This window comes from Sander vitreus, chromosome 6 (assembly GCF_031162955.1).
Source record: "Sander vitreus isolate 19-12246 chromosome 6, sanVit1, whole genome shotgun sequence".
Classification (NCBI taxonomy): domain Eukaryota; kingdom Metazoa; phylum Chordata; class Actinopteri; order Perciformes; family Percidae; genus Sander; species Sander vitreus.
In genome coordinates this window covers 11474660-11939659 of record NC_135860.1, presented here as the reverse complement: position 1 = coordinate 11939659, position 465000 = coordinate 11474660, and the positions used below count along the sequence as shown (strand labels likewise).

Below are 465000 nucleotides of genomic sequence, written 5' to 3'. Positions count from 1 at the left end.
CATATTACCAGCCTAAACAAGCGAATCCCAAATTACACCGGTGATGGAGTGGGATGACAGGAAAGAGGGATGATGGGAGAGATGGAAGGAGAGGGGAGGAGGCAGAGATAAATAAAGCAAAAGCCCAGCCTGTGCGAGGATAGGCCAGCATGTTAACCTTAATCCCTTCAGGGAGAGACGTAAACACACAGGAAGAGAGAACACAGGATTGAGTGGAAAAGAGAGGGATGTGAGATCTTTGTCTTCTTTCCTTCATCCCTTCAGTGTGTGTGATCAGCCAGTTGCAGGCAGCAGCCGGGAAATCCCTCTGTACTTATCTGAAGCCAGCATCTTAATCACAGCCTCCATCTCACTTGGCTCTTCCTGCTCCCTCACCCTCTTTTTCTCTTGTGATTCCTCTCTTCTCACCTCCTCTTTCCTCAATGTCACTCACTGTTTGGAACCCGTCATCTCAACTTGACTCATCTCTCAACGAATCCTCTTTCAGTACTCCCTTCTCTTTTCAGCTTTCCCATCAGTGACTCGTATGCATTAAGGTTTTTCAAGGTGTGCTGATCAGTCTCATGAATATTTCTTTTCTAAAAGTATTTTCGCGACCGAAATGAAGAGAATAAAGTTAAAACTGAAAGACTCTCGCCACTGGCTGCAGAGCTGCGGCTGGTATTTAGCCATGCATCTTAAAGCTCCAGAGATTCTGGTGGTATTTTCATCTTGCTGAAGTGGGTCTGCGGTAATTTCTGACGGTTTCAGCCAACCATCCAGGCTCATCTCCTCTTTCTTCACTCCCACTCCATCCTCCCCCCTCCTCTGTGCCTCGTGGGAGAGTGGTGGTCTATGGTTGACTGGCTTGGCCAGGCAGGCATTGGTGAGCAATGGAGGGCTCACATATAGGAAGAGATAGATGTGTATCTGACTGTATGGTCACTGCATTGATTGGCTGACCGAAATGGAGCTGACCTTTTAACTTTTTTGTCTGAACTGTGGACCATCTCAGCATTCACAGTAAAGAATAAACACCACATGGTTACATTGGAGATACAGAACAGCTCTCTGCAATATATTTGGTGTTGTGTGTGGGGGGGTAACCATTTTTTGTGTCTATTCTTCTGTTTAAATATGGATGTAGATACTGTATGTCCTTGTGAATGCATGTGATGTTTGTCTGGAAAGGAAAGGCAGCAGGGCAAAGGGCACGCTGCAGACCAGTGTGTTTGTGTAAATATGTCAGACTGTGATGAGGATGCCTGTTGCTTCTTGCGCGTACATGAGTGTGTATTTTGTGTTTGTGCAGGTCTATGGCCTTAATGTACTCTATATGTGTGGTTAAGTGCTGTATGTCCTTGGCAAAGAGCTGCAGAGATTTAAACAGGCCCAGCAGACACACAGTGTACACACACACACACACACACACACACACACACACACTCTCTCTCTCTCTCTCTCTCTCTCTCTCTCTCTCTCTCTCTCTCTCTGTCTGGGCTGTTTCATTAGTGCAAGACATGGCTGGTGTCCAGGGCCAACACAGAGGGCACGCTCTCGAGTCGAGTCATTCACACACAAGCACCGCACCTCAATCCCTAAAATTGGCCTCTTTTTCTGCAGCACTCTCTTCTCCATCAGAGGTTATCGGAAAAGAAGGAACCACTTCATACCTGAAACATGCTGAGTGAAAATTACTTTGGTTGGATAATGACGCCTTTGAGATAAGGCAAAAGGGGGGGGGGGGGCTCCTATAGAGTTTAAAAAAAATCCCGGCAGCCAAAATGGAGGAGGGGGCGGTGTGACAATAAACAGACACAGCACTGGAATGAGGAAGCAGTAACACAAAAACACTCAAGACCAGGCAGGTATCAGGTCTAGATAAATGTGCCCTGTAGCTGTGCAGTGCTTTGGTTTTTAAGCGACACAGCACCACCATGTGGCAGATGGTTTACACTACATAGATTTGAATTTATGTGATTAGATTAGATGTTGTGTTCAATGCCAAATTTCAGTTCCAACAGTTGGAAATCTAATAGAGCCTGAATGCCTGCTAGTACTTCACATCCAGGCAGTCTCTTTTACTTGAGTTTTTGTAAGACACCCTGGTCTTTTATTTTTCTGTGTTTTTTAGGGCAAACCACCCCACCATGGCCATTAAATAACTAAATGGAAAAGCACTCCTCTCAGAACCGTCGTGACTTGAAAATGCCGCAGTAAAATGTTCACCACACTTTTTAATGACAGTCCAAAAAAAATGTCTTTTTTAGTATTGTTTATTTTGAAGTTCACATTCTTTGTTCTTTTATAACCTGAACTCTGTGTTTTATGGGTGAACGGAAATGAAAGTATGTTTTACAAGCTGGTTAGACACTTTTAAGATTCAGACTGTTGCATGAATAATTAGTTTTAATTTCCTGCAGCCGAGCCTGAATTTCCTCTCCAGCACAATAGCTGCTTGTCCTCATCTCTTTATTACAGAAGTGTTAGAAACCATCAACAACCTTTTTGCTGTAAATGTAGTATTTCAGTTGATATTATAAATTGGTATTTTTTGAAGCTTGCTGTTTATTATTTGAACAGACTGAGAGTTGTATCACTTTACTCTAATTCAACCTTTATGTAAAGGATGTATGTTGGTAATATCAGTGTGCTAATCAATATCCTAGAAAATATTTAGTCTCATATCACAGTACTAATAATATCTCAATCAACCTATACTTAACTATACTCAGTGTTGCATTGGAGCAAACTTCATCAAAATGTATTTTAATGCATTTTTATTCTGTTTTTATGTTAAATCCACCTAAATTTATATGAAATTTGCAATGTATTGTTATGTGTTACATGCAAATCTAGTTATTACAGAGCGTTAGATAGATAGATAGATAGATAGATAGATAGATAAAATGTAGTTTACACAGAGCCTGTCTTACTAGCAAAGCTACAGTGGTTGTTAAAATACTGGGAAGGTACTTAAAGCAAAGATTTAATTCATGTTTAATTTGAATCTTAAGAAGGAAACGTATAAATGAAACACATATTCCACTCCATGTATGAGTGCCGTGGCAGTTTGTGTCTCTCCAGAAGCAGAAAACTACTTTAGATGCAATGAGGGCACCGCACGTTGGTTTTGCGCTGAGGGAAAAAACAATGGAAAACTTAGTTGTACCCCACAGAATAAATCCAAACAACATAATTAACTCAGTTCACCTCATCAGAAGAAGATTTTCTATTTGCTATATCCAGGGAACCCCTTTTGTTTTATTGTTAAAGAGTTGGCAAGCTTAGCGGTTATTGTTGTGACTATGCAGATAAAGGTGCACATTGTGCTTTTGATATTGAAGGTTCAGAACCACTTTGATTTTTTTTTTGTGTTTTTCATTTTGTCATTTCCATGATTTTCAAAATGAATGTTTATGAAGTCCATTGTGTAGATGGTTCACAGAGACTTCCAAATATGGGTTTTGTGAATTACTTAGCACGATAAAAAGTATAAAAGAGAGCGGAAAACCAAAGCTAGGGTACAACCAGGGTCAGCAGTAATAGATGATGTGCTGGGTTGTAATGATTAGTAGAGAAAGGGATGATCATTGGGACACTTTTGTATGTGCAAAAGAATGAAAATTATTTTTAGGACATATTCAAAGTAGTCTATTGTTAGAGGAGAATTGTCATTAGAGGACTAACAACATTCAATCATGACCCTTCCAATTATTAGGACTAGGGTTTGTTCTCATCAAATGAGCTTCAGAGCCTCTCTGCCCTTTAACGCCCCCTCATTAGCATAATCCCCTGGGATTTCTGGGGGATAATGAGCCGGGTTGCACCTTCAGTAAACACACAGCATGCGTGCATGCGTGCGTGCGTGCGTGCATGTGTGTGTGTGTGTGTGTGCCGGTTCATGTTCAGTGTGGTCGTGGTTCATTAGTGGAACCTCCGATGAATCCTCTGGTTCCTCTTAATCACCCATGTGACTCAACGCTCTAATCAAGACCCTTTCTGTACTTCACCAGCACAGTGTTTCACATAGCCCACACACACACACACACACACACACACACACGTCTGAGTCTCTCTTTATTAAGGGGCCACCCTTTTTATTATTAGTCCTTGGTCCGACAGTGTGGAGTTGTAACTTTACTTATCTTACATGCAGACTTGAACTATATAGAATGTAGTATGTAAATGTTGTAATGTAGTTTTTCAGTAGATAACCCCACAAACGTAGGGCGATCCCTGTCCCAGAGCAGGGCCAGCAAGCTCTAGACTAAAGTCGGGGTTAGCCCACTTGGATTGTGCCAGTGTGAATGTTTTCTTATCCTGGGGCTAACAGCTCCATTCCAGTCCTTATGCTAAGCTTTATATTAAATGGGACAGATATGATGATAGTATCAATCTTTCCACCTAACTCTACACCAGAATGCAAATAAGCATATTTCCCAAAATCGTCCTTTGATTGTTGCTTTTTCTTGTAAAATACTGCAAAGTTCTACCTCCTCTGGTTTAAAAAAAAAAAGAAAAGAAAAAAAAAGAAAAGTGATTTAAATGTAACAATCACTGGTTGAACTGCTCACAACAATAAGTGAGTAATTTTGAGGGTTCATAAGGCCAAAAGGTTGTAAACCATTGTGTTAAATAACAGACAAAAGGCTTTGTTATAGAATGGACGTTAGCAGTACCGTCCAGTTAAAAAAGGAAATCCTGTCCACTTCGGATCTTGTTTAATGGCATTGTCTGTCTTTTTCTCATTTTTCCAGATACTCGTCTTCCAGAGAAGGGTGCTACTACAGGCAGCATCATAGGAGCCATCATTGGGGTCATAATACTCTTGGCCATCATTGGAACAGCCATAGCGATGTACCGTAAACATCGTAACAACAAACTCAACGGAGAGTGAGTATCTGTTTGACTGAATAAGTTTGGATGACTACAGTTCACTTCACTGTTGTTGTTTCTTCTCTTGTCTGGCTGTTTGCTCTGTGTGTTATTTTCAAATCGGTTCATTAGATGAAATGCCACGCTGTATGTCTCATATTATTCTAATTCACTAGACAGCTGTGTGTGTTTGCATTTCAGTGGTCCACCCAAGTACAAGCCCCCTCCCCCCAAGAAGACCACCAGCTCCGCTAGCAGAGTGAGTCACCTTCGACAAAAGCCTGTCAGGACAACAGTATCAATAACCAGACAATTGTGGCAGGTTGTTCTACACATAGCTTAAACAAGTTAACCCATTCGATTATATCTCCTAAAATATTCTGTTTGATGTTTGCTCAGCAACTGAACACAAGTTATGCCCCGGTGACCGAGGACAGACCTCTGCAAGACCAATACTACACTACCCAGAGTGCTGAGCCAGTCACGGTAAGGGAACACGTTTGTTAGAAATTACAACCTTCTTAATGCAGTTGGATCAGTCTAGAAGAGATCCATCTATAAATGCAAATACATTCTAACTTTACTGTAAGGGCACACTATTGATATCTTCCTTTTGTATTTTTGTAGTATGTATGTGTGCGTGGATGTCATATGTCTGTGTGCCTATGTGTATGTATGATGTGTATAAGCTATTGGACACCTTAATTTCCTTCTGGATAAATAAAGTATCTCTATCGGTCTATCTATGTTGTGCAGCCAACCTTAAAAGTGCAGAAACATTGTCTTTCAGGGAGAGAGAACACTTTAGAATATACTGATAAACATCAAATATTATGCAGTGTTTAATTAACACTTTACTTGTTGCACAATGTGGAAAAGTTGTAATTCTATTTTAAGCTTTTTCAATGGAATATTAGGGTTAAGGGTTGAAAGGTTTAATGAAAAATCAACATTCTAATAACCAGATCCTTCATTTATTTCTTATGTTGTCAATTTGTGGCATCATAGATAAATTAAGGTGTGTCTTTTATTTCTTTCTTTCTACCCTTTTAATATCGAGCAGAGAGTCTGATAAAACTTAATGTTAACTGGAGTCTGATAAAAGTTAATGGGTAATGGTGTGTCACTGCACAGCTGCAGTATAGTGTTAGAAATACACTGGTTAGCTTAAGGACACAGCTCAAGGAGGACACAATAACAGTGGTCCACTTCTGTGGTTCAGGTTTTGCCACAATGCAAGGAAGTGATGGAGTTCACTACTAGGTTTTAGCTTCCTTTTTTTTTATTTTTTTTGTTTCGCTCATCAAGCCAAGGGGGTAAACAATTTCTTTGATCAGTACTTGAATAGTTCAAAGTCAAATCATCAGACGTAGCTACAACTTTACCTTAAAATATGGACAGAAAACTGCTGTATCATGTTTTAGCCTTTCAAGAAAAACAAATCCTGAATGCAAAAATACCTTGTGCACCAGATGCTTTTGAAACAGCAACGAGTGGGATAAGACTTCAGTTGTCTGTTATTAAAACAAGTAGACACACAGTGTTTGTTACGGATTGAGCCGAATAGAAATGTTATCATGACATGTGTACTGTTGCCTTGTTGCTGGCAGGACCTGGATGCCTACCATGACGATGATGAGAATGGTGAAGATGTGAGGGAGCATTATCACTCTGCTGCCCCCTCTGGCTGGGATGATCCCGGAAACAATGAGGTCCCGCCTCCTTACATGCGCACAGACAGCGACCCCCAGGACTATCATCAGGGCCCCAATGTCAAACGTGGGGAAAGCTTTGTGTCGCCCGCCATGTTTGTGTGAGAAGACACGCAAGAGGCGTGTGTGTTTGTGTGTAAATATGTGTGAGTGTATGACTGGGTGAGTGAACATTTCTGCAGGCTTACATGAGAAAGGGATAGCTTGAGCTCTGTGAATGCAAAATGTGAGGACGTGTGAATATGAATTTTATGCTTAGCTATGAATTCTGAGGTCTGTGCTGCAAAGACAGAGTTCTGTTTTGCCATTTTGTTTAAGAATATTTATCTGTGATCAGGTTTCCAGTACTATGAAATAATTGGGTTCAGTTGTATGTTGCTTCTTTTGAAAATTAAAACATTTTTAAACCTTATCAGCTTGAACCAGCATAATATAAAATGTTGCTAATGTACTATATACACAACTATATTATACAGTGGCAGGGATATATTGAAACTGTAAATGTTCAAATGTAGATAAATCAAAGACAATGTCGTTTTAAATACCATATGCTGTGTATAAATGTTACATCATAGTCAGGACATGAACACATTTTAAGTACACTGTTGCATTACAATAGCATGAGCATGTTTGAACTGAATTGCCTTGCATTATTGAATGTGGAGAATCACACACATTATGGTTACTTGCATAACTTGGTTAACAGAAACACAATGCATGGGTACTACATGTTGCCTCTATCTAGTTGTATCTGTCTGCTGTTGTTGGTTTACAAACCCAGCTGGGATGAAGTTGGTGTGAATCAGGCATCCTGTGGAGAAGCTATTAGCTGCAGTTAATCAGGCAGCGCCGAGACGAGACTTACGAACCGTAATGGCATCAGGGTGTAAACTGCAGTGAGGGGGATAACTGCAGCAGCAATACTCTATTTGTGTAAATGTCTGATTTGAATTTTTTTTACTTGTCTTCTACATCTGGCCTTTGCCTTCCTTGTGAAAATTCAGTGACACTTGGTTCACCTGAGGTGGAAGGGAACATAACTTGAGCTAGCAACTGATGAAACTTGATTTATCTGTAGCCTTCTTGCTGTAACATTTGAGTAGTGTTGTTTTTGTTTTTTTACTTCCATCCATCCATCCATCCATCCATCCTCCCTTTTTGTGGATATCTGTTACTTTAAAAAACTGTAAACCTTTTTTATTTTTCACTTTTGTCTACGAGCATGCTCAGATGGATTAGGATAAATCTGGATTATGTCAATGAAATCTGTTGCAATTCATCTCTAGTGGAGGATTAGTTCTTCATGGAGTTTAGACAGGACTCAGAGCCTGATAGTAAACTGATATGTCTATCCATTATCAGGGTCAAGGGTTAAACAGGTCAGTAATACTTAGTCCATCATTTTTCTACTCAATCACAAACCCAAAGGTGTCTCTGTGTGTTGGTGCCAACTGGTTTATTTTATCAAATTGCCTTTTGAGAAATGTGATTTATTTTCTCTTTTACTCAATTAAGATGTTAAGTTTAATCTATTGTGCTCTTCGGGAATTATATTTTGAAAGTCATATTGACGCTTGTTGATTCAATAAACATATTGTGATCCGGGTAAACAAGTTAACTCGAGTTGTTCATTTCCGTACCGTACAGCTGCAGATATTTTTCACCTCCGTTGTAATTCCACCATTTTACCATGTGGGAGCAGTATGGACTGAAAGTATAGGAGGGTTTAGCACAGCAGAGAGTCACATCTATGACTAATACATGCTAACATCTAATACAGAATATGTTTTTGGGAAATAAGGAGTGCTTTAGTTATGAGTGAGTATTGTCCCTTACTACATTTCTCAGTAAATCTTAAGGTAGAGTACAAGCACGAAAGTGCATGCAGTCAGACTGCAGCTGCAGTACCTACAGAAGTCCATGTGAGGGCTCTAGAATAGAAAGGCTGAAACTGCAAGAGGCTTTAGCACACCTGATACAGAGGCAGGCCCTTGTTCTCTGCTTCCTCCCCTCATGTCTGACTCATCTATTTCTATCTTAGGCTGCATTTCCTCCAATCCCATACTCACAGTCCATGAAAATGTCTGCTGGCATGAGAAGAGGACCATTCTTAGATCAGTGTGATTCATTTCTAGTGCTGAGAATGCACCAGAGGAGCCCACATGTCCATTCTTTTATATAATGTTCTTTTATATCGTTCATAGTGAATATATAAGGAATACATACATCACCTTCCTGCACCACTGACGCACATGTTTAAACCAATTGAGTGCAGCAGTGTACACATGAGCCATCAGGCCTGGTGCAGACTCGCCTCTCCTACTGCAGATGAAGGTGAGGCCTGACTAGCAGCCCACCATGACTCTGCAGTCTGCTCTCTGTCTGTATTCTGATCACACAGCTAGATGGGGATTCTAAGAAGAACTGAATGTGTAAGGGGTTTACTGCTGACATAATATATTCTGCAACTGAAGGCCATTCAAGACTTAACACCAAGGTCAGCTCACTCTGCAGAAGCACTGAAAACTTCTGCTCTAACCAATATGATAACTGACTTTCATTCTGCACCTTCAGTTAAAGATGGCTTCCATTAACATGATTATTTATTAATGTATTTTTTTCTAATTTTAGTTGAACTGAAGAGCCCTATACTCAGTGGTGTAGTGGAGGGTTAGGTCTTGAGTATTATGGAGTATACCCACCTATTAGCCATAAAGCTGTATATATATATATATACACAGCGTATATCCACTTCCTCCTCGGTAACCTACCCATCTATCTATTAGTACACCCACCTCATAAACTACCAGTACACCACTGACTTTGCAATGTACTTTAAGATGTCTACTAAATAAATGTCTGGATCAATAAATATGAGGGAATATCTGGGGATCGAGCAGGAGTTGTAACTCTCTCTAATGGTTGTATATGAATTGATCGAAAGAGTGTTACATTAGTATGGTGGGAATGCACACACTGTCAATGGAGTACTCAGACGTAAAGATAGACAAAGAGGAGACATTGAGATTGAGAGAAGTTCAATTTCAAATATGTTTGAGAATCAAATAGAGTTGAACTGAACAGAATAGAACAAATTATTGAAGGGAAAATGTTCTCACACTTGGTCGTCTTACTTCTCTTTAAACTAGCAGTGATCTGTGCAGTTGCAGCATTATGGGATTAACAGACTTTGTGAATTGGCAGCCAGGTAATGAGTGAAGGAGAAGGCAGAGAATAAACCTCTCATGCCTTCAGTGCTGCTAAGCTGGTTAAAAATAGAGGCAGAAGAGAGGGATTGAGCGAATCGGCATGGAAAGAAAAGATGGGGGATGGAGGAAACAGCTGATTTGATTTCTGCAAAGAAGGTAAGGCAGGATTTATTAGGTGACCTTGACTGTCAGTAAAACAAATGTGTGGCAACGCATGTTAAAGGCAGACAAAGAAACATCCATCATGCATCCAGGCTGATCCTGAGTGCTCTTTTCAGCGACCTGATGGAGAAACTCTGCTCAGGCTAATCATGTGTATGACAATGATGAGCATGTTTGGCTGCATGCTGTTGGCTTGGTTGGTGAGTAAAGACACATACGTTTCTAAATACAGGCCTGTTTTAGCCTGACAAGGCTGAGGACACCTTGAATCATCTTGAATATCTATTTTAAGAGCTGGAAAGAAATACAAATTAAAGCATATGGTTAGAATTAAGCCTTGTAGCCTTGTTTTCCACTCACCTGTTCTCAGTTTCATTTCTCTCCTTCCCTCTTTTTTTCCATTCCTTCTGCCATCATCTCTCAACGGGGCTAATTCTGTGAACACCAGGCCAGAAGGACAAACTATGTGAGAGGAGAGCAAGAGGACGAGGGAGGCACGAACACTGGCACCATGGTGAGTGTCACTGTCGAGACACCCTCGCAATAGGGAAGGCATGTGTGTCTGGAGAGGGATGGAAAGAGAGAGAAACTGATAGAGCGGGTGGAATAGATAAGAGGTACATGCTGTGAAGGAGGAAGAGAGAGGGAGGCTTTGGGGATTAAAGAGGAGATAAAGGTGGAGGGGCAGACAAGACCAACAAACAGCTGGGTGAGGCCTGGCTCAGCTCAGATTGGTTCAAATTTGTGTGTTACTTATTTCCCAATGTTCTCACTTTGAAAACTTGAGTCATGTGAAATCGATTAGTTACATACGTTATGAAAACAGAAATATTTGAAAACTTAACTGCCTTCTCTATGTGAAAAACTTGACACATTTGTAATGATATAATGACAGTAATTGTTAAGTATTTTCTTTGCAACTGTATGCAACAGCAAAACACAATTACATTCTATGACTGAAACAAACAACCAGAACAAACAGTGTCGTCCAGCAGACCAACTGATAATGGTTCTATTCAATATTACAGCACTTTGCTCTATACATGCCTAAGGCAGGACCAACACTTACATATAGTGAATGCAGATATGCTATGTTTTGTATTTCTCTACATAGTGATGTAACTTACAATTTTATATACTGGAGGAGTTTTAACCCAAATTTAAATATTTTTGTTATTTTATGTTATTATTTTAGATGATTGCTGTCATTAAAGAATAATGTTCATAGTAGCATAGATGAATTAGTATCAATGTCAACACTTACATTTTATAAGATATAATAATCTATGTGTCTGTATTAATGAACAAAGAAGATCAGGCAAATTACCTAAAAATGGAAAGTTAAAACGAGCCAATGCACATTTTGCTGAGGAGCAGCACTGTGGCCCCAAGTGGTCATTACATAATAATGGTGAAAATACAAGGTCAGTGATCTGACTCAGTAATGTCAGTAATGTCAAGCACAACCTATCAAACGTTTGCTAACATTAGAACATAAAAAAAAAGAAATCTGTGTACTGAAATACCTGTTGGTAAATATAAATATAAAATGTGTAATATCAATAATCCAGGTCGCAATGCTGAGAGATAAATACATGTTGTAAATTGTAAAATGCACATTAAAGTGCTCATGTTATGCCCATTTTCAGCTTCATAATTGTATTTAGAGGTTGTACCAGAATAGGTTTATGTGGTTTAATTTTCAAATACACCATATTTTTGTTGTACTGCACATTGCTGCAGCTCCTCTTTTCACCCTGTGTGTTGAGCTCTCTGTTTTAGCTACAGAGTGAGACATCTCACTTCTGTTCCATCTTCGTTGGGAGTCGCACATGCGCAGTAGCTAGGTGAGGACTACTAGCCAGTCAGAAGCAGAGTATGAGGGCGTGCCATGCTAGCAGCTAGGCGAGCATTATAACGTGTGTTACAAAGTGACGCACGTTTGTCACGGAAGTAAAGGCAACAATACAGTAGCTACAATAGAGCTGTTTGGAGCAGTTTGTGAACAGTGTTTTCTGTTGGAGATGGTAAGTCCCTTTGGGGTGGACTTTGGGCTTTTTCACTTTGTAAACCTATAATGTGCACAAAAAGATATAGAACACAATAAAGGAAAGGGAAAAAGACAAAAAGCATAATATGAGCACTTTAAGCACAGTATTGCCTATTGTGAATAGTTGGCATGTTTGCAGGGATGCAACCATGTTTGTGTGTGTCTGTGTGACATTTTCAGCTTGTTTTCCAGAAGCAGTTGGGATGCCAATTGGTTTAAAATTATGTTTTATACTTAATGCTATCAGCTCAGGTTACATCACTTTTTTATACATGCTGAGTGACTCCCTTTAACCGCCTCCGCATTTTCTCATTCAAAGGGATGGGGTGTTCAACATGCCCTTTAAATGTCTTCCTTGGTGAGCTCACAGCTAATCCACAAATTATCCACAATTGTATTTACTTACTCATTTATTAATGGCAGAGGGCGGTTGACTCGTGCAGGACAACATCCTTCCTGTGTTGAAATGTAAGTGAGTGAGAGGATCGTGTGACAGACAGAGAGACGGAGAGGGGGCTGTTACATTACACGTTCTTTGACTCACTCCTCTGCTGCGCTGTAATGTCTTGTACCTATAGCACTTTCCCGTAACATTTCCAAGTGTTTTCCTCCACTTTTTGTTCATTTTCTCTTTATTTGTATTTTTTATGCTTGTGTTAACAGAAACAATGGTCATTTTCAACAAGCCCAACAACACAGGAATCCTCTAAATTCACGTTGTGCTGAGTTTCCGCTCTAGTCCATTCAAACAGAGGATTATCTTCTCTGTCCTCCAATCATATATACGTTGTTAAGCATGTACTCCACCTGGACAGGACAAGGTAGCAAGACAGAGAGGAGACAGGGTTTTAGGACCTTTAGTCATCATGAAGTATAGTGACTTATAACATATTAATTTGATGCAGCAGAGGAGAAATATGCTTCAATCAGCAGGATGAGATGGCAAATGATGGGGTCATAAAACTGTAACGTGAGGGTTCGGTATGTGGTGGTGGATCACGCTTTATGAGAATAAACAGCAGGATGGAGAGGGATGACTTTCTCAAGCGGTACTTTACTGAACACCACTCACAACAACAACACTTCCTTGTTCGGACCTTCCACGTGACTGAATTAACCAATCAGAAGTGAGAACTTGGACTGAGGCAAACGCGAGGGAATCAGAGAGGCAGATTTAACAGAATATCCTGACTGTGTTAAATATGTAAACATGTAAATATGTAACTAATAATTGTGTAACATAAATATGTAAATGATTAACTAACTAAACATTGTAAATACATTTCTAGTAAATTAACTCAAATATAAATTATATTAAATTCTGAGCCTTTCAAATATGAATTAACTCCACTTCTAAACCTTACAAAACTACCATTTAGGTTTTCATATACTTGGATGGTAATTCATCCTCGTATAGTGATGATGTCATGTGCAATAAAAAGTGACACACACGAGTGTTAATGCTATAAACCCAGCACTGGGGGCACCAGGGGGGGCCAATCATATTTTGTGCCCCCCTTCTAGCCCTGTCCCTGTTTTAGGGTCCGGGACTTACAGATGGGCGATAAATTAAAGATGCTGATCTACCATGTGTTGCCAGAACAGCCTCAATGCTCTTTGGCATACATTCTCCAAGTCTGTAGCTCTCTAATGGAGGGATGAACACCATTCTTCCAAAATATATTCCATTATTTGTTTTGTCATGACGGAGGTGGAGAGCGCTGTCTAACGCTGTTGTCCAAAATCTCCCATTGGTGTTCAGTTGGATTGAGATCTGGTGACTCTGGACACCATATCCTACAGTTTGATTTATTTATTTATCGTTCATGACCCGTCATTCTGTGTATAAAAGCATCTGCATTCATTATATTTCTGCACTCATTTATTCAATCAATTTGTCAGCCGTACTGTATGTAGATAAACAAATAATCAAACAAAAACAACTTAAAACAGGACCAAAATCAAGGTGTAGACCACATGTTTGTCATAATAAGGACTGTTCATTCAAATAAAATGAACACAATATGTTTAATCTGGATTACTTGCCTAGCCTGGGTAACTCTGTGCTTGGTGTGTTTGCAACTGAGTGAGTAAATTAGTAAAACCAGCCATCCAAGGCCAACACACCACCACCACAGAGCCAGATGTTTCATTCCCCAGTGATGACACAACATTTGAACAACTGAGTGCCTCATCTGAACTCCCTCCCCTTCATCAGCCCCCTTTCTATTCAATCCAAAATCACATTTCTGGGCACACGTGCAACCTTGCTGTCTGATACACAAACACACACTCTGACACAGACATACCAATGCATTCAAATGGCTGCCAGGGAAACGCTTGAATAACAACCTGTTTTCACAGAGTAATAAATGGTCCGACTCGGAGTAAACAAGCCTTGATTTAGTAGCACAACGTGTTAGCATGTGCAAGCTAACATGGTATGAATCATTACTTATTTGTGGGTAGAGCTACTCAAGTTAATGAGGTGTGTGTGTGTGTGTGTGTGTGGGGGGGGGGCTGCCTGTTGGCCTGCCAGGGTGTTGGCCTGCCAGGGTGTGTCCAGATGTTTGTTTCAATTTGATCAAGCCTGCAGCAACCACCAGTTCTCCTCAGAGAAACAGCACACCAAGGGTTGAAATGATCAATGAAATCTGCAAGCACAGTCAGCAGATGTCACAAGGACACAAATATGTCAGTCCTAATTATATTCATGTCTGTTCCTTAGTTCTATTGTCAAGCAGATGGAGTTTAACCTCCTAACATTAGTTGTCCACTGAAGGTAAACAGTATGTAAAAGGGCAGAGCTTAATCCTTATCGACCTTTGCCACTGCCAGTGTCCTCAGGCTGAATAATGTGGCTAATACATCAGCATTAGTTAAACAGCTGAATTGTGGGTTATCTGACTGTAAGTAAGTATTGCCAGGCACTCAATATGGGCTGTATGCAAAGATCCATTCTTATATATATATATATATATATATATATATATATATATATATATATATATATATATATATATATATATATATATATATATATATATATATAAACTTACTAGATTGTTTTCAGGACCTTTCAATTGTGTCTTATGGTCTTCATCAGTGGATGGAGTTTGCTCAGTTATTATAGAGATGGTTCATGTTGTAAGTCAGTTGTTGTGATTTGTCAAATTTACCAGTCAAAAATGATTTGCCATCATCTAATTTGTGTTTGAAATTTGAAGAGTTTCAAATTGGATTTCAGCATAGACATAACAATGTGAGGATGCACTTAGTTTATGCACATATCAATTGTTTTCAAAATGAATTAATTCATAGATGTTTTTTTATTTTGTTTAGCCCTTAAATTGTTGGAAAATGGTGAAGAATTTTCCCAAAGTACAAGGTTATGTGCAACCAAGAGTCCAAAACCAAGATGTTTAGTGATGAACCAGCAAAATTACATTTTCTTCTTGAGAAATGGCTAAATCACCATCATTATCACTATCATTATTAAACGTTTTATCTTTTTTTCTAAATTTCTGTCAATGGATGTTTCAGCATTATTTTTATTCAACACAAAACAAATACAAAAAAGACAGCAGGTTTTTTGAACAGGTTTGCTTCCAAGAGCATCTGTTTATCCCACCGTCCTCTGTCCTTCTCTCACCTTGCTCTTCTTAGGGTGTGAATAACCTGTGATTTACTGTTATAACATGTCTGTAGCAGTTTAAATGGAAATGTGACAATCCCCCAGGCTTTGCCAAGGATAAAGTTCTGCTTCACTTGTCTGTGTGTGTGTTTGTGTGTGTGTGTGTGTGTGTGTGTGTGTGTGTGTGTGTGTGTGTGTGTGTGTGTGTGTGTATGTGTGTGTTTGTGTGTGCGTGTGCGTGCGTGCAGTTGTTGCTAGCTGCATGCTCCCCCATCTGTTGGCATGCATAACCTTGGGAGCTTTACTTCCTCTAAGCATCATGGGACGGTTCAGAAGACAGGGAATTAGCCAATCAGCTGTTAGGATCACCTCGGTCAAATTACTCATCTGTTCACGCATGCACACACATATATTCACCCACTCAAGATGTTCGATGTGAAAATGCATATGTAAGACGCAAATATCTAGGGCAGTAAAAAGTTGAGTGTAACTGACGTCTTACAGCTAGAATTAAACTCACCATTGAATCCGCTCGCAAAGGGATGTAGAGGAAAACAAGGAGAGAAGAAGAAGGGGGCTCAGAGGGAGCTGAGTGTGGGTGAGGAGGACGGAGTGTACAAGTAAAAGTCTGTAGAAGACACAAGATGGGGTTACATACATGAGACGACTTGCAGCTTGTGTAGAATTTTTTGCCCAGTTGACATTTCTCCTGCTTATAGCAAATGACTCATCATTATTATTATTATTATTATTATTATTAATAATAATAATAATAATAATAATAATAATAATAATAATAATAATAATAATAATAATTGTATAGGCTACTTTGAACTAAAAAGAAAATGTCAAAGTGCAAGAGCAAAGTAGTCAGCAAATAAATACAGATTTTCTTTTAGGACTGGGGGTGGTGGGACAAAAGAACATGGATGCAAGAACATGCAGGATGGATTAAAATAATTAAGAGCCTATGCCAGAAATAGACACATAACTCACAGCTACTGCTATTTATAGATGTGGGGAAAGTTCATTTCAGAGGCTGGGATGCAGTAAAGATTAAGGTCTTGTGGTGGACTTTCCAGCTTACCAATTCATGCTATGTAAGTTAAGACAGTGGTACCCAGGTGTCATTCAGGTCAGTGTCCAACATAACCTCATAACCTTTCCAAGCAGAGACGCACTTCAACTCTGTGTCTCCATGGAAGACGGGAGACGTAACAGCTATATGATAAGGCAGTGCTGCCTCATCCTGCCAAGGCCATAGAGAAAGTAAACACACAACACATTTTGTCTGTGCTGAGATATTTGGACGCCCACAATATCTTTCTTTACCTTGAAGGTTCAGCTTAACTTAACGCCTCCGACATGAGTTTAAATACACCTTCAGAAAGAACTTCAGAGAGTTGGGACGGCACGACACAAAACACATCGTGGTTAAACTGTACTGCCTGCCTAAATTCTCTCCTCAATTGAGTTACCATGAAATGCTTCTGTGTAATTCATCAAGGTCTCCCGAATCTTCTTCACATATGTGAAATGAGATGTGCTGCTCCTGAGTTTTTCCTTAAAATAATTTGATGAGAATTTCCCCTAATGCAGAGCTTAATTAAGGGGGTGCAAAGAGTCAAAATGACATCTGATAAGAAGTTGGAAAATTAACCCACTCTCCTAAAAATTACATATTTGGCAATACAAATCAGTAGTATATAAAGCCACAGACATAGCCAGTAACGTTAGTGGAGGAAATTGGTGGTGTGATCACACTCTAATTAGTATCTGAGCAGCAGGCTGGACACTCCTGGCAGGAATCCAAAATCCAGCCTTGAGGAGATAAATAGACCAGCTTCTTAGCATCAGGGAGGGATACACTGGGGATGTAGTTTGTTGTTTGGTTGAAGGTAGCACATAAATATTTGATGTGGGTTGCAAACATCTTCACCTTTACTTCTTCCCTAACCTTTCCCTCTCTTCCCCATGCAGGTAAAGTTATTATAGTTTAGTTATTAATTTTGGCTCTGACCCGCCTGTTACACTGAACTGTGCATCTCTTACTTGTATCTTAAACATGCCCCTTTGCTCTGAACATCTTGTGTGGATGTGTGTGTGCAGCATGTGCGACAGATAAGTAATGTGACGAGGAGTGAAATGAAAGGAGGATGGGAAGGAGGAGGGCCGGTATAGTTGCCAGGGCAACCCACTCCAGTCTCCAGGGTCACTTGATGAGGATGGCTCTGACAGCTAGCGATCCCTTTAATATTCAATACTACACCTTCTGTAGCTGTTGAATAACGAGTGCTTCAGTCACGATCAATGTCATATGTACAGTACCTGTCATACACATGACATGGCTCTCACAGACCACCCGCTTACATTTGGGATACTGCTTGTACGTGTGAGTGCACACAGAGGGGACAAAGCAGTGGCCAGTGAAGAGCCAATTATCCAGTCACACACTCCACACTCCCACTAAGAGAGCAATGTCTGCGAGAGTCTTACAGTAATGAACACACAACAGCCTCTTTCTGTCTGAACAGAGCTCAGGATAAGGGCACAAATACACATCCAGTGGACAAGCCTGGGGGACAGAAGACAGAAACACACACACACACACACACACACACACACACACACACACACACACACACACACACACACACACACACACACAAAGCTGCCTATGCACACACAGATGGCATACACCCAGAAGACAAATGAACTACTAAAATTAGCAAGCAGAGTAGCGATAATGAAAACATTGCTGAGGTTGCCTAGCTAGCATAGCATCAGGCTAGCACTCAATCACACTGACTCAACGGGCACAGCAGCAGCAACAGCAGCCCCCTACTAACACACAACAATAGTCCCATGGCTAGAGACCACATACATTGTGCATGCACAAGTATGCTGACGCACACAGATGCCAACATATTAAGACACACTAGAGTCTTTATTTCTTTTGTACTATCTCTCATATACATACACAAAGGCAGATACACACAGATGCAAACACACACAAACATACTCACACTCAATCATCTTGAACAGAATGGGGCCACACATACAGCAACACATCTGGTGGGGCCACAGCACTACTGTGTCTGCTGTTGACACCACATATGGAGGAGGCCTCTGCAAGTGAACGCATCATTAGGCTATTGTCGAGATTAGCGGGGAGTTTATAATCAAATGCTGTTAAATACTGAATGAAAGTGTTTAGAAGCGTAATCAGTCTTGTATCTCATTTAAGTTTAAAAAGTTATGTCTAAATTTTATTTTTGAAGTGTTAGTTGTACACATGTTGGAAACTTGACACTTTCATACCAAAAAGTTACATGAGAAGATCAACCACTGTCATGTCTGTACGGTAAATGTGAAGCTACAGCTAGGAGACGTTATCTTAGCGTAGCATAAAGACTGGAAACAGATGGAACCAGCTAGCCTGGCTGATGGGTTATGTGCTGGACTACTATGTCGGCATGACCTCAGGAAGTTACTACTCTCGGCCAAGAAATAGTCTGGTACATAAACACTGTAAAACCACAACTTGTCCTTTTTACAGTTAGTTTTTTTTGTATGGATTTTTAATAAGTGAGCTTTAGAGGTGCTGGTAGTCAGGCTTTCCTACCTTTGGACAGAGCAAGACTTTCTCTCTTTCCAGTCTTTATGCTAAGTTTAACTAAGCTGGCCAGCTGGCTGTAACTTCATTCTTATCATCCAGATGAGAAAGTGGTATTGAGATTCTCATCTAACTCTCGGCAAGGCAGTCAATACGAATATTTAAGTTTAGTTTTTTCCCAGCCTCAATAAATCTGAAACTTCTTTATCCTCGCCCCCCAACTACAACCACACATTTTGTAGCCACATTATTACCCCCTCTAAATCTGGGCCCTATTCTTATTCCTCTCTTCCATCAGAGAAATTCTTATGCAATGTAAGTGTGTTTGGCATGCTGTCAATTTAATCTGGACGGGTTGACATCGCATGTCTGTCACAGAGGGAGAGGGGAAGAGACAGAGAGGTGGAGTGAGACAGAACTATGTCGCTGAACTTTTAATCCTCTTAGTGCTATCATTTATCTATCTATCTCTCATTCATCTGTCTGTTATCTGGCTATCTGTCTATCATTTTATCTATTGTATCATCTGTTTTATTTAGTAGTAAATGTACAGTTTTGGTAGAGATGAACACATTTTACATCTTTGTGCTGCAAGTTTTCCCCTCACTCCCTGCTTCCTTCATCTTCCCTGCACTCTCTGTACCAACCCCCTTTTTACTCTCCTTTATCTGCCCCTTATGTGTGCTCTTCCCTCTCTCATCCCTTAGCCCCCCTGCAAGGTCGTTTCCAAGGACAACCTGCTCCCAGCATCCCCTGCTTCGTTGGCTGATGGGTATTAAAGGGCCAGTTCCCTTGCAGAGCACATGGCTCGACTACAGCTCTGCTACCACAATCATCATTCCCATCACTCCCGAGGCTGCTTACTGTACATGCTTACAGACAGTCAGCATTGTCTGAATCAAGCAAACCATTTTTTTTTTATAAGTGAGCGTAGCACACTACAAGCTCAGCAGACCTAAAAAAAACACAAAGCAAACAGCTTCAAAGCAGCTCAGGCAGATAGACAGTCAGCAAAATGGCTACCACAGCCTCTCTCTGGAATGGAAAGAGGATAAAGGGTGGTTGATAAAATGTAACAAGAGAGCACTTCTGAAAAATTCTTACAAATGGAGTGCACCACTTAATAGGTTTTACAGAGTCCATCAGTCCATTTTAGGTGAAAAGCTCATCTGCTAATCTGTTGAATAATCATAGTACTTAAAGGCCATTTTCCCTCATCCTAGTGACCTCATTTATAAAGCAATTTGACATCCGGGTATTAGATACAAATGACTATGCTTTGTTAAGTACTTCAAGAATGTTACATTATGAACAGTATTTTTTTTATATGAGAACAACTCATATAAAAAAAATACTATACATAAGGTCATTTATTTATACCACTGATGATAGTCGCTCTCACATCTGTAATGACAATATGAAGCTACAGCCAGCAGCCGGTTAGCTTAGCTTAGCACAAAGACTGAAACCAGGGGGAAACAACTAGCCTTGCTCTGTCCAAAGGTAACAAATTCTGACTACCAGCCCCTCTCACACTTCCCAGGGTTCCTGTCATAACAGAGTGTTATCAATCTTCTCATCTAACTCAGCAAGAAAGTGAAGAGGCGTAGTTCCCAAAATATAAAAGTATTTTTTAAGGCCCCTTTACACCACACCACTGTGTAACCACACAGGTGATTTCACTTAGATTGATTAATTAGACTTTTTCTCAGGACTGTGTGGGCATGTAGAAACTGTACTTGATCGACATATTCCTCAGGGCGTGACAATTACACCTTTATCATTGGTATTAGTCCGCAGTACAGTTTGGTGAGATCACGTAATACCCTGCCTTGCACCCAAGGCATCAGCCATTGTAACTGAAAACACCTTCATGGGTGTACATGACCATTAACAAAATAATAAAATGATTTAACTATGAGAAATAAAAGACAGAGAATTAACAACTTATAAAATTCAGTATAGGTGAAAACATATGACAGAGAATTAGTCTACATTTCAGCTACATAGAAAGTAGTGAACAACAAATATTTTCCTGGCTGAGAGGCTTCAGTGAAAACAGAGGCCTTGTAAATTTCTTTATTTCTGAAATTACCTCAAAGTGAGACATTTTAACTACGGTAAGAATAGCCTACGACACAAAAGAAATTATCTGAATGGTTTCTGTCCTAGTTAAAGTGTGTTCTAATAATATTCTGTTAATGTTTTGGGTGTGCATTTATTTTATCTGGGTTTTTGCTTTGTATGGTTGATTTAGTGTTCATGTTTATCTACATTTATTGTTGCACCATGACCCAGACCCGGGTGCGGACTGATGGCCTCTAGACAGTGAAATAGGTACTTGTAGCATACACTCAGAATAACCATTAGTGTTCTGTTCTGTTTTATTGGAACAAATGTGAGTAATATATTGTTCTAAAAACTATACCGCCATAAAGGTATAACAAATAATTATACAAAATCTTAATTTTTAAGTAGTGATAAGTAGCCTAGTGTCTTATATTTGTTATGTTCCTTTGCATGTTTAAAGTTATAGTGCGTAGGTTCTGTCTCCACCATGAGGAATTCTAAGTAATGACAACAAAACTGTTTGCGCATCCACATGACTCAAGCCTTCCGTGATCACGCATCACCCCCACCCCTCCTCCACACAGTTGCTAGTAGCTAAGGAGGACAGGAGAATTAAAAAAAAACATGATGGACTCTTCAGAAGAGGTATTATCTTCATTCGAGTTTCTGCACGGGAAAGTCACCAGACAACACCAGTTTCTGAACATACTGCGATACTGAGAAATACAGAGAGAGTTTTGTGGAGCTGATTAACTTAATTAGCTTTGTATTAGTCTATATCCAACGCTTTCCACTTCCGGGATTGCTCCAGTGCTGCAGGAAATTCCGCCAGATGCATGTTTTTTCTGTTTCCTTCCGCTTTCTTTGTTTGAATTTTAAATTTGGGGGATTTATGTACTTTTATGTCTATGGACTGTTGTTGACTGCTCCTCAGATCTCTGCGTGGTAAATTGAGACAGCTCGCTAGACTGTCTGAGGGCTTTTTCACACCTGTAGTTTGTTTGCTTTGGTCCGAATCAGTTGGTGATTTGTAAACTTGGAGCGATTTGCCCTCGGTTTGGTTTGGTTTCACACCTGGAAAAATCCAAGCATACCAAAATGCGCCATTACAAATCACGCAAGAACGTCCACTCCTCTTACTGGTCGGATGTATCTGGAGGCGGGAGCAAGAAAGTAAATACAGAAAGAAGGTCTTGTGTTCTAGACTAGTTCATATTTCTTGCATTTCCATGGTCAAATCAGCTCATTTCATTAAAATGATCAGACATTGTTTTGCGAGAGACGTTACTACGTCTGCTCTGGTTACTGAGACTTTGCTCTGGTGTGCGGTGTCTCCAGTTTTAGCAGCAGCTGTTTGACCACGGAGATGCGAGTGACGGACAGCAAGCTTGACCGCAGTCTATTTCTGTGATAGAAACACTGCAAACTGCTACAGTTGCTCTGGTGCATCGCAAATTGCTAAACACACCTGACTACAGGAGACATTAGCTCAGACTTGCAGAGTATATATATACTTAGCACAAAAAGTAAGGAAATTTGTGTTTGGTAGATTATTTCTCTGTGGTAACAATGCTTTTTAGCAATAAATCTTATACCGTTGGAAAGCCTGTTTAGTTTCCTTACAAATGGTGTCCCATTTATAAGGAACATGCATTTGTGGGATGAGCAGCAGTGCTGAGTATATGGGTTGCGCGCATGAAAAACTTGCCAAATCTCTGCCAAGCCTCTCTCTTCTCTGCCAATGCCAAACAGCTTATTCTGCCATTGACTCATTTGGTGTTTGGTGGATTGGATGATTCTGCCTACGGCAGTTGGATCGTAGGGTCAAAGTGTGGAGAAGACGCGGAGAACGCTATGCTGATTGCTGCACCAATAGAGTAACACCTTTTGGTGGAGGCAGTGTGATGGTGTGGGGCGGCATCTCCCTCACTGGAAAAACGAGGCTTGTCATCATTGGAGGCAATCTCAATGCAGAGCGATATAGAGATGAGATTCTGCAACCAGTGGCAATCCCATATCTCCACAGTCTGGGACCGAACTCTATCCTCCAAGATGACAACGCTCGCCCCCACAGGCGGGGTTTATCAGAGACTACCTCCAGAATGTGGGAGTGGAGAGGATGGAATGGCCTGCCAGCAGTCCTGACCTCAAGCCCATTGAACACTTGTGTCTCCACTGACTCCATTGAACTCCACTGTGTGGAGTAGCCAGACCCTCCTTCAGCGCGCTGTGGAGGACTGTCTGGCAAAGAGAGACTAGCTTTGCATCAACTCATTTGGCAACGGATTGAATGTAACAGACGTTCATTAATATAAAATAGTTACGCACTAAAGCTTTAACTTAACATGCTTATTTTAGACAACATGACTCCAGACAAAAATAATGTATGTTTACTAAGGATTTTTAGTAATGACTACTAATGTCAACTTGATTTGTCTACTGCATCAACTCACCGCTCTGTGAAATACAACTTGACCTGTTAAGTTTCACCTTGTGTAAAAACTTAGACGGTTTAAGGCAACGGGTTTCCATGCAAATTTCTAGTAAAGTCAACTAATTCGGGACAACAGTGCAGAACTGAGAACAAGAAATAATTAGAAAATCACACAACTGGCATACAACAACAACAACAACAACAGCAACAACAACAAAAACACAAATAAGACTTGACAACCACAATTGCCAAATAACTAGTAAAAACAATTACAAGAATCCTAAAAAAAACATCAGATAATAAAGCTTTACAATCAACAAGGTGAATGAATGAATCTATCTCTCTTTCTATTATGAATTTGTAATCCATGGACTTTACTATATTTTAAAAACTACTTTGAGCCAATAAAAGTGATTTAAAAATCTGTGATGTCACCACAATGTAAAGTGTATGGGCCGAATGGAACCATGTGGGGGGGGCCAGTGAGAGAAACACTACTGTGCATATTCAGTGGGCTGCATATCACACAAGTAAATCCGGAAGCTTAGAAACTTATATGGTGAGCAACATGTATTTATTATAAGAAGCCATCCATTGAACTGAATAGACACCATTTGGGGATCCGGTATCAAGTTATTATTATAAATCAATAGGGAGGATGCAGGGAGGAGAGGAAATTATTTAGAACCAGTACAGGTGGAAAGAGAAAGGAGGTAACTGAAAATAATGTACGATAGTGGCAACTTGAAATCATGTGTGCATTTGGGTTGTCACATGAATTGATGAATACCTCATCAATAACTCATTACTAATATACTGCATATGTATGTCCATGTATGTGTGCACTCAGGTGTGTGATTGTGTCCTGAGAAGGTTTCGAATGTAATCCTGGCAGACATTTTGTCATGGCATAGCAGGAAATGCACAGGTGTAATTAATAACATGATTACAAGCTGTATTAGGTGTCCCTGGTCCAGGGCCCTTGTGGTGTGCATGCTGGCTTGCTGGCATGGGTTACTGGGAAATTCAAATGGCACAGAGCCAACGTGTAACTAATGTTATTAGTAACACCTGCGCTTTTCGTTCTATGACAAGTGAAAAAGGTCCATTCGAATTCAAGGCTAGTGTGAGACCTCTTCCTGCAGCTCTCCCTCTCCCCTTTCTGTCTCCATGTGCAGAACAGCCAATAGGAACACTCTCTGTCTCTCTCTGAAATGATGTGTGATGAATGTGATTGGTCAAAGTCTCTTGTCATGGGCTAGATTCTAAAGCCTGGAAACAGAGACAGGAGGAGGTGCAGAAGTTTTCTCTCAAACCAATTGAATTACAATATGCTGAAACGTTATTATGGAATCTTTGTCCAACGGCCCCAAAAACATAATACCTACCACAGCTTTTAAGTCTAAATGCTGTTTCCAAGCCATGTAAAAAAAGCCTCTGGTGGTTAAATACTGAATCTTTAGAAGTCCTGCACACTCATGGTAAACCCACACAGGTGATTTCAATTATTTGGGTTGATTAGATGTCCTCCCAGCACTGTGCGGGTGTGTACAAACAGTCCTTGATTGACATCTCCCTCCCTCTTGTATTAGCTTTGTTACACCTCTCAGGGTTGGAAAAGGGACACCTTTTTTCTTGTTAGTACAGGGAGTGGTCACCTTGTTTACCTAAAATAAGTCATATTTGAACATGTATCTAAAATACTGTAATCACAAAGCCTATAAAATACTCACCATGTGTATATTTTCAATTGTACAATGTTAATTACCCCCAGGTTTATAAAACCCCAAAAAGACATGACCTCTGTGTCATCAATGATAGCTAGCCCTGTTCAAATTGTGCTTTAGTGGTACAGCCATAATAAGTCCAGTTCTGCCAAAGCAAGTTGCACAAGGTGTACAATGTAAGTATAATATTCAGTTTTTCTGAGGAAAAAACAACAAAATGAACGTTACGCACACTGCAATATAGTAGTGTAGGAGACAAAAAAGAAATGTGTTAACATGAAATATAGTTTAATGACTGAATGTAATGGTAATGCTGAAAACGAAATAATCCCAAAGAGGAGGAAGATTTAGAAATAGCTCAGTAGTTTCATGTGTTGTTCCACTTGTTTTGTTCCCTTAAGCTGTGACATGTTTCTGAATTGTCATTTCTCCAAGTATAGGCTATTGATAGAGCTGCTAAATATAAATCCTTTTTTCTCTTTCTTTCTAGTTGCCAATTATCTGCCTGTACGTTCACTCCTTCTCCACAGACCAATGGATTTTGATTTCAGACACACCTATTGCATTATATTTGTGGTAGAATTTCCATCTTACGATATCATGCTAAGTTGAGACAGTGGTACCCCAGGTCTCATTCAGGTCATTGTCCAACATAACCTCATAACCTTTCCAGGCAGAGAAGTACTTCAACTTTGTGCCTCCATGGATTCAGGGTATCTAGGCAGCTGCATGATAAGGGAATGTTTTGTTTCAGGACAGTCTCCTTTTGGAGGTCGGTGGGCCTGCCACACTTTTGCATACTTCCCAGAGAGAGAGATAGGCTGAACTATGCTTTAGCATCTGTGTTTTAGGTGCCTGCAATATCTTTGTTTACATTGAAGGTTCAGCTAAACGTAACACCTTTAGCATGCATTTAAATACACCTTCAGGAAGACAGGAACTTCAGAGAGTTGGGATGGCACCTACACTGTACTGTGTAATCCTAAACTCTCCTCAATTGAGAATTCATTAAATGCTTCTGCGTCAGTCATCAAAGTCTTCCGAACATTCTTCATGTATGTGAAAATGAGTTGTGCTGCTCCTGAGTTTTTCCTTAATATTGACAAATTCTTGTTTTCCCTTCTGCTTTTTTGCATTCCTTATGTGAATACAGATTCTACCCTGCATCTCTCCTCTCTTGCCCTTTGCCACACATCTCCCGTTTCATGACTGAACCGTCATTGACAGTCATGTGTCACCGTTTCCAGGCCAAATCCCAGAGGAATTTTCCACCACCCACCTGGCTCTTTCCTCCTTTCATCTCTCTTATTGCTTGTTCTCTTCATCCATGTCATAATCTTCTCACACCTAATTTTTGTCATCTCCTTAAGCCCATCTGATTTCCCTTCATCTATCCCCTGAGATCTCAGCCCTATCCTCTTTTCTGTCACTCTCTCCTCCTCTCCGTCTCTGCCTCTTTTCCACCCTTCTGGACACTGAGTAGAACACAGATTATGTCAGACATTTATAAAACCAGATTAGCTGGCTCACCTTCACGCACACACACACACACACACACACGTATATCGTGATTTGAGCTAGGTCTATATAAATCCAATAAAGAGAAATCTTAAAGCTATAGCATAAAGTGATCCCAACATTGCACAGCAACAGTTTGGCTGAGGTCTTTTGCTTTTTAAATATTGTAATGCAGTTATGCACAAAGTAAATTCCATAAATATATAGTAAGTAAGGTTTTTGTATAGCACCTTTCACAGATAAAAAAAAAATCACAAAGTGCTTCACAATAAAATGCAATACAACACAAGAAGTCACAATACAAGCAAATTGAAATACAAATAGAAAACATAACAGCCATAAAAAAAGCCCCTTGACTAAGTAAAAGCCTGCTTGAACAGCAGAGTCTTCAGCTGCTTTTTAAAAAGATTCGACAGAATCCACACAACATAGCGGGAGAGGCAAGTCATTCCACAGCCTAGGAGCCACTGCTTGGAATGACCGATCCCCTCTAGTTTTAAAATTAGTGCGGGGAACCACTAATAGCATCTGACCTAATGATCTCAGACTACAGGTGTGTTAGGGGCTTGTTCTGGCCCAGAACGCAGAGATTTCACACAGACAATGAAAGAAGTTTGTAAAGGTTTTAATGAACAAAATAGTACTCAGAGATACAGTGGGTTTTGTCTGAGCGGGGAATCTCCTGGCTGGTCCGAGTACCGAGGCGAGCCGAGGGGGAAGGATCCAGGTCGTACGAGACTCGAGGCGGACAGGCACGGAAGAGTTCACAGTAGTTTCCACAGGTGGAGGATAAGGCTGGAAGCTTGTAGGCACAGTGGAGGAGGCAGCAGGTCTGAGCGGTCACTGGACAGAAACAGTCATGTGTACAGGTGGTGGAGGATCCGCAAGCGGGCACAGAGGACTGGACGAGACAGGTTTCAGTTGCGACACATGAAAGGTAGGATGACACCTCAGTCCGTGGCAACTTTAACCGCACAGCAGAGGGATTGATAATCAAATCAATAACGAAGGGACCCAAAAACCGAGGTGCCAACGTGCGTGATTCAATCTGCAGGGGAATGTTCTTGGAAGAAAGCCACACGTGTTGTCCAGGCTGGTACTGGGGAGCTGGGGTCCTGCGCCAATCTGCCGAACTCTTGTTCTGCTCTGTGGTCCTGAGCAACGCTTCACGCCAAACCTGATGACGATGAAGTTCTCTTGAACAGAGGGAACCGCCAATTCCTTCTCTTGATCTGGAAACCGGAGGTCGATACCCCAGCGACGCCTCGAAAGGGGATAGGCCGGTAGCAGAGGTGGTTAGGGAGTTGTGGGCATACTCGATCCAGGGAAGGTGTTTCGCCCAAGAAGATAGATGCTGAGCCGCCACACAGCGAAGAGACGCTTCCAGGTCCTGGTTGGCTCTCTCAGTCTGGCCATTTGATTGCGGATGGAATCCTGAGGAGAGACTCAGTTGCGCCCAGAGCAGAACAAAAATCTTTCCAGACTTGAGAAATGAACTGTGGGCCTCTGTCAGATACAGTGTCTACAGGTATTCCATCCCCATGGAATACTTGTAAGACTGAGAGGTCCGCTGCCTCACTGGCAGTTTGTAATGCTACATAGTGAGCGGATTTAGAGAATCTGTCCACAATGGTGAGTATTGTATCATTACCTTCAGATACAGGGAGACCAGTGACAAAGTCCAGGGCTATGTGTGACCAGGGACGACTTGGGATCGGCAGGGGTTGCAGCAGACCCGAGGGAGACTGGTGGGATGCTTTACCCCGGGCACAGGTGGTACATGCTGTCACGAAAACCTGGACATCAGCTTCTGCTGACGGCCACCAAAAATGTCTTCTCAGCAACGTAAGGGTACGTTGCATCCCTGGATGGCAGGCGAAACGGGAAGAATGGACCCACTGCAACACTTCGGACCGCACAGATACAGGGACATAGAGCCGGCCAGATGGTCCATCTGCTGGTCCAGGGTCTGATACTTGGGCCGTCTTGACCAGAGAGTCGAACTGCGGCCACAACGCAGGTAGAGGAGAGGATGGACTCCGGTTCACTGGACTCAGAGATGGAAAACTGGTGGGACAAAGCATCAGGTTTTACATTGCGAGATCCTGGACGGTAAGTAAGAGTAAAGTTAAACCTACTGAAGAATATGGACCATCTGGCCTGGCGATTGTTTAGTCTCTTTGAAGACTGGATGAAGGCCAGGTTCTTGTGGTCGGTCCATACCACAAAAGGCTGTTCCGCCCCATCCAGCCAATGCCTCCATTCCTCCAGTGCCAGTTTCACGGCCAGCAACTCCTGGTTTCCCACGTCATAGTGTCTTTCTGCTGGAGATAACTTCTTGTATAAAAGCACAAGGATGGAGTTCTTGATCCGTGGGGGAGCGTTGTGATAGAACCGCTCCAACACCGGAGTCTGAAGCATCCACTTCCACCACAAAAGGCGAAGTATCGGGGTGAATGAGCCCAGGGGAGCTGGAAAACAGTTTTTTCAGGGTACTCATGGCTAGATCAGCTTCAGGAGACCACACAAACGGAACTTTAGGGGAAGTGAGTTTGGTGAGGGGAGCAACCACCTGACTAAAGCCCTGAATGAATCTCCTGTAGAAATTAGCAAACCCCAGAAAACTTAGTTGTTTGCGAGTCTGGGGAATGGGCCATTCAGATACTGCCTTAATCTTGTCAGGGTCTGCTGAAACCTGTCCCTTTCCAATAATGAGCCCAAGGAAGGGGACTGCCTCACGGTGTAACTCACACGTCTGCTTTAACAAAAAAAATTTTCCAACAGACGTTGCAGGACGAGATGGACATGGGAAACGTGTTCTTTAAGGGACTTAGAAAGGAAAAAAAAAAAAAACACAGAATATCGTCCAGGTAGACGAAAACAAAACGATTTAACATGTCTCTTAGCACATCATTCACCATAGTTTGGAATATAGCTGGTGCATTTGTGAGTCCAGAAGGCATTACCAGATATTCGCAGTGTCCAAGTGGTGTATTGAAGATTTTCCACTCATCTCCTTGCCGAATCCTGACGAGATGATAGGCATTGCGCAGATCCAGTTTAGAGAAGACAGTGGCGCCCTGAAGTGGTTCAAAAGCAGAATTGATTAGTGGCAAAGGGTATTTATTTTTTACAGTAATGTTGTTCAGACCGCAAAAATCTATACAGGGGCGCAGCGTCTTGTCCTTGTCCACAAAGAAGAACCCGGCCCCACAGGTGATGATGGACGAATGATACCTGCGGCCAGGGACTCCATAGCCTCTCAGGTCTGGACAGGTTGTAGAGTTGGCTAGCAGGCAAGGGAGCTCCTGGAAACAACTCATAGGGTCTATGGGGTGGGAGAGATAATGCTTTCTCCTTGCTGAACACTTCCGCTAGATCCAGATATTCTTTGGGAACTGATGACAGATCAGGCAGTTTCTCTGATACAGAAGGGGTGTTCACGTTGGGAGGAATAGCTGGACCGAGACACGAGGAATGACAAAGACTGGTCCAACTGCTGATAGTTTTGTGTTGCCATTCTATTTGAGGGTTGTGTAACCTGAGCCATGGAAAACCGAGAATGAGAGGGGATGAGGAAGCTGACACTACTTTAAAAAGGGATTTCCTCTCGATGGTTACCGGAGAGAACGAGTGTAACTGGGATGGTTTGTTGCGTAACTTAGCCAGTAGCTGTCAATGGTTGTGACATTCATAGAGGATGGGAGTAATTCGAGGGGAATGTCAGCCTGCTTAGCCAGATTAAAGTCAATGAAGTTATCTTCTGCCCCTGAATCAATAAGGGCAGATAACAGTAGTGACAGCGTACCCAATTGGAGAGTTGCAGGGAGCGACAGACGAGGGGATGTGGGCTCAGTTACAGGAATGGGGCTCGCTAGTGTGCCCACTCTCACTAACGAGCCTCCTCTTTTGGGCGTACAGGACAATTAGCGAGAAAATGGGAGGGGTTGCCACAGTACAGGCACTCACCTGTCGGCGGCGTAAGCGTTCGGCTGGGGAAAGCCGAGCTCCACCCAATTGCATGGGCTCCCCCTCATCTCTTGCAACGGGGACTGGTGCTGCCGAGAGCTCTCTACGGAGAGAACATGAACTGGGTCTTGGTGTCCTGGAAACCCGAATGGGAACGGGTGCGGGTCCACTCTTCTCCCATCTCCTCTCTCGGATCCTGTTTTCAATCTTAATAGCCAAAGAAACAAGACTATGCAGGTTACAGGGTTCATCGCGAAGAGCTAGCTCATCTTTGACAGTGTGATTCAAACCTTGATTGGAACACATAGCTTCAGCCCAAACTAGTTTCCCCTGAGTAACCCCAGTGCATAGTGTACCTTTGATGATTCTGAGGCAAAAGACAGTGGCTTCTGTTGAAAAATTAACTCGCATTGAAGCAGGAAACCTCGACACTTGTTCAATTCCCCAGAGAACGGTTCAGGAGATGTCACAGGGGGTTCCCGGAAGAATGGCGCAGATTCCATGGCAGAGGACGAGTGGGAGGAGGAGCAGGGAGGGGTGGAGCACTGGGAAGAGACAGTTGTAATTTGAGAAGACAGCTGAGTTACTTGATTGAATAATTGTTGGTTGGTTTCCAGTAATTTATGGATTAACTGGTTGTGTTGTCCTAACAGAGCTCCTTGATTTTTAATGGCTCGAAAAATGCCGTCTTCGTCTGGTAACTGTGAAATCTCTGCAGGGTCCATGGCCAGTTCATTCTGTTAGGGGCTTGTTCTGACCCAGAACGCAGAGATTTCACACACAGACAATGAAAGCAGTTTGTAAAAGTTTTAATGAACAAAATAGTACTCAGAGATACAGTGTGGGTTTTGTCTGAGCGGGGAATCTCCTGGCTGGTCCGAGTAACTAGGCAAGCCAAGAGGGAAGGATCCAGGTCGTACGAGACTCAAGGCGAACAGGCACGGAAGAGTTCACAGTAGTTTCCACAGGTGGAGGATAAGGCTGGACGGCGAGGCTGGAAGCTTGTAGGCACAGCGAAGGAGGCAGCAGGTCTGAGCGGTCACTGGACAGAAACACAGGGAAAGTATGCGCTCAGGAGAACAAAGACAAAAGCTAGGGTGCACAAGACAACACGGACACAACTTGAGTAAACTGAGAACTCAGAGCCAAGTTACCACATGGGTGTAGATAACGAACTGGTGCCGAAGAGGTGATCAGCCCGGGTTTAAGTATTGCTGGAATGAATCTTGTAGATGAGCTGCAGCTATGAGGAATGGCTGTGCAGTGTTGATTTGGCCACGCCCCTTGACCTACTTTCCTCTGAACACACCTCCAGCACTCCAGGTGGAAAAACACAGATACACACAGACAAACAGAGAACAAAAACACCCAAAACAGGGCGGAGAGAGAGAGAGAGCTGCCCATAACAGGGTGGGGGTATATAGCTGTATCAAATCAGAGGTGTATGAAGGAACTTGACCGTGCAAGGCTCTAAAAGTAATGACCAGGATTTTAAATTGAATTCTATACTGGACTGGTAACCAGTGAAGTGCTGCTAAAACAGGTGTGATGTTTGCTCTTTTGTTAATGTGCATTAAAAGCCTTGCAGCAGAGTTCTGAACAGTCTGGAGACGATAAAGCTGATTCTTACTCAGACAGGTAAAAAGACTAAGTAATCTAAACGTGAAGAAATGAAAGCATGAATGATCATCTCTAATTCATCCTTAGTCACAAGTGTTCTTAACTTAATACGGAAATATTTTTAATCAAATCACTATTTAGAGTGGTGATCCAACAACATAGCAGAATCAAAAGCCACACCTAAGCTACTGAGACTCGGCTGGACACACATGTCCCCAATATGCTGCTTTATCTCAGGGATACGACTTTCAGGGGTACTTAGAGTTTCTGTTTTATCTGAGTTCAGAAGCAGAAATTTGTCACATAAACACTGTTTGATACTAGTCAAACAGTTTATTAAAGATGACAACTCAGTTTCCTTAAACGAGCAGTACAGTTGGATATCATCTGCATACAGATGGTACGATATATCACTAAATTGACTAATTATCTGTCGTAAAGTAAATATGTACAAGAGGAACAGAATATGTCCCAAGACAGAACCCTGAGGTACCCCACACGACAACTCTGCAGTTTCAGACAATATCTGATTCACATAAACACTAAAACTTCTACCAGAAAGGTAGGATGAGAACCATTTTAAAACTGATCCAGACATCCCAACCAGATCACGACGTCTATTTATCATAATGTTATGATTGATAGTGTAAAACGCAGAAGAAAGGTCCAATAGGACCAAAACTGTAAAATCCTTTGAATCAGCTGACATCATAATATCACTAGAAACTTTAAGAAGTGCAGTTTCCGTAGAATGCCTTTTACGGAAACCAGACTGGAATTTATCAAACAGCTCGTGCTTCTCTAAGAAAAGGGTGAGTTGCTCTGCTACAACTTTTTCTAATATTTTTTACATGAATGGTAGTTTTGATATTGGTCTGTAGTTCCTAGATTGAAGTGGATCCAACGTGGGCTTTTTAAGTACAGGCTTAACGACAGCATGTTTAAAAAAGCTAGGAACAAAACCAGTTAAAAGTGAAGTATTTAGCATCTCAACAATACAAGGGCCAATGGAGTCAAAAGCTTGTACAAATAGCACAGTAGGGAGAACATCCATAGGACAAGATGAGGGTTTCAAAGTCTGTAGCAGAGAAGTGATGTCATGTAATGTCACAGGTTTAAAAGTGGACCAAAAATGAGCGGGAGACAAGTCACAGGCAGAGTTCTGAGGAAGTGATGGTAAGATGTTTGCCCTAACATCTCTGATCTTATTTACAAAGAAGTGGAGGAATTCATCACAGTCCGATTTAGAAGACACAGTTGCTTGAGGGCCAGAAGGAGACACTAAAGCATTAATGGTGTCAAATAAGATTCTGGGATTGTGCTTATTCAAGGATATAAGATGAGAAAAGAAACAAGTTCTGGCCTTTCTCAGCATCTCGTTTAAAGTAACCCTTAGCTCTTTAAGGTGAATCCTATGAACCACAAGTTTAGTAGTTTTCCAGAGACGTTCAACTTTTCTACAATTTCTCCTAAAACTTTGGATTGCTTCATCAATCCAAGGACAATATTTTTTATGAGGGATAATGCTTGATTTAACTGGTGCTACTTTATCTAAAATTGTTAAACACTGAGTATTAAAAAGACTGGATAAACACATCTGCATCACTGCATCCCAACTAGAGATGTTCCGATACCGATACCAGTATCGGTATCGGCTCCAATACTGCCTAAAACGCTGGTATCGGTATCGGGAAGTACTGAAGTTTATGCACCGATCCGATACCACGTAATAAAGCCCTAAAGAAAAAATACGTTAAAGTAGTTTATTTATGTTCTTTTTCCGTTATAACAGACTGTCAAACTGGATAATAAAAGAACGTTCTGTGGCATTCATTTTTCACAAGGAGTTTAACCTGAGCCAGACTGACAACAAAGATATAAATCATATCACATCCATACAGGGATAGTATACAGTTCTTAAAACATAATAAAATATATGACACACTAGTATCGGATCGGTACTCGGTATCGGCCGATACGCAAGTTCAGGTATCGGAATCAGTATCGGGAAGCAAAAAATGGTATCAGACCATCTCTAATCCCAACAGAGAACATGGGTCGAACAAGGCAGAGAACCTCTCAGCAGCATCATGATTTATAATCCGCCTTTGGGCCCTAATTCTCAGGGGCGGAGGATCAAGAGGAAAGTTAATGTCAAAGAACACACAGCTATGATCACTCACAAGAACATCTTCCACATGTGCATTTGCTATATCTAGACCAAGAGAGAAGACAAGGTCCAGGGTGTGACCCTTAATGTGTGTAGGTCCAGTCTTGTTTTGGTTTGGTGTGGAAAAAAGAGCCTTTCCTGCACAGATCCCTGACTTTAACCCCATCAGACACCTATGGGGTGAACTGGAATGAAGACTGCAAGCCAGGCCTTATCACCAAACATCAGTGCTCAACCTCACATGGTGCTTTTGTGGCTGGATGGAATCAAATCCCTGCAGCCAGATGTCAAATTCTTGAGGAAAGCCTTCCTAGAAGAGTGGAGGCTGTTATAACACCATTTTCATGCCCGTGGTTTTAGAATGAGTTGCTCAACAATCACATATGAATGTAATGGTAGTGTATTTATTTATATATATATATATATATATATATATATATATATATATATATATATATATATACACTAACACTTGCTGCACATATACTGACTCTATTTTAGTCTTGCCCACACATATTTTCCTCACCAACACACATAGTCCATGACACTAACGCCTCATGACATATGATATTCATCAACAGCTCTGACTCATACAGTACACCTCAAAGGGATAGTTCATTTTTTTTTTTTAGTGGGTTGTAAGTAATGTTGTAGTGAAGCAGGCAGGAGCCCCAACACGGAAGCTAACAAATGTACTGCTGTGGTCAGGGCCAGCACGGGCAGCAGCAAATTATTATTTTAGACACCTATAAAAGGCCTACTTAAAAAAATCTATATCCGTTTAAGTGTATGCTAAATTTTCGAAAATGTACCACTTTACCTTGCCATCAAGCAGCCCTTTCTGATAGGGAACTGAAGCCAATATATCCATCTATGCTCTCTCCAAAGCCACCACACTCCTTTGACAAAGAAACAGTAATTTTACCTCGCAGAACACAGGAGTTACTGTTCTAACGCTGTCTCCATCAGTTAGTTGTGCATCACAGATCCACACTATCACATTGTCATCATACTTTCCAAAAGCACTGACTACGCATACTATCACACATGCACAGTGCCATCTATCTCTCTTGGTTGAGTCGTGTATGGACAGCTACGCTTCAAGACATCTTGAGCTTCATGTAAATTAGTATGACACAGCACTGTCTACAAGAGCAGCATCCACAGAGCCGGAATCACTTAGAATAACCAGCTTTCTCTCTGTGTCATCCGTTTCCCCTCTCATTCTTTCTCCCTTGTATTCTTTTCTGCCTGCATCCCCCTCACCCATCCTTCAATTTCTGACTCAGCAGAACAAGTTCGAAACAAGGTCACCTGACTGCTGTTGCTGTGGAGACCTAGAATTGGTTTCTTTTTCTTTCTTTCTTCCGGCAAGGCAGGGAGGTCTGTGTGTGTGTGTGTGTGTGTGTGGGGGAGGGAGACATGAAGGTATGACAGAGGTTAAGAAAGGATACTACTGCCAGCCATTTTGGTTGAAATGAGATTGAGAAGAACTTTATTAGCAGCAGCATGGTGACAAAGTCGCCCTCATGGGCAGCACTGGAGGATCAGAATCTGTTAAGCCTTACAGTTTCCTATATGCTAAACATGTCTCAACACTTCTAGGATGCAAACATTTTGTAAAGCTATATAATTCAATATGCATTGCATATGCAAGAAATGAGTTAACAGTCACAGGAAAACCGTCATACTGTAGACATTAGGTGGGCAAAATAATAGAAACTGTTAAAGTTGCCCTTCAAAAAATCTCCATCCATCGAATTAAACCTTCAATTAAAGACTTCATTCACACACAAAACACAATTATGAGCTTTACCAAACAGTTTTTTTTATTGAAAGGCTTTTTAGTTTATTTTGTGTTCTGCTACTTTACATCCCTTGTATAGCTTGATTTAAGCCTAATACCCATCCCCACATTTTGGCGATGGTTATATAACATGTGTACAGTATATTAATGTTGCTTTTCATAGTATTAGCAGTGACATTTCTACATAGTGATAGATAGTGGCCTGCCATTCATATAAGCTGTGCGAAGTTTTATTTGGAAACCAGACCTGGGTATCACAGTAATGTAAAGTAAAATTGTTTGGATGTGTGAAAGCAAAAAAACATTTGCTTTCACATCCTGTGAGTGCTGTATGGTTGGGATTTGCCACACTGGGAACAGAATGTGTATTTGAAAGTTTACACCATGGTAGAACGTTACAAAATATAAACAAAAACATGATAGCTCACTGCTAAATTTAATTAGTGCTATTATTAGTTGGTCAGCTGCAATATTTCAGATAGCTTAAAGGGATACTTCACAGATTTAGCATGAAGCTTTGTATCAGTAGAAACCCGGCAGTATTTTCGAATGACCGTGCTTCCCTACCTCATGTCCCCCTGAGACGAGAGTTCTCTGTATTGTGGAAAAAAACCTCTGATGACGCAAAAATCGTCGTTTTGCGTTATCGGAGGCAATTTTGCTCAGAGGCTATGGACTACAGCCAGCTGGTTTGTTTGTTTGTTTGCTAGGAAAGCTAACGCTAGCCGGCCACCTGTCCCATCCATCCTGCTTGCAAGTGTCCGCTCATTAGATAAACTGGACTACATCCAACTTCAACGAAAACGTGAGTTCATAGACTGCTGTGTTTTTGTGTTTGTGGAAACATTGCTGAACCGGACACCGCTATCCAGCTACCAGGCCTGCTAGCCTTCCAAACAGATAATGATGCTCTGTCGGGTAAGACTCGTGGAGGTGGGCTGTGTTAACATGGACTGGTGCAGAAATGGGGTGCTTGTATCCAACTGCTCACCGCTGGTGGAGTTTGTGACTGTTAAATTCCGACCATTCTACATTCCACGGCTGTGTTTATACTCGGTGTTTACAGCCCACCAAGCGCTAATGCTACCAATGCGTTAGATGAACTTTACGGAGCCTATAATGTGTGTGCACTAAATGTGGCCTGTTTCGTATGTCGTTTTTATATATTTTAAATGTGTAACACCACTTGAGCCACGGTGAAACGATATTTTGTGTATATGGTTGAAATGACAATAAAACACACTTGACTTGACTTGACTGCCTCTCTATAACTGGTAGGCGTGGCTTGGGAGTGGCCTCGTAGGGAAGCGAAGCAAGTGCATTCTGGGAGTTGTCTTTCATCCACATGAGCCAAAAATACATTTTCTGGCTTTTCTCGGTCTAGAAGGCACCAACTTCTAAAAAAAACAATCACATTTCTACTACATAAATGAGCCAATTTAATACATATTCATCTTTCCAGCGGTGAAATATCCCTTTAAGTAAAAAAACTGCACTATAGCAACATGTTTAAAGACAGTTGAAGCTGACTGTAACTATAACCTGGAGCTAACCCTGTTTTGATGCTCTGGGGTTTCAGTGCTGCGTGGTCATCGTCTTGGCCTACAGCAAGGAAGACAGTGAGGCATGGCAACAATCTGCTGCAGGGACAGCAAGCGTGACTCTCAGCTTTCCTTTGCAAATCAGGCATGCTTTACATGCACAAATATGTGTGCTAGTGTGCATATGCAACTCATGGACTCTAAGCATTTGTGCTCTCACTGCTGCATTGTCCCTTTAGTGAAAACCACAGAAGAAAAACGGCCTGCAATGGCAACTCACGGCCAGCCTCATCTCAATTTTTTTTAGCATTGTTACAGAAAAATACACAATCTGTCAAATACTCATTTTCTTTATCATGTTTTGTCCTCTTTGCCCACACTGTCCTTGCCCTTGGCATACCTCCCTCTCTGTCTCTTTTCTATAATTTTCTGTATATCTTTCTGCCTGTCTAGTGTTTAAAGAATGTAGTCTGATTTGTTAGACGAGATAATTCCTCTCTCGGTGTATGGATACTTGATGCAGCCAATCCCACGTCATCAGTAGATAATATTTTTACAACTGCCCGCACAAATTTCAAGTAAAGTAGAAGCTCCAAAGACCCTAGATTATAGTGCTGAAACAAACCAGATTTGATTCTTTACTTCCACTGGGGTAGATATATGCCCATGTCAGTATTTTACCTTTGCCAGTTAGTGCAAGTCTCTTCACATCAGCTAAAACTGCTGACTCTGCACTGTCAAAACTGTACACCTGATGCACTGGCAGTCAGGTTGACTCCAATGCCGACAATGCCCTGCTGTGCAATAATACATCAATGGCATTACTGTGAAGTGTGAAGTAATAAGATTAAATATGATTCTGACTTCATGTCTTTTTATCTGCATTTTCTCTCTCTCTCTCTCACACACACACACACACACACACACACACATTGACTTTATTGCTGCACCAAGGCCCACTACTGAAGTGACGAGGTGCACATCATGCTCATGACAGGACCAACACGGCCGAAGAGACATCCAAGGATGCTTATCACATGCGTTAATGCACACAAATCCACTATTTTATGTTACATAAATACATTGCATGATGACAAACAAATACACGACAACTAGGATCTAACCTTGTGCGTCCATTTATATGAAATTTCAGCCTAGAGATTCGCGATGCTGCTGGCTGCAAGCCTCGGAATTCTGCAGTAAAGCAGGAGGGGCAGAATGGGCCTTCTATTGGTCCGCTTGAAGACTGAAACGAAACCAATTGGTCAGCCATCCCATCACCGATGAGACACTCCGAATTATGATTGGCCAGCTGCGTGAGTCGAGTCACTCATTTGCAAGGCGGCGCTTCTTCCACTGGCGGAGTGGTGTGGCAAGAGGAGTACTGCGGTAACCGGCATAGCCGCGGAGGGAGATCAAGTCCTGAAAAGGTAGCAGTGCGGCTCGGTAGCTTCGTCGGTCTTTCACCGCAAGTATCAGAGAGCAGAGGAAGGAAACCCATCCCCGCGTGATGCTCCGCTTGAGACCGCATTCCATTTGAAAGACGTCTTACGGGGGAAAAACTGTAGCCTAACCCTTTGGAAGGTTTGAGAGACCGTTTATTTAACCAAAGAAAAAAAATTGTCAGATCTATAGGCTAGATAACTGCCATGACGTATTTTTAATTTTTCATTTAAGCAACCCTGAAAACTGAGCATATTCTCTTTTATTTTTCAAGGCAAGCCATTTTGATATAATTCAACGCGAGGGGCTGACACCTCTCAAGCCGTGCATCACCTGAGAGGAGAAGAGTGACTGCGTCAACATGGGGGTAAGACTGACGATTCCAACTTTTTAACTGCGTTGTAGCCCCCCCTGAAGTGGCCTGAGAAATGAGCGGTAGCCTGATATTTTACTCATGACGAGGAAGGGCTGATGTGATGCCATTTTTTTCCCTTTATGGGAATCTTGTTTGAGTGCCATTGACTCTAATGCGGAACTATGTTTTGCCCTGGTCTCCTAGACTGCGACAAATTGATGTAGCCAGTAGCTCATGTCTAGTGCGTCTATAGAAAGCAGCGGAATTTAACCGCTCACTTTAATTTGATATTTCGCCTGGTTTTGACTTGAATACAATTATTGTTTTACTTGAATAAATATATTGACATTTTATTGGCTGATGTCATTTTCTCTCATTCACTCGGTCAATTTAAATAGGCACCAAGATCAAATATGAATGGAAGCCGATGCCAATGTGTCACAAGTAGGTGTGTGGTTTAGAGGTTGTCAGTGTGTCATATGTATTTCAGGTCTCTGATAGGCCTTTCTTTGACTATAACCTTGCCAGCCACGGTAGGCCTAATCGGTTTATTCTTACCGAGAGCTCTCGTGTGGGAGAGAGGAGGGGGGCCCAGTTAGAAACCTATTATATACCTTGGCCTGTGGTTAAAAAAAATTATATATATTTTTTTACATTTGAAGGCACCAATTTAGCTACATTATGCTATATGACTTCCTCAGTGATGAATGAACACGATGTACTGTGATGTCCTTCATGCCCTCGTTGCCCCCCGTCATCCCTCTCATGTCATCTCCTGCTTTAAACCCCGCTGGCACTGCCCTTTCTCCGGTCTGGTCCAGCACAGGAGAAGCATCTGGCGTTGAACCGGGGAGATGCTGTGCCCATCGCGTCCGTACATTGGACGCTATCAGCGGAGGAGTCTCATCCTCAGCACCCTCAATGACCCATGCGTCATAATGCGGTTACCGGGAATAAGCGCCTCACCAGCTTATTCCCCCTTTAATTTGTGACATAACGGATCTTGATAATCACCGACAGTGAGCACATTTACACATTATAGAATAAAGAAACGATGCGTGCAGTACACCAGGAACACGATGTGCTTGTTACATTTAGGCTACGTTTGCCAATATGAGATTTCCTATCTGCTGTGCGCACCGTTATACGTTATCTAGATAAACGTCATGCAAATTAATCAGATGAGGCTAGTGGAAAAACACAGCGCTCTCGGAAAATGTCAAGGCGCGGACGCAACTCTCGGTGTGAGCCATTGCGCAATTTCTGCTCCATCTCCATCCTGCGTAAGGAGTTGTGATTTTTAATCTCCGACCGCGGTCTGTCTGATGAATGATGCAGTGGCAGGTCTCTGCAGACAAGGGACCGTGCGGTGCTGAGATATATCTTCAGCTGTAGAGGCAGTACAAGCCGTTGTCGTCGCAGTTACACAAGCATCTCTGCCGGTAGAGACGTTCAAGATGTAGGATTTAGGGGGGACTGCGTCAAAAGGGATGGGACTGCTTGCGCATGTAGGCTACTGCTGCTGTGTGGAAGGGAATGGTGTGTCACTTCGGAAGATGCCGCAGCTCTCCAGAAATTTACATTATGAAACAGAATAAGAGCGTCATGGCGGTCTGTGAAGGGTGTTTCCTTGACTTTCACTCGATGCCTGCTGAGGTCACCCTGAACGACAAAGGCGATGGATAAATGGATGAGGGGATGGCGTGATGGATGGATGGATGGATACGTGTACCGAGTATCACACTTCCTTCTCGCTCTTTCTGTCTTTTTTTCCGTGAATTTTGCACTGGCGCACCGTGCAATGGCATTGCCAGCTGTCCTTTCCCAAGGCCGCAGGGGGCATAGCTTGCGACGTGCCTTCTGCGTCAAACCGGGGGCGGGGCCTCTGGTGTGGAAATTCCCTGTAAAGAACTGTGATAGGCTGGCACGAGGAGCACACAAAAAGGAAAGGGCTTAGAGACAGCAGTGATGCTATAGAGCAAAGCTTGGGCATGTGTCAGGGATGCTAGGGAGACAACTGGTACATTTTGTCTGGCACAGAGATATAATCTAAATTTGGCAGAGTATCTCTAAGAAATGTCTTTTCACTCACACACCACTTATTGCTCATCCTTCCCTCTGCATTGGCGCAGCTATTCATGGCTGGTGCTGATGAGACTATAGGAGGAGATTTTCACCTTCAGACACGTGACACTGATGGGGGAGGGTGCCACAGAGAGACAGAGAGAGAGAGAGAGAGAGAGAGAGAGAGAGAGAGAGAGAGAGGGGAAGGGCAGTAGTGGTGGGTCTGCAGGTGTAGAGACAGAACAAGAGAGGGATTTAAAATGACAGAGGATGGTGGGGGAGAGCTGCCTGGCTGTGTCTTGTTACAGGATAATGACCTGAGGCTCACATTACCATGGCTCCTGTTTCCTCTTGCTGTGCATTGTGGGATTGGTTATCAGGGAACAGGCGACAGATGGGATAGGGAGAGGATGTGGTTGGCTGAATGATCTTCATAGGACATTGACTGAAGGCTGAGCGTGACGGTGGAGAGGTGTGGTTTAAGTGGGCCGGTGCCTCAGGAGTGATAGGGGACTATAGAGAGATGAAGGTGTAGTAGCAGCACTGAGGCTTTGTCAGAAGGTCATACAGGCTGGTGACGAAGGGTGTGGTTGAGCTGCTTTAAATGCATTATGGCTGAGGAGACGCTCCTGTTAGTGCCAAGATCCCTATAGGACTTCGATTAGACTCACTAATTTCCTGTGTCATGATGTAAAGGTTTCTAGAACAGCCTGTTCTTTTATATTGGCAGTGGCACTAGTGAGGCGTGTGCAGTGATAGAGAAGATGTTAGAAGGTGTTAGTGGACGGTAGTTCAGGAGTTGGATGTGTGTAGCCTCTGCAGAGGCCCAGCCCTCAGTTTGGTGCAGAGTACTGCACATCCCTCCCCACTGCACCTGCTGCCTGATGCTGATAGGCTGCACTGTACCACAGCTGATCTGTCCCACACGTTGCAGGAACCAATAGAAAAGCACGCCCATACAGGATCTAATCAATGATCTCTCTGACTGCACAGCCAGCTGGAATCTTTTTGCCTTGTGGCCTAGGGGTCAATTAAGGTCAATATGGTGACCTTTGAAATTATTCATCATTGTCCCCTTCAAGCCTCTTGTCGGTCTTTAATCAATAAAAATCCACTATACTGATGGCAATGTCCTTAGTGAGAGTACTGCTAAAGGATAGAATGCATATTTCTTTTGTGCCTTTGCAAAAAAACAGGATTTAGCCTCCTTGCTAGTAGAACAGGACAAAGCCTGAGCTGTGTGCTCAGTAGCAGCTTGCGTGATGCTAATAAAATGTAAAGGTCAGTTCTTTCTCCTTCATACATTACTTTGAAACAGGATTACAGTAGACACAGTGATTGACTAACAGTTTTCCAACATTGACGTGTTGATGGTCTCCCATAATGAGAGCGATTCAGAGGGGTTAGGTTGCCTGACTACAGCAACATGACTAATTCTGGGTGTTGTCCTGGAGATGTGTCTATGTTTGTTGTGTGACTGTAAATGTGTGCATGTGTGAATACATCAAAGCACAAAGTGTAACACTCCGCAGCCACAATGGACAAAGGCTTGTTCAAATTTAAAAAAAGATCATTTTACAAAACCTTGCTATATTTGATTTGCACTTTGTTACCATGTAATGCTGTTGTTTTTCCTAAATAGTGAATTGTGAATGATTTTCCATTCATTTAGACATACTGAACACATCAGATCATGTGCTTGAAAATCTCATATGCAAATGGTTATTTAGTTTAGTTGTACAGTCAGTAGCTGTGTGTATGAATGTGCGTGCATACACATCATTGACATATCTGTTTGATCAGCTACCTGCTGAGGAGTCCTAAGGTGCCCTCTCTCACAACATGGTGAGATGCCATGTTGGGTACAAGCACCAATGAACCAAGATTTACAATGCTAATCTAGACCAGCCCCCCCACCCCCCCCTCACACACACACACACACACACACACACACACACACACACACGCCAAGACACACAAACTACAGGGCAAATATATCCCTCTGAGCTCACGGGGGTGGACAGTGCATTACATTATAAAGATACACAGTTACACAACTGTCTCTGTAGGACAGATGAAGATGATGATGGGATGGACAGAAGGCAACAGAGTGTGTGTGTGTGTGTGGGGGGGGGTGGGGGGGGGGCAGGAGGGGTTACAACTTGAAGTTTGGGTTGTGTTTGGTTGAGGAGAGAGCACAATGCATATGTTTGGAGAGCTTAAGAGAGTTCTTCTCTACCTGTCTCTTTGTGTTTATGTGGTTTAGAGATTAAGATTTTCTCTTAGTGCTCTGAAGCGGCCACAATCTTTTTATTTCTCTATATACGTATACAATTCAATCAAATTCATTTATTATGTGTAGTTGTTTAATTTTAACTGCCACACAGTCGTAAGAGAACGACCCCCGGGGACTGTTTTACCAGAACAGTTTTACGCCATCTTTTCCCTTTTTTCTTTATGTCTGATATCTGGAATCTCCTCCTTTTGATGTCTGCTCACTCTGTTAAATAGAAAGATAAGAAGCCTTCGTCTCACTCTCTGGCTGATACAGATAAGTAAAAAAAATACTATTTTAACAGTCTCTTTTATAATGCAATCAAATCCTAATCATCTGTTAAAAGTATGTTAGATATATAATAGTATATCTAATCCATTAGTTTACTCAGTACTGTTAGAAGACATTCACCAACAAACCCATGACCTAATGATGAATGTGGAACTATTATTTATGCATTTGATTTTTTCCTAAGAGAGAATTGTAGAAAAAGAAGAGTTGGAAAGACAAAGAGAGGATGAAGCGCATGGGCTAATCCAGTGTAGTAATCAGACTAGCTAATCCCAACAGCCCTCGGTCCACAGCCTGAGCCCCCCACTGTGGCCCAGAGCCCAGCCATCCTGCTGCAAGAAACAGCAGATGGCCCGATGACCTTGCAAGGTCTCGCACACACACACACACACACACACACACACACACACACACACACACACACACACACACACACATATACACACCACACGCATATTAACATATCTACAACTGCCAGTGTTGTGTCAAGTCATCTTTGCTCACGTTCCAAGTAAGTCTCAAGTTATTTTTTTGGGGCAAGTCAAGTCACAGGTCATGTCAAATCAAGTTGAGTCCTTAGTTAAGGCAAGTCAAGTCCCAAATCAAGTCACTTTTTTTTACACTCAAGATAAAGCACTCTTACCTGTAGTATCCGGTCTTTAGAGAGAAATGACAAGGTATTAGTAGCCCATCTAATAAAATGATTGGCTAGTTTGTATAGCTAGTACAAAAGGTATGACAATCAATTTAATCAAGTCATCAAAACGGTGTCACGTCTCAAGTCCACATCTCTGACAGATGCTAAAATTAAATTACAAACGAGCACACATTTTAACATGCAATATATGTTTGTTAAAATTGTGTGTTCATAACTTTTTACCTTTTTACATTTTGAGGGTTCATCCCCCCACACACTGTTTATTTAACAATTCATAGAGAGGGACAGCAACATGTGGTGGAGATCCAGTTTTAATAAATTGAATTGTCAACGATGCATTATTAATTTAAAAACATAAATTGCATGCAACACGCTGCCATTTATAATACTTCTATTGTGAATGTGCATAGGCCTTTCTGACAGACAGACCTATGCTGTCCAGTGTGCAGGCGTTGGACGGTGAGCTGGATGGCCTCCATGCCTGCGTCGGTTTCCAGCGGGATGTCGGTAGCTTAGCTGTGGTGTCCTTTCGCCTAACCTTGGCTGGATCCTGGAGTGCGGGCGCCATTCAACCGGGTGACTCTTTTTCTGTGTGCCGATCTGGCGGCCACATTGTGCTTTATGATGAATCTTGCACAAGTTGAAGAAGCTGGAATTGTACCTCTTAAGATTTTATGTGACAAATAAAAATTGATTTTGATCAAAATTGATCACAATGGCACCATTTACCATTTGTCATGAATGAGCTAAGCAACGGGCCAGACTGAAGACAGAGGGCCTTCAACCTGCAGCCTCAGCCATCTCACTGAACTACAAGAGAAGGTGACATGGATGAGACCTTAATATACATCATTGGCTTAACATTTTGTAAAACAGTTTCCAAGAGCCCAGAGCAAGTGAAATTAGCAATGATGACACAAAAAGGCCTAATGTAGCTCTCACGTGGTCAGTGCAGAGTAGCTGATGAGATCCATGCAATTGGCTGCTCTGTACAAAGAGGAAGTGTAGACTCATGATGAAAAATACTTTGGTGGATGCCAAATTATAAAATGGAGCAGGGTGGTATTTCTGCCACCTACAAACCACTTCCTCATATGAGTTCCACATGAAGAGAAACAAGCATTTGTGTATACAGTATATGCACATCAGCTCCTCCTGTTAAAGGAGTCCCTATGCGTGCGATCAAAGAGGAAGAAAAATATGCTACATGCCAGTCCCAGTCAAACCCATGACTCGATCCTAAGTTAAAATGCTTGACATGATAGTTCTCTCAGGTGCCACTGCTTATTTGAACAATACTCTTAGTAGGTACATGATGTGCACAACATAACAGAGTAGTATCATTTGATTTCAGTTTGCCAAAAGAAATTACAACTGTGTAGTTTTATGGTACGTAAGAAGTCAAAGTTTGACTTGAACATAGCCAGTTCTTATACACTGCCACTCTGCATTTCTTCCTAAAACGTAGAGTGGCAGCTCTTTCCTTCTCAGGACTATCTTGTTGTATTATTTCACAATCACTTCGTCTCTCTCTCTCATTCACTCAACATCTCCCTCCCTCTTTCTCTGCCGCAATGCGTGTAGAGGTTGCACATATGGACCGTAGCCAACAAAATGACTCACCTCTGCTCATACAGACACACACCAATTCCTTGAACCAATTGCCTGTCTTCGTTATACAGCAGTGAAAACAGTTATAGATGCATCAATTTTTACTCGTCCCGGATCCCATCAGGGGATCCAAGGAGTACTGGGCCACTGCTGAGCTTCATCACCATGCCAATGGCTATGCCGGTCATCTTGGTTACTTGCCCTACAAACACAGTCACTCATCAGAGTTGTTTACATGAGGAAAAAATGCAAGATTTAGTTAATGTATGATCAAATCAAACACACAACCAGATACGTGAAGCAATTGACTTTGTTGAATTATTGATATTTTAAGCAGATTTTAATAAGCCAATATGTAACTGGATGTAAATAATTGCACTATGTAATCCATAGAGGAGCATCCTGACAATGTCAGAGATGTGTCTGTCCATCAGTCTGTTCATCAGTGTGCATTTGTGGGAGAGTAAGCGTCTGTAATTCCAGCTACATGTCTCTGTTTCCTTTCTCATTACATTACCCAGAGCAGTGTGAGACAGCTAGACTCCCACAAAGACACACACAGGCAGGCGCACTTTGATGTTTCCTACCAGATGTAAGGATACTTAAATTGTATGTGTACACAATATAGACTTTATCTTTCTCTGCTGAATAATTCAAATCAGGGTGGAGATAACAGAGACGGATATATAGATAGAGTAGTAAATACCACTAACTAACTACAATATTAACAGATTAAAATGTAGACAGACATATAGTTAGTATTATGCTGTAGGTGCAACAAAGACAAATCTTATCAGGCAGCAGGGTGTTGAATAAAGGGGGCAAAAGGAGAAGCTAACACACACACACACACACACACACAAACAAAGCCAGGTATGCACTTAACATACTCAGCATACTGTAAACACAGACACAAGATAAATCAGCAAGCTCTATTTTCTTTTTGAGTCATGCTGTCACGCAAAATATGAAATGAATAATGAAAATGATTAACAATGAAAACTACTCATTCACATGTGCAAACGTACACACAGAGACGGAGTGGGAATTTAATCTATTAGCATATGACAACACATGCTCAAAGTGACACACACACACACACACACACACACACACACACACACACACACACACACAATTAATAAGGTTGCACAATCTATTAGAGTGGGGTCACTCTTGGTCAAACACTGACACAGACAAAGACTGCTGGTCAATATCTAATTACAGGCATAAGATAAGGGTGACAACAGCTCTTCTCTCTCTCACTCACTCTCTGTCCCTTTCTCCACATGCCTCTCTCACTCTTTATCTGTCCCTGCTTCTCACCTCCCACTGATGTCTCCCTTTCCATGTGCCCAACCGTGTCTGTCATCCACCCCCTTACCATCCATCGCTCCATGTTTCTACTTTTCACCACATATCGCTTTGTTTGGCACTCTCTATCTCCTTACCAACCACACCTATTGTCTAGGCAAGTGTGTGTGTGTGTGTGTGTGTGTGTGTGTGTGTGTGTGTGTGTGTGTGTGTGTGTGTGTGTGTGTGTGTGTGTGAAAGGGAGAGAAAGGGAAAGACCTTTGTGTGTCCCATAGGTGTGTCCATATTTTTGTTATCAATTTCAGTGTGCACAAGAGTCTCACAAGAGCAGGTGCGGCGTTGAGCAGACAATGCTCTCTTAATGTCTGTTTGCAGTGTTGCTCGTTGTCTGTGGACAAACTAGCCACAGCAACAATATTATACCAACAAATGCATACTTACACACCTGCCAGTCTGTCATCTGTGAGATTATGGCGCCTATTTGACCGCTGATTAGAAGTAAATCTGTAACTTTCTATATTATTCAACACCTTGATTGCTAAATAGACTTATGGAGCTGTCATACATTCAGTTATTCTCCAATGTATAATACATACATATAATATATGCATATTTATGCCAACCAACACCCCCACACACACCCTCTTTCTCAATCACACACACACACACACACACACACACACACACACACACACACACACACACACACACACACACACACACACATTCAGGGTTTTTTCTCAGAGGGGATGAGCAGCAGTATTTTTCCACTACATCAGTCTCTACTTTATGTAGTCTTTGCCTCAGCAGGCCTGCCTGGTCTTGCTGTGGCAGGAGGTTTGCTCACCTGCTCTTTTGTTGCAGAAGTGTGTGTGCTTGCATGTGTGTGTGATTGAGTGTGTATTTGCAGTCAGGTCAAACAGCTCCTTCCCACAGACATGCTTGAACGAATGGTTTCATTGTTTGCGTTGAATTCAGCAGCGGCCCTTGAGCAGCCTACACTCTACTATTATGCAAGTGAGAGTTGTCATTCACATGAAGCCTTTTTTTTTATAATGACAAACCAGAAAGACAGGTCTTTGTTACAATATACAAATTCCCACAAGAGTTTTGCACAACAGCAGTACAATTACAGCTCCCAAAATGAAAAAGTTTATCTTTGTTAGTCACATTTTGTCGCACTGCAGGTGTGTGTGTGTGTGTGTGTGTGTGTGTTTTGGCGTGGTTCGGGTGTGTGACTTTTTGTGGAGGACTTGGCATCTCAGTTCATACTTTCTAACTGGTGCTTTTGTAAATATTCAAGTTTGATTAGTGACTTTTTACCGATTTATTTTAAAGTAAACATACTAGTATTATGTCAAAGGACAGATCAGTTTGCTCCTTTGTAGTTTATATCTTTAGTATGATATCAAATGCAAACAAAGTAGTTAAGCAGCAGTTACCTGCGCATGCTGCACTCCTAATAATGGTACTACCTGGTTGTACCACTAGAGGGTGCTCATTTTATTTCAGTGAATTTCAGCACACAGTTGGGTTTTTGATTTTCTGTGAAGGAACACACAACCAGTACCTCTTATCTAATTTAACTTATCAATTAAATAAAAATAAAAAAATCTTCTTTTTTGAGACGCATACCTTAGTTAGGATTATTAGTTGATCGTTATTGATGTTTCTGTCTTATTCAGGGTAAATTATGTGGCTTCCATATTAGCTGGACTTTGCTACTCTGTGAACCCATCAGTGTATATCTGACTGTATTGATCTGCCATCAAGGGCAGTTTCCTTGATGACTTGGTTATGTCAGTGAAGGGCCTGACCACGAGGACCCAATCACACCTCCTAGGAGGGATTGTTTCTTGCCTCTCCATGTCATCTCTGACCTTTGATGACGGACGTTTGTAATGATGTGGCCCAGCAGTCAAGCTGCTCTCCTTCCAGACAGCAGGCTATTGTTACAGTTATAGACCTAGAAGGACTAGAATGTGCAGTACTGGAGAAAATCGTGGTTATTAATCATCCACTCGTGTCTACTTTAACAACATTATCTAATTTCTGAGGGGACAGTTATAGTAAGGACAGTACCTGGAACAACAGACAGTCTCTGATGTAGCTTATCTGGTATTATAGTGTAGAACATACTAGAATCTAATCAGAAAGCCTTTGGTGAGTATAAACTCTGTTTTTCTGCTCTCTCTCTTAAGTCCTTCCTGCTAGATAAATGAAAAAGACCAAGAAGTGATTAGTTCAAACCTACAGTTTTGATGTGTCCATCAGGCTGTTGACATCAGAGCGACAATTTCTTTGATCAGCGGAGATCAAATGGATATGGCAGAGTAGACAGGAGGCACATCCTTTAATGTGTGGTGATAGTGTTCTCTTAATGTAGATATTTTTGTTCAGAAAAAAACAAAGCTACCATGGTAATGCATTTATCTTTCACGTCTTAAATAATTCTTATGATAATAGGTTTTTATATATTTATGCTCTTCATCTAACATCCTTCTCATAAACTGAGAATGATTTACAAAATACAGGCTACTTCACAAGGCCACTTCACAAGGGTACAACATTATTTACTGTATAGTGCAAGACAGAAACCTCATGGAGAATTCAATAAAGCCCGCTGGCTTTATTTTGGTTGCAGTCAGTTACTGGTACATACTGTTAGAATGCCAGACAGTACAGCTCTCTGAACAATAAAGCATTTATTGCATTTTAAGTATAGTTTTTTGGATAAACATGTATAAGCCCAGAGACCAAGATTATACACAAGGGCGCACATGCTACTATCTCCTTAATCTAGTCCGAAGGCATGTATAAAACATGTGTGTGTGTCTGTAGTATGGGCGGTCAGACAGTTACCGCGTTGCCACCACACAGGACAAAGCTGACCGATCCCCCAAGAAGAAGAAGGGGGGAACCAAGGACATGGATGACCTGAAGAAGGAAGTACCCATTGTAAGTAAAGCTTTTTTCTTATCTCTGAATACTTGTGGAACTGAATGTTGGCTTGAGACCTATTCACTTTTGTCAGTCAAAAGCTGATTAATTTGACACATACAATTCCCTCATTATTTCAAAAGATTTTTATATACAATCCATGCATTTTTAGGATGTAAGTAAATGATTTTCAACTTTTGAAGAACATCTTCTTTGAGGATATAGTAAATGAGAGTGAATTGACACCAACTCTATTGAAAAGAAGGGGAATCATTCTCATGCAGGCCAAAACAAATGTATTTTTGCTGGTAAGAAGGGTGACTTGTTATCAGGAGCTCGTCACTTGATCCCACATCCCAGTGCAAGAATCAGTCAACTGGGTCGCCAAATCTGGCTGCCCTGATACTCTTATCTCTCAGGTGAACTGCATGCATGGAGTACATTTCCAATTACATTGTATGCCATTAAGTCATTGGATGTTCTAAAATTGCTACAAAAAAGCTCAAAACTCCTTTTCATTACATATTAGCATATGGCTTGTTTCAATTTGGACTATTTTCTACAAATGTTCCTTGCATGCAAAAAATGGCAACTATTAAACATACTAATCCATGCAGAGTATTGATTATCTCTGTATTTTATTTTGTTTTCAGACGGAACATAAGATGTCCATAGAGGAAGTATGCAGGAAATTCAATACTGACATTGTCCAGGTGAGTCGATTATATTAATTTCCCTCCGTGTTGCAGCTATGGTTTGAGACTGTTTTTCCAGTTGGCCACTAGGTAGCATACTTCTATTAGTTTATTACAGACAATTGGCAATCCAAACCAAGAGTCCCCTAAACCCCAAAGACATACTAAAGAAATATGAGAATGTTAACAAACTCAAACAAACTGTGTGCTTTTGTCGGCTTTGCATCAGTGCAGACCTGCCTTTTTCTGCTAACTACACATCCCAATTCTTCTGTGCTCCCTCCAGGGGTTGACCAATGCCAAGGCAGCAGAGTATCTGATCAGAGATGGTCCCAATGCTCTCACCCCTCCTCCCACCACCCCAGAGTGGGTCAAGTTCTGTCGCCAGCTGTTTGGTGGATTCTCCATCCTGCTGTGGACCGGAGCCATCCTCTGCTTCCTGGCCTACGCCATCCAGGCAGCCACTGAGGACGAACCTGCAGGAGACAATGTGAGCAATTCACACACATGGGGATCTAAATAAAGAAAGAAACAAACACACATGCATACACACTGGCCCATCTACACACTTCATTAACACATCCATCACACTTCTGACTCTGAATTACAAACATAAATGACACCTCGGCAAAGCAATTTTAGCATCACACCTATTGGATCCAGTGCCACTCATGTCTCTCTGTCTCTGTCTCTCTCTCCAGTTGTACCTAGGTATTGTGCTCACAGCTGTCGTTGTCATTACTGGTTGCTTCTCATACTTTCAAGAGGCCAAGAGCTCCAAAATCATGGAGTCTTTCAAGAACATGGTGCCTCAGGTAAATATGTCTTTGCTCAAAAGAAACCAACGTATGAGTAAAAGCTTATTTTGATTTCCTCTGGAAAGGGGACATTGACCATATAGCCTTTAAAGTGAATATTATATATTATATTATGATGTTTGGAAGACAACTGAAATTATGGGTCAGAAATACCCAGTTAATGTGACTTAGCAGAAACACTGTTGCCTCAAGTCATGTAAGCCGACACACTTTACCTTCTGCCTGCCACTGAGATAGAGGGTAAATACTGCATATATACCTTTTTCACCGAAGACATTTTGACTTGTCACAGTAGGAAAAGCACATGTGTAAATAATACAAATGAATGATTCTTTCATGAATTTAATTTTGCCTATGGTATTTTTACTCAGAAAGTTATTTTCACATAAAGGGATGGAAAAGCTCTTTCAGTTCTGCTGTAACTCCCCATATTCTGAGAGACCATGTTTCTCTAGTGCCCAATGCGTGTGTGTGTATTTTCTAACCATCACTGATATCTCCCTGCAGCAAGCTTTGGTGATCCGTGAGGGAGAGAAGGTAACGATCAATGCTGAAGAAGTGGTGGGCGGAGATCTGATTGAAGTAAAGGGAGGAGACAGGATCCCTGCTGACATCAGGGTGGTTTCTGCCCATGGCTGCAAGGTGTGCACGCACACACACACACACACACACACACACACACACACACACACACACACACACACACATATTCAAATTCTTACTTCTTGTTGTATGAAACTACATGTTTTTTACTTTTTCTGTGTCCCATTAGGTTGATAACTCCTCCCTAACAGGCGAGTCAGAACCTCAGAGCAGGTCACCTGACTGTACCCATGACAACCCCTTAGAGACCCGAAACGTTGCTTTCTTCTCCACCAACTGTGTGGAAGGTATGGTCACCATAGCAATAGTATTACATGCTTGTATAAACTTATGTGCCTGTGGTTTGAATTAAAGCCACTAATTTGAGCCAATTAATAACATTTACACCTAACTTGACTCTTATACTAAAATGTAATAGTAATTGTTTAACTGAGATTGTTTTTGTTTATAGGACTAATCACACAGGTACTGATGTTGCAAATTCAATTTTACATTATATTTCTGTTCTTTTTCCAAACCAGGCACAGCTCGTGGCATTGTTATCTGCACCGGAGACCGCACAGTCATGGGTCGCATTGCTACTCTGACCTCTGGCCTGGAGACTGGCAAAACCCCCATTGCCAAAGAGATCGAGCACTTCATCCACATCATCACAGGTGTGGCTGTCTTCCTGGGCGTCACCTTTTTTATCCTGGCCATCATCCTGGGTTACTCCTGGCTGGAGGCTGTCATCTTCCTCATCGGCATCATCGTGGCTAACGTGCCTGAAGGGCTGCTGGCCACAGTCACTGTAAGTGGGCATATAATAAGATACTGGCCCTTTTCAATTGCTCCTGAAATAGATACTTTGGTATCGTGTGGTATATTTATTGCAATCTGTTGTTGTTGCTGATTAGTTTCTTTTTGGACACATGACATTTTCTTAATTTTATTTCCTTTCTTTGTGTTTGTTTGCTGATTGTAGTGCTCACATTGTCTGTACTTCTTTTATTGTTTATTGTTCCATTTCATGGAAACATGTTCGTATTCCATTTAGTTAAGGCTTTTAAGTATTACATAGCCTTGGTGCTATTTTTATTGAATTTCTCTTTCATTTTGAAAGGTGCTATTAAAAATATATATTTATTTGGTTACTTCTTATTTAATTGTACCATGAACTCACTTTACTTGGCATCAAGAAAGCTTCATGGCATCAAGAAAGCTTCATAGGTGATACATACAAACACAATGATAATTAGCATTATTTAACATCATACATGTATTTGTCTGCAGGTATGTCTGACCCTGACTGCCAAACGTATGGCTAAGAAGAACTGCCTGGTGAAGAACTTGGAAGCTGTGGAAACTCTAGGCTCCACCTCCACCATCTGCTCTGACAAGACGGGCACCCTGACCCAGAACAGGATGACTGTGGCCCACATGTGGTTTGACAACCAGATCCACGAGGCCGACACCACCGAGGACCAGTCTGGTTAGTGAGGACAGGGCATACAGCTGATGAAATATGTTACTACTGTTGAAGGGATAAATGATCACTAGGAATCATGAAGGTTAATAATACTCACTCTTCTGTTCCCGCTCCAGGTGCCTCTTTCGACAAGAGCTCAGTGACATGGCTGTCTCTGGCTCGTATCGCTGGACTGTGTAACCGTGCTCAGTTCAAAGCAGGACAAGACTCACTGCCCATCCTGAAGCGTGACGTGGCCGGCGATGCCTCAGAGTCAGCCCTGCTGAAGTGTATCGAGCTTTCCTGCGGCTCAGTCAGGGCAATGAGGGATAGGAACAAGAAGGTGGCTGAGATCCCCTTTAACTCCACCAACAAATACCAGGTAAGTAACAGGTTGCATTACAGCTGTGTACACAAAATTAAACACCCTGTTCACTTCATCACATTAACTTTCTGTTCTCCTCCTCTAGCTCTCAGTGCATGAGACAGAGGATCCCAATGACAACCGCTACCTGCTGGTGATGAAGGGAGCCCCTGAGAGGATCCTGGACCGTTGCACCACCATCCTGGTGCAGGGGAAGGAGCAACCTATGGATGAGGAGTTGAAAGAAGCTTTCCAGAATGCCTACATGGAGCTGGGAGGACTGGGAGAGAGAGTACTGGGTAAGGATAGATAGAACTGGAGAGAGTGCTCCTACATGGTGGAACGAGCTCCCCATTGACATCAGGACAGCTGAAAGTCTACACATCTTCCGCTACAGGCTAAAAACACATCTCTTCCGACTTCACCTTGGCTAAGAAGATGATGGTTACATATAATAGTAAAAAATTGCACTTAAATGTTGCACTTACACATGGCACTTAGTAGTTTGGCTTATTTGAAGCTAATATACTTTGTCTATGTGATTCTTGCTGTTCTGAATTTGTGCTGTCATTGTTGTATGCACTTATTGAAAGTCACTTTGGATAAAAGCGTCAGCTAAATGAAAATGTAATTTAATGTAAATAACATGACCATGACCTGAGGTTCAAAAGGAGAACATTGGGATTTTATAAGTAATTGGAAAATGTCTTTTCTACTTTGTTTAGTATTTCCACATACTATAATATATTTCCATTTAACAAAAAATTTAACATTCCTTTAATTTAACTTGGGATTGTTTTCATCATCACTTGGGAAAACAATTAGTCATTACTTAATAGCTTATTTGGCCTATACCCTTCTAGTTTATCTCTAGAACGAAAAAGGAAAACGGCTCTGTTTTCACCTTTGTGACAACTAATTTTTTGATATTGTCTAAAGTTGTTAATGGTTTCTCTACCACAAAAGGTAAATGACTATTCTCAACCCAAAAAGAAACTTCTTTCAGTATGAAAAAAATTAAAATCACCCAAATCAAATTTAGAAATGTTTTTTTTATGCGACATTGACTGGACAGCTATATGTTACTTGAAGGACACCAGTTGCAGTTATAGTGGTGTGCTTTCATTAACGTAAAAACTCCATACTTGACATTAGAGGTGACAGCAATTTATTAATTTTGACAAATTCCAAAATCTGCAACAGCTCAAGATAATACGCAAAGCATTCTATTTTTCAATTTAAGATCTGTTGAATTATTAAAACTAGGCTTAGATTGAATGTACTTTTCTGAAGTAGGGATAGAAGATCTGGGTTGATTCACGTCACAAATCAAACACTAAATCACACACTTATTTTTCCCTCCAGGTTTCTGCCATGTATTGCTGCCAGAAGACCAGTACCCCAAGGGCTTTGCCTTTGACACGGAGGATGTCAACTTCCAGACAGACAACCTTTGCTTTGTTGGCCTCATGTCCATGATTGACCCTCCCCGTGCTGCTGTGCCTGATGCTGTTGGCAAATGCCGATCTGCCGGTATCAAGGTGAGTTAATATGTGATCTATTTATTCCTTACAGTGTTTTATAGTAATGTTCTGTGTCAAAATGCATTTGTGAGATCATGTAATGAAATGTCATTTTTGTTGCTCTTGTTAGGTCATCATGGTCACTGGAGATCACCCAATCACAGCCAAGGCCATTGCCAAGGGAGTGGGCATCATTTCAGAGGGCAACGAGACAGTGGAGGACATTGCAGCTCGTCTCAACATACCTGTCAGCCAGGTCAACCCCAGGTAAAGAATGATCACACAAGAACAAACACATTGCATACAAATGATGGTAAATTACGAGACGTCAACGCTTCAATGTCTGTGTTCAGGGATGCCAAGGCCTGTGTGGTCCACGGTACAGACCTAAAAGATCTGTCTCAGGATCAAATGGACGACATCCTGAGGAATCACACAGAGATTGTCTTTGCCAGGACCTCCCCACAACAGAAACTCATCATTGTAGAGGGCTGCCAGAGACTGGTTAGAGCATTTTGAGATTGTTTTATATAATAAAATGCCTTATTGACAAAAAAGGTTTGGTATGACTTAAACGAGTAGGAGTCAAATCTCTAATCCAACCAGTGGTGTCCTCATGCTTTATATTGGCTTGAATAGAAGACCATTTTTTTCTTCTTACAATTACATTGTGGACTTTCAGTGACTAGATTTATAAATAGCATTACACTTTTACAACAGCAGATGGCGCTAGTTATCTGTGGAATTAGGATTCCCTGACTGATAATTTTTTTTTCCACTGAGGTGGTTTGAAATGCCAACTTTTTTTTTTATCTTAATTTGACTAAAATTCAATTAATTATTCGTAAAATTTTATTTGTAAGATGTAAAAATGAAATGACATCTGTTCAGGTCTTGAAAACATTGAAGATGTTTTGCAATCAGTGTTGTTTAAAATGACGCCAGTATAGTTTATTCATGAAGTATTGACTTGTTTAATAAACGTGTGGTCATATGAATGAAGAGTATTGATCTCTGGCTTTGGCATAGATTGTAAAAATAAGTAGGTCTCTTTTAAAATCAAGATACCTGGGTAAATGAGGGATGAATACATTTAACAGATATAACTTTTCTAAAAATGTATGCTTTATGACCTCATCACTCACCCTCCTTCTTCTCTCCCAGGGTGCCATTGTAGCTGTCACAGGTGATGGTGTGAATGACTCTCCTGCGCTGAAAAAGGCTGACATTGGTGTTGCCATGGGAATCTCTGGCTCAGATGTGTCCAAACAAGCTGCAGACATGATCTTGTTGGATGACAACTTTGCCTCTATTGTCACAGGAGTGGAAGAAGGTGAGAAGACCCCCAGGACAGAACTGGAACATGTTATGTTTGATTAGTGGATGTACATGTGGTTTCAGAGACTCAAACAGTAGGACTTAGTACCTGATGTAACTCTTGTCTGTTTTTCACCCTTCAGGCCGTTTGATCTTTGATAACCTTAAGAAGTCCATTGCCTACACCCTGACCAGTAACATCCCAGAGATCACCCCCTTCCTGTTCTTTATCATCGTCAACATCCCCCTGCCACTGGGAACCATCACCATCCTCTGTATTGACCTGGGAACTGACATGGTGAGAGCTGATCAAACACTCACTGTTTTTTACGACAAATGCAGCTCTACGCTTGCACACAGGCATCACTGAGTACAGCTCCTGTTGATATGACCCGTCCTAATGTACTAAAAGTTCCCATGTCTCCCTCTTCCCTCAGGTGCCAGCTATCTCACTGGCTTATGAAACAGCTGAGAGCGACATCATGAAGCGTCAGCCCAGGAACCCAGCTAGGGACAAGCTGGTGAATGAGAGGCTTATCAGCATTGCCTATGGACAAATTGGTAGGTGAAATGAAGATTGGTGCTGCTGATCCAAGCTGTGAGTCTTTGGTCGGGATTGACGTTTGATCTTGGTTGCCTGAAAGTAATTTTGTGTTAAAATCAACTTTATCCTCCTTTTTTATTGTTCACAAATAACTGCCAGATTATTTCTGGACCTTTCTGAAATCTTTCTCTGTCTGTATGTTTTTTTCCTCAGGTATGATCCAGGCTCTGGGAGGCTTCTTCGCCTACTTTGTCATCTTGGCTGAAAATGGTTTCCTGCCCAGTCGACTAGTAGGCATCAGGCTAAATTGGGATGACCGCTCTACCAACGACCTGGAAGACAGCTATGGGCAGCAATGGGTAAGTGTGTAGTTTTTGTGTGCTTAAGTGAACTTTTAGGTGTGTTTCTCAGGCTTTGATACATCGTGTTACTGTGTATCTGTCATCTCCTTCCCTCAGACATACGAGCAGAGGAAGATTGTTGAGTTCACATGCCACACAGCCTTCTTTGTCAGTATTGTAGTCGTGCAGTGGGCTGATGTCATCATCTGCAAGACCAGACGTAACTCTGTGTTCCAGCAGGGCATGAGGTGAGTCCGACAAGTGTACTGTGATATACTGTGTCCTTTCAGTAATTTAACTTTTTGGCATAATATGATCTAAAGAAGGAATGACACGTATTTCAATTTTTGCATCGTCATTTCTCTTTTTTAATATTTGTTGTTTCTCAACCCAGGAACAAGATCTTGATCTTCGGCCTGTTTGAAGAGACAGCCCTGGCTGCCTTCCTGTCCTACTGCCCAGGCATGGATGTGGCACTCAGGATGTATCCTCTAAAGTGAGTGCCATTACCACATGTATCACATGAATACATATGCAGTCACTCTGGTATTAAGACATATTGTCTTATCTGTTCTGGATTATTTGTAATCCTTGTTGTTCTCTTGTCTTGCCCACAGGCCTAGCTGGTGGTTTTGTGCGTTCCCCTACAGTTTTCTCATCTTTGTTTATGATGAAATCCGAAAACTTCTCCTCCGTAGGAACCCTGGAGGTTAGTATTTCTTCCTTTTTATTAAGCGCTTTAACCCTTAAACCAAAATAGGTTGTGCTGGACTATTTCTGTGAGTTTGGTCCTGTCACTGAACAACGGTGACGACAAGACTCAAAGTAGTCACTGTGCCCGACCAAGAAATTGTCCAGCTCATAACTCCCATAAAAACACAACACGTAGTTAAGCTAACTGACTGGCGGCAGTAGTGTACTTCCCAAAATATTGAACTAGTACTTTAACTAATGAAACATCTTGAATTAACTGAACTTTTCTCTTTTTTCTTTCTCTCATTTGCAATCCAGGTTGGGTGGAAAGGGAGACATACTATTGATCGATGGAGCATCTTTGCTCAAACCCCCTACATCTTCCACTTATTTCTCTCCCCTGTCACTCCATCCCCTGGCAAGACACACCTCCAGATGCCCCCCTCTCCCCCCCTTAAAGACAAAAACCGCTTTGAAGCAATTTTCATCACAACCGCCCCAAAGATTAAAAACAGCAAAAGCACCTTTACAACTTTCTACATTGACCCGCCCCCCTTTCTCCCCATTCTCCTATGATACTCTTTGCATGTGTTCTCTCACTGCTGTGTACATAAACCAATATATCTACCAAACGGCAGCTGCATATTGTGTATGTAGATTTGAATGAGCTAAGGATACAAAGGGAGTGTCTACGCTCTGCAAAAAAGGGCCATCCAGCTCCTTTCCCTCCCTGTTCTTCCCCTGCTCTCTTGTCCTCGTCTGTCTCTATACCTTTGTTCCCCTCTCTCTTTTCCCTCCTTGCCAACCCTTTGCTTGTCCTCCAATCCCACACACAAATATAAAGATCACACAGTGAGATCCCACCGCCGACACCACTTCGACTGCCACCTCTTGCCTCCGTCTCCTGTCTGTGGAGGACCAGCGGAGTGGTCATCTCCCTGTCGTTCTCACTACGTCCATTTTCCTTCTCTTGAGTTCTCAACAGCCACAGTGTTGTTGTTTTTTTAATATGTGGGGTACGGGGGGTTTCGATGATTTTACTTGTCTTTTTTATTTCTATGACGGGAGGGGGGGTACGTGAGAGCTGCTTTTTCCTCATTTAGGCCTAACAAAGCACACCCCATGGCGTCCCCTTCTCTCCCCCTCTGTCTCTCACACCCCTCCCCTCCCCTACCCCTGCCCCGTTTGTCTCTGTTTGTGTGCACTGTGTGAACCATTGTCCTTGTTAATAACTATTACAGTACACCCCCCCCTCCCCCCAAGTTGGTAAATACAACTCAATCTTTCTGTGTGCTCTAGGAAATCTATATAATTCTATACTGAATTTAAATGAAACAATAAAAAAACAAATGATGAAAAACAGCTCAAGAGATACATTCATGAAGAATAACAATAACAATATTGGTGAAATAGGAAAAAGCAAGAGATATGTGTCTCTCTTTTTTTCCATTTGGGTTTCAGTTATTTTTGCTGTTTTTTCAGGCGGCTATTCTAAAACTGTAACAGCAGAGCAGGGCTTTCGGTTGTGTTTTTACAAAAAAGACGCAAGACATCAACCAAGGCTTTCAGGTTCCTGTCACTGCAGGTATGATGTGGTGCAGTACGCTGTGATGTGGTGAGTCGTGATGATGAGACCATGCGCCTGGCGTCTGTTACCAGCTCTGGTTCAGTGCAGTTCCTGGTATAGCCCGGTCAGACCTGGGTCTGTGTTTATGTATGTGTACAAGACCAGTGAAGGGCCAGCGGTCTCAGGCTGGGTCTATCTCAGATGGCTGCAAGAGTTGAAATTCAAGAAGAAGAAAAAAACAGAACTAGTAGAACATTTGTGTCAAATAAATTAAACCAACACCAATAAACATCTAGAACATTTAATACAACCTAGACCTGTTTGTGTGTCTTTCTTTCTGTATCTGTTTTTTACTCATTGAAAACTACACTTCACAATATGCATGTCTTTTATATCCCTTAGTTTTTCTCCTTTTTTACTATTTTCTTGAAAATGGCTTATAATATGCATCACTCATCAAGGTTGCATATTATGACAAAATAAAAGGAATGTAATGCCATCCCTTGCAATAGACCTGCAACAAATGTGAAAAGCTGTTATAAGCTGTTTGTGAAAGCTGTTTCACAAACATTAAGCCTGCACAAAAGAGGTGTTAATCCTTATGGTAGCATTTAATTCATCATATTGTGATAGGCAGTATTACTGTCGATCGTATCATGTTAATGATAATAACCCTTCTCACCCCATGTATATGGGATAGCTTCCAACATGAATTGAGAACTTAAAAGTAATTTTTATTGACTGAAATATATAAGACTATTGTTCCAACACGTCTTTAAATATGAGATTAAATTATCTGACATTAATCACATTTGGGTGCAAATTTGAAAAATATGTTTATTAACATTTTTTCACAATTAAACACATTGTACAGTTCCAGACTTACAGAAGTGTACTTTGACCACTCAAGTCTACATTGTGTCACGTGATAAAAACAAAAATGTAATAGACAAACAGGAACAACAAACATAAGTCAAACAAAGTTAAATTTAAAAAGAAAGAAAAAAACAACTCTCGTAGGCATTTCATACAATCATTCCAAAAATGATATATCAATTCAGTTTAAGGTAGTCTCATTGTATTACAGTTTTAGCTCACATTACGGGGTTTACATTAGTCAACATTCAATCCTCCTCTTCATTCGTTAGCTCCATACCTTTCTTTTTCAATAATTCTTGCTTCCCTTTCTGTACATATGTTTATGTCCAGAGAAAAGGTTATTAACATTTGCCAAACCCAATATGTAACAGTCGGTCTGCTTGACTTTTTCCAAAATAATGCAACAGATTTTTTAGGGTGCAAAAGACACAAATCTATTATTATTTGTTGACTTTTTGTGTACTTGTGATCCTTGGGGTAGAGTCCTAAAATAAAAAATCTTTTAAGATAATCTTTTCTATTGTTTTTTTTTTTTTTATTTCCTCCCAAAAAGCTTTGACCTTACTGCATTGCCACATACAGTGAAATAATGTACCCTTTTCCATCAAGCATCATTTGGGTGCAAATTTGTTGATTTAAGTCATAGGAACACTTTAGAAATGAGAAAGTAGATGATGGGATGCCACCTAGTGTTGTGAATTTATATCTACTTCAACCATCAGACTGCATAATGTTAAAGTGCCATAGGAGGAAGAGTTGGCAGCAGCCCAGGGTAATGCACCAAACCTCTGTGAATGTGTGAGCCTTGTCTGACATCAACATTCATGAGCTTCAGGATGAGAGTCAAGAGGAGAGTCTTTCAAAGGGAACAATGTCAACATTTATGATTAATAAAGTTATTTCCAAAAGGTTACATTCCTGCAAATAAAGCAAAGGCAGTGTATTTGTATCTTAAGGGAAGCGAATGTAATTGTGCTACCTCTCTGTGCCACAAGGGTCATCTATTTTAAATGAACCTCTTATTGCCCCCCTAGTACACAAATCAAATACATTATACATAATATACAGCTCTATAATATGAGAGATAAGGATTGGGTGGTCTGAGAGGTCACTTTGCCACATCCTGTGAACATTTAGAACATGTCCCTTTGAGTGACACAAAAACAAAAACTTTCTGGCACTGCTCTACCACTGTGCAATGACAAATGCAGTGTCTCCTGCTCATACATACATACATACACACACACACACTTGCATGCACACCCACTTTCTGTCGCTCTCACTGACAAACACACTCACACTCTCTAATTTCCCCTGTGTCTCTGCAGTGAGCTCACTGCAGTGCAACTCTCCCCCCCCCACGCCACCCTCCGTATAATAGAATATCGATCGCTCGCCTTTGCCGCAGTGTGTAAGCGAGTGTGTCTGTGGACGAGTGTGTGTCTGACTGGGGCCCTCCAAGGTCATTGTCATGGCAACCTGAGTATGGAGTCCTCTTGCTGAGCACAGGTCACAGGGGTCACATTAAAAGGGGGACAAGAGGGGGACCATATGGGGGGCAGGAGGGGGTTGGTGAGCCCTGCAGTGTTTGGTGTGCTAGAGATAGAGAAGAGGAGCCACAAGGGTTGGAACTGTCCTATTCCACTGTGTATTCAGATCCAACCAGAATAATGACAAAATGTACAGGCCACTGAGTTCACTACAACTCCTGCCATGGATGCACAAACAGGAGACAACTGTAGTTTTGCCCGAATACAACAAACTAATTAAAGGCAAAATAACAGAACTGCATATCAATCTTTACATCAGAGGTTTATTGCACTTCCAAAAATGTAATTTCAATACAAAAACACCCAGCTTACATCAAAATGTAAACAAAAGAATAATGAATTTAAAAAAATAAGAAATAATTCAGGTTTTAGAATGACCTTTACATCTGAATGTTGTAAGTAGAGCTGATAAATATGCACAAAGACAGTCACCAAAGTACCATAATATCCCTAATACCAAACGCCATTACTATGTACTGACCTTTTAAGATGTCTTCTCATCAACCTATCTATGTTAAGTACCCTATCTGAGATACCAAATGTGTTTTTGTATTCTGTTGAATAAAACATTTAGTATTGATCATTATACGAGATTTTTTAAAGCTTTAAATGGCACTTTTCCTTTGGAAAATATATTTCTTTTGTAGAAGTTTAGAATTGCAAACATTGAATTTATTGTATACATTATCTTTACATAAGAAAGCAGCAATCTTGTCAGATGGTGTAGACACAGAAGCTATTTCTAAATATATCTGCATTACAGATAAAGAATATAAGAGATTTATAAATTGAAGATACAGTATGTCACTGTGTAAGGGACATTGCAGGGAACCCAAACCAGAGGCATTCAAGGTATAACATATGCAGGGAAAGGCATAACATTTGTATGTGCTTAAATACTAATTAGACATATAGCAAGTTGTGTGTATGAATGAGTTTGAATAAAAGGCAATATAATCTGTAACAACAACAACTACTTTAGAGGCAAGACAAGTTGCATTCTAATACAGGGAATACGGGATGCACAGATAGCTAAGAAACAGATCCAGGAGCAGCTCTTCCTCAACCCCCCTGGGCTAACGTGATTACAGGGTCAAAGTGATGACTGATCGTCGACCAGCACCTGCTGAGGGTTCAGCCTGCTTTTCACACAGGCTCCATTAGGAGCTCTTCAAAGTCGGATCCCTCCAGCTCACGGAACGCAGCATGAGAGCCAATCACAAATAGCGTCGCTCCTGAGAGGAGACGTGACAAATGGAGAAGGGAAGGGGAATGTAATGGGAAAAACAATGAGTAAGAAGGTTTTTCTTAGACAAAGAGGGTCTATATGCATTTACGAATACATTAAGGGAATGCAGCTGACACTCTCGCGCAGAGACTTTCATTGAATGTAACAATATGATTTACTATGGAAATAATATCACAAAAAACACATAGGAGTTACAGTTTGCAACAAATATTCCTGCATGCCCAAAAAAAATAATAATGTGGTTTGGCTTACCCAGAACCCAAAAGACTGCAGCTCCAGCTCCGGCCAACCAAAACACAGGTAGAGAAACGGCTCCGGCCAGACTCATCTGGTGAGGGACAGTCAGCTCCTTGCCTGGTTGACAAGAAGATGACAACAAAAAATTATGCCATTGATTGCAAATATTTTGTGCTACCTCTTGCAGGCTTGAGTGGTAATAAATATAAAAAGCTCAAAGATATATTTGATTTTCTTATAGCAGCCGCAGCATTTATTCTATTCTTAAATAAGTTAACTTCTTTCTTTACCTGTCTAAATCACAGAGAAATATCATGCAACCATTTAATTTTCATTGAAACAAAAACAAGTTTCTAAAAAAACTAAATTAAACACATATTTTCTAAACAAATCAATAAAAAATATTTTCCTTTATCTGGAGAGGCTTGACTTATCTTAGCAGACACGTACAAACACAAAGGTTCATATGGGAATATGGATCAAGTGTGTATGGTGATTTCAAGAATTCACTATATTTCGCAGGTACACAATTAATGGATTGCAACTCAAGGCATGCCTGACAGCTTTACTCACCGAGGATAACCAGTTTGGACTCCAAGGACTTGAGGTGAATTATGTAGAAGGCACCAGCGAACACAGCCAAAGCAATCAGCAGCATGGGAGAGCTGATACTGAGGAGAAGAAACATTAACAGTCCAATTAAGCTGGCGTTACTTATAGCAGCATTTGTAGATTTAGTTTAGTTTAAAGCTTAAAATACTGTATTTTACTTTTCAATCAACTCTCACGCAGATTGTTCCATTTTTCTTTTCTAATATACCTAGTGGCCAAAACCCTCTAAGAAAGTCCATGATGTGTGTACTGGGTACAGACTGTAAGTAAGAACATTCCCACTGACAAAACAACACAAAATGATTTCCTCTTTATTTGCCTTACATGCAGTAGAGGATTAGACCCAGGAAGATGAAGGTATAGTTGCTGTTAAAAGTTTCCACGTTTTTCACCACCCTCTGACACAACTCTCCAAAGTTGCGGGGTTTTGAAAACTTGCGTTGGTCCACGAAGCTGGCCCATGGTCGAATGGACACTCGACGCCTGTCGATCCACTCTTTAGCCATACCGACTGAGAGGCCTTTGGGAAGCCAGAGCCTATGAAGTAAGACAAAGACAATAAGAACTGAATACATAGAGAAGTATTACAAAATTCCAAAACAAGCCTACAGAGACCAGTTGTTGACTGTAAGTACCCATAAATGCCCTTAAATAGCGATAAGGAGAGACAATTTCACATAATTTGTTTGCATTGTAGAATAATAACCAATAGTAGCAGGAACTTCAGTATATTTAAACAGGGTTGAGGAAATTTAAAGGGGTGATAGAATGATTATATAGGGTATTTTACACTGTTCCTTAAGGGGTATGTAACATTGGTTGGGCTGAAAATTGCCCGAATGCTATTTTATTAGGCCCTTAACTACCCTGTGAATATGGCTCTATTTGGAACAAGAGCTTTTCTTCCAAATATGGTATGCTCATAAATATTTAGATGAGCTGCGCGCTGATTGGTTTGAGCGAACCACATAGAAACACATTGGAGACGAGACAGCAGGTTTCATATTTCAGACACTGCAAAGTTATACATTGTTTGTCGGGCTATTTCGTTATTAAATTCACTTATGAGACTTTTTCAAGCGAGAAATCAACTATATAAAGCTCAAATATGGGGCGTTTTACGAACATTGATGGCTAATTGCAAATTTGGTAAGACATGTCGGACTTTAGCTAGGAGCTCCACACAGTCTGACGAGAAAGCAACAACCTCCATACCCAGTGAAAGTTTCCCTGGGTACTGGACTACTGGAATACTCGGGGCTCCACGGAGCTGGCTTGCTGCCAGCTGCCGGCATAACTAGAGTAGCTATATTTACAGTTTGAATTTAGTCACGCCACTTATATAACATCTACCCCAAGGTCTTATAAAGCTAACAATGGTGTCCGATTTCAATTTAATGCATTTTTGTGAATTTCAGAGGAATTCTAAGAGGAGGCTAGTTAGCTCTCATTGATAGAGCTCCATCCAGCCTCTATCAATGAGACTTGCGGACAAGAGCGTTTATTTCCCCGATCGTTTGTTTAAATAACTCAACACATTATAATTACACACATTATAAGCTTAACTGGAACCTGTGGTAAGAGATTGCTGGTGTAACAAGCTCGCTGACTGTGCTCTCACTCACACACACCAGCCATTTAGCAGGAAGAGGGGAGCTGCAGGCCCTGGAGCTCTGTCAGGGCAGCGGCGTTTGGTAGTCCATTAACCCAAAAAAAGGTGACTTTGCGCGGGTATGGAGTGCCGTGGGCTGCCAGCCGTGACGGAGCTCCATCTACCTCACAGCAGGCCGGGGTCTGTGAAGGAAGACAGGCCGGGTGGCAAGGCAGCAACACAGGCAGCACTGGCCGCTGAATTCCGACACACAGTCGGACAAAATTTGCAGTTAGCCATCAATTTTCGTAAAACGGCCCATATTTGACCTCTATATAGTTGACTTCTCGCATAAAAAAAGTCTCAGAAGTGAATATAGTGGTAAAATAGCAGATGAACAATGTATACAATTTCTGAGATCTGCGCGACCTATTCAGAAGACTACCTGATCTCAGGTCAGTGGTGTAGCCTATGTAAATGTTTGGGCGTGACAAAGATAGAGACTAGAGCCAAATGAGGAGGAGCCACCGAGTTGACGTCAACTAGGCAGCTCGTTGAGATTTGCCTGTTTTCAGAGGCAGTTTTAAATTGTGAGATTTGCAGAGGAAAGAGGTGTCAATGGGATTTTGAGGTTCTATGTATGTCCTATTTACCCACCAAACTGTTGTTATTCAACTATGAGAAGGTAAAATCGGTTTTGCATTCAATAACCCCTTTAAGCAATATAGAATCACAAGCCCTTATGATAATAGCATTATCATTACAATTGTGTGATTAGTTAAGCAGACATCAGACTATAATACAAATATGTATCCTTTACTTTGCCAAGATTCCAGCTCCACCTGTGCCAGTTGGATGAGCATCCTCAGCACTGAACAGGTCTCCAGCTTTGCTCTCCATGTCTACAAGACAGTTCTCCCCCGTTGGAGCTCCAGATGGCATCTATAAACTGTCTGCTGTAGGGCAATAGCAAGACAAATCATTTGAACATCATTTTCGTTCCTAACTATTCATTTATTTTGTCTACACTTAGGTTGGCATGATGTAGCAGATGCTTATATCAGGCACCAACAGAACAGCCAGATATAGTAGTGATGGGTATTAACAAAGGCTTTTGTCGAAAACTCGTTTTATACTCTGAAAAAACAAATTATTCTGAAGCATCATTTAGTGAATCACTGGTATAAAAATATGTCTAGCGCTACTGCTGACACACTTACTGGATTAATCAGTTCTTTCTTTATCAGATAATTAATCCAATAATAAAGACCAATTCAGATAAATAACTCATCAATTACTGTAAGGCATTTATTAAATACAAAACACACCAAACATTAGCTGGTTATAGCTTCACAAAGGTGAAGCGTTGATAATCAACGCTTCACCTTTGATCAACGGTTGATTACTTTATGAATTTCAATTAGTTGAAATCTGTATTGATAGAGTAATCAGAATGGTTATTAGGTGGAACTGTAATTTGTGTCAAAAGTGTCATGAAAAAAAAGAGTGCCACAATAGTTCACAAGAACAGTATAACTAAATCAATTAGCAAGTGTAATAAATTAGTAACTATTTTGTTCATAACAGCAGTTAGATGCCTACAATTCACATGTGAATTGTAGGCATCTAACTGCTGCTGCTACTGCTACTGCTATTACTACTACTACTACTACTACTACTACTACTAACTAAGGAGACTAGCTTAGCCACAGTGCAGTTTGGATAGTGGAAAATTTTAGTTAACAAAGGGCTTGGTCACTGCCACATCACTAGGATACTAGACAGGACACTGAAGAAACTATTGCCAGCATACATCCCTAAAGTATTCATTTCTAAAGTAACTTGAATAGCGTTACTAAATTCAGTACATATGTATAGTTAAATAAAAACTATGTGTAGCGAAGATAACTTTGCTGGTTCAAAAGATTCTAACAGCTAGCTAGCTTCTACGCTAACGTTCATGTCCACATCAGGTGCAGGCAGATACATATTTACAAACGTTACATCGCGACGGTGGGTGGATATTTCAGACGATTAAAAAGAAGACCAGACCTGTTTAAAGAAACAACTTTATAATCGTATAATCACGTATACTTACAACACAACTTTGGTGGGACTGCCTCAGACCTTTTTGTTGCTGTTCTGGTTCACGGATGTGATGTGGATGTTATTTAACTTCCTGCTGTCTAGATGCAAAACACCGCCACCTAGTAACCGCAACGGAGACTACTCATCTTTTGTAGGTTTTTTTTTTTTATTAATAAAAATATTATTATTTTGTATTTATCACGTGTCTTATTTTATTGACATTACTATCAGATTTGAGTGTGTCCAGCTTTATATAACAATACTTCCTAATAATATCATAACAAATACATAGGAATAACATTGAAGACTTTTTAAAAGCTTTCTTGAAACTGAAATGATTTTTTTTTATATGAGCAGACTAACGTTAATGACATGATTTCAACTTTGGTTGGAGGTAAAGAAACAGTGTTTATCTGAATTCTGAGAATAAAGTCAGACTTTTTAGAGTAAAATCATATTAATGACAAAAACTGAACTGTGTTTTTTTTTTTTACTGGTAGTTGGGGTGTTTAATGTTTGACCCGAAAGGTTTGGTTTGGTTGCTAACACATTGAACTCTGATAAATCTGTATTGCTTTTCCATGTTTTCATATGTGTTTGTAGGCGTTTATGTATGGAAGGCGACACAGCTATGACTATATGAATTAAATCAGCCGACTTGGGATCGGCTGTCTGTTTTAAGTTGTACTGATTCAATAAGGCAGCTCGCAGAGAACATCTGACTGAAGATCAGTGAAATAAAAACGTGACCTTACGTCATTTAGCATAGGCGGAGGGCTGTAATTGGTCGGTTTTTCAGTGTTTTTGTGCTACTGCCTGTACGGAACTGCACGGGAGTTGCCCAGACCATCCAACGCTAATGACTAGGAAGGAACCTCTATGCTAGGAACGTTAGTTTTCAGGTATATTAAATATCGCTTTCAAAATACATTGAATACTTTTCTCCCCGTTTGTATTTACGTTATCACTGATATCACCCAGGGCCCGTATTCATTAAGGCCTGTGTGTAGCTACAGTTAGCTAACGTTCTTAGCCAGGAAGTCAAATCCGTTATCGCAAATGCACGATACATCTGTTATATATGTCATAGTACACCAGATTTAGCTGTAGTTTTTCATTTGAGTTTGGTAATTTAGATAAACAGCTGTTTAAAGTGCATTTTGTTAAATGTTGTTGTTTTTTTCCACAGACATAATTACGTAACGTGCCAAGGGGGTAATTTGCCGACGTTTGCGGCTTCGTGTTTGAGGAACGCCTCGTCTCTTTGGCTTCCAGCTGCTTTGAAACGAAGACAACGAAGCACGTCATAGCTGACAAAAGTTTGCATTGCATGTTTCAAGACAGCGTCTAGCTAAAACCCAAAACAGGTAAGACTGCTGAGCTTGCTGAAACGGGCTTTGAAACATGACTAAGAAGACTAAGATTAAGAACGTGCGTGGCGCTGTAAGGTTACCTTAACACTAGCAACAAACAAACCGCAGACGGCTTGCTGTTGGTTTTTGTTAATTGCTAGGTTACGAGGAATGTGTCTTAGCTGGTCTTGGCTGACATTTGTTCAAAAAGTGGTATTTTCAACAACTGACTATATGGAATATAATTTAGGATTACACACAATAGCATAGGGCTACAACTAACGATTATTTTCATAGTCGATTAATCTGTTGATTTTTTTTTTTCTCGATTAATCGATTAGTTGTTTGGTGAAAAATGTGGATCAGTGTTTCCCAAAAGCCCAAGATGACGTCCTTAAATGTCTTGTTTTGTCCACAACTCAAAGATATTCATTTTACTGTCACAGAGGAGAGAAGAAACTAGAAAATATTCACATTTAGGAAGCTGGAATCAAATAATTTTTACTTTTGTCTTTAAAAATTACTCAAACCGACTAATCGATTATCAAAATAGTTGGCGATTAATTTAAGAGTTGACAACTAATCAATAAATCGATTAATCGTTGCAGCTCTACAATAGCATGAAATAGAGGTCAAACTGTCAAACAGCTTAAATAAGGATGTAGTTTCTACAGGAAAAAAGCAAGTACAATTTGATGTACTTACATTGCAGTAGAGCACAGCGTTACTTTATTTATGTTGGTGGTTGGAACGAATCACGTTATTTCTTAACTTTACTGTTGGAAAGTTAGTTTTACATGTCCAATGCATGGTCTAATGTAATGGTTGTATGTTTGTGTTCTTTATCCTGAACAGTTTAACGCAGGTGGTAAGGTGGAGAGGGGCTATAGGCAGACCCATGGCCGCCGTGCATTACCCAGAGTGCCCACTCAGGGACTCACTTTACTGGGATGAAACAGAGTGCCTAAACTACTATGGGATGTTGTCTCTCCATGAGGTCTTTGACGTAGTTGGTTGTCAGCTGACAGAGACTGACATTGACGTGTTGTCATTCCTTTTGGATGAAACCTGTCCTGCACCACACCCTCTTGACCCAACAGGTTGGACAGTTGAGCCCTGTGGCAGCGATCCAGATGACTTGGGCATGTCCCCGAGTCCTGAGCTGCTAAAAGCCTGGATGCGATTGAAGCCTCAGGGCTCCCAGCATCACTTAGTGGCCTCGTATAAGCCCAAGAGTGGCCTTGAGCTGTTGTTGGAGCTGGAGAGGCGAGGATACCTTAGTGATGGCAACCTGGAGCCACTGCTGCAACTACTGAGAGTCCTCACTCGCCATGACCTGCTGCCTTTAGTGTCCCACAAAAGAAGGAGGACAGGTGAGGATGAATCACAGCGGTGCTCATTATCACCTAGAGCCAGGTTCTGTTTGAGGTTTCTACCTGTTAAAAAGGAAGTTTATCTTTGCCGCCGCCACGCCAAGTGCTTGCTCATGGGGGAATGTTGAGTCTTTGGAAATTAAAGAGTGTGGTCTAGACCTGCTCTACGTGTCCTAAGATAACTTCTATTATGGTTTCACACTAACCAAAATACTTGTCATTGTTTTTGTTTTTCAGTATCTCCAGAGCGAGTTGGACAGGGGTATGGAATAGAGAACAGAGAGTTGGTGTGCGCCTCTGGAATGCAACATAGCTGCAGACAGACAGAAATACCTCTTCCATATTTCACACAGCAATCGAGAATTGGTAAGTGTACTGTAGTATAATATTTAGCTCACTGGAAGTATACACTACAGTGTTTCCACAAACATTTTAATCAGACAAAATCAATCAGTTTTGGTGATAAGGCACTAGCATCCTTTCTGCCATGGAAATTTAGTTTGTTCCATCCTGCTGCTGTTGTGCTAGAAATGTACATGTACACCATTTAAGTTGAAATGGATTTTCCCAGGGAGATTTATTTAATGTGTTGTTGCGTTCTGGAATGTGTCCCTTAAAATTCTTAGCGTGAGCAGGAGTCTGAGCGTTGCTGCTAGGCGTGCTATAGCATGAATCGGCAAGATAAACCTGACCCCTTCTGTTTGGATTCACTTCTGCTCAAAATTATCCCAGCTGCCCAGCTGTAGCTGAACATGTCCGTATGCTTCGGCATATTTTAGACTTTTCGTCACGTCTGCTTTCAGACACACATCCCTGTTCAGAAAGCACGGCAGTACGCATTCCTCCACAAGATGCGTTTGTTTACTGTGGTCATGGAAACGCTCTGATTATCTCTATATTGTCCCCTTGAGGACTGCCGTTTTGTTTCCTCCACCGTAGGAGCACACGCTCAGTATGTTCACCAGGGACGCACATTTGTGCCAGCTGGGCCAGACGTTGTCATTTGTGTTTGCGTACTTGTATGGACCATGTTTCTCCCCTAGGTCTAATATTGGTGCCTGGTTACATACCATACGTTTGTGGCGAACTTTACATGGGGGGGAAAAAAAGGATTTTTTTTTTTTTTTTTTTTATCAGAGAAACTGATAAACATTTAACAGAATTAGCAATTAACAGAAATAGGGCAGACAGGTAAAGAAATAAAACAGGACAACAGCAAATCTCACAACAAAATGCTCATGTCTTATTGTCTGAATTCCACAAACTGATTCCATGCATGTTCTGTCAGGTATTTACCCTCCTATGCCTGGGCCATCTGCAAGGAGGAGGAAGAAGAGGGGAAATGGCTGGAGCCGCAAGCCCAAGAAAACTAGCAGACAGGGCCCGCCACTGCCTCCTCTACCACCACCACATAAAGCGTCCTGCAGTAAGTGCAACCCCACTATTCTTAACCTGTCTCTCTTTTAGCTTTTCATCTCTCCCCTCCTTTCTTCATCCCGCCATTTTCTCTTACAGATAATTCTCCGTTCCATTCTTTTCATTAACAGTATAAGCTCTAATTTCATTTGGAATCTGTTAACACCACCTATCCTGTTTTGTCACCCTAATTCTGATGTTTGTCTATGCTATACCTCAGCTTGAGTTAAGGAGTTTGTATACCAAGTCTGAATGTTTTTTCAAACTGTCTGTAGTGGCTACTACTCCGTTCCAAAATTATAGCCACTGCCCCAGCAATAGAGGAGTTATTTTAAACGTACGTATATTCCTTTGTTGTAGATCAAGGCACCATGCGCTTGTTGTTTGAAAACAATAAACAACTCGCATAGCCTACCAAAATGTTGTAGGCCTACGCACGGAACTAGTATTACCTGGGGACCTCTCTGGTCATTTGTAATAGGTGCAGAGGTTGTCTGTTATCTTTATCTCGTGTGAATCTGCCATGTCCATAATTTGTCAAGTAAAACTTCCACCGCAAATTACCTACCATATTTCGCCAAACACAGAGGTTACACGTCAATATTAGTCCTGTGCGAATCGGCATCTCTGTGATTTGGGGTCGTTTTGGCTGCATTGGAAATTATAAATTAAAGTTTTGACAGAGCCTTGACATTATATCCGGGGATAATGTCAGTTAATTTAGTAAAATACAGACTTTGCTTATACCGTGTGAACGCGCCACAAAAATAATCTGTGTTTGGCCTTATCTAAAGCTAGGACTCCCAATCGTTCTATCCGGTTTCCAACTTCCCTTTAAATAAATTACTATGGTGTCATTGTCACAGAATCAAAATGAAGGACACATTTGCCAGGCGTACCAATGTTATAGATTGTCTATTTTTTTTTTTTAAATCCCAGAGTCCCATTTGACGCAACCCTTCCTGACAGCAAAAGAACATAAAGCTAAATATTGCAGAACTTAACTATGTATTTGCTGCTATCACCTGGGTATAAAATCTGTCTCTGCTACATAGGCCGTGACCTTTGAGCTATTGTTGAACAAAGTATGATTTTATTTTTTTTTTGTGTACCACACTTACTACAATTATGTTTTGGTCTGACAACTTAGTTTAATGTCTCATGGCACCAGAAAGTCAACACCTTATTCACTGTCTGAGCAGCGGATGCTGACAACAATTGATTCAACTGTTGGACAGAAAGAAACTAGCTTGCACTTCGCTTTCAGTTGACTGACATCTCCTTTATACTCAAGCGGTTCACATGATGTTTTCATTGTCACGCTCTGACTATGTATAGACTTACTGTATCTCCTTAACTGTCTTAATTAAACATGCAACATCATGGGGATTTTGTCGCCCTATCCATTTCTCCATCTTGACATTCTTTTCCCTCATTTCACCTTGTCTCTAACCCATTGGCCTATGTCCATCTGCTGCTATTGATAACAGTACAGACTGGTAGGTTGTCTCCTGTCCTTTTGTCTACTCTATACTAAAAGAAGCTGTCCAGTCACAACTAGATTCAACCCTTGTTCTGCTTTATTGTCAAGCTTGATACAAAGTTGTCACAAGTGTTGACTGTCATACCTCACATATATTCCTGAAAAATTCTCTTGAGCAGTTGTTTGAAACAATCTAACTCCACTGGAAAGCAGCACTATGTAATCCATTAGCAATGTCCTGTTCCACGTTTCAACTATTGCCTGTCTTTTAATCAGTCAATGCTAGTTTCTCTCAGCACAATAAGATTGACATAACACTTACATCAATTGCCTTTTTGTGTGAAGTTTGCTTAGTCATTCATGCAGACCTTCTTAAACATTTCTTTTGAACGTCGATCTTTGCCTATTGGTCAGAAATACTTATTACAACAAAAGACTGATGATTCATACTCCATGAGGACAGCCCTCTTAGCTATTCAGGATGCGTGATGTGCCTGTGACTATAAACCTGTCGCTGTCTTGACTCCACATTTGATTCCACCAGGTTGACTCAGGATTGTGACTCAGATCGAATAACCTAAGACACAATGGATCATGGAGACAGAAGGGAGACTGAGGAACAAAACAAAAAAGTCTGTCACTCCACTCAGTCCATACATACTGCAGTGTGCGTGATCAACTCAGTCATGTGCTCTCTCACAAGTCTGGGCCGATGCCTAAGGTAAAAGAGGCTCTATGCCTTGTTACAACAGGGGTTGGTGCTGCCAGTTTGCTCTGTATTCGATGCTTGTGTACATAATGTAGCTGCCCCCTACCCTATCCCCCTCAGGATACGTAATTTGCTCCTCAAAAAAAGCATCCTGTAATGTTCTTTAGTGTTGTGCTCTGTGGATGATTCCTTATCTATTTCTGACAAGGGTTGTTGGTGTCAGTGTTTCACAGAACTGAGTCCTCAGCAGTAAGCCTTAAATACTTCCAAAACGTTTTCAGCTGATTTCTCAACTTGATTTCTCAACAAAGATCTCTGGACAACTCATTTGAGCTCACTAAAACCACAATAATGGGGATAAATTGTATGTAGAGAAAGTATATTTTTAAATTCTGTGCGGATAATATCCGAGCTTTCACAAGCATGTCCAACTGACCGCTTCTATGTCTTGGTAGGGCTGTCTGTTTTCACTATAAATGTACATAGTACATGTGTTGACATACACATTTCTGTTACTACATGACTATAAAGTAAGATGATGAAAGCCCTGCAATAATTGTGTTTGAGTTTTTGTTACCTAGATAGCATTTGAGACCCTAGATCAAAACACTAGTTTTGCAGTCATATGACAATAGAAACACAGTTTATGATAGCTAATATTTGTATTATGTTGTATGCTATATTGAAAAAGAAAATAAGTTATCTTGAATGTGGCTGCAAAACATTGTAAATAATAAAGAGAACCAATCCTTACCAGCCAAGTTAAGCCGTTGATATACTTGCTTTTAACATTACCAAAGGCATGACTGCTGCCTCGCATATCTCATCGTTTGATCCGTTGGCTGTGGAGGTACTCAGAAATAACGCTACAAGGTTGTCTATGCGAACGTATGGTTAAAAAGCAAGTGTATCTTCGGCTTTAAGGAACTCCCAAGACTTTAACTAATTGTTCCACTTTACTATTTTCCAATTTGAATCTGGCATTATTCTTTCATTATTCTCTAAATGCAGTCAAATACTTGGCTGAGCGCAAATGGCAGAATACTCACTGTGACCTGAGGTCTTCCCACGTTAGAGGGTGGAGTTTGCAAGTTGTGTTACAGGAGATATCAGGAGATACAATCAAGGTGGTGAAATTTGAGAGAAAGTCAACACATGCAATATTAATACATAAGTAGGGACATTATATATACATTTATGGTATATTTGCTTCTGTAAACCAAACAAAGAGACAACAATCAATTGGTTTTGTCAAGTTTATCTTTAGGTTATTGGTGGTTAATGTTTGAATGGTTTGGGTCTTGGTAAATGACAACTAATTAATAGACTGAAGAGCCTGACTTAGAACAATAAAGCCCAGTCTTTAACCTGCAAACACAAAATAAAAATATGTTGGACATGTTTGTGAAGGTGCCAGTTTTTGCCGCTTGTGGGAAACGGTTTGGGGCCGTCCTTTACTCTCACACTATCTTCATTACGAGTGGTTTTAAGTATCTGCCTTACGATTCAATCAACTCAATTCTTACTGGCTAACTGAAACTTCACGTAAGCCAGCTCTGGAGTCTCAAGTTAAAAGGAAAATGCTTATTCTGCACAGCTACTCGTCCTTTCATAAGGACTAATCCCGTATTCCATGTCAGAGAATCTAAAATGGCTGCCAACAGACATCCGTTTCAAAAAATGCCCGTGTAACCTTTTACTCAAGCAGTTCTGAGGAAAATAACCCAACAGTGCTCTGCTGAAGGAAGCTCCTGCTGTATCTTATCTCTGTGTCCCGTGTGAGCCCTGGATGTGCGTTTGTCAAGAGGGAGCAGAGATAGATAGGGCGGTTCAGTCCAATGCTGGCCCCTAGCTTTTAAACAGACCTCAAATACTCTTTCTTGTCATGATTCATCTCTCAGATCATTTTCAGTGAAGTGTCTAAATTATATTCTGACAATGACAACTGCGGTTACAAATGCCCATAAGGTGTCTGTACCCTCAGCTCAGTAGTGGTTTTGTGCTAACTAAATGGGGTGCTTGTGAAGGCCCTTACTTGGTCTAATAGACATATATGATTAATGTTATGGTTGGTGAGGGTAAGGGGATTGGTCAAGGTAAGAGTAGTCCCAAGCATCCCACTTAGACACTACCGTGTTATATTATAGAGCTACAGTAAAGTCGAGCTGATTAACTTGTCAGTACCAACTATTGCCCTGACTCAGACTTCATTACAACTAAGAGAAGTGAGTGCTGTGCCATGCCTGCTTGATGTTGAAAAAACGACCCAGTCGACAGATGTCCAACCCACTTGTGCTTGTCTCTTTCTCTCTTTCTCTCCTTTCTCTGTGTTCGCAGTTCTAAACAGACCAACCTGTGTGTCAGGAAAACAGTATCCTCCTTACACACAGTCAGAGGGAGAGAACGAACTCTAAATGCTCAAACTACGCAAATTGGTACAGAGAGTGATTTTTGTCTATGGGGAAAAGAGAGTTCTGTCTGCCTGTCTCTCAATACTCCTCTAACTCTCCACACTCTTGGTCAGTCGTTCAGCAGAAAAGCGGATCGATAAAGAGTTGAAGCTCTCCGTGCCAAGTGACTCCTCGTAAATGGGTACTTAAACTTTTTTTTGGAAGGGGTGGGGTGGGGGTGAGATGGAGGAAGCCAAGGCTTGGTGTTTAAAGTGAGAAAATGAAAGCTGTGCCTCCTAATGTCCTGTCTAAGTGGATGTCTCTGTGTCTGATGAAGCGTGAAGTGCTCTGTAACCCTAACAAAATGACTATCATTGTGTTCCTGTGGTTTTAAATGGCCTTCTCCTCAGTGCCACTATCTCTACCTCCATCCTGCTCAGTATGAAATGGGAAAGCAGAAATGGAGGCCATCCATAAATACAGTAATTGCATGAAGGGCGGTTGTTTATCATAGCCACAGCCCTCACACAGTGAAATTATCCAAAAGGTCGAACTGTTAACAGCGCTTTAACTTAATATTTCACTGAGTCCGTACTGAATATTGTTTGAGTGCAAAAAGTTAGGTGACATACAAATAGATGCCCTATTTGACATTTTGTGATAAATCAGAATACCAAACTGCTTAAACACATCCTGTCACTGCTCATTTGTCAACATGCTTGCAAGTATATTGTACAAACAAAATGTTTTCAAACCCCCACCTTCTTTTGCAACATTGAATCACAGTGCATGCGTTTTTGACACTGATTAACAAATTAAGACTTTGTCAGAGTATAAATAAAACTGCATACATTCATAGGTTATTGTGCTGTCATAGTATTCTTGCAGCAGCAGGTTTTTCATCCAAGATTTCTCTGTATTTTGCTGCATTCAATTTACACTCTACCTTCTCGAGCAATATAGGGCCTGCTGCAAAGAAGCATCCCCACAGCCTGATGCTGCTACCACCACACTTTATAGTGGGGATAGTGTAATTTTGTTTGTGAGCGGTGATTGGCTTATGCCAAACATGGGGGACTTTGTCAGAATATAAAAACACCTACCTTTGACTTTTTATTCAGAGATGTCTTGTAATTGTGTTTTTCAATACTGACTTCCTCTGCCTAGTTGTGTGCACAGTGTCTCCCATCTCAGCTCATTCAGAGTTTCTATTGTCCACAGTTGTTGCACCAATGCTCTAATTAAAGCATGCTCTATGCAGATTACCATCTTTTTTATGATTGATTGTACTAAAGGGTATTGTTGCTTTGGACATTTTTTTTTTGTACCGTTGCCATTTGTTTGTAATATTTGTCTTCATGATGCAGTTTTTGCCATGAAGTAGACTTACCGGCTGTTAGCAGTCCACTGTTAATCAATGTTGCAAAACATGAAAAAAAGAGGGATGAATTTACGTTCTCTGAGGAGTCATGATCTGTAACAAAATAATGTATCAAATTGTATCTGCATGTATTCTCAATGGATTGACCTGAAGAAAGTTAATAACCTCAGTATTTAAGACATTGTTATCGAGACAGGGTTTAATAATTTGTCAAATCACAAATGTCTTATTCCTGTAAAATGTCAGTATTTCATATTCTTGTACCATAATGCATCTATGAAGAAAAACATTTTGCCTTCTCTGTACGAGCAAACTAAATTGTAAATGGAATGATCTCCATCTGCAAGTCTTACCCCAACCCTGCATATTTTAAACATTTCCTAAACCTTATCGATTAAGTGCCCCCTTTGATCCAGTCCTTTTGTTTTTGTAGTTCTCTAATTACAGCCTTATGAAGCATGAATGCAAATGCCAGTGTTTGCCAGTGCTTTCCTACAAATGTTAAGACATGCAAAATCAATGCCTTAATTCAACATTTGCATTTCTAATGTTGACATTTTCCAAACTTTATCCCTCTGGAGTCTTGTGCCATACCCCGTAGCCCCAAACTAAATATGAATGAAGAAGGGGTAAACGTGACTCTTGAGTTAAAACATTTTCAGTGGAGTCATAGCTACCGTATAGTTAACCAGTTACAGACCTTAATAAGTGTTCAAGTCGGGTCCTTGGTGCTCTCTTGTAATGATTCTGTTCCATGACTGAGACTCCATCATTTTCTTCCCATCAGTCATAAGTATGAGCTTCAAACACTATTCTATAGACCTGTTCTGTTATGTGCTAATATGCTTCTCACTCCTCCAAAAAGTCTGTCAGTTTACTCTAACATTGAAAGGCATTTTAACATTTTGACAAGCTATTTATTTTGAGTGCAGTCTTTTTGTTTCCTCTTTAAAGGTGGAGTCTGCGATTCTAATCCAATACACTTTTTGTCAACTTCAGCGACTATCTGATCCGTTTGTGCTCATGCACAGGACAGGGGAAAGGCCATAGATGTATAAAGAGAAGGCAGTGGGAGCGAGAGGGACATGCACATGCTAACGTTCTGAAGTAACACTGAAGGGAGGGATGTATTTATTTGGGTGTTGAGTTCAAATACCAACAATCATTTTCCAGAATCGCAGACTCCACCTTAAGATTTCACCTTAAAGGTCTCTTGTTTTAAACGTTTAATGGAGAGCAAAAAAAGAGGTTTGGTTAGGCTGGGTTTTGTATACCTAGAGATGAAATTATGGCTGCTTGGAAAAATGTTTCTACGCAACTTTGCAATGAGACATTGATGACAATGTTTCTAGTGAAATGGATGTTATTGGTAGTAGATGCTGTTTACCTCTACTGAAGGGGTTTGAGTGGAAGGGATGGATTTTTGTTGCAGCAAAAGTCGTCAGCAGCTGGTTTCCACTCGAAGCTCTGGAATAATGACATGGGGGACGATCTCAGCGGTGCTCTTACTCAGTACAGTATGTATCCTCTGATCTTTCTCGCTGCGCTGTTGCATGACCACCAATCCTGTTACTGCGGAACTCCAGCAGCTATCTGTTCTCGGTATTAAACACGTTCATCAGAATGAATCTGCTGTTTTTAAACACCGGGCTGGAACAGAAAGCCACTCCATGGCTTAACACTGCTAAGTTGCTTTCATTACTGCCACTACGATATTTGCTCAGGGTGTCAATTTAATTTCAATTTATTCATTACGTGAACTCTATAGCCATGATTTTTTTGTAGACCATGCAGGATGTCGCACTGAAAATTCTCATGCATCAGTTTCTTTTGATCACTGCAGTCATCTAGCTAACAGCTGACACTAATACTTAAAATGATGGAATTGCCTGGGAAGAAAAGGGACTCGACTACTGGTTCAGTTGCAGAGTATTTCTCTCAATGCTCCAAAATGTCATTTTCACCTGAACAAGCTAAACGGGTCACAGCAGTATTTAGCACAAGAAAATGCACAAAGTTGGTTTGGTCTAGCTCCAGTGCCTCGCATAATTAGCAGTTTTCTTTGCTCTGCTGCACCATTATCATACTTTTGACAACAAAAAAAAATATATATATATATCCTGAAGCATTTCAGTGTACAATTTCCAGTCCATTTAGTATTCAGTTTATTGGGTCACAATCTTCCTTTGGTGCTCTTGACCCCCCCAAAACCTTTTTATTTTTTCATCCCTGCTTAATGTAATGCACCAACTTAGATAAGCTGTTTTTAACGATTTTGTCTTGTCCTTGTTTTTCTTCTGTTTTGATTTCATGACCCCTCCCTTTCTGTCCGTTACTGAACATGGGCTACTCCAATTTGACTGTTCACTTCTTTTCACTTTTTCCATCTTTCCTCATCCTCCACTACTGTCTTCTTTTTCTCTCTTTCCTCCCCCCTTACCTTGCTATATCTTTGCCTTCCCTTCTGTTTTTTCATCTACTTTTCCCTTCATTATTTCACCCCTTAACTCTCCCCTACCACACTGTCACCCCTATTTTCTACCACTACTTCCTCCTACCTCTTCCATTATCAGATATCCGCCTGCGTGTCCGGGCCGAATACCTGGAGCATGACTCAGCACTCCGTGAGGGTGTCTCATCGGACAAACGGCAGCCCCTGGAGCGACAGTTTGAGTTGTTCAGCCAGGCCAGCTCCCTGCTTCGTTCCAGAGACCTGGGTTCCATCGTCTGCGACATCAAGTTCACAGAGCTGGCCAACCTGGAGGCCTTCTGGAGTGACTACCTAAGCGGAGCTCTGCTGGAGGCCCTGAAGGGAGTCTTCATCACTGACTCCCTGAGGATGGCAGCAGGCGCGGAGGGCGTCCGTCTGCTGATCAGTGTGGACCAGGATGACTACGAGGAGGGCCGAATGTTGCTGAGAGCTAGGAGAATGTTTTCATCTAGTAATGGTGGGCGCACAGAGACTCGCTGGGCTGTATAGGCTGATAAGACTCTTTGGGGTGTATTATATTAGCTTTGATAAATTGACTAGTAGGGAATGCTGCGAATTTGCAAAAAGCATTTGCAAGGCCTCCTTCTGCAAGTTGCAATCCATGTGTAAACCACTAGATGGCAGCTCTTACATTTGATGTTTGTGTTCATAACTGGCCTTGCATTTTCAGAATTGTCAGTTTTTCGTTGAAACATTACCATTATTTGTGAAAGAACATGGAATAAGATTGAATCAATGTGCTTTCCCTTGGGATTCATGCACAGGTGCTTTGTAGGACACCAGGATGAAACCGGATGTATCAAGATTGTTCTTCTTAGTCTCAGTAAGAACAGGAGCAAGCAAGCCTGTGCCAAAAGATCAAATGGTAAGCCCCTCATTACATTATTAATCTTAAATAAGGTTAAGACAACTGATGTGCCACAAATAATAATAAAAAAAAATACCACAAATAACTACATACTGTTGACACAGTCAAATGCTCACGGTCAAGGTTGAGCCTACGCACGGACATGCACGTACACAGATTAAATGGGCCACAATGATACCAAACTTGTAATCAAGTGTTTGTTGCCCATTTTTTCCACATTTACGCATAGACCGTGGGCATTCAGATTCCAAGATGTCTCTAAATTCTCTTGGTTTTGGACTTGAAGAATAATGATAATGTTAACTGGCACTTTTCTTTACTTAAACTAATTTCAAGGACAAAGAAACATGCCAAAAAAGTTTCTGATCTTTAAAAATGTGTGAGAACTGAGCACAGATGGAAAAGCGGGCTGCTCTCAGTACAGATTGATCTTTGTGTTGAACTTTGGAGAGCGGAGCCCACGCATATACACCTAGATAACAAACCCTGGGATCCTCAGCCCATGTGTGCCACGATAACTCGACCTTTGATTGCCGTGGTCAGTGGATACGGCAGTTGCCAGTAGATGACAGCAGTGATTAGGGCTAGGCCTCAGCGGACCATGGAAGATTCATCATCCCAAGCTTGTCAACAGCAACTCGGATAATGCAATGGTGGATTGTGTCCAGGCTTCAAGCTAGGCCTCAGCAAGTGCTTCTCTCAGCAAGTAAAGCACAGGACAGTGCGTCGGTCAATAGAAGTGATGTTTGGGAGATCAAAATCAAAAGTGCACATCCCAGCTCCACTCAGCCCTGCTATGTAGGCCCAGTAGAGTGGCTCACGGACAGCTGTCTACTCACCCTGCTGGAACTAATGCCTGGACTTCACTCATAGAAGACGATCAATAAGGCCCCTCCTCCAAGTCCCTTCATACTGGCACGACTTAAGCAGGCAGACTTGCTACTGTCTGAGTGCAGGGCAAAGCAGAGGACAATGGACATATTTCCATGTTTACTTTAGTGGGTTTTTGATCTTGCATTTGTTCTATGTGTGATTGTATTAGTCATAGAAGATTAAAAAAAATATATATAATAATTCAGGGGAACATTTTTGTTAAAGAAAAACATTTGTTTGGTATGCCAATTCTTTTTGTTGAAATCTTTATATATGATATATTTGGTGAATAATAAAGTTTTGATGGCCTAAAGCAGTTTTTTTTGCACATTGACCTTTATTGAACCAATAACTAAAATTGCTACAATGTAAATCTTTGCTGCCAATTTTGTAGAGAGGAGAACATTCTGGAAACGCACATCTTAACGATTGCGTTACTCAAATTTCCAAAAAATGTCACTCCAGCACCAAAGTTGTCCCTGTCAACTAAGAAACACGGTACACAAGCTGTTATATACGTAAAGTACTTGTTAAAACACTCATAACCAAACAGCTGTTACAGTTTTCAAAAATGATATATTGCAAGAAAAAATATATTGTGTGCAACACAATGTGCATGTTTTTCAGCTGTTTTGCCTGTAGGAAGTTTAAATAAGCCTTATACAAGTCAACATAAACCCCTTACACCTAGCACAACTTGTCATCTTCTGAAGTCCCTCTGTCTCATCTTGTATCTCTTTGTCTAACATTTTGTTATAGTGCTTGTTATTGTTATTTTCCCTCAGTTTTCTGAATTGCCATTTATCCCAGTCCTTCACCCTCCATACCTGTATTAGTGGGAGTGTGCCCTCCTGCCCCCAAACGGTCTGAAGAGGTCCATCGAATGCAGGTCACCGTGGGTCAGATCCTTAATTATTTCTACTTGCTCTAAGCTGTCAGCTTGATGAAACCCAAGAATGGTGTGTGCTTGTACTATTCACATGCTTAAAGGCCCAGCAATGACAGTGTACGTAATTACACGAAACTGCTGGTTTGCGTGTTGAGTTGTAGAATGTAAGACACTTAGACACTTTTACACTTAGAATTTCTGCAAAACAATATGTAAATTATTTCCAATTAAGATCATCTATGTTTTTGAAAATGTAATTTTCTGTCCACAAGATAACTTCCTATAGATAGTAGCTAAAATTATAGTATAAAAAAAATCATTAATTACACCTGAACAAACTGAACGTTTAACAAACAGTAGTGTTAGTTATAGTAGACATTTAGCTGCCATTTTTAGGCACAAAACATGTCTTTGAAACCGCTGATGTTAAGAAGGATTCTTACCAAAACCAAAATGAGTGACACCTATAGTAAAATCTATTTCATGCCTTCCTAAGCTATTAAATGGATATTAAGATTCATTTAGTTTTCAAAAAATCTTCATAGCCTTGCTCCCGATTAAATTGCCAACAACCTTACAGCTAGTAAGTCCTGTCCTGTAAATTTAAGATTGTGCACGTTTCTTTCTGCTTTTAAAAGAAAATTGATGTCCTTTCCCGTATGACATTATACTTAACATTCATGTAGTAGTACAAAGATTATGGCAACTCCTCAAAATCTAGGGCAAAAATAAATAGGGAAAATGTTATGCCTTGTGTCAAGTTGTATATTTTCAGGCTCAGTTGTGATGATGCTAAATCAATATTTATGCTAACAAGGAATGGCAGAGATGAGTCAATATGTTTGTTTAAATGTAACATTAAGAAATGTTTATACGTCTTGCTTGTTTATGATATTGAGTGGGGTCTTTGACTCGCTGGACCTCCTTAAACATAATTAAGTGCTCTGATGTAGACCAACACGGACCTCAGGCCATTAATAAATAATGTAAATGTCGGCTAAAGGGCACTTTGAAGAGTCATCATTTCAGTCGCAAGCACTGTGACGAGTGACTTTTTCTAATTAGTTCGTAATGGCATTTTAGACCAGTGAAGAAACCTCAAAAAGATTTGCTATTTATCATTTATTTTAATAACCAAAGTTTTTAAAATGTAAATAATGTATCTATTATCTTATTATATTTCTCAGCCATTGATGCTATGCAACAAAGCTAAATTAATTGTCATTTTTATTGACATTTCAGGGCCCATTCCTGTTGATTCAGTTCTACTCTCAGATCTCTCGTGTCTCTTTTGTTTTAAATATTTAGGGCACTGTTTTAGCTGTACTTCCTTGTCACTTGTTGACTTAAAGACACTATTAGGTCAATTAAGAGCACTCTGACACCCCCCACCTCTTTAAAAATGCTGCTGAGTGTACAATGAAGTTTTATTATTGACTTGCCATCATGGAGAACAATAAGCGGGACCAACCCTCGGGGGGGAAAACCTGATAGGGCCTTTTCTACACTGTTTAGAGTAGGCCTGTTTGATGGCCAGCTAAACTGCCCCAGGCCTGCCTTGGGGAAAACTGAGATTCTTGAAAGCCCAGTTCTTACCACACCCAACCTTAAAACAAGACCAGTGATGTGATGCCCACAGGGAGACCCAGGCACTGAGAAGTCTGCAAAACTCCAGAGATCCAACTCAAAGGATGCTGCCGTGTTGCACCTCTGAACAACGACTCCCACTTGGATGACCCTGCCACTATGAGAGATTTGTTTGTCAAAGAAATTGGGGCGCATATCTGGAGCACTCAGGAACATAATGCTCACAAATATCCAAGGACAAGATATAGGCAGAGCATCCTCAACAAGTCCCACCCTTCTATCCAACAGACTGCCCTCTCCCAGAGGAATTAGATCTCTGATGCATCTCCACGAGACTCCTCAAACAACTGGGCTGCTACCATCTAGACCCAGCTTTACACCCACTGACATATCTCCAACCCTTTTATTTCATCTTGCTTTAAAACTTAGGAAAATGATGCTGAGGCTACTGCGTCACTCGTTATGGCTATGACTGAACCTCTCCCTCTTTCCAGAAATGTGTCTCCCAGAACAGATCTGTGCAGTAAGTTTTCCACAATCTTCCAATCAGTCTGGATGCTTAAAGGAATAATTTCACACTTTGCGAACTATGTTTCTTGCCAAGACTTTAGAAGATCGATACAACTGTCATATAAATATATGTATCTGTTATAAGCTGCTTAGCGCAAAGATTGGAAAACAACCTTTGGAAACGGATAGCCTATCCAAAGGTAACTAAATCTGCCTACCAGCACCTGTTAAGTAATTAACATGCTATATTTCGTTCTTTTAATATTAACAATTTGAGGTTTCACAGTCGATTATGTGGGGTACTATTACTTGGCCAGATGCCTTGAGTTCTTTAAATGGTAAGCTTTAAGGGTGGTGGTTGGTGGATTTTATTTTCTTAGGGTAGCTGTTCACCCCTGTCTTCAGTCTTTATGCTAAGCTAGCTGGCTGCTGGCTCTAACTTAATACTTACAGACAGATATGATAGTGGTATCAGATCAGAATGGTATCAGAATGTCTTTATGCTTTAAGTAACACCCTTATTGTCCAAAGCTAGTGATCAAGGCACAACAAGCCACAGCTGAAGGGATGTTTTGAGTCTGTCAGCCGCAGCGGACCCCAGAATCCTCCCATCTTCTCGGCCTGCTACTGACCCTCAGAGCCCGCACCCCATCACCACTGCCACAGTCACCCCTCCTCTGCGGCTTTGGCACAGCAGCAGCTTTCAGCCAATAGGCTCCCTTGATGCCTCGCTGATATACATCCAGGTCAAGGATTCCACAGATGGGGTCAAAGATCCCGTTGCTATGGTGACAGAGCTGGGGCAGGACAGTGGCAGCCCTTGTGCTGTAGTAGGGTGGGGACCAAACAACCAGGGGGAGCATAAGAGAGAAACAATGATTGTGCCAAAATTGCAAGTGATAAAACTGTAGTGTTTTTTTTTTATGAATTGATCAGTTTCAACATGTGTTTTCTCTTTCTATTACCTGCAGTAGGGAATATCGTGGACTCAAATATATAAAGAAGCCTTTTTTTTTTTTTTCTTCTTTTTTACACCATAGCACACTGAACATTTGGTGAGGTGACTTCAGTTTATTGACTAAAACACTTCATGGAGACATCAGAGGTGGTCTTGTGTTCCATGCTGCAAATTGTATTGGGGTGCAAAAGCTAATGTAATGCTGGGTTGTGTTGCAGGACACTGGTCATCATCCTCCTGTAGACTTTATTCCACTGTCCGCAGGTGTTCTTCGCACCTCTTTGATTGGATGGAGACTCAAGTCATCTTGTGGTAGCTCAGGCTTAAATCAGTCTCCTATCGAAACGTGTCATCTAAAGCTGATAGACACTACAGCCTTCTGCTGGCCCACTGGGGCTGCCTTTATTATATGTATACCCTGCAGCATATGGTACATCTCTCTGATGGGGGAAATTCTATGGCTTTTATTGAGGAGAGAAAATTAGATTAGGTGATCTTCTCGAACGCCTTCTTCCTTGGTTTACTTCTGCACCGTGTGGTTGTAAAGCTATAGTCAGTTTCAACAGATTTCAAAAAAGATTTTAAAAAGACAACATATGGGGTGCCTGGGTAGCTCACCTGGTTGACCGTGCGCCCCATGTACATGCTCCGTCCATGCCGCAGTGGCCGTGGGTTCAACTCCGACCTGCAGCCCTTTGCTGCATGTCATTCCCCCTCTCTCTCTCTCTCTCTCTCCCCCCCCTTCGTGTCTTCAGCTGTCCTGTCAATTAAAGACCTAAAATGCCCCAAAAAATTATCTTTAACAAAAAAGAAAAAGGCTGCATATGAGCACATCTTCCCAAATACATGAATGTGAGATGGAAATGGTCAGGTCACTTGCTTTATTTATAATTATTAAGCCAGAAAAATATAGATTTTTTTTCCTTATTCAGTTTTGCAAGAATAGATTATTTTCCATTGCACAAAATCTGGTGTAACTTTCTTCATTAAGTTAAGTCAGACCGGTTGCATTGGTAAATCAAATGAATCATGCAAACCAAATGAATGAAGGTGTCACTGTGTTAGTTAAGTGTGTGAGCAGAAAGGACCTCCGCGTTTCTCATGCTGAGCAGGAAGGACTGTTTTCTATGACCTGCAGGTGGCAGTATATAGATGAATTACCAATTTAAGCAGGCTTCATGTTCAAAGCAGCAGAGCTCCTGCTGAATATTCACTATCAGAAACATCTGTCATGTCATGAAGTTACAGAACTTATAGTAAAACCTCCCGTAACACATTTTTTAAAATCTAAACTTGCAGAACTTTATGGTTGTGTGTACATGCTCAATGTCATTATTATGCAGGCCACTCAGCAGCTGGGTCACACTGGCTCCATTAAACATTTTGCCCTTACAAAGTAAATGGGCACTATCACACTTGCAAACGGGCATATTTAGAAGAACATAACATAAGAGGAATTTTGAAATGCCTCTGATTGCTAATTACCTAAGATGTGTCATGGTCCCCACCTTGCACTGAAAACGACCGTCTCGCCTTGTTCCCTCATTCCCTGTCTCATGCACGCGCCTCTTTCTCCTCAGCAGCACAACCACCGGGTTGCCATGGAAACCGCTGAGAGACACACATCGAGGGTGAGAGATTGAGAGAGGAACGGGGACAACGAGGGACAAGGAGAGAGAGCGAGAGAAAAGGGGGACATGAAAGGTTAGGGTGTTGCCATATCCCTCCAAACCTCCCCCACCCCACCCCGCCTCACCTCTAACCCCTCCACCCCTCAGTTTAATGCTGAGCCCCCAACCCAGTTCAGCCGCCCCATGCACTGGCCCCTCTTACACACACCTCTGCCCCCCCTCCCGTACCCTCTCCCCCATCTTTTTGCTCTCCATCCCTCTCTTGTCCAGACAGGCTGCTCGCATGGCGGGGATGGAGACGTTCACCGATGGAAGCACTGGTAAATTTTCACATCCACAAAAAAAACAAGAAAATGATTCTAGGTGCGCATTCTATATGCATCCTGCAGACTTAACTTCGTTTCCTCCATGTGTCTTTTAACCATTCCTCTCCTAAGCTGTAATATACACTCCCCCTTTCCCTTTCTCAAATCACAATCTTTCTGTGTCAATTCAAAAGGCGAAAGATTTAAATCAACTTGCAGGGGAGCCCGACACTCCTCACGGCAAATTCGTCCTGGGGAAAGGCAGTGGAGAGAGGGGCTAGAAAAATATCGGTCGTAATGATTTTTTGTGTGCGGGGATGGTCTTGTTCTTTTTTATTGATTAGATAGAAATTAATTCACGGGGGCAACCCTCGTGTTCTGACTCTCTCACTCTCCTCTCTCACTCTCTCTCTCTCTCTCTCTCTCTCTCTCTCTCTCTCTCTCTCCTGTCCTCCCTTGCTCCTTTGCTCTGTGGACGAATAGCGTTGTGTCTCCTTGCCTGCTCTGCATGTTGTATTATAGCGGGAATATTTGATTTGGAATATGTTCTGTGTGTTATGCATATACGGAAGTCACGCTCCAGCTCTGCACCTGCAATGCTTTCTCCCATCATCTGCGAATGTTTGTATTACTTGCCTCATATGAACGAAGTGAGTGACTGTGTGGTTGTTGTCACTGTTGCTGGATGCAGTTTGTTATTCTGCGCGTAATGACGCTCACATTTGAATGTATGCACATGTGGTGGCATGGAGGTTTGGCTTGAGGAGAGAAATTATGTTTAAATAGAGAAAGCGATTTACACTATATAAACTCCTTTGACTCATTTTCCGTCCTCTTTGTTGTTGACTCCTAATTGTGAAAGGCCACTGCTGATTACAGCGCTCTTTACGCACAGGCCGGTGTGTTAATGGGCAACCTGTGTCTTAACTTGTGCATAATGTAGCCTGTAACACAGCAGTTTACGGCCAAATTCACCTGCGCCGTGAGGGGTTTAATCAGTGTGGTCGATATTTGCTCGTCGGTATCCCGATGGCCGCAGATAGCACAATAACAACTCAGCACGGTGAGAGCTGATACGCCGCCGAAGGGAAATCGATGGACAGACTGAGTTAATTATGAGAAAATCAATTAAAAGGAGGGGATCTATGGGCTTTATAAGGCCGAGCAGAGAGCTCGCACCGGCAGTGGACACCTTCCTGCCGTTGCCTGCCTCTCGCTCTGCCTGGCTGCTGAGCTCCCGCTGTCCGCTGGCAGCCTGCACGGTCCCCGATGATCATTTAACAAACAGCTCTGCAGCGACATCGTCTAAAACCGCGTAACAAATTCCTTTAATCATGTCATTTCATCACCAGAACATCGCTTAAACATCTTTGTGATAGCATGTGGTCGGTTTGCACTGATAGACACACACCTTAGAGGGGGCAGTGGTCCTGAATGATCACTGCTGCGGTTTGGTTCAGATGTGGTTTCCAAACACATTTCTGACCATTTCTGCTTGACCTTTGCTCTCCATTAAAATAATACACACTACAAGGATGTAGCCTAGCTCACTTGTGCCTCTACAAGCCCTCACATGTTCAGAACAAAACGTGTTGATGGGAATCATTCTGTTTCTACTTTCAGCTGACGACACTGTCACAAGGCCTGAGTGTCCCAGGGTTGCATATTTGATTTTGGGAGGTAAATATGTAATCTAGAGGTAGATTATACTGTCGGGTTTAGAGCAGAGATGTTGCACGTCACAACGCGAGCTTTTCAACGTATGTAAGGTACATCTGAAACTGTATCACGTGCCATTGTGAGCGCGTATTTCGTCTCGTTATAGATTAAATTAGTAGTGCCCTTGTATAATGAAAAACACACCAAGCTGTAGGTGCGAGTCACCATTGTAAAAAAAAAAACAGCAGCCAAACATGAGAAGTGTGAGCCACAGTGCACACACTTTAAACCCCATGAGACCGAGGCACAGCACGTTGGTCAGCCGGCAGCTCTCGTTGAGAATGCAGCTCTAAGGCAAGAAAAAGAGACGTTTATTTAATTTAAGATATGTCATGTCATGTTTTTGGGTAATTTATTTTACCCCATTTTGTATATTATGCACCACACTTATTAAGAAAAGGATTTTTCATTAAAATCAATTCTTTGTTGCATATTCATGCTTGCTCCATAGAGAAATAAGGTTGGTGCTTTATTCGCGCGAGAGCCCTAAACTTACCTATATTGCGTCTTAATATCTAATAATAGTAGGTCAAATAATAATGCTTATTTTCCATGTGTCCAAACGTTTCCTTAATGTGCGATAATGATAATAAGGCTCGTCAATAGTTGGTGTTTTGAGTTGTAGCCTCTTTATATCATTATATGCGTCCTAACCATTAAGTGTAATTTCAATGTCAATATGCCAACATGTGTGTGTGAGTTTGTGTGCTTTAATAGGCTATTCCAAATCATCTGCGTAATTGAACAGTAAATATACCCTTAACTTAACTTATAACTGAAATGTTGCTTGAAATTAAATTAAAACCCAGAATTTAAAGCGAATAGAATTCGAATTCTGTTGCAGTTGTGGTGAGAACTTTAAACACTGTTGCTTTGCATTTAAAGTCTAAATGTCCTAATCGCTCCGCATCCACAGCTGGACTCAAAGTTATTGATCATATCGAACGTTTTTTTTAAAATTTCATTTCGCTTTTTAAATCGACAGTCTACAGGGGTTCATGTTTACGTTTTGCCAGAGAATATGTAAATTTCCATGCAGATGTTTTCTGCATATTAATATTTTAAGGCGCAATATTCCGAGTCCTTATCCTTTTTCAATATTGCAGCCTATCCTGCGGAACTTGTTACGCCAAAAAGTCTGTTTATGGATGTATGCATATTATTTAAATAAAATGTCATTACTTATTGTTTCTTTTTTCAGTGTTTAAATCGGTATAGGTAAACTGAGGGTATGATATACAGCCTGAACCCTGAAGGGTGTTCAAAATTTCGATTTTAATTTTGAGCTTATTTAAAAAAAATTGCAAAAAACTTCAGAAATATTTCGCAACTCTAATTCCCATATTCAGCAGGCCTTTTATTTTACTTGCACCTTAGTGTGTGTAATTCGCTTTTATTGGTCTAATCATATATTTGTTACACATTGTCAGGCTGGTATTACCAGGAGTAATTGTTTAAAATGCCGTCTTGTGCAAATATAAATAAAGTAAATATAACACAAGAGCAGCCAGCATTGACGCTGTTTGAGTTTATCGCATTAAAAGACAACAGAAACTTATACGGACGCGTTTCTATTGGAAACAAATTACACATAAGACAATCGTTACAATACAGGGGCTATTTAGAAAATATTTAGAAAACATTTCTTTTTCTTTTTTTCGGATAAAAATGTGAAAAGTGAAGAGGTAAAATAAATGTAAAGTGCAAGTTGACTTGTTTGTAAATGTATCAGGACGAGTATAGCCTAATACCTGCAGTTTTATAAAGTTTCCATAATAATGAGGGAGTCAAATCAAAAACACAGAATATATTCAAAGGCTGTTAATTAAGTGATGGCACCTGCACATTTCGAAAAATAAAACTGCAAGCAGATATCCCGATACAGTATCTTCATAACATTGTCTCATTAGACTATAATTCTGCATGGATTTTAAAAGAAGCGTGTTCAGGGAAAGTGATTATTGATATTTTTTTGATTATCCAAATGGGATTGAGATGCATGTTACAATGATAAGCCTGTATATGAGCTGGGGCAGTTTTTTTTTTTTTTGTGTGCAGAACTGGCATCCTGATACCCTGTCACCTTATCAACTTGAAACAGACCACACAACCGATACATTCAATTTTATGGTTTATGTTAAAGTCTATGCAGCCTGTCTGAAAGCTCTTTTCATAAAACGGTTTATTGGCTCAGTTTTGGCGTCTCAAAGCGAAATCGTTCTTGTAGGCTTTGATGTAGTTTTTCTATACATTTTTTTTTTGTTACTGGCCACTTCCAGTTGATATCAAGCACCACAGGCCATACAAAATTAATCAATTTTCTGCTCACGACTCCCTTTCCCAAATGGTGTGGCTGCTCTCCGCGGCCCGGTGCACAATGCGGTAATGACCCCAGGTCAAAGGTTGCTTGGCCAGTTCCTCAATTAAGGCAGAAAGATTGCAGTTGCACGATTCATCGTTTTTGTGACAAGAAGGGGCCAGCAGTGACCGGTATATACAGAATATATAAATATAGCATTTACCTAAATATAAAACTTCCACCCCAAAATGAAAGACAAGTGACCTGCGAAGTGTACTGCGTATGGTTTCAATCATTTCTGAAATAATTTGTCTACTTATGGAAACATATTTTGAAAACGCGTGTTAATAATATATAGGCTATTAATTTAAATATAATGTCTTTATATTTAAGATGATACTTACAGATACTTATGGTTGGTGTAAACATACTATATATTACACATAGAAAACATCAAGGATGACCAAAAAGTCAGACATATTGTCAGTGCGGTGCTTAATGTCAATAATATATTTTCATCTAGGCTACTTTGCTATTGAGGAAAATGAAGAGAAATTGTCCAAACGTCATGTTGTCTTTTTGGGGGTTTGTGAGTACATGTGTGTCCTGTGGAAGGTTTTGTTTTTTTCCCCACATAGTCATGTATCAATTGTGGTTATTGAGTGTAATCAATGGGCAATTCACGATCATCGCCACATTGATTAGCTGATAAATGGTGGTAAAATTAAACATCCCAAAGGATCCTGTTGTCGATGGCGTTGCGTTTCTTAAGCTGACCACTCAACGAGTACAGCAGCCGCACAGAGTGAAGCTTCACCAGCACAGACTTTAATAAGTGACAAAAGAGAAGTGATAAATTGATTGAAAATGACCACAATAAAGCAGGCCTCTTGTGAGGCTACACATGTCCATTATGTGAGTGTGTCTGCGGGTTTGTGGTTGGAATACATCAAGGGCTTGGGGTCAAAGTTCAGCTTCATCCCAGACTGATGACCCTGCAGACAGACTGACCTTTGGGGGTCTAACAGCTGGGGGAGAAGGTGCCGTACTGGACTGGCCAGGGAGAGGATGGAGCATAGGGAGAGGGGGAGAAGATGGAATTAGAGGAGGTGAAATTTAGGACAGAAGGGAGGAAAGTAAGAGAAAGGGGGAGTCTAAAGAGAAAATCGGCAGGGGGAGGGACAAAGAGGTGGTAACCACACTGGACCTTGAATATATCCTTGTGGTTTTTGTTGATCTTTTCTGCTGCGGTCTTCCCTGGTTTTGGTGCTTGGCTCTGGTTTGAAGCAGTGAATTAACACCTGACCATGGCTTCTGACCCTACCCCCTTCCTCCAGCTACCCTTTACAGATTAGCAAATATGTGCTATCTAGCCTAGACACACACACACACACACACACACACACACACACATACGGCAACACAGAATCACAATCACACATGTACACATATAGCTACTTAATGTATAGAGAGTAAAAAAGAACAATTCAGCGCGTGTACAATGTCCACACAACCTTTGCACATCCCATCGTCTGTCCACCATCTAATTCCCCCGAGTGAAGCCTCAGTGTTTCACTGCTTGTCACCGTAACGGTCAGTCTGTAATGACTACCTCCCCCCACACAATGACCTGGGAGGCAGACACACACACACACACACACACACACACACACACACACACACACACACACACTGACCCTCATCCATTTTACCTGCAGGACGTAGCCCAGCGTCGGCCCCACTGCCACGGCTTTCGACCCCGTACATGCTCACACCCTGGCACCCTGCCACACCCATGACCAATAGCTTTTGTATACGCCAGTTTACACCTGAATCATGTAGATTTCTTACATCTTAAAATGAAAACATGCATACCGTTTTCATGCACAGTGGTGAGCACAAGAGTTAAATAATGTTTTCTCTTTTAAGGTATGATTTGAAGTGTCAGAGGAAGTCTGGAGTCTGGATAGTATTTAGAATTTCATAAGAAAAAAACAAAACAAAATCATTGTAACCTCAACTATCTTGTGGAACTACTGTTTTTAGTTGCATGACAACAAGCAGCGATGGTGGCAGCTTTCCTTTCATATAGGTGCAAGCTGTGGATTTAACAATGTTTAATTCTGCAAAAATAAAAACAAAATTACCAGCATTTACCATCTATACTGGGACAATTGCACAACTTTTATATGACAAACAAATGCATCAGATGTATAAACAACAGCTATCTGAAATTTAGTTCTAATACAGTTTACATTAAGTTGTATAACAGAATCAGTACCACAGTTTTATTTATTTCTAACTGCTATAGTGCTCCAACACCGCAAATGCATTTCTCTACTTATCAGCTGCAAATGTGCAAAGTTCACTTTCATTATTGTGTAATGACTTTTTTTTATAATTCAATAATATACTCTGTAATAAACTAAAACAATCTAATACACATTTTACTAAATATGAAACAGAACTAAGGTAAAAATGTAACCAGCAAGTGTTTTTTTTCTTGTAAAATTATTTAGATGATTACTGCATTATTTTATTATTGCATTTATTTTCATAACTAGAACCCATTTTTTTTTATCAACTAATGAATTAATCAACCACGTGTTCCAGGCTATTGTAAAGGTTATAAGAGTGATTATTATGATTATTCATCATATGAGCCCTTTTTTTACCAATACTATCAGATGCCAGATCATTCTTTACATTATAGTGACGGTTGCCAGTACCCACATATTTTCTCTCATGCCCAGCAGGCATTAAACTCCTAATTCTTGACAGTGTTAGTGCTGTGCGTTACCCATTGAGCATCGCAGGACCACATCCCCTTCCCTCACATCCCATCTCCCACAGCCTCCCTAAGGCTATTGTGCCGGATTGATGGCCGATAGGTGAGGGGGGGGTCTCGGCTGGGTTGGTCAGCAGAATTTGTAGTGCCCGCCCTCCGCCTGTGAGTGTCAGCAGAGAGCAGCCAGTGTGTCTGGCTCGATTAGGTTTCCTTCCTATCTTCCCACTGTGTCAGACAGAGGAGGAAGGCAGCAGAGAGGGGGAGAGCAGCGGGAAGTTGTCCAGAGGAGAGGGAGGACAACAGAGGCAGGAAAAATACATCTTTTTATCCCTGCTCTCTCCGTCAAAAGCCCTGTGCAGTTTCTCTTTCTGTGTCTCGGGCTCTCCTGTTCTCTCCTCCTCTATCCTGCCCACCTCTCACTTTGTCCTACTCTCACCCAAACCCCTAATCCTCCTCCTTTTACCCCACACTCGTTCCTTAATCCTAAATCTTTTCTTCCCTCTCCCTACAAGCTCTTTTTCAATTGTTCTCCCCATACCTCTCTGTTACCCACCTCCTCCCTTTTCTCCTTTCTGTCTATCGCATCTGAACATGCCACATCTCAGCATAACCCTTTTACACACTCCAGATGACTGCAGCACACCTTATTTTCTGTCCTTCATCTCTTGGACCTTTTTTTCAGTCCCCCCCCCCCTGTTGTTTTCTTTGTTATCATCCACACATCCTCTTTTTGCCACTAAATCTCTGCTGAGCCTCTATTTTTCATATGTTGCTTGCTGGCCTCTCGTGCTAGATTTAAATGTAGACTTAACTAATGCCATTTTTCTATGTAGCAAAAATTACTGTGCAGTTGTCACATGGCAGAGATTTTTTTTCTCCACCAATTTTAGACACTGCGGCCATTTTGTTGGATGTGATCAATTTTCTGTGATTTGGCTTTGGTGATTTCCAGCCCGTCAGTCTCTCTGTTGTGTGAGGGTTCAGCACTGTTACCATTTATAGATCAACGTTTTCAGCCTTACCTGAGGACCAAGTTTGAAGTTTTGGTTGTGGATATTATCAATATAATCAATGACAGATTTTTCCATTATCAATTATATAACAACATGTTATGTTTTTTTCCCCTAACAAGCTGACGAATGAAAAGGGAAAAAAGCTAAATTGATGCTAAACCACAGTGAAAAAGTACTTTGGCTTCCACGGTTTGATTTTTTTGTTGTGAGGGTGGGCTGTAATTTCACCCCTGAGTTTAACCACACAATGTTTCACAAATAGTGTTTCCGTGCCACCTCAGCACCGCTCATATTATTCAGATAACAAGTAAGCCTCTGTCATGTCCTACAAAATAGGATATGTTTTCTTAATCTGTCAATGGCTCCGGTCCTGAAAGACTTCATTTTGGCTGAGCAATGAAAGGCTCAAAAACATCAATATGGCTGAGCAGGATAAGAAGAAAGAGCCATATTCCAAGTCTGTATCGCATTCCCTCCATATCCTCCTATTTGTATGGTGCAGATATTGGGTCTCAAGCGAGAAATCAGGATTGCGTTCTCTCAGAATGGCAGCATCCTTCTGTTGAAGTGGAATAGGAATGTTATACGGAACCAATGCATCCAGACTTGCCTGGACAGCTCAACAATACCCCTTCACACTTTCTCTCTCTCCTCCGCTCTCTTCCTCTATGTCTCTCTCTCTCAATAAGTTTCTCGCTCTCCATCTCCATCACAACCACAACAGTGTGGAGGACGAGGTGTGGATTGGGCCTAAATGTAGAGTCATGTCGTCCAAGCCATGACTGCCTGCCTCTCATGCTGGGTCAACCATGGAAATAAAGTCTGCGAAGAGAGGAAAAGAAAAACCAAACAAAAATCTACTCCTATTCATACGCCTCTCTCACTTCCATTCTCTTTGTGCATTTAACGTGTGAAAAAGGATTGCTGAAAGGATGTCAAGAAGAAAGAGATAGGAAAAGACAGACAGTTATCCTTGCTTTGCCTCGGCTGTCACACTACAATGTGCATGGTTGATAACTAATTCAAAAAACATGCATGTAGCTTTTCAAATAGCTTGTACATCTGAATGCAATTTAAAGGGTGTTTTTATGCAGCTGCCTGTGGCTGATCAATGCTGTTCCTCTTGTCATGCTGTAAGAATATCACATTGGTATACAGTAATTCAACGCTGGGCAAAGGAAGAATTTTGCTTGTCTATGGATAAGGTTTGGTTTGCAGAGTGTGATGTATATGGATGTGGTTGGGGGCTGTATTGAAGTCTGTAACTGTCAGTGCGGAGAAGAGAGCAGTCTCAGCACTGCAGACAGTGATTTCACTGATGTACAGTTGCTGCTTTTTCCTCCTGCCTTTTTTCCCCCCTCACTCATCCTATTTTCAGCCTTTCATTTTTTTACACAAGGGGAAAATGAGGAAGAACAAAACCAACATATGAAAACTAAAACATGACAGAGAGGGGAGGGGAGGGGGGAGGAACAGAGGAAGGAGAGGCAATCTCAGAAAACAAGAGGGGTTTCAAAAGTAAGGGATGAAAGCTAGTCAGGCTGTTATTTTTGAAAAATGATCCTTGTGTAGTGCTCCTCTTAAGAGCCAGGTACATATTATTTTATCTTCCTGAGGAGACTCAGCGAGGTGTTTTGGCACCAAAAAAAAAAACCCGGCAATGGTTTTCTTTTAAGTTGTGCAATTTATTGTCCATAATGTGATTTTGACAGGCATATTTTAAATCACTTATCAGCTAAACATACCTTAAATCAGATGTTTGGATTATATTAAAAAGTAACTCATAAAATAGTGAAATTTCAGCATGCATCTGCTGTTTATTACCACAATATCTTGACAACCAGTTATTGAAAAATCTCTTGTATAAGTAAAATGTATATACCAGTCCGAACCGGCAATGTGCCACCGTGTTACAAGCAAACACGCGTTCTCCCTCTCGAACATGTACTTTCCTTAACGGAGGCTGCTGGCTGGCTGGCCAGTGGCTGAAACCTGAATTAGAGTGAAGCTGACATCCGCACAGAGTCATTTTGAGTCCCCCCCCCTTTGACCCTTAAAGCCAGGGATCCCACAGAAAAGATGAGGCACGTGATTTGATGTGATGTGATGTCTGGAAGGAGAGGAGAGAGAGACTGGGTCTTGGCTGCTACTGAATCAGAGAACATTGTCGGTGTTGATGGTCAGTCCAATAGTTAAACACCTTAACTATCAGACTTGTGAGATTAAAAAAGCATCACTGCCCGGAGTTTTGCTTTCTTAATCACACCACTGGGCAACAGGCCATATTGTTTTGGGAATATTTCTAATTTTACATGAGATAAAATTTATAATGAATGTGTCTGCTATTTAAACGCAGCTTCAAAAAGCCTTTCAGTGTGTTTGTGTGTCCAGATCTCAAGAAATGTTGCTCGTTGTTACTGCAGCTGTATGTATTGGAATGTGTGTGTGTGTGTGTGTGTGTGTGTGTGTGTGTGTGTGTGTGTGTGTGTGTGTGTGTGTGTGTGTGTGTGTGTGACACGTGTCTCCTGTATCAATAGGTTAATAGTTGAGATGTCAGTTTCAGTGACTGGCTGATTAGTTGTGTGTTCACTAATCCACACTGGGGCGGGGAACTATTGGCTTTCCCATTGATTTTAGCATGGTGAGCAGGCAGAAGATAGAGAGAGGGGAGATCTATTGATTGACCCCAAATTAGCCCCCCCACCACCCGCCAACCCATTCTGCCGTTCTTGACTCATCCACAGCTTCCTCATTGGATGCCCGGCCTGACAAACATTCGTTATGATTGGACGCTTCAACAGGGAGAGAATGTCTTCTTTTTGATGTCATTGATTTGGAAGTGTTCAACAGTGGGTTGTTTGTGATTTGGCTGTCAGTTGATTGGCTTTCTGGTGAGGATGAGTGCTACACTGTACTGTCTCTGACCATAGGGAGCAGCTGGTTTGGATGCCTTTGATGAACCAAATAGCGCCACTTCCAGAGGGAGGGTATTACTTTTGTGTGTCTGATCACAAACCGTAACCTTATTTGTAACCCTCAGATCTGTTACGAGAATATTTGTGTAAAAAGTGTGGATTAGGAATCTGGCTGTGTCCTTCCACCCACATCCTTCAACTTTTCCTTTTCTCCTCTGTTGTCCTTCATGACTGTCACCCCACTGCATCATATTCTTCCTTTTTACTGTTCTTTATCTCCATTCCAGTCCCTCGCTCCCTGCCTTTCTCAGCCCCTCCCTCCAATCCTGCTTTCCTTGGGCCTAAGCTTTGAGCTTTTTTCTCCTGAGCCTTTCCTTCCCATATATCACTCCATCTCATCCCTCTCTGTCTGCCTCTGATATTCCTCTTTAGGCCTCCGTCACTCTCTCCCCTCTCTCCCCTGTGTCTATGTAAGCAAGAGAGAGGAGGTTGTTAAACATTTTTCTACCCTCTTAATTGTTTTGACTGGGCCGATTGGCATCCCGATTAGGCCCATTGATTTCCTGGCGCTAAGTGCATTGATTTTTAAATTTCTTATTGATCCCCGCTCTAAATCTCCTGCACACTCACTCACACAGTCTCACCGTTCGCAGGGGCAGAGATGGAGAAAAGGACTGAGAGGAGAGGAAGAGGGAAAAGGAAAGAGATTGGTGATAGGTAAATACACTGAACGGTGACAGTGTAGTGAATTAACAGAGTGATAGGAGGAGAAGAAGAGCAGGAGGTGAGGAGGGGAAACAGAGTTATGAGCTGTAAGGGATGGTTGATGAAAAAGCTTCCCAACACAGCGCAGGTAGATACATGCAGAGAAGAAACAAAAGAGCAAACAACACTGATTAATAAACTATTTTTTAAATCACTACACCACATTTACAATATATTGTCATCATTTAAGCCTTTTTATCTTTAACACATCTGGCTGTATCCCAGCCAAAAAACTGTAAAATGTAAAGAGAATCCATAATTTTGTAAGTACATCAAGCATCGGGAGTCACTGACAGTGAGTTGCCGGCCTGGTAGCCGCCCGGACGGAACATGTTCGTCTGTGAAGAATAGTCACTTTATGGGTGAACAGAGGTTTATGAGGGATAGACAGATATTGGAAATGTCAGTGATGGAATGGAGTGTTTTGTCTTTGACTTGCTATTTCACATGGTCTGCAGAGCCTACTGGAGACGTGTGTGTGTTATTTCTGGCTTATGACTGTGTTAGGCTTCAGAGGCCCACTGGACTCTGAATCTTACATGCCCACTGGTGTTTCTCTGAAGGTGGTGGACCTAATTGGCTGTATCCGTGTCTGTGTGTGTGTGTGTGTGTGTGTGTGTGTGTGTGTGTGTGTGTGTGAACTAAACTGTGTCTCCTTTTGTGTGTGTGTGCACAAGAACATATGTGTTTTTACATCTGTTTGTATATTTGTGTGTGCATCTGTGTGTGCATTTGACCTTTTCTTGGCTTAAGTGTTGAGGCTCAAATTCAGACGTTCAGTTGATAGCATTTTCGTTTTGTAGCCTCTGTACTTGACCAAATTGTTCTAACCTTTTCTAGTCATTTGCTGCTTTTCTGTCTCAGAGTGTAGTTGAGTGCCTTGCACAACACACAATATATGGACCATATACAGTATAGCATTACTGTGTTGCAATTACAATTTACTCTTTGTAGATCCACTTAAGATAAGTGCTTTCAAATGGCAAGCGAGGAGAAGCAACTATTGTCAGCAACATGGAGAGAAAAAACTTCAATCGCACTTCCATCGTCAGGAATAATGTATTGCTGCGCTGCAGTGACATTAAATGTATGATGTTTTAAAGAATGCTCTTTAATGGCTGCATTATTATGGATATGGTGAAGCTGGCAATGACAGTGATGATGACACTGACAGAGGAGATTGTTTTGCTTAAGCTTTAAATGTTTACATTTTCTGTCGGCAGTTTGCATTTGCAGAAAATTTAAAATAACATATTATTTTATCGCAGAGTGTGTGTTGGCTAGACAATGAGAGATAAAGTGTTTAAAATGCATACACTGGGCCAAGCTGCTGTTTGCTTTGTAGTGATGGGGCCTGTGTTTGCTCTGGTGATAGCCCACACTCTCTCACACATGCACACACACACACACGCACACAAACACATACACATACACATACATGTTGGTTTGAAAACGCATGGATAAATGAAGAAAACATTTCTTTACTCATGTGAGATTGCACATGTACGAACACACACACACACACGCATGCAGGCTCACGCAGACAATAAGGCTCCAACTGCCAGATGGTCACTCTTACTAACCGCTTTTTTAGATGAGAAGTAGGAACCTGCAGGCTCAGCACACACACACACACACACACACACACACACACACACACACACACACACACACACACACACACACGCACACACACACACACACACACACACACACACACGCACACACACACACACATGGACATATCCCTCTCAGCACAAGCACATATACACATATGATCAGAGACAGACACACAACAGCAATGCATTCACATCCATACGCTGTCCTTGGGCTCACAGATACCTCTCACTCACACACTCACACAGACAGACACACAAGCTTCATCCAATACACACTCAAAACATAACCTTGACCTGTCGTACTCCCAGCATGCTGTCTCATACATACTTCATCCGTTCACTTGGGGATGTCACACACACACACACTGAGATACACTTTTGAGCATATAGTGATCACATGGATGTTAACAAACACAAATTCATATCAATGTTCATGTTAAGAGTTTTATCAAAAATCATCAAAAAAAAAAATAAAAAAAAGATAAAGCCTCCAGCTTTAAAATACATTTTAGAAAAGTAGGGGTTGTCTTGAATTATTTAAATTAAGGATAGGATCATTTGAGCTTTTGAGCAGACTGGACTATTTACTCTAAGGGTATTTATAGGGCTGCAACAAACAGTTATTTTAACTATTGATAATGATGGGTTTTAGAGCGGTTTGATCTGTAAAATTTTAGAATATGGTGAAAAGGGAAATGAAATAGTCCAAGGTTAAGTCTTCAAACATCTTGTTTTGTTAGACCAACAGGGCAAAACTCAAAGATATGCAGTTTACAAGGATATAAAACAGAGAAATGCAGGAAATATTTACATAAGAAGAAGTTGGAACCAGGGAATTTGGGCCTACTACACAATTAAACAAAACATATTCTAAACTATAATAAAATTATTGCCGATTAATTTTCTGTCAGTTGACAAATCGATTAATCATTGTGGCTCAAAAAATGGAACCATGGCTCCTCGTATTCATCCAAGCGTGTCTATAGAATTAGAGCAGATACAGGCCTACTCAGTGATGAATTTCACTGTCAAAGACAAATTCGAAACAAATCTCTCGCCATGGACTTCTAGCGTGTGTCGCACTCTGATTATTTCCACAATATCCTTTGCAACCCCCGGGGGCAGAGTTTTTTTTCCTGTTATTTCTCTCTCCATCTTCTCCTGTTTGTTTCTATCCCTGTAAAATGCTGGTTGCCTTGCTGAAATACTGCAGTGCTTTATCTGCCCTCTTTTTCCTCCCTTTAGCCCCCCTCCTACTCTTTTTTTTCTCCCCTCTCCCCCCCCCACCCACCCACCTCCTCTTTTAGTTGGTGTTGTTGTTGTTGAAGGTGGGGGGGTAAGGGGCTGGGTGGACGGGTGAGGCGGAGAGGGCAGGCGGTGGTAGCAGAGGCAGCCAGGACCCAATGACGTGGGTGCGACATGTAACCGTGGCGCAGGAGAGGAAATCAATACATGAAAGGATGAGGAGCACTGGGGTGGATTACCGTCTGGGGCCCTGGCTACTGGAGGGATGGAGGGGGGTGTAGATGAGGCCTGGGGGGGTTAGAGAGTGTGTGTATGTGGAGGAGGAGGGGTGTGGAGGGCGAAAGGCCAGATTGTCCAGTCCCCTCTCTACTGCATCCCCTCCCCTGACCAAGCACTGTTTGAATCTTGACCCCTCCCATCAACCCTCCCTTGGCTTCTAAACACTGCTCAGCGCCGGTAGGCTGGTGATGCCATAGGTGAACCTTCGGCTCTACACACACACACACACACACACACACACACACACACACACACACATTCAGGTGCAGTGGACTCTACTGGACTATAATGTTGAGTGAATACTGTTACGGCCACTGTGTGCTAACACTGCTGATAACCCTACACTATCTGTATGGGGAATAATCGCCTGATATTACCAGTGTAAATTAAAGAGCCCCAGAGAGATTGTGTGTGTGTGTGTGTGTGTGTGTGTGTGTGTGTGTGTGTGTGTGTGTGTGTGTGTGTGTGTGTGTGTGTGTGTGCACGTGTGTGCGTGCGCGTGTGCATTTATGTGTCTGTGCGGTGTGTTTCCCGGCATGTTAGTCTTCAGCAGGGTGCGCCACAAACCCAGATAATAAATATCTATAATAAATATCATTATTATTGGGCCAATCTCGCCCAATAACAGAGCCTCGTGAAAGATGGCACAAGGGACTGAGCTGGATATTGGCAATATATCAGCATTGATTATTGAGAGTGCTGACAGAGAGAGGGAGGCAAAGTTAATAAAACCTAATAAAAAAGACAAGGAATACAGAAAGAACAAGGGCTTTAGCTGGATCAGCTGTTTGTATGGTAAAGAAAAGGAAAAGAAGGGAAGATTGTGGGATACAGGGAGTGAAAGGAAGGAGATAGTGGTGTACAGTCATGGTTTGTGTGTGCGTCTGTCTCAACATGTGTATTTGTGTATTTGTGAGTGTGTAGCTGAGTTTTATCACTCCTGGTGTGCATGTGGGAATTTTTGATTGTGAATTGGCATTGACATTTATACACACACACACACACACACACACACACACACACACACACACACACAGTTCACTTTTTTTCCTGCATGTGTCTTCTTGGATTGATTGGGTCTTGATTGGGTCTTGGTTGGATCTGAACTCTGTGGTTGGGATCCAAAGCCTGCACAACCTTGCCATTGGCAATAACCAAGATACACAAACAATACTACACTCTCTCTCTCTCTCTCTCTCTCTCTCTCTCTCTCACACACACACACTGGCAAAGACACCAACAAACAAACCTCATAAAAGCCCATGCATCATATCCATATTATCTTGACAAATCTATACATCATGTCAGAGCATGGCTTTATGTGAATATTACATTTTGCTGTGTTATTGGTGTGTGTGTGTGTACAGGGAGGATATGAGAAGAGTGTGTTGGCGCTTTGTGCTGCTGGGTTGAGACGGGACAGCGCGACAGTGAGAGAGCGTTGTCCATTCTAATGGGGCCTTGTTAGGCCGCTGACAGAGCCAGTAACGCAACTGTTGGCTGCTATTGATTCCAGACCGACGCTGTTATTGATGAGTGAGAATTTAATTCAACCAGCTCGTTTGTCAACATGACATCACCATTTAACTATGACCATGACATGGATGGAACACCCGTGGATGAGCTGGGTCACACACACATAAAAACACACACAAACATAGAAAGGTGCACAAGAAACAGCTGCACACGTACACACACACACACACACACACACACACACACACACACAGTTTTCACATGCAGTCTGTATAGATACACGACATTTCATGGAGGCAAAAGAATAATTACTCAGTAAGAACTTGCTGCTGCTTCTTCTGCATCAATACAATAAAAAAATGTGTTATATAATATTCAAACACTGTGTTTTCAACCATTCAACTCAATTACTCAAAATGAATAACAGGCAATTACCAAGAGTGCAATAAACTATATGACTAATGCATGGTCCATGTTATGACTAATGTATAGCCTAAGGATACTCCTGGCTCTTTCTGATTGGATAAATATTTCATGCCATATGCTGACCTACAGCACATGACATGGAAAACATGTTCTGGTGAGGAATTGAACAAATTGCTTCCAATGAATACATTTGTTTGTAACTAGTGTAGGAGAGAATAAACACCTAACCAAACCACCATCTGCAAACAAAGTACTTTTCAACAGTCGTTACTTTTATTTAATTTTATTAAAGCATGACATTAATACTGTGCCAGATCTTGGGAAATGTAGTGCAACTACATCTGATAAAACACTCCTGAATAACAATTGTTAGCATAAAAGAAATATAAATATAAAATAAATAAAAGTTGTTAATAATTGTGCCTATATTTGCCAACTATACAAAGAAAAGAAAAGAAAGGTTGCAGCATTTTATTAACTTTTTTATTTAGCAGATTTCATACATTAATGATCAGGTGGAAGAATTGTAATAATATACCAGTTAATATACAGGATATCCATATATTTTACTAACAAATAGACCACAGATGAAAGATGCATTTGCCATCATGAGAAAATGTTTATAGTCGTATATTGTAACAGTAGTTTAGAATTTTTGCAGAAGATAAATATTGAGATTTTGACATTATAACAGATATTTTGTATATGCTTTTAAGTAATAGCACTAAATTGCAAAAGCACACCATAGACTGTAGAAAGTGCTAAATACAGTGCAATGCTTTATACTCTAAGTAAAAGCAGTATTCATTTTGTAATTGATAGGAAAGCAATGACCATTCTTGTGTAGAGAGAAAATACAGAGGGCACTCCTGTAGACATTTTTTTTAATTTGTATTATATTTTTATGATGGTAAAAAAGTATATATTGTACGCACAATATACAGTAATCAACCTTGATCACTGGACTTTACTGCTAGTATTTAGTATCCAATATTACATCCATTACAGTATTTCTCTATCTGAGAAAATAGAGGTCAAGAGAGAGAAAGAGACAATTTTGGAGAAGCATTTTTTCAATACAGCATGGGGTAAGATACAGCCTAGAAAACAGTGGAACCAGCTATATATCTCTGTATGGATTGGGAGGCTTGATAGGGAGGGAGGTGAGCAATCAGGACCATGTGGGCCCCCGATGAGAGCAGTCCAGCAGGGGTTATTGGCTGGAGCGGCACCCCAGGGAATCTCTCTCTCTCTCTCTCTCTCTCTCTCTCTCTCGCTCTCTCTCTCTATGTCTTTGGGCCCATGGGTCTCTCCGGGTCCCTGGAGAGTGAAACTGTAGAGACCGAATCGCTGCAGGGGCCCTATAGGCACCAAGCATGAAACACACCAAGGAGGGCACTCCGCTGAAATTAGGTGGTCAGTCGTAGACACAGACTGACAGATGGACAGAATCAAAGACAAAAATTAGATAGACGTCATCTCCAGGTATCACAGCCTTTGTATTCTGTGTTTGAATGTGTGTATTTTAATTGCCAACTTGTCTACTTGTATGAGAGAAAGAAAAAGACAGTCAGAGAAAGAAGAGAGTTTGTTTCTCCCTTAAAAGTTTTTAGGTCTTACATCTACTGTAGGATAATGACATCCAAGCATCCTCGGCCGGTTTGTGAATTCATCTGAAATTCATGCGCAGGTGCTTTGATGGTGGTGTCTTTTTACACGTGTGAATACTTGGTTGACAGTTTTCTGTTATGTTGTCTTTGCGGTCATGTCAGATGGAAGAAAAAGAAGAGTTTGGTCAGAAGAGTGTGTGAAGGACGAAGGGGTGGATGCTGTAGGTGTAAGCATCCCTCCTCCTCCTCACCTCCCCATCCTCCTCTATCCCTCCAACACCATCTTATTTTCCCCTCTTTCAATCTCACACACCCTCCCTCCATCCCTCTCTTCCACAGACGCGCACAACCACACTACATTCTACAAGAAATAATTGCTTTTGTCTGGAAGGAGTGTAGGGAGGAGGGAAAGGGGGGCGCGCATGGCTCCCTCTGTTGAGAGAAGGGGGTCTTTGAAGGACAACTAGTCACTTCTCCCTTCCCTCCTTCTTTCTCCTCTCTCCTCTTCTTGCCTCACCTCCTTTCCCCTCATTCTCTCTCATTTGCTTCACCTTACTCCTTACTATCAGTTTTTCTCCTCTCTTTCCTCCCTTCCTTACTCTCCATGTCTCATTCCTCCATCTCCCTTACTTCTCTCTCCTCTTCCTCGCTTCTCTGTCCTGCTCTTGCTCCCTTCCCCTCCTCTCCCTCATTGGACCTGCGGATGTCATCTGTCATACGTGGAGCAGAGGGAGAAGGACAATAAAACCTGGTTGTCTACTACAAAGGATGACACATTTTTCATAATTAAGAATATGCCAGTTTAGGGTGCCGCACACATTTCTTGACAATATGGCTGTCTGTTGATGACAAGTCTGATGCTGATGGCAAAATCATATGTGCAATTTCCATTTAAACAGGCCTAATCACCCGCAGCATTAAGTGAGCAAGTATAAACAGTCCTGCCGGATGTGGCTTTCAGGCCCTACAGGAGCAAGGGCTCGCTTATTCCTATTGATTTGCCCGTATTGACTGTGATGTTTAAGGTATAGATTTTTCTATTTAAAAATCTATATTGACAATAATCTGGTGTGTAAGCGCCCGGCGTTGACTGATGCTGGCCTGTAATTGACAGCGTGTAACATGTTCGGTGCCGGGGAGGGAGAGGGCAGGAGGCGAGGAGAGGCATGCTGGGGAGGCCAGTGTGTGTGTGTGTGTGTGTGTGTGTGTGTGTGTGTGTGTGTGTGTGCAGCCGGGACGGAAGGAACAAGATCTGGGAGCAGGAGGGAGGAGAGAGAGGTGGTGATCACCTCAATCATGGAGGAGCTCATCCCCTGACACCTTGGCTCTCTTATGTATTTTTATTTACTTATGTATTTTTGTAGTTTGTGCATTTATAGTAGTTATAGCTACACTGATAAGTACTTTCAGCCTGCAACCATGCAGCTTCACATTTCTTATGCTTGGAACAGCAGTGGTCGCTCTTGTTATATCTGAATAACACTCTTGTCTGCTCTGGAGGGCTTATTAAAAGCAGCAGTGATGAGATAACTTAATTGTGTGCATGCTGGGTATTATGGTAGGTATTAGCGTTAAGCACTTATAGGTATCCATGGATTCTCCTATCGAGTCTTCATCCCTTCCCAAACAGGCCGGTTGTAATGCACTGATCACCATTGGCATCATTATAGCCGGTATTATTAAGAGGGGGGGAAATCCAGAAATCAATACAGGATACCTTTTGCAGCGGTAGTGAAAACGAGGGAGATGGGGGTGGGTGGGAGGAGGGAGTGAGGGGCTGGAGGGAGGGAGGTGCGGGGGTGGGGTGGTGATGTGTGAGTAGTAGCGGGTCCTCTCTCGCCTCAATGTTGCGGCCATCCTAGTGGCAGATCGCTACAATCCTGGAGGGAGCCGGGTCGAATGAGCTATTGGGGTTCCCGATAATAACGGGGACAAACAGACAGGCAAAAAAGACACACAGACGGATGGACGGAGATAGGCAAGTGTTCCGAAAAAACGCGAGACCATAACCGGATTCTATACGTTTTCTTATTTCCGTTGTTTTGCGTTTTTAGTATTTTAAATTATTTATTTATTCGCTGTACTTATTTATTTATTTATCGATTGATTGCGTTTTAATTACTGCCTTGTGACAGAGAGCGAGGGAGGAGGGGCGTCAGGGCCAAGCGCGCGCGTTGTGTTTGTGTGCGTGTGAGAGTCCGTGCAGCCTCCCCCCCCCACCCCCCACCCCCCCGCAGTTGTTTATTTATTTGTTGATGATAGCCTTTATTGAAGCTGTTTTAAATGTGCTCGCGACGCGATCCGCTGCTTTGCGCGAGCGGATGAATGTCTTATATGTAGCCTTCATGCAAAGGAGAGAGAAGAAGGAGCGCGTGCAGCTAGAGACCAAATACAATAGATGAAACCAAATACTACAGAAATCCAAATAAGACTTTCTAACTCTGCTGGCCTTTTTACACTGTCTTGCCTCTTTCTATGTATCATTTATTGTGCTGTTTTAAATTGCAAAACGAATACCAAAGCTCAGCCCGGCTGGTGATGCTACAGGAGTAGGCTAGCGACTGTTCTCATGCCTTTTCACACCTATAGGAAACATTACTGGTGAGGAGTGAGAGGATAAAATAAGCTCTATGTTTACTCAAGGAGAACGCTTTAGCAGTGCAAAGGTAACAGAGAGACGCAGGTGCATCAACGACAGGCAGGTGACACACAGCCTTTTAATATTTAACGCCACTACAATAGGCCTGTTATTGTAACACAACTTTTCTGGTAGCCTGTAGAAGTGAGGTCTGATCTCCTCTCTATCCGTCTGTGTGTTAGTCTGGACTGTATGTAAGCTAACTGCTGCACTCAAGGGACCATCCTACATATATGTTCTATGCACATTTACACCAAAACTAATGCCGGCCACCAGTCGACATCAAATGTAAATAAAAGGGCGCCGCTTGCCTACATGTGTACACACCTAACGGTGAATGTTGTGAGCTCTCCATACCAAATATTTTCCCAAAGCTGTCTACCAGAGAAACGGACGAAGACACAGAAGCTTCAGAAGAGGACAGAGCTTATTACAGCAATTCTGTCAGATTATTTGCATCAAAACAAGAAGCCGGAGGAAGATCATGTTTGTTCCCTTGCCGGTGCCGTTCGTGTTTCAGAGAACTGCCCCTGACCTCAACGCCTGGCGTCTCAAGTCCCCTCTGGCTCTTCGCTCCAACTCCGGTAAGACATTTTTTCTCCTCTTCCTGCTACACATCCTCCATGTCGGTCAAACTCAGCTATACAGACCCGCCCCGCCTTGCTCGGTGCCGATGCACTTGCAGCGGGGAGAGTTGTCGGCGCACACACCCACTAACACACGCACACACACTCCTCCGGCTCGTCTTGAAGACTTAAACGGAGTCCTTTACACTTGCGGGGCCGTTGTTCAAATCACAGACGCTTTCCCGAGCGATCTGAAATGTCCAGACTGATTGAAAATTAATTGCGTAAAATGTCCGTTTTTGCTGTCCATTCTGTGGAACGATGCGCCACTGTTCCACCCGTGTGTTGCTTAATTTCCACGCCGACTATGTCCATTTCTCCGAGTATATTTCTCTCCTGTCTCTGTACCCATCCTTCCCCTCTCCTCCACTGCCTGCGCCTGAGCCTCAGCCTCCGTCTCCGTCTCTCCCCAACTAGACTCTCGGCAGGCAGGGAATATTCATGCCAACTTATCGATCCTGCGGAGATCGATTCCTGGGCCGGTGGAAGCAGGGAGAGGAGGAGATAGAAGAAGAGAGTAGGTACACGGAGGAGTACGAACGTACTAGAGGAAACAGGAAAACACCCTTTTTCTCACGTTTTATTTCATATTGTTTTGACATTGTGTTTTATTTATATAGATAATATGTTCGTGACTCGGCTTTGAGCTTGGCGAACATCTGTGATTCGCCTGGTGACTGTTGTGGCTCTGACTTGCATGCTGGTTAGGCGCTCGCATATTTGTAAACACCACTGGAAACAGACTTCCAGTACATCTCTCTGTCCCATCGCTGCTTGGCTGCTGCACGGTTGAAAGCGGAGGAGCAGAGGGAGTGTGGAGTCAGGGAGGGGGAGGGTGCCGGCTGGGGCTGGGGCGCCGTCTGCGTTTCATCTGCGCTGAAGCGGAATAAAAGGACGCATGGTGGGAGCAGCCAGGCTGGCTTCAGTGTGTCATGACTGTCGTTGTGAGAGAGCTCCAGCATAGTCCAGCTACGACTGTTTCTCAGACATGCAACAGCTGCTCAGCCATTTCCCCCACTACATCTTTGGAGAGGGAAGGAAGCTCTGGCTCTTTTATGTTTTCTATCCTGTGTGTGCACACTCAAAGACTGCAAAGTATAGGGAATTGAGAGAAAATACAATATGAAGTCAATGGGCTTCTATTTCTGACGCACCTCAGTATTGAAGTTGTTCACTAATGCATATATGTACATACAGTAACTTGCGTATCAGTTCGTAATGGTGCTAAATGTGGCTGGTGTGCACCTTATTCGATGGATGGGCTCTTAAAGGGCCAGTCTCCCCCCCCTTATTGCACAGCTCTCCACTCATTTCCAGATCAGTTCAAGCCCATTTGATTTCAGAGATGCCAGGCTTCACCCTTACTCCACATAATCAGTCAACAGTGCACAGCATGTGACAATGAAGGGATAGGTGATAGAGGGGGAGAGGGATGAGAGGGACCTGTTACCTATATCTTTAGAGATATACACACAGAAGAGAGGGGTGAGGGGTTGGTTGGAAGGAGGACAGGGGAAGGAGCGAGGACCAGGGAGGTGGAGTTTTTGCGCTCCGCACGTTGAAAAATGGCGAATGTCAGAATGAGATAAAAAAAAAATGTGGAGAGAGGGAGAAGTGGGTGAAAGTAAGAGTAGATGACATAGTGAAAAATGAGGAGGGAGAGGAAAACCCAGTTTTAGCTTGAGAGGTGAGAGTAAACCACGGGCGAGCCATTATGTTGCAGTGTCCCGGGCCAGGGCCAGCATCTGAATAAGCAGGCAAACTGATGGGATGTGTACACAGGCTGCTGGATTCCTTAGATGGTGGGATAACAGTGATTCACAATGCTATGCTGATTTTATTCCATTCTGATAACACAGTACAAGGTGCTGTCCTTTTCAAACTCAGAGGGTTTGTTGCTAAAAGGGTGCAGGGTCAGTTCAACATCTCAGGACTGAAACAGGACTGCGCTGTTGTTTCTTCAAGAATTGTGCATTGGCAAACAACGAGAGACGGCATCACTTGGATGTTTTTAGTCACAGAAATACCAAGATAGAGTCGACACACCACAGAAGTGTCTTCAATAACTTGTTGTCTATTACAGGCCTTGTGCCCTTGAGCTCTAATCTGTGCTTCCCCAACCTGCACTGGTAGCTCACACAGAACATTTTAATACCCGCACACACATGTTTTCAGGGGAGTTTAAGGTCTTTTGACTCAAGCTCTCAGTTAACTTGTTTCTTTGACTAGTGGCAGCGCCTTTGTACGGGGTCAGAGGTCATAGCAGGAGAGTTTGATTTAGCCCCACCTGACCCTTCTCTGCCCCCTGTGTTTGTATTCTCTTTCATGTTACAACAGGCCTCAAGCACTCATGCACAACCCCTGTGGGGGCTCTCACACACACACACACACACACACACACACACACACACACATACACACACACATACACATCGTCATGAAACAGAAGAACCATCATATAGAATAAAACAAGGATGTTAGGCTGTTTTCCACCTGGATAGCGAGCTGCTGTAACAGATCCAGGTTTTCTTCTATTTTTATTGGCACTGTGTCTGAGAAGGTACAGGTCAGGGCCGAAGCTATGTGAACTATGCGTATGTGTAGTAAAGTGGTTTGTGAAGCTATCAGCATTAACTGGTGTATGAAAGTTTAATGGGACATAGAGGTGAAACTGCAGGTTTTCCACACAGTGCAGGGCTTGATATAAAATGATATGATGGGACATCATTGAGACTGGAGCTTTTTCTCTCTCTCTCTCTCTCTCTCTCTCTCTCTCTCTCTCTCTCTCTCTCTCATTCACATACACTTACACAAACACCTAGATTCAGTTTATCTGAGCTGTGCACCTTCTGTCACACACCATTAACCCCTATCTGCTACCATATACTGTCTAACTCTCTCACACAGACCCCTTAGATTTTTGACTCACTTCATTCCTGTCTCTGAATTTCAGACAGAGGTACATACAGTTATTGCTATTTGGATTCCTCATAACCTTTTCTGATCATGTAGGGCCAATCTGATATTTTTATTACATACAGCATATTCCAAAAAAATGTTGAGTCTTAATCCATCAATCACCACGTCTACAGTTCTGTGTCTGTGCTTTCTGGCAACTTTCAAGACATTCCTACATGTTTATGGGGCACTGGCACATGTCTTTGATGGCTGATGTGAGACTATGCATGTGCTTACCCATTTTGCTCTGTCTGTCTGAGAAAGAGGGAGAGAGTTTGTGTGTGTGTGTGTGTGTGTGTGTGTGTGTGTGTGTGTGTGTGTGTTTCTGTTCACAATCATGAGCACACGTGCAAACTAGTGTGTGTAGGTATAGATCGATTTGTGGAGGGGAGCGTGCAAGTCGCAGTGTTAACATGATTGCAAATGACAAAATGTCAACCTGGGTTTGTTAGCAACATAATGGGGAATCAATAGACACGAGAAAGATGTCAATACTACATGCTTTATTGCATTAAGCTACCTCTCTCCTTCTCTATAGCACTCTCTCTCCTCTTCTTCTTCCTTTTCCTCCCACTCCCTCCTGCTCTCTGTCACAATACAATTCTATCTCCCTCCTCTCCCTGTGGTAGTAGAATTAGATTGCAGTATATGAGCCAGCCACAGAGTTCTGAATGCAGCAGGCTGATGGCAGAATGCTTTAAGAGCTAATGGGCTATCTGTTTGGCTATTTACGTATATTAGGCTCACGTAGATGTCAGCCCGACACAGTTTGACAACGTGAAGGGGCCCAAAGGAGCCACAGCAGTGACGTCTTATGTTTAACTGATGCATTAATGCAATGAGACTAACCGCATTTGAAATCCTGCTCCAAGACAATTATTAAAAGTATAAATATGATATTATTAAAATCATCTGGCAACAGAAAAGGCTTGTTTATTACAGCATAGCATAATTTCTGCGCATGTAATCACCTGCTCTTGTAGTTATGTACTTAAGATGACAATATTCTGTTTAAATTGATACATTTGGGTTATACACTTTATAATTAATCCACACAAATCCAAGTGTGTAATGATAACACTGCTATTTGTGTTATAAATTCCTTTTAATCTTATTATCTGTTTACCTTTCTATGGATTTTGCACAGGTGTGCATGTGCAGCAGTAGGTTGTATATATATTGTTATTATTAGGTGGTGGACCTAATTGGCTGTATCCGCGTGTGTGTGTGTGTGTGTGTGTGTGTGTGTGTGTGTGTGTGTGTGTGTGTGTGTGTGTGTGTGTGTGTGTGTGTGTGTGTGTGTGTGTGTGTGTGTGTGTGTGTGTGTGTGTGTGTGTGTGTGCATTGATGTGTGCATTGGTTGAGACTAATGTAGTATTAATGCTGATGAGGTCCCAAAACTCATTAGCAACAGTGAGTGGTATTGAGTTTCTCCCGGGGAACAGGACGAACGCGGACTCACACACACACACACACACACACACACGTATACAGTACATCAGCCATTAGCGTATTAATAACCATTACCCCACACATATAAACACACACACTCTCGCCAATCAATGACCTTTACCCATATGCTTTTAAATATGCATACGCTCAGAGCATATACAGCAGGACACAGCAAGAACAATCATGCAAACATATTCATCTAAAGAACTTGATGAGTAGCATTTATAGGCCATCCATTATTCTCGAATGTGGTCCATACTCGCTATATTATTGGATTGACACACACCGCATGCACATACACAAGCTCGCACTCTGAGGAATAATTGTGTGCACGTAGTTGCTGCGTCCAGTGAAATACAGCCCAGCATTAGTCCTAATCAGAGGCCGGGTGAGCAGGCCACTTAATCTGAGCTATCACCTGGAGAACACACACAGAGAGGGATAGATGGAGCTTGTGTGTATTGGTGTGCGGGCAGTTAATCAACACATCAGCAGGAATAAACACATACAAACCACCTGACTCCATTCTGGGTATTGATTTATACCTCTTACTGTGTTTCTCATTGCCTCTCCCTCTCTCTCTTTCAATAACATAGAGATGACGTACATAGGGAGAACTCAAGCTTACTTGACCTCTACATGGGGGACATCCTGTTGTGCTCTGAGTGTGTGTGTGTGTGTGTGTGTGTGTGTGTGTGTGTGGACGCTCAGTCAGTGGTGGCCTGGCTGTAATCAGGGTTGGAGTGGGCTTCGCCACATGCCACCAATCACCCACATCAGACTAGGCAGTCCAACAAGCTTTTGAACTCCCACTGACCATATTGAACTCTTGATTATCTGATTTTAGTGCTTTTTTACACCAAAGATTGCCTGATTTATTCAAACATCAGCACAAAGGCTCAGCAGCAGACATTCCTCTGGTCAGAGGAACCAGAGCTTTCTTTGTAGCAAAACACGCAAGGACTGGACAGTCTATTCGCTGAGATGACTGTTCTCATAAACACACCAACAATATGTGTTCGCCAGCCTCTGTCTTTTTTTGTTGTTGATTGCTGCAGGCTGTAACCTCTGCCACCCCACTCATGTGCCAGTACATTTAGATAATAAAAAAGACCAATAAAACCCAGGGGTTTGATTGGGTGCCTCCCCTTAGCCCAGCAGAGCGGACGACTAAATCAGAGGTCCTTCTCTCCATTTCATTTAGCTGATAAGATTTATGGTAATGAAGGGGTCCTATTAACCTTTGGGGTTCCACTGCTGTCCTTCAGAGACGAGGGTGGATGAGAGTGCTTAGCGATCAGGTTTTGAGGCGGAGGCAGCGAGCATGTCTGCTATAAGCAATGTCCCATCATCACAAATGCAACCTATAGAGTGCACACGCACTCCGCTCACACACGTACACAACGGAGACTCTCCAAAAGCAGCTCAGCCCTTTGAGAGAGTTGAATGCATGCTTAATCTCCCTCCTCTTTTTCTCTTCTCTGCATTTTCCCTTTTCTTTATCCCCTATATCCTTCCTGCTCTCCATCCTTCTCTCGGCAGGAGTGCTCTGTTCTGAAATTAATCTGTTGTACTCCATCACCTCTTCTCCCTCTCATTGCCTTGTGCAATCTCTCTTACTCTGCCTTTCTTTTATAAGTGCATAGTCCCACTCTTTCTTGCATTGCTTGTGAAAACAAGTGCCAGGATATTAAAACATACTCCAGCTTTTTAAATACATCTGATTAATTTTAAACTTTAAAAACATATTTCATTAGATAATTTTCCAGGCTGAATTAATAGAACTTTAGATTTTGATACACCTCCAGTGTGTTGCTAATTACTCCAGCTGGGCTCCCTTTCTACCTGCATCTATTCATACCAACAATATTCACTGGTCGTCTATAAATATTAGGGGGCAAAGAGAAAAAGGGGAAGACAGAGGGAGGCGTAAACCCCTCCTCCTCCCTTACAAGGGCTGCACCCCTCTGTCCCTTTGTCTGCTTGTAAAGGGGACGAGGCGCAGAGCGGGGGGTACCGAAGGAGTGACTAAGTGACCTCTCTCTCCCCTTTCTTTTGACGCTCCCATGTTCTGTCCATTTTGTCGCGCACGTCCCTCTCCCTCCCTCCTCTTTCATCCTCTTTCGTTCCCCCTTTTTTCAGCCTGGTTAAGTCGCCATGGCTGTTGGCCTCATATGTCCTGTCCTCTCTCTCTCCCCCTATCTCTCTCTCTCTCTGCCCGCATCTTAGGCTGCAGCAGCCTGGTTGCCAAAGTGTCTGTAGGACACATTAAGGCCCATAAAAGCCTAGTCTGCGGTCGCACTCTTAACCACCAGTCAGAGGTAGTGTACAAAAGTGACTTTAAATGAGTCTGTGATTACCCTGGAACATGGAGAGAAACTGAAGTGGCCAAGAGAGTATGAGACATGGTCGGAGAGAGGAGAAGAAAGAGCATCTTGTGGATGTTTCTTGAGTCTCTTAAGGAAAATTGAACAAAAGCAAATATTTGTTTCTCCCACAGATAAGAGCTAAAAAGGCTACCTGAGTGGAACAAGCGATGAAAAGTTGTAACCGAAATTTCCTGCCGCCCACCCCCTTCATTACAACCTGTTCGCCCCTCCCCTCCCCATCACTCCTCTTCCTAATTGGCCACATGCTGCCTTGAGTGACAAGTGTAATCATCAGTCAAATTATGTTGGGGGGGGGGGTGTAGAGGAACAGCAGAAGGTGGTGTTGGGGGGGTCGAAAGGAAGTGCTTTGATCAGTGATAGAGAGGGGGTGAGCGGGCAAACAGACAGAGCTACATGGAAACCTGCTGTCCACACACCTGCTGCTTCATAGATGGGCAACATTAACACCCTCAGACCTCAGTGTACTATATCACAGACAAGCTTTGTAACAGCCCCACAGTTAATTGGAAAAATGTCGTAACAATGCAAACTTGGTATTGAACTTGGTATTTGGTAACTTTACTTGTATCTATTCCTCTGCTTTTCATTTCCGCCCTAATTAATAATTACAATTGCAACACAGACTAGAACAATGAAATCACAGGGTGTGATAGCAGCACAGTCTTTAATTCTCACTTGGACACACCAGGCCAGGCCCGTGTTATATTTGGATGTACTTTGTTAGCGAGAGCAGATGTTAGCTCTCCAGCCAGCTAACGAGGTTTACAGTAATTAGGAGTGCTGATGAAGCGCTTTGATTCTCCGGCTGTGGCTGCTCTCTCATTAGCGGCTAGCTAGCTAGCGCTACAGCAGGCGCTCCAGTCACATCCTATTAGGCGGCTCATTGTACACTCTGAATTAGGAGCATGAGATTAAGTGGAGATGAAAACCGTCTGCGTACACACACACACACACACACACACACACACACACACACACACACACACACACATACACATACACACACACAAATTAAGACTGTTTTAAAAAGACCAGCAAAGTTCACATACACTTGCTGTTATAATGAGGTTAGTGGAAGAAAAATCCTCCTTAGGAACCAAAAATTCAATCAGATACTAGTTGGAGCTGGTGTTGCACTATACATGAAGCGTGCCTCAAACGTATGCATGTGCCAAGTGCCAAGGTTAATAAAATAAGGGTGCTTATCAAAGAAAATGACAAATGCATCATCACAAAATGTTAAGACATGAGACAAGTTTGTTCATGTGTGTTTGCATGAATTTCCCGGTGTCTAATCCAGGCGGCAGGGCCAGGGCGAAGCAAGAAATTCTCTATGGCCCCTCCCTGCATCCACGGCTATTCATTTTAGTATCTTTGTGGGTCCTCCTCACATGAGGGCCCTGTATACTCAGTCCCTTTTTTTCCCTCAGTCCGACGCCCCTGCCAAGCGGTGGAATATTTCCATTTGTTTCCTAAAAATTAAAGAAAACAAAAAGACAACCTTGAAAATACTCCAACACCCTTTTTCCCTTCTGTTCTTCTCCTCGCTATTTGTCAATACTCTCTACATGTTCCTCTCCACTCCCTCTTCTCCCTCTCTCTCGTCGTCTTTTGTGTGATGGAGTGATTATTGAGGACGTGGCTCCTGTGTTTAACGCTGGTTGATGAAGTCTGCCTTTGTCTGTTTTCGCTAACCTGTCGCAACCGGGACACCGCTTATAGCAAAATCAATACACAGAGTAGAAGAGAGAGAGGCCTTGCAAGGGAGGTAGAGAAAAGAAAGGAGAGGGAGGGGGTGGAGGGGTGTTCGAAGGTAGATGAGGGCAACGAGACAGAGGGGCAAGAGCGTGGATAGAGCAGGAAGTCATTGGAAGGGAAAAGGAAGAGAGGATAAATACTTGACTCCACCGCTGCTGAAATGTGGTGAAGGAATGGTGTCGCTTATAGTGCCTGTGTGTGTGTGTGTGTGTGTGTGTGTGTGTGTGTGTGTGTGTGTGTGTGTAAATCAGGGCATTTATATGTATGTGTTTGTCTTGCCTGTGCATGGCCTTGACCGATGGACAGTTGTATCACTTGTTTAAGTGCACGTGCACCAGCAGAATGGGACTGCCCCTATCTGTGCGAGAGCTTCGTTTGCTTCCACTCCCCAGAGTCAAAGTCGGTGTGAAGAGGAGAGGGGAGCGACGGGGACAAGAAGAAGAACGAAGGAAGAGAGGATGGGGAGAAGGAGAGGTGTATGGGATGAGGAGGGGGGGGGGGGGAGCAGTTGTGTGAGAGAGGCACAGCTGGGAAATGAGAAATGCAACCCCCCTCCCCGTATAGCACCACCTTACACTCACACATACGGCGCACACACATGCACGTACGCACACACTCACACACACACACACACACACACACACACACACACACACACACACACACACACACACATACGCACACACGATCCCCATCTCTTTATCCTCCCCTCAGGAAAGAATGGGTGGAGGGGGGTGAAGGGAAGGGAGAGGCAGGGGGGATAGGAAGAGATGGAGAAGGGGACAGATAGGGGCATTAAAATTCATGGCCTTTTTTTTATTTTCCCTGCTGAAAATCAATAGTGTTTACTATGAATGAGTGGAACAGTGGACAACAGTGGTGCCGGGGGGACAGACAGAGACAGAGAGGAGGAGGAGGAGGAGCAGGAAGAAAAGAAAGAGAGAGAGAGGGAGAGGGAGAAAGAGGTAAAGAGGAGGAGGGGTGACTTTATTGCGATAGGCAGAAGCACCAGAGGCCAAGGTTAAAGACCAGCAGGGGCAGAGAGACAGAGAGATGGAAGCACTAAGTAAATTCAGTTGTCTTCTAAAACAGACATACTACCTTGTAAATGCATATTTACTATTGGCTGTCATAAGAATGTACAGAAATCATATTCTGTCCAGCTGTAATGTTCCCAGCTGTAATATTAACTGTTCAACTGTCTTTACTTTTCTAACTTGCCATTCCTCATTCCTCACTTTGGCTGACTCTACCTTGTGTGTGTGTGTGTGTGTGTGTGTGTGTGTGTGTGTGTGTGTGTGTGTGTGTGTTAATTGGCAGCCAACAAACATGGTCTCTCACAAACAGCAGACCCATACACATGCACACACAAGCTGTCTCACACACACACACACACACACACACACACACACACACACACACACACACACACACACATTCGGGTGCAGTGGACTCTACTGGACTATAATGTTGAGTGAATACTGTTACGGCCACTGTGTGCTAACACTGCTGATAACCCTACACTATCTGTATGGGGAATAATCGCCTGATATTACCAGTGTAAATTAAAGAGCCCCAGAGAGATTGTGTGTGTATGTGTGTGTGTGTGTGTGTGTGTGTGTGTGTGTGTGTGTCTGTGTGGTGTGTTTCCCGGCGTGTTCCGGCACACACACACACACACACACACACACACACACACACACACACACACAAACTCCAGTCCAGTTCACACTGAGTTGTTCTGCGACCCTGACCCTGTTTCCTGCTGCTGAAAGCCTAGAAGTCCAAGATGGCGTACCAGTGTTTTGATTAAGCACTGTCTGTGTGTCTCACACCACTTGATCAAAGAGGAAAAACAGTGTGTTTTATCTGTTTTTCTAGTTTTTACTGGATGTGGCCCTGACATGTTCCATAGATATCAACGCTTTGAAAACAGTTATCTCGTTTTTCTGTCTGCAAAATTCTGTCAGTAAATAGAAAATAGATTTAAGGGTGCCAAACGCTGCTTCTAAATTACAGCAAACTTTAGTTTTTCTCTTGTATCAGATTTTCACCATGGAGCAAGTGTCTTTAGGTTGTTTTGTGGGCAGCTGTGGTGCGTGTGTGTGTGTGTGATACAGTATGTGCAAGCATGTAGGTGTGCATGGCTATCTTGTGCGAATAAGCCCCTGTCATTGTGCACACATTCCGCATTGTCGTGTGTGTGTGTGTGTGTATGTATGTATGTGTGTGTGTGTGTGTGTGTGTGTGTGTGTGTGTGTGTGTGTGTGTGAGACTGAGCTGTGCGGGGGGTGATATATATTCAGGCAGCTCATGCATTATGGAGAGTGCAGGTGAGAGCGTCTAAATGTGAACTTCTGGTATGTGGAGGGTTCAGGGCCAATCTCACCGAAGCCTTTGGTATTAGCATAGCATCTCCATTTCAAATCGGCCTGTCAAAAGCCAGCAGCATGTTTTATTCAGCAACAGATATTGATCACATATTATGCATACGTACCAAATCTATATTACTTACCAAATCTAACCCTTTGATATGTATATGATACTGCTTTGCGAATATGCTGCAGGTGTTTGTTATGTGCATAAACTCTGCAACTCTTTGGTGATGCAAAATATATTTTAGTTTTTTTGCAGCTGCAGTTATTTGATGTGGTAATGGTAGGCAGTAATGTTGATCCGGCGTTAAAGTTGGGAGCTGAGAATGACTTGTTATCAAAAGGAGAGGACAGAGGCAGACAAAGTGTATCCATCTAGCCGCTGTGTGTGTGTGAGTGTGAGTGTGGACACTGCATCGTCTGCAGGGACGTGGAGAGTAAGCTGAGGTCAGAATGGCACGAAGGTTCTTTGCTGTGGGCTCGGGCTTGTGTGTTCATTACTCCGACGTCTCAAAAGACCAAAGTGGGTGTTGTGTGCTAACTTCAATTTCTCAATCCACTTACACAGCTTCTAGCTTCTTGGTCAAAATGACCTCCAAGCACCCATATATATTAACAGCCAACATTTCACTATACCAGCTTCTCTTTGTCCATCAACATGTTTTTCCATCAATAGTTCTCCATGTGTAAAACCGGACACCCGAGGCCATCTCTGCCTCTCTATCATGTGCTGGTTTTTACCATCACGCTGCATCGGTGCTGCCCTAAATCTCCCTTCTCTAAATGACTGGAGTGGATGAGAGGTCACAGTATATGGGGGAGGAGGACAATGCAGGCTCTAGCTGTGATGGAGCTTGCTTTTTCACCCTACATGGACAGAGGTGGCCCATTTGCTGAATGAGACATTAGGAAGTTAAACGTTGGTTTGTTAGGGAATGAACATTTTTTCCGACCACATGACTTTGCTTTTACTGAGGTTGAATTCAGTGTTTCATTAGCTATCTGTCTTTCCGCTTTTTTCGACCATCTTGTCGTCGCCCCCCCCTCTCTCTTTCTCTCAGTACTCTGTTCCCTTAGCGACCGTTTCCAAGGTGCCCATTCCCAAGGGCTGGAGGAGGGGTCCAGTGATGTCATGCATGCATAACTCCACACCTGTAATTCATGCCCTGTTCTCCCCTTCCTCTCTGTCTCTGTCACATTTTTCTTTTCTTACTTTATTTATTTTTTCCTGTTACACCCCATCTCAAATGCCTTTGTACACTTCCCCTCTCTCTTTTTTGGATCTTACTCTGTGGCTTTATTACAGATCCAAAACTGCCTTTTCCACCTTTTTCCCCGCTAGAATAAAATTCCCTTTTGATTTAGGAATCACTTTGGTTTGTTCCAGATTTTGATTTAAACTTGTGAGTGTTTTATTTTAACAGTATGGAACAGTGACGCTTATCTTTTCACTTGCTGTTAAAAGACAGACAGTTGAGCTGCCCTCTGTCCACAGTGTACATGACTCTCTACATCTGCTCCATGTTTAAAAGGTCATTTGTCAAACCTGACATTTTCCGCTCTTACCAAAGGTTTCTTCAATATCCAGCTCGGCTCCTACATTCAGAGTTTATGTTTTTTCATCTATTTGTTTGCTTTTGTATAAACCTTTTCTGACAATATGTTCCTCTTCAGTGTCAAATGGTATCAAGAGACTAGGAGGCTGAATTCTATCATCTTGTAATGTTCAATAAATTAAGGTATGACAGCTGTGGTCCCCTGTGGGGGTGGGGGGGGGCAAGGATTCCATGAAATGTAAGTTGCAAATGGAAGTGTAGTGAATGGGTACTTGCACACACACTCAGTGGGGTCTGATTAGGGATTGTGTGTGTGTGCGTGTGTGCGTGCATGTGTGCGTGCCAGCCGGATGTTTTTACTCAGCACAGGTTGTCACTCTCCTGTTTTTCCCCGTGTACCTTTTGTTCCAGCCCTATTCCACCATTTTGTTTTTTGTTCTGGACAAAAAGAGGCCCCACAGCAAGGCCCCCTACCTGAGCACCGCCTGCTCCAACACACACACACACACACACACACACACACACACACACACACACACACACACACACACACACACACACTCCCTCCTCACTCATCTCAAATACTTTCTCTTCACCTCTCTCTCTCTCTCTCGCTCTCTCAAATTCAAATAGCTTTATGGCATGACACAATTGATACAATGCATGTATAATAAATCACAGTAGAAGAAAAAAACAAATTTGTTAGTAAATTACTACACTATTAGTCTCTCCACAGCACTGTGGAGTAAGGTCTGGCTACACCACACATACATTCTGGGATAGGAAAAAAAAAAACGCTCTGGGTTGTTTGACAAAGACTTTTTCTCATTCACATTTGGATACACATACATAGTTAATATTTTCATGACATTCATGTGTGCAGGGAGCTGGTTAAGGACTCGGAAAAATGCGGAAGCCTGAAAAACTTTGTGTGCAATTTTCATTGGACTAAATGGGGCACCAGTTTAGACACAGCATTCAGTTAAGTTACTTCAGTTCCTATTAATACATCCAAGGTCTCAAACTTTTGTTGTTGGCAGAACTGTCAGTTTTCTCTGTGTTGCCAGGTTTGTCTGTGTCCACCAGTGTCAATGGTCAGGCTGTGGTCACTCAGTGTGTATTTAGATAATGTTTTTTTTTCAGTCTCTCTCCCTCTCTCTGATTAGCTGTGTGCTGTGGTGATGGGAGAGCTCTGGTGGGCTTGTTGAATGAACTCTGTGGTTGTGCTGGCAAATCAATGATAAAGAGTAATGACATCAACAATGTAATGTATCTACTTGGGCTTTCATTGAAAGCCCACTCACCTCTTACCGCTTATGCCACCTTGGGTCTTTGACTTCGATTTGCACCATAAACTATGTGTCTATCTCTTTATGTTTGTATGTATCTTTTATCTCTGTCATTTGTTTCTCTCTATTGGTCTGTCTATCCTCTAACTCCCTCTCTCTCTCTCTCTCTCTCCCTCTCCTTCTCTCTCTCTCTCTCTCTCTCTCCCTCTCCTTCTCTCTGTCTCTCTCTCTATTGATCCAGTCATAGTTTTCTCAGTCTTCACAGTACTGGGCCGCTCTAATCAATACAGATAATTGTCTGCTCTCTCTCGATGCCAAACATAGTCTCCCCTTCTCCCCTCTCCCACCCTCTCTCTCTTTTTATCAATGAGCCCCGGTCTTCCCTCACCCCTCCTCACCCACCCCACCCTCCTCCCCTCCCCTCCCCTCCAGACGGGGATTCCCCCTCCCCTAATCACAGGAGATAACCTGCTTTCTTTACCGATTTTCTCCCACCCGCCCTCCCCCACACACATCCCTGCCTCGCCCGCTACCTCCCTTTCCTCCCTTGTTCATTGATTACCGTGAGAGCCAGGGCCCGGCCCGCCCGCCCTACAGATGTAAACACACACAGCGCTCATGCTGTGGTTTAGTTGCCTTTCGACCGCTCCTTATGTGTGGGCCTTTTGGTTAATCAGTAGGATCCAGTGGTTTTTACCCTGTTACGGCAGCTTTCTATGATGACTCTGACCCATGATCGTCAGGATGATGACGTTATACATTCACCATATTGCCTGTGACGTCTCTCCAAAATAAGATCTCTCATTTGTGACGTCAAGGCTGACATCCTTGACCAATATTTTTTTACACGTTTTATCTGGTGAATTAGAGCCTTTAATAAAGCAGCACAACTCAAATCATGTTCATTATATTTATAAAGCCCAAAATCTGAAATTTGTCTCAGACAAAAACAACCCTTTAAGTGTGAAAAAAGGGAGAAACCTCAGGAAGAGCAACAGAGGAGGAATCCCTCCTCCAACATGGACATACGTGCAATAAGTGTTGTATATACAGAGTAAACAGAAGTAGCCATATTAGAATTACAATATGGAGAAACAGAATGACAATATTAAGTAAATATTAAGTGTAATAAGTTAAAGAGTTTCAAGAAAAAGCGTGAAGACTGGAGCGAGGTAGCGTATGTCCACAGTTAGACCCAGTGCAGCATTCATATTCTGTTTCTACATATGAAATCCTGTGTGTTTAATAATGCATCCATCCATCCAGCCAACAAGACAGGTTATAGGCCTGCAGGTTATTGTGCGTGCGTGTGTGTTTGTGTTTTCTTCTATGAATCAGGCATGTAGCATCCAGCAGTCTCTGATGTATAGTCTATCACTGAACTCAATCTCGAGCTGCACATAAACCACACAGGTAATATCAATGACAATATATATACAGTGTATATGTATCCAATGTTTACACAAATATCCCATATCTAGTCACATCTGCTGCAACTGATAGCTGAGGCAATGCTGTGTTTCTGTTTGGTCTTTACCACACGAGGAGTAAGTGAGATGGCGTTGGAAAAGAAAAGAATCCATATCAATCCTGATTTAGGTCAAAAATAAAATGATTTGCTGTAATATGGGAAAACGGAAGATAGCAAGAGCAAAACATTTGTATTTGAATTGTGAGAGTATTGCAGTTTTATAAATATGTCTGTGCATCAGTGAGTTATCTGGATGATTGTGTGTGTGCAGTGTGTGTGTGTGTGTGTGTGTGTGTGTGTTTGTTTGTTTATGAGCAGGCCAGCATGTGTGCATGCATGTGCACATCTGAGACAAATGGAGAGAGTCTGGAGGCTAGGCTCAGGTTTACACGTGTGTGATCAGACTAAGCAGGGCTTAAAAGGGCCAGCAGCGGGATGGAGAGGAGAAAAGGAGGGTGGAGGGAGGTGAAGCAGTGGGGTTATATTGTCCTGGAGGAGGTATAGGGGGAGGGTTGGGGTCGAACGGGAGACAGCAGGGATCCTCCTTGCCCCATGGGAGTTGAACCTACAACCCCCCTAACCTTCCTCTAGCCCTCTGGTCATGGACTTGAACCCTGTAACCCCCTGACGGACAATCTGTTCTTCTCGACAGCCTCACTGCAGCATTGTGCATGCCATTAACGGATGTGTGTGCAGGTCGAGGATTTGGTAAGTTGGCTGTGGCTTTGACGTTTGGTCTTGCCCCCTTTTTATTTAATGCTTGTCAAACAGAAGAGATATAAAAAAAGAAGCCTGAAGCACGGTGATTTGTTATTTTGATTCTTGTCTCTGCTTTGTTGAGATTTCTGTTTTGCAAGCCGGTGTGAGAGGTGATGTTTTATTTTATTTTGCACTCAATGAAATAGATAAATAGAGTATTCTGTGTGATCCACCTGGGCTATTTCTGTCTCCTATGGATCCCAGCTCTCCTCGTGTCTCTCTAACGAGGACAGAAGCAGAGAGGTTTATGCATGCCCGGACCCGCCTCATTCTTCACCTGTCAACAAAATCCTTCTTACCTTGGAAAAAAATGGACATACAGTATGGGGGGGGCAGTTAGTGAGAGGGGAAATGATATAAAGAAGAAAAGAAGAGGGCTAAAGTATTCCTCTTAGCCATTTTTTTGCTCTCCTTTATTTCTCTATTTATCCCCTTGTTTGTGTTTGTGAGCTCTTCTTATCAGATCCCACCTCCATTCAGGGCCTCAGTCAGGGGAAGAAGCCAGACGCCTCCATCTCTCCGTCATTCAATCTCTCTGTCTCTCTTGCTCTCCCTCTCCTAACCTTTGAGAATAAGAGCCTTGAATTTGAATTTCAGAGCAAGCAAGCGAGCAAGAGGAGGGTTTGTAAGGAGGAGGAGGAGGGGGGTGAGCAGGAGAGGAGGGGAAGCTTGGGCAGGGGGGGTGGTTGTTGAGGCTGCAGTCGTTGAGAAAGGGCCTGCTCAACGCGTCCCCCAGCCTCCCCCCTTAGAGGGGCCCCGATCGATACAAACTCGGAGCAATAAAGCTTTCCCCCTGTCATCTCTGCAGAATACAAAGCAGAATAGAGAGAGGGAGAGGGAAAGAGAGGGAGAGAGAGAAAAAGAGAGAGAGAGAGAGAGAGAGAGAGAGAGAGAGAGAGGTGAAAAGCTGTTCCGCTAGCCAGACCAATTTCCTAACCCCCCTCCTCCTCCTCGCTCGCTTCACCACCACCTCCCCAACACACCATCACCATCACCACCACCTCTATCACCCCTTCTCCTTACCGCCGTCTTTTTATCTAACGCTCTTTCACCTCTTTTCCCCAAATGCACAATATATCCCCCTGACTGCATAGCTGAACGGCTATCTCTCCATAATAAATACAGCATGAATAAAGTACAATAGGTTCCCTGTTTCCCCAACTATCGGAGAGAAAGGTAGGAAGGGGGAGCTGAGGAAGGAAAAGTGGCAAAAATGGTGGTGTGATGGGGAAAGTAGTAAAACAGCCAGGGAGTAGGATGGATGGAAAACAGGAAGGAAGGATAGTTATATCTGGGGATAAAGTGTGTGAGTATGTGTGGAGGGGGAAGAAAGGTAGAGAAAAGGAGGGAGGGAGAGGGAGGGATTGCACCCAGAGAAAGATGGATGTAGCGATACAGGTAGAAAGGAGGCGGAGGAATATTGATGAGGAATAGGACGGGGGGGCAGGTAGAGGAAGAAGCAAAATGTGTGGGGATGGGTGAGGGAGAGAGCGAGAAAAGAGAGAGAGAGGTGAGGGGGTCAAACCGCAATCCCTTGAATTGAGAGCCAATTACTGTAATTGTAATCGGGATACAAAGCATAGAGACACAGCAGTGACAGGCTCATGCAGGCAACCGCGGACGCACACATGCAGGCACGAAACAGACAAAAGACAGCGTTTGTGTGTGTGTGTCTACATTTCTACGTGCTGTGTTGATTGTTCTGTGAAACTGCAGTTGTGCATGCATTTTGTGTGTATGTGTGAGTCCCTGTCTCCATTATTCGCCACTGAATGGCAGTGCAGGAGTCAGCCTGCCAATCAACTATTGTACTCTTGTCAATTTAATAATATTTCTGATTGCTGACCTCCACAGCGCTACAACCATCGTACCATGTGTATTAGCCTGAGTGTGTTCCTATATATTTCTCTGTCTCTCCCTCTTTCACCTTAGTCTAACCCCCACCCTCCCCCCCCCTCTATCTTCCTCCCTTGTTCCCTGTCTCTCATTCTCTCCTTTATTAGAAGAAGATAGTGCGAATCCTTCATCTCTCCTCCACTAATTCTCTCCGTTATTGTCCCTCCGTTCGGCCCTCCGTGTCTCTACACTCCTTCACGTGTCCTCCATTCTTTTCTCACCGTGATCTATATTGCTCACTTTTTCTTTTCTTTTTTTTTGTTGCTCCGGCCTCGTTCCCGTCCTTTCCTGTAATGTTTTAGCTTTCTCTCATTCTTTCTTTCACTCTGTCACCTCACACAGATGTCACATCCTTGTCTTTCCTGCTCTCTTTTCTCCCTCGGACCTCATCCCTCCATCACCATGTCTTAACTTCCCCGCTCTCATCCTCTTTTCCTTTCTACCCTGCTGATGTTACTTCTCCAGGCCGCCTCATATTCAACATTGTCCCTTTTTGCTTTTTCATCATCATAGGCTCATTTTGTCAACTCTATGTCCCCCTCTCATTCCTCACCCTCCCTCCCTCCATCCTTCCTTCCTTCCTCATCCTTCTCTCTCTCCCTCCCTCCACCCTATTCGTTCCCTGGGGAGGTCAGTAATAATGGTAGTGATGGAGTGAGAGAGGGAGGTGCGATTATTGTCTTGTCGGGAGTCAGAGGAATCGATCGGCCTAGAAATATGAGGCGCAAGAAAGAGCCGCTGTGTCAGATACAATAACCACCCGCTCCCGGGGGCTTACACACATACATACACACACATTTAGACACACACACAACATACAGACACATACTCGTATTCGACACAAACATACACATTTATTTTGTTCGATGCAAGTGCAGACACTGACACGCCCGCACACTCTTACCATCTTTCTTTTTCATTAAGGCAATGCACACACATCCCTCTTTTTCTGTGGTGGAGGAGAGTGGCGATGCAGCCCAATCATCTACATGCTTTGATCTGAGATAAAGCATAGAAGTAGATCTGTTCTGATCATTCTTCATGCACAGATAAAGGGCAAGGCGAGGAAAATCGCTCACACACCTTTCACTCACGTAGCTATAAACAGACATAAACACACACATACACTCGCACGCCGCACACACACGCTCACACTGAGACCTTTCACTGCTGTTGCCTGGCAACGTGGCCGAGTGTCCAATCCGAGCTGAGAACAGTGGCCAGTGATGTCACAGCTGCTGCTGACCAGCAGGTCTGAGAGAGAAAGAGAGACAGAGGAGGAGAAGAGAAAGTTTGAATTGGAGAAAGAAAAGGGGGAAGGTCGCAAGAAAAGTGTGGGATGATGATGAGAGGGTTTGAAAAACTCACTGAGGTGAAAAAGGCGATGGGTGAGTGGAAGGAGAGCACATAGACTATGCCTGCCACACAATTTTTTTGTATTTTAATTGGGTGAATTATGGAGCCTTGGTCTATACAACAACCTGCCTTGTCAGTGAAAGTGAACAGTTTGGTCTAAAGTGGCCTCAATGCTCCTCGAGCCGGCTATAAATGCCACCAGTCCTTCCCAGTAGACCCTCAGCTTTTGTGCCAGAAGAAGAAGAAGAAGAAGAAGAAGAAGAGGAGGCGAGAGGAGCGAAAGAAAAAGATTTGAGCTTCAACCTTGGTAGCGCCGTGGGAGAGAGCGGTGTCTGTCTAGACAATCCCGGCTCCCTATGGGCTGCGGAGATGATAGAGAGGAGGGGAATGATGTGAGAGAAGGATGGACGGGCGGAGGGGCCAGAGGAGAAAGAGCGATTGAGAGGTATTAGGACAGGAGAGGAATAGGTGTTGTAAAGGTGTAGGCGGCATGTGTGTGTGTGTGTGTGTGTGTGTGTGTGTGTGTGTGTGTGTGTGTGAGATGGCGCAGGTCCCATGGTAGCCAACAGTGTGAGTGTGTTTTAGCCCCTGCTGCTTCTCATACAAAACCTCAACCTCTGTAGTCTCCACACTGCTAGACCTACTGTTTATAATCCTGCAACTCCTCATGGGGCTACACCTGCATACACACACACACACACACACACACACACACACACACACACACACACACACACACCTATACACTAGACTGGATTTTAAATCTCTCACCTTGTAGAATAGAGTCTAGCTGTCGGACTGTGTGTAGGACTTGGTGGGTCCATCACTGAGCTGTGCTCTGTCCCCTCTATAAGGAGAGGAATATGATGGATTATGTGAATTAAAGCCAGTGTGTGCTCCAGGCCTGAGGCTGCACTAGATATAGGAGGACCGAGCCGTAGAGGGATACTGAACTGGTTTGGAAACCTCTGAATTGTCCCTGCAATGACCCATTATACACACACAGCCTCTCCCAGCATCCTCACCCCCAGCTAACATCTTCTCTCCAATCTTTTTATTCCTATCTGTCTATCTCTCACCTTAATTTCCATCACTCTTTCCCTTCTCTTTCATTCCCTTTCCTTTTTTCTTTACTATTCCTCTTTTTCTCCCTTTTAGTCACCCTCCCTCCCTGCCTCACCCTCTCTCTCTGACAGTGGAGTGATTGATGGCGCTCTAGAGGCCTCAACCTCCCCCATCCTCCTCCCTGGGGTCCCACCAGCAGTGTGTGTGTGTGTGTGTGTGTGTGTGTGTGTGTGTGTGTGTGTGTGTGTGTGTGTGTGTGTGTGTGTGACCGTACAAACATAACTTCTGGGGGTGACCAAAACACACTGTGTAAACATAACTCATATTCTCAAAATATATATAATTATTTATATATTTATTCTATTTTCCAAGTTAATAATATCCCAGTTTATTATCTAGTGTGTGTTAATACGGCGTCTTCAATTGAGACCATGTGCCCTCGGCCCAAAATTACCTAAATGGTGAGGCTGGAGTGTTGCTAGGTCTGGTCTCCAAGGTAACCAAGGATCAGACCTCCTTGGGGCAGGAAGGCCCCCCATGGCCATGAACTGTACACACACAAACACACACACACAGACACTGACACACACACACACACACACACACACACACACACACACACACACACACACACACACACTTAGATTCACCAACCACCTATTTCAGCCACTCAAACAAATATGCAAACACACTTGCGCAAAGACACACACTTTGGTAGTTATGTGGGTAGATTGAAATTTGAACAAAGGTCACGGCCAAAGCCGGGCTGCCCAGACAACCTCTGACCTCAAGAAACGCACCCTTCCCAATGCGCAGTCTGTCACTGTTGGGGACAGGCCTGGCAGTCTGTCCGTGCATGTCCTGCTAAGGCCAAAACATTATCACGAAAATAATGTGACCAAATAAATTGATGAAACTGAAGATTTGTCTGTTTGGTATCAAGCCTGCACTTTAAGGTGTTGGAATGTGATATTAGTTGTTTGATTAGCACCACCTAAAAAAGAAAGAACTGGGGAATCAAATACTGCTCTGGCTGTAACTAACTATTGACAGACTTCTAGAATAATCAATGAATTGTCTATAAAATGTCATAAAACAAGGTGGTATCATCAAAATCCGTGTGTGTTCCAATTTCAGGCCAGAACCCAAAAACATTCAGTTTACTATTATATATTACAAAGAAAAGCACAATTTTTGCTTGAAAAATACTTGAAATGTTTAATCGATTATCAAAATCGACAGTTCATTTTCTGTTGGTTGAACAATCATAAATCGACTGATCGTCTTAGCTGTAGGCTATATCCAGCTATTTACCGAAAACACTGTGCATTTGTGAGTTTTCTTTTAAGAAAGCCCAAGTTTCTGTACTGATATTGTCCTCATAGTAAATATATATTTACGTATCTCAGAACATCAGTATTTGTATGTATGAGGACAGATTTAAAAATATGTCTCTGTATAACAGGGAGCACCTCCAGTGCAGCACCATATGCATTTCTCAGTGTACGTCTATCCAGCAGTACATTGGACTGTTGTAAATCACCACATAAAGTATTTATAAGGTTAAACTTGGGAACTCTGCTGCCGTTAGCTTTTGAATTAGTGAACTCGGACCAAGGGAGAAGGAAGGGGAGGGAGGGGGGTGATCAGTGGTCTGCCTTGTCCCATCTTCCATAGATGGATCTTATTTGTTCATCAGGATTAAATCAAGAGTGCCACCTTGTGGTCGTCTTGGCCTACTGTCAGGGCAGCACGTTGACACTTCCAGATTTGAAAATCTAGACAGTATTTCTGCTGAAACATGCTATTCTGCTTCCGCGAGATCATTCCCCGACTCTAGATTTTCACTTATTTAGCAGCTTCTTAGTCTGTTAATCCTAGTGGGCAGGACTGATAGTAGCTCATATCTAGTTCATCTGTAATGTTCCACTTCCATGCCCCATCTCTCCGTCACATGTAGAGATTCGTAGTGTGGCTTTCTTTGGTGTATCACTATGTGCAGCCCACAGTATGGTGGTGGTCAGTGGTACAGTGAGTGTTGTGACTGAGTTTTTCCTTCTGCTCGGGTTAGAGTGAAGCTGTGGCTGAGGATGTCTCACATCTTCTCTTGTTGGTGCCGACCTCCCTCGACGGACCACCTTACTCCCACTGATGTTCTCACTAACAACAACCCCACAGTCACGCATAGACACAGATATGACCACGGAGAGATTGTCATGACTCATGGTAGTCAAAACAGTCTGTGAGAGCTTGTGAGAACATCTTAGAGTTGAGAGAAAACTCTGCTCAGTTGAGTTTTGGATAGGTTTTGAAGGTACGCTGGGTCACATATATCGTGCTGTTTTTCTCTTGCATGTGTGAGTGAGTGAGCGTTTGTGTGTGTGAGTGGCTGTTTCCAGCCATCACTTTCCGTCAGCACCCGTCATCCCCCTCTTTTTCTCCTCGTCTATCTCTTCGATCTTCTCGCTCACTCACTCCCCCACTCTCTAACCTCTTGCGTGTCCCCCTTCCTTTTTTTTTTTTCTTTAATCTTGTATTTTTCTCTACTGTGTGCCGAGTTCCTACTCTTTTGAGGCTTACTTCCTGTTGTATGTTGCAGGATGTGGGGAGGAGGTGGGGCTTAGGGGGTGTGGACTAGAGAGAGAGTAATTCTCTCAACCATATGATTTAATACACTCCTCCTTTTTGGTTTGAGAGAGAGAAGGAGAGTGAGAGTTTTTCTTTACGTAGAGCACACTCTCTCACACAGACACAGATATGACCAAGACAGCAGCAATAGCGGCAAAGGACTTCTTCAGTATGTGGTTGCCAGGTGAGTGTCTGTGCAGCTCTCTCTCTGCTGGCCTTCATTTACCACAACCAATTAAGCTTTGCGTGTGTGTGCGTGTGTGTGTGTGTGTGTGTGTGTGTGTGTGTGTGTGTGTGTGTGTGTGTGTGTGTGTGTGTGTGTGTGTGAGAGAGAGAGAGAGAGAGAGAGAGAGAGAGAAAGAAAGAGAACTGTGTCTACGCTGTTGATTAATGCCACTGGGTCTAACAAGCTCAGCTAATTAAAGAACATCAAAGAGCGAGAGGTGGTACGAAGAGAAAGATGTGGCTGGATGGATGGATGGCTTGATGGGTGGACGCCTGTCGCAGGCAGAGGGAAAGGTCAGACACCTCGCCATCCCATAGCATGCCTTTGTGTGTGTGTGTGTGTGTGTGTGTGTGTGTGTGTGTGTGTGTGTGTGTGTGTGTGTGTGTGTGTGTGTGTGTGTGTGTGTGTGAGTGAGTGTATGTATTTGTGCTTATACTGAATACTGAATGTTAAAAAAGCTCGAGGAAACAGTAAAAACTAAAATGTCTTGAAATGTACTGGTAAGGAAAAAACAGCGTTGCTGCCAGTCATTTTCTATATTGGTATTATTTATCATTTGTCACTGTAAAACACCTTTTCTTTTTATTGTTTGTTGTGGTCATGTTGCATTTCTGTTCAGTTTATAAATACAATATTTAGCTGATAAGGTTTCTTTCTGTGCAACTTTGAACTTTGAAACGTGTGTGTGTGTGTGTGTGTGTGTGTGTGTGTGTGTGTGCGTGTGTGTTGGAGTTGTGGGGGGTAGCACTGATGATTATTTTGCCCTTTTGATATTTAGATTGATGTCAGTTAATTCAAAACACATTTTTAAAACCTTAGACACAAAGATACTTGTTTAAAGAAATACAGATAATCAAAAGTGGAAATGCTGTCATCCTCAGTATTTAAAAATTGATGAAAACAAAGCAGAAGAATGAGACTCTTCTTGCCCATCGGCGTTTTGGTGGTCAGCTGAGGCTGAGAGAAGTGCCAGACACAGTCTTAGTTGATCGACAGTGAGACTCACAGAAAAGCACAGCAGGCTGTTAGCTGACTCTGACTCACCAATTACCAGAAATCAATTTTAAAATGTCAATTAGCTCATATTTCTCTCTCTTTGTCTTTGATGTGCTGATAAGATTTCTTCATGGAGTGATTCATGGGTTAAAAATGACCGAGTCACATCTTCACCTGATGTGGTCACTGCTGTGACCTCTGGTGAATTACTCTGACCAGGGTGGTACCTCCTGACCATCAAACTGCAACAAACAAGAATGCATGAGTTTGGATCACAATGCAAATAAAACAAAAGTCAATATTATTAGTAATAGTTAAGGTTAATGCAAAAAAACAAAAAACAAACTAAATGTCAGAAAAAAATTTAATTATTCATTTTGCATAGTTAAAAATGATGAGGCATTTTGTACATTTATTAAGGTTGATTTAAAAAGTTCTGCAGTTTTGCTAATTAATGCCAAAATTATAAGTGACTAAATTAGGAATGTCCCCAATTTTAATGAATGGTACCGTCACTAAAGTCTTCTCCCCTCCTGCATTTACAGCCTCACTCATCTTCTCAAAGTGCATCAATGCAATAAGTGAAAACAAATTATTTATTTTAACTGAAGCATTTACATAATTTTGCAAACTGTCAGGGAGGTTCTCATTGACAAATGCCTTCCAAAGTGACATATATACTGTATATATATATATATATAGTGTGCCTATATTCCAGCTGCATTTATTTTTATTCATAAGGAATTTTATTTGTTCATATTTAGCATTTTGAGTCATTAGTAATTTTTGTGTAGTTGACAATGCAGACAGTAACTTAACACTGATAAAACAGTGTCAGCAGCACAGACTATAATGATGCTGCTGTGCCACTTTAAGTTTTCCTTTAGCTTCTTACTTTATTGTTAGATTTTCCTCGTCAGTTCCTTGCTTTATTCTTAAATTCTGTCTTATTTCACTTATTTATACTTTCAATTTTTTTTTTTGTTCAGCTTCTTATTTCGTTCTCAAATTTCGACATCAACTTATGTCTTCATCTTCATCCAGATGTGCGAAAGCTGTTGCGCTTGATAGCCGAGAAATATTAATTTGCGCTTCTTGGTGGTTAGTTAGTAGGTATGATGACTCCAGTTCCCAGACACCCCCCTTGGGGCTGGGGTTGTGTCTTGAATCAGGAAGTGGGTGAGGGGTAGTGGGGGGGGTTCAGGTTAGTTGCAGTAGAGTTTCATCTTAGCCAAAATACCCAGAGGAGAATAACAGAAACAGTCCAGTCTGAGCACAGACACTGTTGTTCCTTGTTCATTTTCAATTGCATCATTTATTCATGACACAGGATTATACAGCGTTAAATTTGTTCTGTTTAAGATACAGTGAGTATAGTGCAGCTCTCTGGTCTTGCTGGCTAGAAGTTAAACCTTGAGCTTTGCTGTAAGATTATTACAACATCTTAATGAGGGACAAAATAGACATAGTAATTTAACCTTGTACTTTGACAGAAATGCTTCTACTGCATATTAACTTTTTTACCACATATGCAAATAAGAACAAGGATCCACTGATAAGAGATGCTGCCTCTTATTTCCCACACTTAATTAAACAAATTCACAAAAATCGTAAAAACATTCATAACATGTAACTCTGCTCTGTGTCGAGTAAAATTAGTTGTGTTTGTGTGTGTGCAGCAATTTGTTGAAAAAGAGAAGGGACCTTTTAAAAAGATAGAGTGAAAGAGAGGTAGAGATCAGGCTAATATTAATAGCCTCACTGACAGTAAGTGTTGGGTTTAGCACTCTGCGTTCAACCCGGTACAAGGGGAAGTTGGGAGGGGAAGTGAGAAAAAGACACAGCATCTTGATATACTGTCCCACTACTGTATTACTGACCACATTATCCACCATGCTACTGTCTGTAGGCCATTTTGAACCATGAATCAATATACACCTTCCCCGGGTGTCCTGCGAGTAGGCAGTACATTACCAGCGGCAGTAATTTGGGAACTTCACATTACAGCTGTTTTATGAGCTGGACAATCATTTTATATGGCGGATTTGGCTTTGGTATTGTACACTGCACATATTCATGGTTGGTGCTTTTTTTAAAGTTTTAATTGTGTGCTTCATGAGAGGAAGACATTGCATGTTCTATCAGAAATTGAGCAACATTGGTCAGTTTTTTGGTTTCACTGATAGCCATGGTGGCATACCAAAACAGGAGTCATATGTAATGATGGGATAACCACAAATCAACTCAGTCTACTAATAGATTAACCAGATGTTTGCATCTGCATTACATGGTGGGTGACCAAATTAGCTTTTTGCAGAAGTCTGTTAAGTTTGAGGGAAATCCTGCGGTCAGTGTGTGCGTGTTCTGACCCAATTGTATAAGTGTGGCGGCAGAGTGACGCTTTGCCACTTCCCCTAAGGACATTGCATGTAACAAAGTCCACTGTTCTCACATTTGTTTCACTGAAACAAATGTGTTTGTGCTGCTAAATGGGCTTTTGATCAGGGAGTGGCTCATTTTAAGTTATGTTCTTTATAATGATTGCACTGGACTGATGGTTTGTTTATTTGAAAATGGCATCAGTTCAGTGGTGGTCAGTGGAGCAGTCATCTTCTCCATGTGTTACTGCTGCCCCCTGATGGTGAAAACCAGGCTTGACCGCTTGCTGGCATTGCAGAAAGTCTTATGAGAGTATTTTCTGTATTTAGTGTTTCATATTGATTAAACCACAGCAATAAGCTGATGGGGAAATTAAAATGTATGTGTGTTGTGTGATGTGTGTTGTGTGATGTGTGTTTCAAGTGCAACGTGAGAAACAACAGGATGAGGAGAGGAATGATGAAGGGGAGAGGAAGGGGTGAAAGGGGAGAGACAAAAAGGAGGAGGGAGACTGAGAGTTTATTATGCAGGTGGCAGTTATAATTAGTTGGTCGTTGGGCAGATTTGCATGTTTTCACAAAAGGGAAGTAGCTCTGTGTGTGTGTGTGTGTGTGTGTGTGTGTGTGTGTGTGTGTGTGTGTGTGTGTGTGTGTGTGTGTGTGTGCGCTTGTCAGAGAACAAGAGCGAGAGAAGAAAAAGGTTTCAAATGGACAAAACATTAATCATCTTTCAGTTTGTGGTTTCAGACAAATAAAAAGTTTTGTAGTGAGATGATACCATCAGGTGATTAATAAAACAACACGAGTACACACACAGAAGTGTACAGACATGTAAACCACACACACACACACACACACACACACACACACATTCATGCATGCACGCACATATTCTTTCAAAACTGACATCCCCATCTCTCCTACACTCTCTGCTGCCAAAATACTCCACTCCTTTTGTAATAGATAGAATTAAAGACTTGAGAATTTCTTGCCTCCTTCACTTCACTGTTGTTGCCATAGGGACTGTCCCAATACAGTATCAACCAGGAAGTGATGTGGTCTAGCAATGAATGACACACAACACGACATTTTTAATGTTGAGTTGCTCCCACGTAAACACCTTGAGTTAAATTTAGAACAAGCAAACACCTTGGGTCAACCTACTCTTTTGTTATACCACTAACTGGAAAGAATGAATGAATGTGGGCTGGATTGAACTTGTGAATGATTCAGCCACAATGCTTGTTGTACAGTGTGTAGGACTGTACAGGACTGTGACCTGAAAAACTCTTAACCTATGTAAAAAACAATGCCCTGGCCATCATCCTCTTTCCCCTTTCGTCATCGAGATTCGGATCAACTGCTTCGTAAATGTGTTCTGCTTCAGTCTGCATTTTTTGTTTCCCCTCTCTGACACAGATTTAAGAATCAACCTTGCTGACTTATTTATCTGTGTCTTCCTGTTACAGATATCAGGATGTCAAAGCCAATAGAGGTCGAGAAAGTAGGGGCTGAGTCACCGATGGAGGGCACAGGTAAGATGTTCTGCTGTTAGTGGCAGCAAATATACAAAGTACATAAATATAAATAATATATAAAAAGTAGTTCATGCATCATACCGTATTTCGCAGTTTGTGCGTTTGTGCTCTAACACGTGAATACTTTCTCACTTTTTCCTTTCCCTCCCACGCAGATTCAGAGCGGAATGGACCTGAATCAAATCACCAGGTACATCTGACTCCTGTGATTCTAACAGTTTATCTCCCACCTCTTTCATCTACATAATTAATGCAAAAAATTAGATAGTTGTAGGCTACACCTCGTTATTTCCATTATTGATTATCTTGATTATTTTATCGATTATTTTGAATTCTTTTTTTTTTTAAATCCTTTAGTCCTTATGATGGCGAGGAAGACAATTTTAAAATCTAAACATATTCAGTTGGCAATAAAATATAAGAGAGAATAGCAGCAAAACTTCACATTCTTTATAAATCACTAACACAATTGTTAAAAAGGTCAAAATTGTTTAAAAAAAAAACATTTTCTGTTGATAAATCAATTTTTTGTAATAGTAAATAAAATAGATTAAATTAAATATAGTGCATTTAAAGTCATTTTTGAAAGTAATTTCTAATATGAGTTCTGTTCCCATCTCCTCTAGGCTCAGTCAATGAAAGTCAATCCCTTTCCCCTTTCACCAACCCTGAGCAGCAGCAAGGTGAGTGTGTAGGCCTCTGTGTGTCCTTACATCTGCCTGTCTGACCTTTACCCCTCAATGTTTGTGTGTATGTGTGTGTGTGTGTGTGTGTGTGTGTGTGTGTGTGTGTGTGTGTGTGTGTGTGTGTGTGTGTGTGTGTGTCCATGTTACTGAACTGCCTGTGCATGTGTGTACATATGTCTGGTCTTATGTTTGTACATCTTTTGTGTTTTAACCTCCCACAATAGGTTTATTGACCGTGTAGCTGCCTCAGCTTTGCGCATTCGATTGTTCTTTTGTTGCGTTCAACGTTAAGGTTCATAATGTGTCCCTCCACCCAGTCCTGAATGTAAACAAATTCACTGAAAGTATGATGACACGCTCCCTTCACAAAGCCTATGGGAATTGTAATAAATCTATAATGCTATAGCTTTCACCAAAAGGTGAAATTGTTCTAATTTGCATACCACAGGAGATATGCAAATCAGTACACTGGAAGAGCCCCCCCCCCCGCCAGTTTAAACATGCCTGATCCTGGGAGTAGAGATCATCCCTTTGTGCAAGGAAAAGAGAGACTAGTGGACTCTCATTGCCTGAGACAGACTAGAAACACAGTTCTCATCAGTTTACTGATTATCAGCAGCATTAATCTGAAAATACCCATAGAATTTAAATAATCAACACTGCCTATCATGATCTTGAAAAGCCAGGTAAGCTTATGTAGTTGAAATAATAGGTTTGTAATTGGTCTTTTTGACCAATTCTAAGTTCGGGGAAGAGTGGTTCCCTGTGTTTTTTATAATAATTTGCTAATTTTAATCTTTTTAGTGCAGGCATTCTTTCAACAGTTATTCTCTACAATTTGTTGGAAAGGAGAAGTGTAAATACTGTTTTCAGCAATGGCATAAGGAGAATGTTCTGGAGGCATAAAGCTCATTTTAGGATTTATGTTTTGGATACATGCATGTTTTTTTTAATTAATGATCTTCTGCATTTGCCGCTCTCTTTCCTGTCTTCCACACAGCATAAGATGGAGGAGTGTGGTGAGATGTCCCCTGCCCTTCCTCTCTCTCACGGTCCGACCCCCTCACAGACGGCCCTGCAACATACACAGCTCATGCTGACCGGCTCCCAACTAGCAGGGGTAAGCCTAACTTATAATATAAGGACACAGACACACACTTTGCTTTGCTTTTACCCTGCTTGCTTCTCTTGTGCTGCTTTTTGAACACTTTGTTTCCTTCTTTGTCTCCCTTTGCCTATTTCCTTCTTTTCTACTTTATCTTAATTCTCTCCGCTCCTCTCCACTCCTCTCCTCTCCTCTCCGCTCCTCTCCACTCCTCTCCTCTCCTCTCCTCTCCTCTCCTCTCCTCTCCTCTCCTCTCCTCTCCTCTCCTCTCCTCTCCTCTCCTCTCCTCTCCGCTCCTCTCCTCTCCTCTCCTCTCCTCTCCTCTCCTCTCCTCTCCTCTCCTCTCCTCTCCTCTTTCTCTTCGCCAGTTAACAGCTCTGTTGCCAGCGCAGCAGCAGCTGTTGTTGCAGCAGGCTCAGGCGCAGCTCCTGGCTGCAGCTGTGCAACAGTCCAGTGCAGCCCACGCCGCACATGCTGCCCATGCAGCTGCCCAAGCAAATCAGCAAGCTCAGGCAGTCGCAGCAGCAAATCAGCAAGCCCAGCAGCAGCAGCAGCAGCAGCAGGCGGGACAAACGGGGCAGCAGGCCCAATCGCAGTCCCAGGGACAGAGCACACAGGAACAGATAGCCCAAAGTGTCCCTGTCCCACCTCCTCCACCACAGCTCACCCTCTCCCAGCCAATCCAGCTCACCGCCCAGGTACTGACTGCCAATCAAAGCCACTTCCTGCTGAGCGGCTTGATTGAGGAACCAGTATCAAGCCATGAAACAGTTATTCTTGCATGTCTATCATATCTTTAATGTTTCAAAGTTTCCACATTTTCTTGTACGTTAAGTTTTTCCTCCTCCTTCAATGTTTTCTGTACATCCAAATCTGCTCCTCTCCTCAGGTGGAGATAACATACTAACACATGTTTGTGTGACTGAGCAATCTATATATCTCTTATAAATTCATACATTCTTTTTCTCTCTCTAATCTGTCCATTCTCTCTTGATTGAACAGGACATCCAGCAGTTGCTGCAACTTCAGCAGTTGGTGTTAGTGCCCGGCCACCCGCTCCAATCCCCTGCCCAGTTCCTCCTCCCACAGGCACAGCAGGGCCAGCAAGGTGGGCAGGCTTCTTACTGGGATAGTGTTTTGTGGTTTTGGCAGGAATAAGTCGTTAACATAAAAAAAAAAAAATCTTTGGTCATAATTATAGTTGGAAATTTGCTTCTTTTTTCTCAGGACTCCTATCGACACCAAATCTCATTTCGCTACCTCAGCAAAACCAAGGGAGCCTGCTGTCTGCTTCAACTAGAATGGGACTCCAAGCACAGGTATGAGGAAACTTTCTGTGGAAAGGGAAAACACAGCCTCTGCACCAGCGGCAAACAAACACCTCTGTCTCTCTCTCTTTCTCCTCCCTCTCGTTCTCACTTTCATTCCTCTGACGTCGAACCCGCCACAGCGAGATAAGAGTATGGAGGTGAGCGGTGTGACCGCGGTGCCCTCAGTGACCTCTCACCCTGAGGAGCCCAGTGACCTGGAGGAGCTGGAACAGTTTGCCCGCACTTTCAAACAGAGACGCATCAAACTGGGCTTCACACAGGTAGGGAGAGACACTGTGTATGTTTGCATGTGCTGGTTACATTAGCAGTTTCTTAGTCTTTGATGTATTTTGACTGTACTTCTTTTATCCCTTCACAAGGGAGATGTTGGTTTGGCCATGGGGAAGCTGTATGGCAACGACTTCAGTCAGACCACAATCTCCCGCTTTGAAGCCCTCAACCTAAGCTTTAAGAACATGTGCAAGCTGAAGCCACTGCTGGAGAAGTGGCTCAACGATGCAGGTGAGCTTTCATCAAACAGTCCTTTAAATTTATGTTTAAAGTATGCAACAGTTATAATTAGTCTGACATACAGTCTGTTTTTATGCTTCCTTTCTTTCATCAGAGACCATGTCCACAGACTGTACCATGCCCAGCCCCAGCTCCCTGTCCTCTCCCTCTATGGGCTTCGACGGGATTCCTGGTCGCCGCAGAAAGAAGAGAACCAGCATTGAGACGAATGTACGCGTGGCCCTGGAACGCGCATTCATGACGGTAAAATAAAAATACAATTTTTTTAATTCATTAGACATTTTTAAAAAAGCTGATTGCGTAACAATTTTTTTTAGGTTTTATGAGATTTTAAAGCGTCATCTAAATACTGGACAAAAATTTGTTAAGTCCTTATTTTTCCGTGGAGCTTTTAAATGTCAAATTCTGCTCTTTGTGTTAATACAAAAGATGTATGTCTTGGTGTTTTTAACTTTCTGCCTCATGTGCCTGAAATATAGCACTGCTGAAATGATCTGAATTCCTGTCTCTCTCCCTTCCTTTAGAACCAGAAGCCTACCTCAGAAGAGATCCTGCTGATTGCAGAGCAGCTCAACATGGAGAAGGAGGTGATCCGGGTCTGGTTCTGCAACCGCCGGCAGAAAGAGAAACGCATCAATCCCTCCAGTGCCACCCCTCCCCTGCCCAGCCAGCCCCCCACTGCCCCGCCAACGCACAAACCGCCCTGCTACAGCCCTCACATGGTAAATATCCAACCTGGACATCACTCTTGCACTTGTTAGTTAGTTGTGTATTTTAATGAATAGTAATAATTTAATGATGAGAAAAGAAGCATGTCCCTGTTTTTCAGCTGTATGTAGTTTCAGAAACCTTAATCTGGCTTTCTTTCTCTCTGCCAGATGTCCAGCCAGCTGTCGCAGGCCGTGACCAGTCTCAGCACAACAGTGTCCACCATGTCGCCCGTCTGCTCCCTGACTTCCAGCCTCACCTCCACCCACCCCTCTCTCAGTTCCGCACCCTCTCCGGTGACTCCTCCTCCCCGCAGCACGGCCAGCCCAGCCACTCCCAGCCACAGCACACTCAACCTTAACACAGGGTAGGAGACGAGAGACGTTTACAATACACCACCTGGGATTCCCCCATCACTTAATTGACGGCAATTATTGTTAGGGAAAATTTTGGTTTTTAAAGGGTCAGTTCACCCAAATTATGAAAGTTTTTTTTTTCCCCACTTACCTTTAGGGATATCTGGCCAATCAGAAAGTTTTCATTTTATTTGGCCAGGTTTTAAGATATCTGTCTCTAAATGGGGCCAGTGTGCTTCAACAGAATGGCAACCTCCCACACACCTTTCTGTTTCACTGCTGTGAGCACCACAGACCAAGTTTCATGCATCTGCATTATATTAGGTCAGCAGCAAAAATCTCAAAATGATGGCTAAGGATATTGCAAAACTTCTGGAAAATTAAACTAAAGCCTACTACCTGGTTATATACCACTGATGGTGAGAAAGTAGTTGTTTGTAATTTGCTTTGAAATATTAGGTTTATGTTTGGTTTTCTTTCGAAGTAAATGTATTCAGTTGTGGCCACTACAACAGAATACATTTAGGCAAAATATTGAAGTGCCACATACAACCACACATTTCCATAAAAATGTAAATACCACAATTACTGTCCTGCACAATGCTCGGTTCACCTGCAGTTTGTAGTTAAATGGTTGATACTGTACAGATACACAGTGATTGTTTGTGCGTGCACAGACACACACACACTGATATCCCAACATGCCATTGGGCACCACTGCTTCCGCTGTGCTGCAGTGTACTAACCCTGTGTGCGTTTGTGTGTGTGTGGTTTTTGTGTTCACAGCTTATGGCGTATGGGTAAAAAGAACGGTGACGTGTCTAACTACATCACCGATTTTGCTGCAAACTTGAGGTGAATGCGACCGAGACACACACATGCAGATGATACTGCACAGAGCACTTTTGTTTGGTGCAGAATACTGAGTTCTTGTAATGAATCGCTTCTAACTGCATAGCTAATGAGAGTTTTGGTGTTTTATAAAATGTTCTATTTCTTTCTGCATTTCTAACCTCTTGTTTACATCTGTACAGCCAACTGTCAGCTAACTACTGCTCTTTTCATGTGCAGGGCTATATTTACCCTCCGCTTGTCCTTGCTGCTAAACCTGCTTTTTTTCTTACCTTTTCTCCTCTGCCTGTCTGTGTTTGTATATATGCTTGCGCGCGCGCATGTGTGTGTGTGTGTGTGTGTGTGTGTGTGTGTGCGTGTGTGCGTGTGTGTGTGTGATACAACAGGAACACTGTGATGGGAGTTAACACAGGGATGAACCAAGCCCTCCTCGGTAACAATCCCCTGGCCACTATCCAAGGTGTGTGTGAGAGAGAGAGAAAGAGAGATGCTGAAATGGGTTTATTGGGAGAGTTAAAAAAAACAAAAAAAAACAAAAAAAGAAGAGAAAGCTTAGCATAAACAGGATATAATGTAGAGGTAGAGGTCAAGGCGGAGGTGGTGTACTTTATTATTTCATTTCTTGGAAAATCTTAGGGTCACAGAATACATAAAAATACGCAGAGACAAGTTTTTATGTTCTGGCAATACATTCTCCTCTCAAACACTTGCACAAACATTACACTTATACACTCCTACACACACATAAATGCTCAAACTCAGACACATACTGTGCACTACACATCCCCTCTCACACACCTTTCTACACTTGAGAACACCACAAGAATAGCACAAGAAAAAACAATCCTGCAGAACTGACCACCAAACAGTCCCGACCACCGTCAGCCGTGCTAATTTTTAATCATACTTGGTGGTAAGAGGATGAAAATGGGGAGGGAGATCTATTAAAATATAGAAGTGTGATGATGACTAATACAGTTATGCATGGTAGGTGAATCAAATCGCACTGGTAGAATACAGACTGGAGACGCAGATGAATAGGCAGCCGAGGGTGTTTGCTCATCCAGAGTACGGAGCAGCTGAGGCAGAGAGAGTTGTAGAGAGGAAGAATGACTCATTTCTCATATGTTGCTATTAACATCCATGACTCCATCCCATCAAGTGTGTGCATGTGTGTGACGATTGTTACGTTGATGCATGGGCTATGTTTTTGTGTGTGCGTCTGTGCTGTCATCTTTAGCCTTTCATCTCTTCATTTCATCATTGTGTTCATCATTGTGTTGGGGATGTTTCTGGCATTTCATTTAACGTTTTCAGTTTAAACCATCAACTTCAAATATCAGACCCTCAGAGTCACGGCCCAAGACTGTTTCACACCACTTTGATGCTCAACGCTCGTACACCAAGAGATCGATCACTGAGTAGGCAGAAATAACATATTCTTCACCAAAAGTAGCCTCAACAGACCATGATGCAGTGCAACCACAAGACATTTTGAGTAGTATGGGTGCTTAATGCTTCGTCCCCAATGGAAAAAAAAAAAATTGTTTTACTGTTGCTATGCAATCACAAAAGTTATTAGGCTGCGCACACACATGTAGCAATTTTTGAATGATAGATAAGCTGCATGAAGCGCTATTCACATAGAAATCCATTTTATTTCTATGGCAATCGTCAACCTTGTTTCCATAACAACAGACCACTCATGTCAGCTTACCTGTTGCTGTGCTGTATCTGATCCCAAAAGATTATCTTGCTACAGATATTAGATATTATTCAGTTATTCTCTATTGGCGCAGTGTTGAAATTGTGTTTTTTTTTTAAAGTTAAAGGTTTCTAAACTCTCATTTAAATTATTCACCCCGAAAAGTGCACTTTTTACACGGAAACCAAACTGTGAGCATCTTGTGGCCGCTCCTTGAGCTTTCCATTTTAAAGAGGTGGTGACCTACTTCTGCTGAATACAACAAGTTCAGGCACTTAATGTGCCTTGGCTGTGTACTGTAGGAAATTATTAACTTCAGTAGCGGTAGATGAGGAGGCCTGACAGAGAGTTTATAACCCGAAAAAATAAATTAAAACACAGCAAACAGCGACTCTAAAGGGCTGCATTTCACTAATTAAATGAAGTTGATTCTGAAATACTGTAAAAGTAGAATATTCCTTTCATCTTTTTCTCTTCTCTCCCTCCCTCAGCCCTAGCAGCCAGTGGTGGCCAGCTGCCCCTTTCCAGTCTTGAGGGGGCCAGTAAGGTGATGCTGGGGGCCTGTGGGAGCCAGAGAGGGGGCCTCCCCTCCTCCTTCTTCCTCAACCACCCCGCCCTCCTCCACATGGGCCAGAACCCCGGCGCTGGACTGCTCAGCGCTGCCATAGCCAAAGCCTCCCAGGCCTCCCCCTTCCCCTCGGCCAGCAGCATCAGCCCCACCCTCTGCTCCCCCTCACCCTGCTCCAGCCCCGCCTCTTCCTGCTCCTCCAGCGAAATGGCACACAGCCCGCCCTCTCTGGGCGGTGCCAAGATTGAGTGACAGCGCCAAGGGCCAATCAGAGAGGAGGAAGAAGGAGGAAACGAGAACCTCGCCTTTCACACCAAAGCTATCTCTTTCTCTCTCTTGTGCTCTTCTTCCGTTATTTTATTTTTTTGCAATGGCTCTCTCTCTCTCTTTCTCTCCCAGTCTTTCGATGCCAAAAATACACAGAATGAAAGAGGAGAGAGGGAGAGAAAGAAGTGAAAGAGAGGAGAAGGGGGGGGAGATTGAAACCAAAAATCTTTATCTATCCAAACAGATGGAGAGGAGGTAACGTGGGACCTTTTTGTCAATAACACGTTCTATCGACATGGCACCTCTCCACTCTTTCTCTCTAAAGGAAAACAAACCAATGACTCCTTAACGAAGAGATGGCAGAGAAGCGTGTCGAAGTGCATAAACCAAAAATGACAAAAGATAACTTTACTATGTGACAAAGGAATGGCGGCAAGGACAAAAAAGAAATGGAGAGGAGAACTGTGCTTACGTTTTCCCTTTTTTTATTATTTCGAAAAGCTGCGGGTCTGAAGATAGAGGAGTAGGGAGGATGAGTTTAAACCAAAAATTTACCTGAGGAGGAGGCGGAGGAGAAATACACAATGACAAAAAAAAAACAAAAAAAAACGACAACCATACCAAAATCCCAAATACCAAAAACCAAAAATACGGAGAGAAAAGCTTTATTCAAAGGACGTGTAAATACTGAAGCTATCCAGGACCAGGACTGTACTACTGCTTCTCACACACACATCAAGAGCCAATCCATCCTGCCATCGACTCATCTTGTCTGTGTCAGCTCATGTGTCTCTTTTAGGTTGTCATGCTAGACATATTGAATAATTTTGTAAAAGATTGTTATTGAACCAGTCAAGAGTTCATGTATGAACGATTGCCACTGTATTCTAATGTGTTAGTCTCTTTACCTACCTCTGGTTCTAAGAGCATAGAAAGCTTTCCTCTCTCCTTTTCGTTTCACATTTTCTTGACAGAGGCTTGTTACTAAGTATCTGTTTTGAGAAGTACAGTTGGGATGTCTTTTTTAATTATTTATTAGTGACATTTTACAATCCAACTCCTATTTATTGTATCAGCTACTTTCTTTTTAGTCTTAGCTTTTGGGGTTTGAATCATCATCCGTGTCATCGTCATTGTCTTCATCATATGCATTTGTGTTGTCAGTGTGCATTTTTGTTTTTGTTTTTAACGTGACTATTCTGCGGGAACAGAGAAGACGCAGGTGAAAAGATGCTCACCAAGTGCCGTAGATCCAAAGTAGAGTTGGCACACTGCGAGTAGATTTCGAGGTGTGAATGAATTTATTAAGACCTAAACATCTGACATTATGTGCTCTTAATCAGACCACTCTTTCCTCACTCTTAAAGATAACCCATTATCAGTGACTCCATGGCTAAATGAACATGCCCTGGAAAACTTCACACACTGAAAATGACATAATAATGTTTGTTAAGAGTGGCGGCCACTTTGAAAGTATGAAATAGGGCTGTGATTGGAGATTTTAAAGTAATAACCATTGAGACTGAAGGCTAAATAAGTCAATAAAGCCAAGTTTAGTCACAGCCAGCTCTCATTCCTGCCTCGTCAATCAGCATAGACGCCCCGACACCTGTCTGTCTAGACATGTTTACTGATATTTGTCTGTTTCCATCATCACTCCATCGATCACATTTCACTGTCATTTTCCACCTCAGACTGCCATTAATTCTCAAATGGAAACCAAAGCATTCTCAAGGCTGGGCTGTTCTTAAGGAGCCTTAGCCAAGACATATGAACACAATAAAGACGCAGAGGGGCGGAGAACAGGACGTAAGCCCCCTGGTGTAATCCCCTCCACCTGGCCCGTCCAAAAACCCACGGGGGAAGCTTTATTTAGGGAACTGATCCTTTACTCCGAACCCCCAGAAAGAAGGGTACGCTGGGACATCAGGGCAAAGGAGGGACACACTGTAGTGAAGGGGAGCAGGCGTCACACTTTTTGTAAGAGGATACCAAAAATAAACCCAAACCAAAAAAAACACACAACCCAAGGAATGACAGAAGCAAACCAAAAAGAACCCTAACCAACTGTGGCTGGAGGGAGGAGGGGAGGAGAACAAAGTGCAGACGTTGAAAGAGGTGAAGCTGTCTGTCTGTTAGCTTTAGGGCTGCGGCATACGCCCAGCTCTGAAACTGTGTAGCATGGATGAAGGGATAGCTAGACAGGCAGACAGAAGAAGGACAGACAATTCCTCCCCTCCTCTGCCTCTCACTCTCTCCAGCTCAGCTCTCTGGTCCTGGATGGAGCTAAACGCAAATGACCTCACTGAACTGAAATCTTCTAAAAAAAAAAAAAAAATCTGTTTTTATTTTTCTGTTGGTTGGTTCTGATTGTTTATCTCTGCTGTGTCTCTTGATGCTGTTTTATGTACTGTACTTTAGTGCTTATTACTCATTTGGAATAACGTACTCGCTTACTTACTACAAGAGCTCCTTATTTTTTTCGTAGTCGTGCTAGAAATTTTTATCAGGTGGTTGGAAAAAATACTGTGAAAATTTAGCTTCCAGATTTTTATTAGATAAAGAAACAGACTGTCTTGGCCGAAAAAAAGACACACAAAAAGCCAAAAAGAAAGAGTTGAATAGCAAACCTTAAAAATACCAAACCAAATACTGAACCAAACCAAACATAGTAGAGAGGAACAGGAACATGAGGGCACAGAAATGGGTCAATTTGTATGAGGTAAAACCGTGTGTTTTTCTGTGCATAAGTGTTAATGGAAGGCCAAATGGTAAAAAAAGAAAGAAAAATGAATAGGGGCTGCAGTGATGTCTTGTCATTAATTTTGACCCCAGAGACGGCATTATACACACTTCAGACACAGAATAATACACACAGCAGTGGCCTCAGTCAAGCTGACAGTTTGAGAGTTGGCCGTAAATGTATCCAAAGAATATTTGGTTTGATCCACACCAGAAAACAGTCGACACACGAGAATAGTCTCACGAACCAAACTTTAGATGTGGGGTTTGCACCTTGAAGGTGAAACCTTTTCTCCACATTGACTCTTAGACGGAATGTATCTGTTAGTGCTTCTATAGATTTTGTAGAAAAAAGATCTATGTTCTACTGCTTACTTATCGCTAATGTATTAAAAAGAAAAAAACGTACAAAAAAGACTGAGAAAAAAAAAAGATCCTAAAAAACATTGATGATAATAACTTGATTTTAGACCAAAAATTTTAACTATCTCTCTTTGGACTTTTTTTTATTTCTCCTTATTAATACTGATTTAGACGTTTGATTGTACTATTTATTATTCAGGGTAGCGTTGATTTATTTGCTTGTTATCTTTTTTGCCTTGCTATGTATTTGTTAATTTATTTCTAGAGGTGCTTTTTTCACATTCTGGGATGTATTTGTGATGGGTTTTTATTTTGCCCCCTGCTGATGTTCTTTCTTACTTCTTTTAAACCAAATAATACCAGAAATGCAACCAAATGTCCTGTAGGGTCTTAATAAGAGAATATGGCTGTTTGGATGGTCAGCCATAAAGATATTCTCCTCCTCACTGAGACGACTCTTCTCCCAAAGGGGAGGGGATGCTCACAGTAGTGAGAGGCAGCACTGTGTGGATGAACACCTCATCATTTTCAGAAATTTTCAAGAAAAAAAATAAATAAAGATTTCGGTAGAGGCTTTCTAGACCGACAAATGTCTTTGTTTCTCCTGATAATAAGACACAAAGATAAGTTAAAATTCTGTTTTGATGGAGAATGCATAAATGTAGTTTATATGTGGAAGAACTGCCTAAATTATAGCATGAGGTGTTCTTTGAGACGTGGTGCTGCTTCTGTCCTCGATATTTTCTCCACAGGGAGAACACACTGAAAGCTTTACAGCTACACTACCAAAAAACACAAAAGAAGAAGATTAACTGGGGCAAAGGCTAAAGTTTTTTACTAGATAGAGAGGAAAGAAAGAGTCAAGCGAGAAGAGGGTGATTTTGGAATTTAAGCCGTAAATTGCCCTCTAACTTCTCACTTTGTCTCTTTTGTCTCTCATTTATTTTGTTTCCACTTTTCTAGAAGTTGGTTTCAACTTGTTTTCTTCATCCCCTGTAGGATGTAAAAGAGAGATAGTTCATCATATACCTCATATTCTTTGATGATAAACCAAATAGATGAATGCTTTAAAATGTGGGGTTCAAGTGGGGATCAGGGTACCTGGATGGTACGTGTGGACAGTGTGTTCGTGTGGCCGGGAGCAGACGCAGTAAAGCTGGGTCAAAGGTTGTTGTCCTAATGGAGGTAAACACAGAGGTTTGGGATTGATCTGGGAAGTAACAGATCATCGACTAGATTGCAGTTTGCTCCATAGGATTCAGAAGGTACCTTTTGAGGTCAAAGGGCCCCACTGGTTCATGCTCCGGTCCACACACACATGCACACACCTTGTCCCCCTGGAAAACACCCCCACTGTCTGTGTTGAGCTTTGAACACAGCCCTCTCCTCATATATGGTTCTTACTGCTTCCTCCCTGTCAAACACGGACTGTGGGCTTAAAGCTGCTCTTTGGCACATATCTAGGATTAAATCTGGATCCATTTTTGGGCTTAAAAAAGCTTCAAGATTAGTACCTCAGAGCAACTTTATCACCAAGGTTGCCGAGCCCTCTCTCGCCTTTAGGTCTTCATTGCCTGATGAAGGGGCATTTTGACCAGTTGATGTCCATGTGCACCAGGGAGTGCCGTAGGGCAGGTAACTGGGGAATGGCTGAGACCGGGGTTGCTAGGTGACACATCCAGACACTTCTCACGACTCGGTGTGTGTTGAGACAGTGGAAGATGGAGGAAGAGGTGTGCATGTGATTAAATCATTTTGTTGTTTTGCCCTCTCTGTGCATTCAGAGGAAGTGGAAGCAGAGCTCTGCTGTGTTTCTCACGAGGCACCTTTTTGTGAACCTCAGGGTTTGAGGGACCGGGTGTATTGTGTTCATCTCTCCGGTGGGGATACCCCCTTAGTGAATGATACCAAAGTCAATGCCTCACCATGAGATCCAGCACGATATACACACTCCCTAAAATCCTGATGTCCACCCGAGTGTTCAGAAACTCTACTTTTCTCCTTATGACTTAAATGGCAGCATATTTTTTTCTCTCTCCACACAATTACATCGTCTCTACAGGTTTAGAGATGTATGTTTACAACAGCATCTATCAAAGAAGCTTTAAAGGAATAGCTTCACTTTTAAGGAAATAAAGTTATTCAATTTCTTGCCGAGAGTTAGATGAGAGCCAGTGAGGACTACACGACTACAGGAAGTCATTGCGCCCCAATGAAACCCCTATACAACCACAAACTGGCATTTTACACTTTAAAATATTTGAATTATTAAACTTCGGAGGTGCTGATAGGCGAATTTTGTTCTGTACACGTGAATGAATCAGTAGCACCATATTCAAACAAAACTGAATATATACTGAATCAGTAGCTTTTAGCTGTTAGGCTCCCCTCACTGGTAACTGAGAGCACTATTTTTTAGCTCAGCATTGATTTACAGTACATTACTGCCTGGTTTAAAGGGTACCGAAAGACACTGAAAGCCACATAAATAATTATACTGTGATAGCGCTGTTGCAAATAAGAAGTGCTGAGCAGTTCATCTTAAAAACAGAGCTTGTAAAGTAACAATTTTAACCAGCTACAGGCTGACAGTTAGAATATCAGCTGTTACGAAGAGTGATGTGTTTGCTTACTGCTGTGTATTGGAGCAGTGATGCATTCAAATTCAATCATTTAAATTAGCAAAGTGATTCATAATTTCCAATTTATTTGGACAGAGCCAGACTAGCTGTTCCCCCATGTTTCCAATCTTTATGCTAAGCTAAGCTAACCATGCCCTGGCTGTAGCTTTATATTTACTATACAGATATGAGAGAGTAGTTTCAATCTTCTCATCTGACTTGGCAAGAAAGCCCCAAAATGTCAAACTATTCCTTTAAAATGCAAGAATCAATACTTGCAGTTGTCATATCAAGATAAGTAAAAATTTATTAGAAAGCAAATATCTCTGGACATGAATGCATGAGAGATGTAGTTGTTGGAGAAGGAGAGACACGGCGAGCAGGGCAAAGAAAACAACAACAAACAAGCTGCTTCTACTTCCTCCACCACCCACTCTCATTCACGCCATACATGCTCTTCCTCTCTTTCATCCCTTTCTTCTCTCTCTCTCTCTCTCTCTCTCTCTTCTACAATACAGCTTTAGTCCAAAGGTATCTCCAGCACCACAGCAAAGGAGTCAGATGTTAAAGAATAAAACCAAAGAGCTCTAACTTGACCTTATCTTCAACACAACGCCTCCACTGCATATTTCACCTCTCTCTGTCCATCCATCCCTTCCTGTTTGCTCTCCTTTAGCTCCTCCGTCACTTAGCGAGCCGGTCTTTGAAGCGTTAACCTCAGCTATCCAAAGGGGAATAATAATAATGATAATTAAGATGATAATTAAGATGATAATGAAATGTATATTTTTAAGTATTTGTCATTGGAAAACTAATCTTCTCATAATTATGATGATCATGATGATGACAACGACGATGATGATGATGATGATGATGATGATGATGATGATGATGAAGTTTCTCTTGGTATCTTTGTAGCTGTTCTGATCCTTCTTAAGTTCTTGTCCTTTCCGCTTGTGCTGCCGGAGAGTACTGCTTAACTCCCATCAGCCCTCTCTCACCCCCTCCCCTCCCCCCTTTCTCATTTGGTTTACCCAATGTTTGGTCCTAACGTCTACCTGTCTGACCCTGTGTGTGTGTGTGTGTGTGTGTGTGTGTGTGTGTGTGTGTGTGTGTGTGAGAAAGAGTAAATTGTCAAACATTGACAAAGGGAAGTTTAAGATTTTTCTCTGGAAGTGGTTTCTTGTTGTTAGCTGTTAAAGAGGGGGATAGCTTCAGTCTATTACATTTCCACCTGTGACCGAGCGTGTGTGTGCCTGACTGGGGGGTGGTTGCTGAAAAGTGGGACGGGTGTGGTTTGCTGCAACTATTTGCCAAAACGACTAAAAAGACAACCACCCACTCACACTGAACATGAACTGTACTGTCAACTGTAACATACTGTTTGCCAGCTTCCTAGTACACATAGCGTTAATTCACAACAGTCTGTGTGTGTGTGTGTGTGTGTGTGTGTGTGTGTGTTTCTGTGCGCGCAAGTATGGTTGTATTGCCATCACTCCTCCCTTTGTATCTCCTATCCTGTGAGCAGCCCCCCACCCTTCCTACCTTCCTATCCCCATTTCCCTTTCTGTCTCCCCCATTCTTCTCCCTTGTTGTAGCAAGTTAGCCTTTTAGTGTATTTATCTTGAAAACCAAAAAAAGAAGAAAAATAACTCTACTTGTTCATTGTACAGTGTTGTTCATTTTAAGTCATTTTTGTAACTGAAAGTGTTTCATTCATCCAAATAAAACAGGAGACAAAAACTGTACAGATGATCCCCTCCCCTGCCTCTTGTCTTGTTTGTACTCTATTCTGTATATCAGTTTTCATGTTGAACCACAGGTTTCACTTGGTTTGGAGAAACCTCATCTACAAAACAGAAAATGTGCCTCATCTTGTGGTGCCACTTTTCAACCAGAGGAGGGAGCTGTTAGACTTGATATCTTTCCTCGAACATTACATCAACCACCATTCTTGATATTTCTGTTGCTGTGTGACCCTCTCAGTTATGGAGGACCACAAGTGTCATGGAAAAAGTTATAAAGCGTTCATTAATTGATATTTAATTGGACAAAAAAACAGGAATTAGTCAAATATTTTACAAATGAACTAATTAAAGCATAGATAAATAGACAAAATCATGAAGTATTTCATCAATTACTATTTAAACAGGCAATTAAAAGAAGAATTATATAAAATAATTTACAAATAAATATATTAATCCATGAATAAATAGGATAACAAATTGTATAAGTCAATAAATACACCATTTAAAATAGACTCATGAATGCCTAAATGAATAATGGAATTTCAAAATCAATTTCAAAATACAGTTTTAAAAGTGAAAGGAATAACTGAATTCACAAATTTCATTAAGAATACAGGTTCAAATCAGGCATTTAAAAGGGCAACTCCCTCCAGCATTTCCATGTTTCCATATATTTTTTTTTAAACTAATCCTTTTCCAAATAGATGGTAATTAATGAAATGCTTAATAAATATTATATACTTTTTTATATTACTGTTGGGTTGTTTACCTAAACTAAAATATGGTATGGTTTGGAGCTGCAATGATTACCCATTGACTATAGACACTTTGAAGAACTCATGTAGACAAGAGCTGCAAAGACTCATCCTGAGTCCCCACAACCGGCAGATAAGTTCTCACCCAACAGACTTGTTGGTGGGGGGGAGAACCAGAGTCAGATCATCTTGATCTGTCCCTCCATTTATTTGATCTCAGCTGAGTCAGGGGACATCTGCTAACTGACAAACAGCATTGCATCGCTCATCCAGTTTGTTTCTCTGTCTGATGGTTTTGTTGTCTCCTTCCATGCATTCTACTCCTCCTCCTCCTCCTCCTCCTCCTCTTCTTCCTCCTCCTCCTCCTCCTCCTCCAGCTCACTGTGTCCCTCTCTTGTTAACTGCCTCTCCTCTTCAGTCTGTCTCCCTCTCTCTTGCACCCCCTCCCCCCCCCCTCCCTCCCCCTGCTGTGAGGCACAGTAGGTGGATGATTGAGGTAGGATGCTGGAGTGTGTAAGTGTGACAGCTTTTAGACACCCACCTCCGGGTTGAGTCACGGACGGCTGTGGTGAGCATGTGATCCTATCACCAGGGTGACTCGGGTAGATCTGTGTTGCTGTGTTGTCGCATTGATATGTAATATTTCTTCTTTCCCAAAATGTAGCCATTTTGGAGATATCTCATTCATACTGATACATACTCAATGGTGGAATGTAACTAGGTATATTTACTCAAGTACTTAAGCACAACTACATTTCAGAGGGAAATATTGTACTTTTCACCGCATTACATTTATTTCACAACAAAAGTTACTACCCAACAGTATTCAAGATAATTAACAGTAGTTTACTTACTACAACAACAAAATAAAAACTTAATGCATCAGTATTACTAATCCATTAATATAACACCCACAGGGGACAGTTTTCTGCATATTGAGTACTTTTACTTTTGATACTTCAAGAACATTTAGCTGTTAATACTTCTATACATTTACTAATGTAAGATTTTGAGTTGCAGAAATAGAAATTCCGAGGTAATTAGTCCAAATCAGCCCAATGTGCGCACCACCCCCTCCTCACCCTACAAAGTTTGGACCAGACACTATAAAACATTTGCATATTTTATATTTAAATTTAAAAACGTCCAGTAAACCAACCCAAAATAAGTCAACCCAAAATAACCACGATGTGTAAGTTTTTATTTGGAAACTCCCCTGTTGAACTTTAAGGTTCATTCTTGACCTTGGAAACAGTCAATTCGTAACTTATCACATTGTACTTCTTCCATGACTGCACTTTGTTTAATGTTGGTTTATTTTTTTAAACCAGGTTTATAATGCTCTACAAAGAGCATCACACATACTTTTCTTATATACATAGTTTATGCCACGTAACTTCGCTGAGTCAAAATGTCATGCTATCTCCAGATAGTTATTATAGGAGGGAGCTAATTATTTTCTGTGGGCCTGATGGGGATCATAAGTTTGTGTGTGTCATTGTTAGAGCACTAAATGTTTGACATCATCTTAGAAATGAAAGTCACTCTCCATGACTGTAAAACCACACTATGGCATGAAGCGGGTAACTGGAGAGCAACATATCTGGTTAGGTGAGGAGTCAGTTAACACAGTAGCAATTCTTTTGGCTTTGGAGGAACCCTAAAGGTGGAGTTGGCTACGAATAATGCCTCACTGTGTCAGTGGTACGAGAAGACAGAACGCCAGCTGTCAGTTTAACCAGGAACACTGCCAGTGGTGTGTGTGTGTGTGTGTGTGTGTGTGTGTGTGTGTGTGTGTGTGTGTGTGTGTTTGTGTGTTGTTGGTGCCAGTGAGAGACAGTGCCAGCGGTGAAGTGCCACTAGACAGATCTGGTTTCCCTCTCTAAGCAGCAGCAGTGTGTGTGTGCGTGCGTGCGTGCGTGCGTGCGTGCGTGTGTGTGTCAGTATAAGCTACTGTTGCCTCACCCGTCGACCTCCTGCCCTCTACCAAAGCCACACATGGAAAGAGTATGCATGTGTTAAAGTGCTTACTGAGAATAATTATGCATGTACCTCACTGAAAAAAATCTTCTCACTGATTAGGATTTATTTTATTATACAAATAATTCAAATATTTCAGCTGGTAATTTTCAGGTACCAGATTTGTGAGTGCCTCTTCCAAGTCACATCAACTTACAAGTTAACAAAACTGTCAGTTATTTATCAGGGGTGATTACTTTCCTAACATGTCATAAAATAGTAAAAAATGCCCATCACAACTTTCCAGACCTCAAGGTGATGTCTTTTAATTGCTTATTTTGTCTGACAAACAGTCAAAAATCCAAAGATATTCAATTTACGATCACATATAACATAGAAAAGTTACACATCTTCAAATTTGAAAGCTGGAACCAGTAATTGGTTGTCATTTTTGCTTATTAAATAACTTAAATGATGAATAAATGATCTGAAATATTGTTGATGTGTCCTGATGGCCTAGTGGTTATATGACACATACGTTTATTTCCAGCTTCCTGGACCAAATCATGAAGCAAAATACCAAAAAATTAAGTAATTGTTAATGACAATTGATCAATTAACCAATTCATTGTTTGACCATTAAATTGCAGTTTCATAAGAATCATGTAAAAAAAAAAGAAGTTCTGGTGTATGAACGTCAATAAATTAAAAGCAAAAATGTGATCTTCATGAAGTAAATATGAATTCAGAGAGAGAGATGCTGCATTCCATTTGGCCTACCTTGGAAGTCGGAGGTCAGAACTGGGAATGACGTCACACTCAAACGTTGCAGTAACAAGTTGGTAAACCATTTTATTTGACACGTTGGGGAGACCTAGCCAGGTTAGCTATTGTTAGCAATACCAGATAATTGGCCTTATTCAGTGTTTTGCATGTACAAACAACCTAGCAACATGTTCACAAATAGAAGATGGAGAGTACTATATGTATAACTGATTTAAAGAGACACATGAGACAGATGTGCTAAAAACAGTATATTCATACAGCTTTCACTACTGTTGATGCTCGGAAGCAGCCATGTTGGATTGTGATGTCGGGGATGGAGAGTTTCCAAGTCGCAAATCCAACTTCTGGGGGAACTCCAGTTGACATTTCCGACTGGGAACTCAGAAATTCCATCTTCCCAGTTCAACTGGAAAGCATCAGATAGACTTTAAAGGCGCTCTAAGTGATGTTGGGTGACGTTACTTCTTGTTGACGTTCAAAGTATTGTCAAACAAAACGAGGCTAGCTCGCCCCTCCCTCCTCCTCATCCCATCCCCTCCCCTCCCTTCCGTGCTTCCACGCACTAACCCCCCAACCCCCACCCCAAAATCCTTCTTGTCGGTTATTAGCTGGATGCTGGAACTCTGTTATGTTTCGTGGTGCAGGTTGGCCAGTTTGTTTTTGTTGCCGTTGGTGGAGCCTGGGCTGTCTACAGAGACCGCATTTTTTTTACAGTGTGTTCAGGGGACAGGCAGCCAAGTAGCCGTAGGTAACGTGTGACATCGCTTATAGCACCTTTAAAGAGTAATTTTACACCCCCTGAAAAGACGTCTTTGCTGCCCTCCAGTGGTTTAACTTCTCACTTTGCTGCAGTGATGTGAAGTGAACTCCAGCACCCTGTGACATCACTGTTGGGTATAACAAGTTTGAAACTTTCAACCAGAAACATTGTTTTCAGCAAGCTCTTTTATCCTCTGCCGCTGCAGTTTTACTTTCAAGAGTATAGCACAAATAAATGTACATGACTTTAGAGTGGGTACGACAAGGACATTGCCATTGTTTTGAGCCTTTTGAAGAAATTCAACTTCAACTTCAAGAACTGGTCTATTGTTCGGCCTTTTGTTCATAGCAATAGATACAACATAACCTCAACTTCTAATACTGTAACAGAAATATCTTTAAAAACACATAATCATGTTCTTCCATTCATCTACTTCTGACAGATATACAGTCAGGTCCATAAATATTGGGACATCGACACAATTCTAATCTTTTTGGCTCTATACACCACCACAATGGAGTTGAAATGAAACGAACAAGATGTGCTTTAACTGCAGACTTTCAGCTTTAATTTGAGGGTATTTACATCCAAATCAGGTGAACGGTGTATTACAACAGTTTGTATATGTGCCTCCCACTTTTTAAGGGACCAAAAGTAATGGGACAGATTAACGATCATAAATCAAACTTTCACTTTTTAATACTTGGTTGCAAATCCTTTGCAATCAATTACAGCCTGAAGTCTGGAACGCATAGACATCACCAGACGCTGGGTTTCATCCCTGGTGATGCTCTGCCAGGCCTCTACTGCAACTGTCTTCAGTTCCTGCTTGTTCTTGGGGCATTTTCCCTTCAGTTTTGTCTTCAGCAAGTGAAATGCATGCTCAATTGGATTCAGGTCAGGTGATTGACTTGGCCATTGCATAACATTCCACTTCTTTCCCTTAAAAAAACTCTTTGGTTGCTTTCGCAGTATGCTTCGGGTCATTGTCCATCTGCACTGTGAGCGCCGTCCAATGAGTTCTGAAGCATTTGGCTGAATATGAGCAGATAATATTGCCCGAAACACTTCAGAATTCATCCTGCTGCTTTTGTCAGCAGTCACATCATCAATAAATACAAGAGAACCAGTTCCATTGGCAGCCATACATGCTCACGCCATGACACTACCACCACCATACTTCACTGATGAGGTGGTATGCTTTGGATCATGAGCAGTTCCTTTCCTTCTCCATACTCTTCTCTTCCCATCACTCTAGTACAAGTTGATCTTTGTCTCATCTGTCCATAGGATGTTGTTCCAGAAATGTGAAGGCTTTTTTAGATGTTGTTTGGCAAACTCTAATCTGGCCTTCCTGTTTTTGAGGCTCACCAATGGTTTACATCTTGTAGTGAACCCTCTGTATTCACTCTGGTGAAGTCTTCTCTTGATTGTTGACTTTGACACACATACACCTACCTCCTGGAGAGTGTTCTTGATCTGGCCAACTGTTGTGAAGTGTGTTTTCTTCACCAGGGAAAGTATTCTTCGGTCATCCAATTGTCCCATTACTTTTGGTCCCTTAAAAAGTGGGAGGCACATATACAAACTGTTGTAATTCCTACACCGTTCACCTGATTTGGATGTAAATACCCTCAAATTAAAGCTGAAAGTCTGCAGTTAAAGCACATCTTGTTCGTTTCATTTCAACTCCATTGTGGTGGTGTATAGAGCCAAAAAGATTAGAATTGTGTCGATGTCCCAATTTTATGGACCTGACTGTATTTGGCCTTGTCTTACCATTGTCTTTGTTCAGTGTGTGTGTGTGTGTGTGTGTGTGTGTGTGTGTGTGTGTGTGTGTGTGTGTGTGTGTGTGTGTGTGTGTGAAAAGAAAGAAGAAAGTACTGAAGCAAGCCTAGTGCTTTAGATCTGGTGAACTTTAATTCTATGCTGCTACTATTCTTTGACTTCCTGCCATCTATTCAAATCCAATGAAGTGTTTACAATTTAGTGCTTCAGGGTAAATGTAGAACAATAGTGTAATCATAATCACATAAATATCCTGCAGTGAGACTGTGAATATGTTTCAGCTGCTCTGTTCTCTTATCTTTTCTGTCATTCCCTCTGCCTTCACTTTGTCTATTAGAAGCCAAAAATCTGAATGAAGGCAGGATGCTGACACTCCACGGAAATTAACATAAGTGCGCTTTGGGAGAGATAAGGATGTGTCATTTAGTACATTTGCGTCCTCCATTCTTTCATCTCCCTTCCTTCAGTTTTATGGAGATCTGAACGTCACTAAGAAACACACACACACACACACACAAACACAGCAGGGATGCCGTCCGCCCCCTGAATGACACATCACATAGAGCTCCCAACACCCATAGAACCCTCCATACAGCTTACTTTTATTTTCTCCACTGATTTAAAGCGACAACAATAACCAGGATGTGTCTGTATCAGACACAGAGGGCCATGGCAAAGCGTCGGTATTTGATGAGTTGGGGAACGGCCTGTGAGAGCTGTGTTGAAGCAATCCCAAACCACTTTGTTTTCAGTATTTAATCTTACACAATCTTAGTTTAATATGTTAGCAAAAGAGAAAAAAAAACAGGTTTAGGCTCTCTCTCAGTCCAACGTGGTTGCTGCTATGCATGGGCACTCCATACACCTGGGTCTCTGAGTTAATTAATATGCCCAACCCACTACCAGCCAGCCAGAAACAACAAACAAACAAGGAAAGTCAATCATGTGAGCCTCATAATACCTGACAATGACCTGACAACAATCATTTGCTTTGACATTTTTCCACTTAATGCATATGCATAGTTACTGTTTGCATGTGTGTGTATTTCAGGTGTGTATTTTCACACACACACACACACACACACACACAGGCCACACAGTTATGAGGAGAAATCCGACAAAGCAAAGAATGATGGTGATTATGACACATATCTATGCCACCCACAGTGGTGCCTGTGCGAGGGCAGAGCACATCAAACTGAGCAAGTGTAACACATGCTCTGTGTCAGTCCTCCTCCCCTGCACTGGCATGTAATGTATGACACATAGCTGAACCACCTACAAGCCTGCTGTCTCCATGCCCAGCTGATGATGGGGGGGTGTGTACTGAGGGTACCGGCCAAGGAGACGGATTCTGCCAGATCGTCCTTTGGGAAAAGAGGGGGTATTTTGTGTGTTTACGAGCTGGTGTCACTGTTCAGTATTACTTGTTTTAGTTAAAATGTTGTTTTTCAACAAAAATCAATCAAATCAAAATATCCCCAAGTAGAACAGGTGTCGGACCGCTGAACGTCATCTGCCTGTTGCATCCCACCCCCAGTTAAACATGTGAACTCATGTTTGAAACAAGCCTCTGGGTGTTATGTGGCTGCAGGGGCATCTGTCCAGGGCTCAGGGCTATTCTCTGTATGTGATGAGCGTGTGGTATTGGTTGGGTGGGTGGAGGGTATTTGGTGGCTGGCGGCCAAGCACCTCTGGGTGATCCAATCTGAGGAGGGGGAGAGTGACCCAGACTTAGCCCGGTGTGAGGATGACTAATTGAGGATGAGAAAGAGGAGAGAGAAGCTTAGGCTGTTATTGGATCTGACCTCTTTCGCACATAGAGTACATGCAACACACACACACACACACACGCACACACATACACACAGAATTGATTCAGAAACCTAAGCTAATTCTGCTGGACTTTCTGTGTCACATATGGATGAGATAAAAGCGGGGAACAGAGTCAGGAATATTGGTACTGTATGGGAAAAAGGCGAGGAATTGCAAAGACACTATTTTGTTCTTTTTTGTTTTTTATTTAATAATTTTAACATTTGAATGTTGTTATTGTTCCAATTGAATCGTTTCATTATCCCCACAAAGCAGTAAAGGTTGTGATCACCTCCCTCCATCTGTTTGTGACTTTGAAACTGGCAGAGAAACTGGCATTAATTTGCTGAGCAGATTTATGGATAAAACTATTTATTTCTGCTCTGATCTTTTGTCTAGCCGCGCTACCATTGGGCTAGACTTCCAAATTTCAAATCACCAAATTTCTCAACTCGGTCAGGTGTAAATTAACAATGCCGTCGTGACAAACTTATATTGCTATAAGGGCTCCAAATAATGATTGTTTTCATGGTAAACATGCTCGCAAATATTCGCCCATTACACATCCAACTAACACAGAGCAAAAGTAGCAGTTATTAGGAGTTGTGTTTTTGAAAGGTCTGGCCTCTATTGAGTGCTTAATTGGTTGCATGCAATAACAGCTTCCTCTCATTCAAGCAAATAAAACATATCTGAATACGACTGACAGAAAAAAGAGAATGAAGAATAAAATGTGCGTCCAAAGCAACTGTACTGAGTGGTGAGTAAGACAGATGTAATGGTGAGACTGGGAATATATTTTAACCAAAGATAAGGTAGAAAAACAGAGGGGATGGATGGGAGGAAGAGAGCATGCACTTTGGTCACTGAGGGGTAGAGAGGAGTAACAGAGGGGAAGAGGAAGCTCTGCACTGTGCCAATAGGAAGAGTTTGTTCCTCAGTGAGATACAGGAGACAGTGTCAACACACACGCTGTGCTCAATATAGCTACTGTCACACAGCCAGGCATACCTCTCTCTGCTCTCCAGCCTGACACTTGCACCTTCCTCAACACCCCTCCTGCCTCGCTCACGTTCTTCTATCCCCCTTCCTCATCGGAACAGGTTACATTCTTCCTTTGCCTCCCCTCAGTCCTCCCCCACGGCCCCCGTCCATCAATGTCACGTCCCCGGAGCTAAATTAACTGATCTCCCTTCCTTTGCTCTTTCTCCCCCTCCCTCTCCCCTCGTTCTCTGTATATATTACAGGCTTGACACCCTGCCAGACATTGGTTTAATATAACACACATTCTCTGTGCCTTCCACCCGCTCTCACATTACCGTCTCTTTCCAACTCCCACCACCCCGCTTTCATATGGGCACTGGCCGCTTGCTTTTTCCATACTTTACTCACCGCAAAAGGAGCTTTTTGTTCTTGAATAGCTCCCTCATTGCCATGGTAATTCAACAGAAAGAGAGTGTGGTTTTTCTGTCTAGGGCCTCGTGGATGAAAATAGTAGCCTAAGTCATGATGGGTTTCTTTAAGTGGCCCTGAATCTGAGAAATCAGCCGGTGCAAATTTGGAGCTATCATGAAGAAGTCCGAAGTTTATATATGTGTGTTGTGTGTATGTATGTCATATTTTATCACCATCTAGCCATTTCCCACATTTGTCTTCTTCTACTTCGTCAAGGTGGACCTCTTGTTGCCATCTCAGCCTTCCCATTGATCCCCCTCTTCCTCTGTCTCATTTGTCCTCCAACGTCACCCTCCCCACCCCCTTCCTTCCCTCCTGCACCACCCTCACCACTCGCTGTGGTAATCCCATTACTCATGTGCGAATACCAGCTGGGGAAGAGAGGGAGGGAGGGAGGGAGGGAGAATGTGGACAGAGGATAACTGTGTTGAGGCCTCGACTCTCAACATAGACGGTTGGACACCCTAGATGTCTTTTTCAAATTCTTGTTCTTAGAGAAGAGAAGAAAATATTGATTGACAATGACTGATGAATCACTGTTATCTTGAAAGTGTTCAAACTTCGACTCCTTATGAACCTATTTGGGGTAATGAGGGCGAAAAAGTGATTCAGAGAGACAGAGAGAGTGATATCTGTGATGCGTCTCGCAACGGTTGAACTGGCAAGCTTGAAAATAAACAAGTTCTTTGATGACAAAGAACCCATTCACTCTCCTATTCCCTCTCTCTGTCTCTCTCTCTCCCATTCCTTATTCTCCACAGCTTTGCTCTCTTTTCCTCTTTCCCTCTCTCTGTCCTTTTTTTTGCTCTTGCCGTTTCGAAGGGGTGAGGTTGGAGGGTGAATGTGTGTGGGGGGAGGCATCAACCGCCACCCTGCTACACTTGTTGTCCCCTCAGCTGCCGGCTTTTTCTTTCATCCGGTCTGCTCTCACCCTACACGCCTTTTAGTCCAGGGACCCATCTTCCCCCTTTTCACTGTCACACAAGAAGTGAAATTTTTTTCTCCTCCGTCAAGGTTCTCCACATGAAGAATTAAAACTGAACAAGTGTTTAACTTTGCTGACATTTCATACAATACCGTCTGAAGTTGATTATGTAAGATCACTTGCTGGAAGTCAGAGGTAATTGTAGCACTTTAATAGGTAAATGAAAAAAGAAAGCCAAAGTAGAAGACATTTAAGGAGAGTATGTGCACATGCATGTGTGTGCATTTGTTCACGTCACCAGTGGTATGAATCATCCATACCCTATGTACATATTACACCTCTGTTGGTTCTTTAACGCCCCGTCCAGGAATTATAATCCTGCCTGGCTTCCACTGGTTGCTGAAATCGCTTCTGCATGTACATGCATTGTGTGTGTGTGTGTGTGTGTGTGTGTGTGTGTGTGTGTGTGTGTGTGTGTGTGTGTGTGTGTGTGTGTGTGTGTGTGTACTGCCTGTGGTGGCACTGGTTGTGGGCTACCACACCCATTGTCCACGGTAATTACACTGACTCGAGCCATCTGTGTTGTAGAGGCACAGACCAGAAGAAACCGGTGTGTGTATTACTGCTGACTAGATGGCATGCTATGCAGTTGCTGAAAAAAGTCTGTAGGGTTTTTGACCTTCTTGAGCCACTGTCCACCAATTGTATATCAGTTGTGGTTGTTTGGCACAGATCTCAGTCATGTCATACATTCTTGATTGGGATGACACATCCCTGAGCTCACATAAGAAAAAGAATTGGGGGGGGGGGTAATATATTTGGGATGTTCACACCCACACCCACCCAACTGCGAGCATTCACATACACACAAACACTCCAGTGACAAAATCTCTGCTCTCCCCTTTCATTCTCTCCGTCTTTCTCTGCGGAGCGTCTGTCTGTCACTCTGATTATGAACGGACAGAGTCACATAAAGCACGGAGCGGATGAAAAAAGGGCGGGATGGGAGATTGAGGGAGTTACAGACGATGTGGAACCAATAGGACAGGGCTCTTCTTTGATACACTCTATTTGTCAAACACATCATCAAGTTCACTTGCCAAGATCTAGCTGGGTCTAATTTGATGGTTAAATACATGTGAACATTTTAAAAATGAAATGTGAAAAACACACTGCACATGTAGCCTACTGCTAATGTACCACTGTAGAACCAAACGTCTAATATCAAACCTGAAATGGTCAACAACCTGATCATTCAATAGATGCAACTTTTCAAAGAATATTTAAAGGGGTCATTTTATACCGGTAATAAAGAGTTTATTGTAGAAAGAAGAACAGGGCATGCTGGGTGAAAGAGAGAGATTGGAAATCCCATGCAAAAAAGGTCTCTGTCCTCTGGTCCCCCTAACACTAACCCCCCTCTGGTACCCTTAACCCCCCCAGGAAACCCTAAATACTGCTTTCAACATATGTATGTAAGAATTTTATTTCAGTTTGATATAGCATAAGCGAAAGTGCCAAAAGATACTAAAAGTTTGGCAATTTCTGCATTGAGCTTGATAACAGCTATGTTTATCTACAAAAAAAAAGATGAGTCTTTGTGATAACGTATTAAATGCAAGCACACTGCAAAGGTCCACCATCTGTTACAAAATACACTAAAACATCAAGAGGCAGCACCATCATTAACTGGAGTGTATTGAATGTATTTTGTCTGCTGCATGTGCCTTATTCAGGCTATAATGAACATCTTGTTTAACAAAATTGGCAATTTCCTACTATTATTATTATTATTATATTACTAATTATTGAGATTCAACAACACGTCAAAAAAAATATGGGATGTGTAAAAACTTTTGACTGTAGTGCATATACACTTGTGGCCAAAACAGATTAAAATGGGAAATTACACTATATTTTCTTTAAATATAACTCATCCATCAACCTTGAGCTTGTAGCTCAAATAATAATGACCTGAGGAGAGAAAATGAGTGATGAGTGTTGGGGAGGGAAAGAGATGCAGGCATGGAGAGGATGGAGCGGGAGGAGAAATAGAAGAGGTGTGAGAGTGAGGAAGGGTGGACGGATGTATGGATGGATGAGTGGTAAAAGACGACAGGACTGCAAACAGACAGAGTAGCAGCAAAGTAAAGAGGGAATGGGGGAGAGAAAACAGGAGAGGTGGATAAACAGTCAGAGTGAGGGAGGAGGAGGAGGAGGAGGACAGAGGGAGGGTGCTGAGTGAAGCTCTATGTTTATCAGTGTTCAGAATGTACTGTGCTGAAGATTTGTCTGTAAATGTCATCAAATGTGTCAGCTGTGCTTGAGTTACAATAGAGCATGCTCACACAAGTCACAGACAAGCACACATATAAATACACACAGAAATATAAAAGAGCAGAAGCTGTTTGTCCACCCTGAACTTACTAAATCACTCTTGTCAGGTGTATTTTTTTCCTCCTCCCTCTGGAGCGTTTCCTCTTGTCCTCTCTTTGATTTCTTTTCTCTCATGTCTCCCTCCGTGTGAAGAGCTCAGGGGGAAACTGAAGAGCTCTTCACTTCAACCAGAAACATCAGAAAATGATAAAAGTACAGATATGTGGTGGATGCATGTCACAGCAACAAAAAGAGAAACAAGGGAATAGTGCAACTCTCTTGTTCCCATGCTGATTGCCCTATTGTCAGCCACTGCGTGAGAAAATGCCACGCAGGTCTGTGCAGTGGTTTTCCTGCTCTGAAGAAGAAGACAGGACAGTATTGCTGTTTCCTGAATGTGAAGGTTCAGCATCCCATTTTATTTCTCTTTAGGTCCAGTTTCTAATCAGTCAGAGCAGAGTGGGTTTCCTGAGTCTGTCAGAGAATGGCCAGCGAAGGGAGGAGAAATCCTGTTTGTAAATCACACTACAGGGACGTTGCTGCTGTCAGGGGACTTTGTTTACTTTGTTTTACTACCACTGTCTTATCCTGTTGACAAGGCAGGGCAGTGTGGTGTATCACTGATTTCACAGCACGGTAAAAAAAATACAACAACACAAAAACACATATATAAAGCCTCCATTCACTGCACCAGGTGCAATTGCACAAGAACGCTAAAGAGGAGATGCACTTCACCTCCCATGTATGACGCCTCACCCACCACTCATATGCACTTATCATTAACATGTGACAGCTTCATATTAGTGGCACACGAGGAAGCAGAAGGTCATGGTGTTCAAGTTGACAGAAAACAAGTCTAGGTCATGCCCAGACTTGTTTCTGTCAGCTGAACCGGTCTTCACTCAAACCATACTTCAAAATCAAATGAGCCATGCTAAACATCTGATCAAGTTAAAGAGTTGACCGGATGAAGCACTTGATATGCACATGGACATGCATGCATAAATAAAGCATATGCTAATGCACACTCTGGGCCAAGTGAGTGTTTGATTGTAAGTTAAAGGTAATGTACAGTTGGCTGCACCTTAAAAAAAAAGAGGAAAAGGGAGTTATGTTATGTAAAGTTTTGGTTTGATCTACATATTTCAGTCGGAATTCAAATAATGGTAAAAGTGGTTGCCACAATGAAAAAAAACAGTGTAGTTTTACACATCACATTTTGGACTTTTACTGAATTACAATAACAGGTAACACTAAACAGCCAGCAAATGCATATGGAGAGCCAATAAAATATACTGCAAAACTGCCCAATCAAATTTAAGTGAAAACTTTTAGAGCATGTTTTTGCCTGAAACAAGAAAATTTGGCTGAAAGTGCAGTAAATGATTTTTACTTGATAAGATTTCTAAAAAAAAAAAAGTCAGGATGTCATCAGAAGTCTTAAAAGTAAGACCAAAAAAGGTTCATTCTTGTTTAGTTCGTTAATTAAATTAAAAGCCTTCTCAATATGGGGGTTAAATGATTCAAAATCTTCAAGTTTGGAGGCCTGCACTAACCACTTCCACTGCCAACTGACATCTGGTGAAGTGTGTGTCTCTAGCGATTGCATTGTTGATCAGTGGGTCCACCACTTTGGTCCAGACTGAGACCACAAATTATTTTCATTATGGAGATATATAGTAGGCCTATGTTACCCCCTATATGTTTAGTTTATTCATAATCTTTTTTAATTCAATTAAATGCACAACACTTTTAATGGACCATACATTTTGTGACATATTAGACCATGTCACAAAATTTCATTTCATTTATTTATTTATCTCGAACAATCAACAATGTTGCAAGACAAAAAAAAAAAATTAAAAACATAAAATAAAAAACAATCACAATCTAACAACATAAAACAAAACAAAAACAAAATAAAAAATATAAAAGGGATTAGTTGGAGAAGGAGCAGGCGGAAGCAAATAGTTTATTTGGTCCTGCCCCTTATTTCACAAAATCATATTATTACAAAGTAAATAAATATGCAAATACAGCATACAATCTTTCGGTCTTACAATAACTTCCAACAATACAATAATATACAACAATACCTTTAAATTACAAATTCCAATCCTATGTTTCAGTTTATTCAGCAGATGAGTGTGAGAACAGCTTTCTAGAGTCAAAGTCTGCACATAAATGATTCATCATTCTGCACAGTGAAGGTCAAACATTCAAGTATACAATAAACAAAACATATGTTTCAGTGGAGGTGGATTTGAAGTAAAATTCTGAATGCAGAACTTTTGTTTGTAGGCCTATTCTTCTGAATAAAGAAGCGTAGTATGTTCTCCATCTCTACAATTTCCTGTTTTCAGTGTTAATCACTAACTGACGCTTTCATATTTAATGTGCCCATTTAAAAAGTGTAATTATCTTCCTATGAAAGGGCCTAATTAGAACCGTAACCGCTGATTGACGTAAATGGACACCGTGAGACGAGCGCTCTCGCGCCTCTCTTGAATCGTAGGACTCGGATATGATGTCAACACGGCAGCGCGCTGTGGCGGTCTCCAAGGCAACGCCGCGTGCTGCAGTGACGCCAGCCCAGGCCCAGGCCCAGGCCCCGGCTCGTGGTGAGTGGGCGTGACTTGCCACGTTAGCCCCCCCTTCTCTCCCGTCAGTGTGGGCGGGCCCCGCGCTCAGAAGAGAGCGAGCGAAACACGACACCCCGAGGACTGAGAGACGCACGGGGGGAGGAGAGAGTAGCACTGAATGGTGTTAGAGAGTGGAGGACTTACAAAAAGTCTGTAAAGAAAGAGAGGTTCCTCGCTAACGTTAATTTCTGTCAAAGAACAAAGCGAGATGTCAAACAGCGACGAAGATGCGGTTGAGACGGAGTAAACAGCTACCGGACAGTTAGCGAAAGAACTTGTTAAAAGAGAGAGAGGCTTTACGGCTGGCTGGAGTCGTTTTCCGACGCAACTTGAGCAGATTTGAACGCTGCTAGTTACGGGACGAGAAGCGAGGACCAACAGCGAGGTCTTGACCGCTGAAAGGCAAGCCATTCGGTCGGTTTGGTCGGTTGGCAGAGATCCGCTGAAACGGACCGAGAGAGCGCGGTGGCTCGAGAAGAGAGAGCCGCTGAAGCAGCAGCTACAAAAGTTTGCCGTATATTCACCCAGTTTTCCAGATTGGGAACTAGAGGGGGAGGAAGAGGCCGAGAGACTGGCTTTTCTTTCCACAAGCAACTTTGTGGAATTCATCCTGTTGAGCAAACTTTAGCCGCTTGCTGTCTAGCTGAGTAGCTAAAGCAGAAAAATGAAAACACCTGGAGATAATGGTAAGTCTGCGTGACTCCTGCTATGAATTTCTATCCACCATTGTCTTTCTTGTTTACTTGTCGTGGTTGTTGTCGGCAGAGCTAACAGTCACTGCATTACTGATTAATAAAGACGCCAGATAGTTAGCTACTTATCAACATCCACTTCCAATCAGAAAACCTGTTGATTGGTTTTAGTTGTTCTCGGGATCAGTGCAATAGTCCGTGGTCTAGTTAGATAAGATACTGAAATATGGTGCAGGTTTAGTACTGTACTCTGGTTCAAGAGGAAGTGGTTAAACTACTGTACAGTTGTTACAGCGACATCCTCTGTGTCACCCTGACAACCTCATTTCACCACCCGAGAACAGACTGAAAATCCTAGAAGCACTGCATGAGGGTGTTTGAGTGGAAAAGAGAGATGTTGATAAGTTACTTTAAGACTCATCTAGTCCTGGTGCTAGTGTTGAGGTGATGGGGTCTAGCCAGGTATACACGCAGCAAGCTGATCTCAAACCAGTAACTGAGCATACATTTGTCAGGTCCTTGGCCCGTCAGTAAATTGAAGTGAGAGCAGGGGGTTTTCCAGTAGTCAGCTGAGGTGTGTGTGTCTTAAAGTCTAATTCCTGAAATGCTTGCATAAGTTTGTTCTCTTCTCTTGAAGCCAAGGCATTTTTTCTTTAGAAAGGAGGAAGTGGAAGTAGGCCTACTATAATTTGTGCCAGCTATTCAGTTTATTATTTCTTAGTGTCAGTAATAAACTGCCTGAAATGACCCTGTCTCTTAGTATCAAAACTACATGATTTTGATTCATATAAATTAGACACAATTTAAGCACAAGGGACCAATGGGATAACATCTGAAAGTATATAACAACCATTTACTGTCTTTGGCCCTCTGTGTAAAACAAAATATACATATTTAATAAGTTGTTTTTCCCGCGGGAACAATGTGATGACTTCCTAAGTAGTTACTGGTAAGCATTTGGCACAGGGCCTTGTGTGTGACTGACAAACTGTGTGGGACCCTTTGCCACTTGGGACATTCCCCTCCCTTCCCCCACCCTGTCCCCTCCTGACTCCTGCTGCACCCAGCTTCAGCCCCTCAACATTCCTACACACACACACACACACACACACACACACACACACACACACACACACACACACTCTTCTTGCAACAGCCCTAGGGAGGCTGCCATGACATCACACCACATCCCACCACAAGTAGCCCTTTTATTACAAGGAACTCAGTGTTTGTGTGGCAGCAGATAGCTTAAGCCCTTCTGGGAAGGGACTAAAAATTGATTGTGCTTTGGTTATGGATTTGATGTATGCGGATTGTGTGTGTTTGTGTAGTAGGTTGATTGTGTGTGTCATCTATTGAGTAAAGGTGAAGAACATTAACTGGACCTACTATAGTCTGGTTGGTGTGAAGTGTGCACTGCCATCCAACCAGTCTTATTTACCATTTAACTTTGTTGAGAGAAGCATCTCACTTTAATTTTGATTGTTGATGATTATTATTATTGTTTATTAATTGATCAGGTCTCAAAACCAAAAGTTATCAATTTATAACGATTAGGGGTGCAACAAACAATTTCTCATTACTTTTTTGATTAATCATTTGGTCTATAAAAAGTCAGAAAAAAGTGAAACATCCTCTTCACAATTTCCTTGACCACAAGGTGACAGTCTAAACCCCAAATATAGCCAGGATACCTTAATGTAAGACAATGAAAACAGCAAATCTTCACATTGAAGAAGCTGGAACCAGCAAACGTGTTTTGCTTGAAAAGTGACTTAAATGCTCAATCAGTTATTAAGAATCAAAATAGTTGTTGACTAATTTATAGATAAATTAATTTACTAATAATTTCAACTCTAATTATCTAAAATGTAGAAAAGCAAACAGCTTCTTGTTCCTATGAAGGCTTAAGTTTCATGAAGTTATTTGTCAGTTACCAAAATTACATTTTATATATTCTCTGTTGAATAACTAACTTAATTAATCCTTTCAGCACTTCTTGGTAAACATAGCAACTCTGTCTGAGAGGCATTATCTAACAACAAATCTGCTCTTAAAATAGCATCTTGTGTAGATCTCATCATTTAGAGTGAACACATAGAAGGATGTAACAGTGCCTGGAATAAAGAATGTAATCATCCCTTCCTGGGATGTTTGGTGATGTAGGATTATGTCCCATATGGTAGGCTGCCTCCATATGGAGCTTACCTCCTTTCTCTCCATCACCGGACACTTCCCCTTGCACTCCTGTTTTCCACAGTCACTTCATTAGTGTGAATAGATGATCGGATTTCTGCTGAGATAGAGAATTGATATGATGAAGCAGGAAATGGCAGGAATATAGCTGCATCTGTTGTTGCTGGCAGATCGGTGTTGGTTTCATTGTGTTGGAAAGTATCCGATTTAATTTATATCTAATCACTGCTGTTTACCTGGTCTTTATTTGTGTTTCATGTAGTTTGGCGGATTGGTTAGAGGCAAAGTATTCTACAGGTTGCATTAGTCAGCAGACAGGGAGTTGGTGGTAAGCAGTATCTCGTCTACACTTACACAGTTGACATTCTTGTGTACCTCAAAGGCTGTGCTAATGATTGATTAAGCTCTAGTGATAACTTGGACACACAATAACTTGCCTACTGTATGTCTCTCCCTCCCTAAGATGTCATCGACACTCCTGCCACACACACTTTGCACTTCTTTGTGTTTTACTCATTTTCTTCCATCCCTCCCCGAGGGTCACAATTTTTCTTCTGCCACCTCTATCATTCTTTACTCTCTCTGACGGGGTAAGGACTGGTGTGTGTCTTTGTGTGATGGAATTGCATAGTGGGACCCCTGGCTCTAGAGTGGCCATTGTGTGAATGTGTGTGGAGTATGGGACAATGGTGGGAGTGGGGCAAGCCTTGGGGCTGATTGTGTGTGGACTTGTGGGGCCAGGGACCTCTCATTGTACTCATAATGGTGCAGAGTAGCTCATAGTTTGGTGGTGCTTTTGACAAGTGAAGAGACCACACTCTCTGTGTGTGTGTGTGTGTGTGTGTGTGTGTGTGTGTGTGTGTGTGTGTGTGTGTGTGTGTGTGTGTGTGTGAAAGCGAGGTAAATGTGGACACCCCAGTTTATTTTGACATGCCATGGAGCCATTTATTCTAGACACACTCACAGTCACACACAGTTTTGCCTTATGATGTGGCAGGGCAGGAGACAAAAGGGTAACTTGTGAGCAAGGATTTCAGAGGAAACATTTCACCTTTTCCCTGTCTGGGTTTATGTGTGCAATTGCGACCATATGCTTTTCAATCACTGTAATGATAAGCGCAGCGATTAGCCTTATCTGTGAAAACTCCCTCGCAGTGCTGACCACAGCAAAACCACTGCCTCCCATTATTCCAATACAGTTTACAGCCTGGTTTATGGGACAGTGCCCCGCTGTGACCAGGCTCAGTCAACATGCTTTTAAGCCTGAAGCAGATGATGTTCCTTAACAAAACTGGTTATCTTTTTTTTCCTGAAAAATCTGGCAAATTGAGATTGGTGCCAAGAATCAACTTTGATTGCTGGTGTGAAGTGAACATATCAGCTGTTAGGAATACTGCTAATGCTGTTAAGTCAAAATACACTTGCTGACAAAATTGTGGGCTAATATCTCATGCAGCACTTTGTAGCTTAAAATATACACTCTGATAACACTTGTTAGGATATTTATTTTAATGTAGTGTTTAAAGTTGTAGTAAAATATTGAATTTTTCGCTCAATATTATAGAGATTGATTTTCTAACAGACAGACAGAGTATCCCCAGTACAGAGGCATCATGGCCCACTTTTCCTTGTCAAAACAGTTCTTCATAAATTTTTGATATGGTTGTCTGTGACGCTAAGTTGACAAATGACTTCTGGTAGAGGGAGCCTTCAGTTGTAAAAATGTCTGTATTTAGCCAGGAATGTGACCAAAGGGAACAATGTGCTCAGCCAGTCGACACTAATGGACCTCCCCACCATTAGTCCTGTGCCGCCCTTGACCAGGGAGTTCAGAGAGACCACAGCCAACAAGACAGCATTACCCATGGCGGTCCTGGGGGTTCTGACGCCCTGCCCCAAGGACTCGCACATTAACCTCGGATCTGACCATTGAGTCCTATAGATTATTGGCCTCTCAGACCTTTTTGATCAGCTGCATAGTTGAGAGGTTCGACACAAAAGAGCTCCATTTGAAATCCACTTCTTTACGGTGATAACACTGCAGCAGAACTAAATGTGTCCTGAGGCCATGTGTGTATGTCTGTGACGACAACATGACCCCATATTGACTGTATTGGTTATTGGTCAGGGATGGTAATGGGGTGGGTCTGCATGTCTGGATGGGATGGACTGTTGACGGATAACTGTAACACTTTGACGAACATATATGTGAGTACACATACACAGAACACACACACTCGAACACACTGCTGCTTTTTATTGGAATTCTTGGACCTCCCACATTCCTGCTTAGAAGGTTAATAGTTGCCGGCTGTGTTGCATTACACATGAGGGGAAAACACAACAGTTACTATCTCTGCAAGTCTTTCCTGAACACACTCACTTGGTGACTTACAAAGGCATTCATAAACAAACACATTTTGAATACCTCATAAGCACAATATGAATAAAAACTGATTGAAGAATGCATTCAAAATAATGCCTTTTATTTTAAGAGATGAGAAGTAACATTTTCAATTGAAGCTAGCAGCCTAAAAAAACACACACACACACACACACACACACACACACACAATTTTCAAATGGGTGTCAAAATTCATGTTGAGAATGCATTAGGGTGTGTTGGTGTGCATGGATTGATCTGCACTGTTGAGCAGCTGTTTGTGTTTGCGCATGAATGTGTATTGTAATGTAATATGGGGAGTTTACAGAGCTACATTGTTGTAGAGGTGACTCAGAGTGAGGCACAGAATGGCATGTTATTGTAAAAGAATATCAAGTGTGTATATAAAGGAGACAGTGGTTTTCTGGGTGGGCAGCTATGCAAAGGTATTTCTTGTGAAAAAAGTGTGTATTTCACTACATGTGGGTGTATGTACAACCACTTCTTGATGGCAGCGGTGACATTGAAACTGATCTGAGTCTGATGACGTGTACACACACACACACACACGCACGCGTGAAGATCAGGTAACTATTCCTCTGATCTTACCAGATGAGAGGTTTTGTTTTGATCTACACAACATAATGACCTGTCCTTTAGGTTAGAGCCTGAAGTGTCATTTCTCTGGAGTATGATCGGAGTGTAACATACCAAGACCATGACAGCACTTAGTCAGTCAGTGGTGAAGCTAACTCTTCCTTCATTACATTACATTTCATTTAGCTGACACTTTTATCCAAAGTGACTTCCAATAAGTGCATTCAACCATGAAGGTACAAACTCGGAACAGCAAGAATCACATAGAAGAAGTACATAACTTCAAATAGCTCCCAAACTACAAAGTGCCACATGTAAGTACAATTTTATTTTTTTATAACCATCATCTTCAAGGTGCAGTCGGAAGAGATGTGTTTTTAGCCTGCAGCGGAAGATGTGTAGACTTTTAGCTGTCCTGATTTACCATTTAGGAGCCAGGACAGCAAACAGTCGGGATTTGGTTGAGTGATTAGGTGTCCCTTGCAGTGAGGGAGCAGCAAGCAGATTAACCCTTCCCCATTGCACAACTTCTAAACTACACCACAATCACCTGGCCTGGCATGTTACACACACACACACACACACACACACACACACATAGTAGTTTCTCGTAATCCTCTGCTGATGCTGCTATACCTACGGTGGTCGTTTTGGCCATTGATAGGACTCAGCCCGAATGTTGTTGTAATGTATACTCGTAATCTTCTTAGATTAACCCCAATAATACTGGTCATGCTGAGGGCATCTTTACAGTGTGGATCAGCACACAATGTGGCTGCTAATATAATTTCCAGGACAGGATCACAACAAAAGGACTGGATCTTCTACTTTGTACTGAATTATTACTATTTAAAATGAACTTATAAAATGCCTCTGTGCATTCTGTAAGTCTTGTGTGTAAGGTGAGTGTCTTAATGTAGACAGACAACCAGACAGTCACTGTATGCAAGTGTTAGTCTGCACTTGGGTTGCATGGTTTATTGTGTATACTAATTGTGTGAATGCTGATTCAGCAGCATTCACAGTATTGCCATCCGATTCTTTATTCTTCAACTTTCTTTGGTCGCTTCTAACTTCTGCATATATTCAGCTACAAAAAACAATCAAATATCAAAATGTTCAGCTCTTTAAGCACATGGTGGGACTTCTTTAACATTTGTTCTGCTATTTATACTTTTTTAAAATATTGAGTTTTTTTGTTGTTTTTTTTTTTTACAATTAAAGTCAATGAGAGCAGGCTTCAAATCCTCTTCTACTTCAAAATGCTACTCCTATTTCATATTTTCAACTACAGACACCAATCAAACTTTAAACATTTCACAAAAACTTCAGCTATTAGGCTCTATCTCAGCAGTTTGATATCTTTAACAGTTTTTGTGAAAATTAAGTTTTAAGTTTAGTGTTCCTTTCAGGAAGTTTATGAGTGTGTATTGCGTGACTTACAGTGGGTGATATCATCCCTAGAGCATGGAGCCTTAAAAAAATCATCTTAGTCCCTTCTCTATAACTTGCTCTCACGCCCACAATTTTTCTTTGTCATACAACATATATATACATCAAAACGTAGGTATGCTTGTCTACTTTCACAAAATTTGCCTTTGCCTTGCCTACTTTCAGCCAATGTGCTCATTTAAGCAATAGGACTTATATATATATTTATTTATTTTTGCTCTGTGAGCTTCCAAATGACAACAGCTCCAAAGCTTCCTCCATTCGCTGCCCATGTTAAACATCCTTGACATTTCCATGCAAAGGCACAGCGAACCACTTTTTTGAATCGCTGATATGCCCAAATTTTTTAATTTTTTAAATATGTTCCCAAAAGTTTAGGCTGTCTGAGCCTTTCTTTCACAAATCACTCTGTGTCCCTTAATGGCAGCAGTCTGACACAGGTGATAGGTCATTAGCTGATTACAAACATCAGAGATGTCCTCTGTGTTTACAAACATGGCCACTGATTAGTAAGCATGACGCAGCATTTTCGCCAGACTGTCAAATTGCAACTACATACAGTAATATGTCGTTCGCTTGCCACTACTGTGCCACTGTTTTAACACCTACAGCTTTCATACAATATGGCTATTATTCAGCTTTTAAAAATATAATTAAAACGCATCACTTTTCCACATTTCTTACAACTTCACCTTCTTCTTACACATTTTTACCAGCAATCTAGTTTAGCTTTAGCATTAGCTTTTCAAAAAAAACTTTAATTATTCCACATATTTTTTACATTAGTGGTGGTATTCAACTTGACAAAGAAATTTATACCAATTAAAACAATTTCAACTATTCTCACTACTTCAATTTATTACAGAGTTAAGCTTTAAGCAGTTTAGCTTTAGCAATTTAGCTATTCAGTATTCACACTCATTTTCTGCAGGAAATGCATTTTCTTTGGAAACTTCAACAGCAGTCTAATAGAGAGGGCATTTTTATACTTGCAAGTATGTCATATTTTCTACTTAATTGTTAAAAAAACAGAAATGACAACTTGTACACAGTTATTTAAACGTGATAGTGCTTGTGTGTGTCTGTAAGTGTTTAAGTGTGATAGAGATTGGACTGTCCCGCTGTCTCAGGCCCTCTGGTTCAGGGAGGTGATGAGTGGAGCTCCTAACCCCTCTCTAACCCCTTAAGTCCAGTGCAGTCAGCAGACACTCCCTGCAGAAATGCAGCAGTGTGTTTGAATAGTTCCTCTGGCTATTTTTATCTGGGAATCTGCCTCTGTGCTGGACCCAGGGAGGGGGGGATGGAGGGCAAATATCTAATCTAATTTCAGACGATGGGAAGTCACCAAAAGGACTTCTGTGCCACTCACATAGTGTCGATATTTTGTGTGAGTGTCTGTGTGCTTGGCTGTCGGGTATTGAAATGCTGTCTGGCGCCGAGTTAAACTTTCTCTCTTGTCACCCTCCTCCTTTTCTCCCCTCTCTCCCTTCCCCCATTCTCCCTCTTTTTTCTTCACCTCTCTCTCTCCTTCCCTCCACCCCATGTAAGGAATGCAAGATCACGTTTGGAGTTTTCTTTTCAACCAGTCTTTCCTCTTCCTCTGCCTGTCTGTCTTTCACTGTGCTCGTCTTTACCTTGTTTCTCTCTCCCTCCATGTTCAGACCTGTTCTTTTTTGTACATCAGAACTCAGTTTGGACTTTGAGCCAACTCATCGCAGCCTATGCATGTTAGTGAGAAGAGTACGTGCATTTAAAAGGCAGGGCTTTAGATGGGAGTGCCATGTCAGAGGGAAAAAAGTGTGTCTGCGTGGGGAACAAACTGTCCCAAGCAGTTGTTAATAAAATGATTAATTCTGTGTACCTTTTAGGAATATTTTTTATATATATATATATATATAACACTTAGTTAACACCACCTTAATGGCAAAAAATCCAGCTATTTCCTTATCTGAGGCATCAGGCTATCAGGCATATAGTGCTAAATAACAGCTTGACTGTGTGCAGGTGTGTAGACACCACAACATCTCTAGCCAAATGGCACTCTACTGTAAGGTACTGTAAGGAATAGCAAACTGTGTGTGTGTGTGTGTGTGTGTGTGTGTGTCAGTGTGTGTCAGGGAAAGAGGACATCCTCTGCCTTTTATCAGCTGTGGCTGTTTGATCTAATTTAAGCCTTTTGGACAACCTAATACGTAAGCATTGTCTTTTATGCTTGGGATTTAGAAACACAAACTCACGGTCCCATCCTAAATTAGACCAAATGATTGCTAATCTACCTCTTGCTGGAATCACAGGCCTACTGCTGAATGCTGCTCTTTCGCTAGACTTCTGACTTTTGAGGGGTGTGTGTGTGTGTGTGTGTGTGTGTGTGTGTGTGTGTGTGTGTGTGTGTGTGTGTGTGTGTGTGTGTGTGTGTGCGCGCGTGTGCACGTCCCTGTAGGGGAGTGAAACCTTTTTAAGCATCGATTGACCCAACCATCCTCTCCTCCCTCTCACTATCATTTCTGTGTCACCAATCCATGGACTAATACCCCAGTGGCAGCTCCTCTTCCATTAGCCTCCTCCTCTTTCCTCTTCTCTCCCCCTTTCTCCTGCTTCATGTCACCTTACCCTGTGTCTTTTTCTTTCACTGGACACCCAGATTTACCAGCCAACGACTCTCTGACCAGTTACAGCATGGTTGTCTGCTAACATGGCTCAAAGAGTAAAGAAATATGTCAGTCACTGTTGAAATGTATCAGCAGTAGCTGGTGGCCAGTGTCAACGTCCTTCGAGTCGACCTGAAAACTCAAAATATGATCTAAAAGTCAGACTAGACCACAAGCATATCAAGTAGTATCATCTGCAAGTTGGCCTTAGTGCATGTGGCAAGGCCTTGGGCTCCTTCCAAGATGTGTGGTCATAGGCAGAATAAAGTGTGGTGGATTGCACTCACAGCAGGACAAACATCTAACTCTATTTTTGGCCACTGGCCATCGTCCTCTTAAATGTTCATAAGACTTCCTTCCTCTAGGACGCTGCTTTTTTTCTTTGCTCTCCAGGTGTCTGTGTGTCTGAGAGAAACTAAATAATATATTGGATCATTGGAAAGGTATTTATAGGAAAGCAGAGTGTTTAAACTTTAATGACAAAGCCGGGCCATCAGCACTGCACATCATATAGCATAACCACACACACACACACACACACACACACACACACACACACACACACACACACACACACACACACACACACACACACACACACACACACACACAGAGCTGGAAACATGCCCATCTCATCATATATTTCCTTAGCAGATTGTCCATAAGTGAGTGTGCCAGCCAGTATTATAGTATGTGCTCTACCACTCCCCAGTCTTTTAGTGCCTTGACCCAAACATATCACTTATCCTATTTTATTTATTTGTAATGTTTTTGTCTTGTCCCACTCACCTAACCTTGTGTGTCATTGGATGGGATCATTTTCAAACTACATTTTCTGAACACTTACATACTATATTATTTAAATAGTTGTAATGTGTGTGTGTCATTTGCTGAAGTTTAAGTTAATTATTCATGCTGGAAAAAATATTACACTTAGGCTAGTCAAAGAGTTTTGACTAAGAGTTCACTGTCGTTGCTTTTTCCTTTTACTAATCCTCTTTTACAACACTATCACTTGCAAAACTGATCCACCAAATGTTTATTACCATAAAGTTATACATTAAACTGTGCAGACTGTACAGACTGTGCTTAGATTAGTTACTTGGATTGTGCTTCAAGTATAGCCCATGTTTAAAGTTTTCAGTGAAGAAAAATGTGCATTTTGTATTTAAGAAGCCTTTCATAATGATATACGACTAAATACTAACATGACTGACAATCGATTTTAGAAAAAAACGTTTACAATTTGCATCCCTGGTTCATGACATCAGGGTTGAGCAGCTTGCCCAGCCCCTGCTGTCTGTGTGTACATTTGTGCCTCTGTGCAATAGCCCCTCCCTCGGTCACATTAGTTTTATCCATGTCCATTTTTAGCATCAGATGTGGCCCAGTGAAATTACGTAACAACCAGGCAGTTGCATGCGGGTGGGCGCACACACATGTAGTCCTACTGTACATACGCACACACAGCGATTGTTGTTTTAGGGGATTAAAGCTTTTGATGAAGAGAACAGTGAGCTAGAACCCCTGACCAGTCACAGGGTGAGAGGGAAAAGGAAAGCTGGGAAGAATGGATTAGGGCAGTAGAGGGTTTGACAAAGCATGCGGAAGGAAAATGGGGAGGGGGGGGGTCACGAACTAAATAGGGACAACCAGAAGTATGATGGAGGAAGAGGAAATAGACAAAAGGTGCTTGTTCATAGGGGTCAGAAAGAGACTATTAAGTGAAGAACAGGAAGGCTCTGAAACCCAGTTCAATGAAAAAGTTGTTACATATCAATGATTAAAAGCTAAAGCTAGGCTGTTGTGATTTTAACTAACTTTAATTTTAGGTGCACTGCAAATCGCATCTGTATAATAGTACTTAATGACATCTAAAACACTTAATTTAAAGAGATGGCAACATAAATCCTCAGCAAAGAATCCATTGTGAATTTAGTCAGACAGATCATTAGTATATGTTCTGTAACATGACGTGTGGTTTTTAACTGCCAGCATAATGCATCTGTGGTACATAATACTTTGTATACATGTTACCTTGGAAACAAGTCCTAAGTGCAGCATATTTTGCCTGCCAAAAGATGTCAATCAAATTATTATGATTAGATTATGTTCTTAACGGTAGGCTACAGAAAGAGTGCATACAATGAATTAGAAGTGTTGTAACCAGAATATTAGTGAATTGCTTTTGCCCATACACACACTAATAAACACTAGGGTCTTTGTAGTCTCTCACACACACACACAGGCATCTAACATCACGCACGCGCCCTCGTACACAGCTTTCTTTCCAGCTGGCCCCCAGCTAGTATCCTCACTGTTTGTGTGTGGGTGTTGTGTTAGTAGCGCGTTTGTGTTCGTCTGGCCCAAGTATTAGCCGGGTTCTGTGCAAAGGTACACTCTCTCCCTTAGGTTAGTTGTGAGAGGAGGCAGAGGTGTGTGTGGGAACATGGGATATGTGCATGTGTGTGACTCATTGATGTCAGCTTTGAATGTGTAAACTTGTTTCTCTTTGTAATTTAGGGTTGGGCAATAAGTTACAATATTGCTGCCACCATCATGTGGTATTTAATCTGCATTTCAGATTTATTCGGTCAGAGCAGCACTCATATTGCTGAAAGAAGTCCCATGCCTACTTTTCCAGTGTGCTTGTTGGTGGCAGGTGTCTTATAGGCTATTTTTTTGCCTGATGATTGATACCCTGGTCAGTCCATAGTCAATTGATGAGGTATTTGCCCTGCTGTCACCTTCGAGACAGCACACACTCAGAACACGCTGAGAGTAAAAACACTAGCATCAAACACCAATACAGAAATTAGAAACATTTCATCTTTACAGTTTGAATAATTTAAGTGACTTCACATTAATCAATATTTTCTTTAAAGAAAAGAGTGACATTCTTTCACATGAAAATGTTTATTTTTTTATGTAAAAAGTAAAAAAAAAAAAAAAAAGTTACAAACTAAAGGTATGTAATAGTAACAAAGAATAGTGTGACTAATCCTGCCTCTCTCCAATATCATGCAACAAGTTTTCATCATCACATTGGATGTCCTGGCTTGCCATGCACCTGCATCATCTATGAATACAAATTAGTGTGGTGTTTCCATTGCTTCCACCTCCATTGCTTTCTGAAAAACAGTAAGTGTGCAGTTTTACAGTTGTAAAGGTAGTGTTTTTTCACATTTGTATGTGACCTCTGACATCTTACCTGGACACATTGGTATCTTTGCTCTTTTACCTGTTGACTGTTTCTCTCGAATGGTACAATGTATAACAAGCAAAGTTTCCATCCACTTGTCAATCGAATTATCTGAAGTTCGGTAAAAAAACTCATGCGAATAAAGCTGGTGAAAGTGTGTTTCCATCCAACGGCTTTAAAGCGAATAAAAACCTGTGAGTAATGACGTCACATGCTGTTTTGCGGTCAAATTGGTATATCGAATTGATTTGAGACATTTTAAGGTGTTTCCATTCATTTTCTCACTGAATCGCACAACATTCAAGCAAACATTTGCGAACAAAGTTTTGCTAGACAATGGATCGCGCCATCTACCAACAAATGATCAATATTGCACAAGTTGTAATAGTGCTTATGTGCCGGATGATAGCCACATATCAAGCTATAATAAGAAAACAACGCTATCAACACATTGCTAGGATGATGCAGATGCAGATGCACGTAAATGCCCGACGACAACGGAGGCACACACACACACACACGCACACACTACTGGTCAAAAGTTTGGGGTCACTTAGAAATTTCCACTCCATTACAGACAGCATACCAGCTGAGATCAGTTGCATTGTTTTTTTAATCAGGGCAGCAGTTTTCAGATTACATTATGTGCTTACATAATTGCAAAAGGGTTCTCGACTGTTGTAGAAAGAAGTGGCTGATCTTTAATGCAATATCTACATTGCCCATTATCAGCAACCATTCATCCAATGTTCCAAAGGCACATTCTGTTTACGAATCTGATATCATTTTAAAAGACTAACTGAGAAAACATTGGAGAACCCTTTTGCAATTATGTAAACACATAATGTAATCTGAAAACTGTTGCCCTGGTTAAAAAAAACAATGCAACTGATCTCAGCTGGTATGCTGTCTATAATGGAGTGGAATGGAAATTTCTAAGTAACCCCAAACTTTTGACCGGTAGTGTATATACACAGTATGCGTACACTAACAAGTCTAAAACAAGACACCTGCTTAGGCTTTCAGCTGAAATTGCAATCAGCAGTGTTTTGAAATGCACCGGGCTGAAATCCATTCTGTTAAATGTGTGGTTAACAATTTTGACAGCAGTGTGTTAGCATTTGAACAAAGTGCTGTAAATTCACAGTGTTGTGCAGGTTGTGGTAAAAGCCATGGGATAAGTCTGTAGAACTGTGTTCAATCAATGAAAATCGAACTAGAGTTTGGTCTTCATGAACTGCTGCTGTGCAAACTGTGGTTAAAGTTTTGCACATGTGGCTCCAGCCACTGTCGTTAAGCAATCGAAAAAAAAACGTAACATTGATGGTGATTATTTAATTTTCCAAACAGACTTCAGTTGCATGCTACAGCTTCTTCTCCAGCTTCTGTACATAATTGAGATTTTACGTTTACAATCATTGAAATATTTACTAAATCTAATTACACTACGATGAATAAGAGTGTATTGTGGAGGTGTAACTGTAAGCCAGTGCAGCTGTCACTTCATGGGAAACCCCGTGCTACCAAACACCTTGGATGTATAATCTGAGCCTTTTTGAATCAGGACAATAGTTTGTATGTATGCTGGCTGTATAATATGTTTGTACGTGTCTTTGTGCGTGAGAGGTATCGCCCTTGTATGTTCACACGTGAACACTCAGCTCTTGCATAACCGCATCTAAGTGATATACTGACGGGGGGGTGTTCATTGCTCTACCTCTCTCTCTGCCAGTCAGTGTTTTATCTCTGTGAACTTATCTCTGTGAACTTCCTTCCTTCCGCATCACTCATTCATTTCTCTCTTTTTTCACTTCCTTCTTTCTTTCTCCTTTTCTCGTTCTGTCTCCTGACACCTGCTGTTTTAGTTTTTTTACTTGATATGCACAATTTACCAACAACAGCACCAACATACCAGCTTCTCATTGGAGTAGAAAATCACAAGTGACAGTATGTTGCATTCAACATAATAAATACTCCATACGCATACATAGGCTAAGTAGAGTTGGTTTCCCAATCAGCAGCACTACTAAAATAAGTAAGCTAAGTATGGTCAGTGGAAGAATGCGCTGTTGAATGTTTAACTCCCATTTTGTGAAGGTAGGACATTTTGTTGGTGGTGACGTTTTGTTGGTGGTAAATTACTGTTTTAAGGTGAACATGTACTTTATTATGCTGGATCCTTGTCCAACATAGGTCCTTTGTCTTATACTTTTTTTTTTTATCCCTTTCTGTTCTTGTCTACTTGAAGTCAGATGGTTTGGTGTCATGATGATCTGTCCAGTCGTGGCTCGCTGGTTTATCTTTCTTGTTAACAAAGAGGACAACAATTGCTTAGTTTACTAATGGGGCAACAGGGCAGTAGACAGTGACAGTGCTTTTCACGAACACCCCCACTCGGCACGGCCTGTTGCACTTACATACTGTGAATTTTGAATTTGGTCAGATCAGATCGTCTACCGTTGTTTAGGATGACTGGCACTATATAGTACGGTAAGGTACATAGTTGACTTTTGTTAGGTCTCTTCTTGTCTTTCCTCCTTGTTCTTCATTTCAGTATTTTGCTCTTCTCTCAAGTTACATCATCATCAGCCTTTCTCTTCTCTCTCTGTCTTCCTCCCTCTCCCGGGCTCTTGCATAACGTCCAGCTTTATTTGCTCCAGCTGAGGATTCTAATCTTTCCCACGAGGCAGAGCACAAGAGCAAACCAGGAGAGGAGAGAAGAGGAGCTGGGCGAGTCGGCCTTTCTAACCTGCCTGTGTTCGCTGCCTCGTTAACTCAATCACTCCGCCAATTAATGAGATCTGGAGCAGGGCTTTGTTTACAGGCACCACCAACACAGTGTTAACGTGTGTGTGTGTGTGTGTGTGTGTGTGTGTGTGTGTGTGTGTGTGTGCGTGTGCGTGTGCGTGCGTGTAGTTGTAAAAATTTGTTTTTTGATCATTTATGCCTGCAGTCTGTCATGTCAAGTGTGTGAGCTGGCGTGTGTCCCACCCCCTGCTGTAGTGCTGTAGGTGCATGGTCTCTCTTGGCAGCCCCATGCTAACTGGGGGATAAGCAGTGATTATCTACACAGCCCGCAATAGGAGCACACACACACATTTACACACACCAGGCCATGATGATGTGCACATTCCACCAAATGTGCTCATGTCAATGAGACCATACAATGACTTGGCTCCAATCCAAGAAGACATAGTGTTACCGTAATACATGCACATGTGCGTGTGTGTGTTGCAAATATTCCATGCAGAGCAATGTTCCTTCTCTGATCTCTCATACACATACACAGAGGCACAAAGACTGTACGCTGGCTGGCAGGCAGCAATGTCTGTCCAAGGTGAATATTAAGGCCCTGACACACTAACCTGATTATCGGCCGTCGGACAGTCTGGCGAGGTCAGTGACTTAAGTCTGTTTGGGGTGTTCCATGCCGTCGTCAGTCTGAGGAGCCGTAGGCCTTCATTTGGGCTGATTTGACATGTTGAATCGGAAGGCGGGCAGTCGGACTCAATGGCCAATCTGATTGGTGGAGCGCTAACCCAGAAATGACGAGCGGGATGAGCCTGACTAACGCCTCTTAAAATCTGACGAAAAATCTTTTAAACTGACCTTTGTCGATCTGAAATTTAGACAGATTTAGCAACTGCATGGCCCATTTCTCGCTTTAAATGTTTTCAGAAACACGTTTCGGTGAACTATCTTCGTAAAATTTGAGATCGTATTCCAAACGAGCCGCCATTATGCTCCGTTGTAAAATCCGGAAGCAGCCAGACGCATTCGTCCAATCAGCTGCCGGTTTTTCTTTTGGGGCGAACGGTCTTACTGGGTGAGCTTGAGGCTGTTCCCCGAGGCCCTTTTTTGACCAAATCGGGGAGGCAGTCCTTTTCTGCCGAAGGTCGGCCGTCAGGTTGGTGTGTCAGAGCCTTTACATGAGGCTGATCAACACTACTTAATCAGCTTTAGGAGACATGCTTAACAAGCTGACCAAGTGGGGTCAGGGAAAGAGGAGGAGAAGGAGGAAGCAGCGAGGAGGTGAAGGGGGTGCAAGACAAGGGCACAGGAACAGGGCTTGATGGAAAACAGGATAAACTGAGCAAAGGGTGAGAAGAACAGTAGGGGAAGAAGAGAAAGTGGTGACAGGCGGCGACACGGCATGGGTCTCTTGTCCCTGTTTACAACAGGATAAACACAAACGCATAAACATGCTGTGCTCTGCCCTCTGTGTCCCCCTTACAACCCACTGTTATGCACAGTGGTGATTGCCAGGATCCCATGTGTGTGCATTTGTCTGTGTGCATGTTTGTCTATAGCTGTACGTGTGAGGGTGTATTTTTCTTAAGATTCACTCTGTCCACTCCGGGTGAAAGACGACCTTGTCACCCCACACTAGTCAAGACAATGCTAGTCTTTGTTTGGGCCCACGTTTAACAGCGGACACATGTAGCCTTCCGCAGACATAAACCTGACATTTTTACTATCTGTATTTAACATGATGAATGCTGAATTCACTGAATCAGCCACCCCTGTGTGTTGAGATTCCAATCACTCACCACTGTAAACACTCTTGCAGGTTTTATGTGCCAGGAAAATGAGCCAGTTACCAAGGCTAAGAACTAAGCTTTCACAACAAGCACGTAGTCATTGTTTACTATATACAGTGGGGAGAACAAGTATTTGATACACTGCGGATTTTGCAGGTTTTCCTACTTACAAAGTATGTAGAAGTCTGTAATTTTTATCATAGGTACACTTCAACTGTGAGAGACGGGATCTAAAACAAAAATCCAGAAAATCATATTGTATGATTTTTAAATAATTAATTTGCATTTTATTGCATGACATAAGTATTTGATCACCTACCAACCAGTAAGAATTCCGGCTCTCGCAGACCTGTTAGTTTGTCTTTAAGAAGCTCTCCTGTTCTCCACTCATTATCTGTATTAACTGCACCTGTTTGAACTCATTACCTGTATAAAAGACACCTGTCCACACACTCAATCAAACAGACGCCAACCTCTCCGCAATGGCCAAGACCAGAGAGCTGTGTAAGGACATCAGGGATAGAATTTTAGACCTGCACAAGGCTGGGATGGGCTACAGGACAATAGGCAAGCAGCTTAGTGAGAAGGCAACAACTGTTGGCGCAATTATTAGAAAATGGAAGAAGTTCAAGATGACGGTCAGTCTCCCTCGGTCTGGGGCTCCATGCAAGATCTCACCTCGTGGGGTATCAATGATCATGAGGAAGGTGAGGGATCAGCCCAGAACTACACGGCAGGACCTGGTCAATGACCTGAAGAGAGCTGGGACCACAGTCTCAAAGAAAACCATTAGTAACACACTACGCCATCATGGATTAAAATCCTGCAGCGCACGCAAGGTCCCCCTGCACAAGCCAGCGCATGTCCAGGCCCGTCTGAAGTTTGCCAATGACCATCTGGATGATCCAGAGGAGGAATGGGAGAAGGTCATGTGGTCTGATGAGACAAAAATAGAGCTTTTTGGTCTAAACTCCACTCACCGTGTTTGGAGGAAGAAGAAGGATGAGTACAACCCCAAGAACACCATCCCAACCATGAAGCATGGAGGTGGAAACATCATTCTTTGGGGATGCTTTTCTGCAAAGGTGACAGGACGACTGCACCGTATTGAGGGGAGGATGGATGGGGCCATGTATCACGAGATCTTGGCCAACAACCTCCTTCCCTCAGTGGGAGCATTGAAGATGGGTCGTGGCTGGGTCTTCCAGCATGACAACGACCCAAAACACACAGCCAGGGCAACTAAGGAGTGGCTCCGTAAGAAGCATCTCAAGGTCCTGGAGTGGCCTAGCCAGTCTCCAGACCTGAACCCAATAGAAAATCTTTGGAGGGAGCTGAAAGTCCGTATTGCCCAGTGACAGCCCTGAAATCTGAAGGATCTGGAGAAGGTCTGTATGGAGGAGTGGGCCAAAATCCCTGCTGCAGTGTGTGCAAACCTGGTCAAGAACGACAGGAAACGTATGATCTCTGTAATTGCAAACAAAAGTTTCTGTACCAAATATTAAGTTCTGCTTTTCTGATGTATCAAATACTTATGTCATGCAATAAAATGCAAATTAATTACTTAAAAATCATACAATGTGATTTTCTGGATTTTTGTTTTAGATCCCGTCACTCACAGTTGAAGAGTACTTATGATAAAAAAAAATTACAGACTTCTACATGCTTTTTTAAGTGTGAAAACCTGCAAAATCCGCAGTGTATCAAATACTTGTTCTCCCCACTGTATATGTTAAAAATACACTAAGTTAATCTTAATTGAATAAACACCTTATTTTTGTCACTCTATCACGTAAAGGTAAGTTTGGGTTTCATTTCTTCTAAAGTAAATCTTTAAAGCAGCATTAAGAAACGCATGAAGAAAAGGAATGTTTTGCATACTATAATCCTGTTGCAAGAAAAATAGTTATTTTGTGTTCATCACATTCCTTTACTTGAGCTTTGACCTCTCCTGTGGTTAAAACCATAGGTTGTGCGCTCTCCCACTTACTTTTATTTCGGACTCCAAATTATTCCCATTTGGATGATTTATGATCATTAGAGCACTGTTTCCACGTACTCTGCCTTCACATTTGTCTGTGCTTTTTGGGGCAAATTGAGCTAAATTATGATGTTTAGTTTATTTTGCATTCTCTTTACTTGTGATGGCAGTTTGTTGCCATTGTGGTTTACCACTGTCAAGTAAATGTAGAGGAAACACTCCAAATCTAAATGATTGTATTTGAGTCAAGATGCACATTTGTTCTGGTAGCGACGGTGACTCTGTCTTTACCCTGGTTGTTTTATACCTTTCCTTTGATTTCCATTTCAGCACTCATTCCACTGCTTCTCCTTTCTTTGACCTTTTCCCCGTTTTCTTTCTCTCTCCTTTCAATCCCAAACACACACACACACACACACACACACACACACACACACACACACACACACACACCACACAAACCTCTTAAAGAATGACTAACAGATGTGGACAGAGCTTTTTCCTTCATCTAAAATTAGCTGAGATAGAAGAATGGCAGGAAAGCGCACAGGGTTGGACCCACAAACAGGAGTGTTGAGGGGGGGGATTGATGGAGAAATAGACTAGAAGTGGAGGAAGGAATAGGTTGATGGGACTTAGTGAAGTCATGTGTATTTTTGGTGCTGTTCACACACATTGCTGACGCACAGGAACCACTTAGGACACAAAGTCTACCACCTTCTCATACTTTAAATGTGCTTGCATTGCTGTGTAATACGCTTTAGTATTGTTGCGGTTGTGTGGACCAGTGTGAAATAAATATAATGCATTAAGGAGCAGCAGAGGTAATCAGAGATGCTGATTGTTTGTCACTGTGCTTGTTTGGTAGACCTTTTTTGTTTTACCATTGTCATGTATTACATTCTGCACATTCTGTTTGTGAAGTTTAATTATGTCAGTAAACTGTGTTGCAGCGCCAAAGCAAAAGCAGACCTATCAGTCTGTTTCTCTCACCATGATGCAATGCTGCTGTGAAACTTCCCACCCTTAATTTTTGTAATTACCCATCAATTAGCACTTTGGACGCTGGATGTTGTACACAGCTCCAAAGCTGCGCTCCCCCAAACAGTAGAAAGGTGTTAAGGACAACAGTGGTGGTTGGCAAGCTGCTGATGTCCCCTGTTCACTCATCACCCAAGGGCCCGTTTAGAATACCAGGCCACCAGCCCTCTGCTTCACCCTTAAGTTAGGTTCATGTCTCCCCTGACAATCACATGGGAGTGTATGTGTATGTGTTGGGTGGGAGCATGTTCACTTGGTCAACAAGTGATACTTTGATGTTGTTTTTCTGCATACAAGCACTGTCAATGTACATTTTTGTTTTGTAGTAATCTTTGCAGCTTTTATTATAGTTACCTTCACTTTTCCTAAAACACTGCATGTCTGTTTGTACTGTACTACTTACTATGAATGCCGCATGAATGCAAGCCATCAGCAGCACAGTTGGCAGCATCAGAGCAGTACAAGAGAAAAACATGATTCCCCAAGGCCAGTCACCTATTCCACGCTCACCTCTAGTCTGAACAACAGCATGCAGCTCATAACAAGAGACACACACACACACACACACACACACACACACACACACACACGCATATAGTGCATCCACAGGCTTCCCATTTGAGCTTTTGAGTTATTGAAGATGAGTGTTAAGATGTTTTTTTTTCTGTGGCTGTTGTGTCTAGGATTTTAAAGGTAGCTCCAGCTGAATAGTAACATGTTAAAAAAAAAATATACTTTTGCTACACAAGAGTGAAGTATTTAAAGCTTTCTCCGCGCATGCATGCATGCATAGTTAAGAGGAGTAACAGAGAATTATTTGGGCTAAACATAGCTTTAGGTAGGCATTTTTGTAGTAAGATAGCTAGGTAATGAAAGCTCTAGTGGCCTAAGTAAAGACCAAATAGAAGCATTAATGGTGTACAAAACTGAAAAATCTATTTGGCAAAGGATGCGAACAAATCACACGTTAAGCTTTTTCGTTGATGTGTTCAAAACAAAATTTTAAAAATAAAGGAATCATTAATGTATAATTGCAATGTAATGGAGGGAAGTAGTAAAACAATAAACCTGCATGTAGCTTTTCCTGAATGAAAGCAGCTTTAAGCATGTAGCAAGTTGTCTCAGGGGTTAACAAGAATCTGACTGGGCTTTCTATATCTATATATTCTGTATCTATATGGTCCATGATTAGTACATCATCATCAGGAACTACATTTCAGTTCCATACTTTAACAGACTTAAAAAGATAGAAAGAAAGCAGATGAGAACCATGCATTTCAGTCTAAATAGTTCAGGGCCACATTGTGTGTCATTGCAATGAATGTATGGTTATAAAAAAAAAAAAGCATTTTTAGATGTAGCTGCTGCTTGCTGCACTACTAAAAGAGGACATTTGAATACAATAAGCCTGCTCTTGCTTTGCAGTTTGTATGTAAAGGCTAAATATTGACAGAATATGTCATGCTGAGTGTCCCTAACAGAATATTTGACCTCCTGCTACAAGAATAGTTATTGCATTGGGCAAGTAGCAGGTCACCAGTTTACATGATTTAGCTATTTTCCAATTTATGTTACCAACCAATACAGCTTGGGTTAGAGCAACAACGCTCCATCGTGATGCCCAATTTCTAAAGAATGAACTGGGGTAAAACACAGCTGCTGTTGTATGGCAACGTCCAGTCGCTATCAAGAGGATAAATGCTCAAACCAGTTGCAAGGTCCTTGATTATAGTGAGGCTATTTTGGGAAATGAGAGAATGTGTGCATGCCAAACTCACTGAATACTGAATGGCTTGAAGTTTTACCACCTAGTTGACATCACCTGTTATCTGAAAAGGTGTAAAAATTCAAGCACTGTTGACACAATTCGGTTTCATAAAGCATTTCAATCAAAGCTGGAGCTTATTATATATTGAAATAAAGATCAGGTGTCTCACTGCTTTGTCTCTGACTTGCCATCACCCATCTAGAAAAGTGAATCCACTGTGGAATGTGTCAGCTTCAGACGCTAGACAGCAGGCCTCTGTGTACGTGTGTGCGCATGACTCATTTCAGTTGTCTTTTGCGTTGTTTTATCACCTTTATTTTATAATGTTGTAGAAAGAGGATCGAGGGAAGAAATCACAACAAAAGTGCTCGCCGTAAAAGAAAGAGAGGCCTTGCTGAGTATTTTTTGACGTGCATCATGTTATTCTCTTCAAACTCTGTGTAACACAGGCCTTGTTGCCAGCTTGTTGCAGGCCCACTGGGTTGGTTTACACTGGAGCCTTGTTTGCCTTGAGAAGCTCTTGCTTTTGGAGAGGGTGGAAAAGTTCTATCTTGTTCCCAGCCAAGGCTAGTGGGCACACAGACACTTGTATACACACACATTATGCACACACACACACACACACACACTGTCATGTAGTGCAGATCTCTGTCTCCTGACGACTACCTGTTGCTGGCAGATTCAGCCTCCCACTCCTTTCTCTCTGTGTCTCTCCATCTCGCGCTCACTTGCTCCTGCCCTGCTCTTCCCTTTCTAATACCTGGTCTATTTGAGTCTGTGTTCCAGGCTTGAAAGGATTAATTGCCGTTTATGCTTTATTTTTTTGTTCTGTTCGTTTCTGGGGGGTTATTTTTAGGCCTCAAGTGTCTGGTTGCTAGGAGACAATGTGAGCGAGAGAGAGAGGGGGAGAGAGAGAGAGAGAGAGAGATAGAGAATGGAGGAGAGTTTGCGTTGTGAAGGCTGAATTACAAAAACATTGACGCACTGAGTCAGCACTGACACACACTCACATAAATATACGCACATAGGGTGTTTTAGTCTGAAGCTGTTATTGTGGACTTGTTTTTCTGGTTCTGTGTATTAGGTCTGAGCACTGTCATTTGATTCTGGCTCATCTTCAGTATCTGCTGTCACGTGCACACCTGTGAGTAGTTGCACATGGTCTGAGTGCATGCTCATTTGTTTGAAATATAGTCTAGTGCAACAGGTCTGCGTCACTGTTACAGCCTTCAAATATTTTTAGTTTGAAGCACTCAGTCTTGACTGTTTTCTCCAATGTGCTTGTACTTTCACATTTTTTACAATGAAAACAATCATGTCTGAGTAGAAATAATTATTTTTTCTGAGTAGACTGAGCAAGCTATGTATGTAACATCCTCTCAGTACTTTCCTCTGTATTGCCTGAGTTGGTTTTGATTCTTGCCAGATTTTTGCATATCAGAAATGACATGCATGGACACACATACACAGGAAACAGATCTGTTGTTGTGGTGCTTAACAGTTGCTAACATCCTGTCCCGCTCTAGTACCACATTCCAGGAAACCACCTCCCAAAAGTGCCACCTATCTCTTACACACACACACACACACACACACACACACACACACACACACACACACACACCTGACATTTACGGTTTGATCATGCCACATTTAATTTACTCCTGTGTTGCAAAGTCACCCTTTGACCCACCGACCTTACAAATACACACAGTACAAACTGCATATTGTGGTCACATACTGCTCTTCCATGGTTCTCAAGTATAAATGAAATAATGTTATCAAAATAACTCTGTGGGATGAAGATAATAGGGTTACAGCTAACAATTATTTTTGCTAAATAACTTTTTTTCAATTTACCAATTACGTGTTTGTCTATTTAATGTCTGGTAATGGTGAAATATGCCCATTTTAAATTCCCATTTTGACATTGTCATGTCTTGTAAACTATATTTGTCCAGCAGTCCAAAGCCCAATGAGTTTACTGTCATAAATAACAGTAAAAGCATCAAATCCTCACATTTGAAAAGCTGAAACCAGTACATATCTGGCATTTTGAAAAATAAAACTGTCAAAAAGCATGAATATTCACTCAATTGACTAATTGTTTGATGGAGTCATCTTCAGCTCTAAAAGATAAGCTTGACTTTTGCTAGGTTGAATAAAATTTAAACAATACACATCATAGTTTAATGATAGCCAGACAGATTATTTTTAGATTTATTTTTTATTTTAAGGGGATGAAAGAATGAAGGGGTGCCGTCAATCCAGGAATGGGCTTGTGAGATGGCTAGGGTGGTGGCATTTGAAAAAATATCATATAAACAGTTTGCCAGATTGGATGTCTATACTAGAAAATGGGGAAAGTACCTGAGCTTTCTGGAGGGCTCCTAGGAAGCTTTGTGCTGGGTAGAGACGTGTATAATGGGATTATGGTGTTGTCATGTGTTTATTTGGTTTCGACTTATTGTCTATTTTGTTGAATGGTCTTGAATATTGTGGTTACTGCGTCATCTTTTCTTAATTTTTGTCTGGGTGGGTGGTGATGATGAAGCGGTGGGGGGGGGTTGTATTCATGTTGAAAGTTGTATGTTTTGTATGATTTAAAAAAAAAAATGTTAATCACAAAATAAACAATACACATAATATAATATAGATACTGAGATGAGGTCCCTATGCCCTCCTACACACAAAGGTGCGCACACAGTCAAACACACTCTCCTACAGGCAGTAGTAAGTATAGGCAGTGTGATGTTGAACCAGAGGTGAAGCGTCAGCTGGCAGCTTTTTGCCAAGCTGTTGGCTGGAGAAGTACATTAACACCAGCGTGTTAGGTGGGGCCTCGGAGTGAAAGAGAAGAGAGGTGCCTCTGGCCTGTAACATGGTTCTGTTAGGTCTTAACAGCTTTTTCCTAAAAGTAACTTTGAAGAAAGTGATCTGACTATCATGGGAAAATGATAATGTATTTAGCTTAGATACACAGACATAGAGCCCCTATTAAAGCCATATATTTTTTAAATGGTGTGGAGAGCTAATTTTTTACATTTTTTAATTTTTTAATGTAAAGGTGAAAATTGTGACGAAAAGTATGACTTACAAGGTGTTTCCATTGCCAGATTGAAATTATTCTCACACATTTCCCAAATGACATTTGATCATAAATATTACAGTGAAAAGTTGTGTTGAAAGGAAAAAGACATTAAAAAAACTCTCATATAAGATCGTTGCATCCATGGTCATCAGAAGAATTTGCTTCATAGGGACTTAAAGCAGAGTTCAAACATGTTTTTGACAAGCTAAAACCACCCAGGTTTATAATACCATTACCCAGTGTTTATTTATTACAGAGAAAATTACACTCGCAATTGAAGTATCTTTACGGCCACCAATGGAGTATCACACTATTAAAGGTGCAGTAGGTAAGACTTATAAAACTAACGTTCTGTCATATTTGCTGAAACAGACCCTATGTTCGAGTTGAACTACATGAAGCAGGTAATTAAAAAAAAAATGTGTGTGTCAATCACTGCTCATGCACACGCATTCATTCTCCCTTGTGGGGCTTAGGAGGATCACAAAAGTCACGGTTCGGTTCGGATCACGGTTTTGAGTTACGGGTCGGATCAATTTCTGGATAGGCACGAAAAAGGGGGAAATTTAAATTATTTATTATTTATTTATTTATTTCACCAGTATATTGCTGTTAAACAACAAAAACGGATGAGAAAAGGGTATTTTACAATAACTTTAAATGCATCACGAGGTTTACCAGTTTCAAGTAAACGCACCATTTAGTCCCGTCTATGTTGTTTTTCTGACAACAGCAGTGACCAAGTGCTAGTTTGTGTCTTTAGCGGCAGACTGTTGTACGTCGTACGAATGTGTGTGTGTGTGTGTGTGTGTGTGTCCTGGGAGCAGTGCGTCACTTTGGTGACAGTAAATATACCTAACAGTGCCTTGAGAGCAACAGGACTCTCTCTCTGACACAATATTATTCGGCTGTTCTTAAACTCTGGGGAACACACACACACACAGACAAACACACATTCTCCCACCAGGCTTGTTTTAAGTGTGATTACACAGAGAAGAGTCCAGTTGTCCAGCAGACCTGAGAACACATCATGTGCAGTGCCTTGAGGCTTTATATGTGTTTGTGTGTGGAGAGTGCTCAGTGTTTTTGTTCACATGGTGCTCTGACATGCATTTGTGACTTTTTTGCGTGCGTGTGTTTGTGCCTTTTCTTAGACCTCCCAAGTGAAGAACCTCATGTTGTGTGTACATGTTGCTAGTTACATAGACTGTATAGTGTGTTTAGTTGTCCCATGTGGATAGATACTACACCACTGGGGTCCTCACAGCCTAAAATTAAGTTATCACCAATGGGCTCAGCCTCTTTAGACACCAGGCGACCCCTCTTAGGTGGTCAAGTTTTCACTAAGTTAGTTTTACCTAGTGGTTAATCCGTTAAACTTGTTTTTTTCTATCTTTTTGTTTTCAATCCTAATAGACCCTGGTTGTTGCTAAACATTTTAGTCTATTTTACATTACATTTGGCAGTTATTTTCGATCATGCAATAACTTTATTGATTCAGGCAGGCTAAGGATTATACTTTCACTATTGCTGAACATTAACTTAAAAGTTACTTGTCCTGTCAAATTTGTTTTGTTAAATCCAAATTATCTAAAATTCTCGTTACTCTACTTTTAACTACATAAGCACACTTTATTTGTAAGTTTGAAAGGGAGCTCATGTCACCAAATGTTCACCATGTTGGGTTAACTATCTAAACATTTTCAAATCTCTGCTAGTTGATTTTCATAATGTACTGAAATAAATGGCTGTGTGGAAAATTGAAAATCAATTTGCTTTGAAAAATAGTTGACTCTCAGCAGTGGTGTAAACTAATTTGCTTTTTAGTGGTAAAACATATGCAAAATCACGAGTACAGCCCTAAATGATAACAATGGAGTTATTCATTTAGTTTTTTTAATAAAGTGCTTTAGTCAGCTGATAAACCAAATGTAGTTTTTGCTTTCAAATCAAGCCTGATATACTCTTCCGCACACTTTAAAGCCTTTTTTCTCAACTAATGGACATTTGAACTATGTTGTCAGTGACTTGACAAGTTTATATTCTTATGTAAAGAGAGACAAGCTTGTTCTGGAAGAGAGGATCCCTATAGATGCGCAGGCTTTTTTTTTTTTTTTCCCTTCTTGCTCCACTACAATTTCCTGGAAAAGACACAGACCGAGAGTCAAAATCTTATGTCATGTCCTTCTCATTCCCTGTCCCACTTGTTCCCTCATCACTTCCTCCTCTTCAGCACTTCTGTACTTTCCCTCTTCTCCGCATCCATGTTGTGTGTTCTCTGTTGAACAATAACCCCAGTGTGTGTGTGTGTGTGTGTGTGTGTGTGTGTGTGTGTGTGGGGGTGTGTGTGGGGGGGGGGCTATTTTTGGCCCCTCCAAGGCCACAAAGCACTCTCTTTCTCTCATCTGCAGCTATATGGCAGTGAGTAAAAGCCTATAGAAAATATAGACTGTTGGTGACCTTTTAGAATAGTTGAGCAGCCTCCTAGGCTTACAGGTTTTTCTGTGTGATGTGTGTCATTCAGTTGATGCAGGGGGCATGAATGCTCTTGACTCAAACATGGACCTCCAACAAGAACGATTCCTCCATCTCGATTATTCACAACCCACATTTCTTTCGATGATTGTTTCCAAACAAGTTAAATCGACTCTGCGTGTCATGATAAAACCATGATAACAAACGTGTGTAATTAATCAAACAACTTGCCTACTTATTTATTATCATCTCATTCAAGTTCTGCAGAACTTAAAGTAAACCAGTGTGAAACTCAAATGGAAACTAAGCCCAAACAGTCAAAAGTTACTGATCTAATCTGCATCTCTACTAGACATTTCCACTGGTGGCAGCTTAAAACATCTGATTCCACCGTTGTTTCTTGAGTATTAATGAGTTGCAAAGAAACACGCAGCCATACGCAGAAAATGTTATCTCTTGCATATTAGTTAGAAAGTCCTCAACCAGTTCACTGCACAAATTGATGATGTGAAACCAAAGACTGGTTGTAGTTAGAGCCGACTATTCAACAGCAAGTCTATGAAGGTTCTTAATCATCCAGGTCATAGTTATCCCTATGAGTTTAACATGAGATTAAACAGCAACTGCTTTAAAAGTCTTAATTGTAAATGTTAAGTATGCTTTTTATTATTATTTTTTTGTTAACGCTAAGTATTCCCTGCTTCCAAATGTTCACGTTTGCTGTTTTTCTTGGTTTGCGTTGATAGAAAGTTGAATATTTTGGGGTTTTGGACTGCTGGTCGGACAAAACGAGCATTTTGAAGACGTCCTCTTTAGTTCTAGGACAATTTTGATGGACATTTTGTCATTTTTCACTATTTTCTGACATTTTATAGACCAGACAATAAATCAGTTAATTGGGAAAATATTTAGCAGGTTAATACATAATGAAAATCATTGTTAGTTGCAGCCCTACTTGTACCTTTCTTTTATATTTTTATATATATATATATATATAGACATTTATTTATTTTTATGTTGCAGTTTATAATAATCTCAAAATACATAACTAGTACAAAAAAACTTTTGGATATTTGTTCCAAAATGTAAGTAGCATTTTTAATACATTTTGAGTTAAAGGTTCCCTTCCAAATTATTCACTTTCTCATCAATGTTTCCCAGTTTTTTGCTCTCTGTCCCTCTCCTGTGTCCATGTCTTTTCTCTGTCTGTCCCACTCTCTAGTCTTCCTCAAGTATTGGCCTAATGAATTTTTAATGGACTTGGTGGGAAGAGTCCAGACACTTTGGGATTCAGGCGTATGGGCTCTGATTACCCTCCTACTCCTCCTGCAGAGCCCACCCTCCTCTTTTCTCTCCCTCCTTTCACTCTTACTTTCTCTGTCTCACCCACCAAGTCTTTTATTATCTTACTATCCCTCCCCTCCACCTCCTGGTCTTGTGTTTCTGTCTTCTCTGTCCCCCAAGCGCTTCAGGCAGTTTCACTTATCCAAGCAGCTGTGACAAAGACAAGGCTGTGTAATACTTGTGTATGAATGTGCTATAGGCAAATACTGACTCTCAGTTTTTAGTGCTTTTACAGACTCTCAGAGCCGATAGTGACCTCACCCCCCTCCGCCACACAAACTTGCACAGGTCGTTTCCCACATCCACGCTAAAGCTGAGTTGGGTTAAAGTAGCACGGTGCTAGCCAACTGCCGCTAATAGCTGTTCAGAGGCCCTGTATAAAAATCCTGAGTCTGCAACTCCACTGTTAGTTTGGCACAGACCTGTCAGTTGATTTGCTGCTGAGTAGCACTCGCAGCTCTGGGAATCTCTCCTCCTCCTCTCCTTTCTCACTCCAATACTTTGTCTGACTGCCCGTCTGCCTCTACCTCTTTCCCATCAGCTCTCGCCCTCCTTGGCACTTCAGTCCCAGGTCGGAGATCCAGTCGGTCATGCCTTTGAGGCGTTGTAGTTGTCAAATGTTTTAGAGCTGCAACTAATAATTATTTTCATCACAGATAAAGTTATTTTGATCAATTAATTGATTAAGCATTTTATCAATAAAATTCCTTGTTTTATTCATCCAACAGTCCAAAACACAAAGCTATTCAGTTAAAGATACCCTGTGGAGTTTGCTTGTAAAAAAAACACTGTTTCTTGCCCAAATGCATTGTGTGTGTATACATTTCCTTCCTTATAAAACATTTGCAAAGTTTGCATTGTTTACATCCATGTTCGTGGTGGTAGTGGTGGTCGTATATGTCAAAGAAAAGCAGCAAATCAACACATTTAAGAAGCCGAAAAAAGCTGCTTGCAAGATATGTTGCTTGTAAATAATTGCTAATTGCCTTTTGAAAGAGCACAAGACAGACAGGACGTAAAACAAGGACGATAGCCATTTTCTTTCTTTCCTTCCTCTACCACTCTTTTGCTTTCATCTCCACTGACCCCCCTCTCTGGTCTCGCGGCGTGTGAGAGAGTGAAGGTCATTGTTGGACTGGTGAGCGGCACACACATAGCTGGAATAGCAGCAGTGTTAGAAGTCTGCTAGGGGCCTGCCACCAAGATCACAGAGAAAAAGAGGCATCCGCACTCCTAGAACGGAGGAGGATGAGGAGGGGAGTGGGAAGGAGGAGGGGATGGGGGGGATAAGCAATCTGATCTGGATGACAACAGACTACCAGACGAGCTATGATCTCATCGCTCCCTCAACCCCCCCCCCCTTCCTTCCCTCCATCCATCCACCCCCTCTCTCCTCTCCCACTCTTGCCATTGTCTCTCTTTCTCTCTCTTCCCACTTTTGTTTCCCTGATCTCCCTCCCCCGTCTCTTTTTCTACTTTCTTTTCTCTGTTCTCCACTTGTCCTAGTGCTCACGCCATCTCATCTTGCCTTCTTCTCTTTCACTCCCACCCCTCTCTCCCTCCTCTTGCACTCCCTCCTTCATCCTCCTCCTCTTCATCCCCTTTGCATCACTTTCTACCACCTGCCCCACACTTGTCCCAACACCACACACACACACACACACACACACACACACACACACACACACACACACACCTCTTGATGCACTTGCACTCTCTAGTGTCCCAGGCCAGAAATTAGGCGCACCCCTATCATCAACCCTCCACACCAGTCCCTACATTATTGATGTGTGTGTGTGTGTGTGTGTGTGTGTGTGTGTGTGTGTGTGTGTGTGTGTGTGTGTGTGTGTGTGTGTGTGTGTGTGTGTGTGTGTGTGTGTGAGAGAGAGAGTGTCAGGCTTGCATGCTGTAATGGCTATCTGGTGGCTCCTCTGGGAGGGAGGAAGGGTGGGAGGGGGGGGGGGTGGCGAGGGAGGAAAGGAGCCAAAGAGAGGGAGAGTCGAGGTCGGAGAGGTTAAGTGTGGTGGAGGGGGTTAGGTCGTGCTCTGCAAGCTCTTCCCTGCTGCTGCTGCTGCTCCTCTCTCTCTTCTTCATCCTAACTTCACACAGATCGTATGCTCACACAGATTCAAAAAATTCCCTGTTGAAATTTTCATATTGGGTGTGTAGCACTGATGAAACGGATCAAAGTGTGTGATAGCTGATCCAGTGTGAGTCAGGACAGCTCAGCCTGGGTTGGACTCTGGGTGGATAAAAGGACAAAGGCACCTGTTCTTGCTCCCAGCATTCCTCTAAACCTAATCCCTACCAACACACACACACACACACACACACACACACACACACACACACACACAGTGCATGGTCACTTTTATATATGCTGTTGCTGATGACAGAGAATCATGCGTCATTTCAGGAAGAGAATGTCCTCTTGCCTTTTTTCAGAAACGGCATGGCTGGCAGTTCTCCAAGTGTTTACATGAGATCTATTTCACTCAAGGACCTGAAATATGATGTGTGTTTATATAGTGACCTCTGTGGTCCATGCTAAAGTCAAAAAGATCATTACAGATGCATCAGGCACACAAAGTCACTGACTTACTTTTGCACACTCAAAACTCTTAAAAGCTGTAATGTTGTTTCCAGTGCCACAGCAGCACCACAGGGTCGGTGGTTAAGCTATATTAAGCACTGCTCATTTATTCACCTCAGCCAGTTTTGCGATTTGACCAGTCACATCTTGACTTGTCTTGACACAGTCACCATCAGTTTGCTATGTCTGGAAATAATATGTTGTTCTCTGCAGTAGGAGTGTGTGTGTGGGTGATTATGTGTTACTGTTGGAGGCTCGGCCGGGCCAGTATGTTTGTGATTGCCCCCGGTGTGTTCCTATGTGATTGTAGCTCACTCAGGGTCTGATCGAGCAACAAGTGTTTGTTTGAATGTTTGAAAGTGAAAGAGGAGGAGGAGGAGGAGGAGGGTGGGAAGAGAAAAAGGAAAAAAATGACAGTGAGTGTTGTTTAATTTGCATGCTAACTGCTACCTACTTATGCAGGTCTGGAAAGTCTGAGAAATTACTGACACAGCGCAGTTTTAACATCCATGGTCATTTCACACTGTTATAAAGAACAATAATCTGTAGCAGCTAAGCTGCTTGCACAGCCTGTTTGATGACCTCTAGGAGTGCACGATTCAGAAAATGTCACGATTCACAGTATGTAAATGTAGTTACTTTTCCTATGTGATTGCAGTAGACATAGAATTTTTTTAAATATGAATCGATTTTTGTAATTCTGTGAATCGATTTTGAATCGGTAGAGCTTGAATCGCGATTTGAATATGAATCAAATATGAATCGATTTTTTTTGCACACCCCTATTGACCTCCTCATTAGCCACTTACTATCTGCATAATAGTCAACGATGATAAAATCCTGTCTGGAATTCAGAGATGGAAAATGTGATGGCACATTGTTTGACTGATATTAAAAAATCTTTATTTTGAATCGCAAAATGACTCTTGGTAGGTGGGACAACTGAGTGACCATGCCTTGCAAATACATCACTGTGATTTGAGGAAAACCACCACAAATTGGTGGCAAGAAATGTCTAGTAGCCTGCGTAGGTTTCCTTTCTGCCTATTTTAATGAAAATCTGGAAACCAAAATGTGCCTGCTTTTGGTGGGTCTCTTGCATAGCATAAAAAGCAAAACAATAGTAAAGTTGTTAACCCATGTTGATGAAAGGCTCCAGTACAATGTACAGATTCATAAAGGTCTGGCAGATGTGCTATCAGCATTATTTAGTGTTATGTAACAGTGACTAAATGGTCAGAACAGGCTAGTGCAGCAGAGATTATCAGGTTTATCTATCTCTGCCTCAGACTGTCATCCAGCAAATCCATTGACAAGCCTGCACATCCATAATCTGTTGACATGGGCCTGTTTGTTTTCCAATCTTTAGCCCAGCCTGTCTCATTTCCTCTGTTTCCATTTGCATGCAGTGCTCTTAAACGCATCGCAAACACTGGCTTTATGCTAGCCACATGTCTCCCCCCCCACCTCCCCCCAAAAAAAGGAAGTGATAATAAAATAAACCATGAGAATAGAGAAATACAATACATACCCTGTCCCTTGTAAAACAATAGCCCTCTACTAAATACTACTTCTCTAAAATGTTTTAATTAATTCATTAACATCAACTTGTTAATTTTGTTTTATACACTTATTCATTATTGTATTGCATTTCATTACATCCGACAGGTAACTACATTGTTCTGGTTATTCAGTGTAATGTGGTGCTTAGTGTTATTTGCACCAACCATTATAAATTAACATCAGCGGGCAATAAATGTCCTTCACAGCAACACTTTATCAGGATGGATGCTGGATTTCTCTGGTAACTCCAGCTCCTCACTTGTGCATTTATCAGTGCTATGCTATGAGGATGATTGTTGATAAAATAAAATCCAGTCCAGGCTATATCTGGCTGAATATTACTCTGTTATAGTGTAATTTGCTTGGTCGTGTCAAACTTTCTTGACCACCCAGGCGACAGAATGTTAGTGGGAGACTTGCACAAACATTTTTAAACAAGCACTGGCACACTGTTTCTGACTCGTACATTTGGGCACACACGCTCATACAAACAGTCATATACCCACGCCCACAGTCTCGTTCTGTGTCTCTTACTCTTCGTTTCCTTCGAGCAGCGGGTAGAGAAAGATGGAGGGATAGACAGGAGAGATGACTGGCCATGTTGTTTTCCTCCTGTCATAGGAAAGAATGACTGCATGAGAGGAAAGAGGTGGAGGAGAAGTGGAAAGGGTTTTCATGTGCCTAACTGTTCCATGAAGCCCACTAACACTACAACTTTTAGTATTGTAGTTTCAGTGTGCATGTGTGTTTCCTGTGAAGAGCTTCTGTGTTAATGACATTAGAGGAATGTGGTTAATACAAAAGCCTTAGTCTACCTTCACATTAGGCCATCTACATTTTTATTTGCATCTTCAATAGCATTTCTAGGTCATTTTAATAGAGACCTCTGTCCACAGAGGTAAGATAAAGACAATTATTACATTTTATTATATTAAAAGTTATAGCGGCATGCTAGGATGCAGCAGGTTAAGGCATGTTACAGTGCTTTGTATGCCATTGTTTATGATATGCCTTATTCTCTCTTCTCTTTACATCATGCATGTCCTTACTCCTGCTCTCTACTCTGTCAAACTGTCCATTAAAAACAAAATTCCTTCAGAAAAATTGTTTCAAGATTGTCCGGAGAGTGAAAGTTCATGGAAGACTTGAAAGTAGTGAAGACTGCTATATGCAATGTAAGATATGGATGTCCTCATCCAGCAGTACTGTACTTGACTCAGCTGCTCTTGTTGTGTGTGTCATCTATACTTTGCTAGACACCTATAATCCTCTACTCCACTCACCTGAAATGGCTACAATTTCTGACTCCTAATTGTAATCATACTTTAGTCTTTTCTTGTGCTTGGCTTCTCCAAAAACGTCCAAAATTCAAAAAAGATTTTTCAGGGTTCATTTGAGTTCTATGTCACTCAGTTGTTCGAAATTAGATAATAAAAAATAAACAAATAAATTGTGGTTTCATTTACAACATTTGCTCTCTACAGCATCATTTGCTATTTATTGTGACGCACACAGTAACCCTCCCGCTCTCTTTATCTGTCTTTTACAGGGATCGCCTTCCCAGAATGGGCTTACAAGCCTGAGTCAAGCCCCGGGTCCAGGCAGATCCAGCTGTGGCACTTCATCCTGGAGCTGCTCAGGAAAGAAGAGTATCACGATGTCATCGCCTGGCAGGGGGACTACGGCGAGTTTGTCATCAAGGACCCGGATGAAGTAGCCCGGCTGTGGGGAGCCAGGAAGTGTAAACCCCAAATGAACTATGATAAGCTGAGCAGGGCACTCAGGTACGATGACAGAGAAACCTGATGAAAATGTTTGATTAATTGTGTATCTGTATGTGGGGGTGTGTATTCATTCATAGTTATTGGCTCCTGTACCTGACCTTTAACTTCTCTGTGGAGACCAGCAAATACACCAGATGAGCTCATGATTATGATAAGGATCTGTGGACCTTACAGGGCTGCATATTCACATGAACATTTATCATATGCTAAAATTCGAAGAGCCCACATGCTCCAGTTGAACGACCAATTTACTGAGGCTGTTCAATCAAATCACACAAAACACTATTGTCTATTTAGAATAGCCAAGACACTAATATAAATCCACACTGCATTTGAATAGAGGAATGTAATTAAGTAAGAGGAAGAAAATGAACTCTCATAGAATAAATATATTATTAAAAATCACTGATTGGTTAAGGGCCAGACTAAGAGTGATTCAATGACCCTTTTATGAATTAGCAACAGGTCGATCCCCCCTCTGAAACCAGGCCTGATGAGTGAGCTTGCAGTACTCTGTCAGACCTGGTCTCCCGACACAGTTAACATGGTGCCACAATCTTGTGGGTGGTTGGCCCAGCCAAAGAAGTGTAGGGTTGTAGTGCATTGCCACATGTGCCATGGGCAAAAGCAGGGCCCTTGGTGGACTGACTGGTTACTGGCTCTCGGGACATGTAATGTCATCTTTTTGGAGAGAATGAGCCTGAGATAGTATTGTCTCTGGATTTCAACTCATGGACAGGGGTTGACATTGCTCCTTTTTCCAGATAATTCGATGACAGGCAGTGCCATTCCCAGGCTCTTCTCAGCAGGAGAGGAGAACTGCTCACCTCGACTAGGGATATTGTTGGGTGGTAGAAGGAACACTTTAAAGTGGCCATATTATGCTCATTTTCAGGTTCATAGTTGTAATTTGAGATTGTATCAGAATAGGTTTACATGGTTTAATTAAAAAAACATATTTTTGTTGCACTGCACATTGCTGCAGCTCCTCTTTTCACACTGTGTTCAGGTCTCTGTTTTAGCTACAGAGTGAGACCTCTTAACTTCTGTAACATCTGTGTTGTCAGTCGCACATGCACAGTAGCTAGGTAAGGATTACATGAGCTAGCTAGCTGTTTCTCCAACTTCGGCCTGTACAAGGCAGGATTAGCTGGGAGACTTCTTCTAAAACATAGGAAACAACAAGCAGCAAAGGTTCCCAGCTGGACGTGAACCAAGGGATGCCCAACCTATAGTCTGCGCCCCAACTCCAAGACCACCAGGGTCCCCTAACTTATCTCGCCTATCTCTTTGGCGGAGGTCACTGAAGTAGTGAAAAGGCTTTGCAGTGGCATGACAGAAGAGGTGAATGAGATTTTTCTGTGGTGAAGAGGGAGCTGAGCCTGAAGGCGATTTATCAGTCAGTCTATATTCCAGCCCTCACCTGTGGTCATGAACTCCTGACTTGCCACTCTTTAAAATACTTTATCATGAGGCCAAGTTCATTACAATCTCGTTCCCAGCGGCATGTGTGAAAGGAATGTGAGCACACGTTGAGTGATCAGGGAGGTTGTTTACACACACACAGATTAACTAGCAAATATTTAGTAAATTATGTTATGACTAAATCACACACAGACACCCCTCAGGCTACATTTATTGTAAAGAAGCCTTATGTCACATACCATATTTGACCCTGGCATTTGATTCCAGTTATAGCAATGACCTGCTAGAAGCATTTCATTCAGACCACACAGACCCCAATAGCTTTAACTGTTTAGCTCTGTTTCACCCAGACATTGCATTAGTCATGCCTGCCAAGGCACTAATAGCACTTAACCAAGCCTATAATACGTGTAAATGTCGTAAGAGTGACCTTGGCCACATGCCTTCACAGGCTATTGACCTGGACAAGTTTAGCTACTATTATGCTCCAAGTAGAGTTACAACACTGACCCATTTGGCTGGTCACACCTTTACACCTTTTGGTTATATCCATGGGTGCCAGCTCAGCCAAGCCCATTTGACACAGTTTTGGTTGTGACCATAGCTAATAAATACGACATTTTAACAGCATTTGATATCAACTACATTATGATTCAACATCATCGATAGACTTTATAATCTGATTTGGACCTCTGTCACTCACATATTGTGAATAATAATATTGTGCCATAGTTTAAACTTTGCATGCAATGGTTGGTTTAGTTTTTCTCTTGGTCTGTTTTGCTGACCTTTTAAATTGGGTTTGCTAAGTATGAGGTAAATCAAATTGGACTGACATGTCAATAAAGTAAATTGCTTCAAGACCAACACAATAGTGGGGGTATTGCAAGGCGAAAACGTTTCATAAAATGGATCAAATCTGAACTTCACCACAGATGCTTCTGATTTGGTTTGTGCTTTTGGCTTTAACAATGAGACATTAGGTCACAATATTGTTTGATTATAGAAAGAAGATATATCTAATAGGAGTGTTGAAATTAATCGATGCATCGCATCAGACAATGACAATAATCGATTATTGGGGTCCCAGTACGGACCAAAGTACAGTGTGGATTGGTAGCTGGAGAGATGCCAGTTCACCTCCTGGGCACTGCCAGGTGCTCTTGAGCAAGGCACCGTAATTAGAATTATTATTGCCTGTTGATTTTCACTTTGCTTTTTCAGTTTTTGCCTTTTGTCTGTTGTCTTCTGTGTTCAGACTCCACTACATTCAGGAAGTGTCTTTTTAAGAGCAGATGCAATAAAAATGGGAGTTCATATATATCTGACTGCTGGCAATGGTTGATGAAAACCATGTGTAGCAATATATAATACATTTGAGGAGGTGGTGCATCGTTATGCATCATGATATCAAATCGTATCGTTGACAGGATAATCGTAATCGAATTGAATCATGAGGCCAGTGAAGATTCACACCCCTAATATCTAATCAATCTTGTGATCTATCCTATACCACTATGGCCTCTCAGCACATTAGAGCTCAGAATTACAGACATCGCATATCCCTGGGGGACTCTTCTCAGCTGATGCCAGTTTTAGTAAGAAGAGCATCCCATTCACTCTGTCGTGTGTCCCCAGCTTGTTGTTTACAGCCAAACAGAGCCAAGATTAGGCTAAGCACTTTAAAGAAAGCCAACATAGGCCATTAAAGGAGGGAAATGCATTGAATTACGTAATTTAGGGTGGGGAGGCTTACGTGCAGTCATTTACACTGGTGAGATTAAGATAATGTCTGTTACAGATGGGGTCCTATGGGGACAGAGGGAATTAACATGGACTAATGTGTGCATGAGACATACACATTCAGATTTAGGATTCCTAAATTAGAGAGAAACAGAATATGGATGAGGATACTTGTGGTCAAGCTGTGTATTTATAGCATGTCCATCTTCTAGAGCTGCAACAGATTTTGAGCTTAGGCAAGGCAGCTTTATTTGTATAGCACATTTCAGCAACAGGGCAATTCAAAGTGCTTTACATGAAAACAGATTAAAAAAAAAAAAAAAAAAGCTTAGGCTGCAGGAAGTGTTTATATAGCAGATCTTAGTGCCCTCTGATAAACTGACCTTAGAGGCTGATTATCACAATGTTTTCTACACAGGAGTTTCCCCTCTGGCACTCGTGTCCTCATCCACCCTCTTACGGCCAGGTTGTCTCCCTCTGTGCCTGTAAATTGAGCAGAGTGACTTCAGGCTCAAATTGGGAAGGACAGTCAACCAAACGTCACACACATGCACACACCTATGTCCATGTAGTCACCTGATTTGACACCAGAGCTGTCGACAGTCCTTCACTGCAAGAAACACTGGAAATGAAACCTCGGAAGACGCACATCAATAGTGATGTAGCAAGAGGATAACTGGCACTAAAGATTAATGAAGTTATAAAGGAGGCACACAAACACACATGTGCATGGTAACAGTCTCCATATGGAGCAAACTGTTGGCTAGCAGGCCTCCTTGTGCCCTTCATATGGAGAAAGCCTCTCCATATCCAGTCTGCTAATAATGGAGACCACAGTCAGCATGTGGCAATTAGCATACACACACATGCTCACATACTTGAAAAGGCCCGTCTGTTTTGAAGTATTCTTTTTATGACTTAGCCTTTGTAATTATTATTTTTACCTCAATTCTTTTATTCTTTCCTGTCTGCCATGCACATGATGGAAATTCCCATCAGCAGCGCTGCTGCATTGTGTGTGTAGACATATGCGTATCAGTTGGCTTGCCGTTAAGGGGACACAGCCTCACAGTCCATGCGTCATCTTGGTGTCCCGCTCCAACTGCCACTGTGAAATTCCCACTCCTGTTGAGAGGATTACACTCCCACTGCGTGTGTGTTGATGTGCAAGTATGTGCATGTGAACATGCTTGACGTTGAAATAGGTTGGACTATAATTCTATAGTATTGTTTTTTTAATTAGTAATGCATGACTTTGTTGTTCTGCCTTGTTACAGTGAATCAAATAAAAGCAATAGAATATTAAGGTCTGTTGGTGTTGTCTAGAGTGTGTCTGGGCTTTGAGGTCAGGGCTATCTGATATTTTTGGTGCAAGTAATACATGAAACCAAGGACAAAATCTTTAACAATCCGCTGCATTTTCGTCTTGAGGAATCATTTCATTTGGTAGGACGTGGAAGTAAACCTGTCCACTAATATAAAGGCCAAGCCTTCCCTCTTCCTCCTGCACCACCGTCTCGCTCTCATAAGTGAGACTTGTACCGATCCACAAACGAGAGAGAGTAGGGGAAATGAAGCCTGTTGCCAATCACTCATTGCAGAATGCTGGCTTAATGAGTGTAATCATGCTAAGAGGTCCCAGCTCCTAGATACCTCCAGGCCCCCCTGTCCTCCAGTCAGCAGCCCTTATTGGCTCCAACACAGTGGTCAGAGGTCAGGGGGACTGCCACGCACAGCTGGCAAAGATTAACAACACCGCACATGTGCAAATTCACATACACAAATGCACCATTGTGCACAGGCTCTTGCCAATGCATGCTTGCTTGCACACGTTTGTAGTGTTTGCTTCATGTCCCAACATTCATTTAACTGTGATGTGCCACCACAGATGGAAGATTGCCACCACAGAGAAACAGTTAAATAGAATGAAAGTTCCACAAGATTCTTGGGTATGGTGATGCTTTATATTCAGAACATTTTATCATTTATTGTATAGTAAAACTACATGAGAACATGCATCTAATAACCTACTTTTAAAGTGGATTGATGGTACTATGGTGGAGTATGAACGTTTAACGCCACTGCTCCAGTCTTCCAAGGAAAGCTCTGAAATCCAGTAGCTATTTTTAAACTGCTGCACTTAAACTGGCTCTGCTGTGCATTTAGAAGTAACCCCAGTCAACACATCTACAAACATCCTGCAGGAAATACTGCTGCATATGCACACAGTGTTACTCACCTATCTGGCTGGGCCTGTTCAGGTCAGAAGGCCTCTCTACATCAGCGCATTGTGTGGAAACACCCAGGGCCAGAGAGAGAGTGCAGAGGGAGCACCCAGGGACAGTACCACTGTATGACTTTGTGTTCAACTTATGCTTGTGTGCATTGTCTTTAACTGCAGCATGTATGTGTTCAGCGTGCATCAGTGTTGTGTGTATGTCATTGTCCCTGAGTGAATGAGGCCTTTATTTTTCTATGAGGGTGGAATACACGCACACACCAAAGTGTGTTCGAGTACGCACCCCCAGAGCATGTGACCATTCTAATCGGACTAGATCCCCCTCCTCACAGACAAGTTTACGCACACATATATATACACCCACATCCCTGCACAAACTAATTTTCTTTTTGAAAGACTGTAACACTGGTCAAACCTGGTTTCTACACAAAGCACTTTCGCGTGTGCAACTTGTACACACACACTTGAGTGTCAACAACTGGTGTGTGTTTGTGCTTGTATGTAGAGAAGGATCTGGCTGGGGTGTGTATGTGTAACGGCCAATGCTGACGAAAGAGGCAGAAAATAAACACGGGGCTCATGGGGAGTATTGTAATCCCAACTTCCTGTCACAGTCGGCGCCTATTTACAGCCCAACTCTGTGTGTGTGTGTGTGTGCGCGCGTGCGTGTTACTGATTTTTGGTGCCCTGTTGGACCTATTTTTTAGCGATGTTGCTGCGTTTTGAGATCTAAGCAATTTCTTGACGAATACAATGTTGTCATATCCGATAGAACCCATGGATAGAGCTATAAGCAACCTATTAAAATTAAGTTGTAATAAACTGTAAATAATAAACTCCTTTCAAGTAATAACATGTGTTATTAGTTGGCTTGTTTGTTTGAGCAGTTAGGGTTTAGGGAAATTGTTTATATTATTCAAATTAAGAAATACAAATAATAATGTACTGAGTGGCTGGTAAAATTTAGTGTGTGTGTGTGTGTGTGTATGTGTGTTTTGATCATAATGTTTTGGACCACAGCAGGTCTGTGTAATCGCAGCCTTAATCCCTGGCCTTAAATCACACATAGTAGCAACTGATAGAAAGCCTCCCTTCAGTTCCCCTCAAGGCTTTGACTAAATCCATACTTGCATTGATTGATCAATCTACTATTTTGGTTACACAGGGAGCAGGATAAAGCTGCATTTCCTGGATGATGCGTGCTGGGGGTGTGTGGGGGCACCCATGTGTTTGAGTATGCCTGAATGAGATGTCAGTTATATGCTGCGGTGGGCAGCTAAACACAGGCACTCAATGAATCTCTTTCTTCTCTTTTGAAGTGAGTTCAAATGCTCTTCAAAGACTGTCTGCCTGTATGACGCCGCAGGAGGAGGGGGCATGGAGAAAGAATGGGTGACCATGTGCTCCAAACACAGCTTCAGTTGCTGCGGCTAGGATTACGCAAAGTTGTTGTCTGCTTCCAACTTTGCATTGCAGCATTCTTTGTATTAGCTGCATGCGTGCATCCAAGCGCACACAAGATTTTAGTTGGCTACACTCCCTACTATCCAACTGCCATGAGCCAGGGTCAGACAGATGTGTCAGCACACTGATATTATTGGCCTTTGGGATGAGTCCATATTTATGCCAATTATACACTTTATCTAAAATGAATGCTGTCTAATACAACAGCTCACAATACATCTTCCATCATAAAGGTTATAATGTTCATTTCTTTTCTAGAGGGGTTGGTTCAACTTTATTGACATTTTGGAAGCTGTAGTCTGGCGCTGATGAATGGTGTTGTCAATGACATGATAAAAGGGAGAGGTTGAAAGTTGAAAATGTTTAACATCATGCAAACAAGGGAGAAATTCCCCTGACAACAAAGTGATGCAGTGGTGGGACAGAAAGTTTAGCCTTTAGCTGCTTTTTTGTATGTCCCATGCCTCGAAGATTGCAGATAGAAACAAAAACAAGTCAGGTAAATTGTAGGAAAACTGTGGCAGGTTGCTTATTTACAGTGTTTGCTAACTAGTTTGCCACTCACTAACGTGATGGAGGCAATTTGTTTGCTTCTTGTGGGTCTTCACCATTAGAATGCCCTAATTTTATTTAGGTTTACACAGTAAACTCGCAACTAATTTATATCATATTTCATTGTGATAGTTCAGAAGTTCATAAAAGTGCAGTACGTCATGACATTTTGCTCCAGTTGCACAAAATAAATTATTTTTAGATACTTTGGATTTTGATTGCTTTTTTCTCTTGAAATCCACATTTATATTAGACCCATATGTGGGCCCTAGCACAGCTTGTTGACTTTTCTATCATCAGCTAATTTGATCACAGTCCTTTTTAATTCTGCTTGACTTCCTGCCTGTCTCTGCCCTTCCCCTTGCTCCCAACTGCTTCTCTCCCCTCCTTCTCAGCCCTTGTGAGTGTCTCCCCTTGAGCAGAAATTACATGCTGCTTTGTGCCTGGCGTAAACAATGTTTTCAACGGTGCAGGCCTGTCCTGTCTCTCCCTCACTCTCACCCATAGCCTCAGGGGACGAGTGGAGAGCGCAGGGAGAGAGTTGGGATAAAGAGGGGGAGGTGGATTGATGAGAGAGAGAGAGAGAGAGAGAGGTATCCGAAGGATAATGGGAGAAGAGAACAAGTGAAAAAGAGCAACAGTCTGTTCCCAGAGTAAAAACGGCCCAACCAGTCTGTGTAATAAGCATAATAAGAGGGGGTGAAGGGCGACGCCTCCCCACCACCAAACAGACACACACACACACACACACACACACACACACACACACACTGCTGTCTGGATAACTACCATTCATTATAATGATAGTCAATGGGCTCTGATTTACTCTGCATTACCTACATACCCTGAAGCCCCTATCTTTGTCAGCACACTTCACTTAACTTGTGCCAGCAGACACATCATGCTGGAGGAAGGAAAAGCAGAGCCTTGTGCTATAAAAGCAGGTAGGTATGCAGACATGATGAGCAAATGTGCAGTCTGGTTAAATATTGTGTTCAATAGCCAGGGGTAGTGTTGGAAAGGATAGGTGGTAGTTTTGGCGAGCATGCCACACAAGCTTGTAATCTCCCTCACGGACAAACACACCGCCATTGTTCCTTTCTTGCTCTTTATCTCTTCCTCTTTCTTTGCTCTGTCTCCCTCAGTGTGTGAGGGTTGGCAGACAGGAATCTAGAGGTTACATAAAGTGGATGTGGATCTGGGGAAGAAAGCAGAATGATGTTACATAAAGAGCTGGACAAAGATTAATAAAAATGAAGCCTTGTACTGTAGGCAGGAGCCATGGGAGAGAGAACGCTTAAAAAAACTGAGAGAATGGCCATTACATAAACAGATAAAGATTTGAATTATTGGTGGCTTTGCTTTGCTGTTACATAAAGAGATGGGTCCATCTAGCAAAATTAATGACAGAAGCTGACCCTAAAAGACACTTTAAAATTCCTGACCATCTGTTAGACAGGTATAGATTACTGAAGATACCGCACATACAAAATCCACAAAAAGTAACGTGAGTTACACACCTGTCAAACATGCACGCAACTGCTCACACATCCATGTGGCCTTACAATCCATTAACAATCTACATTTGGCATTATACTGTACATTGACCTCTGGTCCTAATTGTTTGTTTATCTCTCCAGACATTATCCCTCCTGCTTCACAGCTCAGTCCATCCACTGCTTCTCATCTATCCATTTTCTGTCTTTTTTCCCCTCCTCGCCTGCCTCCCTTTACTGGGTCTGCTTTGTGCAAATGTCATACAACACTCTGTAATATCTATCATTAGACGGGAGGGAGGGGGGGGCGAGTCATGCTTATTAAAGTGCGTGCTTGACTGTGCAGGCGCATCTGTCAGTGTCTCAATTACTTCAGGAACAGAATAATATTTTAAAATGAGGTGTACATTTTAAATTAAATGTTTGACTGTTAATAGGCCAGTATTTATATTTCTTAGTGATAGACATCAAAATTGTTGCATAAGATAATATGCAGTTAAGTAAGTCAGCCCTGATATGTGACTTTATATTTGTCATTACACTAGGCATATGTGATCACACTGTGTCTTTCTCAATATTTTTATTCATCACATCTGTTGTATTTTCTTGTTCAGATACTACTACAACAAGAGGATCCTCCATAAGACCAAAGGGAAGAGGTTCACCTATAAGTTCAACTTCAATAAACTGGTTTTGGTCAACTACCCCTTTATCGACATGGGCTCCTCTGGTAAGCCCTGTGTGTGTGTGTGTGTGCGCGTGTGCGTGCCCGTCCGTCCTAATCCCTCAATAGGATAGCATGATTACATAGATTACACAGGAGAGCATTATATATTATTTCTCAGTATTCTCCAACTCTTTATTTTCTCTTCCTCTGTCCCTCCCTTGGCGTCTCCAGGAAGCAGCGTTCCTCAGAGTGCCCCTCCTGTCCCCACCGGTGCAGGGACCCACTTCCGCTTTCCTCCCTCAACGCCCTCCGAAGTCCTCTCCCCGAACGAGGATCTGCGCAGCCCCGGTGGCATGTTCAGCTCTGTGGCCCGACGAATGGCACGAGGCTCCGTCAGCGATTGCAGCGACGGCACCTCTGTCAATTCTGAGATTGAGGAAGGCACCACTGGAGCGGGGGAGGAGAGGGGAGAGAGGGGTGTGAGTGGAGGAGGAGGATCTGGTGGTGGAGGAGGAGGTTACCGGAGTATCATCCATCCCCGTCTGTCTCATGAAACCCTGTTCCGCATGTATGGAGGACCAGGTAACCCTGCTGGGCACCCAGGCTCCCGTGGTCACACAGGGCACCGGATCCACCCAGATTCCCTGTCGCCCTTCCCCGTGTCCCCTCTGCCAGGGCCAGGAGGAGCTGGCCTCCTAGCCCCTCCTCTGTCCCCAGCGCTTTCCATGACCCCGACATCTCACCTGCCTTACACCCCCTCTCCCACCCTGTCACCCATGTTAGGCTCCCACTTCTCCTTTAACCCAGAGGACATGAAGCGCTACCTGCAGGCCCACACCCAGTCGGTGTACAACTATGGCCTCAGCCCCAGAGCTTTCCTCCATTACCCCAACATCGTCATCCCTCAGCCCCACCGGCCCGCCGCAGACAAGGCTGGTCTGAGCGGAGAGAGAGGAGCTGCCGAGAGAGCAGAAAGAGCAGCGACTGCAGGGGGGGGAGAGAGGGGAGGAGAACGGCACCACCATCCACCTCTGGCTCACTCTGCCCACCACCACCCGCATCCACCTCATTCTGCCCATCCTCACACCCATTCTCATCCCATGCATCACCCACTCCACCTGGGTGAGGAGCCTCCACACATGTCTCCCTTCAAGTTCAAGCTGCAGCCACCTCCACTGGGTAGGAAGCACAGGGAGAGTCAAAGCCAGAGTAAACCCAGGCAGAGCTCAATGTCTTCAGGATCTGGGTCCATGTCGTCTACCTCTGGCCTGGGCTCCTCTCTGTCATTCGGCAGTGACCTGAGCTCAGCCAGCGGCTCAGGCCTCATCTCTGCCTCCTCCTCAACGCAGTCTCTAAACAGTGCAGGACTTCCCAAGATAAAGGTGAGATACATAGACCCAAATATCCCCCATTATGATCTACGCAGCAATCTCAAAGTTAAATAGGGAAAATGGGTGACATGAATCACCACAAGATCTTAAAAAGACGCATGTATATTCAATCTACAATATTAACAACACTCCATTGCTGCTCATATTATGCTTTTTGGCTTTTTCCCTTTCCTTTATTGTGTTATATATCTTTTTTGTGCATGTTATAAGTTTACAAAGTGAAAAAGCCCAAAGTCCACCCCAAAGGCACTTACCATCTCCAACAGAAAACACTGTTCACAAACTGCTCCAAACAGCTCTATTGTAGTCCAGCCCTTTACTTCCGTGACGAACGTGCGTCACTTTGTAACACACGTTATAATGCTCGCCTAGCTGCTAGCATGGCACGCCCTCATACTCTGCTTCTGACTGGGTAGTAGTACTTACCTAGCTACTGCGCATGTGCGACTCCCAACAAAGAAGTGAGATGTCTCACTCTGTAGCTAAAACAGAGAGCTCAACACACAGGGTGAAAAGAGGAGCTGCAACAATGTGCAGTACAACAAAAATATGGTGTATTTGAAAATTAAATCGCGTAAACCTATTCTGATATAACCTCTTAATACAATTACGAAACTGAAAATGAGCATATTATTAGCACTTTAAAGCAAACTTGTTTTTATTAAAGCTACATTTACAATACTATTAATTTTTTTTTAATTTTTTTACGAATTAATTGTCAATGAGTTTCTCCATTTTCTGTTTTCCTGCTGTGTTCATTTTTGTCTCTGTTCCCATTTTTATGTCTGTCCAGGTGGAGCCCATCTCTGATATCGAGTCAGAGGAAGAGGTGGAGGTGACCGACATTAGTGATGAGGACCCAGATGAGAGGGATGAGGAGTTTGAACTCTTCTCCCCTCGCCACTCCAGAGCCCCTGACCACCACCGCCAACACCACCAACACCTTGCTAACGGCACAGCCGCGCCCCAACATCACCCCCATCCTGATGAGGACCTGGACGAAGATGTCTTCAAAGCCCCTGCTCCGCCTCCACCTGGCCTGATGCCCTTCTTCACCTCGCAGCACATACACTCCAGTCCACTCCATCGCATGCTGCCCACCCTTAAGAGTGAACCCACCGAACCAGGGGACAGTAACACACCCCCACCTCAGACGGGCTCGGCGGGAGCTTCACAGACGAAGTGCATCCCCCTTAAGCTGCGCTTCAAGAGGCGCTGGAGCGAAGACCAGCGCATGGAGGCCTCACAGGAGGAGTCAGACGACAAGAAAGTACGGCCAGAGGAGGAGAGGGAAAGAGGGAGGCAAAGTAATGGACGGATGGAGATGGAGGAGGATGGGACAGGCAGTGGAGAAGGGGACAGTCCTCCCCCGTGCTCTTTAGTCACACCGTTGGCCTCACAGCGTAGGGTGAGCACTGAGCTGCATCGCGCCACTGCACAGCTGTCTCTGGAGAACAAAGACTGCTGATGAGAGACAAAGCCCAAACACTACTGCTCCAGTAGCACTGGAGGTGGCACAGGAGTATGTAAATGGTTCCTCTGTGATCCCTCTCCCTCACTGATAAACTAGATTCCTGAAACCTCCAGTGAACTGAGAGCACAGTCCAACATACACACATAGAAAACCAACATCTCAAAGACAGCCTGACTCTTGTTCTGTCAGACGCCCCACAAATCCTCTGTCTGGATCAGGGCTCTTCTGGGACACATCCTTTGGGAGGTGGGACTCACTCAGACTCATCCCAGGCAAAGTGACTGTAACAGTGCTGAAATCAGAAGGAGGCTCCCTCATGAACTTGGCTCCAAGTTCACCTCCCACCTGGCCAGTGAAGCTACAGATGCCCTGCCCCAGTAGCACAGCTCCTGCCTTTAGGCCCCATCAATAGGATCAGCAGCCACTCAGCACTTTCCTGAGGGGACACACACCCCCTTAAAACCAAGCAACACACCTAGGGTGAGGAGGTGCACACTCCCTTATGTTTCTTTTCCTATAAGCTGACGGGACTTTGATAAGTGCCTGTATCTAAAAACCCACAGCCCTGGTGTGACATGGAAGAGAGCAAAGAAAGGAGAGGACTGCTACGAGTAATTCATCTTTAACTCATGAAACCCTTGTAAAGTTTGGCAGATACTGAAAAATCACGGGGGGAAAAAAGGAAAGCGTGTCTCTGAGCATGAATAGTGGGGCTGTTGGGTGTTGTCTAACGGACTCTTAAACCTGGCCCACTCCACTCAGGGAAGCCTATTGCTGTATGTTTATTGGATTCATGCACACAAACACACACAAGCAAAAAAAAAACAACAACCCAGCCAACAGTGAAGGGGACTCACAGTGAAAGCATTGCTTATGGACACTTAACAATGTTCACTGTGACGCAAGACTCGACACACATTCACATTTACACATCCACAGACTTTGACTCTGGCACACTGTTCTCTCAGAGCTTTTGACTTTTATATAACCTTCTTTCTGTCTCTCTCCTGTCCTGCCCCTCTTTCTCTTGCGGACCACCTGTGGAAAGATCATGACTCCACTCACAGAAATAATTTCAACCCCAGGGAGATGTGAGGAGAGGAAAAGAGAAGAATGAAGAAGTACTTCAGCGTAGAGAAAGGACTGCTGAGGGGACCAGAAGGGGAAGGCAGCAGGGGGAGGAAGGATTTGAGGGGTTCAAGTAACTGTTAACTAGCCTTCTGACTTCACCTAACATGGCTTGTACACTGAAAATACTTTCTCTCTTAAGTCCCAGCAGCACAGAGTCCTCGTTCACCAGCTGAAGCTCCTTTAACAATCATAGATAGTGTTAAACTAAACCAGCAAAAAAAACACACACACACACACACACACACACACACACACACACACACTGCCTCTCTATGCCTTGTTTTTATAGCATGTACAAAAGTGCAAACTGAGCTCTAATAACACACACATACAGACTATATCTTTATATATTCTAAATGAAATTATTAAGAAAGTAAGATTTTAAGAAGAACGAAAGCATTTTAATGATATGATTCAGGATTTTTTTGTAAGTGGATTATTTGGAATGGTAAGACATGTCATGCCACTCACTAATAATATATGTAATATGGTATGGAGATGGGGTGGGCAGAATGAAGAGGGGTGGGGGTCCGGGTTCTTCTTGTAAATTTGTCTTATAGAAAAACAAGCCAGAGAAGAACAGCACAGGCCAGTCTACCAGAACAAGACCAGCTAGAAAAGGAAAAAACCAGAACTCAAACAGACTGCTAATGATTCAGATGTGTGGTTCACTCTGCTGTTCACTTCATTTGCAGTAGCTTGCCCTTTCCACACGCAACACTCTGCTCTTTCCTGTCTGTACAGTCTCGCTCAGCTCAGTGGGGTTCTCCCCAACCCAAGCTGTCCTGGCCCCAGGCCACCTCTACAGGCCCTCTGTGTGTGTGTGGGTGTGCTCATAGTTAGCTCATGGATTATAAAGAAGTAATCCTTTCCTGTCTTTTAGGCCAGTTAGCATAATGCTTCAAAGTTCACAGCAGCTCTGGATTGGGGCGTAGGGAGCGGGAGTAAAGGGGTTAATCATTACTGTAAGATTGCCTGGAAATGGGAGGCCCTGTCTTTAAAGGCCCTCTCCTCAAACTATGCACATCAAACTATTATACTTGTGATTATGTTTTAACATCCTGGAACTTTTCGTCTCTGCGGCAAGTACATCAAGGCGTCTGGTTAACTGAGCCATGTTGACCAGCGGCCTGTCCCCGCCTGACCAGCGACAAGACGGATCTATAGCAGCAAACTGTGAGATAGATGGCCTCCAGGCTGTCTGTGTAGCTGAGCTGATTGAATTTCCTCATCAGACCCCTGTGGTCTGGACTGGAGCATGTCACAACACACACACACACACACACACACACACACACACACACACACACACCAAGTCCTGTGTCTGTATTTAAACTGACAGCTGCCTTATTACTACTTTTCATATCTCAGCAACAGATGAGACATCAGTCTTACCTGCTCTGCACTCTTTCTCTCTTTTTTCTGTTTAATTTTTCCTCACTCTGTTTCAGGCATTGTCTGACTTCCTGCAAATTGCGGCGTGATCTGAGTCAGTCATGATATTGCAGGGTGAAACGATTGATTGTAACGCAGACTCTCTCACATCCTGTTTCAGGCTCTACAGTCAAAGAACGGTAGACAAACAGCACAAAGATTACATTTCTCTATCAAAAGAAAGGTTTCTCAGTTTATTTTTCTGATGTCAATATTGCTATTGATTATTGTTGTTAATATTGTTCTCATTGGGTTATTTACCTCTCCACCTGGCATTATTATTATTCCATGGCTCTGTTAGCTGTTGCTTTTTATGTTGTGTTACATCACTTTGGATAATGTGGAATCCCCCCCCAAACTTTCCCTGTTTCAAACCTTCAAGCCCCCAACTAGAGAACTTTTTCTTGTCTTTAGTTTTTACAAATGTAATATAACTAAAATGTGTAATTTTGATGCTGACAGAGAAATAACATCAGGACTGAGAGGGAATGGCAGTGGTGGAGGATTATATTTAGGGGCAAAGGGGGAGTGATTTTATCTATTTTGTCATGTATTGTAATTTTTATTTTATAATGTTACCTTTTTCTCTCTTTGCTTCTGTATATTTTTTCATTTGTTTTGGAGGGGTGGGGGGTTGTATCATTTTAAAAGAAGAAAAAAGATGTGTATTGTTTGACTGTGTATATTCTCCCTCTTTCAGTCTCTCTTCTTTCGCCTTGTCTCCCTCGAGCAGTTACATAACACTCAGATGGAGAGATGGGAGTTAATACCATGATGTAACATTGAATTTCTCCACTTCTTTCGTGGTTTTTTTTTTTTTTTCAAACTTGTAATTAAGCTGTAATCAGGGTTAATTAAAACCGTTTGAAACCCAATATGAATATCAGCGTGTTTGTTTATGTCTGCTCTTCTTTCATTCGTCCATATTAATAAAACATAATCAGACAGTGGAATTTCATTTTGTAAACAAAGAGATTAACCCCTCTGACTTTTTTGTCTCGTCAACAACAATGACACCTTTTGGTATCTATATACTTCAAAATTACAATTAATTAAAAAAGTAGTCCCCACAACTGTGCTTTCTGGAAGGAAATAGCAAAAGTTTAATTTCCTGCCCAGGACTGGTAACTAACTTGAGTCTCCACTGGTTGCCTGGCAACGACTTGCAGCCAAGAAATAGCCTAAAATGTAACTGCAATGGTCAATTATCGTTTTAAAACTTTGTTTTTTCTATTGACATACTATATAAAACATATAACATTTGACAGAGCAAGGCTTACTATTGGTTTCCCCGTTTTCACCAAGGAACCTCTTTATGCCATGCTAAGCTAACCGACTGCTAGCTTTAGCTTCATATTCAACAAACCCGTAAGAGAGTATTAATTTTCTCTTCTAATTCCAGAATTGTTTTGAATGTAAAGTGATTTATCTTTTGCAAATACATTTTATTTTTCAAATTCAAAGATGTGTTATGCTTATGCACCTCAAGGCAAGTTGAGGCAAGCTCGTTTTCTAACATAAAACATGCATTTATAATGTAAGTTCCATAAAAAAGCAATCTAAAAATACAAAAATATATAATATGTATAGTAAAATCAGCTTTATAAGGAACAGTTCCCTACTTCAATCATTCAATTTCATCATTAATTGTAAAAGAGCAAGAGCACGTCATTTATCCTGGCCTTCATGTTCCCTGATGGTTGCATGGATGAAATATGAACACACACACTCATAGCTGCCATGAGTCAGAGGCCTCTGAGGTTATATGTTTAGCACTTTACAGTCTATGGTTTAGCAGTAATAAAGAAAAGCACTTTGTCTGCAGTGCTGCTGCCCACTCACCCACATCATGCTCACAGGCTCACCCATTTACCTTTTAACCTGACGTCATTGCTAGCTCCCACAGGCACATATTGTGTGTAAGAGGAAGAGGATGAGCCGCTGGAGCGAAGAGTTGCTGGCACTGAATGTTACTTGTAGATTTTTAATGTCATGCAATATATAATATATGTATCCAAAACAAGGAACACCACAAAATGCAGCTTCAACTATAGCATACAGACAGCCTATACAGAGACATGCATACACAAATATAAGCAAACAATATCTGAAATTATTAAATACAAATCAACTTGGAAACATTGTTCAGCGGGGATTATATATATTTTTAATAATACTACAAGAACCGATCAAGAAGTTTCATAGATAAAGTAATGTCTTAAGTAGATATGAGGACTGATACTTAAACGTGTTTCATAATAATATGATTATACATAATATATATATATACATATATATATATATATATATATATATGATTATGAAAATAGAAAAGAATGGCATTTTTTTTAGATTGACATTTAGAGGTCGTTTTTGTCTGCATGAAATCTTTGGCATAACACTTCCAAAATACATGATAAGGTGTTACAGGAAAGTACACATGACATAATCAGAGATCAGGGACAAAATCCACAGTCCCTCAAAGTAATATGAGGCTTCAGCAGTCTTTTTAATACGAAGTTTCCTCTTTGTGTTTCCCCATAAGTGTTTCCCTACTTAGCAGCGGTGGAGGGATGGTAACAGAAAAGGGCCAGTGTAAGCTCACTTTACGCCCTCAATGGAGAGGAAAAATGATTACAGTGACAAATAACCTTTTCAACATTTATATGGACATGTTTTGCATAGACTTGACTAAATCTGTCTACCAGATCAGTATCCTTTAAAGCAATGGTTGCCAAAAGTTTTAGCTCATCAGGCCTCTTACAGTTATTAACATGAAACAAATGATGTGAGTAGAAAATAACTCGGTAGTTCAACTTCTCACAAGTCATAGACGTATTCAACCTGTGAGGAGCGGGGTCACAAGCGGACTCTGCTTCATTTGAAGAGGTCACCAGCAGTGGTGTAGTCTAATGTATTTTAACGGGTCTACTGTTCTACATAAATATATGGACCAGAATGGACATATCAAAGTGGGGGCGTCTGGGTCTGCTCCCCCAAGGACATTTTGTGCGTCAAAGACTTAATTTCCTGCATTCTGATACACTTTAATGCACCAATTTACGGTGGAAATACCTTTTTTCAGCCTATGCGAAGGAAAACACAGCTGACAATTTAAAATATATCAAAAATATAATGGAAAGTATTTTTTTATGTGCCATTGCACATTTTTAGGCGGGTATATGGAAATCCTGGAGCCTTCTTAGTGGGTATACTGCGTATACCTGCGTATCACGTAGACTACACCACTGGTCATCAGGGAAACATGTTGGGAACCAGTGTTTTAAAGGACTCTTGGACACAGAAGCTTCTGTGCTCCCAATATGTCAGTGTGTGTGACGTGACATATGACTCACGTACCCAGGTTTTACCTTATTTGAACTTGGAAAGGGTCATCGTGCAGTATGTGTGTGTAGAGGATCCTGGCCCCCCATCTGTTGACATGCCAGTCATCCAGGTGATCCATTCACAGCTGAGGAGAGAGAGAGAAAGAGAGAAAGACCACAGGAACCACTGTGCTCTCTCACCTGTGCCACATCCCTCTCCCGTCGCTTCCTCTGAGCGCCTGCTTTCGCAGAAACCTGCGCAAAACCGGCTCTGTGTTCCACATATAACCACAACCTGTGCATTATGCACACGCTGCACAGCAATAAGCCTTTGTGAATGCACACACACATACACACATAACTGTTGCATCCTCTGTGAGAGTTAAGGTACAGTGACATACAGAGGCATGCTAGTAAGTTCACCACATCCTCTACTCTACAGAGAAAAGCTGCACCGCACAGGAGATAGGCACTTTCACAGCGACGGCACTTTGTCACACCGAGTACAGACGAATGTGTGCACACATTGATGTGGTTTGTTTGAAACTCTGGTACTTGTATTTCCTTTTTCTCTTTCCTTCCCGCCAATCTTTCTGTTCGACCTATTTGACCCCAAAAGAAATATCATATTCATTTTTCTCTCACATGGGGGACTCAAAATGTCAATGACTGATCTGATGTGTTAAAGTTAAATAAATAAGACTTCATGAAATAGGCCTAGCTTGGCACCTTTATACACCATCAAAACGAAAATGTTTTATTTTGCACCCTCTGCTTAGTCATTTCACATTGAATGTCTCCCCCTGTTGTTGGAATACTGCACTGCATATTATACAGCTTTAAATTGATTTGATGTACTGTATTTCTTAGTGCTGTTTACTGTGACACGTTTTCTTTTACTCAGTTGCCAATGAGATAATAACATGCAACAGGAATTAAAAGCTTCTGCTGCTTTAAGTCACTTGTCGCTTAATAAACAATAAGTCTGTGACTAGTAACACCAACTTGCTCTTACTTCATCCAACCAAAACAGAATCATACAGCAAACAAATCATCCTTCGAAAACAGTGAGATTATCCTTTCCATTCACCCAATCAGTGGTTCCCAAAGGTGAGATGCCGAAGGATGGACTAAGGGGACCGCAAGATTTGTTCATTTCCATTTTGTATTGTACATTTTTAGTACGGTTTCATCACATAAAAACATGTATATAAAACACAAATTAAAACTGAATAAATATATATATATATATAGACATTCAAATCATTTAAAATCCCTGTTAAATGTGTAGATTTGTCATTTTCATTTACAAGAACTTCATATAATTAGGAGCAGTAGTACAGAACAATATACTGCTCATATACGGCTAATAAACTACATTATGCCAAAGGTTAAAGAACGAAACACAAAAATACTTAAGTGTTGGGGGGGAGGAGGTAAAGAGGTGCCCTGGTTTGGAAAAGCTTAGTAACCACTCATTCTTCATCTTGTCTCTAATACAGGCAGGAATCTTTGTGTCCAAGAACGCCTGTCCATGAGAGGCCTGTCTTCAGCTCCGGGACATGACGTGGACCCTGAGGAACAGCTGAGTGGTGTAAAGTTACTGTGAACAAGAATGCAGTGAGCACAAGGGCCTACTGTTCTCCACACTGCAGCTTGTATGGATGCCGGCCTTCTGTGCCACCACTTAAATGATGCTATGATGTGCTCTCTTTGCTTTTCCTATAGCCATTTAGCAGTGACATGAAGCCGATCGCATCAATATACAGTGGCTATTCAGGCTTCAGAATAAGTTTACAGAAGAAATACTTAGATATTTCTGTCTTTTGTGGTGGCATCGCCCCTTAACTGAAGTCAATAAAGGTTTAATCTACAGGTTTAATACCAGTGCGGGCTGGCATGATCTCCCCGAAATCCTTAACCTTGCACGGTTTGTGTGCAGCATTTATCAGATGACTCCTAGCTGCCTCCTCCTGTAAGCCACAGGAGCAGACTTGTCCTCTGCTGACACGTGATACACAAAGAGCCCCTCCATTCCTTGAATAACACACTCTGTAAGTAGAAGCCTTAAGAGCCTAAAGAGCACACACGTTCAGTGGACAAAACTAAAAGGAGAAATCTGTTCAAAGACCACTTGTGTATAAAATGCTTTTATAGAATTAGCCTCAGCCCCAAGTAGACAGTAGAAGTTTGAGGGCTAAAAAATTAAATATTCTTAAAAACCTAAATGGAAATTTGAAAAGCAGAATGAGACATCATAATTCGTAGAATCCTAAATGTGTGCAAATTAGATGACACAATCAGGTAAAATACGTGTTAAATATTAAAACATTATATAAATAAACTGAGGCTGCACTTCAGTACAGCTAAATGCTAATGTCAGCATGCTAACAAGCACAATGACAATGTGAACATACTAATGCTAAGCTGGTGTAATATTCACTTTATTAGGTTTACATATTAGCATGCTAATGTGCTAATTAACACAAAGTATTGGACAAATTAAAATTGTGGCCTGATGATGGAGATGAAAAGTCAAGTTATTCCAATTCATTCTGAGGAGAACATGAATGTGTTTCCAAATTTCACCTAGCGATTGCAATCTAATACAAAAAAATTAAAAATCTACCTTACACTACCTCTACCGCTAGAAGAAAAGTCAGGAGATCACAAGTCATCCATGCAGACATGCTGCTAGCGTGGCTAATATAAATAAGTAATCTCAAAGTTGTGTGTCTTTGCTGAATATTTTAAATCCAAGGCCATCTCTGATAACTCTGTCTCCCTTTAGGTAACGAATTCATAGCTGCAGGGACGGAACTGGGTGGATTATTTCATGGTAGTATTAGTTTTATTGTTGGTTTTAATCGTTTTATTGGAGCGCACCATCTCCATGACTGCAAAGCTTTTGTTTTGAGAACCTTTTAGTCTTCCAGTTTTCTATTTCCATCACTTGGCCAGGGTTTGATGGGTCATGCATGTCTGACTGGGCTGGGTGAGAGGTCAAGGTGAGGGTCAGAGGTTATGCTACTGTGAGCGTCTGCTTTAAGAGACCCTGAGGTGAGAGACATTCCTGAAGTGGTTCTGGCTTTGTGTGGAGCTCGGGTTAGTTTATGTTTAGTTTACAGAATGTGGACAGTGGAAAGAAAAAGATAAGACTACTGCTGAGCTTTAGACTAGTTCATTCTAAATAATGTACTGTTTTGGGCAAAGTATACATTTATTTTATGTCAAATAACCACTATGTCTACTCTGTCAAGCTAAGGTTATATCATGCTCTTCCTTTTTCTTTTCATCCAGCCTCACAATGTTTCTCCACTTCTCCTGTTTTCCTCTGCTGCTGTCTGTACCTGAGGCCGATCTGACAGCAGAGCCCAGCAGGAGAGGAGGGTCTCTGGTGTTTGACTGACAGACCAGTGATGAGCGCCCAGAGAGAGGGTGAAGGGTGAAGGTCAAAGGTCAGGCTCCCATCGAGAGGGGGAGAGCAGAGCTGGAGGAAACAGAGAGGGGGACTTGCTAACGAGGTGGGGTGGTCATTGGGGTTGCATGCAAGGAAAAGAGACGATGAAAACCTGCATTGAAGTGGGGCAATGGAGCCACTGTAATGGCAAATAGTGATAGGTCATAGAAACATAAACAACTATTGTAACACCTACATATAAGTCTTACAAATAAGAACATTTAGAAAAATGAAACTAAAGTATATTAAATATTGTGAAATTGCAGCCAACAGTGTTCCTGTTCACAATATCACTTCTAGAGGGCAACCCCAGTACAGTACGTACACAAAACTCTGGGTGTGTAGATGCATGCTGTAAAAGCTATACACCTCTTCATAGGCCTATATAAAATCCAATTTCTGATGACAGCGCTAGATGAAAATTTAAGGGATCGCCAAAGTTATTATAATTCTCCCTGAGAGGGGCATGAATGTCTATACCAAATTTCATTGCAATACATGCAATAGTTAGATATTTTACTCAAAACTTATATTATATATAATATAATATTTTGACATTACAAGCTGCCCACTGATAACAAGCAATGAATATACAGTGCAAGCAATGGTGGTGGGCCTTGTTCCTGATGATCACTTTTATAGTCTGCAGTGCAGAGCCTGCAGAAATGCAACAGTAGTCCAGCACTGTTCACATATGTAGTGCACATGCCTGGCTACGGAATCCTTGTGTAGTTGAGGCCGTACTGCTGTTCGGACAGTGCAGCCAGTTTAAAAGTTTGTGTGTGTTCAAGGTGTTCCCTGCCATTTTCATTTCTTTATTTATCCTTCCGTCATATCAAATAGTCTTCCAAAGGGCCCCCAACAAAAGCAATCTGCACCCTGTCTTGTACGGCACTTATAGTTTGTCATTTTGTGTCAACCTGTACCTACAGCTTGTAAGACTGCAGCTCCTCCATCCATGGATAGTGGAAGGCATCTCTTAACATATCCAGACTAATAACATGGCCCAGGTCTATATACTGGCTATTAGTTTATCACAGAGAGACTAGTATCAGCATATTATGTATATAAGTGCAGAAGATTTGTTTAAGGCAGTTCAGAAATAGGGTCTCTTTACATAGTTTGTCCACCAGAGAGCACTGATAAGTCTATTTTTAAACTGTAAAATGTCTCGCTCAGTATATATCCTGGTCATGATTCTTTAATACACGAATTGAAGCTCATCAATTAAAACTCATCAAACTGTTTATGCTGTGTGTTTATCTAAAGCCAATCAGCCAATATATTTTTATTACATTTTTAGACTCTCAAATATCAGTATCAATATTGACCTCAAACATCGAGTATCATCTATGATTTTTACTTTGGAAACCTAGTAGGAGCACATTCATCTTACTGGTTTTGAGCTGCAGATACTGTCTCCCTCCAGAGCTCCTCACAAAAGCTTTTGGGATAGAGGACAGACATAGATGACAAGAGAATGATAGAAATCTATGTAGTAAACACCAAATATATCGAAAGCTTGCAAAGGACACATGTTCTGATTGAAATGTTTTAGTTTAGTGTAGTAGTTGATTCTCAACCTTGTTGGCTTGTGACGCTATAATGAAAGAGAAGCAATGTCTACGCATGACTCATAATGACTAAAAATGTCTTGTGACCCCTGGGATATTTTGTTTGTGGATATATAGTTTGGATATTGATTTTAATGACATCCTGAGTAAAACGCAGTTCCTCATTTAACTTTTTGTGGACAAATTGTTCACGATTAAAACATGTAAGTTGCAGTGCTTAACAATTACAACTAGATGTCACTCTACATCAACATTTTATCAACATCAAGCCTCTCCATCCTCCATGTCTTCCCTCCTCTCTCGACACACACATGCACAAACACAGGCAAGCACACATACGTGGTAAACATATTCTTACAAAATATACAGGTTCCTTCTGCAAATCAGAACTTTCTTTTGTTTTTAGGTCTTTACATCTCTTCTCTCCCATCATTGAGCTTGAGTGAGAGATCAGCATGCATGCATCAAAACACACCAACAGGGGGCGCTGCTCATGTGAGATCCCGCATGGCCGTCTGTCTCAGCCTGTCTGGTTTTCTACTACACACAGAGCAGTGGATTATGTAATGTTTACTATTATGGCAATATATCTTTAGCGAAATAGTGTGCTTTCTCTTATTCTATTCACTATACAGATGAGATGCTATATATCAAAGTTATCCCACGTGCAGGATGCCTGTCTCACGCACGTGCCATCATCTCAAACATGCACATCTTTCAGTCAGTTCTCAGCACACCGTTTTTTTCTCCAGCACCACTGCCTGCAAGATACAAACATGGGGTTAGCCGAGTTTACGCCAGACCACGCCCTCTCGGTCCAGCTGGTGGCAACACTCGTGATGACATCACCGCCGCGTGCACCCATTGGTCTTGAGACGTTGCACACCTGCCCAATCGCCTGCCGGTGAAGTGACGTCAGCCGAGACCGGTCCCGTTCGCTTTCATTGGAGTGGGCGGGGCAGAGAGATTACCGACGTCAGAGCCAGCGGGATGCTGCGCAGTGATTGGCTGAATGCGCTGAAAGTCAGCGTCTGTTGCTGAGAGAAAAGGGAGAGGGAGAGAGGGAGAGAGGGAGAGCGGTTTGCAAGGGGCACCGATGCGTCGGCTGCGCCACACAAGAGTTGTCCAGCTCGTAAACAAACTTTTAAAACACGCACTCATGCACGGTTTTCACCTGTGTCAAATGCTTTTGCTCTGTTTGCCAAAATAATAATACAAAATAACAATTTAAATGCACGTAATGCAACAGTTTGGATACTGGGCCACAGAGTACAGACAACCGCATTGTGGTGCTTTAATCCTGCTGCACCAACTTCTATGTTGAGAAGCAGAAGGGTTGATGCATTATCACCGTCTGCTCAGGAATGGCAATTGTGCTGTCAATTATGGTAAACATACTCCTTTTCAGAAGGGAGGGGGCATGTGTGCCTTTCTATTGGCTCTCAGTGATTTGATCCCTCCTCTCGGCCCTCCCTCATGCTGTTCCTATGGTTCCCAAAGCTCTTATTGGATACTGTAAAGTTTGGGACAGGACACCGGTCTGGCTCAGCATCCCCGCCACCATTGGCTGGATCCCCCCGTCTGTCAACTGGACTTTGACAGCCCGCCACGCCCTCTGGTCTGTGGCACTGGTGCTGATTGGCTACTGTACCTGTCAGCGACCTCTGATTGGTCGGCTTGCCCAGCTGTTAGTGGTTCATTCACCATTTTGTGACTGTAGTGGAAAAGAAGACCGATAGTTTTTATAGCCTTGTTTGAGTTTCTGTGGGGGAAAGACATGTTTTGCGGACGAAAAGTAAAGTGTGAGTGTGGACCGCGCAGTCGTCAAAGCCGACAGCAAAGGGATGTTACCGAACGTTGTGCCAGCCTCCTCATCAGAAAATAAGACCATAAATCTTTCTCCGGCGAGGGGAAAAGCTCTGTTTGGGTGAGTTGAAACTAAGTTAGCAAAAGGTAGTGAAGCTCCACTGACACGAATATTAAATGTTCAGGAGCAGCCATTTAGCACGAGACGAGAATCATCTGCCAACGGTCGGTCGGTTGTTCCGATACCGTCCAAAGAAATGGAGTGACGAAGAGCCGAGAGAAAGGGGAGGGGTGGGGGATGTAACAGCCTAAAAACTTTCTCAAATGTTTTACCGCAGTCCCACGGACGACCGGGAAACATGTTCGCATTCCTCGGGTGACATTATAATATTGTGGTTAATGTTGAGTACTTTTCTTTGACCTTAGTTTTGGAGTTTTGCGTGGAGCAGCGCTAGTATAGTAAAATCAATCGACCTATTTGCAGCATTGCAGCCCAAATGTTTACTGATAGCAACGCAAGCTAATTTGGTGTTTATAAAATGGACCTGGGACAAAATAGAAGGAAAAAAGAAGACTGCGTACAATGTCCCGTTTCCTTGTGTTCTGGCTGACGGTGTCATTATGTGGGTACTAGTAGTCTGCTACCGTTGCGTACTACGACTACTACAACCACCACTACTACTAACGTTACTGAGCTGCTTACTAGAGCGAAACACCAACAAGGAAAGATTTCTGCTTTTCCCTTTTCACAAGTTTAAAAAAAAATCAGTGTCATCTTACAGACTCCATTAAGGAAGCTTCTCCGGAGTAATTGCGTGTAGGTAGGTATTGTGGATATTTGCATGTCAAACATCGTTGTATGAGGAAGAATTAGGCCCGTCTTGTTGGTATAATAAAACGTCACTTGAAACCGGTTGTTTGTGTTTATTACTGAGCGCCGTACAGAGCGGTCTGAAGTGACTGCCTCGAGTCATAACACTGCTTTGACATTGTGTAGCGCCTCTCGTAGTACTCGCAGCGCAAGGAAGCCGGGCTAGCATTCGGTGTTTTCTCGGCTTTTCCCTCGCCGACACTCCACTTTTCTCCACTGCAATCAGTGTCGATGCACCGTTGACATCTCTGACTGGGCAGTTAACATTTTTGTCATATTTCTCTTTGGGTGCATTCTCAGTCACACGAATTTAATGCTTGTTCTTTTACATTTGGACTTAAAGTGTCCTTATCTGTCCTGCCTGCAGATTCATGCTGTGGCATGAATTCCTCATATCTTCATCATCATTGCCCTTGTTGAGGCATGAGACATCTCTCATGGTGTAGTGGTCATTGATGTAGCATTGGCAGTTCTGTCATTTGGTCCCAAACAGGAACAGTCACCTCTGATCTATGCTACAGCCTCCTGACCAATATGGGCCAGAATGCACAAATTCCAGGCGTCAGTGTTCCGTATTTTACTGATATAATTTCCACAGTCAAAAATGCCACCCACTAAACAGCTGCCAGTATTCATACTACGTCACAATGGATGTTCTCCATAACAAGCGCAGTCACACACTTGCATGCTCACACACTTCGCAGCTTGGCCTCTTGCTACACCTTCTCAAAGTGTTTTCTTTTATTTCTCTCATGTTGCCTGTATGATCACATCCCACCCACGCATGAGTGCATAAACCAAAGTCTGTGAGTGTAACAAAGAGCATATTCTTATTTTGCTGTTTCATGTGTGAGTGTGTTCCCCGGTGACCCAGTTAAGGGCAAAACTGCCATGCCATGCTGGAGTGTACGAAGGGCCACGCAGGCTTCACATACGGTCTTTCTCTGTTGTACCATCGTGCATTCTTCCCTCTCCATCCCTGTCCCCGTCACTGCAGCCTTGCACCCATACAGACACCCATAAAATGCTGTTAGGTGAGGGATGAGCTGCAGTGTGCCTGGTAACTACGTATACACTCACACTGACATATAGTGCAAATGCAGCGTTGAACAAGGTAGGCAACCTGAAGACAGCCGCATACAGTCATATCCTTGTGTACTATAAGAAGCTCAAATGCCCACAAGTCTCTCTCACACACACACACACACACACACACACATACACACACATTCTGTGCCATATTGCGGTGGGGCATAGGCTAAATTCTCTACGAATGACCAGATAAACTGGCATCAAGTTGGAGGTTTGTTATGGTTGTATAATCCAGTATTAAATACTAAACAATGTTTTCTTCTTGTAGTGTTGACATTGAGATGAGATTTCCTTATGAACTGTTCTGTGTGTGTGTGTGTGTGTGTGTGTGTGTGTGTTTGGCGCATGCATGCTCCCTTGTCCAACCTACTAAGAAATCACGATCAAGATGCATGAAAATTTATATTTTTAATCTTCAAATGTTATATCATAAAAGTCTTTTTTTATTTATTTTTTTGTTTCTTTTTACAGAAAAGCAAAGATTATACCAGCCAGAGTGTTAGCTCCTGCATATGTGTGTGTGGACGGGTGTTTTTACAGCACAATGAATGTGTGAGTGTAAGACGATATATAGGTCCAAGGGAGATTTTAACAGTGTATGCATGAATGCACTGTAAATTCCAAGGAGAGCGTTTAGTGTGTGTGTGTGTGTGTGTGTGTGTGTGTGTGTGTGTGTGTGTGTGTGTGTGTGTGTGTGTGTGTGTGTGTGTGTGTGTGTGTAAAGTTTGATGTTGCTATGCTGTGGAGGAGGATTGCATTGTTTGTGTGTTTGTGTGTTTGTGTGTTTGTGTGTGTGTGTGTGTGTGTGTGTGTGTGTTTGCTGTTATAGGAGTCCAGTCCAACGCCTTTGAGACGATAGCAGTCGATTATCCGTCTATTCAGGATTTACAGTAGCTTTAGACCAGAGCAGCAAATATCTCCATCTTAACCTGTTCTAATGCTGGTAGGTGCAGACGTCTTGAGTCACCTAAATTATGTCTGAGTTCCTCTCTGCTTCGTCTGAATGCAGCCCAGAGGACAATCCGGATTCTCCAACCACTTTCTTTATATTTTTAGTCCTTATAACCTATGCAGTAAAACCAAAGAAAAGAGATTTAGATTTTGACGTGGTCTTGGCATCTTGGATTGTAGCTAAATAAACATTAAAGATCTGCAGTTATTTTCAGTTTAGGGGATGTTTGTGGAGCACACACTGTGTTTTGTTTTTCATCTTTTAGGGAAGAATTGGGACTATTTGAACTGTTAAAATCTGATGCATTTTATTATATGGCAGCACTGAAATTATAGATGCCTTCTGCATGAATTCATATACTTTCCCCTGTAATTTAGTGTAAAATATTTAGTGTGTTTAACATTGGTATTTTGTCTGGAATTTCAAATGAAATTCTGTGGCTAGGATGCTTGCTTGTGATGGATTCTAGGGGTGTGAATCACCAGAAGCATCACGATATGATATCACGATACGATATTATTGCAATTTTAAACATATTGCAGTATTCTGCGATATAGTGCAGTTTATTACTTTTCTCCAACTTCAAATTTTTCCCAATTTCAATTTAAGTCCCCAAAAGGAAACTTTCTAAACATCTGTTTTATCTAAAAAGATACATTTCTCTGTTTGTTCATCTCACTTCAATTGTATTGCTGCAAAATGGGATTGCCAAGCAGACAAACTGACCAACACATATTTAATAAAAGATCGATACTTGGCATCTGTGTATACAGTATTGCCACGGAAAATATCGCGATACTATGCTGTATCGATTCCCCCCCCCACACACACACACACACACACACACACACACACCCCTAATGGATTCACAAATGGGTACACGTGGTTGAAGAGTTCAAATGTTTAACTCTCAGTCACAAAAACTTATGAGGCTTTCTATGATAAATAAGTAGTTTTAGACGTGTTACAAACTTGCAAAAAACGCTCAGCACTGTAAATACAGAAAGGTCCAGTTTTAAACTTCTTTGTTATCTACATGTTGTGCAGTCCGGTACCTTCAAAGTTACAGAATGCTAATACACACAAATGCCTGCTACTGGCTTATCAGCCAAAGCCTAGAGCATTTTGGAAGGCCGTGAGCATGAACCATGTTGCACAACACATTTTTCTAAGCTAAGCACAGATCCTCCCGAGTCATTCAGTCAACCAGACAGTCAGTCAAGTGGCCCTGACTCCTTCCTGTCTTTTCCAGTGCAGTACAGCAATTACAGGACCAACACTCCCGTTCCAGGCCTCAGCGTCTACTCTAATGAAGGAGTACTTGGCCTGGTGCTGGTAGGAAGGACATTCATGCAGTCCGAATTTTCTTTCTTCTCTCCGTTGCTTTGTCTGAGATAGATGATTTATACAAAATGTACTCTAACTAGAAAGGGAGTAATAACTTATATTTCTTTATTTATTTTTTTGTTATCAGCACTAATATAAAAAAGTATGGCCGATATTTAGGATTTTATATTTCATTATGTTAGTCTTTACACTGGAAAGCTTTCAAAGATCCAACTGCTTTGGACTTACTTCATATATGTTTAGTTTTCTTTCGTACATTTAAAATGAAGTAAATGGTGCTCATCGTTTTCAGTTGCAGACCCTTAAAAACTGTTATGTAGTTGGTAATAGTTAAGCACAGATATGAACAGAGCAGTGTTTTTCAAATGGCTGCATTTGCAGGAAGCATCACAGTTACAGTACAGTAGGTAAACTCCAGATGTGAAGTCACACATGGTGCTAATTCAATGAAATTCGAAACTTCAGTATCACTCTTATTGGTATCTACAGAATTTACCATGGTAATGATGAATGTCTGTATATTTCATTACTGTGCATCGCCAAATCCGTAACAAAAATAATGTAAATGAAGGACTGATAAATTCTAATGAAATGAAAGCCTCTGCCTGTTTATACAGTAAATACTGTGTGTAAGGGGAAAAGGTCAAAATGGAAAGACAGCGATGAGTGTGTGAATGACTCGGGTTGTTTATTAGTCATTCAGGACCAGGAAGACATGCTTTTCTGTACTGCGGGAAGTGGAAGATGTGCTATAACTGATTTATGTTGTGTATTGTTTGTTACATTGAACAAACTGTTAACAACAAGGTCACCTTATGTATGTGTGATGAACTTTTCTAATGTCTAACTGTGTACCGTGTGAATTTGTCTGTGTTCTTCTCTGTATTTTTAGGAATGCAGACATTAGCACATGTGGATGAGTTGCTGAGCTTAGTCGAGGGGAGCACATATGCACACGTGTGTGTGCGTGTATTCAGCCTGTAATCTTGCATCAGTGAGTGTGCCTGATCTATTTAAATTTTAATTTCTCTCATTTTGGGCATATCTTACTATGGCAGATTATTCCAATTATACTGTCTTTTTGTAGAACTGTGTGTGTGTGTGTGTGTGTGTGTGTGTGTGTGTGTGTGTGTGTGTATATATGTGTGTATGTGTGTATGTGTGTGAGAATGAGACAATGACAAAAGAAGACTGGGAAAGACTGAGACATCGAGAAAGACTGAGAGAGAGCCAGCGAGTGTTAGAATGACTGTGGAAATTCCCAATGACTACACAAGAACAGCCTATTTGAGCAAACAGCCAAATAGCCGCATACTCCCACCTATCTCTCTTCTCTTTTTCTCTTTCCCTCACTCATATTGTAGGGTGACCTCACCCAGGCCACTGCCAGCCCTTTTCCTCACGATGGAAGTAAAAAATAAATGCTGTAGTGAAGTGATCAGGCGACCTGTAGTGTGTGTGTGTGTGTGTGTGTGTGTGTGTGTGTGTGTGTGTGTGTGTGTGCACATTTGAAATTAAAGACATGTAGGCCTCATTAAAGGCACACACTTGGATACTAGAGTACTGTAAGAGACAAATTGAAGCAAGTGACCTCGGATGTTTACGTTTCTTTCATTCCTTTTTTCTTTCTATTGTATTTGGCCCGTTTTTTTAATCTTTTTTTCTGGCCCTTTATTTTAAAAGAGTAAACTATCCCACTAAGTGTTATCATAGTCACACAAGGTTAATCATATTAAATCTCAATCTCTGCCCAGGATTACCTGGGAAATAAATATATAACTCATCATAACATAATATCAAAATCCACTTTTTATTAATTATTAAGTATTAGGCTAAATATGGGTCTAGAGAAGAATAGTGACTTTTATAAGAAAAGCAATCATGTCCTTTATTTTTTTTAAAGCACATTTTTTAAACATTGCTGTCTGGTTTTAAAATGCTGGTTAGCAAATGTTGAAATTAAGATTTTATGTTTGGAGTGTACAAACTGACACTTATAGACAAGCACACACAGACTCTTGCATGCACATTCTCGTGGATCAGGCTGACATGGAGGGTAAATGAGAGCATACGTCAGATCTTGAGCCAATGTGATAGCCAATGCAGTGTAGCACACTTCCAGGTATGACGTAATTTTTATTCTCAGCAATATTTGATTATAAAGATATTAAATGACCACCTATCTTCTGTATCTATCTCTTTCTTTCCAGCTTGCAATACAGAAGACAGAAGGACAGGGGAGAAGGAAAAGCACAGAAAGACAAAAAAAGAGTGCTTTCGAAGTAAAAGAAAAAAGAGGAGCGCCACAAAATCTGCACTTTGTGAACAGTGAAGAGGAGATGAGACCATTAAAGAAACACAGAGGGCGTTCTCCCCCATTAACTAGAGGCAGAGGGGGGCGAAGGAGAGGGGGCTCACAGCCCCTCCTGGAGAAAGACCCCAAAAGAGTCAAGAGGGAGACACTTGTCAAAACCACACAGTATACACCCAACACTCCCACACACAAACAGACCCTGCCCACATTCGCCAGCTCTAATGAAGAACCAATCACAAACAGCAATACCCCCACGATGGAGGAATCTACTGAGCTGAGGAAACCTGTGGAGTCAGTTGAGAAGGAGGGTAAGAAGGCAGAAGAAAAGACAGAAAAGGAGACGATAGTGGGCACAAATGGAAATAGTGCTGTGGCCACTGAATCTGTAGCATTTCCTACCTCTTCTCCAACGTCACTCTCCACAGCCACGCCCCCTCTGGCCACCAGTCACAGCCCGAATTTAGGCTCAGTCTCTAGTAGGAAAACAGCCACCTTTAAGGCTCGTGTACCCAAGAAAAAATATACATATGAGCACTTTGCTAACAACGCAAATGCCCTGACTACCATTCCTACCTCCAGACCTGCACACATACACAACAGTTACTGCAATATTAACAGCAAAATAAGTGATAGTGTGAATACGCCCAATAATAATTTCAAGAGTAGTAACAATATTAGTAATAGTATTAATAAAAGCATTAATGTTAGCATCAATATCAGTACTAACAATAACACTACAAAAGGTATTAACAACATGACTAACAGTAGTGCTGGGAGCCATAATACTTTTATCAATAGCAGTAATAGTAGAAGTAATAATTGCTCAGGTAATCAGTCATCAGTCTTAACTGTGGATAGTAGAGCTACAGAAGCAAACTGTTTTGTTTCCACGGAGGATAAACCCCTCAGGACAGCAGATTCCCAAGCTGGGGAAAATGAGTCAGAGGGGGCCCCTTACTCAGTGCGCTCCTCATCCACTGATACAGCTAGTGAGCACTCCGCTGACCTAGACGTGATGGAAGCAACAGGACAAAGCCTTCATCAAAAGAACTCCAACTACCCAGCTCCTCTCCATAACTTGCACCATAAAGAGGCCAGTCTTTCAGAGGGACTAGCCGAAGTTCTGGCTAAAGGCATGAAAAACCAGAGAGTTCTTGCTCGCCAGATAAAGAGAACTATGGAGAGTGGGGTTAGGGCTACAGGGAATAGAGGGGTTAAGGAGATTAACTCATGCCCTTTATTATCTGTGTTCAGACCAGGGGTGGTGCGTAGGGTGAGTGGAGGTACTGTTGAAGTCCAGCTCCAAGGAGAGGAGACTCTTGTTAAATACCCTTTCCATGGTGGAACCGTGATGACATTGTCATCAGGGGCTGAGAGCACTGTGGAGTTTATTTTGGATGCCCCCCCACCTGGCATGGCACCGGTGGCAGTCAGGACTCGAGTGTGCGTGCCCTTTGGTGGAGAGGAGGGGGGTCCTCTGCTGTACAGAGAGGGGATTATCACTCAGGTGGACCCCCACCCCGGTGTGTCATTTCCTTACCAGGTGCTTCTAAATGAAGACAGAGAGACTCTGGACAATGGAGGGGTGGGGGAAGAGAAAGAGAAAAGGAAAGCTAATGCTCGGACTGTGTGGGTGTCCCGACAAAGTCTGAGGCTTCTCACCCCTCCTTGGGAGGTCCCACATTTGGATGGTGGGAGGGCAAAGGAAAGAGAGTGGGAGAGGGAAAGAGAAGAGAGGGAGCGGAGGGAGGAGATGGAGGTAGAGAGGGAAGTGTGCCAGTTGAGTATTGGGATGGGGGTGCTGGGAGGGGGAGCAAGGTTAGGCCATAGTTTTTCACATGAAGGGGTTGTAGGTGGGCATCCCTATGTAAACGCACATCCACCACCCCATTCCTCCACCGTGACATCTAGTGTAGGTGGCAGCACAGTTCATGGCTGCGGAGATAACTACTCTGACAGAGAGAGACAGAAAGAGCCAAACACTCCAGAAGAGGACGTTGAGGTATCTTGTTTTAACATGACCCTCACTGTTGATCCCAAGCCAAATGCTGGGACCTCTCAGCAAATAAACATCGTCTCCAGGTCCAGTTGCTACCCCCCCTCCTCCCCCCACCTCTCCTTGGTGCGGGGTCTGGAACCCCCACAGTTCTCCACCCTACCTAGTCCTCAGCCACCCCGTTCCCCTGCCTTACTGGTGTCTGAAATGAACAACACCACTCCAAACCTACCTCCATCAAAGACCACTCCCACTCAGACCCCTACTCCCACTTCTGGTGGGGGGTCCTCCTCTACCTCCTCTCGCTCCAGGACTCCCCTCTCATTGGCTCAGCAGAAATACAAGAAGGGCGATGTGGTGTGCACCCCTAATGGTATCCGTAAGAAGTTCAATGGTAAGCAGTGGCGGAGGCTGTGCTCCAGGGAGGGCTGTATGAAGGAGTCTCAGCGTCGAGGATACTGCTCAAGACACTTGTCCATGAGGACCAAAGAGATGGAGACAGCAGGGGGAGGGGGGGGAGGAGGAGGCAGCAGCTCAGGGACAGTCACCCCTGACCTGCGGGGAAGAGCAAGCAGTGAGTTTGAGTGGGATGACACATCAAGAGAGAGCAGTGAGACCGGTAGCAGAGGAAACTCCAGACCCCGCTTGGTCCTCCCCTCCCTCCTCCCCCATGACCTGTCGTCACGCTTTGACTTCGATGAGTGTGAGGCCGCCACCATGCTTGTGTCATTAGGCAGCTCCCGCTCTGTCACCCCCTCCTTTTCTCCCATCTCTAACCAGTCGCCCTTCTCTCCTGCCCCCTCTCCCTCACCCTCCCCACTGTTTGGCTTTAGGCCGGCCAACTTCTCCCCAATTACCGCTTCCCCAGTCCTCCAACACCGAAGGCACAGGCAGCCCAGCGGGACAGGGGGCAGTAAGGTAACAACCCCAGCTGGAGGAGGGGAAAGGGAGAGACACACTTCGGGTATCCAGCCCTCCTTCCACAGCAACCTGATGTTTACAGTCCCCATGAGCCCCAGCAAACGAAAGCCCGACGCACCTCCTCCACCACCCCTCCCCTCACACCACCATGATTACACACCCAAGACAGAGCTGGAGCAGGGGGACCTTAACTCTTTCAGGGTGCTATCCCCCCAGACATCAGTTTCACATTCCCGCACACACACACCAACTTTCTCCCGACCCAGAGGAGTGACCACCCCCTCCTCCAGTAGGTCACCGTCTTCCACTGCTGTCTCCCCTCCTCCTCTGCTGGTGTCTCCAACTCCTCCTTCTCCTCTAACTCCCGATGGAGGGCCTCGTCGTGTGGTCCCTGTATCCCAACAGGCCTTGCGGGACTCCCCTGTCATTGTGAGAAATCCCGAAGTCCCACTGGCAAAATTTACAGAGTGTCCCTTAGGAAGAGGAGGAGGTGGAAATGAGGGAGGGACAGTTAAAACCTCATCTACAGACATCGGCCTAACACCCCTCACCCCTCAGCCAATTTCAGGCCTCCAGATTCCCGTCCCCATTAACGCTGCTGCAGCCACAGTACCAAATGGCACCGTCCTTTTGCGGAGCCCAGCCCAAACTCTGGTGCTTGTGTCCCCGACACCCTCCACCCTGCCCACCACTGACACCCCTGCCACCCCCCTGCAGGCCCTGTCAGTTACCGTCAGCACAACAGTCACAGCTCCCGCTCCAAGTAGCACTGACAGCTCTGTGGAACGAGAGGAGAACAGGGGGACAGGGTTTGGGGGTGAGGTCCAGCAGCCAGTTCCCTGTCACCCTTCTCCCACCGCTCTGCTGCCCCTGATCCTCCCAGCTGAAAGCCTTCACCCTGTCCCACGAAAGGACATCATCATGGGACGTCCTGGCACAGGTGAGAATTGCTTCATACGTGTGGGTGTATTTTGTGTGCAAAGTCAGTGACTTTGAAGGAACGAGGAGAAACCTTTGGAGGCTATGGAGATTTTTGTCGCAATTAGGGAATTGGGCTGCAGTTAGAAAACAGGAGATATGTGGAATAAGCATATTTAATGCTGTATTCTGTGCACCTTTAGACATATTCCAATCACATTATAAATATGTCTCTGTTCCAAAAGAATATAACAAAGCAAAACTCCTGAAATATATATTGTTGATGAGAAAATAATATAGATTAGAATAGAACATTAATTAGGGATAATGTGTTGAAAAATGTATTATAGGCTATGGTTTCCTTATTTCAAAGTGAAAAATAATTACACACAATTCTTATACAGTATACTTTCCTTTATTATATATTCGTTACACTGTTTTTTTTTTTAATATTTAAATTATCATTCAAGTCAAATTATTCCTACATGACACAAAATTTCAGGTCTGTACATACAAATTAAAAATGATGGAAATTAATTTTTTATGAACCCCAATTTTTGGACCCTAACAGCCTCGTGGGGAATATTTTCTGCAACATCCCCAGTTGTGTAGCATAAAGAGGTAGGGGAGTTAGGTTTTTTTTTCTCTGCATAATTAATTCATGTTTTTGTTTTATATTTACAATTAAATGTGCCTTCCTTAGAGTATATTCACTAAATTCAATTATAAGAAATGTATCACACCTTTTTAAAGGATATATTTTGGTAGCTGTGTGTCTCTGTAGTGTCAACTACTAATATGCACAGTGTCAACTCAGAATGGACTGAGGAGAAGCTGTTAACAGGTCTTGAACTAGCAGGTAAACCAGAGAGATTCTAGAGATTAGAATATAACTAGAGATTCTTGTACTCAAAAACTGAGACTCCACAGAGACATGCAGTGGCAGTGCAGATACGTCCAGATGAGAAACTGGGGGGGAAAAATCTGTTTATTAATGTGAATTCAGCTGAAGCTACTGCAAGTGGCATACATGTTAAAATAGGAAGAAGACTAGGGGCAAATTATGTGTAAATGTAGCTTTACGAGTTTCTCTTTTTGTTTTGCACACACACACACACACACACACACACACACACACACACATGCTTTCATTTTAAAAGGACATTTTCCTTTTAAATACAATGTAAATAGCAAGGACCTTGCTTAGTTATTTGTTTTTCTCCTATATATTTTTTGAATAATGTTTTTTTTTTTTATTTAACATAACTTGTTTGATAACACCTACAGTGTAATAGAGGCTTCGATTCACATTAACATGCCACGACCTGTGTGTGCTGATGCCCAGTGAAAGAAGCTCCAGATAGCCAACATGCTGTTGTCCCATATGGCTTCCTCTAGTCGTCTGTCCACCATCCTCATGTCTGCTGGTAAAACTAAACTAAATGCTTAACTGGTCTTGTGAGTCCCATGTAAGCCCTGATACAGGCACCTGTCATTCACCAGGTCAGGACTAGGCTTGTTGGAATCACTGCTGAGTGTCAGCACTTGAGTTAAGAATAATCCATGCCGTCCATCCCGGTAACTCGGAGAAAGGGAGCTTGGTTTGTCTGATGATTTTTGGAAAAGGACTATTTTACATCACATATCATATTTAAGAGCCAAACAGTTATTACAAAGATAAAACTATCAAAGTAACAATACAATTGTTGTTGTTTTGGATTTTAAATACAAATGGAAAAGGGACACACTAGCTGGATGCAAAATTATTTATGTGTTATTATTACTGTGTCTGTGTGAGAGAAAGAGAAAAGTGCAAAAGAGAAAATGTATGCACAGGCATGGATGTTTTTCTGTTGGAATTGGACTCTACGTTATACAGGATTAGCTTTGTTGATATTGGAGAGTCCCTCTTATAGTCCTCATGAGTCATTATAGACAGAAACTTCATGGCTGAGTTGTAGCAATCATACACTATATAGACAAGACACAATGCAACAGCATGGATTTATAATAGAAAGGAACAAGGAAGTTCGATAGGAATCTGAAGCAAAATAAAATAATGGAGGAGTGTAGTTGTTCCCTGCTCTAAATCAGTGCTACACAAGACATTAACATTTAAAGCAAACGTGAGGTTTGGAACGTGTGTGCGACATGTATGTAGGCCAGTTTCCATCAACTTGTTTTTGATTTAGTTTTTTAGAGAGAGAAAGAGAGAAAAAAAAGAGGATTAAATCAGAAAGAGAATGAGGAATGCCTCCAAGAGGATGACAGCGTAGATGAATAAAGACGTAGATGTAGGAAAAGAGGATTTAACAGCACCTTACAGTTGTACAAATTGTACAAATGTTTATTTCTTTAAAAAAAAGTCTGACCACCCGATTAAGTGTGTGTGTGTGTGTGTGTGTGTGTGTGTGTGTGTGTGTGTGTGTGTGTGTGTGACTTCCTGACCCTAGCCACTATTATCTCCTAACTCACTACAAACTATTTCCGCTGACTCTTACTGTGTGTATGTTCATGTGTTTGTTTATTAGTGACTCATGTAACACTATAGTGAAATAAGGTGTGGGCAGCGTTCTTGGCCGTGTGTGTCGTGTGTGTGTGTGTGTGTGTGTGTGTGTGTGTGTGTGTGTGTGTGTGTGTGTGTGATATATGTTGAACGTTTCAGTGTATTGTGTGGGTGTGTGAAGAATTTATTTCTCAAGCTTCTGTGTGGGAAAATGCTGTACTGTGTGTGTGTGTGTGTGTGTGTGTGTGTGTGTGTGTGTGTGTGTGTGTGAGTGTGTGAACATTATTCATTATAAGCTGAAAAAAAGAGCCTACTTCTCAGTTTTGTTATATAGGGACATATATTATTAGTTGGTGTAATTCACTTCACCAGAGCCTTTTGCCCTTGGTGTGTACTGTATACTTATCACTGTGTGGACATTCACGAGTGTGACAGAGAAGTTGACAGGAAAAGGAACGCTGTCATTTTGAGTGTACGGTCCCTCCTCAGATCCCCTTTTTTTTGCAGCTGAAAGGAACGCTGAATGAATGAATCGCATCTCTTTACGTGAGTGTGTGCACGCTTGCCTGTGTGCGTGTGCATTTTTATTTTGAAGATCTTTAAGCAAGAAGCACATGTGGGTGTTTTCTGTAGAGTTAGAAAGGGTGTGTGAGCTTTTGCATATGGTCGTAGGAGAGTGTGAAATAACAGGGAAAGTAGGAAACACCGCACACCTGTGTGTGTGTGTGTGTGTGTGTGTGTGTGTGTGTGTGTGCGTGTGTGTGTGTGTGTGTGTGTGTGTGCGTGCGTGCGTGCATGCAATCACACATGCTATATTTGTGTTTGCAAGTTTGTGTAGGTGTTAGTGTCTTAACAGCTTGTGAAATATGAGCAAAAGATAAACAGTACATTTTCTTTTAAAGGTTAATTTAGTGTTTTCCAAATTGTGTCAAAATATATTATAAAAATCTTGGCAATTTTTTCTGGAGTCATATGGAATTGTTTAACAAAACAAAACAAATTACACCTACTCAGGGATAGGTAAAACTCAATACAGTACATCAGGCCTTTTAATTAAACAGAACAATTAGATGAATGAATAACAATGTGCAAACTAAATGTTTGGTATATTCCTGTGGTCAGGTAGGAACTTTGATTTCATCAGGAGTGAATAAAACCACTGTGAAGTATCTGTCAGTTAATAAAAGGACTATATTTCAGTAAACCAATATAGTTCTAACACTACGTAAGACGGAGGCATCAGATTAATAAATTTTTTACAATTCAGAGATAAGTAGTCTGTGAGTTCTTCCTCTCTTGTCTATGTCTGTGTGATACATTACATTATAATCCTGCACATATTCATTTATATTCTGTGTTTTTGTTAATTCACCCAGATGGGATCAATCCTCTGCTCCTCAAGCAGCTCCTCAACTGACACTGTCACACACTTCTTAGACAAAGCTCGTATGTGTTTTTTTGTGTATGTACTTTCCCACCTAAGACACCCTACGTAAATTAAACATCTTTTCAATTGTCCCCGTAACTTCCTGTATTATCAAAACTATTATGGGAACAGGCAGAAAAGTGTAAGCGACAAGATGAAGGATGAGACCATTTTTTTATAGTGTCACGTGTGTGTCGCATATAATGTGTGTGTGTGTGTGTGTGTGTGTGTGTGTGTGTGTGTGTGTGTGTGAGACAGAGTAACCAAGCGTCAATCATTGAGCACCGGATATGATGTGTTAGCGCCAAACGTCTGTTGCCATGGCAACAAAGCAAACATCACAGTGATGTAGCCTGTACATAACACAGAATATTCACAAATAGAAATAGCTGTGTGTGTGTGTGTGTGTGTGTGTGTGTGTGTGTGTGTGTGTGTGTGTGTGTGTGTGTGTGTGTGTGTGTGTGTGTGTGTCGCACTTTCCAATGAGAGACACATCAACACATATGTGGCGCCTCTTTAGTTCGGCTTTGGGTGTTTTATTCAACAGAAACGAAGCTGAATAATCAGAAGGTTTCCACTAATTATTTAAGCAGCGAGTAAAGTGTTCCAGGTCAAATATCCTTTATATTTACAACAGCCATTTCCAGTCCTACTACTGTTTTCTTTTATTTGGAAAATTACAACCTTTATTATAAGCATTTATTTAGATACTATTTTACTTTTGTAGCATTTTTGAGTGGCAACTTCCATCAATCTAGCTCTGAATTCAGTCAGGAAAGTGTGCATGGTGTCCTTTTTTATAGAGAGGACCTAGAGGACTTTGTTGCTGTAAAGGTCTTGAATGAGTGTATCCAAATCCATGTTTTAACAGAAACACCATCTTTCTCTGTATGACCACTACTGAAACTGCTCGGCATCTCACATACATGAGATGTTTCAAAATTACTCATGTCAATATCCCACAGTTACAAATGATTGAAAGTAAAATTACAATATAACCATAGTATATTATTAAGTGTGCATAATTCTCTATCTCTGTGTTGCTCACACATGCATATGCAGTTTGTGAAACACTGAGAAAACATGTCACACTTACGTAGACATAAATACACTTTTTCGTGCTGTTATTTTGCACTTGGGTACATATTTTTCTCTGCCTCCTCGCTTTCCCCAGTCTTATTTTATTTATTTTTTCTAAGAAATTATGACACTTTTACATACAATTTGTTTTAACCCTTTGCTCCATCGCATTGCAGTGTTTTCGCTTCCCCTCCTCTTCACTTTGCTCTCTTCATCCTGGTCTACCCGGATACGGATACCCGGGAATAACATCCCCACTCCCTCCCGCCTCTGCTTTACGTAACTCTTAAAGCCCTGCATATCCTCCCTGGCCATGGCAACAACCACATCTGGATCACACAGCCATCTAGACTGGCACCAAAGCACATATGAAGCCCTCAAGACTTACCACAAACGTCATGTGCAACGATAATCCTTTTTCCTATTGGACAAAGCATACTTTGGGGAGATTCTCAAAATGCATTGATGCAGTGGGACTCCTAAGTCTGAGGTGGCTACAAGACATTTACTGCATGCAAGTAAAGTTAGACTGATATTCAGATTTGCTTCTTCAGGATCTCAGTTGAACCCACATTCATTGTTCTCAGGAGATCACAGTTTTCATGTGTTCCTCACATCCCAAAGTTTGGAATGAGAAGATTTTTTTATTTAGCTCAGGAATGTCTTTTCTCTCCTTCATCCCACTCTCCTCTCCTCTCCTTGCATCTCTAGCTCCACAGTCTGCACTGGTTTTTTGCTGCTGCCCGTCTGTTGGCCATTTATCTGCAGGCTAGTAGTGCCCCCAGATGGCCAAACACATACATTACAAGTTCATTCACACAGTGGATGGAGGGATCTGGGTCGTCAAACACTGGTCTAAAGTTTGCCTGACATGTATTTTCCCCAATGCTAATTCACTGTTGGGAAGAGAGACACAGTGAATCTGCATGTGTAGCCACAGAGTGGAAAGTGTGTTTTGTGGGTGATGAGCCTATTCAATTCCCAGTAATTATCGTTGTATTCTTCTCAATACTCAGCAGTACAGTCTTACCTTTGCAACATTGAACTAAATAAGGAGTAGAATGCAGGTTTTTTAGAGTTTAACTGAAGCTAGAACTAAGACATGCTCGAGTCCAGGCTGGGTGTCCATAAGCCATGTAAAAAATAATTGGTTAACTTTATTTTGATGCAAAAGATGGTGATGGTCAGTGGCAGATTGGTGACCACGAGCGACACAGGGTCCTGTGCCCAACATAGCTGTTGCCATGGTAACTGCAAAGGACTGGTGGATTGAGTTATAATTGGACGGAGCAAAATGGTGGGTTGTGGGAGGGAGAGAGACAGAGCACAGGGGTGGAAGATGAATTAAGGGATGAGAGAGCTGGGATGGGAGGGTGAGCAAAGGCAGTGCTCCGCCTGCATTGTGCCAGCGTAGGTAAAGAGGAGGAGGAAAAGTTTCTTGTGAGAGGTCACGTGGCGTTTGACAAATGTAATTGGGAGGTAGAGACATGCATACATACGCACATTAAAAGCATGATGTCTGTAAGAGGAGACAGCCAATGAATGCCGCTGAACACCTACACAGATATTGCACTGCCAGCATGCCAGCAGGCAGAGATAGTAAAGCTCAGCTGAGGGGGGATTTCTCTTCTACTGTTTTTTTCACGCCTTCTAGCTTACTCTTGTCGGTCTTCACCGCTTATCTCTTTTATATATGACTATGTCCTTGAATTCTCTCTCATCTCACATCTACCTCACCTTCTCTGTGCAGCTTTACATGCATGCAGTCAACAGATTTTCTTAATTTACATATTTTTGTGCTTAAATAGCTGTTCTCTAAAGTGACAAAAGTGTGACTTTTACACAAATGTTTTTGCAGTATTTTGTAGAATTTAGGTGTATTCAAACCAGGCTAAAGGAAAAACCTGATAACTCTGCTCTGAATAATTGTATAATAATAATAATTTCAGATGAAGTTCACAAGGGCTTGTAATGTTTGCCCAGGGTTGTAACCACTGAGCAGCCACAGTAATCCCTCATCTCCACCGTGCCCTCTTTCACCCTCTTTTTTTCCTTTCACTTACACAGTCAAGCTGTCCAACTCCCTTCTGTTTAGCACATTGTGTTCACTGGGTTGACTTGTTAAAAGCTTGGTGCAGTTGATAAGCCTTAATCTCTTATTCTTTGTATCTGTGTGTCTCTTCTAATGCCTATTAGTTAGCCCTGTCTGGAAACCCCCAGTCTTAAAAGAAGTACAGAAAGGCTCCCCATATTTTTACATGACACAAGATGCTTTACTGATGCTAATGGCCTGACAAGATACAGCAGAAGGAGCCTAGGTACACTGCAAATATGCTCCTTTTTGTTTAAGATGTTAGAAAATTATTTATCTTGTCATGTACAGTGGCACAGATCCAAGTTTAGATTTCTCAGTGTTTTTTTTATTTTTTATTGGAGAAGTAAAACCCAGGACTGAGAGGGTTAACTTTTTTTACTACTGAGGAATGCAGCTTCAAGTGGCTCTCACAAACTTATTGGTCAGTTACTGAGCTCCTGATGGGCTGTCTGACTGGTAGTGGTAATTAAGTTCCTCCCAGTTTTTAATTTATCTTATGGATAGATGAGCTAAGCATGGCTTCTTGACTCATACAGCATGACGGAAAACTATATCATGCATACAAGTCTTCTTCCTTTCTGCCATAGCTGTGTTATATCTAAATAATAGGTAATTTAGGTATCTTTAAATGATTTCCCTTTGTCTCCCTTTGCCTCTCCCATCTCTGGCCCCCCACGCCCTTCCTCCTTTTAAGAGAAGTTCTGTTTTCACAAGTTGTTTTCTCTCCACCCACCCACCCTCCTCCTCCATGTCTCCCTCCCTGCCTCTTCTGCTGAAAATGACTCCAGTCTATTTTTACCCTCTGGTCCTCTCCACCCATTTTTTCTCTCTATCTAACCACCCCTACTCTCCTGTTTTCAATTCTCTTCTTCTCTTTCTTTCTCCCTCTGTCCCGTTGATTGTTGCATCAGAACATTTGAAATTCTGTCTGGAGGAGGCACATTTGAATGACGGAGAGATGGAAAAAATGTTTGGGGATTTAAAAGGGCTTTTTATGGTGGAAAATGACTAATAATCACTTGCCTTTCCACTGTTAGCTGCATTCCTAAAAGCAAAGTAGCATTACCAGAGAAAGGGTTTATAATCCATCTCAAAAGTGAATATTGCTGATTTATAATACATCAGTCAGCATTTATGTTGACATGGAACACCTTTAGAAAAAAAAAAATAGCGCACCGAATGACCCTGCATGCATACTCATATAGGTGTAATGGGCGTGGATTTGCATGGTCATCTTGACCCCCCAGAGCCCTCATCAACATCCACCCCCGTGCAGATTGCATAAAAAGACCAAAAGCAGCATGGAAAATAGACAGCTCACTAGCGCCTTCCTGCAACGGATGGTCTATAAGGGTTTTGAAGCATTGTAAGAGGGAGGGATCTTGTCTAACTTCTGTTAGACCATTGGTTGGCCTACATCTTGAGTGTCGTCTTTTGATTGGTGGTTTCACGCATCCGTCAAGGTTTACTACGACTCCATCTGCACCAATGACATGACCGTGGGGTGGGCTTTCTGAAAGAAACATAAAAATACAAATTGTTGATCAATCACTTGAACGCCAGCTAGTGTTTCTATATAGACACAATAAAACTATATGATGTTTATTTATTTATTGCTGTATATTTAAGATAAGTGCAGTTAATGTGGCTAGAGGAGCAGTTGGTCATAAAGCCGAGTGAAATTTGCATATGACTGGCATTCCAGTGCACACTCCGACCAATCAGGGTTCGCGGCGGGCAGCTGACAGGTGGCTGCATTGGCCAATAAACAATTGGAATACGCTGAGGAGGGCGGGACAAGGCTGGGCGAGGTTGACAGGACGGGAAGAGGAGGGGGCGAGTGCGGGGGGGGGGGGACAAGCAGCCTAGCTTACAACAAGAGGAAGAGGGAGGGAAAGAAAGAAAGGACCAAAGCTTTTGCGAGAGAGAGAGAGAGAGAGAGAGAGAGGGAGGGAGGGAAACGAGACAAAAATAAGGGAGTAAACTCGGGCTGGGAGCTGTGGAGATGATATACAAGGACTTTTCTGGACCAAAACAACACTCGTGACATCAAGTATTAACTGAACTGAACGGTGTGCGCACCGATGTCGTCCCTACGAAGTGGCTAGCTAACCTGCTGCAGACGGACGAATCTCACCAAAGGATTTAACCTAACGTTGCTGTATCGTTTTTTGTAAAGCCCCCCCCGTCGGGTTCAGGTCCAGTATTCGGGCATCTTCTACCAGCCATTCGTTTGCTGCTTTGTGGAGGGAAATAACTGCGATTCATCCCCATTTTTTGTCCTCGCCGACTGGAGTCAGGAGTCCTCACCGTGGTCGCTTTTATCGCTGTGTTGTAGACTCATCAGTTGCTAGCTAACGTCAGGTCTGTGGCCAGATTGGCCAGGTAGGATATGGGCTGGTCGATTAGAGACTATAAAGAGACCAGTTGAGAGCTTGGAGTAGAGACGATAGTGTTTGGTAGCTTTCTTGATAATCAAACTGATGGATAGTGGGCTTGTAAGCACTGGGTGATGGATGAATGCACCAGATTTACAGTCAACGACATCTGCTAATGCCTAGTAAACAAGGATAAACCGAAGTTGGTCGCTATCCTTTTATAGGCGATTTCGGATATTGGCAGGTGTTAACTGAACTGTCAGGTTAAAACAGGTGCATAGTACAATTCTGAGAGCAGGTTATAGGAAAAACAAGTTAGTTAGTATTTGGTGTAATGCACATGTCAAACCGTGCTCGCTGGATTATTTTGACAGCCAGTACCTGTTAATACGCATTCGTAGTTGAGACATGAGAACAATTGCGTTTCTTTTGCCTCTGTCTGTGCGGCGTGTGCACGACCAGGGGCGTTCCCGAGAGGTTGGTCCAATTTGGAGCGGTGCACTTGAGGCTCCGGTTGTTACGAGAGGCAGCTAAATTGGCGTCTCTGTTGGTTTATTATATGAATCAGAAAGTATTGAAGGTGTGTAAGTAAACAATGGACACTTGGACAACAAGCAGTCTCTTTCGCAGCTCTTCCAAGTTAAACTAATCACCTTAGCTTTGATCGCCCCAATTTGCTTGTTGCAGTCTTGCTTTGCCTGATCGAAGAAAACCCTCTTACAGCAGCCCTTTAGCGGTTTCAGTCGGGGGCTTTGCTTCTTAATAGCTGCCAAGCCCATCTGTATGCAGCTGTATTGTAGCGCAGAACAAGGCTTGACATGGCCCAGAAAGACTGCGTAGTTTCCGGGCGGATGTTAAAATCCAGGCCGTGGATGGGCTAGAGGCCTTGATAACCCCTTCAAGACCAAGCTGCTGGAGTAATGTAAACAAACAGGGAGAGAGGGCATCGGAGGTAATTAGACCAAAGGGAGGAGGAACCTTGCCTTCGATCACACTCGTTTCAGTGGATCGTCAATACACTGTTGCATTCTTACAAATGTAACTTAAGTATTGTATCGTTTATAGTACATTTTGTCCACTGATGTTTAAGTGTTACACGTGCGTTATTAGATTGCGGCATTATGCGATACGGAGAGATGGACTCTACTTGACAGACATATTTCATTTTTACTCGCATTGGAACTAAAACGGTATCACTCTCCAGGCCAAATCTTAAAATCCCCTTGATGCAGGTTGACGATGCAGTAATTGTTGTGAGTGATGATCGCAACCTGTAGGGATGAAACGGATACAGACACCTTTTGAGCACCTGTCGTCATCTGTGAGCTTCCCAGCAATATCAGCTCGAGATTTTGGATTTAAGATGTGTCTTTACCTGGATTTCTGTGTGTTGTAGAAGAGTGATTTTAAAAGAACATATTATTTTTGCTGCGAGAAACATCAAGGATTTCATTCAACAATGTTCTCATCAGAGAATCCTCAGTATCTCCGCCAAGGATTAAGCATGTTTGGTTAGTCCATGTCACTTACCTTACTGTTTATATGGGAATACAGTATCCTTTATGCCAGATCTGTTCCATACAGCAACATTTCATTATTGTTTACTTGTAGCATAATGCAACAAAAGTGTTAATTATTAATATCGAACAGAACCTATTTTAGAAGACGACAGATACAGTCAGATTTTGTTCCTTTAAACTTTTTGGGAGAATCATCCTCAATAAAAGATTATTTTTTTCCCCAAAGATGGAAATAACGATAATATTTTACAGTCCTCATACAGTCTCTTGCTTATTTATGGGGGTTCAGAGTGTACCAGCTTGTTATCCATCCAGCCTGTTATTTAGAACAGAGAGTCCTTTTGTACATCTGCTGTTGTTGGAGTGATTTAACCAGTTAAGTGGCTGGAGGTGGGCTACTGTGGCAGTACTGATAGTTCTCAAAGTACTGCTATTGTTGTATTCTGCCAGGTAGTTAATTGCATTCACCTAGTATCCCAGATACTAACCGGTCGCTTACTAGATGGCTAAAATAAAAGCCAGTAGTGCTGTGCATCCAAAGGAGCTGCTGTCAAAGCAGTGAGCTTTAGTCTTACCCTGACTTTAGTGCATTTATTTGTGGTTTGTGTCTCATTGCAAACACATGAGTGTGATTGGAGTAGTAATGCATCTCTGGTGGGAGTGTTACACTGCGGGCCCTCAGCATGTAAATCTTAATGTAAGAAGGCCTGGTTCTTTTGAAAGTGATTTCTGAGGAGGGAAGCATTTTGTAAAGCTCTGGACATCGGATGGTGTTGGTTGTAATGAACAATGCTGTTTTTCTCTGCAGTGTGGACCAATGTAGAGCCCCGGTCAGTTCCAGTATTCCCGTGGCATTCATTGGTCCCTTTCCTGGCACCCACCCAATCAGATGCTTCTTCTCAGCCAGGAGAGGGCCAGCACCCAGTCAACCATCCCCAAGCAGCCAGTCTGAAGACAGGTACTACTGAATACATTACCTAATGACTGTAGAACATGTGTTATCACCAGTTTCATGTAATTTTCCTTGGGTTTTAATAGTTTGTAATCCCATATATTGTTTACTTTGCCCTGAACAAGTTTGTATCTTTTTGTTCTTCCTCAGAGTGTCAGGGGGTTGCAGCGCAGTCACAGGAGCCTGCAGAGGCACCTCCCATTGTAGAGAGAGGTCCTCCGTCCCGGCCTCCCCCCTCTTCTGATGAGCCGCCTCCAGAGAAGGAGAAAGGAGATGCAGAGAGAGAGAGGCCTGACAGCGAGACAGAGAGTGACGTGGATGACCCGTAAGTGCAGGTTTTTTTAAATAGAGATTTTATGTGCAAAGCTTTAAGGTTACATGAACACATACAGTTAAACACTGCACATATACTCCTATCAGTGTCTGTATATAAAAGTGGTTACGTATTTGTCCGAGTCAGCCTTCACAGTAATTTTCTCAGTGGTACTGTGTACCCACACATACAGTATGGGAGTGTGATATTTTCTGTATCCTCGTGCTAATTTGGGCAGAAGAGCTCAATACCAGAACAAAGCAGATGGGAACAAAAGCATTCCATCTCTGGGCTCTATCACTATATGAAAGGCAGTGGCCAGGCTGTCAGCCATTGAAATGGTTGAGCTATCTGCTGAATCTGCTGATGTATCTCATGGTAGATGAACTACTTGTGCTCTGCGTCTACATCTGATAGACTTACAGTTTTAAGATAAATAATACTAGTTACAAAGTAGAACATTTCCCAGTTTTAAATATTTAAGAGTAAGTAAGTATTAAGTGTAAGCCTGCATGTGTGTATTGTCCCCAATGAAAATATCTAATAAAGATTACAAACAGAGGGTGGTTTTTGTCTCCTTTCAGCTTCCTCCCAGGAGTTGTGCCAGAGCAGCCCCTCTCTACATCACCAGTAAAGAGACGCACTCAGTCCCTCAGCGCGCTGCCCAAAGATGGAGATAAGAGCAGCCCTGGAAAGGTAGTCTTTTCACTGCTCCCATTGTCAATATCAAAATTCTCAATGTTCTTTTTACTGAAATATGTAATATCTCTCTCTTTCTTGCTCGCTCTTTCAGAGGGAGAAGGACCACATCCGGCGACCAATGAATGCATTTATGATTTTTAGTAAGCGTCATCGCGCCTTGGTGCACCAGCGGCACCCAAACCAGGACAACAGGACAGTCAGCAAGATTCTTGGAGAGTGGTGGTATGCTCTGGGACCTAAGGAGAAACAAAAGTACCATGATTTGGCTTTCCAGGTACACCGATGCATTCACAGACAAAAAAAACACACAAACTTTAGGATTATACAATAATGCTTCTGTGCTAACCTATAGTACATAAACTATATTTTTTGTTTTGTTTTTCACTAACTCCCTCCTTCTTGTCCCTTCTCCTGTTCCCAGGTAAAAGAGGCCCACTTTAAGGCCCACCCAGACTGGAAGTGGTGCAACAAAGACAGGAAGAAGTCCAGCTCTGAGGGCCGTGGGGTCCCAGGGGGCAAAGACATCAGAGAGAGGAGCATGTCTGAGTCCACAGGTTGGTTTCACTCAGAATATAAAACATACACATGTATATCTTCCTAGCATGTCGTTAACAGTATTCTTATAATTTTCAGTCTTCTAACAGTTTTCTTTTTGCCCCCTGATAGAGCCACATTCTGTTGAGCTGAAGGGGGTTGGTCCAGGACTGGTGGGCGTGTCTGAAAGGAGCACAGGAAAAGGTCATGTGGGCCAGCTTACCCGTCCCCGAGCCTTCTCTCAAAGTGCCATGCACAGCCTGGAGCGGAGTGATAGAGGCAATACACAGGCCCTGGCAGAACTGGCCCAGGTAAGAGAGGAGCACAGCTCATAGACCTGAAAAGTTGATTTTGTAATATGCAACTTTGTGTGTGTGTATATATATATATATATATATATATATATATATATATATATATATATATATATATATATATATATATATATATATATATATATATATATATATATATTGGAGACCATTATCACTGTATGAGCCATAAACAAGGTTCTACTGCTGTTTTTGTAAACATGACTTGAATAAAGCTAGTTTTTTTTTTCCAATTGAGTCACTTTAACAGAAATAGTTTTCTCTGACAGAATTGCTTTTTAACAGTGTGGCAATTGTGGCAGTGCAATTCAAGGATTTTTCTATGATAAAAGGGCATCTTTCACACTTAATGCACATAGAATACACAGAAGACTCATTGACACATCTGGAATATACTAATTATTAAACACTAAGAAGAAATCACTTGTTTTAAAGCCATCTCTGCTTCAGGGTCACTTACTTTTTTTTCTCCCAGATGTGTGGGGACAGTGGCAGTCAGTTTTCGAGTCATGCCCCACCCCTGTCACAGTCCCAGAGGGGGGTCAGCGAGGATATGACCAGTGACGAGGAGCGCATGGTCATCTGTGAGGAGGAGGGAGATGACGATGTCATTGGTGAGAAATCAGATCTACTTTGCTCATAAAACTGAATGTTAGATTAGATTTATTTAAGTGTTAGTACACTGCTTCCTGTCTTACTGACCCACTTAGTACATTTCCGGCAACTGCATGTGGATTTGTTATTCAATGGTACAATAATATTATATATAGCTCATGATGTTGCTAAATTGTGTCCAGTTTTTGACCACTTCCATGTTTTGATTTTAAAGATCGGATGGCATTGAGAGCTGACTCAGACACTAAGCACACTTGATTGGATTATAAACTGCAAGGATGTTTGTAGTGTAGCTGTAGTGTATTTTTTTCTTTTCCACAGAGGACCCTTATCCTAGCAGTTCCATAGACCTCAAGTGTAAGGAGCGGGTGACTGACAGCGATAGTGAGAACGGTTCTGGAGACGAAAGTGATCGGAAGGTAACCGTCTTAAACAATCATTTTTCTCCTGTTACTGAGATTTTCAGTGTATCTTGTCATTTTAAAGTATTTGTCCTCAATTATAGCCATGTTGCCTCAAGATAATTGTCTCTATCTTTCTTTTCAGAGAGTTTTTGCTCCAGTCATTTGCTCCTCTGCATTATCATCTTCCTCACACCATACCCCTCATGGTAGGAGTGTCTCACTGTCCTCTTACCCCAGCAGCAAGCGTTATGATGAGGGGAGATCAGGAGGGGGAGGGTTTTCAGATCACAGGAGGAAGGATAGAGGAGAGGGAGAGGGTAAGGACACATCTGGGGGAGAGGGGGGAGGAGGAGTGCAAGCCACATCTCTCTCCCTCACTTCTGGCCATTCAGTCATCTCCACTTCTCCAGCTGGAGGGCATCCTTCCTCATCAGTAGGTTCACTGGGGGGGAACCCACTCCTGGGCATTGGCGCTGTAAGGGTGGCATCTACGGTGGTGACCAATGTAATGCGTCCTGTTATCAGCACACCGCTCCCCATCGCCAGCAAACCCAGAGATGGAGGCACATCATCTAGCCCGCATCCGCCAGAGAGGAAGTCCTTGACTCCCCATCAGCAGCCACAATTTCTGATTGGCTCAGGATCAGGAAGCGGGGTCCAAGCCCCAGGTGGTGGGTACTACTCTTCATCATCACCTAATCCTTTAGGTGCAGGCGTGGGCCCTGGTGGTGTAGTGACTAATTTGGTGTTAGGAGGAACTCTGTCTGCTCAACCTGCTGTACAGCTCATCACCCCTTCCCACCACCCTCAGCCCTGCCAGCAGCAGGCCTTTTCCTCCTCCGCTGTTTCAGTACCGCATAGCCAAACCAACGGGCCCCTGCCTCTGTCCTTGCTTCATCCCCAGTTCCTTCCTGCCTCTTCCCTAGCATCCCCTGGGGGTAAGGCCATCACACAAGTTCAGTACATCCTGCCCACCCTACCTGCTAACCCCAAGAGTCCACCTCAGCAGCTCAGCCAGCCAACCAGTATCTTCAACTTGCCCACAGCTCCACCCACACACATGTCTCTGGCCAATGGAAAGCAGCAGGGGACAAGTTCACTGACAGGATATACGTCCAGCTCAGCAGTGGGTGTGGTTAGCCCGGGAACTAGAGGTGAGTTTTAAAACTGCAGTCGTCTCAGTAATTAAGTAGAGTCATGGCAAGGTGCATATAGCATATTAATTCATTGGTTACTCCTAATACAATGCCCGTTCTCCCTTTCTTTTTCTGTGCCTCAGTGCAAACACAGTCTCCAGTGCTCCAGGGCAAAATGCTTGTTCCCATGGCAACAGTACGGACAGCACCAGCCCCTGCCCAGCAGTTTCCCATTGTGGCTCCACCTCTTCCGGTCCAGAACGGTGCTCAGACAGGAAGCAAGGTCAGTAAGCACTTCACAAAAATTTACACAATTTCTAAAGTTCTCATTTCAGTGTCTCACTGAAACGTAACGAAACATTTTCAGTAACGAATCATAAGCTCACCACATGCATTGCCCCCCCATTTACACATTTGTATTTATCATATTCCTTACTTTATGACTTTCTCTTTGCATGCAAGATCATCCAGATAGCTCCCATGCCTGTGGTCCAGTCCCAGCTGCCTCAAGGTGGAGCAGTCCACCCTGCCAGCCCCTTCCCTGTAACAGTTGGCACAGCTGCTGTGGTGGCTCCAGGATCAGCCCCCTCTCAGGCTGTACTCCTGCCACCAGCTCCTACCAGGTAGAAAATAACAAACTACGATGAAAGAATGAATATGGATCCTATACCTCTTGAAACTACAACACCACACACTTTTGTGCTTTTCGTTCTACACCAGGGCAAGCTATATACACATACCATAACAGGAATACTATGTCAAACAAAACTGTTTCAATAACTGTAGGCTTATAGTTTGTACTAAAGTGGTAAATGTCACCACTTAGGTGCACCAGAATAAACAAAACAAAGAGTGCACATTAGTTTTCAGTTATTCTAAACTGACTGTGAAATGCTTTTCTGTAATTGCCTGCCGAGCACCCTTTTTATTTTCATAAGACTAAATCCACCCACCTGGCACTGAAAGAAGTCTATATAAAGGCTCTTTCAGACATGCACTTCACCTTGTAAATGTATCACTTAAGCATGTGGCTATCATATTTGCATAAGTATTTAGAGTTTATCAGAACACAAAATGTTATGATCTAAACGCTTGACTTGCTGCTGCCTTAAGATAGCTGTGTAATCAATTTTAAGCGTCAGCCCAATTATCATTTCTAATGCGCAAGGAAATTAAATCTGTTTAATATACCCTTTTAATGAACAAAATACTGTACACAAGCCAATTTTAAGATCGGAAGAGAGGTTCTCTTCTCATTTCAGGTAATCTTTTTTTTTTTTTCACTGAGAAGTTATTTTCTATTCCATTGCAAGACGACAAAGCAAAAAAATGTGTCTTGGAAAATCCCATTGGTCAGATAACCATCCTGTTTGCCCTAAACAGCTTTACCTACAAGTTTAACAACATATGAGCAAAATGAGAAATTAGATGAGAGCCCAAACTTAACTTAAATATATCTATTTTCCTTTTCTACAAACCTAACTAGAACAGGGTGGGTGCTGTCGGCATGTGTTATTTATGTGCGTTATTGTGTCTATTAAAGCGCCGTATCTCTCTCCATAACACTCAACTTGTAACGCTTTATTATGGAGAGATCTATGTTTGAAAGCCCAAAAGCTATTTCTTTAACAAATAGATGAACCCAACAGTGTTACAGATCAAATGTCTAAAAGGGGCTATAAACAAATGATGTGCCAGTAAAGCTTGACTCAGCTCTGACAAACAGGCACCCATTTATGAACATGTGCTCGGCCTCACTTACCCTGGGCTACTGTTAATCTCAGTAGTGGCTCCATTATTCCTTGAAAGGATTTATATTAGAAAAATGTGGATGAGGCGTGCTGTTTGCATGTCCTGTGTACATGCTTAGAATACATATTTTAAAGGAGTTTCATCGGCAAACATTTGTAAATATGGACCAGCTTTGACCATTATTGGTTTAGTGCTGTGCTTTCTTTTTTCAGAATATACTACTTTTGCAGTTATTAAATGGGAGACAGCAAGCCATTAATGGGACTTGCAGTGATTCTGAAAAAAACCTAAAAATACCTCCATAAAACAAGTAAACCTCACTTAACCAAAGATAATTCCCTTGGACTTGGAAATTGGGTGACCATTGCACCGAAATTGTGTACTTACCCCAAAAATGGAAAGCAATCAAAATGAGTGTTTACATGACAATTTTCAACCATTGGACAGATGATCAAAGGTGTATTCAACAATGTTATTGTGGTTATTGGTGGGATAAAAAGCTCTATATAAACACAGATAAGCATCTAATGAAGCCTTTCCTTATTACTGTTTAACAGGTGTTCTTTAAGTTACTTTAAATCTTTTTCTAATCTCTTGTAGTTTATGGATTGAATTAACTACAGTTACATTATAGTACTTGATAAATGATACTTTATATAAAGAAGTTGAATTGTTTGTTATGGCAGGGATGTCCAGATTTCTCAAAGAATAGCGAGCAGACAATACAGGAAACAAAAACTCCAGCAGGGTGCAACTGTAGCAGTGCAGCTCTATTCTGGATGTGTTAGTCATGCTGCTGGTAGCCCAAGTTGCCTCTGCCACCCCCACACTACCTCTCAGCTCCTAACACACACACACACACACACACACACACACACACACACACACACACACACACACACCACACATATAGCACTAGTCATCGAGTGCTGCTCGCTGTGATGTACACTCACCCAGTGACCCTCACTGCAGCACTTATTTTTTTGTCTTCCTCTTTCCTTGTAATCATGTCTCTGTTCCTCTTTTTCCTCTTCTGGCTCATTATTGTACCATAACATCTTCTGTCACCTTTCTTGACATTTTCATCTTCACTCTCCTGTGCCGTCTTCATTTTTATTCCTCATATTTCTCTCCTCTAATCCCCTCTTCCTTTTTCTGTACCCTCTCATCCAGGATCACCTATGTCCAGTCCACTCCAGGGGTCCCATCCACTCTGCCTCTGGTCTCCACGACAACAGGTGCTTCCACCACCCAGCAAGCCCTGCCGGTGACTGGATCTGCATATGTTCCATCGCCCCTGGCAACACTTGGGTTCACAGCCATCGCACCACCTGGACAGACGCTAGTTCAGCCACTGATCGCGGGTCAGTGTTGTGGAGAGCTCATTGGTTCTGTTCAGTATTGTGTGAAATGAGCTATATGAACTACAATAGCAGTAGGAAAATGTTGCGGTAGGCCCCTCGGACAAATGTTAAAGTTTTCCATTTCATAGCTTATATTAAAACTTTTACGTGTTCTTTTTATTCTCTACTGTGGACAACAATGTAAATTCAAGGCTCATTTAAAGCTCAATAAATATAACCTAATAACATCAAATACTGCGCCAACACGAAGACAGGCATCCAAACCACAGATACCATAGCAGTGTCCAAAAGAAAGTTCGTACTATCCATACTGCATCCTGAATTTATACAGTGTGTGTATATACTGCAAACTAATCGTCATAGTACATACTTTACCATTTTATACTAACAGGACTTTAAAAAATATCTGGGGCGTCAATCAAACTGTGACTTTTGGAACGCCACTGCCATTAAACATCACAAATAGACATTTAATTGATTTAGTAAATGTTTAATACTAAATCTTCCAAGATCTTTCACCAACATCTGCAATTATTTTAATTTGTTTTCCAGCTGTGAGCAGCTTCTCCATTCCCTGCATTGTGGGAGAATAGTGTCCATCAACAGCACACACAAAAATGATTCAGTGTGCATGCAGTCACTTTCTTCCATGTGAAACGCTACTGTATATACTGTACATACTCAATACTGTACCCTATGAATTCAAACCTATTCAGATACCACGACATTGGCCTGTTTGACCAAAACAGATTTGTGTTAACAACTTTCATTCAACCATAATTAAAGTGGGCCAGTGTTTATCATGGGTGGATAAACTATCAATTACATCTCCAGTCTCGTAGTGCAACACAGAACATATATTTGAATAAATGAGTAATTTTTCTGCCAAATCTGCCGTCGGATACAATTCTAAAAAGGTTAAATACCTAAAATGAATTCTTACATGAAATAAAATGAATAAACAAACAAATGAGTGTTTGCATTGCGCCTGTAAAACATTTGCCGTCCAATGATGAATGCTGAAACAACTGGCCCATACTTTAACTTGCTTGTTTAAGTGCTGACACCTGAACTACAACATCCACATTTTTCTCTCAAAATCTTTGGTGGTCAGTTGTTGATGTGGTGTAGGACTAATTAAATACCTCACCATGTGTAAAAGCACATTCACAAATTCGTCAAATCTGGACCAACAGTTGGCAAGAAGGACTGAATCACTGATGTGTTATATTAATCTGCAATAAAGAAGCAATATGGACATTTATTGATGTGAAAATGTTATAGATTATCACTGTACTGAAAATAAAAAGAACATTTGGCCTCTTGGGTCTCCTGTTTCCTTCATCCAGGTCAGCCACCGCTCCTAGCCACAGCTCAGTCTCCACAGCCTTCCATCTCAGCCCCTGCCTCAGCCTCCGGGGGCCAGATAGTCACCGCCATCTACCCTCCTTCACCTAGTGTCACCATGGCAACAGGTGTGGTCTCCATGACAGCAGTACCCCCCAGCGTGGTCTACTCCGTCTCCAGCCCTTCCAGCACTTCCCCCCACATCCTGTCCAAATACACAGCAACCCCCACTACAATCACGCACCCACATCCGCAGCCCCATCTGGACAGACAGGCAGACAGGCACCTGCCTCCGGACAGACCTGCAGATCGACAAACTGAGAGGCAGACAGAACTGCTGACACATTCGGACAGACCTCTGGAGAGGCAGGCTTCCACCAATAGCAGCTCAGTGGCTCCTCCCGGTGGCTCAGCTGTGTCCATAAGGCCCTGTAGTCCTCCACTTCAGATCCAAACGCCTGGTAGGGCTGCATGTATTGTTTTTACAACACTTGATTTGATTTGTAGGGAATTCATTTAACAATATTATATGTGAACTTGTCTTCATCTTTGTGTTTTGCAGGCAGTACACCAGGTACACCCAAACTAACCCAGCATCCAGTCAGGACCCCTCAGAAGGTGAAGGCAACAGTGGCGAACATCCCCGTAGGCAGCTATGAAGGAGGAGGCCGAGGTAAAGAGAGAGAAAGGGAAAAGGAGAGGGAGAGAGAAAGGGAGAGAGAAGCTGCAGCCACTAGCCGCTTCTCCTTTGATCCTGAGCTGGCGGGGCAGACAGGGTCTCCATCAACACATCCTGCTGAGGAGCCGCCGTCCTCTGACAGAACCCTGGAGGGCTCCAGTGTTCCAGACTCCTCTGACACACGACACCGAGAAAGCACAAGCACCAAAGAGGTGAGAGGAACATCACATACTGACTTTCAGCTCTAACATAATGAGGCGAAACTGCCTAGTTGTTGTCGACATGCAACATCATTTGTGACTTTGTATAAAAAAACTTAAATTGAACTTTCTGTGCAGACTGGATGGAGAGATTCCCTCCCTTCCTCACCTCTCCCCCCTCCATCAGCCACGGAACCCAGCCTGCCACCCCCACAGACTGACAAAGATGGTCCTACACCCAAAAAAGTCAAAGCCCGCCCACCACCACTTAAGAAGACTTTTGACTCGGTGGACAAGTGAGTTAACAACTTTATGAATCTTGTGTGCAAGGTTGCAGAAATGATTTGTGGACGGTGTATATATACTGTATATTGTGTGTGTGTGTGTGTGCGTGTTGGTCTGGCAGGGTGCTGTCAGAAGTGTATTTTGAGGAGCGCTTTGCCGAGCTGCCAGAGTTTCGGCCTGAAGAGGTTTTGCCTTCACCCACCCTGCAGAGTCTGGCCACTTCACCCCGCGCCATTCTGGGCAGCTACCGTCGCAAGAGGAAGAACTCTACAGGTTTCACTCACATGATACTCTGACTTAATGCTTTTAGACTACTGTAGAGTCGTTTGGCGAGCAGCAAATAGCTGATGTCGTTTACGGAAGCAAAGGTAGAACTCTCTCTAGTGTTCATTGATCTTAGGTTCATGATGCTCCAACACAGATTTTTGTGATGACTCCTGACACACATGGAGATTTAATCTCTGCTGATAAAGTTTGTTTCCTCTGTGTGCTTCTAGATTTGGACTCAGCCACTGACGAGCAAGTCTCTCCTAAGAGAAAGAGTCGGCGGCGCTCAAGTTGCAGCTCAGAGCCCAACACGCCTAAAAGTGCCGCCAAATGCGAGGGGGACATCTTCACCTTCGACAGAGCAGGTAACACGCAGGAAGGAGCAAAGACTCTAATGTATTTCAGTTCGGGTAGTTTTTGTCCGGTCTTTTAATTGCTAGTTCTGGATAGGTGATGTGTGTAATGGAAGCGTAGGTTGAGGGGTTTGGGCTGAAGGAGAGCTCTTGTTTGTGTGTGTGTGTGTGTTGTTTGTTTTTGTGTGTTTGCATTTTTATTGTAAAGTTTTTATCTTTTGTGTCTTAATGACCTCAACAATTCCTTCTCCATAGTTGGCTTTAGTTTACTCTCATCTCAGTAAGAATCTGTCATACATGTTTTCAAAAGTTATTATTTTCATTAGTAAAAATTAGTGCTGTCAGTTAAACGTGTTATTAACGGCGTTAACACAAACCCATTTTAACGGCGTCAATTTTTTCATCGTGAGATTAACGTTCTTTTTGGCCTAGCAAACTTTGTAGTTTTTTTCACATGCTGTTGCAACAACTAGTAACGTTAGAAAAACTACAACACCACACCGGATCTAGCTAGACCGGAAGCAAAACAACAGGCACGCTGCACACACTTGTTTGGGCTCGCGAGCCGGCCAAAGAGTAGTAGGCTAACGTCACGTTTTGAGTGGATGGCGAGTGCGAGACGCCGAAATGGATGCCAATAAGATTCTGAATGGAAAGTTTACTTTTTAAAAAGTTGCCAAATGGTTCCATTGACAAGACCAAAGTGATCTGTGTGTTTTGTCGTTGTGAACTGAGCTATCATCGCAGCACGTCCAGTCTGAAATACCACTTGATGGCCAAGCACAGCTGATGCCAATTCTCCGCCCCCTCGTCAAAGCCAGGCGACAAAAGCACAAAGCAAGCCGATCCACTTTTCCACGTTGATAAGAGCATTCAAATGAGAAAAAATTATGTGACAAAAAGGAATCTAGGGACATTTAGAATAGATAAAAATGTGCGATTAATTGCGAGTCAACTATAACATTAATGTGATTAATCGCGATTAAATATTTAAATCGTTTGACAGCACTAGTAAAAATAATAAGAAACCCACTTCTCGGAGTGTATCAAAGATGATGGGGCCTGAAGGGACATAAACAAAGATCCTCAGTATTGTAACTAGTTTTCTGAAGACTCAACCTCTCCACCTGTCTGTCCCTTACCCAGCCACAGACGGAGAAGACATCCTGACAGATCTGGAGTTTGATAAGGTGCCGTACTCCTCGCTGCGGCGAACACTGGACCAGAGGCGAGCGCTGGTCATGCAGCTGTTCCAGGAGCAGGGCTTCTTTCCATCAGGTAAGACAGACACACACACACACACACACACACTATATATATATATATATATATATATTCCATTTGTAGACATTGATTTGTGTTGTTTTTCTTTTGTTATCGTGTTCCCAGCTCAGGCCACTGCAGCCTTCCAGACAAGATACTCTGATATATTTCCCACTAAGGTGTGTCTGCAGCTGAAGATCAGGGAGGTCCGGCAGAAGATCATGCAGACAGCTGCCCCCTCTGATGTCTCTGGTTTAGGCATCCCTGACTCAATTGGCAACCTCCCTGGACCTTCTAGCTCCCAGTCAGGAGAAGGATATATGAGAGGTGGGGACCTGCAGGATGAAGACATGGAGCAAGGGACAGAGGGGAGCCCAGAGGATCCTCGTGATTCAAAGGACTCTTCTAGATGAGAGATGCTGACAAATTAGATTGACAACTGTTGAAGTCACACCTTTCCATCCCTTACGCGCTTTCACATGCTTTTTTTTTGTTTTATCCAAACTCTTAACTCTCCTCTGATCAGATCCTGATTTCTTTCCATCCTCAGCGGCCAACCTGTGAGAGTGAGAGATGTCTGAATGCTATGTTGGGCCTTTTCTTTGGTGATGTGTGACACTTGTACCAAAAAGGGACATACAAACTACCACATACACACACACACACTCACACACCCTGCAAACTCTTAATTCCATCACTTGGATTAGCACTCTGTATTAACCACCTTGGAGAAAGCTTCCATCGATGCCAGTGAAGTAAGGACCATTGTGTACAGCTGCACTCATTTGCCTCGATAAAGAAAGGGTTCTTGTTTTGGACGGAAAGACCTGCATAACTCATTCTGAGACGGTGAAAAGTCAGCAGTTTTAAAACAAGGCCATTATATGTTTTGATATTTGTTTTTAATAGTGTTAGAGGAGCTAAAGCAGTAAGTATCTGCTTGAGGAACAATCTGTATTTAGACTTAACTGTTGTCAGCTTGTGTCTTGTTTCTGCTGACATTAGGGGGCTGGGCCCTCAACAGCCGGAAACTATTTGGTTGAACAAGAGAACTCGTTACTGTGGACCTGGAAAGATCTTTTTCTCTATTTTATTGCTCACGTGTAGACCTTTAGGGGAGGTCTACTATTCCAGGAGTGACTGAAAAATGTACTGACTTCTGGCAGTGCCATCATTCCTGAAATTACGTGTCTGGCCAAGTCCTCCCTTCTTGCGACTGACCCTAGCACATGCCAGTAGATAGGAACCGAGCATTCCTGTGCCTCTCACTCGCTAGCCATGAAGGAAGGAGATGGGTCAGAGTCAACGGGCACATCCTGGCTCTTAGTCGTAGAGGTCAGGCTTATATGGTCTGAATCCTCTATTGCCATTTGCCAAGCAGTTTTATTAACTTTTTTAAACAATTTGATTTGTATTTAACATCGTCATATTCAGTTTGTTGTTGTACTATTCCTATGGTTATTCTTATTATTACTACATATATCATTGCAGTGAACCCCAGTCCTTAGTTCTGTTCTCATTTCTGGCAGATGTTTTCTTCATTTCTGCCAGCTGTTGATTTCTTGTACTATTTTTTTCTAAATATACTTTTCGGGGTAGGTGAGAGAAGCTGCTCCACACCTCTACAGTTCCTCCATTGTAGTCTTCCCTTGCCTTTCACCTCAGCAAGGACCTGCGGTGCAGTTATTTTTATTGTACATTTCAAAAAGGACGACAAACACATGGACCTTTTTATATTCTTTCAGCAGTAATAAGCCGTATGTTTTTAGACCACCCTGTATGCCTCTCTGTCCCTTGCTAAGTTTGATTCTATAGCCTCAACACTTAAACTGTACATCTCCTTCCTCCGCCTCTTTCCTTACCTCCTTCCTCCCTTTGTCACTTTATTGCTCTCTCCAGACCTCCTTTTTAGACGAGGGGAGAGAAAACTGGGGGAAGTGAGGGGAGGGTAATGAATCAAAGAGAGCTGGTAGGATCTAATACTGGTTGTCTTTGTGCAAGACTTGGTTGTGTTGTAAATAATTACTGCAGAGTCAGTACACTCATTATATTATTAAGGAAAAATCTGTCAGTGAACATAAGTTGACTTTTAAGACACCCATTACCGAAGGTAAAACACATGAAATGGAAAAAAGAAAACAATAAATATGGCTATTAATGTTTCGTGTTATACTCCTTGTTTTGCTGTTCCAGTATACAAGAGAGGAATTTATATGAATAATTTAAGTTTGTATCTGTATCTTTCAGTATGCAAATAAAAATAGGTGTTCAATTAAAGTGATTTTATCGCTGGCAATGTGAAAAGTTTTCCTTAAGCAGATAAATACGTGGTCCTAAAATGAAGCATCCTTTTTGTCCCAGCTACATCATCTCTACAGCGTACAGTCGACTATGTATGTGAACTTTTAACGTGGTTGTGTTGAATGAACGCGTGGGTTACATGTTTATCACCTTAAAAAAACATTTTACATTTTATTGAGTTCAACTATACAACAGCACTACCAAACCTGAAGACAAATCACATCCATTTTGTATAAATGATAAAAATGAATCATACAAATCATCTTCTCATCTGAGGCACGACCAGTGGTCCTTATTCATGATGAATGTCATAGCCTTAATTTTAGCATGCATTATTTCAGTAAACTTTATTCCTGCTCCCTCTCATAGCTTTGTAGGGAAGATGATTTACTTTGGTCTGTTTGCTGAACTCAATATCAATTTTGACATTTTGTAGCATTCTTGTCCAGTGCAAAATTATCTGGTTCCAGTAAGTCTGAACTGAATAGTCAACCTCTCAGTAGTCAATTAGTCAGTATTAAGACAAGTACTTAACTCATCAATTTGGCAGAATAAACTTAATTTTTTTGTCCACTTAAACTCGTCCTCAGAGGATCTGCAGTCCGTCCACAGCGACTGTGTCCATAGCGAGGCCGTTCTCCAACGCTGTGTGATAAATCTCCAAGGCCCGCTCCAGAGGCAGCGCTTCTCCCTCACTGGTCTCAATGATGGCTATGGTCTCTCCAAACTCATTACACATGATAGTAGGAGTGCCCTGTGTCTGAAAGAAGAAAAAAAAAAAAAAAAAAATCAAAAATCTGAATAATTCAACAGCAGAGAGTACACAGACACATTTACAGGTGCTCATTAAATGTCATCCTCTCACTAATTTGAACTGTTTTAACTCTAAACTTACACCTGAAATAGTTTTAACTGTTAACTAGAGAGGACTAAACTTCCTCCCTGGGTCCCTATGGCACCCAGCTTATGTTAGCTTCATGCAGTGCTTTAGGGATGAGTGAGTAGGATATACATTCTGACCTGCGGAAGATCTGAGGCTTGGATCTGGATGAGCTGAGGCTGCCCGTTAGCTAGGTCCACTGCCGAAGCGTCCACCACTGCCACAGCAGAGCTGGTCTCCATGGCAGCTTGGGCAGCAGCCTCTTCATCCAGCCTCTGCTGCCTAGCGTGCGTCTTTTTGTGGTTCCTCAGGTTGGAGAAGGTCTTGAAGGCTTTGCCACACTGCGGACATACATGGGGCCGTTCGCCTGTGTGTGTTCGACGGTGTTCAGCCAGGTGCATACTCTGGACAAAACCCTTTCCGCACACCTCACAGCGAAATGGCCGTTCACCCGAGTGTGTGCGCAGGTGCTCTCGCAGGTGTGTGTTCTGACGGAAGCGTTTGCCGCACACTTGGCAAGGAAACGGGCGCTCACCAGTGTGGACCCGCTGGTGTAGTACAACTCCAGAGGAAGACACAAACAGTTTGCCACAGATAGGACACTGGTGGGCTTTGGGGCGCTTCCCGGTGGCGCACCGCGACCGCCCAGGGCCTAAGGCGAAGTGGCTCAGTCTGTGCAGTCGCAGATTGGCAGGAGAATTGAGCTTCTTCCCACAAACATTACAATCTAGACCCCCCCGCACAAGACTGGTTGAATCCCCTGATTCTGTCTCCGCTGTGGTTGAGGTGGAGGGCTCTGAGGTCAACTCTGCTTGGTTGTTTTTCTCTTTGCCCTCTTTTGCCCCTATACCAGCCTGCACCAGGGTGGGGTGCTGCTGCAGACAGTGGCTGTCTCGTTGCCTCCTAGTCAGGAAGCCAGCCTCACAGTGAGGACATGGGAAAGGGGCCGGAGCCCCTGGATGTTGAGTGTAGCGATGTGCTGCTAACTTGACAGGCCAGCGAAAGGTGGCAGGGCAGTCCGGGCAGCACAGTGTTGCAGCGTTGGAGTGCAGCAGGCTGTGCTGACGGAGGTTGGACGACTGAGAAAAGGAGCGGTGGCAGACATCACAGCGGTATGGTCGCACACCAGAGTGGATGAGATTGTGCCTCATCAGATTGGCCAGCGCTGAGAAGGTTTTGCCGCAGTCAGAACACTGGAAGGGCCGCTCACCGGTATGAATGCGGATATGGTTGCGCACGTGGATTTGCTTCTTAAAAGACTTGCCACAGATGCCACAAATAAAGCTGCGCTCGGTGACATGGGTCTTGCGTCGATGGTGAACGAGCTGTAGCTGGGAGGTAAAGGTCTTAGAGCAAGAACGACAAGAAAAAGGCCCTTTGTCCGATGGCGCAGCTGAAGCCGCTCCAGCTGTGACTCCTACGCCAGTGTCCTCCAGGGGAGCAGGGTCTGTAGCTAAGCCAGACTTGGTGGCATCCTCCACCTGCTGGGGGTCATTGGTGTTGCCTAAAAGTGGGGCAGACACCTCCATGTTGTTGTCCTCCCCCTGCTTCTCCACTTCACCTCCTTCCACTCTGGTCTGACAACTTTGTATTGGATCTTCTCCCAATTTTTCCATCTCATCCTCTGTGAGAGGGGCCAGCAGGCTGATCTTTGTCTCATCCGTGAGACAATTCTTCTCTCTTGCTCTCTGTAGGATGGCCAGAGCAGAGAGGGATGCTCTTCTTGGAGCTGAGACCTGTAGAAATAAGCATATTATGTCAAATTGAAATGTCATACTAATTAACTTGAGGTTGTGGGGGGGGATATGCTTATTTTACTACCATGGAAACAGGGACGGGTGTGCCAGATGGATCTCGGTTGAGGTGGGTTCTACGGTGGTAGAGGTACTTGGTCATGTTGGTAAAGGTTTTGTTGCAGAACTGACACTTGTGAAGGGGATCTGCAGTGTGGGACTTCCTGTAAAAGACCGGGATGAAAAGATGAAACAGACAGAAAAAGAATCAAAAGTTCACAAATATCAGCTGTTAGTTTCTCACAGTTATGTAGGCTGCTGTGGTGTTTACCTGTGCATGATAAGAGTCATCTCAGTGGTGAAGCCATTGCCACAGTCCACACACAAGTACCTGGCCACGCCTGAGTGTGTGCGCATGTGTGTCTGCAGTGACGTTGCCTTCTTGAACACCCTGCCACACTCGGGACATTCATGCGTGCCCTGCTCGTGCACACGTTTGTGAGCAGCCAGCCGGTTGACGGAGGTGAAGGTGCGGCTGCAGAGCTCACATTGTTGGGGCTTGGCCCAGGCAGCTGCTTTCTTCTCCGCTACTCTAGTCCTAATGTCCTCCACCTTCTCTGTAGTCTCTTCCCTCCCTCGAACCTCCTCGAAGCCACTCATGACGCCTGGCTCTCCACTCTCTTTGTCCTGAGCCAGGAAGTGCTCTCCCTGGTGCTGGAGGAAATCCTCTGGGGTCTGGAAGAGAAGGGAGCATTCTGAGCACTCATAAGGGTGGCTGACCACCATCTCTGTTGGCTGCTGCTGCTGGGTGTCATCCTGGATCCTGGGGGCCAACCTTAACTCCAGTCTCTTCCCCCCGTTCTCCAGGACCCCCAACTTTCTCGAAGAGCCTCGGCCCACAGCAGGTAACAGAGGGGGCAGCTTGGAGCGTCGCTGACTGGGGGTGGTGGAGTTGTCTGCCAGAGCTTGAGCTGTGAGAATCTGCAGGTGCATTGTGGCAGAGCCGGGGGTCGCTGTCACTGGAGGCAGCAGGGAGGAACGGGAGGGTGCAGCGGATTTTGAAACAGATTGATGTTTCTTGTGTTGTTGTTGTTGCTGCTGTTGCTGCTGTTGCTGTTGTTGCTGAGCGAGTACCTGGGAAATACACACAGGAATGTACAAACCGTAAACCCCTTGATCTAGTTCTCATTTAATTCCTCTGTTGTGATGCGTTTACAAGCACAAGTACCTGTGCCAAGATCTCCCCAGCCTGCTGCTCACTCAGCACGTAGTTCTGCATATTGTTCAGTGGAGTGATGGTGCCATCAGACTGTAGCACATATTCCTGTTGCAAGGGCAAAAAAAATAGCTTATTATATTTGTATGTCGTGCTACAGAAATTAACTTCCATTAAGAATAGCGAAAATGCTGTGGCCGGGTTAGCTCAGTTGATAGCGCAGGCGCACACATATCGAGGTTTACTCCTCGACGCAGCAGCCGCAGGTTCGACTCCGACCTGCGGCCCTTTGCTGCATGTCATTCCCCCTCTCTCTCCCCTTTCATGTCTTCATCTGTCCTGTGGGAATAAAGGCCTAAAAATGCCCAAATAAAGAATAGCAAAGATTCTAACAGTTCAGTGCCGTCGCTCTGATTCATGTCTCATGTCTGATATCAGATGCTTTGGAGACTAGATGTCTGCTGTTTGGCTGGGACACCCATCCAAACTAGTATTTTCTAGAATTACAGTGCAGATGCAGCAAACCAATCTGTGCTGGCCTACACAACGCAGAGAGTCACTGAGATAAATGGTTCACTTCAAAGCAATTTGAATGCATTCTAGAGCATAAGGGCCTGACCCAAATGAAATGAATGCAAAGTCAATGACTCAGCACAGTGAAACATTTTTATGAGTAAATTAGGGGTTACCAGATTTACTACTCAAATTTACAGTTGTTCCATTGTCAACTTCACTCTATAATGAGATTTGACCCAGTATTAGTCTGCCAGTTTGATTCACGCAAACTCTACTTTGATAGTCTGGGACAAAACTCCCAATACAGATGACAATGCACTTCACACTCCACATGAATCGAGTTCTAGGATGTGAATGAGTCTGGAGAATATAACCTACATCGTCACACATTTGATTGTTTTTACTGCGCAATAACATGTTATTGGTACAACTACATTCAATTCAGGAAGCAACCTATTTGAACAAACTAATGGTTACTGTGCCTCCTAAAGAGTGTGGCACCAACAGTTGAAAAGCTTATTGAAGTACTGCACCAGTCGGTTTATTAAATTACCATTAAAAGACTACTATAGTATTCATACAGTAAAAGGTAGATTAATTCTACTTTCTAGGTAAATAGGTTTCCCTTACCAACATGGTCTCTGTGTTACTGTGTGTGCTGCTCCTGCTGTGGGTCCGCCGGTGCTCCAGCCAGGTCTCAGGTGAGTCAAACAGAGCCAAACAGTCAAGACACTGGTACTGAACAGGTCCTGCCATCTGACCCTCTGATCGTTCCTCTGTCTCCAAAACTTCACACAGCTCTGGAGAACAAACATACACACAAAAGTCCCTATAAAAAGCCATACATTTACTTCCACAGAATAGCATGATGTTGTATCATGCACATACTATCTACTGTACGTTATTCATATGTCAAACTATTTTATACAGTCAATGATCTCAACACACTCCAATTTTTTCCATTTTTGCTCAAAATACAATCAAATTTCTCACCTTGATGCTCCACCTCCATCCCCGCCTCTCTCATGTGCATCTCCTGGTGCTGCAGCAGTTCCTCTGGGTTCACGAGGAGAGCCCCACACTCCAGACACTGGTACTGCTGGGTTTGCCCCATCTCATGGACATCCTGGATGGCCATTGCCTCTCCTTCTCCCTCTAGGCCAGTGTGGATCTGCTGGTGGATCAGCACATCCTCAAGGGTGTTGAAGAGCTGGTGGCACTCACTGCACATATACTGGTGCTCCACATACACACCCTCTGCCTCCTCCTGCTGCTCGGCCATGCTGGTACTCTGTGTGTATTAAAGTGTGTGTGTGTATGTGTGTGTTGTCCTATGTAGGTTGCAAGTGTATCATGGAAGACGGTGTGTGTGACAGGTGATGAGTTGTTGTACTGAAAATCCACTGCTGTGTCCGTGAATGAAGACTGCTTTTGTCATCCAGATGGCCAGTGTAAGAGCACACCTGTGGTAAACAAAAAAATAAAAATGACATGTAAAACAGTATTAATATTAAATCAGCAGTTATGTAGCAGCCATCCAATGATTAGCATATGGTTGCAGTGTTTCTCTCACACAACCCAAACTGAAAGGTACACGTCATTAAAACGTTACTAAGACCCAGTAGTGTTTACACAGATATTATGGAACAACCCCGCGTACAAACATTGCAATTTTCAGCCATTAGCCAAATGAAGGCCCTCTAATGCTAACAATACGACCATACTCAGAAGAACCTCACTAATCATTGTCTGATTTTCTTCACAAATGTGATTCATATCTTTGTTTACAGTGTGTGATGGCATATGGAGAGCTGTTGGCGGCGCTCCCTCGGATATTGCAGACCAGTTTCTCGGCACCGCGGTTTCCTGACAGCGGCTCCCCGGTTCGTCGGGCGGTCCGTCAGGCGGCGCTACCCACTTTTCGCCGAAGCTCTCTAGCTACGACGGTGGGCCCTTCTTTCCCTTTACCTCTACTTACTCTCGTTGGACAATCCCTCGTGTAGTCATCACTCTTCGTTCACACAATTGTGTGTCTTTTTGTTAGTCCCTTGTCACCATCTGTGGCGTGGAAATACTAAAATACGAATGGTGTCCGTGGGAAATTGCATTTCAATGCGTGAAATGAAACGTTTGCCCGCCGATCTCCTCCATTCTTGTGAAATGAAGCCCCGCCCAATGCGGTAGTCTCACTATTTCAGAATCTGTGATTGGACATGCTGAATGTCAATCCTAAACTGTCCTGATGGGCATTGTAGTTTTTTTTGTCGACTGTACGAGTACAATTTTACCCGAGCCTTTTTAATTGAATTTTGATTTAATTTTCAGTATACTTTTAAGTTATGCAATTTTAAGTTAGCTACTTTATGTGCGGATATTTAGAATCATTTAGACTTACATACATTGTTGCCCTGTTTGTTTAAAAAGAAACGTTGACACTGTGTTGACTAACGTATATGTCCATAACCGTCAAGGTACCATTAACGTATTCATTGTGATTTTCGTCGTAAACTCAATTTCATATTTTGGTTAGTACTGTAGTGTGGCTTCGAAACCCCCAATAACTCATTTTCCCAGTAACCCTTGCGAGCTTTACGTAGTTGTGCGTCAACTCCCCAGTCCCCCCACCATCACCGTTCTACAGAGGAAGAAAGGGGGAGACGGGCAACCTATACAGAACGCTGTAAGTGTAGTTTATATTTATATCGAATATTAAAATACACTTATATATAGCTTAAGTTTGTGCCGGTCTGGCTGCTAATAACGTTCAACCTTGCCCCGGCTTTAGTTCACACAAATATGAGCGGCAGCGGGCGGCCCAGGACCAGCTCATTCGCTGAGCCTCCCGGAGCTCCCGGATCCGCTGCAGCCGGTGCCGGATCAGCAGTAGCCGGTGGAAGCTCGACAGGAAAAACTGGGGCTTCACAAGCCAGTGGAAGCAGCTCGGCGAGCTTTGGGAATTTGAAACTGCCTAGTAAGTAGTGATTTTTAAATTATATCATAAGCACAGTTTACATGTTATAACAAAGGCTCGGACTGTGCGTTACTTTTTAGAGAAATGTGTCGGGAGTATGCTTAATTTCGATCATTGTCGCGGAGCTAACCTTTAGCCAGCAAGCTGTTAGCTGGTTAGCAAACTTAAGTTAGCTGTCCAGCTAACGTTAGCTGTGTTTTTCATTAACTGTTAACGAACCATTGCAATCAAGGGCTTTTATCGCATAGCTAACATTATCGTTAGCTGCTGGTGGCGAGCTTTCAACTACAACGTTATATTTGATATTTCGAATGAAAATAACGTTATGTAAAGGTTTTCGGCAACAGTACCTAACATTATTTTTGCATTGTAACCCAAGAAAAGTGGTGTTAGCCGATGCTCTAATATTCGTCATTAATATCAGATGTGGAAGCTAGCTAGCTTTCTAACGTTTGTAAAGAGTAGTTTGAAATTGTCTTGTCTAACTTTCCTCGGTCCAGTCTGATAGTGCACAAATAGTTTTTTGCCAAACTAGGGTTGCGATACTATACTTCTTCTGGTAGCCAGAATAAATAAATACATTAAAAACGGTGAAAATATCCCAAACTAGTTGAGTTCCATATTCTTATTAACCAGCACATGGTTACCTTACCTTTTAAACTAATTTAACTACTCACCTGGATGACTACACTATATATGAAAGCATCTATGCATGGGTTTAAACTGCTGGTCCAGTACATAAGTCCACCTCACATCTTTCATCAAGAAACTGAGATTTCTAGCTTAGTATAGTGGAAACAGTTTGGTAAACCTTTATTTTGGCACATTGCCTGTGCAACCGTGTCAGCACCCCCTAAGTACTGAATTTAATTACATTTCTGTACACCTTAGAGGAAGCCATTATTCCCTTAGGTAGGGTGTCTACTTTGGCACTGATGGTTGAACATGTTCACTATCTTCATCATTTTGATGTCTCTACTGGAAACCCTGGCTTGCCAACAGCAAAGTCCCTACAGTTGGTTTTGCTAGTGTGACGACAATAACTTGCAGAATGCTCACGGGTCATGTCGCTATGCAGCGGTAGCAGTTGGCTAAAGATTTGTAGGGTTGGACAGAGGTGTGCAAAAGGACATACTGGGAGAGACAGAAGAAAATAGTATCACAGCTCTTCAAAACAGGAATAAAACTGCTATTTGGGGCCTGACAAAAAAATGTTTGATCAATAATTAATTATTAGAACAGGTGAATTTGCTAACAAAGAAAATGAATGTAAGTCAAACATCAAAGGCGACTCAAGCTGCTGTGTAGTAAGTCTTTGCTAAACTTAGTACATGCAGCCAATCAGCAGATCTTCATCAGGTGATTTGGCTCATTCACATCTGACTTTTCCCTTGTTCAGTTTTCAGAATATCTCAGTCGTGGTCACCGGGGTCTGTTGCATTTTGTGAAAGCATTGTTCTTGTGTCAGAGCTGCCTGGACCCTGACCAATTTCTTAATGTGCATGGGGAAAACTGAGCTTGAGGCAGGGTGATGTCTGCCTGCTCAGACATGGTCAGATGCTGTGTAGCAGCAATGTTAAGAAGGTTGCTTTCTGCTACTCTACTCTCTGTGACTTTGCCAATACTGCCAATCGCACAAGACAGATGTCACTATTACTTTTGTCAGACAACCTGGCAGCATGTAATAGGGATTTGATCAATGACTTAAGTGCAGCAGTGAAGCAATATCTGTACTTGTTTACCGGTAGCATTAACAAGCCAGTATTGAACCACTACTTTATACTACTTCAGTTTTCTGACACAGAAAGAGGAAAAATATGTAAACAGGAACAACTAAATGGTGTCATCGACAATATTAAAAGTCACTACTAATCATCATTGAGAGGTGACAGCTGAGACTGACCAAAATATATAATAACTTTGGCTGATCAAAGCCTTTAGGGATGATGCCAATAATCAATGTTAAGTGATTAGAACTGACCAAAGAAATATCAGTCACAAATTAATTCTTAGGTCTAGGTATCGTTTAAAATTATTTAATACTTACAATTAACTCAGAAATGGTCGAATCAAATATTAAGAAAAGTATGAATCTGAGCAAGCAGGTATCAGTACTCTGCGCTTAGGTCACCTTTCGGATTGCACCGAAACAGGTTTTATTCTTGGCCCTATTAATTCCTGTTCTACACTGTGTTCACACATGAGAAATCCATGTTCAAGTCACTGGTTTTACCTTGTTTCAGTTACCATTGTATTTTCAAAATTGTCCTACTTCTAAATATTTATGTACCTTTCTACCACTAGTTACCAATTTCAAAAGCATTTACTTGGATATGTGGGTTATTACATGTTGTACATCCCATTACACCCTTTAAAATCCCATTTGTCTTTGTCCTGCCTTTTAAATCCTGAACTGACACACGCAGGCATCATTAGCAGTATAGTAGATGGTCAAGAGGGGATGCACCAATACCGATCTAGTGGTACTGACATTATTAATATCCTCTATATTAGTTTAAACAGCTGATCCAGTACATAAATCCATCTTGGGTTATCTGGATCAACAGAAGTACATTTCCAAGATAAAGCACGACATCCAGGCATCAGGCTTTGCCTCTCACCTTCTCTTCTCTGTGTGTTGCCGTTCTCAAACTCCCTTCGATATGGGAAACGATAACAAATTTCGAGGTAGGAAGCCACATGCTGATAATGGCAACTTTTAAAGAAAATTTTTGATCGTGCAATAAGGCAGGCCTGCTTGGTTCTTTCGATGAATGATTGTAAAGATATACAAAGAATAGCCTATACTTACGGCGTTTACTATCTAACTGGGACATTTTGGGACTGATTGGCAGGGATTTCTATGGACAAGTACATGCGGCGATACACTGGTAAGAGCAAATTACTTTTAACTATGTATCCAACTAATTTAAATAACTTGCATTACTGTATTGTGTGAACAGTTAACTTCATTTAATATTGTATGTCGCGTTTTCTTCTGCGGGGTTCAAATGTTCCACCAAAACAAATTCTTTCCTGAGAATAATTTGCAGAGCCACTGTCACTGCGTCCAGAACTTGGCGCCGCCCAAGACGATTGTGATTGGTTTAAAGAAATGAAAACGACCCAGAGCATTTTTTTTTTCTCCTATCCTAGAATGTATCTGTGGTGTAGCCAGACCTTACTCCACAGCGCTGTGGAGATGGGTCTGGCAAGGCGAGACTAATCTCAGGCCATAATTAATCAAGAAAGTGAGAATTCTATCTTAGTTAAGTCAAAGTGCCGGAACAGTGTGACCAATCCACGTTAAATACATTTTCTTGATCAATGTCGTTATGAAATTCAGTGTGTCAGTGGGCCTTGGACTCAGTATTTCTGGCCTCATGTTACCATACATAAAAATGATCCCAATCCATGCAATATGGTATAAATACTTTAAATTTAGGAAAAAGAGAGCACCATATTGGATTAGCATTTGTCAATGCAAAGTAGGGCCGGGAAGGTTACCGCAATACCGCGGTCACGTGACGCTTACCGCGGGTCTGAGCTTGTCACCGTCATCACCGCAAAAAAAACATTGGTCTGCACGTTGTGTCTAATGACATGGATTCATTGTTTCTAACGACACGGATTGTGTCTAATGACATTGTGTCTTACATGGCTTCAAGGTTTTCTAAACAAAACGTATCAAAAGATGGAGCAAATCCGACCTTTCGCGAGTTTGGGAGCGCAATGTTCCATATCGTGTATTACGGTAGGAAAGGCAAAAACATTTCTCCGTTCTCAGCTGAAGTAGACACATTAACGTTACAGCTGCAGTGTTAACCATTGCACATTAGCCTAGCAGCTAGCAGAGTTTCCTTCTGTGTATAGCTTTATCCCGATAAAACGGCACGTTGAATTTCAGCCTTCATGCATGTTTCGTAGCCTAAAACAGAGCGGCTTATATCGGTAGAGAGATCAACAAGTTAGCCAACTGCCGAGTGACCGAGTCGCCCTCTCGGCTCTCTGTCTGCTCAGCTGCAAGACGGGCTGCAACATGTAAGGTTTAAGCCGATGTTTTTCGGGGGTAATGCCATTCACTTTACCGGCAGTATTGACCATAGATAAAGCCACCGTGTCTTGAGAAGCTCTAGCTTGTTGTTTTCTTGTTCACTTTTAACTCACTTTAAATCAGCTTTTCAACCGCGGTTAGGGCTGGGGCGGTATGTATTTTCTTCTACCGCGGTTGAAGAGCAAGAAATTCCCACAGTAGTGCGGTATACCGCAACCCCCTTACGACAGTAGCGTAAGTTAGAGCGAGAATGGCAGGGTGCCTTAAGTGAGTAACGTCAGTGCCCGTGTGGTCGCGCAAGGAGAGCGAGCGATAACAGAGTAGAGTGCCGCTGTGAGGAAAAGAGAGAGGAAAAAAGAGAGCAAAGATGGTTAAAAGTGAACAAGAAAACAACAAGCTAGAGCTTCTCAAGACACGGTGGCTTTATCTATGGTCAATACTGCCGGTAAAGTGAATGGCATTACCCCCGAAAAATATGTTGCAGCTGAGCAGACAGAGAGCCGAGAGGGCGACTCGGTCACTCGGCAGTTGGCTAACTTGTTGCTCTCTCTACCGATATAAGCCGCTCTGTTTTAGGCTACGAAACGTGCATGAAGGCTGAAATTCAAAACGTGCCGTTTTATCGGGATAAAGCTATACACAGAAGGAAACTCTGCTAGCTGCTAGGCTAATGTGCAATGGTTAACACTGCAGCTGTAACGTTAATGTGTCTACTTCAGCTGAGAACGGAGAAATGTTTTTGCCTTTCCTACCGTAATACACGATATGGAACATTGCGCTCCCAAACTCGCGAAAGGTCGGATTTGCTCCATCTTTTGATACGTTTTGTTTAGAAAACCTTGAATCCATGTAAGACACAATGTCATTAGACACAATCCGTGTCGTTAGAAACAATGAATCCATGTCATTAGACACAACGTGCAGACCAATGTTTTTTTTTGTTGCGGTGATGACGGTGACGAGCTCAGACCCGCGGTAGGCGTCACGTGACCACGGTAATGCGGTAACCGTCCCAGCCCTAACCGCGGTAGAAAAAAAATACATACCGCCCAGCCCTAATGCAAAGTGCTAATCTAGTTGAGGTGAGGTAACAGGAGAGCAAATGTTGGATCAGCAAAAGAAGAACATGAACAAACACAGTTCAACAAACAATAGCTGTGCGGTATAGTTTTCTGATCAGCAAATTTAAGGACCATTGATAGTTATTGGTATAGTATGTGTCCCTGCTTGAGGTCTGGTAAATTGAAGCATCTTCTATTGTGGAGGATGGGAAATGTGTAGACAAATGGATTAAAAGGCACCAATAGCTTTAGAGTGATTTATCCAAGCCATGCCCAGTGTAAATCCATCACTAAGCAAGGTGCTGTTATAATTTCTATAGGCCATAAATTATAAAATACTTGTGTCATTCAAATGCTGATCATTTTATCGATTTAAAAGTGTGCTTGAGTTTACACGTACAAACAAGCTCCAAGCTAATTGCCTTTTAGTGTGGGTGTGATGAGAGTCACTCTGCTCATCCCTTTTCTCTTACTCATCAGGCTTGTGTTGACGTATCAGAAACCAAAGCTATTCACTGACAGCTGGGCAGAGTGCTCATCTTTGCATTCATTATTCAAGTGACTATCATGCCACAGCTGCTCCATATTTAATGTGCTTCACTCTGACTTAACTTGTTTAAAAAGAGTGTGAAATTGATGCTAAAAGGAAATACAGAAGAATGTTGTATTGTGGAGCTGGAAGACAGGAATGTGCAGGAACTACACACTTACCTGGGCGTAGAGATCAGATCGAGGTAAATCATGTGGCTATGTTATCGGCTGCTATTAAGGCCTGCTGATAACCTTTTAAAAACTTTTGGCTAGAAAAGTTGTGTTTTGTCATCTGGAATCAATTGGAGAATCATTTTGTCACCAGTGTTTTTCATATAGACAGAAAAATCAGTTGATAAAGCCAAATTACAGTCTTGTTTTTTTTTTTTTGTCAGTTTATGGGAGAGATCAAAATGCTTAATTTTCTACCTACTAGAGATCAGGAGGGGTCCTGTTCAGACAGGCGAAGTGAGCAAGCCCAGGAAATGGAAGCACTTTTGGGTGTGCTACTGTCCATGCAATTTTTTATTACAGGCTCTGACAAGCCTTTTGGCAATAGGCCTCTTCTCTGCTTTTCTTCCCCTCCCAGTGTCATTGCTTCTGGTGGCGATTTGTCAAATCATTTTTGACCCAACACAGGCACTAGAGCTGTGAGTTACGGTTACATCTTGAACATCTCACTTTTCCTGATTTCCACAAGGTCAAACATTCTGTCCTAAATGAGAATATACAGACAGGTGACAAATTAATGGAAAAACCTGAATAAATGAGTGGAAAAAATATATCGAATTTTGATACTTCCATTTAAGTGTACTGCATTATACAATTAAGCAATTACCATACTGTCATGCTCTGTGGCATGTATAAAAATGCAGAGCAGGCTCAGTTGACCTTGATCACCTATATCCTATGATGATACTTTTATATCCTCACAGGAGAGGTCTCTGCCAGGATGACAATGCCCCCATCTGTAGGGCACGAGTGGTTACTGACTCGTTTGAGGAATATAATGGGAGAATTTAGACCGAGGTGTTAGACTGAGCTCTCCGCCACCGTCATCTAAACACCACGAGGGAATTTCTTTTGGAAGAATGGTGTTCATCCCTCCAGTAGAGTTCGAGACTCGTGGAATCTATGCCAAAGCGCATTGAAGATGTTTTGGCAGCTTGTGGTGGCCCAACACCTTACTAAGACACTTAGTGTTGGTTTTCACCCACCATTATGTACCTGTATTTTAGCTCTTAAAAAAGCTGGCAGCAGCCGTAAACATGATTTCCTTGACTGAGGTAATACCAGAGAACATGTACTAAATACAACTACGTGCTTAACTGGCTCTTACACACGGATTACCTCAATTTATCCCTGGGGTATATGTATATTATTGGAATGGGGACATTGAGGTAATTGAGATTGCAGAGGTGCTGAACTGGAACTGTGATTGAGACTGTAACCAATTCAGAAAGAGACAGACGCAGGTTAAACCTGTAATCTGAATGGGTCAACACACGTCACCCAACCTGGCTTTGAGACTCTTGTCTTGAACTGGGTTCAACGTGGGTTGCAGGGACCTGGTCCAGGCACTCCTATTTGGAATTGATGTTACTGGTAGGGCTGTACCGAATAGTAGAAGCTTTATTCATAATGTTGACATTCTAATTCTAAATCAACATTTGAACGCTGCACAGCTTTTTATTTTTTTTGCATGTTCCTTAATTCAGTTTAAAAAAAGAGAAAAATCTGCACAGTTGCAGATAAAAAATTAGGCTACACTAATATTAGTTGTGTTATACTATTTGTAGAATTTGATTCCAGTGGTGGCTGCGTAGGGTTGTTTTCAACTTGTGTGATCCAAACATTTCCAATAACTCCAGTGTTCAAAGTCCAAAAATCAAAATGTATTGGAAAAAATATGTAATCAAAATTTGCCATAGGTGGAGACATTTTGCCAGCAAAGAATTTGACTGTGAGGAAAACTGAAACACATTGTATTGGTTAACCCCTCAGCATTCCGTCCCCTTTTTCCAGAGGGGTTGGGGACAAGGGATGTTTAGAGGGAGATATCATTTGTTTGTTTTGTTTTTTTACAAAAATTGATAATTAAATTTTCTCTTTTTCAGAAATCTCTCCAAAATGCCACATTAAAACACCAAGACCTTGAGGAACACAATACAAAATCCTTGCTGTGATTTGGATATAAAAACTTTTGAATTTGCATTTTATGGCGGAACTTCTGTTCTAGAATCTGCTGAGAAACCCTCTTATTGTCAATATACCTAAGAAAGCAATGCATCTTTTGAATGCTCTTGGTCTCTAGTTTGAGGTTGTAAAGTTTCATGAGGCTGTGATTATCCTTGAAGTCACAACAGGTCATTTTATACAGTTCAAAGGTTTCAGAAAATGGTTTCACTAAATTTAAAATGGCTACTATGGGGACTAACATCATCACACATGAATACAATTGACTTTTACAAATGCTAGCATTAGAGAAAGTCCCGCACACGAAAAATACAACGTTTCGGTCTTAGACCTTCATCAGGTAAATGCTAGCATGACATGGTTTAATGGTACCATTGGATTCCTAAGATTGTTTATTTAATATGACACCAATGTCCTCACTCCAGCTCCAAATTTAAGCCTGCTGAAAGACAAAAAGTCAGCCAGGCCCGCTTGCGGGCCATCGGATTTCCAAGGAGTTATTGTATTTTGTAATTACATGAGTAATATTATATTTTAATTGTAGCATGTTTGGAATACTGGTGTAGTCTTGAGTCTGTGTTAATTGTGACTAGGGCTATTGAAAGAATTCCGAAAGTCGAATATAATGCGAATAGTAAAAAAAATCAATACTATTTGAATGCTTAAATCACTATACGATTGTGATTTCTTTTATTTTTATAAATAGGTTGGCTTATGTTAGCTAATCTCCCTCTTCTCATGTCACGTCTGATGAACAATAAGTTACGGGAGTGAGAAACAGAAGGCATTGTGAGCTAACGTTACGTACCGAGTAACGTTAGTACAGGGGGGAGTGACAGGCTGCGGCTGGAAATTGGAAGGATGGGAAATAGTTTTAACATGACTTTAAAATCGACATCCACCAAGCCAAAATGCTTATGTTATAAATAGTTAACTCGTTCTGGTTTCCTAACTGCGTCGCGAGTTATAAGAGCTTAGCTGGGAGCTTGAAGGAGACGGCTAAAGTTAATGTTAGCTGCCCTACAGCTGTCAGAGTTAGCTTTGACTTCATATATTACCTTCTAACAGCTGTATTCTCAGTAACGTGACACTCTGCAAGAAACGAGTTGCTTAGCGTCATGGCTAACACTAATTTGACTTAGTATAACAAATCGATGTGCTAACATGATGTCATTGTGCTAACCGAGCAACGTTAGCCTTTGCAACAGAGCCGCTTCAATACACTTATTAGATAATGTTTCATTACAGAGTTCTGTTGATTTGTGTTTGTCGCTGTGTGCGTGGTAGAAAATAATGTAAACAGAGAGCGTCAAAATGCTATGACCTAGGTCCCCTTCAAGGCCAGGCCGATTATGGAAGGCCCTCTAGCGGACAGAACGTGTAACAACAACCACATGCTTATAGTGGCATTGACAATGCATAAGCCTGAGTAGTGTAGTACATATTTATAACAGGCTGCATTTGAGCATTAACTATTTGAATATTATTTGAATATAAAAAAAAAAAAGAAATTCGAATGGTATTATAGAGGAAGACTGACGGCTCTAATTGTGACGACAAGGGATTAATCTTTGACAGTCACATATGAATGGGTATAACTTGTGTTGGAGGCGGGTTGAGTAGGCCTATGTGTCTTCAGTATGAAAGGTGTTTTGGGCTAGTTTCACCCAGGGGACCAGCTCATTACCAGCCAGTGGAGTGTGTCTGGAGTGGAGCCACCACATAGGTCACAGCCATTTAGAAAAGGAGGAGAATGTTTAGCTTCCATATCTCAGGGACACTGACGTATGGAAAGGCTGAACTGGAGAGGATCATGTCACAATGTTTATCACATAATAAAACATCATAAACATCACTTTATCTATGAAAAATACAGTGACTTTTCACAACAGAATGTTTGTATGTTGAAATCTTTCAAACATTCAGGATCTTTCTAACAAGGTGCTTTCATCCACAGGAGACAGTGGCAAGGTGACGACGGTGGTAGCCACACCTGGCCAGGGCCCCGATCGCCCACAGGAAGTGTCCTATACAGACATAAAGGTTATAGGAAATGGCTCCTTTGGAGTGGTTTACCAGGCTCGGCTCATCGACAGCCAGGAGATGGTGGCAATTAAGAAAGTTCTCCAAGACAAGAGGTTTAAGGTATGTTTAGAAGAGCTCACGGTCAGATAATTACAGAAAGCCATACACTTTGCATCTATAAAGAAGGTTGTGTTGGCTTTTGGTAGACGCAAATGACTGAATTTGTTTATTGCTCTTTTACTCTGTGGATTAGCATATGACATTCTTCAGTAATTTTCCCGGATTACAGACCTGTGCCAGTTTTCTATGACAGTCATTTTGCACAAGTCACAATTTTAGCATTTTTTTCCTTTTTTCTTTTCTTCATGCAGAATAGGGAGCTGCAAATTATGAGGAAATTGGACCACTGCAACATTGTGAGGCTACGTTACTTCTTCTACTCCAGTGGGGAGAAGGTGTGTATGCAATGACTTGACGTATGCCGTATGAATCAAGTTTCTAGGTGAGGCACTCTGCCTTCACACCCAGCCATTTAATGGTGCATGCATCATTGATGATTCATAGACCTGTTTAAGACGAGGTGATCCTGGTCTTTATTGTACATTCAATTTACGGTTTTAACTTAACCTTCTAAGGGTTCAAGCACTTTTGCTTGGGGTGGAGGGGTTGGACATCAGAGTACGGGTTTATCTGCTAATGTAAGCTAACGACCGTTACCTTGAAACCATCCAGAAAATAGACGGTACCGTAGGGTGATTTAACGTCGTCGATCATTTTACACACAGTTTAACAACAAAACAAAACGCTGAGTGAACATTACTAGCTACATTTTTTATGTTGGTTTTGAGCGGTATGCACCCCCACTAACCTGGAAAACTGTTTTAAATCAGTAACATTACTACAGCGTGTCGGAGGAATACACACAGTCTCCTGCAGCGGTGAGTCAGAGGCAGAGGGGCCATCACAGCAGCGTGGCTAACGTTAGCTTCTTGTCTCATCTGGGGTCTGATAAACAGTAAATTCATCAACTTCAGTGTCCACAATGAAATTTTACCGTGGCGGCGTGCCACTATGCTATCAACATAGAGGAAACGCTGCTATTTCATAATGAAAGATTTTATAGTTTATGAATTCAGTTTTATGTAGGGCTCAATAAGCCTTAATATCCTACCCTGTATTTGAGTCAGACATGATTTACACTACAGGGTTTTCCCTACCATCGCAGCCCCGTAGCCGAATGAAAAGGGGAAAAAAACTATGATGAGAGTTCTCTACTACATTTTGCTCTCAATTTCTGTCACCTCTGGCCTCTCCCTTGCATGTTTGACCAAAGGTGGGGCTAAGCTCCTCCCTCACACACACACACACACACACACACACACACACACACACACACACACACACACACACACACACAGAGCGAGAGAGCAGAGAGGCCGCAGTGTAGAAAGTGAACCAAGTAACGTTTGACTTTAGTGGACGACAATTCAAGTCAAAATTAGGAAAAGTGGTATTTCCACCAACTGTTGTCGTTTTACGCACCCACAGCACGCACACTTGTTAAAGGGATAGTTTGAATACATTTGAAGTGGGGTAGTATGAGGTACTTATCCATAGTCAGTGTATAACCTACAGTGGATGGCGGTCGGCACGCCCCCAGTTTGGAGAAGCGTGCAGGAGTCCCGACACGGAAGCTAAGGAATGTAAGGAACTGCTGTGGATGAGGCCACACAGCAAAATGTATTTTGTGTGAATATGCATAGTTTTTAGTAAAATCAAATTTTCTTGGCAACAGCAAAACCCTGCACTGCATTGTACTATTTTACTATGGCGGGCTTGCTGTGTTTACACTCATAATGATGGATGTGTGTTATTACTTATATTGTGTAAATGAGCGGCATCAACATTGTCTTTCTAAAAGCAATCTTCAATCATATAGTTAATCACTGCTTACAATTATTTTTTTGTTTATCTACTCAATGTACAACCCAACATATTTTGTGAGATTGGTTTGTTTTATAATCATAACATTTTTACATTCCACCTCTAATTATACAGTCCTGTTTCCTTTTTTCCTACTTTCCAGAAAGATGAGGTGTATTTGAATCTGGTGCTGGACTTTGTCCCTGAGACAGTGTACAGGGTGGCTCGGCATTTCAACAAGGCCAAGACCACCATTCCCATCATCTATGTTAAGGTATGTATACACACACAGATGGGTTTGCTGCTGGGCATTTCCCCCTAACTGCTTTCACCACGCCACTATAGGCATCAAAAGGTTTATTCAGGGATGACATACTTCATTTCTGTATGTATCATAAGTGAAAAGTGCTGTTATAATGATAGAAACAAATATACTGTTAGTTGTTTACAGGCAGACTTGTCCACAATGCTTGCAGAGGTTGTGTTTTCACCCCTGTCTGTTCCTCTTTAATAAAGCAGAGAATGGAAATGAAGTGGACATTGATCACATTTCTTTCAGTATTTCCCAGCAGTGTATAACAAAAATTCCTAATGAAATTATTAGGGCCGTACCGAATACCATTTTTGTTTTTTCTTTAAAGCTTCGGGACTTATCAACAGCAAGTTTGACGTGTTGGCAGAAACATACCCGATCACTAATGAGCAATGTCAGCACACTATTTTGTTTTATCCGCTTGTTTTTGTCCATTGTTGTATTTCACCGGGAAACCGAAGTGTTCCCAAATAGGAGACCTTCATGATAAAGCTCTCTCAAGGCTGATGCAGTATAACCATACAGATGTCTTCACACATCAGACTGCTTGCTTGTAACTCAGCATTTCTCTGTTCTTGGCTGAGATGGACGACATAGTGGTGCATAAATAGCCAGCAGCTTAATACCGACAAAACACCACACAAAATTTCAGCCTGCATGATTTGAATCCCAAAATTTGAAAATCAAATACCTACCCATCAAACAAACAGATCCAGCCCTAGAAATGATTAATTACTTAAATGAATGCAATCTGGACCAGGATAAGCGACAGGAAATGTATGGATAGCTTAATAAGAATATAATAGGATCTGTTTGAAAGACAGCTGCTTTACAATTTAGCAGAGTTCTGTGCTCTTTGTGCTTTCGAGGTTTAAAGTATACTACTGTAAATATTTAATATGCAATACTGACATGGAATCGCTGATATTTTCAATTGGACTAATGGGTTTAATTTGTACTTTTTGCATTCATTAGTGGCAGGTTTCCATGCTTGGTCATTATCTCTCTCTGGGATAAGATTTATATTAGGGCTATCAAACGATACATTTTTATCGCTGATTCACATGATTACAATTTGATTATTTTGCATTTCAGAACTGTTTTCAAGTACATTGCAAAGCAATTCTTACCAGTGTATCTTGATTGGGAATCAAATGAATGCAAAGAAAGGGACTTCATGAACTTGATTTTAATATTTGTATTTGTTTATTATTTATTTATTTACTGTAAACTAAAGGAAAAATGTGTGAATCTAGTTACACATTTGAATCAAGAGTCAATTAAAGTGTGCAGTAACTCCTAAATAATTTTGATTACTCACTGACGTCCAGTGATCACCTTGCATCACTTTGCAGCAGTTCCAGTTAGGCTGCTTTCTCCGTGTCGTACAGGCTGTGTATGCGTAAAACTACTGTCCCCCCTCAATGGCAATGTATAAGACGGGTCAGAACATGTAGTCTTTAAGACCCGAGTCTTCTACGATGCTGACAGGTCTGCAGTTAGTTGCCACCCATTTTGCAAGAGCAGTGGTAATTTTTTGGGATTTGGTTTCATCCGCAGGTAGGCAAGTAGCACTCTCCAAAATAGTGCTTTGCCTGAGCCTGCTAGCATCAACCGGAGTCACGTTAACTGTACTATGCTTAGCTCGTAGGTGGTAGCTCAAGCTTGACGTGCTTCAGTGATATTTTAATTCGGCTTTACACAATGTGCATAAGGCTTTCGACCCGTCCGGGAGTTTTGGAAAATAACAGTGCATACATACAATGCAGCCTGCAGCAGCAGGATGTGTTACAAGGAAGTATGGCAAAGGGTCAAAATAGTAGCCTGTTAGGCACAACGCAAAGCCGAGTGAAGTGAAAATAAATTAAGTGGCGGCATGCGATTTAAAAAATAAAATAAAACGCGTTATGCTTGGTCCTAAATCGCATCGCGATTAACGTGTTAATGCTGACAGCCCTAATTTATATATTTCATCCTAGTCTTTTGAATTGAGTTTCATCAGTTATTGAGCAATTTTTTAACACAGTGCAGTGGGAACTGAAAATAAAATTTAGTTCAGTTATTGCCAGTGGATGTGAAACAACCAAAGTATTTTCCTGTTTGTTTTTTTCACAGACAGCTCACTGTTTAAGGATTATGAAAGCAGAAAGGGAAAGATGGCCCCATGGGCCACACTTTGTTCCCTGTCTAAAAGGGTGCTCATTTTAGAAAGAGTTTGTGTGTTTACGGTGTCTGTAGCAGCAGAGAGAACATTATAGCTGTCTCATGGCCCATTTCCCTTCCTCAGCCTGCTGCTCCCCTGTGGCTTTGAGATGAATACTGATCTCTATCTCTCTCTCCCGCTTTCTCTCTCCTCTTGTCATCCGTCCATCCTCCAGCGACACACTTCCACATCCCTTTCCCCTGGGTGTCCATGTTTATGCCTTGTCTCTCATTGTTTCCCTCTTCCTCACCCCTCTCTTCCTCTTCTCTCTCTCTGCCACCTTTTTGAACATCATCTCTCATCCCTCCATCGTCATCTTGTCTGTAATCCTTTGGTAACCTGTGGCCGGCCTGCTATCAATGCATCATGTGGGTAATAATAATGATGATAATGGTGATGACAGTGATTTGTCTTATTAATATGCTTAACATCTGCATTCCACAGACACAGTGTGAGCAATTTCTATTCCAGAATGACATCACTTTCACCTATTTTTTTATTTAGTCTTAGTCTTGTGCCAAATGTCCTTGTTAATTTTAGTCATATTTAGTCATTCGCATATTTATTTTTTTGTTAGTCAAGTTTTAGTCGACTAAAAGTCTCGTCATTTTAGTCTAGTTTTAGTCAAAAGAAAACTCAATATATCTTTGTCAAGTTTTAGTCAAAACATTTTAGTCTTTTTTTAAATAACAAATTATTTGTGAGATTATTTCTGATAACCATTTCAGTCAAATAGTTAAAATGACACATTCCGATTTTTTTGTCAATATCATTGTATATAAAATGCGACCAAATCTCGAGCCTCTTCCTTATTTCACCAGTAAATTCCTGTTTAATGACAAAAACAACCACTGGATAGGAAAAGGGTATTTTACAATAACTTTGAATGCAGCACGAACTTCTACACCGTTTAGCTGTCAGCATTTTAACCGTGTTTACTCCAGCTGCTAGCTAACGGTAGGCTAACGTTACCTGCTGTCAAGTGAAGTGTTAACTAGCGTGACATGCGGCGATGTTTCGGTTACCTCTAACGTCCATTTAGGAGCATCAGAGAGAAGCGCAGGCATTTAAGTGGCACCGAAATCCACGTTGCTATTCGGTCCGGTAGATAATAGTTGTTAAGGCACGGGTGCCGTTTTAGCACCGGGTCTCGGTACCCAACCCTAGTAACGGCTGAATATTCTATCTCATGATGAAAAAGCAGAGACGATTGTAGACGAAAATTAAGAGAGCTTCATCTTAGTTTTTATTTTATGCAAAACATTTTAGTCTCGTCTTTTTTTTCGTTAACAATAGACAAATGTTAACTTGGGGTTTGATGAGGACAGTTGCACATCTTCTGGGATAATTTTTCACTCCTACGTTATTTTGTTGTAGGAACACGCCACTGCGGGCTGCATCAGACACCACACAGCTGCTTCTTTCAACATGCATCTACACAGTCCACTCAAAAACACAATCAGGGCACATATTGAAGTGACGGAAATTACACATAACGGAAATATAAGTTCACTGGTTCTCAAACTTTTTGGCCTGTGATCCCTTAAAAGTGTTAACTTGCAACTGATCACAGTACGTGTCTACAAAATTTTATTAGTTACACAGAAGAGTGATTGCCAAGGAGGTCATGTTTTCAGCTTGGTTTGTTTGTCACCAGGATTACAAAAAACTACTGGCTTGATTTTCATGATGGGACGAGGTAGAACCCATTCAATTTTGGAGCAGATACACAAACTTTTCACTTTCTTTAAAATTTCTAAATGGGGCATTTGTGCTGCATTCATGTGGTGTCGGAATTATCGGGGGAAAATCAGTTTTTGTAAATCATGTTTTTGTATAGATGTATGTTATAGCCTACATCTATAAATGGAACATGGGATTGTTGCGACAGTGGTTTGTGCTCGCAAGAGGCTGTTCAATCCTTTTTATGGAGTACAGTAGATTGGAAGCTTATATTGAGAAAGTGTTGATTTTAGCAAAAACGTAAATGACCTTAATAGAATAATCATTTTTTAATTGGTTAGGCCATCAATCCGTTTTCTGCTGCTTATCAAGGTCCAGATTGCATTAATTGAATTAATTAATAATTTTATTAGGAATTGTTGTTATACACTGCTGGCAAGTACTAAAAGAAATATGATAATTCAAGGCCATGTGGTCCCTACCAGTTTTTCATCATACTTTTATACTTTGGCCAGTATGACCATAAAAGAGGTATTCAAAAATCTTTGTGGTATTAAAAAGGTTTTGAAAAGGCTTGAATGTAACAGGTGAACCCTGCAGAAACCCTGATTGAGCATTGGAGCCCGGAGTCATGAATCACCTGACTGAACATGAGACCAGGGAACAGACATTACAATAGTGAACTTGGGTGTCCTCAAATGCTCTTTTGCTTTTCTTCCCTGGAATATCTGTATGATTCTGTCTAAGTTGTTAAACACTGTCGGGCATTCTCTCTCTGTCTCCCCCCCCCCTTAGGTGTACATGTACCAGCTGTTCCGCAGTCTGGCTTATATCCATTCCCAGGGTGTGTGTCACAGAGACATCAAGCCCCAGAACCTCCTGGTGGACCCAGAGACGGCCATCCTCAAACTCTGTGACTTTGGCAGGTTAGTACCAGACTCTGACTCTGGACGTGTCTGTCTATCTTTATCGTTCTTCCCATTGTTGTGACTGTCTGTCTCAGTGTGCATGTTTAGTTGGCTGTCTGTTTGTGTAGCCATCTCTTTCTCAGTCTTGGTTTTCCTGTGTTGATCTGTCATATGTCTTTCTTACGTCTCTGTTTTCTTTGCTAACATGCTGTGATTTTGTGAAAACAAAGAAACACTGAGAAATGAAAGGTTCATGTTGACTGGCGTTCCCCTCCTGAACATTCTCTCTTTCTTGTTGTTTTCTCCTTCATCTCTCTTCTACCATCTTCTAGTGCAAAGCAGCTAGTTCGGGGGGAGCCAAATGTGTCCTATATCTGCTCACGGTACTATCGTGCCCCAGAACTCATCTTTGGTGCCACCGATTACACGTCCAACATTGACATCTGGTCGGCCGGCTGTGTGCTGGCTGAGCTGCTGCTGGGCCAGCCCATCTTCCCTGGGGACAGTGGTGTGGACCAGCTAGTAGAGATCATCAAGGTACAGTAGGGATACAACAAACAGTGGCTGAAAGCCAACTGATTGCACAAGCAGCTAGATAAAAGGAGACATGGTGGAAAGTTTCATTTTAAGAAACCGTTTTGCATTTGTAAGAACTATGGACAAAGAAGCATTTATTTATACCTCACCAGTCAATGAGTGTGTACTTGTATTTAAATGTAGTATTTGAATACATTTAAATGCAGGTATCATTAAATGGAAAACCGTATATCCAGAAGGGCAATGCAAGCTGTATACTTAAAGGAGAAATCCGGCGCGAAATGAACCTAGGGGTTAATAACACATTTGTACCGAGTCGACCGTTCTCTGGGATATGTTTTCATGCTAATCGAATGTGACCAGTTTTAGCGCAAACCGCTAAATAGCTTATAACGCTAGTCGTCGGGGGACTGGTAAAGTAAAAAAATTCTATACCACTAACAACGCTCAAAATACTGTAGCACCACACTTCCACGTAGCATAATGAAGGTCCCTACATGTAAACCGAAGCATTGAGAACTTTGTAAGTGTACAGGCATTTTATTAAAAAAGAAGTTTATAAAGACTGTATTGTTCACGTATACAGGCAGGCGCCATCTTGGGAAAACGGTCACGACCAGGCAAACTGTTACTGGTTGCACGGCGCCAGATTTCTCCTTTTTAATATATCCATCCATCCATCTTCATCCGCTTATCCGGGGTCGGGTCGCGGGGGTAGCAGCTCCAGCAGGGGACCCCAAACTTCCCTTTCCCGGGCCACATTAACCAGCTCCGACTGGGGGATCCCGAGGCGTTCCCAGGCCAGGTTAGAGATATAATCCCTCCACCTAGTCCTGGGTCTCCCCCGAGGCCTCCTCCCAGCTGGACGTGCCTGGAACACCTCCCTAGGGAGGCGCCCAGGGGGCATCCTTACCAGATGCCCGAACCACCTCAACTGGCTCCTTTCGACGCAAAGGAGCAGCGGCTCTACTCCGAGCTCCTCACGGATAACTGAGCTTCTCACCCTATCTCTAAGGGAGACGCCAGCTACCCTCCTGAGGAAACCCATTTCGGCCGCTTGTACCCTGGATCTTGTTCTTTCGGTCATGACCCAGCCTTCATGACCATAGGTGAGGGTAGGAACAAAAACTGACCGATAGATTGAGAGCTTTGCCTTCTGGCTCAGCTCTCTTTTTACGTCTAACGGTGCGATAAATTGAATGTAATACCGCACCTGCTGTGCCGATTCTCCGACCAATCTCCCGCTCCATTGTCCCCTCACTCGCGAACAAGACCCCAAGGTACTTGAACTCCTTCACTTGGGGTAAGGACTCATTCCCTACCTGGAGAAGGCACTCCATCGGTTTCCTGCTGAGAACCATGGCCTCCGATTTAGAGGTGCTGATCCTCATCCCAGCCGCTTCACACTCGGCTGCGAACCGATCCAGTGAGTGCTGAAGGTCACAGGCCGATGATGCCATCAGGACCACATCATCTGCAAAAAGCAGCGATGAGATCCCCAGCCCACCGAACTGCAACCCCTCTCCACCCCGACTACGCCTCGATATCCTGTCCATAAATACTACAAACAGGATTGGTGACAAGCGCAGCCCTGGCGGAGGCCAACTCTCACCTGAAAGCGAGTCCGACTTACTGCCGAGAACCCGGACACAGCTCTCGCTTTGGTCGTACAGAGATTGGATGGCCCTGAGAAGGGACCCCCTCACCCCGTACTCCCGCAGCACCTCCCACAGTATCTCCCGGGGCACCCGGTCATACGCCTTCTCCAGATCCACAAAACACATGTAGACTGGTTGGGCATACTCCCAGGCTCCCTCCAGGATCCTTGCAAGAGTAAAGATCTGGTCCGTTGTTCCACGACCAGGACGGAATCCGCATTGTTCCTCTTCAACCTGAGATTCGACTATCGACCGAACCCTCCTTTCCAGCACCTTGGAGTAGACTTTACCGGGAGGCTGAGAAGTGTGATACCCCTGTAATTGGCACACACCCTCTGGTCCCCCTTTTTTAAAAGGGGAACCACCACCCCGGTCTGCCACTCCTTAGGCACCGTCCCAGACTTCCACGCAATGTTGAAGAGGCGTGTCAGCAAGACAACCCCTCCACACCCAGAGCTTTAAGCATTTCTGGACGGATCTCATCAATTCCTGGGGCTTTGCCACTGTGGAGTTGTTTAACTACCTCAGCAACCTCCACCAGGGAAATTGATGCCAATCCCCCCCTCATCCTCCAGCTCTGCCTCTACCATAGACGGGCGTATTAGTCGGATTTAGGAGTTCCTCAAAGTGCTCCTTCCACCGCCCTATTACCTCCTCAGTTGAGGTCAACAGCGTCCCATCCTTACTGTACACAGCTTGGATGGTTCCCCGCTTCCCCCCTCCTGAGGTGGCGAACGGTTTTCAGAAGCACCTTGGTGCCGACCCGAAAGTCCTTCTCCATGTCTTCTCCGAACTTCTCCCACACACGCTGCTTTGCCTCTTTCACGGCAGAGGCTGCAGCCCTTCGGGCCCTTCGGTACCTTGCAACTGCCTCCGGAGTCGTCTGGGATAACATATCCCGGAAAGACTCCTTCTTCAATCGGACGGCTTCCCTGACCACCGGTGTCCACCACGGTGTTCGTGGGTTACCGCCCCTTGAGGCACCTAAGACCCTAAGACCACAGCTCCTCACCGCAGCTTCAGCAATGGAAACTTTGAACATTGTCCACTCGGGTTCAATGCCCCCCAGCCTCCACAGGGATGCACGAAAAGCTCCGCCGGAGGTGTGAGTTGAAAGTCTGTCGGACAGGGGCCTCCTCCAGAGCGTTCCCAATTTACCCGCACTACCCGTTTGGGCTTACCAGGTCTGTCCAGAGTCTTCCCCCACCCCTGACCCAACTCACCACCAGATGGTGATCGGTTGACAGCTCCGCCCCTCTCTTCACCCGAGTGTCCAAAACATATGGCCTCAGATCAGATGAAAGCGATTATAAAATCGATCATTGACCTTTGGCCTAGGGTGCTCTGGTACCAAGTACACTTATGAGCATCCTATGTTCGAACATGGTGTTCGTTATAGACAATCCATGACTAGCACAGAAGTCCAACAACAAACAACCACTCTGGTTTAGATCAGGGAGGCCGTTCCTCCCAATCACGCCTCTCCATGTGTCTCCATCATTACCCACGTGCGCGTTGAAGTCCCCCCAGCAGAACTATGGAGTCCCCAACTGGAGCCCCATGCAGGACTCCACTCAAGGTCTCCAAGAAGGCCGAATACTCTGAACTCTTGTTTGGTGCATATGCACAAACAACAGTCAGAGTTTTCCCCCACAACCCGCAGGCGTAGGGGAGCGACCCTCTCGTCCACCGGGTTAAACTCCAACGTAGCGGCGCTCAGCCGGGGGGCTTGTGAGTATCCCCACACCCGCCCGGCGCCTCACACCCTGGGCAACTCCGGAGAAGAAAAGAGTCCAACCCCTATCCAGGAGTATGGTTCCAGAACCAAGACTGTGCGTAGAGGTAAGCCCCACCAGATCTAACCGGTAGCGCTCCACCTCCCGCACAAGTTCCGGCTCCTTCCCCCCACAGAGGTGACATTCCACGTCCCCAGAGCCAGCCTCTGCTGCCCGGGTCTGGTCCGTCGAGGCCCCTGACCTTCACTGCCACCCATGTGGCAGCGCACCCGACCCCAGCGGTTCCTCCCACAGGTGGTGGGCCCATGGGATGGAGGGATGTCCGCCACGTAGCTTTTTCGGGCTGTGCCCGACCAGGGCTCCGTGGCAAACCCGGCCACCAGACGCTCGCTGACGAGCCCTCCATCTGGGCCTGGCTCCAGACGGGGGCCCCGGGCTTCCTCCGGGCAGGGTCACTTCATCCCTTCCTCGATTTTTCATAGGATTTTTGAACCATTCTTTGTCTGGCCCCTCACCTGAGACCACTTTGCCTTGGGAGACCCTACCAGGAGCACACAGCTCCAGACAACACAGCCCTCAGGTTCATAGGGACACACAAACCTCTCCACCACGATAAGGTGATGGTTCCCGGAGAAGCTTTTTAATATAAGAAAGGATATATATGTTGTTATCCACACTGACACAATTCCTCCTTCACATTTTGTATACAGGCATATGGTTAATATTAATGAAACGTAACTCTTCATCCTTGTTTGCAGGTTCTGGGGACACCAACAAGGGAGCAGATCCGGGAGATGAACCCTAACTATACAGAGTTCAAATTCCCTCAAATCAAAGCACACCCTTGGACAAAGGTATGTTCCCACACCTGGAGAATATTAATCCTGGTTAGCAGTTATGTAAAGTTTTAGAGTTCCTTTTATATTTATACTGTATATTATCTCTCTGAAACAGATTTTTTCCCTCTTTATGGGTTAAGAAACTGGAATTTGATGATTTATCTCTACATACAAGTAGACTTTTAAAAACACTGATGCTGCCACCCAGTATTTTTAATTGAAGCTTTAAAATAGAGAAAATGAGTAGCATTATGACACAGTTCAGCACGTTTTTGCTAAATAGTATCATTTACGTTGTTTATTGTTGTTGATGTTATGTTTTGAAGAGGTGTGTAATTCTGTTTCCATGGTCACACAGCGAGCCGCAACAACATTTTGCCATCATTAACTTTTGAATTCAGCGGCAAAGAACTGTGCACGAGAGCGGCAGCCACCCTACCTCTCCTGCCTCTCACTGTCTGAAAGCATCTTAAGTGTTGGACTTGCATAAACGCACATTTCTAAATTTCTCTCCCTATCAGGTGTTTAAGCCTCGTACCCCACCAGAGGCCATTGCCCTCTGCTCTCGACTGCTGGAATACACGCCGGTAACCAGGCTGTCTCCCCTGGAAGCATGTGCGCACGCTTTCTTCGATGAGCTGCGTCAGCCCAACACCCGCCTGCCCAGCGGACGAGAACTGCCGCTTCTCTTCAACTTCAGTCCCGTTGGTCAGTTTACCTCTCTGTCATAATATATTCTGTGTTTGACCTCTGATGACCTTCACATAGTTTTCATGTTTCAAGTATTTTATATGTAATTAACATTTGTTTGCCTTGATTCCTCAGAGCTGTCTATCCAACCCCAGTTGAACTCCACACTCATTCCTCCTCACGCTCGTGCACAGACATCGCCTGCCTCACATGGTATGTATCAAAACAAAACAAAAACAAAAAAATATATATATATAATTTATTATTATTATTTTTTTTTAAATCAAGATTTTTACTCATACAAGATATAAACAAATTACAAACCGCCAAAACTAATCCCGAACATCTAATTGACTGCCAGAAGTGATGTAGTGTTGGACATGTCCAAAACATATGTAATAGGTTTGCAGGGCCTTGTTTACATCTGTCTTGTGTGGGTTCTAACTCTGGTCAAATTACACTATTTTTAATGCTGTCTATTTTCATTGACAGAGTTTTTTTAATACATGTATTACATGTATTTATTGGCCGTTTTTATTTGGCTTTTTGTCATTAAAATAGTGTGGGAATCAAAATATCTTTTGTTCACATGGTACATTCTGGTCTATATGACCCTGACCAAAAACTAAGCTTAACCAAAGTCTGCACTTTAACCCTGAGCCATTTTAACTTAATCCTACGAGTAGTGTTTGCCCAGATGTTGAATGTCAAAAGACTACTTTTCAGTCTTTTATGCATATGACGTGAAAGACATGTTTATTTTTAGACATTATTATCACTTGATAGGCAGTTAAGTATCATCACTGAACTATTATTTCTGTGAAATTAGCTTTGTGTTGGTGACAAATGTGCTCCCTCTCTCCCCCTGCAGAGGGCAGTGTGTCAGACAGTACCGCCCAGCCCAGCTCAGCACCTGGATCCATCAACAACAGCACCTGAGCATCCATCCCTCTGTCATCCTTTCTTTTTGTCTTCCCCATTTTCCTTTTCTATCCTCTGCTTTTCTCCCTCTCAACCTTCGTCCTGGCTCCAAACACTTAAAATAGAAAAGAAATAACTATACACACCCACATAAACACTCAGCTTAGCTATTTTCCCTGAATTTTAACCATTTCCAATAGAAAGCAATTTCTGTGGCTGCTAGCTTCAGGAAGTTGTTTGGGTGTTTTATGGATATTTAGGTAGCTATGCTTGGGCTTAATATAAGCTGCAGTTCAAAGTCTATGGTAGCCCTCGTCTGGCCTGTTAGAATAAAGAAAATGTAAATTGGTTGGGATGTTTGGGAGATGAGGAGGGGGGGGTTGTACATGTTATGTGGATTTTCTGTATTATAATCTACAGTTGACTTTTATCCCTTTTTTATGTTCATTTTATTTGCATTAGCGCATTTTATGTGTGGCCGTGGTGCCATTGAATGGGGTCCTGATTGGCTATGGAGTTGTGAATGAGGGCCGTGTGTAAGGCCTGACTAATGTTGACAATCATCCTTAGTGGGGTCAAAAATGACACCCTTGTAGTGTACATGTTTGATTGTACAACCCACTGAACTCTCCTCAAGTATTGTCAGTTCACCTAGCCCAATGGTGAACAAATGTAAAGAATTTTTTTTAGATATCTGAGTTTGATACCAGCCAGAACATCGGCTGATTTTGGCAAATTTTAGATAGAGGTGGTTTTAAATTTTATTACAAAGGAGGGCACCACAGCCTGTCTTTATTTTACACGTCTTTTTGAATATTTGCTCCTTAACTGCCTTTTATGTGAATGAGAGGGAGCAGAGTGCACATTTTTAGTTTCTTCTGTATAAGCTCATGTTTGCATTGGTTAAGCTGGAAACCATGCGTTTCATGTTAATTCTCAAGTCAGTAATGCACATCTCCAAAGGGAGTAAAGAGGAAGCAAAGGGGCAAGTTATATGTACTGTCCAGCTGTTAACATAACTTCACACAGAGGGAGCAGTTGGTATGGGGCTCCAGTTGCATCTGATACAGAAGCCTCAATGATGTCTCGCATGTCATCAACATGGTTGCCTAGCACTGTAGGGTGAAAAGTCACCTCATTAATTATGTCACGTTACGGTGTTAAGTTTCATATTGGCTTGATTATGTTGAAGATTCAGGTACAGAGAGACTACTGGCCGTTTTCACTGCTCACCTGGCTCATCATTGTCATTTCAGCTAGCATACAAAGTTACTTTTTGTGCAGGAGGAGGACTGAATTAATTTTGTTTGGTTTGTGAGAGAGATTTGTTGAAACCCTCTTCGCCCCTTCCCAAACAGCCTGCGTCACTCTATCATGTTCTTCTTGTCCTGTGGTGGTGGTAGTAGGAACTGATCGTGAATGATTTACTCAGCCCAACAGTCCACTGTCAGCATGAAGCAGTTTTCTTTCTTCCAACCATGCAAATGTGCATGTTCAGCCCAAGTTGACCACACTATGTTACGTCCACTAATCTCAGTAATAATCAGACCTGAAATGATGCGCAAACCCCAGAAACCCAACAGCTTTTGGAGCCTCCCCTTCCGTTCCTTTTTGTCCTCCTCCCTCTGCCTTCTGCTTCCCGCTTTGCTCCTTTTTTCACTGCTAAACTGTAAATATCAAGTACCTTTTATTTTATTTTGTTATTTTTATTATTGTTATTATATTGTTGTTCTTGTAATTTGTTTTCTTTAGTAGACCGGTGCAGCAGCGGCCGGACTGTTTATCCTCAGTCACAGTCTGTAAATACAAGTTCATTTCAGTCCCTGGTTCAGAAGGGGAAAACAGAACAAAATGTTTCATTTTTATTCTCTCTTCCTCCATTTCTCTCTTCACGACCTTTCCTTTTCCCCCATAAATGTCGTCATAACTGTTTTATTTATTGTATTGTGTTTTTTTGGGGGGTGGGGGATCTTTTTCCACTGGGGTGGTACAGTTGAGTGGTTAAGATTTTGGTTTTTGTAATTCCAAATTTTAGTCCAGCAATGTCACATGTAAAACGATTTCACATCCAAGATACTGTACTGAGATCCAGACGTTGGTGTGTGCTTTCCGATTAGTGGTCTTGTGTGTATGCAGGTGCACATGGTAGCCAACAGGTGGAACTCCAGTTTTTCATTTTAACTTCAATGTGAAGGGAATGTTACAAGCCTCTGGATCTATGGTGGTGTTGTTGGGAGAGAGCACGGATCACCGTGCGTGTGTGTGTGTCTGGAGGAAAGGGGGGAAAAAATGAATCTGTCCATTGACATATATCATCTCCTGTGTCCGACCGTCTCCCATTTTCGCTTACTGTATGTCGTATGAGTGTGATGGGTCCTGTTAGTACTGTGTCTATGCTTCACAGATACTTGGTAAGTTTCTTGAGCACAGCTGCGCGTGTGTGTGTGTGTGTGTGTGTGTGTGTGTGTGTGTGTGCGTGCGCGTGCGTGCGTGCGTGCCTGCCTGACAATGAACATTATTCTCAGTACTGACTTCCTAAATGAAGAGCTGATTAAATGTGCTATTTTAATGTTTTTTTTCCATCTTCTGATCTGTCACACTTCGTTTTTAATTTGCTGTGACCCTGCTCTTTTATCACCCTCACATCTGAGGGTAAAATGTAATTGTTGGGAACAGAATGGTTGGAAAAAGGAGATGATTAAGAAGGAGAGCGAGGGATGGAGGGAGAGAGACAGTTTTTGTTTGTTGGTATAAATAATTAAACTCATTAATAAAGTGATGAAACTGTTCCTGTCTCACATTCATTATTGAATTATGCCTGAATAAGTTGAACCATGTTAACATCACCTCAGTGGGGAAACAAGTTGTAATGATATTAAAAAGGCATGTTTATTGATAACTCTCTTGTCCTGTGTATACAATGAAGAAGCTTGTTTGTATATTGCATAGTACTAGGTGAGTGTGTTTAGTCTAATTACCACGCAGCATTTCTAGCCCACATAGTAATCCAGGAGAGATGCACCAATATGGAATTTCAGGCCAATAGTGAATAATTATCTGGTTGTGGCCGATACAATAACCAATAATATTATTCTTCTCAATCTCTGGTTTCTTCAGTAGCAGGGAGGGTTTACCAGTAGTGAACAAGTTTATAAGATCCTTTACACAACTTAAGTGAAAGTACTAATGCCTCAATGTCATAAAAAGCTCCATTACAAGTAAAAACCCTACATTTAAAATCCTACTTAGTACAAGTATAGAAGTTATATCAGTAAAGTGTGCCTAAAGTAAAACTGCTCATTCTGAACATTGTAGAACATAATTATCCACTGACATCAAAATAAAATAATCTAATAAAATATATAGATATACAATAATATAATGGCATAAATATTGCAGTGTAATAATGCTAAATAATGAATACTTTTACTTTTGATAGTTTAAGTACATTAAGCTGATATTATTTATGCACTTATGCAACAGCATTTCAAATGCAGGACTTGGGACTAAGTATTTACACACGTGGTAGTGGTACTTTTACTTCAGTAAAGGAAAAGTACTTCTTTCACTGCAGAATACAGTAGTTATGATATATCACAATGAAGTGAAGATCCATGTAATAAAGATGATTTTGTTGTGTAATTCTAGCTGATACAACCCAGCAATCCTTCTGAGGATGGATCTTCCTGCTGGTAACTCGGAATCCAATCTGTTTTCAGTCAAACATCGCTATGAAGAGTAGTGTGATGATGAAGATAACTGCTTATAGGCCTTTCTCACAATAAATGTTAACCAATTGTACTGAATACAAAAATGTATAAACATCAGGTAAGATTCATAGGATTTACTTTAGCTTTGTATGAAACCTTTCATGGAGGGATTAATGAAACGACGCTCTCGTTACACCCTGAAGTGTAGTCGGTCGGATCAGTGAACTGTGGAAGGGACCAGATTCAGCATGATGAAATCACAATGGTTGTTATGGGAACCATGCTATTGCAAATGTCAGTGAAAATGTTTTTGACCTTGACTGATGAAATTTTGCACTGCCATAGTTTGATTATATCAGACGTGTAAACAGAGGGAGGCTGGTTCACAGACAATGAACATGCTGGTATTTTGTGGTGGTGGTGTAGCCTACTTCTATATGTCTTAACTCTTATCTCTCTTTTTGACATGCTCTCACTTTTGTTTTAATATATCTGAGCATCACATTGAATTCAGGTCTCATTTTACTTCAGCACACACCTCAAACATATCTGGCTGAATATCTTTATGATTGCTTAATGAGGACCAAGGAAGCCTCTCCCACATATCTGTCTCTGAGCAACTCACATTTTTCACTCAAACCAGAATCTGCCGTTCCCTGCTGTAAAAGAAGAGCAGGGTTTAATGAAGTCTCAGGGTGTCTGTGAACTTTCTTCTTTCTCCTTTTTCAGAAAATATTTATAGGCTCTGGCAGAACCTTTGCTGCCCGGTGCTTGACTAAAATCTCTTGGTTACCTTTAAGTCTACCCTTTAAGTTCAGCTCAGATAAATTAATACTTTGTCCTTGTCTGACTTGTCCCTGTCCTTGGTCTCTATTCATAAACGTGAAGTCAAGTCTTACGTAGACATTTTGCATTGATCATTGTTGAAAAAAGATTTTGGTTCACAAAATATTTGTTGAAGTTAGAAAGTTTGGTTACACTTTACTTGAAGGTATGTACATAAGAGTGATATGACACTGTCATGAATGTGTCATAAACATTATAAACAAGTAAAAAACGTTTATGACATAACGCTTCTTTTAGTAAGTGTCATTCGGTTTTTGTCTTGACAAGTTATGGTTAGGGTTAGAGTTAGGGTTCATGTGTCATGACTGTGTTATGACACTTATGTAGATATCTTCAAGTAAAGTGTTACTGAAAGTTTTAGCAGGGCAATGTTATTGTGTAGGCAGAAGAAATCCTGTGATACTGGGTGACTAATGATTTGTAATGAAAGATTGTCTTGAAAAACTCAACTAGAGACATAATTTAGTGTCTCAAATCGCACACTTCTGTACTTACACTAGCTATTTGAGTACATAGTGTGCTCACATTGTCGAAGTGTGGTCAATGCAGTGCACTACGAGTACCCGGATGGTGCACTTCTAATTTTGTACAGACAGTTTATTAAAAAGATAGATTATAAAGACAGTTGCGTTCTCGTATACAGGCTGCCGTCGTCTTCGGAGCTACTGTCTTTATAAACTATCTTTTTAATAAACTGTCTGTACACTTACAATGTTCTTAATGCTTAGGTTAACATTTAGGGACCCTCATTGTGCTACCGTTGAAGTGTGGTGATATTTTGAGCCTTTTTAGTGGTATAAATAGCGATTTGTTTTTACTTTCCCTGTGCCCCGAATACTAGCGCTGTACGCTAATCAGCGGTCCGCGCTAGCTTTTTTCAACTTACAAACACATTTGATTAGCATGAAAACATGTCCCAGAGAGCGATTGAGTGGGTACACATCTGTTATTAACCCCTAGGTTCGTTTTGCGCTGGAATTGTCCTTTAAGCAGTCTGGAGGAGCTGCTCATCTTCTCAATCAACCAATGGGGTACATCAGGGCACTGTGTAATTCTGGGAAATGAGTGGATTGTGCTATACCAAAGCCTGTCTAGCCCTTATTAGAAATTCTTTGGCTATACTATGACTGACTTCTGTAGCCTATAGCCCATATAAGGAGGGTAAATCTGATAAGTGTAAAGCTATAGCCTATAGGGTAGATTTAATAAACCTCTGTGGATGTTCAAGTGCAGTTGAAGTTATATGAGGCCGTTATTGCTGACTTTATTCAGTTGCAAAATTATCTTTAAATTAAAGAATATCATTTGTGTAATCCATGGACCAATTAAAACGGAATCAAAAAATAATTTGTCTTTCCCCATTCATTACGTTCATACTTTTTCCGAAATATGTCCCATGAGGTCCACCAGAAGTGAAGGGACTTTACCTCTATATACCTAGCGAGTTATGAATTGTTTACATAACAGCTTTCATGTCAGCAGATCTGTGTCCATAACAACTAAGCAAACTCCAATCCAAGGATAATGACCCTGTGATACGGTTCAAAAGCATGTAAAAACAAAAAGCTAGTAAGTGGACCTTGAGTTGGGAGTGTTTTGTACTATTATTTCTTATATCGGTAATTAGGATAAGCATAGACAACAACAGCAGTAGCACACACTGCTAGAAGGTATGACCTAAAATGATTCCTAATATAAGTAGGCTATGCTATTATCAGTAAAATGTAGGCTACTTACAGTATAAAATGTAAATGTATCTAATCTATAAGAATGGATTAGCCTATTTTATAGGCTGTGTTGGACCTGTATCTGCGTAGTAACTAGTAGGCTAACTAACAGATAACTGTAGTGGAGTAAAATGTACAATATTTCCCTCTCAGATATAGATGAGTGTAAGTACAGAGTTTCAGAAAATGGAAATACTCGAGTAAAGTACAGTATATTTGACTGGACTGCACTGACCCTGCTGCTTCAATACTGGCGGGCTTTTGGACTACAAACTCCCCCAGTGTCATGTGTAGTCGAATACTATTGGTTTATGAAGTGACCTACACAGCCAATCAGATCGAGTCTTCTAACATGCAGAAAAAACTGAAGTTGTCGTTCTATTTCCTTGACCGTTAACGTCCGAGTGCGGTGAGTTATGTTGAATTAATTTTACTTATTTTATATGAATGCTACTTTTTCGGTGACATATTTCACAATGATATTTATGTATGGAGGTTTTCAACGGGGGGAGACAGCTAATGTTAACTTTTAGTCTGTCGCCGCCATTATACCACCGAAGAAGCGTATCCCGCCCTCCTTCTTCGGTCTTTTCTTCTTCTTCTCCTTGGTACTAGAAAGTAAGCACCACTGGTCCAAGTGGTAAAAGGGGTTTAGCTAGTCGCTGGCTTATTTGGTTTCTGCACCCGCTATCAAGGACTGATTTGACCGTTGTTTTATTAGCTTCCGAGCTAGCAAGACAGCTAGCTACCACGCCGGGGGCACGTTAGCAATGTTGCTAGAAAAATGGCCATCGTTGCATGTTAGCAACACAGTAACGTTACTGGTCAGAGATAACACCGTTTGCTGCTAACCGTTAGCTTTGAGTCGTTGTTGAGTTGCTGTCGGTCGTGCGAGCTCGGGTCAGAACCACAAGCAAAACGAGTCAAAGGAGCTAACATGAGGATTGTTATTAGTCGACGATTGCATAAACTAGGAGTGATTGGTATTGTTTCTCGTTCCCCGTGTCCCCTTGTGAGTCACTATCGGGCTGACATTGTCCCTGCAGTAAACACTCATGCCTAGCGTTAGGTTATCCTGTCATGCATGAAAGTTATTCAATGACATATTGATTAACTTTCATGGCGTTTAGACAGATGTTAATTTATTCAACCTTTATTTATCCTCGAGAGATCATTAAGGGGCGACCCTCATTTACAGTGTCATCGAGTCAAAGTACCACCTGGCTCAATATTAAATGTACATTGTAAAAAGCAAATTACAACTAGTGCTTGCAGGTAAATAGTTAAAAGCAGATGCAGACCACCTCTCATCTGATGGTTTAATGTTACTGCCAGACGGAGGTTGTAGCAGTGTTGCACGAATCTGACCATCTGTACCCAGACGACAGTGTAGCTTCTGCTGAGAAGAAGGGCGCAAACAGACACAGACTTCACTAGACTATCATCCCTACAGGGTGCAGTGGGGCATTATTATGCCATAATTGACTGTTTAAATTATGTGGTTATATTCTTTCTTTTTGTACTATAAGCAAGACCCGTATCACTTAAGTATTGCCTGTGTAGCAAATGCCTGATAAAGTCTCATAGACCTTCCTTGTTGTCCGAGAACTGTTAAAACACATCAGTGAGTCACAACATTGTACTGAGTGACATGTTACTTCATTACAATGAATGTGGTTACTGTAGTATATTTATGAGTTGATCCCACAAACACGTCCTGTTGCTTTAAATACTCACTAAATCACCAAATCTGCAGTTGCAAACAGCCCCCACCTTGGACAAGGTGCCTTTTTAAAAAAAAAGAATATATATATATATATATGTATGTGTGTGTGTTTGTGTGATTCATTTTCAAAGATTTACAATAGGAACACATGGGCTTGTGGCTGAGTGTCACACAGACATGCTGGGAAATTGGAAAGCATTAAGAGACAGACTAACAGCATTGTTTTGGTCTTATGGGATTTGTCGATGATAACACAAATATGTAATATCGGCAGCTTTATCCTTTAAATCATAGCTTTATGTGCCAATTAAAATGATCAACTAGAAGGTGTGTCACATTGATGTCTTTGTGTATCTGCAGTTGCAGTATGAGGTCTGATTGTTATTCAGTGAGTGGGAAGGATTGCAGACATTGTGTTTGATTAAAGCTACATTCAGCAGCAGCATGAGCTAGACTGCACTTCCAGTGGGTCCAATTACAGCACATATCTAATTGATGTTGGAGTTTAACGTGTGCCCGGCCCATGAAATGGCAGAGAGAGAGAGAGAGACTTGGCATGGTCTGTACCTGAGCAACAAACTGCATGGTCAAAATAACAATTAGCCCAGGCTCAGCTTCATGGTGAGTCATCCTGGCAACCCCAGGGTTACCCTTCTGGCGCTGTGTCCAAGCTGTTAATAATATATGCAGGCTCTTCTTTTCATCAGGAGAGGGCAATGTTCACAACCTAACTTCAAATGTAATGTACTGGTGGGTAGGCATCTGTGCAAGGCTCACGTTGTGATATTACTTTCATATTCTAAGCATGCTGAGTTTTGTAAACTGTTTCACCTTTATCCAAATCAGTTTTGCATTGCTGCGTTTCTTATGAAATGTTTTTGATTTCTATTCCCCTGGCAGCCATGGAGAGTTCGTCAGTCTATATGTGCTTCCCTTGCTACCAGGAGTTCAACACCCTGGAAGAGGTGCTCGAGCACCAGTTGACGTGCACAGCTGAAGATGAACAGACGGAAACACCTGGAACAGACGCTGTCACTATTCCACTGCTGCAGACTCGGGTAAATACTGGCACAGTCAACAGTTTCCACTTTTTATCATTATCTTGTTTTAGCTGGGAATAGAACCAAAAAACATCAATATTATGTTGGTCTGGCCTGAGGCTACATTTACATTGCTACGTTTTGGTTTAAAAACAAATATTTTTTGCTACCTTTACACCTCACATTCACACGGCTCTGGCCCCTAAACCGTAGAAATTTGAAAACACTCTGTTTTGGTTTGGAATCTTCGGTGTTGTGTTGCAGTCTCAACGGCCGCAAACGGAGACCTTTGGCAACACTGACGCCAATGTTTCGCTGCCTGATTGGCTCATTACGTCTTGCTCTCTGAGACTAAGCTACTAACGTTACCATATACATGCTGCCTCCTGTTTACCCCGGTACGCGCATGCCCAGTATACAAGAATGTTCATGCGGTTTGACAGAGTTCGCTTTTGGCTCAAAACTCCACTTAAAAACCAAAACGTAGCAATGTAAATGTAGCCTGAAACAACCAGCAGTGTGATGGCATAAAAGCCTCTGACTCCGATCTGGAGAATGATATTGAAGTGACAAGTATAACTTTAGTAATAAATTGACAATGTTCTGCTACTCATCATAGTAATGGTGACCTTGATCAGAGCACTTAACATTGAGTTGTTTGCAAAGATTTACCGACTCATTTCAAGGGGTTGCTGTGTATTAATATCTGATTTAGGTGTACACTGACATCATATGTTAAGTCATAGAATAACCAGTAGGTGTTTTTTTGCTAAGATAGGAATAGTGCTTATTAGGGAATGAAAAACAGCTATAATATACACCCCACTGAATTAGTTTTAGCTAGGTGTACCTAATATACTGGCAACTGGGTATAAATGCCAATGATGATTTATTTTTGACAATGTTCAGTTGAGATGCATAAACGCGCCGTATGAGTTTCCAAAATTATCTTAAATTAAGTAAAAACTAATATCATCATAAGCAATCACAAGATTATATGTTAGAAGACTTGTAAACCGTACCTTTGTAAAATGTCGAGTTTGTTTTCTTCAAAGTCTTTTTGAAGTCAAGTGGTCAGTAGACATGGAGATCTTGACATTACATATAATGTCTTGGGCTTGAATGGCTGGAACAAGTACATGTGCATACTTTATACTGGTAAAAAAAACCTATTTAAACCAAATATCCGGCACTAAGTCATTGCACCAGTACATATGTCAGACCTCTAACTTTACCCTGATGAATTGACAATGGCTGTGTAGTAAGGCCTGCAGATTATTTAACAGTTTACTTTAGTTTTCAGTAACTTAAGTACTTAAGTGCTACCTGGAACTTCTTTCTGTCTAGGGTAATGGCAAAATAACACATTAGCACATTGTTTATCAGAGTAATGACTCACTAGTGAGGCAAACAGGTGTAAAAGTGGATTGATTATGTAGTGTTGGACTTTAAAATCAGGCTTTATTTTACAGAATATATAGTGCATGATGTAGATTTTAAATAAGCTTTGATATATCATAAATATCAGGTTGTGTATATATATGATACAGTCCAGTAGCAACATGGTTAAAAGAAATATGTCAGTACTGCATTTTGGGCATACATTTGATAAATCACAGTATAGGTAAAGATGAAAAATTGGGAGCAGAAGGGGATGACGTGATAAAGGTCGCAGGCCAGATTGAGGTCAAGGATGCCACATTAACGTGGTACATGACAATAACAATGAATAATTAGTTTTCGTAGAAATTGTCTTTCTTTGGGGTTTTCCTTCTTGGTACTACATGTATGCTTCAGTATGTAAATTCAGTTGTATTTCTATGGTTTTGCCTCATAGTAAATTTGAGAGGTCTGTGGACTTTTGCATTGTATAATTTAATATTTTTTACATTCCTGTTTGGTATATATTCTTTTGGGATGAATTTCATCGAAATGCTGAGCTCTATTCTTTCTGAATTCTGCAAAGACGTTTATTTGAATTGCAGAATTTGAAAGTTGTATAATGGGGCAAGTTATTCCAGTTAACTTTGACATATTGAGCTCAGTCCTGGTGCAACTTGCACTTTTTTCAACAGCTTTAGAAAGCCCTCGGGGTTGAAAGCAGTCATTGGCTCTCGTTTGGCAGTAGGGCGCATGGCTGTCTGAACCTGTGCCTGAACTTCCATTCTTACAGTCTTCAACACATGTCCATAAAGGACCGTACACACTCATGACAGACAAATTGCATCCTGAGTCGCCAGCGGGAAGAGGAGCATGAGAAATGCATCACTCATTGCCACCCTTTCTCCTGATGGATCGCTCATTGGCCTTCTCATAGATGAATCAGCTAGAGAAACACTATAAAACCTGGCGACCTTATGGCTTCCTTACCCCCACTTTACTAATTTCTGTGTATATAATGTGACATTGCTATGAAACAATGGCTTTTTATATCTGAAATGGAGACAAAGAGCTCTTTTAACAAATGTTTCTTCCCATTTCTTAGATGAGTGATGGAATTCAGGGAACTATAAGGATAGGACATAAAAACCAATGTGCTTTAGTGTTATGGACACTTAGTTTTTGTCTCCTGTATCTGGAAGTGAGAGGATCAAACACTAAAGGAGAATGTTGCAGAAATGTCTCCTTAAAACGGTCCACTAAACCAGGTCATGGTTTGCCTCTTTGTCCCTTCTCTATAAATTGCTCTCACACCCACAATTTTTACTTGTCATACACAATTTATACATCAAAATGTAGGTATTTTTTGTCTAGTTTCAGCCAATGTGCTCATTTATGCGATTTGAGTTATACATTTGGCTCGATGAGCTTCCAAATGACAACAGTTCCAAATCTTCCTCCATTCGCTGCCATGTTAAACATCCTCCACAGTTCCCAGCGAAACTCATAGCGATCCACTTTTTTAAATCGCTGATATGCCCACATTTTTAAGTCTATCCACATACATTTTATATTGATGCGTTCACAAAGGCGTTGTGGTGGTCACGATTACATCATTTCACTGATACCCCTTATCGTTTTAGCAGTCTGAGCCTTTATTTGAGAGCTTGCTCTGTGTCTTTGAATAGCTCCAGTGTGGCACAACAGGTGACAGTTTCAGCAAGTGACACAGTCGTTAACCTGATTAAAGATGAAAGAGATCTCATCACAGACTTCAAAGGATGTTTATCAACATGGTCACAGGTCATTAGTAGCCATGACAACCCTTTCACAGAAAGTCAACTTGAATACTACAGGCAGTAATATGAACATTAGTCTATATCTTTTGCGTTCCACTTCTGTCTGTCTCTGTCTGTTTCTCCCTGTCTGTCTCTGTCTCTCTGTCTGTCTGTTTGTTTCTCTCTGTCTGTCTCTGTCTGTTTCTGTTTCTCCCTGTCTCTGTCTGTCTCTGTCTCTCTGTTTGTTTGTCTGTCCATTTCTGTTTCTTCCTGTCTGTCTGTTTGTTTGTCTGTTTTGTTTCTGTTTCTCCCTGTCTCTGTCTCTCTGTCTGTCTGTCCATTTCTGTTTCTTCCTGTCTGTCTCTGTCTGTTTCTCCCTGTCTGTCTCTGTCTCTCTGTCTGTTTGTTTCTCTCTGTCTGTCTGTCTGTCTCTATCTGTTTCTGTCTCTCTCTGTCTCTCTGTCTGTCTGTTTGTTTCTCTCTCTGTCTGTTTCTCCCTATCTGTCTCTCTGTTTGTTTGTCTGTCTCTGTCAGTCTGTCCATTTCTGTTTCTTCCTGTCTGTCTGTCTGTCTCTGTTTGTTTCTGTCTCTGTCTGTCTGTGTTTGTCTGCCTGTCTCTGTCTGTCTGTTTCTCTCTGTCACTGTCTGTCTGTCTGTCTGTCTGTCGGTTTTTTGTTTCTCTCTGTCTGTCTGTTTCTGTCTGTCTGTTTCTTCCTGTCTCTGTCTGTCTACCTCCTTCTCTGTCTCCCTCCCTCTTGTCTGTCTATCCCTCCCTCCTCCTGTCTCTCTCTCTCTCCCTTCTTCTGTCTCTCTCTCTCTCCCTCCCTCCCTCCTTCTGTCTGTCTCTCTCTCTCCCTCCCTCTTCTCTCTCTCTCTCTCTCTCCCCCCTCCCTCTTCTGTCTCTCTCTCTCTCTCCCTCCCTCCCTCCTTCTGTCTCTCTCTCTCTCTCCCTCCCTCCCTCCTTCTGTCTCTCTCTCTCTCCCTCCCTCTCCTGTCTCTCTCTCTCTCTCCCTCTCCCTCCCTCCCTCCTTCTGTCTCTCTCTCTCTCTCTCTCTCTCTCTCTCTCTCTCTCTCTCTCTCTCTCTCTCTCTCTCTCTCTCTCTCTCTCTCTCTCTCTCTCTCCCCCTCCCTCCCTCTAGTGTGATTTGTGATTTCATCCATGTATATAGCCCACTTCTTTTCAGGCAATATATTCACCTCTCAGCTCTTTAGGATCATGCTTTTTTGTTCTATGCAATGGATATGTCTGATAATAATACAAAGTATTTATACTTTTAGCCTTTTTAGTCAATTTATTTGAACTTCCACTTTTGACAGTATTACAGTTTAGCTTCCAGCTTTTCTAGAAATGTATTTCAGCTCTTGGCTTAATAAGGTAATGCAGTTCATCTTCCAACTGACAGTTTTACATTTCAACTTCCAAGTTTTTCAGCAGTGCAGTGCAATCCATTTGAGATTTTTCAAACAATTTATTTCATATTTCCGCATTTTCATCTCTGTTTCTCATAGCATTTCTAAGTCTTCCAGACTTAATCATAATTTCAGTTATTATTCACTTTTATATATTAGTGGTGTTATTAAACTTTTTAATGAAATTTATGTTAATTGAAACCATTCATACTTTTTCAACTATTCTCACTACTTCAACTTCTTCTTACTGATTTAAGCTATTCATCCAGTTTAGCTTTAGCAATTCAGCTATTCAGCATTCCCATGCATTTTCTGCAGGAATTGCATTTTTTAGTTTGGTAATAAAATTCACTAGGGCTGCTCTCTGAAAGCTTAAATCCTTTTCTAAGTTGTAAAAATTATAATACGTTAACTGCATGGTCATGTGTTGTTAGACCCTAAGACTCAAAATGTATGCGTATTCAGTCTTCGTGCACTAGTTAGTGGCTTGCTACCGGCCTCGCTGATAATGCTAATAATAATCAGAGGCGTTGCATAATAAGGGACATCTTTTAGTAGTTTCATGAATTGTAATCAACAGCAAAATGTAAGCAGCAGATAAACGCCACAACCTGTGCAATACATTATTCAAATAAATAGAGAGCTTTGATGTAGTCTTCTGCAGCAAGAAAAAAAAATATTATGGTAGGTTTATATAGCATTAAAGGTGCAGTAGGTAAGACTTAAAACTAACTTTCTGTCATATTTGCTGAAACTGACCCTATGAAGCAGGTCATTTAAAAATCTGGCTTCTCTGGCACCACCTACAGCCTGTGGTGCGATTTGCAAAAATCCACAGCTCCCTGTTCAGGGGGGACGGTCTTAGGAGACCGTTTTGGGCTTTAGCGGAAAGGGGGGAGGGACTGAGAAGTTGTCGATGTTCACATTTTTTTGGCTAACTCCTGGATCTTCGCAATCCTACTTACAGCACCTTTTAAATTAGCCTGTCCAAATGTTTAGTGAGGTCAGTTGCTAAGTGGGTGCAGACAAACCTTGTAAGAGAGTTAGAGTCTCCTCACTTGTGTGTACCATTCACTGTATGCAAATGTGTATTCTTTGTTTGGGGTATCATCCTCTTCAACAGCTTCAACACCACCCAGCAATACACAAGTCATAATAATTTTGAGTAGTCATCTAGCTGTATTTTGAATGATGCGCAGAAGCCAGTCAGTCATTTAGTATTAATCACAATACGAAACAACAAATGTCTAAACAAATTCACTCTACTAAAAACTACAGCTTAATAATGAAAGCCTCCCTTCAAAAATTAAAATAAAAGCATAAACATGGAAAACATGTATTAGATTAAGAATTAACACCACTGATATGAGACTTTTCTGACATTTAAGGAGGATGAGATCACATTGTCAGGTACTTGGCCATTGATCAAAATCATCAGAACTTTACTTACTTTACTTCCCTTTATAAAAGGGAAGTAAAAAAAGAAAAGAAAATGCAATCAGAATGCTATCGTATCAGCCAGACCACATTTGTAGGTGGTCTTCAGTATTAACATAACTAGAATGCTAAAACAAAAGCCCATAAATCATTAGAGTATGTGAGACATGTTGAACTGTCGTAATTGAGACACTTTCAGACGTCTTTAACCTCGACCTTGATGTTCTGTTTTTATCATCCAAATAGATTGAGGAAGCAAATGTAAAACCCTGTGGAGTGACTCACTGGACCCTGATGGGCCTTTGATAGTTATCAGCCAGGCTGAAGCCTTATCGTGGCTGTCTGGAGCTCTCAGAGGAACCTTGGCTCTAAAAACATGCTGCTCTAATTGACCTCAGTACCTCTGAACACTGACTTCTTATCCCTCATCTGCCAGAAAGAACAAAATAAAATAAAAATTCTGCAGTTTGTATTTACTTGATTCAGCCAATGTTTAGTATTACGAGGAGTCATTTCCTTTGTACACAGAAACAAGTGAAATATTAAAGATAATCTCTGATTTCTCTCTGATCTCTTTTTCCCCTCCCTTGTCTTTGCAGCAACAGGTAATAAATATATCAAAAGCAGCCCCACAGACTCAAGTCCAAGCAGTACACTCCTCCGTGCAACCTGTTGTCAAGCAGGCTGCAGTCAGTGCAAGTGTGACATCAGACCAGCCTAGAATCCTCTACCAGTGTGGGGACTGTGATGAACTTTTCAAGAGCCTGGACCTTTGGCAGCAACACCGTAAGGAAGAGACATGTCAGCAGTCTGCCTCTGGGAGCAAGCTCCCCGACTCAAAACCTGAGCCAGAGACCGCTTCAGCTCAGAGCTCCCATACAACTTCAAATCCAGATGAAACCACATGTGAAATCCTTAAACCAGAACCAGTGGATAATCTCATAGCAGAGGAAGAGAGGCAGCAAGTTGCAGAGACCTCTTCAGCTCAGAGCTGTGATCCTCCTGTTTCTGAGGTGGCCGCCTCGACCTCGAATCAAGAGGATTCGTCTCCCAGGAGGAGAGGGGTAAACAAAAAGCCTAAGCCTGAACCAGTGCTGCTGTGTGTGGACTGTGGCTCATGCTTTGGCCTGGTATCTGAACTAGTGGCCCACCGTAAGACACAACATGGCTTTGAGGAAGCTCTGCACCGCTGCTCTGTGTGTGGGGAAAGCTTTCTAAACACCACACTTTTTCTTTACCACCGCAAGCAACACCGGCAGAAAGGCGAAGAAAAGGTGGTCGTGGATCCCGAAGAGACATCAGAGGAAGTTTGTGCTCAGAGCAACAGAACTGATGAGCAGGGCCAGGACGCCACTCCCTCCACCATTAGTGTCACCTCCAGTTTCACACAGCCTGATTTGTTCATGTGCACCCAGTGTGGGGAGAGCTTCAGCGACGAGGGAGGGCTGGGCACCCATCGTAAGCAGTGCCATGGCCTGAAGGAGCCACTACATAGTTGCCCCCAATGTGACGAGACCTTCATGAACACCACCCAGTACCTGTACCATCGCCGGCAGCACCACTTCACGTCAGGGACAGAGGTGGCGGATGGAGCTGAAACTGGTGTTGAAAAAGTCACCACTAAGCCTCAGGATACCCCACAGAGCTCAAAGCGGCTGCTCTCCTCGCCTGCCTCTGCTAGTGAATCAGGTTCACCCCTTCCTAAGAAAAGTAGACCCTCTTTCAGGATCCTAAGTGGCATTAGTGCACTCAAAGGTAAGTGGAAATATTTGTTTTAAAGCCCATTTGGGTAAAAAAAATAAGGCATCTATGTTGCGGATTTTTTTGTTCCTTAATGAATCGTTTTTCGTTGTCAGGAAACAAAGGCACCAAAGACGAATTGGAGGCCAGCACTGCAGCAGACGCGGACAACACCAACCACCCTCCACCTGCCAAGCTGCTGCAGGACTGGGCACGCACACCACTACCCCATGTTTGCCCCTACTGTGGCAAAACCTTCACTCGACGTGTCTTCCTCCGCACCCATGTCTACAGCCACACCGGAGAAAAGCTTTTTACGTGCAAGGTGCCAAATCAACATTTTTTTTAATCAAAATTGATAAAAGCCTGAGGGATAATTTCCTGTGATGGAAATGTCAGTTACGCCATGCAGCAGACATTGTTGAGATGATGTAATGCTTTTGAAGTGTTAGGTAAGGTTTGAGGCAGATTCTATCTGAACCTCATTATATGTGACAGATTCTCCAGTGTCTCTGCACAATTGAAATTGTTTTGAAAATTATAATTTGAGCAAATGGAGCCATATGCAACTTTATTTCCTTACAAGATGTCCTTAAAACTGTTGTAAATACAACTATGGCACTGATCCTGATTGTTGTTGTTGTTGTTGTTGTTGTTAAGGTTTGCACAAAGTCCTTCACTAACTCCCAGAGCCTGCTGCGCCACAGCATGAGCCACACGGACAACAAGCCCTTCATCTGCGATGTTTGTTGCAAAAGCTTCTCCCAGGCAGCCACCCTGAAGAGACACCAACGCATTCACACATCGACACAGCCTCGGCGCAAGCGTGGACGCAAGCCGGTACAGTCTCTATCATTTTCAAGGGTTCAATTCCAAAATCTCATGTATACAAAAATTAGAAAAATAAAGGCTACATTAAATTAAGCATGTTAATCAACATTTGTTATGTGAAAATGATTCTGATTTGTTTGTTGTCACACTTTTTAAACTTTTCAAAATTTTGAAAAAAGAAAAACATTTTTGGTAAATAACTTGCTGTAAATTTACTGACCTTGACTTCTGTGTCCCTCAATGCAGGTGTGTACTTTGGACAATGAGGGAGCGGCTCATCTCTTCTCTTGTCCTCACTGCCCGTCACGGTTCAACACAGAGGATCAGCTTGAACATCACAAGTAATAACACAACATCAATAACACTTTAGTAACCTCAGTTATTCAGCATCTTTATTTGCAGGAGTGTAGGTGGAAATGACTACAACACATCTAACTTACACATCATGCTGCACATTATGTTTAACATTCTAACTAGCTCTAAACCTCTGGATTCCCACGTAGACCAGAGATTGTCAGTAGTCAATCATTTCCAGCCCTGTTTATGGTGTAAATACATTAGAATTATGTTTCCTAACGGAACCCAGGACAGGATTTAGATAAACCTCCGCCTCGCCAGGAGCTGTAGTAGCTGAGCCGTGTCTGACTACTGAGCAAGACCTTAAAGCTGTGTAGCCAGCACACTGACTGAGATGTCTGGGTGCCCTTGAGCCTCAGCCACATATGATTGACAGACAGAGGCCCAGTAAATTAAGATGATAACGATAACAACCCAGGACGGGGGAAGAGCCTGGTCCTGTCCTGCCTTGTTGAGGACATACTGTTTGTGTATGTGTATTTGGCTTTGGCTATAGCCCATTGAATGTAAAATAAAACCGTGTCTGTAAGGTTAAAGCACTGACTTTAGGCTTTTACTGTGTGTTTTACCAGCAGGTAATCAGTGTTATGGGTTTTCAGTTAAACTGCCAATAACATTTTGGATTAATCACCATTAATTGGTCTACACATACCTGCAAACTAGTTGCTTTTTGCTGAAAATTGCCGTTTTGAATGGGAAAATGTCATCCACGTGAATCGTGTAGATCAGAAGAATTTTTATTTGGGGGCGTCCCAAGACTCGGTGCTAATATGGCACCGGTGCCTTAACGACCGTTAACGACCGCTATCTACCGGACTGAACTGCAAGACGGATTTCGGTGCCTTTTTTAGGTACCACTGAAATGCCTGCGCTTCTCTCTGATGCTCCGAAACAGACGTTAAAGGCAACCTAAACATCGGCGCATGTCACGCTAGTTAACACTACACTTGGCAGCAGGTAACGTTAGCCTACCGTTAGCTATCAGCTGGAGTAAACACGGTTAAAATGCTGACAGCTAAATGGTGTAAAAGTTTGTCTGTATTTCACTGTAGAGGAACGTATAACAGTGTGTAGCTGCTGTTGTCGGAAAAACAACACAGATGTTGCGTTCACCTCAAACTCGCCTCGCCAGCCTCGTGGTGCATTCAAAGTTATTGTAAATTACCCTTTTATTACCCATAAAATGTATCACCTTTTTCAGCTCTTCTGAGTTTGCAGGTATGGTCTATAAAATAACAGGCTCAAATGTATTATTTTGTCCCAAAACAGTCACAAAAGTCAAGGTCTACTTGTGAGCTTTTTCCAGAGTTTTCAACTGCATCTCACAGTCTATCAGCAGATGAAGTTTGCTCATATGTCATTCCATACACGTCAAAAAGAAACTTTAAGTTAAGATTGTTTTATTTCCAAGGTCAAGAATGAACCTTAAGCTAAACAAATACATTCCATTTCATATTTTAGAAGATGAGGAAAAGCAGCATCTTCACATTTGAGAAAATGGAACCAGCAATTGTTTTCGCCATTTTTGCTTAAAAAAAGGGCAAAACAGTTTCAGTGATTATCAACATTTTTACATATACATTTTCTTTTCATCGACAAATTTATTAAAATATTGTTTTAGCTCTAGTCAGTGTGTCCCTACGTGTAGTACTAATGCTGTACATTAATTAAGCATTAATCCTACTCATTAAATAACATCTGGCTGGGAAAAGAGGTGACCCTGACCAAAATTTGAATTCTCCCAGCTGCCTCAGGGTCAGCTCTCCCTGAAATATTGATTTCTCTTGTCTATTTAATAGGGAACAGGAACAGCCCTCCTATACAGGCATTGAGAGGTCCTTGCACATCACCTCTAGCAATCCTGCTTTACTGACTTTAGTGACTCGTGTAGTTAAGGGCGTTTACTGCAACTGTAGCAGTATGAAATATTGTTTCCTAAACTTCAACATCGTACGTGTTTGTTCTGATTATGAGAAGCTGCTCAAAGAAGCAGTATTTAATTTTTTCGTGCTGTGAAAGCAGGCCTGATTCAGCATTAGGTGAATGCATCCTAACACTTCTCTCCTCCCCTAAGGCTGTATCCAGTGTAAATTTAGTCTTTCATGTCCTAACTCGGACTCCTCCCAGTTTGCTGCCATTTTTTGTTTATTTTTTTAATTATCTCCTTCCGTTTTACACCCAGCTAATACCCCTTAAACAACCTGAATCCTAAATCCTCCTACGAGTCACAAAGAGAGTGGCAGTTTAAAACCAAAATATGACTTTCTCCCCTGTTTATTACGTTTTTTTTGTTTTTTTTTTTAATGTCTTTCATTTGTGACTTTTTAAGTCTTTATACTGTGTAATATAATTGTTTGTATGACTATTGCCTGTCTCTATGAGGCGTTTTTTGCCTTTTTTGGCTGGACCACACCGCCGAAACTCTGTCCTTCTGTCCCTGTGTTGCTCTGTCACTGAGTGATGAAGTTCCACCATTGGTCTGAGTGATGACGTGTGGCCGTGAACAGAATCGCTAATCTAAAGCTTTAAACTGGATATTTGAAATGGATATCAACGTGCTGTTTAAACACACTGAGCAATAAAACACAACATCTTTGTAGCTTCCATGTTTTTGCCCACATTCGCCCCCCAATTCGGAGTAATTTCCTGTATCTGTGTCACGTGGGTTCCGCCACTGGCACACTCCTTTAGGAGACTAGCGGCAGGTCCTGAGTGAATTGATTCCAATGGGAGAGGTGAACGTTAACACAGATCACCAAAGTAAATATTGGACCAATTTTTCACAAGCCACATATCTCCCGAACGCTTTGTTTGAGACCGGCTTCTGTCTCAGTAACAATAAGCGAAATCTGGCAATACAGATAAGCTAACGTCAACTAGCGCTCTTGAACGCCCTAGCAAAACACATTTTCGTAATGATTAATATGGATTTTAGCTGCGTAAATATCTAAAGTTAGCAAAAGATTAATAAATTATGGAAATATGCTGCGCCTATTTAGGAGACAGGAAGTGTGTACCGTTTCATGCCATTGGCACTGCGCGTAATGCACTTTCTTTAGTTATAGAGAATCTTTAGAATGACTTCCCAACCATACACGGTCCAGCCGTGTACAAGGTTTTGACCTAGTCTTGTTTTCTATCTGTCCATGTTTCTTTTTGCAGGTAAAACAAGTTTGAAACTTATCATTGTCAGTAGTATGCTAAATGGTTAAAGTGCTTACGTGAATATGTGTGTTTTTGTGTATTAAACAGACTGCTCCACACCAGCCATCCATTCCCATGCCCCGAATGTGGAGAGGCCTTTAAACGGAGGAGAGACCTGGACCTGCACTCACTCACTCACCAAGGTGAGAGTTCAGGGCTCAGCTTGACACAATGTTGTTCTCCCCTTTTTATTTTTTATAGTTAGCAGGAGCAACCTGAAGCCATCACAAACAACATACAGCAGTCATCTGGACTGTTAACTGTTAATATCCTTTTTTAATTCAGCTTTTTGTGTCCCATGCTTTCACTGTGTCCCCCATTTCCATGAGACCAAATATGGCAAACAGTTCAGGAAATCAGATACAAGCCCTTTTGCCTGCTTGTAATGGGAACCAATTACATATGTTTGTATCATATCAGTACAGCATGCAGTGAATTACTATTGATTAATGCAAAGGCAATAAATGCTCCCATCACCTTGCCTGGGTGGCCTATCTTGTTTATTTACAAACATAAATCCATGTTATATGTGCATTGTTCTGCTGATGCATTAGGTTAATTAATTTGTATTGATTTGTGTCTCATTTGGAACAAAGGATGGAGATAAATGAATTGGGTTGACATGTTGACTCTTCGTCTTAGTCAGGTGGGGCCTTGGCATGGCAACCTCATAAGTTAAGCTTGAAGAATCGACGTGCAGCAGGGGTCAGAAGTACGTGGCTCCTCTGAGAGAGACGATTGGAGCGATTGATCTATTGATCAGTCCAGGGCCATAGGCTGAGATTGTCCTTATTAAAGGTTTAATTAGAGGGTCCCAATGGGGAGCAGAGTGGGTCGCCCCCACAGGAATAGACACAGATGGTTAGCAATCTGCTAGCAAGATGTTGGCATGACTGCAGAACCATCAATGTCAGCGATTTCCCAGCCAGGTTCTCAAGGGCAACTCAGTGAGAGTGTGGTTTGCTTTGCCAAAATACAACTAGGGCACCAGCTGACCAGAGCTGAAATGATTAGCTGATTTAATTGATTAGCCAACTGACAGGAAAATAATCTGCAACAATTTTGACAATCTCTTAAATACATTTTCAAGAAAAAAGGCTGAACACTTGCTGGTTCTGGGTTTTTAGTTTTCTAGGATTTGCAGCTTTTTCACTTTGATATCACTGTGAATTGAATTTTTTCAGGTTTTGGACTGGACTGAAAAAAACAGCTTGAAGATAGGACCTGGGAAATTGACATTGTTATGGACCAAATTACTTATTTTCAATGTGTCAAAATGTCTTCAATGGAAAAGGCCTATTGATAAATCACTAATTACAACATTACAACACAAGCTCATGCCAATATTACGTACAAACTCACCTTGTGTGTTCACATTATAAGCAACCATTGTTGACACTGAAAAACTGACTACATCTGAATCACCAGCCATTTGTATATGTACCACCTGCCACTGCACGATTGTTGGAAGGACAGCGAGCAATCAACAAGCTCAAATTAACCTTCAGATATTAGCATGGCACATAGTATGATGACAGAGTATGACCACCTGTATAAAACCTGACACTGTTCCTTTGCAGACAAGCAGCCAGCAACGTGTCTTCACTGTTCATCCCAGTTTGTGAACCAGTCAGTGCTGGAAATTCACATGCAGCGTTGCCCTACCTCAGAAGAGGACAAGAACACTGGTCGTGGACGGGGTCAGGGCCGGGGACGTTGCACTGGACAGGTTGGGACCACAGAAAAATAAATGATTTTTTTTTCTAGCAGGTTTTACTTCTCAACTGTAAACATATATTTTGCTAAATCTTGACAGATTTGTTTTTAACAAGGATGAAACAAGCACACAGATCCCTCCCCCCCCCGCCTGTTTTTGATCAAACAGTGACGTTGTGTTACATCTCAGTCAGACCATGAAGACACAGACCTTTTCTCTTTTCATTAATTGTCCCCCTCTGTCCATTCTTCATCTCTATACTTCTCCCTCCCGTTTCTTTTTCCTTCCTCGCTTTATCCCTCCTCCCTCAGGTCGAGTGTGACCTATGCGGCCACCGTTGCATGACCCAGGAGGGCCTCGACCTCCATCGGTTGTCCCACACGGGCCAGACACCTCTCAAATGCCCAGTGAGGCCTTGTCGCCGCCGATTTACCTCCAACAGTACCCTGGAGGAGCACGTGCTGGCCCATTTCCAAGGAACGCTCGGCAAGTCCAAAAACCGACCCCGCTTCCGCTGTCAGATTTGCCACAAGGAATTTGCCTACAATTCCACCTTCAATGTTCACATGAGGACGCATACTGATGAGAGGCCCTTCGAGGTAAGAAGAAAGGTGGTGTGTGTGTGTGTGCGTAAAAAGGGAATTTCTTTCAGCCATCATATTTTGTCCTTTTTTTTTTATACAAGACTTTCAAACCCTTTAGCACCTGTTTTTCAAATTGACATCCAGCATTGCCCCACCCCCCATGGTCACACCCGTTCATAGCTGTGGCTATCTCTCTGGTTCTGGACCCTTGCCATTTGTGCAGTGTGTGTCCTGCGGGTGTTTCCTCCCTCCCTCTGTACCTGTGATTAATGACAGGGCTGAGTTAGGGCCTGTCATCTCCCCTCTGTGCCTGTTACTATTTTGGGACTCTCTCCCTCTCTCTCTGTTGCTCTGGTGACGAGGCAGGACATCAACTATAGACCCATCCAAGCCCATCACCGCACGTCGGACTGTAGAAATTGATTTAACGTTTGTGGCTTTGCTTTGAGCCATATCTATCAGGCATGCTAAGGATCGAGGTTCAAGGAGCATTGGTCCTCAACCGTGGGGATGAATTTCAATTTAAATCAAATAATCTTATGTATCCTGAAGGAACGCCTATATTTACTGAATATATAAAGAGCAAACTCAACGGGAAAGGTAATTTTATTACAGTATATCTGACAGAGATACTGACAACAGGGATTACAGATTCAATCTGAGTGTCTCCAGTGGGAATCTAGACTGAGCCCAACAAAGTCATTCTTTTGTAGTGCTTCAAGTTTAATCAAGTTTCTGGTTGTAGTTCATTGTCTGCGCACAGATGGCAGCAAGCAGAGAGCCAATGTTTTAACAACAGGGCCAACATTTCTTTCTGGTGTCCGCTGTGTAGTTGATTATACTATCCCATACACATTTGTAGAGCTGCAACGATTAATTGATTAGTTGATCAAGACAATATTAATTGGCAGATATTCTCATAATCAATCGTTTGGGTCATTTATCAAGCAAAAATGCTAAATATTCTCTGGTTCCAGCTTCTTAATTATACATTTTTGTGGTTTTCTTAGTCTTCTATGAAAGTAAACTAAATTGCTTTGGAATGTTGGGAGGATAAAATGAGCTATTTGAGGACATCACCCTAAGCTGTAGGACAGTTTTTTTCTCAGTTTTCTGATGTTTTATAGACTAAACAGCTAATCGAATCTAATTGAAATAATTGGCAGATTAACCAATAATTAACTTAATTGTTAGTTGCTGTGTAACACACTTATGTCGTTATTATTGCGATGTATCTGTCTTCCCCATACCCTTTTTCTCTCTGCTCTTCCTCTACCCCAGCCAAAAGTGCTGCATCTGCAGAAAAATACAAAGAGAGGTCTAAGGAAATATTAATTGCAGCAGAGTTTTGTGGATTGGCACTGTTGCAAACATATCTGTACTTTTTTGCCACCCTCTTACCTTTTTTTTTTTTTTAAATATATAAATGTTTTACACTTTTCCCCATTCTCCTCCATCCTACCACCAGTGTGTCACATGTGGCAAACGCTTCCGCCAGCTGCCCCATCTGCAGGACCACGAGCGCATACACAGCGGCCTGCGACCTTTCTGCTGCTGGATTTGCGGTAAGAGTTTCAGCGTGGCCGCCCGGCTCACCGAGCACGCCCGCACCCACAGTGGGGAGAAGCCCTACCCCTGTCACCACTGCCCTGCTGCCTTCCGCTCTCGCTCCAACCTGGATAAACACATCCGGCTACACGGAGACCTGCCTGTGGAGAACGCTGAGCAGGAAGCACATGCAGCTGAGGCTGCCCATGTTCAGAAGGTGCTGGAGGGGGCCAAGGTGCTGTCTTCTCTGGCCAACACAGGGGAGATTGATTCTGGCTCAGTGCAGACCATCTATGTACTGCAGGGGGCCGAAGGAGGTACTGAGACGGTCATGATCCCGTCGGATCAGTTCAGTGGCATTGACGGCACCTCACAGGTTGTCATCCTACCCTCCTCTGTTCTGGGAGCTCAGGGCATTACTGTTCCCACAATCACCATGGATGGAAATGAAATCACCATGGTGGAGACAAGCCAGTCACCGCAGCATGCCATTGAGTTCATTGTGGAGGAAACTGTATAAATGGCAGATTAAAAACTATTGTGGAAAGAGCAACACAGTAGAGAAAGATTAGTTGAGAATATAGACTGTTTGAGTTAAAAGTTTGCTAATTGAAGCATATGGAGTTATTACCTAATTTTATTTATATAGTTTGATAGATTTCGAAGCCAGTTTCAACAAAAGTCCTATAGTAATACAATTTTACTTTTCTTGAGCAGAAAATGTAATAACATTGATCAAACTGTGTAAAACTAATAAATCAAAGGTTTATAGACAGATGAAATTGAATGTACCTTCAATTAGTCTTTCAAACTGACTGAAAAAACGATCGACCCTCAGTTGTTTACAGACGGGTATTTACGGCCCCTATTTATTAGGGGAAGACAAGTGGGGGCCCATTAAATGTCTTCTGCTTTCGTTATCATAAAATGCTTCAGCTTTCACACTTTTGCACGTCCATCAATTTATGACACAAGGGTATTGCCCCCATCCCCTCAGTTGGGATGGACTTTATAGGTCCTGCTGTCAATTGCTACTACTGCCTTTTGACAAACGTTATGAGTTTTGCTGAGAAATATACAGACCCACTCAGCACATGTCGGCGTACAGCTTTTCAAACCGCTCCGTTTCTCTATGTCACACATACACTAATGTTGGTGGAAGGCAGAATGAAATAGAATTGTGTGTATATATCAACCCTAATGTTCCAATAAAAATAAGACATTGTTATTGATTGGTTTTGTGCTGTAATTAAATACAATGATAACAGGGATACGGCAAGATTTATGATGATTTAGCTGAAGAACAGCATTATGCAGTGGCAAGTAATGCAATGAAATTATCCAGCACTTGCTGTATAGTTATCGAAAATAATGATCCATTTATGTCTAAATGGGAAGAGGCATAATATGATATAAGTTTTGCCAGCGCTGCAGTAGCCCATTATAGGCTTCTAAAGCGCAGTTTATGGCTGTCTCTCACCCAGTGATTGCTGACAGGGGGGGGGTTGAAACCACACACACGCAGAGGCACTCAGTCTTAGTTTGTTTTCATGTCATGGAGGGAGAAATTCTGATGATTGTGCGAGGAACTGAAATGGCAGCTTTTCTGCCGAGTGAGAAGCACATCAAGAAATAGAGGGCTCCTGAAGAGCAAAAAGAAGCCAGTGCCAACAATCTAGCTGCTCTTCAATCCTTTTCTGAGATAGTCAACCGGTTGATAAATACATGATTTTTCCCTAGCAAATCTTGAGAGCTGATATTTTAGGGGAGTGCCATTTATCGTACCTGCTGCCAAACATTGAAACTGAGAACACACCAAACACACAGACCTGTAATGAAATTGTAGATGCCGGAGGTGAAATCATGAGCAGCCTGACTGAAGTATAATGATATATTTGCTGTACAAATGACAGTATATTATCTGTGTCCATTCCTTAGCTCAGACTTAACATTGTGCTTTTTTTTTTTTTTTTCATTCTGGATCGGTGACGAGCACAGATGAGCAAAATTCAAAGATTTTTCCCACTGTGATGCAAAGTCTTGAAAACCAGCTTTCAATGTACTTTACATTTTACAGAGTCCATATTTTAACCTGTATCATGATGTCAGGAATGTTAGCTGACATGCCTGATCTGGTTTTACTTGCAATATGTCTTGGTTGTTAAATAGCAAACACCAAACTGAAGAAATACAGCTGAATTCAGCTATGTTCCAGTGCACATACAATATAATGGCAATTTGGTCACATCTTCCAATAGTAATGTAATAATAGTCAAGGAAATGGCATGGTTATATATTATAGCAATGACATTTGGAGTTGTTACTTTTTAAATACATTCAATGACACTTTTTGATAAAAACAAAAACATCAGTTCACAGGAAATATGTTTAGTGTCACTGAAAACTGACACAGCAAGTGTTTAACTGAATAGCTTTTCTATTTTGCACCTCACTGATGATAATACACACAAACCAACATGCAAGTAAATGATTTAAAATCATGCGTGTACATAGCTGAGAGGAATATAAACGACTGTGTATGCTCGCATGTGTGATGATTTCTACAATTATGTCTACATTATTCGTGGAATACGTATATAGGCTGTACAAGCAGGCAGTGAACGTTTTTTTTAAATTTTTTTTTATCTTGTAACACAACCAAATGAAATTGACAATTATGCAGATTCATGTGGGTAAAATAATATTTAGGAATGTTCTTGTTACAAATGAAAACAATGGTAAACAAGCAGACATACAGTAGCTGCCCTTACCCTGGGCATCCCTTTAGATCTCACCTCTTTTTATATCATAAACACTAAAAATACCCAAGTGACCCTCAGGAGAGGAATGTGCATATTCAGCTCTCACAGCAGTAAACTCGCTGACATCACAGTGTCCCGTGCAGGTGGAGGACACCACGAGCTCCGTTTCTGGATTATGCTTACACCTCCAGGTAAGAGAGTAACGTTAGTAGAGCAGATTTTAAATGTATAAACAGGTTTAAAACTGTTACGTTAAGTTGCTTTGAATTTTAACTGGGGCTTTTACAAAATACTAATATTTGGAGTGTTTTTGTCTGTGGTTTATGTAAACCCTTTGTCGGATGCATTATTAACGTAACGTTAGCGGCCGATGACGTTTTAACCGTTTACTTTTAGTTTGCGTATATTTTTACGATATAACAAGTAAGATACTTTTAGCATTTTCAACCATATATCCATTACTTTTACCATTTACAACGATATACCCACTACTTTTAGCTATTTCAAACGTTTATCCTTACATCCATACATAACTTTTAGCTAGCTTTAGCTTTTTCTAGTGGCGGAATGTAACGTTAGTAACCTTAAAGTCAAGTAACGTTACATTAACAACTTAACTAAAAGTCAATTATAAGGTACTTTACCTGAGTATTGCCATTGTATGGTACTTCTATTCCACTGCATTTATTATAAAGCTGAAGTCCTAACGTTAGTTAATTTGCAAATTTAGATTATTAATACGAACTATTAAACCAAGTACCCAGCAGTGTAAAATCAACCCAACCTTTACCAGCTGCAACATTAAATTTATGTACACATTAATAATCCAGTAATATGAAATGTATTATTCTGAAAAGGGCCATTCTGTATAATGAGTCGTTTTACTAGTGGTGGTAACGATACTAATATAAGTATACTATGCTAATACGTGTGTAACGTTACTTTTACTTGAGTAAGATTGTGAATGCAGGACTTGTAACTTGTAACGATGTGTTATGACACTGCAGTATTGCTACGTTTACATCTGAGTGCTTCTTTAACCACTGGCTATCCAAATCATACTTCCCATTTTTTCCCAATGAGTTGAGCTTGATACTCCACATTCTTTCCACTTGCCTCCTGGCAACTGCAGAAGTACACCCTGGGGTGCAAGTATCCCTGGTTGGGTCACTGGTGTAAACTCTTGTCCAAAAGGTTTATTTTCCAGAGCAAAAGACACCAATAAATGAGGAAATACTACTGTATTATCAGTACTCTTGCCTTCCGATTGAATATAAATTGAATGTTTTTTCTTTTTTTTTCAGTCTGCAATATGGGCTTCTAGTACAAGGTCTACAGTAATGCTATAATGATTTGTCTGAAGGATACACTGCAAATGTAAGTGCAAAACTAGGCTACAATATCCTGGAGGTACATTATAGTAAATCACTGGAATAAAAAATATAGACCTACAGTGAACTTCTATACGGTCTCCGTAAACCCACTTACCACTGAGTCCCCAGAGAAGTACTAAAGTCATGCTTTGTTGATGGCAATTTTATGACATCTTGGCAAGTTAAAGATGCTGGGCACAGCTTTGTTTCCAAGGTAACATGATTTAAAATTCTGTTTGCTTTCTTTAAAAACAATAATTGCAGTGTTACTGTGTTGTGTGTGTTATAATGTCTTCAAATGCTGTAGGAGCATTAATGGATTGATTAATGTATTTATGTACACTAATAATTTTGCCCATAGCATTTCATGCAAATCATGTCTCAGTTAGATGTGATGGAGTTCCTCTCCATCACATCTAACTGAGACATGATTTGCATGAAATGCTATGGGATGTTATGCTATGTTGATTTCGTCCAGCCTTTAAACAAAGAACTAAAGAAACACTGCAATATTGTTCTGAGAGATACAATACAAATACCTCAGCAAAATCATCATGTAGTCATTAAAGGTCAAAGATTTTACCAGTGAAATTCACATATAGCGGTAATGCTACAGGAAAAGGAAAATACCATACATCACTTTAAGGTCAATGTGCTTTATGGGCAGTGCTACACCATATGTCTCTGCTAGAAAAATAATACTGTTTTTATATGGGAGACAGACATATTTTGTTAAGTTATATTTGTAAATACACTACATGAGAGATGTATGCAGAATCTCAAATGACAATGGTTGCACCTCTGCCTGGGGTGTGTTATATATTTGTTAAAAGTCAAAATCACGCATTCATATTTATATTAGCCCTTAGCGGCTCTACTGATATTACTTTCTTTTTTGCACACGCAGCCCATGAGACGTTAGAATGATTAAGATTATACAGTCCCATCTGCAGCATCATGAATTTGTAGATGCATTTCACCAGACTTAAATACTGTATATTTAAGACTGTTTATTTTGTTGGCTGTCTAAAATCAAAGAATCAACATTTGGTCTATCTATTGTTAAATACCATTCAATATTGATATTATCTATTCAGCGATTGATGCTATTTGCTGTGCTCTACAAGTGACATTATATTATAATACTGTAGCTCAGGATTGAAAAACACTTTTTCACTTATCTTATGATAATCCGTCTTAAAAAAATAAAGTCTGAGTTAGGGGGCGTGCAAAAACATGATGTAGTTCTTTGTATTTGACTAAGTGAGCACACTTACTCAGTCTGCTACAGCTGACTTCCCAACTCTATTATCATATCATTGTTATTAATGTATGATTGACCTATTTAAGTAATGGTATACATTTATCATTCTCTATGCTTTGTGATTACATATTTATTGCTTGCACATGCTTCCTCTCCACCCTCTGTCCTTCTCTTATTGTATTTTTCTCCTTTTTCATCATCACTTCCCCATTTTGTCTCTCTGTCTCTCCCTCTCTTACCCCCCTGCGACATAGCCTCTGTCTCTCTCTTTGCTGAGGTGGCTGTACCTGCTGTGACTTTGACAAAGTAGTCTCCACGCGTGTGTTTGTGTGTGTGTTTGCGTGTGCGTGTGCATGCGTGTGTGTGTGAATGCACTGCTTGCACTTGCTTAATTTTTAGTTTGCAAATTTGTCTGACTGTTGCATTTGTTTAAATGTGCATTGAACACATGCATTGTTGTGTGTATGTGTGTGTGAGAGAGAGTAAGCATACTGCAGTATACTTGCACCTACGTCCACTGCTTATGTCATACTATGCATCTGTTCTGTCCTCCATTACTTCTCACTTTTTTCATCCTTGCTCTCTTGCTCACCTCCTTTTTCCCTATGTGCTCCTCTTCTCTTGCGCTCCATCCTCTCTCCCTTTCGCTCCCCCACCTCCCTCTGCCTGTCTCCTCCCTCTCTGTCCCCTCCCTCATGTTTTCTCCTTCCTCTCTCTCATTGATAGTGAAGCATCTGTGACTAGAATACTGAGGAGCTAATCATTATTCCACGAGCACAGAGCGCAGTGCTCTGGCAGAATGTCAATTCTCCCCCCTCCCTCTGTCTTCCTCTCCCTCCTTTCTCTTACATGCTTTTCAAGCAATAGTTAACACAGGAGCCACATTTCTGTTCTACAAAGAGAAAAGTGAGACAACACTCTTACAAATACAATTTGCAAACACTGTGCTCTTAACACCTGCAGCGAAGTGTGTGTAATGGTGGAATAAGGTTTACATTTGTGCCGTGGATGGTATTTGGAGTGTGTGTGTGTGTGCGTGATACGTAGTTGTTATGTAAAAGCGCTCCACATCAATTTGTCAAGAGCAAAGTGGTGTAGGATGGAGATGAGAGAGACAGCTGTTGAATGCATATTTAGAGAAAGGAGGGAGACTAAAACAGAGAGTGACAGCAGATTTTCAGTGGATGCAGTGAGGCCTGAATTGCCAGTGATATTAAGTTATTTTTCCTTATTGTGTTTCTGCATGTTGGATTATCAATAGTTTAAACATAAAATGACTAAGGAAAAATTGCAGCCAGTCACTCTCGCAGAGCAGATTTACTATCACCTAGTCGTGCTGAGAAACAAGAGATGGGTAAATTAGACGACACACACACACGCACACACACACACACACACACACACACACACACACACACACACACACACACACACACACACACACACACACACACACACACTGGGACTGCGGGGCGTGTCATTGTGTGTGATGGAATGGGAGAGACAGCACATGGAGACTCCTCCTGACTTCCTAAAAACTGCAGCTGTGGGTCCCAGCCACGGGTAAAGCTATGTACGCAACCCTCACACACACATACGTACACACACACACACACACACACACACACACACACACACACACACACACACACACACACACACACACACACACACATGCACATAGCCTAATAAATAATTTTAACTTTGCAAGTCGGACGGCATATCTAAACACACACACACACACACACACACACACACACACACACACACACACACACACACACACCAAAAAATGTCATGGCCTAAGGGAACCTCTGGCGTGACATGGCTGCAGCCTAATAGGCTCAAGCATGAGTGAGTAATAGGTGTTCCAGCACTGTCCGCCCACTGGACAAAGACATCTTGAGATGCGCATTATTTTATGAGATGCAAAGTGAATAGGTGAAAACATGATGAAGCATTTGGTGGGGGGGCTGTTTGAGATCAAAGTAGAGGAGACAGCTCAGCATTGTCACATGCTATATTTGCTTCTCTGTTTGATTAGGGGACAGCTTATTGGATGAACCAGAGTTGATGTATCCAAAGGCTCAAATCAGAGGGTAATAGTCAATACGAGAGACACAAATAGGCCCGAACCTTACATTACGTCACTGTGTAAATAAGATGTTTGATTGGACTGGAGCAATGTGGATTATTTAGTAATACACCCATGACAGATTTAGTTGTCATTTTGGTAATTTAAAATCTAACAGCAATCTTGTAACTGAACATTTAAAAAAAAAAAAAAAATCAAATATCACAAATATCACTGTAGGGCAACACAGTGTTGTCACTGGCAATTATAGAGCCACCTCGTGCACAGAGTGACAAAATCAATGATTCAACACACTGTGGTGAGTTTAATAGCCTTGGAAGACATAAAATGCTAAAGGAGCATCGCAAGGGGCTGCAAGGTTAAGAAAACGATCTATATTGAAAAGGCTACTTGGACCTACCAGAGCACCAGAGAGTAACAAAAGCATCATAACGCCAACGTCCCAGTCTGGTTAAGGGGGATAAGACAGCGTAGCGTGATAGAAGTGGGATATGGGAGTTAGGCAGTGACATCATATAGTGTGAGCAGCTTCTCTGGAGACTGCTGTCTGCTTTCAGTGGGCTCATGCTGTTGTGGAGTTGTGCCTTATATGAGTGAACATTATAAATAGTGAGAAGGATGTCAGCTCCATTCAAGGCAGTCCCACATGAAGTGTCAGGGTGCTCTGGTGAGAGGAGAGATGATTTTCAGCAATGTGAGTGTAACGTTACAGTATGTGTGCCCAGTGATGGAAGAACTATTCAAATCATTTATTTAAGTAAAAGTAGAAATACAACAATGTAATATATACTCACTCTGTACTCACTGTGCAGCAAGGCCCTTTCTGGAGTATTGCATTACTATCATATATGTATTAATGTGTTAATAGCATTCTAATTTTGTAGTTGTTTAAAGTGGAGATACTTTTTTCCTCTTTACTTACTGTATAGTAGTATGAACTGTACGTCTGCATGGTAAATCTATGAAAATGCATCACATTTTTATAACATAACACATTTCTGCAACACAGTTGCATGCCATTCCCCATCTCTCTCTCTCGCTCTCTCCTATCATTTCCTGTCATCTCTCTACTGTTAGCTAGCCAAAAAACGACCCCAAAAAAACTTAATTTACAAAGTAACTACTAACTATTGCTTTCAAATAAACGTGGTGGAGTAAAGACTACATTTCCCTCTGAAATCTAGTGCAGTTGAACTAAGTAGCATAAAATGGAACTACTCTGTACTACTGTACAGAATTGTACAGTACTTGATTAAAGTTACTTACTTACATTGCACCACTCTTTACGCCTGCATACATGTTTGATCTAACCTCCTGCTCTGATAGGATTTATGCCTGTGTGTGTATACCTCCACTTTCCCCCCTTGTTTGTGCATATCAGTGACATTATGTCAATATGTGCCTCAGTATGTGAGCCCAATTGTGTTTACATCTGATTCTGTGTGTGTGTGTGTGTGTGTGTGTGTGTGTGTGTAGATATACAGTATATATGTTTGTGTGTGTGTGTCAGTGCGTGATGTGTGTCATAGAGTATGAGGCGAGTCAAGTAGTGTGATAGTGTTTGTCACCCTGAGCATGTAGCCATGTCAAACTCTGTCAGGGTAGTTTACCCTGGCAAGGGATGTAACACATCCCTATGATTACTCTCTCTGTTGGCTTATGTGTGTTTCAGATAGTGTGTGTTTTTTTCATGGCCAGTTTTTTGCCTTTTCCCTTATTTCAAATGCTTATTGCAGACACTGACTGAGAGAGGGGGGGGGGGGGGGCTGAGTTGATATTAATCTTCGAAAAAAAATACCTAGGAGGAGAGAGAGAGAGAGGGAGAAAGAAAGAGTAAAAGAGTGGGTGTTGGGAATGAGAAGGTAGGGAGGGGAGAGAGTGGGAGGGTGCAGTGAGAGAGAGAGCTGATTAAATTGGAGAAAGCCAAAGAGGTACGGGTATGCTATTGAGCAAGGGGAGAGACAGAGAGGGAGAGAGACAGAGGGGAGGGTGATTAAGTGAATGCAGTTTGCCGTCGCGTGTCGCTGTGAAGCGAAGTCCACACACAGGCGGACGTATTGGACCTGAATCAACAAATGGATACAGAAAAAACTGGATGTACACTGCATATGAGGAGACAATAAGGGAGGAGGAAGTCTTTTTTTCTTCATATCCTTTTATTTTTGCATCAGATACTGCTGTGAGGAACCCACAGGGAGGGAAAGGAAAAATAGCGGACAACATTTCTCTCTAACACCCTTGGAAGCTGTAGAGCTGTGAGCCAGAATGGAGTCGACTGTGGGACTCGCTGGGATTGAATATATGCTCAGTAAGTATTTGTATAGGCTGCAGATATCAGTGTATGAGCGTGTCTATATGTGTGTGGATTGGTGCCTCTGGCTTGTGCGCTGCCTCTGATGCTTTTTTCATGAAGAAAGAGAAAATAAGAGAGGAAGAAAGGAATGCAAATGCAGTTGTGCTGCAATGTCTCTTCTTATGTGATATGCTGTTTGCATCACTGAACAGCTTTTTCCCCTTGTTTTTTAAACAACTACCCCAGACTTGACTCTGTGTGTTTGTGCCTCTTCCTCCACAGTGCCGGTGTGTGTGAGTGTGTGAGCTGATATTAGCAGCCCCATTGGTATTCAGTGGAGGGAGCTCCAGGATCTCGCTGCGCCTTTCCCCAGGATGGGATCACAGAGCGGGGATTGTGCTCGCCTGTGGAGAGCCTGCTGAAATGGGTGAGCAATCGTCCTCCTCTCCCTCGCTTTTTCCCTCTTTCCATTTTCTTTCACCTGTTATTTCTCGTTTCTTATATCCCTCTGTCTGCCTCCTTTTCTTCAGTCTGCAGTTATGTACAGAGCATTTTCACCAATGATGGGTCTTCCCTTCGGTTCCTTGTGTCTTTCACCCACTCTTGCTGTGCAATCCACTTCCCTACCACTCCCCCACCTGTTTCCCTTATCTCTCCTTCCATCCTCTTTTCATCCAGCATCCATTTCTCCCCCCTTCCCCCTCATTGAGACATAAACAGATCTGTCCAGTTTGATGGATTTGGACAAAATCTGAATGGCTCACTTCAATTTGTTGCTTCTCTCCCATCATTCCATCTTTGCTTTTTGTCTCTCCTCCCCTCTTCGGCTGTGTACCCCCCCCCCCCCATTTCCATCCCTCTCTCAGTCTATTCTGTTTGAATTCAGACACACAAAAACGTTTGATTGTCTTTGCTGTGTGTGTGTGTGTGTGTGTGTGTGTGTGTGTGTGTGTGTGTGTGTGTGAGAGAGAAAGGATTACTTTTTTTGTGTCAATAATTTTTATAGTGTTTCATGTTTGCTCATCTGTGACACAATGCCGAGAGGCAGAGGTGTGTGTTCAGTCTCGGTGTGTGGGATTGGTGGAACATAAGGTTATGAAGTAGATCAATGTGTTTAATTGCTTCAGGCGTGACAGCTGTGACATGTACACGCACACACACACACACACACATACACACAGGCAGGCACACGCTGTCACTCGTTTGACACGCACCTTTGTCTTTGCTCCTTGCTGATCTACCTTCTGCACACCAATTCACACCCACCTACATCTTTTACACACACACACACACACACACACACACACACACACACACACACACACACACACACACACACATGCAGACACTGAGCACTAACCTAACCAGTGAGCCAACACACACACACACACACAAACATGGTCTCATCCTAAATGGTCCTAAGAGGATATGGGTGTCACAGGAGGGTCACATCTATCCACACAGCAGTATTGATTGCAGCTGATACACTGAATGGCCTCTAATTTTTCATTTTAAATGGACCATCACCTCACTAGACTCTGGAAAAAGGAAGAAGTCACTAAACCTATTTAATGATTGCATTTTGTTCTGTTAAAAGAGGCAATATTGTCACTGCATTGCTCTAAGTTCCTGGCTACATTTAAAGCAATGCATGCTGTCTCTGTGCTGTTCTGAATTAGGAAGGTATTCATCATGCAGCTGTGAGCTTTTTAATTAGAATTCAAAATTACTTTTGTATATTCAACAGGTGCAAACTGTTGCATAGTAACAGAGGCGAAACTACCTGTTGGGTAGTTAGGATTTGACATTTTGCTGCTACTTTCACATTTAGGCAATGTATTTAACAAAAGGCGATATGATTTATTAGGAAATGAAAAAAAAGTCAACAGGCATCCAAGTCTGTCTAAGCTCAGGCCAACATTAGTTTTGCCAAGTGTAATCTGCATACCTGTCTGCCTGGGATATTGTTAGTTTGAAGGGATATGTCTTTGCACAATATAAGAGAAGAAGAAGAAGAAGACATACCTCCGCGAGGGGGACATTCAGTTTCACTCCGTTATTACACATTACACACAAACAGGCCCGAAATACATGCATACATGCAAACATTACCTATATACATGCATCAATTGCAGAGAATTCAGAGTGACGGGGCTGCCTCACAGGATGGCGCCCCGAGCGGTTGAGGGTTCGGTGCCTTAGGTACACAAATGTGACATTATGCATCATGGAGATGAAAAGTTGATCAAAGTGTAAACAAAATCGGATCAGACTCCCAAAAGGCACTAATCTTTATTTGCTTGCATTAAATGCAAGAGAGCACAATCACATGCCAACTTTAAGACCTGTCAGAAGTCTCAAATGCTGCCTGAAAATCTTACAGTTTAAAAAGATGTGTTACTCCTTAAATCTAAAATCTGTTCAGTTCAGACATTTGTTCCTTTTCTTTGTGAGGACATTCTTTATACTTCTTTATTCTTCTGTTTATTAATATGTAGAATAACATTTCTCAAACAACAGTGCGGCTCGATGATTAATTTAAGAGATTGTATTATTTGCATTTGCCCTAAAACCTAAAAGAAAAAGTATGAATAGTAAAACTCAAAAGCACAGTTTTACCTCGAACAAGTCCAATTGCTTTTATAGTAACAAAATGTTCCAAACCATGATCACTGTATCTTGTATTTTACCAAAACCTGAGTTACTGATTATTACTACTTTCCTATTAGTTCGATGCTAGTCTATACAGGGGCTTTCACTTTTTTTTTTAAGTAGTTTGAACAAATTCTAACTGATATATAATTTGTTAGAATGCAAGACATGTTGCCTTAAATACATTGTAGAAATAACTCTTTTTTGTTCCATACTTTTCATTTGAGGTGCCTCAGCTCCCTCACTTGAGTGACAAGCTAGTGCTAGTATAAGGCAGTTGCATTTTACAAAGTTTGCAAACAGCCCTATCATTTTGGGCCATTTCTCCATCTATGGTGTGGAATCCAAAATGCTTCCTCCAATTACCTCTGAGATTATGTCATGATTATCCATTCAGCACCACTCTCATGTCCCTCTCAACAAAAGTTCACTGAGGGCAGCACGGCTTGCAGTGGAACAGAGGGACAGTGTTGTTTTTTAAAGATTTTTTTGTGCATTTTAGGCTTTTAATTGACAGGACAGCTGAAGACATTATAGGATAGAAAGAGGGGGATTGACATGCAGTAAAGGGCCATGGGGCGGAATCAAACCCACAGCCACTGCGGTAAGGACTGAGCCTCTGTACATGGGGCACATGCTCAACCAGGTGAGCTACCCAGGCGTCCCAGGGACAGTGTGTTTTAGGAATGACCCCACTGGATTACAAGGCACATCCTATTGCACTTCTACAACGCAATTTTTTTATTCTTTTACATCCTAACAGATCAAATATTTTATGTTTTCCAAAGTACAAATGCTAGTTTGAATTTTGAATAAGAATGACAACTTACACCAGGCTGTCTACACCCATCAAGTATGAATATTTGACCTGACCAATGCTTTGAGCCTGGACTGCAGTCCTCCAGCTGCCTCAGGCACATTCACCAGTCAGAGGTCTTGCTCCGGCCTTCAGTGTGCTCCATCACATGCATCTTGGATACTGTGAAATGTGTTGGACAGCTAACTTGGAATTGAAGAAAAAAACCGGAGAAATGATTGAAAGAAAGCAGGCTAGGTGTAGATATAAGATTGGATATAGGGAATAGAAGAGAGATGTGATGGGGGAGAGTGTTTGAAGATTAGCTTGTTTGGGAGAGAGTGAAAGGATCAAATGATAGAGTGAGTGGAGAGGAGGAAGGAGCCAACAAGCAGCAAAGTCGGAGGAAGAGTGACAAGGACGGAATAGACAGCAGGACGACAGGCAGGGTGGAGTGTGACGAGGAGGAGAATGACGTACGTGATAAGGCAGAGTGACACAAATGTCACCATGCTAACCTTTTCATGCACTCACTCTCTCTCCTCTCTACTTTGCCTCTCTTCTTCCTCTCCTTCCAGATCTGAAGCCTTGCAGAGATGGACACCAAATGGGCAGCATGGAAGCCAACATCCACCCTCCAGCGACTAGCTTTCCACACCTAACCGCCTCCACCATCTCCAGCCATCAGCTCGAACCATCCCAGCAAAGACCCCACATGCAGAGTTGAGGACGGACAAGCTAGACTGAGATACCAGAAGCCATCTACAGGAAGTAGAGAAAAGCAGATGGTGACATGCCTCAGAGGAGTTAACTAACAGCAAACCAATCAACCTGTTGAGCATACAATTGACTTTATCTGAAATGAAATAGGCTGCAGTGATGCTTGAGCAATGGTATGGAGCTCTTGGACATTTCTGAATTTATCCTCCGGATATCCTATCAAGATTACGACACTTTCCTGCACACCTCAGAGATGGGCTACTTTTCCAGATTGGCTTGTGGGCAAAAGCGAGTAATTGAAAATCCCCCCTCGAGAGGTTCTGATTTGTTGTGGGGTAGGAGGGCTTTTTTTTGAAGGAACCATTATTAAAAAACAACAACAACAACAACCTCCCTTTTTCCCACATTTTTCCCTTTTTTCTTTTTCACCATCTTTCTCACTCATTGCGGAGAAATACATTATGAAGCAGCACCATTCTTCTTCATTCTCCCTCAGTGACGGAGAGATAGGAGGGCCAGACTGTCCAGAATAGATAACAAGCAAGGAGACTGGCACTGAGGAGAGGAGAAGGGGAAAAATAGAAGGAAACCGGTAGAGAGAGAAAGAAGAAGAGGAAGCAAGAAAAGAAAAATTGAGAATTAACTGGGATTGTTCGAAATCCTCTTGAAGACTTAGAGTCTCTTTCTAATTCGCCTGTGCCGTATCGGAGGGTAGTTAGCACAATGTGCAGGGGAGGGGTCAGGATTCACACCAGGGGGGGCACTTGAGCAGGAGAGGAGGGTTATGTCCCCCCTGCACCTGCCTGGTCTGTATCTTAGTGTTTGGCAGGAAGACAGACTGAAAGATGGCCCGGTTAACAGACAGCTATACTGACAGACGAGCTCTGAGGCTGGTAAGATAGACAGACAGACAGACAGACAGACAGACAGACAGACAGACAGGTACACAGCCTATTCCAAGTGTCAGGCACAGTAGACAGCGTGCGATTCATTGTCATTCTATGCAGTGAGTGAGGAAGAGACAGAGAAAAGGAAAGAAAGCAGAGACAGGAAGAAAGAAGAGGAGCATCCCTGTCTTTGTAGCTTCTGGAGAATCTCACTTAATTTGCATCCACCTCAGTCAGTACTGTGACAAGCCCATGGACTAAAATCAGACTGGGAAGGGAGGGGGCTTCACTAGAAAGGAAATACAGGTTGGAGAGAGAGAGAGAGAGAGACAGAGAGAGACAGAGAGAGAGGGAGGCAGGCAGAGAAACAGAGGGAGAGAGCAGGTGTCGGAAATCCTCCCCTTCATCTGCTTGTCATTTACTCCTTTATGTTCTCTCGTCGTCTGGCGAGGTGATTGGTTTTCTGATGCCGGCGTTCCTCTGCTCATAGGCCCTCCGCAACCCAGAGAAAAACAAGAGGTGAGCAGACAGAGGAAAGCAAAAAAAGACAGCATAAAAGGAAAGGTGGAGTCCCATTTTGATTGACTAATTTTTCACCCTTTCCTTTTCTCATTTGTCAAGATGGGCTGTTGTTATTTTTTCTCACTTTTTTTCTTAAAGTAAGAGATAGAAAGAAGAAAAACACCGGCCCAATCAATCCCTCATTTTCTTTGTACACAGAATTGAACCTCTCCTTCCATCAATTGTTGATTTTTCATGACTTGCTCTAAAGGGATTATTTTCTTCATCTGAGTATAAACACTGGAATCCTCCAGATTCCTTCTATATGTCCTCACCCCCAATGACACAGTGTGAACCCCTCTGACTCCTCCACGGCGTCCCCCCCACAACCCCCTTTGGCTGAAGTGCTAAAACCCTGTGGTCTCAGATCTCAATGCCTGTGTTGAATCACTACTACAGCGATAATATGGGACAACGCTTCTGATACCATCTGATTCATTCTGTAAGTAGGACTCTCTCTCTTTCTATGTGTGTGTATGTATGTGTTCACATGTACTCTGCATGTCATTAGCGTATATTCAGCTCATGTATGCAGAAACTTGGACATGGCCCATCTTTCTGTTGGTTTTATGGTGTCTTCATAGAGGATTTGCTTTCCTGTGCTTCCTCTGCTCCAGGCAATTTGAGCGTGTGTGTGTGTGTGTGTGTGTGTGTGTGTATTTTGATCTTAAAGCCAAGCTTACAACAGCATCACAGTAGTGTCAGAAAGAGGGGAGGTGGTGCCTTTCTCTCTCTGTGTGTGTGTGTGTGTGTGTGTGTGTGTGTGTGTGTGTGTGTGTGTGTGTGTGTGTGTGTGTGTGTGTGTGTGTGTGTGTTTGTGTGCATGCCTACATATTGGTCCTGAGGTTAATTTGAACTAATTAGTGTTGAGTATTTTTGCTTGTCAGAGCGTTTTTTTGGTTCTGTGTCAGTGTACTTGCATTCATTAGGGTGAGATGGAAAGGGGCTAAAACTGAAGAGGGTGAACCAGCTAATGAGAATAACTCTGATGCCCTGACTAGTTCTTTGTTGCCCCCATTTCACATCTAATGCTCTGAGCATTACACCCCGGCTGCATATAATTTCAACCTCCTTTTATCTATCTTTTTATGTGTTGCCTTGGATTCAACCGTATACTGAGACCCAGCCTTTGCAATGTCCTGCACATTACTAAGCCCATCTATCTCCGCAGACACATCCACATCTTTATACACTCCCACAGTCACCAGGCCCTGCACCGGGAGACGCTCAATCAAGATAGTCCCTTCAAACAGACCAATGAACTGTGAATAACGCCATTACACAAACTCCCAGCTCAGAGCGTTAAAGAGACAGAAAGATGGGGAGGGTGGAAAAAAAGGAAGGAAAAAAGCAAGAGATAAAGAGAGAGAATGAAAAACATTCTGTAGATTGAAGAACAAGAGCACAAGGCGAATGAGACAGGAGAGTGTGAGACAGAAAGCAACAGAGAGGAGGACACAAAGAGGAGGGAGGGTGAGAAACAGAGTGAAAAGGGAGTGTGAGGGTCTAGAGGGGCCGCGGAGCAGGAAAAGACCTCTGCTCCATGGAAGCCCTCTGATGGGCTTAGCAAGGCCCCGCTCTGTTCACACTGTTGGTCAGCCTCTCAGAATTAAGATTACTAAATAATACGATTACTGCAGCTGCACACTGATAACACACTGCTGCCGATCCCCTTTGTCACTGTCACAAAACCCAGAGAAGAGAGGAGGATTGGCATATGATGGCATGAAAGGCATGACAGTACTGACTACATTACACTGTCTCAAGGGCCTAGGCTTCACAACATGGCTTCTCTGCTTTGCAGCTGAGTGGAACTGGAAAGACATGGTGTGACTTTTAATATGACGTGACCATAAACAAAAGGATGCTGAGTCAAAAATAATGTTAGCCCAGGTTTTCTCCTCACATTGATGGATGTTGTCATTATGTTCAATCATGTGGCATAAATTGTGACTTTCTCCAGTTGTTAATGTTGCGCTGTCAGCTCCAAAAGGGACTAAAAACAAGCACATTGAAACCTCAGTATATTACCTGATTCCACATGTGTAAACATAAAGTAAGGCTCTAATAGTGAGACATCTGCCCCTTATCTCAATGCTTTACACTGCTTCCTCTGCGTGGGCTATTTGTTTCATGTTTCCACGCTTGACAGCTTTGACACAGATTCCTGCCAAGTTGACCTTGCAGTTTAAAGTGTAATAAAAGCTGAATTCCCAGGCTGTGTTGCACATCGATACGTGTTCTTGTGGTAGCTGATAAATGGTCTCACACCCCTCTGGAGAGGGGGAAAAACAAGCAGGCAGCAGAAAACGCTGTCCAGTCCTGCTCAGCGGAAGTAAAGTACAACCATCTTAAACCCACTGCTCCCAGAGTAGTGAGCTAATATCAGGGTTGGGCTGGGCTCAAACCCCCTCCTACGAGATAGGAAGTATCTGAAGTATTTCTACTCTCCTCTCAGCAGTAGCAACCATTTGGCTGCAGAGCTAAAGATTAGCTTGGAGCAGGAAATAGAAAAGATGCATCTAGCATGTGATGGTATACAAGAGTAACGCATAACAAACCAGAGCAGAGGGCACAAAACAAAATCAATGAAATATGACACACAGCACAAAGATGCAGCTTAAAACAGCCCCAAACTACTGAAAGTTGGCAACCATTCATTTCAGTTACTGTTCCGGTGCAGCACATTTGTCATCTAGTGGAGGTTTCATGTACATGTCATGGAGTGTATTTGCTTCAGTGACATCAAATGAACTTTGACCCCAGGCCCTCCCCAGCTGAGCCTCATAGTAACAAAATAACTGTATGAGTCACTGGATAGAACCAGTACAGCTTCAGTCAAGAAGCATCCATGTTGAATCACATGCACTCTGCTCAGCGAGTGCAGACATGCAGAAACAGAAAGGCAATATGGAGATGATGTGCCAAATTATCAGTTGTGTGTTTGTGTCATTCGTTGTGTGTTTGTGTCCCCTTTTTTAAGTGCTTTTCACAACAGCAGTATATTGTCTTGGTAGAGTATGCACCAATCATTTCACTCGACTTGGTCTAAATTGTGGCAGAAATGCACACGGTTCATAAAATAATCTTTTGCGTTGGGTTTCAGAGCTTCCCATTGCCCCTGTTCGTACTAGTTCCTTTCAGATCAGTGATCCCATCATCCCTCAGGGTTAGATTTGCTAAACGCTGATGTAGATTTTTATTTTCTGGTTCCAATTGATGATATCGTTCCTTGATGATTCTCCACTTACTGTTTATGCACAAACACATTTCCACATTGTCTACATCATCAATCATTTTATAGTTCTTTGGTGGGAACAGCTGTTCTTTTTTCAAAGGTGGTCAGCAGCTGTTATTTCTTTAACTGTGCTGTAATGTAGCAGGGAATGCTTCACTCTTCTCAAAAAGGTACAATTATATTGTGTTATCGCAGGAATAGATAATTGTTATCAACGCTGAATCCATCATTTTCTGTGATTTCTGGCTTTTGCTATCATGCCCCATGATACCTCTTGCGTGGTTGTTCACCCCTGAAGTGTCTCAGACAGCCACTGCTCCAAAGAGAGCCAGGCTAATTTGGGATATGAGATCTCTTCTAACACTGAGCAGCACTTCAGTTTCTTCTGCCTTCAATCCTCCGCCGCTTGACCACCAGCGCGAGGCACTGCAGCCTGCACTAAACCGTTTGCTCCTCATTGCCTAATGGAGCACAAAAAATGACCCTGTTTGGTTAGTCGTTTGTTCACTCCTGCTTGCTTCAGGCTAGCTGACCTTGGGGGGAAAGATTGTGTGTGTGTGTGTGTGTGTGTGTGTGTGTGTGTGTGTGTGTGTGTGTGTGTGTGTGTGTGTGTGTGTGTGTGTGTGTGTGAGAGAGAGAAGAATGACAAGAAATGGACATTAGGACACACATGCCCTTTTTTGTAATGTGCTCCCGGCTGGGCTGTTTGGATGGTCATAAAGTGAATGCCGCTAATGGCCTCTCAGTTAATGGAGTCATTAAGATTGGATTGCAAGAAGATAAAAGCAATGTGTATAATGTGTGTGAACCAGGTGGAAGCATGATTGTTTGTATATGTGTACTGTTACTGTAACCACTTTGTGTATTTCTAGTTATTTAGTGCTTCAGCAGATACACCCAGGAAAACACTAAAGGGGGCAGTGACACTTAGTAGGAAAGGGCAGTATTTTGTCAGTGTAATTGTAATACGGTCTGAGGCTCAGGTGATCAGTTCTGACCCGGGATGTCCTAATCACCTGGCTGGCGAAGGCTCAAAAGTCACAGCTATAATGTCTTACCGCTAGATTGCCGCTGCCTTGTGTGAGTGTCAAAGGTGGCAAGGCTGAAGGGCTTGATTCAAGGTCATTTCAGGACATGTCCCCAAAGGAATATTGCAAGGCTGGCGAAAGGCATTCTGGGTAGTGTTGCGTGTTGTTTTCATGGTGGCATGACTGCCTATTAAGTTTATGTCAATTTCTTGATTCTTACCAGAGGGTTTGCTTATGTCACTGTGCTCATCATGTTTTAAGCTTCAGCTGCGGTCCAGCTTGCCTCATTTAATTGTTGTATTCAATGAAATGCAGCCTCCATTGCACCACAAGGGGAAACTAGTTAGTAGACAGAATTAACATTAAATTACATGATAACATAATTAAAACAGAATAGAAAACTCCTAATTAGCCCAGAGTCAATAGTTTGGCTGCTAAACTTTGTGTATACTCACAATTGTTTTTCTCAACTTTGCAAAGTTTTTTTTTCAAAATATAGGTGTATTTTACTACAGTGTTTATAAATATTTCACACTCACAAATCTTCCCTCACGGGTAATAACCATATTTACCTGTCAAATGGTGTCAGTCCATGTATCAGGAGATCAGAAATGAATTTCAGAGTGAAAGAGCACACCTTTAAATCTTATCAGTTACTAAGCAGGCAAGCCAGTAGCTGGAAAATGGAGTCTCAGCAGGGATGTCATACTGCAATCACTGATCAAACGTGTCTGCAGACCCCTGAGGAGGCCTGTGGGGGTCCTGCTGCAAAATAAGAAAAAATGGTTTAATTTCACTGTTATTTTATTTTAAGATAGGATAGCGAGGGCATATTATTGGAGCTACTGTTGTGAACAGATATCTCATCATCGTTAGTCAACGCAGTATAAACAGTTGTAAATGATATTGATTTTAAATTATATGTGTGTCTGTTTGGGGAGCCTTTTAGTGAAGATGTTTGAAACCCCTATATTTAGACAGTGTCACTAGAGTAGAAGGGCAACATATTTTATTTCAGTGTGAGCTGAAGCACTCTGCAAGCAGTCTTGTACTGTTCATCCACTCTGGTGCAATTCTACATAATTGCTTTTGTGTGAAAAATTGTTCAAAAGTCATTCAGGTAACAGCAATGTCAGCCTTGGTCTAGTGAGTCTATTTTACATTTTAATATTTTACTGTGGATCCTGCTGAGCGGCAGTTTGCCTGACAGTGTAATAATGGCACTCATCATGATATCCATAGGTACCGGTCTCTCTCTGAAGCCGATAATTAATATACGTAGGACTCGGCTCAGCTCTGCTAGACTTGGCAAAACTCCACAGTGGACCTGGATAACAGAATTTCCACATATTTCCTTTAATGTACTTGGACAAAATAACGCTGTTAAAATACTAGTGTAGTTGAGGACCACCCATGTACGCCCTCGCGCCCTCACGCGCTGTCATGATTATTACCCTGTAATCAGTTTTGTAGAATATAACATAAATTATTCATAAGAAATAAAGATTTCACCTCACTAGTCCAGGGATGTCCATGCAAAATGTCTGGTTCCCAGCTCATCTCATGACCTCAACTTGATATCTACAAACATGATGCAGCATTTTCTTAGTAAGTTATACTCAAATGTACAATGTACATTCTAGGATGTTGAAATCACCTACCTGAGAGTTTTTTTCTCTTAAATCATTATCAAAATAGTTTGGTGTTAAATCGTCCTTATTTATGATGTTCCCTAGCTGGATGGACGTCAGCAGATGCATCATTCTCTGTTAAATAATCAGTAAAATGTTAATTCAATTTGCAATGTTGTCACCCATTGGGGACTTTTATATCTTCAATTAGTCATCCACTCAGGTTTTTCCAGCAACCCTTAATAAACACTGTAGTATATATAGTACATCCAGGTAAGGCAAGTCTATTTGTAAAGAACAACAACAATACAATTTAAGATTCCCTCAGAGTATGAGGGCGTGCCACGCTAGCAGCTAGGCGAGCATTATAACTTGTGTTACAAAGTGACGCACGTTCATCACGTAAGTAAAGGCTGGACTACAATAGAGCTGTTTGGAGCAGTTTGTGAACAGTGTTTTCTGTTGGAGATGGTAAGTCCCTTTGGGGTGGACTTTGGGCTTTTTCACTTTGTAAACCTATTAACGGGCACAAAAAGATATATAACACAATAAAGGAAAGGGGAAAAGCCAAAAAACATAATATGAGCACTTTAACGCTAGTGATTAGAGGTTTGCGCATACTTTTAATCGTTGTTCTTTGGGTCCAAAGACAATTCAGACTCAGTGCTTGTATGGGATCCTAGTCATATGGTGATATGGCTATATAAATCTGTGTGTTGTTGAAATAATTATGGTAAGATATTTTGTTGTTTCCCATAAGCTGTGCTAGTGGGGGCATGTAGATGTTGACCAAAAACTTTGCACTGTATTCAGGTGGCATGTGTTTACGGATGCAGTTTGACATGAGGAATTCCACTGAGGAGCAACATATTCAAAAGGGGCACATTTTTTTTCGTAAGTCATTACACTGGATACAATTATTAAACATAAAGGTAACTTCACCTCCTTTCTTATGCACTCTAGCTTTGCTCATGAAACTAAAGTTATAAGAACTTCTGCACTTATCTTGGTCCAGCCAAGTCAAGTCTACTGCTTGACCTGATGTTTAATAAAGCTAAATTTAGTGTGTTAAATGCTAAATATGCCACCTGTGCTTCGTGTTTTTATAGTCTAAGCCAAATTGCATCACCACCTCAATGTTTTGGCCGGTGTCTCATTGTCTCCACTACAATGGTGTTTTGGGATTGTGAGTCAAGAGCCTGTTATCAGCTCCGCCAATCAGAAGCATTAACATGCGAGTCAGTTCCAGCTCAGCTGCCTTGGTCCAAATGTTGATGCGCAGTTGATTATGGGCTACTGCCTGATTTTAAACTGCTGAATATTTAATTGACTCAATGAAACATACTCCAAATGGGCTCATATCATATCATTATAACTGCATTAAAAACAATACCACAGATGTGATTAATTAACTCATTTGTGATTTTATGGGCTTTAGATTTCCACTAACGTGTGATGGATTTGGAAAATATGGCAGCATTTTTTTTTCATTGAGTCAAAACTTGAATGCGATGACAACCCCCCCCACCACTGCCCCCTACTGCAACCACATATACAGAAATGTCACGAAATAGTACAATATTATCTGTGTCATTGCCTTTTTGGATTATAACTTTCAGATGAACCCACATGTAAACTGGTAACCTGTGTATATAATGTGAATTCAGACACCCAGGGAAGGAAGTGTTGCCTGTAGTTAAGCTCATATGGAGGTGTGCGTGACATAAAGTAAAAATGCTTTGCTACAGCAAAGTAAGTCTTTAAACGGTTTGACACCTTCCTGAGGGCGATACATTCATGCCTCACTTAAGCTAAACAATAGCAGCACATCATCCAAGGGGCTCTGCTTCAGTGGTACTTGATATAATCCACAGATGTGTTTGACCAGTGGTTATTTCAACTTGTCCTGATTTATTTACTTGCTCAGGAATCAAAGTCTAAAGCTCGAGTAATTTATCTTGTGCTTTTCTCTGTGCATGCTGTGGCGATTTTTTACTTTCACCAAACCCAGAAATGTTATAGTCACATGAAAACAAAATACTATATGTACATGATTAACTGCTTTTTTTATTACTGCTTTTGTATGTGTGAGCATAAGCGTATTGTATGTCTGTTTATACATACACATCTGATGTAACCTGGGTGTGCATGCATATGCCATGTTTATGCATGCCATGCTTGTACTGTATGTGCAATATAAATGTTGCGTGGGTGTCTTTTCCGTCTGTGTCAAGATGAGTGATTTATCAAGAGCCGTATTGTGCTGCCCGTGTGTGTTTATGATTCCTTTGAATTCCATACATGATGAATTATCTGTGCATTCTGCCGTTGTCACAGTTAGCGCTGGTGTGTGCAGGAATCAATGTATTGCGTATTATCATGCTGAAAGGCACAGATGATTTCAGCCTGCTCATGAGACTTTCTTTGATCTGAAAGTAAAATACTCTGCTGATCTACACAGGTGATACTAGCCTATTAATACCTGCAGACTGCCTCAGCGCTGCTATTGCAGATCTGTAGTAGAAAGTAAAAGTCAGTAGGATAATGTGGGACACAACATATTGTGTGTCTTACTTAGAAGAGGCTTGATTAAAGATGTTAAGCATTGGGTATTAGTGAGCAAATTGTGGATTAGGAATAGATTGTAGGTATTATATACCAGGTGCTATATTGACTTTAATTTGATTTAATGGCAGAAACAAGCTCTAAACATACTACTGACATATTACCGCCTCATACAATGTGTTGCGTATAACCACCGAAGATTATATTTATTGAGCACTGAAAGGTGCTGTGAGCACACCAGGCACACTGGCTTCCTGTTTACCTCTGTGAAGAATTAGGAACTGGTTGATCTTTCTTGGAAAACCTGACACTCTGTGTCCACTTTTCACCTTATTTTTCACCGGTGGCTCCTGCTGGTTTCCTTTACGTAAGCATGTGGGATCTATAATAGCCAGTATCCAGCATATAGCCTGCTACTCTTATTAGGACCACACGACCCCCAGTTAATTAATAGGAATAGCAGTGCATTTAATTGAAAAATTGGAATTAATGACTTCTCTGAAATTTTCAAACTCTGCAAAGTCATCCATTGGGCCGGATTGGACCCTTTGGCGGGCCTGTTCTGGCCATTGGGCCGTATGTTTAAATAATCTGGCCACCTGATGAATGAAAGTCCTATTGTCACTCTTCTTTCAGCTCTGTTTTTGCTCTCCACCAATTTGTAATGCTCCACTATGTCCACCAACTTGTCGCTACCTTTGTCTCTTTGTATCATACAGTAGGGTTTTAGGCTATGTTTAGATGGAAACGATCTGAAAAAGTGTGTGAAATTCGATGTAGTATGCACACCAGGCGGCTAGGTGGTAGTGTGAAGCACTGCCACACAACACCACCAAGTCCGCGCGCCTGCGTAGAACCTTCCTTCTACTTCTCTCCCTAGTAGCGTGAAACCAAAACATAGCGACAAAAGCTGACAATTTTGTCTGGACAGACGAGGAGGTGGAGTTATTGCTCCAAACGACCTTAGATTACAAAGCCACAAAGGCACAACAGGGCGTGGACTGGGAGTCCTGCCAGTCAAAATATATAGAAATATGGACCGAATTTCTTCAGCAGTATCCTGTACCTGGAGGAACGTCATATCCACACGAGAAAGACGCTATCTGTACAAGTCAGATATCATCAAAGCTGAAAGCCATCTGGACCAAGTAATCACTCTATATTTTGATTTATGTAACGAAATATGGGGTGGGTTGCCAGCCACCACAACAATAGAGGCTGTTGTTGAAACGTGTTGTGACGTATGGAAATAATCAGACATGTTTGTTGTTATTTTCCTGTACTGGCCCATGCCTGTGAAGTAAACGCGTATGCGATGAGAGCCACCGTGAGCAGATCTGAGCAGACTTTTGCGTTTTTACCCTTCAGACAGGAACGCGACGGTGGAGCGTTTTTAAGATTTCCGCTCTGGAGGGTGGTTTCACTTTTTAGCGTTTTTAAGCCCCGAAAACGCCGTCACCGTCTAAACGAAAGGCACATCTGATAAAATAGTTTGTCGTTTTCACCCACGAGCGTTGTCGAGTAAACAGGGTCTTAATGTCTTTTTGCTGAAAACAGCTGTGTGCTGCTTTTGGAAACAACGCTGATGAGAGCAGTGAGAGTGAACCAAAACAGTACAGCCAAAACAATGAGAGGGGACCTGCAGAGTCATGTGATTATTCTCTGTGTCAGAACTTCAAACGACCCGTTTCACATTATATACAGCAGATTTAACTGTACTACTAGGAATAATCTGCATAATACATGAGAAAATAAGATGTTGGGGCTTGTAATCTTATTGTATCCTATTGAAAATACACCCCAGGTAGCTAATTAGTAGTTATGTTTTCCCAGTGTTTACCTGACAATGTCAGACCTTTGACCACTCCGACAATTTGCACAGCTATCATTTGCACTGCCTGAAGATTTGTGTAACCTCAGCCCCTGATAACACCATTTTCCAATTTCGCCATCTAGTCTCAATGGGACATAATCAGTAGCGAGCAGTCGGCCGGTGGCACTTTCCGGTGATATCCTGTCCACAATAATAACAACAACGTCTCATAAGGAGATAACCTGCCTTATTGCTCAATGGATTTACATACAGCAGGTAATCATTGTGACCGCAGGCTATCTGTGACTGATGGTGTGTGTCAGCACTGTACATGCAGCCTTTGTTTTCATTTGGCAATCAGGCCTGTCGAGCCATGCTGCTACAGAGATCAATGTACCATTGTGTGTGTGTGTGTGTGTGTGTGTGTGTGTGTGTGTGTGTGTGTGTGTGTGTGTGTGTGTGTGTGTGTGTCACACACCTTAATGCTTACCTGTGGGCCATCCTCCTTGCTGCGGCCATGTATCCATCTCACTCAGTGTTGCTGTGAAGCAGATAAAAAACATAGGGCTCTTTTCACGAGAGACCAAGCCATTACAACAGCAACCTACTCTCCCACTAAGGCTTTGATATTAAAACACTGTCATACAATATTCCATTTTAAGAGCCATATTCAGAAATATGCTAATAAAGAGAGGAAGGGGCGGACTAACTCTCTCCCTATCCTCCACTTTCTCCTCCGACCACCTTCTCCAGCTCAGGCCACTGCTTTCTCACGAGAACATGAAGGTACAGCGAACAGAAGATTGAAGATGTAAGGAAAGCAATCAAAAGAAGAAAAATGAGGAAGGTGTGGTGAGCGAGAACAATTGACAAGGAAGACAGGAATCAAACAAACAAGCGAGCCCAGAACAGCCGTATTTTGTTTTGCTCTGATCATAAGCCAAAATCTGAGAGTGTGCTTGTGTCTGCATGTGTTTGTGTGTGTGTGTGTGTGTGTGTGTGTGTGTGTGTGTGTAGGTGCCTGCACGGCAGCTGCTGAGTTGCTGTGTTTATCTGTGTGAAAGCTTTACGGTAAATAAAGCTCAGGTCCTGGCAGGGACACAGGTACAGCAGGCTGGGCCAAAGGAGAGCTACTGTAACTCAGGAAGAGAGAGAGAGAGAGAGAGGAAGAGTGAAAGGAAGAGAGCAACTCTCTTGAAAGTGCCAACCGGACAATCTTTTGAAGTGGCAGATATTGGCATATCATGAATAAACATGAGCAATGTTTGCTTTCGAGCAAAGCAGAGCCGAAGGTGTGAGGCTCATTAAAGACCAACAGGCCATGTTGATGAAGAGAACTGGGGCCACGATCATTTACTGCACTGAGAAGTGCTGCAAGTTCATCCGATAGTATTTATCATTTTAACCCAAGTATTCGTCTAATCGTGCATGAACTGATGAGAAAGAATGGAGGCACTAATTAAAAAGAAAATTCCCAAAGTGCACCGTGTAGACGTATGATCATCTACTGTATTATCTATTCATTGCTCAGTATTTCAATATAACCTAGCAATTATGTTTTCAACTACTTAATGATACTATTATTAAGAAATTTATTAAGAAAACCAATCATCTTTAGAGTTTCACTATAATGCCATTTTGTAGGGATAGGTTTCCCATTTCTTAGTTGCTGGAATCAAACTGATGATAATGTCTATTATTGCTGATAACGATAACGCAAATTACATAACTTTTCCTGCACTTCCACTCCAAATCATAACTCATCTATAGGCACTTGGAATATTAACCCAGTGCTCCCTCAAGGCTGAGAATCCAGTATGAACCAGCACCTTATGAGCCCATGCAGCCCTGTGCAGCGCTGGTGTGATTAGAAACCCTGCCTGGTGAACTTCTAATACACTCGCTGGAGTTTGATAGCCTCCAGTATGGCAGGCTGCTGGTTATGAATAACCCTCTGCATAACCGACCCTCCCCCACATCACACAGTTTTCACTGCATTTCCTTCAGTGTTATAGGGTGTGCACTTTAAGTTTTGTTTCTTGCTAACTGAATACATGTCAGAGCATAGGATTCATCTGAAAGCATCAGAGGAATCAGTAACAGCCTGTCTTTCTGAGGCGGATCTGGGTGGAGATTAAACAACATCGGTTAAAGGGAGACGGGAGGGTAAATGTGTTTTTGTCTTATAGGCATCTGACAGCTCCTTCATAATAGTTTTTATTTTTTTTATAATTATTTTGTATTATTTCCATCAACAAGTAATACATATACCAGCATACTGTGTAAGCTGTGTGAGCTCCTCCATAATAGTGAGCTAATCCTTTTTATGCTGTGTGTGTCTGTCTGTCTTCCTTTCCTACACACATTGGCAACATCCAAACACGTACACAGATTTACCACCTGTATGCAGACACACACACACACACACACACACACACACACACACACACCAATGGGCACACACACGTGCATTCATAAACACACATATTAACAGTCTTGGCTGATTTGATGAATGGAGAGGCCTTTGAACTGTTAATAATTCCTCAACGTGTTTCAACATTTCAACTTGACATCTGTCAAAACTGCTCAGGCCACCGCAGCCAAATAAATGTGTGAGGAAAGGAGTGTGTGTGGCTACTCCTGGCACATCACTACAAGCTACTTAGACCCCAAATTCACTCATTGTAAGTGCTAATGACAGGTGTCCCCTTATATTTGGTTTGCGGTTTAGAAACGCTGCCAAATTCCTGCCATCACTGCGCTGCGGTGTGCAAATATTCTGTAGTATGAGGTCTTATCTTATCTTTTGCTGCACACTTGTTCAACTCATTAAAAATTAATTGACATGTGACATTTGATAACCATTGTTGAATCACTTTAATGACATTGATGTGACAGACTCAATTTAGCCAGTTAGGCTGCATCAGAGTAAGAAGTCACTTTGTCCCTCCCGTCATTATCTTCCTCGTCGCATACTGTGATTGCACTGACCAATTAAAACAGATTAACCTCCCATCCAGTTTGCCCCCTTCTGCCACCAAATTGTTGTCATTTGTTGAGCATCATGGCTGCCCAGGCTCACTCTTTGTTTTTTTGTTCAAGTCTGTTCGGGCTGTCGAAAGTAAGAATTGTGTTACTTGCTGTGTGATAATGCGGTGCTCTCTGTTTCTTTCGGCTCTGTATTGAAATCTTGATCCTGTCCCCCTGCAGTGGCTATCTCCCTCTGTATCTGAAGAACTAATAGTATCTCCCTCCCCCTGTGAATTTCCTCCTTTCCAGCTGAATTATCCATTCTTCCCCTATTGCTCTCTTTCTCAACTTACAGTATTTCCTCTCCTCTTTATCTTCTCCCCTTATTTCTCCTTCACCACTACATTTCCTCCATCTTGCTCTATCTGTCTTACTCTCCTACCTTTTCCTTTCTCTCCTCTATCATACTCTCAACCTCAATCACTCTCTTTTGTCTCACTTTAGTTTAACTCGGTATCCTAAAGACGCTTTGCATGTCTCTGGCCAGGAAGCATCCGAGTGTAACCTGCTAAATTGGAATGTTATGGTGAGGCAACACACACGCATGAGAAACTCTTGAGTTAATGGACAATTTACCTCACCTCATTGTTATTGCCTTTACATTCATTAAGCCCCCTCTGCCTCTCTTTATCTTTCTCACACTCACTCATTTTATTCCTTCATTCTCTCCTATCTTTCGCCACCCTGGTTGTCTTCATCCTAAAAGACTGGCTGCATTCTTCTTCATTGTGTCCGTCCTATACTGTATGTTTCCTGTGGCTCTGGTGTTTGCCTTTTCCCTCTTCTGCTCTCTGTCCCCCCTCCGGCTTGAGCTGTCCAGCCTGGTTCCTCCAGCACGCTGGAGTAAATGGTAAAATAATGGTAACAGCCAGCCATAAATCAACCCAATTGAAAAACATCACCATTATAGTCTCCCTCTCTTTCCCTCCCTCATCTGCTCTTTTCTGTGCCCTTCACCTTTGTTCCAGGAGCGAGGTGGGGAAGGAGACTATTAGCAAGTGTTGTGGTGGAAAACAGAGGCTTCCAGTGAAGGTGAAGGATGATGGAAAAAAAATTGAAGCACATGCGTTACTGTGTATGTGTTTATTTGTTTCTGTGCACATGCGTTTGTGTAGTTATTGAGTTCAGAGAATGAGAATGAGATCTTTAAGCTGTTATGGGTGTGTAGATGTTCTGTCCTGACCAGAAGCTTAGTGGAGAAGGCTCATGCGAAAGGAAGAATATCCTTGTGTCAGCACATCTGCAATCTGTGTGTGTGTGTGTGTGTGTGTGTGTGTGTGTGTGTGTGTGCGTGCGTGTGTGTGTGTGTGCGGCGTGTGTGTGTATACGCGCGTGCATTACAGGCTTAAGGGGGGGAAGAGAAAAATGCGTCACTGTGAGACAGATAGCACAAAATGGTAAAAAGAAAGGAGTGATAGTGAGAGATCATCATGGTAGTTAGAAATTTGCAACAATGGGTGGTGTGACGCGTTAAATGTTATATGGCAGAGAGACATACATTTTGTAGACACACAAGTCTACTCATTCATAGAAGACAAATGCATTGATACACCCACACACACGCTCCCACATATTTAGTTACAGCAGCTGATTGCAGGCAACGGTGCAATGTTCAAGCTTTATTGGACCAATAAAATAAAAGCCGGTGTCAGGCAGAGTCCTGTCTGGGTTTGGTTGCTGTGGTGAATCATTTTCACTTTCTTCTGGTGGTATCTAGCCATTCAGATAGTTTGATCTCCCAAGATATCTGCTCCTGACATTACTGCCTCCTCCCTAATGCTGTGTTGGGGAATCAGATTTTTGATTTTGCAGCAATAAAATAATAGCTTTAAAAAATTCAGCAGCAAAGTGTTCCAATTACTCTGGATGATCCACAGACTTTAGTGAACAGTTTTCATTGGAACCACTTTCTAACCAAGAAATAGTCACTAAACGACTGACAGTAAGTTCCAACCACCCAAAGCCAATACTATCGAAATCAAAATAATCTGATAAAAAAGTCATTATCCAAATTTTCTCCTTTCTGAAAGTTATGTTATTATATTATTGGATTGCATTACTGATTATTACATGTAAGCAGCATTTGGGTACTTTCTGAACTGTTCCATCCATAATAATATATTCAATATACAGTAATTTAACAATGTGATTACATGTTTTTAATTAAAGTTTTATTTTGGAATGTAACAGGTGACTATAGCTGGCAAATTTAAGTGGTTGAGTTAAAAGTCAAATCAGCCAAAAAGCGTCAAATGTACTGTAGCTTACAACTCCTGCACACTTGACTGAACCACATGTGCAGTGACACCTCTTTGCAGATACACAGGCCTTAACGCATCCTTACGGACTCCCAGCGCAAAGGCCACGCTGCACAGAGGTGCTGACGGCTGTCATGTTATTTTTCCAGGGAGGCTGGAGGATTGGGTTGTTACCAGCAGGATGAGCCGGAGGAGTAGAGGAGAGGGAGGAGAAGAGAAGGGAGGTGGAGTAGGGAAAAATGTTTTTTCTTCAAATTTTTTATCCAGCTCTTTTACAATGAGTGACATCTAATATTGCAAAGTGATCAAGTGCACAAAAAGCTTATTTTTTTTTCTTTGTTAAAGATGTAGGCATTTGAAATGATCCATAACGCTTTACAATATGGTACACAAAAACGAGTAGTTACTAAGGAACGACCCGATGATTAACAAATTGTTAATGAGTTCCTGAATAACTCTGACATGTAATAGATAATAATTAGTTACTAGAGAAGAGACTGGGAGATAAATGGTCCTCTTTGGACCATTGCTGGATTGCAATTGCTGGGCATGAATTTGTTTTATACGTGATCTTGAATATATATTTTGATTAACCTGAAAAAAATACTGTTATTAATATCCTGTTGTTAATTAACCAGCTCCAATACAGAAGGATCAACTTCAGGTTGCGAGGTATTCCCATAAAATGAATACACAGAGGTGTGGAATAGAGTATGTAAATGATAGTGGATGCAGAGTGGTTGATGAGATGAAGATGAGGGTTGTGTAGACGGTGGAACGAAGGAGAGAGGGAGTTAGGAAGGGGCAAAAGGAGGAAGCTGCCCAGGATGAGACAGGGGAGAGAAGTCAAGATTGAGAAAAGCAAGAGGGAAATCTGATGATAGGATGAAAATAGGCAGGGTGGGGAGGAAGGGTGGAGGCATGTTGTGAAGGAGTGTGGAAAAGGATGGATTGTTGGAAGGAAAGAAAGGAGGGGGATTTGTCCTCCATCCAGCAGGAGTGTGGTCTTCACTGGCCCCTGCGGCACCGTCCTCCCAATTTCTATCCCTTAATCAAGAAGAACAAAGATATGCATGTTATTAAAAATCAGGCCTGTCAAAGAGAGCAGGGGAGAAAGGGAGAGAAATAAATAAATAATGGAGAGATAGTAGAGTATAAATATAGTGATATCCTCCAGGCATGTTCTATCTATCGCTCTTTTTTCCTCGACCATTAAGGAATTCTTCGCTCTCTTTCGCCTCTCTCTTTCAAATAAAAATGAAAGTGTTGATTTTCACTGTGTGCCTTCACCATGTCTCCACATCCCATCTCCGACTGCCCATCTCTTTTTTTCCTTCTCATTTATATGCTACTGTTCTGTGACTGGCTTTATCTCACAGTCTTATTAGGTTTGTTCTCATTCGCTGTCCCTCACCTGTTCTTCATTTTTCTCTTATACTTGGCCGCTCCTTCCTCTATCACACCATTAGTATATGTGATGTCAAGCTAATCACTCTGCCACTGTTTCTCTCTGCTTCTCTTCCCTCTCTCTGTCCCTCTGTGGTGTGAAAGTGATTATGATGGCACACACACTGGGTGGTGTGTATGTGTGTGTGTGTGCGTGTGTGTGTGTGTGTGTGTGTGTGTGTGTGTGTGTGGGTGTGTATATGTGTGTGTGTGTGTGTGTGTGTTTGTGTGTGTGGGAGTTATGATGATCATGCATGATGAGAGACAGGTGAATGGTGAGGCACGGGGTGCGGCTACAGACTGAGGCGTCAGTGTGTATCTCTTATCAGCAGTATTTAGTAGCGGATGTGCTACCCCAGCGTAGCTCAATATGGAATTATACAATATTTACATCCCAGGATAATTAGAGGGCTGCAGTCAGCTGTGTCAACAAGACATAGGCACACTTAATTGCATGTCACATGTTTGGATTTAGTCAGACTTTAATATTTACAGTGGTTTGAGAATGATCTGTTTGTTCAGTAAGAGTGAAGCAAGACTCAAGCTGTGTCCCTATTCCATACAATATAAATGGTGAGTACATTTTTCTGAGTATCACACCCCCCCCCTCCCGAAATGACTTTGTATTACCAATTTAATCAATTCGGTCCAGTAACATTTGAAAAATCTAGAAGAGCATTTTGATTTAATTATTTTATCCCATTAATGTGTGTGGGGAGCCAACAGGAAGTCAGCCAGCTAGACCAGTGGAGTTGTTTTTTTGGCAAATGTGCTCAGTTAGCTAACATTAACTGGAATGAATGGGGCACCATTAGTGAACGCATTATTAAATTCTTATTAATACATCCATGTGATGTACTATATTCCCAATGCAATGCACAAAGGAAATGGAGGCGTTAAACACAAAAAAAGAGTTCATTTTAGTAGAGCTCCCTGCTGGGGTAGAAGGCACGGCCTGTTGCACTTATACACACAAATCATTCCAGATCCAATATTTACCCACAACTGAATGGTAATTTGAATTTGAAATAAAAAAAAATTACAGCCCTACTAGTATTGAATTATATGAGGTTGTAAACACTTATTATGAACCAGACAACAAAATAGTGGGGGAAGAGTAGGGGGAGGGGAGTTATAATTTGGCTTGAGGGTGGCACCAGAGCAAAGGCCATATTGTTACATAAACATGAGGGTTTAGCGTTCTTTGAGTGTCCATTTTAGCACGTCTCAGACTCTACTTCCCCTTAACTTTGATCAGACTAAGCCACAGCTATATGTAAAGTTCAGATAATATTCCCTAATGTTAGATTGCTAGCACATAGCATAGCTTGATAATAAAGACATTTAGAATTTAGTTCAAAAGCTCTGCAATAGCTACCTTTGTGAAGCTGTTCTGTTGTAGACCCAATAGTTTTATAATACTATATAGTTCATGTTATTGTGTTGACCCCAGTATTTGCCATAATGTTTGAATCAGTCAACTCTTCTACCTCTATATGTGACAACACAGTCAGGGTGTTGAGCACTTTGACCTTTGTTAACAAACTCCTTTGTTACCATTTATGAGTTTACAGAGGTTTGGTATCAGTATTTGTTCTCTGAAAGCACATAAACTGTGTGCTCTTTCTCTGCCCTGTTTAGCCTCTCTCTATTACACACACACACACACACACACACACACACACACACACACACACACACACACACACACACACACACACACACACACACACACACAACATGTACCTGCCTGACACAAACCATTTATTCCAATATATAAACAATCTACCAAATGCTGCTCAGGCTTTCCAGCAGTATTTATGATTTTCCTTCTATGACAAATGGAACATTTGTAGGACAAGAAATAAGCAGATTGCAGGAAAGCAAGTCTAATTTCTAGCATTGCTCCAAAGCTGTACAGTTGATAGGCCCAGGTGCAGAATATGATTGGTTTTCTAATAGGTAAGGTGGCGTGAGGCACAATGAGGATGTGGGACCACCTGGGTTTGTGTATGTGCACATGTGATTCATGACATGTTTGACAGCAGTGCCTATATGTGTGTGTGTGTGTGTGTGTGTGTGTGTGCAAGAGTGTGTAGCTGCGTTCGCCCTTTGTTGTGCTCATTAGGCTATTATGTGAATGGTATGTGCTCATTACCAAGTGAAGATTCAAACGAGCTGCCATACTATCCAGCATATGGTCACTGAGGAAGGTAACAGAGATTATGCAGCACATGACGGTCGTCTTGTACCATGAGTGGTCAAAACGCTAAAGTCACGCTAAGAGGAAAGGCTTTTGTAGAACAGGTGCTCAAAATCAAATTACAAATTAAAAGCTGAGTGGTGGTGACGTTAAAGTCATGCGACTGTGACGTGTTTCCGTAAAGCCTAAAGTTGGCTTTTTACTTATGCTGATTGCATTTACGCTTCAAAAATAGTGGTGTTCATTTGTGAAGATTATCTTGCTGAACAAAACGTGGTAACACTTTAAGGTACACAAAAAAGTAGGTAGTTAATGACTAACGAATGACAAACGAATGAGGAATGAATGAGTAACGAATGGTTAGTTAATGATTAGTTACTGATTGACTGTGATTCAAGCACTAATGATTAGTTACTGTTAAACAGACTGGTAGTTACTGTTAAATGAATGAGTAACGAATGAGGAACTACTGGTTAGTCAATGATTAGTTACTGATAAACAGACTGTGTGTGTGTTACTGTATTAATGAATCATTAGGAAATCTGTTAATGGGATTTATAGTAATAAAAAGAATAGACATGATACAGGATGATTCTCATAATATATTTTAATAATGATATTCACAAAACATTAACATTGACAAACAAGGTATATTCTGTAGCATTGACATTGTTGAAGGCTTAAAGGCAATTGCCTTGCTGCTGCAGGGCAGAGTGGTGGTTGATTAACCACCACTCAGTACCAATGGTAGTGAATGCTTAACTAATCATTCGTTAATGATTAACCACCACTCAGTACCAATGGTAGTGAATGCTTAACTAATCATTCGTTAATGATTAACCACCACTCAGTACCAATGGTAGTGAATGCTTAACTAATCATTCGTTAATGATTAACCACTCAGTATGATATCTCACTGTCTCCAGGTACGCAAAATGCTTAACTAATGGTAGTGAATGCTTAACTAATCATTTGTTAATGATTAACCACTCAGTATGACATATCACTTTATCTCCAGGTACGCACAATGCTTAACTAATGGTGGTGAATGCTTAATTTATCATTCATTAATGATTAACCACTCAGTATGATGCATCACTTTATTTGCAGGTACGCACAATGCTTCAGGTAAATAATGGTTAGGTAATCATTTGTTAATAAGTAGCAGCTAACTAAGGATCAATCCTTCTTTGGTCTTTAACTACCGCTCAACAGCGCACGAAACCCAGGGTGGCAGGATTAAAGCATGCCCTGCAGCAGCATACAATTGCCTTTAAGCCTTCAACAATGTCAATGCTACAGAATATACCATGTTTGTCAATGTTAATGTTTTGTGAATATCATTATTAAAATATATTATGAGAATCATCCTGTATCATGTCTATTCTTTTTATTACTATAAATCCCATTAACAGATTTCCTAATGATTCATTAATACAGTAACACACACACAGTCTGTTTATCAGTAACTAATCATTGACTAACCAGTAGTTTCTCATTCATTTAACAGTAACTACCAGTCTGTTTAACAGTAACTAATCAGTGCTTGAATCACAGTCAATCAGTAACTAATCATTAACTAACCATTCGTTACTCATTCAAAAAACAGTAACTACCAGTCTGTTTAAAAGTAAATAATCATTTGTGCTTGAATCACAGTCAATCAGTAACTAATCATTGACTAACCATTCATTACTCATTCATTCCTCATTCGTTAATCATTAACTTCCTACTTTTTTGTGTACCTTATTGTAAAGTGTTACCCAAAACGTGTATTATAAACTTCTGTTTGCCACAGCTGGCCTGTGGTAATCCTTAGGATAAAGACTGGAAGTAACGGCTAGCCAGGCTCAGTCTAAAGTTCAACATTACGCCTACCAGCACCTTTAAAGCCCAGTAATTAAGACATTGTATCTTGTTTGTGTACCTTGTGCCCATACACAAACTAAAATGTATAAATGACAAGTTGTTTCCCAAAACATCAAACTATTCCTTTAAAGGTTACCAGCCTGATAGACTGAGGCTGATGGAGTGGCGAGCTATAAATGGACTTGTCAATCTCCAGTCGAGACATAGCTGTAACAATGGCACCACAGAGGATCAAGGCATAAAAAGAGGCAAAGATAAACATAAGGAAGGATGAGGAAGAAACAGTTATGATAATGAACGTATAAAACAAACAATCAATGAGCATGTTTTAATTTTTCAGAAAGACAGATGCAATAAACCCTCAATAGGACATTGCATTGATTTACAAAATGTGCGAAACATAACCGAATATGTAAACAGAAAGGTTGTTAGGCATACATTAAATTTAAACAGAAATAATCGATTATGGCCCGGCTGATTAAAGATGCAACATTGTCCATGTCCACGATTCGATGCATTGATTATTTGATTAATTTCAACACCTCTAGCTTGAATACCACATAAGGATGCCTCCTTATTGAACTCCTATTTGGAAATCAAAGTGAGTATACAGTAAGTCAGTCTCAATAGATAATTGCACTTTATCTAGTGGGTTTATTGGTGGTGATTTTGAAAATGATTGTTCCATTAAGGGACTATTAAGATTTAAATTGAAGTAGGTCTACCAAGCTACTGCACTCCGGTGTGGTGGTTGTTACCTGCTTAAACCATGTCAGCTCCACAGAGCCTCTGGGCCATTGCCAAAATTAGGAATTTCTGGCTTTGGTATCTGATGGCAATTCATCCAATTTCAGGGTTTAAAACCTCCCATCAGACACCATAAAGTGATGTCAAAGATGCTAATCCTCTGTTCTCCTACAGTCAATGAGTCCAGCCAATCACTACCTTCTTTCTCTCTCTCTGTAGTAGCTGCTTGGCGTGCTCTGGATTTGTCCTCATTTGCAGACATGACTAATGCATGGAACACACAATATACCTGCTTGTCAAAGCAAGCTAGACTTGTGTGGGCGAGAGCGTTGTCATATTTACCTTTTGTATATGCTTAATAAAATAATGTGATCTGCTAAATATACATAAGCCTGGATTATAACACACACACACACACACACACACACACACACACACACACACACACACACACACACACACACACACACACACACACACACAGATTTTCTCATCTCTATGTTGATTGTCCTTCACCTGATGAGTGTGTCTACGTAGCGGTGCTGAGATTCCTGTGGTTTGCTGATGTTCCATCATAGCGTTCCCTCTCAGTGAGCCGGCACTTCGCCACAGGGCTGGTCACGCTAATAAAGACCCTTTGAACTGAACCGAATTGACTTGAGAGAAGCAGAGAAAGGGGGAGGAGGAAAAAAAAAGAGAAAGAGAAATGGAATTAGGAACACAGACCAAAAGAAAGAAAGAGATAATGAAAGGTTTTGTCGTCTAGGTAAAAACCTGCCATTTCTTTCTGTCGCCCATGCTAACATTAATAATTAAAGGCTAGGCAGGCTGGATGGGGTCCCTAGATAAGGGCAGATAACGTCCTTAGATAATGCTTGTTTCAACCTTTATTTTGATTTTTAAGGTCGTACTCAAGGGGCTTTTGACATCTGACATTTGAAAGGAGTATGCAGTGGACTTCACTTTGGCATTTTATTAGTATTTTTTGGGGGGGACAGTACATTGAAGCTAAAATGTGAAGAGAGAGTAATGTGACACAGGCCTGATTTGAACCCATTTCTGGCTCTCATGTCAGTACTGGAGCATTGCCAGACTTCATGTTGTGCCCTCCTCTCCAGTCATTCTGCACCTCTAACTGTTCCTACAATGACAACGGGAGTCTTCAAATTCCATCGCCCTGATGTTGTATAATACTTACTGTTGTCTGTTTCAAGTCACATTCTGACAAAATGCTGTTGAAATTGATTCTTAGAGATCCGTGTTGAATTTGTTTTAAACCTGGTTCCAGTTTAGCTATAAGGTTATCATAAGAACCAGACAATATGTCAATCAAACAGTCAATTATGGCACAACAAGACATCAACGAGAGAAATGAAACCTACAGGCTATGTATGCAATGCATTAGTTACTTTACCACCTATGAAGCAATGTAACATCTTGTGTGTGGGCCTGTGGCAGATTCAGGCCTGCAGAGGCTGTCTAGTCCGACTAATGAGGATGGAGAGAGAGGTCAGAGATGATAGCCAATCTAAATAAGGTCCTTGATATGACTTTAACACTGTGTCATAGTGTGTCACTCTGTATGTATGTGTGTATGCTTGGAGGTGATGTCCTCCCACCTTCCTGCTGTTATGTTATGACTAGCGTCCTCGCTCCGAGCCCACTGTCAACGGGAGGTGTCATCGACGCGGCGCAGCCATCAGGGCACTGCCGGCTGCATTCTGAACACTGATGGAGATGAAAACACCTTAAAAAACTCACAAGTATTTAAATGCACCAATACACACACATCTGTGTGTCTCATGTACTCCTTACTAGGCATTCTGCGAGCATAGACAAATACAGGACACGTACATGCTCCCACGTGCACGCACATGCTTCCTGCTCTGTCAGTTTTCCCACTGGCCGTTGGTGAGTGTCCTTGTTATGCAAACTCATAACAAAACACTGTCTTAAACTGTGAGTGTGTGTCAGCTCACCTGACAGGAACAGAGGGCGGTCTTCCTCCCTCACTATCCCATTTTCCTTTAGTCCAACCTCATTCATCCTGAGGCAGACTCTTTACCACGACACTTAAATGCAACTGAAGTTGACATATACTCACTTAACATTGACACATTTCTTTTACTTATGTAGTTCCTCTGTTACACCTGCCACTGATGTATTTGTAACATATATATAAAACAGAATTATAGACCAGTTACCAGGGTACACTGGACATGTAATTGCTTACCTTAAATTGATACTTTTTGTTTTCAGGAAATCTGTAATTTTCCCAGCTCAGCGGGACTCTGAGTGGAAGCATGCCTGTCTGTCTAACATGGCATGCAGAGAACTATTTTGGCACGCTATCTATGCTTTAACAAAGGGCTTAGCAGCCACAGCGGAGTTGTTAAGAAGCATTGTAGCAGAATGTTAACCAATACTGTGATGCCAACAGGCCTCATTGTAAGTGTAGCTGTCAGGAAGAACAGGAACTAAGCCCCACACTGGGGCCTGTTTCAAGCGCACACCAGATGAACGGCTGTTAAAGAAGACGGTGCCTTGCAAAAGAACCCAAGTGACATTTGAACACTTCCGGGGTCCCCGGAGTTGTTGTTGAAAACATTTCCTGGGCGGAGGGAAGGGATTTGAAAATCTGCTGTTATTAGGCATATTTTGTGATGATAATGGGTACATTTGTGTGTAGGCTGTCACAAAACACACTGAACACAGCATCTCTTTGGTGTGCCAGTATTTACAGATACATCATGGTTAGTGTATGTTTCAGTTTCCCCATGAAATGTATGTTAGCTCCTCTGAATCTTAATAATGAAATCACGATTGTTTAAAGCCATATGCTGCTTTTCTTACTGCCCCAACAGCTTGTATATAGTTTTTCAGCTGTTGTTGTTTTAGCCTGCAGGCCCTTGTGATGGGATCATTTAAGACTTATTCGCTTCAATGACAGCGAGAGTGACACCTCCCTTAATGTGTCCACATATAGAGCAGTGTAAGGGGAATTCGCTGTGTCACATTTAGAGCCACTCTCACCTAGCAACCCTATTATTTGAATGCATTTCTTGCAGTCTGACAGGCTTTACTGTACCGTATACGAGTTGTTTAAGTTGTTTCCACAGCTGCAGCATTGGGGTTGTTTCTGCAGCTCCTGACACAGAAGCTATAATGAAAGAGACCCCTTCTTTTGAAGCACTGCTTCTCATATAATGGCTTAATTCAGGCAGGAATGGAATTTGCTGCACATACGGATGTGAGACCTGCTGGTCAATCATAGCAACTCACATAGCAACAAGACCTGCGTAGGACAACTGAAATAGATGAGATGAATCAGTAGCAGTGCTTTACTCTTGGCATGCTTTATCTCCTGGCCATGGCAGTGCCTTTGTAATCACTGTTTGTCAGTTTGTCTCCACATTCTGGGGTGGACAACATTGCCAAGAAAAACACTGTGGACAAAAGAAGCTAATGTGTAATGGGAATAATACATAAGAAAAATAATGATTACAACATGCACTGTTGCTTTCATCTGAGAGCACAGCCTTCACTTCTTAAGCTAGAGAGGACACAAACAACTACAGGAGGGCAGCCACTTGCAGCGATGCCATCGGTTAATCCGTATTTTTACATCCCTGATTGCCCACCATGTGTACAGATGTTACAGCTGAAGGTTGTTGACCTGGCCACATGGTGTGTGTGTATGGTACCTGTCTCCAGTCTATTACACCGTATCCCGAAGTGAAACCTGAGGGTAGCGTCCATAGATTGATGAGTGTTCATACAGCTTGGTGGAGCCCCAGGTGGCGTGAGACAGATGTACAAAAGCAGGCGGGCACACACATTCACACATAAACACAAATGGACAGGTACAATGTATTCACCACCTGCTCAGTCACCCTCACACACTCTTATCACAGTTTTTCTAGATGCTGTAGGGCTTTGTTTGTATATTCGGCCCAAGTCCTGCATCACTCATTCTAGCACGACACAGAGACAGGAGCCAACTCTGCTGCCCGCTGACCATACATTGTTCTTCCTGCATCATCCAGGCTTTGGTTTAGCCCATTAGAGAAAGTAGGACAGCGCTGGGTCCTGATGACCATATTTGGCCGGGTACTCTGTCCCCTGCAGCCATCTTGCCTGGCTCCACTGCATGCTGCCAGGGCACTGTTGCTCAGCTCCTTCCCTCTTGCCGTCTATCCCCATTTCTTCTGTTTTCTCCCCCTTCTTTTCCTCCTCCTCCACCACAAGAACAGAACACTTTTCATCCCCCTCTTGGTTTCTTTTTTTTGCTCCCTCTGCCCCTTATCACTCGCTTCCCCTCCTCTCCTCTCCAGCTCATCCTGTTACTGCGCTGTTTTGTCTTTTCTCCCCAAACCCACTTCTTCCGCTCATTCACCTTCTCCCTGCTTCACCCCTCTTTACTGCTTCCTTTGTTCTTTCCCTTGTCATTACTTCCTGTGTTCCCCCTTTCTGCCTTATCCTTCCCCAGCAGGAAGCTGTGCACATCCAGGTTTACTCCACTGGCTATGTACAGGGAGCCAGGGTCTGCTGGCCCCTGGCCTATTCTGGCTCCATCCCTGTGTTCCTAATCAGCCCTGCTGCACGATGCACACGTGTTTGCAAATTCATTAACTTACGCACATCCTCACACATGGGCACCAACACTTTTGTTATATACAAGTCTGTGAGGGTGTTAAGCCTACATCTGCACACCCACACCCATGTGTTTGTTAATGCAGGTGCACTCTCACACTCACTCAATTTGTGTGAGCGCGTTAATACTCACGCACACACATACTCTATCCACCTCCTGGCAGCGGGTTTGATCGCCTGGAAAATGAATACTAAATGCAGGGCAAAATGGCTGGCAGGGATCACCTTGGCTGCGTGCAGCTCACCGCCTGCTCTATGCAGGCATGAAACTGGAGCACCTCCATACCTGTCTCCCCACTCAGATATTCTTGGACTCCACATTTGGTAAGGAGACACACAGTGATAGTTGGCTTTTGTTATTAATTTGGTGTCTTAGTAGAGAGGAAGAGGCTCCTCCTGTGCCCTGGCTTTAGCATTCCCTCTGAGCCCTCAGCCTTTCCTCTCACTGTCTCAGACTGGAAGGAAACAAACGCACATACTGTTCACACTCACACACACAAACAGAGGCATACCATAAAAGCTTGTATACGCACAAGCAAGCACACACACATGCAGAAACTATTTAATTTGCACGCACACACGCACGCACACACGCACACATCCTCTGGTACTAGGGTTGAATGTTTTCCCTTGATTTTAAAACTGTTACTTTCCGGGTGTCTATCTGTCCTAATTTTGATTTTAAACACAAAACTATTAACTAAGTAACATTGGTATACAATTCCTCCTAAACTCTTTAACAACCTTACAGAATCATTACATTCAATGTGTTTCAATACAGCCTCTTACCAGTTTTAATACGTCTGAGTGTGGGACCATGGGAGCGTATGAAAAATATTATAGTGCTGACCTGAGGTTATTACTGGGGTTTTAGTGGTTTGAGGGGTAGATGCACTATTCTTGTACATTTAATGGTAACATTATGTCTTCTGCACTTGATCTTGTTAAATTTCACTGATTTGAGGATAGAGGCCTGCATGTCTGAATAACCCACTCCGTTGTGTTACCATAATAAAGCCATCGCAAGGTTGGACTTTAAGTTTGGAGTTTCTTTGTTTCATTACATATCAGTGTCGTTACTATGTGAACATGAAAGCATGCACAGACACACATGCACATATTGTAAAAAACAGCGGGTTTCCAAAGCTATTTTTCAAAAATTGAGTAGATTTTGGGCAGCATTTCAGTTAATAACGGGATCTCAAATTGTCTGTAGTCCCTCCTTGGTATCCCTCCTTTCAAACCACAGTAGCAAAAGGTTAGAGTTCTTGCAGAGCTGAAAATGAACAATTATGACCCTTGCCATGGCTCATTGTGTGCGTTTTATGTCTGCATGTGTGTGGCAGGAGAGTGGCATGGCTGCTTGGGTGGAGTGTTTACAATACAGCATGTCTGTGTGTTTTTATGTGATTATGAATCTTTTTGTGTGTAGGAGATGTGTAGCTCAGCAAAAGTGTATTCTTGTCCGAGTGTTTGTGTTTGTTTGCTTCTGTTATCAATCCGGGCCAGACGACAGAAGCTCTTTAGTGGAGAGTTCGTTCAGTTTAGCATGAAGATGAGGTTTGCCGGCCCGTGTTTGCCAGCGATACTTTGCCGAGTGTATTCCTGTGTGTGTCAATGAGTATTTAGAATAATTGTGTGTGTGTGTGTGTGTGTGTGTGTGTGTGTGTGTGTGTGGTCTTTGATCTCAGCTGGTGTCTGCTACTGTTTGCAGATGTGAGCGTTAGGTAATCACAAAACACAATCACTCTGATCTATTCCTGAACCTCTGCCATTATATATAGCATTCTCTTCATTCACCCACAACCTCTCTCCATTTCTCCGTTTTTTTAACACACACACACACACACACACACACACACACACACACACACACACACACACACACACACACACACACACACACAAACACAGTTTCTCTTTTTTCCTCTATTTTCCATCTCTCCTCTGCCTCTGCCACTCCTCATCTCTGTCCTCCATCTCCTACTCCCACACTCACTCTATCTCTGTGGTTTGTTACATATTACTGCTCTCTGTTGTTTGGTCTCCAGTCTCTGGACATTTTTCTTGTCATCTCTCCTTTTTCCCCTGTTCCTTCACCCGCTGCCCCGAAGCCCTACACTCCCCATCACTAACACTTCCCTTCTCCCCAGCCTTTCTGCCCCTCTCCTCCTTTCCTCTCTCATCATCTCTTCTTTACCCTTGCTGTCCTCCTCCTCTGCTCACTTTTTGTCTTCCATCACATGTGTGCACGCTGTCGGAGGGGGAGTATTGATTGCACGCTTGCCTGACAGGCACAGTAATGGACGATTTGCAGCATGTGTGTGTGTGTGTGTGTGTGTGTGTGTGTGTGTGTGTGTGGTAGGGGGTGTTTAAGGAACAGTCCTGGCAATAACTCACCTGACCAAGCGGATGGCCGGCTGGCAGGCAGAGGGAGAGGTGCTGCAGTACGCGGGGCAACTTGACAGGCTGCATTTGAAAGCAACTGAGCCAAATATAGGGCAACTTTCAAATCACACCCCATTTCTTCCTCGGGGAACGCATTTTTGACCATGTGAAAACACTGGCAATAAAACGGACGAGTAAATTCAGGAACTGCTGTGACTAGTCTCCCTTGCAGTCATATTATATTGTTTTACATTTATCTCAGACATGCAGGATATCAAAAGTGCCGTTTTCAAAAACACAGTGTACTTTGTTGTTGCCAAATCCTGAGCCATGTTCCTCAATAATCACCACTGCAGCAACACACTGTAAGACATACACTGCAGTTAAAATGCTAATATGGGCAATTCAATTAAAAGGATCTCTTTTCCATTGCCCATAACACCGTTTTGTGGTGTTTTGTGTCCACTCTTTTATAGATTATTATGAAAACAGAGAGTTTGGCTTCTCTTCTCTCAGGCAGTTTTTGGACATTGTCATAATGATTGCAGAGCTTTATGCAGCAGCTCCTTTGACAGTGGAATAGCTTTTGTTTCATGGTGCTGATCTAATAGAGAGAGCTTGTGACATTTGGGTTCAGACCGGATGCTATTATAAATACTGTACATATATAAACCTAATTCTGGTACATGTGCTGCATGCCAACAGCCTAATTAAGGATTTTCTGTACACACCAGTACAATGCAGTGTGTATCATTACTAACATAGTACACATAAGTGCTATCATCTTTACTGCTGGCATAATGTTCAGCACATATAGCACATAAATGCATGCTAATACACATGAAATCACATCGTGTGATGAGACATTATAGCCCGTATTATATCACTTTCATCCTCAAACCACATCATTTTAATTTATTTAATTCAATCTGCATCCAAAAGTGAAAAGATAAAGCTGTTTGGCATGAAAGAGGTGCTACTACACAACAAATAGTAATTCAAATAAATAAGCAATTGAATAAACACACATCTCTCATACATAATTAAATTAAACCTGACCTAGATCAAGATACGTGAATGAGTGATTCTAATTTGAGATGCCAGTTGTACGGCGGATAAAAAATGAATGTGGATATTCATAATTCTGTAGTAAGTTGTGGAACTTCTAAGGCTAATGTACCATAGGCTAACTAAATGTATTATGCATTTATTCACCAGTGTTTGGTTCTGATTTACTGAACAATGGACCAAACAAATGCTAATCCTGCCTTAAATACGGTGCCATTGCATAAATATTTCTAACAGACATTGCTTTTAGCATATGCTACCATCTATTAGCATAGAGCCGGCGGAGAGATAACCAGCAATTTAGCATGAGAAAGCTGAACTGAATGCAGTGCAGCAGTGTTTAACCACTGAATGGCAAACTGAATCACTTAATTGACCTTGTGAAGGTCACACTCCGGTCATGGTGACACACACGCACGCATGCACACACACACACACACGCACACGCACACGCACACACACACACACACACACGGGCACACACGGGCACACACAAACACGGACACACACAGCCTGAAAGTGACCTGCATTTTTGCTAAAAAATAAGCAGTACAGCACTGTGTTTTCATTTTATATTTGGATGGCTCTTCTGCAGCGAGGCAGCTCTCCCACTCAGCTGAAATACGGTTTGTGGAGATGTTTGAAGAGCCAATCTGTCCAGCTGGTGAAGGACATTAAATATTGACTTACAGATAGAATCAAGGCCCAAATGGCCATAAATTATTATTATTATTAACATTTGTCTGATAAAATGTTTTTGATCATCTTAGCCATTGTTATGTTTTAGACCTCTGGCCTAAACCCAATGTTTGTACTGTTGGTAGCTAAGCAAAGTCTTTATTGAAACAGGATCAGTTTACGTTCTTTGAATTGCTTCCTTGAATATTTATTTAAACATTGTAAGTAATATACAGTAGCAAATGTTGTGTTTATTAATCACACTAAGTGGTTGAATCTTCAAAAAGTCCTCACTTCATGCATGATGTCCTTTTTGTTTCTTAACTGGGCTTGAGGGGTATAGAAAAGGAGAAAAATGCCTTTTGCCCAGGGCATCTGAAAACATTTTGAGAATGCTGCTGTTGTTAATGCATTTAGGACAGATGGATACACGAATAGAAAGCTTTTTATGCAAAACTGATGCAACATTTTTGAAAGTGCCCAGTCACTCCATATTTCTGTATTTTGCTGAATCTCGCTGCCCCTCCCTGTCCCCTCTTCAGTCAGTCCCTATCAGGCCTGATAGTGTGATGTCTCGTGTTGAGCGAAGATGACCAATTTTAGACTCAGTCATGGCTGACAGAATTATACATCCTGAGGAGACATGCAACATATTTAGGCAAACTGTGACATAATTTTAAGGTAATAAAATTCAGATAAATATTGACCATTAGCCTGTAGTTCAAAATCTAAAAAAATAATAATTATATGATTAATTTGATCTTATTAATATGTATCGCAGCCAGTTGAATAACTCAGCCAGGCTTACATCATTTAAAGTTGGACAAACTATCTCTGGGCAATTTACATAAACACAAGTACCAATAAATGTAACTTTTATTTCATAATATACAATTATAATCTGAAACAAGCAGCCATGATGAAATACACACACACACACACACAGCTTGAGGATTATTATGATAAAATATGGTCAAATGAAAGCAGTTTTTTATGGTTACAATATAGATATTAATGTATTTATGGTGTGTAGGCTTATACAGCAAAATTGGATAATGAGAGTAAAACTGTTAAAATCATTTGATTAAAAGGATAATGTATGGCTTAACTCAAATAGAATATTGAAGTTATTATTTTGTTGCTTCCTCCAGCAACATGGCATTTTCTAGAGCCATTTCACAATCTGGCAAAATAATTGTTCTCCTGGCATTTCCAGTGTGCTGGATATTCCAGAGTGCAGAATGAAAGACACCATGGAAGAGAGGGAGTTACATCGACCAAGGTCATGAGCTATATTCATACCCATGTTGTTTTCAACATGAGACACAATGAAAATAAATCCCTCAGGGCTTCAGTGTGTTATCCTATCGCTTCTGTGACCTTTTTAAAATTGATGGGGCTGTTTTTTACTGTTGCAATGAAATTGCTCATAAATAATTTGATCAATTATGTAATCCAATACAACAGGAGTGCCAACAGTTTTTGTTCTTTTATCTATGCACATGCACATTTAGGGGCAATAAATAGAGCTATTTATTTCTTTAATTGTAGATTACAATTTTAAATTAACCTAGTTTTCGGTTACAGAGATTATTCCGCTATAGCGACATCAAGGCCAAAGTCAATATTATCTATTAAGACGCAGACTTCAGATTTCCGCTGAGTCAATACAGATTGGCGCTGTCTCGAGTTGTGCGGCATTATTCATGGCTTATTTTCACCATCTGGCACCAATGCAAAGTTCTCAGCTATTTTAGCAGCAGCATCAAAAGTAAAAATGTATTTTTCATGCATTTATCCCAAGGCACAATCCAAAACACAACCAGAAAACAATGTCAGATGAATAAACATGGAGTGAACAAGATAATTACTACATTTTTTTATCATTAACTTAAATTATTTTTCCATCCACTGTTTGGCGCCTACTTAACTTAAAAATGTATTACAGTAACAGATTAATAAGTGAATATGTGACAAAGGCTTTGATGCAGACAGGAAGTTGAACTGGCCGGCAAGTACTTACAAATGGCAATTACTAATAACACACTGTTCTCATGCTGATGTTAATTTGAAATAATTTCCTTGTCTGATCATTTTAATGATCAAGTTAAAAGTCTGTTCACAGAGAAACATTTACTGGAAACTCATGATGATGTTTTAATTTTGTCTTATTGATTTCCTGAAAGTCTTTTGATACCGGCAGTGATCTTAAAAATACACTTGATCTATGTCAGAGAAGTCTTTTTCATCTATTACACATACATGCTAATGGGTTTCTTTGTAAAAAGATCTGATACAAACCCCCTGAAAAAACATGATGTAAAAAAAAACATGATGTAAGATTTAGTTTTTTTGATAGAACATGGCGTTCTACATGAATGCTTGACAATTTAGCTCTATAAGAAAGCATGATCATCCCTCTCCTGGATGAGAAACAGTGGCTTGCCCTATATATTTTGGTCTTTGCATAGTTACTTTGCATATTTGCAAGTGAATCCTTTTCAGATGTTGAACTGAGTCTGAGAAGTGCAGTCAGAGAGAATTTGTCTCTCGCCCGGGGGAGCTGAAAACAAACCAAATTTGAGCATGCTGCTTTCTGCAGAGCAAATTAGTACAGCCGAAAACACAAACCAGAAGCCCCACATGTAAACTTGAATCACAAGAACACTTTTACAGCACTTAGTTGCCCCTTTTCATGTTTTTTTTCCTGCTTTTCGTCTCTCTTCCCAGTCTCTCTCTAGCAGCACTGATGGTGTGATGGCTCGATCTCAGATGACCGATTTTAGACGTAGTCGTGGGTGACAGAATTATACAACAATCTGAGTGGACACGCAACATGTCCTAGTCATGCAGTATCCAGAGTAATGCGCAGCTTGCACACTTGTGTCCAGTCACGTAGCACACATTCATTGTGTTTCTGCCTCTCACTACTAGAGCATAGTCAATCACACACATAGAAAAACATACACTGCAGCAGCGATGAAGCCCCGCCTCACATGACCAGGGAGCTCTGACTCCCCGATCTCTCATTTACCTGTTCCATCACTGAGCCCTCTCCTCTCTCTCCGTCTCCCTCACACTCCTCCCCACTCCCACTCCCTCCTCCTCTCATCCTCGACTCTGTTGCCACGGCAGCAAAACCTGACAATGAGAGAGAGAGCGGAAGAGAGAGAGACAGAGAGAGCAAATGCCATCTGAGTCATTTAATCCACAACCTGTGTTTGTGTGTACTTGTGTGTGTGCTTGAAGGTGAATATGTTGGATGTGTTTGTGTACATCTCTGTGTATTTGTTGTGTGTGTCTGATGTGTGTGTGTGTGTGTGTGTGTGTTTGTGTGTGGCGTGTGGGTGTCTAAGTGGGAGAGCTGTGTGGAGTAGGTTCATTGGTTCATCACAGAGTTATGGCAGTACGAAGGCAAACACTCTACCTTTGTCTGTCTCACCGCATATAGCAGTGCTGTTTCCATTTTCTATTTCATGTTCACTGTAAACCTGGTTCTTTTAAAGCAATATGCCCTCTGAATGATTTGTGTGAAGCCTTTGTGCTCTCACTGATCGAACAAAGTCAACTTCTGACTCCAAAGTGCTGTCATGATGTAACATAGCTTCTCTTAGCATACAGTAACAGACATTATTTAAATATTCTGCGTCAGTAGTCTGAAACGTTGCAGAAGTTATCTGTGTTGATATGAGGTCAGGATGCCACTGCACCAAATCAACTCAAGTCAAGTCAGATTTATTTGTATTGCCAAGTATACCCGAATGTCTTTACAGGCTCACACCATTGGTGTTAAGCTCTCAAAGACATGGAAACTACTATTAAAACACACACACACACACACACACACACACACACACACACACACACACACACACACACACACACACACACACACACACACACAAAGCCTTTAGCACATAAGCGAAACATTTTTAAAGAAGCCTAAAGAGAGGCAATTCAAAAAGACATCCCTCCTCGGATGGCCGCCTGTAGGAGCAGTAGTTTGGGAAAAAGACAAGCTACAGAAAAAGAGCAAGAAATTGTAACATTTACAGTAGTACAATTTTGAATCACAAGTGGTTTATAGTCCAACAATAGGAGTACAATCAATCAAATACCAATACTGTTATATAAAATCCTATAACTAAACCCATAACCATGATGAAAGTGAAAGCATTCACTGTGACGTCCTCCTGATAGCTAACACTGATTTAAATTGACAGGACTCTATTCTCACTCAGACAGTGTTCTCTTTGCAGTGCCATGTGTAATAATATCACTCTTATATTTCCAAAGCTTTGTTCTGAATGCAAATTTTAGCTCTGCAAACAAGCCAGGGGGTGAGTGAGTTCAAGGAGAGCTTCCTAATTGTGATTAAACTGCTGTGCTTACATAAACCACAGCTGCAACAAGTGGGACCTGTGTCGACAACTAGTGACACTTAACAGTACATCTTTTTTAAACAGCTCCTGTGGAAAGCAGTGCCCTGAGCTTCACCCCCCCAACCAACCCCCATCTGCACTGATCTGAACAGCGGGTGGTAAATATGCATGCAGGAAGGCTAAAATGCAAACTCACTGCTGGCACGTACAAACAGATAACACGCAGACATGCATCAGGACGCAGATGTGGAAAAAAACAAAAGACACATGCTTACGCATAAGCAAGCACACACACAATGTTCTTTGAACCTTCCTCGAGAGTTAGTGTATGTGTGTGCAGCAGCAGCTAGTGTGTGTGTGTGTGTGTGTATGTTTGTGTGTGACATACTCGGATGTGACAGTGTCACAGGAGCACGGTGGTTACCCAAGCAGGCGGTGTCACTGACTGAGGGCCTCTTTGTCAAGGAGAACACTGGGAAGAATTTATCCATGTCCAATGAACAGGGATAGAGAGGGAGAGGGGGCGAGAGAGGGAGAGGGGGGGACTGTAACAGAGAAAGTGCACTGTAGAGATTGAACAGACCAGTGAGAGCTAAGATAGGGAGAGAGAAGAGAGAGAGGTCAGTAAAGAGACAGGGGTATAGAGTGTGTACTGAGACAAAATACTGTAGATATAGGCTGTGTGAGAAGAGATACAGAGGTGGGGGAGGATGGAGAGTGAGAGAGAGAGAGAGAGAGATAGAGAGAGAGAGGAGAGGGCAGAGAGGCTGAAAATGAGAGATCAAAGTGTCTGCAGCCCTGCTGAGGGAGGACAAGGTGAAAACATATAGGAAGTGGGTGGGAGTAACAGCGAGACAGAAAGCCAGAGACTGGAGTTACTTAGGTTGGACACAATAACACGAACACCTGAGGAAACCCGCAATATGATTGTCATGAAATAAATGCTGAGGAGATTATAAGTAGGGTTGCAACTAATGTTTATTCTACAAATGAATAGGCACCTCACATTTGGGTGCAAGGCTACTGGAAACTAGCATTGACAAGAAGTCTACACATTTATTTGTCTGCGTGAACAACGTTTTGATCCCATTTGGATCTGCGTTTGACTTTTTTTGTTCTTGACCTGAAGAAGATCCGACTGGGATTGAAACATTGTCTACTTAAATAGATTTGTTGGTTTGGAGTCAATGTGCGTGTATCCTTTCATCATTATTCTACAAATTTACTTAACTCAAGAACTTAGGATGATGTTTTCAAACTGCTTGTTTTGTCCGACAGACAGTCCAAAACCCAAAGTGATTTAAAACAATGATTGGAAACAGTAATGCAAGAAATCCTCATTTGCTGGATTAGGTTTTTAGTTGTTTTTGTTTTTTTTGTTCATTATTGATTTAAACATTGAATGAATGATAAAATTGTCTGCTGGTTGACTATTATTTTAAAAAGTCAATAAAGAAAATGCTCTGAGCAGCCCAGTACTTCTGTTCATATTATAGGATTCTGTGGTGCATTATTTATGTCCATTGCCAGTGTTCGGGGCCAATCATATGGTAGTCTCGCATTGCCAGACCTTTCTCCACAGAGCTGTAGACCGGCTACACCACAGATACATTCTGGGATAAGAGGAAAAACGCTCTGGGTTGTTTGCATTTCTTTAAACCAATCACAATCGTCTTGGGCAGCACTAAGCTCCAGAATCTTGTTTTGGTTGAACATTTGCACCCTGCAAAAGAAAATGGCACATAAAATAATAAAGTTAACTGTTTACACAATACAGTAACGTGAGCTATTTAAATTAGCTGGACACATGGTTAAACGTAATTTGTTCTTACCAGTGTATCAACGTGTGTACTTGTTGTCCATAGCAATCCCTGCCAATCGGTCTGGAAAAGTCCCAGTTAGATAGTAATTGCTGTAAACATATTCTTTGTAAATATTTACAATCCTTCATCGAAAGAACCAAGCAGGCCTGTCTTATTGCACAAACCAACTTTTCGTCAAAACTTGCTATTCTGAAGCTAGCTCAGGGGTTGTTGTGAAGGCTTATCCTGGCAATGTACTTCCGTTGATCCAGACTAATAATATGGTAACAATGCGGGTAGTGTGCCCTTTTATGTATTCATATTTTATTTATTTATTTTATTTAGAGCATCTGACTTTTATGCAGGAGACTGCAGGAGTTCACAATTTCCATCAATACAACATTCACACTCACCTTAACCATGTAGAAAGACATTATTTAACAAAGAATCTCTAACTGGATGTTAAAAAATATTATTGGATGCACTGTGGGGTTTTGCAGAATCGTCCAGTATTGTCCAAGTTCTGTCTGGCAGTGGGGTTGGTTTAAATCAACTCATTTTTGAGGCTGCAGTTTGTAGTGTTGCTGTATTAGAATGCACTACATTGTCAGGGGTTATTTTTCTTTTCCCCTCACTGGCGTGAGAGGAACTCTTTTCAGAAACAAACATTCAACACTCTAATCTTCACAAGGTTGTGCTTATTGCAATACTTGGTTTGAATTGCATTATTTACTGTACTATAGCTGTTCATGTTATTGTTGTTTCTTATTCCATTTGGCCAAGCTAATATCATAACTTTTACCCAACATTCTGCCGTCAAGAAAACATTTTCAATATCTTGATTAAGATATATGTACCAGCTTCCTGGCAACATCACATGAATAAATCATATGTGGTCAAAATGTTTAACCTCACCTTAAAGGCATGCCTCAAATCCAAATTCTCAAAAGCCCTGAACACGGAGGATGGCAATAAGAAGGAAAGGTGATGGTAAACAAAGAAGAAGTGAAAATACTGAAACAAAAGGGATAAGAGGAACAGAGAGACAGTGGTATAGAGAGGAGCACAAAGGTAAGATAGAAGAGAAAGGCAGAGATGGTGAGATTAGAGAGGTGCATGTTAGAGAAAAGGAGAGGGAGAAAGAATGGGTACAAAGTGAAAATACTGAGTCAATGCGACCAAGAACATGTGCTGCTTCTTTGATTTTAGATGCAGAAACAAATGACTAAACACTTAATCCTACAAAAAGCCAAAAGGGGTGAACGAAGGGCCCATGGTATTTTTCCACAAACACACACACACACACACACACACACCAAACAGACCTCCCCGGCTTGTCCATATTGTCTGGGGGGTAAACAAATGCTCTGAAATGGCCTGACCATGCTCATTCAGGGACAGAAGCCCAGCTGTTTGCAGCAGGCGCTCTCTCGTTAACAGTGACTTTTAATTGTGAGAAAAATGAGCAAAATAACACTTCTGTCCCATAATGGCCGGCGGTACAGTCGTCTTAGTTCCACAGCCACAGAAGCCGTTCCACTTTCAAATTCAATTATGGAAATGATTCATCCTTCCATTATGATAACTGTCAGATTTTCTTGTGTCATACAATGAGACAGAAAGGGAAAAACAAATGATTCGCCAGCCCCCCCTACCGACACCCTTCTCCTCTCGTTCTCCTCACCCCCCTCCCCCTCAAGCTGCTTTTCTCCATCTGAGTTCTTTTTTGTCTTTCTCTGCATCCCTCTCTTCTTCCAGTCCTCCCTTGCTATCGCTCATGCTGCTTCCTCTGTCTTAGTCTCCGTTCATCCTCTCCTCATCTGCTTGGGGGTGTGAGGCGAGATAGTGTTACCTTGTTTTCAGATTTTCTCCACACTCTCTCCCTCTCTCTCTCTCTCTCTCTCTCTCTCTCTGGACGTCCCTTTGCTTCCCCTCCCTCTCCTGCAACACACTCCCCCCTTGTCCCTCACGCTCTCTCTGGATAATTAGGATCTCTGATTTTACGGTTTTCTCTTTCATAATAGGCACTGCAGACACTATAAGCAAGCCGCCAAGTCTCCACACACACACACACACACACACACACACACACACACACACACACACACACACACACACACACACACACACACACAGTATACATATGCCTTCATACACACACAAAGATGAATGCATGCACCATACAGCTAAATCTCCAACTGGGATGAATGTCCCCTCTCTTACTCTCAATTCTCTCTCTCTTTTATACTCTCTCCTGCACACACACACACACACTCGCACACAGCGAGTCAGGATATTTATGTATTTCGCTTTTTTGTATTTCTCAGTGGTACCAGTGTGCCGGGTGACTTACAGCAGAATGAAAGCAAGCGAGTGAGGGGGGCTAGAAGCAGTGTTTTCTGTACAGCTCAGACTAGTCTGGCCCTCTCGCTGTTCCAGCTCCCTGCAGACTGACACCCGACTGCTACAGGGACTCAGCCATGTACTACTACAGCAACAGAGCACATACAGCAACCAGACACACAGTCCTCGCAGATTAAACACGCCAATAGTATCTCAATGTTTGCTCTCTCTTTCTCTCTGACTGTATTTTCTTTGACTCCCACCAGCCTTCACTACCATATTATAATTGCTTTCTTTCACTCTCTCGCAATGGTGGAAGATGTTCTCGTACATATACGTTTAAGTGCAGAAGTATTGGAGATCCTTTATATTTACAATAAAGTATCGAAAGTACTCATGATGCAAAATATCCCATTTCAGAGAGTTATATTTTAGTAACTTTTAACTCGGTGGACCATTGAGATCAATATCTAGTTTCGAGAATCTAGCCTGAGGGCAGTTTGCAGTTCAATCCATTCAAATGGTGCGTAAATGTTAGTATGTACTGTACATATGGAATATTGAATGCCGTGTTTCAACTTCTTGGTACGGCTCTGCTCGACGTGACTCGACTACCAGGTCCTTTTCTCTCTTTCATTTTCCACTGCGGATAGTAACCCTGGCATTCTCAGCTGAGACGCGAAACTGCCTTGATATTACGTCTGCACTTCGTCAATTGTACAACCTAGTAGTTCTGTGGGGCTGCCATTTTTAAAATCTTGGGCAAGTGAATAAACAATTGCGGTCGTTATTGATAGTAGCTTGACTTTTTAAAAATTATGATTTGTGCAGGATGTCCCGGGTCACGCTATTGATGATTCTTTTAGACCAATCAGTGGGCTGCAGTGTTTTAACTTCACTTTTTAAATATCGGCTCAGCTCTCTCGGAACCTCGACCGAGGTGGTACTTAAAAAAGAACCAGGTACTATCCACGACTTTTGCTAATCGAAAACCAAAAAAAGAGCAAGTCGAGTTGAGCAGAGCTGTACTATGCAGAGGAAAAACGGCATATATATATATATATATATATATATATATATATATATATATATATATATATATACACAGCCTTGCATTCATTGTTATTATTTTATCATATGTTATTTTTGTTGTGTGTGTCCTGTAAGTGAATATCTTTTACTTTTATAATTGCACACTATTTCTTTTGAATTATGAAATTTGAAACAAGTTTAAATAGTCATGGATCATGTACTGTAGATACAAGACTTACATTACGATCAGTTAGGGAGAGAGGAAAGATGTGAGGTAGCTGTAGCTTATAGCTGTCAAATGGTGGTGGTAGTGGAGTAAAAACTACAAAAGTTCCCTCTGAAATGTGGTGAGTGCAGCACTTGAGTCAATGTACTTTGTTACTTTCCACCACTGCTATTTTGTCTTTCTATCTCTATCCTGCTCTAAGTCTCTTTCTACAGATACACTTTACAATCTCTTCTCTCTGTATTCAATTTTGTTCTCATATTCCTGCATCGTCCCCAGCCCCACTCCCTTTGCTTCTTTTTTTTTCTCTTATTCTCCTTACTTCTATCACAGCTTTCCATCTCCTTCCCCCCCTCCCCCCCCCCTTCTTCTCCTTGGAGTATAGCTGCTGTAATCTTCTCTGTCTAATGCTGTCAATAGCTCTCAATAACAATGAAATAGAACCAGTTCCATCCCATCATTGATGAAGGCATATCCTCAGGTAAGATCTTATTCGTCATCATGGCAATCTGCTTCTTGGTAATAGCCAATCAGAGGGCGCCAGTGAAATGCAGCACTCCCATGATAGGTTCCCTGTTGTTTTGATCAACTGCTCCTGAAGGCCACTTCAGCTGGGCTCGATCAATACGCCATCACACTCGCACATACCCATACATGCCCTGGAATAAACACACCAGTCCGGACACCACACACGCACGCACACACACGCACACTTTGGTAAAGAGTAAATTGAGAAAGAGAGGACTGGTGTGGGTAGCAAACACAATACAGTAGCACTAGCCAGCTCAATGGAGTACCTTGCAGCCCATTACACAGCCGTGTGACAGCAGTGTACCGTAGTGATCTCACCGTGTGGTCAAAATAATCAGCTGTTGCATAACTGTCTCTGTTGTACATGTACACCATTATACACATGCACACAAATATGACAACAGCATAGAACATTTTACTTTTAATGCAGATATTTATTTTCACCTAATATAACAAACAATGCAAAGCATGTGGGAAAAAAATTACTCCCACTTTGTGCTAGTTATTCTATGTTGTGTCACACATACAGATGTCCTCGCATAAGCCCTGCCTCTGCTCACTTTGAGCTGCGGTAACCATAATGACAGCCATCTGCACAGTATGACGCATGCTATTAGTATTACAAACATGTTCGCGCACACGCTTGACACAGCAAACCCGAGAGTGAAAGACAAGTATAGTTAGACTGGAAGAAAGAGAGGTTGGTAATTGCATAGAGGACAAACAAATAAAAATGTATGGTGGTTGGTTTATGAGATGTGAGGATGCTTTAAACATCAAAGCTAAATGTTGGAAAAGGTGAGCGAAGAGAAAAAAAAGACAAAATAAAGATCTCAAAGTGAAAAGGCTGTGAAGAAAAAAAAGAATGGAGGTGGGAGGGATGTTCAACACAGTGGCCGACAATCCACATCATCTGCCTCTTTGATGTACACACAAGTGTATGCACAAAAACACAGTGCCAACTCATTTCCATCCCCACATTTACTTGTCGGGGTCAAACGTCAGCCTTCTACCACTCTAGCACCCCTGTGTTTACAGCTGCAAGGGTCAATTGAAGGTTATGAACTGGCTTTCAGCTGTCTGTCAGACCTGTCTAAAGTTTAGGCCGGTGAACCGATGTTTGCAACATTCCCAGGTCAACAGCCCCCCCCAACAACACCACCCCTCCCTCATCCTCCCTGTCTGTCTGTCACACAACACTCATTCTCCTCTCCTCTGTCTCCATCCCTCCCTTCATCTCTCCATCCTTTCACACTGCCTTGTCAACACATCAGTCAGAGCAAGGCTTGTCACTCCTGGAGAGGGCTGCTTAGCACTCAGCTGGGCTCTCTTTGTGTGCTTTTTTTTGTTTGTGTGTCTGTTTGGAGGTGGGGGTAGGGCTAGGTTATGGAAAACATGTAAGTGTGTTTAGGTGTATGTGGGTGTATAGTACATGGCTGTGTGTGTATCCAAAGCAGTCGTCTTTGTACTTGTGAGTCTCTTTGTGTGTGTTTGGTAAGTGCTACTCATATGTGACTGTGTCTGTTTGTATGCCTTAGTTTATATGTACGTATGCGTTTGTATGTACAGAGTAGATGTGTACTAGTGAATGTGTATCAATGTGTGTGCCAGCTGTTGTGATGTCATCTTTAAACCCTCGAGAGATCTCTTCAAGGCCGAGTCCTGTCACTTCAAAATGGCAGACTTTCCAAGGGAGACATGAATGTGTGAACTGTATTTTATTATGTGAGCAAGGGACTGGGCTGCCTCTGTGATATGACAGTGAACATCTTTATAGCTCAGTAAGTCTATTGTATGTGCTGTCAAATTATAGGTGCTCCCACTACATGGAAATGTGACAGAACAAACTGAGGATAAGCTGCAGGATGACAATTTTAGGAGAGACATCTTGCGCCAGGAGAACGATTATGTGTCCAGTAACACGCAGTGTGTCCTCCAATCCTGCAGGTGGGGGTACAGGCAGCCAGCAGACCATTCTCCATGAGGAGCAGTAGAAGATGCCGGCTCTGCCAGCACTGCTGCTGTCAATACACTTCCTCTCCTTCCTGCTAGTCACCATGCCTCCACGCTCCCTCAGTCAGGCCCCTTTGCTCTCCTCCGTTCGAATGGGTGAGTGGCCAGCTGTCCCTCCATCCTTACTACGCCTGGATCAAAAGGTTTCTCTCATACTTTTCATGGTTTGTTTTTAGCCTGCTTTGGTGCCTCAAAGTGTGTTTTTCCACTTTGGTCATTACAGTAAGAGATAAAGTGACAGAAAAGCACCTAAAGGCCAAATGAGCACTAATAATATACCTGTTGGTGTCCAAACTGTCTTTATAATAATAATAAATAATTATTAGTAGACTCAAAAAACGCCTCTATTTGACACCAGCAATGTTTTAAAAATCTGTGGATTTCAGCTGTAAGAATACCTGCACAGTATTCAAAATTAGAATTTTCTGTAAGCACTAAAGATTTTTGTCTGACCAAAACAGCTCATGTACTGTACACAGAGGCTAGTTCTAGACAAAATAATGTACGCATATCAAAGACTAAAGGACTTGAGCTTTGCAGCAACTTAATCACAACTACAAACACTAAAGGAATACTGTAAATGTTTTGGAAAAACACTAATTTGCTTCTTGGCGGAGAGTTAGGTGAGAAAACCTTCACCAATCTCTCCTTCCCCTCTCTGCCTCTCTAGCTGCAATCCTGGATGACCAGTCTGTGTGTGGGCGTGGGGAGCGGCTGGCGCTGGCCCTGGCCAGGGAGAACATCAACAGCGTGATGGAGGGTCCGTCCCGAGCCAGAGTGGAGGTGGACATATATGAGCTGCAAAAAGACTCCCAGTACGACACTACTGACACCAGTGAGTGGAGCCGATGAATGCCAATAAAGAAAAACAGTAGAGCAGATTCACCCAACCTATCAGAGTGATAAAGACCTGCTTAATCCATTATAGTCCAGTAGGGCATAGTGTCTAATTAGCACAGGCAGAAAGTGACCACTAAAAATACCAGTAGATATTATTAGTAGTGTGGAATATTAATATTAATAGTGACCAGTATAGAGTAGAAATGAACAGTAGTCTACTGAATACTGCAGGGTTTTTTCCCCCCTTAAAATATCCCCCTTATGATATTTGTCAAAATAAAAAATGACATATGCTAAAATGCTGCCTTTTTGTGAGCAAAAACCTCCAGTGATGACTAGAATAATAAAACACCACCACTTTCATGTGATTAGGAACCAGTAAGAGCTTTTGCTGATTAGTTTACACGTCATTGGAGACCAGTAATGGGCCAGTAAGTCTGTCTCATTAAAAACAGTGGGCCAGTGCCCTCCAGTAACATCTGGCACTACTGTGCAGCCCACGACAAAAACAAATCATCAAATACTAATACAGATCAGCAGCGTAGGCCAGCAGAAAGCAGCAGCACAGATGCCACTCCATGAAATTTGTATTGCTATACAGAGCTAAAACAGAATGTATGGAGTGTATAAAGACAGAAGAAGTACTGTTGAATCCAGTCACTGAGGAGACAAAAGACTCCCTGCTCCTATTCTAAGAGGTTACTGACCCTGCCACAAGCTACTGGCAAAATGTCTATGTGTGCTTGAGAAGGGTTGTGTACATATGTGCATGCTTGAGTTGTGTGTGTTTGATGCATTTGTGTGTGTGTGTGTGTGTGTGTGTCCCTTGACCGATGGGCAGGAGACTCTGATAGGCTTGTTTGCTAACAGCATTTGTTGGTCTCTGGATCAGAGAGCTCATCATCTTACAGCTACTGCTATCTGAGGCATGCTTGCACGCACACACCCAATCTCAAACACACACACACACACACACACACACACACACACACACACAGGCACGGACTGAGAAGGACTAATTGGGATGAATTTAAATACCAACCAAATATACCAGCAAGAAAAGAGCTTTAGGAATATCAGCATAACACAGTTAAGACTCCAGACTAATTTACTGCTATATCTATGAAAGCATTTTTCAGGTGGGTAGACACAAAACATCAAAAAGAATGAACTCACTGCATATCCAAAAGATACTGTACAAAAACAGGCAAGTATTTTTGTGTGCTAAAGGATGAAGCCCCTGAGTACATGGCATGGTCAAACTTCTAACTGTAATGGAGACTGGTCAATAGCAGAAGTTTGATTTTAAAGAAGAAAAAAAACTCATTAGCTTTCTTGCCCAGAAATAGATGAGAGGATTGATTATATCTGTAGGCTAAATACAAATCTATAGCCTGCAGCTGGTTAGCTTCAAATTTATCGCACAGACATGGGACATTGGTCTTCTTATCTGACTCCTGGCAAGAAAGTGAATGTGTAACACAGACTGCAGGCTGGTCAATTAGTCAAATATAAGACAGACAACGAACATAATCTATTACCACTTACTTTTAATCATTCATTTATCTCAACATAGTAAGGACATTTCAAGTATGTGCAAAGGAGCAAACTCCAGGCACTCACACGTAGAGGAGAAGGAGTATATGGTGTTATATAAGGATCTTAATAAAAAAATTGATGGGATTTGTAAGAGTTTAAATGAAGAGACAATACCAAACCTTACATTTGTATGCATTCATTCAAAGGTGTGTCCTGATTGGGTAATTGCGACAAAAGGAAGGACATAATAAGTGCTTGAACAGACTGCATACTGAACCATAAAGGTAGTGTTCACTTAAGCCATTCCTGAGCAAAGTACTTATTGTAATAGACAAATGTGTAAAACAGTTTCTCCCACATAAATGCCTGCCTGCAAAAAGGATAATTGTGCAAACTGGCATGTGTTATTTGAAAGCAACCACCAATCTGTTAGTATTGTTCTGATGCCAGATATATAATTACAGCTAAATATCTCAACAATCAAAAAGCAACTTTCTAAACAAGTAAATAATAGCAACAGACAACCCCTGGCCTGCCTTGCTGTAGTCTTTGGAGTATTTATCTCAAAATAAATCTGATTATAATGAGACAGATTTTGCTACTACAATGGAATCCGTGGTTAAAGTGAGTTTTTGCTGCATTTTAAATTTTCCACACTTTCCCCTGACTGCAGCCCTTACTGTATGCCAACTCTGTTCTGCCATCAAAATGAAGCAGAGGGAAAGGTATGTGTCTGCATATTCAATGGTTATTTTCCCTTTCCCCTTTTAGTGTGTCAGATTCTACCCAAAGGCGTCGTTTCTGTGATAGGTCCCGCCTCCAGCCCCGCCTCTGGCTCTACTGTCAGTCATATATGTGGAGAGAAGGAGGTGAGTGTGGAAGATACACACACACACACACACACACACACACACACACACACACACACACACACACACACACACACACACACACACACACACACACACACACACAAATATGTACAAATCTGTGTCTATGTGTGCATATAAACCTCTGGTACCTCTTCCTCTCTGACTTGCTACCTCTCCTACCCACCTAGATGTAATGATGAATGTATCTAAAGATTTGGGGGGTTTTTTTTTGCCCATTGAACTTCTTCTCTTTTAATTAACCATCATCCACTTCTTCCAACTGTTTTCTCCTTTCATCCCATAACCTTTTATCCTTAAGGTCTCTCTGCCTCTGCCATATCTTTCTTATCTCTCTTTTCACCCTGTAGCCTCTCTAATGGATCTTCCTTATTCACAGTTTTTTCCCTGCTGTGTGTGTTTGGAGGGGAGATAATCACAACACATTTGCCTTCCTTAATGTTTCTTCTCTCCTCTCCTCTACTCTCTCCTTCTGTCAGATCCCTCATGTGAAGATTGGTCCGGAGGAAACTCCCCGATTGCCGTACCTGCGTTTTGCCTCTGTCACTCTGTACCCTAGCAACGAGGACCTGAGCTTGGCCATAGAAGCCATCTTGCGCTCGTTCAGTTACCCCTCAGCCAGCCTGGTCTGTGCCAAGGCTGAGTGTGAGTACACATGCACCCCTCTTTTATAGTTATACAGTACATTATGTGCGACTGCATGGCTGTGTGTGTTGTTTAGGTGGGTGTAAGTGCACAGTTGTGTTTGTGTGAACTCATTCATCTAGTGTGTGTGTGTGTGCGTGTGTGCAAATGCCTGTGGGAGTGTTGGCACATTCGCACTGTTTGGGCGGATATGACTGTTTTGCACTGTTGGATACTCATTTTGACAGTGTGGTCATAGAAGTTCTGTCTGTTGTCAGAGTTCAGAACATGGCCCCACTGCTGCCGCCTTCCTATTATTTATTTTTTTGTCCTTGCTCTCGCACACTGTCTCTTATCCACCTGAGAAGGTTTTTAAGCCAAACCAATTTAATAAATATTCATATTTGAAATGCTGTCCAGTATTGCAAAAACTTAGGAGACATTTTATTTAACTTGCCAGGCACTCAGAAAGCTTTAACATCACAGGGGATTCAGGGCTTAGTCACTAGCCCTCTTTATTTTCATTTTTATACAGTGTGTTATTGATTTATTATGCACTGCCCCATCAAGAGACGCATTAATTAAAGGGCTTGATTTAAACAAGCTTTGTGAATACATGCTATAATACACTGTATTGTACCTCAGCAGGAGGTGGAAAAATAAAAACAAAAATGACCTGAATAGTCGCCTGAATTTTTGCTTGTCCTGAGTGAACTGAGCTGGGATGAGTTGTTGTGCAGCTGTTGACTGCTCACACCAGCCAAGTAGGACCGAAGAAGAACTGAAGGGCAATTACATAAAGAATGAGTGGGACCATTAAAGTCTTTGAACACTTCTCTTGGCAGTGTGAAAAACTTTGACAAACAAAAAGCTGTGACATTATGAAAAATGGATTCAATCTCTGAGATGCTTTCATTATCTCCCCAGCAGTTAGCCAGCCTGCCTAGGGTTTCCTGAAAGTAAGCTGAATTCCTTGTGGACTTGCCATTTCATTGAACTAAAAGACCTTTGAAATGGCATCAGACATCTTTTTCCAGTTTTGATCATCAGTTGAATGTCTAGATAAGAGCCATGTCTTTTACCAGGCTTTCTTGTCATAAGAATTAGAGGCAACATATAGCATCATAGTTACCGTCCGGGCCAAAAGATGCAGCTTTTATCGATGGAGAGGCCGAGGGCTGTGTGTGTGTGTAATATATTTGGCTTGAAGGTGATCTTTACAAGGTTATCACACTTACAGACTCTGACCCACTTGGCTGCACTCTCTATCGCCATGGAGCTGGTTGCCATGGCTGCAGAATAGGTGCTAACTGCCACTCAACAAGCTTGTTCCACACTCTGAGCGACTGTGTGGGTGTGTGTGGCACAGTATGTGTGTGTTTGAGTGCTCTGGTTTATGCGTGTGTGTGTGTGTGTGTGTGTGTGTGTGTGTGTGTGTGTGTGTGTATTTTGTTGCCCCTGAGTGTACTGTATGTCTGGACATGTGTGAGTGGGGTTTTGGGGTACTTGTATGATTGTGTGTGCAGCTCTGTGTGGCGCTACAGAGGTTTGACATCAGACAATGTTTACCACCAGCCCACTTGTTTTATTCATCTTGTTTACCCCACTAGAATGGTGTGTTCAAGTGAAGTAGACATTCTTTCTTTTTTGTCAGTGAGGGGAATAACGTGTGAAGTCAATGTGGGTGTGCATCCTAATTAACTAACATATGTGTGTGTACTGGTACTGGTTAATTTTATAATCACATTTTCCCCTTTTTAGCCCGTGGAAGCAGTGCAGATATTCTGTTAGATGAGAGCAAGTCAAAGATTTTGGGTAATTTCCGACATATCGTTCTCTCGATTTGCCTGGGTCACAACGCGCTATCTGAGCCTAATTCCATTATGCAGTTTTCATGAGATGTATGTGGTTAAGGACAGCGAGAGGGAGAGACTGAGCACAAGGAGGAGGAGATGGTGGCGCCGTTAAGAGTGAGATGGAAAAACACAGAGAGAGGTAACTAGAGCACAGGGCTAAGACAAGAGAGATAGAGACTAGAGCTTATGTGTGAGAGAGAGAATATGTGAAGGAAGGAGAATGGGAGAGGGGAGGAGAGGAAGCTGTAAAGTGCATCGATTTCCCCCCCTCCTTCCTCAAACTAATTAAAGTTTTGGCCTGGTTCAGTGATTACCCCACTGCTTACAGGGGCTTTCTCCTGCTGAAGGGCTCTGTGTGCTACCTCTCCCTTCCTCCTCTCCCCTTCCCCTCCGTCCCCCGGATGCCTGCCCCACCACTTATTTACATAGCTAGGGGTGCTTTACTATGGAATTACAATTAGAAAGCATCAGGGTAGACTTTCTAGTAAAGGTTCATTCCACACACACAATGTCAAGTGAGTCTTGACTGCCATTGGTTATATTCATTTCTGAGAGGAATTCACTTGAAGTGGGTGAATTGTCTCAAGACTGTATTTCAGTCTTTCTGCTCCTGCAGTTCTGCTTTCAAGGTTTGCAGAATCCTTGAATCTACAGTTTTTGTTATTTTACTTTAAGGTTATCAGTTTTTTTTTCACATATTATTTTGCTCAAAGTAAATACATCACTCAAAGAACTGAGAAGCAATCACTGATGGATGAGACAAACAGACACAAAGTGAATTACAAAGCACTCAAAAAGCGCATACTTCTGCCAAGGCTGCACAACTCTAGATTTATTATTCTATTAATAGAAAATGTTTAGAAATTTGTCATACTGATTGGCTGATGGCATTCATGAATTTTGGAGGGTATCTAAAACCTCTATGGGAATATCAGGGCTTTGTACAAAGAGTCATTTTAATTAAGTCAGACTCATAAGAACTGAGTTATATTTTGTGTAATGTTGGTGTAGTGCCATACATGCATAATGTCATCAGATTTTGCTGTACCACTGGAAGTTGATATACAGTACATGTATTATCTTGTTGCATTTGCACAGCACATTTAAATGTTATGTCAAACATAGAAAACATTTGCAAATAGGAAGACGTGTACTAGCATGATTCTGTGACATCAAAACTTGATTGGAAGCCAATCATGGTCCAATATGCAACTTAAACTAATGTGACGTGAAATCTTGAAACCTCTGGTTGGAAAGTAAAGCAGGATACATCTAGTAGTTAAACTTTTAGAAAAAAATGTTTAATTAGATAAATTATTGGACTTTTTGATTACTATTCCAAGCAGAATATTCTTTATATAGCATAAGAAGAAAGGCTCTTTACATTTTCTGGGCTCATCCAAATATTTTATGTATCAAATTTGCTTAAGATTGGACAAAATCTGTATGGGTAACATTTAAGAGGAAAAATTATGTGACGATCCATGCGTATGATGTGATAAAATGTTTCTAACTGTAATGTCCATCCATCTTCGTCCGCTCGTCCGGGGGTAGCAGCTCCAGCAGGGGACCCCAAACTTCCCTTTCCCGAGCCACATTAACCAGCTCCGACTGGGGGATCCCGAGGTGTTCCTAGGCCAGGTTGGAGATATAATCCCTCCACCTTGTCCTGGGTCTTCCCGAGGCCTCCTCCCAGCTGGACGTGCCTGGAACACCTCCCTAGGGAGGCGCCCAGGGGGCATCCTTACCAGATGCCCGAACCACCTCAACTGGCTCCTTTCGACGCGAAGGAGCAGCGGCTCTACTCCGAGCTCCTCACGGATGACTGTGCTTCTCTCCTATCTCTAAGGGAGACGCCAGCCACCCTCCTGAGGAAACCCATTTTGGCCGCTTGTACCCTGGATCTTGTTCTTTCGGTCATGACCCAGCCTTCATGACCATAGGTGAGGGTAGGAACGAAAACTGACCGGTAGATTGAGAGCTTTGCCTTCTGGCTCAGCTCTCTTTTCGTCACAACGGTGCGATAAATTGAATGTATTACCGCACCCGCTGCGCCCATTCTCCGACCAATCTCCCGCTCCATTGTCCCCTCACTCGCAAACAAAACCCCAAGGTACTTGAACTCCTTCACTTGGGGTAAGGACTAATTCCCTACCTGGAGAAGGCACTCCATCGGTTTCCTGCTGAGAACCATGGCCTCAGATTTAGAGGTGCTGATCCTCATCCCAGCAGCTTCACACTCGGCTGCGAACCGATCCAGTGAGTGCTGAAGGTCACAGGCCGATGATGCCATCAGGACCACATCATCTGCAAAAAGCAGCGATGAGATCCCCAGCCCACCGAACTGCAACCCCTCCCCACCCTGACTATGCCTCGATATCCTGTCCATAAATACTACAAACAGGGTTGGTGACAAAGCGCAGCCCTGGCCGAGGCCAACCCTCACCTGAAACGAGTCTGACTTACTGCCGAGAACCCGGACACAGCTCTCGCTTTGGTCGTACAGAGATTGGATGGCCCTGAGAAAGGACCCCCTCACCCCATACTCTTGCAGCACCTCCCACAGTATCTCCCGGGGGACCCGGTCATACGCCTTCTCCAGATCCACAAAGCACATGTAGACCAGTTGGGCATACTCCCAGACTCCCTCCAGGATCCTTGCGAGAGTGAAGATCTGATCCGTTGTTCCACGACCAGGACGGAATCCGTATTGTTCCTCTTCAACCCGCGGTTCGACTATCGGCCGAACCCTCCTTTCCAGCACCTTGGAGTAGACTTTACCGGGGAGGCTGAGAAGTGTGATACCCCTGTAATTGGCACATACCCTCTGGTCCCCCTTTTTGAACGGGAACCACCACCCCGGTCTGCCACTCCTTAGGCACCGTCCCAGACTTCCACGCAATGTTGAAGAGGCATGTCAACCAAGACAACCCCTCCACACCCAGAGCCTTAAGCATTTCTGGACGGATCTCATCAGTCCCTGGGGCTTTGCCATTGTGGAGTTGTTTAACTACCTCAGCGACTTCCACCAGGGAAATTGACGTCCCAGCGTCCCATCCTAACTGTACACAGCTTGGATGGTTCCCCGCTTCCCCCTCCTGAGGTGGCGAACGTTTTTCCAGAAGCACCTTGGTGCCGACCGAAAGTCCTTCTCCATGTTTCTCCGAACTTCTCCCACACCCGCTGCTTTGCCTCTTTCACGGCAGAGGCTGCAGCCTTTCGGGCCCTTTGGTACCTTGCAACTGCCTCCGGAGTCCTCTGGGATAACATATCCTTCTTCAGTTGGACGGCTTCCCTGACCACCGGTGTCCACCACGGTGTTCGAGGGTTACCGCCCCTTGAGGCACCTAAGACCCTAAGACCACAGCTCCCTGCCGCAGCTTCAGCAATGGAAACTTTGAACATTGTCCACTCAGGTTCAATGCCCCCCAGCCTCCACAGGGATGCACGAAAAGCTCCGCCGGAGGTGTGAGTTGAAAGTCTGTCGGACAGGTCTTCCAGATGTTCCCAATTTATCTGCACTACCCGTTTGTGCTTACCAGGTCTGTCCAGAGTCTTCCCCCACCCCCTGACCCAACTCACCACCAGATGGTGATCGGTTGACAGCTCCGCCCCTCTCTTCACCCGAATGTCCAAAACATACGCCCTCAGATCAGATGAAACGATTATAAAATCGATCATTGACCTTTGGCCTAGGGTGCTCTGGTACCAGGTACACTTATGAGCATCCCTATGTTCGAACTTGGTGTTTGTTATAGACAATCCATGACTAGCACAGAAGTCCAACAACAGACAACCACTCTGGTTTGATCAGGGAGGCCGTTCCTCCCAGTCACGCCTCTCCATGTATCTCCATCATTGCCCACATGCGCGTTGAAGTCCCCCAACAGAACTATGGAGTCCCCCACTGGAGCCCCATACAGGACTCCATTCAAGGTCTCCAAGAAGGCCGAATACTCCGAACTCTTGTTTGGTGCATATGCACAAACAACAGTCAGAGTTTTCCCCCCCACAACCCGCAGGCGTAGGGAGGCGACCCTCTCGTCCACTGGGGTAAACTCCAACGTAGCAGCGCTCAGCCGGGGGCTTGTGAGTATCCCCACACCCGCCCGGCGCCTCACACCCTGGGCAACTCCGGAGAAGAAAAGAGTCCAAACCCTATCCAGGAGTATGGTTCCAGAACCGAGACTGTGCGTAAAGGTGGTGGGCCCATGGGATGGAGAGAGAGGTGCCACGTAGCTTTTTCGGGCTCCGTGGCAAACCCGGCCACCAGGCGCTCGCTGACGGGCCCTCCATCTGGGCCCTCCATCTGGGCCCTCCATCTGGGCCCTCCATCTGGGCCCTCCATCTGGGCCTGGCTCCAGACGGGGTCCCTCGGGCTTCCTCTGGGCAGGGTCACTCTATCTTTTCCTTGTTTATTCATAGGGTTTTTGAACCATTCTTTGTCTGGCCCCTCACCTGAGACCACTTTGCCATGGGAGACCCTACCAGGAGCACAAAGCTCCAGACAACACAGCCCTCAGGTTCATAGGGACACACAAACCTCTCCACCACGATAAGGTGATGGTTCCCGGAGAGGATCTGTAATGTAATGTAATGTAATGAAATCTGACGGAAGCCACTCAAGCGGATAGCTAAAAAAACAAAGTAATACATACGGTATGGTCTGAACTCATTAAAGTAGACCAACGTGTACTGTATGTGTACTTTTGTCTCCGTCAGTGTGTCTGTAGGAGGAGTGCTAAAACAAAATTCAAGATGGTGGAAAAGCTGTCTGGGTGTAAATGGATGTCGTCTGAAAAATTCATGTTGAGTCAAAGAATCCAGAGGAAGAATTTTGCTTCTGTTCCTCACTGTTCAGGTGTTAAGTGCAAAATGTAAAGGGCGTCATAAATAGCCACATGGAGGTGCTATCTACAGCACAAACTAGTCAATTGTTCCCTGGCCCATAGCTTAACTCTTTTCCAAATAACAAAATCTGTCAACTTCATTTTGAGATATACTGCTAATTAACAGATAAACAAACAAGCAAACATATGGAACTGAATACAAAACCTCCTTGGTGGAGGTCATAATAGATGAAAAAGTCCTTAGAGAAACAGTGAATGCAGACACACAGTAGACTCCATAATAAATGATGTTTCATTTCCTGGGGATTTAGGCAAACCATCGATCACACTTTGCAAAATGACACGCACTGTATATGACCACCCAAGAAGATATCAAGATCTTCACACTTCCTGCTAGGCTTACATTTTGAAAATATGAGTTGTGTCTACTGATACAGACATTGAAATGCAGCTCGTCTGTGCTTTGGCTCTGCCTCAGGTCTGCTGAGATTGGAGGAATTGGTCCGCCGCTTTCTCATCTCTCGGGAGACGCTGTCAATCAGGATGCTGGATGACAACCTGGACCCTACGCCGCTGCTGAAGGAGATCCGTGATGACAAAGTGGCCACCATCATCATTGACGCTAACGCTTCTATCTCTTATCTCATCCTCAAGAAGGTCAGTTCTCTAACATTGAAGATTCTTCAGAGCCGCCCATTCGCGAAGGATATGAAGTTGTATACATAGTAACTCAGCTTCTCTCAACTTCTCTTATGTATGTTTTATGTAAAGCACTTTGTGATTTTTATCTGTGATAAGCGCTCTATAAATACATTTTACTCATTTGGGAAATTCAGGTTACAGTCATGAAGGGCATGCAGCGCTTACCATCTGTAAAATAATAAAACAACTCTCTCAAGGGCTGCATATTTGTTGCTGTAACAGAATTAACATGCATTTCTACCTTCTGTGCCCTCCAGGGCTGCATAGGGAACATCATGTATGAAAGTCTGCCAGCAACAATCACTTGCACTCTTAAGAAAATATTTGACAAAAGAACATCTTTTGCTGGGATGCGGTGCAGATGTTACCCAGGCTTGTTCTGATTCATAGTACGGCCTGTAATGCCGATAGCCAGCGCAGTGAGTCACAGTTTGAATGTGTATGGGATGTTTTTACTGGGCACATTGGAACGGCTTTCCGCCCTCAGCGAAATGTCCAATGTTAGCCTGATGATGTAAAACTGTTATTAACGTATGCTCCCTCTCCTCCTCCATATTCCCTCCTGCTTTGTCCCCCAACTGTCTCCTTTGCTCCCTGCTTCTTAATAACTCTCCCCCTTTTTGCCCCCTCTCACTCTCCCTCCATCAATCTTTCTACATCTTCCCTCATTCTCTCTTACCACATTCTGTATCCTACCTGCCTCTTCTTTATTTTTTTTCATCTTACTCTCTGTTTCTCTTTGTCTTACAGGCATCAGAGCTGGGGATGACATCGGCATTTTACAAGTACATCCTCACCACCATGGTAAGAGCGTACCAATTCTACCCCTTCCTGTCTTCTGTCTTTCATACCTCCATTTTTTACTTGTTGCTCTCTCCTGCTCCTCCTCTCCTGTCACTTTATGAGTGAACAATGGTGCTAAGGCGGAGAAAGGGAGAAGAGAGAGGTGACAGAGAGAGAGGAGATGAAGGATGGAGAGAGAGAGAGAGAGAGAGAGAGATATCTGAGAAATAAGCACACTACAAAGATGTGGAAATGCAGAGGAGGATGGCAAAGAAACTGAAGAAAAAGGGGTCTGAGGTGAAGGTGATGACAGACCTGATGTACCCTTTTTCTTCTGCCACCCGCTACCTTCTCTACGCTCTACGCGGTGTTTTTCATCTCCCTCTTTGATACACTCCACCCCCCCTTCTACCATTTGAATTAATGTGTCACTTTATGCCATCTGCCTGATTTTATTTTCTACATGATGTGCTCTTGTGCTTTAGATGCCACGTCTTGTGTGTATATCTCTGTGAAAAGCTACTGAAGTCATTTCCATCAACCTATCTCACTTTTTACCCATTTTCCTAGCTGTCTATATCCTTTTTTTCTCTCTCCATCAGAGATTAGATGTTGTCACCCTGCGTAGCTTCTCTTTTTCTTTATCTCACTCTCCATTGCACAGTATTTTTCTTCTGTGCTAAGATTTGATACACTGTCAACATTGCCACTCACCTGAATTTTCGATTTCTCTCTGCAAACACCCTCCCTGCTCCTCCTCCTCCTCCTTGATAGGACTTCCCACTCCTGAGACTGGATGATATAGTGGATGAGCAGTCCAACATTGTGGGTTTCTCCATGTTTAACACCACCCATCCCTTTTATTTGGAGTTCATCAGGAGCCTCAACCTGTCTTGGAGGGAGGGATGTGACCTAACGTACCCCGGCCCTGCGGTCAGTCTCATGGAAACTTGAATACTCATGCATGAGCACATTCAGGAGTAATTTTCAAAGCTTTGTTTGTGATCCACGTACCATTAAGCTACTTTATTCCTCACACTGATTCATGGAGCAGTTAAAGAGATTCAGCTAGTCTTTTGCTTGTACTTAATGGGTATTGATGTAGCTATCTGTTTCCTCCCCACTGGTTTACTCATACCTCACATCTCTTCTTTCTGCCTCTCTCCCTCCATCCCTGTATCCCTGTTAACCATTCACTCATCTGTGCACACACATCTTTCCTCATTGCATCTTCTCCCTTGACTCCTTGTCTCTACTCACTCACTCCCCTCTTTGCCTCTCTCCCCCTCTGCTTCTCTCTGGTTCCCTCTCCCCCTTCCACAGCTCTCGTCAGCACTGATGTTTGATGCGGTGCACGTGGTGGTGGGGGCGGTAAGGGAATTGAACCGCAGTCAGGAAATCGGTGTGAAGCCACTCAGCTGCACCTCACCTCAGATCTGGCAACACGGGACCAGTCTTATGAACTACCTGCGCATGGTAAATGCTTGATGTATTGTAAAATCACCTGCTGATATACAGTACATGCTCATACACATGTGAATGCATACAAATATGTGAGTGTGACTCTAAAAGGTTAGAATTTTGCTGCTTTTCTTTATTGTATGTGATTCATTGTGTTTTGGACTGTTGGTCCAATCAAGAAAATCATTTGAAATACCTTGGATTCAAAGAAATTGTCATGCTTTTTTTCAGTGTTTTCTGATATTTCATAGACGAAACGATGGATCGATTAATGAAAAGAATTGACAGATTAATCGATAATGAAGATAATCATTGCAGCCCTGTCTTGTGGAACCAACAGCCCAAAACCCAAATATGTTCATGTTATAATGACATTAATAAGAGTAAAGCATTTGAGAACGTACAACTCACAAATGTTTGACAATTGTGCTTACAAAATGACTCAGATGATTATCATTAATCAGAATTGTGGTTGATTCATTTTCTCTTGATTGACTTATAGATAAATGACTACATTACAGCGACATTCTGAATCATCCTCATCTCATGTTGCATGTAACCTCTCTCTCTCTTGTTACTCTTTGTCATCTCCCATCTCTGGTTGTCTGTGTGTTCCTCTCATCGACTACCTGTTGTCAAGGCAGCCTGAGCCCCATCTCTCATTGCCTCCTTCCCACCGGCCTGACATCTGCCTTTGTTAGTCAACATCATGATGTGCTCCATCTTCAACCCCGCGCCATTCATCATAGATCTTGCTAACTGTGCCAGCACCTGGGTTTTGGAGAGACAGAGCTGAGCTGTGAGGTGCAGATCTGAGTATTATTAGGAAGCTGTTGACTCTCTGCTGTTCTATCTGAGCCTCTCGCTCAGTCACTCACTTTCTCCTAGTTGATCCAAAACTGATCACCCCTGTCTGGTCCAGTCTCACACACACTTCCTCTGTCTCTCTAGCTCTTTCGTTCTTTTAGTCATCACGCTGTCTTTCCTCCTAATCACTGTAAATAGTTACTGTCTGCCTAATCATGATGGATAGCAAGAAGAAAAATGTTTGGTTGTTTTATATAGAAGATTGCCTGTAATTTTTTCTTACTTTAAAAACTTTTTAAACTTTAACTTACTCTTCCCCCATTTTCCCATCCTTCTCCTCTTTTCCATTCCTCTGTCATGCTTTCTCACTATACTCTCTCCGTCTGCCTGCCAGGTGGAGTATGATGGTCTGACAGGCCGTGTGGAGTTTAACAGCAAAGGTCAGAGGACCAACTACACCCTGCGGATCCTGGAGAAACACAGAGGAGGCCACAAAGAGGTCAGGAGTCACCTGTTATCATGCAGCAGCCAGGTCACACCGGCCATAGGCTTTGGGTTAGTTACAGGTCACCCGTCTGATGTCACTATGCCGGAGGAGGTATTTAACACTGAGGTCAGCCTCATCGCAGGCTCCCCTGATAGTAGCCAAATATCTTTACTTTGTAAAGTTGATTTGATGCATTTCACCTGTCGGCACTGTAATGTTACCTAACATCAGACGTGGGTCGTGCAAATACGTGTTAACATTTATTTTATCTGAAGGCTACTGGAATACATCAGCTGCCTGTAATGTTCATCAACTGAATTTAAACCGGTTGCTAAATTTTATAGCAGCTCTATATCGAGTCCAGTGTACGTTTTGTTTTTAGTCTCATGAATGTGTTTTCATGTTTGGACTGACACTGTCCCAGGAAGCTTTGTTTGTTGTATGTTGACTTGATGTTTTCTGATCTATAAACTTCTAAATGGCATTTTATTAATGGTTGGTTTATTTTCGTACCATGCCTACAAACAATGACATTTATTTGTAGGAATCAGTGTTTGTCTTGGCCTCCAGCTCAGTGCAGAGTGGATGTACAGATAGAACTACATCTCTGCTCATCCTTCTCTATATATAATACTGTATATACTATGTATATGGAGGCTTAATGGAGTTCAATTTTCTCTTTGTCCTGTATAGCACTGGATTTGCTCAGGCGTAGTTTGTATTGGTTTTGGTTTCTTTTGGTCTTCACATGGACTCTTCTGGATCAGGTCTTGATTTGGACCTTTAAATTGTAAGAGGAGTCACGTTATTTCCTCTTTGAAAAGTTACACGGTTTTGCTTTACAGTTCTTTTCTACACATGAATTCCATGTAATACATTTTTTTGGACCAGACCTCCGCTGTCAGTCTGGGCATTTTATCTTTTTGATGTACAGGTTACATGCCACAACAAATTTGTTAAGGGTAGCTGGACAATGTCGGGAACCAAAATAAAATGTTGGCAGACCCAGCCAACAAGGTTTTTCAGACCATTTTGGTGTCATTATTCTGTCAATGTAGACTCCTCCATTGAGCATTAGAGGGATAGGTGAGGGAAGATAGAAATCAAAATGCATTTCGAAGTCAAGATTAAATGAAGCATAAGTACACACATCACTGCAGATCCAGACTGAGGGAATTATGTTGCAGTTCATTGACTGGAGGAAACACTTTCTCTCACCTTCCCTTATTACGTCTTGCTGGGTGCTGCTATAGGCCAACTGCCTCCCATGCTAACACTAAATACCACCTTATAACCATACTTACATCTAGACTTTAACTCTGTAGGAGAGTTAGGTTGGGATAATTAACATTTTAACTCTGCCCACCTATCTGCACAGCAGCACCCACACTGTAGGCAGTCGTGGTTCACAGAGAAAAGACCACTCTTAAATGTCATGGAGGGATAAATAGTGTTATAGAAATACTGTGATTCTGTCTGAGGAGTCATTACCTCTCCTCTGACCTATTGAAAGGTGTATAGTTGTATCTCCCAAAGAAATGCTTCTGTGAGCGGTTCCAGCCTTGCACACTGGTTAGGTCATAATCACACAAATATCTACCTAAGTGGTTTTACTGTCTCCATAAAATGGAAATATGTGAGATGTTTTGTATGCAATTTAATAAAGGTGTTAGGAAAGAAAAATAGACATGGCATGAATGCTTTTTATATTTTGCCATCTTGTCCCAGATCATTGCTCTGCCTGTAAACAGTAGTTTTATTTTTATTTTTTACAATGTATGGTACTTGCCGGAATGTGTTTGGCTCCAATGGGGACATTTAAATCAGTGTGCATATACAGTATGTAACAGTATGGATACCAAGGCAAAGCATAAAATATTCAACATGTAAAGGTACTCACATAAAATAGACCAATAGTGTTAATGCACTCACTGAAATGCTTTTTTGCTATAGATGGTGTGTAACTTGCCAGTCGGCCAAGTTGGAGCTTAATAGTACATTATTTATCCCACAAAAGCCATTGATTTTCTCTTGCTTTCTCTTCTCTGTTAGATCGGGGTCTGGTACTCCAACAACACCCTGGCAATGAACTCCACCAGCTTGGATATCAATGTCTCAGAGACGCTGGCAAACAAGACACTCATTGTCACCACCATACTGGTAAGGTCACAGTTACCTTCTGGACCACCACGCTGGTGAGGTCAGAGTTGTTTTTGTGTTGCTGCGTAGGCTGTGCCGCAGCTCATGCTGTGTTGTGGTTTGTTTCTGCTAATGTTGCTGTCACTGTAGCTGTCATAGAAACTGACAGAGCACTGAGAGAGATGTGTTACTAAATTCAAATGGCCAAAATCCTGGTCTTCTGATAATGACAGAACACTACAAGTTGTCTCCTGCTGGTTTCCATATGAGTAATATCATATCAGAAAATCAATAAATCCCGTACATGATGCTGTTCCATCATCTTCAGGTTGGCACAGATGTGTTAAAAGACCTGATACAGTAAATCCCCTGCACCACATTATGCTATAAAATAACATCAAATAAGCTTTATCAGCATGCAGGTCGATGTTACATTATTGCCAACGCTTAATGACATTATTGTAAAATAATCACAGGACAACAAATAATCTTAAACAGTATAGTCCTTTAGAACATAAACTAAAAAAATAGGCTTTCTGGCACAGCTATATTGACAAACCGACTAGTACTCCCCATTTTGATGGAATTTCCCTTAAAATACATTAATATGAATGCTATAAAGAGAGTTACATTTGAAAAAGAGGGACACTTGCTTTCACAAAAATACCAATGACATGCTAATAGCAACTTGTGCTATCTTAGGAATAGTTTGATATTTTAAGAGTTAGACAAGGAGATCAATACCACTCTCATATCTGTACAGTAAACATGAAGCTACACCCTTTTAGTTTAGCTTAGCACAAAGACTGGACCGGATAAAACAACCAAGCTATTAATTAGTGAGATTTACTGTAGATGTGGTGGATTTGAACATCCAATAGAGCCAGGCTAGCTGTTTCAACCTGTTTCCAGACTAAGTATGGGAGTGGTATTGGTCTTCTCATCACTCTCGGCCAGGAAGCAAATTTCCCAAAACGTTATGTCAATCTATTATTGACATAAAAATTTTTATTTATTTTTTTTTACAATTGAAATCCTGTTTTCGAAACACTATGTCTTACATTCCACTCAAACAGGATATTCTTAGTTTTGAATTGAATCCCCTCATGTGTCCCCCATGCTCAGGAGAGCCCATATGTGATGCGCAGAGACAACTACCAGGACTTCCAGGGCAACGACCAGTATGAGGGCTTCTGTGTCGACATGCTGAAGGAGCTCGCAGACAGCTTAAAATTCTCCTTCAAGATCAAGCTTGTGGATGACGGGCTGTATGGAGCTCCAGAGCCCAACGGCTCTTGGACTGGCATGGTTGGAGAGCTCATCAATAGGGTGAGTATACACCGCCTCTCCCTCTCTCTCTTTCTCTGTCTCACAAGCACACCAGAAACATGCTCAAATGTTCGAACCAGTGTCTCTACAAACAGAAACTTATGCTGAATACACATGTATGCACCCACACACTTAGTCATTCTGTAGCCCCAAACCACAACTCTACTATAACTTCCCATGTCTCAAATTGCCCTCAGAGGGGAGTAAGACTCTTATCTAGGACAAAAGCTGACTTGATAATTCCCCAAAAGAGAGTGGTAGCATTGCCAAGAATTGATTGCACCATCTTTCCTTGCAGTAACTCTCTTCTAACCCAGCCTTTCCCCCTCTTTCTCCCCCTGTCCAGGCCTAGTGCGCCTCTGATAGACACTCTGGTTAAATCAGGCTAATGAGAGCCCCTGTCTGCTTAATTACCATACGGTATACTTCAATTACCAGACTGTGGTCCCTGTGTGGGCCTGCCACACTGGTGCTCCCCCAGCTCTCCACATGCCCCCCCCACACACACACACACACTGCCTGATCACTCAGCTCTAATTAGCGGCCCATGTTCATCAATTAGCTTTTAATGGAAGAGATGGAGGGGAGGCAGAGCGACCAGAGACCTGCAAGGTTTTATGCAGGTGAAAAGACCAGCCACCCAGTGCTTACTTGCAATTAGCCTCATTTGGATGGTGGATAATGTGTGAGTGCGTATGTCAGAGAGAAAGAGACAGAGTGCACGTCTGTATGTTTTTCCAAATGTGTTTTCAAGTGCCGTAGTCCAACTTTTAATTTTTCATTTGGGAAATCAACATTTTATGCAAACAGAGCTCTCATCTACCCAGTGGAGCGTCGAGTGTCATTCTATTTTTACGCAGTTACGTGACCACTTGTTGCTTTTCTCCCTGACTCTCATCCACTACCTCTATTTTTTCTCTCGCCCCCACTACTATCTATCCACCTATCTATCTTTGTCAATCCTACAGAAAGCAGACCTGGCCGTAGCAGGCTTCACCATCACATCAGAGAGAGAGAAGGTTATCGACTTCTCTAAGCCGTTCATGACCCTGGGGATCAGCATCTTGTACCGGGTTCAACTGGTGAGGGTGTTATCTGGAGATGCAGGGCACCCGCTGGGTGATACTCACTACAGATCTTGTATTGGATTTCCTGTCTTTTGTTTGCACTGCTTTTAAGCTGGCAGGGTCGTACATGAGATGACAGGCTCTACTTGTTTGATTATTCTTGTGGAGTTGGACTAATTATTACATAAGAGTTGATTTCATCTTTGAAGCTGAGGATAGTGTTTGTGTAGTATGCTGCATGCTGTAACCACTGTGTCCACAGTGAAATGTGTAGGTGTAATTTGAATTGCTCAATAAGTCAGTGCTCTGTAACTGGGTAACAGTGGTGGCTTACATTGCTAATGAGGTTTTGGGTCCAAGCTAAATATGCTTCAGCAGTAGGCATTGTGAAACGGAGCATATATGGATTGTAGCATTAGCGTATCAAAACACTGCAGACTTACTCTCAGCGTGCAGTAAAGGACACTGCCCTCCTGTGGTGCAGAGGGGACATTCCCTGACTGCTGAGACAAGACACCTTGTTTTTTTAGCACATTGTGTCTGTCTGTCTGTCTGTCTGTCTGTCTGTCTGTCTGTCTGTCTTTGTTACTCCATCCATCTCTCCACTTCTCTTTCTGCTCTTCTTCTTTCTCTCTGCACCAGAGTCGGAAGCCAGGATACTTCTCCTTCCTCGATCCCTTCTCTCCAGCTGTCTGGCTCTTCATGCTGCTCGCCTACCTGGCTGTCAGCTGTGTGCTCTTCCTGGCTGCAAGGTCAATACTTTACATCACACACTGTACCCATAGTCTGCAGCTCTATCGCCATTTATCTTGTTGAACACGAGTCGCCTGTCACACATCGTAATTTCTTACCTTGCACAACCTCCCACAGACAGATTGACAGGGATCAAATGACTGATAGGCGGTGGCTTGAATGTTGTGACAGAGGTGCATTACTGTACTGCAGTTTGACCTCAAGGTTATTCCAACTCTGTTCCATTGCACCTGTGTTTCCCCACCAGGCTGAGCCCCTATGAGTGGTACAACCCTCACCCGTGTCTGCGAGATCGCAGGGACATGGTGGAGAACCAGTATACACTGGGAAACAGCCTGTGGTTCCCTATTGGCGGCTTCATGCAGCAGGGATCAGAGATAATGCCCAGAGCGCTGTCCACCAGATGTGTTAGTGGGGTGTGGTAAGTTACAGAATGGTTATGTTTGTGTGCTGGCCAGTTTAAAGTCCCCCTCCACTTAAAAATGTGCTTTGAGTATTGTTACTTCACTTTGATGTTTGAACTTCACTGTGCAATATGACGTATGTGCAGAGTTTGACACTATAAAACTGTTTTCACATCTGCTGTGCTCACGTTAACGCTGGGTTTAAAACGTGTATGTGTGAGCAGGATTTTGTTATCCAGTGTGCATTGAGGACATCTAGCATTCAGCAATAAAAAAAAATTTTTTGGGATATTTGTAGATTTGGGATTTTAAGTGCTGTTGTGTCAGATATGTTAAATGTTGCTATATGATGTTATACATTTAATTGACATGTTGCCATGATATTAAATTGTATTTGTATGGCACAAAGTCAGAGGTTTACAAAGTGCGTAACAAAAGGAAAAACAAAGGAATGGAAGAAACCGTTAAGATGACACATTAATACAAATATATGATTAAAACACATTCAAATGATGAAAAGGGCTAGTAGACAAGATTATATAATAAAAAAACAGGAGGGGGCAGTAAATACAGATTATGACAACAAGTCCAAGCCATCTAAACGAGTCTAAACAACATTTAAATATATAAAGAGTAATTTTCTTTTGTAATTTTAACAATATATTTAAATTTAGATTTTAAATTCCCATTTATATATGTGTTTTAAAGCAAATTCACTGGTTAACTAAAGGACCTGCATTTTTCCTTGAGGTTGCTTTTTTTTTAGCACACCCACTGTTTGAGATAATGACATTTAAATTTTTAAAGTTTAAAGCATATAGCTGACATATCACTCATACATTTGTCCCTTAGCACCAAGCAAAAAAAAAAGCCAAGTTCACAAAAAAACTACGGTAGCCTGATGATATTCCTGTGGCAACAGAGTGACTGTGGAAGACACGCACACACAAACGCACACACAAACGCACGCACGCACGCACGCACGCACGCACACACACACACACACACACACACACACACACACACACACACACACACAGTAAAGAAATAATAATCGCTAGGAGCTAAGGAGATAAAGGCTAGAGGAAGACAGGAAGAGCAAATTACACTGAGTTAAGCAAGATATGAGATGGGGGGATATTATTAAGTACAGTGAGTACATGATGTTCTTGAAAAAAGTTTTTAGACATGCAAGAAAGGTTATAAGAGAGTATCATCTTCAATGTTCAGCGTGTAAAGTATTATCTCTTAGTCCTGGAAACATGAGCTCCTTTTTTAGCATGATAAATACTGTGAGACAATACAGTATATATTGGGGAATTTCACAGATTTTGCTGTTTATACTGATATATCTCTCTCTTTTACATAGGCCATTGTGAGCTATGTTTCAAATCAATAAGCAGGACTTATTTATAGTTATACTGAATTCTTATATGATTTACAATGTGATAAAATATCTGGATTTGTCAGGTAATTTTCAGACATTTGCCACAATGTCTCATGATATAATTATGAATTTTGATCCAGAAATCCGATATTCTGTGATAAAAGATTGTATCCATATCACCCATCCTTACTTACCCTTTTCACTTTTTTCTTCCCCTTGTCTCCACCTCATAGGTGGGCATTCACCCTGATCATCATCTCCTCCTACACGGCCAACTTGGCAGCCTTCCTGACCGTCCAGAGGATGGAGGTTCCCATTGAGTCTCCGGATGACTTGGCCGACCAGACCAACATCGAGTATGGCACCATCCACGGAGGGAGCACCATGACCTTCTTCATGGTACGACCCACTGCAGCAGCCATTGCTCTGGTTGGCTTTGTGTTTGGCATTTTTGAACGTGTGTGTGTGTGTGTGTTTGTTTGAATCCTTGCGCACATGTTGAATTGTGTTGTTTTTGATGGCAGTTGGATTTAATCTGACAATTTCCTGAATCGCCTTTTATAGCGTCAGTTTTTCATAAAGTTTTTGCTTTTGTGCATGCATTTGTGATTTAGTGCACTGCGTTTGTCTTTATTGCCTTGCCTAGAGTGAGTGGTTGTTCTCATATTTGCTACTATATCTCAGAGTTCCTCTGTTGTTTTCTTTATGGCTGTTTGTGTTAAGTGGCTGACTGCCCATGTTTGCTTATGAGAGAGCTGGCAGCATCTGTGTTGGCATCTGTGTTTGTCATTGAGCTTGTGTGTGTGTGTGTGTGTGTGTGTGTGTGTGTGTGTGTGGTCTTTGTGTGTAGGTGTGTTTGCATGTGGGGGTGTGTTTAGGTGAGTGTATAAGAATATGTATTTGTTTATTTGTGTGCATGCATGGGAAATGGCTGCATGCCAAATTGTGAGTGTGTGTGCTTTGCATTCTCGTGGTGTTTATCTATATTGTGAATATAAAAAAGAGTGGTCTGTTTGCCTACATAAACCAGTTTCAGTGCTACAGTACATCACCCCACTCAATGCCTAATCCACACACACACACACACACACACACACACACACACACACACACACACACACACACACACACACACACAATACACACTCGCATTATTGCAGACAAATTCCTCCCTGTCTACTCTTTTCCTTTCTTCTCACACAAAGAGATGCAACATGTAATTGTACACTTTAAACACTCAATCCTGTTTTAGAGCTTACCGTATTTGCTGAACCACCTCCTGTGTGCTGATTTACCTCCATTTGTATGAAAGATGATGCATCAGCTACACCATGAGCGAATAATCTGTTGCCTTGACTCACATTGCTTTTCCCACCTCTATTCTCCTCTCTCCTTTTTTCCGTCTATTTGCCATTGATGTTTTACTCTTGTCATTATTCATTCTGTCTACGTATACTTCCCTCCCATGTTTATCGAGGATGCATCTCTCTTTCTTTGTCTTCCCTCTTTCATTTTTATCAACTTTCATTTCTGTTTCAAAGACAGCTAATAGGACATGTTAGGACAAACACATCTGTAATTGGCTTTTAATGTTGTAATTTTCAATGTTGTGGGTTCCCATTCTTCTGCAGAACTCACGTTATCAGACCTACCAGCGGATGTGGAACTACATGTACTCCAAGCAGCCCAGTGTATTTGTGAAAAGCACAGAGGAGGGCATCGCCCGCGTGGTCAACTCCAAGTACGCCTTTCTGATGGAGAGCACCATGAACGAGTACTACCGCGGCCGCAACTGTAATCTCACAAAGATAGGAGGCTTGCTGGATACCAAGGGCTATGGCATTGGCATGCCACTGGGTAATAATACTAATATATAGTTTTTCAAACAAAACATACATGACTGTAGCAGCTGGGAATGTAATAACGAACAGGTAATAACTTCCAAATGTAAAACTTAGTCAAACTTGTAAATTTGATGAATTGCTAGAAGGTAATTACGTTTGTACATCATAATAATAAGATTAATTAGTTCATTATAGTCAATTAAATGATCTGTAATGTTGTTATTTCATCATTAGTTCAACACATTTTACACTCCTTAAGAAGTCATCACATTATTAGAGATAATCATTGTGTAAAGCTTCTATCTGGTCATTTGTTTCTTTCTTTTTTACTATATTTGCTATTTAGAAAAATACAGTATGTTATCACATTTGATGAGTTACTTTAATATCATATTTTTTACATTATGAGTTGCTTCTATGATTTACAAACAAGCTAAATATTGAAACAAAACATAAAAACACCAATAAAAATGAAAGGAGCTAGATAGATACAGTTTAAAACATCTGAATTAAACTACAGCATCACAAGTCTTTGAACCCTATAAATAGGTTGTGAAAACATCAATATTGATTTAGTTTTTTTCAGGCAGAGCATTTCAAAGCCTACAAGCCCCTGCAGCATTTTGAAGGTCAGGGTCGGTCACAAATATAGCTGTCTCGTCTTTGATTAGACCTTTAATTTATAAAAAAAAGGCCTGCCATTAATCTTTAAATTAATAACAACAGGTAACCAGTGCAGGGATGCTACAAGGGATGCAAGACTGATTGCTTTTTTTTAGATCAGTTCCAAAACACTGCTACAGTAATTTTCAGGAATTTTGCCACAGCTTGTAGATTAATTTAATAGAATAGAGTATTGTGGAGTTGAGCCGTTAGAGTGACTTTTCTAATTACACTGCTTCATTTGAATAGGCCCAGAGAGATACAACTATATAGTTTTTCACAAGAAAAAAAAGCAAAGATTAGAGAAATGTCTCAAAAGTAAAACATGACAATATGTAGCAAAATTAAAATTTTCTTTTTTCCTCCCCTGGTAATCATGTCATGACCCCTTAGATTCATCTTGCAGCCCCTTATTGGGGTCCCGACCCCTCGATTGGGAATCACTGTGATTGAATTTGCAGTGATATTCTTGCAATCAAGTTTTTGAGCTTTGTTTACGGCCAGACACACGTCAAACATCCAGCCCCGAACATCAGCTCATGACATACTGTAACAGTTTGCTTACACATGTCATTGGGCTTTTGTTATTGTTGTAGTGGAAACCAATGAGATTGCAGTGAACAAGGAGTGCAGTACCAGGGATGTAAACATATTCTCTATGCCTCTTATGATAGTGTCACAGATTTACTGTAGTTTAAAATGTAAAGATGACATATATATATTATATATAACTACATTTGTGTTAATATGCTGATTTAAATGACTTTCTCTATACACCACATCTACCATAGTAAAAAAAAATTTAATAAAAAAAGTAATTGACTGTTGGAGAGGCAGAAACACCTGCATGAGATCAATTATGCTAAATAGACACATGTAGTAGTACTGATTGGTGAGAGATTAGATCTGAAAAATGTCTTGTACGTGCTTGATTTATTATTGTTCCTCTGAAGCTCACAGAGGTGGTGTCACTGCATCACAGTGATCTGTTCTAATGAAGAGGAGGAAGGCATGACTACAGTGAGGGAGAAGAAGGACAGAAAGTGAGATATGAAAGACCAAAGATGTGCAGAAAGATAAAGCAGAGTTACTGTATATCAGCATGGAGAGCAGACACAGCCATGAAGAGGCAGACCAGGAGAAAGATTTTGATATTTCAAAATACTTTTTAAAGGTGTCAAACAAGTGTGTATTCTGGCTCACCTCCAGGCACAGTTCAATTTAAAGGGATAGTTCGACATTTGGACATTTAGACATTTGGAAATACACTTGATTGCTTTCTTGCCAGGAGTTTGATGATGGATACCACTCTGAAGTCAGTATGCCTTCAGATAAAACTGTCTTAAAATTGTGTTGTTTTTACATTTTGGTTTTTCTACAGCTAAACATACAAGGTACACAATGTTATTTAATGGGCTTCATAGATATATGGATTTTATTTACCATTTGGACAGAGCCAGTCTACTTTAGTTTCCAGCTAATCATCTCCTGTCTGTAGCTATATTACAGTAAACACACAGAAATGAGAGTGGCATCAGCCTTTACATCTAACTTTTGGCAAAAAATAATAAGCTTACTGTATTTTGCAAAATGTGAAACTATTTCTTTATTTCCACATAATTCACTTTGATGACCAAACTGATATGCTGGTGGACTTGCTGCAGTGTGTAAAAGCACATTTGGAGCTAGGAGTTCAGGTTGTGTATTTCAGTCGGGGATAAAACTATTGTATTTTTGAAATGGTTGGTTATGGTGGGAAGTGATTTGTATCCGCCTCCCAGAGGATATGGGCTAAAACAGGTGATCTGGAAACAGCAACCCTGTAACAATTCACAGAGCACACTATCAACAATTTTGCTGAATGCAGTTCAGATGAAAACTGAACTAGAATAACTGAGAAAATATACTTGCAATTTCTAGTGAACCTACCCATTAAACCTTTCCATTGTTTTTTTACTGTATCTAGTTTATAACATGCTTTGTGTGCTGAATGACTAGCAACTGTACCACTGGCTCTATCTGTTTTTAATCTCGCTCTTTATCTCTCACTAATCCTCTCTTTATTCTCAAAGTAAGTTCGCTCGTAGCCATCTCGAGGCTGCAACAGCAGTACTATCTCTGCAATTCCTTCTCCTTTCCTCTTACACTTTTTCTCTTCTCATTTCAAGGATTTTTCTTCTTCTGAAATAACCCATCTCTTGTTCCTCTTGGGCTCTTTAGCTGCACTTTTTTCCATCCTCCACCACTTGCTCTTATCCTGATTTCTTGTCATGTCCCAGGGTCTCCGTTCAGAGATGAGATCACGCTGGCCATCCTCCAGCTACAGGAAAATAACAGGCTGGAGATACTGAAGAGGAGATGGTGGGAGGGAGGCCGATGCCCCAAAGAGGAGGACCACCGTGCAAAGGGTCAGTCAACCGCAGCTGTCTGTCTCCTCTCCCTCCTTCCCTCTAATGTCCCCAGTAATAGTCTCCTTATTCTTTGCTACAGTCCAGCTAATGGCTAATGCCTAACCTAATGTCCTTGTGAAGGGTGCTTAGCACAATCTACTTTCCTAAATGTCTTCTGTTGTCTCAGGTGGTGTGTAATGGGAATTTTATTAGAGTGAGTCTGTCCACATGTGCGTGTGTGTGTGTGTGTGTGCGCCTGTATAAATGACAAAGACAATAAAAATGCCTCAGCATTTCTGCCATTGCTGTCAGATGGAAATCTCTTTTGAAAAAAACAGACGTCATGCTTACAGTACTTTTCTGCATCATTGAGCTTTATCTGTACGGTGTATCAGTGGTGTTCCAGGGCCTCATAATTCTGGTATTCACTCAGCCACTCCATCATGGGCCATTTGGACTTTTTAATTCAATTGAAAGAGCACTCCAGCGATTTAGTATTGCACTTACATAAAGTTGAGACACTTGCAAGAGACAGATTTTTTTTTTAAAGGGGCGCCAGAGGCTGAGAAATCTATATTTTTAGATGCTACATTTAGACCCTCCCTGAGTGGTCTTTCAAACTCTGTTTGTTACACAGGCTGTCAATTAAACATTTGGGATCTCAAAGCCCAATCTGAGAAAAGTGAGGTCACTTTAGTAATCTTTCTCAGACTTAAAGGAATAGTTTGACAGTTTGGGAGTACTTATTTTCTTTCTTGCCGAGAGTTAGATAAGAATATTGATACCAATCAGCTGTTTAGCTTGGCATTAAAGACTGGAAATGGGTAAACAGCCAGTCTGGTCCTCTAAAGTGGACACCAATACTTCATCATGTCATATCTTGTTTATTTAATCCGTACAAAAATCAAAGTGTAAGAACGATTTTTGTGGTTCTAAATGGGAGTTATTTTTTGAAAGACTGCAGTAACTTCCCTAAGTCTGTGCCGGTTGCTTGGCAAGCTTTAGAGTTGCTGGTAGGCAGATTTTGTTACCTTCAGACAGTTTACCCCATTTCCAGTTTTTGTGCTAAGCTAAACTAATGGCGTTTTTCCACTGCTAGTACCAGCTCTACTCGGCTCGGCTTGGCTCGACTCGACTCGGCCGCGGTGCCCCGTCCTCCATTTTCCATTGCAGATTTAGTACCTCCTCATGCGTGAGGTGAGCGTGGCTGGTCGTCATAGCGCTGCCGCTTGAAACTGCCGTGACCTAACGCGACACACACACACAGAACGTTGAAGGTGTGTTGTTGCCACAGCCAGAAGACACATTTTGTTTCAAATGAAGCTGGAGGCAGCAAAAAAAACACAGCTGGCTAAACTATTTAAAAATGGCGGGTTTGTTCAGGACACCCCCCTCTGTCGCTTTCACGTCACCTTTTGGTATGGCTCAGCTCGCTTAGAACTTCGACGGAGGTGGTACTAAAAAAAGTACCTGTTAGCAGGTACCAGGGACTTTTTTTCGTAATGGAAAACCAAAAAAGGCGAGGTAGAGTCGAGGCGAGTCGAGGAGGTACCACGTAATGGAAAAACGCCATTACTGGCACTAGCTTCAGATTTAATAGGGGTGTCACAATTTTGATTCTAAATCAGAAATTGATTAGCCTGACGTCGTCATACTCAGATTCTAGTCAGAATATGAGTTTGATACTGCTCCATTGGGCTGTGATTATGGGGTGTATTTCAACCAAACCAGGAAAGAAAATGCCTCTGCACTCAATTGGATAGACCTACAACCAATCAGAGCAACGGAGACAGAGGTCACAGAAGCTGCAAGTCAAAGGCAGGCTTCGACAGAGCAAAGGCAGAGGCGGAAGTTTCCGTGTGGCAATGTGTATACATACGCGATCACAGTTCTCTGTTCCTCTTTTAAAATGAATGCGCTGTCGATATATTTTATAACAGACGCGATGGCGGAATCTACACATCTCAATTCTCCAGCGGCAGCCATTTTTGTTGTAAACAAATTCAACCCAAGCGCTCTTTGGTGACGTGGTTGATTACGTTACTGTTGATCATCTGTCCATCATCGTATAAAGCCCGCCCTGACAATTTGTTTGGTCCGAACACCTCTGGTTTGAGCATAGTTGCTCCACAACGGATCAAGTCCAGACCGAACTTCCCGACCTCAAATGTTGTGGGCGGGGCTAAGTTCGGCTGGCATCCAGGCTAGAAATTGATCAAAATGAGCTTTCAATTTAGATCATCAAAATCCAAAGCAGCATAGGTGATTTTCTCCCCCCATGTTTTTCCCAATTGACTGGTAAATTAAGCTATTGTTTATACATTTTACATAAATTATTTAAATTTGACCAAATGGCCTTAGTATAGGCCTAGTACATTACAAAAATATATGGCGGTTATATGACATTTGATACCATGTAGCCTATATTTTTACGGAAGAATTTGAAAATGTAAATGACATGATGATTTGTCAGGGCATAAAACCAATGATCTGTTGATCTTTATTAATCAAGACTTCATAGTCTAACATTGGCGTAGCCGTCAGTGCTAAAACATGTTTTTATTTATTTAAAATTGTGGATTTGGATAATTATGACACCCCTAATATTTACCCTATTAGAGTGGTCAGCAAACAATTATATTTCCCAAAATGTTGAACTTTAACAGAGCTCTTCCAGATCCACTGAAGGTATTACAGTTTTCACAGGCTGTGTAGTATTCCATGTCTAGTCGATTTTAAAGTAAAGTAATACATTTAAAACCATGCCAGTGTGCATGTGTGTACTAATGTTTGTCTCCTGTGGCCCACTCTCAGGTCTGGGCATGGAGAACATTGGGGGCATTTTTGTGGTGCTGATCTGTGGCCTCATCATTGCCGTGTTTGTGGCCATTATGGAGTTTGTGTGGTCGACACGGCACTCTGCAGAGACAGATGAGGTATGCCTTCATACCTGCCCTCGCCAACCCCACAGACACACCCCAGTAGGTTCCCATGGCATCCCGCCAAACCTTTTTATTATGTTGTTTTGTGTGTTTGTGTGAGTGGGTAGATTTCTTTCAGCTTTTGCCTCCATTTGTAAGTGTTTGTTGGTTTGTATGTGCTCTAACATTTGAGGATCAATGTGTTATGTGCATGTGAGATGAGAGGAATGTTCAAGTATGCGGCACTGAACTGCTGTAGTGTCCAAAATGTATACAACAAATAGATAATTTGATTTCACTTTGCATGTCCTGCCTGTTTTTAGCGTTTGGTGTTTAACAGTGGCAGCAAGTGTTTGTGAGCTAAATTTGATGGTACGGATAAGCAATATTGAGAAATGCCAATATTTGCTTGCATTAAGAAGTAGTGTGATCTTTTTCCCTGGCATTAAATGTCATGATGTATCTTCTTTTACATGCCTCACATGTACGCTGGTATTCTTCGTTTCCATTCTTGGATTACTTCTCACCCATTTCACTGTGTGTCTTCCTCTATCTCTCTCTCAAACACACACCTCCTGTCATCAGTGTCTGTTCTCCGATAACGAGTATTGTTTCTGTTTATGTGAGCACATTACTTTTTTATTATGATTTCAATGAGAATGTTTGTAGTGGACATGTTGATGCATTTTGGTCGTTGTGTGTGCAAATTACAGTAGTGTCATGCTGTTGGAATGATGAAAAGATTTGTGGGTGTCTTACTGTTTGTATGTGTCTGAGTGTGCCTTTCTTTATGTGCACCTGAGTATGCAGGCCTGCTTGTCCGTTCATAGTGCATAGTGCCATAATGAAGTGCTCATAAACTAAACAACATTTTGGTGTTTGGATTGTAATAACTCTCTTTGCTCCTTGGATATTCTCCCATCTCTATTCATCTCCACATCCTTCCCCATCACCTTCTCATTTCTGTTTTAAAACCATCCCTCCATTTGTTGATCTCTGTGCCCTCGCATCTCCTGCGACTTTTTATTTTTCCATGCCTTACTGTGTCTGTTCTTTCTGCCTTGTTCCTTTGTTTTTTTTGTGTGTTTTTCCTTTAAATTGTTTTTGTTTTCCCTCCGCGCTCCTATTTATGTACTGCCTTACCACCGTCTCGTTCTGCTGCCTGTCTTTGTGTCTGTGGCGCCCCTCCTACCCTTTTTCCTTCCTCCTTCCTTTTCTCCTTTAGGTGTCTGTCTGTCAGGAGATGATCACAGAGTTCCGAAACGCCGTCTCCTGTAAGAAGACCTCCCGTATGCGCCGCCGTCGGCCCCTCAGCAGCTCAGCAGCCCTGCGTCATCCCACACGCATAGCTCTGGGGGCCCCTCGGCCCCTGCGCCTGGTCCGGGAGATGCGCCTCAGCAACGGAAAGCTCTACAGTGGAGCTGGCCCGCTGACAGGTGGAGGAGGTGGAGCAGGAGGGACGGGGCCTCCCGATCTGGGCCCTGGGCCCCAACGGATTCCAGATGATCCACTAGGGGCCAACACCACCCCTCCTCCACCAGCCCCTACCCCTGTGATGCTGCCTGCCCGAAGCTGCACCCATGTGCGGATCTGCCAGGAGTGCCGGAGGATCCAGAGCCTAAGATCAGGATCAACCACAACAAGAATACCACCTTCATCTGCACCCTTGCCGAGGCTACCCCCACCCCCACCCCCATCTTCATCCAACACAGACAGTGAGGGCGGAGGGGGGGGCAGCCCAAGGCGGCATCACCACAGCCCCCCGCCTCATACCTCCCGACCCATTCCACCTCCACAGAACAGCAACACCACAGACCTACTGGGCGACCAGGACTGAGACCAGATGCAATGGGCAGAGTGAGAGGGTTGCAGGGAGCTGGTGAAGTGTGAGGAACATTTGTGCTGCGGAGAGAAACACTGCTTGTTTCCACAGTTTAAATGCATCGGAGAACAAAAGAGGGAGAGATGGAGGGACAAAACGTTGAACTCTGCGAGGTCAGCCAATAGAAAATGAGACGACCTTTCAAAAGGAGAATAAAGGAGGGAAACTTGAAACAGTTGAGCTTGAGGCCTACAGACAGAACTGGGTACAAGCACGCTGTGAGATGGTCGTCAGTTAAGCTTTTGTAATCAACTCCGGAAAACAGTTCAGTTTGGACAAATCTGAGCAGAAATGCACATGACCAGATGATGGTTTCTGTTGGCCTCGTTTTTTTTCTCCTTACTCCCCCTCTCACTTCACCTTTAGATTTGAGGGTGTTGGTTTTCTTCCACAGACATTCCCTGGAAGCTTTCTACCCCTCTAGTAAAATGAAGCCTTGTTGGAGGACATACTGTTTCCGAATGTGATTAAAAACAGCAACTAAAAGACTTCCAGAGAATTATTCCTGTTTTTTTTCTTTTGTTGTCTTTTTTTGTTTTGTTACCATTGTTCTAAGTGGGAATTACAGAGTTAAATACAGACTATGTGTGACAATATGGTGGATTATAACATACTAAGAAACTTGACTGCAGCTAATTGTGTCCAAGAGTTTTGTGTCCCTCCCTGCGCCCCATAGCTGCTTTTTGGATGTTATCAGGGAAGGCGGATGAAACAACTTCAGGACAACATAATGCAAACGGTAGCAGAGGAAACTGTCTGCCTTTCTTTACACTGTGCGTGTGTATGTAAAAATTTGTGCTTCCTGTAAGTCTGTCTGTAACTACTTAAAGTGAGGAGAACCATGTACCCAGCAACAGCACCCTTCTACAAATGTTAGATAATCAGACAGCCACAAAAAGAGGAGGAAGAGCAAGAGGCATTGAAATGTGAAATGAATGTCCCTCGTTATCCTGGGTACCACTTGCCAAGCCTTTACTTATTTTTCACCTCTGTTCACACAGCGTAGAAGAGATAGATAGACCGGGCGAGGCAGAGCCAGAGAGGCAAGAAAGAGAAGAACAGATAGAAAGAGGCAGAGAGTGAAAATCACACTACTGAATTTGAATGAGAAATCCCTAACTGAACCACTTCCATTATTAGATCTGTTAATTCTGGGCATCTTTTAAAGGGGCTCGTTAATGCGCCAGCAAACTGTAGCTACAGCTTCTTCCCTTCTCTCTGTTTAATAGACAGACTTGGCCGTTCACAGTAGAGGCCCCTGCCAGAGTGATAGACTCAACACAGCCTTGTCAATACAGTCTCAAGCTTTTGATCGCCTAATTACTCCCCTCGGTGGCTGGGGACTCATTCATGAGGGTGTTGAACACAGGGAAACATGCTGATAAATAGATTGAGAAGAAATACATGGTTTTTTTTCACTCTGGTGGGGATAGGAACCCGTTGTTAATGTTACAGCCCTACTGTTGTGTGAAACTCCAACTAATCTATCTTAACACTACAGTATATTAGCCACGGTGCTTAAATAATACACTGAATACACTGGTGGACTTGCATGTTTTAGGCCTTTAACTTCAAATTGTGGACACTTTATTTATTGCTGATAATTATTCAAAGCATACCATACGTTTTAAAACAGACTTCCAATCTCCCAAGTAGCCACTGCTTTTACATCAAGTAATTGTGTTTACAAGGAGCATTAAAGAATAAGGCTGGTGATATTTCATATTTTTCTTATTGTCAACAAATCCAATGAAAAGACCAAAACCACCAATAACCTGATGAATTGATCTGATCTTATACTGTAAGTAGCCAAAGCCTCATGTAGCTTATTTATCTGTGCTAGACCTCCATTTAAAAAAAAAAAAAACAGATTAATAACTAATTGCTAATAACTATTTTCATAAAAAAGTTTATATTTGTGCCCATTTTTTAAGAGTTGCATCTTCAGTGAGACCAAAGGGGCTGAGTGCCACAAACAGGCTGCAGAAGTTGGAAAATATTGAGAGACAGACCAACACTTTGGTGGTTCTGATCTTTTCATAGGATTTGTTAAGAAGAAGAAAAATATACAACATTGCCAGCCTTATTCCTTTGAGTCTGCTTTATTTTTAGTACAAAAACAAATTACAATTAAAACAGATCAGCTTTATGTCCGTGGTAATAAAATGAGGTGGGATTACCGCAGCATGATTTCTCTTAAGTTTAACCAAACGTACCACTTTGTGATCACTTTCATGTGCTGCAGCTGTGCTCTCTGTGTACAACACCTCTGTGAAAGAGTCCCCTCGGAAGCAAATGCCTGGTCTTTTGCTAATAGTCCATCATCCCAAGAGATTATGTATTTTTTATTATTATATGACATTGTTATCAAGTGCTGTATTAGCATTTCCTGCACTGCAGGTCACTGACTCATCAGTGTCTCAGTGTTTATTGAATCAGTTATCTAATCAGGTCCCAAAATACTCACTGTAGAGTGATTGACTACTTACTGATCTAAGGGGCGGTTTGATACACACCCTTAGTTATAGTTACTATACTCAGTTATAAAAAGTAAGTAAGTAAAGTTTATTTGTATAGCACCTTTCACAGATAAAATTGCAAAGTGCTTCACAATAAAATGTAATACAATATGACAAATTAAAATACAAGAACGTTTAAATACAAATAGAAAACAATACAAACAACCATAAAAAACCCTCGACTAACTAAAAGCCAGCTTGAATAGCAGAGTCTTCATTCTGTGTTAAATGAAATGCTGACATCCAAGATTTGAAGGTTAGCTGATGCAACATTTTCAATTCAGGATGTAACTAAATTTGCTAAGTGTTTGTGTTTGCTTATTCTTTGTCTTTTATGGTTTCATTTCCTGACAGCAGATTTTATGAATGTCAGCTGATTCTCAATTCTCGAAAGCCAGTGTTTCCTGCCTCCTGAACATATTACGTTGTCTTTTCCTTTTCCTCTTTTTTGCCCTTTGATTTGAATGCCACCTCCAATACATATAAAGCTGCTTCACTTTTAATCAAGGAGCTACATGCTATCTTCTCAGATCTCCACCAGTACATATTCAGCAGTATTACAAAATATATACAAACCCACCAGTTCAGCCCTTCATAAATCCTCTGGAAAAAAATATGAAATACTGGCATTGTTGTCTGGGCAAACATTGCATTGCTGTACAAAATTATGCATTTTGCAGTGAAACAGATTTGTCGACACTGTTGTGGTCCAGATAATGAATGATAACATTGTTTGCACACATTATGCTGTTTCTCTGAATGATTGCTGTCAGCAGAAGCAGGCCCAGATTTGATGTCTTTTTCTCTCTGTTTACTTCTGCCTTTGTGTTCAGAATGCTGACAAGGCAACAGGAGCCAACCCCATTCCACAAGAAGTCACAGCACACACACACCACACACACACACACACACACACACACACACACACACACACACACACACACACACACACACACACACACACACAGGCAAACAAACAAACAAAAACACAAGCGGAGACACCGTCCACATCTTCATTTCTAATTCCCTTGTTGTCTGAAGGTTGTAAACCCACTGGTTGTTTTTGTTTCTTGTTCTTTTTTGTGTCTTTGGTTTGTTCTGTGTATGAATTCACGCTTCATATGTGACAGCACCACATAGCCAATAAGTGGCTACCAACAGCTTTAAACCATCAGCTGAAAGCATTGATTAGCTGCAAAGCATTATTATGGAGAGGCAAGAGGAAGGATAGAAACCCTAAACAGCCAAAATATTGCTAGTATGAATAATTATGAAGGGAAGGGAGGGTCACAAAACAGATCAGATGGGGTGTCTGAACAGTCACTCCATAAAACAAACCTTTTTGTTTACTTTTATGTTCTTTTCTTTAGTATTTTTTCACATTTCTATACTAGTGCTAAATGGATTATTAAAACTGATGATGAATATTATGATTCAATTGTTGTTATTATTCCTATTGAAGAGCAAGAGGTTCTATAGTGTGATTGTGGGTTGAGGTTGTGGGATGGTGTTGGGACGAAGGTGCAATGATGTTCTTCAGAGAGATCGCCCTGTTGTTCAAACCTATAGACACACAAACGTCTTTTGGAATAAAAACATTCAAACAGTCCCACAGTGACACGTGTCTCCTCTTTGTCAGTGGAAAATTTGCTGCATTTTTCCTTCTCATGTCTGAATGAAATGATTTACTGGTATGGAAACACTGTCATAATGCCAGGGGTGGAGGAAGTACTCAAAATACTTAGCTTATGTAAAAGTGCCACGCCGATCATTTAAAAATACTTTATTACTATACAAGTAAGTCATGCATTCTAACTCCTACTTAAGTAAAAATGCAGAAGTATTATCAGCAAAATGTACTTAAAGTACATTTATAGTTTATAATACTTATATTTATATGAATAAATGTATTTAGTTACTGTCCAAAAACTGCATAATGCACTCCCTTCAAACAGCATTCGTCTCATCTTTCATATCCATTTCCTGTCATGGCAGAATTCTTAAGTACATCCAAAATATGGGAAACCACAGATTTATTAAGGTCTGATAAAATGTGCAACTATATTAAGCAACAATAGAAAAAACAAAAAACTATTTACAGAACTGTGAACTGTAGTATATCTGCTCGCCAGAATGATTTGATAAACGAGCAATAAAAACGACTGAATTATAAAAAAAGCATTACACTGATTGTAAACGAATCATAAGCAGCAACTTTCAACAGAAAACAGATGTAACTGCACAACAAATTAAAAAATGTAATATGAGCCCTTACGTTTATATTTTTATACTTCAAAGAAACAAATTTTCTTCTACGTCCTGACAGCACAGATGGTAATTGTAATCACACAGTCTTAAAGGAGAATTCCGGTCAATTTCAACACGTAGCTCTGTTGTTTGTAAATTTGGAGTGCTGTCAGTAGCGATAAAAATGAAAACAATCGGTGCTGCTTACACCGTGTTATCCTCCTGCTAGATTTTGCACCCAACAGGCTGTAACAGGGCAAGTTTTAAACTTGTTTTTAGCCTCTAAACATGTTCGAAATGTCATTACAAGTGCTTAGCCATGTGCAGTTATTCCTTCCGAGTGAACACAGCGAATCTGACTGTAGTAGATGTGAAAGAAATGCATACAAAATGTGCTAATATCAGCCAGTGCACATACCTCTGTTTATTTCCTGTTTTCCGAGGAAGTCCACACTAGTCGATTGTCGAACTCATACAATCCAATATTCCAAAATGTATTTTTCCCCAATAAAAACGATTTGCCATGGTTATGTCCATAGTAATGACTATGTAGCAACAGGCTGTAACCTGACACCACATCTGAGCCAGCAGAGCGGCTGCTGCAGTTCAAAAGTTCACACTGTCAGTGTGAGTCTCCACTGTTGCTTAGTTACCTATGCGCATGCCATAGCTCTTGATCTTTTGAACTGCAGCAGCCGCTCTGCTGGCTCAGATGTGGTGTCAGGTTACAGCCTGTTGCTACATAGTCATTACTATGGACATAACCACGGCAAATCGTTTTTATTGGGGAAAAATACATTTTGGAATATTGGATTGTATGAGTTCGACAATCGACTAGTGTGGACTTCACCGGAAAACAGGAAATAAACGGAGGTATGATATACTGGCTGATATTAGCACAATTAGCACATACTGGCTGATATTAGCACAACTTGTATGCCTTTCTGTCACATCTACTGCAGTCAGATTCGCTGTGTTCACTCGGAAGGAATAACTGCACATGGCTAAGCACTTGTAATGACATTTCGAACATGTTTAGAGGCTAAAAACAAGTTTAAAACTTGCCCTGTTACAGCCTGTTGGGTGCAAAATCTAGCAGGAGGATAACACGGTGTAAGCAGCACCGATTGTTTTTGTTTTTATGCTACTGACAGCACTCCAAATTTACAAACAACAGAGCTACGTGTTGAAATCAACCGGAATTCTCCTTTAAGCACTGAATTTCAATATAAAATCATTTAAACAGCACAGCAAATAAAACACACAAAATGAGCCTGTAAAAATGTTGTTCTCCTCACATGTTCTGACAGTGACTGTTACTGTAGGGTTCCAACAGCTAAATTTCGCTTCGCTCTCATTGAGGTTGAATGGAGACGAAAATCGCCCTGATTGGGCGAGATGAGAGCGAATCGCCGAGGCAAGCGAAACAAAGTTGACGAAAGTTTAACTTTATTCAAATGAGGACCACTGGAGAACCAATCAGGTCCGCGTGTTTGTGTTTGGAGGCGGGAGTTACAAAAAAAGTCTGACCAAGATGGCGGAGGTTATCAGCGCTGTATCATGAAAATTTGTATGTGATTAAAATGTTTCTATACGAACACTGGTACTTGTATCAACACGAATTGTGATTTATATGACACATGAACTTAGTCAGAGCACATACACCACTAAATAGACCACTGTATATGTTAGTTTAAACACTCAAACTTTTCAGCTAGCCGACAGGCTAATCGCTAGCATGTTCGGACATTGAATTTCATTGTAAGCCTAGCCAGGCAGCTAGGCTACTTGTGCATTTGTTTGATTATATGTTTTGTTGGCGAACCTTGACGCTTGTATCAACACAGATTTCACAAGCTACAATAGCAGCGATAGCTTGCTAGCAAACTACCTGCTAGCTACCTATGCTACCTAGCTTCAACCCTCTCTGCTAGCTGCCTAGCAGCCGGTGTTCTGTTGTGGTCTGGCGTGTTGTTTTCGCGACCACGCCCCTGAGGCAATATTTTGCTGGCCGAAATTTGCTTGGTGTTTCGCTGTGTGGAACCCTACCGTAAAACCCCAGACACACCAAGCCGATAATCGGCCGTCAGACAGTCTAGCAAGGTCAGTGACTCGAGTTTGTTCGGTGTGTTCCGTGCCATCGTCCGTCCGAGGGGCCATCGGCCTTCATTTTGGCCGATTTGACATGTTGAATCAGAAGGCGGGCACTGCCAGCAGTCGGACTCAAATGACCCATCTGATCGGTAGAGTGCTAACCCGGAAACGAGGAGCGGGATGAGTGTGACTAGAGTCTCTCAAAATCTGACGAAAATCTTTTAAACTGACCTTTGTTGATCTGAAATGAAGACAGATTCAGCAACTGCATGGCCTGTTTCTCGCTTAAAATGTTTTCAGAAAAATGTTTCGGTGAACTATTTTAGTACAATATGAGATCATATTCTGAACAAGCCGCCATGACAGTCTGACTTTCAATTTCCGGAGAAACCAGACCCATGTGACGCGTTCGTCCAATCAGCTGCCGGTTTTCATTTTTGGACGACAATACAGATTTGCGCCGGCTGCTGTTATGGAGATGTATTACGTCTCGTTGCTTTGGTGCGTTCCAAGGCACTTTTTTGACCAACTGCCTTTTCTGCCGAGGATCAGCCTTCTGGTTCGTGTTTCACGACCTTTACTTTCATGAGGACTGTCTAGTTGTTTGTTTTGCTTGCCATTCTCTACCTGTCCACCAGATGTCCTCAGACCTTCCCACCGGTCCCAGTCACCTGCTCACCTGTTTCCACTTTCCCTAATCAGCCCTGCCCCCTTTCCCCACAGTCAGTTGTTAGTTTGTCAATGTTGCTATGTGCTTCATGCGATTGCTTCCCTGCCTCCAAACTCTGAAACCTGTATCATACCTGCCTGGGCCTTTTCCCTGCACCATTCCAGTTACCTGTGGATTATCAGTTACTTCTGTTTTGGACTTTCTGCCTATGTCCTTAACCTTTTGAATTTTCACTTTTGTCAATAAATCACTGAATTGTCCTTTGCTGCCTCACACTCCCCTCAATGACGGTACAGACATGATCAGGTCCAGGGCCCCTCGACTGTTGAACGAGCTGCTGGAGGAGATCAGGTAGGCCAGCTCTGTTTCTTTGTTTAAATCTATTTTAGAAACGCATAGTTTAAGATTTGCATTCTCTTGAACTGTTTTTTTTTTTTATTTGTGTTTTAGTGAAATAGTTTTAACATAATTTGTTACTATATTTGCTTTAATCTTATTGAATTATTTAATTCAACATTTATCTGGTGTATCTTGGCTTCATGTTTTTGGAAAGTACTTAAAGGTCCAATGTGTAGGAATTTCTCCCATCTAGCTGAGATCATATATCGCAATCAACTCTCTCGCACCACGCGGTTCAAAGTACGTATTACAGCTACGGTAGCTTTCACGCTTCAAAAAGCCAGTCTCTTGCTCTTTTCAATATCCTTTTTCTTTTTCTGGCCGAAGAAGAAGAAGATGACTCCTGTTCCTGAAATTTGGATTTTGATTACGTGTGGTCCTCCATGTTTCCTTCTTCAAACTTGCCGGGGCCGGGAAGCAATGATACCCATTAGCAGCATTAGCAGCACCTGTGAGTTTATCAAGTAACAGCGAAAATGCGAAAGGCGGAGCAGTATGTCCTGTATGTCCCTTACCGGCTAACGTATTTCAAGATGGCGCATGAATATGGAGCGTCTACCCCAGTTCATGCAAATGAAAATGTAAAATTTCAAGCCAAAAGGAATACTTGAAATTGATGGTGGTGGTAAATATTCATGAAAAAGGACAAGTTTGTGAACGGGCAACACAGATTTTGATAATGCACAACTAAAAACGTTACACACTTTACCTTTTAACGTACGTTTTGTGTTTTTTAAAAGTTTTTATCTCACATTGACAAAATAACACGGTGGGGAAACACTGACTTAAAACTAAAAACTGTTGTTAATGTTAAGTGATGAGGTGTTTGCATCTTTACAAGACTTTAAAAAAACATTTTGTCACCTTTTTGGTATAAAAAAAGATATTGCCATCATACTTAGACGGCAAGACAGCAATGTCTGCTTACAAGATTCTGACGGTAACTGTGCATACACAAAGTTGTATAGAGAATACAGAATAAGAGAACAAACTACAACTATTACTAGAATATGTGTCATTTGAATAGTTCTGCATCATGATATGCAATTTTTGATTTGGGTTTAAAGCTGCTGTAGATACTGTAGCTGTGAAGAAATGGTACAAAATATCCACCCTTTCTCTCTGATTCCCAAAGCCTCTAACCCTAAATGAGGTTTGAATTCAGCATTGGCTAGCAAATGCTAAGAGAAACATGTACAAATGTTAGCTGTCATCACAACAACATGGGGCATCTATAATCTTCCACAGCAATCGAAATGGTCGTTGCTTTACCCAGTTTAGTTTCCTTTTGGTTGTGGAGAAAGATGTGTGTGCTACTCTTACCATTTCCTGACCTTGAGCAACAGAGTGAAACGTTATGTCAAGCCCTCAGGAACAGCATTTGTTCTGTGTGGGATAGTTAGAGAACAACCCCCAGTTATCATTGCAAGTCTTATTGTCAACAAATCCCATGAAAAGACCAAAACCAACATAAATGAATTGTTCAGAAACACATAAATAAACTTACACTGGGTGACATGTTATCACATTATATTGAACATTGGCATTGTTTATTTTGAGCTGATCTTACATACACAGACATGCTGATGTAAATACTTGCTAACGTGTATTAATGTAATCCGCAGCTGGAAATACTTCAACAAATACATTACTTACTCGTGTGAGTAACGTTTCCTAAAAAAAACTCCGTTTTGGTCTTTTGATGGGATTTAATTTTTACAATAAGAAATGCAGAATAACATGGGCCTTATTCTTTTAAGGTCTGCTGCAACTCAGTTCTTTTAAATCAGGACCGAAGACTTTTCTGTTTGCCACTACCTTTTATTAAATCAAATAATTGTTGATTTCTTACACTGAAATCTTTGTATTTTATACCCATCTTATTCTATTTGTTTTCATTTTCTATTCTCTTGGCGCTTTAATGCCTGTTTTAATGTTTTTTTTAAATGTACTTTTAATGTTCTATGTAAAGCTCTTTGAATTGCTGTGTTGCTGAAATGTGCTATTAAAATAAGCTTGTCTTGCCAAAGGAGCAGTTCATTTACTGATGTCATGATGTGATAAGTTTACAAAATGATGGCAAATGCAATTTACAGTACAACAGCTTTAAGAGTAAGTGAAAGACAGAATGTCATTATGACTTCAGTCCACACCTCACTTACTTCCAAGCATCAGTATGACTTCATCATGCTGTGTGTGTGTGTTTGTCATTGGATGAAGGTGTAACCTCTCTGGATGATGAAGAGCTGGATGTCAGAGTAGACCCTTTGGGTAAGAGTGTTTTGAGGAGGATATTTAGTGCTCTGTTATATCATTCTCATCAAGTTGCTTTGAAAAAAAAAGCGTACACACAAAAATAAAGTAATCAAAAACCTTCAACTACAACTTTAAAGATAAAGCCTCAAACCAACTCCAAGCTCACCTTGTTTCTTTCAATCACACATCACTGGACAGACAGGCTTTTGTTAGAGGAACTGAAACAAATACTGTAACTCCATATGATAATGTTCAGATGTAGACAGAAGAGGAACTTGAGAGAGGCACTTTCTCACCAGTGCAGACACGATGCCTGACCAAAGCCTCATGTATGAGTAAAGAAAAAAAACACACCTTTTTGTGATGATGACGTAAGCATGGTCACTACTATTAGCATGAATACTCCAGCAGCAATCATTCTTGGTAATATCTGCATTGGTTCTGGGAAAAGAAGCAAAACTATGATCAACTTCAAACCATGTGAGAGTCTTTCTTCAGTGGTGTGTTAAGAGTGGTTAGACATTTTCGGAAATCAAAAACACTTTTTTTTTCATTTTTAGAAGGGATCTTGCCAAGAGGGCAGTATAACATCTCACAAAAAGTGTATTTCCCCAATAAATGAAATTTACCTTTCTAAAATAAATTTATGTTTGGTGTTGATTATGTTGTATCTTGTTGTGTTACTTGTCTGCCAGTCACCGACACTGCAATTCTCTGTGCATCCAGCAGTTGTCCTCAGTGTGTTCTCGCCCTCTCTACTTGCACACCTCCCTCTGATTATCTCCCTTTAGGCTATACACTCACCCCATCATTTCAGTTCTTGGACAAATATTTGATAGTCACCTTGAACAACAAGGTTGGTGGTTCCTTCGAATGAACCACTAGGATAGGTTGGTGTACGACCCTGCATCTCTCATTTCCACACCTCTAATGATCAAAGATTATTCTGCAATCTCCACTCTGTCCTTTTAGAAATGATACTTAAACATTCCAAATTGAACATTTAAAAACAATGAGGATTTCCTTTCCTTCTGGTGATATGAGATCCCACTGAACCTGAGTAATACTGGCGCCTTGTGGTGCTTGGATGAATTGGCATGGCAGGGTGACATCACGCCCGAGGTATCCCGTCACTTCAGGCAGTACTTTGATATCTTGTGCCTTATTAAGAACTGCCAAAAAATATGAATTTATAGCAGAAGATTAAAGCAGGAGATTAAGGATTCATCAATCAAACCCAAAACTTTTTTTTTGTAATTCCACCGCATTTTAGACAGATATAAAGCCATCCTGTAGTAAAACCTTGTTATAGGCTACTGTCCTCCAGGCACCAATCTCCCCCGTGTACGCACAAGGTAGTCTTAGGTACATTTATTCAAGTACTGTACTTAAGTACAAGTTTGAGGTACTTTACTTGAGTACCTTAATTTTCAGTTACTTTACTAGGGAAATATTGTACTCAACATTTATTAGTGTGTCAGTTAAAGTACATTTGAAAATTAAGATTTTACATACAGAACATACGGTATATGAGCAACTTGTAAAATATAATGCATTGTTATAGATTAAACTACCCAACTGTATGTAGTAAAAATGTTCTCCACCTCAACCAGCTAAATCATTAGAAGCGCACTAATATGCACCTTACTGTAATCCATTCATAATAATCCAATGATATAACACAATGCCGTTTCTTAATGAGTACTTTCCCTTGTGATGCTTTAACATTATGCTTCCAATACTTTTACTGTACAGTACTATCACTTACATTTTTAAGCCTTTTGTCTTACCTGGGATTGTGATGTGAATGAACCACACAAATGCGCCAGGCAATCTGCTGCAAATTTTCATTGTGCACAAATGAAATGACAGGAGCACTAACATACGTGTTTTCTCAGTTTTCTCGTCTGTTATTCACTAGTTGTCATGATTTCCCTTTAGTTCCTTCCTCCCTGCTGCCAATAATAACCTTCAGTAGCACAGTGACCTCATGTGGTCAAATGATAATGTACAGAGAAGCACCATGTGTCTCAAATAAGGTGAAATTACAAATATGTTCCCTTATTGCTTATGAGAATGCATACACAAGCTCCCTGGTGCAGATGTTTCCAAATTAACCATGTTTATTTCTCCAAACATTTTCAGCTATCTTGTCTTAATCAGGGTGGTGTTTCCTTAACGCTTAATTATGGTTATTATGGGGTTCATTTCCTTAAGCTTTTAAAGAAAAGCTCCTGTGGAAATACACTGAGTTGAAACAAGAAAGCAGGACATCACTAAGATTCAGACCTATGTACAACAAGCTCAGGATTAATGCAAAGGCAAGAGTGGGTAAAGTCTTTTTCACATCTTGAGTGAAACTTGCAATGCAACTCAACAATATGCTTTTACTGTAGGTTATATAAAACTTCCACTATTTGAGCCATCAAAAACTTTGTGTAATGCAAGAAACTGCCAATTTGCACACCATCCCTTCCACAAAGTCCATTATTGCTTATTGTTTGTCTTCAGTGTAATTTCTTAACAACATAGCTCATGAATGTGTGGCTCCTTGTCAATAGTACTACTGTGACATCTATCTGTTTGTCACAGTTTGTCTGAGTCATTTGATGAGTGCAATGGAAATACTTTTATAACACACTCCCTTATCCCTTATCTTTCTGATCTCTTTCCTGCCATGACAGAACTCTGAGATACATGAACAAGAAAAACCACAGATCTGGTAAAATGTATAACTTTATTATGCAACAGTAGGCACTAACAAAAAAAAGTTATGCAAATGTAGAGACAATTTATAGAACCATGCTCTGTCAAGTAACTTGACTGAAATATCTCAAATGCATTTCATTGATTGTAATCAAAGTTACAAGCACTGATTTTCAATAAAACTAAATGGAGAAAAAAAACAGACAACAGAATATATGTTGTGTTCCAACGACACAAAGTAAGTGTATAAAAAGTCATGGTTTTATATCTATGACAAAAGCAACACCCACATAATGACACTGTCAGGAAATGCTTCTGAAAACCAGCAGCTAACAGATAAGTGTGCATCATTACAGTAACTTTGCAAACCACATTTTGTCACCTTGTTACATAAGGCACGCTCAGACTGCAACACCTGTAATCAATCCTGACATTCGTACCCAAAGCAGACAGAATACTGGGTAGGGTAAATACTACTACAACTATTACCAGTGTCTGTATTTTTTGGATTAGGAAAGATCAAGTAAGAATTTGAACCTTTTAACCCTAAAAAAGGCTCACATGTTGTTCAAGCAAGTGCTACACATCATAGTCTCATCTCCAAACTGGAATCTAATTCTACTGCAGAGATTGTACAAGTTTGGTGTCACTTGTAACCAGTGGTGGAGGAAGTACTGAATCTCAGTACTTAAGTAAAAGTACAAATAACCAGAGACATATTTACTTTAGTAAAAGTAGAAGCACCACAATGACAACCCTACTTAAGTAAAACTTACCTGATTTTAAATGTACTTTAAGTATTAAAAGTAAAAGTACTTGCATAACGATTTATTCTCTTAATCTTATTTGCATATTACCATTTTAAATGGTAATATTTAGTTAGTTCTTTAGTTTTCACCTTGGTCAGTGAGGGCACTGTGTCTAGCGACCCGTGATTTACAAAGGGGTGGTTCAGTTATTTTGATGCTGAGCTTCGACAGTATCCATACTGTCCACTACCACAAACAAGGCCTGGCTTTTAAAAAAAGTTCCTATCCTAACCGGCATAAAACGGAAATATGTTGTTAGAATCGGAATAAGGTTAGTTTTATTCATGGGTGTATTTTAAGACAGTTTTAGTTCCCTTAGCCATGGTTAAAGGAAATAAAGTGTGTGAAGCAGCGGAAATGGGGAGGCGGATGTGAAGTCTAGCCAAATAAACGAGATGTGAATGCGTCTTATGCAGCCTGACGGAGAAGTAAACAACACTGTGGACAGAAATAGATGGCAACTATGATTTTAAAAACGGGAATAATAAAAAACAAACATTTTCTTTTTCATTTTCACTTTTACCGGAGGCTGTATTACCGAGGGTCAGCGGCGCTGCGCCCGGGCTCTGGAGCACCGGAGCCGGCTTGGAAGCTGATGAAGGATCGGCGGTGCCCCATATACAGTATATCTATGGCAACCAAACTTCACTGGTGAGACAGAAAGTATAGATAATTGCTGTGAAGTAAAAGTCAAAAGTATGCACTATTGATTCTACTTAAGTAAAGTACAGATACATGAAAAATGTACTTAAGTACAGTAACGAAGTATTTGTACTTTGTTACATTCCACCACTGTTTGTAACACCTTCAGCTCAGCCATCATTAACACGCTACACTAGTGTTGCATTGTGGAGTTGGTTCCTTTTTTTCAATTATCATTTTTGTCTTCCTTTTTTGTCTTCCTCCTTTTGATGGTCAGCAAAGGAGGAATAGGAACTTTGTGTGATGAGATCCACTGTGATAACTCAAGCCATGTTGGCACAGTGCAAGTGTTTTTCCATTGCACAACATGGCAAGGTAAAAGAAGTTGTTTACCTTGATGACATGTTGGAGCTGTGCTGGTTTGTACCATTCCTAGCTTTAATATTTAAAACCAAGTGGCACCAAACGTTTGTGGTGGTAAATATTATACCTGCTAAACCTCAACATGCTAGCATTGTCATTGTGAGCATGTTTGCATGCCCGTGTCACTGGTTTGAGCATTTAGCTCAAGTACAGCCCCACAGGGATGCTCGGATACTTTGCCGATTTGATAACAGCTCTGTGTCATCTTTGTGTGGGCAGTGTGTTTAGATGAACGGTGTTTGGCTTCCCTCCATGGTACCAGTGCACTGTGGATCTCAGCGGACCACTAGGGGATCTCGACAGACTGCCGCTGCTCTGCTCAGGTGGGAGCTCCGTACGCTGCGGCAACAGAGGGAAGCCACACGCCATTCAACTGCACACACTGCTCACACTGCCATGACACAGAGCTGGATATAAATCAGCAAAATATCTATATTCTTTATCTTTAAGAATACCACCACTAAAGCATTGCTAACTTTATGATAAACGTGTTTTCCATGGACCATGGAAAAACCATATATGAGAGCATGAATAGAAGACCTGGAGCAGCCGCAAAGGTTGAGTTCTATTGACCGCTGTCAGGATGTGCTGATTGCACCAAATGGTACCAAAATTATGGTGAATGTAACTTGCATACAGCAACAAGAGTGCAACTAGTACAAGAAAAAGAACTTTATCACTTTTAGTACATTTCATCTCATTTGGTGACTACGACCAACGACGACTTCGGAGTACGTGACGTCATCATCCACTGTGTGTTTCTCATTGGATGGAGGTGTAGCATCTCTGGATGGTTTAAGTTTGACGTCAGAGTAGACCACATCCTATGAAGGAGTGTGAGCGAGTGTTATGTGGAGACTTAGTTGTCCATTGTATCGGTATGTTACTACGGTGAAACAACTCCTTTTCTTATCACAAACAACAGCATAATAAAACTGTCAGACTGAAACTTATTCAGCTTAAATTTGGAGAACCAGCTCACCTCATCTCTTAAAATCACAGATGTCCTGGCCACATCCATCACTGGTCCACATGTATCTGAAAGACAGACACACTAGTTTAGTCAAGGGAAGAGAAACAAAATATATAAATTAAGCAGTTGCTGTCTAGAAATAGAGTGAAAAGTGCTTTTGTTCTTACCAATGTAGACGCGGTGCCTGACCGTATGATCATGTCTAAGTAAAGAAATAAAAAAAGTGCCGTTAGTTTTTCTGCAAGTGACTTTTGATTTGAAGTGATTTTCTTGCTAATGCCAGAAATCCTTTGTGAAAAAAGTGTATATATCCTTTCTTTAAAAAAAATGCCTTTTTTAACATTTTGAATGAACTGAATATACATATAGTTAATCTTAATTTAAACTTAATTTAATCATATTTAAAATGTGAGAGGAAAGCTTTCTTGAAGATATGTTAAAAAAATTAAGGACCATAGGTTAGGACAAAAGAAATGAATCTCAGTAAAGGGAGTAAATCTATGGAACAATCTCTAGAATGATTAAAAATGCGTAGTATAACCAAATTGACTTCCTAATTAGTCCAGCATATACAATAGTTAAATATAACCTTCCACGTGACTTAATGTTAAAAATATTTCTTAAATGGATGATTAATGCTAAATAATTTATATGTAACATAAGTCTTGGTTATGGGAAGAGGTTTCTTTTCTACAGCTTCTATACTCCTACACAAAATACACATCAGACGCACACACTCACCTTCTGATAAAGATGAGGTAAACTATGGCTGCCATGATCACTAACAGCAACAGGACAGCAATCACTATAGCAGAAACCACAGCTGAAGATAACAGCATCTGTTCTGGAAGAGGAAGCATGACTGTGATTAACCCTGTGTGTCATATTAAGGATGTTATATATATATAAACCCAATTTATTTATCATTGCTGTATAAATGATAAAGTTGAGTCATACAAGGTCACACTTTTCACTCGCTCACATTTACTAAGATACTGTAATTAAAGCTGGTTTTCCCCCACTGGCAAGCAAAGGACAGTAGGATTTAAAAAAACCTTAAACAGAAACAAATTATTGCATTTAAATTTAGTTTTCAGCTTGGGACCACAGGGATTTTATCTTTACTTCATTTTACAGTACATTGGACAGTTTGTGTGAAAAAGGCATTTTGTACTCACCTTGAACAACAAGGTTGGTGGTTCCTTTTAATGAACCACTGGGAAAGGATGCAATGCTGCAGGTGTACGACCCTGCATCTCTCATTTCCACACCTCTAATGATCAAAGATTGTTCTGTAATATCCACTCTACCCTTAAACGATTCAGGAACATCAAGTCCCAATTGAACGTTAAAAACAATAATGAGGATTTCCTTTCCTTCTGGTGATATGAGATCCCACTGAACCTGAGTAATATTGGCGCCTTGTGGTGCTTGGATGAATTGGCATGGCAGGGTGACATCACGCCCGAGGTATCCCGTCACTTCAGGCAGTACTTTGACTTCTTGGGCCTCAAGAACTGCCAAAAGATAAGGTAATATGGTGGCAGGAGATGTTCAGTCTTGTTAAACTCTGGTTGCACTTTTTCATAATTCCCCTTTTTTTCAGACACAGTATAGTGTCAACAGTACTCAAACAAATGTATCTTTTCACATCACTGAGTATAGAAGCTGTGTAGGATTTATAGAACTAGGCTCTAAAATGTGTTAAATTCTGATAAAGGTGAAATGTGGAAATTTCAGAAAATCCTTGTCTGACAGCATCCTGTTGCTTGTGGTCGTATGTGGGCTTTATTAGATATAACATTTTTATTTGTGTGATGATTTTTGTTGGACTCTGTGTTGTGGTGGTTAGATATATAGATGACTCAATTTCTAAGCTAATGTTGCACACTGTTGTTGCTGTAGGGGAGCTGAAGAGAGGCAAGGCGCTCGGGAGCGACATTAATCGTTACATCCAGGAGCTGATGGGATAACATTTCACTAGATTTTTACCTTGTAGCCTACTAGTTCATGTGACTTGACTGATTGATTGAGACCTTTACATAAATTTTGAAATCAGTCCACATGCAACCGAGTCATTTATATTTCTTCACATTGTACCTTTTTAAAGGGGAATTTTTACAGTCTTAAAAACAGTCATTGTAAATACGTAAGTTCTACACACAGTAACCAACATATGCACTGTAATCAGCCTTTCAAGACAACATTTCCAAAGTTTAAATCATTTTGTCTTACCTGGGAGTAATGTGATGTAAATTAACTTCAGCAGTATGACAGGTGATTTTCTGCAAGTTTTCATTGTTCATCACTACAGGTGGTGGACAAAATAGCAGAAACACATTACAACACAAAGGGGCATTACAAAGTGATCCACGTAAGGTTAAAATAGCATATCATATGTTGTATTTCGAACAATCAACATTTTCATTATTTTTCATCAGCTTCTATTTTTAACATCGATCAACTTTAATGAAACTTACAGTTTTAAGAGTTACAAAGAGGCAGATCAAGGATTTCAAGCTGCTGGTGTTTTAGTCAATAACACTGGGAGAGGTGTGGCGACATAAGAAAAGTCTCAAATAATAATGTGGCAAACACATTTAAAAAAATAGCATTTGCAAAGAGGAACGAAGTTTACTCAGAACTAGGTTGTCCTCACCATCACTGACTGATAGACAACACAACCACGGCCTCAAAACTGATTCGAGTTGACTCAGGCTACTATAAAAAAAACTCTGCCCTGATGTATGTGTAGCCTTTAATAGGCCTATATTTTGTCCACTTCATGTAGATTTACGCTTCAAGTTAGATAACCGAACATCAGAGTTATCAACATCTTATTGAAGTGTGTCTAGGCTACATTATTAGACTTACCCAAGAGAGAGAAGAGGATATGATCTCGGCAGGAAGCATTTCCCCATCTCTCAGTACTTTCACCAGGAATGAAAACAATACCACAACTCTTACAGGCCGATCGTTTCTCTATTGAGTGTTCAAGTCTGTAATTTTCAAGTCGGCAATCGGCAGTCAGCATTATTTCCGACTGCTGGTTTATTAAGTATCTACCAGTATAACAGCGACCTCTGGTGGTCAAACCGTGATAATGACGTCTAAAAAAACAACATGTTGCACGTTACAATGACTTGTATGACCTAAAAAAAGAAGCTACTGTAGTAGAGTTTACTTTTTGAACAAAGTAATCCCTAAATATTATGATGAGTTATGGTTTGCGGACTTCGAGCTGTACAATATCAGAAGCTTTGCATCATCTTTAGCTGACTAAAAAGTATCCAGATATCCACGTTATGGTGGATCAAATTCTCTTTTTCCTTGTGCCATCAGCCAAAAAGCAAAACTCACATTTGGTTTTTATTTCAGCTCCATAAGTACAGTATTTGTGATAGCTAATTCAAAACACACAAATATGACTTACTATATTGTTGTGGTGTGTAGTTTCCTGGAGATGGAAGTAGAAATAGAGCTAAACTAGCCTCACAGTTTCATGTTATTTTCTATAAATGTAGCATTTAATTTAAAACCATTTGTAAAGTATGTTTGGGTTTGTATGTATGTACTTTTATGTGTACTATGATTGCACACTTCATTTGATTTTGTTTTTATATAAAGCACTCTGCTCATTTGAATTTAAAATGCCCTTTAATTCAGTGTACTTAAAACAGATTTTACCACTACATGTACTCAGTGTGAGTCAAAGGCACAGCTTGCCTTGTTTGACCGTTTTTGTTAAGATGCTTGACAAAAACAGCATGAGGAGCATGAAGCAGAACACTGCATTCATTTTATGCCTCTCACCAGTGACCTTGTGTCAGGCCTCCTGATAGAAGCTGCATCTCAGAAAAGTGATGTATAATTATCTCCACCAATCAGAGTCCCTGGCTAAATTAGCCCCAGGTGTTCAACAGGGTAATCAGGTCAGGGAAGCAAAGCTTTGCCTGTTTCAGTTGGTCGAACTCAGCTTGTTGCCTGCATGTAAATTGCTGGTCTTACGGGGCACGACAGGAATAACAACTGCAACAGGCACAGCGCTGCATCCTTAGTTACATTCCTCCAAGATAAAGCATGCACAATATTTTCTTATAAGAGACAGTGGGACATTGAACATAAATGTAAATGTGTTGGTCTTATGCAGCAAATGCAGCTCTGTGTATATGTCAAGAAATTCTTAACAAGCCTACATTTTGGTGATAATACGTATTGTGTATTGCTGTGTAGTGTAGGCTTGATTAAAAATGTAAAAGTCATACCTGGCCAGTTTCCCCAATAATTCTGTTAGACAGTACATGAAAATATTGCAGCATTCCTTAACAGGCCATAAAACATTTCTTCAAAACATTTGCATTTATTTCATGCTCTTAACAGAAATTATATTTGCCACAAACTTAAGCTTTGCTGTATCTTGTAAATGTACACAAATTTCCACAAATGTATCACATTTCCAGCAAGATTATCATACGTTGCTTAGCAAATTATGTATTTATAAATAAATACTTTAGAATAATACAAGATGCAAATATGCCTTTTATACATTTTCATATACCAGGAAAAAAAATGACATGGAACAATTATGTCTGCATTTTATAACCCCACCTTTTAAATACACAAACTCTGATGCACTTAAATCCAAGTGTTGTTCATGATGTGTTTTTTTTTTAGCTTCTTCCACAATAATCCCAGAAGACTTCTTTTTTTTTAATTTTGGTTTTAAAACTAGTGAATATATCTGCAGTATAAGTAACAGCGGAATAGGGAATTTATGGGGCTATTATTTGTGGTACCAAATGTGGACACACAGACGTTTGCACTCTTACATCTCTAAAAGTCTATTTAATTAACAAGAAAAATAATTATTTATTTTCAATGTGAGAGTTTCCACTTTGTCTCAGTAATAAGTTCTGGCATCTATTAAGTGAAAATATCATTTCATGTACAGCACATTTTTATTGATTTTAATCAGAGTCCTCAGTTATGAGCAAAATGCATCAGGGAAGAAAGAATCTGAGAAAAAAATAATGCATTGAAAGTTAATATGACAAATAGATTAAAGGGAAGTTTAATATGAAAAAGATGACAGATACGAATATGAATCTCACCTGCCGCATCCTCTTACATTAACTCTCTCAGAGTCAGCGCACTGATCAGCATCAGTAAAAATGACCAGCAGGGAGCAGCGCAGGATGCTTCATGAAGTATAAAAAGACAACAGTTATTACCCTTTGAAATGCCACCTGGCTCTAAAATGTACTCAACACTGACAGAAAGTGAAGTCTCACCTCTCAGATTCAGAACTGTGGAGTTTTCCAGCGTGGTCACCATATTTTTGGCAGTGCAGGTATAATTCCCAATGTGTTCTGCCTCCAACCTCTCTATGATGTACATGGAGTTATTAACATGTGTCTCATTGCCGTTGAATATCCAGCTGAATTTTGCTGGTGGGACAGAGTCAGCTGTGCACTGCAGTGTCACTCTCTGGCCAGGGGCTGCTGATGAAGGTCCACGAATTGATATGTTATGTGGACCAACTGCACAGAGAAAAGAAATATAGGAAGTATTCAGATCCTTTACTTATATAAAAGTACTAATACTACACTTTGAAAATACCCCATTATAAGTAAAAGTCCTACATTTGCAGGAAAATGTCCCCTGTGTCTGTTAAACTAATGTGTTATATCATTAGACTATGAATGTTAATAGCAGGATTTTACTATTGGTTGATGTGGAGCTAATATTTTGTATAGGACTGCAACAAATGATTATTTTCATCATGGATTAATCTGCTGATTATTTTCTCAAATATTTGATTGACTGTTTGGTTTCTAAAATTCAGAAAATCATAAAAAAAATAATCGTCAAAATTACCCAGAGTTTAGTCTACTTCCACAACATTCCACTTCCGGGATTGCTCCAGTGGTGCCAGAAAATCCGCCGCATGTCACTCTTTTTGACCGGATGTCCGTTACCTTCCTCTTTCTTTGTGTAGGCATTTTAAAGTTTTGTCGATTTCTGAGGACTATGGTTAACTGCTCCTCAGATCTCTGCAGGGTAGATCCAGGCAGCTAGCTAGACTATTTGTCCAATCTGAGTTTTCTGTTGCACGACTAAAACAACTTTTGAACGTACACGTTCCACCAAAACAAGTTCCTTCCCAAGGCTATTTTGCAACGGCACTGTGGCTCTGTCTGGCTCTTATTGTGATTGTGATTGGTTTAAAGAAATGCCAATAAACCAGAGCACGTTTTCCTCCCATCCCGGAATGCTGTGTGGACTAGCCAGACCCTCCTCAGCAGCGCTGTGGAGGAAGGTCTGGCAATGCATGACTACCTAGAGTCTAAAGCGACTGATCATTCGAATACTAGTTTTATCCAACCAACAAACTGTAAAATGTTTTTGCATTTTGGCAACTTTATCAAAATAGTCAGTTCCAGTTGGTGGTCTATAAATATTCCGTCAATCGATTCATTGTTTCAGATGAATTTGAATGTTTTTTGTGCAATAATCTTAATTTGTAATGTAGCTACTAAAGTTGTCAAATAATTGTAGTGAAGTAAATAGTACAATATTTCCCTCTGAAGTGTAGTGGAGTAGTGGAAGTAGAAAGTGGTATTGGAAGAAAATACTAATGTAAAGCACAAGTAAATTTGTATTGTATGCTTTATGCTTATTAGCCCTTAATTCTTTGCCGTTATTAAAATTATTTCTCTACAGGTCTGAACTTTAGAGTCCTAATAGTGTATGCAGTGGTGAAATGTAACTAAGTACATTTTAGTAAGTACAGAAATGTACTAAATACTTTTTTGCTTAACAACAGTTACTGGAAGTGTTCAGTGAGCATTACTCACAGTTAACAGTGAGATTATAGGCTGCAGTCATGGTGCTGACTGGGTTGCTGACTTGACACTGATAGGTGCCGTGGCTGGAGCTGTGAACAGGTTGCACGAACACCGTCCTGTTGTCTGTTGAGAAACTGACTCTGCCTCTCTGTTGGAGCAGCTGGCCATCCTTCATCCAAACTCTGGTGCTGATGAACCCGGAGGCCTCACAGCTGAGGTTGGTGGAGCTTTTGTCTTCTATTAAGATGGCTGCGGGGGTTTGGATGGTGGCTCCGGTTATCAGCGCTGGCAGAACACAAAGAGCGTCAATACAATGAAAAACATTTCATTTTATTTATTTTTCTATGTACACAAAAGGCTTATTTCTCTCAAATATTGTTTACAAATCTGTCTAAATCTGTGTTAGTGAGCACTTCTCCTTTGCTGAGATAATCCATCCACCTCACAGGTGTGGCATATCAAGATGCTGATTAGACAGCATGATTATTGCACAGGTGTGCCTTAGGCTGGCTACAATAAAAGGCCACTCTAAAATGTGCAGTTTTACTGTATTGGGGGGGGTCTGGGGGGGGGTCCAAAAACCAGTCAGTATCTGGTGTTAGGGTTAGGGTTAATCCGTGAAGAGAACACCTCCAAAGTACCAGACACCATCGAATGTGAGCATTTGCCCACTCAAGTCGGTTACGACGACAAACTTTTAATCATTTATTTTTCTTCTTTTTCTTCTTTTTCTTGTCTTATTAACCGCTACATTGCATTTCACTACACATTTTGTCTGTGAATGTGACAAAGAAAACCTATGAATCCTTGAATTCTAGCAGGAACTTTGGTGTATGTATAGGACAATAGACATACAGATTTATTGGACTAAATTTAATGAATCCAGTAAAATCAAACAACACCACATCCTGTTTGCCAACAATTTAACACAACTACCTTACAGTCTAAAATTAGATTAAAAATAAAAAGGTGGAATTCATTGTAGGATTACAGTATTGGATTGAATTAGACATTGCATCATAGTGTAAACCACATTGGTAACATCAGATTTTTGGAGTATCAAGAGATATGGATTAAAATTGAGATGTCTGTACTAAAATAATAATATATCAATGTCCTTTGAAGACAGCACTTACTTTAGAATAATTATTTTCAAATGATTGACGGGTGATTTCTTGTCATATTTTAAACAGCACTGCAACATTAAACCCACCATACACATTCAGTGTGGTCTTGCCCTGTTTCTGCTGCCCTCCGTCCGTTGTGATGGTGACTGTATACTCCCCGCTGTCCTCCAGCACCAGGTTCCTGAGCTCCAGGCCCCCCGTGGCTTGGTCTAAAGAGATCCTGTTGACATATCCAGGCTCAGTGATGTTGGTGTTGGTGAAGGTGATGATGTTCACCTCTTTGAAGCTCCAGCTGACCAGGAGGAATGGACTCCCAGGAGGACTGAGGGTGGTGGTGAACTTCACTGTGCCCGCTACAGCTCCACTCATGGGCCCCGGGGGTAAGATTCCCTCACCCACACACACACCTAGTACACAGAATAGATCATTAAGAGCAACACTGTTGTGCTTTTGGTCTTGTGTCGTTCAGCCAAACAATACATCTTGGTTATTAATATAAAAAAAAAAATAATTCATGATGTAACTGACATTTTTTCCCATCAAATCATCTGAATTTTAACTACCTGTAAAAACTAGCACCAAACAAGCAGCCGTCCTGAGCATCTTGTTGTCCATGCTGAATAATGACGTATGTAACGTTGTCTGACAGTTGTCTCCGAAATCAAAATCATGGAGAGTCACAGGTGCTCCTGCTCTTTTATCCTCCCACACACCCACAGCACAGGACCAACCCCCTACTCAAACTCCCCTACTAAAAGCACAAACACTGTTTACGATGCTACTGTGTAAATAAACCAAAATGCCTTTGGGCATATGTTTAGTTAGGCGTTACCAAGACCCAGGTTGATGGACTGATTTGTTGTTTTGTAGAAACGTACTTTAAACTGACAAATAGTGGCCAGCAGTGTTTAAAGAAACCCTAATTATTGCTCCAGATTCTGCTTTAAATCTGTAATAGGAAAAATTGTCAAAAGTCAAAAGCCACCCAACAGCTCAACAGATCTCATCTCTTTAAGCTAAACCTTGACATGATCTTGGTAATCGCATGTAGCTTTATAAAGTTCTGCCCCTAATATTGTAATATAAACACAAAGTACTGTATGATATTTTAACAATAAGCTAGAAAGCCACAAAACTTCTATTTTGAAATATTTTCCTGCTTATCCTGCCGGAGGTCTCATCAGCCTGCCTCTCCTTGCAGAATTGTACCTGATTCTTGTTTTGAGCATAAAGTATGAAGCTAGTTGCATCAGCATGTATACTTTTATAAATGATCCAAACTCTGCATTTAGACTCATGCATTGATATTTTCTACTTGGCTGAACCACAACTGAAAAAACACAATATTTGGACTCTTTGTGCACATATTGTTTTGCTTTGAATGACAATTCAACCATTAAAAAAAGTTACTCAATTTAATGATAGACTGATCATGATGAATATAAATGTATTATCCTACATTACTACTGTATGTGTAGCAGAAGTCTGAGTCTCGATGGTGGAGCCGTGTTGTGCGTCAGTTTTATGAGCTATTCAGTGAGTGCTTTTGGGTTTCTTACAGTGTGGTGTTTGAGGAGCATCAGTGAGGCGTATAGCATTCCTCGGGGAGGAGGATCAAAGATGTCCAGGCGACACTTAGCCTCCTCCAGACAGATTAACAAACATGTCTCTGGTTTCAGTGTCTGCAGATAGACTGACTTTTTTAAATTGAAAAAAGGTTGGGATATTTTATATTATGCTGTCAATGTATTATATTATACATAATACTGTTTTTTATAAACCTCTATCCAGAATTAATCTGATTAGTGACATGCCCGTCCAAGTACTGTGACCCAACCATCAAATCAGCTGAAACAATTATTCACAATATGTCACATGTGTCTATAATTCCTGTGTACAGAACGGGAGGTTAAACATCAGTCAGGGATGTGTCACCGACAGATACAATGTGGCCTCTCAATAACAATGTGCTTTGGTAAGTGACACTCGCAGTGTAAATATGATGTTACTCAACCTCTGTTGTGACACTGTATACTGGGAGTGATGGAGTGAATGTGGCTTGTTAGGTGCTGAGTCATTGATAAGAGAACATGTCCTCCTACTAGAGAAGTGGCTCTCAATATTTTGGCTTGTGAACTGAAAATTAAGCAATCTTCTATTTGCGACCCCAAGATGTTAGGAGTTTAACCAAAGCTTTACATTTTTCCTGTTTTGGTTGTTTGATTTGAATAGTTGTTAGAGGACTGAAATATGTAAAATAGTATTAGGTAGTTTAAGTAAAGATAATAGAAAAGTCAAAAAAATCTTGTGACACCTAAGAAATCAAAGTAATTTCTCATACAGACACATGATTTACAGATGCTTTATTATAACACCATGTCCTTTAGAGTAAAAATAATCAAATTTCCCACTCACTTGTTTTTTTAGAAAGCTGAATTTCACAACTATAGTTTTATACAGAAACCAGTTTTATGTGAAAAAAAATGCATTCTTGGAGTCATGTTACACCTTTAAGTTTGTATGAGCTCTTTATGGATTCTTTGGGTATTTTCCAAGTCTGTAAAGTTTACTGTAATGTAAACAGAAGACAGACAGACACTGTTTGCATCCAAAACCAAACCCCCTTTTTTTCAATGTAATAACTACATCAATAGTGTCACACTGTTCTGTTTTAAAAAGCAATGTAGTGCTGAAAGAAATGCACTCTTTACAATTTTAAGACTTTCGCCTAAGATGGATTGTCTGATAGAAATTGATTTATTCAATTGTGCTACATGGTTTCTGAGTAAAAATAGCATCACGTTATTGTAAAGAATAAGCAAAATCCTTATTTATCACAAAATTATTGGTTTAGAAAGCTAATACATCTACACATGTGCTACATCACATCTACACTTCACGCTGAAATTTTACTTCCTACTAAAGATTAAGTTTCCATCCACACAAACAAAGAAAAAGGGAAAAATGTGTCTGTTTTACAATAGGGCAGTTGATTTATTTGATTATTGTTTAAATACCTTGTTTTAATCTTCTTAGTTCTGTGATTAAAATTGTTTAGTCTATTAAATTTAAAAGAAAAGTGTGAAAAGATGCCCACTAGCACTTCTCAAAATCCAAGGTGATGTCCTCAGATGTCTTTTTTTGACTAAATCCCAAAGAGATCAGTTTACTACAAACTATTTAAGACAAAGAAAAGCAGTAAATAATTTCATTTGAATCATCAACTTTTTATTAATTTTTTGCTTGAAAACAAATAATCAATTATCAAAATATTTCTTTGTCAACAAACTGATTAATTGACCATACACGCATGCACGCACACACACACACACACACACACACACACACACACACACACACACACACACACACACACACACACTCTTTTGTTTAATCCACTTTGGTGTCGAAAAAAGCTTATAACTTTGTGATTCTATAACAAGGAAATGAACATGTTTAGGAGACAATATGAAATGTATTATGTCCTTGATTTTGATAAAAGGTTATAAGCTTTTTTATTTAAAAAGATTCAACTTTTTAGATCTTTCAACCAGGCTGACCTGTGACATCTACATACGTGTTATGTCGCTTGACTGCATGAACCAAATACACTAAAGTTACACATCGTTAAAGGGGTGATAGAATGCAAAACCGATTTTACCTTGTCATAGTTGAATAACAACAGTTTGGTGGGTAAATAGGACATACATAGAACCTCAAAATCCCATTGACACCTCTTTCCTCTGCAAATCTCACAATTTGAAACTGCCTCTGAAAATGAGCAAATCTCAACGAACCACCGAGTTGACGTCAACTCGGTGGCTCCTCCTCATTTGGCTCTAGTCTCTATCTTTGTCACGCCCCAACATTTACATAGGCTACACCACTGACCTGAGATCAGGTAGTCTTCTGAATAGGTCGTGCAGATCTCAGAAATTGTATACATTGTTCATCTGCTATTTTATCACTATATTCACTTCTGAGACTTTTTTATGCGAGAAATCAACTATTTAGAGGTCAAATATGGCCAGTTTTACGAAAATGTATGGCTAATTGCAAATTTTGTCCGACTGTGTGTCGGTCACTGTTTCTGGGTTACTGGACTACCAAACGCCGCTGCCCTGACAGAGCTCCAGGGCCTGCAGCTTGCTGTCCTCCTTCCCTTTTTCCTGCTAAATGGCCGGTGTGTGTGAGTGAGAGCGCGGTTAGTGAGCTTGTTACGCCCGCAATCTCTTACCACAGGTTCCAGTTAATCTTATAATGGATATGTGTGTTGAGTTATTTAAACAAACGATCAGGGAAATAAACGCCTCTTGTCCGCGAGTGTGCTGGATGGAGCGCTATCAATGAGAGCTAGCTTGCCTCCTCTTAACTACAACTCTGAAATTCACAAAAATGCCTTAAATTGAAATTGGACAAAAGTGTTAGCTAAGCTTTGTAAGACCTTAGGGTAGCTGTGATATACATGCCATGACAAAATTCAAAGTGTAAATATACACTCACCTAAATGATTATTGGGAACACCATACTAATACCGTGTTTGACCCCTTTCAATATCGGCCAACATTTCTAAAGAATGCTTCCAGCACCTTGTTGAATCAATGACACAAAGAATTAAGGCAGTTCTGAAGGTGAAAGGGATTCCCCACACCACGCCATTACACTACCACCAGCCTGCACAGTGGTAACAAAGCATGACGAATCCATGTTCTCATTCTGTATACACCAAACTCTACCATCTGAATGTCTCAACGGAAATCGAGACTCATCAGACCAGGCAACATTTTTCCAGTGTTCAACTGTCCAATTTTGGTGAGGTCGTGCAAATTGTAGCCTCATTTTCCTATTTTTAGTGGAGATGAGTGGTACCCGGTGGGGTCTTCTGCTGGTGTAGCCCATCCGCCTCAAGGTTGTGCATGTTGTGGCTTCACAAATGCTTTGCTGCATACCTCGGTTGTAACGAGTGGTTATTTGAGTCAAAGTTGATCTTCTATCAGCTTGAATCACTCGGCCCATTCTCCTCCGACCTCTAGCATCAACAAGGCATTTTTCGCCAACAGGACTGCAGCATACTGGATGTTTTTCCTTTTTCAGACCATTCTTTGTAATCCCTAGAAATGGTTGTGTGTGAAAATCCCAGTAACTGAGCAGATTGTGAAATACTCAGACCAGCCCGTCTGGCACCAACAACCATGCCACGCTCAAAAGATCACCTTTCTTTCCCATTCTGACATTCAGTTTGGAGTTCAGGAGATTGTCTAGACCTGGACCACATCCCTAAATGCATTGAAGCAGTTGCCATGTGATTGGTTGATTAGATAATTTCATTAACGTGAAATTTAACAGGTGTTCCTAATAATCCTTTAGGTGAGTGTACTATAGTTATACCGAAAGTGTAGCTAGCTAGCCGTGATCTTTACCCATAGGATTGAAGGGACACTAGCAGCTAACAAAACCCCTCACATTCACAAAAATGCATTAAATTGAAATCGGACACAAGTGTTAGCTTTGTAAGACCTTAGGGTAGCTGTAATATAAGCGGCGTGATGACAAACTGTAAATATACTATAGTTATGCCGGCAGCCGGCAAGCTCTGCAGAGCCCCAAGCCCTGAGCCCCGGTAGTCGTAGTAGTAACCCAGAAACGGTGACTTTGCCCTGGGTATGGAGCCCAGTCCGACACGTCTTACCAAATTTGCAATTAGCCATCAATTTTTGTAAAACGGCCCATATTTGAGCTTTATATAGTTGATTTCTCGCATAAAAAATTCTCAGAAGTGAATTTAAGAGACCTGCTCTCTCATCTCCAATGTATGTGTATGTGGTTCGCTCACCAATCAGCGCGCTGCTCATCTAAATATTTATGAGCATACCATATTTGGAAGAAAAGCTCTTGTTCCAAATAGAGCCATATTCACAGGGTAGTTAAGGACCCACAGAATAGCACTTGGGCAATTTTCAACCAATGTTACATACCCTATTACGCCGCCTTCACACTGGCACTTGAAATCAGCTCCGTAATACACAGTACGCCCCCAGTGGACGTCGTACTACACCATTGAAAAGCTTCGGAAGCGACTCACAAAAATGGCGGAGAGACTAGAACGACTGACAAGTGTCTGAATGTACGATTCTCTATGACCTCTTTTATACAGATATAAATAGAAAGGCTGCTGCGTGGAGAAAAGTTGCTCAGGACGTTGACATGTAAGGTCGGTTAAATGTGATATAGCAGTATAAATGTCATGTATGTAAAATAGTTCGATGTCTGTTGCTAGCTAACCAATTAGCATTAGCAGGTTTGTTTATCAGTACCATAGCAACGCTAACTTCCACTGGAATTGTCGGATGGGAACCGTAGCCTTTTGAGTTACATTTTTTGAAGGCATCTGGATGACCCACTGACACGATTTGTTTCGCACCGCACTCGTTCGGATCTGGTTCGGACCCATTTGCATGCAGTCTGCGAATCTCCAAAGGAAATTAATGACTTCCGGTCGTTTCGAAGCCGTATCGGAGCTGATTTCTACCGCCAGTGTGAAGGCGGCGTTAGGAGACCTTAAAGAACAATGTGAAATACCCTATATAATCATTTTATCACCCCTTTAATCGCCACTTCTCTGTATAGAAGTGTTGCTCTGTATAGACTGGAGTGTCTGGAGTCTGGAGTGATATATTTAGAAAGAAAAATGTTTTAAACAATGCTTAAAACTCTTTAATGTTGCTAGAGGGTGTCATTGTATTCAATAATCAGTGAATAATGTAGAAACAAATGTTGCAATAAAACCATTAGTAAATATTTCCCTGCTCTGTGATGTGCCTCCTGCTCCTTTGTGATCAAGGTCACCATGAATTGGAGTTAATCGAGGGTTACTGTAGAGATTACACACAGTATTAGCCTGGTTTGTCTAATGTATGACTGCAGCCTCATTGTGTGCAGTATAGGTGTTGAAAGTTTGCAGGATAGGAGGTCATTTTTGTATTCTTACTTAAATTATCCAATGCCCGTTTATTCTTTTTAAATTTATTTTTATTTTTAAACAAACTCACTGAGATCATCAAGTCTGATAAATGTGAACTTTCTCTGTCCTTGTCTGCCTGTACAGTATATTTTAGATAAATGATTTACGTGTGAAAGAATAATAGCCTAATAAAGATGATAAGATATCATCTAACAACAGGTCAGAGTAGCTATCAAAGACGCCTCTATGACTTCTTTGTGTTGGACCAGACCAGCTCGACACACGTGTGTACACATCTGTTTAAGGGTCAAATACATAACCTCATGCTGTCATTTATAAAAAACCGACAAAGTAATTTTTTTTTATTTAAATGTAAGAAACTAAACTAAGAAACATTGTTCTAGTGTACAGTTATAATAATTAACAAGGCTGATGGTGTGATGATTTTCCGTCGGAATCTACACGAAGCCCTGGGAGTTCTTAAAACATTTATCAGTATTTAGTATAAATTCATAAACCTTCAATAAACATTTCACACGTTGTACAATAGATACTGACGCACTGTATGCATACGAATTAGATTAACAAGATATCTCCTTTTTAATTTTGCAGAAACTGTAATACTACAGTTGTTAAAAAGTCATTCCTGTTTTGATAGAAGAGACTCACATTTGAGAAGAAAGAAGTTTAATTACACTATAGATTTTTATGGTTAATGCAATACTTGAATTATAAAATTGGTTGCTCTTCAAGGCCGCAATAACTAAGTAGTTGTGAATTGCTTGTGTACTGTATGCCATTATCTGAGTAGTAAGCAGTAGGCACACATTAATTTACATAGCACTTTATAAAACCCATTCTAAAAAGTTCTTCATATTTTAATATTTAAACAAAAATACAAGCAAAATTGTTAAAGAATAACATTGGGATACAATTGGGATAAGGAATCATCAATACATGCAGCTGAGAGCTAGGTCATTACTTATTTATAGTGTTGATAGACCGATAAAAGCCAGAATGAATAAATACTACCAAATACTTTAGCAAAGGACCAATGGTCATTAAATAAAACATATTTAAGATGATAAATCACAACTGTTTCATATCAAAACAGTATCTGTTCTCACCTGTAATTGCTATATGAGCTTCAAAGATAAGATTAGGGAGTGCATTCAATGAAATAGAAAAGTTTATGATCTCCTTAGGAAACTTGGCATCATTGATATATTACAAACTCATGATGTCTGTGAAGGACACTCTGGTCCATCAGATGGAGGAGGTGATTCAGAGCCTGAAGAAAGACGCCTCTGAGAGAGAGAAGCATTTGTCAAAGAGTTGGAGGACCTGAAAGAAGAACAGGCCTCAACCAAACAGGATCTGATCAATAAGCTCCAGACTGAGGGGGAGATTAGTCAGACCCTCCGAACTGAACTTGCCAAGCTGGAAGAAGAAAAGGACCAAAAAAAAAGACCAGGGAGCAGAAGAAGGACTCCCCCCATCATTTACTGGATGTTAAGCTGCTGAAAGAGATCGATGACTCTGAGGAAAATCTTCAGGAGAAAAAAAAGAAACCTTCAGCCTGGAAAACATTCAGACACCACACTGGTTTGAAGAAAAGGAAGAAGGAGGAGAAGCTGGAGATGAAGATATAATCCACCTGAGAGTCATACAGACACTGACATTCAAACCTCTAAAAAGTCAATAAAGTAACAAATAAAAATGTCTGCCCGTTTTTTTGTGTTGGGTTTATACTGGACTTGACTCCAATCTGCTATTAGAAATCAAACCTTTGCATTCTGGTCTTCTTGTATTCATTTGTTTTAATGACACATTTAGGAGCAAATAGATAATTTCCAAAGTTCTGGGTTTGGATATGGAAACAAGTTCAATCAGGTTCCTTTGTCAACAATTAGATTTTCATAGAATTAAATGTGAACTTTATCTGTGTATATACACACTTTACTGACATTTGCATTGTATTCTTAATGTTGGCTATAGTTTTACTTTCTCATGCATGATCTAAATAATGTTTCATGTTACATTTTTGTTAATATAGTATATGGTCCATTAGAAATAAATGCTGCACAACAAATAAATACAATTCTAAATGTATATTCTTCCCATAAAATCGTCACATTTAAAAACATGTCATAAAATATAAACTAACAAGTTTCTCTACCTTTTTAAACAACAAAATGTTAAAATGTGACAAAAAGGCTGTTTGTCAGTGGCATTAAACCCAGAAATTACTCATATATAATCTGCCAGCTTTGGTTAAAGTTTGGTTAGGCAACAGAAACTGCTTAGTTAAGGTTTGCAAATGATATTGGTCATGCATAAACCAAGGACCAGTCACACACAAAACCAGCAGGCGATTATCTTATCTTAGCATAAAGAAAGGAAGCAGGGGAGACAGCAAGCTTAAAAACTTCCAAAAACATGCCTACAAGCACCTCTAAAGTGACGACAGTGTGGTGTGGCTGTATCTGCCAGGATATATGAAGGTGCTGTTGGTCTCACAGAAGTGAAGGATGTAATCTCAGCATGTTTAACGTGAGCACGATGATAACGTTTAGCATGAGAAGACTAAAGCAGATAACCGGTAAATAGTGCTGCCTGTCTTACGTTTTTGTGAATTCATGATGGTTAAACTTGATGTTTTCAGTTGTATTCAGAGGCAGTGATACAGGAGCCATTGGGAATCTAGTGTTTATTGAATATACATATATACTTATACATACATACATTTTGAGCAAATTCTTGCAAAACGTTCAGTCATTTTAGTAAAACCAGGTTTCACAAATGTTGCAATGCAGCTATGCATCTAACATCAAACTCAGCACAATGAACTGTAATATGAAGGAAGCAGAAAATAGTTGGGTTGAATAAATGAAAACAAACAACAAAAAACTGCTGTTTTTCTTTGAGGCTGTTGGTCTCGGAAATGTGGAAGGTTTCTTGTGTGTTTGTGTTTCCTCATTTTTTATGCTGCAGAAGAAAAAGCAAACAAATGACCAGAAAGATAAAATGATGATGAGAACATACAGTTCTCTCTTTAAAAATACATTTCATTCAGACACCTTCAACTCACCTTCAAAGGAAGACAAGTTGTTCTTTGCTGTTACTGAAGTCTTATACACGTCTGATCGGTTCTCTTTCACACTCATTTTTTCTAAGGGGTCAAAACAGAGTTTTATTAAATCTCATGATTAATTAGGTCACTTTTATGATTGAGAAACAAGCCTTTCCCCTTAATTCTCTTTCTGGATGAGATAAGATAGCACATGAACTTGGATCAAATGAATACTAACCTTTCCGATGTGCTGCATAATTGTTGACTCTGCAAAACAAAAATAACGCATTGTTAAAATGTGGTGTGCCAGATGTTACTCAAAATTCAAACCAGAGTCCTAATAGTTCAGCCAGTGTGACAAATAACATTGCAATCTAAGTATTTATTGCAGGGCTATTGCATAATGTTGTGAATCAGTTTTTATCTCACTCATTATAAAAACTGAGGTCATGAGCAATGTTTTATTAAACTAATTAACCATTTTTTAATTAGGTAATTATCATGAAGACATGTTTTCATGTTTCAATTAAGTCATTTTTTCATGAATCAATGCATTAACTTGTGTTATGTTAGGTAATACAGCTGTATTACAAATTATCTCCTGTGCACGTGGCATCACTTTTACAGACATGTCATCTTGTGTACATGTGAAATTTACAACAAAACAACCAATTGTCAACAAATTAGTTAATAGCATAACCTGTTTTGTGCTTACCTTTTTCTCCTTATACCATACACAATTGTTCCACACACTGTTGCAATAATAATAAGACATCCAGTTGTTACAATAGAAGCTCTTCCAGCAGCAAGTGAGCAGTCTGAGAAATCTGAAAAAAAATCACCCAAGAAGACCCTTAATGCCTTTGTCCAAAACACATAGAAAGATACATATCTCATTGGTATATATACTTTTTTCTGTGTCCGTTTTTTTGTTACTTACCTACAACAGTTAAGTTGTGGCTCACTGTTTGACTCAGCCCTGTAGCAGCATTAATAGCAGAGCAGGTGTACGTCCCACTGTCCAAGCTTTTAATGGATTTTATGATGTACACAGCCTCATGCAAACTGGTTGGCTTTCCATTATAAAGCCAGGTGAAAGATGATGATGGTACAGACGTAGTGGAGCAGTAAAGCATTGTAAAATCTCCAACACATACTGATTCAGGTCCTTTGATGGCCACATTATCAGGTCCATCTGTAACACAACCAAAAAGTCAGATTGTTTAAAGTTACAGCAGTTTGGCTGTATTCTTAAAGAGGCTTCTGATGTTTCCATTATACTTGTTTTAGCAATACTACAGTGTAAAACCACTCTGCTACAAGTAAAGGTCCTCTAATCAATATTTTACTTAAAAGTACAAAAGTATTGGTATCAAAACAATTTTTTTTACCCCCCGGGGGATTAATAAAGTTTTATGATAAAACAGATAATAGATTATATTCTATTGATTATATTTTGTATCATTAATCTGAATTAGCACAGTAACTAGCAACTCAATGTATCAGATACAGTATGTAGTGGAGTAATAAAGCTCACTAATTGCCGAATTGCAGAAGTATAAAGTTGCATAAACTAGCTAAGCTAGCTGCACGGTAGTAGCAGAGCGATGAAAAGAATAACGTGCTGCATGTTGCAAGGAGTTGTTCTTCTAAAACGAGCGAAGGAAGAAGTTGACTGCGAAACAGAAAAATATCACAACATTATGGAGAAAGTGCAAGTGACGATAATCTGTCTGCTGAACTTTATCTGACGACGTAAAGCATCATATTGGTAGAAAAATGGGATTACAGCGGCCATATCGGGATGCTTTCCCGGAGTTCAGCGGCCAACCACAAAGGCCACCGAAGCTTCTGACCGGTGAGTAGGCTACACATTTCTATAAATTGACTATAAGCAGTCAATTTAGGACTTTTAAATTATTGTTTGGACAGTGTTTGTATTGTGTCACCTTGTGTAATAAGTCCAACATAATTACAATTAAAAATAGTTATATCAATTTAGCAAAAGACCGCGGAAGAACAACTTCCAACAGTGGAACGCGAAGGATATAGACTACTTTGCCATAAACTCACGTTGGATGAAAAGATTCACCGGCTGGCTGATTCCACTACTGGCACCATTCAACACGTTGCACCTGAATGGTCCCTGGTCGTAGCGGGTCACATTAACTATAGTGAGAGTGGAGCCTCCATCAGTGAGCTGAACTCTGTCACTGGCTGTAACCTCAGAGCTGCTATTCAGCCAGAGGAAAGAGAGAGAGGATCCAGAGGAGGAGCAGGACAGACGGACAGAGCTGTTGAACTCAACTAAGTGTGTGTTGTTGGAAGTCACCACCACATTGGAGACTGGTGCTGTGATAAAAAGTAAAGAGAGGTTTGCAGCAAGTCAGGTATTAAAATGTTCAACTTAAAGCCAGCCATTTAACTTACTAAACGTATTCTAACTTACTTAGTACAAAGACAGCTGCAGGCTGAGATGTTTCATATCTCAGAGTTTTGTTGTTAAAGGCCTGACAGCTGTAGTTCCCACTCTGACTCATCTGAATGTTCATCAGTCTGAGCTCTGGTTCAGTATCAGACAACAGGTATCCATTCAGGAACCACTGAAACTGGGCAGCAGGTCTGGAGACAGCTGAGCACATCAGGTCAATGTTTGACCCTTCCTTAAAGTATTCTTGTGACGGCGACCGCTTTAAATTAGTTTTTTCTGGCCCAACTGGGGGAAAAGGATATAAACTGGTATAGTCATCGATGCAAGAACAGTAGCTTGATCAATGCTGCATCTAGCTTGGCTCAGTGTGAAGGGTTCATATGTTGTTCAGATGCTGAACTGCATCATTAAACTAAATACAGCTATCATTTAACCAGTACCAGCCAAACACTGCAGCAATCAAACAGCAAGCAGCACAATAAGTAATTTAGAGCAAACCACTCCTGACATGATGGTTGACATAATTATGACTCAAGCTGCAAATTTAAAGGCCTGTGTAGCATTTGCATACAGATGTTGTAACAAAGAGTTACTCACAGCTGATGTAGAGTTTAACTGGATCGCTGGTGTAATTACTGAAATTATTGAACACATGACACCTGAATGGTCCCTGGTCATAGCGGGTCACGTTAACTATAGTGAGAGTGGAGCCTCCATCAGTGAGCTGAACTCTGTCACTGGCTGTAACCTCAGAGCTGCTGTTCAGCCAGAGGAAAGAGAGAGAGGATCCAGAGGAGGAGCAGGACAGACGGACAGAGCTGTTGAACTCCACCAAGTCTGTGGCGTTGGGAGTTATTACAACATTGGAGACTTGTGCTAAGGGTAGAAAAAAACAAAAAGAGGTTAGTAGTGGGGGAAAAAAAGATTGCACAAATCAATTGCTCTGACTTCTACATCAGCTAAGCATTTTGAATTTAACCAATTCTATGTCAAACAACACAACTAAACAGTCTCTAAAGGAACTATTTCTGACCTAATTATTTTAGCCGTCAGCAATAAGAAGTCATTCTCCCTAACTTACATTTTACAACAGCGATAGCTGCAGTCTGTGATGTTTGATTCTTCATAGTTTTGTTGTTAAAGGCCTGACAGCTGTAGTTCCCACTCTCACTCATCTGAATGTTTATCAGTCTGAGCTCTGGTTCAGTATCAGACAGCAGGTCTCCATTCAGAAACCACTGAAACTGGGCAGCAGGTCTGGAGACAGCTGAGCACTTTAGGATGATGTCTGACCCTTCGCCATAATATTCTTGTGACGGAGATAGTGTCAGGTTGATATTTTCTGGGCCGACTGCAGCAGGAAACAAAAAGATACGGTCAGCAATAAAATAAGGGGGTGGAATTGGCAACAAAAAGAACATCACAGATAAATAATGTTAGTATGACATGAAGCTTGACTCAATAACAAGACTTTGAAACTGTCTGGGGTTTGGATGAACATAATGTAAGTTAAGTCAGTTAGTGACTCACAAATGATGAGGAGGTTTACTGTATCTCTGGTGCAGTTACTGAAATGATTGAACACATGACACCTGAATGGTCCCTGTTCGTAGCAGGTCACATTAACTATAGTGAGAGTGGAGCCTCCATCAGTGAGCTGAACTCTGTCACTGGCTGTAACCTCAGAGCTGCTGTTCAGCCAGAGGAAAGAGAGAGAGGATCCAGAGGAGGAGCAGGACAGACGGACAGAGCTGCTAGATACTGGTGCTGTGGGGAGAACATATATTGATTATCATGTTGTACATTTTGAATAATGAAAACATTCATAACCCTAAGATGCATAATGAACACTTGTATATTGTGTGAATAATTATCACTACTGTAAACACCTCTTAATTTTAACTTACCCATTACAGTAACAGCTGAAGGCTGAGATGTTTGAGATCTCAGAGTTTTGTTGTTATAGGCCTGACAGCTGTAGTTACCAGTCTGATTCATCTGAATGTTTACCAGTCTGAGCTCTGGTCCAGTATCAGACAGCAGGTCTCCATTCAGAAACCACTGAATTAAGGCAGAAGGTTTGGAGACAGCCGAGCATGACAGGGTGATGTCTGACCCTTCCTCAACGTTTTGACACTATCTCCATCACAAGAATACGTTGTTAAAATTAAGAGGGGTTTACAGTAGTGATAATTATTAGCGGAGGTAATCAGTGCGCCACACAGCAGTGGCTGATTGTTCATGTAGCGTGTTTGAATGAATTGATCGGTGGTTTAATTTGTCCTAATTGCGCAGGGACAGGTTAAAGTTAGCATCGATCTGCAGAATCATGGGTTCTGTAGCAGTTTACTACTTGAGTGCGGTCTTTGCCAAGAAGATGTGTACAGGCAAAGTGTCTATACCATGGATGTATTAACAGAACTGGATACAGTGTTCGGCGGGAAGCCCCGTACATTCCAATGAGAGTGCTCAAAAGCGCATAAAGCAAACATGGAGCTTGGATCTTCCGCATTGTTGGCCCATGACGTCACGATGGACACGCGCACTAGCAAATATTTGTTTGTGTTGTCTTAGCAACCAGTAGCAACTTGCTCGTTCATGAGCTTATCTCTCGTGTCTCTTACAAGTGGCAAACTCATGAACTCGCCGTTTTCATTGTCTAAAATATTCACTAACGTTAAACATTGTGTTTTCGTTGTTCCAGATCGTTTACATCCTTAGCTAAATAAACGATAGATGTATTTAGCTAGACAACCAAGGAGATTTAATAATGATGTTGTGCTACTAGCTAGCTTACAGCTTCTTTTTTGGTGTTAACATTGGGAAGTTTAATTTTTCCAAGGTGTAAATTTCTTAGTGAAGATACTTTTTCACACTGTAGGAGGAAGTGCATCTCTGTCTGACCCAGTTGGTGGTCACTGAGCCTGTATTTAGTCAGGATCCGTCTCTTCTTCGTATCTCTGATAGTGTGCAGATACTCTGTCAAATAACAATTTAGTCTACTTTGTTTGCTTTCTCCAATGTTCTAAATATTCATCTGTTGAATGATTCATAATTTGTTTTGTGGTGTTGTTATGAACCAGTGCTGATGGTTGAAGGCCTGGTTAGTTAGCTTCACCATTAGCTGACTGAGGGGACTGCACTCAAAATGCCAACAATGAGAATCTGTCAATTCTGTTATATGCTTGAGGCAGCAGCAAGTATGGCCATCTCCACCTTCAATGAAGGTGCCTCTGCCATGCTTTCTGTTATGGAGAAGTTGTGGCTTCAGAGCACAGTTGTGCGACGGTCCATTCAATGAGAGAAACTGATATGCTCAGGATCTCGAAAGCTGAGGCCGTCACAACTGCCAGTGCAAAATATAGGCGCAAGAGTCTGAGCACAGCTAAAAAGGTGAAAAGGCATCAGCAGGAACTGGATGAGGGGTCTACATGTGAAGCAGGCATGGAAAATTAGGCTGTAGACAGTAACTAGGCCAGGGTGGCAGTTCTACATGGAACCGTTTGTGTGTGTGTGTGTGTGTGTGTGTGTGTGTGTGTGTGTGTATACACTGTTTTTTACTGGGGTTCTGTTCAGTTGAAGGCCATAAATGCTGTGTTATAATGTGATTTTAGGTGGTTTATTGTTGTTACTAATGATTTGATAAGATATTGTGTCTGTAAATAGTTGTTTGCACTAAAAAAGTATGAATTTTTACAATACAAATCTTTAAAGACCATTTTCTCAAAATGGTTTTTTTCTCATACTCTTAATCTCCACTTTAGCAGCACTTGCATACACCAAACGTTCCAGTTGTATTCAATGTATATTCTTAAGGTTTTTACAGAGGGGTTTGTTCATACTCAGAGTCTGATTTATACAACATTTTATACCTAAAAACGGGGCGAAAATTGATTTTGTATGGCTGTTGACAGTATTTTAATAATGGAGTGATCAAAAGAGACCCAAAATCCCCTCTGTAAAAAACCTTTGACTCATATGTCAACAAAATGAAACAATAATTTTGAATCTGGCTTTATCCAATGTTCAGATTTCTCTTCTGGAAATATATGCAAATTAGCGCATATTTAATGAGATAATACCTTATTTGCATATTTAAACATAAAAATTATAAAACTTGTAATACAAAAGATATTTGTCTTTATGTCAATAACAACTGGGGAAGTTTCATGCTGATATCTATTAGTCTTTTTTTCCCTATTCACCTGGGGTGTCTCCCCTTAAGTGCCATTGCTATATGTACCACCCTCAATAAGACCAACACAGGTGGATGTGTCTAACTTAGTCATCAAAAGCAAGCCGTCAAGCTAGAGCTGGGCGATATGGAAAAAAACAAATATCCCGATATTTTTGACCAAATACATCAATGTCGATATTGTAGGGTTGACTATTGGTGCTTTCACAAAATATTAACACAATGAGAGTTTTGATAAATAATCACCAATAATGTGGATACAATGACTAAGTGGGTAAAGGCAAATAATAACAGCTAGTAAGTCTGGTAAGTTCAGAAAATTACATTACTGTAGTGCAGCCTTTAAAAACGGTAAAAAGACAACACAATATTATGATATCCAAAATTGAAGAAGATATTTAGCCTCATACAGTATATCTATGTTGATATAATATCAATATATTGCCCAGCACTACGTCAAGCTGCTAATACATCCATTAGTCCTATTATGCCCAAAACTCTTGCCATGTCAGTCCTGGTTATGGGAGTTTTGGGTATACTGCTGTAAAGTCCACTTATGTGACCAAAAAAAGGAGCGAATGGAAAGTACAAAATCTGATATAGAGTTTTAATAAAAGTTTATTGTAGTAGCAATTTGATAAGACGTTACCAGGCCTCAGTCTGTGTTAAACAGCATAAATACTTTATTATACATTTGACGGGTGAATCATACAAGAACAAAGTATAAAGTATAAAGTAGTTCTGTTATACAACACCTGAAATGTCAAGTAGTGTCAAGATTGATTCATTAAAGCTGAATCTGTTAGCAGACATGAGATGAGGCGCCATTACAGCAATTAGCGATACTTCAGTTGTCTTAATATACAATACAACAAACCGAGGCAGCTGTTAATCATTAAACACAACAATGAATGTCACAGATGTAGATTACTGAAGAACATTTTAAAAATACTGCACGGACAAAAGCAAATATGAAGGACCACTGGTTAATTTGATCATGTATCATTCACAACTTTATTTTATGTGAAAATAACATTTAAAGCAAAAATGCTTAACACTTAACACACACACATTGTCTAAAGTAAATCCAATTGTAGATCAAAATGAGCGAGCTTGTTATATAACGTCTAGTATTTCCACAGACAAAATGCAGTCTTTAGATCGATATGAGTGCCAGCGTGGTCAGGACAGTGCAAAACATGGACATAGAACCACTGATGGGAGTAGAGGAGTCTAGATCAGAAAAAAACATTACTTTTATTCTTTTCCATTTGCAATCACATATCAGAATAAACAAGTTAGAGTTATAAAAGGGAGCTTAAATACCATGCAGGTTGTGGAACACAGAGGCTTTCAGACCAGTGATAGGGTTATGGGCGGTGCAGGTGTACCTCCCCAGGTCCATCTCTTCCATCTCACGAATGTAGTGTACAAACCCGTGCATCATTGTGTTTGAATGTCCAGAGGAAAGTTGCCTTAGGTAAGGAATCAGCAAAGCAGCTAAGAACAACACTCTCTTCCAGTTCTGCTCCTATTGGTGTCTGAACGATTATTGGTCTGTCAGGTCCATCTGAACATATGAGAAAGAAGATAATGGTTATGAGATTGAAGAAAAAATAAATATAGGAGCTTGAGCACTTACTCAAAATGTAAAGATGGTAAACAAAAAATCATGGTACAATTGAAAGTACTTACAATAGACTTCAAGCCTGCATTTGGCCGTGTCAAAGCTGAAATCATTGCTAACGTTACAAAGAAACTCTCCAGTGTCTCTCCTGTTCACAGGGCTGATGGACAACACTCTGTTGCCATCGTGAAAGCTGAATCCATCTCCAGAAACCAGAGGTTTTCCGTCCTTCATCCACACTCTAGACTTAAAGCTGTCAGCGTCGCAGGTTAGGTTCAGGGAGGTTTTACCTTCTATTAAGTTTTCTGTGGGGCAGGCCATAGTGGGTTTCGACACTTTGGCTGTGCATAAAAATTAAAAAGAAAGATAGTAAGAGGCATTCTTAAAGCAGACATCTTGTTTCAGATTTATTCATTCTAAATATGTTGCTATTACACAGGCATTATTTTCAATTCCTTCTGAACATTCAATACAACATCAAATTATTTAGTCTTACTTACTCAGCACGTCCAGTTTAGCAGTTCCTTGAATCTGCCCTGCTCCATGTGGGATGATGATTAAGTCATATTCTCCGCTGTCCTTTTCAGTCAGGTTTCTAAGCACCGAAGATCCAGTAGATTTATCAAGGATGATCCTGTTCTCATAGCCTGGTCCCACTACATCTACACTGTTTTTTTTTTTTTTTACAAAAATAAGTATAATAGAATAAAAAAGCCCCAGAATGGCACATGCAAATAAAGGAAACAAGTATTATCCAAGGCACTCGCAGTTCTTACATTTTTGTTGTAGAACTCATGGTAGAACTGTAACTTTGTCCGGTTTATTTTTCCGAGGCGAATAAAACCGGCAGCTACGTGTCTCATTCAGAGACCAGAGACCCAAACGGGGCTCTGAGTCAGAAGGTCTGAGATCTACCATATCAGCAGAGTAATCACGTAATGCACAGCAGACTATGGTGCAGGTAGATTATTTTCTGAAATATAGTGACTGTATTCTTGTAATAGCCTATTATCACTTTATTTTTCATGACTCCTCCAAATCACAGAGAACACAGATCTTTTTTGAATGTGCACAAAGTTTTGAACATGAGCAGAAATCTTCACATCTGAAATATTACAGTCCAGGTGATCCAAGGTCAGCGACATTAAAGAACAACTTGTTTATTGCTAAGGCCATATGTCAAAATTAAATGATTTATCAATAATGTAATAACAATAACTTATTTCACCAGTAAATTGCTGTTAAACGACAAAAACAACCACCAGATGGGAACAGGGTATTTTACAATAACTTTGAATGCACCACAAGGCTTAGTTTCAAGTGAAAGTGTGAAAGTTTTCACACACTTAAAGGCACACTATGTAACTCTTCCCTCTTCGGTCCCCCTACAGGTTGTCTCATTGGAACTACAGCCATGCAAGCTGTAGTTCCAAAGAGACAACCTGTAGGGGGACCGAAGAGGAAAAAGTTACATAGTATGCCTTTAAAGTGTCTGTGTTGTTTTTCCCCCAACGGCAGCCTGTTACGTTCCGGTGTTGGAATCCTCTACAATGAAATACAGTCACACTTTACACCGTTTAATTTTAGCTGTCAGCATTTTAACCAAGTTTAATCCAGCACTAGCTAATGGTAGGCTAATGTTACCTGCTGTCAAGTGTAGTGTTTACTTATGCATAGCAGTGCTTTGAGCGAAATGCTAAAATAAGCATGCATGTAATGATGTTAAGATGATGATATTTATAATAATTATAATAATGTACTTTATTTATTCAGCACTTTTCAAAAAAAGCTACAACATGATTACATAGTTGAATCAGGATATAAACATTTCTGCGATGAGGAAAATAAAATCAGGTATTTAAATCTAGTACTAAAAAACAACAACAATTATACAAGATACATAAATAAAAACAAAAAACAGATAAGATATGTTGGAAACAAAACAATCTTAATAAAATGGTAGCACAGGTGTAACAGTATAATGTTTACCATGGTCACTATCTTAGCTCACCATGTTAGCATGCAAACATTTCAGTCCCTCCAGGATGTCACGATCGCGCCAATTCACGCGAATTCAACCAATCACCGCGAATTTGGTGAGACTCGCAATTTTGACCAATCACCGCAACTTTTACGCACATTTGACCAATAACCTGAAGTTTCCCGTGACTTCAACCAATCACAGCAGTCCCACGTGCACTCTGAGAGCCAATGACCAATCGGGAGTGAGAACGGGTTGATCATTTCGGGTTTGTGTCCCGCATGTCAAGTTTCCTAAAGTCGCTTTCTTCTTTTCCGTCCCCAACCGTCCGATTCTTCCTGCGTGTCACAGAACCGTAAGCCCACCCATGACCTTTTCCTTAACTTAAGGGGCCGTGTTCAATTAACGGAATTCTTCCGTGGGTCCATCACGGAATTTTCAGCGATTCGTGTTCATTTCACAGAATTCTTCCGTGGGCCCGTCACGGAATGTTTTACAATTCTGTGAAACTGCCACAGATTTTGAGTTAAGGGGCTGTGTTCATTTCATGGAATTCTGTAAGATCAGGTTGGAAAATGCATCCTATTCGTCCAACCGTTGTTGAGATATTCCAGTCTGGAGTGAACCGACGGACTAACATCACATATTTAATTTAGGTTGCTTTCACACCTGAGCTGTTTGGGCCGTAAAAATTAACCCTGGAGCATTTGGTCAGATAGTCCGGTTCGTTTGGGGCGGTGTGAAAGCTTATTCGAACTCTGGTGTGGACCAAACAAACAAACTCTGGTCCGCTTTATAACAGGGGTCTCGGTTCACTTCCAAGTAAACTAGAGCTCTGTTCACTTTAGGTGAGAACGCCATCCAACCCAAATACAGGAACTGAAGTGCATTAACTGGCCTGCAATTTCAACCTTGCACACAATTTACAGACTCATATATGATTGAAGAGGTGATAACTTTCAGATCCATAAGCTATTCTAAGCACACATCGCTGGTCGTCTGTGTCACAACACATCATCATCTCTCTCTCATCAGGGCCACCCTCTCCTTCACTTGCTGTCAGCTGCTCAGATTGTTCGCCTTCTTCTAAAAATAACACTAAAGCAGAACTAGAAAACCTAAGACGTTATACATTTTGTGTTGCTCCATTCTCGTAGACAAAAAGTGTCTACGTCGTTGGACAGTATTCTGTCCAATAAACAAGCTACCATTTTGACCGTGTGACATTTGTTTACAATGTTTGATGTGTTTGACAAGATACAGTGTGAAAGCTAACCAAACCAAATGAAAAATGCAACAATGTTGCAACTTCACCCCCGAATCGCACTGACTGTACCGAACTATAGGTGTGAAAGCGCCCTTAAACAACTTGTCCTTGCCTACCAAATACCACTTCAACGAAGTTGCAACTGAAACCAAAGTTAGACACTTGCTCATCTCACTTCTACCCTTTTACAGTATGTAGTAAAGTTACAGATTTTTTACCATTCATAACAGGAGCTTATTTAATCTATTGCTATTTTTAACGCGTATTAAATGGTTAACTCGTACCTTACTAAGATTTGATTGCGTCTTAAACAGTTGCTTATTTCCTGTTCTAGCTTCAGGGAGCGTTAAACTTTCAGGAAGATATCCTGCTCAGTAAATCACATCAATAACACTTTACTCAACATCTTTTTTAACACCATAGTGCCAGAACAACCACAGTTACACCACAGGAGGGCAGCGTAATGCAGCTTTTGCCATGAAAGTGTTGTGCAGATTCAAAGGACGTATATAAATATTCAGACATTTAGCAACTTAGCACTTTGGAAGATTTTCAGTTGAACCTATAATAATTACAGCTGCCATAGCACGGCATTTATAAAGAGTACTGTCAGTCTATTAACTCTAGTTAATTAGCTTTCACTTGTCCTTGAGTAAAGTCCAGAGGCACAATTTTAGTAAAACATTTTAATTAAAGTATACAATATACAGCTTTATTAAAATACTATCAACTTTAAGCCCTTATTTCCACAGTTGGCAGTTTTCAATAAAAACATTTTGAGGTTTTAAGAAATGTCACTATAAACTAAAGGTAGCAGAGAAAATGTGTCAATTAAAAATAATATTGACATTCATTAACATTTTCTTTTCTTCAGGCTGGTTATGATGTTTCAAGTTTGCTCATTTTCTGATCATCTGCTGGACAAGAAGTGAAAAGGAGGGACATGTCACTGCTTTGATCAGCTCTACTGTATGTGATAATCAACTGTCGGTCAGTAATCATTGGCCTATAGTAGGCTTTTCAGGTAAACTAAAATTATTTATTATAATAATAATACAATATTACAACCAATGACCTGAAAAAAACATGAATCATTTTTCACTAAATAGGAAGAATTAGTCAAAAACTCACCTTTTAAAGGGAAATTAGATCGTTGAGTTTACAAGTTCTCATATAGGCCTACCTCTGAAGTGTTCTCATACACATTTTCTTCTTTTTCTAGGCAAAAAAATATTTTGTTAAATCTGATTATGTATATGTACAATTTGCATAATAGTGATATACTGTAGTGTATTCTTCATTTTGACTATGTTGTTATATTCATGATTGTCTAAGTGTAGGATAAAGTTAGATTAGATAAATACTAACCTTTATCAGAATGTGGCGGAGCTTTGTTGTTGATTCTAAATATTAGAAATAAAAGCATTGTTAAATATGGCCATGCAACTCAAAATTCAAACTGTAACCTACGTTGTGTGTTTGGGTAATATTTGGGAAGTATTTTATAAAAACAATTTATAAAGGACTTTTGATCTCCAGTTAATAATATCTTAATGCTTTGATTCATGTAAACATATTCTGTTAATGTTTAGACTACAGTAAGTCTAATACATTACATTACATTACTGTAAGATTATTAGAGTAAGGTTAATTTAGGGTTCATCTAAAGTCAGTTACATATTAATTCATGATTTTAAAAATGCAAGAAAAGTCTGGCTTGTAATACTATGAAGGCTATTTTTCCACATACTTTTTATAAACATAATGCCCTCCAACAGCTCCTCCTGCTGAAGCAATTACTAAACACGAGATAACTATTCCAGCAATGGCACCAGCTGAAAGACCTCCAGACCTGTCTGAAATGAAACAGAAAAAAAACAATTCACCTTGCAATATTATCTATTTTCCAAGTTTTTATTATGGTAAATGCTAAATATGTCTGAATACTGTAGGGCCCTGACTGTAATACAAGTTAATGATTTGCTCAAGCACATTAGCAAATAGCTTCCTGTTGGTGCAAAAAAAGCAGCATCAAACATATGTTTGAAGTGCATGCCAATCTTTACATGATTAAACGTGTATTAGAGATGCACCGATTACAACTTTCTAGGCCGATTCCGATTCTTCACTGAGTTTGAACTGCCGATACCGATTTTAGCCGATTCCGATTTCATATTTTCTAACCACTTTACAGCACACACGAATATTTATTTTCTATCTTTTCTTTAATAGAACATTTTACATTTTGCATAGAACATGGAACATTTTTTGAATAGATAATCGATCGCTATAAAATAGGACTATATAAATTACTCCTGGTGTGGGAAATTCACACACACTGCAATGTTATGGAAGAACCATTTCCTTCTTTTCACATCCAATATCCAAAAAAACAAATAATTATGTATATATGTATATAATATAAATAAATGCCTGCTTGAACGTAACAGTAATGTTACCTGAAAATATAAACGTCACTGCTCATTTTACACACAGTTTAGCAACAAACTAAAACATCCCCACTAACCTGGAAAGAGTTTTAAACAGTGACGTTAATACAGCGTGTCGGAGGACAAATACAGCATCTCTCGAAGCGGGGAGTCAGAGGCATAGGGACCGTCGCAGCGTTCGCTAACGTTAGCTTCTTGTCTCATCTGGGGTCTGATAAACACTAAATTCATCAAAGTTAGTGTGCCCAACGCTATTTTCCGATAAACTGTAGCTGTCAAATTTCACGGGACCCGCTTGAGTGCGGTTTTCATATTCCAGTTGTTCCGGCCTTAGAGGGGAGAGAGAGCGGCTGACCCTTCGCCTGAGATCAGTAGAGCAGACTGCTCTGCAGAGCCGTGTATAATTACGACTTTATAGCATTTCATAAAGAGCTGATTGAGCCCCCCTGCCAAAACGTCTTCCTGACCGTCACATGTTTGCAGAATGAAGGAAGCCTTCAGCAGCGGCTCCTGCACCGCCATGCCAAGACCCGCCCTTCAATAGCATTTATTGGCCAGGCGCGTACCGTTCCCAGTAGGCTACTACCGCTGCTCCCAGTACTACCGCTGCTCCCGTTACTGCTGCTGCTTCTGATACTCTGCTTGGTCATATGTGAAGCATCAGTTCACATAAGGTTAATATACAACCCGTATATTTATCTTAAAAACACTCCCGGTCCTCCTCAGCTGTGAAGCGACATACTTGTTGTCCAAGCCCGTGTGTTCTCGCTAGATAAATGTGTGCAGCATTCACTGTCCCGTGGGAAATAATGCAATGTTGAGCTTCATGCAGATCACCTGATAACCAGAATTGTAAGTCAGAATGTAAACTGGGCCTCAGATGGTAAGCGCAATTAAATTAACCTAAAACTAACTTAATTAAAATGCCACAGCCCATAGGCCTACTGTTTGTTTTTGTTATTATTAGAATATAGACATTAAGAGAATAAATCGTTATGCAAAGTACGTAAGAAAACTGTTTCATTGAAACCACAAAATTCTTTAACTATTGACTATTTCCAATTGATCAAATGTAATTGTTTCAAAGTTTTGACCTCAAGTCTTAATATAGCATGACTTCTGTAAACACAACATTGACACATAATCACTGTTTAAGCAAACATTAAGGTTACACACAGAGGACATACAGAGCAACATTTAGAGTTGTGTTCTGGTAAGTGTAAATCCAGCTTTCACTGTCCTTTTAGCTTTTATGTCTCCACCAACTCCTAATGGAAAAATCCATCTCTTCAGCTGCTAAATGGTGCACTTTCCTCACCAGCTAGTCGCTTACTTTGTCTGTCTGTCATTTTGCACTGGGCAGGTACAATAGTGTACAGTGGGTTTTGCTGACAACAGCTGCCTGCTACCAAAAACAATGCTATAAGACTGAACCAAACTGTCTCTTTTTATATAGTCATTTAATATTAAGACGCACTGATTTGAATACACACTTTGCCAATACAGATTACGCAGATGGTCAGTTAAGTGCCATCTGTCGGACCCATCTCATTAAACTATATCCACCAAACTTCTTAATTCAAACTTACCCAGTACAGAAACAACTGAAGGCTGAGATGTTTCATATCTCAGAGTTTTGTCATTAAAGGCCTGACAGCTGTAGTTCCCACTCTGACTCATCTGAATGTTCATCAGTCTGAGCTCTGGTCCAGTATCAGACAGCAGGTCTCCATTCAGAAACCAGTGAAACAGGGAAGCATGTTTGGAGACGGCTAAGCACATCAAGGCGACATTTAAACCTTTGCCATAATATTCTTGTGATGGAGATATTGTCAAATTAATATTTTCTGGGCCATCTATGGTATGCATATGGGGGAGTAAAACAAACGGGGAAAGTAATTAAAAAAAGTAATATTAGCAGCTTGAAGAAAGTGACATGTAGCTTCCCTTAGTGTGAAGCATCATTATATCTTCAACTTTGAAGCATCTATTTAGTGCAGCATAAAGAGTATGCACATATACTGTAAGTGAATAACTCACAGTTGATGGAGAGGTTTACTGGATCACTGGTGCCATTACTAACAGGATTAAACACACGACACCTGAATGGTCCCTGGTCGTAGCGGGTCACGTTAACTATAGTGAGAGTGGAGCCTCCATCAGTGAGCTGAACTCTGTCACTGGCTGTAACCTCAGAGCTGCCGTTCAGCCAGAGGAAAGAGAGAGAGGATCCAGAGGAGGAGCAGGACAGACGGACAGAGCTGTTGAACTCCACCAAGTCTGTGGTGTTTAAAGTTACCAAAACATTGGCAACACGCACTGTGGGTGGAAAACACAGTGGTTTTATACTGGCCACCTTTCTTGCCTAAGAAAGGGAACATTGTTCAGTAGAGGGGAGAAATGTCAAAAGTGGGAATGCTACTATGTTAATGATACTATGAGTAATCATGGCTTTAAACAAAGGTTTGTATGCGAGTTAGACATATTCATGTAGTCCAGAGAATGTTAATTTACCCGTGATCCTATAGTTATTGTTGTTTTTTAAAGTTTACATTTATATTGATGGTCTTTCGTTTTACAATGGTGAGGCATAGAATATCAGTCATGACCGTCACTAGATTACTTGGCATGTTTTATTATTATATCTTATCTTATCCGTTGCCTAGTGCTTGGTGCAATATTTAACTAGTGTTGGCTGACCTTGCCGGTTAATCTTGCCCAGTTAGCCAGAACTACACTGACCATAGAAATACAAGAGTTGAACTTTTTGTTAGCCTATTAAATCAGACTGAAACAGCTCCGATTGGACAAATTGGAGATGTGAAAGGTGATATAGTCTGTGACCAGACTAGATTACTGTAAAGCTATTGCAGTTATAACAAATAATGTGAATTTACATGGTGAATGTAATGTGATTATCTTTAATGTGTGTGTGTTAGTTGTATCTGCTTGCTACAGATGTTGCTGTGCTACTGGCATCTCCAGGAAGTGATTTTTCTATGACCTCAGATATTTTTCATTCTAAACCTCAGTTGTCTCTGTACAAACACAAATTTCAGACGCTTCTTAAATGCAAACGTATGAAGAGTAAGTATTCTTTCTTTATGTTCCACAATTGTTTAGCAAACCTTTTTATATTTTATCTGATACTATCTTAGGTACTTCCCATCTTTTATATCCATATTTATTGACGCAAAACCTTTCATTCAAACTTACCCAGTACAGAGACAGCTGCAGGCTGAGATGTTTCATATCTCAGAGTTTTGTTGTTAAAGGCCTGACAGCTGTAGTTCCCACTCTGATTCATCTGAATGTTGATCAGTCTGAGCTCTGGTCCAGTATCAGACAGCAGGTCTCCATTCAGAAACCAGTAAAACAGGGCAGCAGGTCTGGAGTCAGCTGAGCAGGACAGGGTGATGTCTGACCCTTCCCCACAGTATTCTTGTGACGGAGATATTGTCAAATTAATATCTTCTGGGCCATCTGAATGTGGGGGGAAAAACAGCAACAAGTTAGTATGCACAACAAGTCATCAGAAAGAACAAAACCTCTGCATGATGTAATGTAACAGAACAGCCCAGCAATAAACACTTTATAAATTAAACTGACTTGATAATAATTAAGTCCACACTGTGCTGTAGTTTGCAGTGATATTGTACTGCATTATGTTACGTTGAAAAATGTGTTTCTAATCATTTGTAAAACCCATGGGGGAACAAAAATACAAACAAACCAGGCAATTACACTTCTCACTAATCCGACAATAATCTAAACTCTCTGTCTCTGTTCGCATTCAGATGTTGTCAGATAAAGAGCTGAGCTTGTAGGTTAGTAACTCACAGCTGATGGAGAGGGTTATTGGATCACTGGTGCCATTACTGACAGGATTGGACACACGACACCTGAATGGTCCCTGGTCGTAGCGGGTCACGTTAACTATAGTGAGAGTGGAGCCTCCATCAGTGAGCTGAACTCTGTCACTGGCTGTAACCTCAGAGCTGCCGTTCAGCCAGAGGAAAGAGAGAGAGGATCCAGAGGAGGAGCAGGACAGACGGACAGAGCTGTTGAACTCCACCAAGTCTGTGCTGCTGGCAGTTGCCGTTACATTGGAGACTAGCTCTGTGGATGAAAAAGAAAATGGTTTCCAATTTGCCCCGAACTAAGAAAGGTATAATAGAAGGAAACACTGCAGTGGCTGGGAAATAAATCTTGTGTTTATAATGAGATGTTGAGTATTCATGGCTGCACATTGAACACTTCTGCCACTACAAAAAGCAACATTTCTAATGACGACAATATTAAAACTGTAAAGCTGTACTTTTTTGTGGTTGCTCTGTAGAATACATTTTAAATATAATGTCCAATTTAACACCAAAAATCAGAAAGTATAACCATAAAACTCAATGTCTCTGATACAGTCTCAACAAAAGCTAAATATGTACAGACTGTACAGGTGCACCCAAAAACTGTGAACTCAGTGTATCCTTTATATGTTTTTTAAACATATTGTTGATAGCAGGGCTTACAGTTATACAACTTAAAATAGAAATCTTGCTTATCGTCATCAGTGGCCAAGTAAAATTAACAAAGCCTTTATTATAATGCAGTTATTGGAAGACTTTACATGTCATTATCAGTGAGAAACCATCCCATCATGTACACAGTGAAGTAATTTGAGCCTAAAAGTTTATTCTTCACCTGTAAAAACAGTAGTTTGACAAAAAAAGAAATATTCACTTATGGCCCACTTACTTTTAACCACATTTCAAATATTTATTTTGTCTTAGTATTGTGTAATTATAATGTTATTATGTAATAAAAATCTGAATTCTGGTCTCAGTATGAATCTTATTTGAAGCCACTGAACACAATTATTTTGCTGAAACAAAATTTATTTCTCACTAAATTTTTACACATAGGCCTAATCTTTACTCAGCACTGAAAGAGATGTCAAACATTTGCTCACCAAGTACGTTCAGTGTTGTGCTCCCTCCCTTCATTGATTCTCCAAATACAATGATGCTCATACTGTATTCTCCACTGTCATTAAGAGCCAGATTCCTGAGCTCCAGAGATCCAGTAGACATGAAGAGGGTGATCCTGCCTTCATATTCTGGTGCAGTATTGTTTACACCACTGAAAGTGATTATATTTTTACTACCAAATGCCCAGAAAACTGACACAGTTGGTTTGTCTGATGGAGTCAGTGTTGTAGTAAACATCACTGTCGCTCCCACAGCTGCGTTT

At 41.7% G+C, this 465000-nt stretch overlaps 16 protein-coding genes and 1 long non-coding RNA gene across 33 annotated transcripts in view; 9 read left to right on the top strand and 8 right to left on the bottom strand.

Moving 5' to 3' along the window:
- The window catches only part of LOC144519434 (nectin-2), a 75668-nt gene extending 67481 nt beyond the window's left edge, over window positions 1-8187 (top strand). For 2 of the 3 annotated variants that reach the window (XM_078252550.1, XM_078252553.1), the window contains 4 exons: window positions 4740-4875; window positions 5038-5116; window positions 5257-5343; window positions 6468-8187. In XM_078252550.1, coding sequence (XP_078108676.1) covers window positions 4740-4875; window positions 5038-5116; window positions 5257-5343; window positions 6468-6674 — 509 coding nt within the window. In that variant the 3' untranslated portion in view covers window positions 6675-8187. The remainder of the gene's footprint in view (window positions 1-4739; window positions 4876-5037; window positions 5117-5256; window positions 5344-6467) is intronic. The other variant, XM_078252552.1, reaches the window with a different exon arrangement.
- A 21152-nt stretch (window positions 8188-29339) lies between these two features.
- Window positions 29340-35786, bottom strand: LOC144519433 (uncharacterized). The gene is made up of 5 exons (XM_078252549.1): window positions 35674-35786; window positions 32113-35058; window positions 31315-32000; window positions 30959-31165; window positions 29340-30069 (listed from the first exon to the last, which is right to left on the bottom strand). Exons 3-5 carry the CDS (start codon window positions 31681-31683, stop codon window positions 29737-29739), a joined length of 909 nt encoding a protein of 302 aa, XP_078108675.1. The 5' UTR covers window positions 31684-32000; window positions 32113-35058; window positions 35674-35786; the 3' UTR covers window positions 29340-29736.
- Window positions 35787-39497: 3711 nt separating this feature from the next.
- On the top strand, window positions 39498-61269 carry atp1a3b (ATPase Na+/K+ transporting subunit alpha 3b). 2 transcript variants are annotated; one of them, XM_078252547.1, is made up of 23 exons: window positions 39498-39680; window positions 39814-39906; window positions 50988-51065; window positions 51701-51760; window positions 52029-52232; window positions 52444-52557; window positions 53068-53202; window positions 53333-53450; window positions 53685-53953; window positions 54436-54634; window positions 54748-54992; window positions 55081-55273; window positions 56340-56515; window positions 56628-56764; window positions 56851-57001; window positions 57662-57830; window positions 57958-58112; window positions 58252-58375; window positions 58572-58717; window positions 58817-58947; window positions 59094-59195; window positions 59317-59408; window positions 59711-61269. In XM_078252547.1, the coding sequence occupies exons 2-23, from the start codon at window positions 39901-39903 to the stop codon at window positions 59737-59739; spliced, it is 3033 nt and encodes a 1010-aa protein (XP_078108673.1). In that variant the 5' UTR covers window positions 39498-39680; window positions 39814-39900; the 3' UTR covers window positions 59740-61269. The 2 variants fall into 2 exon arrangements, with proteins under 2 accessions (XP_078108673.1, XP_078108672.1); XM_078252546.1 differs by having other exon boundaries at window positions 50949-51065.
- Window positions 61270-63631: 2362 nt separating this feature from the next.
- Window positions 63632-69274, bottom strand: rabac1 (Rab acceptor 1 (prenylated)). Its single transcript, XM_078252548.1, has 6 exons — window positions 69176-69274; window positions 67898-68033; window positions 65811-66023; window positions 65448-65545; window positions 64890-64991; window positions 63632-64623 (listed from the first exon to the last, which is right to left on the bottom strand). Exons 2-6 carry the CDS (start codon window positions 68017-68019, stop codon window positions 64535-64537), a joined length of 624 nt encoding a protein of 207 aa, XP_078108674.1. The 5' UTR covers window positions 68020-68033; window positions 69176-69274; the 3' UTR covers window positions 63632-64534.
- Window positions 69275-69957: 683 nt separating this feature from the next.
- On the top strand, window positions 69958-83818 carry dedd1 (death effector domain-containing 1). Of its 2 annotated transcripts, XM_078252545.1 has the most exons (7): window positions 69958-70067; window positions 70355-70532; window positions 71373-71890; window positions 72128-72256; window positions 73179-73316; window positions 81843-82217; window positions 82525-83818. In XM_078252545.1, exons 3-7 carry the CDS (start codon window positions 71416-71418, stop codon window positions 82533-82535), a joined length of 1128 nt encoding a protein of 375 aa, XP_078108671.1. In that variant the 5' UTR covers window positions 69958-70067; window positions 70355-70532; window positions 71373-71415; the 3' UTR covers window positions 82536-83818. The 2 variants fall into 2 exon arrangements, with proteins under 2 accessions (XP_078108671.1, XP_078108669.1); XM_078252543.1 differs by having other exon boundaries at window positions 81843-83818.
- Window positions 83819-133819: 50001 nt separating this feature from the next.
- On the top strand, window positions 133820-154466 carry pou2f2b (POU class 2 homeobox 2b). Of its 4 annotated transcripts, XM_078252539.1 has the most exons (16): window positions 133820-133936; window positions 138822-138887; window positions 139046-139080; window positions 139517-139573; window positions 140577-140696; window positions 141050-141379; window positions 141684-141789; window positions 141909-142000; window positions 142132-142272; window positions 142372-142513; window positions 142617-142765; window positions 143047-143244; window positions 143401-143597; window positions 144373-144441; window positions 144825-144898; window positions 146635-154466. In XM_078252539.1, the coding sequence occupies exons 1-16, from the start codon at window positions 133882-133884 to the stop codon at window positions 146961-146963; spliced, it is 2160 nt and encodes a 719-aa protein (XP_078108665.1). In that variant the 5' UTR covers window positions 133820-133881; the 3' UTR covers window positions 146964-154466. The 4 variants fall into 4 exon arrangements, with proteins under 4 accessions (XP_078108665.1, XP_078108666.1, XP_078108667.1 ...); XM_078252540.1 differs by lacking the exon at window positions 141050-141379; XM_078252541.1 differs by lacking the exon at window positions 144825-144898 and having other exon boundaries at window positions 146635-146771.
- Window positions 154467-169784: 15318 nt separating this feature from the next.
- On the top strand, window positions 169785-220955 carry erfl3 (Ets2 repressor factor like 3). The gene is made up of 5 exons (XM_078252538.1): window positions 169785-170399; window positions 204830-205064; window positions 214598-214713; window positions 214882-216032; window positions 216835-220955. The coding sequence occupies exons 1-5, from the start codon at window positions 170378-170380 to the stop codon at window positions 217507-217509; spliced, it is 2199 nt and encodes a 732-aa protein (XP_078108664.1). The 5' UTR covers window positions 169785-170377; the 3' UTR covers window positions 217510-220955.
- A 9189-nt stretch (window positions 220956-230144) lies between these two features.
- On the top strand, window positions 230145-266452 carry cicb (capicua transcriptional repressor b). Of its 3 annotated transcripts, none has more exons than XM_078252532.1 (22): window positions 230145-230367; window positions 235401-235502; window positions 236719-240679; window positions 252471-252620; window positions 252765-252939; window positions 253512-253623; window positions 253721-253903; window positions 254051-254183; window positions 254296-254474; window positions 254971-255109; window positions 255432-255529; window positions 255657-256668; window positions 256794-256933; window positions 257113-257273; window positions 259576-259766; window positions 261116-261574; window positions 261676-262004; window positions 262131-262288; window positions 262399-262550; window positions 262775-262909; window positions 264044-264175; window positions 264287-266452. In XM_078252532.1, exons 2-22 carry the CDS (start codon window positions 235458-235460, stop codon window positions 264571-264573), a joined length of 8331 nt encoding a protein of 2776 aa, XP_078108658.1. In that variant the 5' UTR covers window positions 230145-230367; window positions 235401-235457; the 3' UTR covers window positions 264574-266452. The 3 variants fall into 3 exon arrangements, with proteins under 3 accessions (XP_078108658.1, XP_078108657.1, XP_078108659.1); XM_078252531.1 differs by having other exon boundaries at window positions 262131-262290; window positions 262392-262550; XM_078252533.1 differs by lacking the exon at window positions 235401-235502 and having other exon boundaries at window positions 262131-262290; window positions 262392-262550.
- Window positions 266453-266619: 167 nt separating this feature from the next.
- znf526 (zinc finger protein 526) lies at window positions 266620-272978 on the bottom strand. Of its 2 annotated transcripts, none has more exons than XM_078252536.1 (8): window positions 272595-272978; window positions 271800-272269; window positions 271437-271606; window positions 270303-270398; window positions 269406-270208; window positions 269163-269298; window positions 267482-269077; window positions 266620-267221 (listed from the first exon to the last, which is right to left on the bottom strand). In XM_078252536.1, the coding sequence occupies exons 2-8, from the start codon at window positions 272086-272088 to the stop codon at window positions 267048-267050; spliced, it is 3264 nt and encodes a 1087-aa protein (XP_078108662.1). In that variant the 5' UTR covers window positions 272089-272269; window positions 272595-272978; the 3' UTR covers window positions 266620-267047. The 2 variants fall into 2 exon arrangements, with proteins under 2 accessions (XP_078108662.1, XP_078108660.1); XM_078252534.1 differs by having other exon boundaries at window positions 272785-272978.
- A 142-nt stretch (window positions 272979-273120) lies between these two features.
- On the top strand, window positions 273121-298990 carry gsk3ab (glycogen synthase kinase 3 alpha b). Its single transcript, XM_078252537.1, has 11 exons — window positions 273121-273486; window positions 273592-273777; window positions 283577-283764; window positions 284016-284099; window positions 285731-285841; window positions 290562-290692; window positions 291007-291211; window positions 295364-295459; window positions 295966-296152; window positions 296270-296347; window positions 297006-298990. The coding sequence occupies exons 2-11, from the start codon at window positions 273603-273605 to the stop codon at window positions 297071-297073; spliced, it is 1323 nt and encodes a 440-aa protein (XP_078108663.1). The 5' UTR covers window positions 273121-273486; window positions 273592-273602; the 3' UTR covers window positions 297074-298990.
- A 4678-nt stretch (window positions 298991-303668) lies between these two features.
- znf574 (zinc finger protein 574) lies at window positions 303669-323318 on the top strand. Of its 4 annotated transcripts, none has more exons than XM_078252527.1 (10): window positions 303669-303747; window positions 305965-306122; window positions 312709-313864; window positions 313966-314174; window positions 314510-314689; window positions 314927-315021; window positions 318290-318384; window positions 319822-319970; window positions 320270-320557; window positions 322011-323318. In XM_078252527.1, the coding sequence occupies exons 2-10, from the start codon at window positions 305967-305969 to the stop codon at window positions 322608-322610; spliced, it is 2928 nt and encodes a 975-aa protein (XP_078108653.1). In that variant the 5' UTR covers window positions 303669-303747; window positions 305965-305966; the 3' UTR covers window positions 322611-323318. The 4 variants fall into 4 exon arrangements, with proteins under 4 accessions (XP_078108653.1, XP_078108655.1, XP_078108652.1 ...); XM_078252529.1 differs by lacking the exon at window positions 303669-303747 and adding an exon at window positions 303952-305685; XM_078252526.1 differs by lacking the exon at window positions 303669-303747 and adding an exon at window positions 305695-305803.
- Window positions 323319-337817: 14499 nt separating this feature from the next.
- On the top strand, window positions 337818-412686 carry grik5 (glutamate receptor, ionotropic, kainate 5). 3 transcript variants are annotated; one of them, XM_078252525.1, is made up of 20 exons: window positions 337818-337935; window positions 380372-380533; window positions 381108-381272; window positions 383588-383685; window positions 384186-384351; window positions 391515-391693; window positions 392489-392542; window positions 393296-393454; window positions 393845-393997; window positions 395184-395288; window positions 397329-397436; window positions 398541-398744; window positions 399713-399826; window positions 400454-400563; window positions 400812-400985; window positions 402589-402754; window positions 403987-404212; window positions 407142-407270; window positions 410067-410188; window positions 411399-412686. In XM_078252525.1, exons 2-20 carry the CDS (start codon window positions 380422-380424, stop codon window positions 412008-412010), a joined length of 3156 nt encoding a protein of 1051 aa, XP_078108651.1. In that variant the 5' UTR covers window positions 337818-337935; window positions 380372-380421; the 3' UTR covers window positions 412011-412686. The 3 variants fall into 3 exon arrangements, 1 of the variants encoding a protein (XP_078108651.1); XR_013502109.1 differs by lacking the exons at window positions 397329-397436; window positions 398541-398744; window positions 399713-399826; ... (5 more) ...; window positions 410067-410188; window positions 411399-412686 and adding an exon at window positions 394627-394786 and having other exon boundaries at window positions 395184-395272; XR_013502110.1 differs by lacking the exons at window positions 397329-397436; window positions 398541-398744; window positions 399713-399826; ... (5 more) ...; window positions 410067-410188; window positions 411399-412686 and adding an exon at window positions 394623-394786 and having other exon boundaries at window positions 395184-395272.
- Window positions 412687-422146: 9460 nt separating this feature from the next.
- On the bottom strand, window positions 422147-424129 carry LOC144518953 (uncharacterized). The gene is made up of 3 exons (XR_013502059.1): window positions 424031-424129; window positions 423084-423412; window positions 422147-422681 (listed from the first exon to the last, which is right to left on the bottom strand). It is a non-coding gene; the product is annotated as an uncharacterized LOC144518953 (long non-coding RNA).
- An 829-nt stretch (window positions 424130-424958) lies between these two features.
- Window positions 424959-430807, bottom strand: LOC144519420 (nectin-2-like). 2 transcript variants are annotated; one of them, XM_078252523.1, is made up of 7 exons: window positions 430668-430807; window positions 430029-430101; window positions 428972-429310; window positions 428535-428637; window positions 427961-427995; window positions 427803-427858; window positions 424959-427644 (listed from the first exon to the last, which is right to left on the bottom strand). In XM_078252523.1, exons 2-7 carry the CDS (start codon window positions 430090-430092, stop codon window positions 427513-427515), a joined length of 729 nt encoding a protein of 242 aa, XP_078108649.1. In that variant the 5' UTR covers window positions 430093-430101; window positions 430668-430807; the 3' UTR covers window positions 424959-427512. The 2 variants fall into 2 exon arrangements, with proteins under 2 accessions (XP_078108649.1, XP_078108650.1); XM_078252524.1 differs by lacking the exon at window positions 430668-430807 and adding an exon at window positions 430274-430617.
- A 2110-nt stretch (window positions 430808-432917) lies between these two features.
- LOC144519419 (cell adhesion molecule CEACAM2-like) lies at window positions 432918-436383 on the bottom strand. The gene is made up of 5 exons (XM_078252522.1): window positions 436332-436383; window positions 435855-436175; window positions 434651-434926; window positions 433085-433333; window positions 432918-432991 (listed from the first exon to the last, which is right to left on the bottom strand). Exons 1-5 carry the CDS (start codon window positions 436381-436383, stop codon window positions 432918-432920), a joined length of 972 nt encoding a protein of 323 aa, XP_078108648.1.
- Window positions 436384-444091: 7708 nt separating this feature from the next.
- On the bottom strand, window positions 444092-453842 carry LOC144518943 (cell adhesion molecule CEACAM5-like). The gene is made up of 8 exons (XM_078251827.1): window positions 453755-453842; window positions 449315-449584; window positions 448831-449109; window positions 448233-448518; window positions 447876-448036; window positions 446768-446997; window positions 444333-444386; window positions 444092-444169 (listed from the first exon to the last, which is right to left on the bottom strand). Exons 1-8 carry the CDS (start codon window positions 453840-453842, stop codon window positions 444092-444094), a joined length of 1446 nt encoding a protein of 481 aa, XP_078107953.1.
- A 7013-nt stretch (window positions 453843-460855) lies between these two features.
- On the bottom strand, window positions 460856-464996 carry LOC144518942 (cell adhesion molecule CEACAM5-like; the record flags this gene model as incomplete). The annotated part of the gene is made up of 6 exons (XM_078251826.1): window positions 460856-460872; window positions 461343-461609; window positions 461794-462072; window positions 462970-463236; window positions 463594-463872; window positions 464720-464996. Coding segments are annotated over 6 exons (1386 nt in total), but the record flags the coding sequence as incomplete, so codon positions are not given.
- Window positions 464997-465000: the final 4 nt, after the last annotated feature.

What these genes read in the sequence shown, in the direction of transcription:
- cicb (XM_078252531.1), top strand. Translation starts at nt 235,458, where the DNA reads ATGCACACGTGTGTGTGCGTGTATTCAGCCTGTAATCTTGCATCA. An exon ending in CAGCCTGTAATCTTGCATCA is followed by an intron (nt 235,503 to 236,718) that starts GTGAGTGTGCCT and finishes CTTTCTTTCCAG; the next exon opens with CTTGCAATACAGAAGACAGA. An exon ending in GGGAGATGACGATGTCATTG is followed by an intron (nt 255,110 to 255,431) that starts GTGAGAAATCAG and finishes TCTTTTCCACAG; the next exon opens with AGGACCCTTATCCTAGCAGT.
- erfl3 (XM_078252538.1), top strand. Translation starts at nt 170,378, where the DNA reads ATGAAAACACCTGGAGATAATG. An exon ending in AAGCTGAGCAGGGCACTCAG is followed by an intron (nt 205,065 to 214,597) that starts GTACGATGACAG and finishes TTTCTTGTTCAG; the next exon opens with ATACTACTACAACAAGAGGA. An exon ending in CAGGACTTCCCAAGATAAAG is followed by an intron (nt 216,033 to 216,834) that starts GTGAGATACATA and finishes ATGTCTGTCCAG; the next exon opens with GTGGAGCCCATCTCTGATAT.
- LOC144518943 (XM_078251827.1), bottom strand. Translation starts at nt 453,842, where the DNA reads ATGGAAGAGATGGACCTGGGGAGGTACACCTGCACCGCCCATAACCCT. An exon ending in AGTTAAACTCTACATCAGCT is followed by an intron (nt 448,519 to 448,830) that starts GTGAGTAACTCT and finishes CTTTTCCCCCAG; the next exon opens with TTGGGCCAGAAAAAACTAAT. An exon ending in TCTTCCTTTTCTTCAAACCA is followed by an intron (nt 444,170 to 444,332) that starts GTGTGGTGTCTG and finishes TTCTTCTTCCAG; the next exon opens with CTTGGCAAGTTCAGTTCGGA.
- LOC144519420 (XM_078252523.1), bottom strand. Translation starts at nt 430,092, where the DNA reads ATGAAAACTTGCAGAAAATCACCTGTCATACTGCTGAAGTTAATTTAC. An exon ending in TACCTCATCTTTATCAGAAG is followed by an intron (nt 427,996 to 428,534) that starts GTGAGTGTGTGC and finishes TTCTTTACTTAG; the next exon opens with ACATGATCATACGGTCAGGC. An exon ending in CAGGCACCGCGTCTACATTG is followed by an intron (nt 427,859 to 427,960) that starts GTAAGAACAAAA and finishes TCTGTCTTTCAG; the next exon opens with ATACATGTGGACCAGTGATG.
- grik5 (XM_078252525.1), top strand. Translation starts at nt 380,422, where the DNA reads ATGCCGGCTCTGCCAGCACTGCTGCTGTCAATACACTTCCTCTCCTTC. An exon ending in TAACGTACCCCGGCCCTGCG is followed by an intron (nt 393,455 to 393,844) that starts GTCAGTCTCATG and finishes CCCCTTCCACAG; the next exon opens with CTCTCGTCAGCACTGATGTT. An exon ending in TGGCATTGGCATGCCACTGG is followed by an intron (nt 404,213 to 407,141) that starts GTAATAATACTA and finishes GTCATGTCCCAG; the next exon opens with GGTCTCCGTTCAGAGATGAG.
- pou2f2b (XM_078252539.1), top strand. Translation starts at nt 133,882, where the DNA reads ATGACCAAGACAGCAGCAATAGCGGCAAAGGACTTCTTCAGTATGTGG. An exon ending in CTTCAGTATGTGGTTGCCAG is followed by an intron (nt 133,937 to 138,821) that starts GTGAGTGTCTGT and finishes TTCCTGTTACAG; the next exon opens with ATATCAGGATGTCAAAGCCA. An exon ending in GTCACCGATGGAGGGCACAG is followed by an intron (nt 138,888 to 139,045) that starts GTAAGATGTTCT and finishes CCTCCCACGCAG; the next exon opens with ATTCAGAGCGGAATGGACCT.
- znf574 (XM_078252526.1), top strand. Translation starts at nt 305,749, where the DNA reads ATGCAGGCTCTTCTTTTCATCAGGAGAGGGCAATGTTCACAACCTAAC. An exon ending in TTCCACTGCTGCAGACTCGG is followed by an intron (nt 306,123 to 312,708) that starts GTAAATACTGGC and finishes TTGTCTTTGCAG; the next exon opens with CAACAGGTAATAAATATATC. An exon ending in GCACTCACTCACTCACCAAG is followed by an intron (nt 318,385 to 319,821) that starts GTGAGAGTTCAG and finishes GTTCCTTTGCAG; the next exon opens with ACAAGCAGCCAGCAACGTGT.
- LOC144519433 (XM_078252549.1), bottom strand. Translation starts at nt 31,683, where the DNA reads ATGGACCCTGCAGAGATTTCACAGTTACCAGACGAAGACGGCATTTTT. An exon ending in TTGCCTCAGAATCATCAAAG is followed by an intron (nt 31,166 to 31,314) that starts GTACACTATGCA and finishes TTGGCTATTAAG; the next exon opens with ATTGAAAACAGGATCCGAGA. An exon ending in AACGCTTACGCCGCCGACAG is followed by an intron (nt 30,070 to 30,958) that starts GTGAGTGCCTGT and finishes GAACCACTTCAG; the next exon opens with GGCGCCACTGTCTTCTCTAA.
- LOC144519419 (XM_078252522.1), bottom strand. Translation starts at nt 436,383, where the DNA reads ATGGACAACAAGATGCTCAGGACGGCTGCTTGTTTGGTGCTAGTTTTT. An exon ending in TTTGGTGCTAGTTTTTACAG is followed by an intron (nt 436,176 to 436,331) that starts GTAGTTAAAATT and finishes TCTGTGTACTAG; the next exon opens with GTGTGTGTGTGGGTGAGGGA. An exon ending in CTATAATCTCACTGTTAACT is followed by an intron (nt 433,334 to 434,650) that starts GTGAGTAATGCT and finishes TTCTCTGTGCAG; the next exon opens with TTGGTCCACATAACATATCA.
- atp1a3b (XM_078252546.1), top strand. An exon ending in GTGTTCCAGCAGGGCATGAG is followed by an intron (nt 58,948 to 59,093) that starts GTGAGTCCGACA and finishes TTCTCAACCCAG; the next exon opens with GAACAAGATCTTGATCTTCG. An exon ending in CTCAGGATGTATCCTCTAAA is followed by an intron (nt 59,196 to 59,316) that starts GTGAGTGCCATT and finishes TCTTGCCCACAG; the next exon opens with GCCTAGCTGGTGGTTTTGTG.
- rabac1 (XM_078252548.1), bottom strand. Translation starts at nt 68,019, where the DNA reads ATGCCATCTGGAGCTCCAACGGGGGAGAACTGTCTTGTAGACATGGAG. An exon ending in GGAGCTGGAATCTTGGCAAA is followed by an intron (nt 66,024 to 67,897) that starts GTAAAGGATACA and finishes CTTACTTCATAG; the next exon opens with GCTCTGGCTTCCCAAAGGCC. An exon ending in TGCAGTCTTTTGGGTTCTGG is followed by an intron (nt 64,624 to 64,889) that starts GTAAGCCAAACC and finishes GTCTCCTCTCAG; the next exon opens with GAGCGACGCTATTTGTGATT.
- znf526 (XM_078252536.1), bottom strand. Translation starts at nt 272,088, where the DNA reads ATGGCCGAGCAGCAGGAGGAGGCAGAGGGTGTGTATGTGGAGCACCAG. An exon ending in GATGGAGGTGGAGCATCAAG is followed by an intron (nt 271,607 to 271,799) that starts GTGAGAAATTTG and finishes TTTGTTCTCCAG; the next exon opens with AGCTGTGTGAAGTTTTGGAG. An exon ending in ATGACTCTTATCATGCACAG is followed by an intron (nt 269,299 to 269,405) that starts GTAAACACCACA and finishes GGTCTTTTACAG; the next exon opens with GAAGTCCCACACTGCAGATC.
- gsk3ab (XM_078252537.1), top strand. Translation starts at nt 273,603, where the DNA reads ATGAGCGGCAGCGGGCGGCCCAGGACCAGCTCATTCGCTGAGCCTCCC. An exon ending in TGGGAATTTGAAACTGCCTA is followed by an intron (nt 273,778 to 283,576) that starts GTAAGTAGTGAT and finishes TTTCATCCACAG; the next exon opens with GAGACAGTGGCAAGGTGACG. An exon ending in AGCTAGTAGAGATCATCAAG is followed by an intron (nt 291,212 to 295,363) that starts GTACAGTAGGGA and finishes CCTTGTTTGCAG; the next exon opens with GTTCTGGGGACACCAACAAG.
- dedd1 (XM_078252543.1), top strand. Translation starts at nt 71,416, where the DNA reads ATGGCCGCCGTGCATTACCCAGAGTGCCCACTCAGGGACTCACTTTAC. An exon ending in CACACAGCAATCGAGAATTG is followed by an intron (nt 72,257 to 73,178) that starts GTAAGTGTACTG and finishes ATGTTCTGTCAG; the next exon opens with GTATTTACCCTCCTATGCCT. An exon ending in ACCACATAAAGCGTCCTGCA is followed by an intron (nt 73,317 to 81,842) that starts GTAAGTGCAACC and finishes TTCCATTATCAG; the next exon opens with ATATCCGCCTGCGTGTCCGG.